This window comes from Mastigoproctus giganteus, chromosome 9 (genome assembly GCF_048544385.1).
Source record: "Mastigoproctus giganteus isolate SK-2022 chromosome 9, ASM4854438v1, whole genome shotgun sequence".
NCBI classification, from domain to species: Eukaryota; Metazoa; Arthropoda; class Arachnida; order Uropygi; family Thelyphonidae; genus Mastigoproctus; species Mastigoproctus giganteus.
The window spans coordinates 92,095,142-92,559,989 of NC_143583.1; the positions used below are offsets into that span (position 1 = coordinate 92,095,142).

At 37.8% G+C, this 464,848-nt stretch overlaps 5 protein-coding genes across 5 annotated transcripts; 2 read left to right on the forward strand and 3 right to left on the reverse strand.

Annotated features, from left to right (window-relative positions):
• Positions 1–26,934: 26,934 nt before the first annotated feature.
• On the reverse strand, positions 26,935–89,029 carry LOC150080542 (uncharacterized). Its single transcript, XM_090381068.1, has 2 exons — positions 88,839–89,029; positions 26,935–27,778 (listed from the first exon to the last, which is right to left on the reverse strand). The coding sequence occupies exon 2, from the start codon at positions 27,712–27,714 to the stop codon at positions 27,088–27,090; it is 627 nt and encodes a 208-aa protein (XP_090237194.1). The 5' UTR covers positions 27,715–27,778; positions 88,839–89,029; the 3' UTR covers positions 26,935–27,087.
• Positions 89,030–102,511: 13,482 nt separating this feature from the next.
• On the reverse strand, positions 102,512–245,936 carry LOC150080543 (sodium-dependent serotonin transporter-like). The gene is made up of 13 exons (XM_090380726.1): positions 245,666–245,936; positions 182,189–182,323; positions 168,254–168,470; positions 149,860–149,998; positions 146,137–146,271; positions 145,130–145,233; positions 144,864–144,988; positions 140,114–140,226; positions 129,054–129,185; positions 119,261–119,360; positions 114,251–114,351; positions 111,898–112,065; positions 102,512–102,586 (listed from the first exon to the last, which is right to left on the reverse strand). Exons 1-13 carry the CDS (start codon positions 245,934–245,936, stop codon positions 102,512–102,514), a joined length of 1,815 nt encoding a protein of 604 aa, XP_090236852.1.
• Positions 245,937–282,623: 36,687 nt separating this feature from the next.
• LOC150080544 (uncharacterized) lies at positions 282,624–344,817 on the forward strand. Its single transcript, XM_090380727.1, has 9 exons — positions 282,624–284,202; positions 291,053–291,190; positions 296,821–296,865; positions 298,772–298,907; positions 321,533–321,633; positions 322,444–322,493; positions 331,723–331,861; positions 336,081–336,178; positions 343,343–344,817. The coding sequence occupies exons 1-9, from the start codon at positions 282,624–282,626 to the stop codon at positions 343,532–343,534; spliced, it is 2,478 nt and encodes an 825-aa protein (XP_090236853.1). The 3' UTR covers positions 343,535–344,817.
• Positions 344,818–345,722: 905 nt separating this feature from the next.
• Positions 345,723–445,787, reverse strand: Arc42 (Activator-recruited cofactor subunit 42). Its single transcript, XM_090381873.1, has 11 exons — positions 445,447–445,787; positions 435,385–435,545; positions 415,545–415,694; positions 403,771–403,882; positions 390,091–390,206; positions 386,734–386,940; positions 376,758–376,814; positions 371,553–371,633; positions 360,315–360,410; positions 358,814–358,870; positions 345,723–346,008 (listed from the first exon to the last, which is right to left on the reverse strand). The coding sequence occupies exons 1-11, from the start codon at positions 445,496–445,498 to the stop codon at positions 345,853–345,855; spliced, it is 1,245 nt and encodes a 414-aa protein (XP_090237999.1). The 5' UTR covers positions 445,499–445,787; the 3' UTR covers positions 345,723–345,852.
• Positions 445,788–453,484: 7,697 nt separating this feature from the next.
• On the forward strand, positions 453,485–456,621 carry LOC150080546 (uncharacterized). Its single transcript, XM_090380728.1, has 2 exons — positions 453,485–454,266; positions 456,510–456,621. The coding sequence occupies exons 1-2, from the start codon at positions 453,485–453,487 to the stop codon at positions 456,619–456,621; spliced, it is 894 nt and encodes a 297-aa protein (XP_090236854.1).
• The last annotated feature ends 8,227 nt before the right edge of the window (positions 456,622–464,848 follow it).

The window sequence follows — 464,848 nt, forward strand, 5'->3', positions numbered from 1 at the left end:
ATGAGTGATAACTGAGAATTTTTTAAAACTGATCACATGTTCTTTCTGAAAGTTTAAAAAATGCCAAAAAGACTGCATTCAGGCCAAAGAGCATCACTTTAAAGATGCGTTACCATTGCAATCAGCTTTCAGAACAAAGCATAACTCACTTAAAAGTGTAATGCAATACACAATGGACATTACCAGTAGAATTTGAATGGAAATACTTGTAGTCATTATGAAGTTTTATTATTGCCAATACAGTCAGTCCTCATATAATACGTGTTTACACTACATGAATTTGATCATACACAGTTTATAAACAGGGGCACGATTCGCCTTTGTGTTTACAAGAAATGGCAGTCAGACGCAGAATCTAACCCCAACTGAACACAACACGATAGGAATGAAGAGAAGATTCTGAAAATGTATTTATGTTTTTTAGATCAGTGAAAGGGAAACACATTTCACCATAATAACGTAAAATTCCAGCTATCAGTATTATCAAATGCAAGTAGATCAAGTTTACTACTAGTTTGTAACAGATTCCACTAGCAGGAACGCAACTGGAAGTTGTTTTTATTGTTTTATGGTAGTAACCCCCAGAAATGTGCTTTAGTAAAATGTGAGCTAGTGAGGTGTTAACAAAGTTTCTCTGCCTTTACGGTGTTGTTTATTCAGTTGCTACACGTGCACAGCTTTGTTTATGTGTATCAAGCATGCCTCCTCATTTTGTAATTGTGCTTTATTCCCTAAAAATGAGTAAAATACTTAAAAGGTGTGAAAAGGTAGCGTCCTGGTGAAGACACTACAGATTCAGAGAGAAAAAGAAAAGCAATATCGATAAACAGAGGTGGACTGGGTCAAAAATTCTTACCCGGGAAAATCTGTAGTGGTTATACTAGTGTTTATGGCCAAAATCACACCGGCCTCCAACCCACCTTGGTTTCCCTGATAAGGCTTATGGCCAGTCCACCTCTGTCAATAGAGAAAAAAATATGAAATTGTGAAACACTTTGAGCAAAATGAAAGACCATGTGATATTGCACGTGCTACAGGCCTAAATGAGGCAATGCCGAGAATTACAAAGAATGCAGAGAAAATAAAAACTCATGGCAGGAACAACTCAAAGTGTAATTAAAATCCATTAGATTTAAGACAAAGAATTGGAAGAGATGGAATGGCTGTCATCTGTTTGGATAGAAAATCAAACAAAAAACAAGTTTGCTTATGATAGAAGCAAAAGCATTAGCAATATTTTATTACATAATAGTCGTAATAAAATATGTATTTTATTACGATTATTTATTGTGTTTGGTTACAAATGTGTGTTCAATCTTCGATGGTCAGCACCTAACCCTATTTTTCCCAAAGGGCCTGTTTATATTGCACGATTTTGCATTGCACAAGGGTTTCTTGGAACACAACTATTGTGTTATACGAGGACTGACTACATCTTTTTAGTCCAGTAACTTCTGATTCCATGACAGTTTTATATATTTGCATTACAAAGTGTAAATGATTATCTCAAATGATGTTAAATTCCTTGATAAAAAAAAAAAAAAAAAAATAATAATAATAATAAAAGACACCTTTAAAACTATAAGTTTTATTGGTATGAAAGGGAAAATTAATACATTGACTCACACAGTTCCAATAACAATAAAATTGGCTGGTTTTCAGATTTCCACGTTAAAATTGATCTTCTGGCCTGGATTTTGGAGAATTGTCACTTGATCATAGGATCACTTTACTGTACCACCCTGAGGAACACTAGCCATAGATACTGTCATATCTATGGCTAGTGGTCCTCAGCCTTTACTGTGTTGTTTATGTTGTCATTTCTGTTTCTTCCTACATTGGAGACATTTCTACTGCAATAATTACAGCACATCACATCACACACCTTGTAGAAATCTCCTGAACATTGCATTCAAAGCCTTAACTTGGGGAAAAAGAGACGGGGAAAAAATGGCCATAGTGATAAATTATATACTGCTCCAGGAAATTCTGCCATAACTTTTTGAAGCGACATTAATCTTACATAAATGTTTCCCAAAGTGAACAATGTGCTATAATTGAGAAACACATATACAGTGAATGTTATGAAAATATTTCTGTTCGTGTACTTCAGATCCTGGCAGAAAAACTTTGCCACAGCTTTCTGAAGGAGCAGTTACTTAAGCAACTTCATCACATTTCTCATTTGGGGGATTTTCATCCCCGAGTTTTCAAATGCATGCTTACTGATCTAAACTGTAAAGCATAGTGGTTACCAGGTTTTTATTAGAAACAACTGATGATAATCGGCACTCATTATCAACAGAGATTATTCAGTTACAATTTAGTATGAGTTTAAAATTAGGAAACATTCTGTTTCTTGTGGTTGTATGCAATTTACAATGGCTGAAAACAACAGAATTCAAGGTGTAGGAATTACAAAGTAATTTCTATGTATATAAATTAATATTTTCAGAAAGGCTGGATTTTTGAGAATTAAAAGATTTGAGGATTTATTGTATAATTAAATGTAAAACTGAAGTGCCACTTAAACTTAATCTTTTTTTTTACTTCTAGTTGAAGTTGGTTACATATTAAGTACATATTTGCATTGCTGTTAGTCAAACTGTACCTTTTATGTGTATATTTAAACAGTGACTATATAAAATATGTAAATAACTGCATTCTATAAACAATGCATAATTTGTTTCAAAATGCAGTGAAAATAGTTATTAATTTTTTAAAATGGCGTTCTCATTTCTGTTTAATGTTGCATGTGAAAAGGGAATCAAAAATCAGCCTTAGAACATTGGACAAACACTTATTTTAAAAGTTAAAAGTGGCACAGTGTTTGATCATTTTAATACTTTTAGAAAATGAATGTGCTGCTTAGGAAAGTTATATGGAACAGTAGATGCAATCATTTACTCTTCTGTATAAATATTTTATTTAATCATTTTAATACTGTGTGTGTGTTTTGGTTTATGTAAATTATAGAGAACAGTAAATGTCATCACAATGAAACTGAAGGAAATGCATTCTTGGGCTGCATAGTAATCATGTATGTGAACTGGAGGATAAATGATGCAGCACACAGTAGAAACAAATCGATCAACACTGCCAAAAAATTGAGAATTTCAAACCTTCCAGAAGATCATCCTTGTGTGCTATGCTTCAGTTTGCAGCATCTGCTGCTGTGCCAGGTTGAAGCGATTACATAAGTATGATATTTCAAACTTCCAAGGCAATCTGCAATAAACCATCAAAAACAAAACTGTGATGTTCACCTAAAGGAGACATTTGTTATAGGACAGTGCATGACCACGTGTACATTAGTATTTCATTGATGTGTTTACTCAAGTGAATAGCAATGTGACAGGAAGTTAATTCTGCTGGACAGTGATGGAGACTATCCTACATTGGTGTTAGCAGCAACCATTATTTCTAAAATATTTTTAGAAATGTATCTCTGGAATAGTCAACTTTTTTTTTCTTTTTTACTTACCCATGAATAGCTCAAGTTCTGAATATCATACATTTAGTGGCATAACTAGGGTGAGGAAGGTGGGGCAAAACCCTGGGTACCAAATTTGGGGGATGCCTTTTTATGGTTAAAAAATGCAAAAATTCCAAAAGAACAGGTTTCAAGGGGTGCTATTTTTTTTTTTTTTTATTTGCCCTGGCTGCCATCAACCCTAGTTACACCTCTACATACATTTTACTTTTGTCCCACAAGTATTTGTTATCCGCATGGCCATGTTAGCATATAAAAGCAGCCTTTTCCAGCTACCAGCTCTCAGGAGTGGAAAAATGAATTTGGTATTACTTAAAAAGGTTTCTGTAGCCTGAGGGAGGGAGGGATTTCCTCATTTTACATCTAGATGTTTATAAGTCCTAAAATGATGAATACATTGGTTTCTTTGTTTACACCTTTAAAGTTTTAAATCATGATAGGTCTTACAATTACCCTGTTATGAGATTATGTATTACTTTTCACCATCTTAGTATAATTTTTATATCTCTTAATTTAACTTAAAAGTATCTTTAAAACATATATTTTGTATACGTTTTAAATCAAAAAAATATACTTTTTGTATCAAAAAGTATATTTTGCAATTTTTATTATGAGCTCTGCCTAATTGTAATAAGAAGCAGTTATCACTTGGAAAAAAAAAAATAGTACTGGCTGCAATTTTGTCTTATTTATATCCAGCTCAATAACTATTGTCATTTGGAATAATTTTTCCTCTGGCAGTATCTACAGCTGCACAAGGATTTCATATTACTTTATAAAGAAAATACAGGAACTCTCAGACTTACAGAAATTCGACTTTATGTAAATTTTTGCTGGCTGGTGCAAACTTAAAATCGTGGAAACGTATTTTACATCCCAAAGGAATAAATAGAGGTATCATGAATATATCGTAATTTTGTTTTTTTAACATTGTTGTGTTTTTTTTTTTTTTTTTTGTAATTCGTTCCAAGTCCTTGGAAGTCAAAAAATTCACTATATTACTAAGCTATTTATCCCTATAAAAGGTCAGATTTATAATAGAAATTGCACCACCCTTTCATCATTATCATATGTTCCTGTTATAAGAATTGATTTTGAATGCCTTTGTGATATTTTTCTAAAGCATGTTTCTGGATGTCACGACCATAAAACAATATGCAATTTGTTTATTCGGCTTTTCTGTTAGTGCATCTAATTATAAACGGGTAGTAAACTTGATTTTATTGCATTTGTGCTAATACTGATAACTGCAATTGTGTGGGTTTCACCATAATAGCGTAAAATGCTATTATGGTGAAATGTGTTCCCCTTCACTGAAATCTTCAATCATACAAAAAACAAATTTTCAGAAACTTCTCTTCATTCCTATTTACATATTACAATGATGAAGGGAAAGCAACCAAGGAAAAGTGCAAGTGGTGGTAGTTCCAGGAAATGAAACAAAATTGATTTAGAAATGAAAATGATTAAGTACAAAGCAGGACAAAGTTTGTCATCTATTGCAAAGGAATTAGGTCTCACTGCTTCAACAGTGAATACTATTTTAAAGGACAGTGTGCATATAAAAGAACATGTTAAAGGATCAACGCACTTAAGATCAACAGTGATGACAAAACAGTGTTCGGGTGCTATATCAAAGATGGAACAGCTGTTAATAATATGGATGGAAAATCAGATTCAGAAGCGAGTGCCCCTGAGTCTAATGACCATTCAAGCAAAAGCAACAAGTATTTATAAAGATAAGTACGGCAAACCCCAACCCAAGTTCGTGGCAAGCAACGGGTGGTTTAATAGGTTCAAGCATCGCGCTGGTTTCCACAACATAAAATAGGCATTGAAGTCACCAGTGCCGATTCCGCAGCTGCAGAGAAATTTTGTGATGTGTTGGAAAAAGTTATTGATGAAGGCGGCTATTCAATGCAGAAAATTTAAGTTTGATGAGACTGCTCTCTAGTGGAAAAAAAAATTCCGGATTGAACATACATTGCCAAAGAGGAAAATACAATGCCCAGTTTCAAGGCATCAAAAGATAGGGCCACGCTCTTGCTTGGGGCTAATGACTGGCAGATTACAGATTAAAACCACTGCTTGTGTACCATTCTGGAAATCCTCGTGCATTTAAGGGCATCAATAAAGCCACCCTGCCTATGCATTTCCAATCGAACCAGAGAACATGGATAACAATATCTCTTTGAGGATTGGTTTAAATGCTGCTTCATTCCCGAGGTTGAAAAATATTGTAAAGGCAACGACATTCCTTTCAAGATTTTGCTTCTATTAGAGGATAATTGGTTCCAAAAAATTCCGTGTAAAATGAATCCGCTTAAAATGGGGACCATATTTTCATGATGTGTATTATGTACTTTTACATAATAAAAAACGGATAGAAGGAACTTAAAAATTAGACAATTTTTTTATTATTATAATATGTTTTATTATAACAATATAAGGTTAAGTAAAGTTTATTGCAGTTACACTATTTTTGAGTTTTTTTACAAATAAAGAATTTTTTTTTGCCGTATTTTTTCAGATAAAATTGTGTCATAGCCTTTAACTTCACGCTTAACTTTTGCTGCACAATCATGTAGAGGGTCATTCTCAAAAATATTCAAGTGCTTGGTCAATTTTCTCAAGAGCTTCCTTTAAATCTTGATCCTTTGGCGATTCCATTGTGTCATCATTTTCGGCTTTCTCTTCTGGGGGGATAGCTGGCCTAATTCTTCTAGCCAATCATTTGTAAGTGGTTTTGAGCTTGATTCAAGCAATTGTGCAATATCCTCCCCATCAACATCTTCGTAGAATCCTGCTTCTTTTGCAAGACTTACAATTTCATTTTCTAACCCTGTCACATTGCATTTTTCATATTCAAGAACAGCACCAGGGTATAACTGCTTCCATGAGCTATTCATTAATCTACACAATATTTCTTTCCAAGCTTCTCCAATCATTTTTATACTATGCAGAATATTAAAACTTTTCCAAAAATCCACCACGTAATTTTCATTGCTTGTATCAATTTCACAAATCAATCACTATAACTGCAGGGACTCGGATAATGAATACTCGGATACCGGGGATCTCCTGTATTTCAAATTTAAAAGCATACTATTTACACACAACATTTGCTCAGGCATTGTCTGCAGTAGACTATGAGAAAAATTTTACGTTAAGAGACTTTTGGAAATCTTACAATATTTACCACGCCATCTTAAACATTAATAAGGCCTGGGTGGAAATTGCCAAAAGTTGTTTAAATGGTGCATGGAAGAAAATATGCCCATGGCACGTAAAAGGCTTCGAAGGATTTGAAAAAAGATGAATCGTGTGAAGAGGTTACAGATCAGATTGTAAAGGTTGCAGAGCTACTTCAGTTGGAGGTTGATGCCAAAGATATGGAGGAATTAGAGGAAGAAAAGTAATTATCTAATGAAGAACTTATTGACTTGCAAGCAGCAATAGTGAAATACAAAGCTCAAGATGAACCAAATTAGGAGCAGAGATGCTTCGCCACCAGAGAGATGGAATGGCATTTCATGAAATTCCAATGGCGAGGTTTGAGAAGATGGATCCTGGCAGCGAACGATTCTTAAAAGTTAACAGAGGGGTGAATGATATGCTTGCTTGCTACAAAGAAATCTACAATGAAAAGAAAAAAAGCCACCATCCACTCATCCATTAATATGTTCTTTCGTAAGGTTGAGCAGCTGACCCCTTCTAAATCTCCACAGCCCTCAACCTCCACAGTGGCGTACTTCTCAGGCGAAGATGTCGATTGTGGCAAAAATGCTCCAGAGGTAAAACTTACGGATGTTATGCCTGTCTCCTCTCTTTCTTTGTAATTTTATAATTTTTTTAAATTGCATGCTTTTGTAATTTTTCCTGCACATGAGATAAAAAAATTGAATAAATAATTCTATTTGCATGTTCATCGAACATTTCTTTTTTGATTCAATCAATTCAACAAGCACAGTTGCGAGTGTTGCACAAGCACGGGGGAAATTTCAATTTACGTAAAATCCGACTTACGCTGCATTCCGCAGAATGCAACCTTATGCAAGTCAGGGAGTTCCTGTAATGTGAAAGCAAAGTGTAGTTTGAAGTTATCAGTCCAGAGAAAGTGAAAGTAATTTTTACTTAAGTTGAAAATAGCTTGATTAAATCATTAATTAGTAGTAGCAGTTGAATAACAAGGGCCTTTGAAGAATGTCTTCCTGATAGATAATTAAGAAATAATTTGCAAAAGACAAACATAGCAAGCTTATACACTATTAATGTGTAATATACATTTTACACATTAATACAGTTTGCCAGTTATTTTTAAAGTAAGTGGTACTTTAAAATTGTTTAAAGCAACACTTATACTCTTCAGTATTACACATAAGTTATTGCCCATGATTTCACCAAAAAGATTCTTTTGTTTTACTAAATTAACAGGTCGCAGATTTTATCAGCCTTTTAATAAAACCTTACGAAAGAAGTTCAAGAGACTCAAAAAACTGAAGAAACTCAAGATAATGACTCGGATCAGTCTTTGCCTTTTTAAGAGTCTAAGGTATTAAAAGTATAAATTTTAAATTAAAACCAAAAAATTGTTTGTACATAAAAAGAGGGAATCTTATTCCTCTAAGACTATCATCACATACTCACACTGGTAATGTCAGAAGGGTAGTAAGTTAAGCTTTCATGTTAGTTTTTATTTCTTGTTGGAAAAAAAGCTGAAATCTACATATAGAACTGATTTGTTCTCTTTGTATCTGACATACTATTAAGTGAAATACATCACTAAAGAGACATAAATGAGGCTTATATAATCAGATGTAAATATCTTCCTTTTATTAATTAATTGTATATAAAAATTTATTAAAAGGAGCAATGTTGTTTTTAAAGTTTTGAAATAAATTTTAAAATTGATAATAATGAATAGAAAAAATAGCACTGTAACTTATAGGTATTTTTTTCTGAAATGGCACTAAAGACGTTTGTTGTAAATTTGTTAAACAATAAACAGTTTTAAAAGAATTATGAATTGTAATATATTCTTGAAAACAAGTTAATTATTTGTAGTGGTTCTCTGAAGCATGTAATACTGAATTTGTTAATATCCTTCTATATATGTAATATATTTAGCGAAGAAATGCATATCATAAATTTAAATTAAAAGTTAATCTCAAGCAGTTTGTGCCAGTTGATTTTACACACCAAAAAACAATAAAAATATCTGTCAAGAGTGACTGTATGAATTCTAGTTTTCATTATAGGTTTTTTTTTTCCATTAATTGTTTTAGAATTTAAAAAGTGTGGCTGTAAAAAAAAAAAAAAAAAAAAAAAATTCAGATTACTTACTGGTGGTGTGCAAAATCCACTATGAAATTGCTTGTGCAATTTTTTTTTGAGGTCGTCAGCTTTATTTTTAAATTAAATCTTAAAATAATGATGAAAAAAAACAATCTCCTGTATTTCTAATTGCCCTTTCTTTCTCCAAGATATATCGAATGATGTTCAAATCAGCCATACATTTTCACAATTGTATCCCTTATATTGTTATGATAAGGAATGTCAATGTAAAATGGGCGCCTCCGTAGCCAGGTGGGAAGGAACAACAGTGCATAGCACACGCTTCTTGATTAGACCGGGGTTCAAACCCGTCACCACCCAATAGGGAGGATGCGGAAAGGTCAGGGAATGACCACTGCATATCCCGGAGCAATATGGCCTTAGTTGCTGGTGCTCCTAGGGACCAAATAACAAACAAACAATGTAAAGTGCACAATTTTGAACTGTTAGTATTAGTCATGCAGTACAAGGAAGCCCAACTTTTGCAAATCCAGCAAAAAAATACTCAACATAATGCAGCTCTGGATATACCATGGGTATGATCATGTCCCCCAAAATGAATTATGAAAGAACTAGCAATTTCATATTAGAAACTGGAAAAAGTGAATATTGTATATACTGTACATCCTACTACCATATTTCCCAGAGGGGAAATTAGCTAAAAATTGGCTGTATATTCACTTCAATATATTCAGTTGCAGCATAATTTTAGTAAATAGGTCTCATCAGAGACTACTTGCTGTAAACACCCAGTTTTTTTTTCCCCTCAGCTAGATGCAATAAAAGAGTATATCATTAGAATGCTCAGTAATAAGGCTGGAGCCAGTTTGCACAAACTGGTTGTTAAAAAATTTTACACAAATGTTATAACATGATCTAAAAACTGAATAATCTTATGTAACAGTGTAGAAAATAAAGTTGAAATGCTAAGGAATGCAAATTTATAGTAGTAAAGAGCTGTTGCTGTAATAGATTGGTCAAGAGTTATGTTATTATGCACGTGCGCTTCTTATGTCGCCAGCTGCAATACGCATTTGAGATGTTATCCTGATGTGAGACAAAAGTAAACTTATTTTATTGACAGGAATCACCAATATTCTGTAAAATATTGTTTATTGCACTGTATACTTAAACATGATTATATTACACTTTATTTTAATAACCTAAATAGCTAACATGTAATATTTCATAATACAAGAATGATAGACATTTTTTTCTTAAATATTATGATTTGCTTACTTTTTAAATTTATTTAATTAAGCAATACTTTTTTCTATTGTAATAAACATAAAAATATTTTATGTTGTTATTGTTAAGTATTATTCCGAATGGCTCAATGCATTGCTGCTTCTTATGTAGCAAGGTACAAAAAATACATACTGTTTTATATGCCTTAAATCAGAACTTTTTATATGGAACTGGTTTTTAAGATATTGGCAACTTATCACTGGGAATGCTAATTACAAACAGCTATCTCTAAAGGGCAATATGGCTGCCATTTATCGGGTGCATTACATTAGTTAGAAAGTAAATTTTTGTAAACAACAGCATTGTATATAACAGCTTTGACTATAAGTTACTTAAGATAGAAAAAACTCCTAAGGGCTAAACTAAACTATGGAGAAATCATGTGCCTTCACTTTGGCGCTATGATATGCCAGACAGTTTCGTTTTGATTTAGTTGTCTCAAAACACAGTAAATTCTAGGGCATCAGAAATAAATAAACAGCAAAATTAATAAATCAGTAGGACTGAAGTAATGGCCACCAAAAAAAAATATTATACAGTTGAAGAAAAGTAAGAGTTGAGAGTGGCAAAACAAAATGTATATTTCATGAGTGTGGAATTACAGAAGGAACAACTTGCAGTTGATGAAAGAAGAGAAAAATTACATTCATTCATAGACCCATCCCCTAGAAGATGAAGCAGGCCTCCAAAGAAAGAAACCTAGACTTTGTGAAAACAGTAATGTGGACCAACGTTTATACAAGTGGTTTCTACAGAAGTGTAGTGAAGGAGTACTGATAAATGGGGTTATATTTAAAGCACTGACACTTAAATTTTATAAGCTACTTGATGAAGATGATACATACAAGCTTCTGCAGGTTGGCTTTGGAGATGGAAGGCTTGTCATAGGATATCCCAGGTTAGTCTTGTAGGCAAATCTGCATTTGGTGATATTACAGCAGCAGATGCATTTCCTGAATTTGTTTAATGTAATTCAAGAAAGTTAATTTACAGTTGTACAACTGTGCTGAAACAGTACTGTACTATATAAACTTCTCCCCAACAAAGAGGATATGAAAACTGACAGTGTCAGTTTTCATATCCTGTGTTACTGTGCACAAAAAAGAAAGAAAAAAAATCAAGCTAAAACCATTGTGCATTGGTAAAAGTTGATGTCCCAAGTGTTTTTATGCACAAACTGAAACCTCTACCTGTGATTTATAAAAATAGCTCCAACACTTGGATGACAAGAAATATTTTTGCTTCATTTTGAAGGCAACTTTGTACCTTTGGTGAGATGCCACTTGTTTTCCAGAAAAATTTGAAGAAAAGGCTCTGTTACTGTTGTATCACTGCCCAGCTGTAAGAAGTGGCATTCCTGGGGAACCCCACTTCTTACATTAACCCAATCTGAGGGATAACCATTTATCACAACACTCTGCCTGGTTCCATCATGCTATCCATCTAAGGATTTTCACTATGATTTGAGCCTGCTCCAACTTATAAAGTAACCACTCATGTGGGACTGAGTCAAATGCTTTGCTGAAATCCAAATAAACAATGTCGAAATTATTCCCTAAATCCAGCTCACGAGTGACCTGTCAAAATGGTTAACCAGATTTGTTAAACATGATTTTCACTTTAAAAAACCATGCTGTGTATCCTACAGAATTCCATTTCCATCTAAATGATCCTGAATTCCACCCTTGATCATTGCCTCTGTGATTTTCCCTACTACTGAAGTTAGACTGGCTGGTCACTAATTTCCCGTTACACTCCTAGAACCAACCGCCTTTGTTCCAATTTACAACAATCCAATGGAATCTCTCCTGTCCAGTGGTGCTCTCATAACTAGCCTTAATGGTTCAATGTACTCACTTGCCACCTCCTCTAAGATTATAGGGTATGTGCCATCAACCACAGGAGCCTTACTCGCCTGTAGGCTCAAAAGTTCTCATTAAATCAATTGAAATTTCAACATCATTAATTACATTTTTTTCAACATCACTTCCATAATATCTCATTGACACAAAGAGGTTTTTTTTTTATGTAAATATCGATGCAAAGTAACTGTTGAGTTCATCTGCAACTTCAGCTATGTTATCTAATACTATCCCACGTCCATTACATAAGGGTCCAATCTTATTTGTCCTTCTGTTCTTTGCATTTATATATGTGAAGAATTCCTTATCCCCACCCTTTGCTTTCTTCTTTATTCCTTATCCCCACTCTTTGCTCTCTCCCAGACTCAGTAAAGATACTATAGTGAAAATTATACTTTGCTTAATAAAACATCCTTCTCATTCAGAAAATGAACATAATTCAACCATGGAAGACCAACATGGGACAGAACATCAGTGTTCCACAAATTCTTTCCAAGATAAGAAATTGCCTGACTCCAATGAGATTTTAAAAGATGAACTTGAGTCAGAAATTAATGAAATACTTTTAACTATTTTTGCTAAAAAGTTTAGAGCCTAGAAAATATGGACTGATATCATCTATGATTATCTCAGTACCAGAATAGAATCCAAAAGGGCATTTTCTGTAACTAATCAAATATGTTCCAAAATTAGATCCATGATCATACTATTGATTGCTTATGTTTCTTAAGAGCTCACTTTATTCGGACAGGTAGTGTGGATGCTTAAACATAACTAAACTTTGCAGTAAAAATGTTTTTTTTTTTTTTTTTGTTTTTAGAATAACTGTATTTTAATGATTTTTTTTCAGAATATTTATTATTGCAATAAAAGTTTATTTAAAACATGAATTCAAATAATTGCAGTACTTGTTTTTTTCCTTACTTTATTGCACCTAATTGTCATCAAAATTTATTGAGAAAAGCATTTGTTTTTGGAATACCGGGATAGTTTTTAATTCATGAAACCGGGATCCCGGTTTCATGAATTAAAAACTATCCCGGAATATGCTTCTATACAAAATCCCTGCAGATGTTGCCATATGAGAAGTGTATAAGCAGTAATAGATAAAAACAGTAGAATAAGGGCCTTCCTTAAAGTGGACACAGGCATTTCTAGTTGCCAAGATGCCATCTATACATTGCCACAGAAGGCTTATTGTGCTCTTCGGGTAGTGCACACTGACATGGGAGCATATGTTGCAAGATTGAGTCTATATCTCACTGCAAAAAAACTATTACACACAAAGTTGAAACTGCCCTTTTTTCATCTCTCATTTGGTTTTGATATGTAATGCCCTTCAAAGAACATAACAGTTTGTAATTTGAAAGGCATTACATAGCAAAACCAATTGCTATCAACCCTTACATCAATGAGTGATCCCAACATACACTTTCATAACCATAAAAAAAAAAAAAAAGACACAATAAAGAAGATTGCAAAGTGCATTGTTGGAAAAGTAAACCAAAAACATTGAAACTGAAAATATCCATTAGTGATGTTGCAGCGAATTTTAGTATTCCTCCCGTGTGATTTTGACCTTTGATGTGCATTACTGATTTTGTTATAATTGAAAAATCATGGGCATAGGAAATATCAGATAACAAATATGCCCTTATTTGTAACATGCTCTATACTCAACTGCTTCATTGTGTAATTATTATTAATTCAGTAATAATTACACAATGTTGCAGTCGGCACACAGCATGTCTGCTTCCATTTAACAATTTCTCATTTAAAATCCTTTCCTAACCATCTGATCTTGTTGGATCAAGAGTGGCGGCATAGGACAATAGGCTCACCTGTGAAATATCTGTTGCACATTGATTACCAGTTCAAGATGAGGGACTCTTCCTCCATTTATTTTCCTAAATATGCATTGAAGTTTATATCAGAAGTTTTCAAAATTCTATGTGTTGTTTTATACAGTTATTAAATGAAATGTGCTGATAGATTAGGCCCTCCATAACATGTTTCTATTTCACTTTCCACTGCTATTTTCCATTTAAGCGTAATGTAAACAAATACATTTCTCAGTAGTTGGCTGCCACCACTGCTATAGCAATTAGATAGATACTCTTTGTTACATTTAATTTTTAATGCTTTTTATCTTATATCATTTATTTATGTTTAATTGACAAACATAATGTGTGCATGCATTAATTTTAATTTTTGCTTGCATTGCAATTTTATGAACTTGAAAATAGATGATAGTTATGTTTATATTGTTTAATTTTTTTTCTTAAAAGAATTAATATTTTATTATTAAAAAATAGTGTAAATAACCATTAAACTTAAATTATTTATATAAATAACCATTAAATTTAAATTATTTATATAAATAACCATGTATGGGTTGAAGGTTGAGAAGACCTTCAAGGAATTAATCGTGGAAGCTACTAGACTTTATATACCGATTAAGAAATATCGTTCAAGGTTTAGGCCTAAATGGTTATCAAATGAACTAATGAGACTCGTGACAGAGAAGAAAAATGCATGGGATGCATATAAATTATCAGGTGACGCAGAAGCCTGTGGCAGATATAAGCTAGTCTGTAATCAGGTCACAAAGGAGGTTCGGCAGGCGAAGGCGGATTACGAGAAATCTTTGGCAAAGGATGCTAAGAAAAACAGCAAGGATTTCTTTACTTATATAAACTCTAAAAGGAAGGGGATGAATCTGATTGGTCCACTTGACATCGATGGTTCGACTGTTGATGATCCTGCTCAGATAGCAAACAAACTGAATGAGTATTTTGCATCTACATTCACACGTGAGGAATTATTACAGTTTGAAAATGGAAGAAGGTTATCAAATTGTAGCAGTGTGCTTAATGATTTTGTAATAACTGAGAGCAAAGTGGAGGAGAAATTGTTGAAGTTAAACATAAGAAAGGCACCTGGGGTGGATGGGATCTATCCAGTTATTTTAAAGGAGGCGGCAAAGCAACTAAGCAAACCCTTAGCCATAATTATGAGAGCATCCTTGGACTCAGGGGAGGTTCCCACGGACTGGAGATGTGCAAATGTGTCCCCAATTCACAAAGGTGGATCGAAGGGTGACACGAGTAATTACAGACCAGTTAGTTTAACTTCTGTTCCGGGTAAAATAATGGAGTCACTGGTTAAAGATGCATTGCAGGATCATCTAGACAAGACTGCAGCAATAATTCAAACACAGCATGGGTTTGTTAAGGGAAAGTCTTGTCTGACAAATTTGATTGGTTATTATGATGTGGTCACAAAGGAACTGGATGCGAAAAATAATTTTGATATCATATACTTGGATTTCAGGAAAGCTTTTGACACTGTTGCGCATGTAAGACTACTGTACAAATTGGAGCAGAATGGTATTAAGGGTAAGTTGCTACAATGGATAAAAGGATGGTTAAGTGGGAGAAGACAGAGGGTGGTAATCAATGGGTGCTGCTCTTCATGGACTAATGTTATTAGTGGAGTCCCACAGGGTTCGGTGTTGGGTCCACTGTTGTTTTGTGTATTTATCAATGATATTGATGAAGGTATATCAGGCTTAATGTCGAAGTTTGCAGATGATACAAAGGTTGGCAGGGTTGTTAATGACAGTAATGGCAGTGTGCTACTGCAACAGGATCTAGATAATTTGGGCAGATGGGCTAAGAAGTGGCAACTGAAGTTCAACCTTGACAAATGCAAAGTACTGCATATGGGTAGAAGTAACCCCAGAGAAACGTACCAACTGTGTGGTACTACACTTAAGGTGGTAGAAAATGAAAAAGACCTGGGAGTAATTGTGCAGTCAGATATGAAGTTTTCTGAGCAATGCAGACAGGTCATGGGGTTTTGTCAATGATATATAGGAATTTTGCTAGCAGGGAAAAGGAGGTGATTGTCCCTCTGTATAAGGCAATGGTCAGGCCACGCCTTGAGTACTGCGTACAGGTCTGGAGGCCTCATTTTAGGAAGGATGTAGATTTGCTTGAGCGTGTACAGAGAAGAGCAACACGATTGGTGAGGGGAATGAAGGGATTCTCTTACCAAGAGAGGCTTAAGTTCTGCAAATTGCAGTGGCTGGAGACTAGGCACCTGCGCAGTGATCTGATTGAGGTCTATAAGGCTTTGAATGGGTTGAGCACGCTGAATTCTGATGGGATCCTTCCACTTGTTCAGATTACGAACCTACGGTTTAAATAAGTTCAAATTAAGAAAGGACAGATGTAGAATAGATGTGCAGAAATTTGCCTTTAGCCAGCGGGTGGTTAATTGCTGGAACAAACTTCCATCTGTCGTTGTGGAAGTTGATAGGTTAAATAAATTTAAGGAGGAACTGGACAGGCATTTGGAGGGAATGGTGTGATGATTTTTTTTTTTTTTTTTTTTTGGCTGATGCTGCATAAGCTCCTACACTTGCTTTCTTGCATCATGTGCCACTATTACTACTACTAAGACAAAAGATGCTCGTTGATACTAGACGTCAGAAATGTGTGAAGAAGGTTGTTTCAGAAAACAGAAGTAGAAGGGACAAATAATTGATTGCAACATGCGTTTGGAAGAGAAAGTAGGAAAATTAAGATGCCATATCAGAAAACCAGTGCCCATGAAAGTATCTGTAGAAAAGGCATGTAGCAGAAACAGAATGTCTATAAGACAGAGTGATGAGACTTTATAAGAGATGGGTTATTAATTAACCTTACTGCCCTCTTTTCAGTGGAGTCTAGAAGCCTGAGAGGTTTTGGGAGCATTAACCTCCCAAATATTGCATGATAGGGCAAATAAGAGATTCCAACAGAGTGAGCAGTTGTTTAGAAGAAAAGTAATGCTGAGAGTGAAAAAGAAAACCTAGTATTTGTTGATGTACTTATGCAGAGATTAGAAGTCTGGGTAATCTCTAATAAATATATGTGATCTTATCTGGAGATGAGAACAGAAGCAGGGTTTTTTTTTTTTGCAAGAAATAAGACAGGACAGAATTTTAGGATTGAAGTTACTTAAATTTTCTTTTCCCCTTGGAGAATTACCAAGATCGGCAACAATGCTACTGGTAGTAGATATTCGACAAGTTCATGCCAAGGCAAGTTTTCTCAAACTGAAAGGTGAAATTGTGGAGTGCCATCATCAGCAAAACTATGAGTAAGATTTCCAGTCAGTGGAAGAGAAAAAGAATAGGAGAAAGAACTGAACTTTGGGAAACACCAGCATTAGTGAAGTTAGAAGATAGCCACCTGTCATCACCCACAGTAATTGGTCAGAGAGAAAACTGGCTATCCAATTGCAAAAAAAAAAAAAAACAGTTGGCAATCCATGAGATGGTAGTTCAGAAGACCTATATGCCAAATACAATTAAAAGCCTTAGAAATGTCAGGGGGAAACTACCGAAGTTTCTCCAAACTTCTTGAATTTGTCTAAAGATAAGCCAGTATATCAATAGTGGATTAACAATGATGGAATCCACATTGCCAATCACTGATTAGAAGAAAGGTTTCAAGGTAGTTTAGGAGTTAGCAGTTGATGGATTTCTCCATTTGTTTGAAAAGAGTAGGTCTGAGTGTAATTGAACAGGAGAGATGTCACCCTTTGTAGGAACTGGCTGGATATGAGAAAATTTACAAGCAGAAGGAAATTCAGGAGAACAGGTTTTAAAACAAATGGAAAAATGCCATCAGGACACAGGGCTTTCTTGGCATCACAATTGATCAGAATCCTTCTAACAGTCTTCTGGCAGAGACCATGAAATTCATTAAGTGGAGTGTATAGTAGTGGGTGGTTTACTAAGATTACTGATACAAAAGTTAGCCAAAAAGTAAGATATTAGTAAGTGAGCTTTATCTTTAGCTGAAGTTGGAAGTGAACTGTCAGATTATTTTGCAACCTTGAGGGTTCTATTATTTCTGCTCTTAGCGTCTTCAAAATTGAGTTGCATTGATTAATAACTGTTGCAAACTTTACTGTAGGCAGAAAATGAAGCTGGAAATTTGGAATACCAAGATTTTCATAAAGGATGAGATTTTATGGTTTGAAGGTGAAATAAAAGATTTCATCCCTACAAGAATAATTCCACTAACATGATCTGAGAAACATTAGGATCAGTATTAAAAACAATAGTTCAACCACTTGAAATAAAACACAAAGAAGAATAAAACTCATGCAGATCATCTCATGTAATGCTAAATTGACATGACAAGGCTAAGAATGACCATATGAGAGAAGCTCAAATGGAGAGAAGACCAACATCAGTTTATAATCTGAGGTGCCTAGAGGACCACCAAGATTGATCGTGTACTTCTAAAGAGTTTTTGGTGAAAAAAAGATCAAGTGTTGGGTATGTGGTTAGGATTTTTGTCTGGTATTCTGGTAAGTAAATAAACAAGCTGTATGAGGACATTAGTAATTGCAAAAATCTCAGCATCATGACCAGCTGAGTCTGTGTAACTAAATATTGAAGCCAGCTGAATTTGTGAGCGTTAAAATTGCTAAGGAAGCTTAGACTGGAGAAAGTCAAGCTTCAAAGAAGGGAAGGTAAAAAGTTGCAAATGATAAGTGGAGTTGAAAGATCAATAGAAGCAACAGATGCATTTGATAGAATGGAGTAGAGATTTTAAGCCAGAGGAGATTCCAAGTTAAGAAGTCTCTGACAAGGAATATCACAATGCATAAGCATCACCTTTGAAGCAAAAGGAATCATAGAGCAAATAATTAGGACAACTGTGGTTGGTAGTCATTGAGCAACCAATAATTAGATTCTTTCAGAAAAAGAGAGGTCTCAGCAGATTGTAGGTAGAAAAATAAAACTCATGCAGATCATCTCATTTTGCATTCCTGGAATGCTAAATGACAAGGCTAAGAATGGCCATATGAGAGAAGACCAACATTCAATTTATGATCTGAGGATCATAAGTCAACAGACATCAATGAAATTGTAACTGGGTCCACAAATTATTTGTCTGTTTTGCAATTTGACTATTTTGCGATTAATTTCATTGTCAAATTTCCATTTCATATGCTCTACATAACTTTTTTATGTCAATTGGAGTACAGGACCCACAGCAGCTGCCTTGCTCAAACCATAATTCGAACTGTGGATGTTACTGACTGTGATTTGGGTGAATCAAGTGGGACAATTACAAACATTGAAATGCATGTTGAAAACTGGTCTATTGCTAGAATCCTTGAACAACCCCTTCAAGTTATTTCTCATAAACTTACTAAATTTGAAAAATAACATACGAAATGTCAATGATAAAATTTTACATGGGGGGGGGACGGATAATGAAAACTTCAATTCTTTCCTTTAACACGTTTGCTGCCTGAATGCAAAATTGTGTTAAAAGAACTGTAATTTTCTTCCTTAATACACATCTAGAGAGTGCTATAAAATGTTTCATATGTTCTTTTCTTATGTTGAAGTTATTTTATCTAGTTTAGTATTTTCCACAAGAAAAATAAAATATTTTGAAGATTATGCTTGCTGAATTTTAATTCTTTAGTTTGTGAAAAACAAAACAAAATTGTGTAAAAAGTGTTATCCTATAAAGTTTTACCCTAAAAGGTTGTTATGGATCCACAACATCTGCTTTTGCCCTGTTCCACCTATCCTTTCTGCAATATATTTCCCATTTACCTGACAATAGAGTCACCAGTAACTACCTACTATGGAACCAGCACATTCTGCCTTGGGAATTGCCACTGTGTTGCCTGATGCACAAACGAGGGCTCTGGCATAGAGTTGGGCAGCTGAGAGCTGTTTGTTATTTTAGGAGCATTAGCAACTAAGGCCATATTGCTCCGGGATATGCGGTGGTCATTCCCTGACCTTTCCGCATCCTCCGTATTTGGTGGTGACGGGCTCAAACCCCGGTCTAATCAAGAAGCATGTGCTACGCACTGCTGCTCCTTCCCACCTGGCTACGGCGGCACCTCAGCTGAGAGCTTGATGGGCCCCATTTTAATTCCTTCGATTGCATCCACCTTATATTTCAAGCTCTCATAAATTCCCATCAGAACACCGAGTTCACAACTAATTTCTTCACGCCCTTTGCACTAAACACACAAAGACATATACTCCCTCTGTATTACGTCCCATTCCAGATAATACAGTCAGTTCTACTATAACACTCATTTTAAACAATTCGACTGATATATTAGGGAACAATGTGATTTTTGCATTGGCTCCTGCACAATTTCGTCTGCAAGCTGAACATAGTGACCTGTGCAGCAATACATACAAGTTTATGAAGCTTAAAATGTCAAATGTGTGAGATCCATATTTCCCATAGTTGTTATTGGTCAGAAAAACACTGTTGTCATTCACTGTATTCACAAGATATTGTCAGCCGATTCATGTTTTCAGGAGCTGACATTTTTCAGTTCAAACAGAAATTTCGTGAGGCATGCTAGCAGGAGCAGAGGAGTATATTTCTGGAGGTCACTACCATAAAACAGTAAAAACAATTTGCAGTTCCCTGTTTATTGGGCTTTTCTGTTAGTACAATCTGATTATAAATGGGTAGTAAACTCGATCTTATTGCATTTGTGATAATACCGATAGCTAGAATTCTGTAGGTCTTTACTGTTATTATGGTGAAGTGTTTCCCCTTCCATGAAATCTTCAATCATATTAAAAAACACAAATTTTCAGAATCTTATCTTTATTCCTATTTTTTAAGCTTCCTATTTTTAACATGCAAAATTGTTACTGCATGTGTCATTATTGATTGCTTATCTTTTTTTACTGTTTTAAAATTTTGCAATAAAAAAAAGTCAGTGAACAGAAATATCAATTAGTATGTATATATTACAGTGCTATATTTATTGTAATATTTATTTATTTATTAGAAATTTAAGATGTTTAAACCTCTGTCAGAAATTTTACTGGGTTACTAACTTCTTTTTTTTAGTGTTTTACTTACCACACTGACATTTTTTTTTTAGTGTTCTGCCCCTATCCCTAATTTTTCCCGTAAGCCGTGTTGTTTTTAATGGACGAAATGCCATAACGTGGAGATTTCTAGGAATATGTTATAGCAGAACTGACTGTATCTGTAAACAGTTCACAAAATAGATTCCAAATACTTTTGTTCCTGTTCTGGAGAAGATAAACCAGTACCAGTGAAAAGTTGATTTCTGAGGACTGCATAGTGAGGACATGAGTAAAGAACATGATGCCAATTCTCCAGCAAGCCACAAAGATCAGTGTTTGAGAGATTAAATTAAGCAAGTTTGGCATTCAGAGAACCATGAGCTGTAATGATCTATATGGTATAGAGCCAGGAGTATACCTGGGCTGTATACCATATACATAATTACAGTTGTAAACTAGTTACATCATTACATTTTTCTCAACAAATCATCATTGAGCAGATGTTAAGAAAAAGTTTGGTAGTTGCTCCTTTTGTACACATTTCTCATCTAGATTGCCACTTACCAATAACAATTGCATGCACCTGGCTTTTAAAAATAATCAATATTAAATCCATTGATTATGCATCAATTGCAGTTTTGAGGATTTATTTCCCTTATAAATTTTTTTCTTGTCCATTTTTGTCCTTAAGCATATAAAGTGCATTATGTTAATTCAAAATCTAGCCTTCCTTAGTATGCAATATGTTTCTTGTAATGAATTTCACTGTGTTTAATCACAGACATTCTTCCAGGTACGACAGCTAGGGCTTGCTAATTCCAGCATCTAAAATAAAACTGATATTTAAGGTCCTAGTTGTGAGTTAAGGCCTCCGTAGCCGAGTGGTCAGGAGCGGGAGTGCAGTAGAACATGCTCGTTGAGTAGACCGGAGTTCAAGCTCTTGACTGCTAAATACAGTTGATCTGGACCAGCGTGGCAGATTATGGTCTATTTCTCTCAACATGAATTGTTGAGGAGGCTTCCATCCTGCAGTGGGTTGATAATGGCTGCAATTTTTTTGTGAGTCAAGGTAGACAGAATTTTGGCCATTGTGATTATTTTGCAACAACCAAATCCTCTGCTTCCACCTTTGATGATGGTGGGATTGTTAGTAACCCTGGGTATACTCCCATGTACAAGGTATGAAACACTACCACCTAGTTTACTGGAGGAAATCACCCAGGTATGAACCAACAGATCAGGGCTCTAGGTGTGGCATCCATATCACACAGGCATGCCAACCCTCTGCATCGCCAGGCAATATTAGGCAGTAGATGACTGATCATCTGGTGCAGTACCACCACCTTGCTTACTGCAGATAAAGTAGTGATGTTAGAGCAAACTTCTGGCAACTTTCAGATCTTTCTTCTGTAATGCAGTGATCTTTTTGAAATTGATGAGTATCATCACAGTGAGATTAAAATGCCTTACAATTAAGGGTATAGCTTTAAAGCTGTTTTTGCAGGCCATCTGGATCAGCTAGCATACAATCTTGCTACCTGTACTCTGCCACTGGTGACTGGAGTTTGAGTTGCATGTATGTACTGTTGAGGCCACATTATATCAAGGAGTCGGTTATATTCTTGCTGTTCTTTTTTTTCCATATCCAAAAATTTCATTAATGTTCCCCTCTAATTTTACTTCACATACTGAAGTCATCTTGAATAGTTAAACTCATGGAAAATGTTTATCTGCAGAAAGACCAAACCTCCCAAAAACTTTGTCATTCATTTCAAAAATAAATGTGTTCTTGGTTCCAATCTCAGAGATGTCCTCATTTCCACCTACAGTCTGCCAAGCCTCACTTAACTTTTCTGACAGAATCTCAGTCAATCCTCAACAACAACTCATCTCAATTGTCCTAATTATTCACTCTGTGATTCCTTTCACTTCAGAGATGGTACTTGTGCCAGGTCTGATATTCCTTGTCAGTGACTTCCCAATTTGGAATTTCCTCTCTTTGATCTTCCCTGGTTTAAAATTTTTCTTACACTCTATCAAATTAATCTGTTATCTTTAACATTCTTGCAATCCTGCTAATCACTCAGAAATTTAACTTTGAAAATCACCAAGGAAAATTAATTCTTAATTTTCTCTGGTACTTTTAATGTTCACAACTCCACCTGGCTTCAATTTTCTAGTCCTGTCATTTAGCATTACAAGAATGCAAATCGGGATGACCTGAAAGACTTCCATTCATTTCCTTGGCTGGATTACTGTTTTAGGTATTCTGATCCCAATCTGCAGGTAATTCTCCAATGGGGCAAAGATAACTTAGTTAATTTCAATCCTACTAAAACTCAGTCCTGGCTTATTTCTGACAAAAAAGAGGCTGCTGCTTCTATGCTTATCTTTGATGACACTCAGATTTCCAGGCAAGATCATCTATTAGGAATTAACCTAATTTCTCTTGGCATAAACACATCACAACTGTTACTTCATCTGCATCAAAAAAAAAAAAAAAAAACTGGATTTTCCTTTTCACATTACTCTCGTCTACTACATGCCCTTTCTATAGATACTTCCATGTGTATTGTTCTTCTAAACTGGCATCTATAATTCCCTCACTCTTGTCCAAATTACTCTGAACCAGTGATAGGATAACCAAATGATTCCCAAAATTGATTTGATTATTAAAGTAGTCAATTATGAAGTAAAAGACAAAAGTTAAAAAAAATGAATGGCATCAAACTGACATTATCAGAACTAAAGCTTAAGTTCCGCACTGTCTTATACGACACAGACTGACTGGCCATTTGAGGCTTGATGTAGCCGAGTGGTCAGGGGCACAAGTGCAGTAGCACACTCTTTGAATGGACAGGGGTTCAAGCCATCACTGCTAAATATGATTAACATTTGTATTGATTGATTTATTGTAAACTCCACTGACCTGGTGGTCGTGTGGGAGTATAAGCAAAGAACATTATAATCAGTTATGGATCAGTTATTGGAACCTACAGTATATAAATATACTATCGGTTCCAATTCCTTTTGGGTTTGGAATTTTCAAAGGATTGCTAATTTAACACCTTAAAAGACAGTATTGGATTAAAAAGTATCCAAGCCTGTAGGCAGTGTCATTTTGGGTACCTCCCATGTTACAGTTTTTAAAATAAAATAAAATAATAAAAAAGCATGTTTCTAAAGTAATAAATTGTTAATTAAAAGAATATACTAAGAAATAAAGATGCATGGCAAGGACAACCTTGAGTTATATATTGCAGCACTCAAAGAAAATAATGCAGCGCGTAGCACATGCTTCTTGATTAGACTGGGGTTCGAGCCTGTGACCACCAAATATGGAGGATGCGGAAAGGTCAGGGAATGACCACCGCATATCACTGGAGCAATATGGCCTTAGTTGCTAATGCTCCTAAAAACCAAATAACAACAACTCAAAGCAAAGTTAAAGTAGTACAGTATTTTACAAGTTTAATTAAATTATTTTATCTTATGTTAGTCTTGACTTTTAGTTTTTTTTTTATTTTCCTAATTTTTTAAACTAGCTACTCTTTTGAATTTAATGAAAATAAAAAGTTGAGAAGTGACAACTGAATTTTAACATTGATAAATGCAAAGTACAGTACTGCATATGGGTAGCAGTAATGCCAGAGTAACATACCAATTGTGTGGCACTACACTCAGGGTAGTGAAAAATGAAAGACCTGGGAATAACTGCAGTCAGATATGAAGTTTTCTGAGCAGTGCAGACAGGCTGCCAGAGTAGGTCATGAAGTCTTGTCAAAGATATACAGGAATTTTGCAAGCAGGGATAAGGAGGTGATTATCCCTTTGTATAAGGCAATGGTCAGGCCACACCTTGAGTAGTGGTACAAGTCTGGAGGTCTCATATTGGGGGGGGGGGATGTAAAGTTACTGGAACAAGTACAGAGAAGGGCAATGAGATTGGTGAGGGTGCTCTTACCAAGAAAGGCTTAAATTCTGTAAATTGCAGTGTCTGGCAAGCAGGCACCTGTGAGGTGATCAAGGTTTTGAATGATTTGAGCAAGCTCAATGCTTATGAGATTCTTCCTCAGAGTATGCACTTGAGGGGCATAAATTCAACTTGAGGAAAGACAGTTGCAGAATACTGGTGGTTGATTGCTGAAACAAACTTCCATCTGTTGTGGAAGTTGATAGCTTAAATAAATTCGAGGAACTGGACAAACATTTGGAGTGAATGGATAGGTGAAATTGGAAGTGTTTGTTTTTGCCGATGCTATGTATGCTTTCTTTCTTGCATCATATGCCACTGTTAATGCTAAAAGCAAAATTTATTTTCAGTAATATCATCAGGGCAAAGCACAGATAATGATTTATTGTGGCTTTCTCACAAACTATCTGCAAAGAACTTGTGGGTTACACTTCTGAAATATCTAGTCGAGGACATATGCTGGTCCTGCATAAAGAAATGCCAAATAAAAAGAGAAAGTACTGTATGCCTTAGTTACCTATATTTATTTTGATTCTGGAGCTGGCACTGTATTGTCATCTATTTCTCTTCCCCCAAACAAAGCTGATTATCCTCATTAGACTGCTATCAACATTATGGCTTTTTTGCTAGTACAGTACTATCTAACTCATAAATCACACAAAATTATAATAAATAAGAATTTAGTTTGAGTAGCTCTATAAAATATATTTATTATCATTTGTATACATATTTTTATACATTTATGTGTACAGAAGCATAACATTCATAGAATTTATTGAATAACTGCTATTAAATTGATAGTCCATACTGATTAAACATACAGAAAGTATTTAATATATATGTAATATACTGAAAGCTTTCATTCACAATGTATACAGTTTCAGTACTTATCAAATATGCACTCATTAAACAGCAAATCTGGGAAGCATTATATACAGTTTCATCAAGTTCAAATAATTGAGCAATAATTTATATCAATAACCCAGGCTTTTATGGTTGGTGGCTTAACTGATATTCCTACAAAATGATCTGATGTGTGTTACAGCCAGAACTTTAACTATCTTCATATCTAAAATGCTCATCTCACTTCCCAGCTTTGAATTCCAAAATCTTTTCTTTTTTCTCTCTCTCTCTCACACTTTATTTTTTCCTGACTGCCCTAAGGAAGCATATATTATATTACAGATATAAAATCTGAGATAAAAATGACTACCCAAAAGTTTGAAAATGTATTAAAAAATAATACCTGATTTTACATCACTCCCTTCAGTTTTTGATGTCTGAAAGACATCATTGAATCTCTTTCCTCTTATTTTCAATTTCATCTTTAGAAACAAGAAGCTGTAAGCATTTCATTCTTGTCTAGAACCTGCCAATCACATAAGGTGATGTAAACATCATTTGGATCTTAAAAACTATCTGAAAAACAAGTGTTAGTAACGTGCATGTTTCTGAAGCTGATTTTCAAGTGCGAGGCAAAACCTGATGTTGACTTCGTTCTTTTGAGCAAACTGTTGAGCACATTGCATACCTCTTCACTAAACTTCAGTGTGACTTATACAGTGAGTAAACCTGCATAACTACTGTAAAAAGGTATACTTAGAACTACCTAACCAGTAAAATTTGTACTATTGATAGCATTGTTACATGACCATTGTCAACTTTTGGATACCATACCAACTTCCTCCATCACTCTCCTCTATTCCCTGGTACAGTCAGATGTGCTCAGAATGCCCGACAAATTATTTTTAGAACTTAAATTTTATCACTTATTTATGATTTTAAATATCAGTTGTTTCAGAACTAATATATGCAGTGCATCTCTTTATGTAAAGATTTTAAACTTTTTTTTTTATCATATAAATCAAAAACAAGTATAATCTCTGAGTACATTCAGAGCCAAACCATGAACTTTTGCCTCCTCAATGTAACCCCCATTAAGGTTTGCCCCATTTATTATTAGGCTTTTGCTTTGTTACCAGGGGAAATTTTTCCAGCCAGTCCCCCCCCCCCACCAAAGAAAATTGTTTTTCTGCACAATAGTTGGACTCTGAGTAACAAGGATAATTGCTATCCACAGCATAGATTCAAGAATTCATAATGATGCATAATAAATAAAAATCAATTTTAATAAAAAAAAATTGCCATCTAATTATCTTTCATGCCAGTTTTGTTTGAAAAAGTAAATGCTTTGCAAACCCAAATTAAGAGAATGCAAGAACCAAGCCTGATTGACTGATTATGAATGGAATTGCGGGAAAATAATTTTACAGGATTAATTCTTTTACTGAACATGTGTCCATTACGCAGTGCCCTCCACTAGTGTCATATTGCCATTGTGAATGCCATTAGTTTGTTCTTTTACCATAGTACATGAGTTGGGAGCTTCTATGGTACACACCTGGTGATATGAATAAAGTTCGGTTTCGTCACACACCGTATCCTTAGGCATGAAAGTTACACTGGTGCGATACTGTCGGTCTTTGTAATCAGACCAATGAGTTAGAGTTGAAATAACGGAATGCATTATCGTAGGAGTGCTAGCAACAAATGTTTCAAAATATCGACGAGCTATCATTCTCGGTGAAAACGTTACGCTATTCTGATACGTTACCGATTCCTCTTCGATTTGCCAAGTAACAGTGGAGACATAATGCGCAGGCACCTGCCGGGAAACGTACTCGACTCCAGTAGAGTAGTGATGGCCACTGTCGTATTTACACACTGACCTGAACATGCGGTCGATCCTCGGGCCATCCGACCTAACAGATACCTGTTCGGTGAATGTCCGTGGAATCATGGAGTATCTGCTGGCCGAAAGACCACCTTTGCGGGCGGTGATTTTGTTGTCCGCGTGCGCCTCGCCGTTACCTGCAACTCGCCGTTCCTGCAGAGGTCCGTCGACGTCAGGCTGGTCGGTGACGGGCATATCGTTGCGGAATGTAGAGGGTGGTGTACGAGAGCGAAGGCTACAGGATATGTGACGTCAGGATCTGCAAAGGAACAAAGGAATGTGGTCGTTAGGAAAGGCGGGAGTTCCGGGTCACGTGATGTCTCGATACTAAGAAAGGGCGGTGTGGATAGCATGCTAAACAGTTTCTAGGATAGGAATCACCCCTCCTCTCCTCTAAGCAGCAGTAAACGAAATATGATTTCGCGAGATCAAATTGCTCTTAATTATCCTCTACTGTTACTGAGACAAAATTCCGTAAAATGCAAAGCAATGCACGTTCTCGATTAACTCCATCCTCTGGTGGAGACCAGCATTAATATATTAATCTTTCCATTGGGCAGGTCGAGGAAGGACAAATGCAAGGGTGACAAGTCATTAAGCGTCTCGGAGTAATTCTCTCTTAATATCTAATTGCAAAATCGGGAAAACATTCGAACGCGAACGCAATTAACTAGGAAATTAGTGCAACTAATTAGCCTTTAAAAATCACACTAAAGGTTTTGGTGTATTACAATAGAGTTTGTAAGTTACAATTAGGAAATTAGCGATGATACTGCTCAATATCTATGTGAGTTTAGTGCTTCTGATGAAAGATGCGCGTGAACGCTTTTTTGCGGGGTGGGGTAATAAAGCAATATCTTCATATAGGATGCTGAACCTAATGTGAAGCGTTAGGAAACAACGCTTTCGTCGGTTCTTTTAATATGTACAGTTTTTGCGACTCTTTTCAGAGGAACAAATTGGACTAATGCTCAATTTTACTGCTGGGTAATAATAAACCCTACGGGTAGCTTTATTTCAATTGGCTGAATGGGAGTTTTCACACGTCGCCAGCAGAGAAAAAAAATGACCGGACTTCAGCTTCAGTCAGTTTGAAAGTCCTATATGTTATTAATAGTGTTATTAATAGGCCTTCCATATAAGTTGCGGGGAGTAACCCCCTGGAACGACATCATTAATTCTAGAGCGGACGGGTTTGTTTGAGAACTAATAAACATGTTTTTGTTTTGAATTATCTATTGATAATAATAAGCTTGCCATTTTTTGTTGCATTACAATATACACTGAGTGATCACTGAATTATGACCACCCCTATGAAAACTGAATGCGACCCGTTAACCACGAGAGTGCGGAGTTAGTCGACCTACATAGCATAGATAAGGTGTCAGCGGTTCAGTAGGTAGTAAAATCCCGAGCGTGATGGGTAAAAGGAAGGATTTATCGGACTTTGATAAAGGACAGATTGTGGGAGCTCGACAATCGGCTGAACTAGTGGGGTGTGCAAGAGCTGCCGTAGTTAAAGTGTACCAGGACTGGCGTCAAAATGATCAAATAACAACCCGACGGCAAAACTGCAAAGGTCAGCGAAAGGTTGATGTTGAGCGCCGGGTCCGACGACTCGTACAGGCGCAGCACTGTTGAAAAGTTGACTACCCAATACAACATGGGCCAAAGCGGAACAATATCTGGCATGACCATGCATCGCACGCATGGGCTATACCAGTGGTGCGCGACCCCCAAAGGGGTCGTTCAATTTTTAAATTGAATTAGTTTTTGTGTACATGAAAGCCAAAAAACATGTTGTTAAAATGACTTTTTTTCAATACTATAGGTGTAGAGACCTTACTACTCGAACAAAGTCTGAGATACGAATGAATCCTATTGCCATTCTATTTTTTTTTTGGGTGGTTTCACACTTGTGATGCAGGTGGCTTTCTGACTTAGGCAGGTGACTAGTGTGACTTCTCAGTATGTATCAGTACTATTCAATTGCTGAACCGTAACCCTCTAGCTCTTAATTCGTGCTTCCTACAGCAAAAATTTCTGTAATTGCCCAAGGCCAGAGTTGCGAATATGCAGTGGCAGTAAATGGCAAGTCTGTTGCACGCACGTTTTATTCTGCTTCGTAATTCGGTGCTTTCACGTCAACTTGAATGTGTTTTCATTCTTCTGCTACTTTTTATATTATCGTTGTTTTTAAGAAGAAAAAACACAAATTTTTATATATTTTACCATGGACAATTGAGTAATCAGAACAACGGTAGAGGAGTGACGACAATAATGTTGATACAGATACATCAGAAGCTGAAAGGGAAGAAATGTAGCATGTGAAAATTTGGACACTAACGTTATTTCAAGTGTAGTGCAACCACCAATTTCGACCAACCCTATGAAAAGTACAGCAACGACTTAAATACCATTCCTTCATCCAGAGACATTATCGCGAACAACATGAAATCCAATTTATTAAATCGATTGAGAGAAAGTCCAATTTTTGGAATACAGTTAGATGAATTCACAGATATTTAAAACCCTGCTCAACTTATTGAGTATGTCAGATACTGCTGCTACGAGGGAGATATTTTGGAGGATTTTCTATTTTGCAAAGCTTTGGAAGGAAGAACGGCGGCGAGAAGATATTTCATATAAATATTTTATTTCAAATATTGTCTAAGTGGAACAACTGCTTTGCGATTTGTACTGATGGTGTGGCTGCATTAACAGGATAAAATAAGGTTTAAAAGGAAATTGTTCCCTTTACTTTGCTCCAAATATAGTTTTGAATCATTGCATTATACATAGGGAAGCATTAGTAGCAAAGGAAATGCAAACTGATTTGCACGAGGTGAAAGATGCGATAAGTGTGATCAACTTTATTAAGTAGAAGCTTAAATAGCAGACTTTTCACAATGCTTTATAATGAAATGCTTCTTTTATATACGAAAGTGGGGTGGTTATCCAGTGGTAAAGTATTGCGATGTCTTTTTGACCCCAAACATCAAGTTTTATTGTTTTTATCGGATAAAAATCAGAACCTTGCTCAATTGTTTATAAATCAAAAATGGCTTAGAAAACTAAGTTCCTTTGCTGATATATTTGAAAAACTGAATGGTTTTAATTAAGTCTTCAAGCACAGGGAACAATTATATCAATACTCAGTGATAAAATAGAAACTTTCAAAGGGAAGCTTAATCTTTGGAAAACTGAATTTGAGCGTAATAATACTGAAATCTGAAATATTCCCATGCTTTTCTGATTTTGTTATAATGTTGACATTTCACAATTTAAGGATATCACTGCCACCCACCTAACAATGCTAATTAAGAATTTTTCCAAATGATGTAATGTATCTCCAGAAACAAACTTGTATTGGATTCGCGATCCCTTTGCTTTTGATAGTTCTTCATGTCCCGAAATTATTTGTTTGCTGAATTACCATTGAGCAAAAGGAAGGTCTTATTGACTGTCGTCTGACGAAGCATTACGTGCTCGTTTCAAGACCACTTCTTGGGAACATTTTTGGCATTCTCTACGAGACGAGTATCCAGAATGATCGGAAATGGCGATACAAACATTGCTACCTTTCGGGTCTACATATTTATGTGAGGTTGGTTTCTCAAAATTAACTATAAAAACAAAAAAGCGTTCCAGACTTGATCCAGAGAATGACATAAGATTAGTAATATCAAACATTGCGCCAAATATTATGGGTTCTTCTCATTACTTGTTTTGTAATCGACTAAAATATGAAATTGCAAATGCTTAAAAAACGGTACTCACCTTTGAATAAATCTGCAATGATTTTTAAAAAGAATAGCAATTAAATCATTTTGGTGGGAAGGTAAAGTAAAGACATAAAAGAGGGTGTTAAGGGTGATTTAACGGAATTTAAAATGGGCCCAAGGAAGTAGAAGTGCACATCTCCAATCCTAGGTTGTCATTAGAGAAGGAAGAAATCATTAAGAGTGAATTAAAATTTAAAAGTGGATAATATAGTATGACGGAGCCAAGTCGTTACGAAGGACTTTCGTTGGTTATAACGTCTTCAGTTGGCAATTGGGCAGGAAGTGAACGCGTGCTGTATTTTAAAGATTGCCTGTGTTTCCCATGATGCTTTTTTGGACATGTGGGAACGTCAACCGCGAGAGGTTCCAAGCCGGGGAAAGGTTGAAGGGAAGTTTCATGTTTATGATGTTGAGGTTAGAATGGTGCCGGAACCATTCAATAATAAGTGCTTCGTAGTGAAGAGTTTTGTGGCTGGATTTGAGTTTAATAATGGTGATAGCGGAATCGACTAGGGGGGTGTGGTTGTGGATATGAGCTGTATTGTAAGTTCTGTACTGGACTGGCCTGTTCTAAAACTGTTTTGGTGGTAGTATGCGCGGGTGTTGGAGGTTTTATTAGAACCGAATTTTGTGGTGGTGCTGCCAATGTAGCAGGCGTCGCAGTTGGGCTGACATTTAATAAGATATATAATATTGTTGAGGTCACTAGTGGGGTATTTATGTATGTCTTTATAGGAATTAAAAAAAGGATCCTAGTTTATTGTACGCGGAAAAGGCGAGCGAAATTTCTGTACCTTTAAATATGCGGTGGAATTGTCCTGCAAGTTCGTTATGGTAGGGGAGAATTATGCGTGTGTGTGTTTTATTATTATGTTTAGGCGGTTTTTTATTTTATTTTATTTTTAACGGTAGAGATTGTGTGCGAGATGAGTTGGGGAGGGTAGTTTCTAGATTTGAATTTCTCCGCGAGATATTGAAGTTCCTTTTGTAAATCATTTTATAAGGAACTTAATTTGATGGCATTATGGATTTGGTTGTATAAGACAACTTTTTTTTTGTGCTGAGGGGGTGGTGCGAAGCGAAATGAAGGTATTTTCCAGTATATGTATTTTTTCTGAAAATTTTGTGCTTAATTTTGTATCTGTTTTGAAGATGGTAAGATTAAGAAAATTGATCTGGTGGTTCATTCCGATTTCAAGGGTTAAGTTTGAGCCTGTCATGTATAAAATTGAACTTTAAAAAGAGACTATCTATGGAGGATCTATTACCTATTATGAGGATGTCATCGGCGTAGCGTGTATATACGTAATTATATTTCTGAAGGAAAGGGTTGCAAAATTTGATTTTCTATGGTAGCAAGATAAATTTCGGACAAGGGGGCGGAAATACCTAAACCCATTGGTAAACCGGATGTTTGTTGAAAAATCTTGTTGTTAAATCTAAAATACTTGGCTTCTAATAAAAGCGCAGTAAGTTCGAGAATACTGATGGAAAGGGTGGTTCGTTTTGTAAAGTATCATGTGCTGTTAAGAATTCGCGTAAAGCTTGTGAGGTGAATGGGATATGTACATTGGTGTATAGAGACAACGTCAAAGGACGCTAGAATGTCTCCGTCAGAAACTTTGGTATTGCTAATTTTTTGAAAAGCTTGATTAGTGTTGGTGGTTTTGAATGTTGAGAATCTGGTAAGTGGGGATATGATTTTTACTAGATAAGTCAGCAAAAGCTGATTTTTTAAAACAAACAATAGGTCTTAATGGGTGATCGGGTTTATGTAACTTAACAATACCAAACATATGAGGAAGGATGTTATTACGGATTCCTATTCGTTGTAAAGTACATATAGATTGATTTCTTTATTCTGCCTGAGTTTTCTTAAAATTATGTTCAGTTTATTTTTTTTTTTTTTTTAAGTTTGGCGGTTGTTAACGATTTTGTATGTGTCTTGATCAGCTAAGATTAAATCCATTTTTTTCTGTATAGGTATCTTTGTCTAGAATGACAATCGTATCCCTTTTGTCCGCTTTTTGTATGATTATGTTAGAAGTTTTGCTAAGTTTGTGTATATCCGATAGGTGTTTTGTTTTTTTTTGTTTTTATTTTAGAATTACGTGTGAGTTTGAAATTTAATATACTATTTGTTTGATGGATAAGTCGCCATTTATCAGGATGTTGTTCCAGTTTGGATTGAAGTTCCACTATGCAGTCGTTTATTAGATAATGTTGGTCCTTTACGGCAAAATTAAAACCATATTCTAGGCCAGAGAGCTCAGAGGAGGTGAAAGGGAGAGGAGAGGTTAACGGTAGAAATTTTTGGAGAGGTTCTTGAAGTACGAGTATGCCATTTCTTAATATGTTATGGGTGGTAGCGTGGATGCGTATGTTATTGAAGTTGGTATAGTCTGTCCAGGCGTGAGGTGACATATCTCTTTTTAGATGGAATCTTAATTGGTGTATACTATTTAACAAGTTATATTTCTTAATGAATCTTTTCCTAAGCTCTTCTCGTATGATCGCTAAGGACGTACGGCGTATAATATGCGGATATTTTGTACAATTACTCTTAGAAAAATGCGGGCAAATTTTGGAATGATGTTGTGGAGTAGACATTTTTGTAGAAAAGCAATGTGTAGTTTGTTAGAGAAATATTTAATGAGTGTTTGTGAGATTTGTGATTTCATATCAGACATGTCCAACGGCATCAGGGATGAGACTAGAATTAGAAAGTTGGAAGAACCGGTGCAGACAAGGTGTTATTATAACGTTAAAATTATCTTGTATGGTATGTATCTATAGTAACTATATTATGACAGAGCCAACTGGCTCCGTCATACTATATTATCCATTTTTAAATTTTAATTCACTCTTAATGATTTCTTCCTTCTCTAACGACAACCTAGGATTGGAGATGTGCACTTCTACTTCCTTGGGCCCATTTTAAATTCCGTTCAATTACCCTTAACACCCTCCTTAATTTCTTTACTTTACCTTCCCACCAAAATGATTTAATTACCATTCTTTTTTTAAAAATTATTGGAGATTTATTCAAAGGTGAGTACCGTTTTTCAAGCACTTGCTATTTCATATTTTAGTCTAATACTCACGGTATTATAAGATTTCTAAAATTTTTAGTAATTTGTTTTGTAATCTTAACTGAAGAATAAGAATTTGTTGTTTTTACTGTATTCAATTAAAACATTTAAACAATTATCTTAATGCGTAAATTAAAAAGGAAACAATTTTTTTATTCCTTTCACAGTACACAAACTTTTCTACTACATAATTTTTAAAATGCCATTTTTCTTCTCTAAAAAATCTTGTCATCCTCCAGCGGGTTTACATCGAAGAGGGCAGTGGCGGATTCAGGGTAGGAACACCGGGGAACGAGCCCCCCTGTCGGTTTTCGGAAAATATAGTTGGCAACACTGATGTTAAAGTGATCTCCATTCTAGTGCTCCCCTGTCATTTTTTTTTCTGGATCCGCCACTGTTGAGGGGATTTTAATTTTATATTTAATACAGAGGGTTGCGAGCGAAATAAGTTTACACGCCCATGACAGCAGACAACCCCTACGGCATCATTACTATCAGCCATTTTCAATCCACTCCAGGATGAAGGCCTCTCCAGCAACTTTCCAGTTCCTTCTGTTTTGTGCAATGGCCATCCATTTACTACCAACAAACTCATGAATTTCATCTGTCCATCTCAGATGAACAATGCACTGTTGAGTCAGTTTGGTGTGACATAAGCACTGCGAAAGCAAAAATAAGAGTAGGAGTGTGTTATAGGCCTACTGACTTCAATGAGTACAATGAACAATTGTACAGAGAAATAGAGTGGGCTAGTAAATCGGAATGTCTTATAATGGGGGATTTTAACTTCCCAGATATTGACTGGAACTTGTGGGTTGGGCACTCACACACTAGTCAGACTTTTGTGGATTTATTGGATGATTGTTTTCTGCAGCAGCATGTTCGAGAGGCAACCAGAGAAAGTAACACTCTTGATCTGGTTATCAGCAGTGATCATTCATGTATTAGGAATTTGCAGATAAAAGAACCACTAGGTGGCAGTGATCATTCATGTATTAGGAATTTGCAGATAAAAGAACCACTAGGTGGCAGTGATCACAGTGTACTGACGTGGGATTTACTTAAAGATATAATTACCATCAGGGGTAAAGGAAAGGATTTTTGCTTCCGTACAGATGAGTACAGTGGTCTCAGACAGTTTTTAAATTCTGTACAGTGGGATCAACTGATGATGTTACCAACAGCAATTTCTAAGTGGGAAGCATTCAAGGAATTAATCGTGGCATCTACTAAAAGTTTCATACCTATTAAGAAATATTGTTCAAAGTTTAGGCCTAATTGGTTATCAGATGAACTAATGAGGCTCGTGACAGAGAAGAAAAATGCATTGGATGCATATAAATTATCAGGCAACACAGAAGCCTATGGTAGATATAAGATAGCCTGTAATCAAGTCATAAAGGAGGTTAGGCAGGCAAAGGCAGATGACGAGAAATCTTTGGCAAAGGATACTAAGAAAAACAGCAAGGATTTCTTTATTTATATAAACTCTAAAAGGAAAGGGGTGAATCTGATTGGTCCACTTGATATCGATGGTTCAACTGTTGATAATCCTGCTCAGATAGCAAAAAAGGTGAAAGTATTTTGCATCTATATTCACACATGAGGAGTTATTAAGGTTTGAAAATGCCAGAAGGTTATCAAATTGTAGCAGGGTGCTTAATGATTTTGAAATAACTGAGAGAGTGGAGAGGAAATTGCTGAAGTTAAGCATAAGAAAGGCACCTGGGGTGGATGGATCTATCCAGTTATATTAAAGGAGGTGGCAAAGGAAGTAAGCAAACCCTTAGCCATCATTATGAGAGCAATCTTAGACTCAGGGGAGGTCCCCACGGACTGGAGATGTGCAAATGTATCCCCAATTCACAAAGGGGGATCGAAGGGCGACACGAGTAATTACAGACCAGTTAGTTTAACTTCTGTTCCGGGTAAAATAATGGAGTCGCTGGTTAAAGATGCATTGCAGGATCATCTAGACAAGACTGCAGCAATAAATCAGACACAACATGGGTTTGTTAAGGGAAAGTCTTGTCTGACAAATCTGATAGGATATTATGATGTGGTTACAAAGGAACTGGATGCGAAAAATAATTTTGATATCATATATTTGGATTTCAGGAAAGCTTTTGACACTGTTGCGCATGGAAGACTATTGTACAAATTGGAGCAGAATGGTATTAAGGGTAAGTTGCTACAATGGATAAAAGGATGGTTAAGTGCTAGAAGACAGAGGGTGGTAATCAATGGGTGCTGCTCTTCTTGGACTAATGTTATTAGTGGAGTCCCACACCGTTCGGTGTTAGGTCCACTGTTGTTTTGTATATTTATCAATGATATTGATGAAGGTATATCAGGCTTAATGTCGAAGTTTGCAGATGATACAAAGGTTGGCAGGGTTGTTAATGACAGTAATGGCAGTGTGCTACTGCAACAGGATCTAGATAATTTGGGCAGATGGGCTAAGAAGTGGCAACTGAAGTTTAACCTTGACAAATGCAAAGTACTACATATGGGTAGAAGTAACCCCAGAGAAACGTACCAACTGTGTGATACTACACTTAAGGTGGTAGAAAATGAAAAAGACCTGGGAGTAATTGTGCAGGCAGATATGAAGTTTTCTGAGCAATGCAGACAGGCTGCCAGGGCAGGTCATGGGGTTTTGTCAATGATATATAGGAATTTTGCTAGCAATGAAAATGAGGTGATTATCCCTCTGTATAAGGCAATGGTCAGGCCACGGCTTGAGTACTACTGCGTACAGGTCTGGAGGCCTCATTTTAGGAAGGATGTAGATTTACTTGAGCGTGTACAGAGAAGGGCAACAAGATTGGTGAGGGGAATGAAGGGATCCTCTTACCAAGAGAGGCTTAAGTTCTGCAAATTGCAGTGGCTGGAGACTAGGCACCTGCGCGGTGATCTGATTGAGGTATATAAGGACTTGAATGGGTTGAGCACGCTGAATTCTGATGGGATCCTTCCACTTGTTCAGATTACGAATCTAAGGGGGCATAAATTCAAATTAAGAAAACACAGATGTAGAATAGATGTGCGGAAATTTGCCTTTAGCCAGCGGGTGGTTAATTGCTGGAACAAACTTCCATCTGTCGTTGTGGAAGTTGATAGGTTGAATAAATTTAAGGAGGAACTGGACAGGCATTTGGAGGGAATGGTGTGATTTTTTTTTTTTTTTTTTTTGGCTGATGCTGCATAAGCTCATACATTTGCTTTCTTGCATCACATGCCACTACTACTACTATCTCCGTCATTGTCTTCCAGGTTTTCTTCTAGCTCCTCTTGGGTACCATTCTCTTAGTCCATAGGCGCCGCCGTAGCCAAGTGGGAAGGAGCAGCAGTGCGTAGCACACGCTTCTTGATTAGACCGGTGTTCAAGCCCGTGACCACCAAATACGGAGGATGCGGAAAGGTCAGGGAATGACCACCGCATATTCCCGGAGCAATATGGCCTTAGTTGCTAATGCTCCTAAAAACCAAATAACAAAAAAAAAAAAAAACTCTTAGTCCATCTGTCATGTCTTCCAGCTATGTGTCCTGCCCAAGACCATTTTAGTGCTTTAGTTTTGATAAGAATGTCCTTTACTTGAGTTTGCTGCCTCTTTCTCTTCTTATCTAACAGTCTAATTTCCAATATAATTCATTCCATTCTTCGCTGTGTGGTTCTCAGCTTCTCTTCCATTCTTTTGGAGAGTGCCCAAGTCTCACTTCCATAAGTCATGGTGAGGAGTATACGTTTTATTATTTTACGTTTCAGACAAACTGGGAATTGCTCTTCAGTATGTGACTATATTTCCTGAATGCCATTCATCCAAAATTTATTCTTCTCTTGACTTCCAGCCATTTATCATTATTACAGCTAATAACTTGTCCCAGATAAGTATATACTGCTCCTTCAATATTATATCCCTTTCTATGGCATACTTGTTCATCATTACTTTTGTTTTAGCCATATTCATCTTTAGTTCAAAATCCTTACTAACTCTGCATAACTGATTAAGATTTTCCTCTAATTCTTTGGGATCGTGGCTTATAACCACAATGTCATCTGGTAAAAGACTGGAAGAAAGTGTGCTGGTCGGATGAGTCACGTTATTTACTCTACACCGGTCCTAGCCACTGAAATCCCAGGAAAGTAGGTGGCAAGACCTGCCAGAGTATTCATTCAATCGCTGGTAATACCCGGCCGGCCTCCCCGTGGCTGGTATTGGTAACATTGGGCCCCACTAGGGGCCCCGGCGGCTAACAGGCCGGATGAACAATGGACACAACATAGTACACAGTCCACACACTTCAATTTCTGGCTTGATCGATACAAAGAACATACGCAGAGATGGGAGAAATCCCAGGAACCGTTAGACCCCCTCAACATACCAAAATACCAAATTACTCCACACCGTGGATGGTAGTGTATGGATTTGGCGTCAACAACACGAGGCCCTTGATCCATCATGCATGATATCAAAAGTGCAGGCCGGTGGAGGCAGTTGTATGGTGTGCGGCATGTTTCACTGGCAGGAACTTGTACCCCTGGTGCATGTGGAACAAAGAATAACGTATCAGTGGTCTCCGCTATCGTCAACTGCTTGCTGACTGTGTACACCCCGCGATGTTACACCTTTTCCCGAATGGCGATGGTGTCTTCCAAGATGACAATGCACGGAGCCATCGGGCACTTGTGCAGGAATGGTTTGAGGAACACAGTTCTGACTTCCAGCATTTTGTGCAGTGCAATTCTTTTACTCCCACACCCGGCAGGGGTGGGAGGTGACGGCTTGCTGTCGCCTCTCTTCCCTGCCACACCATTTCTTCACTCTGGTGGGGCATGGGCATGCCTCACTGAAAAATTGGGGGTCACCTACCCTATCGACCCTCTTCTTCCTATTTCACCCACCACCCTTCATTCTCCCCTCCCAGCACTTTTTCTTGCACAGCGTATAGCCCTACACGTCCAAATTTAAATACACCAAAAAATTTCGCCCAACCTTTTAGGCACTTCAGAAACAGGCTTTCAGCGTCAACCCCATATTAGTGCTTTAATGTAAGTGATTTAAAATCAACCGCGGTCGTTCCAATTTTATTTTAGGTCCTAGCCACTAAAATCCCAGGAAAGTAAGTGGCAGGACCAGCCAGAGTACAATTGACTCAATGGTAACACCCGGCTAGCCTCCACGTGGCGAGGTATGGACAACGTCTGGTCCCATTAGGGGCCTGACGGCCAATAAGCCGGATAAACAATGGGCACAACATATAACACTACTCATGACCCACACACTTCTAAATCTCTGGCTTTGACAGGGTACTGTCACCGATACATAGAACATTCGCGGAGATGGGAGAAATCCCAGGAGCCGCTAGACCCTCAATATACCTCATACCTCATATTGAACTTCGGGTCCCATCAGGGGCCATGCGGCTAACAGGCCGGATGAAAAAGGGCACAACGTGCTACATGCCACATTACCCATATACTTTTAAATCCCTGGCTTGTCCGATACAGTGTACATATGCGGAGATGGGAGAAATCCCAGGAGCCGTTAGAACCAAATATACCTATATATTGATTGGCCTCCGATATCAATTCCCATAGAGCACTTGTGGGACACTATGGAAAGGCATATTAGGAGTCTGGAAACACCAATAACCTCCATACCTGCATTGCTGACCGCATTACACACACTGCTTGGTTGGGCATACCTCCCGAACGCTTATCACATCTTGTTGAATCAGTGCCACGTAGGATAGCTGCTGTACTGAGGACAAAAGAACATACGAAGTATTAGGTAGGTGGTCATAATTCAGTGATGACTCAGTGTATATATAAGTAAAGCATGCGCCTATTATTTTAACTATGTCCATCCGTCAGTCCGCAAGTAATAATTAGACTGAGTTTCATGAAATTTTATATTTGGTTCTTTTAGAAAGATTTGTTGAGCCCTCCTAAACCTTCATTAAAATCGGACCAATAGAAATTCGGCATTTATTATTTTTTCCATACATATCACACAGGCTATCCAAATATATATACCAGTGGTTCCCAAACTGCCATCCCAAGGGATCCATGGATAATTTCTGTAATGGCTACTTTGAATTTGACTTATTTTTTAAACAAATTAAATATCGTTACAGACTGGAGGTCGCACCCGACATGAGAATTCAGTTGCCCACAATCACTCCCAACTTTAAAGGCCGCTGCGAGATGAAAAAACAACATTCTTCACACTAGTAACCTGTGAGGTACAATTGATTGTCTACTCAAATAGTGACAGTTTATTATTCAGTTATGTTTTGTGTGAGTCTGAAAAAGGTACTGTAAACATAAATCAGTTCCGAGATATACATTTTTAATTTTGGATACCTATCGCCCGGACACCCCATATGTGAGGATCCTTGGTTATTTTGCGAAGTCAAAAGGGGTCTACGAGCAAAAAAAAAAAAAGTTTGAAAAACACTGCGGTATATTGTAGCAGACACTGGACTTAGGTTTGTTGCCGAGAGCTGATTGGAGGAAGGAATGGGCAGTATGGCGGATACGCAATAAACGAACTTTTTGTTCGGGGTTTTCGCATAAAAGTATTTATTTAATTTATTTATTTATTTTTTGTTAAAAATAAGATTATTACTATATGCTAACGCGCCTAAAATGTAACGCATTGCGTATATTAATTACTTTTTTTTAAAAATTACTTCATTCATTATATTATTCATTTAATTTATTTTTCCTTTAATGAAAGTTATGATCGTTTCCTTAGAATTCTCCTTAAGGTAGCCAAATATAAGCCACACTGACCAACAAATTCATGCTTTGAAAGAATTACTTATGCTGCAATTTACATGCGCCCTTTCAGAACGGTAGTAATCGTTCGGAAGTTAATTAGTGGCTCTAATTAATAAGTGGTTAATTAGAGCCTGATTGACCTTTAGTGGCTAAAGGTCAATCAGGCTCCCTTCTCTCTCTCACACAGGTACATGAGAATCATATCATGTACCCGTGTGTGTAATGTATGTAAAATTATATACTATCGGTGTAGATACACTATAGTTGACCCCATAATTCTCATGTACCTGTGTACATATATGATATAATTCTCGTGTGTGTGTGTTTTTATTTTTATGTAAACCCCAAATACGAGAGGTATTAGAACCTATAGTACTTAGTACCATGCTTGGATTGGAGGCTGATAAGACGACAGAAGATATTTGTTGACATTGGACTTTAACTTCTGTAGACTATAATTTTCAAGAAATACGTATGAAGGAAGGTTGTTCCAGAAAACGGCAGTTGAATGAATAAACGAGGAAGATGAAGTTGGTTCTGTGAGTTTGAAGTTGGACAGTAAATGGATGTTGGCGGCACGTGTTCGGACTGTTTTGAAAGAGACAGCGGGAATTAAAGTAAAAAGTAAAGTGCAGCCATTAACAACCCACTGCAGGATGGAAGCCTCCTCAACAATTCATGCTGAGGGAAGTGGACCATAATCTGCCACGCTGGTCCAGTGCGGGTTGGCAGATCGACCATATTCAGCAGTCAGGGGCTTGAACCCCGGTCTACTCAAAGAGCGTGTGCTACTGCATTACCGCTCCTGACCACTCGGCTACGGAGGCTGGACTTATAGACGCCAATTCAGAAGAACAGTGCCCATGGAAGTATCTGTAGAAGAGGCATGTAGAAGAAACTACGTCTATGAGACAGCGAGTAGAGAAACTCTGCTAGAGATGGATCATTAATTAACCTAACTGCCCTCTTCTGAATGGAATCAAGAAGCCTGAGAGAGGTTTTGGGGGCACCACCCCAGATGTGGGAACAATATTCCATGGCAGGGTGGATTTGCGGTGATTTATACAGAGTGAGCACCTCTTTAGAAGAAAAGTAACGTAGGCAGGAAAAGAGAAAACCCAAGTTTTTTAGAGGCAGAGGAAGCAATATTTGTAATGTGCTTCTGCCAAGAGAGATTAGAAGTCAGGGTAATCCCCAAAACAGATATCATTTTGCCTGGAAATCGGAGTGTCACCAAAGATAAGCATAGGAGCAGAAGAATCCTTTTTGCGAGATATAAGAGAAGACTGAGTTTTAGAAGGGTTGAAATCAACTAAGTTGTCTTTGCCCCACTGGAGAATTACCTGAAGATCCACGTTTAAGGAATTGGTAGCAGATTTTCGAGAAGTCGAAGCTGATTGAGCAGGGCAAGGTTTCTCAAAATGGAAAGTGGAATGCAATGTGCTATCATCGGCAAAACTATGGATAGGATTTCCAGTCAATGGAAGAAGGTCATTGATATACAAAAGGAAAAGAGTGGGGGAAAGAACTGAAGCTTGGGCGACACCGGCATTAGTGTAGAAGTTAGAAGACATCTACCATCGCCCTCAGTGAGCGATCAGAGGGAAAACTGGATAACCAATTACTAAAAACAGTTGGGAAACCATAAGATGGAAGCTTGTTTAGAAGATCTTTATGCCAAACACGATCAAAAGCTTTTGAGATGTCAAGAACAACTACTTGTGTTTCACCGAACCTTTCCATTGAATTAGTCCATAAATGGATAACATAAGCCAGAATATCACGAGTGGATCGACACTGACGGAATCAATACTGGCGATCGTTGATCAGACGGAAGGTTTCTAGGTAGTTTAAGAGTTGGCGGTTAATTGATTTCTCCATTACTTTAGAAAGAATAGAAGTAATTGCAATGGGACGATAATTGGATGGGAAGGATTTGTCACCTTTTTTAGGAACTGGCTGGATAAGTGCAAATTTCCAAGCAGAAGGAAAAACATATTTGGAATAAGAAAGTGAAAAAAGGCGGCAAAAAATGGGAGCACAGGTTTTGAGAACAAGTGGAGAAATACCATCGTGACCTGGAGCTTTCTTAGCATCAAAATTCGTCAAAATCCTTCTGACATCCTTTTGACCGAAGACCACAGGAGGCATTGAATGGAGCGTGTTGGGAATGGTGGGAGGTGTTTTACAAAGATCATTAATACATGAGTTGGAAGAAAAATGGAATGCTAGCAGGTCAGCTTTATCCTTGGCTGAAGTGACAACAGAACCATCTGGTTTGGACAGAGATGGGAAAAAGTTGCGGCCAATAGCTTTGGCAAGAGACCAGAATGCTCGGCTACCATTAGGGCAAGAAGCAAGTTTTCTACTCTTAGCCTGTTCAAAATCTAGTTTGAACTGATTAATGACGACCGGGCTAGTCGGGTGGGCAAAGTGCCTGCCTAGCAACCCAAAGGTCGCGGGTTCGATTCCAGCCTCGGGCTTGGATCAAAGTACTGCAAAAACCTTGGGAGGTGCATTATGGCCACAGAAGCCTATGCGCCAACAACTACAAAAAAAAACAAAAAAAAAAAAAAAAAAACTGATTAATAACTGCTTTACAATTGTTGCGAGCTTTGGTGTAGGCAGAAAATGAAACTAAAGAATTAGAAACAAGCCAATTACGATATGCGACATTCTTCTCTTGAACAGTCTTAGTACATTTATTGGAAAACCAAGGTTTAGATAAAGGACGAGATTTTAAAGTGGAGTGTGGGATAAAGGATTCCATTCCTGCAAGAATAATTTCACTGACACGATCTAAGCAAACGTTGACATCAGAAGTTTTGAAACAGTAATCCGACCAAGGAAAAGAAGAAAAGAAATCTCGCAGGTCATCCCACTTTGCATTCTTGTAATGCCGAACAACATGAGGTTGGGAATAGCCATGAGATAAAGGCTCCATTGGAGAAGAGACAACCAAGTTGTGATCTGAAGTGCCTAAAAGACCTCTTCACTTCGAGGGTGTACTTAGAAGGGTTGTTTGTGAGAAAAAGATCAAGCGTGTTGGCTGTATGATTAGGATTGTCTGGTATTCTTGTAGGTAAATTAACAATCAGTGCAAGGTCATTAGTAATCGCAAAAGTCTCAGCATCTCGACCAGCTGGGTCGGTGTGACTAGAAAACGGAAGCCAGCTGGAATTGTGAATATTAAAATCACCAAGGAAAATTACCTCACTGTTAGGAAAGTTGGACTGGAGAAAGTCAGAGCTCCACGTGATTAGTGGAATTGGGAGAACGGTAGAGACAACAGATGAATTTGACACAATGAGGTAGAGAGATTTTAAGCCAGAGAAGATCAAAGAGAGGAGATTCCAAATTACCAAGTCTCTGACAGGGAATATCAGAACGGACATATGCACAAGTACCACCATTGAGGCGAAAGGAATCATACAGCGAATAATTTGGGCATCTGAGATGAGCAGTAGTTGAATCAACCGATAACTGAGATTCTGTCAGAAAAAGTACATGAGGTTTGGCAGACTGCAAGTGGAAATGGACATCGTTGAGATTGGAATTGAGACCACGTATATTTGTGAAATGAATTAGGAAGTGTTTGGGAGGTTTAGATCTTTTACAGATAAGCTTGCTCTATTAGTTTGACAATTCATGGTGTAATCAATAGTAAGAAAAAGTGGGTGGGACATGCTGTATGAAGTCTAGGGCTGGGGTACATTGCATCCGTTGCAATTTTCCCTCCTCCTGAGGGCGCAGTCCTATTCATCGCAACTGCTTTACCCAGGTTGATATTATGAAGGTGGCACGAATTAAGACACTTTAACTTTTAACGTTATTTATTTTTTTTCTTAAATTTCGCAAACAAAATGTTTACGAAATTTAAGAGTTCGCAACGTAGAGGCTACCCTATTTTGTGGTATTAACGCGGATTCTGATAATACTCAAATAAAACTATTTATTAATTTACTAGAATACTCTGGCAAATAGACAGGCCGCCGTAGCCTAGTGGTCAGGCGCGCGGGTGCATAAGTACACGTGCCTTGAGTGACCAAAATGCCCGTGACTGCTGAATACGGTGCTGTTTCTTGTATTCTGTGTATCTTGTAAACTCCTCTGACCGTTTGGTCGTCCCGGAGTATAAACAGAAAATTTATTTATTTATTAAATATTTTGCCAAAACTGTTTCAGAGAATAAGTAAAGATTAATATGGAAGTAATCACAAAAACCTTTCCCTCGGCTTCCTTCGCTGCTAGCTAAGGTATCAGTGGGATGGACTCCGGTAAAAATGCAATTTGATATATATATATATATATATATATATATATTTTTTTTTTTTTTTTTAAACATGGAATAACCATATCGTTCTTTAAAAAAATTACAATTATTGCACAAAATTTATCTGGACCTGGAAACTGCTATATAAAGTTATCCATGGGCAAAAACGGCAACTTTGTTGAAAATCTGGGATTCACTGAATTAATGAATCCCAGGATTCATTGATTGTGATGACAAAAGCTAAGAAACTGTCTTCCTCTTCAAAGTAAACGGCAAGTTTGTTTCACTGGGAACTAAATCAATTCTCGGGATTTGAAAATCAGTCGGAAATTTTTTTTTTTCCCCTCTCTCAACTTTACTGTTAAATAAAATCTGTTGCAAAAGGAATTCAAAAGCTTCTTTAGTCTGAGTTATTCAAGTTCAAAGAGTGTTCTGGACAAACGGACATAAGGAAGTTATTATATAAATTTAAAGATGCTGGCACTTTCAGTGAAATCATAATACGCGACCAGAACTGTACTCTACTTTGAAGTTCACAGATGACTTGCAAAAGCTGAGCATCCGAATTTCCTTAGTTAATAAGCAAACCATGGACAATACTTGTTTGCTCACCCATATATCCAGCGTCGCAGAAGTAAAAAGAAGAGATGGATCACTCACCCGTAACATTTGACCTTTACACTATACGTATTATGAAAGTAAGAAAAATGATGTCGAATTCTAGTTTTGAGTTAAAATATGTTTAAGATTTGAAACATTGCCCTACCAGCCAAGTAAAAAGTAGGGTGGAGATACTGCGTTCCCCTTCATTTTCACTTGTTTTTCTGACTCACTCATACATCACTTAGACCAGGCATGGGCAACCTTTCCTGGTTCGGAGGCCAAATTATCATTCTGTCTCCAAGTCAAGGGCCGGACCAAATTATTAAATAAAATAAATTAATATTATATGAATTAAAACAAGTTGCTACTTCATATTTCATTTATTTATAATATGCTTTGGTATAAAGCTCTACATAAATTTTATAATATAATGAACGACATAACAATTTAATGTGAAGATTGGCCTTTTACTTGAACTACTAGACTATCAATATTGACGTTAATATTACTTTAAGGATAATCGCATAGAATTTTCGGGTTTCGTCCGTTATTCTTGTCCGAATTTTTGATTTATTGTATTTCATTCTCGAAAAAAACTGTTCACACATATGTGCTGCCGAAAAGACAAATGATTTTTCTTGAAAAGGTGCGTAAATTTGTATATTTCTCTTCCAAATAAAATTTATAAAAATCCGTCGTTGTTAAATTGTGATTTTCTGACATCAGCATCCATCGGACGAGCAAATATAGCGAATGTGGAGTCTTTTTTGGAAGTCGGCAAACCTTGTATCAAATTGCTCTATTGGTGCCTTCAGTTCTTCTCCATAACAATTTTAAGGGATATTTTTATGAGTTGCTAGAGTAGGAAAATGATAACAATTTTTAGCTCTTATCTGACTTTCCAACAATCTTAGTTTATTACAAAAAGCATTGACATGTCCATGCAGTTCATGAACCAATTGTCCTTGTTTTTGCAATTTGAGATTCAGTTCGTTTAGGTATCCGGTGACATCTACAAGAAATGCCAAATCACACACCCACTCATCATCTTTTACTTGGTTAATTGTGTCAGTGAAAATTTGTTAAATTTTTCTGATGGATCTGTAGTTCTATTGCTCTTTCATGAACTTTCATAAATCCCTTCATAAAAACTTTCATAAATCCCTTCCGTGCACCAACCATTGCAGGGGCTCCATCAGTGCATATGCCAGATAGTGAACTCCATTTAAGCCCAAATCTCTCGAAGACTGTGTTGACTGTTTCAAATATACCTTCACCGGTAGTTGTTCCTTTTAACGGCAGAAGCGCCAATAATTCTTCTGTGATGTTGAAATCCGCATCAACTCTTCAAAGAAATATTGCTAGTTGTGCTGTATCGGAGGCATCGGTGCTGTCATCCAAAGCAATTGCAAATGCTTTCAATCTAGCAATCTTCTCTTTTAAACTTTTTTTGATATCATCAGCCATAATTTCTATCCGTCGGACAACAGTACGTCTCGACAAACGAATATTCTCGAAGTCTTTTTTCTTTTCAGGACATTATACTTGAAACATCCAGCAGACATTCTTTGATAAATTCTCCTTCACCAAATGACTTAGAATGCCTAGCGATTTTTTCGCTTACCACAAAGCTGGCTTTGACAATGCTGTGGTGCTGCGTTCTTTGCTTGTTGAACATTTGCTGCTGGGTATCCAAGATCCTCTTCAACTTCTGTATTTCATCTTTTCGTAGTTGTCCATCAATTTTTTGGTGATCCGCATGTCTCGAAGTAAAGTGTCTCTTCAAGTTGTATTCTTTGTTGACAGACGGATTCCTTGCACAGCAAATATACAGGAAATCCTTTATTCAGAATCAAATAATAATCCTCCGTCCAGTTGTCTTGAAATTGACGATTCTCTGCATCTACGTTTCTTTCTTTTTTTTTTTTGACATAACCCCTGACATTGTCCCAAATTTATAAGCGATGTTGTTGTTGTTGTTGTTGTTTAGGGTTTAATGGCGCAAGAGCAACTTCGGCTATATTGCGCCTGTTCAAGTTTTGTTATTTTCTGTTTTACTGTTACTGATTTGACATATTAGATGATTGGTTAAGTTTATTAAACTGAGGTATGAAAAGAGTTCCCTGACGTTTGATTTTTCTCCCATAATGAGTTCAAGGCTTAATGGCTCATTTGAATGCGATTCGAAAGCTGATTGGCGGGCAATTTGGTATCGTGGACATTCTATGATGATGTGCTTCACTGTTAGTGTGGTCAGACACTGAGGGCATTGTGGAGGATCGTCTTTCATTAGGAGGTAAGCGTGTGTTAAATGTGTGTGTCCGATGCGAAGCCGGGCGAGGATAACCTCTTCATGTCTGTTTGACTGAAAACTTGATTTCCAGGATTTCTGCTGTTGTTTGATTTGATATAATTTATTGTTTGTTTGAGATTTCCAGGTCTGCGTCCATATGTTTTCAGAGACTTTTCGATTGATGTTTTTGAAGTCATTGAGCGGTATTTTATGCAAGTGAAAATTTTCGTTAGACGGATGTTTTGCAGCATCATCCGCACGTTCATTGCCGAGTATTCCAGGATGTCCAGGAATCCAAGTGAATCTGACTCTGTTTTTTTTTTCCTAAGGTGTGATAAGGAGGAAAGAATTTTTCTTACATACGGATGAGATGGATGATCTTCTGTCTGTAAAGCATAAATAGCACTTAATGAGTCTGTGAAAATGATACTTTTTACGAGGGAAGTTTTGGCAATGTGATCTAAGGCGAGACTTATTGCAAACAATTCAGCACTAAAGATACTGCACTCTATTGGAAGAGACTGTGAAATTATGCTGTTTGGCAATGCAACTGCAGCACCAACGTGTGTACCCGTCTTGGATCCGTCAGTGTACAGATGAGAACAGTCAGAGAATTGCATTACATATGAGAAATGTAGCTGTTTTATATGTTGACTTGGGATATTGTTCTGTTTCCATTTTATGAGGACCATGTCACAGTCAACCGAACTGATTTCCCACGGTGGAAGGGCTGTGGGGGTATCTTGGTAGATTTTATCCATACTTAAGTTCAATTGTGAGAGTATTTCTTTTAGTCGGACGCCTGCAGGTTTGCATATATTAGGTTTGATCGTATATAAAGTTTCCCATTTCGGGTTAAATATATATTGCCATGTTGGATGTCCAGGAAGGTTCTGAACTTTTGTGGCATAGTTCATAAGAAGAATTTGTCTACGAAGACTGAGTGGGAGTTCATGGATCTCTGTATAAAGACTATACACAGGTGAGGTACGAAAGGCTCCGTTAACAATACGTAATGCACTGTGATTTCTGCAGCAGCATGTTCGAGAGGCAACCAGAGAAAGTAACACTCTTGATCTGGTTATCAGCAGTGATCATTCGTGTATTAAGAATTTGCAGATAAAGGAACCACTAGGTGGCAGTGATCACAGTGTGCTGAAGTTGGATTTACTCAAAGAGGTAACTACCGTCAGGGGTAAAGGAAAGGGTTTTTGTTTCCGTAAAGGGGAGTACAGTGGTCTCAGACAGTTTTTAAATTCTGTACAGTGGGATCAACTGACGATGTTACAAACAGTAAATTCTAAGTGGGAAGCATTCAAAGAATTAATCGTGGAAGCTACTAGACTTTATATACCGATTAAGAAATATCGTTCAAGGTTTAGGCCTAAATGGTTATCAAATGAACTAATGAGACTCGTGACAGAGAAGAAAAATGCATGGGATGCATATAAATTATCAGGTGACGCAGAAGCCTGTGGCAGATATAAGCTAGTCTGTAATCAGGTCACAAAGGAGGTTCGGCAGGCGAAGGCGGATTACGAGAAATCTTTGGCAAAAGATGCTAAGAAAAACAGCAAGGATTTCTTTACTTATATAAACTCTAAAAGGAAGGGGTTGAATATGATTGGTCCACTTGACATCGATGGTTCGACTGTTGATGATCCTGCTCAGATAGCAAACAAACTGAATGAGTATTTTGCATCTACATTCACACGTCAGGAATTATTACAATTTGAAAATGGAAGGTTATCAAATTGTAGCAGTGTGCTTAATGATTTTGTAATAACTGAGAGCAAAGTGGAGGAGAAATTGTTGAAGTTAAACATAAGAAAGGCACCTGGGGTGGATGGGATCTATCCAGTTATTTTAAAGGAGGCGGCAAAGCAACTAAGCAAACCCTTAGCCATAATTATGAGAGCATCCTTGGACTCAGGGGAGGTTCCCACGGACTGGAGATGTGCAAATGTGTCCCCAATTCACAAAGGTGGATCGAAGGGTGACACGAGTAATTACAGACCAGTTAGTTTAACTTCTGTTCCGGATAAAATAATGGAGTCGCTGGTTAAAGATGCATTGCAGGATCATCTAGACAAGACTGCAGCAATAATTCAAACACAGCATGGGTTTGTTAAGGGAAAGTCTTGTCTGACAAATTTGATTGGTTATTATGATGTGGTCACAAAGGAACTGGATGCAAAAAATAATTTTGATATCATATACTTGGATTTCAGGAAAGCTTTTGACACTGTTGCGCATGGAAGACTACTGTACAAATTGGAGCAGAATGGTATTAAGGGTAAGTTGCTACAATGGATAAAAGGATGGTTAAGTGGGAGAAGACAGAGGGTGGTAATCAATGGGTGCTGCTCTTCGTGGACTAATGTTATTAGTGGAGTCCCACAGGGTTCGGTGTTGGGTCCACTGTTGTTTTGTGTATTTATCAATGATATTGATGAAGGTATATCAGGCTTAATGTCGAAGTTTGCAGATGACACAAAGGTTGGCAGGGTTGTTAATGACAGTAATGGCAGTGTGCTACTGCAACAGGATCTAGATAATTTGGGCAGATGGGCTAAGAAGTGGCAACTGAAGTTCAACCTTGACAAATGCAAAGTACTGCATATGGGTAGAAGTAACCCCAGAGAAACGTACCAACTGTGTGGTACTACACTTAAGGTGGTAAAAAATGAAAAAGACCTGGGAGTAATTGTGCAGTCAGATATGAAGTTTTCTGAGCAGTGCAGACAGGCTGCTAGGGCGGGTCATGGGGTTTTGTCAATGATATATAGGAATTTTGCTAGCAGGGAAAAGGAGGTGATTGTCCCTCTGTATAAGGCAATGGTCAGGCCACGCCTTGAGTACTGCGTACAGGTCTGGAGGCCTCATTTTAGGAAGGATGTAGATTTGCTTGAGCGTGTACAGAGAAGAGCAACACGATTGGTGAGGGGAATGAAGGGATTCTCTTACCAAGAGAGGCTTAAGTTCTGCAAATTGCAGTGGCTGGAGACTAGGCACCTGCGCGGTGATCTGATTGAGGTCTATAAGGCCTTGAATGGGTTGAGCACGCTGAATTCTGATGGGATCCTTCCACTTGTTCAGATTACCAACCTACGGGGACATAAGTTCAAATTAAGAAAGGACAGATGTAGAATAGATGTGCGGAAATTTGCCTTTAGCCAGCGGGTGGTTAATTGCTGGAACAAACTTCCATCTGTCGTTGTGGAAGTTGATAGGTTAAATAAATATAAGAAGAAACTGGACAGGCATTTGGAGGGAATGGTGTGTTTTTTTTTTTTTTTTGGCTGATGCTGCATAAGCTCCTACACTTGCTTTCTTGCATCATGTGCCACCACCACTACTACTACTACTACTAATCTGGATCTTATCATTGCACGATAAACGTGCAAAAGTGAGTGACGATCAGCCCCCCATGTCATAGCTTATATCGCTCGTAGAATGTTTAATTTCTTTAAGCACACGGTGCGTACATATTTTATATGTTCTAGGAAATTTAATTTGGAATCCATTATTAGTCCTAGAAGTCGGATACTACATTTGATTGGGATTTGTTGGTTACTTATTCTTAGTTCTGGGTCAGGATGCATCTTTCGTTTTCTGCAGAAGTGTATTGCCACTGTCTTTTGTACTGAGATTCGGTATCCATTATAGATGGACCAGGACTATTTTGTTAATTGCACATTGGAGCTGCCTCTCGACTGTCCGCATATTCTGTGAATGACATGATATTGTGAGGCCGTCGGCATATAGATAGGTTTCTACTGTTACTGGAATAACTTCTGTTATAGGGTTTATTTTTATAGCGAAAAGGGTTGCACTAAGGACTGAGCCTTGGGGGACCCCCTGTTCTTGATTGTATATTAGAGACAGAATATGATGGTAGCGGACTTGAAACGTTCTTTTAGACATGAAATTCTGAAGGAACTTCGGTAGATGACCTCGAAGTCCTAATTTGTGCAGTTCATGAAGGATGCCATATCTCCAGGTGGTAATCAAACGCCTTTTCAATATCAAGGCATATCATTACAAGGTGTTCATTTCGGAGAAAGGCATTGCGTATGTTTGATTCGGCTTTTGTCATTATGTCTATTGTTGATCTATTTTTCCGAAAGCCGTATTGGATAGGACTAAGGAGGTTGTGGAAGTCAAGAAACCATGTTAGACGATTATTGACTATTTTTTCTAGCGTTTTGCCTAGACAGCTAGTGAGGGCAATGGGGCGATAATTATATGGGTTTGAATGGTCCTTCCCAGGTTTTGGAAAGGCCAGTACAATGGAATGTCGCCAAGAGTCTGGATATGTATCTTCAAGATATATCCTATTATAAAGCAGTAGGATCATGGATTAGGAATTTTCGGTGAGGTGTTTTATCATTTGATAGTGGATTCCATCCGGGCCTGCTGCACTTTGCTTAGATTTGGCTAGGGCTTTGTGCAATTCATTTATAGTAAAGGGTTGGTTGTATGTAATCTCATGGGCTGCATGGAAATTAATTTTGTATTTTTCGATTTGAGCTTTATATGTTTGAAATATTGGTCTGTATGATGTTGTTGCTGACAATTCCTCAAATGTTTTTCCTAGTAGATTTGCAATTTTTTCTGGTTCAGTAATGTCATGACCTTTCCAGCTTATGATCGGTTTAGGGATGGTTGAATATTTGCCTGATATCTGTCTAATTTTATTCCAGATTATTCTGCTGTCCATATTTCTATTAATTTTGCTTGCAAAAGATATCCAGGACTCTTTCTGAGATTTCCGGCGTATATATCGTGCTTTTGCCCGGGCTTTCTTATATTTTATGAGATTAATGGTGGTGGGAAACTTTCTGAATTGACTCCAAGCCTTATTTTTTTCTTTCTTTGCTTCCAAGCATTCTTCATTCCACCACACCTTGTAGTGTTTATGGAAATGGGTAGCTGTCTTTGGTATTGCAATATTTGCTGCAGAAATTATTTGATTTGTGACATAAGTAACTGCACTATTGATATCAGACTGTTTTATAGTTTTCTTATCTAAAGAAGCAGCACATTGGTATTTTTCCCAGTTTGCTTTGTAAAATTTCCATTTTGTACCTCTTACAGATTGCGGTACGTCATTTTTTAGTAGGTGGCACACAACTGGATAATGATCACTGTTGTAGGGATCATCAGAAACAGACCAGTCAAGAAAAGGAAAGAGAGCTGGGGAACAGATGGTGAGATCAATTGCGGAGGTAGTCCCTGTTGGTAAATGGGCATGGGTACCTGTATTTAAGAGTGCTAAGTTCATGCTATCTATAAGTTTTTCGATCATCTGTCCTCTTTTGTCTGTATGAAGTGATCCCCAAAGGATATGATGCCCATTTAGGTCTACCATCAAACAGAATGGAGGTGGTAATTGTTCAACTAAATCCTCAAAATCTTGTAGTGGATACATATGATTAGGTGAAAGGTAGAGTGAAATTATGGTCAATGTAATTCCTGGCACGATGCGTACCGCGACTGCTTCAAGGGATGTTTGTAGCTGAATATGCTTGAATGGAATATTAGAGTCCACAAGAATGGCGACTCCTCCATGACCTGTATTGGTTTTACGATCTTGCCTATATACATTGTAGTTCTTGATTGAAATACTTATGTGCGGAGTTAGGTTTGTTTCTTGCAAACAGATACTTGCAGGGGTATATATGGAAATGAGATCTTTGATATCGCATAGATTACTTCGAATGCCACGACAATTCCATTGTAAAAGTGTACGCATTTGGGCTTAGTACTTGATTCAGATGACTTACGATGAGCTGCTTGTTTTAATCGATCTGTTTTGATTTTTTCTTTTCTGGGGAAGCTTGGTCGGCCACCACTGTCCATGTCATCATTTGCGTAAAGTTCCAGAACTGGTTCATCTTCTTGCTCCTTTTCATCAACTTCCATAGTGTCAGTATTTTTTTTTTTTTGTGCTTTTTTAACAGGTTTGGTGGGATTTGTGCTGGTTGTTGGATCTTCAGCATCTGGCGAGATTACAATGGGTGTATTAATTGCCTGGTCAACTTTTGGTTTTGTTTGTAAAAGAAGGTTACGTGCCCAATCCGCTATTGAGATGTTAGGCGGGACTGTGATGTCAGTCTGTATTGCAATTACCTTTGTTTTCTGCACTGTAGTTGCTGCTGTTGCTGCATATGATCTCACTGCTGGAAATAGTGGTATCTGCTTTTTGGCTTCTTGATATGTTATCTTATGTTCAGTTTTATATTTTTGAACTTGCTTTTCTCTTTTCCATATATTACAGTCTCTGGAATAGGCAGAGTGGTCTCCTTTGCAGTTTGGGCAGCGAGGAGACTGTGTATTGCATTCTTTACAGGTATGTTCTTTTGAGCCACAAGTGGCACAGATAGCTTGTCCTCTGCATACTGTTTGGGAATGGCCATATTTTTGACACTTGAAGCATCTTATTGGATTGGGGATGTATGGCTTTACCTGGCAATTCAGGTACCCGGCTTTGACTGATGATGGTAGAGTTGGAGTACTGAAAGTAAGTATGATAGTGCGGGTTGGAATGAGGTTTCCATCCTTTTTAATAAGGATTCTTTTGGCATGTATGACATTCTGGTTTTGTAGCTCTTGTACGATTTCTTCTTCAGAGCTGTTTAGGAGGTCCCATTCCACAATAACCCCTTTAGATGAGTTTAAAGTGGCATGTGGAGTGACTTTGATGGGAATCCCTCCAAAAGTTTTGGTTTCAAGAAGAAGCTCAGAATGTCGATGATTTGTCGTTTCTAACAGTAGGTCGCCTGATTTCAAGCGGCGAACCATTTTCGGTGGACCAGCTATATGTTCTAGACACCTTTGTATAACAAAGGGAGAAAGTTTACTAACTGGTTGGTCTGATAGAGAATGAAAAATTAGAAAGAGTGGAGAGATGGTTTGGATCATATCTTTCTTTTGTCTTTTGGCAGTAGATGGATTTAGGATCATCTTGCTGCCGATTATGATCAGTTTGATCCATAATTCCAGGAGAGGCCTGGTTTGTCAAGTCCATTGTTGCTCCTTTTAGCCCTGAAAGGATTATTTTTCCTTTCAGGTTTCCGGCCCCACCACGGGGAGGCAGGAGCAGTGCCACCTAGTGACCAAGCAGCTGGAGGATTAGTTTGTTAGTGAGAAAATGGATAAATATCCTAAAAAAGAAAGGTGATTTTCCTTCCTGGGTTCTACTTAAAATCTGCTAAGTGAAAAACCACTTACAATGAACTGAGTATAAGAGAGCGGCTAAAAATGAAACAGAACAAAATCACTTGGAAGGATCACTTTAGAATTCGCTTAAGAAAAATCGCTTGGTCCCTATCGCTTGGCACTTGGGGCCTTATAAGCGATATTCAGAACTGTCAAACAAACTGTCTTCTACACCGCAGGCACCGAACAGAACAACATCAATGCAGGCACCGAACTGACACGTTGTAACACATTCACACATGCCGCTAGTCAAAGTGAGAAAAATCTTGGTGGGAGAAAACATGGTGTGTTTTGCGCAAGTCATATGACGTCAGCTTAATGTGAGTTAGAAGAACACACCATGTTTTCTCCCACCATGAATCAGACATACTTCGCTGAAATAGATTAGGGCCAGATCAAAAGAAGTAGAGAACCGGATACGGCCCGTAGGCCAGGGGTTGTGCCCATATGTGACTTAGACCATTGCGGAAAGTACGAATGGGGTTGTAACGAAAGGTAATAGAAATACGTTTCAAATTCTGATAAAGAATAAAAAATATATATATAGTATTATCATATTTGCGCTTCATTTGATGTCTTCGCATTCTACAGTTAGAATCATAGTGATCGTGTTTACGATCCAATCCAAACTAAGTACTGTACATTATTTGGAAATCACAGAATCACAGGGCACCCGAAGGGGGTATTTTTATTCCCATCGTAATGCCTTGTTATTTCATTTTATTTCAAGATAGATCAAAATTACCATTTTAGAATTCTTATTTATAGTACAATAAAAAAAAAAAAAAAAAAATCAGATTTATAGTGCATGATCAGGAAGAAGGAGACTTAAATGATATTCGAATATATTTTTATTTCGATCTGTATCTTAAAACAAGACTAAAATAGTCTGAATATTATATTTGAATTATTTCATTAATAAATTAATAGAAAAAAAGTATTTTTCTATTAATTTAAAATATTCTACAGATTTGATAACTGTTTCAAGGGTAGGAGGAGTGGATTTAGTGCAAACATGAAAAAAAAAAAAAAACAGTTGTGAAAAGAAAAGGTATGAAAGATACCATGTGATGTCGAACTTTTACTTGATAAACTCGTTATTTCAGCTATAGGTTTTGAGGTATACTTAGAACGCCCTTCCGGACAGTACAGTGGTTACGATCACTGTCCTTTTACACCGTGTGGAAAAAGACATGGGTTCGAATCCCGTCAAGACGGGGAGAAATTTTACAGACCTTTTCGCACTGCCCAAATTAATCGGTCTCTGGTGAAGGGTCCCCCCACCGTCACGGATACTCGGATTTTTAATACAGGAGGCAAACCGACCATAGAATAACAATATACAGACAGAATACATTCTCAAAGATCAACTTCTTCAAAAATACGATGCTATCATTCTTCGATATCTTGTGTTTTGAGAAACGGGTGATGAATATTAGGGGAAGTTAACAATGTAGAAGAAAAGCTCTGGGAATAACCTCATTCCCTTTACCCTAAATTTTTTAAGGTGTTCACCCATCCTTAAAAGGATCGTTATTTGCTCGTTATTTTTGAACCGCAAATAACACAAGACAACCTTAATTCAGCTCAGAAATGAATAGAAGGAAACTGTCTTGGAATATTTATGAAATCTGTCAAAATACCTACAGTACATACTGTCTTGGAATATTTATTTACGAAACCGTCAGTGATACTAAATCATGCTCATTAACAACGTAATCCTGGACCACCTATAAGTTCCGGAACCATTGACAAGTTTCGGTGAATGGGCGATAGCACGAGGGGCCAAAATCTTGAAGGAACATCGCCTGTCCCCTGGAATTTCGATAACATTAATTTTCACATAAGTTTTCTAAACTGTCAACAAACAGACACTGAAGTTCACAACTGCCCCTCCTACCCGGAAACATATGCCGACATGAGAGAATTCAAATAATACTGAAGAGCGCAATTTTAGTATTAGCCATATAGTCCAAGGAAGCTGTAGTCTTTTGCTGCACCAGCCAAAAATTAAAGTAAATGAACTACCTAATGTATTTCTCTCCTCTCGTAACTATCCAGCTGACCTTTGAATTTCCTCAAGGTTTCAGCCTTAAGAATAAACGGAGGTAACTCATTCCATTAATTAACAACTTGCTGGATTAAAGAAAATTTAGAATCCAGCCTACACCACTCCCCCGCATAATCTTAATTTATGACCTCCGGTTCTGCAATCATTTATAACAGTGAAAGTGTTCGCTGCTTCTCTTACAAACCGCTCTTTCTCCTTTTCCGGGTTGAAAAAGAGAGGTGAGCAGTTCCTAACTTATGTAAGGTTAAATAAAAAAATAAATTTTCTGTTTATACTCTGGGACGGCCACACGGTCAGAGGAGTTCACAAAGTAGAGAGAATACAAGAAACAGCACCGTATTCAGCAGTCACGGGCTTTAACCCGGGTCCCTCAATGCACATGTGGCCGCCGTGTCGTCAGCACCCGCGCGCTGACCACACGGCGGCTTAAATTCTGGAAGACGATTGACAACTTGAGATTTGTCTCCCTCGGGCAGCAATAGTGAGCCTTTTCCGCCATGGGTGCTAAAATTAAAACCAAAATAACAATTTCGATCGTCAGTCTAATGACAAACCTATTGCTGCATATTTCGATAAACAAATTTATCTTCGAATAAAAAGAAAAATACTTTATATATAATATAAACTATTTATGATGCCCGCGTGCCATTTGGTTCGTCATCCCAGCCCTAAAGCAATCCATACTTCCGCGATGGGGTGGAGTCTGGGAATCACTCCATCCAGAAAAAAAAAAAATGTTCACTCTGAAGTTGCTCTCTGTGGGAACAGATATTATCCATTAGAACGAACTAGGGGGATTTAACTCATTCCTAAAACATCAGGCTTTCTTTTTCTTTGTTGATTTTTGCATAAAACAGAGAAAACCCCAATTTCAATGTGTTAATAAAACACTAAAGTAACTCTAACAGAAAGGGAAATAACCCAAAGAATGTAAATAAATAAAATTACAAGTCAAAATTTAAACAGCTGCAATAAAATAAATTGGCTATAAAAAAAGTTTAAACACGGTTAAAAAAGTCAGTTAACGTACGCAGTACGTTACATTTCAGACGCGTTAGCAAATACAGTACTAATAAATCATGATGTATAACCAAAAGGGGGTGGGGGGCAAAAGGCAACGATTTTTATGCGCGAGCCGAGAAAAATTTGTTTCTGCACATCCGCAAAATTTCGCCTTCATTCCTCCAATCAGCGCATAGCAAGAAACAATGGACATTGTTTCAAGAAAATTTCATGAAAATCCATCACTGGGAGTCGAGTTATTTACATGCATGAGACATTTGAATGGCTCTACAAATCTGTCTTAAAGGTCCAAATACAAAAATTTCATGAAATCCATCCACTGGAAATTGAATTATTACATGAAAACGGTAAAATTAAATAAAAAATTAAAAAATATACAATAATAATAATTACCGGATTTCTATTGGTCCGATTTTAATGAAATTTGGAATAGCTAAACAAATTTTTTTAAAAGTACAGAAAATTTCACGAAAATTCAACTACTGAGAGTTGAGTTGTTACATGCGGACGAGCATGCATACACAGAATCCAGGACACTTAGTAGAAAATTAAATGAAATACTGTTCTTATATATGCCACATGACTTGCAAGCTTTGCTAACAAAAGGTTGTAGTTTAAAAATACAATGAAAGCTGTAAATGCGATTTCTGTTCGATATTTAATATAAAAAAATTACTGAATAAATGTGTCAGGAATACGCGATTTCATTTGTTGAAAAACAGGAAAACAAAGCTTTCATGAAGAATTTTGCGATTCCTCGTATCTAGAGAAGTTGACGTAATTTGAGCATTCGTTTTATATATCTCTAATGAGACAATAGTTAATTTGGGAAGATCCAGGTGCAGTAAAATTCAACATTACTGATTTCGAATTCAATTGAAAAATGCAAAAACCATGAAAAAATACCTGTACTTCCAAGAATGTTTGCCTTAGACTGACTAGTTAGAACATACTGGTCTACGACACTTGTTTAGCCTTGAAGAATTCCAGAAAAATACTAAGCACAGACCTACCTAAGGAACCTTGCAAATTCTGGTGAAAACATTATGTAAGACAGGTGTGGCCAATCTTTTCCTGCAGCCATGAAACAAAAACATCATCAGTTCCCTCCCCTCTCACTGATCCGCGGCTGGCGCTATCAATTTTTTTTTTTTTTTTTTAACTATGTAAAGAAATTTTTGGCAAGTGCTTTTAATGAAAAATATTAAACGTTTTACGTTTATGAGGTTGTGTTTACTTTATCATTATTATTATTTTATTTTATTTATTACTATTTTATTTATTTATTATTATTATTATTTTATTTTTCTTTCTTTTCTCTCTCTCGTTCCTTCCTTTTTCCTCTGGAGTGGGCCCCAGGAGGAATCTGGCCCACCTTGGCAACATCAGGTGGGTCAGTCTTTTGAGGCGTTACGTGCTCTACTGGAACTGGCCCACCTTCCCGTAGTGTTGGCTACCCAGAATCATCTGTCCAGGTGGCTGATGCTTCTGGGTAGCCAAGTGGCTGATGCTTCTGAGTAGCGAATGCCCAGAACATAACAGAACACACACACACACACACACAATCCTACGTCACACACATATCTGGCCCATTTGTAGTGATACTGTTCTTCACAGAGACACGAGGCGGAGTTCAACAGACGTTCTAGGTGCCGCCCATTACATATACACATGTCCACATGATGAAATTAATGTAACAGGCTAACGAATATAAATGTTCGTCCTTACACAATCCATGTCACGAGAATTCACTAACACCCTTATTTATTATTTATACCGTTTATTATTGTAGCAAGTGTTTGCTTTTACCCCTTTTACACAGCCTAAAGGCTAGAAGGGTGCGCAAAAATGCAAGAATTGCAATTATTTACACAAGTATGTATATTTACAATTATTTACACAAGTGTGTATATTTGCAATTATTGACAGTCTCATACAAAGGTCATTTCATGTTGGTCATTCCATCTTCTTTGTCCGAGTAGTTTCCTCGGGGGGGGGGGTGTTCCTGTTCTATAGTCGCTTCAGAGAGGCTCTTCTCTCTGTACTTCTTGCTTTCGGAGCATTTCACGGGGTCTATTGTCAATGAATTGAAAAGGTTGACTGCGTTGTTTGGGAAGAAATTCTTCAGACAGCACAGGTTGGACAGTATAGAATGTAACGGTGGGTAGGGGTTGTCATTACTGCGCCCAGCACGTGGAGTAGAGATAAGTCCTCGAAGACTGGGGGCGTCAATCACACCGGTAAGCATCTGAGAAAGAAGATGAATATGTCTGGATGCTATGTGAGCTCTCCAGGGAGTGATATCTAGGTTGGTATATAAAACAGCCCTGGAGATGGTGAATGCGTTGCCCGTGACCCTATTCATCCATCGCATTACCCAGTAATCGACTGCCAGGAATCTGTTTCGTCGGGGCAGAAGACTAGATTGGTGATGCGACATTTACTTGCTCCAAATTAATGCTAAAAGTGGCAAATATGAACTGCAGGTTCCCATCACTTTGAAATCTTGTATAAAAATGGAATTTAAACTGTGTTCAACTTCATTTCTAAATTTTTAGATCAGTTGTATAATTTAAGTTTATTTTATTATTTTTTTTTTTTATCGAGAAACGTGAAAAAACAAGATCCACGATTGCCAAGGATGAAACTTGTGTCACCCCTGATGTTCCACAAATCTGTGGGAAAAACAGACTTGCAAGTCACAGCGAACGTAAAATGAGCGAAGAAGGAACAGGAAAAGTTATAAAAAGATATGATTAATAATGATGTGGAATGCTGATTCGCAAGGTAAAAGAAAATATTCTTGGTTAGTGAAGTGGTTTGTGGGGAGAGAGAGAGAAGGTATAATGAACAACAATTTTACACTACAGATTCGAATTCTGCTATCAACTTTCTGAACACATACATGTACAACATTTTTTTTTGTTTTATTCACTGATTTATAATATTTAAAAAATTTAATATTTAAAGATTTAAAAAATGAATTTGTCACGGCAATGATTCATTTTTCTTCTTAATCTAGCATAAAAATGCTTTTTCTGATACTTATTGATAGCTAGCCATTAAATGAAATCTTATCGATAGCTGTGTCGTCTATCTATCACCACGTAACATAAAATACAGTATAACTTAATCATTATTTAAAGTTGGGATGTTTACAATTTTGCCAAGACAGAGGCATCGATGTATCGTTTGAAATTTATGTATATTTTATCGAAGTTTTTTTTTCCGTGATAAAAAGCCAGAGTTTCTGGGACAAAAATCTGAAAACCTTATCTGGTTTTCTGGATGAAAACCTTATGATTTACTAATTAAGAAATAATTTTGATTTTAAAATGAGAAATTTTAAGGCACTTTAAAATATTTATTTATTTATTGTTTCTTTAACGTTAAGGTCCATTTTTTTTTGTTTTGCTGAATGAAAAACTGGAGTTTTTCGAAATGGTGGAGGGAAGAACCATGCAATTTTTTCAGTCGGAAACATGACTAATTCGGTCAAATTGTGACAAAGCTCATAAAATTTGTTTTCGTCGCGAACTTTTACATGGGCTTTTTTTCATTCTGTGGCTGAGTTTGTCAGTCTCAGGCGTGAATAGCAAAAATTCCTCCCTCTGGAAATTCGGAATTTCGTCAGGCAAAACCGACCGGAAAACGTAGACAATTTAAGGATACATAATAATAATACACATGGGCAGATAAGACAGCTTTTGGGTGGGCCTAATATCGAAGGTTTTTTTTTTTTTTTTCCTCCTACCGTTTCCTTTAGTTTGTGATAATAGTAAACATCATGAATAGCGATTTAAGTTTTTAGCTGAATGAAAATATACGGCATATCAGTAGTTTCTAATCAAGAAGGATTATTTTTTAAGGGCAGTGCTTGTTACAACATTAGCTCCCCCCCCCATATCTCGATCAAGTTTAGCCCTTTTTACACATAATTTAGGTGTGTACTGTCTTCCTGGCGCCTTGAGTCTTTTCATACTAGGAACAGGGCTTTGAATGTTAAGTGATAGATTAAAGTGGGCATAAGTGCCATATATCTGTTCCGTATGTTATCTGGTATCCTTCGAGTGGTCTTCACTTAAATTTACGATAATATAAGAACACTCTCCTTTCATTTTCCTTTGCTCTCTCGTTTGTCATTAACTGAACTTTTGAACCTCTTCATTTTCTCCATCTTTGGTTCAGTCCTAACAAGGGTGTCCCTTAATAGGGGTTATTTGACACATAAATCTCCAAGACTACCAAACAGATTTGGAATTGGGCGTTATGCTTACAACTCCATAATCTAAAATAGGGAAAGAAAAAAAAAAACAGTACTGTAGTTCCCACTGAAAAACTGTTACTTGTGCCTGAATCCGACATTTCTTTTAATTTAGTGTATTAGGTGGGGTACCTGCCAGTCAACCTGTGTGCATTCAAATAAAATTCCAGTTAAAAAAAAAAAGGTTGTGATCAGAAACGTATTACCCGGATCACAGCGTCCAATACGGCTCAAGAACCGCGTCAAGCAACTTCTTGGATTATTGTAGCTCAAGAAGCTACTATTATGGGTAACAACAAAACTCACAGAATACTGTTATTACATGGTAGCACACTCACTATAAATAAGTTATGAACAATCTTTGTCATGAACAGCATCTGTGTCTTTGTCATGAACAGCATAAATCCGTATACGTAATCATTATTATACGGAATTTATGGGCTAGTGCCATTGCAGTGGCAATAGATACACTACATCCATAATGTAATATTTATACCGTATTATTTTGTTAAATATATGTATTACTTTATGGGGATGATTATCGTAAAAGACATACCTAAATAGACCTATGGCGAAAGCAGAAGTGAAGTATGTTACATATACAAAGAATAATAAAGAAAAACTTATCGCTGTATATCTACAACTTGGGTGACTTTCTTCCGGGGTCAACCACCCAAATTAAAAGGAAAAACAACGATAAGAGGTTCTCTGTAATGTTCAATATGCACTATAACAAAATCAATTTATATAACAAATAATAGAATTTAAGATTACATAAAATATAATAGAAATTAAGAAATTTCGAATTTATATAATGCATGGTACGCACTGATGATGGTCGACTCATTATCATTATTAGCCATACAGTGCAAGGAAGCACGAGGCTTTTGCTGCACCAGACAAAAAAAAATTGAGTTACCCTGAGAGAGAGAGATCAAAGGATATCAAGTTAAAAACTAAAGCAAGTGGTAAAAACAGGACTTAGTGGTCCTAGCAATTCTCTTCCAATTCTCACTAGAGGGCCACACATTATACACAAACCATTTCTTTTTTTTAGCTAAGTAAGGTCTGCATGTGGTTCTTTTGGTATCGTGCGTTCTAATGGAACGCATGATACCAAAAATTTAGGCACGATCCGTTATGAAGCACCATGTCCTGCAGCACAGTGAGCAGCTAGTAAAATCCGAATTAGTAATACAGAGAAGCACCATTAATTTCCAAGGAAGAACAGCACAAGAAGATTAATCAAAGCTATGTGGGGCTGCATCATGAACTTGCAAAGATGAGATCAGCAGTTTAAGCATTAATTTGTAGCCCAGGCGTGCAGCACAATTAGTAAAATCACGGTCCTGCCCGCACCGGATGTAAAAGACCCGAGTCAGAATCCTGTCTGCCAATGACGCGAAGAACTTTTATGGGCCGTTTTTCAAAATGTAGCTGAGTTAGTCGGTCTCGGGCGAGGGTAGCATGGTTTTTCTAACGGAAACTTGGGTTTTTCATCCAGCAATTGTGATTGCACAATTTACATACTGTATACAGCTCAATATGTAATAAGTTACCAATGCGCCTAAAGCCCTACATCAACCAACTGCTTTCCCAACTTTCACTGGGAAAGTAAAAATGAGAAGTAGGTGTGTGTTATAGGCATAATGAATCTGATGAGTATAATGAGCAATTGTGCAGAGAAATAGGGTGGGCCAGTAAATCAGAATGTCTTATAATGGGAGATTTAACTTTCCAGATATTGATTGGAACTTGCGCTTTGGTCACTCCCACACTCATCATCATCAGCCATTCTCAATCCACTGCAGGATGAAGGCCTCTCCAGCAACTTTCCAGTTCCTTCTGTTTTGAGCACTGGCCATCCATTTACTACTCAAAAACTCATGAATTTCATCTATCCATCTCCGCCTTTGTCTTCCAGGTTTTCTTCTAGCTCCTCTTGGGTACCATTCTGTTATTTTCTTAGTCCATCTGTCATCATGTCTTCGAGCTATGTGTCCTGCCCAAGACCATTTTAGTTCTTTAGTTTTCATAAGAATGTCCTTTACTTGAGTTTGCTGCCTAATCCATGTGTTTCTCTTCTTATCTAACAGTCTGATTCCCAATATAATTCGTTCCATTCTTCGCTGTGTAGTTCTTAGCTTCTCTTCCATTCTTTTGGTGAGTGCCCAAGTTTCACTTCCATAAGTCATGGTGGGGAGTATACATTGGTTCATTATTTTACGTTTCAGACAAACTGGGATATTGCTCTTCAGTATGTGACTATATTTCCTGAATGCTATCCATCCAAAATTTATTCTTCTCTTGACTTCCAGCCATTTATCATTATTACAGCTAATAACTCCCAGATAAGTGTATGACTCCACCTTTTCAATTACTGCTCCTTCAATCATTATTTCCCTTTATGTGGCATACTTTTGTTTTAGCCATGTTCATCTTTAGTCCAAAATCCTTACTAACTGTGCATAACTGATTAAGATTTTCCTCTAATTCTTTGGGATCGTGGCTTATGACCACAATGTCATCTGCAAATCGTAAATGGTTTAGGTACTCTCCGTTCACATTGACTCCTTTCTGCGACCAGTCTAATCTTCTGAAAGCTTCCTCAAGGGCAGCAGTAAACAGCTTCGGAGATATTGTGTCTCCTTGTCGAACTCCTTTCTCGATTTTAAATTTGCTACTGTCTTTGTCTAGTCTAATAAAGGATGTAGCACTCTCATATATTTTCTTCAAAATCATAATATATGGAGTATCTATGCCTTGTCTTTCCAGTGCCCGAAACATTGCCTTATGCTGTATGGAGTCAAATGCCTTTTCATAATCCACAAATGCCAGGCATAATGGTGTTTTATATTCATTTGCTTTCTCCATTAGCTGTGATATTACGTGAAGGTGATCCATAGTTGAGAATCCTGTCCTAAAGCCAGCTTGCTCCTTCGGTTGATTCTCATCAAGTATTCTTTCTAATCTGTTAGTAATGACCCTTGTGAACAACTTGTAGATATGGGATAACAAGCTAATTGGTCTATAATTTCCAATTTCTGATTTATCTCCTTTCTTATGCAGCAAAACTATGATTGCATTATTCCACTGCTTAGGCATCACACCTTTTCTAATGCACTTTGTGAAGCGCCTTGCCAGTTTTTGTGTTATGTCTCTTCCTCCCAATTTTAACAACTCTACAGTAACTTTATCTTCCCCCGGGGCTTTCCGATTCTTCATTTTCTTCAATGCATGTTCTACCTCATCAGGAAGAATATCGGGTATGTCGTATGTGTTGCTACTTTGCAATCCATGTTCCCCACAGCTGGTATCATTCCCTCGCTCCTTGTATAATTCTCTATAGTAGTCTTCTGCTATTTGAATTATGCCTTCTCTGCTGTTTATAAGTACACCATCGCTATTCTTCAGTTTCAGTATCATTTGTCTTTCTGTATTACTGCTCATGGCTGCTGATTTAAATCCTTTGTTTTCCCTTAATGCTTGTTCTACTTTTCTTGTGTTAAATCTTCTTATGTCCTCTCTGAGTCTCTTTCTAATGGCTTTGCATAACTCAGTATACTCAATTTTCTCCCTGTCCGTGTTTTTCTTGATCTTCATTTGTCGTCTTTGGTTCATCATGACAAGTGTTTCTTGACTAATTTTTTCTTCTTTGGATTTCTGTTTCCCTATACTAGGAAGACTTTTTTAAATTTATTGGATGACTGTTTTCTACAGCAGCATGTTCGAGAGGCAACCAGAGGGAGTAATAATCTTGATCTGATTATCAATAGTGATTATTCAGACATTAATAATTTGCAGATAAAGGAACCACTGGGTGACAGTGATCACAATGTACTGATATGGGAATTACTTAAAGATGTAACTACCATCAACGCTAAAGGGAAGGGCTTTTCTTTCGTAAAGGTGACTACAGGTCTCAGACAGTTTTTAAATTCTGTACAGTGGGAATAACTGATGATGTTACAAACGTTGAATTCTAAATGGGAAGCCTTCAGGGACTTAATCTTGGAGGTTACTAGGCTTTTTATTCCAACTAAGAAATACTGTTCAAGGTTCAGGCATAAATGGATGTCATGTGAATTAATGAGGCTCGTGGCAGAGAAGAAAAATGTATGGGATGCATATAAATTATCAGGTGACAGAAGCCTATGGCACATATAAGCTTGTCTGTAATCAAGTAACAAAGGAGGTTAGCCAGGCGAAAGCAGATTATGAGACATCTTTGGCAAAGGATGCAAAGAAAAACAACAAAGAATTATTTACTTATGTAAAGTCTAGAAGGAAAGGGATGAATCACATTGGACCACTTAACATAAATGGGTTGACTATTGATGATGCTCAGGTAGCTGATAAACTGAATGAGTATTTTGCATCTACATTCATAGATGAGTTATTCAATGAGGGAAATGCCAGAAGTTTATCAAACTAACAGGGAGCTAAGTAATTTTGTAATAACTGAGAGCAAAGTGGAGGAGAAAGTGTTGAAGTTAAACATAAGGAAGGCACCTGGAGTGGACGGGATCTATCCAGTTATATTAAAGGAGGCAGCAAAGGAAGTAAGCAAACCCTTAGCCATAATTATGAGAGCTTCCTTGAACTCAGGGAAGGTCCCATGGACTGGAGGTGTGCAAATGTATCACCAATTCACAAGCGGGGTTCCAAAGATGACACAAGTAACTATAGACTTGATAGTTTAACTTGTGTTCCGGGGGAGAAAATGGAATCACTTGTTAAAGAAGCATTGCAGGACCATCTAGACACTGCAGTAATAGTTAAGACAGCATGGATTTGTTAAAGGGAGATCTTGTCTGACCAATTTGATTGGATACTTCAAGGTGGTCACAAAGGAACTGGATTCCAAAAAAATTTTGATATCATATACTTGGATTTCAGGAAAGCTTTTGATACTGTTGCACATGGAAGATTGCTGTACAAATTGGAGAGGTATAGCATTAAGGGTAAGTTGCTACAACGGATAAAGGGATGCTTGAGTGGGAGACGACAGAGAGTGGTAATCAATGGACACTGCTCTTCATGGACAAATGTTATTAGTGGAGTTCCTCAGGGTTCGGTGCTCTGCCCATTGTTGTTTTGTGTATTAATCAGGAAATCAAGATTAATGTCCAAGTTTGCAGATGATACAAAGGTTGGCAGGGTTGTTAACGACAGTATGCTAAAGGCCGCCGTAGCCTAGTGGTCAGGCGCGCGGGTGCATAAGTACACGTGCCTTGAGTGACCGGGGTTCAAGCCCGTGACTGTTGAATACGGTGCTGTTTCTTGTATTCTGTGTATCTTGCAAACTCCTCTGACCGTTTGGTCGTCCAGGAGTATAAGCAGAAAATTTATTATTATTTATTACTCAAACTGGATCTAGATAAGTTGGGCAAATGGGCTGAGAAGTGGCAACTGAAATTTAACATTGACAAATGCAAAGTACTGCGTATGGGTAGCAATAACCCAAGAAAAACATACCAACTGTGTGGTACTACACTCAGAGAAGTGGAAAATGAAAAAGACCTGGGGGAACTGTGCAGTCAAATATGAAGTTCGCTGAGCAGTGCAGACGGGCACGATATACTGTATAGGAATTTTGCTAGCAGGGACAGGGAGGTGATATCCCGTAGTACAAGACTATGGTCAGGCCATACCTAGAGCACTAAGGCCTTACCATGACTACTCCTACATAATGATAACTTCTGTGCTAGCTTCCATTCATAGAGTATTATGCTCTTCCACACCGAATCTTAGTTAAGCCAAACTGAGGCAACTGAACTTTCCAGCTCTTTTATCTTTAACCAAGGTTTACAATTACACAACCACAGATATCAAAGAATAGGGCCAAGATTCGTCAGTGTCTCGTTTCCATTTATATTGATGAATGATAAATATACAGTAGCTAGCACAAGGTTAGTATTACAGTAGCTGGTTACAAGCCACACATTTCAGTTTAGTTATCCAATTAGTGTTTTTCCTCTTTTTTTTTTAAGGTATATTTGTAATTCTAACTGGAATTAAAAACTGATCATAAAAATGGATGGCACCAGCACAGCAAGTACAGTAAGCTCGGCTTGAATTTCCGCACACTAGTGTCGCCTCGTGTTTAAAAGTATTTGGGAGTTTTGTACATTAGTTTGTTGTACTGCGTCACGTAAGTACTATATATCGTACTGAAAAGGTATGGCTCTAAAGCAGTGCGTGATGTTTGTTTTTGTTCTACATGTCAGAAAATTCAATGAGGTATTTTCAAGTGACTTTCAAAAAAACATGGCGCGCCTTATAGTCCAAAAAAGAAAAAAAAAAAAGTACAGTTTTTAGAAGTATAGTAGGTAATTTTGAACGGTTTGAAATGAAGCAGGCATTTCTCTTCTACTCTGTAAACGGATTAATTAATCTAGCTGAGATGGGAATCTCTATTCCCCCATCATTCAGGGATTCTGCATAATAAAAGAGGCACAGAATATTTAAGTATTACTGTTAATCATACAGCAGCAGGGTTCTTTAAACAACAGAAAACGAATGGTAATTTTTAAAAATTTATTTTCCTATAAAGCAAAACCCATTCATTCTAATATTTCTTTTAAACATAGCTCTTTCGCTGAGCCGTGGTGAAGGATGTTTATAGTTCCCGTAGTTCTAAATGTAAACAGGATGGAAAGACTAAAGGCGCCTATGGTCAACTCACCTTAATGCGATGGAAACTCATGCGTCATGCCTTTGGCGCAAAAGGAAGAAAGTTCAAGTCTTACTCGTACATACTACTAAGGTCAAAACTTTCATTTTTACAGGAGGGCACTTAGAGAATCAGGTTGTATATATCACTTTTAAATAAAATTTAACCTTACAATAAATATCATATTTACATAACTGATTTTAAAAATGTGCTAATGACTTTTTTCTATATTTGGCTTATAGATAAGTCTTCTGTTATTACTCGTTTACCAAAGGGGGAGAAAGTTTTTTTAATCCTGCAATTTTTTGATCTGAAATTACTTCGAAATCAGTTTTACAAAGAAAGAGCGTACTCGTAAAATGCATTCAGTAAATTAACCATAACACAGTATAATCCTGCTGAATGATTAATTATATTTCAGCTGACAACCCCATTTTTGCCTATTATTCACATTAAACAAAATTACGGAACCTTATTTTTGGAGGTGGGTTCAAATAGCAGTACCTAGTCCACCACTATCCCGGCTGTATGCATCGAAATTACCAACAGATTTAATAACATCAGCAGAATACTCTTCTTCGTGTATAGACCGTTTTGAGCGGCGACACCATCAAACAGTAACATGTTGGGTAGGGGAAGGAGCGATACTTTATTTTCGTACTTCAAGCGATAGTTTTTTTGCTTCAAGCCCAATTTGAAAATATCTGTATTAAAAATAAATGAATTTTCTGTTTATAATTTGGGACAGCCACACAGGGTCAGAAAAGTTTACAAGATCAGCAATAATGGTGGGCATAACTAGAGATCATAATCGATTATAGCAAATCATTCCATTATTTTGATTATATCATTCAAATGATTCATTCGATTATGACAAATCATTCGATGCAAGATTACAGTGGTGCTACGCTGGATAATTATAGGAACCCGCTCTGGGTTGTTAGATCTGATAAACCTAATGCTGTTCGCATAGGACAAAAAATATTGTTCACAAGAAAAGACTCCAACGTTGCTGCAAACAGGATGGCAGACAGGACTCCTCCTTCTGGTACACCTTTCGAAACAAAACTCACGGTTTAAGGTTTGATTGATTGATTTTATTGGCGCAAAAACGGGCGGTTTAAAGTGCTCACGATTTACGATGAGGTGTCCACCTGAGGTATTATAATCCGAGAGTCTTACGAAATATCGAAAGTGCAAATGTTTCTAAGCAGACAGTACATCAATTTCAGAACGTACTCTTTTACTTAGTTTCAACGGACACCTAGAGGATTTCCCGGCAAGCGAACACTGAATTTTTGACGTTTAATGGACTCAGTTTCATGTTCTGACACTATAAAGGAATGTATATCTTTATTTTGTTCTTTTAAGTTTCCAGTTTATTATTATTACACTAGAAAGTAGAAAAACGCATAACATCGATCTTTCGGCTTAATAAAATTAATTAAATTGACTTGCGTTTAAAACAAAATAAAAAATAAAATTTACTCGAGCAGCCACTGTTATGGCGAACAGTGATCGGTTTACAATGGGCTAGGTTATGCTGTGGTTTTTTTTTTTTTTTTTTTGTTTTTTTTTCTTTGTCACCTAAGATTCGACGTTACTATCCAGGAATCTTTCCATTCTTAGTGATTAATAACCTAAGAATCTCTGAAGTCTTCGCCATAAAACTATTTCAGCAAGATTTCATAATCTCCAGGCTATTTGACTAGCAAAGGGTCGTTCAAATTATGGGCAAACTGCTGTGTTGAGTTAATACTTGTCAGATTTGCAAGCTGGAAAGTGTCACTGCTTTGCTCCGTTCTTTTTTGTTAAGAATGCAACAAGTAAACAGTCTCTATAGGGGAGAACATCTTAAGCATCTTATTTCTATCGCCGTTACTGTACAGTGTTCCCCAACGAATGATAGTTTCGGTTGTTACACCGTTTAGCTGACAATTCGCTACTGCTCGCCATTTCCAAACTAGTTCAAAGGTCATCCGTGACAAGCAGTACATAAAACTGCATGCGGTGTGCGACGCACAGCGTTGCTATGGGTATCTTTTACGCCATAATAGCTGCTGGGTGTCAACACTTTTCTGAAAGGAGAATGGATTATTTTTATAAACCATCTGTGGCGTTCAATTTACACTTGGCGATGTCCAAGCAGTAGAATTCTTTAATTAAATGTAAAGCCGATAATAACCAAATATGGAAAATCTTACACTTCCTACATTTCGTAGATAACACTGTATAGCAGCGTTTTCCAAATTGGGGTCCGCGGACTCCTGGGGGTACGTATACTAGTTCCAGGGGGTCCGTGAAACGGACCCCATTGGAACTGGTCAAATTATTCGTTTTATGTATGTATAGCAAACTGATGATAAATAAAGTTATTATTATATATTTATGTAAAAATAAGAGTTGGGTTGTTTTTAACATAATACTTTGAATTTTTTTGCCCAGAAAAGTGTTTTATACACTGGGTTTTCTGAAAAAATATTGCATCAGCTGTTACTTTCAGCTATATAAGCACGCTCTGCAAGAGTTGCAGCTATTCCTTGCTTGTGTCAGAACGGCGAGTTACGTGCAGTTGACGCCACGAAGAAAGAGTGCTATTGTTGCTTTATGTGAGGAAGGATGGGATGTTCTTCCCGTCATATTGCTTATAGAGTGTCTTGTAATCAGTCGACAGTGAGTAGATTTCTTTCCGAACTCAAGAATACTGGTTCTGCTGATAGGAAAAAAAAGGAACCGGACGGTTCCTTTTTTTTTTTTTTTTTTACGCCAAAACAGGACCACGTTTTGAAGCGCTTATGCCTTAAAAACCGCAAAGCTTCTTCGTCTGAGTTGAAAAGAGAATGGGAACATACAGAAGTGGTAGCAAGTGCAGTAACAGTCAGGAGACGAATCTTCAAAAATGGACTTTTAGCCTGTCGTCCTAAGAAGAAGCCCCGATTAATTTGGTGCAAGGAGCATATCAAATGGACCCCCCCCCCCCGAGTAGTGGAACTCAGTTATTTTCTCGGATGAGAAGAAATTCAACCTGCATGGCTCTGATGGGAAACAAACGATTCGCCGTAGACGTGGTGAAGAATACCATCCAAACTGTATGGTGTCTACAGTGAAATTCCCTACCAGCCAAATGATATGGGGGTACATTTCGTATCGCGGAGTCGGTCACCTGCAGTTTATAAAAGGTTTCGTAAACGCCAATGGATACCTGGCTATATTAGAAGGCAAATTTCTGCCAACCGTTAGAGACCATTCCAACCTGCCAAGTAACTGCATCTTTCAGGACGACTCTGCTCCTTGTCATCGGGCGAAAAGTGTAAGTAGGCACTTCTGTAATTACTGTAATGGAAGAACGGTCCATTACAACTCTTAGCTCGCCAGGAAACAGCCCTGAAGTGTTCTACAAGACATCATAGAGGTATATCTCCCATTTCTAAAGTAAGCTAGTCATTAGGCCGCCGTAGCCTAGTGGTCAGGCGCGCGGGTGCATAAGTACACGTGCCTTGAGTGACCGGGGTTCAAGCCCGTGACTGCTGAATACGGTGCTGTTGCTTGTATTCTGTCTATCTTGTGAACTCCTCTGACCGTCTGGTCGTCCCTGAGTATAAACAGAAAATTTATTTATTTATACCATCGCGAAAAAGGGTTAGAAATGTGAAATTCCTAGGTGAAGCACTTTCTTTGAACACCAGTGTATATTGCATATATATATATATATATATATATATATATAGGAGTCCGCAAAAGTTTTTTCATTTTTGAAGGGGTCAGTAGATCTCAGTAGTTTGGGAACTACTGCTGTACAGCATTGCTTGTCAAGCAGCACCAGGGATTCCCCCCACCCAACTCCGCGTTTGTATACTTATGCGTCGCGGTACAAACTCTGTAAAGACCAGTGACGGTGTAAGTTTTAGTGTTGGTCTGTGTACTGTACTGTAGTGTTGGATTGTGTTAGTCTGTTAGCCGCGGGACCCCCAGTGGGACACAAACGTTGCCCATCCACCGTCACGAGGAGGCGGCCGGGTATAGTGGGGAACAGATATAGTCTCTGGCGGGGACGAACCCTCGACTGCGCCTGAGCTGGCCAGGGAAGGTCTGGGGGGGGGGAACTCTCGATTTTTTTTTTTTTTTTTTTTTTTTTTAAATTGGAAAGGGAGCGTGATAGACCAAGTGTTGGAAAAAATGGGGTGAAGATAAAAGTGGATGACAGGAAGACTATTCACCTGGAAATCGGAAGTTAAAGGGATAGATGGACATCCCTGTGGATATATGGATGCCCCTCTGTCCCGTTTCGTTAATAAATGAGGACCTTTCTGCTAGGACTGCAGATTGACATCAAATCTCAATTCAGACTTCAATTGTCTCGTAATTCACAGTTAAGATGAGCCAACAAATTTTGGAAATGGATTTATTATAGCTAAGAATGGAAGAGAGCTCATTTTTCCTCCCCTCCCTCCACTTTTAAACACATTTTAAAAATTTTTAAGAGGCGTATTATAAAAAAATCCTTTCCGAAACTGGAAATTAAAATATTTTTTTATTTTCTTTCGCGGGGATGTGCACAGAAATTTTATTCGAAGACGAGTAGAGGGAGAGAAATAGATAGCTGGCAACCAAATTATGAAAATTTCAGCAACAGAGCGGTAAGAATTTCTTTTAGAATTAGAGGTAATTGTTAATGCAAAAGTAAAAAAGATTTTTCCAAATTCCGAGGGAGGATTTGCGAGTATATCCCCAATTCTTCCTCTGCGTACGTTGCTATATTTTCATATTATGTTTTTTATTAGTTTTACCAGTGCGCGTCCACAAGTGAAGAGGTTGTGAATTGTGGCACCAAAAATCTACTGCTCTTAATAAGAATTAATTCAATATGTATACAGTCACAAGCAATGTGTAAACTCTTCTGGCCTCGGCTGTAATCGAGAATAAACAGACATTTATTCTCGGCATCTTAGTCTCATGACTCTACTGTTGATGTACAACTGGAAAACTTGAACAATCCGTAGGGAAACCCTATTCCCTTTGCTCGCGATCGGCAACTACATGGCCGATTGAAGAAGCATTTAATTAAGAATTTCTCCATATTTTCTGAAGGGCAAAGATTAATTTGCAATTAGACGGGCACGCTATTTCTAACTTCATTCGAATCCAAGACCTTGGATTCGAATCTCGCTGAGGACATTAATCAAAGTATCCAGAGAAAATGGAAAAAAATCACCTCGCAAAAGTACACATTCTGGCCAGAAAATTCAGAACTAAACAGTTTTAATAATACGATATATAGGAGTACCAGGGTCGAATTTATGCTGAAACAAGGTGGACAACTGTCTACGGCTCGTTACCACTCCCCACAGATAATCTGTTCCATTAATCTTTCTAAATTACTGCAAGTGAATGGGTTACTTTACACGAATACAGTACAGGCTACAGTCATTATTACCATTTAAAAAATAATAATAAAATAACACCAATTTAGTATTTTGCGCATTATTTGAAAAATTTCTCTTGAGGTTCCCTCCGTAGGGAACATGTACAAATATTTTGTCTAGGGTCCACAAATTTATAAATAAATACGAAATATTCTAATTTTCACACCATTCATACAAATTCCAAAATGCATTTAGGCCAATTGAACTAATCAAGTGATGTAACGTCATCTATGAAAAGCTCTAGGGTGAGGCACGAGAGGTGGCTTTAAGAACGAGAGAAGTTAAGAGTCCCTTCTCAGAAGGCCCGAGGACACAGGTCTCTTTTAAGACCAGTGGCCTCGTATCATGAAAAAATATAAAACAAGGCCTCACGCTAATTGTCTATCCTGTAACCTCGCAAAAGCAAAAACCACTACTGAGAGGAGCAAAAAAGAAAGAAAAAGAAAGGTAATAGATTCTTTGCCGCCTAAAGACATCACGTGGCGGAAAGCTGTTTCTCTTAGGCATATTATCTCGGTATTAAAATCGTTTACCTCAAAGGATATATAAATACGTATTTGGTGTTAATGCAATCAATGGTATCACCCAGCCGGTTTGTACCGGTTCTACAGAACACCTATAACGAGGAACGCGGGAGTTTTGTTTTCACAAGTGTCACAATTTGCTGTTCTCAGCAACATCCTAATCTCCCAGAAACAAATTGTCATACCCAAAACAGGGAAGCAAGTTCGCACATGAACAAAAACGAATGCCCCAAGGGTTTAAAAAAAATCTTTATTAAAAATAATAAAGAACATGATTTTTCTTTAAAAAAGTAACAAACAAGACCTTTTTATTTTAATGTAAATCAAATTACTATAATCTTACTAACTGGGATTTTAGTCTTTTTTTTTTAGGTTATCAGCAACAGACCATACTGAGCCATACACATAATCTGTAAACTGCATGTTTTGTGTAGTGGATTTTCCTGTTTGGCAGATGAAAAACACGAGTTGCTACCTTCGCCAAAAATTTACTAACTCAGCCATGTTGTGACTTTTTCACAAAGTGGTCCATAAAAATTCCTCATCTTAGTGCCAAGCTTCGAACTAACGTCTTTTCCACCCAGTGTAATATCCTTACTTCATAGTTTGAAAGTGAGAATGTACCATCAATGAGACACCATTTGCTTTCCAAAAAACTTCAAGAAAACCAACTGTGCTACCAGCAAATTTAGGTTATAGGTCAATCTCGACATAAAATATTTTTAAAATATAAAATTATTTTATTTATTCTAGGCATTAACTTTATCTGTTCACAAAGTTAAACCATTGGCTATTGTAACCAAACGATTCCCAAATCCTGGTTTGTGTTCATACAGCTAAATCCTGCACAAAAAATTTCCTTCCTGTGGACATTGACCTAAACAAGGATGATTATAATAACTGGCCTAATAAAAATGATCTGCCTTCCTACATCAATTGCACTATCATAAATGAGACAGTAAGCACTCTGTGATGGATACTGCCTGTCTTGAGTATGTAGATTCCACAGAAACAGTGACTAAGAATGATAAATCAATAATATAGGTCAGGGTTTCCCAAAGTGTGGTCCATGGCCTGGTACCGGTCCTCCGCAAAACAACTTATTTGAAATATACCTGGTACCGGTCTGCAAACATCTGATTTGAAATATACCTACATAAAACAATAAAAGAATTTCCTGAAGAAATGAAAATGTAATAAAATACCAAATATCCAGCTATACTAAAAATACTCATTAAATAAATATTTATTTTCCCAAAAAAAAGACTAAAAAATGTGTCAATTGTCCTAATGGTAGTGCCATTATTTCCTGAATCTACGAGTATAATTATTGAAAATAATTTATAACTAGAGGTGGGCCGGGGAAAAAAAAAATAAAAATAAAAAAAATATCTGCAAACACCAGTCCATGCTTGAAAAAGTTTGGGAAACCCTGATATAGGTCATACCATGGTTATATCCAGCATTCCATCATATGTTACATCAAAATTAAATTTGGCATTAATAGCAGCATATAATATAAGAAAGCAAGATTATACAGCATCAGCCCCAAAAAAAAAAAATTCCCACTTCACCCATTTATTCACTCCAATACCATGTCTAGTTCATCCTTGAAATTATTTAAGCTATCAACTTCCACAAAAATAGATGGAAGTTTGTTCCAGTAATCAACCACTCACTATCAAAAGGCAAACTTCTGCACATGTATTATGCAACCGTCCTCCCTCAATTTGAATTTATGCCCAATAATGTATGTAATCTGAGCAAGTGGAAGAATACACTCAGCATTGAACTTGCTCAATCGATTCAAAGCCTTAAACAGCTCAATCAGATCACCACGCAGGTGCCTAGTCTCCAGACACTGCAAATTTGCAGGACTGAAACCATTCTTGGTAAGAGCACTCCTTTGTTCCCCTCACCAATCTTGTTTCTTTTCTCTGTACTCGTTCCAGCAGCTCTACATCTTTCCTAAAATGAGGCCTCCAGACCTGTATGCAGTACTCAAGATGTGGCCTGAACATTACCTTATACAATGGTATAATCACCTCCTTATCCCTGCTAGCAATATCATTGACAAAAGCTTCTGGCAGACTGTTTCAGAGAACTTTGCATCTGACTGCACAATTACCCCAGTTCTTTCTCATTTTCCACTACCATTACTGTTGTACCGCACAGTTGATACATTACTCTGTGGTTACTGCTACCTGCACTTTGCATTTGCAGTACTTTGCATTTGTCAATGTTAAACTACAGTTGCCATTTCTCAGTCCATCTGCCTAACTTTTCTGGATTCTGTTGCAGTAGCATATTGTCATTAACCACCCTGCCAACCTTAGTATTACCTGTAAACTAGGACATTAAGCCTGATATGCCTTCATCAATAAATATAGAAAACAGCGATGGGTACCAACTCCAAAACCTAGGGGACTCCATTAATAACAGTAGTCCATGAAGAGCAGTGTTCAGTAATAACCACCCTCAGTCTTCTTCCACTCAACATCCCATTATCAACAGCAATAACTAGCACTTAATGCCACACTGCTGTTAATTTTATAGCAGACTTATGTGCAACAATATTGAAAGTTTTTCTGTAATTCAAGTATATGATATCAAAATTATTTTTTGCATCCATTCCTCTGTGACCCATAGTATCCAATCAAATTAGTTAGACAAGATTTCCCCTAACAAACCCGCACTATGTCTGAACTATAACTGTGGTCTTAGCATTAGTTGAGGCATATGATGCAAGAAAGCAAGCTTATAGAGCATCAGCCAAAAAAAACCAAAAAAAAAAAAACTTCCCATTTCACCCATCCAGTCACTCCAATGTTTGTCTAGTTTAGCCTTAAATTTATTTAGGCTATCAACTTCCACAACAACAGATAGAAATCTGTTCCAGCAATCAACTATCCACTAGCTAAAGGCAAACTTCGGCACATCTATTCTACAACTGTCTTTTCTCCATTTGAATCTATGCTCCCTCAGGTTCTTAATCTCAGCAAGTGAAAGTGTCCCATCAGCATTGAGCCTGCTCAAACCATTCAAGACCTTGTAAACCTCACTAAGATCACCTCGCACGTGCCTACTCTCCTCTCAAGCCTCTCCTGGTAAGAGAATGCCTTTGTTCCTCTCACCAATCTTGTTGCCCTTCTCTGTACTCATTCTAGCAACTCGACATCCTTCCTAAAAAGGACTCCAGACCTGTAACGCAGTACTCAAAGTGTGGCCTGGCCATTGCCTTATACAAAGAGATAATCACCTCCTTGTCTCTGCTGGCAAAATTCCTATATATTATTGGCAAAACTCCATGACCTGCTCTGGCAGCCCATCTGCACTGCTCAGAGAACTTCATATCCAACTACACAATTACCCCCAGGTCTTTTCCATTCTCCACCTCCTGAGTGTAGTACCACACAGTTGCTATATTTCTCTTATGTTAGTACTACCCATATGCAGTACATTTGTCAATATTAAAACTTCAGTTGCCACTTCTCAGCCCATCTACCTAACTTTTCTAGATCTTGTTGCAGTAGTATACTGTCTTTACTATCATTATCAACCCTGCCAACCTTGTATAATCTGTAAACTTGGACATTAAGTCTGATATACCTCCATCGATATCATTAATAGATACACAAAACAACAATAGGCCCAGCACCGAACCCTGGGGGACTCCACTAATAACATTAGTACATGTAGAGCAGTGTATATATATATTACCACTCTCTACCGTATCCCACTCAACCATCCCTTTATCCATTGCAGTGACCATACTGCTCCAATTTAATGCCATACTGCTCCAATTTGTACAGCAGGCTTCCATGTGCAACAGTATCAAAAGCTTTCCTGAAATCCAAGTATATGATATCAAAAATTATTTTTTGCATCCAATTCCTTTGTGACCACATCGTAGTAGCCAATCAAATTGGTCCGACAAGTCTCCTCCTTAACAAATCCATGCTGTGTCTGAAATATTATTGCACTCTTGTCTAGGTGATCCTGCATCACTTCTTTAACCAGCGACTCCATTATTTTACTTGGAACAAAAGTTAAACTAACAGGTCTATAATTATTTTTGCCACCCTTTTGACCCCCTTTGTGAATTGGGGATACATTTGCACATCTCCATTCCATGGGGCCATTCCCTGAATCTAAGGATGGTCTCAATTATGGCTAAGGGTTTGCTAACTTCCCTTGCTGCCTACTTCAATATAACTGGATAGATTCCATCTGCCTTTTTTAAGTTTAACTTCAACAATTTCTCCTCCACTTTGCTCTCCATTATTACAAAATCATTTAGCTCCCTGTTAGAGTTTAGTAAATTTCTGTTCTCCCCTTCCTTAGAGAATTCCTAATGTGTGAATGTAGATGCAAAATACTCATTCAGTTTGTCAGCTATCTGAGCAGGATCATCAACAATCGAACCATCAGCATCAAGTGGACCAATCTGATTCATCACCTACTTCTAGAGTTTACGTACATTTACATCCCCTTCTTCCTTCTAGAGTTTACATAAGTAAAGAAGTCTTTGTTGTTTTTCTTTGCATCCTTTGCCAAAGATTTCTCGTAATCAGCCTTCGCTTGCTTAACCTCCTTTGTGACTTGATCACGGACTAGCTTATATCTGCCATAGGCTTCCGTGTCACCTGCTAATTTATATGCATCCCATGCATTTTTCTTCTCTGCCACGAGCCTCAATTCATCTGACATCCATTTAGGCCTAAACCTTGAACAGTATTTCTTAGTTGGTATGAAAAGCCTAGTAGCTTCCTAAAAGGCCTCCCATTTAGAATTTACTGTTTTTAACATCATCAGTTGATCCCCCTGTACAGAATTCAAAAACTGACTGCAACCACTGCAGTCACCTTTACGAAAACAAAAACCCTTCCCTTTACCCTTGATGGTAGTTACATCTTTAAGTAAATCCCACATCAGTAGACTCTGATCACTTTACCTAGTGTTCCTTTATCTGCAAATTCCTAATGCATGAGTCATCACTGATGATAATCAGATCAAGAGTATTACCCCTTCTGGTTGCCCCTCGAACATGTTGCTGCAGAAAAGAATGCTCCAATAAATCAACAAAAGTCTTGCTAGCGTGCAAGTGACGAACACACAAGTTCCAGTCAATATCTGGAAAGTTAAAATCCCCCATTACAAGACATTCTGATTTACTGGTCCACTATTTCTCTGCACAAACCAAAGCAATACATTGTTTTGTTGTACTCAACAGAGTTATTAGGCCTATAACACACTCCTACTCTCATTTTCCCTTTCCCAGTGTTTATGTCACACCAAACTGACTCAACATTGCACATCCAACTGGATGCACTTCCTTAGATTTTGTGTTTCTTAACTAACAGCATAACCCCTCCTTCCTTCCCACCCTGTCCATCCTTTCTGTACACATTGCACTCCCCAAATTCCAATTCTGCAATGCTGATATCTGTGTGATACCATGTCTCTGATATCCCAACAATATCTGCCTTTGATGCCTTGATCAGCACTTCAAATTCATCAATTCACCTTGTCAAGATTATCCTGCAATGCTTTTTTAACCAGTGACTCCATTATTTTCCCTGGAACAGAAGTTAAACTAACAGGTCTGAAATTACTCATATCACCCTTTGATCCCCCTTTTTGAATTAGGGATACATTTGCACATCACCAGTCCATGGAGACCTCCCCTGAATCCAAGGATGCTCTCATAATTATGGTTAAAGTTTGCTTACTTCCTTTGCTGTCTCCCTTAATATAAATGGATAGATCCCATCAACTGCAAGTGCCTTTCTTATGTTTAACTTCAACAATTTGTTTTCCACTCTCCTCTCACTTATTACAAAATCATTAGGCTTCCGTTACAGTTTAATAAACATCTGGCCTCCACTTCCCCAAACAATTCTCCATGTGTGAATGTAGATGCAAAATACACGTTGTTTGTCAGCAACAATCAGGATCATCAACAGTCGAACCATCAATATCAAGTAGAGCAATTTGATTCGTCCCCTTCTCTCTAGTCTTTGCTGTTTTTTCTTTGCATCCTTTACCAAAGATTTCTCATAATCTGCCTTCGCTTGTCTAACCTGCTCTGCGACTTGATTACAGACTAGCTTATATCTTTCATAGGCTTCTGTCTCACATGAAAATTTATATGCATCCATGCATTTTTCTTCTTTGCCACGAGTCTCATTAGTTCATCTGACATCCATTTAGGCCTAAATGGATATCAGAGGACTAAAGCATTGAAGGAATTAATTATGGCTTCTATGATTAATTTAAAAATAATGGAATGAATTTGTTAAATCAGCAATGTTGGGTATCATTGATGTTAGAGTCATGGGAAGGTTAGAAGACAATGACATCTCTATTTCTCAATTAGAGGGAAATGTCATTTTCTTTGAGAGAGAGAGTGTGTGTGTGTGTGTGTTTGCATGCACGCACACAGCAGAGCCCATGGTTATACTTTAATTTAAAGATAAGCAATAAAACTATGGGTAATTAGAAAATAGATATTCCATTTTAATTATGAGTTTTATGAAATATAAACCGTATTTCATAATAAAAATACATTTAAAAAAAAAAACTTATTTCAGTTAATACTTAAAAATAAACAAATATGAAAAGAAAAACTAGGAACTTCAGCCAGCAGTACTTACCTGCTGAAAACATATTTCATATTAATATTAGCAGTGGCATATAATGCACGAGAGCAACCATTAGCAAATTAAAAAAAAAAAAAACCTCCCACATCACCTGCCCATCCCCTCCAATAATTTGTCTAGTTCTTCCTTGAATTCATTCAACCCCCTGATAGCTGAAGGCAAACCTCAGTATATCCTGCAACCATCCTTCCTCAATTTGAATTTATGCACCCTTATGTGTCTAATCCAAGGACAAGGAGGAATGCCATCAGCATTGAGCTTGCTCAATCCATTCAAAACCCTAAACATTTCAATCAGATCACATTGCAGGTGCCAGGTCTCCATACTTTGCAATTTGCAGAATTGAAACCTTTCTTAGTAAGACCAACCTTTTCTTCCCTTCACTATTCTCGATGCCTTCTCTGCAACTCTTCAAGCAGATCTACACCCTTCCTAAAATGACGCCTCCAGACCTGTATGCAGTATTCAAGATGAAGCCTAACCATTGCCTTGTAGAACTGGATAATCACCTCCTTATCTGTACTTAGAAAAGTTCCTGTATATCATTGCCAAATCCGGTGAGATGTCCTGGCAGTCTGGGTAGTCTCCAGTACCCAGAGAACTTTGTCTGAGTCCAAAATTACCCCACCCCAAGATCTTTGTCATTTTATACTATCCTGAGTGTTCTTCAACACAGTTGGAAGTTAATTTGGGATTACTGTTACCCATATGCAGTTACTTTGCATTTGTCAATGCTAACTTCAATTGCCATTTTTCAAACCATCTTTCTAATTTTTCTAGATCTTGTTACAGTCAGTAAACACTCTGCCAACTTTTGTATCATCTGCAAACTTAAGACATTCAGCCTGATACAGCTTCATCAATATCATTGATAAATATAGAAAATAACAATGGGCCCAGCACTAAACTGTGGGGTACTCCACTAATAACATTAGTCCATAAAGAGCAGTGTCCATTAATAACCACTCATTCTTTTCCCACTGAACCATCCTTTTATCCATAGCAGTAACTTGCCCTTAATGCTACACCGCTACAATTAGTACAGCAGTCTTTTATATGCAACGGTATCAAAATCTTTCCTGAAATCAAAGTACAGTGAAACTTCCCTTTAACGGACAGCCATGGGGAACGAAAATGTGTCCGTTAGAGAGAAGTGTCCGCTAACAAGAAGTCTGAGGGAGGAAAAAAAAAAAATCGTTAAACGTTTAATGTAAAATTAAATTAAAATATATACAGATTTTGAACAATATTTTTGTAAATAATATAAATACAATTGTGCTATGCATATTGTGACTTTATCTTAAGAAAAATACATACAGTAATCACTTATTTTCTTCTGCACCTTCTTCCGGCTGATAATTTTGTTTTCAACGTTTGTTTGGAGTGAAGAAACCATTGAAAGTCCTTCAGTATCTTCTTCAGCAGCGAAAAACATTTTTAAACGATTGATTTTTACGAGCACTTCTATTTTCATCGGTGGTTCGTCGTTAATATGTTCTTCGAGTGAATGACCTTCCATTTCTTCATCCTCATGGGGAACTTCTTGAAAAATATTGATGATAATATCGTTGATATCTAGAGCACCATCTTCTGTAGTGAGGTTCGAGTCTATATCTTTGTAGCCAGGGTCACTTGTAGCGGAAGTATCGTACATTATCAATAGATGTTGAAGTTCTTGTTCTTCTTGGTGCTCCATATTGCTGTTCACAACTTCAATTTTTGCGTTTAAGAAGCCAGACTTTACAAAACAGTTCACGACAGTTTGTTTTCTAATTGCGTTTACTGAAGAGGAAATCCATTGAATCGCATCTAGGATGCTGATTTTCTTTGCAAGGTCACTCGCACATGTTACATTGTTCATGTTTGCAGTGAGATGTCTTAAAACACGTTTTCTGTAGTGAAGTTTAAATTTTTTTATTATCCTTTGATCCAAGGGCCGACACTCTGCAGATGTGTTTGGCGGCAGAAAAACGATTTGAATGTTGGACAATTCAATGTGCGGGTGAGATGTAGCATTATCCATGAAAGAATAATTTTTCTGTTTTGACGAATCATGTTTTGGTTAAAGTGACTTATCCATTCGCTCATGATATCTTGTGTCATCCACGCTTTTTTTATTAGACTTCCAGTCAGCATTCAAAAGATTCAACTTTATGCCCTTGAAACAACGAGGATTTTGTGGTTTTCCTATAACAAGAGGTTGTTCAAAGTCTCCCAGCATATTTGTACACAATAGTACAGTCAAGCGTTCCTTAGAAATTTTTCCGCCCTGGCACTTTTCGTTTTTTAGACTCATTGTTTTTTCAGGAAGAGCTTTAAAAAACAACCGTTTCGTCACAGTTGTAAATATCCTTAGCTTCAAAAACACAACATAAATCTTCCAATTTGACGGTCCACTCTGTTACAACCCCAGTATCAACAGATCCACTTTCACCATTTACGGTTTTCCAAGAAATTTTATGCCGAGTTTTGAACTTGTCTAGCCATCCCACAGAAGCTTTGAACTCATTTACTCCCATAGATTTCGCAACCTCCAAAGCCTTTTCCATAATAATAGGCCCATTAATGGGAATTTTTTTAGCACGTTCGCGACAAAACCACTCATACGTAACATTGTCAATTTGAAGTCCAACAGTTTACGGGAATGATTTTGAACCTGATCATTTCCGTGTTGCCAAAATTGTTTGAGCAGTTCATTTTTTTTTTTCTTTAGGATGTCGCTTACCTGCGTCTTCCCGATTTTGAATTTTGCAGCGAGATTGCGAACGCTATTTTTTTGCTGATCATACGCATTAATGAGTTTGACTTTATCTTTTAAAGTTAAATGTTTACGAGAAGACATTGTGCACTTCACACGACACTGAACAAAACTGAAAACTGAAAAGACGAAAGGCCGACCATATTCTCCCCACTCCTGCAAACACAGAATTCATCAGAAGTTTTACACGTGCCTTAAAATTCTTGAAAAAGGGTTTAGAACCGTAAACCTTGATAAAATTCAGAGAATCGGAAATAGAAAATAAACATACGACTGAGGCAATACATGGAAGAAAAGTTCCTAGAAAAGGGCCGTAAGCTCGCCTGCTGTCCGTTATGGGGAGATCAAATTAAGTGCTAATCTAAATGAAACAGTGCAGATTGCCTGTCCGCATCCGTTACAGAGAATGTCCGCTAGACAGAAGCTGCAAACACGTTAAAACCAATGGAGGTGAGTTGGGGAATTTGAAAATGTCCGTTGTAGAGAGATGTCCGTTAGGAGAAGTTTCACTGTATATGATATCAAAATTATTTTTTGCATCCAGTTCCTTTGTTACAGCATTACAGTATCCAATCAGATTGGTCAGACAAGACTGTCCGTTAACAAATCCATGCTGTGTTTGCAGTATAATTTCATTCCTTTTGAGATGATCCTGATTATTACTTTAACCAGTGGCTCCATTATTTTCCTGCAACAGAAGTTAAGCTAACAGGTCTGCAAATTGGGGTTACATTTGCAAGTCTCCAGTCTGCAGGGACCTCCCCTGAATCCAAAAATGCTTGCATCATTATGACTAAGAGTTTGCTTACTTCCTTTGCTTCCTCCATTAATATAATTGGATATATCTCATCCATCCTAGGCACTTTTTATTTATGTTTAACTTTAATAATTTCTCTTCCACTTTCCTCTCAGTTATCTCAAAATAATTTACTGTTTAATAAAATTCATCCCCTTTTCTAAAGAATTCTTCATGTGTGAATGTAGATGCAAAATACTTATTCAGACTGTCAGCAATCTGAGTAGGATCAACAACAATTAGACCATTGACATCAAGTGGACCTTTGCGATTCAACCCCTTTCTTCTACCGTTAATATATACAAAAATATCTTTTGCTGCTTTTCTTTGAATTCTCTGCCAGAGACTTCTCAGGCAGAGAATTTGAATTTGAATGCATCAGCTTACCTAATTAGCCTATCTCCTTTGCGACTTGATCGCACACTAGTTTATATCTATCATAGGCTTCTGTATTACCTAATAACTTATATGCATTCCATGCATTTTTCTTCTCCTCTGCCACAAATCTTATCAGTCCATCTGACATCCATTTAGGTCTAAGCTTTGAACAGTATTACTTAGCTGGTATGAAGAGCCTAGCTTTTACAAGTACTTCCCTGAATACTTCCCATTTAGAATTTGCAGTTGGTAACATCTTCAGTTGGTCCCAGGGCATAAAATTTAAAAACTGTCTGAGATGACTGTAGTCACCCTAATGAGAGCAAAATCCCTTCCGTTTACTCATGACTGTATTTACACCTCTAAGTAAATCCTTTATCAATACACTACAATCACTTAGTGATCACTACCACTTGCAGATTTTTAACACATGAAGAATCTCTGCTGGTCAAGAGTAGTGGTTCCTTTTATTGCCTCTCTAACATGCTTCTGTAGAAAACAGTCATCCAATAAGTCTACACAAGTCCTGCTATTATGTCAGTGACCAACCCACAAGTTCTAGTCAATATCTGGATCGTCAAAATTCCCCATTATAATATATTCTGATTTACTGTCCCACTCTATTTCTCTATATCAGTACTCAAAATCAGTACTTCAAATTCATCAAGTGTACACTAATGCTCCTGTTATACTCTCATTTTTGTTTTCCCAGTGTTTATGTCCCACCAAACTGATTCAACATTGTACTGGCTACCCATGTTGACTGGATGCACTGTCTTAGATTTAATAGGCTTCTTACCTAAAATCAGGGGCTTTCCTAGAGTATGTGGTGCCTGGGTGGAAATTGAAATTTGGCACCCCCTTTAAAATATTCTTCATATGTGTATGTAAGTGTCAGGTTTTCAGGCATCCCTTGAATGTTGGTGCCCAGGTGCAGTGCAACCCTTCCACCCTCTGGATGGTCCACTTCTGCCTAAGAGCATTACTCCCCTCCCCTGTCTGTACACATTGTACTCTCCATGTTCAAATTCTGCAACCCTTATTATTATTATTATTGCTGCTTTTATATTATTTCTCCCTGATTGAGGGTTATTATTATTATTAGCTATATGGTGCAAAGAAGCCCAAGGCTTATGCTGCACCAGCCAAAAAAAAATATCTGAATTACCCTGAGAGAGAGAGAACAAGTCAGAACTAGAAGGGAATCACCAAGAAAGAGAAGAATGATGATATCCAGCTCACGACCCTGGGTGTGCCAAGCCCATACTCACCAGATGTGAGCCCTTGGGGTTGTGTCTGAGTCAGTAGTGTAGCTACCCTTTTTAGAGCCCAGAGACAAAGAACATGTTCAGGGCCCCTACTTAATTAATGAAAATTGCAAAAACAGGAGACAGCCAAAAACGCCGGGCATGGAGGCAATTGCCTTGCCTGCCTACATGGTAGCTACACTACTGGTCTGAGTGGCGCCATGTCTCTAATACCCCTATAATGTCTGCATTTGATTACTTAATCAGTACTTCAAATTCATCAAGTGTACACTAATGCTCCTGGCATTAGTGTACATGCACATGTTCTTACTCTTAGTTACCCTTATACAGCCCATGTATTTACTCGTTCCATGATGACCCACACCAAGCCCCCAACACCCTGCTTTCCATGCTGCTGAATTTTCCAATAGAAGCAGTGCAAGGATCACCTTCACCTCGGCCTGCAGTTCTGGTTAATCTATTAGTTTGTGTTCCGAAAGATAGAGTTTTCTGACCCACCTATCACTGCCTCGATAGCATCAGCAAATATTCTTGCACCCTTTCTATTTAAGTGTATCCCATCCAGGAGTGGGCCGTCCGGAGGGTGAAAGGGTTGCACTGCATCCAGGCGCCAACATTCAAGGGGCACCTGAAACTTACATACACATATCACAAAAATTTTAAGGGGTGCGCCACATACCTAGGAACTCCCCTCATCCCATTCCTGTAAAAACTCTCTCCTGTTAACAGGAACAGGCCACACTGAGAAATATTCTACCCCGTGAACCTTGCACATTCTCTCCAGGGCCCAATTGATTGACAAGACTCTCTACAGGTATTCCCTCCAATCGTGTCTTGGCAAAATTGTAGACACTCAAATTTAATCGTAGTAACAATTATCAGTAAAGGTCTATTTTAGGCGCGTTAGCATATTTGCGTGAAACACCTTTGCCTTCCCCATATCTGTGCGCATGTAATAACAAAAGGGGGGAACAAAATAAAACACTCACAGAAATATTCAGAGCAAAGGATTAAAGCTGCACCAAACGACTCCGTCCTCCGATCGGAAAACTATGACGCCGTCGTTGTTTGCCTTCCAATGCCTCTCGGACTAACCTAGTTCCCTATACCAGAAACTTGCCTTATGTCTAATAAGCAATAAATAATTATAATTCTACCGACACGCGTGGCAGTGGTACACGGTTAAACCGGCGCAGATCCTTCTCGCATATGCCATGGCTTGTCACCCAAACGCAAGGTTACGCGCATACTTAACTATACAGACATTAACTGTCTAAAATGTGATTATATGGCCAGGTGAAGTTAACGTCACCAAAATGATTAATTTTATCACAACCAGCAAGCATTCGGAATAAAAGTAAAGGGAACTTGTTGCTTTATTACAAAGAAAAGTTGAAATTTCTTTCATATACTTACCTAATATTACTTTCAAGTTGCTGCGCTATTACGATTAATTGTGTCAACCTGAGTAAAAGTTTTTACATTGCAGAAAGCATTTCGCTTATTGAGCGAAGTTATAAAGTCCATTTGAAGAATAACTGATTTTTCACTAGATGGCGATATACGCCAGTGTAACAGGTAGTTAAAAAAGTGAACTTCGGTCTCGCCTGCAACTTTCCAAGAAAGTCTGTACAGAGTACTTGACATTTATCGTCTGCTCCACACATTTAGAACACGTGATGTGTATAAAACTCGTCTACCTTGCACGGTTTCACTTCCTCTACTTAATGCCATCTACCGGACAAAATAGACAACTTAACTGAGCGGAAAGCAAATTTAAAGCTAAAAAACAAAACAAAACAAAAAAAAAATTATAAATAAATAAATATATATATATATATTTTTTTTTTTTTTCAAATACATAATATACACTAAGTGATCATTGAATTATGACCACCTACCTAATACTTCGTAGTTCCTCCTTTCGCCTTCAGTACAGCAGCTATCTGACGTGGCATTGATTCAACAAGATGTCGGAAGCGTTCGGGAGGTATGGCCAGCCAAGCTGTGTGTAATGCGGCCAGCAATAGAGGTGATTGGTGTATCCAAACGCCTGATATGCCTTTCCCTAGTTTTCCACAAGTGCTCTATGGGATTGATATCGGTGGAGTTTGGAGGCCAATCAGAACTGTGTTCCTCAAACCATTCCTGCACAACAAGTGCCCGATGGCCCGGCGCATTGTCATCTTGGAAGACACCATCACCATTCGGGAAAAAGTGTAACATAGGCAGGGTGTACACAGTCAGCAAGCAGTTCACGATAGCGGAGACCACTGCCAGTGAAACGTACCCCACACCATACAACCGCCTCCACAGGCCTGCAGTTTTGATACCATGCATGAGGGATCAAGAGCCTTATGTTGTTGACGCCAAATCCGTACACGACCATCCACGGTGTGGAGTAAATAACGTGACTCATCCGACCAGCACACCTTCTCCCGGTCTTCTAACGTCCAATTGCATGCTCATTGCACCAGGCGAGTCTTTTACACCGATGAACCTTGGTTAGGAGAGGAGGCCGTAGGGGTTGTCTGCTGGTAAAACCCATACGTGCGAGTGTGCGACGCATGGTCACGCTAGATATTGTTCCGGGTTAGCCCATGTTGTATTGGGTAGTCAACTATTCACAGTGTTGCGCCTGTCTGCCTGTACGAGTCGTCGGACCCTACACTCACCTCTAACATCAACCTTTTGCTGACCTTTGCAGTTTTGCCGTCGGGTCATTGTTTGACCATTTTGACGCCAGTCCTGGTACACTTTAACTACGGCGGCTCTCGAGCATCCCACCAGTTCAGCCGTTTGGGAAATCGAGGCACCAGCTTGTCGAACATCCACAATCTGTCCTTTATTAAAGTCCGATAAATCCTGCCTTTTACCCATCACGCTCGGAATTTTACTGCCTACTGAACCACTGACACCTCATCTATGCTGCGTAGGTCGACTAACTCCGCACTCGTACCTCACGTGGTCAACGGGTCGCATTCAGTTTTCATAGGGGTAGTCATAATTCAATGATCACTCAGATTATATTATGTATTAAACCATAAATAATAAATGGAATGTAGAGCTTTGAATGACGGTCGTTGCTCTAATATGGATAGAATTTAAAGTAAATACAATAAAGCAATACACTATTTATATGGTATATTTACTGAGCAAGTGCATCCAGTCAAGGATCCAGGAAGGGGATGATCTTCCTCACTCAGAGCCTCAATAAATTAAAACAAAAATGTTATGTTTTTTTTATATTAAATTGTTGTATGGCAATAATGTATGTATGTATTCAACTTCAATTTGAACTTAATTTTTAGTTGCTCTCAACCATAATATATCATTGTTAATCTTTCCCCCTCCGTAGGAAGACCGTCTGGATCAACCTATGCAACCAGGCAGTGTTACGACGTTTAAGCCCTATACGTACTTCGTCGGCATCCTACCATAAGAAAAGTCCCATTGATGTTATTCATTTTGTCATGCCTCACTTTGGCTGGTGCAGCATAAGCCTCAGGCTTCCTTGTACCATATGGCTAATAATAATAATAATAATAATAATAATAATAATAATAATTCTTGAGCCGCCAGGTACGCGAATGAGGGAGGGCCTCAGTCCTGTATATTTCACAACCCAAGTAAGAGCCTATGTCGACCATATGGGAACACTTGGGCTTGTACAACACTTTTCACAATAAACCAGTTAAGATAATTGTAAAATAGAAAACAAATTACACCACTAACAATTTGAGAAATTATCTTTCACAGTGCTTATGGTCAAATTAAGTCATTCATTTTAACTTGTAACAACGAATTACTTGCTTACCTGAAATTAGATGATCCAGGTCAAAATGATTATTCTGAAACAAAAGACGGCCACTGACACAACTAGTTGAGAGTGCCCAGTGGATGTAGAAAAAATGTACAGTGTCATATGCTAATGTAATCAAAACTCAGATTTACTGAATTACGTACACCTTTATTATAACAATAGATATGATACAACAAACCAACCGTGTTGGTTACCTTTACTAGTAAAGCCAACACTTCAGAGCAACATCTGATTAAAATCTTCAAGTACATGTAAACAAAATAAGAAACGGCAGTATACTGTACCAGAAAATTTTTACACTGATCCAGAATGACGGGAACAGGTACGCTAGCGCTCTTTATTAAAATTTAAACAAGCATATGTACAGATCAATTTATATATATATGTATGTATATATACACCTATAATGCATGTACAGACAATGATCCAACCACAGGAGCAACCTGGAAGATATGCTTTTATTTTAATATTCCACTTGCAGCAGGTAACAATCACGATATGACGATATACGAAGTAATACTCTGGATTACTTTGATATTACGGTACAGCGCTCATAAATATGTTTCATTTACATATATATTTCTAAAGCCCAATATTTAAAGTGCCCATTACACAAAGCAATTACTCTTCGATTGACGCAGATTTCACAAAACAGATTTCATACGAATGATGTTAGATTTCGCAATCTCTAACAACGACACAAGGTTTTCCAACTCTAGGATATCATTGCATATTGATTTTAATTAGAATCAGATTAATCACAAACATGTTTGCTAACAAAGACAATGAAAGCGTTTTATCATTTATTAGAGAAAACTGGATAACATTACAACGTTGACAAAGTATCCATCACCACAAAATTTAAAGAGTCCAAGCGAACTTAAATCAAAATAATACAAGTCCCCTACCTCTGTCGTCAACAAACAATTCAAATTCTATAATTAGTATACTACTGAGTAACGCAGCTACATTAACTGAACAATATTATTTCCTTGGTTAAAATTCAGATGTATTCTTATTCTCTATAAAATTATTATAGAATGTGACTTAGGCTCCCCTTCCTCGGAATAATAATTATAATAATTATTATTATTATTTATTTATTTATTTTTTGCGAAAAAAGTTTAAGAAAAAAATAACAGGTAAATCTTTTTTTTCCTTACTTATAGATACTCAACCATTATCTACAAAAATGCATCTTATAATGCGGAGAACATAATTGTACTCAAATGGTTTCCACATTTTCTTAAGGAAGGATGATCTCGCATTCAAAATGGCTTACTTGAATCCCTTCCTTTTTTCAATCAATCAAATAATTGTTAAATGTACGATATAAATTCGCCAGCAATAGATACTCATACATACAAGTATATACAAGTATGAGTATCTATTGCTGGCGAATATGCAAAATATATGTTATTCCAGTTGGAACTGTTTTTATTACATTGATTCTTACATATATACTGTATATTTGTGCGTTGTTCCAATCGATTTATAATGGCATACCAGCAGAGCCTTGTTAAAATGGAAGCTTGGATGCAAGCAATCCAATCGCAAACCTTCATGGGTGACAAAATGATTACAGTATTACTAAAAAATTTTCATGAAACATTTTCATCGATGCATCCAAGGCCTTAAAATTCTTGACGGTCACGCATATAAGAAAGTAATTGAAAATATATATTCAGAATAGAGCATATTATTTAATTTTAATATTTTGTATTATTTGATAAGTCCATTAAATATATAGAATAAAGGTAAGTAATAAACTGTCTTTTATGAACAGGCGGAAGTAATAAACTGTCTTTTATGAAAACTGCGGAAGTGTTTTCTCGAATTACGGAGTTTTCCAGAAAGAAATTATCTCTAATTAGGAGAATCCATCAATGTGAGCAACGCGAATTTTAAGTATTTCGTGATGAAAAACAGGAAATACTTAAAAAAAAAAAGAGCCAAACATTGACACTTTTATGAATAATGTTTATAACTGGTATACATAAGAGGTTTGTTTAATAATTTTACAGCATTTGATCGGTGAGATATACTTTGGGACATATATTTTTTCAATAATTTGAACCCTTATATAAAGGCATGAAAATTTTAGTTCATAAATTACAATACTTTTTTTAGACCATTGAAGTTCGAGCCTGCATAAATGAAAAAAAAAAAACTGAACAGCGAGCAGTAATAAAATTTCCACACATACATAAATACTGCACTATACCATTAACCCCAGGGGCTCACATCTGGTGAGTATGGGCTTGGCATACCCAGGGTCCTGAGCTGGATATCATCATTTTTCTTTTTCTTGGTGATTCCCGATTCCCTTCTACTTTTGACACACTCTCTCTCTCTCTCTCTCTCTCTCTCTCTCTCTCTCTCTCTCTCTCTCTCTCTCTCTCTCTCTCTCTCTCTCTCTCAGGGTTACGGAATTTTTTTGTCAAAGATTGAGTGGCCGAATTTAAACGCAGCAGAACCAGCATCGAAGACGAATAGCACAGTGGATGTCCATCGACTGCAACTACTCCAGAAAACATCAATAATGATATGGTATTGGATGATCGGCGAGTAACTGTTAAAAAAATAGTAGAGGCTACAGGCTTCTTAATTGAATAGGTGCAAAACATTTTGTACAATGAATTAGGTATAACAAAGGTTTCTGCACGATGGGTTCCCTGCCTTTTGACACTTGATCAGAAAAGACTTCGATTCAAAACTTCAAAACAACTTTTTGCACTCGCTATCAGAAAGTATGCATACTTTCTGGCCAAATATATAACCGTGGATGAAACATGGCTTCATCACTACCGACCAGAGTCAAAACTGCAATAAAAACAATGGAAGCATGATCTGTACATATGCATACTGATTCACCGTTTCCAAAGAAGGCCAAGTCAATCCAATCGGCAAGCAAGGTCATTTCACCTATCTTTTGGGATTCAAAAGGTTACATTGTCTTCCAAAGGTGAAAACACAAAAAGGACAATAGTATAGCTAACTTAGTAAGTAAACTATGAGGTTCAGTCAAGTCAGAGGCCAAGAAAGCTGATTACGACAATGTACCTGTTCACATATCGGCCCTTGTCGTAGCTGCAATTCATCGGACTGTCTATGAACTGTTCCCCTCCCCCCATGCGTTCCAGATCCACTCCAACTGGTTTCCGCCTATTCTCCAAACTAAACACCAACTTGTTTGGAAGGAAATTTCGGTCCAACGATGAGGTGATAGCGGTCGCATACTCCTTTTTTCAGGACCTTCAAGCAGGCGACTACAAAACTGATCGTGAATCTAGAACATCGCTGGTTTGGTTTGGTTTTTAGTTTTTTATGGCGCAAAAACGGCAAGGTTATATTGACAGCTGAATCTAGAACATCGCTGGAAAAAATGAATTGGATTACAAGACTAAATCGAAAAACAGTGTAAAGAGCATGAAACAATAGCTCCTATACTAGGCTAGAAACTTATCAAGCAACCCTCTTATACCCGGCGAAGGCAATTCACAAAATTTTCATCCGGCCCGCAGTTGAACAAAGGTTGCCTACCCTATTCTGTTCCGTACAGATAATGTATTTTTCAATTATTGTATTTTTTGTTATTAGAAACCGATTCGAATAACATAAAAATATAGGCTATATGCGTGAATCAATGTAATAACAGTAGTCTCGATAATTCAAAGTAAACGGAATCGGACCCATATAAGCAAAAACGAATATTATTAATAGGAATCAGACCCAACTCGGATTAATAAAAAGTCAATTTACGAAATGCTAAAATACAAAAAAAAAAAAAAATAAATAAAATAAATAATAATAACAAGTACAGTTGTCGCAGTATTATGGTAGCATTTACACTCCGACATACTAAAATATAGTTATCCATCTTATTTTTTTTGTAATTGAATTTGTTAAAATTTATAAAAAAAACACATTTACTTAATCAATAAAAGACAATTTGAAAATAAAATAATGTAATTAAGTAAAAATATGTACAAAACCCACACAAAAATTTCTATTTTACTCGTATTTTAACTCTATAACAAGTTATAGAGCTAAAATATGTGTAAAAAGGGCAAAAATATAAGTAAAATGTGGAAAAAATATAAATAAAATGCGTTTTTAAACAATTTTTATTGAAAAAACTCTTAAAATTTAAGAAACTTTGTTCTAAAATAAAAGATTGTTATTAAATAAAGAACAGCACTTAATTTTTGTTTTTGGCTGCTGGTTTTTTTTTTTTTTTTTTTTTTTTTTTGCTTTATTGGATGAGCGGCGGCATTATAAATCACTAGAAAGCATAGTTTTTAACTGCATAAAATTTAATCAAAGTATTAACTTAAATGGCACCGCACCTATAACTCAAAATTTAATCAAAGTGTTATGTATTGATATTAAAGTAATAATACTAAGCATTTTTTTTTTTAAATCTAGTAACCTAGATTTAAAAAAAAATCTAACATTTTTAAATGTAAAAATGTAACATTTTTAGTAACCTAGCATATAAGGAATTATAAATCAGCAATATGGATAATTTTGATTTGACATGGCTTTTGGCTATTAAGCTACAGAATTTTAAAGTGAACACCATAGTTATTCATACATAACCCCGGGGGCTCACATCTAGTGAGTATGGGCTTGGCAAACCCAGGGTCCTGAGCTGGATATCATCATTCTTCTCTTTCTTGGTGATTCCTTTCTACTTCTCTCTCTCTCTCAGGGGGTAACTTGGGAATTTTTTTTTTTTTTTTTTTTGGCTGGTGCAGCATAAGCTTCAGGCTTCCTTGTACCATATGGCCATTAATAATAATAATAATAATAATAATAATAATAATACATTTCAGTGTTGATCATATTGAATGGATTACTTGCATAGGCGCCTATTCTTGATTAGGTTGATTAAAATTGCTGTTAAGTGTCTTTATCTTTTGACTTATTTATGTTAAATCTAATTCGAATATGCAAACCTAGAACTATGACTAAGATTGTAGAATATTTCTCCCAGTTTTTACTGTTATTACCTGGATTTCCTAAATAAGCTGGCCTAAAATCTGAATTGGCTAAAATCTTCAAACACCCATGCATAATATACAATACTGATTAGGACATAGAAAATTATTTCGAAATTTCAAAAATATAATGTATAAAATAATTGTATCATGGTAGCATTTACACACCGACGTATACTAAAATATATTTATCCATCTTTAGTCTATCATTTTATCTACTATTGACGATAGCTGAAAATTCCAAAACTTATTTATTCCAACAGAAAACTAAATTCTCATTTTTTTAAAAACCACATGGAAAAAAAAGTGCAGAAACTATATTAAGTATCATAGAAAAATGAGTACATGAATTTCTGTACCATTAAAAATCTTTTTTATAAAATATGCGATTATATTCATTTTAATTTTTTTTTAAATATTTAAACTGGTACTTCCGTTCAACATCCCTATACCACAAAACGTACTTTTTTTTTTCAATGAAGTTAAAATACATTGCAAGCGAATGTCCAGAATGTTATCCCTGTATTCTAAAAGTAATTTCCGAAAAACGATTTTTTTTAAAATTATTTTACCGCCTATTTTTATAGTGCCCGAAATAGTAAATGCTCTAATAAGTTAGGGTAACCAGACGTGTCATTTTGAATGAGGTATCCTGATATCTCCATAAAGATGAAACCAGACTCCAAATAGTATTTTATTTTATTTTTTTCCAGCAGTGCCATTTTATTTAGAAGTTACACGAAAATTTTACGTTACATTACACTCGCATTTCGAAATTGATAGGCCTACTTTCAATTGATATTTTTCAAGCAGATTCCGCAACAGGAAATAATCGTTGACAGTGTTGTGAAAACAGTTATAATAATCTCTGATATCTGTACGTTCGGTTTTATAGGTAAGACGTATTATATGAGTTACGTTTCAGGTTAAAGAAAAGAATCAAATAATCCAAAATCTGTTCCCAATAGGGACAAGTTTGTTACGCAGTGTTTGTGATTTACATGCGCCCTACGCAGTCTTACTTATGTGTTTCTGTTTTTTATACTTTGAAGTCTATTCGCCATAACCTACTGACATCGGAAGTTCTGTTGACCTCGAAAAGTATAAAATATTCATAATAATAATTTTTTCGCTTCAAAATTCTATGGTAGTAACCATAATTAATTTATTTATGTGTTTTATTTGATACAAAGAATAGGTGATGACAATATTCCATTATTAACAAACTCCCAATAAAATCATTAAATTATCACTCGAATCAGGCACCATTAGAAGTACCCCTATTATCATAATGCAGAATGTGCCGAAAGCATATCATAGATGCTTTCGGCACATTCTGATGGTGGGGTACCAAGGATGGAAATCTCTGCATTAACAAAATGATGAAAAAGAAAATCATGAAGGTAAACATTCGAAAATTTACCGAAATAAAAAAAAAAAAAGGATACTACAAAGCTATGTACCAAACAGGGTTTTATAAATATTCCAGACGATGGGAGATTTCAGAATTTTTTTTTTTTTTTTTTAAATGTATCCTTTCTGTATTAAAGTTTATACAGAAAGTATTCTGTATTAAAGCTCATGTTCCCCATTTTAATTTTTCTTGCCTTTATTGGCATTAATTTGTGATATTAGGATGGATCGGAACGTAATGTATAATAAAAATTAAAAGATAGTGTACACTTAGTTAAAAATAATACAATAAAAGCATTTAAGCAGCAGTTTTCTTTTTATATCTCATTCTTCTGAATATAGTGTCTACGACCTTTTTAAATGGTCGACAACGGCAAATATGAAATACAGAAGAATTTTACAGTATTATTTAAGTTAATTTGAAAACAATGACTTTAGTATATTAAATACAATCCGTAAAAATTAATATAAAATTGTAAATATATTAATTAAATGAGAATATAAATAATAAGAAATCTCAAGGGAACGGATAAACCCAGTTGAAAAGTGAAGGGAAACAAGTAATAAAGTTTTGGAACGTACTCGGCCTATTAATACAAAATTATAAGACGGAAATAGTCAATTAAAAGAGCGATTGCAGACATGTCAGTCAACGAATATTAAGCAAAATAAACATGTCAGAGTAAAACACATAATTATGTAGGGTAAGGCAATTTATTTTTAATAGAAATAGCAGCAACGATAATAATATGGATGGACAATACATCAATGATAAAACAGCACTTTGAATTTGTTCATATATGCGTTTTCTCTGTGCGCAGTTTGAATCATTACTAATTACTAATATACATTTAAAAGCCAAACATCACATTACGAAAATTGTTTAGAGACAATTTGTTTTTTCTAAGCAATAACAGCAAACATTTAAGAATCCATCAATTTATGCTTTTGCTACTTACAGAGGTCAACCCATTAGAGACTTGGCAATACTCTATGGTTGCAATAACATATTGTAGTTCGTTGTGCGGATGATGTAGCGTCTTTTGCACACTAAACACGGTTACTGAGTTTTACTACAAACGCCACCATGTGTACATCCAACTAGTTTAGCATTTCGAGTATCTTGTACACAGTATATAGATCGGCTACCTACATCATTGCTCATTTGCCAGATATTATTTTATTTATTTATCTGACTTTAATGCAGTTTTATAGGAAAGTTTGACAAGGTTTAACTTTAATACAAATTTCAATGCGTGAACTTCGAAGAATTGTCACTATTATCCTGACTGATATCTTCAAGAGAGATTACAATTCTAATAGTTGCTTTAGAATATAATACTGGAATCGGAGAAACAAACAATCAAATAATCGATTATAGATCCATGGTTGTGTAACCATAAAAAATATTCTTTTTGTATGTGAGTGTGAAAAAGAATAAATTAAAATAATAAGTCGCGCTGGTGACTTCAAGAAGCATCATCTCTTTACGTAAAAAAAAGTGGGGGAAGGAGGAAGAAATATTTTAGATATTCGCTTGTAAATTTATATCACATTCTTAGAAATTGTGTTTGTTCTGAATAGGATATTTACACAGGACGCAGAGAAAGGGTGACGATAAATCACAAATTGCAAAAGTACTGTACAATATATGTACATGATACCTCTCGAATTTACCGTTAATTTTTTCCTACACGCCATCTGTAGCTGCACATAAATGATTTCGTTCCAGTTGATTTCTGTAGCACGTCTACGATCCTAAGGCATTATTTTAGTAAGCTTTCAAAATAAGTAGGTTACGATAAATCATTTAAAAAAAAAATCACACTAATCATTTAATTCTGCTCTTTGATGCCTTTGCCTCATTCGCCTCCATAATTGATTTTTAAATGATCGTGAAGGGGGTAGCACATCACCTTTATTTGCCAAATCAGAGATTTGTGGGCTGTATATCAAGACATAAATAACATGTACAGAAGATAAAGAGCATATCGCGTCAACCTGGTAGTCTCGGAAGATATCCAGGATGCGATACTCGCTACAGCTATTTTATTATTATTATTTTTTTTTTCTTTGGGGAGAAATCTTTTTATTTATCTCCTTTTAAGGCACTTCATATAATTTTTAGAGGAGTCATTGTTAAACTGCATAAAAGTTTTCTTTGGTCACATAAATATAGATTTTATTTAGAGGCAAAGTTAGTAACACTACTGTGTTGCCAGAGAAAGAACACAAAAAATATTACACTGCATTTTAGTCATAACAATTATGAAATAAATTAAAAAACGCGAAATGGTTTTGCCATTTGAATCGAAGTGCACAGACAAGCAAATATAACCTTTAATAATTCATAGCATAGCAGAGAGCCCATAGGGCGTCATATCGCGCAGAAAAAATTTGCAGGCATAAAACGAGCGACTAGCTATCATTGGTGAAGGTTGTCCGCAATAGATCTAGAACAGTTATCGGAACGTGTGGATGAGTGCTGTTTTGAAAATATCACATTTCGAAAATATTTCTGAAAATAACAAAATTAATAAAATCTAAATCCATGTGTGTATCGACACGATCATCGAAAAAAGACTGAACAGGCACCTAGAGAGAGAGAGAGAGAGACTTCTGACGCTGACTCTCATTCTTCTATTATTCACACCAAGGCTGAAACGGCTCTCATCGCTAAACACTATTGAATGCCATCCAGCCTCCAATTGACCAATGCATTCCAATGTATAGGAGCGAGAAGCAAATAGTTCAATGGGACTCGAGATCGCTGCCCACTCCAGCAAAGGATTGCGAACCGTGCGAGGTTCACAAAAAACATTCCTAATCTGGAAAGAAGTGGCTGACCTGTTCACCAAAAACATTTTTCAGATATGCTGTTCCTCCCTTTTGTCGATGTTTCCGGTAGGTCTTGGAACATGTGTGCATTTTTCTTTCCATTGTGTGCACTATCAATGAACTATACACACCTTTTATCCAACTTGTTCAACAATATCGCGGAACACTCCGCCTCTTGTAGACCAACTATCCATCCTCTCTCGAAGTCTGTGAGTTGGACATATGGAACAATTTGCCTTCTCAGAATTATGCCTTAAAAATTATAATTTTTATGTACAAAAAGAGTAATTTTAACTCTAAAATTTCTTGAAATTTTAATCTTTGATTCCTATAATCACTCTTTCGTGGCATTCCGCTTTTCGTTTGTTTTATTATATTTTGAAGTTTTCCAAAATTCTGTACAGAATGACTTCAGATATGATAGCATAAAATGGTCTTATATACATATGTTCCTCAGTTAACGAAAGAGAGAGACACGTCCTGAAAAGTCTTCCGTTAAACGAGATAACGTTAATGAAACGTATATTTTCAGTGACTTTCATTATATAGTTTGAGCTGGATCCTCAAGCATCAAATTTCCGTCACCCAAGGGAAATAATAAACAATAGAGGGATAAAACATATTAAATTTATATTTAACATACAACCTATAATTTACGAAACATATTAATATATACAGTGGTGCTCAAAAAATTGCATTACTTGCAAAATTCATTGAATTTGTGAAATTTGGCAATATATCATATGTTTTGTAACAGCATTACCGTATTGCACCATTCATATCTAGCAAGCTCTCTCAGAGGATGTTACGTGCCGTACACGATTGCATCACCCTGGCGGCAGTATAAACACAGTGCATATGCTACGAGTATAGTGTTCCGCGCTATTGCAATGGCTAAGTTTTCACAATTAACAACACACAGGAAAAGTGTTGCTGCTGCGTTGAATGCAGAAGGGCATTCTACGCATGAAATATCTATAAAAGGATTCACTGCAATCAGTAAACAGTGGCACGTTTATTATGAAAATTATCAGAAACTGGAAGTCTAAACGGAAAGAAAGGAAGTGGAAATCCAGTGCAAGATAGATTTCTGGTCTGTCTGTGTGTGAGACACAGAAGATCCTCATCAACAGATCTTGAAACAGAATGGGAAGAGGATACAAGAGTAAAGGCAAGTACACTACAGTACGTAGACGCCTTTTCTCATAGGATTAGTAGCACGTCGCCCAAGGGAGAAAAAAACACTTTTGACGCAAAAAATGAAAACCCAGCGTCTAAAGTGGACAAAAGAGCTCGATAGTTGGGCTGAGGATCAGAGGAAATGTGTTATTTTCTCTGATGAATCAAAATTCAACTTGCATGGCTCAGATGGCTAGACGAAGAAGAGGAGAAGGATTTCATTCTGACTGTATCGTCTCTACCGTGAAACATTCTGCATCTCAAATGATATGGGGCTGTATTTCACATAGAGGAGTTGGTCGTCTTGAATTCGTGAAGGGTACAGTGAATGCTGAGGTGTACAAGCACATTCTTGAAACAAAATTACTTCCTACAATTATAGATCACTATGGGGATGCTGCCAATTGCATTTTTCAGGACGACTCTGCTCCATATAATAAAGCTAAAACCATAAGTACCTTCATAACGTTTTTGGTTATATAGCTGCCTGTCGTCCTAGTATGAGCAAAGTAATAAAAAAAAATAATAATAATAACTGCCTTCATAGAATTTTTGTTATTATAAGAACTATAAGTAACATGCTCTTATTTTGGAGAAAAGTACTTATTCATTGTATACTTATCCAAAAGGCATAAAAGTAAAATTTTCTGCAATTAATCGTTTCATATGTGAATTATTATTACTCATTTATGTTATTTCAGCTATTTCTAAAAGATTAGCAATCAAACTAAAAATGATGATGAATTTTTTTTTTTGAGCACCACTGTTTCACTGTGAGCGTAATAATAAAGTTGCCGGCTCCTCTGTTTTCACCATTTCACCACGATTTTCTTTCAGCTTTGACCCTTAGGAAACTTTTCCGTTCCCTCAAATTTCACGATCATTTCCTCAACTCCTTTATCATAACACTATATTGGAAAATAAAAAAAAGAAAATAAAAATAAATAAGATATTTAATAACAGCAACCTTGTTACCAGAAAAAACATTTCCTACCTAATTCACATAACAACGCCACACGTCACCGATGCGGAACGAAATAAATCGAAGGCGAAACTAAAAACTTTATGGAAATGATATACGAGCGGACCGAGCACTTTGTACACTAGCACGGATTTTTTTTTTCTTTTTTTTACGGCTATATTTCTGCAATCCAAAAATAATCCTTAATGTGGATCGAAAATGAAGACCATACTAGAAGCACATTATAATTCACACTGACATAATTTTAACATGTATTTTAATATTTAAGAGCGTATAGTGATGCAGTATATCAGTGCGTTTGCTGAAGGGTTATCAGAATGCCACAGTTCCTATAAAACAATTTTTACAAGCGACATACTGCCTTTCAATTGAAGAGACATAGTATCTTTATGTAGCAGTTTTGATGAATGCAGTAAGCCATCTTTCAGCAAACTTGCTTCCTGACGCCAGGCAAACCATTCACTGCATACGGTTGTGAGTCCTGTAAAACTCCTACGGCGACTTTTAGGAACTCATTTTGATTCTCTTTCTCATCCCTCGAAATGAAAACACTAATTGAGAAACAAGTCGAACAATTGGTTCCATCCCCAGAATAAAGACTTAGTCAGGGGGAGACGCTAGGAGATGCTGAGCTTCTCCTAAAAAAAAAAAACAACTAAGCCCAATGTCAAAATATACTGAAGTACAGTATATTGAAGAGGAAACCGGCGGCTGTATTGCTTGGACTGCAGATATACGTATCGTCGTCTTCGTCTCATAAACGTCGTCGCTTATATCGTTTAGCATATAACGAACTTAATACGAAAGTAGTCCGAACTGTTGGTGCCGTCCCCAGGGGAAATATTGCAACAACCTGTATTAGAATAACATCACCCATTAGGCGTGATGTTAGTTATTCATTACCTGAAGGAAACGAACCAGAGGACTACCAAGTAAGTGATGAGTACGAGGAACAGACAGTGAGAAATTAATTTTTTAACGAGGATTCAAACGGGGTATAGCGAAAGGTATTTGTTCACGAAGAGATGGAGAATCGATAACAGAGTTTATGATATTGTAGACAAAAAGAGACCCATGGAGTTGTCGTCTAGAGTGAAGAAGAATGATTCTGGAGCGACCACAAAGAGTTCCATAATTTCGACGATGAAAGGCAATGTGATTTCGATAGCATAAGAATTTAATGAATTTAATTTGAATTCTCTCAAGTCTGTGAGAAAGATATTCCTGTTGTGGGGACCAGATAATATTACAATAATCAAAAATGGGAAGTATAAGCTACTTGTAGAGAAGAATTATAACTTTGTCACTCTTGAAAATAGAGGAAGAACGCTTGATTAATCCAAGAAGTTTAGAAGTGTGAGATATTACGCGATCGACTTGGGAAGAGGGATGAAGGTCAGATCGAAATAGGACACCTAAATCCTTGAACGTATCAGTACTTGCAATTAAAGAGTTTCCAATATAATAATCAATAAGGATGGAGGGTCTAACTACACGATTCGAGCGAAAGCGACATAATTTACATTTTAACGGGTTTAGAAACAAGTTATTTTTATTGAGACAGAGTGAGAGGGAATCAAGACAGGACTGGAGTTCATCTCTGTCAGTTGAAGAACGAATAACTTTGTAAAGTTTAATATCATCTGCATAGAGTTGCCACTCAACATTAACAGACTGAAATAAGGTTGACAGATCATTAGTATAAACAATAAAGAAGAGCGGACCCAATGGCGAGCCTTGAGGAACACGTTGCGAAACAGTAAACGGAGTTGATGAAGTACCATCAATCATTACAGATGGTTTACGATTTATAAGCAGTGAATCAAGCAAATCTAGTAAAGGGGATCGTAGACCATAAGATGACAACTTGAACAGCAAAAGATCGATGTGGACAGAGTCAAATGCATGTGAAATATCAAGAAAAAGCGAATCAATTTGTCCAAATCAAAAGCGAATCAATTTTCTTTGTCCAAATTAGTTTGTAGGAAATGAGAAAACAGGGCAAGATTTGAAACAGTTGATTTCCTGAGAAGAAAAGCATACTGATGATTATTGACAAAAGGGTGAAAATAGGAACAAAGATATTTATAAAGTAGGAGTTCAAAAATTTTTGCAATTGTATTCAGAATAGTAATAGGTCGGTAGTTATTAGGCTTAGTTTTATCACCCTGTTTTTTATAAATCGGGATGATATAAGCCTCTTTGAACGATGAAGGGTAACAGCCATGAAGAAGACAGTAATTGAAGAGATTTGTAAGAACTGGAGCTAAAGACATCTGATTAACGATTATCTTCTGGCAGCTTCCCCTGAAATTTATAACTAGCTATGGCTCTGCCCTAGAGGCTTCTTAATAGAGAAAGTTTAATTATGGACTGAATTATGACCATCTCATTTGTAATGGACTATGCTGCATAGCTCGCAGTATAAAAAGCCGAACAGCTTTCTACGCTAGAATAGTGGCATTTTGCGTCTGGTCGTGCAGTCAAAGTGATAAAGTAGAAGTTATGGGACGTAGTAAAGATATCACGGAGTTTCAAACAGACGTGATGTGAGCTTAAACCATCTCCCGCCGACAAAACTGTAAAGGATCGCAGTAAGCGAAGGGCGCAATGCGTTGCACGGGCGCTACGGCAGGTCACCGTTCGACAGGTGACATCGCAATACTATATGGGGAATGCAAGAACAATATCCCAAATGATGATGCGTCGCACATTGAAACCCATGGGATTTCCACAGCCGACGATCCAAGGGGCACCCTCTCCTCACCGCTGATCATCGCCGATGGCGAATGCTGCGGTGTCAACAACACGTTAGTTAGATACTGCAGGACTGGAAATGAGTGCGCTGGTCAGATAAGTCCAAATATCTAGTGCAACACGCTGACGGACTCCTTCGTGTGTGGTGCAAGCAACACGAGTCCATGGTGCCCCCTATCCAGGCAGGTGGCGGTGGTTGCTTAATATGGACATTTTTTGTTGTCAAGAACTAGGACCCCTGGTGCGTATGGACCAACGTTTCGCTGGTGGATCTACCGGCAGAGCTCAAGAGACCATGTACATCCTGCCATGTTGATCTTTTTCTCGAACAGAAACGGGATCTTCCAAGACGACAATAAATGTGCTGTGTCATCGGGCCCGCACTGTGCACGAGTGGTTTGAGGAACACAGTGAAGATATCATTCGTCTTGGTTAGCCTCCAAATTCTCCTGACCTCAGTCCAATTGAACAAACACCTATGGGATGTTTTGGAACGGAAGTTGGGCGTATGGACACGCAACCGTTATCTATTCCGACACTGTGAAAAACCTTTCAGGCAGCATGGCTGCAGATCCCTACGGACGTCTTCAGACACCTAGTGGAGTCAATGCCTAGGCGAATAGCGGCTGTTATCCATGCGAACGGTGGCCCAACACGTTATTAGGTAGGTGGTCATAATTCAGTAATCACTCGATAAAAAAAAAATATATATATATATATATGCATATTATAATAAATATAAAGATGTATGAGTTACACGGAAAGCCTAAAGCCAAAAAGGAATAATAGCCGAAACATAAAATATATTTTAAAGGAACTGACCTGTAAAATAAATACAGGCTGGCCTCGATTAACGCGATTAATTTCTCCCGCGAGGGCATCGCGCAAAACGGAATCACGTTAATCGAATATAATAATCAATAGGAAAAATTATAATTGGTCCTTGACCTTCTGACCTTCATAAAGAATTTTAAAAATACCTTTTAAATAACTTTTTAATTGTATACAATGTAAAAGATAATGAAAATAATTATGTAATTAAATGTTTATTGCATAAAACAGCGGTTCCCAAACTGCGCCGTGGAATATTTTAAATTTTCGAGGGAAACACAGCGATACTCGACTGTCGGACACCGCGCGAACTACTAGCTCGAGGTAGTTCACAGTTTCAACATTTCTTATTGAATTGTTTGGACCTAACTACTAAACGGAACTGCTAGATATTTCTTTTGGTCTGGGTGCGCCTTGAAAAAATTACTGAGACACTAAGGGCGCCGTGAACCGAGAAAGTTTGGGAACCTCTGACATAAAATACACAATGAAGAAATTACTGTTGCGGAAATATTTGAACAGTGTTCACTTTCTCTTTTCATCAATCAATTTCCGATAGCAGACAACAATCTTCTCTGGGCTCTGGCGAAATAAATATCGCAGATAACCTCAAACTTTTTGTTTGAGGTTCTCTGCAATACGAAAGATGTCATCTAGTTCTTTTACAGTTATCTCCTTCGCGGCAACATTTTCATCTGGCTCATTTAAAAATTCGAATTTTTAAATGCAAGCGTGCATTGACTTTATTAGCAAGACACAAACAAGTAACACGTCTTCTTCAATCCATGATTGATTGATGGAACACACCGAGGCGGGGAGCAGGCAAATGTTTGTTTATTGCCCGTCCGACTCGCGGTAAGCTTAACGCGCGATTCAAATCTTTTTCAACTATCGCATAAAAAAAAAGATCGTGTAAAGTGAAAAGTGGTATAAGTTTTTCAAATAGCGTTAACTGAAAAACGCGTTAATCGAACTCGGGTTATGCGCCGCCTGGCTGTAAATTAATTAATTAAATTGATCTGTAAATAAAATAACGGTAGCTGGCATCAGATAATGGTGGATAAATTTAGCCATAGTACAAAAAAGGGAAATAGAACAAAAATACAATTAAATTCGATGTCAACGAAAATAAAAGTTGATACATGATCAGGTTTTTCATCAGGGGACTACACCTAACCATATATCAAATGACTGCGTTTCCATACTTGTCCAAAACTGTGTAAGGATAAAAATTTAAAAATAAAGTAAAAATAATCGAAAAAGAAAAGCAAAATAACTCCTTAATATATGTTTATCTATCCTCAATTTAAGTCTTAGCCTTCTGCTGCTTTGCGCGAAGCTAGTCTTAAAATACAACCACTTCTGCTTAATTTTTTTATTGCTTTAGATAGTAATGTTCGTTATACTTCCCGCCGCATTTCTTCATATTTCTTTCTGTCCATAATTTAGGGTAAAATGCATTATAGAGATCACTACTTATTTCTCTCTCACGTTGGTTTTATTGCTATAAATTACGTACGGTCCCTGTTTGTTAACGCTTTGGTTGCAGCTATCGGACTGACTACACGTATTTGTGTTTTCGTACTGTCATTTCCTACCTATTTGGTTTTATATTTCAGGTATAGATTTTAAGTTTTTGACTTATCGGCATTTATTTACTTTAATTCTTTTATATTAAATTTACGATAACTTTGGTATTAAATTTTACCGTAACTTTCATTTAAACACTGCGTAGGGACTACCTTGTCCATACTTTGTAGGAGTTATTTTGCTTTTCTTTTTCAATTATTTTTACTTTATTTTCAAATTTCTATTCTTACACAGTTTTGGACAAGTATGGAAACGCAGTCCTTTGATATATGGTTAGGTGTAGTCCCCTGATGAAAAACCTGATCATGTATCAACTTTTATTTTCGTTGACATCGGATTTAATTGTATTTTTGTTCTATTTCCCCTTTTTTTGAACTATGGCTAAGTTTATCCACCATTATCTGATGCCAGCTACCGTTATTTTATTTTACAGGTCAATTTAATTAATTTATTTTTTTATGTTTCGGCTATTATTCCTTTTTGGCTTTTTGTGTAACTCATACCTACAACTTTATATTTATTATAATATGGATATATATATACATCTGCATCCTTTGCTGCTGCTTTGCACGCTTTGGTGCATTTGACATATTCAATCTATTTTTATTTTCCCTTTATTTCCACTGTTTTTAACTTATTAGCAATATATACAGGATGAGACAGAATGACAATGACATATAGACAATAGCGAAACTACCATACCGCCAGGTCAGCAACAGCGGGTGTCTGAGGAGCAGAGCCCTACGGCTGATTTGGCATGGTAGTGGAAGATCACGTGGGATGCTCAGCAATCTGGCAGCGGGGACCAAGGATTTATAGTTGCGCCACTGTGTATAAACACTTTAAATAGCCGTGTTTTGTAGATAGAATGACTAATTTGATTAAAAAGTTGTTCATTTTAAAGATAAAATAGAAACTTCGGTTTGTAATAAGCGTAATGCTAGGAGCTGTCTTTCTGAAAAATTCGCTAAAAGAAGCAAAACTTCTAAATTTGCATACGCATTAAAACACTTCTTTATCGTCATCCTTTCTCAAACATCCCACTAGATATGTTTTCTACACAGGTGTATTTTAAAATTAAATATGTCAGCTTTATTTTCTTTTCCTCTTTCAAGATGATTATTGTAGTCGAAAAAGGGTAGAATTAATCTGATGATAATCGGAAGGGAAGAATTAATTTTCTTCCCAACATCCCAAATTAAATCATATTTCAACAAAATAGAACGGTCTAATAATGCACAACTGTAAACGATTTAACATGAACAATATACAATCTGTATATTTATTTTGATAGATGAATATAGGAACGGTTTAAAAAAAATGTTCTTTATGCTACATTTTCAATTAATGAACGTATTACCAATTTTCCCACTCCTAACTTATTATCTAAAAATGATTATTAAGAATTCCAAAATTGGCTGTAAGTTCAGATCAAACTGCTCTTTCATTAGGGTATTCACACAGGACTAAAACCAGGTTGGCTGTGTTTCTAAGTCTTTTTTTTAAAATAACATACAAATCGCTTTATAAACGAGGGGGAGAGATTAATGAAACATCAGAAACATAAAAGAATTATTATAAAAAAAGCCTGCTTCTGAGACAGTTTCTATCAAACCTCTAACGTTACTTAAATACTGCTGAGGCAATATTATTAAAAATTTGACCACTGATAAGGGTAAAGAAAGCTATTTTTACTGCTTTGGCTTCAAGTGCAGTTGCACCGATTTGAAGCTTCTTCCTAAACAGAATATTTATTATGGCCGAAATATCTAAACAATTTGATTGGTTATTTAGAATTTGTGCCGAAACAACTAAAGCCATAAGACGACAGTATACTGTGTCTAAATTGCGCATTTGTGTGGTCGGTTTGTATATTTTGATGGATCAAACCTTTGAAACTTCTCCCTTTTAACTAAGCCACAGTGCGAAAAAAGACCATAAAAGTTCCTCCCGTGAGACGGAATTGTTTCTTGAATGTGGTTGGCGATCAGAATTCAACGAAGCCTTAGGCATAATGAGTGAGGTGCAGCGACGCTGTCCACTGTACTTGTCGTGAGGGCGACAATTCGGTTACTAAATTTTGGAATTGTTTTCTCTTTATCTTACGTATATCTATCTGTAATTAATGATATCTGGTTAAAATAAGGCGAGTTCATTTCAAATGTAACACGGCTGCTTATAGGAAGGGTGTGTAGGGTATTAAAATATCCCCCCCCTCTCTCTCTCTCTCTCTCTCTCTCTCTCTCTCAAATACTACAATTATAAATTATGGCTAAAATGACTATTAAGCAATGCGGGACAAAACTAAAAAAAAAAAAAAAAGCTTGCCTCACAACCAATATATCTCTCCTTGTCAATACAGCCAAGTTGCCACTTACCACTCGTTTTGAGAAATCTGGGTTCGAATCCCGTTAGAGATTGGAGGAATTTTTAAAAGGCCTTTTTAATCGTGACTGTAGTTAGCCCAGGGAGTAGAGTTTTCCTGTGAGTTATGTCGAGTTTTTCAGCCCACAAAACATATAAGTTAGCTCGTGATTATACACATATGAACGGACGCACTATGACTGAAATAGTCGCTGAACCAAGAAAACTCCCAAACAATCAACAACTACAATAAATATTTATGTCCGTTACGGTAATTTCATACGTAAATGTATATTGATTTATGCGTGCACCCTCGTTTTTCGACCTGTAAACATAATATTTAATGATAAATTTACCTGTAAGCATAAAAATTTAATGATAAATTTCCCTCAGCTTAGTTCCAGTATAATTTTCATTTATAAGATTCTTTCATTTCTTTTAACAGCGAATTTCTCATATGAGTCGTTATTTAATGAAACCCTTAAGGTATAAATTTAAATGGTCTTAATCTTTTTATTCCTTTTATGGGCTTCTTATTGAGAATCGAGCAGTTGAACTGATCCGGAAAGAAGACTACAGAGTTCAAGGTCAGGAAAACGTTGAGAAACTCTGAAAAGCTTCTTCTTTGAGTGACGTTTCTTTCTAAGAATCGTTCAAATCTCATTTTGAAAACTGGTGCTAAATGCTTGGAAACGATGGTCCTAGTCATGCTTCCAAGCCAAGTTGATGTTCTCTTTGGGATGGTTCCTCAGAAGAATGTCGTTCTGTTCGTTGTTGCACCACGTGCCAGCACTACTTAGCATTATTACAGGACACACATTTGCTGTTGGTGATATTAATAGCGAAGTTCTTTGCTGTAGAGCTCCTGAGCATTCTTGCTCGTCATTACGCAAACTTATTCACATCGCATGTTCTCTCCTCGTCCTCATAACTGAGCGTTCATTGCCAGCCGTTCTCGGTCGCACTGTTCCACCTCTGTTTTGGAAGGATGCAGCCCTCGATATAGACGCTGTGAAAAAATAGTAAACATTGCTGTATCAGAAAATTCATTTGAGAATTGTAGCAGTTAAGTATTTCACAATAAAAGGCCAACAGTGAGATAATTTAAAAGAATTGAATAAACAAGAACTAAAGATGCTGACAGAGCGAAGAGCAGAAACAGCTTGAACTGTTGCACATCATCGAGTTAATGTGTTTAGTATTCCAGAATAACAGGGGGATCAATAAAAAAAAAGTAATAATATCTTTTTTATCTCAAGAATTATTATTCCAATTACGAAGTTTTCTATAATGAAGATGCATACATGTGACAAACAAAAATCGGGCTTTTCTCCACATGGTTCCTATCAACTGCAATGCGCCTTTGTCAACATCGAATCAGATGCTGTATACCAGTTTTTTAAAAGCCGTTTTTACAACATTTCATCAGTAACAAATCGTCGTCGTTATGGTTTCATGAATCTTAAAAGTGGGCACACGTAAACTCGTCCTTTAGCTGGTCAGAGTAGGAATGACTTGCATTTCATGATTTTAACTCTTGATATCATGCAACTAGAGAAAAGATTTTAATTTTTACCTACCTATTGTAAACCTTAGCAAGATACTAATCACAAGGTTATTGCATTAACTTCCGATTTACAAGCTGAGATTAAAAGCACATTTTGTGTATTTAACAATTTTTATTTATTAACTTACCTCCTGGAAAGATCCCGGAGTAACTATAATATAGTAAACCATAAATCCAGGAATACAGCAAAGTGAAGAGGCCGTTAAGAGCCAGCCGACAGAAATTGCCCATCTTGGATAAGTATAGCCTTCCCACTGAAGATCTTTGTACTGCACCATAGCGCACACAAAAATGCACTGTAAGTAAAAAATAAGTGGCGCTATTGCATTCGTTTAAATTCACCATCATTATTTTTCTAGTTGTAAAAAAATACAATTATTCCTACTTTAAATACTTATTTATAGAGAGTGTAATCTTTATTGACTCTCTTTGACTCTCTCTGTAATCAGAAGGGCATCCCTTGACTTTTGGGAGGACAGCGTACAATCCTCCCAAAAGTCAAGGGATGCCCTTCTGATTAGCGAAAATTCTGCGACACAAAATATACAAATAATTTGGCATTATAAAGGTGATCGGCGGTTAACTCGGAATTCATTTCAAACGTGTACGCCGAACAATAAACACACGGAAAGAGCCAACTTTTAGAAAGGGATGACAGTTGATGTGATGTGGGATAAAAAGTTTGTGCATGCTCAGGAGTTAAACATTCCCAAGTCAACAGTGACAACGTATTGAATAAATGGAGATCCGGGAGTTATACTGAGTCCAAGAAGCGACCAAGTAGGTATAAAATAATGAGTGACGAGCCGACACGCCTTGAGATGTCTGGTTATCTCATCCGAACTCAAAATATGAGTAGGGAAATGCGAGTGGCCATAGGAAGCCTGTAGATGTTTATATGTGTCGTATAAATACCTAAAGGAGTTATCAAAGTCCACAAGCCTTTCATAACAAAAACAAATTTATATCATCGATTAGTATGGTGCAAAGTACTCCGAACCATCAATGGAAATCAGTTCTGCGGAGCGACCAATCACGCTAAACACTCTTCCAGTTCATGGACGTGTTTGGGTATGGAAGTTGCTTGAACGATGCACGATTTGAACTACCTGAGTGGGCATGTTCATGTAGGGTCTATGTTGATGATGCAATACATTGACAATCAGTTATATGGAGTGTGATGCGCATGAGTAACGCATTCGTTCTGCAGTAACGCATATTTTATATATATATATATATATATTTTGATGATGTAGAATGTGTGGCATATCTGGGGTAGTATAATTGGTTAAGGTCGTCAGCAGTTCAGGCGAGAGCGTCTCCACTTGGAGAGAGAGCGTCGGTTACTGCTAACTTGCCACAGTGGGGAATCTATATTATAGTCGAGTATTACATATAATTTTTATTGTAAATCTCAGCGAAGGTATTTTAATACTGATACTGTTCATATTGTATTATATCAAGTGGCACATTATAATCGGACTTAAACAGTCAGTTATGTATTAAATAAGTGAAATGAAGCTCAATAATACAAGGATGAGACAAATGAGAGCGAGCCAAAACTTCTCATCCGTTATAGATTTATTTAGAATTTTGTGCATAGGCACCCAACAACAACCGACGAATTATGTACTACTGAAGCTTAATTCCCAAGTTGGCGCATCCTGTCAATTCACCTGAGACATTTTCAAAGCTCTGGTAAAGGGCACCCGCGTATACCACGGACTTATCCATGGATCAATGTACAGTATCCTTCACTGTGCCCAGTGGAATCCAAACGTCAACTCAAGAACAGAAACAGAAAGGTCAAGATTTGGCATTGACACATTCGCTTCATTAAGTCGTTGAAGACAACATTTATTTTTGTGACGAATCGCCAAATATGGCAAACACCATGTCATTACGAATCAAAACCTATGACGGAAGTAGTCGACGAGTCAAAATCTTCCGAAAAGACTCAATCAACCAATGGCTATAAAGGTCCACTTATTATGGAATTCGAGAAACACGAAAAAAATAAAATAAAAATAATAATAATAAATAAATAAATAAATAAATAAATAAAATACAATGGTTTATTGAGTGGTGTGCGTAGTGGCGGAATTCTTCGTCTACATGACAACGCCAAGCCTTATATAGCACTAATGTAATTGAAAATCTCAAAATAAGATGTGTTGGTACTACCAGTAGTAGCACAGATTTTTCGTATTTGACTTCCAAATATTTCTGGAAGTTTTTGGAAAACACTCTGAACCGTTCACTCGGATGATGAAAACTTTATCAGGTACCGCAGACACCAAGTTTTTCATAAACGTGATGGCGACACTGTAGTAAATTTAATGCCTCTGCGGATTATTTGTAAATAAATGCTATAATTTTTCTGCTGCACCTTTGGCCCACTTCTGTTTGATTTACTCAAACTATTACTATTTTTTACTATTTATTACTATTTTTTAAAATAAATGCTTTCAAATGACTCACAAATATAAAAACAGGGCTGATACAAGTCCAGCAAACTCTCCAGAATATTCCAGGTCGAAATCCAAGCATTTCTTTTACTTGTTCTGAAAATCGGTGGGCACCTGAAATAAAAAATTCTCATTTAGTGTGGCACAAAGCATTAATAAATAAAAATATAATGATAATAAACAAAACAACTGAAAACATGATCCAGAAGCGTTAAAAATTAATTTTAAAAGGAAACCGATTATATTTTTAAGAGTGATATATCATAAACAAATTACACTGAATAATACTTATTTATTATTATTATTATTTTGTTCGGATGCGAAATAATTCGCTTCCTAGCATCATTTAGCCTGATTAATACCAGTACTAATACCCGAAAGAATAAAACTCACAGCAGGATTCTCAGCCACTTAGACCACCAGTGGTCCAAAAATCATGATAATATAATGCTATTGTGAGATATTGGAGACTAAAATCCCGGAAGTATTGCATTACAATATGGCCTCGAAGTCGAGTTAAAATACTCAATATACCATCTAAATCTTATTGCAAAAAAACCAATTAAATTAAAAAAAAATTAACATGGAATTATCAACTGCAAAAAACAAAAATCATGGCTTTTTCAAGGAAAGGAACCCGTCGAAGTAAAATTTGTACTGGCAATACAATCTCGAACAAGTAAATTGCTTTGAATTCTTGGCTACAACCTGACTTACGAAAAAGAAACGCTATTAGTATCAAAATTTAACACTATAACAGAGTACTGTACTTAGAATAATAAATTAAAGTTTTTAATCCAACAAAAGTACAGAGATATACCAAAATAAAAAAAAAAAAACATACAAGACACTAGCAGTCGGATCAATACTCATGCAGAAGTGAAGCATGGACATCAAAAAACAAGATGAACGCCGAACCACTTCAGCTGAAACAAAATTTATGAGAAAAACTGAAAGATTTACGTTGTCAGACCACATAAAAATATAAGGACATACTAGGCAGACTAGAAATGACACCAATAACCAAATACATCCAACATACAGACAGAAATACAGTGGCGGACAAAAAAAACTGCATCACCTTAAAAAAAAAGTAACATTTGTAGTGAAACGCATAGGCCGCCGTAGCCTCGTGGTCAGGCGCGCGCGGGTGCCTGAGTACACGTGCCTTGAGTGACCGGGGTTCAAGCCCGTGACTACTGAATACGGTGCTGTTTCTTGTATTCATCTATAATGCGAACTCCTCTGACCGTTTGGTCGTCCCGGAGTATAAACAGTAAATTTATTTATTTATTATAAGATATTGTTTGATTACGGTCATTTTGTTTGTCGCAAAGCAAAGGTATTGCGTCAGACGACGCTTTTATTGCCGCAGACAGTAATTGCAAGGTATTGCATCAGACGTTTCTATAAATACAGCGTTGGAAGGATATACATGCTCATTAGTATCCTGTTTTGCGGAGGTGTAAGCATGGCTCCATATGTTCAGTTGACACCAAGAAAAAAAAAGAGTAGCTGTTGCTCTGTCCCAGGAAGGGCTTTCTATGCGTGCTATCGCTGATAAAATAGGCTGCCACCACTCAACAGTATCCCGGATGCCGAAATTAACGCGTGAAACCAGTGATGTGATGACAGTGATGTGAAGAGAAGACCTGGATCAGGCTATGCCTTCGTAATCGCCATGCTAGAGTTCCTCATCTAAAACTGGACTTTGAGATGGCCTCTGGTGTTGAAACAAGTGCACGAACTATCCAAAGACGACTTTTCGGAACGTGGTCTGCATGTATCGGCCCAAGAAGAAGCCTTTGTTGACCCAATAAATGAGGAAGAAGCGACTTGCTTGGGCTAAAACGCATGTTTCGTGGACAAAAGAGCAATGAGACACCGTCATCTTTTCTGACGAATCGAAATTCAACCTACATGTGGACATGTGTATATGTAAGGGCGGCACCGAGAACGTTTGTTCAACTCCGCCTCGTATCTCTGTGAAGAACAGTATCACTACAAATGGGCCAGATATGAGTGTGTGGCGTAGGTTTGTGTGTATTTGTGTGTGTTCTGTTGTTGTCGGGCCGCTTGGCTACCCAGAAGCATCAGTCACCTGAAGCATCAGGTGACTGATGCTTCTGGTGATGGACAGATGATTCTGGGTACTCGTCCACACCACGGGAAGGTGGGCCAGTCCCAGTAAAACATGTACCGTCTCGAAAGAGACTCTGACCTACCTGGTGTTGTCAGCAGATGGGCCAGGAACCTCTGGGGCCCATTTCAGAGGGAAGAGGGGAGAGAAAAAAAAAATAATAATTAAAATTTAAAAAAATAAAAAATAAAAATAACTAAATAAAAATAAAGCTAGTGGTGCTGGTAAAATTAAAGTAATATATCTATATATGAAAAATAAAAATAAATAAAATAAAATAAAAATTGATACGTATGGCGAACTAAAATAAATAAATAATAATTAAAAAATAATAATAAAAAAAATAAAAAATAAAAATAATAATAATAAAAATTAAATTTAAAATAAATTTTAAAAAGTAGAAAATAAAAAAAATTTAACTTAGCCTTCCCCATCACAAGTGTGAAATCTAGGCTGTAGAATTGTTTGTTTGGTTTTGGTTGGCATTGACATACAAGGTCTTTCGCCGGGTAAAAATACCAGATGCAAAGGCCTGCAGGGAAGAAAGATTGTCTGGAGTCTGGATTGATCCACATGGTTTGGGGAGAAGTTCGGAATGTCTCTCCGAAGTTGATCTCTGAAATCCTCGTACAAGCACAATCAAAAAGATGGTACCAGTTTTCCTTGGCTCCACAAAAGCATAGGTCGGTAGCGAGAAGCCCCACTTGGTATAGCTTTTCATTCAGGGAGCCGTGGCCGGTCACCAAGAAGGATATCTCAAGGCTGAGAGAGAACCAGGTTCTTGCAGTTGTCGTCATTGCAAACTTTACCTCGGGGAGGAATCTTTTGGTTACTGTGCCTTGTGGCGGTGTATTCCACCTGGTTGTCCAGATGTTGACCAGTTCATTATAACATCTTGTTTTTTCACGCTTATCATCTGCAGTGAGATTAAGCTAAATATCCAGAATACTGGTTGGTATTTTCTTTCTGATTCTGAAGCAGAGCCCACGGAAGATTGTAAACAAATCAAGCGGGAGAGTTCCCGCAATTACCTGAATAGCTGCCGTGGAGACAGTCCTGCATATACGGTGAGTGGCCAGGACCATTCCTCTTTGAATGGAGTTCAGTTTGTTTCTCATTTTTATATTCAACCTGCATGGCTCGGTTGGGAAGCGATACGTCAGAAGACAAAAATCGGAGGCATACCATCTTGACTTCTTAGCACTGACTGTAAAGTTCCCCGCCGGTCAAATGGTCTGGGGATGCATAACAAGCAAAGTGGTGGGGCGAATTAAGTTTATTAACTGAACGGTGAATGCAGAAACCTACACTGCTATCTAGGAACAGTGCCCGAAACCCGTTATTAGGGATCACTACACAGACCTCCAAAACTGCATTTTTCAACACGGCTTAGTACCTTGCCACACAACAAAATTGGTAAGTTTTATGCTATTTAGATTTAATGATAAGTTTCTCTTCTTCTCTCACAAGGCTTAAAACAGACTTACACCAATGTTTTCCCTCGTTTTTCTCCCTTAAGGTGCAGTCATACCTCAGAAATGCTGGCATTACAGTGTTGGACTGGCCCGGCAACAGTGCAGATTTGAACCCTATTTAAAACTGCTGGTATATAATGTCGTCTAAAATTGCTCAGAAGAAGCCAACAAGTAAGATTCAGCCGCAGGAGAGAGCATTGTAAGGGTGTATTATAACGAAATTGGGCAACCGTATATCCAGAAGCTGATTAACTCTATGCCAGATCGTTGCAAGTCTTTAATTGCAGCTCGAGGAGGAACAACAAAATATTGAGGACTTATTTTGCTGATTTACAGTACATAATACCATTACGTTAACTTGTCATTTCAGTTTATTGCACGCAAATGCAATAAAATGTATGTTTGGTTGTCATGATTGCCATTTGCATGATTTCTCATATTTCCATTAATTACACATTTTACCCTTTGGGAAGATATTTATGGCAATCAGGTGGAGTCTTTTTATTGGATTTCATTCACAGAGATATATATCCCACCTAACAAATGCATTTCTGCAACCCACAATGCAGCGCAAAACACATTATTTACAAAATTCACAAGTGATGCAGTTTTTTGTCCGCCACTGTAGCTACAACATGTGAAAAGAATGGATAAAACAAGGGATACGTCGTCGGATTATTCGATTCATCCCTAGAGAAAGAAGAATGCCAAGAAGGACAAACCAAGAGATGGCTGGAGACCGTAACAGGCTACTAGGCTTACTGCCTGATAATATGATGGTGCATATAATATAACATAATATAATATAATATTTTTTTTTCAAGTAGTTCAGTTTTGCCTACAGAGGGTGGTTTTATGCATATTCTTGTAGACTCTTTGTTGGGAGAGAGAGATGTTGCCTAGCTTTAAAATAAAATTGCTTAGCTTATAAAATTACTCTTGATAATTATAAATCTATTAATTATTAACAAGATTATAATTATCAGATGAAGAGCATATTTATCGAAACATTCAATGAAAGTATTGGTGTAGTATAATAAATTTATTAAAAAGATACGTGGCATAAGGTTTTTTCTTTAATTAGTTATGTCCAAATGAGAATGGATACTTACAAAATTATTCTAGATATGGAATATCATTACAACAGCGAAATGTTGAAGTTAGACTATTTTTGGTCTTTGGTTCTCACTGAATTCCGGATTCGGTTATTTATTTATTTTATTATTATTATTTTTTGACTTTGCTACGAAATTAGAATTACAGTAATGTTTATTTTTATTTTGTAATTTCTTTTAATCTAATGTTAAAAGCAAATATCTCGTACTTAAATCTTTATATAAACATTGCTAATATTCTAAGAATATATTTTGCTATTTTAATTTCAGATAACGTAAATAAATGTACGTACCATAAAACCAGCAAACAGCAGCTGCTTCTACAAAGACAATAAATAATAATGACATGGCTGTACCATAGGCGTCAAGGAGATTCACGACATAATTACCACCCTGAAAAGAAGTAAAACAAAATTGTATTATTTCAATACTAAATGTAATTTAGTATTGAAATTTATTAATCGAATTTAAAAATTGCTTACCTAATAGAAATTACAGTAAAGCAAAGTTCGCCATCCAAACTTTTTAAGGTGGTTAGAAACTGTTCAATGAAAACTGACTTATTATCATTTTAAATGACGTTCGTAGCTTCAAGATACGACAGCCATTCTACTTATGGAAGAACATTTACTAGTTAATCCCGTGCAGGCAGGTACTAATCTTTCATTTCGTACTAGTCCTCCAAAATGTCAAGTCATTTATACCATCTTCATACGCGATAATCCTAGAATTTGAAGTGTAGAGGTGAATTCACCTCTGCACTTCAAACTGGAGAAATTCACATCGCTATCTAGTAATCGGATTGGAAGAGTGCCCCCCCTCCAGCATTCTTTCAGACTTAAACAGATGGAAAATCTGACATGGCTATCATTCATTGTTAGTAATTGCAAATTTTTTAATGGAAGTCGGCGAATGAATTGAGAAACAAGAAGAAATTTGTTGATGTTGGCTTTGAATTTCTGCAGGTTATGATTTTCAAGAAATATATATATACAGAGGTTCTTTTAGAGAAGAGATACAGAAAGAAGAAATGACAAATAAAAGTTAGAATGTTGAGTTTGTAGGTGAATTATAAGTGGATACTAGCTCTGTAATACCAGACGTTTAGACTAGTTTATATGAAATTTAAAACCGATTTCAAAAGAACAGCGCCCATGGAAATGTCTGTAGAAAAGACAATCAGCTTGCATTCTCAGGAAAAATCCGTCAGGTCCTGGAAGACAAATTTCTTAGCTCTGGTAGTTACATATTCCAAATAAACGAACTACGTAAGCAGGCAAGTAAACAGCTTCTGCTAAAGCGAATAGGCTGAGATTTTACAAGGCTGGATTTGTCAGAGCACAGTATTTAAACAGAGTAGTATCAGTTTCCAGCCCCTCACTATTAAATATACAGTAATTGTCTTCCTAGATCATTCCGAATAATCATTCGTTAAGAAACAGGTCTAGGAATAATTATTTTTAATACTAATCCTTCAATCAGATCACAAGGCTGTCGAATGATCTGAATATAGAATTGTTTTGATAATCTCAACAATTTTAATAAAAAAAAAAAAGTTGTGACTTCTTTCTGGGAACCGTTTAGCTTTCTGGTTTTTATTATTTTTATTTGCACTAAAATTTCGTCTGTTTTTAAATATTAAGTTTAATATTATTAAGACTAGATATTTAATTTTTTTAAGTAAAAATATAAAAATTATATCTTCTTTTAGTTAAAGAAATTATATTATAAATATTATTACTGTGATTTTATTGTTATTTTTATAATCGTTTTCACTTCTTTTTTCGTCGTTTTTAATGTTTTATTATGTACTGTTAAGTTAGTAATTTACGTCAATGTTGGCTAATTTATCTTTCTTATGCATTATAATGGAAGAAATTTTTTTTGTAAATATTAAAATTAATAACCAGACTTGGAACTGTAATTTAATAAGGGAGAATTTATTAAAATTAAATTAAATTAAAATTTAAAAGTAGGAAAATGAATTTCCCTGAAAAAGGGAGTGAGGTAAGAGCTTCTCAGAAGAGAAATAATGCTGGTAGGCACGAGCAAGGGATTTTTTTTTTTTTTTTATAGATGCAGAGGAAGCAATATTTATAATAGGCTTAAGCCAAGAGAGGTCTTCGAGTCAATCAAGTTGGGCGTTGAAAAGTAAGAATAGGTGCACAGCTTTCTTTTACAGGAAATACTGCAGAATTGGGGTTTTTGGACAGAGACAGGATTGACTTTAACTAAATTCCCCTTCTCCTATTTGAAAACTATCTTCAGATTACTATTTAATGAACAACTGGAAAATATTCCAGTACCTTGGATTGTCAGCGATTGTTTTCAAGTTTGCCACAGTTTGGCAGTGGGGGTGCAATACAGTGTCTCGAAAACTGTGGATAGGATAACTGGACAACAGAAAACCCTCACTGATATATAAGGGGAAAAAATGGGTGAAAGAACAGAATTTCGAAGTATTCCAGCATTGGTTGAGAAGTGCGAAGGAACATAGTATAAAGGCAAGACCTGAATCATTTATGAAAACATATATCTAAAGCATTGGAAACTGTAGGTATAAATTTCTTAGTTGTAGAGCTTTCGCAGAAGGAGATAATCGGAGTTGGTATTGGCTCAAAAAGTAGTTCCAGCAGCGGATTTCTTCAAGGTTAGGGTCTGCATTGATATCTACATTAAAATCATGAAGGGTGAGTGGGATCCTTCGACGGATAAAATAGGTGAACCCTCTGTAGATAAGTAATAGGTCCAAAGGCATCGCAACAGCAAAAATTTGTAGGGCAGGAATGAGAATTGTAAGAAGAAAAAGTCGTTGAATGGACTGCAGCTGAGTTTTTACTGTTTTCGGCAGCTCCCTTAAACCATAAGCTAACAGTGTAGATAATGATGGGAGGAAAATCCCCTATCGTCATAGGTGACGATAGGGGATTTTCGGCAACCTTGTTGGCAAAACTCGGCAACCAAATCCTTGTTGATCCTGACCAATGGATGGACCACATTACCAGATTTCAACAGTCGAGTGTTCTGGCTCCAAAACTTGATATGCCAGATCACATGTCTTATCTGGATATCCTTCACAGCTATAATTTCACTTCACCTCAACTTATAAAAGCTATCAGCTCATTGGCTCCCACTGCTGTTGCAGGAGCTGATAATGTTCCCCAATTCATAGTTAAGTGCCTTAGCCCTTTTATTATTCAATCACTGTTGTCTATCTACAATGACATCCTGAAGACCCATTCTTTTCCGGTTGAGTGGAACAGCTACACTGTCACGCCTATACCCAAGATCCGTAACCCATCGCTAAGTAAACATTACCGCACAATCTCTAAAGCCTCAACACTTCTGAAGTTATTGGAAAAAATTCTGCTACCAGTCCTCACCAAACAAATACTCGCAGATAAGACTCTCCAGATTCACTACGCTCTCTCACAGCGATCAACAACTACAAACCTCCTCGCAACCACAATTGCCATACTATTAGCGTTCGAGAGTAATTGCGACCTTGCCATAAGTTACATAGATATTGTGGCTGTTTGATGTTGTGAATGTCTCTTCTCTCTTGTGGCTTTTAAAATCATACTATAACATCAATGGAGACATGCTGTGCCTTCTATCTGCTCTCCTTAGCAAGAGGTTGCTGCGACTTGACCCTGGAGGAAGATGCTATTGGAGGGCAGTTACCGCTGGAGTACCATAGGGGGGGGGGATATCCTCTCTGGATTGTTGTTCACAGCAATTATTGCCCCACTGCGGAATAACCAAAAAATCATCTCCTACGCAGATGACCTTAAGATTCTTATCCTTGGGATAAGAATCTTAAGGTCATCGGGCCCAGTCCCAACCTCATCACGACCACTAACCACATTAATAATAGTCTTTTGGAAATCGCATCGTTTCTACAGCACTTTGGCCTGACGATCAATCCCGGGAAGACCAAGATAATGCTGTTCTCTCTCTGAAGACCAACCCTTCTGTGATTGCTCCCACTTTTGGAAACGCCTAAATTCCTGTTCTTACTTCACATTCTGACTTAGGTGTAATTTTCGACCCTAAACTCCGTTTCAATACGCAGCGGGATAAACTCGCCTCACGGGCTTCGAGTCTTCGTTGGACAGCAAAACAAAATATGTTGCACATTAAAGATCCCAAAATAATCAGAAAATACATTCAGAACGATTATCTACCCACCATTACTGTATATATCGGAAGTCTGGGCCTCAGCCACCCAAACGACTAAAAATCCTCTCATTGCATTTGAATATTGGCTACTCAAATGGGCCAATTGGAAATCCAATCTGCCGCTACAAGCTAGAACTACAGCATTAGCAAATGCAATGGGGGTTCCCCGTCTCTCCGAGCTTATTGATTCCCGGAGGTTGGTCATCGCAGTGAAAATGGTTGCGGGACTTATCTCCGAGCCATCCATTTGGGATACATGCTGCTGGAGAATCCCGATCTCTGCCCTGCGGACCACTCCAAGTCTGGCCGCCAGGAATTCGAGACTGTTCCTGACAGATCGATTCCTCCCTTTTCAAATGTTTTCCAAGGTCTACAAACTTGATGCTGATCTCAACAAATTCGCATGTGAATCTGGGGAGTCTTTGTATCATTGTTAACCCCTGGCCGCGTGCCGTGACGGGTAGATTGCAACATTAAGTTCTATGTAACCACCTTTTCTTTTTCTTTTCTTAAGTTGCAATAAAGATTTTTTTTCTCTCTCTCTTTCTCTAAAAACAGACGTGGGCATAGTGTTAGGGTCGGGCGCCACCTGTGGTTTCCCACATCTGCGCCATATGACACTGTGAAGAAATACAGAACACTGTAAATACAAGAAAAAGTGTAGTGTGTTGAATGTGTAGTATTGTGTTGGGTTCTGTTGTGTGTGTCCTAGCATTTGGCCACAGGACCCCTGATGGGACCCCACGTTTCCCGCACACACACACCACTAGGAGGTAGCCAGATTGCCCATTATTTCTCTGGCAGGTCTCGTCAGGTTCGCCTGAGCTTCCTGAACGGAGACCAATTTAAAAAATAAATATATAATGAAATAAATAAAAATAAAAATAAATTAAATTAAAAATAAAAAATAAAAATAAAATAAAAAACAATAAAAAAGTAAAAATAATAATAAAAAAATAAAAAATAAGGTAGAGTGCGGCAGTACAGGGTGTACGGAAGAAGATGGGGGATGAAAGTAAGAGTAAGGGTGAAAGCATCCCCTAAATTGACAGTGGAGCATATGCCCCACCAGCAGAAAAGGGGGGAGTGGATAACTCCAGAAAGGTAGAAAAGCCACAGCGAGAATGCTGAGTGTGACTTATATTTTGTGGTAGAATGGTCAAGACCACTGGAGCCTACCCAACCATGTGGGTGAGTTAGCAGGCAATCCTACCCTGGATGTTCCAGGGTTAGCAAGTCGATGCTGGTAAAATGGTCAAGTAGAGATTTTTTTATTTCCGATTTGAGCAAGTCCGTCACTGGTTTGTATCCCTAGCTTGAGTTGGTTACAGAGTCCTGCGCCTAGCAAAGAGGTTCTATGCGTACTCCGTTAGTAATTTGTAGTGTTGTTCGTCAGTAATGAACATGTGCTGCTCCTGTCCTTGAGGTATGTGTTAGTGTCTGGTGTACAGTGTTCCTCAAAGATCGTCATAAATTGGGCAGTTATAAAGAAGATGGTCCCAATCTTCAATTTCTCCACATGTACAGCAGGGGTTATTGATGATTCCCAAGGTAGTCAACTTATGATTTATAGAGCCATATATAGAGCCAGTTATAATACAGGGTGTTTCAGTTAAACGTTTCAGAACTTCTAAGAGGGGTAGGGTACATCCTGACAACTCGAAATAATATAGCAATGTGGGGCGGAAATGCTTTCCTGAAGCGGTGTTGTACACAGAAGCACCATAAAGAAAAGAGACCGTAAGTGAGAAATCGTTTTAATAATACATGAAAAGAAGCAAAAGGTACATGGATTAAAGTAAGTGTTCGAAGTTTCTTCCACGGGCTACAATGCACGCCTCACATCTCCGACGCATGGACATCCGAACATTCTGGAATACTCCAGGCGAATTTCGAATTTCTTGAACAAGAAAGCCAAGTTAGTAGGATGGATGATTACACGAACGCATAGTTAGCCGATATGCATTTGGCGTACGGGGCTGCAAATTGTAGTGGGCCAGCCGCACAGCGTTTGTACGCGGAACGATATCCGACGAGGCGTATTCCCAGTCATAATTTCTTTGCAAGACTGCACCAGAGGTTAGCTGAGAGAGGTTCATTTGAAAGAGCTGACAGGGACAGGGTAAGAACAGCACGGACTCCAGCCGTCGAACAGAATGTGCTGCAGCATGTACAGGGGAATCCAAGAACGAGTACACGAAGTCTAGCAAACGCAGACGGGGTTTCCCATTGCAGCGTCTGGAGGATTCTCCGAGAACAAGACATGCATCCGTTTCACGTGCAGCGTGTCCAGACACAGAACCGGAGGATTATGCACCTCGTATTGCTTTCGCACAGTGGTACCTTGGAAAATGTGCTACAAATCCCCTTTTTCCTGCTGAAGTGTTGTTTTCCGATGAGGCATCCTTCACAAGGGAAGGAATTTTCAACACGCATAACGACCATATCTGGGCGGTCGAGAACCCGCATGCAATACGACGTCGTGCAGCACAGATTCGATTTTCGGTCAATGTATGGGCCGGTATTATGGGAGATCACCTCATCGGACCTTACCTGTTACCGTGTCGTCTAACCGGACCTATCTACTTGATCTTTCTGCAGCAAGTATTGCCACAACTTTTGAGAGATGAACAGATTTCTGCATCGACGCAACAGACAATGTGGTTCCAACACGATGGAGCCCCTGCCCATTATAGCGGAGATGTTCGTAACTACCTGGATGTCACATTTGGTCAACAGTGGATCGGACGTGGTGGTCCCGTGCGTTGGCCTGCTCGGTCACCCGACCTATCATGTCTTGATTTTTATTTCTGGGGTCATATGAAATCGTTAGTTTATGACACCCCTGTTGACAATGCTGAGGAGCTGGTTGCAAGAATCGCAGCAGCTGCCGAAGAAATTCGAAATTCGCCTGGAGTATTCCAGAATGTTCGGATGTCCATGCGTCGGAGATGTGAGGCGTGCATTGTAGCCCGTGGAAGAAACTTCGAACACTTACTTTAATCCATGTACCTTTTGCTTCTTTTCATGTATTATTAAAACGATTTCTCACTTACGGTCTCTTTTCTGTATGGTGCTTCTGTGTACAACACCGCTTCAGGAAAGCATTTCCGACCCCACATTGCTATATGATTTCGAGTTGTCAGGATGTACCCTACTCCTCTTAGAAGTTCTGAAACGTTTAACTGAAACACCCTGTATATGTACAGTAGAGGCCAGGAGAGAACCAAAGCGGCGACTTTGGATAAACAAGTTTGACATCCGGGATGAATTTCTTAGTTATTAGGCCCTTGTCTGTCTCTTCCTATTTTGTCTGCCAGATTTTTAGTAGCATGGCAGCTAGTTTCTTCTTTTCTTGCTTACAGTCAGTGCGGGTTTCGATGGTATGTCCAAAGATGGTAGCTGGCATTCCCCGACAAGCAGTAGTGCAATCCTCGACGGATAACCTCCAAGTCAAGGGGGAGGACACCTGCAAGAACCTGCAGGGCAGGAGAGCTTACTGTGCAGCAGGCCTTGGTAATGGCGAGCAAGATACTACGCTGAATTTTTTCTAGTTTGCGTTTATTGCGAACAATTATTGCTCTATGGTACCAAATCCTAGATCCACATGTAATAACAGGGAGGACTATAGCTTTATACAGGAGTTTGAGTGTTCTCCGGTTCAGACCCCCAGTCATTTTTTTATGGAACGATACCGGTTTCCTGGACAATAAGAGCGAAAACATCCACCAATCACCGTGTAAATTGATTACTATGATGAAATTTGTCGCTAACTGGGTGGAAGGGGGAACTCCCATTGTGAGTTCGATATTACCAAAACAGGACAGGAACATCAGGATTGGTACGGTTTAAAATCCTGCGATCTTGAGACAGCTTATTTTCTAGCAAAGATTAATGTTCCTGGAAGAATAAAGATTGAGAGTTATATCAAAACGAACATATACACATGGAAGATGAAGGAAGTAAAATAACTTTTTATAATCCACAAAAGAGTTCGAAATTCTCTTTGAAGTTAATAGTACTGCAGTAGAAAACATAAGTTTGTAAAAGACTGTTGTTCTTCCTCACAAGATAAGCTCGCAATATCTAAATTAGGCATGTGAATAAAACTTCATGCGACGTGTAGATAAAAGTAGGAAGAAATAAAAGTACAGGAAGTCCTGGCTGTTTGCTGTTCCATTGTTTGTTGTTTCGTTAATTCGTAACCATTCGTCTAACACGTGCACACCACGATCCGTGACAGCTCACGTCGAATCATATTATTATTAAATCAGTTTTCTTTGTGTATTTATTGGGAATTTCTCAAAAATTCTTATAAATTTCATTGGAATCTTAATATTACTCAAAATTATTCAAGAATAATTTTAAAAAGCTAAAACGTCGAGGATTGCAGAGTAACGTATCAACTGTGTGGTACCACAGTGACAGTGGTAGAGAATGAAAAGGACCTGGGGGTAATTGTGCAGGCAGATATGAAGTTTTCTGAGCAGTGCAGACGGTCTGCAAGAGTAGCTCATGGTGTCTTGTCAATGATATACAGGAATTTTTCTAGAAGGGATAAGGAGGTGATTATCCCCTCATATAAGGCAATGGTCAGGCCACACCTTGAGTACTGTATACAGATCTGGAGGCCTAATTTCAAGAAGGATGTAGAGCTGTTGGAACGCGTACAGAGATGGGCTACAAGATTAGTGAATGGAACAAAGGGTTGCTCTTACGAAGAAAGGCTTAAGTTTTGCAAATTACAGTGTCTGGTGACTAGGCACCAGCGAGGTGATCTGATAGAGGTGTATAAAGCCTTGAATGGTTTGAGCATGCTCAGTGCTGATGGGATTCTTCCTCTTGCTCTGAGAGTGCATAAATTCAAATTGAGAAAGGACAGTTGTAGGATAGATGTGCGGAAGTTTGCCTTTAGCCAGCGGGTGGTTGATTGCTGGAACAAACTTCCATCTATCGTTGTAGAAGATAGCTTAAATAGATTCGAGGCAGAACTTGACAAACATTTGGAGCGAGGGGATGGGTGAAATAAGGGGTTTTTTTTTTTTTTTTTTTTTGGCTGACGCTATATAAGCTTGCTTTCTTGCATCATGTGCCTTTGCTAATGCTAACATATTTAGATGTTTTAATATACTTCTTACTATTATTAATGCAATTAATATACACTTTGTAATGAAGATTTAATGAAGATTAATTATGACATTTACTAAAAACAGCTACTAATAACGTTGCCTTAAAAAAAAAAAAAAAGGCTAAACTCGTGACGCAGTGGGAGTCAAAAGTTGAACACTATTTGCAAGTTTTGAAGCCAGTGGGCGTCTCACGAGATTTGTCCATACCGACAACTTCGGTACGGAAAACTGGATGGGTTGAGGATATGAATCAATAATTATATAGCCCATTAGTATAAGGATAATTAAGTAATGGACGAGGCACCAGGTTTTGAAAATCATTTGCCGAAAGTGCGAATGACAAAGCTTTCAATGTTAGTTATAGATGGTTTGATCGCTTTAAATGTGATCAAAACATCTATTACTAAACTTTCTGTTACAAAGAATTTTTATAAATAAAGGGAAAAAAAGCAAATAAAACAATCAAAAATCAGTTCCTTCTTTAAGAAAAATGAGAGGCCACAGTATCTGAGTCTTTTCAGAAATCAATTTGTGACTTTTTTGTTTATTTATTGCTTACGTTACACTGATAAATTTGAGTATATACTAAAGAAAAAAAATAGTTGGCGATCGAGAAAACGAATTATGTGGAAAAGAGGGCAAGACGTACACGGAGTGAGGAGGCAATTGAGCCGACAATTGTTTTTCTATTTCGTAATATTTTTATACTTATTAAACGTGATCTTAAAGACCGTCTGTGTTTATATCTTTCGTCCAGTTAGACGAACAAACTTACATAAGTAGTAGTAGGCAAGGAACAGAGGTAGATGAAGATAATGAGGCAACCAACAAATATTTCTCTGTGTCGTCGAAGCACTGTCGGGAACTGGTCACACAGTCCGGTGATCATTGCTTCTAGTCCTCCAAACTGAAAAAAAAAAAAAAAAAAAAAAAAATATATATATATATATATATATATATATTAGTTTACTAACTGTTTAGCAATATTAATTACTTAAAGTATAACACAGGTAATTAAAATGCAATTTAAACTTTGTATACCTTATAACGTCATGTATTTTGAATTTAGCAGAATACCAAGTACTGAATGAAATCGGTGCTTGGAAGTTCTTAGTGGTTTAAGTAATTATGACTTGGTATACAACAAAATAGCGACTATTCATGTAGCAGAAAAAGCATAGTGAATTTTCGATTTGGACAATCAAGGTCATTGCAAGTTTAACAAGTATTTAACAAGCAAGTTTTAGCAAACAAGCAATTTAGCAAGTTTAACACGTATTTAACAATGGGCATTGCTCTTCGTGGGCTAATGTTATTACTAGTGTACCCCAGGGTTAGTTGTTAAGCCCATTGTTGTTTTGTATATTTATCAATGATATTGATGAAGGTATATCAAGCTTAATGTAAAAGTTTGCAGATGGTACAAAGGTTGGCAGGGTTGTTAATAATAGTAATGACAGTATGCTGATGCAACATGATCTGGAAAAGTTGAGCAGATGGGCTGAGAAGTGGCAACTGAAGTTTAGCATAACCCCAGAAAAAAACCCCATTCTCAACTCAGGGTAGTTGAGAATGAAAGAGACCTCGGGGTAATTGTGCAGTCAGATATGAAGTTTTCTGAGAAGTGCAGGCAGACTGCCAGAGAAGGTCATGGAGTCTTTTCAATGATATACAGGAATTTTGCGAGCAGGGATAAGGAGGTGATTATCCCCTTGTATAAGGCAATGATCAGGTCACACCTTGAAGTACTGCGTACAGGTCTGGAGGCCTCATTTTAGGAAGGATGTAGAGTTGCTTGAACGAGTACAGAGAAGGACAACAAGACTGGTGAGGGGAACAAAGGGTTGTTCTTACGAAGAAAGGCTTAAGTTCTGCAAATTGCAGCGTTCGGAAACTAGGCACCTGCGAGATGATCTGATTTAGGTATATAAGGCCTTGAATGGTTTGAGCAGGCTCAATCCTGATGGGATTCTTTCTCTTGCTCAGATTACAAACCCGAGGGGGCATAAACTGAAATTGAGGAAAGACATTTGTCGAACAGATTTTCGGAAATCTGCCTTTACCTAGCGGGTAGGTGATTGCTGGAACAAACTTCCATCTGTCGTTGTGGAAGTGATAACTTAAATAAATTCAAGGAGGAACTGGACAAACGTTTAGAGGGAATGGATGTGTGAAATGTTTTTTTTTTTTTTTTTTGGTAATGCTGCTATATATGGATACCAAATACGGAGGATGCGGAAAGGTCAGGTAATGACCACCGCATATCCCCAAAGCAATATGGCCTTAGTTGCTAATGCTCCTAAAAACCAAATAACAAATTATATAGGTATTCAAAGTGTATTAAAACATTGGCATAAAAGTACTCAGCGGGCCATAAGGCCAAAAGATCTGTTCTGAAATACCTTTTACATCTATTCCAATATTTCATAATAGATTAAATACAAATACAGTATATTTAATCTATTATTCTGAAGCGCCGGAAAATCTTTCTGCGTCAGGTGCGAAAATACAGGTTGTTCTTTGCTACTCTCATTTTTCTGTCATGCCGTGAATTTCTGGATATAATCCTGTCCAAATTGCTAGTTTGGACAAGATGATCCAATTCCATTGCCAGCGCGATCCACACAACTCACCAGTTCTTGTTTTTTATCGCTAACCTTCATTGGAGATAGGATTTATTAGCTACGATTACCAGCAAATTTACATGAAAAAAAAAAAAAATCAAGTTACTGCGTTAGAGCTGGTGTAGCAGGATTTAGTTGGGACAGACGATTGGTGATAATCACCAATAAAAACTTCAGAGGCATAGCTTGGTTTGATCACAGTGCACAGTTTCATTCAGTTAATGTCTAGGTAGCAGTAAACGCTGTAATAGAGTTTATATACTGAAATTAACGCTAATTGAACCGCAATAAATAGAATAAAAAGCGTAATTTCCATAATTAACTTATCATCTTTTAGGCCAATATGTAAAATCAATGAATACAATGTATGAAATCCAATGCTTTCTCGTAGCTCTTGACTAAAGCGACCAGACGTACCGGATTATGCGGGACAGTCCCGGATTTCAGTCGTTTGCTCCGCATTGCAAACTGTCCCGAATTGGACATGTAGCCTCTATAATTAATGGCAAACATAATTCAAATCATTTGCATTATGTTTACTGGGAACAAATGGTACAGTGGAAAGAGTTTTTTCGGTAGTAAATAAGTTGTGGACGCCAACAAAAAAAAAAAAAAAAAAACCGACCGTAGAAACGCTGAAAGCAATACTACAAAATAATGAAGAATTATTAAGAAAATCCACTCAGCGTAAAAATATATTTAATTATAATATTTAATTTCTCTTGTTTTTATTGTTAAAAGAAGTATGTATTTTTATTAGTAGTATTAAAAATAACCTTTTTTCACTAAACAAAAATGAAAGTCGATCAAAAACATGACCCCTCTAATAAGTATTTTTTGTTTCTTTCTAATAACTATTTTTCTCAGTTCATGTCCTTCCCACAACCTTCTGTTCGTCATGTAGCTTAACACGAGAGGTACTTTTCCTAACTTAAAATATAATACAGTATTTCAGAATTTGAATGTTTCTTAATATCCTATACATTAACCTATTTTTATTTGGTATAAATTCAAACCACCGTTTTAAATTCGAAATGAAGACAGATTCTCTACAAGAGAAAATCACAATAAGATAGCATGTGTCCGATGTTACGAATATTAGCGGGTCTCGATCACACAAGTTTTCTGTCCAACGTGAGGTGGACCTATACTGAATTTCAGCCTTTCTGTGGAAAACAAAAATGAAAAAAAAAAAAATATATATATATACAGCATATAAGCTATATTTGTTTTTTGTTTTTATTTTTATTTTTAAGAAGTGTGATATTTTATTTTATAAGTTTAGTTCAAAGAAGTATATGAATTTAATTTATATTTTGTATGTGAATTTTTTTTATAAATAAAAAAAATTTAAAAATGTGTGTATATTGTTTCTAGCCCGTTTGTAAAATTCTTCCCCCCCCCCAGATGTCCCGCATCGGAATACTAAGGATCTGGTCACTTTACTCTTGAGAGATGTAAGGTGTACCAAATTATATATCGTGTTGATATATAATTATATATCGTGTAAACTGTTCATATGCACCAGTAATAAAACAAATAAATTTTCTGTTTATACTCAGGGACGACCCTCAGGGTCAGAGGAATTTAATTATAACTGTTACAACTTTACTTTCACTATAAATACTTTTCTGCAGAATATACTTTTTTAGTCAACTTTTATTTCTTTTTATCATACAAAAAAAAAAAATTTGTATAATGCAAATTGTGACAGAATTTAAATTGACGAATTTTAGAAGCTGCATCGTTTTTTAATGTTAATTCAGTAAATCTGCAAAGATCATTTTTTGATACCATTCTAAAAGCTTATGTAGCATCAGCCAAAAAAAAAAAAATCACACCATTCCCTCCAAATGTCTGTCCAGTTCCTCCTTAAATTTATTCAACCTGTCAACTTCCACAACGACAGATGGAAGTTTGTTCCAGCAATTAACCACCCGCTGGCTAAAGGCCAATTTCCGCACATCTATTCTACATCTGTCCTTTCTTAATTTGAATTTATGCCCCCTTAGATTCGTAATCTGAACAAGTGGAAGGATCCCATCAGAATTCAGCGTGCTCAACCCATTCAAGGCCTTATACACCTCAATCAGATCACCGAGCAGGTGCCTAGTCTCCAGCCACTGCAATTTGCAGAACTTAAGCCTCTCTTGGTAAGACGATCCCTTCATTCCCCTCACCAATCTTGTTGCCCTTCTCTGTACACGCTCAAGCAAATCTACATCCTTCCTAAAATGAGGCCTTCAGACCTGTACGCAGTACTCAAGGCGTCGCCTGACCATTGCCTTATACAGAGGGACAATCACCTCCTTTTCCCTGCTAGCAAAATTCCTATATATCATTGACAAAACCCCATGACCTGCCCTGGCAGCCTGTCTGCATTGCTCAGAAAACTTCATATCTGACTGCACAATTACTCCCAGGTCTTTTTCATTTTCTACCACCTTAAGTGTAGTACCACACAGTTGGTACTTTTCTCTCGGGTTACTTCTACCCATATGCAATACTTTGCATTTGTCAAGGTTAAACTTCAGTTGCCACTTCTTAGCCCATCTGCCCAAATTATCTAGATCCTGTTGCAGTAGCACACTGCCATTACAGTCATTAACAACCCTGCCAACCTTTGTATCATCTGCAAACTTCGACACTAAGCCTGATATACCTTCATCAATATCATTGATAAATATACAATACAACAGTGGACCCAAAACCGAACCGTGTGGGACTCCACTAATAACATTTGTCCACGAAGAGCAGCACCCATCAATTACCACCCTCTGTCTTCTCCCACTCAACCATCCTTTTATCCATTGTAGCAACTTACCCTTAACACCATTCTGCTCCAATTTGTACAATAGTCTTCCATGCTCAACAGTGTCAAAAGCTTTCCTGAAATCCAAATATATGATATCAAAATAATTTTTTGCAATTAGTTCCTTTGTAACCACATCATAATATCCTATCAAATTTGTCAGACAAGACTTTCCCTTAACAAACCCATGCTGTGTCTGAATTATTGCTGCAGTTTTGTCTAGATGATCCTGCATCACTTCTTTAACCAGTGACTCCATTATTTTACCCGGAACAGAAGTTAAACTAACTGGTCTGTAATTACTCGTGTCACTCTTCGATCCCCTTTGTGAATTGGGGATACATTTGCACATCTCCAGTCCGTGGGGACCTCCCCTGAGTCCAAGGATGCTCTCATAATTATGGCTAAGGGTTTGCTTAGTTGCTTTGCTGCCTCCTTTAATATAACTGGATAGATCCCATCCACCCCAGGTGCCTTTCTTATGTTTAACTTCAACAATTTCTCCTCCACTTTGCTCTCAGTTATTAGAAAATCATTAAGCACCCTGTTACAATTTGATAACCTTCTGCCATTTTCAAACCTTAATAATTCCTCATGTGTGAATGTAGATGCAAAATATTCATTCAGTTTGTTTGCTATCTGAGCAGGATCATCAACAGTCGAACCATCGATGTCAAGTGGACCAATCAGATTCATCCCCTTCCTTTTAGAGTTTATATAAGTAAAGAAATACTTGCTGTTTTTCTTAGCATCTTTTGCCAAGGATTTCTCGTAATCTGCCTTCGCCTGCCTAACCTCCTTTGTGACCTGATTACAGACTAGCTTATATCTGCCATAGGCTTCTGAGCCTCTTGATAATTTATATGCATCTCATGCATTTTTCTTCTCTGTTACGAGTCTCATTAGTTCATTTGATAACCATTTAGGCCTAAACCTTGAACAATATTTCTTAATAGAAATATTGTTCAGAAAAAACAAAGTAATAATTAAAAAAAAAAATTCTCCAAAGCCATAGACTGCAGTATATACAGGGTGTTTCATAACATGTGGGCCGTACTTCAGGATCTAGAAGGTGAAAACAACGGAAAAAACTTATATAAACACGTACGGTTTTTAACTGATATGGAGCTATGGCTATATGAATTAGAAAAAATGGCTATGGTGTTTCCAGTGATAAAACTAATAAAAAAATAAATAAATAAAAATTAAATTTGAAAAAAAAAATAAATAAAAAAATAGGAATAAGCAAGCATGTACCTTGTATGAATAAATTTAAAAATAAATGCTCATTTTTACGCTCAGGCACGACCACTAAGAAGAGTTCAGAATTAATTATTTTGATAATGAATGCAATCCTTAAACGTACAGTATTTAACAATTAAGCAAACTTGAACCACAGTCCATTCAAACGCGTGTACGTTTGTACTACCCCAGGGATTCACATCTGGTGAGTATGGGCTTGGCACACCCAGGGTCCTGAGCTGTATATCATCATTCTTCTCTTTCTTGGTGATTCCCTTCTATTTCTCTCTCTCTCTCTCTCTCTCTCTCTCTCTCTCACTCACAGACAGGGGTAACTCGGGAAATTTTTTTTGGCTGGTGCAGCATAAGCCTCAGGCTTCCTTGCACCTATTATAATAATAATAATAATTATTATTATTATCTCTCGCTTGACCACTCGGCTATGACGCCTTTACTTATGTGTTTGCTTATTCTTATTTATTATTTTAATTATTTTTAACAATTAAAAACTTTATGGCCATTTTTTTTTTTTTTTTGACAATTCAGATAGCTGTAGCTCTGTAACCGAATAGAATTGGACAAGTTTATATATTATTTCTTGAATCGATCCTTAGAGTATGGCCCACATGTTATGAAACATCCTGTACAGAAAAAAAAAAAAAACAACAAAAAACTGGATGCAATGAATTTATAAAAAAAGTGGGACTAAAGCTGGAACTCTTAATAATAGGGGACGAGTGTTAAAAATGTGCTACTGTCCTCCCAAACGTTTGTCATTCGCCAATTCTGCCGTGAAAGGTATATGTATGATATTTGTCAGTTTCTCTTGATAACGAATCCAAGATTGATGCCATTGCCTGATATTCGATGTACGGTCATGAGGATTTTTACAATTTTTAAAATTTCAACATTTGAAATACAAATGTACTCCGTCTGACAAAGAGTTTTCTGGAAACAGCTAATAATTACATGCTAAAACGCATTTGCATAGTACACTCTTAAGAATCATACTCAGGAAGATTACGCCATTGAATCATAAATTTTAGCTATTTTGAAATAATAATTAACATTCGTAATGAATGTGAAGGGAGGAGTTCCAGTTTTGAAGCGCACCTTTATGTACGAAAGAAGCGACCACTATTTAGTTCCCGTTATTTAAAGATATCACAAGAATTATAAAAGCGCGAGCTATAAAACTTCCAGTAAAGTGCCAGATTTTAAATTTCTGTAATGAGCTCCACTTTTCTCTTTGCGATAATGGATCAACGCTTGTTAAACTACCATTTTAAAAACGAAATAAATATATCATGGTTCGTTGCAAAAGGTACCAGTAATGTAACTTCCAATTTAAGACGCGGCAGAATTTCGAATGCATGGAATTTAATCTTCGTTAAAACGTAATCCTCGTTTTATTAAAAAATGCATTTCCTTCAATACGTCTTGTTTTACTGCATTTTATGTGATAGTTTCGCTCATTTAATGAAGTCACATTCATCGTGTTTAATTTACCATTAGCGTGAAACTACACGTACAACGAAAATTATACTCCGCAAATATAAAAGTAGTGTATAATAATCTAAGAAGCCTATTCCAAAGACGAAATTCAGAAAGCAAAGATCGGATTTAGTTATTAACCAGTTCATTCCTCAGTTTTTCGTGTGTATTCAATAGGAACAATGAATCCATGAACAAAGCTAGGGTATGTTGTTAATATTTTGTCATAGTTGTGAATCTTGACACGTTTAAGGTAAATCTGACCTGCTGATGAACGTTTCAAAAACTCTCTCTCTCTCTCTCTCTCTCTCTCTCTCTCTCTCTCTCTCTCTCTCTCTCTCTCACTCGTTGTTCGGGGGATTACATTTTTTTAGTTATCTTTTTATATCTGGATAAACCGATATTCTTGACAGTTTAGCAGTGTTATGTCAGTTTGTTATGACATCCAGCCAGGATGTTATTGAAACAGTTATAGAAACAGGATGTTATAGGTAAACACAAACACGTGTACTTCTGTACCCTCGCGTTTGAGTTGACCACATATCTTGCGTATCGATTTATAAAACTGAAAAGAGAATAATGTTTTAATATTTTAATATTCATATCAAGAGAAAAATAAAATAAAATAAACAACTGAAAGCCTTAGAAGAAAAGTAGATGATATAACACCTTCAAAATCACAGCAGACAGGTCACGCTGTGCTTTATTTAGATATTGGTTCTGATGAGGATGATGTTTCTGATATAAGCTGACACCATATGAAGAAAAAGATACATCATTCAAACGGTTTGGGGTAATCAGAAGAACAAGATCCAACAGTCAACATACCTTTTCTCTCAAAACTTTCTGTAAATATTTTTTACCATCGGCCATGGCTAATATATCATTTGCAAATCGAAATACAGCAAAAACTCTCTAAAATCTGGCACATTTTACAGAAAAAAAAAAAAATAATATATATATATATAAACATTTTAAAAACAGGAAATATTAAGAAAGAAATCTAGCACTCATATCAACGATTGCAGAGTTCATGCAAAAAAAAAGTGACATTTCTTTCTTTACAAGATACTTGCAGGACAAGATAGTCCAATCTGTTTTTGAGCGCGTATTTCATTATTTTCATTATTTCTCTCTGTACACATGGTAATTAAAGGTTGCAAACAAGTTCTCTCGAGGAAGGGGCCAGTGTTAGCTTGTTCACCGCCATTAATCGGTAGATTTCTAATAACTTTTCTAATCCCCTCTACCTCAAATTATCAGTTCCCTGAACCCGAAGGTCTCCTCTATGGAATTAGTAACCTAGCACCTCTTCTATTCAAATATATTCCTTCTACCAACTAGAGCACACCAAACCAGAGAAAATTTTACCCCAGAAGCCTTGCAGATTCCCTGAAGTTTAAAATAAATATTTCACATAAAATAAATAAAATACATGATATATTTCACATATATCATGTCTTTCACATATATCATTTTGTTTTTTAGCTTTTACATGATAAGTTCTCAGATAGATAGCTATAGTCTCTTTCGTTACCCTAAGAACCTACAGATGGTTAGTAATTGCCTCAATTTTCGAGAAAACATTCTGCTCCGAAAATATTCTCAGTTACCTTGACAATTGAATCTCCCACTAAGATTACCTCACTCGGAACCAAACTGTCAGTGCCTAACGATCCGCCCCCGGAAGTCAGATCTTTCGTTAGAGCATCACCTGGCATGGTTAGGAAAGTTTTGTATAACTGGCAACACTGCGGGCATTTCACTTTCCAAGGCATCTAATCTTTTTTTTTTCTTTTTTTCTAGTTGTTTTTTTTTTTTTTTTTTTTTTTTTTGATTTGGTAGTTGTTGGCGCATCGGCTTCTGTGGCCATATTGCACCTCCCAAGGTTTTTGCAGTACTTTGATCCAAGCCCGAGGCGGGAATCGAACCCGCGACCTTTGGGTTGCCGGGCAGGTACTTTACCCACTCGGCTAGCCCGGTCGGCTTTTCTAGTTGTACTGTTGGACTAGACATCCAGTTTTTAGTACTGTTGGACTAGACATCCAGTCTAGTCCAACGGTACTACAAGTTTCGACTTAAGATCGATGCTTTCCTTATATCGAGCACACAAAAATACATCAAAATTAGTTGCAGATAACTTCGCAATACAAAGTTATCAAATACAAATTCAATACAAATATATATGTAAAAGGTGCAGCAAAAAGTACACACATTTCATATTTTAATTTTTGTGAATACATTGACAAAAACACGATTTTAACGTAATATATAAAAATAGTGGAAAATATTATAAGCTAGTCTAATCTTTTGTCTTGAAAACGGAGTCGTTAAAGTGTCACGTTAGGGCCACCAAAGAACTAACTCATCTGTCGTGTAATATGTTCATAAATTGCGTGTGTTCTCTGATCGATTTGCCTGTTTTTCTGTACGAAACAGCCGAGTTTTCAGGAAAGAATCTTGCTGTTCACACCTGAGACCGAATAACTTGGCCGTGGAGTGAAAACCCCATATGCGTTCGCGTCATTGACAGGTTTCGAAACCAGGCCTTTTTTCACCGGTGCAGAAGGATGATGTGTATAACCATTGTGCTACCCGCGCGGACCGACAGAGTGGTTAGGGTAAACAAAATCTTTATCAAACTATATACTCTGCCACACGTGACATGAAACTGGATATTGCCTTTTGCAGCTTCTTGAGGAACAGCAGTAACTTCTTCCCGGATTTTAATTTTCAAATTCTGAATCGTGGTCTGTTGTGATTGATAAACTCTGATCTTCACCATTCCCAGAAAAAAAAGACAAGTTAGGGGCAGTTAAAGTCAGAGATCAAACAATGTCTCCAAGACAAACATTTCATAGAAACTCTAGCTGTGAGGGAAATGGCTCCATCTTGTTGAAATAAAATATTCCGATTGCTGAGACATGGTAATTCAGCAGCTAGACAGGATTTCATTCACAGTGCAGTAACGTTCGCGGTAATTGTTACGACATTCTCGTTTTGGCCATCTTCAGAAAAAAAAAAAAAGGAGACCTTGCCAAATGATACAACACCCTCTGTGTGGTTACCTCAGCTAAATGAAGAGGAGCTTGATACATTTTACGTAGGTTTCCTTCTGCCCAATAAAGACAGTTCGTAAACAAATCTGCTTGGACTATGAATTACTGCATCAGTAATTCACCATCGGCTTCTGGAGATGCCACAGGACGATCATATGGAACACATGTCTTGCACTGAGCCTGTTATTCGCCATTTGGTAACCAAAGTTAATATGCAATGACGAGGAGGTATACTGTGGATTCGAAATTAATGAACCGTCATTGGGTTTCCGTTATGGAATCCGTTTTCACAAATAATTAAACAGGCCAATGTTCCATGGTAGATCTTTACGAAATGGCGGGAAAAACTCAAAATCTGGCCTTTCAGTAGTTGACATGATGTAGTTGTAACTACACACACAGTTTTAAAACTAAATGGGTCTAATTTTCTGCCACATCCTGTATAAAAATAATACTACTGAAATGTGTTCATATCACTAAATATAGTAGATGTAATCACACAAATATAAAAGTCGCAGCACCTATTGATTGGACTGAAATTTATTTTAAATTTAATAAAAATTATTTTATTTTATCAAGTCTGTATATAGGTTGTGGTAACTACCGTACTGTCCAAACCAAGGGTGATGAGCATGAGGAAAAACAGAATGGACCAGAAGACTGATCCCCTCATCGTTGCAATAGCTTCTGGATAAACAATAAACACCAGACCCGGACCTGAAGGAGAGAGAGAAAAAAAAAAAAAAAGAAAGAAAGCTACATTTCATTTTTAAACAAATATAAAATCAGAAATTTAAATTTTAATAAAATTTAAAATTAAAATAACATTTAAACAAATGTATGGTATTTTTATAATACAACACCAGATCCATAACGTACCATTTCCAGAGACTGGGGAAGAATAAAAAATTGTGTTTCCTAGTACCCATAAATAAACATTATAAATTATCAATGAATAAATAAATAATGAAATACTGCAAATTGCGTATCCTGTTCACTGATTTGGAACTATTTCAAAGTTTAAAAAAGTAACGATAAATAAATACTGATATTTTTAAATCCGTTTTTTCACCTCTTTCTTTTGATGAACTGGGGTAAAGTGTTCTGCTTTTCCCGTCTTAGTTACGGCTCTATATATCTATATACATAAACACTTAGGTATGCTGCCCAAATTTTCCAACTGCTAAGTGTTGCCAGCACCCGTTCACGCGGTTCACCTCGCATGACCACCATACCGGGTATTCTTTATTTTTATACTAACGTTTTTCGACTGAAGAAAGGCAACCTATGCCTGAAAGCTAACGATGTATGTTAATTTTAACTGCTTATTTTATCTGTATTCAATTTTAATAAACCGTTCTAAGTTTTAAGAAGTGTAAAAATAGCTGAACAGTGCGTAAGAACTTTAAGAAAATGTAGAAGAAATGCTAATGAAACATTAGAGGAGCGATCTAATAGACTAAGAGACCGAAACGAGACTTACGACTACGAAGACGGAAAACATTGAAGAAGGCCGCCGTAGCCTAGTGGTCAGGCGCGCGGGTGCATAAGTACACGTGCCTTCAGTGACCGGGGTTCAAGCGCGTGACTGCTGAATACGGTGCTGTTTCTTGTATTCTGTCTATCTTGTGAACTCGTTTGGTCGTCCCGGAGTATAAACAGAAAATTTATTTTTATTTAAAGAGAAGCAAGATTGGAAATGAGAAGACGCCGCAGGACTAATCAAATAGAAGTATGGATGCGAATAATCAACAAGCTGTAATTAAAATGGAAGAGCATGACAGAGGAAATATGTGTTGCAACTGTGAGTATTGCAATGCAAGATATTGCGAGCATAAGGTAAACACATCGAATAAATGCTGTCATGATGGAAAGATTTCACTTGACCCACTGTCTGTGACACCTACTCTATTACGAGAGCTGCTTACAGAGGATGCACGGGAAGCAAATAACTACAGAAAACATAATATATATATATATATATATATATATATATATATATATATATATATACGAGAATACAACTCAACAATGGCGTTTTCATCAATGGGCGCAGATATTAAAACACCGCCTGTAAATGGTCCAAACTGTTTTAGAATACACGGCCAGATTTACCATTTGTTCTCACCACTATATCCAAACGAGGCAAATAAGCCAGGATATGGACAACTTTATATTAAATAAAATAAATTTTCTGTTTATACTCCGGGACGACCAAACGGTCAGAGGAGTTTACAAGATACGCAGAATACAAGAAACAGCACCGTATTCAGCAGTCACGGGCTTGAACTCCGGTCACTCAAGGCACGTGTACATATACACCCGCGCGCCAGACCACTAGGCTACGGCGGCCTTTTTTTTTTTTTTTTTGATTATTTTCGATTCTGCTAAAGCAACAACAAAACAGCTTCAAAAACAATCAAACTAAGGTGCACGGCCGAAGTAAGGCAACAATTGGACGAGATGCTGCGACAAGTTAACCCATTTGCTAAGTCATATAAACAAATACATCAAAGAACCCAGGCTAATCCAACAGTGAATGTGCGCATGGCATTTATAGAAGACCCGGAATTAGATAAGAGACGATATAATGCACATACATCCAAAACGGAGGTTGCTGCAATATTTTGTTGGAGAAGACGGGTACCACCCGCAAATAGAGACATATAATTCTACTGGTGACTGCTGTAGAATTATATCACCGCTAAACAAGAATGGTGAAGACTTAAGGACCTAGATTAAACTATTTACGCCATAATCAGAAAGATGGCGTATGTTACGCCGGGTACAACTAGTTATTATTATAGAAAGTACATTTCTTAATAAGAATATCATGGGTATCATTTTTAAATCCTGATATCAAACACAATTCACCTCCCCTTCGGATCAATTCTGATACACACTTCTACTTCCAGGCCAAAATCTCTGCAATAGGAATACTGTCACAATTTCAGAGCTTTTTCCAACAAAATTCATTAAAGAGGATATTGTTCTTGACCTTCTGAAACTCTACAAATGAAAAAACTTGAAGACGACGGCAGAACCTGAAGCTGTCTATCATCTTACAGTTAAAAATGGCAAAGATTGCCACCTTAGGAGCCTCTAGAAGTATTTTCAGTGGACATTATATAAAACTGCGGTTCAATAAATCCTTAAACCGGCATTAAGTAAAAAAAGAGCCTACACACAATGGAAACAATACCACTCACAAGCTGAATTTGTCTCCTTCAAGAGCCACGCAGAATACTCGTTCAAGAAAAAAGTAACAAAGAAAATATCAATCAGATTTGTGGCATCTAAAAGAATTACACCTAGTCTCCAAGATGTATATCACGACTCCGAATTACTTCACACTTGGAGACAGCGCATCAGCAAATACAGCAGCCATCAAAGGCATTATCAATGCTTTGAAATACATTATCAAAGAATGTATCAAGTATTGCTACATTCTTCATATTGGGAAGCAATACCTAATCAAAACTTTACCTAAAGTAAGAAACCCCATTAACTCAAAGCATCTAAGACCCACTTAGAATAGTAGTCGCACTCCTAAAAATCCCTGAGAAAGCAATTCTTATCTTTCTGATTTTGCACTGTTTAGATCTTTTCGCAGATAAGTTTGTTCTATTAGTTTGACAATTCATAGTGTATTCAGAAGTAAGAAAAGGTGGCGAGGACATGTTGTATGAAGTAATGAAATTTTTGAATATGGCATACACATGGTAAGAATATACCCAGCTCCTTGACATAATTGTTTCGGACATCGCTCACAACGCTATCATTCTGTCATCAAAGAGTGCTTAACAACTTCTAATCACCTTGATACCATGATATGAATTTAATGGTCGCTCCACCATAACTCGATGTCGTCTTCCTGAATATCTCAGCAGCATTTGACAGTTGTTAATCGCCAAAGCAACTGAAACTATGAAGTGTTAGCATACATGTTCCTCGCATCATTGATGGAATTCGAATTCAGACCTTTACCACCCAGTGTGAAAAAGATGGTGATTATATGCAGTTCTATCGGCGAAGACACATTTCATAACCTAAACATCTATACATTAGATATAACTGTCTCAATATTTCAGGATTCAAGGTAATCTGTTAAAACTCCTTATGAACATTCTGAAGAACAGAATCCTTCTTATCAACCACAATCAAGTCTAACTTAAATTTGATACTTCCTGTGAAGTATCAAAAGGTGGTGTCCTCTCAGGAATGCTGTTTGCTGCCGTCCTGGAACCTTTTCTGAATGCCTATGACAACCGGACTTCGTATTGGAACGACTATTGGAATTGCATAAGCATTGAAGTTAATAGATTTACACGGTTAGAAAGGGACTGGTTTCTTTTGGAGAAAAGTTGATTTAAAATTATGAAAACTTTATCCTGAACAAAAGACCTGGACATTATGAACTTCAGCTGCTTTTGCGATTGCTACAGCATCCCGGGACGTATAGAATGAAAAGTTTGTTGCCTAACATTTTTTTTTTTTTTTTTTTCAGTGGTTGTTGAAATTCGTTATAGTATTTCCTATGGCAGCGTTTCTCAAACTGTGGGGCGTGACCCCTGAGGGATCGCAGATGGATATGGTTGAATGTGTAATGTATAAAAAATCATCTTGGTTCATAGTAAAAAATAGTGTTAAATCTTAATGTATTATAACACTCGCTTCACTAACAAATCACAAGACACAAGCTCCTTTTCCCTCTCACATGGCAAATAGGCAATACTAAAGACACCGTATATGACGTATGTTACGGTACTCTGACAAAAGAGAGCGAAATAAGGCTGCGCGTCACGAAATTATTAGCCTCAAGCCCTCTAAACATATGATTCCAAGTTGACATTTTTTGTTTATTTCCAATAAACAATTGGCTATCAAAGTTATTCCGATATTTATTTATTTGCCAATTTTAACCTCAATGTAATCATTAGTTTTACTCATGGAGGAAGGGTTGGGGGTCTTACAAATTAATTTATCATTTTAGGGGGTCGCAGTATCACAAAGTTTGAGAACCCCTGTCCTATATCTTTTTAGACCAAGAATACATCACCAAAAATTCCATAAAAGAAACATTGGCCACATTGTTTAATCCTTAACTGAGGTTAAGGATTAAACATTATAAAACACGCAAATAATAGTAAAACTGGATTGAAATACTGTACTATAATATTTCGAAATTCAGTATCACTTCAGGGTTAGCGTCATCACAACAAACTGAATGAATAATACAAAGCACTTGGCGATTTTTTTTTTTTCAAGCAGCTATCAAATTTCTCAAGTATAAATTTACTAAACTGTATTCACACTGCGTATAGAGTTCAAACGTCTCATCAATAGCAACTTACCATCAGTAGCAACTTTGCTTACGTCCTTCTTTAGCATATGAGCCATATAACCGAGAACGGAAAAAATCACAAATCCCGCCAAGAAGCTCGTTAGACAATTTACAGTACTAGTAAATATTGCATCTCTAGAAGATACAGAAAGAAATTAGATTAAATATAAACACTTCGCTACGGAGCGTAGAAAAAGAGAGTAAAAATGTCAAATTATAATAAAATAGGCAAAGGATAAACTCATAATGTGAGGAAAATACAAAATTATCAAATACCTGTAGCAATTATTGTGAAATTTGTTGTAACTGGCGAGAGCTAATAGTGTACCAAATCCAGGACCAAGTGAAAAAAATATCTGAGTAGCAGCATCAATCCATACCTGAAAGAAAGGCAACAATCTTATTTTAATGGAGAAAAGAACGTCTTTAGTATTACTATTAAGGCAATGGCTCGTATTATTACCATGAAAAATATCAGAGAAATCATCAGTCTAAACAGAGCAGTAGTCCTAAAAAAAGTAGAAGGTATGCTATATATAAAACAAAACATCCATGCTAATGACAATTAGCAAAAGGTGAGGGTATATACTATTTGTTCGAAAAAAAGCAGATTACACCACCATATACCCTCCACTGAGGCCCTGACCATAAGCTAAACTAAAATGTACTAAAATTAATTAGATAAAATTTATTTATATACGCGCATTTTCACTTTTCGCAATAAATTATTTTCATATGAGTTCCGTTCAGGATTGGCATCTTATGTTAAATTTACAAAAAAAAAAAAAAAAAAAATGAAGCTGATCGTCTGTGTTTTGTTATTAATGAAATATGTGAACGAAGCCTCAGAAACGGCGATCATTGTGAATACAACGGCTTAATATCTCATAAAGAGTAATTCTACATTTCTCACTTTCCAAATGAAACCTTAACAAGATGTAATGGACCTTTGTACCGAATTTCTCAGTTGGGAATATCACAGAAACTGGAGTACATTAGCAAGAGCAAATCAGTCTTATGACATGCATAGAACTAGCTATTTATATTGCTTTACTCAAGTACCGGTTTGCTCTTTAGTAAGTGACTGCGGATGCATATTATGAGGAGGTTATATTATAGTCTGCAACTTTATATTTCTCCCCAAAGATTTAAATCTTAATCTTAATCTTAATTACAGGTTATTAAAATTACAGGTTATCAGTATTTGAAAACAACTCTTCTAACCCCCCTCCCTCCAACTAATCTAATATAAAGATTAAGGAGTGGTAGAAAAGTCATCTTACGTCACTTTCTAGAAGTTTCTCCCATTTGGGCGAGAGGTAAAACTTTATGCCTTCAAGAGAACCCTCTAAGGTCACTCCACGACATAACAGGATGAACAACACTACGTAAGGCATCGTAGCGGTGATCCACACTGCCTGGAGAGAAAAAGCAGGCCATAAATTATTGTGCAGAAAACTACCTTTTTACAATAGTCAAGAGGAAAACAACAGGCGGTTCAAGGTCACCGAAACATGAGTGATCTTGAACCTCTCTGCTATAATAATCATGACTGTTTCATAAACATAAATAAAAAGTCATATATAATAAATACAAAAATGAATTAAAGTAAATTTCAGCAGAAAACATTTACACTTACTCTTAACATTTAATTCAGAATAAAGGTTTTGGTTTGGTTTGGTTTGGTTTGGTTTTTAATGGCGCATTGGCAGAATAAAGGTAAAACATCCATGCTAATGACAATTAGAATATCTGAGTTCACTCCCATTACACACTGAAACCAACATCTTAGAATTCCATCTTTAAAAAATAATGAATCCAATCATATAAATTACCGACCAGGAAGTGAAGAGGTGATTGATTCGATGTAAGAACTGTTAACGTTGTGTGACTAAATTATAGTACTAGCTAGCTAGCTCCCTAGACTGAAAAAAAAAGTAGAAGAAACTGCTCTATCCTCTGTTGTATCATTTCTGACAACAGAGTCAATAACAATAGCTATATTTTCTATGGGACCAGAGCTTTTGATCTTGGGTATTTCTTTGCGTTTAAGACCATTCATGCTGAGATGCAAGATTGAATGCACTAACCGATGGTGAGTGCATTCAAGAGATCCTTGTGTAAAGAAAATATCATTGGGCCTATACATAAGTTGTATTAGTATTATAAGGCTGAACGTTAGAATTTTTTTCTGTTAGAGAGAGAGAGAGAGAGAGAGAGAGAGAGAGAGAGAGAGAGAGAGAGAGAGAGAGAGAGAGAATGAATGTTTCTGAAGGAGAGAAAAGTATAACCTTTAAATATATTACTGTCAACTGGCCAGACACCTGTTTTATGAAATCAATTGCAACTGTAATAAATGCAATCCTAGAGCATGCTTCTCTGAACTAATGACTTATCTGGAACTGGTTAACACGATGTCTAAGATGGGCTCGAAACTACTTCTCGGTGGCAGTAATAAAATATGTAGACAGCGATTAAAAAAAAAAAAAGTGATGCTTTGATGTTATTCTCATCAGCTATTTTTGATATGTCAAAAAATTCATCGACTCTTTCGAGGTTGAAATTGGAAGCTCTGGAAATGGACGAAACTTTTAGCATCCTTAACCGCAGGTCTGAATGCTCCCTCATAAACTTATAATACCAGTTACTTCCAAATATTTAATTCATATCATTGAAATTTTGTCGCAGTTTATTATTTAGCCTAAGACCAAACAAGCACCTTTCTAACATGAAAACATGTTAGAAAGGTGCTTGTTAATTGTTGCTCTATCTACTTAATCGTTCATTTTTCAAATTTTTTTTTTCCCTCTCCTCGATAACATTACAGTTGTTAAGCTATTATTAACACTCAGTTACGTGGCAATTCTGGGAGAAAAGTGTTTTTTCTTTCTTTCTTTTTTTTTTTTTTTGTATATATTCCGTATTTTATATTTTTAATTATTAAATTAAGTTTTTAAAACTCAATTCATATATGATCAATCGATTTAAGCAGACATAATTGATTTAATAAGCCAGTCGCAGTTTCGCCTTACATGTTTCGCCTTACATGCACGTACATGTATGGTTTAATCTTTGAGACAAGTATACTGTATACACTATACAGTATATACAGTCAAAGAACCATAACAAATGGTTCCAGAGATCATATTATCTTTTAGCGACAGGGAAAGTACGATGCTTGGGTAATTTTTTTTTGGAAGATACAGTAAAAGTCACCTTTTTTCTTCAGTTAGCCATTACTATTAATACAGTAAACCCATCGCATTACTGGCGTTCGAAAATAACAGACAGCATCCACTGAATTAGTAAAATATTTTCGCAATAAAGCAGAGTGACAAGCGGTTCCTCACCGTCTAACAGCCTGCGGACCGTGTCAGCGACATCAGCACAGAATCATCTGAACCTCCTGCGAGGATACTTAGAGAGTTCTCCAGACTCTAAATAACATTTAGTGAGTCATTTAGTGAAATAAGTACAATACTGCAACATTTATGTCTTTAACCTCACAGTACAGCAGTTTTTCATAATATTCTGGCGACTAATGCTTATTTCTTTCGAATTTAATGGACATACGGATTTATGGGAAAGCCCACGGTCCCTTAATGTTTTACTGTACTGTATAGGGGATGCATATTTAAAATGTTTTCCATTTACTTTTCTTCTCAGAGAACTGTTAAAATTGAAAATGAAATGGGAAAATCATGGAAAATAAAGTGAGAAATAATTACAATTTAGTTATGCATGTTTCAGTAAAGTGCATACACCAAAAGGGAGTAAAAATTGTAGTAAGTAATGAAATAATGAAAAGTGAAAAAATCTTCTTTTTGTCATTGATTTATCTTTTAGATGAAAAATCGGGGAGAATGTATCATTTTTTAAACTTTTTTCAGACAAAATAGCAAGGAAATGCATTCCTCACCTCCTAAAACAGGAGATAGAACAGTGAATTTCCACGTGTTCCCCACCCTTAGCTACCCCCCCCCGCGCCTTTCACAAATTTTAATCTCAGAACATTGCTTTAAACATGAACGTGGTGCATTATGGCTTTAGCCAAATACGAATTAACCCAAACCAAAGTTTTGAAAACTTTACCCTCACAGAGAAGTCGATCGTATGCACATACAATATTCAAAAAACTTACCCATATTATTATTATTATTAGCCATATGTTGCAAGGACGCCTGAGGCTTATGTTGCATCAGCTAAAAAAATTCCCGAGTTACTCTGAGAGAAAGAGAGAGAGAGAGAGAGAGAGAGAGAGAGAGTAGAAAGGAATCATCACGAAAGATAAGAATGATGATATCCAACTCAGAACCCTGGGCGTGCCAAGCCCATACTCACCACATGTGAGCCCCTGGGGAAGAATTTTAGATCACGGCAATGCTTATCAACCGAAATTATTTGCACAAAGCATTGTCGTTGACTGCAGCTGTGGTATGTAATGACAATTAGTCATTTCAGATATTCTAAACTACCAGGCCTTGCTGTAGTTTAAAATAACTGATCCCAAAAAATGCAAATTATTTTATTTTTATATATTTTTTAATTACAGATTGTTAGATTAATGCACTGCGCATCAAACAAAAATGTCTGATAACCACAAGATAGGGGCACTCCATGAGTTTCTTGCGTAAGCCATAGCTTGCGCCAATATTTGCAGAAAAAAAAATAATAATAAATGTGGCTGCAGTTGAGATTTTTTCAGAGAATATCAGCTGTAACTACAGCAACAAACTCCAGGAAGCGAGGAATCAGGCTCAGAATGGACGCTGTTCCGGTTCATCATATGAATCAGTAATGTCACGCATATACGCATTTACTGTCTTCTGTTCTATTATTAACCAGCGTTCCGTTTGGTAAAATTTTCCTGGGAATCAGAAACAACTTTAAAGAAATTTTCACTAATTTGACAACCCCTTCCCCACTTCGTCCTCCAGATCCTTCGAAATTATAACAAAGTTCAACACGCTCATATTTTTAATTTCTCGACAGATGTCGCCACTTACTTTACCAGTGCTTTTCACTCCTTTCCATAAGGAGAAATATACCAGTATGAAAACAGCCAACAGACACAGCGCTAAGGACCACTTCACTGGACCGACGGCTTCAATACCCGGAGAGAGATGAATTTCTAAAACTTTTCGTCTAAATAACGGAAAAGAACAAGAAAGATGTCATTAAAAATTAATTACTTTAATTACTTGTCACTAAGTTAACAAACTATCATGCCATTTAAGAATTCTATGAATGGAATCATACGTAGAATACATAGAAAGTAAATTTGCAGTTTATTTTATATCTCGGTTAATATATCAATTGGCAACTATAATTATTTTAATATAAAACAACGGAAGAGATTACATTTATTTATTAATAGACTGAATTATTTTAGAAAATTTTATGCTTCTTTTTTTTTTTTTTCGGAGTTTGGAAGTCTCTATTAAACTGGACTTGCTGCTGCGTGTTAAGAGCCAAATCAACTGAGGCCATGAGGTGTCACTTAATTTCCTACAATAGCGTGAATTTTTGGGTCGGTTTATTTTATATCTGGTAGTTCCAGAACTACCAGATATAAACTGAACTACCAGAATTTTGGTAGTTCAGTTCCGAGAATTGAACTACAGGGGGCGAAATGAGTGGTCTGATGCAGTCCACTCATTTCGTCCCCTGCCATCCTCTTCATTTCAGAAGAAGCAGGCAGCCTTCCTCTGCTTCTGCTTCCCTCCATAACTAGCCTCAACAGACTCTCATGTCTCAGTGTGTGTCTAATTAGCACATCTCTTCTTTTCTTTATTGTCTTCCACAAGGTTCTTTCTTCGTTGGCTCGTACTAGTACTTCATTTTTAACTTTATCAACCCACGTGATCTTCAGTAGTCTCCTAGAGCAGCGGTTCTCAAACTTGAGTGACTTTTAAGTTCCGTTTTAGCTTGAAAATGTTTTCGCGGATCCCCACGCTTAACAATATTCTTTCCATGCTCTAATTCTTTTTCGGTTTCTAAATATCAATTTCAAACGTTATTCGCAGACTACCCGAAGCATCTCTACTGATTACAGTTTGAGAAACGCTGTCCTAGAGCACCGCATCTCAAAAGCCCCCAGTCTTCTCTTCTACACAACTCTTATAGTAAAGATGTCACATTCCTATATGATATAATCCATACATAACTCTTTATAAATGTCTTTCTTGTTTGTAAATTTATCTTGCTAGATTAAGAGTTAATTTTTCCGAAGAAACGATTGTTGAGCTCGATTTATTTGTTGACAATTTCTCCTTTGTTTTTTCCATCTGTCTTTATCTTATTTTCCAGGTACTACTAGGATTTCACTTTTTCCTATTCCCCATCATAATATTTACTTCTCTATCAGGCTTCCTGCCACACTACATCACCCTTATTTTATTCACGTTTAGTTTCAGATTGCACTTTGTTCTAATTAGAATCATCTTTATTTCTCTCAAAATTGCTGTAAATATTTTTTGCTATCGGCCATGGCTAATATATCATTTGCAAATCGAAATACAGCAAACTCTCTAAAATCTGGCACATTTTACAGAAAAAAAAAAAAAAATATATATATATATATATATGAGTAATATGGAAAGAAAGTTAATAAATTGTAACAAGCTGAAACTAATACTTATGGGCCAATGCAGTTGCTAGAGCAATTATGCATTACGACCATCATGTGTATAAAATATTTTGTATAATATTGAAGACAATAATATAGAAGGTAATTCAAGCAGACAACACCAAGCTGGATTTAAAGAAACGTAAGGGATATATATATATATATATATATATATATATATAAAACTTATCGTTGTCTACCCATAATCTAGATGACTTCAACTGGGGCCAACCACCCAAACTGAAGGCAAAAAACGACAAGGAGTTCTCTGTTTCTGTAATGATCAATATCTGCTAAGATATATAAAAATTCAGAGATTAAGTAATCTGAATGTAAACCAATTAAAGGTAGTTAATTTTTTTTAGAATCAAAAGAAATATTATAAATGTAACCATATATTGAACATATATATGCTTAGTTAGAAAAGTTACTTAAAACTATATTAAATAATGTAAATAAAACTATTATAATAAATAACAACTTACCGATTATAAATGCAATAAAAATAACAATATTCAGCAAATACAAACATTTGACTTTAACCGTTTATTCACTAGTATCAATCTCGTCAATTTAAAAGATGTTCTCCAAAAACTATATTTGGAATATAAAAATGCTTTAAAGTTTGATTTAACCTACTGAGATACTCTAATAAATTTATGTATTTTTAAGAATTACGTATATGACGGAACTTCGTTATACTTACAAGTGAATGGCACCCCTATGGGAAGTCCAGCATCCTGCATAATTGCAAACCTCTATCTATATTCTACAGAAAGAACATTCCAAGATAACCTATTTATGTTCAGATACGTAGATGATCTATGTGTGTTTAATTATCCCCATTTCGTTCAGGATTACAGCAAATTATATCCAGAAGAACTTGTATTGGAAAAAAACTAACAGTTCTGATACTATAGCAAATTACCTGGACCTTCGTATAGAAATATTCCATAATAATATAGATGTAAACGTATATAATAAAAGAGACGCATTTAATTTCAATGTAGTCGGCCTTACAAACTGGAGTTCTAATATATCGAAATCAGTGCATGCTAATATCATTTTATCCCAATGCCTGAGGATTGCTTCTATTTGCAATAAAAACACAACCTGTGCAGCAAACATAATAGCATTGTACAATAAGCTGATAAATAATAATTTCCCTATCGCTTACCTGAAATACCACTTCAAGAAGGCGATAAATATAATTAATTTCAAAAATTTATTTCCTGAACGCATTGCTTCAATATAATTACGGATTTAGAGCCATATATATTATGTACATAGGATACGCTTTGCTTTCTTGGTGTCTTACGGCTTAGAAAACTTGTACCCACAGGCCTGCAAATCATAGTGTATCATTTATTTTATTTTATGTTATTTTACCTTATCTTATTTTATAATCACACTGTATATACTTAAGTTCACGCTAAGGTAACATGTAAATTCAGCTCAGGATCCTACTATAACTATAGGAACGGGTTTGCGATCCCGGGCATACCCGAGCTACAACTTATATCTTGTATTGTCTTTAAGCTGTCCTACACTCTTTGTTCTTATTTCTCCGAAATTATTAGGGTAATCCGAGGATGTAGGAGAAACTATTTCTTATTTGTACTACTATATTTTCGCCTTTATGGAGTTCAGGTTCTATTATTTCTACTCTATTAGATTTTTATTCTTCTTACTATCTGGATGTTTCTCTTTGTGTTAACTTAACTTTAATTAATTAATTAATTATTTATTTATTTATTTATTTTTACCATATCCATCACATAGGGGTCACCACATATATATACTCACTAGAGGGATTATTATTTCATGACGACTAGTTGTTACATTATGTCCTGGATACGGTAGATATGCCTTATACTTTACATTTATTCTTATTTTAATTATTAAATTACGTTCTCTGTCGGGTCAACGATGTTCAATATATGCTTACATTTATAATATATTTCTTTTTATTCTAAAAAAAATTAACTACCTTTAATTGGTTTAGATTCAAATTACTTAATCTCTGAATTTTTATATATCTTAGCAGATATTGATCATTACAGAAACAGAGAACTCCTTGTCGTTTTTTGCCTTCAGTCTGGGTGGTTGGCCCCAGTTGGTCATCGAGATTGTGGGTAGACAACGATAAGTTTTATGTATATATATATATATATTTTTTTTTTTTTTTTTATATATATATCTATATCCCTTACGTTTCTTTAAATCCCGCTTGGTATTGTCTGCTTGAATTACCTTCTATATTATTATCTTCAATATTATACAAAATATTATATATATATATATATAAACATTTTACAAACAGGAAATATTAAGAAAGAAATCTAGCATTCGTATCAACGATCGCATTTGTCTTTAAGAATCCATGCAAAAAAAAAAAAAAAAAAGAAAGAAAGAGTGACATTTCTTTCTTTACAAGCTACTTGCAGGACAAGATAGTCTAATCAGTTTATGCGGCCACCAGCATTTAAACTGCATAGATAATGCAATGGTATTAATTCTCAGCAGAACAAACTTGCATTTGCAACGCGTTGCACTGATATTACACTACTTACAAACAACTCTAAATGTTAATCGGCATTTTTGTTAAAAAGATGGCACTGCTGTGACAGCCTATTTCAGTACTACCTGTTCCCTCAGTGGTCTCTAATGACAACGCGCAAGCAAAAAGAGTCGTAAACAATTTGTGCTATGTGAGCTGCCATGCGATATATGAAATCAATTTTCAAAGTTGTAATAAAGCTAAAAGCTGTCTGCTTAAAGTAGTGCAATATCAAGGCAACTCGTTACAAAGTCAAGTTTTTTTTGCTATGAGAATTAAGACCACTGTATTATCCATGCACTTTAAATCCTGCTGGCCCCAAATATATATGAAAAGATAAAATAATCATTTTAAATATTTACAGATGTAAATAAATTCAGATAGTTACTTTGAAATATGTTCTTTCAAACCGCTCAACTACTAGGTATATCTCTCTGAAATCCGGTACTTATCAATTCCCGAGGATACAGGATTTTAAAGATTTTACTGTACGTATATTAATTTTATGCCATCTTCTCTCTCAGAGTCTCAGGTCTTTAATTTCCTCACCCATGTATATGTTAAAAAACGTTTTAGAGTGAATGGATACTTGTTTTACGCCCTGTACTACTTTGCTTCCATAATTATCGCTGTTTAATGCTTGTATAAATTTTGTAATTTTGTATCATTCATCTATCCTGAAAACTAAGGCCTATATTTTTAGGATTAGAATATCACGTTCTAACTAACTTTGTCAAATACTTTTTATTTTTTCAATAAGTTTTTCATTTAATCTTCTAAGGGTTAATGTTGTTTCTATTGTGCCTATATATATATATATATATTTTTTTTTTTTCTAAATACAAACTGGTCCTCTAAGAGATTCATTTTTTTATTTTATGTTCAATTCTTCTTGCAATTTATTTTGTTAGAATTTGGTAGTATATGTTGTTAAACTAAGAATAATATTGTTCTGTGATCATCGCATTTATCTCTTTTATTCTTTTTTGGAATTGGAATTATTAAGCTTTTCTTAAAGTCATCCGGTATTATGCCAGTTTCATAAATATTATTTATTATCTCAAACTGTTGTAATTTGGCTACTTCACCCATGTTGTATTTTTGCTGGAATAATACCCCGAGTTTCCGGGAAATACTCGTTAACAATACAACCCTCGCTCGAGACTAACTCTGCCACGTTATGATAAAAAGCAGATAAAAGTTTTTCTCGGGACGGGATTCGATCCCAGGAGTTTTCTCCACGAGGTTATAGGACAGTGATCGTAACACTGCACAATAAAATATCATATAAGATACACTACCACATCTCCAGAGTTATCATTTAAGACACCGCCCATGAAGCACTGATAAATTGGAATGATATAAAGTAGCGAGTCGGATAAAGTAGTGAGTCACGAAGTTACTGCTTAGCTGACCTTCGCAAGATGCTCAGTAGACAGTGGTGCGCTCTCACACCATATTTAAAAAGCCTGAGTTCAACTTCAGTCGCCGGCGAAAGTTTAAAAATACATGTATAATTTTGATTTATATTAAAAATAAATAAATAAACACACATATAATATATATATATATATTTTTTTTTTTCAATAGAAAATAATCACTAGGGGGTTTGCTATTTACTATTGAAAATAATCATTGAGGTTTGCATTTGAAACATTCTTTAAGATTTACCACTTTGGGCTTTCTTTTCCTGTGTGTTCATATATTAACTTGAATTTGCCCGTGGAAGAACTCAGAAAATGCAAAACTATTCTTCACACCATTAATTTCATATTAGTAACTGACGGCATCTTGGATGATTCATTAAGCATGTCAGTATTCATATACTGTATATTGCGAAGATACTATATCCATAAATGGAAATCTGAACATGCAATAGAAGTAGTTGAATCGCATCTTTTCTGATGCCCAATTCTAAAGACCAGAGCACGTTTTGATAATAGCTTATCGCATAGTCTGGGTCGTCCAGTTTCCAAAGCATTTTCTTATCCATCATTTGGAATGGTGTTTTGCGAATAAGAAACAGAATACAATTTCAAGGACGGCGAACTTATTGATTCCTTTGTTTTATTACTTTCTGGCCGATGTGCACACTGTACATGCGTACTTCATTTTTGCATCACAAGTGGTCATTAAAATGCTATCAGTTAAAAAGGTCTTATGAAGCTATTGGTAACGCTCAAGCTAGATAATAAGACCGCATTTAGTCAGGAAGCGTAGATGGCCCATTGTTGTTTTATGACGCGTGCTAAGTGACTTGCATCACGTGAAGCATACGCGTATCTTGCGAGGCATACAGTGACGCCTCAGAGCGAGTAAGTAGGAAGATAGCAGTATTGCCTGATTGTCATGTTACAGTTGGCGTAGCACGACCCAGTGGAGAAACAGAGCAGAACATGCACAATGAAACGTCTGTGTTAGTGGCTTGTTAGTCAGGAAATGAACGAAAGAGCAATAAGGAAAGCAGAAGCAGTCTATGTTGTTTTTCCCTTCACTACAGGTGTACGTTAGAGCTGTAACTGTATTAAGGAATGCAAAGATTTGATACTGTGCAGAGATCTGTTTTTTTTTTTTTTGCATTTGCGCACCTCGAGCAGCTTGAAACGTTCCATGACGAGTAAGTACTTCTACTTTATGACCCTAAATGAAAAACAAGAGAATTAGTGTCATGAAAGAACTCATTTGCCTTGAATTATACCGGTAGCTGGACAGGTTGTTCCAGGAGAGCAACTCAGATTTATTTGCTAAGAAGCTGAAGATACTTGAAGGCGATTATCGTACAATTTATAAAGGCAGTTTTTCACTTATGAATTCACTTTCGTCAGGAAATATATCTTTAACCCTAAACGAGCGGAACAATTGAATTTCACTAAACAATCCTTCTTACTGAAAAATCAAGCAGTAAGTCTCAGTCAGTGCCGGATTACCCAATACGCACCTTGTTGATCTACGACACACTTACTGAAACTGCCACACTCGAAAAGAACGGATGGATTTACCTGAAATTTTCGTGAATAACTGCAACGTATATGGACATAAACGATCAGCATATAAAGTTGATCAGCGCAGTAGACACGTGTTGCCGCCCTGATATAGGAATCTGAAGGAAAAAATAAAATAAAAATAAAAAAACGTTGACCGAATGATCATCTAAGAGTGCAGCGCCGTTAACATGCTAAACGCGATATTATATACAGCTGATGAACTTTGAATGGTGCTGCATCGCTAGGTTATCAAGAAGGTGAATACTCAACACGGCGAACTGCTATTTGCGTGGGTTGCAATGCCCGAATGGTTGATGCTGTTTTGAAAACAACAGGGTACAGGAAGGTACTCCGACTTATCGGAGTACAAAGAATTGGAGAAACTTATCTTTCACAATCCGCCAGATTTCCAATATCGTTAATGCCATCTTTGTCTGCGCGGTTATTAGGGAGCAGGCTACCACAAATGGGACTGCATTTTTGCCCTTTGCTGCAGCGCCTGATCTGACACCATTCCATCGTGATCAGCGTCTGCAGTAGTGCAGAAAGAGAGCTTTTTCGGAACGAGAATGGTGATGAATCACATTTCTGTTTGGGAGCCAGTGACGGCTGTATGCACTTCTGGAAACATGTCAGGGACAGAAGTAATCCAATTGCATCAGGAAGAACCTACTGGACCAAAATCGAAATCAGGGTATGGGGGAGCAATCAATTACAATAGCCGTCTCCCCCTCTCGGAGCTACTGACGGTACATTGACGATAAGCCATTATGTTGAAACTATTCTAAGACCAGTGCTTCGGTACTTTCGGCACTCCATCTTCTAGCAAGACGATGCCTGTTCCTATACTGCTCTCATATTCCGACAAAGCTTATGTGATGTGGACATGCTTCCTGTTCACCAGATCTGTCGTCTATCGAACAAATTTGAGATATGATAGGAAGATCACTCACCTCCGCTTCTCGGTCCTCTACCACCGTTGCCCAATTGTTCACAGCACAAGTATAAGAAACATATCTGTGCTCACCAAGACGATATTCGCCACCTTCTCAAACTCTCTACTGTGATGTATCGCTGTTTATGGAGGCGATACTGATGAGCACCGCATTTAAGTAAGTAAATCCTGCTGAATTTATAAACAAAGTTAATCATTTCTTATCTGTTTGATATCTGTCACTCTGCTTATTTTAAGCTTATGTCAAGCGCTCCTAAGAATTGAATTATGATTATTAATGCAATAATATTTGCACGTAATTTTTACGTCTGTTTCTATGGTGCAGTTCACTTAGTTCATGCACTTCTCTCCTTTGATTACTCTTTTATTTCCGCTCGTGGAAGCTCTGGTCCCCTACTGACTGGCATACGGAACAAATATTTTTATGAGTAGACTACATATGTCACGCAGCCACACATCCCGTGAGTGAGGTGCGGCCGTGAGCAGTTATCCGCAAAAAATTTGAGCCATAGAGGCTATCCAGGGGATATACGAAACCATCATAACTGTTCGTTCGTGCTATATTAAACCGTGTTTGATATTTCAGTTTGTCAAGCGTACTTGAAATTTTAAATTGTAATGAGTGATCCTTAAAACAATAGTCGTAATTTAAATATAAGTGACGAGGGTTGCAACAGACCAGAACAATAAATTTAAAACTTTAAGGAATTCGTATTTCCAAGAGAGAAATTAATATTGTATTGATCGTAACATCCAAACACATCTGATAATTTTATTAACGCCAAATACAAAACTTTTAATATTTTTTTTAATGCAAAATTATACTCTCATCAAAATATTTCCTAAACTGCTTTTGCTTCTTCTAATTTGCCTCAGCGGATTAATAAGAGAATAATTTAACAAAACCTTGCTATCTACGTCTAACTCAGCCATGGAGTGAAAAAAGCCTATAAAAGTTCCTCGCGTCATCAACGGGATTCGAACCCGGGCCTTTTCCACGGGGTGTGAGGAGGACAGTGACGATACCACCGTGCTATCTGCGCAGATCTCACGAATAGTACTATCTATGGTGACTCCCTGAAATAATCCATCTTCATCTTGTTTAACTGTGCAGGTATGTGGGTTACTGTATGTTTGTGAAGTGTTAGTGAGTTTTCTGTAGTGTGTTGTTTGTGTCAGGCCTCTTTGCCACCAGGGAGCAGCCATCACCCGGATAACTGCTGCTCAGTGCTCGTCCACCGGCACGAGGAGCGGGGCCTGTAACCCAGTCTCTAAGTAGCACCCACTGGCTGGAGGTAGTGCTAAACCAGTGGATGCTAATCCCCATCACACAGGTTTCCCAGACCTGTATACTCAAAAAAAAAAAAAAAAAAACATACTATTATCAACTGTACATGCCACACTAAGTCGTAGAACATTTACCACTGGAAGAAATGCTATACCAGTGGGGTAAAAAAGTTTTAATCCCAGTTTGTTATACTAGAAAATGGAGATATGTCCATATTAAGTTAAATATGGAGCAATGTAAATATATATCTCCTCATATCTCCATATCAAGCCAAATATGGAGATATGTGAACATAATGTATAAAATAGGTTATTCACATATCTCCATATTTAACTTAAATTATTAAATTTTTACGTTAATTGCCGCCTAGACGGATTCATAATAATTTTCCTTTTTGGGAAAACACTAGATGCAAAGTTCTTAATTGCATTTTAATTGTCTTTCGAGCCAGGAGTTTGTTCTCCTGGCTCGCAAGACAATTTAATATCTTCACGTAAATCAGGTACAGCAATAAACAACAAAGATCAATCAACCTCATATATAGGTCAATAAAGACGAATATGCAACCAGTTTGCCACTTCACCACAGCACAGACAGGATCTGATTCTAAATTAAACTGACGCAGTTTTTATTTAAAAGATCCATGTCCTGTAAGTAAAAAAGATGTAAACATTCTAGGGAAAATCCAGGAATTCTTCTAATCTGCATCGAAGTTAACATTCGTAATGAAATTAATAGCACCAGAATCACATGAATTCCACCTGTTTTGCCAAGCAGCAACAAAACTTTACTAATTTTAAACGGGACTAGAGGATCCCAGAGATACTCATAATTGATAGAGACTGTTCCTTTTTTAAACAATACAAAATTCCTCTACATGCAATATACATATCTAAAGGGATTGCACCAGCCATCATCTGTAATGCATTATTGGACACCGTTCTTGTTACTCTTGTTATGGTCAATAATATTGATATCAATCCGAATTCCATTTTGAACAAAGCTAATAGTAGAAAACTTGCTTCTTGTCCAAATTGTAGTTGAGCATTCTGGCAAAGCCACAGGCTATAGCTACTGGCTACAGCTTCTGTCCATCAATTGTCCCACTTCGCTTACAACTGACGGTACTATTGCATCCTCAGCTAAAGACAAAGACTTACTAGCATCCTACTTTTCTTCTAGCTCTTGTATCGACGATCTTGGTAAACCGCCTCTTGTCGTCCCACTCAATGCCTCCCGTGGTCTTCCGACAGGAGGATCATATAAGAATTCTAAACAACCATTATGATAAGAAAGCTGCAGGTCCTGATGGCATTTTTTTACTTATGATCAAAATTTGTGCTCCCGAGTTTACTCCTATTCTGTGTCGATTTTTCGCACTTTCTTATTCCACAATTGTCCCATTCCTTCTACCTTTACTCTTTCCACAGTAACAATTGTTGCGAGCTTTGGTGTAGGCAGAAAATGAAACTGAAGAATTAGAAACAAGCCAATTACGATATGCAACATTCTTCTCTTGAACAGCCTTAGCACATTTATTGGAAAATCAAGGTTTAGATAAAGGACGAGATTTTAAAGTGGAGTGTGGGATAAAGGATTCCATTCCTGCAAGAATAATTTCACTGACACGATCTGAGCAAACGTTGACATCAGAAGTTTTCAAACAGTAATCCGACCAAGGACCGCCACCTCTTAAAACTATCTTGAAACCTTCTATCTAATCTCCAATATGGATTCCATCAGTCGATGGTAATATATAGGCAATTGTACCCCTTCTATTAAAACTCTTATACTACTTGATTCTTCAAGTGGTATAAGAGTTTTAATAGAAGAGGTACAATTGTTGGATAGGGCGACCTATCTCCTCATGGTGGGGGTTATGATGCCCATCCCGCTCAGAGGCCAAATAGTCGTTTCGGTTTAAAGTTTTCTTTGTGTTTGGGTTGACTTTAAGTCTTTGTGAAACCTACTGAAAAGTGGTTTCTGGCGCAATAGGGTGGCGATTAGGATGAGAGCTCACTCAAATGACAAATGACCACTTGAAGAATAGGAAGAAGATTCGTTAAGAAGATTCTTAATGACTTGCCTTTTAAGACAATATTATGTCTCGTCTACAAGCCTTTTTGAAAGTGGAGAGCTCCCTGTCTCAAGTGATCTTCTGAAGTCTATGGACTAGACTCATGGTCGAGGACGTCAGCTAATATACCAACCAGTACAATACATTGTTGTCAAACTGTAGGTTCATTCAACCGCCTCTTAAATATTCACAGTATTCGAAATTTGAAACATTTAGTATATTAGACATACTTGCAAACTTAAATACTCACTTTACAAAATACATTTCATGACACTATAGTATCTTTCTATAAAGACCTTTGTATATGCTAAGCCTACCCCCCCCCCCCCCAAGTTTATATACATTCATATGCCACCTGCTATCAAGGGTAATGCTGAGTAAATATTCGTTCTTTTAAGGAATGAATCAGCTTATTTGTGCTGATAAAAACTTCTTTTTTTTTTTTGTTTTTTTAATTGATTTTTTTTTTTTTTTTTTTGAAGCAAAACATTAGCTTCAGAATATTGCGTGCCATTTCTCTTTAACTTGCTGCTTTCCATCAATTTATAATATTCGAGGGAAATACTGGTTATTGTCGAATCGACCTCGGAATTTATTGAAATCATTTGTCGCTGATAGAAAATAAGTCATTCTGTTTCTTCCTGGATGATCTCTTCCTCTCCCGCTCACCGTCTCTCCTTTTTGCAGCTGTCGCTCATTCGCGTGTAACTGTGGAATGAATGCCCACATGAATATTAACCAGAGTTTCATAGATTATCAATTTTTGTTATGATATTTCTCCCACTCCGTTTTTGAGAGAAATCTCTTCATAAGATCCCACACTCTCTGCGGACTGATGACACATCTTATACAGGAGCACACCGCCAATCTAAGCAATGTGCCTATTTACGCTCCACTCGTTTCGATATCGACTTCGGAAACTTTTACATCACATCTCGCAGGCAATATTTCTTGGTCGTTAGGGGGCGCTATGCATGAGTTCCCTTATCACCCGGACCGCCGGGTTGGGGAGGGCAAGATAGCGCACCTATTTAGCGGGCCGGCACACTTTAATGAGTCAATCAATAGCCCTATCCGTGTGCCCGGGAAGGCATTTTCCTCGAGGGAGTGCTTTTACGCATGAGGCCAAGATAAACGCGTCATCTGTCAACCCTTTTGTGTCCGTGACCCGCCTGTCGCTCACTCGTGTCCAAAGGTCACGCCAGTTTTCCTGCAGGTGGTTATCGGCGTTTCTATAGTTTTAACGCAAAAGCTTCATTCTCCATATGCACGATGTATAACTATATACACTATATTAAATAGTTGTTGTTTTGGTTTTTTAGGAGCATTAGCAACTAAGGCCATATTGCTCCGGGATATGCGGTGGTCATTCCCTGACCTTTCCGCATCCTCCGTATTTAGTGGTGGTATTAAATAGCGAGGTTTACCAAAGTACACGTCTAATATTTGCATCATGGAGTATATACATTTTTATATTGTAAAAATGTAATAATTATGTAGCATTATAACGCAATTTCAAAATCAGGTCTACTTATAAAGATTACACGATGCAGACTCTCATTTAAAGCTTAGCCAAATTTCAATATTAATGGGACGAAGTTTCTTCAGTAGTAGTAAGTTTATTTTCGATGGCAGATACAATCGAAACATTTATTTACCGGCAAATATACTTGCAAATTTACAAATTGACTTAGTGAACCAGTATATTTTTTTTAAAAAAAGTGTCCAAATTGTATTTTTGAAGCCTGAAGTGTCTAGTGGTTTGTAAAAGTTGGTGATTTGCAAGATTTTCCAGCTACACAAGCTGAGCATTTAATTCGCGGGATGGCAGCGCCACCTTATAACCATTAAGGTTTCGGCGAACTACCGATAGCTGACAGGACAGTATGTCCAAGAATACGCAGACACTTACAAGTTCTGCCATATCTGGTAGTTGCAAAGCGGCCTTAAGTTACGTGTTGCAAATGCGAATTTTGTGAGGTGTTTCTGGATCATAATGACTGATCCACGTCTCATCATTAGTCACTATTCCACTAAGGAATTCTTTAAGATGTCAATAAAACTGTGTTAGCATTCCTTTATTCACCTAAACGCGATTTAGTTTCTGATCAGGTGTTAAATAGTGTGGAATCCATCAAGCACAGGTTCGTGATATCTTCAGGTGCTCTGTAACAATCGCGTGTGCACTATCGAATGAGATTAGTATTCTGTTACTAAGCGAACGGAGTGGATAGAATTCTCTTTTCTTGATGCAGGATCTCTTAGGCTTCTATATTTCTCTCTGGAGTGGTAGAAGTCCAAAGCTGTCCAGGCCGCGTGCCGTCCGGAACAGCTTCTTGACCTTGCTAATGCGCTCATGTCACTTGAAAATTGCGATTTTCCTCAAGCACTTCTCTTTGCAGTCTCTGTAGCACTTGTACCTCGTCGAACACAATAGCGTATAACAGAACATTTCTCAGTCTTCAAATCTTCCATTATGCAGCTCATAACATGGTTCGCACTTACTGTACGTAACTCATACTACTTTACAACTGTGTCACAGTAGCAACAATACACTCTCCTGCCATGTGCCGGCAGTTCGTCGAAATTTGAGTCAATGAATTAAATGATCAGCCTATGTAGAAAGAAGTGGTGAGATGGTTCTTAAATCTCTTGAATAAGCTTTTGCGGTCGTTTCAATTTGCGGAAAGATGGCTGGATGGGTTTCAGACCTCCTGAAAAGAAGCGAGATGGCAACCAGCCTCTATCAGCAATTGAGCGCGAGTGAATTTAGTTAATGTTTCTCAATAGTGTATATACTTTTTGCTAAACGCTTTTCCTCCTCGGTGTGGGACATTCAGTGAGGAGAGCACAGTTTTTTTTTTTTTTTTATTATTTTGCCAGTTCCTTTCACTCTTCTAGTGTTCTTTAACTGTTAAGGAGCTATCAGCTGACAGAAAGTTCCTTCTTAATTGACACGACATGGGCAGTTTTTAATGGGAGTGACATGTAATTTATTTTATCGTGCAGTTAAAAGTAACAAATTACACAATCGTAAGAACAGATGTCACAGTTAAAAAAAGTGCTGACGTCCTCCTCTCCAGTACTGTCGTTTCATGCTTTACCATCCCTAGCTGAGAGAGAGAGAGAGAGGACTGTAATTAACGAACAGAATCTTGTGCAGCAGCCAGTTGCCGGGGCTGGGAAGGAGGAATGCCATAATTAGTGGTGTCAGCGACAATTCTGTTCTCATTGCAAGACGAAGGCAGGGTGAAGAAATGTGCTCTCTTTAGTGTGAGGTGGCGTTCAGGTGGACCGCAGCCCTCGTCTGGGATTCACGGGGATCGAAAGTAATGAGTTCGGAGCTAAAGATGCAGCTTTATTCAAATAGGAGCATATCCTGTCACGCAGCCGAGAAATAATGTCATGCATGCATTTTTACATCGCCACGCGCACAAGAACACGTATTAGCGGAGTGTGACGGATGGATTATTCCACCTTCTTTAAATGTCTACAGACGGGTATTATAATTCAGGGGAAAACTGAATTTGTAAATTTTATGGGAATTCGATAACTGAACTAACTGATAGCAAAAATATTTAAAATTATCGGAATGAAGCATCAGCTGTATGAATTAAGAGGAAAAAAAATTTTTTTTCGACCTCTTTACAGGACCCCAGCCAGAAAAAATAAATAAAAAAATTCTCTCCAATCTGTAGAGTCAGTGATCTGTAAATTCATTCTTCCTTGGTTAGAATTATAACATAATTTTTGTTAGAGAAAGTGAAATCATTATATTGTGTAATAATTTATTTTATTTTATTATTATTTTTTTTTTTCCCTGTTTCTTTCGTATTTTAGCAGAGCACAATTCGGGGTTACTTTTGTTGTACAGTTAACGATGTTCGGAAGGAATCAGACTTGATTTATCACGATTTCTGTGTATGTTCTAAGTACATTAAAATTAACGGTATATATGTTTTTGTTTGGCTTTAGATTGTTATGGTAACCATTGGTGTTGCACGCTCTCTTCAGAATCCTTCTATGCGTGCCGATGGTCCGTCGTCCAAAGTAGATTTTAGGTAATGCATAACAATCAAATTTTGGAATGCATATGAGTGGGCATCAGCTTAATATTTGTACATCTCTTTTATTGTGGTAGCTACTAATCAATATTAAATGATGGGTTAAGTATTGCCAAAAGTCCTTGACTCTGCGATTCCTCGAATTTGGAGAGAGTCCCCTAACTGCCACGTTGGGCTGTTCCTTTTGTATGGTAGCCATTTCAATGTACAAGGAGGCTAAAGATCGAAGAAATGCTATATCCAAATATAATCACCTCTATTACCAATTCCTAATCTGGCTTCTTTAGAAGGGAGTTTAGAGTGGAATACTCATCCGGTGAACAGGACAATGAGCATGATTTAAATGAGGAATTCTGAAACAAAAATCCTATTTCCTTAAACATTAAGAGCTCTGTATTCGATCTGGTAAGGCCAATGAGAAAAAAAACGATTAAACGCTGATCGCGGGCAAGGGTTTCACAGATTTAATCCTATGAATCCAAGTTTTTCATCCAACAAAACAAGGAAACTAACCACAAAATACGTGCAATTTACAGACAGTGCAGAAACTGAATCCGACTGGTCATGCGGCATATTTAGAGACGAACCAGACTGAATAAATATTCAATCTGGCTCGTTTAAATATGCCACATGGTAATACAGCTGTACACTGAACATGGAATAACAGTATTACGGATCACCTTATTCGCAATACGGGATTCTTTTCCTTATTTCTATAGATAAAACAGTTGTGTAAAAATTGTCATTTCGAAGCTATGCTGCAAGCTGCTGCGATGAAAATGTAATTGGTGTAATTACATTTTCGTAAGTTTTGTCTGTGTTTAAAAAGCTGTTGAACTGTTTTCAAAAACTTGACAATCATACACCAAAAATAAGTTTCTGTCGGACTTTTTAAAGGTAAACATTTTCACTAATTTAACAAAAAATAAAAAAATAAATAAATAAAATAAATTTTTAAAAAAATACAGACCCACTGAGTTTATTTCTGTGTCGCTTTTTTTTTTTATTTTTTTTTTATCTATTACGTTCCTAAACGAAGAAGCATTTCAGCATACAGCTTTCAGTCACAGTTCCGTCTTTTGGTATTACTTCGAACTGGACAATGTCTTACTGGTCAAAAAAAAATTCAACGTCATCTAACCTTTGCTCATGTTCTTTAAGAATTACTTGCCTTCACTCTAAAATTTGCTGTTTTAATGGATTGTATAAAAAAATTAAGTCTTGTGACCTATGAATTAGATCATTCAAGTTTCTTTTATCAAATTTTGAATAACGATGTATTGCCAAATCCGATTCACGTTTAAATGTTCGTAGATGATGTAAAAACTTTAATCTGAAATTCCACGTTTAACAGCTGCTGCCCCCACCCTTTAAAATTTGTCATTTCTTATGTGCACATTTAATGTTCGCATCATTTGTTGAAACTGAGGGTTAGATACTTCGCCGATCATCAGTGGCACTTTCACGAGTCTCACTGGACTGTACCAGTGACTTACGTCCATGGTAGAATTTACTGTGTTTCATCCATAAACAGAGCTCGGAATGCTCCGGAGTGCACCGGAACGCCTTCCCATCTCGTCAAAAGTATCAGTAATCTTACGTGCATACTTGGTTATTGAAAATAAGATATTTTATTAATTAGCGTTTCTTTCGTAAAATTTTCCATTTCAACCGCTGTCCACAACGCTTACAGGCAATGTTAAGAGCCAGCACAGATCCCGTGGAAAGCAGCTTCACAGGGCCCACCCTTTCCCCCTTCCAATTGCTATAACTTATAACAGTGGTTTTACCCCCTCCCCCAACACGATGTCCAAGGCCCGGAAAAGCTTACCTGTCGCCCCTCCTCTCGATGCGCCTGCTTACAGTTGCAGTTTAAACGTTTCAGAAGTTTTTTTTTTTTTTTTAATAGCACACAAAATTTTACGTTAGTATACTACTCAATCACCGACATTTTAGCATTACCATGCGCGAAAAGTAGAATGTGATACAGCATCATTTTATGCACTTGAACATGGAGCCGCGATTGCCACTTATGTGTTAAGCATACTGAACATGGTGTAACAAGTTTATCGCTCTTCTAAAACCGGAAGATTTATTGTGATATATTTTCTGAAACTTTTTTAATGTTATTTGGTTTGTTTTTTTTTTTTTTTTAGGAGCATTAGCAACTAAGGCCATATTGCTCCGGGATATGCGGTGGTCATTCTCTCACCTTTCCGCATCCTCCGTATTTGGTGGTGACGGGCTCGAACACCCGGTCTACTCAAGAAGCGTGTGCTACGCACTGCTGCTCCTTCCCACCTGGCTACGGAGGCGCCTCTTTTTTAATGTACTTGCACCATGTACAAACCTTACTCTATAAGCATAGTAGAGTAAAACGTCATGTGTCCTGCTATTGTGCTGCCCACTCTTCTTTCTGCAAACATAATAATAACTCACAAAATATAAAAACTTATACATGTATAAAAATATATTTTTTAAATAATATTAATATTTTATTTAAAAAAAATTTCTAACTGCGGATTAATATTTTTCTAACTGCGGATTTCATTAAAATTGTGTTTTGAATTTATAAAATTTCATTCCTTCTAGATTAGGGTACAAAATTAGGATACAACAGCAAATCACTTCTTTTTTAATACTAGAGAAAGTCTTAGTTATCTGTTATATTTTTATTTAATAATGATTGCAAAGAGGAGAATCGTTGATTTATCTGTACGGATAAAACCTTGAAGCAGCAAACTTTTGACACAAATACCCAAAGCTGCATATAAGAATAACGAAATGATAAGGAGCATCTTTCATCAAAAAAGTATTAATACGCTTAAACATACAATTACTTACTCAAAATACTCTTGGGCAGGAGAGGTAGAGTCGTTGGATGCGTTCAATCCACGTTCTGCTAACGTTCTACAATTTTGTGTGTTCCATGGGTTGTCACATCTTGTCCAGGGAAGCTCGGAAGAGAAGGAGGCACACAGGTAGTAGACGGCCCAGGCGATGATGGTATTATAGTACATGCCCATGTACAAGTCTATGAAACAGATGGCGAAGCCGATACCTGAAAATATAAATATGATAAAACTCCCTCTGCCTCCCCCCCCATTCTCTTTACACTTAATTTATGGTTTGTGCTCCACAGATTAAATGGTAACTACATTTTTACTATAGATTAGAATATGAAATGTTTGCAGAAATAAATCTCTTCTTTATTAATATCAGTTCTCAGTTATCCGTTATGTCTTTCATTAATGCCGATTGCAAAGAGTGCTGTCTTCTGGAAGGTGGCTATAATGTCCAAGATGCGCATGCGCTGACTACTGTGATATCACATTTTCTGCTGTCTGCTAAGTGGACTTGTTTCTTGTATCGAATTTAAATTAGTTTCTTTTTTAAACTTGTGGTAAAGCTGTGTTGTTTCACATTAAGCAGGTGTGATTTTTCTTTATTCGGGACAGTAAATCGAAGTTAGGAGCAACTTTCGGCAGGAACCTCGTATCGATAAATACCGAAGATAAATATAATTCTTTAATAATTTCTTTTACGTGATTCTGCAGGTGTAATAATAATAACTAGGGAGCTTCGCCCCCTGCTTGCTTTGCTCGCCCATCCCCGCGCACGCTTTTCTACTTAAAATGTAGAGGTATACGGAGTAAGTCAAATCTTTTCTACGTAAAATACACAGCTGTCGAAACGCACTGGTCGATATCTAATCCGGAAATGCCCTGTGTAATTATTTACCTGTGCATTTGTAGTGCGCGGAATTCTCAAGGGTGAATAAATATCACGGTAAACTCCCAGGACGGTGTACACCCTCCAACATGGCTGCAAGCAAAACAGTAGGAAAGCATTGATTGACAAGTTATGACTCCGATATTTCAAAAAACGGACAAGAATAAAGCAGTGATTGGCAGATGCCACTGCTTTCCCCGCCCACTGTTCCCCACATTTGCCGCTGTTTTTAAATCGGGAACTCGTTTTCCCATTTTAATACAGCGGGATGGGGGGGATAAACACCCTACCTAAGCTAAGCCCCCCTCCTCGACGACACAAAACAATCAGAAAAGGGAGATGCCTTCACCTGTCAATTATCGCCGTCTTCCTCACTTTTGTGGAACTACCTCCCAGTGTATACTCTCCTGGACTTCAGGCAATACCACTATTTAATCTACTGTATTTAGTTATTTACCTGCGTTTACATAGGTCACTTAGGAAAAGGCCTTTTGCTTCAGGTTCCATTATACATGAGGAATATTTTTGAATCCGAAAGAGCAGGACTAAAATATTTAACTGAAATATTTACAAACTATACAAATATTTAAAATATTTACAAAATACGAAACCACAGTATTTACAAATATACAATATTCATTAATATACAAAAAACGTTACAATGGCACATCAAAAGTTAGACAGAGAATCACGTGCACGAGGTTGGTAAACGTTACGGAAGCAGTTGTCAATAATTAATTGCATTTGGGGGAAAACTAGTTTAAAATTTTAGGAGGAATAGTTTTCCTCCAAAAAATTTGGAGGAAAACTTTTGTTTACAATATATAAACTTGTTAAGACAATCAAATTTTTTGACAATTTATAAATCATCACATATTTCCAAACAAATTTATTATTTAACAGAAAAGATAAAGAAATTACTACTCATAATACACTCACACTGTAAACAGAGAGTACTATAATACTCAGTAGATTACAGTTGCTATGCATTACATGCATAGCAACTGTAATCTACTGAATCATTAAGTATCAAAAATTTTCTGTTTAAATATTTTAATTTGAAAATAGGATAAAAGTCTGAAATCAACACTAGCCAACAAATTATTAATTATATTCATTGTATGCCTTTCTACAAATCTATTTAGTACCCTAGAGTGAGGAAAAACAATTGCTTTTGGGTTTCTTAAATTATGTGAGGAATTCCTTTGCTCATTCAACTCTTCAAAAATAATGTTCAATAATATTAATATTAATAATAATTATAACAACGAACAGCGAATAGCGGACCAGAGAAGGATTATTGTCACGAAGAACCTGATAGCTCCTGCAATCTTGGAAAAAAAACAAGCAAGACGTGAGCGATCGACTGCTAAGAACAACGAATATGGACAACACAGAACCAGAGGAGAAAGAGCAAGAAGAAATACAACCCAGAGCAGCTGAAGTGGAAAGAGATGAGTTCATGATATCCAGACTAGAAGATGAGTGGAAGAAGGCCCTAAGAGATTCGAAGGAATGGATCCAACAAAGACCCATGTGATACCGAAGCAGAGGTTCAATAGAATTCCTGTGAAGACTCACAGACCACCTCAATCGGCAAATAATACCACATTACCTCAACAACAATGGTGCAACATTGGAGACCATCCACACAGCCTTATACTGTGATGTCATAGCAGCAACTAGGATTGATGAAAGAGAAACGAAGACCAATAGCAAAAGAACCGAAAAGAGAAGGAACCATCAGCATGGGAAAGAAGACTTCAGCAGAAGATAGAAGGATTAAGAGTCAAAATAGGCCAACTGACCCCAGTACCAACAGGGTAATAGGAGTAAGAAATTGATTGGAAAAGTAAAGAGCATCCTCAAGAGAGACAGCGTCCACAGCAAACACGAGACCAACAATCAGAGAATAGGAGAATACTTGGACACACTGAACCAAAACCTCCTCGCGCTCAGCAAGAGACTACGCTGATAAAAAGAGAGCTCGCAGAGGAAAATAAACAATTGAATCTTCGATGAGGAACGAAGAGCCTTCTACAGGAGTCTTGGAGAAGACGGGAAAGACAGAAACGGATCACCTGAGAAGGAGAAGATCGAAGAGTTCTGGGGCAACATATGGAGCAGTGAAGTAAGACATAACAGCCGAACACCCTGGATAGAACTAGAACGAAGAAAACCAAGGACGTACAAGAGATGAGAGCGTGGGGAGATTCGGGAGGGAGAAGGAAAAAAAACGATCAGGAACTCCCACAACTGGCGAACTCCAGGAATAGATAACGTCCACATATACAGGTACAAGAAGTTCACTTGTGCACATACAAGCACCAAGCAGATCAGCTCGCCCGAATGATAAGGCATTTCGATGAAGTGAGGAACTGTAATGGGCTTTTTCACTCCGTAGCTGAGTTAGTCAGTTTCAGGCGTAGATAGCAAGGTCCCCCCCCCCCAGAAACTGGGATTTTTTCGTCCAGCACGGTAGATGAATTTAAATATTCGTGTGGCGTAATATAATAGTTTTTTTGTTTTTTTTTTTTTTGAATGATAAGGCACCCAGAGGCAATCCCGAAGTTTCTAACTAAAGGAATCATATATCTGAAGCCAAAAGACTAAGATACAAGAAACCCGGCGAAATTCAGGCCAATCACCTGTCTCCCAACGATGTACAAGATCCTGACTAGCTGCATAACCAAGAAGATATCAGACCACATGGAGAGCCGGAACATAATGGCTGAACAGTAGAAAGGATGCAAGTGGATGAGCAAAGGATGCAAGGAGCAATTAACAATAGATGCCGCAGTTATAGAGCAAGCCCACAAGAAGTGCCGCAACCTGTACTCGGCCTACATCGATTACCGCAAGGCATTCGACTCCGTGCCTCATAGCTGGCTAGTAGAGACGAGGAAGATCTACAGAGTCAATCCGACAAAAACAAACTTCCTAGAAGCCACGATGGCGAAATGGAGTACAACCATTAAGGTCGAGAACACCACAACCATTCCTCCCCATCAGGAGAGGAATCTTTCAGGGAGATGCCCTGAGCGCACTGTGGTTCTGTCTAGCACTCAACCCACTATCCACCGTGCTCAACAGCAGCAAATATGGATATAACCTCAAAGAAGGAAGAAAAAAACCTGTACACCCTCACCCACCTGATGTACATGGATGACATCAAACTCTACACGGCAACCGAGAAGCAACTCCAGCAACTACTCCAGATCACCGAAGAATTCAGCAATGATATCAGGATGGAATTTGGTCTAGACAAATGCAAGATCCACAGATTGCATCAGGGGAAATTAGTCGGCCGAAACTACCAGCTGTAGACTGGTAAAGAGATCAAAGCCATGAAAAAGGGGAAACACTTAAAAATACTTGGGGATGATCCAAAAAAAACCTCCAAACTATTATAATAATAATAATAATAATAAGATTCTTTATTAACATAAATTGTATACATTAGTGATTCCTTACACAGAAAACCAGAGGAATCTTATAATAGGTTGTTTACACAAGTGAACAAACACAGAGGTACAGAGTTAAGCTGCATTGAGAATTTACATAAAATAACGAATAAAGATTTAAAAATAAATAAATAAAAAATAATAATCAAAATGTAATAGTAATTAAAACGAAAAAGGACTACAAGTTGAGCAGAACGTGAATGACATCGGCTAACTAGGACCGGCATTAAACACAATTGTGCTTTACAAACAGAAAGACAAAGATGCCATCGCGATATGCCTTGTCAAAAAACCACAGGTCGATGTCGATGTTGAACGAGTTGAGAGTGTTCAGAGTCACATTTGGGAAATGTCTCTTGAAATTCTGTAACTTCTGGAGCCTTGAGCACAAGGAAGGGTTACGGCGGAGATGTCCTGGCAAACGCCAACCAGCCATGTTCCAGATGTTGATGTGACTATGCTTAGCTGAGCACAGATGAAAGAATGTCATTGTTTTTAGCACATGGGCTCTGTGAACTATGGGCGTGTATTGCATGTTGGAGCAGAATGCAGATTTAGATGTCATGTAGATCTGGTGAGACCACAAGTTGGCCCACTTAGGGCCACCCATAATTTCTTATATATACCAATATACTGTATGTGTTATGTTTGTAAATTGCGTGTGTTCTCTGGTTGGTTTGCCTGTTTTGATGGACGAAAAAAATCCTTGCCATCTACGTCTGAGACCGACTAACCTAGCCACGGAGTAAAAAAAGCCCATTAAAGTTCCTCGCGTCATCGACGGGATTCGAACCCAGGCCTTTTCCACCCGGTGTGGGGAGAACGGTGACGATACCACTGTGCTACAGGCGCTGATGGGGATGATGCAGGCTCAGCAGTTAGATCACAAGGAAATCAAGGCCTGCCTGACCGAAAAATACCATCAGAGACTCAGGAGCCTGCTCAAAGCAAAGCTGAACGGAGGGAATACAGTTAAAGCCATAAACACTTATGCAGTCCCAGTGCTAACATACTCCTTCGGGATCATAGCTTGGACTAACACCGAGCTGGAGGATATTATGAGAAAGGCAAGCACAATGACGACCCAGAGCCGCCAACACCACCCGAAGTCAGCTGTGGAGAGACTGACAATGGCTCGGAAAGAGGGAGGAAGGGGCGTGATAGACCTCATCGACCAACAGAAAACGGCGATAGCTAACCTGAAGGATTACTTGCAATAAAACACAGCAGCATTTTATCAGGCCATAAGGAAGATAGACAAGCGGCATACTCCACAAAACCTAAGCGAAGAGTTCACTCACCACGCTCAGGAGGCACAAACGAAGCTAGAAAGATGGAAAAAGAACACACTCCAAGGCAGACACAACAATGACCTCCATCAAGATCACATAAATAAAAATGGCTTCCAATGCCTGGCTCAAGAGCGGGGCGCTCTTCTCCGGGACTGGAGGATTCATGTTCGCCCTCAAAGACCAGGCAATCAATACCAGAAACTTTAGAAAATACATGGCCAAGAAGCCCGTAGTGTCCGATGAGATATGTAGACGATGCATACGATGTAGACGAAGCAAGGAAATACCAGTTGATCAAAGAAAGTGTATCATATTACAAGTAAGAACCCCAGACAGTACTAGAAACCCCAACTCACAAGCTGTACTGGGACTGCGCCATAATAACGGACAAGAATAACAAGTCATCTACCAGGTGGTAGATGACTTGTTATTCTTGTTAACGGACTTGTTAACTTGTTAACCTGGTAGATGACTTGTTAACGGACAAGTCATCTACCAGGTGGTAGATGACTCTCATCAACAGGTGCCATACCACCACTTTGCTTATTGGAGGCTTGAAGTGGTGGAACCCATGTTTAGTCGCTAGAGCTAAGTTCCGGTCAACCCTTCCCCATCTCTTCCATCATGCAGAATGATTGATATGACTTTTGAGGTTATAATGAACATCGATCCAATATTCCTTACAATTCGAGTGTACAGCTCTAAAACGGTGTTCGCTGGCCGGCCGCTAGTTAGTACACCGGACCGAACCTATTGGTAACTTTCTAGGAGGCTTCCGGATCAGCTAGTGTATAATCTTGCTACTTCAACTCTGCCAGATAGTGACTAGAGGGAGTCCGAGTAGTGTGTATGCGGGAAGCATTGTCGGGGCCACGTTATGTCAAGGATCTGGGTATATTCTTACCATGTGCACGCCATATCCAAAAATTTCATTACTTTATACAGCATGTCCCACCTACTTTTTCTTACTATTGATTACACCATGAATTGCCAAACTAATAGAGCAAGCTTATCTGCGAAAAGATCTAAACATCCCAAACACTTCCTAATTAATTTCACAAATATACGTGGTCTCAATTCTAATCTCAACGATGTCCATTTCCACTTGCAGTCTGCCAAACCCCATGTACTTTTTCTGACTGAATCTCAGTTATCAGTTGATTCAACTGCTCATCTCAGATGCCCAAATTATTCGCTGTATGATTCCTTTCGCCTCAAAGGTGGTACTTGTGCATATGTCTTCTGATGTTCCCTGTCAGAGACTTGGCAATTTGGAATCTCCTCTCTTTGATCTTCTCTTTCTTAAAATCTCTCTACCTCATTGTGTCAAATTCATCTGTTGTCTCTACCGTTCTCCCAACTCCACTAATCACTTGGAGCTCTTTGACTTCCTCTTTTTGCAACTTGACTTTCTCCAGTCCAACTTTATTAACTGTAAGGTGATTTTCCTTGGTGATTTTATTGTTCACAATTCCAGTTGGCTTCCGTTTTCTAGTCACACCAACCCAGCTGGTCGAGATGCTGAGGCTTTTGCAATTACTAATGACCTTGCACTGATTGTTCATTCACCTACAAGAATACCGGACAATCCTAATCATACAGTCAATGCTTGATCTTTTTCTCATAAACAACCCTTCTAAGTACACGGTCCAAGTGAGAGGTACTTTAGGCACTTCAGATCACAACTTGGTTGTCTCTTCTCCAATGGAGCCTTTATCTCATGTCTATTCCCAACCACGTGTTGTTTGACATTACAAGAATGCAAAATGGGATGACCTGCGAGATTTCTTTTCTTCTTTTCCTTGGTCGGATTACTGTTTCAAAACTTCTGATGTGAACATTTGCTCAGATCGTGTCAGTGAAATTATTCTTGCAGGAATGGAATCCTTTATCCCACACTCCACTTTAAAATCTCGTCCTTTATCTAAACCTTGGTTTTCCAATAAATGTGCTAAGGCTGTTCAAGTGATGAATGCTGCATATCGTAATTGGCTTGTTTCTAATTCTTCAGTTTCATTTTCTGCCTACACCAAAGCTCGCAACAATTGTAAAGCAGTTATTAATCAGTCCAATCTAGAGTTTGAACAGGCTAAGAGTAGAAAACTTGCTTCTTGTCCTAATGGTAAGCGAGCATTCTGGTCTCTTGCCAAAACTATTGGCCGCAACTTTTGCCCATCTCTGCTCCCACCGCTGTCCAAACCAGATGGTTCTGTTGTCACTTCAGCCAAGGATAAAGCTGACCTGCTAGCATCCCATTTTAATTCCAACTCATGTATTGATGATCTGGGTAAAACACCTCCCACCATTCCCAACACGCTCCATTCAATGCCTCCTGTGGTTTTCCGTCAAAAAGGATGTCAGAAGGATTTTGACGAACCTTGATGCTAAGAAAACTCCAGGTCCCGATGGTATTTCTCCACTTGTTCTCAAAACCTGTGCTCCTGAACTTACTCCTATTCTTTGCCGTCTTTTTTCACTTTCTTGTTCCAAAGGTGTGTTTCCTTCTGCTTGGAAATTTACTCATATCCAGCCAGTTCCTAAAAAGGGTGACAAATCCCTCCCATCCAATTATCGTCCCATTGCAATTACTTCTACTCTTTCTAAAGTAATGGAGAAATCAATTAACCGCCAACTCTTAAACTACCTAGAAACCTTCCGTCTGATCAACGATCGCTAGTATGGATTCCGTTTGTGTCGATCCACTGGTGATATTCTGGCTTACGTTACCCATTTATGGACTAATTCAATGGAAATGTTCGGTGAAACACAAGTAGTTGCTCTTGACATCTCAAAGACTTTCGATCGTGTTTGGCATAAAAGCCTTCTAAACAAGCTTCCATCTTATGGTTTCCCAACTGTTTTTTGTAATTGGTTATCCAGTTTTCTCTCTGATCGCTCACTGAGGGTAGATGGCTCTCTGTCTTCTAACTTCTCCACTAATGCCGGTGTCCCCCAAGGTTCAGTTCTTTCCCCCACTCTTTTCCTCTTGTATATTAATGACCTTCTTCCATTGACTGGAAATCCTATCCATAGTTTTGCCGATGATAGCACATTTCATTCCACTTTCCATTTTGTGAAACCTTGTCCTGCTCAATCAGCTTCAACTTCTCGAAAATCTACTACTAATTCCTTAAATGCCGATCTTTAGGTAATTCTCCAGTGGGGCAAAGACAACTTAGTTGATTTCAACCCTTCGAAAACTCAATCTTGTCTTATATATCGCAAGACACTCCGATTTCTGGGCAATATGATATATCTCTTTTGGGGATTACCCTGACTTCTAATCTCTCTTGGCACAAGCACATTACAAATATTGCTTCCTCTGCATCTAAAAAACTTGGTTTTCTTTTTCGCTCTCAGCGTTACTTTTCTTCCAAACAGCTGCTCACTCTATATAAATCACAAATCCGCCCTGCCATGGAATATTGTTCCCACATCTGGGGTGGTGCCCCCAAAACCTCTCTCAGGCTTCTTGATTCCATTCAGAAGAGGGCAGTTAGGTTAATTAATGATTCATTTCTAACAAAGTCTCTCCGCTCGCTGTCTCATAGACGTATTGTTTGTGCTGCATGCCTCTCCTATAGATATTTCCATGGGCACTGTTCTTCTGAATTGGCTTCTATAATTCCCGCTGTCTATTTCAAAACAGTCCGAACACGTGCCGCCACCAGCCAACATCCATTTACTGTCCAACTTCAAATTCACAGAACCAACTTTTCATCTTCCTCGTTTATTCATTCAACTGCCGTTTTCTGGAACTACCTTCCTTCATACGTATTTCTTGAAAATTACAATCTACAGAAGTTCAAGTCCAATGTCAACAAATATCTTCTTTCGTCTTCTCAACCTCCAACCCAAGCACGGTACTAAGTACTATAGGTTCTAATACCTCTCCTGTTTGTGGTTTACATAAAAAAAAAAAAAAACAAGAAAAACCCGTATCTCTCTTCTCCCATTGGCTGAATAAATATTAATAGGAGGAAAATTATTTTACTGTATAAAAAGATTAGAAATTTTTCAAAAAATCATGCAATTTAACTGGTACAGAGTTCTTTACAAACGATGTTACACATTAATTACACAAAAGAGGATCCTCTTCAAGGGTTCTGACTGCGTGGTCCCCCGAGAAAATAAAAGACGACCCTGCACTGCTTTACATTTAAATGCATAGTGCTATTCAACAAAAATTATGAAGTTAGGCAGTGTGTACGTATGTACTGCGTTATATTTGAGGTGCGTTCGATTATCAAATAAAGAACTACAGGGAATAAAGTTCTATTCTGTGTATACTCTACTTTACTATTCTCAGGAGGTGTTTATCAAATTCTGTACATGATATTCACATGATGATGACTGTGAGATGAGATTCGTACAGCAGTACAGTACAGAATAGATGTGCGGAAATTTGCCTTTAGCCAGCGGGTGGTTAATTGCTGGAACAAACTTCCATCTGTCGTTGTGGAAGTTGATAGGTTGAATAAATTTAAGGAGGAACTGGACAGGCATTTGGAGGGAATGGTGTGATTTTTTTTTTTTTTTTTTTTGTGGCTGATGCTGCATAAGCTCATACACTTGCTTTCTTGCATCACATGCCACTACTACTACTACTACTACTACATACAGGGAAGAAGTGCGCATGGCAAATGGATTATTTATTTATTCAGTTGGAGATCATAATCTCACCCTTGGACAACTAAATGCTAGTGGGGTTTACATTAGTGACAAGTCAGTGATTACAATAATGCTTATAAGACTCAAGAGATAAATAATTAGTGTATAACAATAATAAAATAGGAGATTTATGAAGTTATTGAAATAAATAAAATAAAAATAAATGTATAACAACAAGAGTAAATTAGATAAAATTAATTCTATAAAAATGAACAGAAATTGATCAATGCGATAGTAGGAAAAGTCTGAGGTCCATTCTGAATTCCATCGTAAAAAGTGACCATTGGCAAATCCCAGGAAGAAAACAGCATTCCGAATTGGTCCAGTCAGCCGACGAGAAAGGTTAAGAAAAGGTCTCAAAGAAAATTATAAATAGATCCTGAATTCTGAAAAGAATCGTTGCTGCTGTTCCAAATTTATAGTAATATTTCTATAGGGAAGAAATGGGTGGGCTATGGAATTGGAATTGGGCCTAAATCTAGTGTTGCTCGACTGTTCCTTATCGAGTAGCTATCGAACATTAGAAGCATAACTTTCATTGATATACACATTCCCATATGTGTGTGTTAGGGGAGACAACTGATGATGCTATGAAATCGAAATTGAGCATAAAACCTTTCCAAAGAATATTCGAAACACTCTTTCATTTATCCGTATTTAATTCAAAAAAACTCTTTCTTAAACAGCCAAATATAATATTTCGTTAAAATCCGATCCGTGGAAGTTGAGTTGTTACATGCGGCGGACGGACGGATGGATATGCTGAAGACAAGTGTCACTTTAGGCATCTGTGAACGACTCTAACAAAACAAATATAACTGAAAAATGTAAATAATGGTTCTACTTTTGCCAATCGAACATGGAGCAAAGAATTTAACAATTCAGACATAAAAAGAGCCAGTTTTAAAATTTTTCTTCCTAACTGGCTGATAATCTGGGGGAAAATAAAATAAATAATCAAGCGGAACTGATTAACAAATTAGTTAACCAGCCTTCAAATAGTTCGGATAATTGACTCCCGGCTGCATTGAAGCATATTTTAAAGATTTTTACTTAGTTGTATCTTATACTTCGTGTTTATATTTTCCAAATTCTTGGTATATTCATATTACATACTTTAAATTCGAAATGCGAGCAATGTTCTTTAAATGAATGGAAACAGATGCGGAGGGACGTAATTTTATATACACTAAAAACCGAATTTTTAATAGTTCGAATTCTTGTAAAGAAACCATTATACTGTATAACTATAAACTTTCGAAAGATTACTTAATGTTTCTAAATGGCAAAACAGTATGGATAAGACCTTATATCACTTATCCACGTTGCTCTGTCATTTCGAAAGTGTCTTATGTTTATAAAAGATTTTATAGTAACAGACTATCAAACTGCTAACGGAGATATGCAACGGTTGGCTACCGTATTGTTTATACGAGCAGTTAAGTTTACACTGGTACCTTCAAAATAACTCCAATCCTTCGTCCATGAACACTATTAAAAGAACATGGAAATGAAAATGCTCAAGGAGCAACACGTATTGTATATTGCAACTTTAAGACTATCCAGAGTTTTCTGTTTTTGTTGTGAAACTCTGCATGGAACCAAAATGTGATACCTTAACCATTCTGTTATGTACCACCGCCCTGACGCCAGACATTACTAAACACTAAGGAAATAGGAAGAGGACAAAATAAAATAGAAGTAAACAAATTACATTCATTCTTCGCATCCCAAGGGTTTGATCCTCCCAATCACTGCAGTTAGACGCCTGTTAACAGCTATGGCAACAGGCAAACAGAATGCTGTTTCCATAGTGACTGCGTGGTTGTCTACTTCATGTCGTGCTGACTGTCGATTTTTATGGCACTCGTGAGTGGCGAGGAACGAGAGTGCGGAATAGACGATTATTGCTGCCACCTTCAGGTGAGGGAGAAGAAGACATATTGCTAATGTTTGAAAATCTTTATTGTTCGAATGAACAATTGCAGCCACATAAGCAACCACCCGTTACAGCCAGAATGCTAGAAGTTGAACAGAATTGTTATAGCGTGATGAGTGGAAGGAAATATCGAGGCACTCCTAACCACATACAGGAGGAAAACAAAAGTAAAATGAAAAAAAAAAAAAACTTAAAAATTATAAAAGTTATATCGGGCAAAGTGATAAAAAACTGACGTCGGTATAAAATAAAACGATATTTAGTTGCAAATTACAAAGGAAGAAAATTCACCAGGTACAGAAGATTCGCCTTCAGCCAATGAATTCATTCAAGATAGTAAGTAACAACAGTTAGAAGCTAAAGATGTTTCAGGAAAAATAAAATAGAAACTATAAATTACAATACAATCAACGTGACGTTTACCATGCAATGTAAACAGGCAGTCAGAAAGACACATGGTATCCTTTAAATTGATTTATTGAACCTTTGTAAACAAAGAAAAGGATGTCATTATTCCTTCACATATGAGACGATGGTGAGATGGCAGATGCAATACTGTACTGTATACAGCTCTGGAAACCGAATAAAAAAAAAAAAAAATTACCCTTCTAGAGAAGGTGCCAAGAAGGACAACTAAATTGGCAAAAAGTAATAATCGTTGTCCTTGCGAGGCTGGCTTAGAAGATACGGACTACAAAGTTTGGCACTCGACACTTTAAGGAATTGGGGAGGTCTGATTGAGGTGTACTTATTCCGAAAGGGATGAGTAAAATAAGGGAAGTGCTTTTCGCTCATAGAAGGGAGTATAACCGAGGCGCATAAGTATAAAATCTTGTAAAATTTAGGAAAAGTAACAGAAAGCTGGATCTCTCGAATTTTACCTTCAGACGGTGTGTTATAGACTATCGAGATAAGTTACCTCCCGATGTATCCGAGGTGGCAATGTTTTACTAAAGATGGATCTAATAATTATTTTTTGTGTGAGCAGACCTTTATTTTAAATTGCAGAGCTTCTGAAACTATGAGCAACACCAATTAGACATTGCTAATTTTAATTCTATGAGAGATGCAACTGCTCGTATTACTACTGATAAAGTATCTGCTAGAGTACGTTTCCCAACCCTGGACCGCGGACTCCTGAGGGTCCATAAAGGTAGTCCGTAAAATATTTTAAATCCAGTAAACTATATGGTTTTCTGATTATCAGCGCATAAATTTTTCAATTTCTTTTAATTTTCGTTCCAAATTTCGTTTCGAAATTTCCAAACTGTCTTCAGTTATCAAGCTTCATCTGAACGTTTACCAACAGAGACGTACGTGCACGTGGTCAGCGAGTACTTTACTTCCTGGACAGGAATGATTTATCACCCTCTCCCACGCAGTCGCAGGCATTTTCCAAAGTTTCCTTATTCGCCACAGCCACATTGTCACAAGTGAGATGAGTACAATGCGAGTTCTGGAATATACATAGAAATAAAGCATAGACCTTTCTGGTATTTAATCAGTCTGCTCATAAAGTATTTTCAGATGGCCTTCTTATCTAGAGATGAAAGTTTTAAGCTCACAAAAATACAGTTTATGCAAAATGCAGAGAGAGAGAGAGAGAGAGAGAGAGAAAGAGAACGACATCTGTAACTATCGCAAGAACAATTTCATATGAAACTAATAGCAAGCAACTCACCTTTCATCATCGGGCAAAGCTTATCCCAAATCGTGAGACAGCCGCTGTGGTAGTATTGTCCTAGGGCCAATTCCAGATAAAACAGCGGTAAACCACCGAAAATCAGCATTATGGCATAAGGGATGAGAAATGCCCCTGGAAGTGAATAATAGATCCATGAAGGGTTTGTGTAGAATCATGTAAAAGTCTAAAATCACAAATTTTAAAGTCATAAAAATGTCCTCAACAATTGTAAAGGCGCATAAAATAGCATTGCTATATTAGTAACTGTAAGTAGCACTATTATTGTAATTGGTACCTAGGGCTACGTATTGGTACCTAAATTGAAACTATCTTGACTTAATAGCATATTTGCTATACATTGTTCACTCTCACTTTATTTGTTCCTAATCATGTGAGTCTTGTCAAATTCGAACTGCATCTTTTAGTTTTCTATTTATGTTTTTTTTTTTTTTTTTTGTGTTGCTTGCGCTGGCAAATTATTTTGTTTGTATCTCAGCATCAAATCATTTGCATAGTCATTGTGAGAGTACGCTGTAAAATATCCTGCTTAATATTTTTTCTTCTAGATAAAATTGATGATGAAGTGCTGATCAAAGGCAGAAATTATCTTGACTATCCAAAATTCAGTGTCCGGATTGTGGAGGATGTTACGTAGGTGAGACTAAGCGCAGGTTACGCGATAGACTGGGGAAACATAGCAGGGCGCTAAGATTGGCTAATCATGCAGTAGTTTTCAACAGGGGTGCCGCAACAACATTCTAGGGGTGCCACGTAATTTGGGCTTAAGTTACTTAAACTTATTATTATTTTTTAATTTATATGTTTATTTCATTATAGAAAGGTGTACAGTATCTTTTTAATTTTGTGGTGATCTATAATTGATGTTTACTTAGTACCTCTATATAAAGAATAAAATTATATACTGTATATATATAATTTGTATTATGAAATGTAATTTTTATAATTATATATATACACGGATATATACAGAGAGATAATCGGATCTAACAGGCAGAAAATTGAGTAGGGGTGCCGCAAAATAAAATAAATTACTTAGGGATGCCGTTATTAAAAAAAGGTTGAAAACCACTGGAATGTCTCGGGGTCGGCCGTGGAGGAACATGCCTCGGGAACCGGGCATGGGATAACAGCCGAAGGAGCTGTAATTACAGATAAGGTAGAGGGTTTCAGGAACCGGAAGTGGCTGGAGAGTCTAAGGATTTGTTCCTTGGGTGATCATAGCCTGAAAAGGGATAAGGGTTGTAGGATCAATGTAATGTAAGGTTTGAGACCATTATCCTGGATAGGGATGAGCGTTTTAAAGTCGTACAGCCCTGAGCCACTTCTGGTGCTGATATACAGGAAACGGAGCATGCGCAGGTACCATAGTACGCCCTGGGTCTGCTGGGAAGGCTTAGTACTTTATAATGAATGTTGATGCAGCAGTACTACTTATGTTGAGAAAGGCAGCAGATGCTGCCGAAAGCTTCAGTTTTAGAGTAGTACGGGTTTAACGCTTTTAATGTATAATATTTTATATTTTTATTATTTTAATATACTGTATTAATATGATTTATTGTATTTTAAAAAATTTTAAATTATATTATATTTTACAGTCGATTTTATGTATTTTATTTATTTATTTTATTTGTAATTTAATTTTATCTATGTTTAAAGTTATAATTGGTCAGAGTTTGCGACATTAATTATGGATAGATTTCCTGACCACAGAGGCCTTTTTAGTGAATCAAAGGCATATCAGAAACATGGTATCACACAGATATAAGCAGTGCAGAATTGGAATTTGGGGAGTACAATGTATACAGAAAGGACAGACAGAGTAGGAAGGAAGGAGGGGTTATGCTGTTAGTTAAGAAACACATAAAATCTAAGGAAGTGCATCCAGTTGACATGGGTGGACAGTGCAATGTTGAGTCTGTTTGGTGTGACATAAACACGGAAAGGGAAAATGAGAGTAGGAGTATGCTATAGGCCTAATAACTGTGATGAGTACAATGAACAGTTGTGCAGAGAAATAGAATGGGCCAGTAAATCAGAATGTCTCATAATGGGGGATTTTAACTTTCCAGATATTGACTGGAACCTGTGGGTTGATCACTCGCACGCTAGCAAGACTTTTGTGGATTTATTGGAGGATTGTTTTCTACAGCAACATGTTCGAAGGGCGCCCAGAGGGAGTAATACCCTTGACCTGATTATCAGCAGTGATTATTCAGGCATTAAGAATTTGCAGGTAAGGGAACCACCAGGTGACAGTGATCACAGTGTACTGATATGGGATTTACTTAAAAATGTAACTACCATCAAGGGTAAAGGGAAGGGTTTTTGTTTTCGTAAAGGTGACTATAGAGGTCTCAGACAGAATTTGCGTTTCTGTGGATCTGTTGTGTAGTCTAGATAAGTTGTGGTTCTTCCTTTCGAATGTTGATGCAGCAGCCCACAGCGCACAATCTCCAGGTCCAGGGGAAGGGAGCCCGCCAGGACCTGGAGCGCATGGGTGCTCACTGTGCAGCAGGCTCTCTAGTTGTTGTCAATTGTATGGATCGGTGGATCGACTCCAGCTTTTTCTTGTTGACTGCTGTGTTTGCTTTCTGATACCAGGCGCCTGTGCCATAGGCCAGAATAGGGATGAAGAGAGCTTTGTATAGAAGGGAGAGGGCCTCTTCTTTAGTCCCCAGTACCTCGTGGTGATTTTGGTTATCAGGGCCGAGAGCCTCCCTCGTTTGGTTCTGAGGTAGTAGAGTTGAGATGTGAAGTTTCAGTTTCGGTCTAGTATTATTCCTATATATTTTAGTTCCTGTTTGAGTTTGATGGTGGCTCCATTTATTTTGATTAGTGGGGGTCTACCAAGGTCAAAAGGTCTACTCAATACTCCTCTGTGGAGTATTGAGTTTGTCTTTTCGGTTGAGATCATTAGAAGATTCCTCTTGGCCCAATCCTGTAGCATGTGTGTGGCATGATTGCCAATGGCCTCCAGTTGAGCCCTGCTGGTCTGCTTGAAGCATCATAATCAGATCATCAGCGTATGCTTGAGTAGTGACATTTGGAATATCCAGATTTAAAAACTCATCAAGCACCAGGTTCCACAGGAGCGGCGACAGGACGGATCCATGAGAGCAGCCCCATTAACCGGTCTGGATACAGAAGTAAAGGGAGTGCTGACCGTGATTCTTCGGTTTTCCAGGTAAGATTTCAGGCAGAGAAATAGGTTTCATGGGATTTGAGCCAGCCGGAGCCTGGCCAGAACACGGCTACCAGAAGGAATCAAAGGCTCCGGCGAAGTCAATTGAGATGAGAAGGAAATATTTCCTGTTACAGTTTCTGGCTGCATCGATGATCCTCTCGAGGGCATCAGTGGTGGAGTATCCCCACCTGAAACAGAACTGGTTTCTTGACATCAATTGAGTATTCTGGTATCGGTTTTCAATTCTGTGGTAGATGAGTCTCTCAAAGAGCTTGCTCAGCATCGACAGAGGGCAATAGGTCTGTATGAGCCTGGCATGTCCTGGGGTTTAATGGGGTTTTTCAGGATAAGTCTGACTCGGGCTGTCTTTCACGAAGTTGGAAAGAAACCATCCGTGAGGCATTGATTTGCTAGGTTTAATATAGTATCTAGTATCATTTCCACTGCCTTTTTTAGTATTTCTGGCTCTATTTGATCTTCACCGGGAGTTTTCCTGTTTTGCATTTTGGCTGCAGCTATGTTGAGTACCGTTATAGTGAAAGGGGGCTCCACTGTCTGGGTGGAGTATATATCATTCTCCTCGCAAAGAGTTTTCTCTTCCTGCGTGTGTGGAGTTATTGAAGGTAGAAAGATATGGTCCAATATGTTATTAATGGAAGAGTGCCAGGATCTGGTGTATGTCCCTTGCGGTGTTAAGGTGGCAGCAATGACTTCTCCCCTGGGGAGTTGACTGGTGGTGACTTTATACACCACTCCCCAGGGGTATGCATTTCCCTCTGTGGATACAAGGGCTTCCCAGGAGCATCTATTTCTCGTGTTAATTTGAGCCGTATATTGATTCTTCACCTCCTGGTATCGCTGTCTGAGTATGTCAACCTCTGCTTAGGGCCAAGATCTGCGCGCCCTTTGGAACCTTTTTCGGGCATTATACACTCGCTGTCTTATTGCTTGGAGTTCCGGTGACCACCAGTAGACCGCTTTGGGAACGGGCTTCTTCTTCCTGATGGCCATGTTTGCTGCTTCACAATTTCCCTTCTGCACATCTTGGCTAGAACAAGATCAGGCATGTTGTAATTCATATTATATTAGTGTACTGTACTATAGTAGCAGTACCCATTAAACTCTGCAACCAATCGCGAAATTTTCGCGATTGGTTGCAGAGTTTTTTTTTTCTAGCTGTCCTAAAAAAATGTAGTCCGAGTTTTGTGGTTTTTTTATTGCCTAATATTTTCCCGAAAATTTTTGGACAACTCATTGTCATCTCTCTATAAAATACTACTGAAAAGGTCAGATTAAAAAATTACACTAAAAACTTAATTCTCTATGTAAATAGCCGTATTCTAGCTGTATTCGTTGCGAAAATTTCGCAATTGGTAGCAGTTTTCATTGCCTGAATATTTTCCCGAAAATCTTTGGACAATTCATTGTCATCTGTATAAAATAATACTGAAAAGGGCAGAATATTAAAAAGTATACCAAAAACTCACCGTTCACTTTAAAAACTCAGTCAAACTTTCATTATTAGTATTTCGTTTCTTTCGTTTTCTTGCAAATGTTTTTTCTACTGTACAGTACCTCTTCAGTATCCAGCAAATATCAGCCCTGATGTTGACATTTCAACTCCCCTTGTGCCTCATCTCCGTGTGTTTAATGCCTGTTTAAACCTCTCACCCTGTTCTTCACTTACACTTGAAGGTATATGAAATATATCAGGCTTAATGTCGAAGTTTGCAGATGATACAAAGGTTGGCAGATGTTGTTAATGACAGTAATGGCAATGTGCTGCTGCAACAGGATCTAGAAAATTTGGGCAGATGGGCTGAGAAGTGGCAACTGAAGTTTAAACATTGACAAATGCAAAGTACTCCATATGAATAGAAATAACTCAAGAGAAACGTACCAACTGTGTGGTACTACACTTAGGGTGGTAGAAAATGAAAAAGATCTGGGAGTAATTGTGCAGTCAAATATGAAGTTTTCTGAGCAATGTAGACAGGCTGCTAGGGCAGGTCATGGGGTTTTGTCAATGATATATAGGAATTTTGCTAGTAGGGAAAAGAAGGTGATTATCCCTTTGTATAAGGCAATGTTCAGACCACGCCTTGAGTACTGCGTACTGCTCTGGGGACCTCATTTTAGGACGGATGTAGAGTTGCTTGAGCGTGTACAGAGAAGAACAACAAGAGTGGTGAGACGAACGAAGGGGTCCTTTTACCAAGAAAGGCTTAAATTCTACAAATTGCAGCAGCTGGAGACTAGGCACCTGGGAGGTGATCTGATTGAGGTGTATAAGGCCTTGAATGAGTTGAGCACGCTGAATTCTGACGGGATTCTTCTGCTTGCTCAGATTGCGAACCTGAGAGGATATAAATTCAAATTGAGGAAAGACAGCTGCAGAATAAATGTGTGGAAATTTGCCTTTAGCCTGCGGGGGGTTAATTGCTGGAACAAACTTCCATCTGTCGTGGAAGGTGATAACTTAAATAAATTGAAGGAGGAACTGGACAAACGTTTAGAGGGAATGGATGTGTGAAATTGATTTTTTTTTTTTTTTTTTGTTTGATGCTACATAAGCTCATACGCTTGCTTTCTTGCATCACATGGCTCCATTACTACTACTTCCAAATATGGAAGTGTAAAAATGTACCGTGACAATCATGTTGCAGCCCAACTTCTTGAAGTTCGCCAACATATTTTCAACTGTAGTCTGGTAGTCCGGATCTTTATTGTTCTCTAAAAAATTCGCAACCACAGATCTGAACATAATGCATACCTGAATTTCTCTTTTAAATTTCGTTCTGTTATTAGTATGCAAATTTAGAGTTTTCTCTAGCTGTTCTAAAGAAATTTAGTGCGTGTTTTGTCGTAAGCAAGTAATCCAGTGCGTGTTGAATTGTTATGTCGTAAGCAGATAGGCCAGTATGCGTCGAATCCTTTGTCATTTCTTGTATCTCAGAAAACTTATAAATTTTCTTTGATTTCACCTTTTCAGACCAATCCTTAATACAATTGCAGACACATGGAAAGGCGTGTATCTTGTTCGCCGCAAGGTACGTTCAACACGACCGATCATAGTAGCAGCGGACACATCTTCCTGACTGTGACATAATTCTAAATCCTTAAATTATTACTCACCTTAAAAAATAAAAAACAAACTCGAAGTTGATAACGATAACGATAAAATGATGACTTATGAACGTTTTAAATGTAACGAATGGCAATGCGTGTATGAGCTCGCGTGCGCAACGTGGGGACATATAGTGAGCAAGCAGTGCAATGGAATCCTAACGATTAGCACTTTCTTTTGAGGTAGGCAATTTCGCAATTGGTAGCAGAGTATTATTATTTTTTTTTATTTATTTTATTTTTTTCGGAACAAAGGACACGATTGTGCGAACGCGGAAATTGTTAATCATTTAAATAGTTAAAGTGCAAATTGTTAATCAGAAAAAAATGCTTTATCAACTTAGACAACTGTTTGTTTAATAGTTAGCATCTTCCTGTGGCTCCATCTATGAAGTTAACGTTGAACTATTCTCGTTTGTAGTACAAAACTGGCCCGTTCCGTAAAATAAAACTATTCGGAATTTTTAAATTTTAACAACTTTGTGCATACCAAGGAAGAAATAGCTTCAATTTGAGACCGCTTACAGCCCGATCGGTTAAGCCTATCGTCCATACTGACTGACGAAAGAAATCGTTTTCCGTATTACATATATATATTAGTATAAAGTATTAGTATTATATTAGTGTGATGTTATTAGTGGAGTGCTTCAGGGTTCAGTGTTGGGACCATTGTTGTTTTCTGTATTTATAAACAATATTCATGAATTCATATTAGGATTAATGTCTGATTATTTGTTGCAGATTATTTGCAAAAGGTTGGCAAGGCAGTTAATGACAGTAACCAAGGTATGTTACTGTAACAAGATATAAAAAAAAAAAATTAGGCAGATGGGCTGTGAAATGGCAATTGAAGTTTAACATTGACAAATGCAAGGTGTTGAACATGGGTAGCAGTAATCACAGATTAACGTATCAACTGTGTGGTACTCTACTTAGGGTAGTGAAAAAATAAAAAAAAAATCTGTACCAGGTACATAATGCATCCTACCTCTAGCATATTTAACGTGTTGTACATTTAAGAGTCATCGGCAGGCGTAAAAACCTTTTAATTTTATTTTCAGATATTAATACAATTCATGTATAATAATATAACAATGTTTTTATTTTATTAATAATAATTACATATCGGTTACTGAAAGTATTGGTCTGTGATGACTAAAGTAGGATATATAATTTTTACATTGAAGAGAGTTTAGTTCACGATGAAATAAATACACCACCTATAGTTGTTCCATTACGTGTAGTATTCATCGAGAGATCTGATGACATGTCCAATTTGAAGAACGTTTTCATAAATGTGCACAACTCTTTTCCAGCCTCAGAGTTTAATTTTCTTTACAATTATGTAAAGAAAAAAAATTACATTCAATCTGAAAACACCAAGTGACTTGAAACCAGATTTAACGCATTTCCCAATTTCCGAAAGTTTTTTGTATCTTAAAACATTAATATTTCTGTTTCTAAATTCCTTAGCTTTACGTCAACATTATCCCGTTTATTACGTGAGAAAATTTCCTTGATCACATGTTCCTATTTTTCACTATCCTGGAAAAACTTTCAGACAAACCCAGTAGGGGAAAATGGGGCTCTCGGTTAGGCGTGTTCATGCTGATGTGGAAAAGTATCACTCTATGATCGCTTAGGGTCCAATCCGTAATGATGGTCCAGCCGAAAAGCAGATTTCTTAGGTCATGGTAACCAGTTAAGCAAAAATGTGAAATCAGCTTCATTAAAGGTAGACAGCACAGCCGATAGTTAAAAGAAATGTTTCATATATCGTAGGCACCACGCCAAGAACCACGAATGTGCAGATTTGGCACTTTTTACCTAAATACATTTTTGACGTTGTTTCTTGGTCAACTACACCCTGCCAAAGACTTATGTGTATTTCAAGGCCAAGTGATTGAAAATGTTACATGCATTTTCACTTTTTTTTTTTTTTTTTTTTGTTAGTTGTTGGCGCATCGGCTTCTGTGGCCATAATGCACCTCCCAAAGTTTTTGCATTTTACTCTGATCCAAGTCCGGGGCGGGATTCGAACCCGCGACCTTTGGGTTGCTAGGCAGGCACTTTACCCACCTGGCTAGCCCGGTCGGCTTTTTACTTATCTGTGAAAAAAAAAAAAAAAAAACAAATTCTCACCATGCAGATTCACCAATGTGGCACTTTCGTTAGTTTGGCATGGTAAATACTGACAGAGCAATTCGCGAAAGTACCACTTTCGGGTTTTTGGCATGTACAGTAAGGTGGGGGAGGTCAGCACGTGCATGCTGTTACTTGTATGGTTTTGTTTGTCTCAGTTTGCTAATCAGTATTACTGTTTAGTTGTCCTTTGTAACATATTATTTTTGCGGTCAAAAGTAATATTGTGAATAATGAGTACAAGAACGCGAAAAATTCTTGCAACGTGTTCCTCACTTCAAATGGAATCTGTTTTAGAAGTGGAAGATTGCGATCCCTTGAATGACTTTGAAGTTTCAAAGTCATTCAAGGGATGACTTTGAACCCTCCGATGACGATTATGTACCCTCCGATGACGATAGTGACCCATCACTTATGGCTTCGAAGTGCACGTACTTTTTAAAAATTATCCCCAGTTTAACAACTGTTTATACACACATTTTTTGAGCCAGGCTATTCAGAAATGGAGTGTGGCTCAATGCACTCTAAAGTTGAGAGAAAAACCAAGTATTTACCTGTGTATGTCTCTGAGGAATGTGCCCAAATAATTAGAGGCGCAAGATTAAAACCTACACCATTCTGTGTAAATATCATGCAATTCGATGACTTTTGCGATTTTACTTTTCTCGCCAAACAACTTTAAGACGCTGTTCCTTGGAGAAAAGTCTGCTGCCTTGAATTCCAAAAATGACAGGAGGAGCACGTCACAATGTTTTACAAAAGAAACTACAAAGGTGAATTTATAACAGTAAACCTAAAAAGACCTAAAGGAAAATCTAGCAATGAGCAACCGAACCTTCCCAAAGTCTATATGTGCTTTGTATATCTCAAGCATAGCCTAAAGATTTAATGAAAATGTGCCAAGATTTGACAATACCGAAGGAGTATCACAAATTCTATTTAAAATTAAAAGCATCAGTAAAAATAAGGGATATTACCAGCACTGGATTTAAGTGAAGAATCTGAATATGAAGAAGATATTGAAAATTAATTTATACCAACTTTTATGTTATTGTAAACACGTGTTATTAATACATTTTTCATTTATTTATATGTATATGTTATTCTAACCTCGTTTTCTTAATAAATTATTCATTTCTGACCAACAAAAATGTGTTAAAAAAAATTTTTTTTTTCACCTTTTCATCAGATTCATTCTTTATGAATCTGACAAACATTCAAACTTCACAACACCAAAACCACGAAAGTGCTTTTCAAGCCCCTGTGACAATCTTAAATTATCAATATGGATTAAAAACAGCATATTTGAAAGGTACTTATAAGACATTTAGTTAAATAACTTAAAAACTTGATTTTTCTAAAGTCAAAGAAGCTTTAAATGTGTTTTTCTCAAAACTATCTTCTTGCAGATTCGTGGTTTTGGCGTGGGATCGACGATATATTCTATGCCTTGTCTTGATTCGATAAATGACGAGGGTAAGCACTTTTAAGAAAGAGCAATAAATGTTCACGGAATAAATTTTTGGCAATAACCCGAATATCAGTTGTGGATACCGCTGGCATAAAAATCGCAATATTAATTTTTTGCTGACTAGACTGCTCAATAAGATCACGTCATTTAAATACCTAATTAGGCTAAATAATGCGATCTTGCAGTTTTCAATGCTAAAATTACTATTTTAGGCGGTGGGTTACTTGAAGATTACCTGATTATACAAGTATTTCTTTTTTTGTACTAATAAACTTAAAATACACCTAACACAAAATCCGATCTCTCTCTCTCTCTCTCTCTGTAATTTTTAGCTTTAGATAGGCTGTGACATTCAAAGGTTCCACCACTCTCTTCACTACATAGATATACTGTTGGCGGTCGAAGAATGAAGAGTGTGACGAGTACATTCTAAAATGTATCTTCAGGTTTAAATGAAATATAAATTTGTTAAATATAATGCGTTGCACACACTGTACACAAGATTTATACGAAATATATAGAGGGCTCTCAATATCCGTCGACTTTCTTATTGGTCGTTTTTCATATCCGTTGCCCACTACTTGACAGCATTATACTCTAATCCAGTGGTTTTCAACCGGGATGCCGCGGTAAACTAGGCTGCCGCAACGACATTCTTGGGGTACCGTGTAATTTGGATTTAAGTTACTTAAAGTTATTATTTTTTTAAAAATTTGTATATCCATTTCATTATAAAAAGGTGTACGGTATCCATTGTACCGTATCTTTTTAATTTTGTGGTGATCTTTATTTAGTTTTTTTTTTTTTTTTTTTATGTGAACCCCAAACACGAGAGGTATTAGAACCTATAGTACTTAGTACCGTGCTTGGGTTGGAGGTTGAGAAGACGAAAGAAGATATTTGTTGACATTGGACTTGAACTTCTGTAGATTGTAATTTTCTGGAAATATGTAAGGAAGGTTGTTCCAGAAAATGGCAGTGGAATGAATAAATGAGGAAGATGAAAAGTTGGTTCTGTGGGTTTGAAGTTGGACAGTAAATGGATGTTGGATGGTGGCGGCACGTGTTCGGACTGTTCTGTTTTGAAAGAGAGAGCGGGAATTATAGAAGACAATTCAGAAGAACAGTGCCCATGGAAGTATCTGTAGAAGAGGCATGCAGCAGAAACAGTACGTCTATGAGAAAGCGAGTGGAGAGACTCTGTTAGAGATGAATCTTTAATTAACCTAATTACCCTCTTCTGAATGGAATCAAGAAGCCTGAGAGAGGTTTTGGGGGCACCACCCCAGATGTGGGAACAATATTCCATGGCAGGGCGGATTTGCGATTTATACAGAGTGAGCAGCTGTTTGGAAGAAAAGTAACACCGAGAGCGAAAGAGAAAACCAAGTTTTTTAGATGCAGAGGAAGCAATATTTGTAATGTGCTTGTGCCAAGAGAGATTAGAAGTCAGGGTAATCCCCAAAAGAGATATATCATTTTGCCTAAAAATCGGAGTGTCACCAAAGATAAGCATTGGAGCAGAAGAATCCTTTTTGCGAGATATAAGACACGACTGAGTTTTAGAAGGTTGAAATCAAATAAGTTGTCTTTGCCCCACTGGAGAATTACCTGAAGATCGGCATTTAAGGAATTAGTAGTAGATTTTCGAGAAGTTGAAGCTGATTGAGCAGGACAAGGTTTCACAAAATGGAAAGTGGAATGCAATGTGCTATCATCGGCAAAACTATGGATAGGATTTCCGGTCAATGGAAGAAGGTCATTAATATACAAGAGGAAAAGAGTGGGGGAAAGAACTGAACCTTGGGGGACACCGGCATTAGTGGAGAAGTTAGAAGACAGAGAGCCATCTACCATCACCCTCAGTGAGCGATCAGAGAGAAAACAGGATAACCAATTACTAAAAACAGTTGGCAAACCATAAGATGGAAGCTTGTTTAGAAGACCTTTATGCCAAACACGATCAAAAGCCTTTGAGATGTCAAGAGCAACTACTTGTGTTTCACCAAACCTTTCCATTGAATTAGTCCATAAATGGGTAACATAAGCCAGAATATCACCAGTGGATCGACATTGACGGAATCCATACTGGCGATCGTTGATCAGACGGAAGGTTTCCAGGTAGTTTAAGAGTTGGCGGTTAATTGATTTCTCCATTACTTTAGAAAGAGTAGAAGTAATTGCAATGGGACGATAATTGGATGGGAGGGATTTGTCACCTCTATATAAAGAATAAAATCATTTTAATTATAAAGGTATATATTAAAAGGTTGAAAACCACTGTGTTAGGTATTTCTTTTGGCCTAGAGGTGCCGTGAAAAAATTACTGGGACACTACCGAGAAAGTTTGGGAAGCTCTGCTCTAACCCGTCGTTGGTTCTTTTATCCGTCGCCACCTGTCTCACGCGTCATGTACGTAATTCCAATTGCTCGGCCACGTCATTCTACTAGAAACTACATAAATACACAAAATAATGGGAAAAATTAACAGTGGACAGAAAGTTTAAATTTGGCTATTTTTTGACGTTAAAAACGTTTTTACTGGCGTTATTACAAAAATTTTGTAACGAAAAACCGTCATGCGAAAAGCGTTACGAAAATTTATTCCAGTTTAATTTATCTTCTACTGGTCCAAATTTAATGAAAATTTGCACAGAACTTCATCTTAGCTCTATACTAGAGGATAAACTTTCTAACCTCTGAAAATGCAGTAGTTTTACCAGGATAGTGGAAAATATGAACATGTGATCAAGGAAATTTTCTCACCTTAAAAACAGGATAATGTGGACGTATAGCATATCGTTGGAAAAATAAGGAATTTAGAAACAGAAATATTAAAGTTTTTAAGATACAAAAAAAACTCTCGGAAACTGGGAAATGCGTTAAATTTGGTTTCAAGTCACCCGGTGTTTTCAGATTGAATGTAATTTTTTTTCTTTACAATTAAACTCTGAGGCTGGAAAAGAGTTGTGCACATTTATGAAAACATTCTTTAACTTGGACATGTCATCAGATCTTTCGATAAATACTACACGTAATGGAACAACTATAGATGGTGTATTTAGTCGTGAACTAAAATCTCTTCGGTGTAAAAATTATATATCCTACTTTAGTCATCACAGACCAATACTTTCAGTAACCGATATGTAATTATTATTAATAAAATAAAAACATTGTTATGTTATTATCCATGAATTTTATTAATACTGTATCTGAAAATTAAAACGTTTTTAACACCTGCCGATGACTCTTAAATGTAAAACACGTTAAATATGCAAGCGGCAGGACACATTATGTATCTGGTACAGAATTTTTTTTTTTTCCAATATAAGTTTCAATGTAATTTTTCAATAACACTGGTACGTGTCAATCACTGGAATAAAATGTGTCCCTGCATTATCGAGATTTTGACAGTACAATGAAATTTATATATACTGTATATAGGCACCTTCTGGAGGTGAAAAGATAAGATGGATATAAGTTATATAGATATATTTTTTAAACGCAGCAAAAGTCAGGCATTCATGCTTTTTTGTAATTATTAATACTAATTCATTTACGGTCCTAAATAAGTCCTGAATATTGCTGAAACGGGATTGACGTGGAATAAAATGTCTAACATTACTTTCATCGCAAAGAAAAAGAAGAGCTTTCAAGTCATAAGTCACCTAAAAATCAAATGACTTCTGGGAAGCAATCTGTATGCGATTTCAAGGTGAAACTGACATCTACGAGAATAATCCAAGAGCTTTCAAAGATTTTAGCTTCCTGTGATTTGGAAGTAAAACACGAAAGACTGGAATAGAAGGACCTTGTTCCACGAGCGGTTCCGCCGATATTTCTGTTCTGCAATAAAAATTTCCCTCGGAAAGTACGACTTCGCAGAGAAAGCATTGCGGAACGTCAGCAGGAGCTTTTAAATGAGTACCGAATTCAGAGAGATCTCTCTTGTTGCAGCGAAGATCATGGAGGCATACTTTTCCTTAAGAAGAAGGATTATGCCTCCAGGAATCCACAGACCTCTTCTTCTGGATTTTAAGTTTCTGGCATCAACGTGATTGAGTGATTGAATCATTCGCTTCTCAAGAAGTAAACTGATATACAGGAATGTTTAAAACATTAAACATACGTACGTTATCACGAAAATTATTATTAAACTATTTTCATTGTATTTATTTACCCAAAAAGTGAGTTAACGTTCAGGTTTATGATTTCTATGGAACCAATTACTGTCATAACATGTTCGTCTGTTGTATCCATTGCTGTTCGTCTCTGTCGTATCCGTTGCATTTTTAAAGAACAAATTTAACGATGGATATCGAAGACCCACGCTATTTATTTCTTTTCTCTCTCTTTTTTTTTTTTTTTTTTTTTTAATCCTAGGCAGCCACTTTATAACTCCAATGATAAGAGCATATGCAAAATAAGCTTCCCATAACTTACACTGTCATTGTCAATAATAACTGATATGCTTATGTCCAGAACCTACTTCAAGTATTTTCTTTTCTGAGGCACGCCTGAATTTTAACACTCCTGTCTTGCATCTGTGCTCTTTGTTAGCTTTTACGTGCTGAGTGCTGCCGTCTGTTACACTATTCTTTAGGTATAACTTTTCGACCACAGTGCTTGAGTATTTCTTGAGTGCATATGGAGAAACTTTGAAAGTTTAAAATCGCTAGAAAATTGATTGAGGAACGTTTTCGTATATTTTTACTTATTTTCACACTCTTTTTTTTTTTTTTTTTTTTACCTTCCGCGGCATATTGCCTTACTAGGCTTGCCCAAGAGTCGGCTTTCATTCTATAGTCACCAGATGCTTAATGTAATATAATAATGACCAATATAAATGTGATTTCATTTTAAAGCAGCGTTGTACTGTGATGGGAGCACAGCACATACAGTATTATGTATTTAATGCCGTTTATCTGCTCACCAGCGATTTATTTCTAGTCACAACAATCTATTGTTGCGTCCTGCAGCACATGCTTCCATTTCTAGCAAGGAGTACGTAAAGTACTCTCGAGCACAGATGTTACTGACATTTAATATAGTCAGGGGTAAATCTTTCCTTTGAGGATAGCCAGGTATTAGAGGCTGCGTCTAATGCCCTAGCTGTGTGACATGGAAAGAGTGCCTAAATTAACGAAGTGAGCACGAAGCATTATGGCGATTGTCGTTCTCCACGGTAGGGCTGTCTAATCTGTAAGATTGAGGTTTGCCACCACTTAGTGGATAGTTAATTCCAAAATTTTTTTCTAGATTAGCAAAACAACTTGTACGAACAATGAAAGTTGTTTATTATTGATTAGAATAGGGTTCTCAACCTGTAGGTCGCGACCCACGAGGGTCCGCGAGCAATTTAAAGGGGGTTTAATTTTTTTTTTTAATCTTGGTTTTTTTCGTTTATTTACAATAAAATAATTGTTTTTATAAAGCAAGGGTCGTCACTGTTTTTTTTTTTTTTTTTTGATACACAGATTAAAATTTAATTAAGAGTTATTTCACGCTCAACTCTAAATCAAATGAAATTATTAGTTTTATTCATGGAGGGGATTTCACAAATTTATTTATCATTTTAGGGAGTCGTGATATCGCAAAGTTTGAGAATCCCTGGAATTTATAATACACAGTTAAACTTAATTTTATTGTTAAAATATTTGACTCAGTATGTGACTATATTTCCTGAATGCTATCCATCCGAAATTTATTCTTCTCTTGGCTTCCAGCCATTTATCATTATTACAGCTAATTACTTGTCCAAAATAAGTATATGAATCCATGTTTTCAATTTCTGCTGATTCAATGATTATATCCCTTACTGTGGCATACCTGTTCTTCATTACTTTTGTTTTAACCATATTCATCTTCAGTCCAAAATCCTTACTAACTCTGCATAACTGATTAAGATTTTCCTCTAATTCTTTGGGATCATGGCTTATGATCACAATGTCAACTGCAAATTGTAAATGGTTTAGGTACCCTCCATTCACATCGACTCCTTTCTGCAACCAGTCTAATCTTCTGAAAGTTTCCTCAAGGGCAACAGTAAACAACTTCGGAGATATTGTGTCTCCTTGTCGAACTCCTTTCTCAATTTTAAATTTGCCTACTATCCTTGCTAGTCTAATAAAGGAGGTAGCGATCTCATATATTTTCTTCAAAATCCTAATGTGTGGGATGTCTATGCCTTGTCTTTCCAGTGCCCGAAACGTTGCCTTATGCTTTATGGAATCAAATGCCTTTTCATAATCTATAAATGCCAGGCATAATGGCATTATACACCGATGAATCAAAACATTATGACCAGCGAGTCGTTATGCAAATCGAAGCAACTCTGCAGGTGACCTAAGGCGCGTTATTGCTAGTTTGTTATTTCGTTTTTAGGAGCATTAGCAACTAAGGCCATATTGCTCCGGGGATATGCGGTGATCATTCCCTGACATTTCGGCATGTCTGCGCGGGTAGCACAGTGTATAGTAGTATCGTCACCGTCCTCCCCACACCGGGTGGAAAAGGCCTGGGTTCGAATCCCGTCGATGACGCGAGGAACTTTAATGGGCTTTTTTCACTCCGTGGCTGAATTAGTCGGTCTCAGGCGTAGATAGCAAGGTTTTTCTCCCCAGTAACTGGGGTTTTTTTCGTCCAGCAAATCAGGCAAATCGACCATAGAACAATTTGCAATTTACAGACACAAATACGGGTTAATGTATTGAATTACGGGCAACCCTAAAATAATAATAATAATGACCTTTCCGCATGAGTAATGTATCTTATAATCATTCTGCTACTGCTAACGGCTCTATTACTTCTGACTTGCGTATCCTTCAACTTAATGCACACAAATCTCGTCTAATCGCAGATGAAGTTCGGCAATACCTGAATGTTCACCAATTTGACATACTGGCCCTTCAAGAACCATATTATCAGCAAAAAAAAGTTTCTGGCTACCCTCTGTCCATGCGTGTCGTTCAGCCCCGATCATGTTGAGCCAAGCTCTGCGTTTGTTATCACAAACGCTAATCTGAATGTTGTCAAAATCTGAATGTTGCCTTACCACACAACATGCTATTTACATTCATGTTTCGACCTTTGGCACTTCTTATTTCCTAGTATCTTTACACTGTCCACCTACTTCTGATATCACTCTTTATCTTCAATACCTTGATAACAATATTCCTACTGTTGGTTCTACAAACATTTTTATCATGTCAGATGCCAATGCAAAGTCTCTACTCTGGTTCTCATCCTCCTCCGACGCTAAAGCAGACTTATCGAAGAATTCTTACTCTCTTATTACCTTGTTACTCTCAACTAGCCTGACATGCCTTGTACCTTCAGCTCTACATTGGAGAGAGCAATATTGACATAACTGTGACTGCATATGCCAACGCTACCACTGTTTCTGACCGGTCTGTTAACTGTGGCATTTGCTCTAGTGATCACAGAGCTATTACCTTTGTGATTAAGTCTTCCTCTCCAGACACTTCATTGCCTTTGCAGGACCTTCGTTGCTTCTCCCTTAAACGTATATTATGGCCTCGTTTTGATGATGCTCTTCAGTTCTCATTCACGGACTCTATGATGAATACTATTGCTAATTACTCTGCATTTGACTATGCAAAGTATGTCCAGGATGCTTTGTTTAAGGCCTGCTCTCATTCTGCTAAGAGGAAAGTGCTGCCTAAACATCCAACACCGTGGTGGAGTCATGACTTGTCCATCTTACGCAGTCGTGTGTTCCGTGCTCGCTGGTCCTTCCAACGACACCGTACAAGCTGGCCAACCGCAGATGTTGAGCAGCTAAAAAATGAATATCGCAACCTCAAAAGGCAATATGCCAAGGCCATAAAGGACAGTAAAAGATTTGGAGAACATTTGTTTTAACCTCAGGTAACTCTGACCCTTGGGGTCTGGTTCATCGTCTCTCTAGAAACAGGGTTCACCCTCCATAAATTTACAAGTCTGTTGATTATCACAATGATGAAACTCTGACTTGGATTAGCACTGTCAATGCCATACTTGATGCACTTCTTTCCTCAGATGATTCCTGCTATGATCTTCCTATTCACCAACAAATTAGATCTCTCAACAGTGCCTATCTTACTTCTGAATCCACTCCCTGCTTCAGCCAGGCAGAGGTTGATTTGTCAATCTCCAAAATCAATAATAATAGCTATCCTGGAATTAATACCCTCGAGGGCATTTTTATTAAGGGACTACACAAACTCTATCCATCTGTGTTTGTCACAATGTATAATAAATGCTTGAACGAGGCAACTTTTCCTGTCCTTTGGAAGACGGCATTGTTAAAATTCATTCCCAAACCTGGTACTCCTATCTCTGCTAAGGCCTATTGTCCTATTGCGTTATTGTCCAACTTGGATAAAACTCTTGAGCGACTTATTGCTGCCCGTCTAGATTGTCTATTTACTGAACGCTCCTTAAAGTCCTCCGACCAGTTTGGCTTTCGTACAGGCCGTGGAACTGAGGAGGACTTGGTTGAACTTCTCTCCAGAGTAAACAACTGCACTTTTAAATATGCTATGGCTATTGTCGTAGATTTCTCTGGAGGCTTTGACTCCCTTTTGTGGGACAGCTTCTTTGCTCGCCTCAGGGCTGCTCGATGCTCCTTATAACTCTACAGCTTAACCTGCAACTACTTTCTCCACCGTTTTGTACAAGTCATTTCTGGAACTCAGCAACTTAGTCGTTCTGTCTCTCGAGGATGCCCACAAGGTTCGGTGCTTGGTCCACTCGTCTGGGATTTGGTTCTAGATGAGTGGCTTCTCCGTTCAACTCCCAATGGTTCTAAAATAGCATATGCCGATGATCTAACCCTTCTTGTCCTTTGTAATTCTTGGTCCGCTATTAATAAACTTACCATTTCTCCTAACAAGACTAAGCTTCTTTATCTTAAGGACAACCTTAACATTTTCAGGCCTCCGATTGTTAAACTTTTTGGTCGTTCTCTCTCCATGGTTGACTCGCATAAATTTTTGGGTATTATTCTAGATCGCAAGTTAAAAAAACTTTCAGAAACATATCTTGCACCTTCATAATAAAATAGCCAAGTATACATCTATGCTTGTCCGTCTTTCGCATCAATCCTGGGGTATTAACCATCATACCATTTGTATTTTGTACAAAGTGGTGTTTGTTCCGATTTGTACCTATGGCGCTGGCGCCTGGTTTTGGTATACTAAGAAGATTGCCATCCAAACGAAACTCTCCTCTATTCAAAGATGTATGCTCTTAATGATGAGTCGTACCTGTCGCGCTGTCTCGACAGCTGCGCTCCAGGTTTTAAACGGTTGCCTACCTCTGGATCTCCAAATCGCTTATCGAGGTCTTTGCTATTACCTTAGACATGCCATTCCAATTGACTTTTTAGACTTCACTGTTAATATCCACTGCGATCCTAAAACCGAAAAAAACTCGTTGCTGGAACCAACTGGTTCAACTCTGGCAATATCGGTGGTCTTCTTCAAAAGGTATGGTCACAAGAAAATTTATTCCATCTGTGTCCTTTGCCTTACAAAAGTCTATTCTAAAATGGTTCAGCCGAGTCTCCGCACTCTTTTTCTTCTAACTGGTCATGGTTCCCTTCGTGCTAAACTTGCTATGTTTAACCTGTCTGATTCATCCCTCTGTAACTGTGGCATCCCAGAAGACTGGCAGCATGTTCTTTTCATCTGTCCATACTACTTGGATCTTCGTCAGCCTCTGTCTACTCTGTGTCAACCATTCTCCCCAGGAAATTACTCTTCTCTCTTGGACTCCAAAGAAAAATTTCATCTTCTGCAAGATTTTTCAAATAAAGCCTTTGCCAGACGTGGACAATCATCAGTAGTGCCCCAATTTCAAGAACTACTCCTATTCCAGCTCTACCATCAGTCCAGACCAGAATCTCTATCATCGCCATCTCGTGATACCACCACCACCATCATCACACCGCCCTTTTTTTTTAGCTCAAGTACCATCTTCACCACCATCTTCGACTTAGACAGTTGGTTAACAAACGTGGATGACGCCGAGTGACATCACTGTGTCTTCTTTTCTGTTTCCTGCTAACCTCAGGCTGGTCCTGAGGCGGGGTCCGCATCCTTACACCGCTTCTTGATCAAACCGGGGTTCGAGCCCATGACCACCAAATACGGAGGATGCGGAAAGGTCAGGGAATGACCACCGCATATCCCCGGAGCAATATGGTCTTAGTTGCTAATGCTCCTAAAAACCAAATAACAACAACAACAACATCTTTACACTGGTGCAGGATGATTTTTTTTATATTATTTTTTTTATTATTTTTTTTTCCATTTTATTAACTTATTTTTATCTTTATTTTTACTGATTTTTATTTTATTTATTTATTTTTTTACTTATTTTTATCTTTAATTTTTCTGATTATTTTATTATTATTATTTTTTAAAATTTATTGTGAAAATTAACTTTATTTGCTCATATTTTGAATGATTTCGACATTCAGTACGTGACACTCGAGATTTTCTGCGGTTCGCGCTCAGTTGTGGCTCGCCTCCTCGCGGCGTAGACGGGTATCAGGACGCATCACTCTGGTGCTTGTTGTTTCCTGATAGCAAAGCGGCCAGAAACAACTAAACAGCATAACAAACACATACATGGCACAAACATAGCATTACACACATTTCTGGCCTTTCTGCAGAGTTTTTATAACATTACAGTGTACCACGGCGGAGTTGAACTAGCGTTTGGGAGCCGTCTTACATAAGATACTATATATGTCTACATGTCGGGCTCGAATCTCGGTCTAAACAAGAAGCGTGTGCTACGCACTGCTGCTCCTGCCCACCTGGCTACGGAGGCGCCAGTGCCAAAGCAACAAAGGCAATGAGGCTTCAGTGTATGGAATCCTTCACTGAAGAAACTCCCAGATGTTAAGGAAGTCACTTTGTACAGTGATCAGAGTTAAAAAACACTGAATCGCTTTGTATATTGGCAACGAACAGTAACAGACACCATTTAAATTTATTGGTACGGTTGATATTGAAATGATACCATAGGATGTTCAACCTTGGTATTTAACCATCTAATGAGAAAATATTTTTCTGACACGATAGGCTGAAGGGCGAATTTCAAGATGAGTGACCAGTATAGATTAGTGAAGCATAGAGACCAGATTAGTGAAGCATATAGAAAGTGAGATAGGATATAGTGTTCGAACCATGAATGAGAGCAAGGTCGCCCTACATAAACCAAAATGCTGTTAGAACGGTAGACAGAAGCTTTGTGCAATGGAGCGAGAAGAGAAGTTTAGAATCCAGATATACTCCTAAGAATTTAATCTGATTTACAGGAGGAATTAATTTAGATTTTATTCTAATTTGTAGGAAAGAGGAGATTGTCGAAGGAGAAAACGGTAGATACTTGGTCTTCGTGAGGTTGACGTACAAACCAAAAAGTTCAATATAATCCAGGAAGGCGTCAATCATTTGTTGAACATTACACAATAAATTTAAAGAGCTGACACTGCCGGAAGGGGCTGGAAAATTCAGGTAAATATCACCAGCATAAGAGAATAAGAGTTCCGGTGACTTGAAAGTAAAGGAATGAGTATGGCCGAGAGGGCTTCTCTTTGGAGCAAAGCTTAAGCTAATGTTCGGAATACAGGCTGCGGATTTGTTAGAAAAGATAAAACTGTAATTGTAAAGTAACTGCTAAACCACTTTCAGCAGGGGTCCTGAGATATAGTAATAGTCCTGGAGCAGCCATATGAGAAGGCCAACAGCAACTCGAAGTCAGCGGTAATATCAAGGAAGAAGCAGTGCAGATTCTCCTTTTTCTGCCAAGTTGCATAAATAGTGGAAATGAGCTGAAGAAGACACGTTTCAGTTGTACATGCTGAGATGCCATAATGAATTGTGATCTAGAAGCAAAAATTTGCCTAGAAAGTGGTTTAAAGAGAATTTTGTCTAAAAGCTTTATTAAAGAGGGAGCAATACACATGCAATATCCCTACTATCTGCTCACATGCTTTTTTATTGCATGGTTCGAACACGTGATGCTGTTACCGAAGGGGCGTTCCATTTCATGAAAAGCGTACCTAATGAAATGGGCACTCAGTGTATACTGCTTATAAATTTAATAATATAAACAATCTGCGTAGGAACAAATTAAAAATCTTGACATTCGATGATTTAACGAGAGGGTTGCAAATGAATTTAGCAAAAAAAAAAAAAAAATAAATAAAAAATAAATAAATAACGTTTTGAAAATTGGCGAGAGATATGCGTGAACAGTTGTCAACCATTTTAGAGATAAATTTTGATTTTACAAATTTAATTTTTAAAACGTTTGTTCACGTGTGTAAGTGCTGCAATTGTTTTGATATTAAGAGATTTTGAATCTGATACACGTCTGTAAAATTGCGTCTGAGTATTTGAAAGGAAAGGGTCTTTCAGTTCGTCATTAGCCAGCATATATTGAGTTCAAGCTGATAAATTTCAGATATTTATCATTCAATTTACTATTTCAAATTCTACTTCTATTTCAATCGATTCTGAAATAAGCGAATATCTTTAGACTGGTCTTCAGATTCTTGAAATTGTGCACTTTTGTAATATTTGAAATTACTAAGCAAAATTACATTTGTAACTCTAACCTCTCACAAGATCCTATGAGAGTTAGAAGACGATTTCAGGACGCTTCCTAATTTTTTTTCCAGGCTACTTCCTTCTTGTAACAAGAGAAACAGAACATTTCCATTGTTGCAAGAGATGGATCACAGATCGACTGACAGATGATTAATTCGTTCATTAAAACTTGTTTCTCCTAGCGTCATGGTATCCGAGTACTTTGGTTAGTGTTTAAGTAGATATAGAAACACATAAGTTTCTGTGTTTTTTTAGCTACGTGATATAAATGTTATTATAAATTTTATTTTGTTATTCTTTTAAATTCCTTGAAACCAATTATTCGTTTAGAATCTGGGTAATATTCAAGGTAATAGTTAAGAGCCAGACCACTGTCTCATATGCAGATCAGAAATGAGTTTTTATTTGTCATCCAAATTGACAGAAAAGAAACATATCAGTGTATTGACAGATAACATTAATAGGAAGAAAACATTAGCCTATTACTGAAATTTTCGTTTCAAGATTGGTTTGGCTGGAGATAGCCGAGTGGTCAGTGCCAGGTACACTAGTACACGCATTAGATTTCGTCGTAGTTTAAATCCACATGACCACAAAATAGTGATACTATTTTGATGAAATTAGTGATAATATTTTTGTAAAATGATTAATTGAAACCCTTCTGAACAATGTGGTTGTGCCGGCGTGTAAAAGAAATAATTTTATGCTTAAAATAAAGGTGCGATTTGGTAGGCCTATCTTTTACAGAATCGACTGGCAAAAATACTACTTTCCCATCTGTGGGTCTGTAGCACAGTGGTATCGTCACCGTCCTCCCCACACCGGGTGGAAAAGGACCGGTTCGAATCCCGTCGATGACGCGAGGAACTTTAATGGGCTTTTTTCACCCCATAACTGAGTTGGTCTCAGGCGTAGAGAGCTAGGTTTTTTTCCCCTCCAGAATCGGGTTTTTTCGTCCACAAAAACAGGAAAATCGACCAGAGAACACGCAATTTACAGCCACATTACATAAATGGGTATATAGAAGAAATTCTGGGTGACTCTAATAAAATAATTTGAAATTCGAATTTCCCCTTCTGTGAATTCTTGCGGGTAACGTGGTGTTTATAAATCGTCGTCCTGCCCACACCGTGTGTAAAAGGTCTTGGTTCGAATCCCGTCAATGAGGAGAGAAACTTTTATGGTATTTTTTTTTCACACCGTGCCTCAGTTATTCGATCTCAGGCGAGGATAGCAAGGTTTTTTTTTTTTTACCTCGGAATACTAGGTTTATTCAGTCAGGAAAAAAACAGGTAAATCGACCAGAGAATACACTCAATTTACGGACATAATACACATGGGTGCATAAGTTTGATCTCTCGGATAACCCTAATATGAATTTTTTTTCCTATGTGTGAAAATGTGGGAGAGGGGAAGTAACATTTTAACGGAACTGTCTTGTGATTGACTTGAACGTCACAATTCAAAAAAATACCATTGATACTTTTAAAATGATCTAATCAATCATCTTAAAAGAGGCCGTTTTACAAGTGTAATAACAAAACTGACAGAAATACAATACATAATAAATTTCGAAACTGAAATCTAACAAATCAACTTAATCAGTTGTAAATCTGAAATATATAAATGAGTTCACAGCGTTAAATAACATGTCATAGGCTCTTTATAGCCAATCTATCTCGAAATCAAATACCACTGATAAAAAAAAAAAAAAAAAAAAAAAAACTAAATATATGAAAAAACAGTAATATCGCCCTCTTTCTCTACTTCCCTTGCACCTTCCACATGAGTCTCAGTTATTTTGCATAGAAGCAAATCTTGCCAATCAGCAGCCATCCGGAACCATTCTCAACACAAACGGTAGCAATGAATAGAATCACGCTGATGAAACCAGCTAAAAGTAGAAAGGTGCACATAGGGCACCTGACAATCCATTGTCCATGCTAGTAACTTGCTTCGGATGTGCCACTCTAATACACTAGTGTAATTCTTTAATCGTTTTACATTTTTGCTCTAATATACACTGAGTGATCACTGAATTATGACCACCCATATGAAAACTAAATGCGACCCGTTGACCATATGAGGTACGAGAGTGTGGAGTTAGTCGACCTACGTAGCATATATAAGTTGTCAGTGGTTCAGTAGGTAGTAAAATTCCGAGCGTGATGGGTAAAAGAAAAGGAAGGATTTATCGGAGTTTGATAAAGAACAGATTGTGGGTGCTCGATGAGCTGGTGCCTCGATTTCCCAAACGGCTGAACTGGTAGGGTGTTCGAGAGCCGATGTAGTTAAAGTGTACCAGGACTGGCGTCAAAATGGTCAAACAACGACCCTACGGCAAAACTGCAAAGGTCAGCGAAAGGTTGATGTTAGAGGTGAGCGCCGGGTCCAACGACTCGTACAGGCGAACAGGTGCAGCACTGTTGAAGAGTTGATTACCCAATACAACATGGGCCAATCCGGAACAATATCTAGCGTGACCATGCGTCGCACGCTCGCACGTATGGGTTATACCAGCAGACAACCCCTACGGCATCCTCTCCTAACCAAGGTTCATCGGCGTAAAAGACTCGCCTGGTGCAAAGAGCATGCAAGTTGGACGTTAGGAGACTGGAGGGTGTGCTGGTCGGATGAGTCACGTTATTTACTCCACACACGGATGGTCGTGTACGGATTTGGCGTCAACAACATGAGGCTTTTGATCCATCATGCATGGTATCAAAAGTGCAGGCCTGTGGAGGCGGTTGTATGGTGTGGGGTATGTTTCATTGGCAGGAACTTGGACCCCTGGTGCATGTGGAACAACGTATCAGTGGTCTCCGCTATCGTGAACTGCTTGCTGACTGTGTACAACCCGCTATGTTACACTTTTTCCCGAATGGCGATGGTGTCTTCCAAGATGACAATGCGCTGAGCATTCGGGCACTTGTTGTGCAGGAATGATTTGATGAACACAGTTCTGACTTCCAGCATATTGATTGGCCTCCGAACACCCCCAATATCAATGCCATAGAGCACTTGTTGGACACTATGGAAAGGTATATCAGGCGTCTGGATACACCAATCACCTCCATACCTGCATAGCTGACCGCATTACACACAGCTTGGTTGGCCATACCTCCTGAGCGCTTCCGACATCTTGTTGAATCAATGCCACGTCGGATAGCTGCTATACTGAGGACAAAAGGAGGACCTACGAAGTATTAGGTAGGTGGTCATAATTCAGTGATCACTCAGTGTATATAGTTTGTATACCCAGCGTTTGTAAGTCTAACTGAAATTATGCACACAGATCTTGTAACTCATGAAAATGCAACTGAACCCGTGCACATCGTTCTGATATGAAAATAGGAATGGGATTTTGAACTCAGAAAAACAGTCGTAGAAATGTAGCCCTCGTGGGCAGCACAATTGGTATAATCACTGTCCTCCCTCCATTGGGTGGAAAAGAACTGCGTTCGAATCCCGCGAAGTATTTTTATCGGTCTTTTTTTAGGTTGAATTATCGGTCTCAGGCAAGGGTAGCATGTTTTTTCGTCTAGCAAACAGTAAAACGACCACAGAACACACGCAATTTATATAAGTATTATACACTGCCCAACCATTAATATCCGGGCACTTGCCATTAAACAATAAAAGAGCTTTCATGTAGGCCTTCAATCTTCGCGGCACGCTCTCAACCAACTTTTTATAAATCTCAGGTGATATGTTCCTTCACTAGGCCTTCAACGCAGCCACCAGTTCGGCCTTGTTCTTCGAGCAGTCTCGACATGCACATACTCGACGATGCAATAGATCCCAAAGATGCTCGATAGGGTTCAGATCAGCACTCTGGGCTGGCCAATTCAACTTTTTCACACCCATGTTCTCAAAACCACTCTGTTATGACCCGAGCGGTATGGTATGGCGCGTTGTCTTGCTGATACAGGTATGGGCTTTCCCCGAAGTATTGCCATAATGTTGGAAGTGCATAATTATCCAGGTTTTCCTGGTATTACACAGCATTCATGGTTTTATAGATAATAACTAATGGGCGCAAGACAAGCCAAAAAAAGAAAGCACCCCTATACCATGACACTGCCGCCACCAAACTTCATTGTTGAGAGGATACAATCAGAAAGGAACTGTCCCCCTAGCATTAGCCCCACCCAGGAACGGCCATCAGACTGGTAGCGTACGAACCTCGACTCGTCTGTTCATAGGACTGCTCTACAGTCCAGGATTCGCGCTCCTTACACCATGTTAATCGGCGTCTAGCATTTGTTGAGGTGATGTGATCAATGGCTTGTGAACAGCTGCACACCTCATATCATGGAGTGTGCTTCGTATTGTACTAGTGCTGACATTAGTCCCAATACTCTCACAGAGGGTTTGTGTAACTTGAGACAATGGCAAATTACAATTTGCGCGCACAGTTCTTTGCAGAATTCTTTTGTCCCGTTCTGTTAGTTTTCGGAGTTTACCAGGCCATTTTTTGGCAGATTCAGTCCCATTCCTCTTACATTTGCATATATGTCAGCGTTAACCTAGGGATCCCCAGAGTGGCTGCGATGTTCTGTACAGAACGTTTTCTTATGTGGCATCCTACTATCATTCCACGTTGGAAGTCTATTAACTCTGTTGAACGTGTCATCTTGCATGCCCACTTTTGCAATTGTCTGTTCGAAGCCCAGTGAGTGTGCATATTTATAGCAGGTTCTGTGATGTGTTGCATGCATAGGACCTGTTTCCCTATCCATGGAGGGGATGTCCTGATATTAATGGTAGGGCATTGTACATGTCTCAATTTGGTCTAAGTTTGCTGATGCGCCCAACACACTACAATAACAACAGCGCAGAAATGTAAGGGGAATTTTAGAGATATAAAACGTGAAGTCATGAAATGAAAAAATTAACTAATGTGTGTTTTCATTTAGCAAAGTGGTCACAGAAATTTAGGGCGCCTCCGTAGCCAGGTGGGCAGGAGCAGCAGTGCGTAGCACACGCTTCTTGATTAGACCGGGGTTCGAGCCAGTAACCACCAAATACGGAGGATGCGGAAAGGTCAGGGAATGACTACCGCATATCTCCGGAGCAATATGGCCTTGGTTGCTAATGCTCCTAAAAACCAAACAACAACAGAAATTTAGAAATACGAGGGGGTGATCATTTAATTCACGGACTGCTGCAAGGTCTTATCTTAATCGTCATCATAGGGTATATTCCATTTGTTGATGGAATATACCCTATAATCTTGAGAGAGGCAGCAAGCGAGTGCATTGAACCACTGAGGCTGGTTATGCGAGCATCACAAGACTATGGGGAGATTCCCTTGGATTGGAAAAGTGCAAATGTATCTCCCATACATAAGGGTGGCTCGAAAAGTGAAGTGGGAAATTATCGACCTGTCAGTCTGACTTCAGTAGTAGGGAAAATCATGGAGGCAATGATCAAGGGTGGAATTCAGGATCATTTGGATCGAATTGAAATTCTCAAGGATACTCAGCATGGTTTTGTAAAGGGAAAATCATGTTTAACAAATCTGGTTCGCTATTTCGAAAGGGTCACTCACGAGCTGGATTTACGGAATAATTTCGACATTGTTTATTTAGATTTCAGCAAAGCTTTTGACTCAGTCCCACATGAGCGGTTGCTTTATAAGCTGGAACAGGTTGGAATCACTGGGAAAATCCTTAGATGGATAGAAGGATGGCTTCAGGGCAGGAGGCAGAGGGTTGTGATAAATGGCTATTCCTCAGATTGGGTTGATGTAAGAAGTGGGGTTCCGCAAGGATCAGTATTAGGACCACTGTTGTTTTTAATTTTCATAAACGACATTGATGAAGGGATAGAGGGCGTGATGTCTAAATTTGCAGATGATGTTAAAATTGGTAGAGTAGTTAATGATCACTGTCAAGCTGAGCTTCTTCAGAGAGACCTAGATAGACTTCAAGAATGGTCAGAAAAATGGCAGCTGTGCTTTAATCCAACAAAGTGTAAGGTATTACATCTGGGAAACAGTAATCCCAAAATAACTTATTCACTTGGTGGAGTTCAACTAAACACAGTACTGGAGGAAAGGGACTTGGGTGTTACGATACGGTCAGACATGAAATTCTCTGAGCATTGTAAACAGGTTGCAAGGAAGGCCCATGGTGTCCTATCGATGATCTATCGAAATTTTGCAAGTAGAGATAGGGACGTGATAATCCCATTATATAAGGCTTATGTTAGACCACACTTGGAATACTGTGTTCAAGTATGAAGACCGCACCTAAAGAAAGACATCGAGCTTCTTGAAAGGGTGCAAAGAGGGGTAACTCGCCTGGTGAGATCGGCAAAAGGGCGTCCTTATGAAGAAAGACTTCGAATATGTGGGTTGCAGAGTTTGGAAACTAGACACCTTAGAGGAGATTTGATTGAGGTGTTTAAGGCTCTGAGAGGCATCAGTAAAATGAATGAGGATAAAATTTTCAAGATTATAAATGATGCTAGAACTAGAGGACATAAATTCAAGTTACGGGGGGAAATGTTTAGATTAGACTGCAGGAAGTTTTATTTTAGCCAGCGAGTTATAAATTACTGGAATAAGTTGCCTTCATGGGTGGTAGAGGCCGACAGTTTGGGGAAATTCAAAGGTCATCTGGATAGTACTTTCGGGTAAGGGAAGCGCATAGGATGATAGGATTAATTTCCTTTTTATTTATTTTTATTTCATTTTATTATTTTTATTTATTTATTAATTATTATTATTTATTTATTTATTTAATTTTTGTTTTTATCATTGTTTTGTTCGGATTTTTTTTTTTTTTTTTTTGGCTGGTGCAGCATAAGCCATAGGCTTTCTTGCACCATACGGCCGTTACTAATACTAATACTATCATCTGAATCTCCTGTGAATTTCTCCTTCTCGAAATACTCCCCCTTGAACTTTACACACTTTCGCCACCGCCGTAACCACACATTAAATGCTTCTTGGAAGCCGTTTTTCGAAAGACTTCGAAGTGCTTCCATTGTGGCACCTTGAGCATCGTTAAGTCGGATGCAAAACGCTTGACTTTCAAAGCAGACATGGAAACAGGAAGAAATCACACGGGTCTACGTCCAGAGAATAAGGAGTATGTGACAGAACCTCGCAACTATGGCAGTGATCACTATCTGCACAATATTAGACGTATGGGGCTTGGCATTGTCTTGGTGGAGAAACCACTTCACACCTGAAAGTTCGGTCACACCGGAATATGGCCGTCCTACCAAGACACTTATTACCATACGCTTCATTCATCTCTTTAACTGTACTGTTTCTGATACATTTAAGCCCCGTCTGACACAATAACGAATCGCATATCACTGTTCAATCTGTATGTCCGACATGATACTTGCTTCAAAATGATCGTCAGTCACACGCGGCGAAAAAAAAAAAAAACTCTTCACGCAACACTAGTTCGACAAGTACTGGCATGCGCACACAGAGTCTGCTCAGTAGCGATCAGGGAGAGCGCCTGTAGCGGCAGTTATGGGAAGTTCGCGGATAAACAAAATCCTGCACCAGTCCGCTAATTAAATGGTCATCCCTTCGTATAACGCCTCAAACCTTTTAAATAGACGTCTGTCGTTCATCGTTCAGTTCGATTGGGCACGGATACTAAGCATATCTAAGTAACGTTAAATGGGCATGTCCTCATGAGTGGACACATAGTGGCAGAGAGAGAGAGAGAGAGAGAGAGAGAGAGAGAGAGAGAGAGGGCAAATCGCAGGCGATGGCAGCAAAAGCCCCGAATGTATGCTAACATATGATGTCCTAGTTGTGAAGATAATTCCACGTGTAAAAGAAATCCCATATTAGTCATCTTCTAATCACAACCAGAGGGTGAGCGATAATGAGCCCTAACTACTAGATAACATAAGGAGATTATAACACAGAAACTCTTTTCGAGCACGTAGCCGGCTCGGGGGGGGGAATAACTTTCACAGCACCTGTATTCCGTAGGCTGCGCAAAAGAGAACTTGAAAAGGAAAAGGCATCACTACGGAGGTTGTCTAGGCAAGCATAATGCGCAATTCATGTGTGGAGTCTCACATTTTCGAGGAAGGGATTATGTCTATTTTTAGATACAGAGAAGAAACTCCTTCAGTCCTAGGTCAGACTTTTAGGAATGCAGTAGGTTCCTAGTTCCTGCTATTTGACAATAATATCTTCCTCCCTTCCATATCAATTTGTGGGGGACTTTCTTCAAGACAGAGGATATTTCATGAAGGGAGTGACCCCATGGTCTCTAGACCTGATCCCACTGGACATATATGGATGCTCTGAGAAGACAAATTTGTAATCGTTAACCACTTAGAACCTATGAGTTGCTTACTTTCTCGGAAGAGTGCGCTTCACTACCACTAATACTCTTGAACATTCTCATTAGTAGCATTTCTGAAATAAGCGTATGCCTGAAAATGTTACCAGAAAAGGTACGAGTAGTTGTAGACTAATTGGAGTAGTAAAGGTATGATCTCCTCTGACAACATTTTCAGGCATACGCTTATTTCAGAAATACCATGCTTTACTCACAAATCACACATGGTACTGTGTCATAAATGTAGTTCCATACTAAATTTCATTAACTTGTATCAATTATATTGAAAACTACTTATTGCAATTTTGTAATTTGCACTTTAACTTTTGTCCATCAGTGTACGTTAGTGACAGCTGACACTAGACTGCTTTCGTGTGTCTGAGTACCGAGTATTGCGACATCGACAACGATGGTCTGCCGAAGCACCTTAGTATACTGGGATAATGAACGTAATCGAAATTAATTACAGAAAACCTTAATTGGTTAAATACTTCTTAAATGATGCTTGCCGTCTAATTATTTGTTAAAGTAACAGAGAGGAAAGAGCAACTGAATTATCTTTCTCTGCTCCAGCTGATCGAATTACAACAGCCGACTCATTCTGAGAGAAAGCCTTAACTATAGTGGTTTAACAACGAATAATTTCATTTCTACACTTGTGTGTTCTTAAACATATTACTAGTTGTGCTAGTAATATGTTTACTAGTTAAGTCAAGTACAGTATATCGAAAATAAACATAAATAAAATTCATAATTGTACTTAGACAAAACTGTATTTCGCAGATGGTATGATGCTGAGTTGTTCAGAATTTATGCCGACGCAGACTTCGATGTTTATGTACATAAACTTAAGTATATCACGAATAAAAAGTGCGTGTATTCTATACTATAATAATTAATGATAGACACCAGCCAGGAATTAAACTAAAAATTTACTATACAATGAAATAATATACAATGAAATATGATGCAAATAAAATAAAACACTGATTAAATTATAGTTAAAATGTAGTTAAAAACAATAAAATTAATTAAAATAAACTAGGTTAAAAGCGATAAAACAATACAATCTGGAGCTTTCGGAGAACTGCCGTCTCCTTCTTCAACAGCATACTACCAGTGCTAAAACACATCCTTAAGTAGCCGGTCCATGGCACTCATGCACGTGATCATCAGACACATGATCTACATTCTCCATGCGCGTATCGGAAATGGAAGTGGCTCGGGAGCGTGTCAAACAGAAACGGTCATCCCTTCTGAGGACAACTGCCTCAAACAGGGGGTGTAAACGGATCCCCCTGTCCCTATTAATAGTATTGTGACTGAATGAACCGATTCGCAAGCTCTCGAGCCACTTGCGTTCCCAAAATCCATGGGCGCGGTCGGTAATGACCGCGTCTTCAGGGGAGATCCGATGCTGCTTTTCCCAGAAATGCTCTGCCACAGCAGACCTCGCATAGTTAGCAGTCTTGATAGCGGTCGTGTGTTACCCCAGACGGTCCTTTAAACGTCGGCCCGTTTCCCCCACATAACACTCCTCACAATCCGGGCACTTAATCTCGTAGACCACATTGCTAGTATGGTCCTGGGCTACGGGATCTTTAACTTGGGATATCACTGTGTGCAACCTCCGACCCGGAAGTTGCACACAGCGAGTCTGGCACTCCCGCAATGCCCGTACAATACGTTCTGAAAGGCCGGATAGTAAGGAATGTATGCAGTAGCCACAGGGGCAGGCCACTCCCTACGATTGGACTCAACCCTATGAATATATTTGTCCAAGACCCTCTGGGGGTATCCACATTTCCTGAGGTCTGCCGTGACTTTGCAAATTTCTATTTCCTTTTCTTCAGGGGTACTACAGTGGGTCCCCATCCTATTCAACAATGCCCTGGCTACACTGTTCTTATGATGACAAGCCTGTGCTGAGCTATAATGAACAAATTGGCCACGGCACATAGGCTTTCTATAGATCGTTGTTTTTAATCTAGATCCATCTCTGCTCACCAAGACATCCAGAAACGGGAGGGACCCAGCTTCTTCCACCTCCGAGGTAAATTGTATAAATGTGGAAAAGCTGTTGAGCATATTGAGCACCTCATCTTCCTTTCCCTTTTTTAAAATAGTGAAGGTATCGTCCACATATCTCCTCCACTCGCGCATGGGGAAATTCAACTGATGAAACACCCTAGTTTCCAGTTCCTCCATTGCCAAATTGGCCACAATGGCACTGATGGGGGAACCCATGGCCGTGCCATGGACCTGCTTATACATAACTTTTTGAAACACCATGGTAGTGCTTGCGAGGCAAAATTCCACACCTTTACAAATATCATCAATGCTTAGTAAAGATCTAGCACTAAAGCAATCATCTCGTTCCAAGGCCGATCTTACACAATGCACCCCATGTTCAATGGGGATACATGTGAACAAGGATACCACATCAAACGAAATCATGAGTTCGTCTTCACCTATAGATTGGCTTCTTATAAAGTTCACAAATTCCTTGCTGTTTCTGATTACTAAACTGGAGCGTCCCACTATAGGAGAGATGACTCCAGCTAAAAATCCAGATAAAGCATAAGTGGGACTACCCACAAATGATACTATAGGTCTCAACGGAATGCCCACCTTGTGCGTCTTTGGGAGGCCATAAAACCGAGGTAATCGACAACCTGAGGCATGAAGAGACCAATAAACTTCTTTGGTTATTTTACCAGCCTTATGCCATCCCTGTATAATGTTGTTGACTTGTCTCTCCAAACCAGCTAACGGATTTCGATGGGTAACTTTATATATGTTGCTGTCCTGTAAAAGATCCAGAGCTTTTGCACAATAATCATCCTTATTCAGTACCACTGTGGATCTGCCTTTGTCGGCAGGTAACATTATGATATCCTCATCTTTTCTGAGTTGTCTTAATGCTCTTTCATGTTTATGACTGAGATTAGAATGTGCTGTCCTGGTCTGACTCAAAATAGCCGCAACCCTAACCCGTATCTCATCAGCTTGGGTAACAGGTAACTTGTTGATGGCTTTTTCCACTCCCATAGCTATCTCTGCAATGGGAGGTCTGGCAGGAACCAAAGCAAACTTTGGACCCAGGCTCAATACTTCCTCCTGTTCTCTAGTAAATTGTTTGCCACTAAGATTATGAATAAAGTTGCCAGTATCCCTGTTACGCACCACCACGTATATTGTATAGTAAATTTTTAGTTTAATTCCTGGCTGGTGTCTATCATTAATTATTATAGTATGGAAATTCCCAGCCCCATAGGCCTGTTTCAAGATATAGTGTATTCTATAGTCGGTTTCTCTGATTTAAAACAGATTCTAGAAAAACCAGTGCCATCCAGGGACGGATTGGCCCTGAATGGTCTGGTTTTTCTTATGAGTACTAGGATGGTATTCGTAAGGTTCACCGAGTGAAGCTCAGCGGGCCGCTTCACAGGCGCCAATGTACACCGGATATATTAATGTAACGTAAATATTTTGTTCTTCATCATATCAATCATGTAATAGATGTTCATAATGAAAATATATACAGTATGTGCATAATTTTTTTTTAATTTGCTGTTGGGCCATAAATGGCGCCAATTGTACCAGAGTCCCGTAGTTCCTATTCCTCCTCTGGTACCATCTCAGGAGATCAACTAAGGGCAGCATGCATAAAACTAACAGTCCCGGAGATACCAGAGTTTTTGACATCACGACTTACACACACCTGCAAGTTAGGATATTTTCGTATACATGTTGGACAAATTTAATGTCTAAGATTTTCGAAAATACAAAGGTTAGAATGAAAAATACGGAGGGGTAATTGAACAGCTCACATAAAGTTTTCTGAGCCGTGCAGCAGGCTGCTAGGAAAGCTCATGAGGTTTGTTAATGATATACAAGAACTCTGCTAGCGGGACAAGAAAGTGACTACCCCGTTGTATAAGGCAAGGTTGGGCTGCATCATTGAATACTGAATATAGGTCTTGAAACCTCACTTTAGGAGGTGGATCTATTGGAATGGTGCAATGGGTGCAGAGGAGTGATGAGATTAGTCAGAGATACAAAAGACTTCGGTTCTGAAAATTTCAGCCTGGAAACTAGGCACCTACCAGGAGACTTGATTGAAGTGTTCAAGGCTTTAAATGGATTGAGTAAACGTAATGATTATGGCATGTTTGTCCTTTTTAGGACAACATACACACAAGGGCAGATAAATTGGAAAAGAATGACTGCAGGATGGATGTGCGAAAATTTGCTTTCAGCCAGAGAATGATTGTTGAAACAGACTACCATCTGGTCTGTGGAAGTGGGTAGTTTGAATAAATTTAAAGAAGGATTTAGACACCCTATCAGAAGAGATGACTAAATGAAGTAGGTAGTATTTCTGTGTTTTTGTTTTGTTTTGGCCGATGCTGTATAAGCTTTCTTCCTTGCATCATTTTGTCACTACTAATACTAACAATAGCGGAGAACTAGTTTGGTAATTTCATTAAGGACGTGAAATCTGGATTATGCATAATACCTATATCTAATAATAATAATAAGATTCTTTATTAACATAAATTATATACAATAGTGATTCCTTACACAGAAAGCCAGAGGAATCTTACGATTTGTTGTTTATACAAGTGATTTCGCTTTATATATAAAAATAATAATAATAATAATAACTAAATAATAATTAATAGATCAAAGCAAAGATGATAATCAATATGTAAAAATGAAGTAGTAATTACAGGAAAAAGGACTACAAGTTGAGCAGAACATGAAATGATATCGGTTAACTAACTAAGATCGGCACTTACATAAATGTCCTTTACAAACAGCAAGATAGGACAAGATGCCATCGCGATATGCCTTGTCTATCGTCCACAGGTCGATGTTGAGCGAGTTGAGAGTATCCAGAGTCACATTGGGGAAGTGTCTCTTGAAATTCTGTAACCGCTGGAGCCTTGAGCACAGGAAGGGGGTACTACGGAGTTGTCTGCCTGGCAAACGCCAACCAACCGTGTTCCAGATGTTGATGTGATCCTGCTTAGCTGAGCACAGATGAAGGAATGATTTTATTTTTAGCACATGGGCTCTGTGGACTATGGGCGTATATTTAAGGTTGCAGCAGAGAGTAGATTTAGATGTTGTGTAGATCTGGTGCGATCACAAGTTGGCCCACTTCAGCACCCAGAATTCGAGGCCCCATAGTTTCCTGAGGCTGGTGGGTGGTAAAAAAGTAAAGTGCAGCCATTACAACCCACTGCAGGATGGAAGCCTCCTCAACAATTCATGCTGAGGGAAATGGACCATAATCTGCCACGCTGGTCCAGTGCGGGTTGGCAGATTGACTGCATTCAGCAGTCAGGGGCTTGAACCCCGGTCTACTCAAAGAGCGCGTGCTACTGCACTCCCGCTCCTGCCCACTCGGCTACGGAGGCTGCCGGCCAAACTTCCATGGCATAGGAGAGTACACTACAGAAGTACGTTGCAAGGTATTTCTTGATTATTTGCTTATTGTGCGTTTTGAACAGATCAATTTTCATTCCCCAGAACGTTCTCAGGGCTTTGGAATACTGAGCTTGGATTTGTTTTTTTAGGTGAGGTAGTAGTAGTAGTAGTAGTAGTAGTAGTAGTAGTAGTGGTAGTGGCACATGATGCAAGAAAGCAAGTGTAGCAGCTTATGCAGCATCAGCCAAAAAAAAAAAAAAAAAAATCACACCATTCCCTCCAAATGCCTGTCCAGTTCCTCCTTAAATTTATTTAACCTATCAACTTCCACAACGACAGATGGAAGTTTGTTCCAGCAATTAACCACCCGCTGGCTAAAGGCAAATTTCCGCACATCTATTCTACATCTGTCGTTTCTTAATTTGAACTTATGTCCCCGTAGGTTCGTAATCTGAACAAGTGGAAGGATCCCATCAGAATTCAGCGTGCTCAACCCATTCAAGGCCTTATAGACCTCAATCAGATCACCGCGCAGGTGCCTAGTCTCCAGCCACTGCAATTTGCAGAACTTAAGCCTCTCTTGGTAAGAGAATCCCTTCATTCCCCTCACCAATCGTGTTGCTCTTCTCTGTACACGCTCAAGCAAATCTACATCCTTCCTAAAATGAGGCCTCCAGACCTGTACGCAGCACTTAAGGCGTGGCCTGACCATTGCCTTATACAGAGGGACAATCACCTCCTTTTCCCTGCTAGCAAAATTCCTATATATCATTGACAAAACCCCATGACCTGCCCTAGCAGCCTGTCTGCATTGCTCAGAAAGCTTCATATCTGACTGCACAATTACTCCCAGGTCTTTTTCATTTTCTACCACCTTAAGTGTAGTACCACACAGTTGGTACGTTTCTCTGGGGTTACTTCTACCCATATGCAGTACTTTGCATTTGTCAAGGTTGAACTTCAGTTGCCACTTCTTAGCCCATCTGCCCAATTTATCTAGATTCTGTTGCAGTAGCACACTGCCATTACTGTCATTAACAATCCTGCCAACCTTTGTGTCATCTGCAAACTTCGACATTAAGCCTGATATACCTTCATCAATATCATTGATAAATACACAAAACAGCAGTGGACCCAACACCGAACCCTGTGGGACTCCACTAATAACATTAGTCCACGAAGAGCAGCACCCATTGATTACCACCCTCTGTCTTCTCTCACTTAACCATCCTTTTATCCATTGTAGCAACTTACCCTTAATACCATTCTGCTCCAATTTGTACAGTAGTCTTCCATGCGCAACAGTGTCAAAAGCTTTCCTGAAATCCAAGTATATGATATCAAAATTATTTTTTGCATCCAGTTCCTTTGTGACCACATCATAATAACCAATCAAATTTGTCAGACAAGACTTTCCCTTAACAAACCCATGCTGTGTTTGAATTATTGCTGCAGTCTTGTCTAGATGATCCTGCAATGCATCTTTAACCAGTGACTCCATTATTTTACCCGGAACAGAAGTTAAACTAACTGGTCTGTAATTACTCGTGTCACCCTTCGATCCACCTTTGTGAATTGGGGACACATTTGCACATCTCCAGTCCGTGGGAACCTCCCCTGAGTCCAAGGATGCTCTCATAATTATGGCTAAGGGTTTGCTTAGTTGCTTTGCCGCCTCCTTTAAAATAACTGGATAGATCCCATCCACCCCAGGTGCCTTTCTTATGTTTAACTTCAACAATTTCTCCTCCACTTTGCTCTCAGTTATTACAAAATCATCAAGGTTGGCATCAAGGATTACTCCTAGGAATTTGACGCTGTCTGTGGGAATCAGAACATTTTCTGCCAATTCCGGAAGTAGAGAAGATACAGTATCAGCAGAAGTCATCCGACTTGGCGTAAAGATGAGATAGTTTGACTTCTCTGGATTGACTGACAGGCCAAAAAATTTAGCATACTTACAGAATGTATTTAGGTAGCTATTTAAAGAGATTCAGAGGCGGTTTGTCTTTCTTGTGAATCACCAACATGACGTTTGCATGGCAAGTAGCAAACAATATCATCAGCATACGATAGGAAAGTTAGAATTTGATCCATTAGTGGAACGAACATTGCTGCAAATCTCGCTTTCTTATAATAAAGAACCCTAACGCGTTTCTCCCATCATGTGAAAAAACAATCATCTCATATGTGGCGACTTAAAAATGTTTTTCTCATCGTGAAATAGCTTATACGCACCCATGGTCTACCAGGAAGCCACAAAGATATTGTCATTAACAGAAGAAGTGTGTGTGTGTGTGTTTCCTGGCCGATGTGCATGCTGTGCGGCTGAAAAACAAGCAATAACTCACGGAGAAAAAATCCAACGCCCTCAACCTCACATCGGCTACTAAGTACAGCCTCGAATGAAGACTTCAGAAATTCCTATAGTCGTCGGCATGAATCGAACCCAGTAGTGGACGGCAATCTATCATGCTGACTGAGGACAATCCTTTATTCCAATCTCGACTGAACATCACGGAAATTTGTTGTAAACAAAACGAGTATTGTAACTCTAGCTAAACTCCTTATTAAATATCATCGTCGCATTTTTGCACAGCAAAAGGATGCTGGGATTTGCAAGCAGACCAATAACGTACAGCGAAGTCTAACAGACGATGCTTCCCGCCACAACATTCTTTTTAGACAGTCATGGAATTGACATATTAGCAATATAGTGCAGGGAAGCCACAGGTATTCGCTGCGCCACCCAAAAAAAAAAATATATATATAAAAAAATAAATAAATAATAATAACAATAAAAACAAACAAATACATAAAAAAAAGAACATACAGCATATGAAAAAAAGTAGATAAGAAAATCCTTTATTCAGATAAACCCACAAAACGTGATTACAATTCAATCAACCTAACAAGTGATATGTGTAAAGAGATCCCTAGAATTCAGCAGCCCACTGCTTTTATGCTTTCTCGTAATATAATTTCTGACTTTTATTTGTTCATACTCCATTTGATCAATTGCTTCTCTTTTTTTGCTAGTTGCCAACGTATCAATACATAAAAGTGGTTCCAAGAGCGAGGTCGGTAACTACAGACCGGTTAGTCTAACTTTAGGCCTGACGTAGCCGAGTGGTCAATGCCTGGTGCAGTAGCAAGCGCTCTTTGAGTGGACGGGGGTTCAAGCCTGTGACTGATAAATACGATTAACGTTTGTCTTAATGATTTATTGTAAACTCCACTGACCTGGTGGTCGTGCCAGAGTATAAACTAGAGCATTCAGTGGTAGGGAAAATCGTAGAAGCAATGATTAAGAGTGCAATCCAGGGGACTATTGCTATTGTTATTGGGTTTTAGGGGCATCTGCGACTAAGGCCATGTTGCTCCGTGTATATTGTCTGTAAATTGCATGTGTTCTGAGGTCGATTTTCTGCTTTGGACAAAAAATCCGAGTTTTCGGTAGGAAAAACTATGCTACCTACGCCTGAAACCGACTAACTCAACCACGTTGTGAAAAATACCCATAAAAAGTCTTCCAGTCATCAACGGGATTCGAACTCAGGTCTTTTCCATCCGGTATTGGGAGGAAGGCGTTTATTCCAGGGAAATTTAGATTTATATGGCATTCTGCATAACGCACAACATGGTTTTGTTAAGAGAAAATCATGTTTAACTAACTTAGTAGGATATTTTGACGCAGTTAATCATCAGTTGGATATAAGGAACAATTTCGACATAGTTTATTTGGATTTTAGCGAGGCATTTGACTCAATAACTCATGAAAGGTGTTAAAGGGAAGTCTTGTCTGACCAATTTGATTGGATACTATGATGTGGTCACAAAGGAACTGGATGCAAAAAATAATTTTGATATCATATACTTGGATTTCAGGAAAGCTTTTGATACTGTTGCACATATTGGAGTGGAGCGGTATGGTATTAAAGGCAAGTTACTGCAAGTTACTGCATATGAGTAGTAGTAATCGCAGAGTAACGTACCAACTGTGTGGTACTACACTTAGGGTAGTGGAGAATGAAAAAGACCTGGGGGTAATTGTGCAGTCAGATATGAAGTTTTCTGAGCAGTGCAGACGGGCTGCCAGAATGTCACAATAGGTCATGGAGTTTTGTCAATGATATATAGGAATTTTGCTAGCAGAGACAAGGAGGTGATTATCCCTTTGTATAAGGCAATGGTCAGGCCACACCTTGAGTACTGTATACAGGTCTGGAGGCTTTATTTTAGGAAGGATGTAGATTTGCTAGAATGAGAACAGAGAAGGGCAACAAGATTGGTGAGAGGAACAAAGGGGTTCGCTTACGAAAAAAGGCTTGAGTTCTGCAAGTTGCAGCATCTGGAGAGTAGGCACTTGCGAGGTGATCTGATCGAGGTGTATAAGGCCTTGAATGGTTTGAGCAGGCTCAATGCTGACGGGATACTTCCGCTTGCTCAGACTAAGAATCTCAGGGGGCACAGATTCAAACTGAGGAAAGACAGTTGTAGAATAGATGTGCCGAAGTTTGCCTTTAGTCGGCGGGTAGTTGATTGCTGGAACAGATTTCTATCTGTTTTTGTGGAAGTTGATAGCCTAAATAAATTTAAGGCTGAACTAGACAAACATTTAGAGTGACCGGATGGGTGAAATGGATAGGGTGTTTTTTTTTTTTTTTTTTTTTTTTGGCTGATGTGTATTAGCTTGCTTTCTTGCATCATATGCCTCAACTAATGCTAATGCTCATGTTAAGAATAGCCAAGACAACGACTCTATCAAAGGCAGACTTGATGTCAAGGAAGATGACGTTCAGTTGAGATTTTTGTTGAGGACCTCCTGGATTATGATTTGAGTGCTCAAAAGATTGGTGGTTGTTCGACCTTTTAATGATAACTGTGTGCAGGTGAGCAGGTCTGTGATAAAAGCAGTGGTTGGGAATTGTGGAGTATATCAGTTTTTCGAATATTTTTAGCGAGGTTCAGATTATTGTTATGTTTCGGAAATCTTTGTGAGATTTTGGGTTCTCCGTTATATTGTATGTCACTTTACTCTCTGGCATATTCTGCCATTTCTGGCAGAAGTGCCCACGTGGGTAACACAGTTGGCAGGATCGCCGTCCTCCCCAGACCAGATGGAAAAGACCCGAATTCGAGTCCCGTCGATGACGGGAGGAATTTTTATGGACTTTTTTCATAACGTGACTGATTTAGTCGGTCTCAGGCGAGGGCTGCATGGTTTTTTTTCCCGGAAACTCGGGTTTTTCGTTCATAAAACAAAAAATCGCTCTCAGCACACACGCAATTTACAGACAATACACGGAGCAATATGGCCTTAGTTGTCGATGCTCCTAAAAACCAATTACAACAACAACTGGGAGAAGTGCTTACTTTGGACTGATTTAAATAAAAGAAAATCAAATCCGGGTTTACTGAAGCGCAGTTGCTACACTGTCTTAAGGTTGAAAGGGGCTCGAATCAAGCAATTATTGTTGACCTACGACCCCAACTCGACCTTATTTTCAGGGGTTCTCAAAACATGTGCGCCAGGGCACCATACTACCTAAATATGGCAATGAACAAAATTGTGTGAAAGGCGAAAAAATGTATTATGCAAATACCATAGTTATAATCTACGAAAACTGCAAGCTTCAGCAAAGTAGTCTATGTTTCGAAATTCAACCTAAAATATTTGTCAAACTGTCAAGTGTCGGTAAATGCTATTCTTTAAATACAATTTGGCCAATTCTTGCAAAGAGTTTCTCAGTGCAATATCAAACGAACAAGGTCGATAAATTTCCTTCTGCTAAGAAACATATTTAATACGTTCAATGTTTAATTTTTTCCGTCGATTAAAAGTATTTTTCAGGCACTATATTTGTTTTATGATTTTGTTAAAAAATACAGGACTGCAATACATTCTATACAATATTCTTTTTTTATTTTTATTTTTTTATTTATTATTATTTTTTTTCTGTCATTCAGCATTGCGGTTTTTAAAATCTTGCCACATTTAAGTTCTACGAATTTACCTTTAGAATCTTAGACTAATGGTTTCGAATTAGTGGTCCATCCACGAAAATAAAGGCTAAACATAAACTTTACATTTAACTTATTTGTTATGTAAAATAATGAAAATATAAATACGAAGACTATATGTCTCAAAAAACAATTTATTCTTTGTCAGGATAATTTAAAATACATTTTGTTATTCCAAGCCAGGAAAAAAAAAAATATATATATACAGGGTGTTTCAGTTAAACGTTTCAGAACTTCTAAGAGGGGTAGGGTACATCCTGACAACTCGAAATCATATACCAATGGGCAGAATCGAAAATTCCGAGCTTTAGTGGAGGGAATCTTAATTTCGCACAAGAACGCCAAGTTAGTAGGATGGATGATTACACGAACGCAGAGTTAGCCGATATGCATTTGGCGTACGGGGCTGCAAATTGTAGTGGGCCAGCCGCACAGCGTTTGTACGCGGAACGATATCCGACGAGGCGTATTCCCAGTCATAATTTCTTTGCAAGACTGTACCAGAGGTTAGCTGAGAGAGGTTCATTTGAAAGAGCTGACAGGGACAGGGTAAGAACAGCACGGACTCCAGCCGTCGAACAGAATGTGCTGCAGCATGTACAGGGGAATCCAAGAACGAGTACACGAAGTCTAGCAAACGCAGTCGGGGTTTCCCATTGCAGCGTCTGGAGGATTCTCCGAGAACAAGACATGCATCCGTTTCACGTGCAGCGTGTCCAGACACAGCAACCGGAGGATTATGCACCTCGTATTGCTTTCGCACAGTGGTACCTTCGAAAATGTGCTACAAATCCCCTTTTTCCTGCTGAAGTGTTGTTTTCCGATGAGGCATCCTTCACAAGGGAAGGAATTTTCAACACGCATAACGACCATATCTGGGCGGTCGAGAACCCGCATGCAATACGACGTCGTGCAGCACAGATTCGATTTTCGGTCAATGTATGGGCCGGTATTATGGGAGATCACCTCATCGGACTTTACCTGTTACCGTGTCGTCTAACCGGACCTAGCTACTTGATCTTTCTGCAGCAAGTATTGCCACAACCTTTGAGAGATGAACAGATTTCTGCATCGACGCAACAGACAATGTGGTTCCAACACGGTGGAGCCCCTGCCCATTATAGCGGAGATGTTCGTAACTACCTGGATGTCACATTTGGTCAACAGTGGATCGGACGTGGTGGTCCCGTGCGTTGGCCTGCTCGGTCACCCGACCTATCATGTCTTGATTTTTATTTCTGGGGTCATATGAAATCGCTAGTTTATGACACCCCTGTTGACAATGCTGAGGAGCTGGTTGCAAGAATCGCAGTAGCTGCCGAAGAAATTCGAAATTCGCCTGGAGTATTCCAGAATGTTCGGATGTCCATGCGTCGGAGATGTGAGGCGTGCATTGTAGCCCGTGGAAGAAACTTCGAACACTTACTTTAATCCATGTACCTTTTGCTTCTTTTCATGTATTATTAAAACGATTTCTCACTTACGGTCTCTTTTCTTTTTATGGTGCTTCTGTGTACAACACCGCTTCAGGAAAGCATTTCCGACCCCACATTGCTATATGATTTCGAGTTGTCAGGATGTACCCTACCCCTCTTAGAAGTTCTGAAACGTTTAACTGAAACACCCTGTATATTCAGGGATAAAAGTCAGCTTTCTCCGGTTGAATCTGTCTCGTCTGTAAAAAACATTACCCCCTCCCCTTTCAAATTTTGTTACAACTCTGTAAGCTCTTTGATACCAGTTGATATGAAATGACGAAGAAATACAGAGAGAGAGAGAGAGAGGGGGGGGGAGGGGATAATACTGTACATGTACAGCCTCACATTGAGTAATTTACCCTTCACCGCTAATGATTATAATAAATCAATTAAACTGAGAGTTTCTGCAATCTTTCAGTATCTTAGATAAAATCCTACGTATGTCACTGAAATAATATTTGAGGTAAACTCAATTAGGTTTAACTCTTCAATAACGCATAACTACATTCTAATCGTATTATCATTCTAATCGCTACGACATAAACACAAACTTTAGGCAGCATTTTGGAAAATAAAATTCAATGTGTGCATTTCTCAAATTGCAAAAGCCCTGCAATATATTTATAAAAATGTTAAGTAAGAATCCTTACCTATATTATCAGCAAATCGAATTTTCTCTCTGTATCAAAAACTACACGGTACATTTTAGCCATTTGTATTAGCATAATTATAACAAGCAGACGATAACGGTCTTTTAATGGCAAAGAATAAAATCCGTTTGGGGCGCTTTATAATACTGGTTCATAAAAAAGTTTGTTTTTGATTATGAAACGGAATAAAATTCTACAGAAAAATTGTTACAGAAGAAAATTAATGTACACACAATACAGCATTGATATTTGATACAAAAGTAGTTTTGGAGAAAATAAGCAAATAATTTTGCCAGCAGGTTTATCTCTTAAAATTGACCTTCAGGGATGTTACGATTTACCTACATGTAGTGGGAAATTGTTATAATGCACTTTATGATATATTCCTGAAAATATATAAGACAAATGTTACAGTTCTCTTAAAGGTATATCTATACTCACATGAGAACATTTTTTGTGTATAAATTTGGTTATCATTTCATTATAAATAGTTTCATTATAGAAGAAAGTGCAAAAAATAATGGTAATACAAAACAATGAACTCGGTCTCCTCTAACACAGATGTTTAATTTCTATAGGATTACATAGTAATTGGAATAGAATAAAATAGTTTCAAAAATAGAATCATAACTTGAAAAGTTTGTAAATGTAATTTTACTACAGTCAACGAGTGCTGACCGTAGTAAAATCAAATGAGTGAAAATCTGAATTTTCATACTCGTTTGTTACTGATTGCAAAAGTAACTAACTACCTGCAGCACTGCTATGCTACGCGTTTAAACAGAAATACACAGGTGTATAAAATGGCATAATGCATTTTTCAAAATGGAGAAAGGAAGTTCACGATTCAGGCAAGTTAAGCGGAGTTTCCTACAATGTTCAAAAAAACTTCACCGAGCAGACATTCGATCTACGATTGGCATATGACTTTTAGCCACCGGATGTTTTCTGTGCCCCGGTAAGAAGCCCTGCAGGCCTACCATAAGTGAGGAAACCACTGAGGAACTGAGAAGTTTTATCCTCAGTCTACAAAAATCAACTGGGCCAGCATAGAGCTTTGTATATTGCAAAAAACATTGTAAAAAATGTTGAGTAAGCGGTGGCATCTAAAACCAAGTTTCAGATCTACAAGCCATTACAGTTTATAACACGATCAGGCATTCTGTGTGGATCCATTTTACTAACATGGCAGAAGTGAAGAGATGCTTAACGTTTTATGTTTAGACGAATACACGTTCTATGTCACAGTCAAGGTGAGCACACACACAGCGTGAGAGTGTGGGGAATGAAAATCCTAACATGATCTTGAAATGCGTCTGAGAAAGTCACAAAGTTAAGCTGTTTTGTGCTGTAATTTACAGGACGGTATATTGCCTGCTCTCCTTGACAATAGAACAATCACCGGTCCCAAATATCGAATATTGCTGTATTGAATATTGGAGAATTACTTGATCCGTCAAATTTTTTGGGATGATTTCGGAAACAAACTTGTGATTCAAAGAGTCTCGAACATCCTTAAATAAATGAAGGGGATGAGCCATCATGTTAGAAGAAAGAATTTATGGGTAGGATGCAGGTCCAGTTCTAGCCCAGATCACTCACTGGCCGAAGAAGTCCCCCCCCCCTTTGCCAACTGATGTGAACGACTTAAAGGAGAAGGATTACAGCGATTTAGGCAGTTATCAGCCATGTAACAGCGCATCTTACAAGAGCTTGATTAGGCCGCCGTATCCGAGTGGTCATGCGCGGACGGGTGCATAAGTACACGTGCCTTGAGGGACCCGGGTTCAAGCCCGGGACTGCTGAATACGGCGCTGTTTCTTGTATTCTCTCTACTTTGTGAACTCCTCTGACCGTGTGGTCATCCCGGAGTATAAACAGAAAAGTTATTTATTTATTTGCTGTTGAGATGTGTGCCACATTACTACGCAGCCGAGTGAAAAAGCGAGAAAGGCAGTAAAGAAAGTAATGCACCTTCGTTTGAGTGGACCGTGGTTCAAGCTAACGTGGCTGCTAAATACGTTCAAAGATTGCATTCATTGTTGAAATTATTAATTGTAAACTCCTCTGGCCTAGTGATCGTGCCGGAGTATAACAAGAACATTTAATTTTTTACGAACATTTAAAACTGTTACTTCCGCTGCAACTTTGTACTTGCTTTAATTTTCTCTAAGGACTGTTCTCTGTGTAATCACAAAAAAAAATTATAAGGCACTAAAGATGTGGAGCGGCTTTTGATTCACCCTGTATATGCTAATTAAAATGCAGCAGTGATGGCGAGTCATCTCAGAGGAGCTTGTTCAAAATAGCAACCCCCCACTTTAACTATTAGTTAATTATTAAAATTTTTTCTACCTTCCTAAATTAGACACATCCTTACTTCAATAGTTTTTGCAGTGATTCTTATGGTGTTCTCAGTGTAATTGCGCGCGAGAACCTGTCAGGTGCTACGTCACCGTTTTTTTTTAAATTAGTTTTCCTCTAAGAGTGGCAAGGAACCGAATAGATACTGATGCTAACGTTGGAATTTTTAAGTAGAAAGCGAAAGACACTAATAGTTTCATGTTTATATGTTATGTCCATAACATTCCTCTCTTTTTTTTTTATTTTAGTTTTATTATTATTTATTTTTTTTTTTTTGAAATAAAAGACTTAAAAAGCATAGCAAAAACGAGTTCAAGCTATGAAAAATCGGAACTGAATTCAGTTCCTAGAAAAGTAAAGAAACATATTTTTAGGATGAGTAAAAAAATGTTAAATCGCTTAAAATTTCTTTCTTGGATATGAGACTCGCCAATCCTTCTAGCCTAGGATTCGCAATTCCCTATTCCGCCACTGGTTTTTGCCATATATTTTGCCATTAGGAGTGGCCTCTTGGTATGGATGTTGTCTTGAACAGGGAACTCATCTTCATTTCAACTATATTTGAATTAATTCACTAATAACGTCTTTGACTTATGTTTCGCTGTTATGTCTAAACCAACTCTGAGCATTTATTTTATTTTTTATCATTTTGATAAAAAAATGAAATGATAATTGAGAGTTAAGTTTTGTTTATATATATTTATAGATATATTCGTAATTTCTTAAATATTATGCAAGGTCAACAAAAAGAGATACAGCAGTTTTAGGTGTCTTCTTTTTTGATGTATCTCTGTAGAATTATGTCAAGAAACAGGTAAGGCAATTCAAGAAAAAAAAATATTCAGTGTATGATCCCATTGCATTCAATACCATTTGCCCACGTCGATTGAAATTTGCAATAACTGTAACCAGTGTTTTTTTTTTTTTAAAAGAGCGATAGCCTCCACATCAGCAACTACGATTTCATCATTAAATTCTTCAGCAGTATGTGGATTATTCCTGTAGATGTTGTCTTTCAGGAATCCCCATAGAAAATAATCACAGGGATTCAGATTAGTCGAGTACAACGGCCAAGACCATCCAACCCTATACATCCAGGCTATCGATTACAGATGACCCTATTATTAATGAAAAACCGAATTCATCGGGTAATCATGACCCATCTTGTTAGTAAAATGTTTCTCCCTTGTTCACTCCTTTTTTTCTATAACTCAACTTCACATTAAACTGACGCTGCAGGGTAACATAATTGTCACTTTGATAAAACTTTTCCACACAAAAAAAACAAGCTGCTCAGTATTGCATTAAAAGTGGATTACAGAAATTTCCCGCTACTATGCATAAAATAAATTTCGGTTTATCCTTCGGGACGGCCACATAAGGCCAGAGGAGTTCACAAGAGAAGAATACAAGAACATTATCGTATTCAGCTTTCAGGTGGGTTCCATACCAGGGTCAACTCAAACGCTAAATACGCTAAATATACCCTAGTGTTGGCTGCTCGGCTACGTCAGACTCCCTTCAACGTGAGAGATAGTCCTTTTTCTTATGTATTTAATTACGCCAAACTCAATAATACTAGCCAACATGTCAAAAAATTTTGATGTATCGAGGTTTTCTGAACTATTGCGTATTTTCTTGATGACATGTATTTATACTTTCGATAGCTTTGACAAATACACAACGGATGCATACACAGAAATTTCAGTTTAAAATCTCGATAATGTTTATTAGGATTAGAATAAGGAAAGGGGAAATCAGATAAAACTTTACGACATTAGGGTTGGGAGTAGGACTGTTGTACGGAAAGTATAATAATGGGGGGGGGGTAAGTAAAAGAAATCGTGTTATGTTGTGTGAATTCAACTACAGTTTTTTTTTTTTTTTTTATTTTGCAGCATTTTCCCTGTAATTTTATGATGGGTATACACCAGTAACTCATATTCAAATAAAGATGTTTAATTACTGTAATTTCCATGGTTCGGTACTTCTACTCAGTGGAGCATGCTGTCCACTAGAGATATAACCTTCTGCAACTCGCTTGTCTTCACACAGTGTGGCATAAACTCACTTTAATGAATAAATAAAGAGGTGAAAAACTTCCCTTGTCTGTTCGGACTAGGAGGATCGTACTGTTTCTGCACTAGCGTTGCATAATTCCATATTCGTCAACAAATCTTTTCGCTGTCATTTGAAATTTGATGGTGGCGCCAGCACTTTTCAGGTTAAGAGATAACGTTAGTGAATAGACTTTTCTTTCCCGGGAAATTTAGCTCTTAAATATAAGTGTGAGAGCCACATTTCCGTATGTAAAAGATGCTATTTAAGCGGTTTTATGCATTTGAACAGAAGCGTCGTTGTAGAGTGTAAATGTAAAATGTTTACCGATTATGTTGGTTGATATTTTATATTTCATCTTATTATAATTGTCGTTATGCCGCTATATATATATAGGGTGTTTCAGTTAAAAGGCACCGGGGGTGTATCTCTCACTTTTAGATTTAGGCAATTTGTCATCTGATCTTTATTTGTCATATGAGTATAAGATCTGAAATTTTTGAATTTGAATCATGTCACATTTAGAGTAAGTGTTACCATTTAGATTTTGAGATCAACTGCTCTTTTCTTAATGGAGAAGTTATTCCACATCATTGGTTTAGTCTGTATAGGTCATAGTGGCATAGTGTGGTGTTTTGGGTAAGGCGCCACTGGTGGTTTCCCACATCTGCACCATTCTATATAGGTCATCGGTGTACTTCTGAAACGAATGCAAACTGATTTTATCTAAAATGAAACTACTGTACAAAGGTTGCAAGCGTCAGGAGACGCGGGACAACTGCAATCGTATAGCCGGCCCAGCTAAACACGCTCACTGAAAGAGAGACCATCCCATATAACTGTTGTGTTTCTTTTCTGTTTTCTTTCTTTCTTTCTTTTTTTAAATCGGTTTACCTTCATTTCAGAAGTACACTGAGGAGAGGAGGAAGTTTAAATGTGTTGGTGAAATAGGGAATGTTTTGTTTTTTTAATGGTTACGTTAAGATACTCCCAAGCAGACACTTTTTACTTTTTTTCAGGTTAAGAGATAACGTTAGTGAATAGACTTTTCTTTCCCGGGAAATTTAGCTCTTAAATATAAGTGTGAGAGCCACATTTCCGTATGTAAAAGATGCTATTTAAGCGGTTTTATGCATTTGAACAGAAGCGTCGTTGTAGAGTGTAAATGTAAAATGTTTACCGATTATGTTGGTTGATATTTTATATTTCATCTTATTATAATTGTCGTTATGCCGCTATATATATATAGGGTGTTTCAGTTAAAAGGCACCGGGGGTGTATCTCTCACTTTTAGATTTAGGCAATTTGTCATCTGATCTTTATTTGTCATATGAGTATAAGATCTGAAATTTTTGAATTTGAATCATGTCACATTTAGAGTAAGTGTTACCATTTAGATTTTGAGATCAACTGCTCTTTTCTTAATGGAGAAGTTATTCCACATCATTGGTTTAGTCTGTATAGGTCATAGTGGCATAGTGTGGTGTTTTGGGTAAGGCGCCACTGGTGGTTTCCCACATCTGCACCATTCTATATAGGTCATCGGTGTACTTCTGAAACGAATGCAAACTGATTTTATCTAAAATGAAACTACTGTACAAAGGTTGCAAGCGTCAGGAGACGCGGGACAACTGCAATCGTATAGCCGGCCCAGCTAAACACGCTCATTGAAAGAGAGACCATCCCATATAACTGTTGTGTTTCTTTTCTGTTTTCTTTCTTTCTTTCTTTTTTTAAATCGGTTTACCTTCATTTCAGAAGTACACTGAGGAGAGGAGGAAGTTTAAATGTGTTGGTGAAATAGGGAATGTTTTGTTTTTTTAATGGTTACGTTAAGATACTCCCAAGCAGACACTTTTTACTTTTTTTTTTTTTTACTCCCAAGCAGACAATAATGAAAAAATAAATTGCGGATTAAAGGATCCGCATCGTGAGTCCTGAGAGTGACTTCAGAAAATAACATCACAAATTAAAGAGATTAATTATGTGCTATTTATATGTATAGTGTTATGTAGTGTTGTTTGGCCTCTTTTCCACCAGGCAGCAGCGATCACCAGGAAGGCTACTATTTGGTGTCCATCCATGGCACTTGGAGTCCGGTCAACTACTGTCACATACGTCCCTACGCCAGAGAGATCCCACACCCGCTGTAGGCAGCGCTATATCAGTGGATGTGTGCAACTGGAATGCATAATCAAAAATTAAAAGGAATCAAAGAGCAATCCGAAAAAGTTGTCCAATAAAAATTATTCTTACAACAGTATAAACTGAGTTGAAGTAACTGCTAACAAGAACTCTGCAGTGGTAGCGCCCCCAGTTGTTACAAAGAAAAGAGGGCGACACCACACCTGACACATGCAAACTCTTTTCAATTTCTAGAAAAAGTTTATGGGATTTTTTTTTTTTTTTAATTTGCTTACAGTATAGCAATATTTCATTTTCCTGTTTAAAAAAACCGTTAAGTGGACGAACTTAAAATGTGGGCATGTGCATACTGCATATTCCTGTTTATTATAGATACTATTATTCCATTCCATTCTAAATTGTTTTCAAAATTTATCTCAAATTGGGCGCTCCTTGAAGCGCACAAAATTTGAATATTACGCGTGTTGCTAACACTCAGGGTGGCCAACCATCCCGATATGGCCGGGATTGTCCCGCTTCCCGATAATACTATCATTTGTCCCGATAAGAGTGCAAAAGTCTAAAGGCATTTTGTTCGTTACTGAGTAATGAACAAAAGAAAAGAAAATGCGTGTTGATAAAGAATGGGGGCAATTTTTCTCAAAATTTCTGGAGACAAATAATTTGTCTGAAATTGTAAGCTGCGTGTTAAGCATTCCAGATTCAAATGCTTCATCAGAAAGAGTTTTCAGCTTAACGAAAACTGCTCGGTGGAAAGAGAGAAACCGTCTTTTATTAGAAAATTTAGAAGTCGAACTTATGGTGAAAGAAAACTATAACATGTCATGTTCAGAATTTAAAAACTTTTTAAAATCTTCGGAAGGAGAAGAAATTTAAAAACTAGCGAAATCTGAAGAAAAATATATAAAGTAAAAGTAGTCTTCCTCTCTATTTTTAAAATAACTTATAAATAATATTATAGTTTATATAGGACAAATACATATTAACAACAATCATATAACGTGTAAATACTATGATTGATCGATAAAAATATGTATTTTAATTGCAATTTTATATTTTTCTAACTTTTTGAAGGAAAAAAATGCTATACTACACATTTTCAAGTTGTCCCGTTTACCAATTTTAAAAATATGGCCACCCTGTATATAAATAACTTAATCATCAAATCTCATGAAAGCGGGAGATACCTCCTAAAGGAGAGGAAATAAATAGCTTCTGTTGTGCATAATCCACCAACACTTTTTCCTTTAGTAATACATCATTTAAACATTGCTCACATTGTCAAAAATTAGTTGCTATCATTGACATGGATAAGAGACTTTCGCCGCCTACGAGCATGAGTGAACCAAGGTTTACATTTTCCGCTATCTCTATCCTTGACTCCGACCTTGCGATTCCATGTATCATATCGTCTGGATAGTTCACATGAATTCGTGTGTTACTTAGAACAGAGTTATTGTGTCAAGACGTTGCCAAAACAGGTTCCATCCGATAAGAACGACTCAAGATAATTTGTAAACTTTGTCAGTCATCACTTTCCAATATGCGAGCATGTACACGATACATGACATGCTGGCATCTGTACATGCTTTGGAATATACGTGTGTCTATTCAAAAGCATGTCAGAACTGTGCAACTTTTTTCTTGGTAAAATTTTTATCCAATATCCAAATCTTATTATCTGAAAGAAGTTTCATGCAATGACTGTTTCGGTTACAGTCAACAGTTGCTTAGCACAATGTCAGACAATTGAAGTAAGCAAGTAAGCATTACTTATCCTTGCGAATAAGTAATGGTAAAAATCCACAGTCATGTACCGTATAGTATAATGGCCTTCAAGGTAGAACTGTCGATGCATAAATTTTCAGACAATCCATAAAACAGTTAAAATTGGTCGTAAAGTCCGTTAAGATATGTAGGTGCCCGTATCTTAGTATTTAAGATATGAAACCAAGTGATACAAACGTGGCAAACTTTGTTCATGGTGCGCAACTCGAAATTTCAGGTCTCAGTGTGAATGTCTGAATCCGGTCTCTCAAAATATTTTGGATTATTTCAGTAGTATAAAGAGTTTATTTTAGGAAGTACGCAGGGCAAGGGGTTTCAGGGGATTGTTTCACTACCTTCCTCCAGAGAAGTCGAGAGCTAAGGAGGTCCTCTGTACAGAGTGCATGACAGACCCGCCTTGTCTTTTATGTGCTTGTGTGGGTGTGCGTGTCGACATGTAAATGTGAAAGTTAAAAAGCGACAAATCAATTCTAACGTATAATAAATCATTAAAGAGACATTAATAAAATAAAAACACTTTTTATTACTTTAAATTTGTAGAATTCTTATTTATTAAAAAAATTAATTACTTAAAAATCTAATATCAATGGAAGATAATGAGAACAATTTCGGAAAGTCCTGGGCCTCTTCTGGGACCTCTCTAAGACCATAGGTACACTTACTCAAAATAAAAATACAGTATACAAATACTTATTTTCTCGGTGGCTTCTTCTTTGCATAGCTAATACTGGCAGTGCTCACTAACTCAAGCGCTACAGTACTATCGTGTACAGCAGCAACGCTGCTAATTATCACGCCCTCGTGGGTAGCATAGTTGGTAGAAACGCCTTCCTCCCCACACTGGCTGGAAAAGCTTCTGGTTTGGGTCCCGTCGATGACAGGGATTTTTATGGACCTTTTTCACAAGGTGGCTGAGTTAGTCGGTCTCAGAGAGGGTAGAATGGCTTTTCCCGGAAACTAGTGTTTATCATCAAACAGAAAAATTTCCACAGAACCCACGCAATTTACGGACAGTTTATACAAAGCAACATGACTTTAGTCGCCGATGCTCTTAAAACCTTACCATAACAACGACAGCTAATTATTTTGTTTAGTTTTTTATTTTTTTATAGTAAAATTTTACCGATTGATGTAAAGCAGTAAAAGGCGCTGGTTATATCAATGCCATTGAAACAATTTGAAAATTGTACACATCTCTGCGCTTCATTTCATTTTTAGGAAGACTGTTCCTTCCAGTGTTAGAGTCTGACTTTGGTCTTTCACGGGTCGTGGTTACCTCACATCAGAGACACACCGTTATCCATGAGACCTATATTGATAATAACCTTTTAATATGAACAGCATCACCAAAGAGGAGGATCTGTTATTTCTTTATAATTCAAGCCACTGCCTCGACAGCTAATAATTGCGCATGAAACAGCTAAAAAATTGCTTTTTTTTTATCTGTTTCATAAATGTAAATCAAAACATGCTATATCGTTCCATAATGTGAAGGAATGTCAAATCAATATATTAAGCGCTTGTAATTTGCGATTATTACATGTTTTCCTTAAACAATTTCATCTACACTATTATTTATTCTACATGTTATTATTTTCTAATAGAAAACATTAGTTAACAAAAATGATACAGTAGGTCTATGCATCGAACGTTCCTTTTTTAGCGATTCTCTGAAATTTCCTTGAACATTCTGAATAAAGACCCCAGAGTGCAATGAACGCGAATATCAAGGATATGTTAGAGAGCTGAGCAAGTGAAGATCTTCAAGCAGTGAACCATGATGAATACCAAGCATCAAGAAATAACGGAAGAAAAATGAATGATGGAAGACCAAGATTGACCTAGCATCAGGTCAGATCATTGCTACTTTGAGAAGAATGCAAAGGACGCAACAGAAACTAAAGTGGATATAACAAAGATGCAGTTCTGAAGCAGAAAAAAATCGGATCCAGTATTAATCATTTTAATATACGATTGAATATTGGAGAGGAAAGGTCTGACTTCAGCCTTATTAAACTAAGTCAAGAATTACTTTAATATGCAAAGATAATACAAAAATAATATAAAATACTACATTTTAACGATCTTTAAAAATCCAGTAATGTTTGTGATCATAATAACCTCACTGAATGAATCGACGGATTAGTATCCAGCATCATATAAACTGAATGGATTAAAATGAGAATCGAACTCTGACTGTGAAAATATTGAAATGTTTTCACAATGGCGTTGATACAGCATTAGTTAAACCTCAACTTCGAGGATCAAGATTTTTATTTTTAATTAAAATAATAGGGAGCGGTCACAAAATAGACAAGGTATTTTATTTTAATCCTTGAGCAAGAACGAAAAAAAATATCGCCTAAATATAAATTTTAAACTCGACTATTCTTTTAAAAGAAATTGGTTAAGATGGACCTTAATGAAATTATTTGTTATATGTGAAGGTTGTATCTGCACAGTTAGCTGATACCAGAATTTTTAATTCTGTCTTTCATTTTGGTTAGCGGCATCACATCGATGAAACGAACGAACGAAGATGAAAGAAGAAAGAAAAATATAATACGAGTGTTTACACATTTTCAGCGCACATTTGAGAGTAAATGTAAGCTGAAAATTAACATAATTTGAAATGCAATACTTCCCAGTAAAAATGAGACTTTCCGCATGAGAGAAATAGATGTGAATATATGAACTGCTTAAACTAGAAGACAGTTTCTCTCTGGATGGATACGGAAAAGATGGCGAAATTTACTAATTACGAAAGACAGGCTATCATAATGAAGCCACTTTTCTGTTCTTGTTTAATGAGGCTCTTTATTCTTGCATTGTTAAAGTGTAAAATAATATAAAATGTGAAATAATTTGTTCACGGTGAAAGCCGGTCAGATTCTCAAACCACGCAAGCATAATTATTAGCGACATTAGAAAGAGAGAGAGAGAGAGAGAGAGAGCGAAATATATAAAAAAAGTGGAACATTACACAGTTGAAAAAAGTACAAAGTAAAATAGAAACCAGAAATAAGAGATTTTTAGCAAATTAAATGAAAGCAAAAAATTACTATGGTTACATTTCAATGATCATTGCATCCTCACCATTGTTACTGTCCTCATTTCAATTCATCTAGATGGCGTACTGACTATGACAAATATAGCCCACTATTTCATTTATCTGGAAGACTCCTCTGTTGGGCAAAAAAAAAGTTTGTTTTGTTTTCGATTTTTTTGAATTGAAGGGTTGTTTAACACAGCCTTGAGGCAATAAATCATAATTTTTCAAACTTGTTCTTAAGCATACTCTACCATGTCCATAAATTTATAAAAGAACATAATAACATTTAACGTTTTAAATACAATGTTGCACATTCTGCGCTCGCTTTTATATTTAGTGACCTTTGCCTATAATAATCTACGAATATTACAGGCTAATAAGGAATTTTGTGGTGGTAACAGCAGAAAATCGCATTGGACGTAGAGCTCACTGATTCTTAATAGAGGTTATACTGTTCAGGCAACAGACAATATTCTACAGTGAAATCCTGAAATCCAGAACAAACGATTTTGCAGTGAAACCTTAATAATAGTAATAGCAACATAATATTTCTTATTTCGAGTATCTTTAGGTAATCATATTAGTTATTTAAGTACATCGCTTTTTAATTAATCTCTGGGAAAAATGCTTATCGAATGAATAAAAACATAATCAGAGGATCGAAGAATACCTGAACAGCCTCAAGCAGAATCTCCTTGCACTCAGTAAGAGACTTCATAGATATAAGGAGAGTGTTCAAAGGAAAACAGACAACCGGATATTTAATGTAAACTAGAGAGCCTTCTACAGAAACATTGGACAAAAGAAGAGGAAGGGCAACAGGCTCCCCTGACCAAAAGATACTCCAGGATTCCTGGGGTAACCTGTAGCGCACAAAAGTTATCCATAGCGGTAGTGCCCTTTGGATAGACCTAGAACGGAGGACAAACAAGAAGTGACAAATTGTGAGATTCGGGAGGATAAAGTACAACAGTCTATCAGGAAGTCCCACAACTGGCAAATCCCAAGAATAGATAACATCGACAACTACTGATACAAGAAGTTCAGCTGCACACACACAGACACATAACGGAGCAGTTCACCCAGATATAAGACACCGTTAAACAATTCTAGAGTCTCTGATTGGAATCACCTATCTGAAGGCTAAGGATAAAAACACCACAAACCCAGAGATGTACAGACCATCACCTGTCTCCCAACGATGTATAAGATCCTGATCAGCTGCATAACTAAGAAAATATCAGAACACTTGGAGAGCCAGAACATCATGGCCGAGCAGCAGAAAGGATGTAAACAGATGATCAAAGGGTGCAAGGAGCAATTGACCATTGACGCGGCAGTTATGGAGCAGGCCTACAAGAAGCACCGCAACCTCTAAACAGCCTACATTGACTACGGCAAGGCTTTCGACTCCGTACCCCATACGTGGCTGATAGAGATACTGAAGATCTACAGAGTCAGCCGAACACTGAGACACTTCCTAGAAGCAACCATAGCGAAATGGAGGACCACCATCAAGGTTGAGAACATGACGACCAGATCGATCCCCATCCGAAGAGGAATCTTCCAGGAAGATGCTCTGAGCCCATTATGGCTCAACCCACTGGCCATCATGCTCAATAACAGTAAGTATAGATATACCCTAAAAGAAGGCAAGAAGAACCTGTACCCCCTCTCTCACCTGATATACATGGATGATATCAAACTCTTTGCTGAAACCAAGAATCAACTCCAACAGCTACTCCGGATCACCGCCATCAGATGCAACTGACTAGCCAAATGCAAGACTCATGGATTACATCTGGGAAATCCAGTAGGCTGAAACTACCAGCTGAAGACCGGTGAAGAGATTGAAGTCATGACAGAGGGAGAGACCTATAAATGTCTTAGGATTACGTAGTCTCACCAGTTAGGATACAAGGAGATCAAACCGCCTGACTAAGAAACTGGTTAAACTGAGAACCTGGTAAATTCAAAGTTGAATGGCAGGAACATGGTGACAGCCATAAACACTTACGCAGTCCCAGTACTAACGTACTCCTTCGAGATCGTAGATCTGACCAACACAGAGCTGGAGAAGATTATGAGATCTACCAGGATAATGATAACCAAGAGCTGTCAGCACCACCCGAAGGCGACCATCGAAAGAGTGACCATAGCCCGGAAAGAAGGGGAGAGGGGTTTGATTGACCTCACTGAACAAAAGAAGACGATTAAGAACCTGCAGGATTACTGCGCCATGTACCAAGCCATAAGAAAGATAGACAAACGACAACCACCACTCAACCTTAACAAGTGGACCCAACTCACACAGTCAGAACAAACGAAGACTGAAAGATCGGCAAAGAAGCTACAATGAAGGAGCTTTCCATGGCAGAAACTACAATGACCTCCATCAAGACTACATAGACAAGATAGCTTCGAACACATGGCTAACGAGTAGACAGCTCTTCCCTGAGACGGAAGGCTTTATGCTCGCCATCCAAGACCAGGTAATCAACACCAGGAACTACAGAAAATATATCGCCAAGGGCTCTGGAGTGACAGATGACACATGTCGATAATGCGACCTGGCCCCAGAAACAATCCAGCACATCACTGCAGGATGCAGGGTTATCACCTAGACGGAGTACACTCATAGACACGACCAAATTGCCAGGATAAGACATCAGAAGCTAGAGAAAAAATACCATTTGAGCAAAGAAAGTATACAGTATTACAAGTAAGAACCTCAGGCCGTACTAGAGACCTCTACTCGAAACTGTACTGGGACAACACCATAATAACGGACAAGACGATCTCTCGCAGCAGACCAGACCGTCATCGACAAGAAGGAAATCGACGTAGCAATGCCCAACACTAGCAACCTCTAGAAAACCTACGAGGTAAAGATCAGGAAATACACAGACTTAAGACAGGAAGTCAAAGAAAGGTGGCATATGGAACAAGTAATGCCCATCCCATTCGCCGTGTAAACCACCAGCATGGTGCCAAAGCCTCCATAAGAATCTAGCAGCAATAAGCTTCACAGAGAACACCTACATGAAACTCTAGAAGGCAGTAATCCTGAACATCTGTAGCATAGTCAGAGAGTTCCTCGACCAACAGTAATAATAATAATGGTAATTGAACAGGGGCTTAGAGGGGAACAGGTATCCTGTGTGTTATCAGACACTCAGCCTAAAACACTGATGGATCCAATATCTCTCTATTACAGAAGATTTAGGAGAAGTCCGGTTGGCCTGCCTCCCTAAAATCCACTCATGCACACCTTCTCGATGGTAAGCCCTGTTACGTCACTTAGGTGGCAACGAACGTGTAGAGTGGTTCTCTTCAAGACGCCTGGTCAGCGTGAAGAGGAAAAGACCAAACCCTCCAGCAATATGAAAGCACGACGAAACAAATGGCCCTCAGTCCCCAGCAGCTTTCACTCTCCCTCTTACGGCAGCGAGAGGATTAGAGTGGAAGCAGAGGGTGCTAAGAATCTCTGGGTACGACCAGGCTGCCATGCACGGAAACTGAACTTGGCCTGTTATAACGTAAGAACACTCATCGGTGAAGACAGGATATTAGAGCTGGAAAAGGAATTAGAAAATGTGAATTGGAATATCATTGGTTTGGCTGAAACAAGAAGAAGAAATGAATCACTTATAAGTTTATCAAGTGGAAATCTGCTGTACACCAATGGAAACAGTGAAAGGAGTGAAGGTGGAGTTGGGTTTCTGGTCCATAAAGATTTTAAAAACAACATTTTGGAATTCAAAAGTACATCACCAAGAGTGTCAAGACTAATACTCAAGATTTCTAAGAGATACAAGCTAAAGATTATAATGATTTATGCACCAACATCGAGCCATGATGATGAAGAGGTTGAAGAAATGTACACCGAAATTGAGAGTCTTCTAGATGAGCAGAAAACCCACTACACTATTATTATGGGGGACTTCAATGCTAAGGTTGGAAAAAGACAAAACAGCACAGAAAGGGGAACTATAGGAAATTTTGGAATTGGTGAAAGAAATGAAAGAGGTGAAAGACTTGTGGAATTTGCAGAATCTCAAGGACTGTCAGTAATGAACACTTTTTTCAAGAAACGGGTGAACAGAAAGTGGACATGGAAGAGTCCAAATGGATTAACTACTAATGAAATCGACTTCATCCTCACTAACAGAAGATATATTGTGAATGATGTTACCGTCCTGAATAAGGTAAATGTTGGAAGTGATCACAGAATGGTAAGATGTACACTTGATATAGATGTAGGAAAGGAAAGGAAAAAACTGACTCGAGTAAATAATACAAAGGTCTTTGAGATAACAGAAGAGGAGAAAAAGCAGTATGTACTGGAACTTAAGAACAAGTATGAGCTTCTGCAGACTGCTGAGGACCAAGATATCGACGAGGAATATTACAACTTTTTGAAAGTGATAAAGCCCAAGAAACCTATAGGGAAAAAGAAATTCAAAGAAGAAAAAATTAGTCAAGAAACACTTGTCATGATGAACCGAAGACGACAAATGAAAAGCAAGAAAAACACTGACAGGGAGAAAATTGAGTATACTGAGTTATGCAAAGCCATTAGAAAGAGACTCAGAGAGGACATAAGAAGATTTAACACAAGAAAAGTAGAACAAGCATTAAGGGAAAACAAAGGATTTAAATCAGCAGCCATGAGCAGTAATACAGAAAGACAAATGATACTGAAACTGAAGAATAGCGATGGTGTACTTATAAACAGCAGAGAAGGCATAATTCAAATAGCAGAAGACTACTATAGAGAATTATACAAGGAGCAGGGGAATGAAGCCAGCAGTGGGGAAGATGGATTGCAAAGTAGCAACACATACGACATACCCAATATTCTTCCTGATGAGGTAGAACATGCATTGAAGAAAATGAAGAATCAGAAAGCCCCGGGGGAAGATGAAGTTACTGTAGAGTTGTTAAAATTGGGAGGAAGAGACATAACACAAAAACTGGCAAGGCTCTTCACAAAGTGCATTAGAAAAGGTGTGACGCCTAAGCAGTGGAATAATGCAATCATAGTTTTGCTGCATAAGAAAGGAGATAAATCAGAAATTGGAAATTATAGACCAATTAGCTTGTTATCCCACATCTACAAGTTGTTCACAAGGGTCATTACTAACAGATTAGAAAGAATACTTGATGAGAATCAACCGAAAGAGCAAGCTGGCTTTAGGACAGGATTCTCAACTATGGATCACCTTCACGTAATATCACAGCTAATGGAGAAAGCAAATGAATATAAAACACCATTATGCCTGGCATTTGTGGATTATGAAAAGGCATTTGACTCCATACAGCATAAGGCAATGTTTCGGGCACTGGAAAGACAAGGCATTGATACCCCATATATTATGATTTTGAAGAAAATATACGAGAGTGCTACCTCCTTTATTAGACTAGACAAAGACAGTAGGAAATTTAAAATTGAGAAAGGAGTTCGACAAGGAGACACAATATCTCCGAAGCTGTTTACTGCTGCCCTTGAGGAAGCTTTCAGAAGATTAGACTGGTCGCAGAAAGGAGTCAATGTGAACGGAGAGTACCTAAACCATTTACGATTTGCAGACGACATTGTGGTCATAAGCCATGATCCCAAAGAATTAGAGGAAAATCTTAATCAGTTATGCACAGCTAGTAAGGATTTTGGACTAAAGATGAATATGGCTAAAACAAAAGTAATGATGAACAAGTATGCCACAGAAAGGGAAATAATGATTGAAGGAGCAGTAATTGAAAAGGTGGAGTCATATACTTATCTGGGACAAGTTATTAGCTGTAATAATGATAAATGGCTGGAAGTCAAGAGAAGAATAAATTTTGGATGGATAGCATTCAGGAAATATAGTCACATACTGAAGAGCAATATCCCAGTTTGTCTGAAACGTAAAATAATGAACCAATGTATACTCCCCACCATGACTTATGGAAGTGAAACTTGGGCACTCACCAAAAGAATGGAAGAGAAGCTGAGAACTACACAGCGAAGAATGGAACGAATCATATTGGGAATCAGACTGTTAGATAAGAAGAGAAACACATGGATTAGGCAACAAACTCAAGTAAAGGACATTCTTATCAAAACTAAAGAACTAAAATGGTCTTGGGCAGGACACATAGCTCGAAGACATGATGACAGATGGACTAAGAAAATAACAGAATGGTACCCAAGAGGAGCTAGAAGAAAACCTGGAAGACAAAGGCGGAGATGGATAGATGAAATTCATGAGTTTGTGGGTAGTAAATGGATGTCCAGTGCTCAAAACAGAAGGAACTGGAAAGTTGCTGGAGAGGCCTTCATCCTGCAGTGGATTGAAAATGGCTGATGATGATGATGATGATGAATTGAACATAACCGACGACCCCATGCACTTGGTAGCACGTGCGAAAAAAAAAAACTCATAAAGGAGAAAAGGGTTGTTATAATAATAACAATAATGCAAAATAAAGTGGAGATCAAGTTTGAACATTTCTGTAATTTTTATTAAACTATTAAACATTTGAGCAAAACAAGTATATTTAGAAATCTAGAAAGCATTTATCATATGAATAAAAATGATTTTTGATCACTTTGATTTTGAAAATCCTAAAGGCCTTCTAAAATGAGTGCTAATCAACTTATCCCGATTTACGACTTAACATAATATCTGTAAGCAATCAGATTGTAGTTATTTAAGTACCTTCCTTTTTAATTAATGTCTGAAAAAAAAAATACTTATTTGCTAAAGTTTCTTTTCTATTAACTGGTATTAATATTTCTTGTATTCACGTAAAAAACTTTGTTTTAGTTCTTCCCAATAAATTAGCGCTTAATTTTAGAAGAATGCCCCCAGTCCCTTCCTCCCCCATACAAAAAGTCATCGCAACGGAGCCTTAAGTATTTTTTCTCCCAGTTATTACTATTTATTTTCTCGTTTCAGCTATCGAAACCGCCGGAGTGTTTTCATCTAGCAGATTTTCATAATCCTTTTCTTCAATGAAAACGATGACTTCAGCGACTTTACCAGGCAATTAAATCCGTATTTTAAGAGAATTTCTGCTTTGAATGATGAAGTAAGCATAATATTAGCGACCATCATAAGGGGTTTTACTGAAATCTTGCAGATATGGCGAATATCCGGATGCTAAACAGTATATTCTGCTCATTACCCGTTCAGTTACTGAATAGGTAATGAACTGTGGAAAATATTAATTCTAACATATATCTAAGACAGATTTATAAAACATATGTATATTTTACGAATAAAACCTTTCAGAAATACCTGGTTCTTTGCGATTAATATTTTACCTTTTTTTTTGGTATAGAAACTCAACTCCTTAGAATTTTCTTTACTGTTTAAATAAAAAAAAAAATAAAAAAACTAGCTCGTTTTAAAAGTTCTTTTAATGATTAATGGATAATTCAATTGCGGTAGTTCCTCTATCCTGATAAATTAAACAACCGGAAATATAATTTTTAACTATAGGAAATGGGATTAAGAGAGAGAGCATGGAACCAGAGATTCCATGATTACAACACTCCATCTATTCCACATTCTAAGTGACCCACCTCCACCATTTCTGTAGCAGATGAAAGGGAATCTCCAGACGTTGCCAAGGTCTACAGCAAACCCGATTACTGCTAACAGGAACTCGATTTTCTTGTCCCATGTCTCTCTTCCGTCGCTAGTCAGGATCGTCAGTGTCGTCGGCTTGGGTGATCCCACGATGATGGTGTTAGAAACCGAGCTCCCTGATAAAGTACTCCGAACTTTATCCTCGTGAAGTTCAGCTGTGAGGGAGCACTTGTCCGGCAGAGAATTTGAGGACGGCAGAGACATCGTTTCTCAGATTGAGTTGCTCTGCTATCACATGTGTACGCAACACGTTACAGTCCGTATCTCTGGACAACTTATAGCGATGCCTTCAATAACTTCGCGCATGGAGCGCGTTTAGAATGCAAGGGATGAATGCGTGCGGTAGATGTCCGGCAACCGCACATAGTGTCATCCAACTGTTGCGGCATAGGGGGCAGCACTGGAATAGCGGATCGAGAGAGCGAAAAGGCAACTGTGGAAGAACTGTCAGGGTGTGTATATGTCTGTCTATATGAGTGAGCGAGTGGAAGAGATAATGTTTGATAAATGTCTCGCTTGACAGAGGATATCGGGAATTCTGTGGAAACGTGGAAACTGTCGCAGATATTAAACAAATGAGGCTTGAAGTAAAAAAAAAAAAAAATCCAGAGAAAAGAAGGTGGGGGGGGAAGTGAAAGAGATATTATTCACTATGGGACTTTCGTAGCGGAGCAAGCAGAGACGTATCTTTCTCTTTCTTTCTTTCTCAATGTATTTTTCTGTGTCAAATTCAAAGTTGTTGGACTGATTGCATAACGAATCATAATTCCATACAATTTAAAAAAGATTAAGGAAGACCAATTGCTGTCATAATATATTCTGAGTTAAATAACTGAAGAATTTTAAGAGCACCCAAGAAAATATTTTTAGGAGTTTAAACCAGTGGTTATCTTTGTAGGTTACATCCATTTGGAACTAAAACTTACTAATTATTAATTTGACTGTAAAAAAATCCTTTTCAAAACAATAATTCAAAGCGCTGTTTGTTTAATAGCACCAAAGATTGCCAACGAAGTAACATAACCTAGAAGACTGCTTAAAACGAATACACTAATTTCACAAAATTAAATTAAAAAAAAAAAAAAAAAACGTACACGCAGTAAGATACGTTAGCGTGAATTCTCGACTTGGCGCAATATGGCCTTAGTTGCCAATGCGCCATAAAATAACGACAAAAACAGCTAGCGTAAACTTCAATCGGTGATTTTAACTTTGTTATAATATATTATTTAGGTGTGGATACTCAGATTAGAGTTACACTCACAAAAGTAGTGAATCCCATCGAAGACTGGAGAAATCTTTAATTACCTATCTGAGGTTTGCTCCGTGAATTATTCCGGTTTTTCAGCACACACTACATGCAAAGCAGCTCGAACACACACACACACTTGTGCAAACATAATACCAATAGGGCATTATGGCTTTAGATGTTAATGCATTATTTAAATAATAACAACAATAAGAACAGTGGAAATCCCGTGGGAAACAGTTGGTATAATCATTGGATGGAAACGAACTGAATTCGAATCCTATTAATGACGAGTAATTTTTATGGGCCTTTTTCACAAAGTGGCTAAGTTAGTCAGCCTCAGAAGAAGAAGGTGATGGTTATTCTCCTGGAGACTCGTGTTTTTCGTCCAGCAAAACAACTAATCCACCACAGAACAGACCCAATTACAGACATATCATATACGGAGCAATATGGCCTAAGTTGCTGATGCGCCTAAAACCCTATAACAAGCAACAAACCATCCAAGAACAGTGGATGAGATATTAGTACAGTATTATGTTTGAAATATAAAAATCATAGAATAAAGCTGGAATGGATTATTTACGAATGGATTACCCTCCTTTATGAGTTAAAAAGAATATATACCCGTGTGTGTGTGTGTGCGTGTGTGTGTGTGTGTGTGTATGCGTGTGTGTGTGTGTGTGTGTTCAGTGATCACTGAATTACGACGTTAGAGCAGTGGTAATTTGCATCTGGTCGTGTTGGGCAAGTCAAAGTGTCAAAGTGATAAAGTAGCAGTTACGGGACGTAATAAAGATAACACAGAGTTTCGAAAGGGCATGATTGTGGGAACTCGTGCGTCAGGTGCTTCCATAGTGTATAGTGTGTTCATTGCCTAATCATAATGGAACCAGGGTTCACCCATCTCCGTGTATTTTTCATTGTGGGTGAAGAGAGTACTCTGTCAAGGCCGGAGATTTAAAAGTACAGAATATGGATCTTGTGGTGTGTAATGTCATGTTCCCATTGTTCTTCTGGCCTATTAACCGCTGGATTCCCTGATGGGACCCAGCATTGCCCACACTAAACCAAACAGGAAGGTTGACCAGGAATACCCAGTTGCGAGTTTTGTTCTGGCAGGTCCTGCCACCTAATTTCCTGAGATTTCAGCGGCAAGGACCTAAAAAAATAAATAAATAAAAAAAAATTTTAAATAAAATAAATAAATAAATAAGAAATGGAGAGACGCTCTATATAAAAGGGATTATAAGCTGAAAGGCAGGAGAAAATCCTAAAAGGTCGGGCATTAATTTTGATATTTTAAAATTTTGACGTGTGGGGTGATCGCTGTGCAAGTTGATAGGAAGGGGAGGGAGACTGAAGGCTGGAGGGGAGGAAAGGAAGTAAGGAGCCGATAGATTAGATGGCCCCTGCAATGGTCAATGGGGTCAGGCCCATGCTTTACCAGAAGGAAAATAGGGATGACGAGGAGGAGAGGAGGCGGGGGTCCGCCTCCCCCTCTAGGATAGTGGTTAAAAAGTAACATGCTAGGACGCATGGTTGTCGGATCGCCAGTCGGTTGAAGAGCAGGGGCGTTCCTAGGGTATGTAGCGCCCCCTTTAAAATTTTCTTCATATGTGTATGTAAGTTTTAGGTTTTCAGGCGCCCCCTGAATGTTGGCGCCCGGGTGCAGTGCACCCTCGGGACGGCCCACCCCTGAGTCCAGGTCAGTGTTTACTGTTCGGGTGAGATCCCTTCTAGCGAATCCACTTCAGGGGATCCAAGATAGTCGGTTTGTATGAGCCCATGTCAGTAAGGTAAGTCTAATTAGGTAGGATCCAGTTTGGTTGGGTCCATATTGTGGGATGAGAGGACGGGCCAACACCGTCTATGATCAGGAGTGAGGGTAGATCTGTCAGTCAGTGAGTTCCATTCCTAGGGGGTACTGGTTTAACCCAGAGTTTGGGTGTCATATCATGTAGCTAGTTCTTGAGTTCCAGTCCAATATTTTTCCCTTTCTCTTCTTTTTTTTCCTTTTGTTGTCATGCACCTTTCAGTTGTGGTGAATGGCATTTAGTATTCTTCTTCTTAAGAAGAGTTTCTGCGCGTATTCTGTTAGGACCCTATACTTTTGCTACGAATCCAGGAGATGATGCTCCATTCCTTTTGGAAGATATTGTATCCACGTTATCATTATGCTTCTTGGGTACTCATATTGAGGCAGTCATGCATGATGTGGTTCCAGGTTTCTCTGTCCCCGCATTGCAGTATGGATTTTCTGTAATTCCAAAGCCTAGTGGTTTTTCATTGAAGGGACCGTGTCCATTCAATAGGAAGGTGGTGTGCAGCCCTGGAAAAAAACAGGCTGGTTGTTTGGGGTATATGGTGCGGATGTCAGGTGTGAATTTGTGCTTCACCTCGCCCTTGGTTGTTTACATCCACCTGTTTTGTCAGACGTTCATTAGGTGATTTTGGAGTCGGGTTTTCTCAGACTTGTAATTAGTAGCCGAGTCCGTTGCGTGTTCCAAGGAGGTGACCGCCTCGCCTTTGGAGAGTAAGTAGAGGATCCGTGTTCTGGCTACCTTCAAATCCAAGGGGAGCGTTCCTGCTAGCATCTTTAGCACCGGGATGCTCAGTGCTACATGCACGCAAAATATAGTCATAGTATGCTTCTTTGCGTGCAAGTAGTTTTCTGTTTGCTACCAGGGTGGTTCTACGAAACAAAACTGCAGAGGCATAGGTAATAACGGATACGAAGACTGCCTTGTAATACAAAGCTAGAGCTCTCTTTTTGAGGCTCCAGTGTTTTCTAGTTATCCTGGAGATCATGGCTGAGTATCTTGTCTCAGATATTTGGGATGAAGCAGATATGTGAGTTTTCTATCTAAACTAATTCCTAGGTATTTTAGCCGTTCAGTGAGTTTAAAGGTGACTCCGTCTACTTTTATTTGGGTGCTTCCATATCGAAAACGGCACGTCTTGTCGGTTGCTCAGGCCTGCTGTGATTAATGTACAGAGAATGGTGTCGAACGGGTTAAACCACCTCCCACCGCCAAAACTTTAAGGGAATACGAAAGGTGGATATTCATGGTAAGCGAAAGGTTCGATGCATTGTAAAGGCTCAACGACAGGTCACTGTGCGACAGTTAACATCGTAATACAACATGGGAAATGCAAGAATAATATCCCAGATGACGATGCGTCGCACACTCAGACGTATGGGAGTTCAACTACAGACGACCCATGAGCACCCTCTGCTCACCGTTGATCATCGTCGACGGCGAATGATGTGGTGTCAACAACACGCTGGTTGGACACTGGAAGACTGGAAACGAGTGTGTTGGTCGGATTAGTCCAAATACCTTGTGCAACGCGCCGACGGACCAGTCTGCGAGGTGTCCGTCGACGGACGGAAGCCTCGCAGACTGGTGTACATAATGTTTGGTGGGGGCGCCTCCGGTGATTTCTCAAAACTGCGCCGTTTTCTCTTGTATGGTAAAACAGAACTCTGTAAAAGCCAGAAGAGTCAGTTATGTGTTGTTTTATGTAATTGTAGTGTTGGGTTGTGTTGTTCATCTGACTTTCTGCCGCGGGGTCCTTAGTTGGACCCCCACTTGCCCGCCACTACCTCTGGAGGTAAGCCAGGCAGTTCCATGTACTCTGGCTGGTCTCCGCCTGAGTCGCCTGAGCTTAAAATAAATTTTTTATTTATACTCCGGGACGACCAAACAGTCAGAGGAGTTCACAAGATAGACAGAATACAAGAAACAGCACCATATTCAGCAGTCACGGGCTTGAACCCCGGTCACTCATGGCACGTGTACTTATGCACCCGCGCGCCTGACCACTAGGCTACGGCCCTGACGGAGACAAAAAAAAAAAAGCATAAAGGTAGAGTACGAGTATGTGGGGGTTAAGAATCAAGCAGAGGGCAATAGGTAGAAATATGGAAGATGAAGAGGAAGGCATCCTCCAGGTCCATCAAGCAAAAAGGGGTAGGGATAGAAAGTATCTGCGATAGAGTGCAGATGTGATCGCCATATGGCGTGTGGAACCTGGGTTCCAGACGCGGACTGGTTCAAGGTCTTATCTTAATTGTCATCATCTGAATCTTGTCATCATCTGAATCTCCTGTGAATTTCTCCTTCTCGAAATACTCTCCCTTGAACTTAACACACTTTCGCCACCGCCGTAACCACGCATTAAATGCTGCCATTTAGAAGCCATTTTTCGAAGACTTCGAAGTGCTTCCTTTGTGGCACCGCGAGCATCGTTGAATCAGATACAAAACGCGTGACTTTCAAAGCAGACATGGAAACAGGAAGAAATCACACACGGGGCTATGTCCGCTGAAAAATGGGGATGTGACAGAACCTCGGCACCTATGACAGTGATCACTGCCTGCACAATATTAGCCGTAAGGGTCTTGGTTGTCTTGATGGAGAAGCCACTTCACACTGGAAAGTCCGGTCACACCGAAATATGGCCGTCCTACCAAGACACTCATTACCACACGCTTCATTCATCTCTTTAACTGTTTCCGATGCATTTAAGCCCGTCTGACACAATAACAAATCATATATCGCTGTTCAATCTATAGGTCCGACATTATACTTGCCTCAAAACGATCGTCAGTGACACGCTGTTAAAAAAAACTCTTCACGCAACACTAGCTCGACAAATACTGGTATGTGCACACAGTCTGCTCAGTAGTGATCAGGGAGAGCGCCTTTAGTGGCTTTTATGGAAAGTTCGCGTGGTAAAGATAAAATCTTGCACCAGTCCGCGAATTAAATGATCACCCCTCGTATTTGGATCACCTAAAAAGCTACTTTCAACTACCCATATGTATTGTACCCAACTACCCATATGATTTGCCTGCTTTGCCCGGTTTTACCAGGGTAAAACGCCTTGCTATCTACGCCTGAGACGGGCTAACTCAGCCAGGGAGTGAAAAAAGCCCATAAACATTCCTCGCTATCGACGGGATTCAAATCCGGGCTATTCCACCCGATGTGGGAAGGACGGTGACGATACTACTGTGCCACCCGCGCAGAAACTTGTGAGACCAACTAGCAGCTTTTAGGAAACCATGTGCACCCTGCCATGCATTTTTTTTTTTTTTTCCGAGCAGAAAGGGGATCTTTCAAGGCGATAATGCGCAGTGTCATCAGACAATCACTGTGCACAAGTGGTTCAAGGAACACTGTGAAGGTATCACCCATCTTGATATTTTTATTTTTATTTTTTTTTTTTTTCGTCTTTGGTGGCCCCAAGACATTTGTTTAAATCCACCTAATATCACTGACTTTATTATACATAAAACAAACCTTCAAAAAAAAAAAAAAAAAAAGAAAATAGTGTTAGGTTTGTGTAATGTGTAAGTGTGAGTTTGTGTTATACACAGGACACCCAGCCAGGGAGCAGTCATCACCTAGGATAACTTCTATCTGATGCCCGTCCCTATGAACGTGGAGCTGGGCCCGGGTCTACTATACTGTCTGTGCTGATCACACAAAATTCCCGCATCCTCTGGTAGAAGTGGTAGACCAGAGGGTGCCAGCAATCCCGATCCCAAGTTGCCCAGACCTGGGAGCCAGCATAAAAAAAAATAATAAATAAAATAATAATAATAATAATAATAAAAAAGAGAAGAAAAAAAAAAAAAAGACACCATCCTGGTCCACAATCCCACACTTAATTACTTACATAGTAAAAAGTAAATAAATAAATACATAAAAAAACAAAACAAAACAAAACAAAACACGAAGACCAGAGTGGTTAGGGGAAAAAAAAAAAACTCTCTACCCGCTACCCAAATCTCACCCTGGCAATTTATCCCGCACTAAGTTAATTTCCACAGTGCCAGCATACAAAAAAAAAAAAAAAAAAAAAAAAAACAGGACAAGAATAGGAGGGGGAAGAGAGAAAAAAAGTCTATACAGTGAATTTTAACAGTTATTAATTTACAAATATCCAGACTTGTAACTGTCTTCATTTTAGAAATACATAAATAGCAAACCGCCTCCCTGGCAGCCCAAAGGTCGCGGGTTCGAATGCCGCCTCGGGCTTGGATCAAAGTAAAATGCTTGGGAGGTGCATTATGGCCACAGAAACCAATGCGCAAACAACTAACAAAAAAACCAACCTCAAATCACTAATTACATTCTTTAATTCAGCTCTGTAATTCTCATACAACAAACAATCATATAATACATGGCACCAAGTTTCTTCACCACCACATGCTCAGTAAGAGTTTGACTTTAAACCAAAATAATATAATTTACTATTCAAAGAACCATGCCCTGTTAATAAAAAAAGATGTCTCCATACTAGAAAGAAACCACTTATTTAGTTTAAAGCATGCAAAAGAAACATTTGGAATAAAAAGTTTGGTGACCACACCAGTAATACTATCCCTCCATCTGGCTTGCCAGATTTCCATTAACTTAGCATATATTATTTTCTTTTCAACCTTAGGATCAATGTTAAGGTCACATAAAACGATTAAACATATGAAATTATTATGCTTCCTAATATGGTAACAAAAAGCTCTATATATTATAAAAAGATCTAACGGCATGTGGCATGCAAATACCTGCAGAGCATTTATTGACACAGTTCTGCAAACCCTCTGAATTGCCAACAGCATTATTCTTTGAATAGAATTTAACTTGGCTTTAAACTTAATCTTATTCACACAAGTTACCAACACTGATGATACATAAGATGATACACTACTGGCAGAAAAACTGTCGTATAATAAAGATTTAAAACTGAACTACGTAACCCCCAATCTGATCTAGAAATCCGTATTACTGCTGCACTAAAACGCTTAATTTTATCCATCAAATAATGCAAATGTGGAACAAAAGTTAACCTAGCATCTAATAAAATACCTAAATTCTTAGTTTGGGTAACAAATTTAATTTGCTTACAATTTAACAAAATTTTTGGTCGTCGATCGATATCAAGGTGGCCTTTAACTAACATCATAACTGTTTTTTCTTCTGAAACTGTTAATTTATTTACGATAGCCCATGATGTTAGACTCTGAAGAACCATTTCAGCTTTCTCTTCAACGTCCCTCCCTTCTTGAGTTACAAGGTACACAGATAAGCAGATCATCCACAAATGCTATTTTATGGTAAACTGTTTGTCTCAATTTAAGCCATTGGTTCAGAACCAAATTCTAGAATAGGAGACCCAACACAGATCCCTGTGGGCATCCTCTAGACACTAATTTCCTGTAAGTTAAATGCTGTGTCCTTACAATTATCTGCCTTGAAGTTAAATAGCTTATTACAACCTGGTATATTTTTCCTGGACAATGGAGCTGTCTTAACGAGTAAAGGATACTCTCGTATTCTTTACCCATCTTGATTCAATACCCATTTAGATTGGCCCATCTTGTTGTGGACATGTTTTGTGTCTTATGTACAGCGGCACATAAACGTTAACAAATTAACACAGTGTACCATGGCGGAGTTGAACTAACTCCGCCATGGTACACTGTGATAAATACAGAGTTCTGTAAAATGGCCAGATATTAGTATGGTGTTATGTCTGGGAAGTGCGTGTCCTGTTCTGTTGTTTTGTTGTATCTGGCCACTTAGCTACTAGGGAGCAGCTAGTACCCGTCCAATAAGACATTTGACAATAAGCTTACTGTCAAATGAAAGTGACAAGGTAAGAATCCCGCATCCACTGGAAAAAAAAAAAAAAAAAATCAATTCAAATGGATGCCAGCAAAATTACGTACCACTAGGAGCCCAAACCGGTTGTACCAGCAAAAAAGTTTTAAAAAAATAATAAATAAATAAAATCATAAAATAAAATAAAAATAAGACAAAGAAAGGAAAAATAAAATAAAAGCAATGAAAAAGTAATGAATACAAACAGATAAAACAGACAAAAAAATAAAATTTGACAAATAAAGGTAAACAATTAAATAAAAGTAATAAAAAACGTAATAAATACCTACCAAACAAATTTAATTGACAAAATAAAAAAGGCAAGAATAAAGAAAAAAAAAAAAACACTAGGAATAATGAATTCAGCAGTCGTAATGTAGCTTAGTCAGGGGGTTGCAATCGGCAGTAGTCTAGTCGTTGGAGAAATCAGAAGGTAAAACCTGGTAGCCGTTATTCTGTAATAAATTTTCATCTAGACTTGGCCAGGGCGACACATGGCAAAGCAGAAGACTCAGTCGGATTGATGCCAACACTATTTTAAATATAAATTTTAATTAATGCTAGCACAATAGAAAGAGGACAAGTAAAGTTAAAATAACAAAAAAAAATTAAATCGGTTCACAATGGTCGCCATTTTAGTCTTTACAAAATTGTAAAGACGAAAATGGCGGCGGCCATATTAAATAGATGTTTTAATTTTTGTCTTTTGAGCATAGCGCGAATACACATAGCAAAGCACAGTTCCTCAGAAATATTCCCATAATCTCTAACTATTGACTGTTGAAGCTCCAACAGAGACATGTGCTTATTACAAAATACCTTATCCTTTAAGAATCCCTACAAAAAATAATCATAGGATTTTAAATCCGCGGAGCGCAGTGGCCATTTAATGGAACATCTCCATCCAATCCATTAACCTGGGAACCTTTTCGTCCAAGAATTTGCTGGCAATTTTTGCACAATGAACTGGCACTCCATCCTGCATAAAAAGCAATGTTGAAAACTGATTTTGGATTGCATCAATGAAATGATTAGTATCTTTTAGCAGTCACAGGTAGCTTTCTCTTATCACGGTTCCCTCAAAGAACAACGGCCCGAGAACATTTCTGTCCAAATTCCAATCCAGACTCTCAAGCCAAGAGCGTTGAATTCCTTGTTAAAGAACAAATATGGGATTTGAAGAGAGAGAGAGAGAGAGAGAGAAAATAGTGTAATGGCGATAACAGTTCTATTTAGTTTAACTGTGGCTTCATCAGTACATAAAACATTGTCAACGATATCTGAGCAACGCTCATGGCCAAAAACCGTTCGGCAAATTCCCAACTTCTAACAGGATCATCCTCGTTCAAGCTTGTAGCAACATGGAATGATAAACCTTGTATGTAAGTTCCTTGTTTTAAGCTTGTTTTAGGTAATTTAAGTATATCCTCTCCTACAAGTTCCGAACTAGCATATTTTTTTCAAATAGAAGGTTTTGGTAGAGGGTGCACTGTTCTCGTTTTCTTTACAATTTGCTTTATAGTCCTTATTGGGGTAGGTTATATCCAAAAAAAAAAAAAATACTTGAACTGGCATGCAACTTCTGAAGCATTTTCATATTTTGCACGCTACTTTACAATTTCAATCCTATCCTTCATTGTAAGGATCGTGGTACTTTTCCTATGTTCCAATATTGAAATACAAAAAAAAAAAAAACAAAAACAAGATTGTGAACTATTTTAAAATAACGTTTACACATTTACATTAGCAGTTATTGAAAATAATTTCTTACTTATGGACCACCTAATAACAAATGTCAGCGGAAAACTTGTGACGTTCGAAAGGTAGGTTCGATCGTACATACATACATAGAGATATTCTCTAAATCCTGTGTGTGTGTGTGTGTTTGTGTTCTATATTCTCTATATGTGCGAGTATATGACATTCGAATACTTTATTCTAAATGGAATGCGCAGACAACAAGTAGTTTTAGTTTTGCGTAGTAATTCGAACAATTCTATGATAGACCTGACATAGCCGAGAGATCAATATGAATATGTATACAGTAGTACACTCGTTTGAGTTGGCCATGGCTCAAATCCATGTGAGCGCAACATCCATTAAAATATGATATTCTTTCGAAATCAATTGGTTGTAAACTCTTCTGATCGATGTGGCGGTGCTGGACTATAAACATACCATAAAAAGCAAAAGGTGGCATTTTTTTCCCTTGTAGGCAGTTAAAATTGATAGCTGATATTTTCATGTCTGATGTATTACACTTATAGGAGATTTATATCTTTTCGAATATTTAACGAATTTTATTGAATATTGATATTGAATTTATTTTTAACTTTCTGCATGGCATTTCACGGGATATTTTCCATTAGTAATGATGTACTGCGATTCTTTTACCCATTATATTTCATTGTATTTTCAGCGTGGGGAATCAACACAAAAGTTTCTGCATATAAGTGTTTTTGTAGAATATTAGTTTAAGCTATACGTAAGTCTTAATACGAAACAAGAATCTATTAAATAATGAATCCGGCCAAAGCCTTTTAGATAACTGCCGAATATGGCCGGTAAAGGAAAAAAAAAAAAAGCCTTTATGACATAGTTTTATTAGTTATGATTTTTCAGTTTGTATTAAATGTATAGGTAACCATAGAATTTTAGTATTTCAATACTAAAATACGGATAATGCTCAAATAATGGTGTAAGAAACGCTCCTTAAATGTTACACTGAGTACACGCCTTCATTTAGAAAGGGTTTTGTTTTTTTTTTTTTTCTTTTTCAGAGATGATTATCTACAGGAATCTTCCAAATATGACTTCTGCACCGGTTGTTGTTTGGCTTCTGATAGCTCTCTCTCTCTCTCTCTCTCTCTCTCTCTCTCTCTCTCTCTCTCTCTCTCTCTCTCCATGCCTTCTGATAACTTCTATCAAGACATTCTATGCTGTAGGCACCATTAATGCACGAAATCCAGTTTGGTATGAGCTGTAATAACTTTATATCTTCAGAATAATCATGAAAAGCTAGAATTTTGCGAGCAAGAATTTTAGTCTCCACCTTGTCTGCCCAAATACCCTTGCGGCCTCATAACTTTACGAAAAAGCTACCACACGCTTTGAGTGCTACACTCTGTCAAACAGCAAATGAAACCAATCAAGACAGCACGGTGCACGAAAGTGAAGTGTCACTGGCTGTCACTGGCTTCTTTTCTAACAAGACTATTATGGCCCGAGTTGGTCAGAGAAGTTCCCTATAACATGTTACCACACTGGCTATTTCAACGGGAGAAAAAGTTGTGACGCAGATGAAATGAGAGCAGGCAGGTAGAAAAGAATTTTAAGTGATAAGTTTTCATGTAGACCAGCTGAATTTAAACACAAAGACTTCATGCTGGTGTTTTGCATGTAAACGTATACATGTCAAATTTATTCCAAGATCATTAAGTGTTGCGTGGTATTACACAGATATAATATTTTAAGAGTTTTTGAGACTAATGTTTTGACTCAAATATAGTAATATATAATAGTTTCAAAATTGAATATTATTTTTAAACTAATAGTTTAAATCCAAGAGATTCGATTACCCAACAACCTGCCTGAAAGAGATGAAAAGTAATTTTATGTAAGGGAACTGATACAAATGACATAATTGAAAAAAATATATATAGATAAAAAAATATTAAAGCTCATGGTATATGTCGGTTTAGACATTAAGTAAATAATACGTATGCTACCTAGTCTTATTATCTTAGTATATGGCTAATGATAATGACAACTGAATGATCATTTGGTAATCGTTTCAATTGATTGCTCCCATCACTAGCACTAATCTCTATCCACACTGGAGGGGCCACGGCTGTCAGACTTTTATTGCACGGATCCTCAAAGTGTTGTCAACTTTCAGAGGTTAGCAGTATTAAACCTGTATGAAGATAATAGCAAATAGCAATAATTAAAGCAGATGAACTAATATAAAATTTATGAATCCGTCCCTCTGTCCGGAACGCTCTTTGAACTTGAATAAGAAAGACTAAAAAAGCTTTTGATCTGATTCCTTTGCAATAGGTTTTATTTAGCAGTAAATTTAAGGGGAAAAAAAGTTTAAAAAATATATATATCCGACCGATTTTCAAATCCCAAGAATTGATTTAGCTCCCAGTGAAAGTAACCTGCTTTTTACTTTGAAGAGAAGACAATTTCTTAACTTTTGTCATCACACTCAACAAATCTCAGGGGCAGACTTTCAATAAAATTGTCGTTTCTGCTCGTGGACAACTTTACGTCGCCGTTTCCAGGTTCACATAATTTTTGTGTAATAACTGTAATTTTTTGAAATTGCGATATAGTCATACATGTAAAAAATTATCAAATTGCATATTTACCTGCGTCCATCCTACTGACACCTTAGTTAACAGCAAAGGGAGTCGAGGGAGAGATTGCTTCGATATTAATCTTTACTTCTCAGGTTTTGGAAAAATATTCGCCAAAGTATGATGTATCCACAAGCTGTACTGAGACTAGTCCAATAATAACCGAGAAGACGATCCCTCATAGCAGACCGGACATAACCTTCTTGGAGAAGGAGGAAGTGGCGACCTACCTGACCAACACAGCAGTACCCAACACCAGCAACCTCCAGATTTCCAGTATTCGCCATATGGCGCAAGGAAGCCACCGGCTACACTGACCAAAAAAAATAAAAAATAAATAAAAACAACAAGTAGATAAGACAGTGTAAATGTGCTTCCTTCCGCACATAGGTAACTATCCAGTTGACTTTTGAATTTATTCAAACTGTCAGCCTCAATTACTTGCATAGGCAGCTTGTTCCAATAATCAACAGGTTAGGTTAAAACAGGTCTGGCTAAGAGAAAAAAAAAACCCTATATAAAAGTTTAGACTACATTCTAGTCTAAACTCTTTAGACCCTTTTTTTAGAATATGTCCCGAAGTCTTTTATACGAATCAATATGTCATGGCAACACTCCCTGTAAGAATGGTAAGACTGGTTAACTTTTTTCTTTTCTTGCACATGTCATGTTGGAAATGCACTGCGTGCCATCTAGGGGCGGATTAAGAATCTACTGAAATCAGCAACCTTTTCCCCACCCAACTCTAGATCGTCTCTACCAAAGGAATTATATGTTGCGAGCTTGTTTATAAAAAAAATCAAAACAATTTCACGTTTATAAAATAAATTTTATGTAGCTTACCAAACAAATGTTCGTCCTCACAGAATCAATGTCATGAAAAGCTAATTCAGTGCAACTACTTACCTTCATAAAATTAACGCTAAAAGGCAGTAAATATGCTAGCGAATAAGGTTCCTGTCACGCAGAAAACAAAGTCCCAATTTTTAGAAAGTGAAATTTAAATTGTCAGTGCTTTCCGAAGCTATTTTGACGTCGATACATCGACGCATGTTTCATTAATAATTCAACATCCACCCAGAATTTTGTAATTATTCGACATCTCACGCCATATAGGTAAGTTGCAAATATAAAAAGATAAGGAACTAAAATGTTCTTTAAGCTGATAATATATGCAACTTCCTTTGTTTCTGCCAAAAGCATGTAAACGAGAGAAAGAGAGAGAGAGAGAGAGAGAGAGAGAGAGAGAGAGAGAGGATGTACTTGACTAGACACAAACTTAACCAAGACTCTTCGAAATTCATTGGAAAATAGGAAATGATGGAAGAAAGCAAGCTTATATAGCATCAGCCAAAAAAAAAAAAAAAATAGTTCACCCATCCGTACCCTCCAAGAATTTGTCTAGTTCTCCCTTGAATTTATTCAACCCGTTCATTCCCATAACAACGATGGAAGTCTATTCCAACACTCAACCACCCGCTGGCTGCAGGCAAACTTCCAAAATGTGGCGACATCCATTAGAACATGACACGACACCCACTTTGGAAAGTTCTGCTTTTGTGTTTACCTTCAAATCTTGTTTTTCAAATCGGTTGAGTAATTTATTAGGTTGGTTTTTTTTTTGTTTTTTTTTTTTCATATCTATTGCTGGACAAGCTCTAGATAGCACGCATGCCGCGGGTTGGCCATACCTAATCTCGAGATGAGCATAATCGATTAGAAAATAGCATTCGATTTCAATTATGATAAATTATTCAGTTACACTACTATCATTCGAATGATTAATCGTTACTAAAAACTTAATATTATTTAAATGAATTGTCGTTACTAACTGGTAAAAATTAATTCACATCATTCGAATGATGTCAATTCTTCTTCTTCTTCTTCTTCTTCTTTGGTCCTTAGCTGGCAGCTGGGGGAGGCGGTTGGCCACGCAACCAGTATGCTGCTGTAGGTGCCGCAGGGTTTCGGACTTGCTCTGTGATGTTCTTCCATACCTTACGATCAATGGCGTCAGTCCTGGCCTGGTTAAGGTCGAGACGTCGGCTCTTCAAGTCATTTTCCACTTGCTTGGCCCACGTTTTCCTAGGCGCGGTCCGTTGGATGCTCCATTGGGTGGGTCGTTGTCTCCAAAGGAGTCTGGATGGTATTCTGTTCGTGCCCATTCTACATACGTGGCCAAACCATCTAAGCCTTCGCTTCTGGATTTGGTCGGCAATGGTTGGTTGCTGTTGGCATCTGGCGCGGATGGTATCATTAGTGATGCGGTCGCGAAGAGAGATGCCCAACATCTGCCGCAGGCATCGCATTTGGAATACCTCAAGTTTGTTCAAATCTAACTTGAGACAAATCCATGTTTCCGATCCGTAAAGAAGAATGGGCAGGATCAAAGTCCGGAAGAGTCGGATTTTAGTCTTTGTGGAAATGTTGGTCCTCTTCCACAGACACCATTTGAGCGAGGCGAACGCAGTGGCCGCCTGTCCAATTCTGCTGTGGATTTCCATGGTAGATGCAACTTTCTTCTCCTGGACCAGCGACCCAAGGTATTTAAAGCCCTGCACTTGCTCGATCTGGACGCCTTCGAGATAGATGGTGGCTTACGACCCATCTGTTGTCAGGGCCTTTGTCTTACCAGCATTGATCTTCAAACCGTATGGCCGGGCAATGCGGGCAATGTCGTAGAGGATGTCCGTGGCTTCAGCGTCGTTACTGGCAAGGATAGCATTATCATCAGCAAACATCAGGTCAGTCACATAGTGATCCTTGTCATATTGTATGCCCTGTCTGTTTCTGAATGCTTGCCTCATAATGGCGTCGACCACGATGTTGAAAAGCAACGGGGAGGCTACATCCCCTTGGCGGACTCCAGTTTGGATGGTAAATTCCTCAGATAAATCGTTCTGGATGCGCACCTGGCTGGTTAAACCGTTGTATGCAGTTTGGAGGAGTGTGATGACTTTTCGAGGTACATGTTCAACCTCTAGTAGTTTCCATAAGGCAGGCCGGTGGACACAGTCGAAAGCAGACTTAAAGTCAACGAAAACAATGACGGTTCGCTGTCCACACCGGATCCTCTCCTCCATCAGCTGACGAATGGCAAAGATTTGATCACAGCATCCTCGCCCGGGTCTAAATCCTGCCGACTGGTTTGCTCGCGATGTTTTTGCAGTCTTGACTGGATGATCTTCATAAAGACCTTTCCGATGATGGAAAGGAGGCTGATGCCACGGTAGTTCTTGCAGTCCCGGTTATCACCTTTCTTGTGGATCGGTACGATAATGGCTTTCCTCCATGTTAGCGGAATTTGTTCAGTGCACCAGATGGTTTTGAGGAGCGAGTGTAGTCGGCGAAGCAGTACATCTCCCCCGGCTTTGATCGCTTCTGTGGTGACTTGGTCCACTCCTGGTGCCCTGCCATTCTTCAGGGATTGTATGACTGCTTTCACTTCTTCTACTGTAGGCTCAACATCGACCATGGAGGCCTCAGGGGGGTCGATCGAGAGTGCTGTTGCTGGCGGTCCCTGAGGTGGGTCGTGATTATACAAAGCTTTGAAGAATTCACTCCACCGTTGCAGGCGTTCGGATGGTGATCGCACGAAGGTCCTATCAGCATTCTTGATGTTGTCACTAGTCAATTTGGTCTTTCCACTCAGACATCTGAGGGTGCGGTAGAGAGTGCGGTACTCGTTCTTGGATGCCGCCACTTCAAGATCGTCTGCCACTTGGTTCCAGTATGCTTCTCTTTCTGCTGTCATTCTTTGTCGGACTTCTCGGTTTAGCTGCCGGTACCGTTCAAAGTCGACCAACTTTGCCTGTTTCCGTTTGTCCACGAGGTCGAGGCACTCGTCTGATATCCATGGTTGCGTTCGACGTCCAGCAGGTGGACATAGGGGCTTGGCACATTCCAGGATGGCATCAGAGATCTGCTTTTCTTCTTCATTTATATCCTCGGGCACGGCCAGCATCTCGAAGCGGTTGGATAGGGCGATCTGATATGCCTGTTTGTTGGCAGCATTCATTAGCTGCCTCCAGTCCAGCTTGGCTGACCGAGATGATCTTTTTGCATGCCGTAATTTGAGCTGCACCTTAGCCCGGATGAGGTAGTGATCAGATCCGCAATCAGGTCCCCTCATGGCACGAACGTCCATGAGTGACGAGCGAAATTTGGCATTGATCAAAATGTAGTCCAGGATTGCTGAGTCCTTGCCAGATGGATTTCGCCATGTAAGTTGATGTTTTTGAGGGTGCTGGAAATGGCTGTTTCCAATGATCAGGTTGTTAGATGCGGCAAAGGACAACAAACGTAGTCCGTTGTCATTGATCTTCCCATGGCCAAACTTGCCCATTGTTGTTTCCCAACCAGATCTGTCCACGCCAATGTGGGCATTAAAGTCCCCTGCGAGGATGATCACTTCTGTCTGCGGAATTGAATCCAGCGTATGTTGGAGCTGGTTGTAGAAGTCATTCTTGGTCGGGTCCAGGCTAGTCTCAGTTGGCGCATAGGCGGAGATAATATGGATCTTGATGGTGCCCTTGACAGTAAGGACTGCCAAGGTCAATTATTAGCAGTTATTAATGATCAAACGATTCATGTGGGTTTTTAGAAAGATTTGTTAGCCCATCTGAAATTTCGTTAAAATTGAACTAGTAGAAATTCGACAACTTTTTTTTTTTGTTTGTTTTCTGTCTGTAAAATTTTGTGTTATCCCTATTACACAAATGGAAGTATGTTTCAGCTGTTTGACCGTTACCTGGAAAGGAAATGCCAGATAGAAACCAAATTTTAAGCGTATGTCCTGTTAATCTCTGGAAAGGTTCCAGGATCAATTTTGACTCAATTTCCCAGTCTCCTCACTACAGAAGCCTTTATTAGTTTAGGATGTTGGAGGACTCGAGAAGAAAAAGTCGGATCGTCACCAAATTTTCAGCTTATGTTTCGTTGGTCTCCAAGAAGCTTTTAAGGCCAATTACGATTGCATGCCCCCTTCTCGGGTTGTTGTTGTTGAGTTTAACGACACATAGGCTGCTAGGGCCATATTGTCTTTCTATTGGTGAATGTGAAATATTAGCTTCATTGTAATAACTATATTTTATGATTTATTCCTATACGATTTAGGAAAGTAAATAGTTCTTTTTTAATATTAGGATCATCTCCCAGAATCTGCAATAAATTTGTTGATGACCGTGTATTAGCAATTGATTTAAAGGTGTTTAAGCAGATATTTTGAAAGTGGGGAGAGTCCACTAACAAATGGCGAATGGTCAGTTGTACATGACAAGATGTGCACTGGGGAGCGTTGTCATTCATTAATAGATACAGGTGAATGAGGTGCGGATGCCCAATCCTTAGCCTTCCTAAAATTGTTTCGTCTCGTCTGCTGTCCCGGAAGCTGGAGAGCCACAGCTTTGGTTCTGGTTTTATTTGGTATAGTTTGTTTCCTGGATAATCTCTCCAGATTAGTAATTAGCTATTGTAATATGCTTTACGGATAATATGTTTGTAATCAGTATATGGAGTTTGAAAAGTCTGCGAAAGAGTATTATTTTTTTTATTATTATTGTCATTTGTTTATTAACCTTAGGTTCACCCCCTGAACAGCCAGTGGGCTAGTAGGGTGTACAAATATATATTTTTTAAATGCAGCGTACGTGCAATTTTATACAAATTTTTAATATTTAAAACAATGACATTGTTTAGAAAATTATATTTACTTAATAGCAGTAACTTTAAAATAAAATTTATATTAAATTAATATTGTAATTACAAATACAGGTTGTCCTACATAGCATTTTTTCTGTCATTACAATTTGCTTTGTTTTTACAATATATTTTTGCATTAAATTATTAAATTCTCATATAAGCAAAGCTTACATTTTATAATAGTTCTGGTGATTTGGCCAGATTTCATCCCTAATTTGGCTTCTGTATCTTCTATTTTTGCCAAACTTATTTGGATCTATGGAGAAAGTATTGAAGTGTTGAATCACGTTACACGGGAACATTCCTTTTAAGGAGTCCAGGATAGTGAACTTCATCCTAAGTGGACGTTGCCCGCTCTGGTGGTTTGTATTGCTTACTTTGGGAAGTGAGATAACATCCTTTATCGATGGGGCATCAATCTGTTGTGCTAGCAGCTTAGAGAATGTGGAGAGATTTTTTTTAGGAACAGTGAGCTTCGAGGGGGTCATGCCTAGATTGACTAGAAGAATAGATTTGGAGAAGGTGAACGGGTTCCCTGCCAGACGATTGAGCCACCGCAGAATCCAGTATTCCATCACCAAGAATCTGTTATGCAGAGTCTGGTTGTTTGGCTGCAAGATCTGCTCTCTCATTTCCTGTTATTCCAGAATGTCCTGGAATCCAGCAGAATGTCACAGTTTGGTTTGACTCATTACAAGCAAGTAATTTAGAATGGATTTATTTTATTACAGGGTGACATGTGTTCGTATTACTACTTATAGCAGTGCTGAGTGGTGAGTCAGTGTATATCAAGGCAGATGAAATTAGAAATTGAGTAATATTTCTTTTTTTTTTTTTTTTTTTTTTGTTATGAAAACACCAAACACGAGAGGTGTTATAACCTATAGTACTTGGTATCGTGCTTGGGTTGGATGTTGAGAAGACGAGAGAAGATATTTGTAGACATTAGACTTGAACGTGTGTAGAAAATAAATAATTTTCAGGAAATACATATGAAGGAAGGTTGTTCCAGAAAACGGCAGTTGAATGAATAAACGAGGAAGTTGCAAAGTTGGTTCTGTGAGTTTGAAGTTGGACAGTATATGGATATTGGCGACACGTGTTCAGACTGTTTTGAAAGAGAGAGCGGGAATTATAGAAGCCAATTCAGAAGAACAGTAGCCATGGAAGTATCTGTAGAAAAGGGATGCAGCAGAAACAGTATGTCTATGAGGCAGCGAGTGGAGAGACTCAGTTGGAGATGAGTCATTAATTAACCTAACTGCCTCTTCTGAATAGAATCTAGAAGCCTGACAGAGGTTTTGGGGGCATATAGTGTGCATAGTGTTGGGAAAGGCACCTCCGGTGGTTTCCCACATCTGCGCCATATGTACTCTGTGATGAAATGCAGAACTACTGCACAGCCAGAAAAAAAGTGTAATGTCTGGTTAATGTAGTATTGTGCTTTGTTCTGTTGTCTGGCTGCTTGGCCGCGGGGCCCCTACTGGGACCCTATGTTGCCCGCCACAACCACTGGGAGGTGAGCCAGGCTGCCCATTATACTCTGGCTGACTCTGTCAAGGTTGCCTGAGCTTCCTGACAGAGGCCATAAAAAAAAAAAAAAGTACAGGCTATAAAAAAAAATAAATAATTAAAAAAGGATAAAAGGTTTTTTTTTTTTTTTTTTCTGAAGAGAGCATATGGGGGAGTAAGAGAAGAAGAAGAGGTCAGAATGTAGGGAACAGTAGTTGGAGTGGACCAAAAGGGAAGGCAGTCCACTGTAAGATAGAGGGTGGAGAAGGAAGTTGAAAATCACAGGAGCAGGTGCTCCTGTGTGAATCCTGCACCCAGGGTGCTTGCATTATCCTACTCCAGTCGGGAATCGCAGGGGTGGCACGTTATTCTGTTCTGCCCTAAGTTCCACAAGTCTTGCTTCTAGAATTGAAAACAGCCCGGGCGTAGCGCGTTAAGGCTGGGTATGTGGCCTCTTCTTGAAGTAAAGTTGATTCCTGATTGCGGGGCTTTCCAATCTCTGTGACGAATTGAAGTCTGGCGTTGTCGTAAGTGGGACACTCGTACATAAGGTGTTCCCAGGACTCCTCTTCACCACAGTGGCAATATGGGTTATTTTCTATTCCCATTGCTGTTAATTTTTGCTGGAACGGTCCATGGCCTGTAAGCAGGAAGGTGACTTGCAATCCAGGCGAGTACCAGGGAGGAGACTTTGGGGAAGTCCGACTTATTGAGGGAATAAACCTTTTGGTGATTGTTCCTTTCGGCGTTGTGTCCCGTGTTTCTTGGCAGAGGTTTCAGGTGGTTTGAAATTTTTCTTCTTTCCTTCATAGGGTCATTTGCATGATTCAACTGCCGATTTAACAATTGCGTTGGGATTCCCTTCTTCAGGCTCTGGATGATACTCCATTTGACAACTTCCAGATAGAGAGGTAAGTATCCTGCAATGACTTGTAATGTAGGGGTGCTGACAGTACAGCACGCCCTGGTAACCGATAGTAACATAAATCTTTGAATGGAATCAAGCTTGCGCTTGTTCCTTTCCAGGATTGCCTTTTCACACCAGATGGAGGCTCTATAGCATACAAACGGGACATATACTGCCTTACATATTAATGATAGAGCTTTATTCTTTAGGCCCCAATCCGCTCTACTAATCCGCCTTATCATTGCAGTATATTTTCGGATTTTAACTGACAGGTATTTTAAGTGGAGTGGAAGGATAAGTTGGCGTCTAGATACAGGCCCAGATACTTGATCTCTGTGTAGAGACGGATCGGGGTGTTGTTAATTTTCTTCACTGGTGGCCGTCGGATTTAGAGCTTTCCTTTAAGAAAGATTGACTTTGTTTTTTCACTGGAGATTGTTAATTTGTGCATGGCAGCCCGGTCTTGAAGTTTTCCCAGTGCAAAGCTGGCTTGTACTACCAATGTGGCTCTTGTATCAGAATGAACAACCAGTAGGAGATCATCAGCAAAGGCCAGGGGCTTGACCTCGCCGAGATCCATCCCCAGGAACTCGTCCAGGACAATAGACCAAAGAAATGGTCCAAGAACAGAGCCCTGAGGACAGCCGTGCAGTATATTCCTAGTGACTGTTTGGTGTTTGTTGGTTACCTACACTGTTCTATTGCTGAGGTAGGACTTTATACTGTTATATAGAATGCTGGACGTCTTGGCCTGCCGAAGTCTTTGAAGTATGCTGGGCCACCGTAGTCGATCGAAGGCGCCTGCAAAGTCCACCATTATGGCTAGAGAGTATTTAGATTCTGTCTGTGTCGGATTGCTAGAGAGATTAATCTGTGGATAGCATCTTTTGTACTGCAGTCAGTTTTAAATCCAAATTGATGCGGAGATGATAAGGTTTGCCTTGTGTAGTAGTCGGTGAGACGGGAGAGCAAAAGACGTTCTTGGAGTTTGGCCAAAACAGAAAGCAGGGCTATTGGTCTGTAAGAAGTCGGTACTTGAGGTGCTTTTTTCGGGTGTTTTAGGATTAACTTGGGTGTTGAAATTTTCTAGAAGTCAGGAAATGTTCCTTCAGCAAAGCATCTATTAAATAAACTTAAGAGAGTTATAGGATAGTGTTCTGCGACCTTTTTACTACGTCGACTTCCAGCAAGTCCAAGCCTGGGGTTTTACCCTCCTTCGTTTTGGCCAGAGACAAATTCATTTCCAGGTAGATGTGAAGAGCAGTTCACTAGTATCTGATATGTATTCTCTGTTTCTGTCAATGATTTCTTGTTGCTCCAGTGTCGATGCCAAGTCATTAGTTGGGTAGATATTGTCCAGTATGTTGTTAAGAGAATCAGACCAAGAGTATGTCGAGGTTCCATCTGGCCTTAGTGTGGTTTCCAAAACTTCACCTCTGGGTAGCTTGTTTGTAATGATCCGAAATACAATGCCCCATGGATTGCCATTTCCCACTGTGGAAACTAGAGTTTGCAATGACTCCTTCTTACATCTGCGTATTACTTTGGAGTATGCTTTTCTTATCACACGGTAAGCCTCCCGTGCCCCAGCTACTTCTCTGGGGGGAAGGTGTACTCGGGCTCGTTTAAATGTCTTCCTGGCTAGGTGGACTCTTATTCTCAGATCTCGCAAATTTGCATTCCACCTGGGGACCGAGTACCTGTATTGTCTTCTAGGTGGGATGGAAGCATCACAGGCACTTCTGATGGCAGTTGTTACCTTGGTAACGCTTTCTTCAGGTGTGAGTGTAATAAGTAGTGGAATGTCTTCTGGGAGAAACTTGACCAATTCCGCTTGGAATTGGCCCCAATCTGCTTTTTTGGTGTTGTATCTCACTACGTCTCCAGGAATTGGTGGTGGTGGTGGTTGTGGTGCACGTTCTATAGAACGAACGAGAGAGAAGGTGATCGCTCTGTGGTCTGACGTTATCCATGACTCTTGAACAGCCCAATTGATCAGTTTACTTTCAATGTCAGGTGTTGCTATAGTGACATCAATTGTGCTCTCCCAGAGGGAGCTGCTGAAGGTGGAGAGGTGACCTGGACGATTCAGGATCCGCAAACCAGACGAAATTATGTAATCTTCAAGTCTTGTACCATTTCTAGTTGGTGTTCTGTCCTAGAGTTAGGCTGTATAGGTAGTACAGTAGGCCGCGAAGTATGATTTCTAAGTCCATCCTAATGAACACACATACAAATTACCAGAGAACAATGGCAACCCTGGAAGCCCTACGTGCAGATGGTGGCAATCAAATGCCACAGCGCGCCCGATCATATGCTCAAGCGCTGAGGAATATACCCACAGAAACACTGAGAACGGGCAAGGCCACAGAAGCTAAAAAGAAAACACTTCTGCCAACGCCCAATATAGTCATTTTAAGACCAACAGGGGAAGAAACCAGTACAAGTGAGTAAATCCAAGAAATCCAAAACCTCAGAGAAGAATTCGGAGCAACCAGAATAAAAGCCATAAGAAAGACCAGAAATCCAGGGATAGTAATAGAGACGGAGAGTAAGGAAGAAGCAGAAGGAATTTTATAACAAACCCCAAGATACCTACAATGGGCCTCACAGCGGAGGCCCCGAAGAGAAAAAGGCCCTCGGTGGTTATCTTCAACATGGAACAGGATAGTACCCCTGAACTTCTCAAGGAAGAGATCTATAGAAAGAATCTAAAAAGTGCACTCCCAGACCGGGATGGGAAAGTGCTGGTTTTCCAAAAATACAAAACCAGAGTAAAGAACAGTGGCAACTGTAATTGGGTCATAGAGCTTGCCCCTGAGGCTTGGCGAATCCTGCGAACACAGAGTACCATCTATGTGGAGTGGAGCAGTCATAGGTATAGGGAGCATGTGCAGTAATAAAGTACTATAGGTGCTGCAAGTATGGCCATACCTCCTATACCTGCAACCAGAAAGAAGCTATGTGCAGCCACTGCTCAGAGAAAGGGCATGAATTTAAAAACTTCCAAACAAGGAAAAAGATCCCATATGCGTCAATTGCAAATCCCTGAGGTTGGACCACACACACACTCCATACGGGATGCAAAATTCCCAACGTACCAAAAAGTAAAGAGTGTATTCCAACAACGAATTGATTATGGGGACACACTATAAGAAATATAACTACAGAGTTCTAAAGATACACTAGATCAATGGGCAGCGCGCCAGGGCAGTGGTTGACCAGGTGCGCCACAAAGCCGATGAAGAAAATGCCAACATCATCCTTATCCAGGAGCCCTATACACTCACAAAGCAGGTCAGGAGATTCCCAATGAGTTATAAAATTATCCAGAGTGATGAGGATACCCCATGGGCAGCAGTGGTAGTGAGGAATCCGAAAATAGCGGCAACAAAAGTATCACAGCTCTGTATGCCCTGAGCTGCCTGTGCCCATATAATCAGCTCAATTGGGAGCTTCTACTCAATTTCATTGTACTGCAGACCTGGTGTGGAAATCGACTTTGCTATCACATATCTCCAATTCGTCCAGACAACCCTAGCAGGACAAAGAATAATTGTAGGAGCAGATGTAAACTGCCGCTCCCCTGTTTGGCACAGTGCCACACTGGACCGCCGCGGAACCAGAAATGGACAAAGGCTGGACGAATTCCTGACAAATTCAATCCTCACAGTCAAAAACCAACCCTTTAACCTGCCAACATTTTGCAATACCTTGTGGGAAGCCATGATTGATTTCACCCTGACCACAAGGAATATTGAAGCCCACGTGACCGATTGGACAATGCAAAATGCCTGGACCACATCGGATCACCGTACAATAACCTACCATATCAGAAGATCAATGACAAAAATAACTACAAACAGACAATTGGCAAACAGATTCGCAGTCCAAAAGGCAGACTGGGAACTCTTCAGAGTACAACTGACCAGCAAGGCGCAAAAAACGCTGGAGGAACTGGCCAGACAGTCGGTGGACTGTGAGATGAAAAACTCAGATACATTCCAAGAGAAAATCACCAGTATCATAACTGAAGCAGCAGAGACAGCGATGAAGAAGAAAACCCCTCAGTCGGATACATGCCCTGGTGGACTCCAGAATTGCAAAGATGGAGAAAACAGGTCCAGACAAAGCAGAAGGAATTCCAAAGAGCACGGAGAACATGGCCATCAACAGAGGTAGCAGTACTACGGCAACAATACAAAGATGTGCAAAACACCTATACAGAAAAAATTAAAAAGAGCAAGCGAGCCTCTTGGGAAAACCTGGTCTCCAAGACAGGAAACGAGAACCCCTGGGGCGTGGTGTATAAAATCACCACAAACAAGCTCCCCAGGGGAGAAGTATCCACTGTAACGAGGATGACCAATGGAAGCCTGACTAAAACGTGGGAGGAATCGATCACCAATATCCTTAGTGCTCTCATCCATGAACCACCAGATATCATTAATGAACAACAAAAGGTAATGTGCCAGGCAAATCAAACGTATAAAACCAAGAAATAGAACCGCCCTTCGCAGTCGATGAATTACAGGGCGCGGCCTTGCAAATCCGCAACAGGAAATGTCCCGGCGGATCTCATAGAACCAGAGATGGTCAAAAAAGCCGTGGAATATATATCAAACCTGATACTTAATCTCCTCAACCGATACTAGAAACTGGGAAATTCTTGACAAGTTGGAAGACTGCACACCTAAAACTTATCTTAAAAAACCCAACAAAACCTCCGGACCAATCGGCCTCATATCGCTCCATAGCCCTACTCTCTACCTTAAGCAAACTCTATGAAAGGCTGCTCCACAAAAGGGTCATGAACCATTACAAAACCGCCAACCTGGGATCACCCAGGCAATATGGATTCAAACCGGGCTTCTCGACCATTGAAGCAGTCCAAACCTCATAACCAAGGAAACCCAAAGTAACAAGAAGTACTTTCTGGTAATAGCAGTGGATTTTGCTGGAGCCTTCGACACCGTCTGGTGGCTGAGCGTCCTTGGCAGGCTCCGGAAAGCAGCACTCCCAGAAAACTTGTATAACAGTGTCCTGGGCATATCTGTCGGATAGGAAAATTGAGGACGTCACAACTTTCTGAAAAGTTGTTAAAAGCGTCCGAAGGGGCTGCCCACAGGGATCTGTCCTGGGGCCACTAATGTGGAACATGGTCTTTGATGACTTCTTGGCTCTGGACCTGGGAAATGTGGCCAGTCAAGCCTTTGCTGATGATTTGATTTTAATGGTGGAAGCGGACTCCAGAGCGGGACTTGAAACACAGGCCAACCAAACACTATAAAACCCTACAGAATTGGGCGAAAACACATATATTAATGATTTCACCAACCAAGACAAACTCAGTATTACTAAAAGGCTCTCTAAATATCAGACGACCACCGCAAATAAAGATAGCGGGATCCACCATTAAACTAGCAAAGCAAATAAAGTATCTAGGTATTATCCTGGATGGAAACCTCATCTCACCTACCTGAGAGAGAAACTAAGGAACTATGCAGCACTTGTAGCAAGAGTATCTCGCAGGGACAGGGGACTCAACAGGAAGACCCTGCCCCTGTATTATAAAACAATATTCATCCAAGCAATCACCTACGGATCGCCAATCTGGTTCAGGAAGCCCGAAACCGCGGGTCAACAAAAGACTGCTGGACACTATCCAAAGAAACATACTTCTAACTATAACTAGGGTCTGCAAAACGGTAAGCACCCACGCTCTGCAGTCCTGGCAGGAGCTCTTCCGCTAGAATTCGAGGTGACTAGATGTCGATTCATGTATTTACTGTCCAAGGATATGCTTGCCTCCATCTATGACTTTACTTTGGACCCAGCCAACAGCCGGACTACAGAGAAACAACGAATAATGGCTCACATGTTGAAGATTTGGCAGCACAGATGGGAGATGTTGCCAAAGGGTCAAGTTACAAGAAGCTTCATACCGATTGTCTCAAAAATGTACCCAAAAGCCCCTCGTGGTTCTATCCTGGGCTAAATACAACCTTCCTCCTGACGGGCCACGGCCCATTTAAAGCAAAACTGAACCCACTCGGAATAATGGAAGAGTCCACATGCACCTGTAGAGAACCTGAAAGCTGGCAGCATATTATGCACGACTGTGAATGCTATGAGGAACACAGAAGTAGACTTATATCTGAGATTCAATACTTGCCGAAAAATCAAGAGTTCCATCTACTCGATTCAGAAGATGAATACAAAGCCCTCAGCCGATTTGCACTTGACGTCTTCAATAGACGACAAACAGAAATAGCCATCCACAAAATAGATGACCACAAATAATAAATAAAGGCAAACTGATAAAACATCAACACAGAGGAAAGGACCGCAAACTATTAAGTACTAACGGCGTAATATGCAGCAGAATAAATGGAGCACCAATACTATCACTGAAACAGCATCGACCTAGGAACCAATGGGAATGGCACCAGCCAGGATGTCGTCGCTCCCAGGATGAACCGACACACCTAGCAAAAGACTAAGTTCCACCAACGAATCATCATCGGACTGCACTTGCAGGCGGGCACTGCAAATTGCCGCTATGGCGAACTGGCGGGGCTCCCTTTCCCAGCCCACTTTCTCCCCCCATCCTTTGTGGGGTGAGGAGACGGTCTTTCTGATCAGAGATCTGATCTAATTCTGATCTTTCTGATCAGAGATCAGAAAGATCAGAATTAGATCAGAGCTAGTCACTTTGCAGTTTTAGAGAAGAGGCAAACTTGCGGATGGAGTTCAACAGTGATTGGAAGTTGTCAAAGAAGTCAACGAAAGAGTAATTTGCTGATTCTGTTCAGTGGACTGAACTTCATAAAGTCCGTGGTCGCAGAGTCAAAGCGAAACGGTGTAAGGTTCCTGACTTGTCTACAAGGAGCATTGAAGTTCATCTTGCTAAGGATATCAGATGCTTAATAAGTTCCAGTGATTACTTTGGCTAGAAGGGTGATGTCAGCAGTAACTCTTCTAGTGCACAGAGGCCTCAGATGAAAGTAATCACACAGCGATTCATAATACACTGAGTGATAGAATAGAGGAGTACGGTGCGTAAGGTAACCGACAAATTTTTTTTTGGACTGCTTCAATTTTGTTAGTTAAAGTCTTTGTGTGAGGATTCCAGATGGGTGAACTGAATTGAAGGATTGGCAGAACAATAGTTTTATAAAAGATAACCGCATATCTGTAGTTTTTGAACTTGTATGTGTTCCGTTTGATCAATCCCAGTGTTTTGAATGCTTTGCTAGTGATTTTAAGGACATGAGCATCGAATTTAGCATTGCTGGAGAAGAGTGTCCCCAAGTCGTTAACTTGGTCACACCCTTCGATGATCACAGAGTTAATACTGCACTCCGTATTTATTAGTTGTGGAGATTTGCCGGATGAGAAACAGATTACTTTACACTTCGAGGGGTTAGCAGACAAGCCATTCAGAGAGAGCCACAGAGAGAATTTATTGAGAGCACAGTGAAGCTGTTGAGAATCGGTAATCTCCTTCACTGCTGAGTAGATCTTAAGATCATCTGCATAGAGAGCAACTTGAACATTGGAGGTGTAGATGAAAGAAGGAAGATCATTTAGGAAAACAATGAAGAGAAGAGGACCTAAGGAGGTAGTCTTGTGGTACTCCACTTAGCGGTATAAAACAGTCTGAGTTCACTTGATTGATGATAACGCTCAAGGAACGGTGAGTAATATAGCTGCGTAGCCATGAGAGCAAAGGGTCACGGATACCATATAGCTTAAGTTTTTCCAGAAGTTGTTTGTGCGGGATTTTATCAAATGCCTTAGATATATCCCTGTAGCCTGCATCAACTTGAAGGTGGTTATCAAGAGCTTCAGAGGTGTATTTCCAGAAAGGAAGCAAATTTGTGACTACTGACTTGCCACTGCAGAAACCATGTTGATTCTGATCAATGAAAGGCCTGAAGAATAGGCGCCTCCGTAGCCAGGTGGGCAGGAGCAGCAGTGCGTAGCACACGCTTCTTGATTGGACCGGGGTTCGCGCCCGTGCCCACCAAATACGGAGGTTGCGGAAAGGTCAGGGAATGACCACCGCATATCTCCGGAGCAATATGGCCTAGTTGCTAATGCTCCTAAAAACCAAATAACAAACAAACAGCCTGCAGAATTCGAAGAGATGCATGTGTACTGCTGTATCGAAGAGTTTAGCCTCACAAACCCCCCACAGGTTCACTATGCCATTCCAGGAACATCCACAGTCACAATTTAACATCCATAACCAACACCATTCTCAGTGCACTAGAAGCTAAAGCAGAGCTTGCTGTAATCTACATCGACCTGGAAGCTGCCTTCGACTCCATCAGTATCCCCTCACTTGTTCACCTCCTAGAAAACTACTTTTATATAAAAGGTGACATGTGGTTCACCACAGCCCTGCTCTCTGACAGAACCGTTCTTCTTAAAGCGGATCAACACACAATTTGGAGAAACATCACTGCGGGAGTTCTCCAAGGCGGAGTCCTCTCCGGAGCATTATTCACTGCAGTTATTCTTCCGTTTGTGCAACAGAGAGAAGACATATTCTGCTATGTCGATGATATTAAGATATATAGTCAGATTAATCTGGCGAACATCTCTCAAACATCAATAAACAGATTAGTGAAAAGTTACACGACTTAGGATCATATCTCCATCAATTGGGTCTCCTCATTAACCCTGCCAAATCAGCCCAAATTGTCTTTTCTCTGAAGCGCCAAACCACTGAAATCCAAGCTTCTCTAGACGGCATCCCCTTCCCAGTGGTCAAGATGAATAGAGACTTGGGAGTCGTTTTCGACTATAACCTGAGCTTCAACCCCCACATTGACAAGCTCATAGCAAAATTCTGTCAAATGCGCTCGACCACAAAACAACAACTGCTCCACGTTAGGGATCTGGATGTGACTCGTCGGTACATATACACTTCAGTATACTCCGTCGTATTATATGCCTCGGAAATTTGGAGGTCTGCGTCCCCTACCAACATCAAGCGCGTGTACTCTGCCGAAAACTGGTTCCTTCGTTGGATCACGCAAAAACATCGTCGTCCTTCCCAGCAAAGGACAACTGCGATGGCCATGTCACTTAATTTTGCCCGACTTCCAGATTTTGTACTTGAAAAACGCCTTGTTCTCACTGTCAAGATGACAACCGGTATGGTCTCAGAGCCAAGCATCTGGGAACTGTGTGGCTGGAGGATCCCTCTACCAGGACTGAGGTCAGCTCCCACGCTCACAGCTCACTATAACAGACTAGTGCTCAGTAACCGCTTTCTCCCCAGGGAATGCTCCCCACAATCCTTTCAATTGACGGCGACCTCTGTAGGTTTGCGAAGGATGAGAGGTACCGAGGACAGATCCTAAAGAGCCTGACCTTGGCCAGGCAAAGTGCACATTAATAAGAGCAGCATAATAATGCTCAAGATACTGTAAATAATGTTCAAAGCACGATGTCTTTATGAATGTGTTGTAAATAAAGTCAAGAATATCTTTATGAATATAAATATTAATATAAATGTAAATATGAATATCTTTATTAATTCATTGTAAATACTATCAAAAGCACAATATCCTGTAAATAATCTGACACCGATTCTATTTCATTGTTGGCTCTAGGGGATGAGCCCGAACTTCGATGTGGGCCCCGTCTCCCCAAGACCACCAGCCAATGTAAAACGCCTGGCATTACTGCTGTGAAGGGTCTATTGTATACAGGGTGATTCACTACCAGTGCGACAAACTTGCAGGAGGTGAAGGGGGCACAAAGACGAATCGGAATCACATAGCATTGCAGGGTCTGAAATGCCTTCGTCATGCGGTAGAGGACGTTGAACGGGAGGTTGCGTGAACAGCGATCCCGCTGGAAGTCAGCATTTGCGAACCGGTTCCCGAGGCAGTAGGATGGACGAGTATTCAAACGTTGAACTGGCCGACATGCACCTCGCGTATGGAGCTGCGGACTGTAACGGGCACGCTGCCCTGCGCTTGTACCAGGAACGTTTCCCGCACAGACGTGCTCCTCATCATACGATTTTCGCACGTGTCCACAGAAGGTTACGTGAGACTGGTTGTTTCACGAAAGGTACCATGAATCGAGAGCGAACGACGAGGACGCCAGACAATGAGGAGAATGTCCTACGTCTTGCAGAAGGCAATCCGAGTACGAGTACTCGAGCGATAGGCCAACGATTGGGTATTTCCCAATCCACTGTATGGAGGATACTGTCAACAAACCAAATGAGTTCATACCATTTACAACGCGTCCAATCATTGGAGCCTGCGGATTATCCACTCCGGAGGACTTTTGCTACTTGGTTTCTTCAACAGAAACGGTTCGCAAATGCTGACTTCCAGCGGGATCGCTGTTCACGCGACCTCCCGTTCAACGTCCTCTACCGAATGACGAAGGCATTTCGGACCCTGCAATGCTATGTGATTCCGATTCGTCTTTGTGCCCCCTACACCTCCTGCAAGTTTGTCGCACTGGTAGTGAATCACCCTGTATACCACATTTGTATACAATAAAGATTATATATATATATATATATATTTCTTTGATCTTTTGTCTTAGGTTCGTGTACTTCCTGATTTTTTCCTCGTGTTTCTGGAGGTTGCCAGTGTCGGGTATCGGATAGGTAGCCTTTTCCTTCCTGTACGCAAGGGTTCTGTCCGGTCTGTTGTGCGGGATTGTCTGTTGTTATGACCCAAACCTATTAGAGCTTGTGCGTTGGGGTCCTAGTGCTGCCTGGGGTTCGTACTTGTAGTACAGTACACTTTCATTGATCAACTAGTGTTTCCTTGCTAGCTTCTGATGTATTATCCTGCTACTTGGTCGTGTCTATGAGTGTACTCAGTCTGGGCGCTCAGCTTACATCTCGCGGTGATGTATTGGATCGTTTCTGAGACAAGGTGGCATCGTTAACATGTGTCAAATGGACACTGCATACTCCTTGGAGATATATTTTCTATACATTCTGGTGTTGATTTCCTTGTCTTGGACAGTGGGCATAAATCCTTTAGTCTCAGGGAAGTGCTCGTGAGCCATGCATTGGAAGAAATGTTATCTATGTGATCTTGATGGAGGTCACTGTAGTGTCTGCCAATGAGGGTCTTGTTTGCCCATCTTTCTATCTTCGTTTGTGCCTTCTGGATGGAAGGGAATTCCTTGCTTATGTTGATTGGGGGTATACCTCTTGTCTATCTTCCTTATGGTCTGGTGGGGTGCTGCTGTCTGTTTCTGGGAGTACTATGAGGCGCGAAAGACTAATCGAACCATCTAGTCTCTGGTTCCCTCCGAGTTTCCCTCAAGATATCTGGCGCTCGAGGGAATCAGTCTCATCCGATAAAGCAAAAGATTAGAGGTCTTTGTGCCGAAACCACCCCAACCTATTCTCAAACTTTAAATGGGTGAGAAGTCCGGCTTGCTTTACTCAAAGCCTGGACGAAAGGATGCGAGTGCCCAGTGTGCCACTTTTTGTAAGCAGAACTGGCATTGTGGGAAGAACCATTTTTATTATTAGCGCTCCTATATTATTTCTCCCAGATTGGAGGTTCCACCTCGTGTCGGCTATTGCTGCCAAGTACACAAGGTGGCTGTTGTTATGACTGGCATTACTGTTGGTCGAGGAACTCTCTGGCTGTCTTACAGGTGTTCAGTATCACAAATTTCTGGAGTACCTCGAAGGATGTCTCTGGGAGACCTATTGCTGCTAGGCTGTTTTGCAGGATATTTGGCACCATACCGGTGGTTGGCACGATGACCGGGATGGTCGTTACTTGTTGCATATACCACATCTCTTTGATTTCCTGTTTTAGGTTCATATACTTTATAGTTTCTGGTTGATTTCCTGGTCTTGGATGGCGAGTATCAATCCTTCAATATCTGGGAAGAGCGTCCCGCTCGTGAGCCATGCATTAGAAGAAATTTTATCTATGTGATCTTGATGGAGAGCATTGTAGTGTCTGCCATTGAGTGCCTTCTCTGCCGATCTTTCTAGTTTAGTTTGTGCCTCCTGCTGGTTGGGAGGGGACTCCTCGCTTAGGTTCAGTGGGGTATACTGCTTGTCTGTCTTCCTTATGGCCTGCTGGAGTGCTGCTTCTGTGTTTCTGAAAATAATCCTTCAGGTTAACTATCGCTGTCTTCCGTTGCTCAATGAGGTCTATCAGTCCCCTTCCTCCTTTCCGGGCAATTGTCAGTCCCTCCACCGCAGATTTTGGGTGGTGGTGTTGGCGATTGTTGGTCATCATTGCCCTTGTATTCCTCATGATATCCTCCAGCTCGGTGTTAGTCCAATCTATGACCCCGGCGAAGTATATTAGCACTGGGACTGCATAGGCGTTTATGGCTTTAACTGTGTTCCTTTCGTTCAGCTTTGCTTTCAGCAGGTTTCTGATTCTCTGATGGTATTTTTCGGCAAGGCAGGCCTTAATTTCCTTGTGCTGTAACTGCTGAGCCTGCATCATCCCAAAGTATTTGTAGGTCTCTCCCTCTGCCATGGCTTCGATCTCTTTACCACTCTGCAGCTGGTAGTTTTGTTTGGCTAATTTTCCCTGGTGCAATCCGTAGGTCTCTGCAGCTGGTAGTTTTGTTTGGCTAATTTTCCATGGTGCAATCCGTAGGTCTCGCATCTCTCCTGATGGGGAATTGCATTTGTCTAGACCAAATTCAATCCTAATATCATTGCTAAATTCTTCAGTGATCTGGAATAGTTGCTGGAGGAGCTTCTCGGTTCCCTTGTAGAGCTTGATGTCATCTGTATACCCTCACCCACCTCATCAGGTGGGTGAGGATGTACAGGTTCTTTCTTCCTTCTTTGAGGTTATATCCGTATTTGGTACTGTTGAGCATTGTGGATAGCGGGTTAAGTGCTAGACAGAACCACAATGGGCTCAGGGTGAAGATTCCTCTCCTGATGGGGAATTGCCTGGTTTTGATGTTTTCGACCTTAATGGTGGTACTCCATTTCGCCATCGTTTCTCCTATGAAGTTCGTCACTATCTGATTGACTTTGTAGATATTCAGTACCACTATTAGCCAGTTATAAGATATAGAATCGAAGGCATTGCGGTAATCGATGTAGTCTGTGTATATGTTGTGGCGCGTCTTGTAGGCTTGCTCCATAACTGCGGCAGCTACGGTTAATTGCTCCTTGTAGCCTTTGCTCAGCCGCTTGCATCCTTTCTGCTGTTCGACAATTATGTTCTGGCTCTGGAAGTGGTCAGATATCTTCTTGTTATGCAGCTGGTCAGGATCTTGTACATTGTTGGGAGGCACGTGATTGGCCTATATTTCGCCGGGTTTCTTGTATGAATTAGAAACTTCGGGATTGTTCTGGGGGTGCCTTATCATTCGGTTGATCTGCTCTGCCAGTTGCTTGTGTGTACACAATGCACGTAGCTTCTTGTACTTTTAAAGTTGTGGACTTTATCTATTCCTGGAGTTCGCCAGTTATGAGAGTTCTTGATCGTCTGTTTTACTTCTTCTTCCCGAATCTCTCACCCTCTCATTTCTTGTACATCCTTGGTTTTCTTGCGTTCTAGTTCTATCCGGAGGGGGGCTCAGTTGTTATGTCTTACTTCCCTGCTCCATATTTTTCTCAAGAACTCCTTTATCGTCTTCTGCTGGTCCGTTCCCTTCATTCCAGTCTTCTCCGAGACTCCTGTAGAAGCCTCTTTGGTCCTCGTCGAAGATTCGGTTGTTTATTTTCCTCTGGGAGCTGTCTCTGTAGTCTTGCCGAAGGCAAGGAGGTTCTGCTTCAATGTGTCCAAGTATTCTCATATTCTCTGATTTTTCGTCGTATGTTTGCTGTGGACGCTGTCTCTCTTGAGGATTCTCTTCACTTTTCCAATTAATTTCTTACTCCTATTGCCCCGTTGGTACTGGGTCAATTAACCTATCTTGACTCTTAATTCTTCTATCTTCTGCTGAAGTCCTCTTTCCCAAACTGGCGGCTTCTTCTGTTTTCGGTTCTTCTGCTGCTGGTCTCTTGTTTCTCTTCCATTAATCCTCGTAGCTGCTACAGGAGCACAATACACGGCTGTGTGGATGGCCTCCTGTGTTGCACCATTGCTGTCGAGGTAATGCGGTATTATGTGACGATTGGAATGGTCATGGTCAGTATGAAGACAGTAAACTGCTAATCAAATCACATATTCGACAAATGAAAGCAAAGTTTAATGCAAAATGTGACTATCCACAAGGTTCTATTCGGCCTCTGCTTCAGTATTATCATCTGAGTCTTTGTGGAGTTCATTCCTTCGAATTCTGTTAGTGCCTTCTTCCACTCATCCTCTATTCTGGATATCATAACCTCGTCGCTCTCCACTTCAGCTGCTGTGGATTGTATTTCTTCTTGCTCTTCCTCCTCTGGTTCTGTGGTGGTATGTTCTTCCTCCTGTGGTTTCGTATTCTTTATCCTTTGTAGTTGATCGCTGACGTCCTGCTTGATTTTTTCCAAAATTGAAGGAGCTATTAGGTTCTTTGTGACGATGGTCCTTCTTTGGGCCGCTATTTTCTGTTCGGTGAAATGAACTTCCGGGAATCGTTCCAACCACTTGGTATGTAGTCTTGCACTGTAAGTTGTGATATCGGTCTCCAGCTTCGTTCTCCAACTGTATTGCATGATGTACGTATTCATTTCGATGCTTTACTTCATGCGTTGCCGTTTTCTCCCTTCCTGGGTAGTCACTAGTGCAGCTGCGCAGTAAGCACTTCCAGTTGGTGGATGCTCTTGCCATTCTCTTGTAGTAGCCATACAGGGGACTGCGCCACTTGTTCCACTGTCTTCCTCGGAGACCATCTATGATTTTTCGAGCCGAACCCTCTGCCTTAGGCCTGAACGCGAGTGACTTTATCCTGCGCCACACTCGATGCAGTATATTAATATTTCTCTGTGACATCATCCATCTATGGAGGTGGACCTGTTTAGCTTCGGCTCAAGTTCAGTGATAGTTCTCGAGAGTGACGCCAGATGGGGCCACAATCCACCCCAGCAGCCTCTCCGACCTTTGGGGTCCATTGGAGCAACTTTCGCTTTCGCTTCCGCCAAGGCGGTACTTGAACCTGGGTTTATCCTGAGCTTTTGCGGCACCAGTGAAAAAAAAAAATTTGAGTTACCCTAGAGAGAGAGAGAGAGAGAGAGAGAGAAAAGTCGATCGATTCAATAGTGTGCTTATCCTTCACAACAATATTGTGAAGGATAAGCACACTATGAGACTCAGATGAAACGATGCCTTTCACGCTACTATCGTAGTTTTTCTTTAAGGGTTGTCTATGGTGTATCTACACCATTATTATATAGATATAGAATGCTAAACTCTTAAAATATTGTGCCTAGCTGCATTTAATTTATTTAAATATTAATGTAATAATGAACATCACGTAAACCACTTTCCAAGTAATTAGAGTTTTAATTTGTTTCAGGTAAATGATCTTGTTTATCGATAGAGGGCGAGGAGTGTTATTTTGAATATGGCGCTTGGTGCAATATCGGCATGTTTGAATTGGAAAATATTAACGTTCCAAATTAATCGAATGGGATGTTTTGTTAATAGTCTACAGTTGAGACGAATTCGAGGAATCAAAAAAGATTATGCAGTATTAGGAGAAAAGGAAGATTCTCAGCTTTGTCACGATAAATGCTCTCGCGTTAATGGTGTTTCTGATACAAGTACAGAAGACTTTTTCGGAATAGATAGTGATGAAGGAGTTAAATATATCAATGAAACGGCTACAGGATCCCCCATTCATAAGTTTGAATTTTTAACGCGCAGAAGGGATGCACGGTTTAGCGATGAAACATTTGTGCATACCTCTTATGGAAAAATTCGGTACGATGTGGATAACTCACCTAAATATCACGGTCAGTATGAAGACAGTAAACTGCTAATCGATCCACATATTCGACAAATGAAAGCAAAGTTAAATGCATATGACTATTCTGAAAAAACCACCCGAACTATATCGAAAAAAACACCCGAAGAACATGTGCCTAAGCACGCTATTACACACTCTGAAAAATATAAGAAAGATAGGTTCATATCCAAGACCTTTAATGATCAATCAGATAGTGATGATTACAATAACAAAGAATTTTTAACCAGTGTCTTGCCTGAGAAATATGATACACCTGAGTGCCTCAATGTACCACAGAGAATGAAAATGCCAGAAATAAGTGACATTCACAGCGATGGGGTGCACAGTTTTATTAACCAGGACTGTGAAATAGGTAATTTTAAAGGCACAAATCATCTTAAAATTCAAGATTGTCAGAAGACAGTAAAAGAAACTGGAGCAATTCCAGATGATACTTCAAGGACATTAAATAATAGTTTTATTGATCAACAGTATTTTGAATTAGATTCAGAAAGTAATCTGAAAATGGATAATTGCATTGGAGTGTGTGATGCTAGAAATGATGGTTATGTTCCGGATGTGTCAGAAAAACTTAGTAGTTTACATATGTCTGTAGAAGAAAGGGGTAATTTTATTGATCAGCAGTATTTTGGCTCCGATGCCAATGAATCTACGTTAGTACATTCTGTAAAACACAAAGAATTTAAATTCTCAGAAGAAACTAGCCAATTTTCTGATGCCAGTGATCTTGATTTTGAAATGAAACAGGAGATAAACAGAAGCAAAAGGAAAAATGCTTACGATATTAATCATAATCAGTTTAGTTCACAGACTTACAATACCTCTGTAATAAGCAGTAGTAATTTCACTGATATTGTAGAAGTACCTTCGAGAAATATTAAAAGCCCACATGATATAGAAGTGAAAAAGTTCAAATATGATTGGAAACAAAATGCACACATGGATCTTATAGATCCATCCAAGCCAAAATATAAGAATAATGACATCTCTATGCATGACAATTATGATGTTCAAGATTGCAGAATAAAGAAGGTTGATAAACCCCAGAAAAACATTGATGATAAACAGCAGAGCAACTCGTTTCTTTCTGAAAATGTCAACACAGCATATGATTTTGTTAAGAAAATGAGAACTGATTTTAGATATAATGTATCACAAGAGGAAGCAAAACAAGGTAATATGTAATTGCCATATTTTTCTGACAAAATGGAAAATTTTAAAATACACTTAATAATTATATAAATAAGTTCACTTATTAGTCAGTATTAAAAAATTAAAAAGAATTAAAGTAAGTATTTAATCAGGATTTGTATAATAAGTCTTTGAGGTTTGTTGTGGATATTTTGCTAGTTGTGATAGTTGTGATTTGGAAGGCTAAAATGTTGACTGAGTTATTTGGGTCTTACTTGTGAGAAGGGTGCAATTTCACATTTTTCATTTCCACTGCCATGCTGCTAATGACGGTAACTTGGGTATATCTTCCCCCCCACATACAAAGCAAGCAGAGTTCTAGTTTCCTTCAATTGGCAAAAAAAATTTTTCATGTGCAACTTGCCAAGCGAAAATCCAACTTTAAAGTGTACACAGAATATTAATAGAAAGTTGGAAGTAAAATAAATATAATGTAATTAATTTCATTGCTAGTACAGCTTACAGCACATCCAGTAAAACATTTTTTTTTTTTTTGTTAGTGCGTTGGCTTCTGTGGCCATAATGCACCTCCCAAAGTTTTTGCAGTTTACTTTGATCCAAGCCCGAGGCAGGATTCAAACCTGTGACCTTTGAGTTACCAGGCAGACACTTTACCCACCTGGATAGCCCGGTCGGCATAAAACATTTCATAAAGGAAATGTATCGTCACTGTGCAATTGAAATACAAAATATTTACATTATTATCCAAATTCATATAACTCTTTCTTTTTTTTTTTTTTTTTTTATGAGAACCCCAAACACGAAAGGTATCAAAACCTATAGTACTTAGTACCGTGCATGGGTTGAAGGAGAAGTATGGGGAGAGGGGAGGGGAATGCCGGAAACTTTGCTCTAGAGACTAAACATGGGTTTCACCACTTCTATCACTGTATCAGTTAGAAATAGATGTTTTTCAAATTAAAACTCATTAAAACTTACATGCAGTCAACATTCCTTGTACAGATTAACAACTTGGCTGTTTTGTTGTTGAAAATGACATTGCCAGCAAATTGGACTATAGTGAAACTGTAGCCAATTTTGCTGGCAAGTATAAGTTTGTAAGTATTTTGCAAGTATAAGTATTATAGCCTAATTCATTATTGTACTGTAGGTGGGGGGGGGAGATAACCTCATGTGAGAAACATGCACTAAATGTATGTTTAATTGTCAGTGTGATATAAAATAATTATGTATATCTGTATCTGTTTTACATTGTTTTACTTCACTGAACCACATTACCAGATGTACTTAGAGAGAGTAGTGGCAAATGATTCAAAAATGCAAGCATTAGCCAAAAAAAAAGAAAAATGCTGACATCACCTGTACATCCCTTCAAGAAATTTTTTAGTTCTTCCTCAAAATTATTCAAACTCCACTTCCACAACATTAAATGGAAGTTTGTTCCAACAATTGACCACCTTAAATATTCTTTTAGCAGCATGGTGTGCATGTATATCAAGAAATGGAATGGAAAACAGAAAAAGAGTACATTACCATTCTCCATGTCCCGAAATTTAGTAAAAAGATCAAAAACAGCCAAAAATGTAATAAAAACTCATTCCACTAAACACCCAGCATATAATTAATAATGCAGAGATTGCCAAAAATAGTATATTGTGCAAACTGGTAGAAGATTATTCAAAAGAATTAAAGAACATAAATATGTCATAGCCCACAGATTAATAACAAAATAAGATCTTGTATTCCACACCTGGTACATGGATCAATGGGACTTCAAGAACACTCCTGTTGTAACCATTGACAGCTACAGGAAATCTTTCATTATTGGCATAACCAACAGTATTAACCAAAACAGAGGCATGCAGATAGACCTTATCCACATGCATCTTTTCAAAAGTATGGTATTAGAACAGATAAAAAGCAAAAATAAAGACAAACCATAATAATTATACCTCAATAAAAGAACTCCATCTCCCTTCTAACATAATCTTGAACCAGGGAAGTGTCCTCTGGGTAGGCAGTGCCTAGCCAGACTAAAATTTAAATATTAATTATTAAATATAAAAAGTAAATGATTTCCAATTCATTATAAAAATATTAATTTAATGCATGAAATTCAATGTATTATTTAGTAAATGGGTATATTTTGAGGTTAGACAGGCACAATTTCCCCGTGCCTTTGAATCTCAATATATATCATGGTTTAACAACGCATTATGTTGTTAAACCATGTGCTGTGTTAAGCAGCTCCAGATGTGTACTTTCACTTCTGGGAGTTACAAGTCGACTGTGAAGATAAAATTTTAAATTCCCATGTATTAGTTGGCAGTTGATGTAGTTCCTCCACTGTCACTTAATTCTAAGGTCAATCATTCTTTGGTTTAGTAACTTATTCTGCTGGTAATGTCACTGTTATTATTACTGTAGCCTTATGCTTTTTGTGTAAAGTTTGAGTGTGGTATATGCATATATAAACTAATTAATTGTGCTGTATATGCTTTGATAATGTATTTGACAGTTACGTTTAATTAGCTTTGATGTTCTTATGTCTAATTACATTGAGATTGTTGTAATAAAGTTAAAATTGTTATTGAGATTTGAGTAATATACTCTATATTTAACTTCTTGCTCTACCTTGTGTTTGACCTGAAGATGTATTTAAATATATTTTAACCATTCTACTGGCCATCTGGCTAGTTAAGTTGTTTACATAAGATGATCTTTTTTTTTTATTTTATGAGTGTTAACCTGTTAGAAATTGTATATAGAACTAAAAATATTATTGATTGTTCTGTAGATAATTTTGTGTAGTTACATAGTGATGTTAAACAGCAGCTGATATGGGAAACCCTGGGGTCCACCAATCAACAAGTGAATAAATGAAAAAAAATAAAAATTTATTATTATATATAATTATATATATATCATATTATATATATTTAGCTTTACTCGATCCAGTGAAAGTGTCTGCAATTCTGCCCAGACACTATAGGAGGGAGTATATGATGAGAGCCCTGTCGATCAATTCGGCCCTGGAAAGATTGTGCAGGGCTCAAGGGGTAGAATTTTTTTCAGCCTGGTCTGTACTTGTTAACAGGAGAGACTGCTTCTACAGGGATGGGATACACTTAAATAGAAAGGGTGCAAGAATGTTTGCTGATGCTATCGAGGCAGTGTTAGGTGGGTCGAAAACTGCTAGATTGGGGGGGATACAAGGATTAATAGATTAACAGTAGCCACTGGCAGAGGAGAAAGTGATTCTTGCACTGCTTCTATTGGAATGAGCAGCAGCCTGGAAAATAAGATGCAGGATATTTCAGAGCCTGCTGGGAATCATGGGGGTACAAGTGAACACATGGGTTTTGTTAGGGTGGCTAAGAGGAAGAGCAGGTGTATGTATACTTGCGTGTACACCAATGCTAGAAGTTTAGTAAATAAATTTGATGAATTTGATGTATTGCTCAAAACATCAAAGGCAGATATTGTTGGGATTTCAGAGACGTGGTGTCACACAGATATAATGAAATGCAGAACTGGAATTTGGGGAGTACAATGTCTACAGAAAGGATAGACAGGATAGGAAGGGAGGAGGGGTTATGCTATTAGTTAAGAAACACATAAAATCCAAGGAAGTGAAGCCAGTCGACATCGCTAGACAGTGCAGTGTCGAGTCAGTTTGGTGTGACATAAGCATTGGGGGATCAAAATTGAGAGTAGGAGTGTGCTATAGGCCTAATGACTCTGATGAGTATAATAAGAAACTGTACAGAGAAATAGAGTGGGCCAGGAAATCAGAGAGTCTTATAATGGGGGATTTTAATTTCCCAGATATTGACTGGAATTTGGGGCTGGTCACTCACACACTAGCAAGGCTTTTGTGGATTTATTGGATGATTGTTTTCTACATCAGCATGTTCGGGAGGCAACTAGAGTGCAGCAGTGGCTGGCTCCAAAGATTTAAAGACAGGAATAACTTGGTTTCATGAAATGTTTGCAATGGGTCTGGATTAGTTGACAAATAAAAGCCTACAGACTGGTTGTGTTCTGTATGGTCCATTCTTGAAAAATATCAGGCAAAGGATATTTTTTAATCTTGACGAGACGGGTTTATTTTATAATTTGCTGCCAAACAAAACATTTACTGTTCAAGGAGAGTCTTGGTATGGTGGAAAATTAAGTAAACAAAGACTCTGTTCTGTTATCAGAAGTGGACAGAAGAATGGCTTCAGATAAAAGGAACATTTTGGTGATTCTAGATTGTTGTACAGCACATTCTGTCAAGACACTTAAGTTGACAAATGTACGGCTGTTGTTTTTAACTTCCCATTACCACCAGTTTTATGCAACCACTGGATCTGGATCAAGGAATTATTTATAACCACAATAGAGCATATACAGCCTGCCTAATATACTTGATATACTTGATATCCTGCCTAATATACTTGATATCCTCAGCATAGAAGGAAGGTCACAATTTGCAGCTAAATTGGAATGTCTTGGGAGCTATCCATAACCTTGCTATTGCTTGGGACAGTATTGCATCAAGTGTAATTTCAATCTTCTCTGGTTTAAAACCTCTACCACATTCTGCCAAATTCATATGATGCCTCTATCGTTCTCCCAGCTCCACTATCACTTGGAACTCTTAATCAACTGCTTCAGAAAGCGTGGCTTTGGAGAAAATATCATTGAAAAACATGGGCCAGCAGATGAATGTGATAACAGTTGAGGAATTGGGGAATTTGAAGGAGCATATGGATTTTGTTGGCAAATTTGAAGAGTTTGTGAAGGTATATGATGTAGTTTCTAATACAGAAATGCAACACCAGAAGAGCTGCCAAGCAAAACGATGATTTTTGTTACCAGCGACAGTGAAAGTGAAGAAACACATACATTTCCATCTAAAAAAGATGTCCAAAATGCATTGAGCATAATAGAGAATGTTATCCTGCAGTAACAATAAAGAAACAACTATTACATTTGATAATATCTGTGCTGTAGTTAAAAATGTATATAGGACAAAAACTGTGTATATATTGGATTCTTTCTTTAAATGAGATTAATTTATCTAAAGTTATTAAGATTAATTCTTTTTATTGTGATACTAAAATATTGTATATATCAAAATATATACTGTACAATATTTTCATTTCTGTTAATTGCTTTTCTCTTAGTTTATCTTACAAATAAAATGAAATCTTTAAAAAGTGTGTTGTTAGACAAGTCTTGTTTTTTTATTATTTTATTTTATTAAATAAAATTTATTTATTTATTTATTTATTATTATTTTTTTGATATTATTTATTATTATTCTTAGTTATATAGTGTGCCAAAAAAAAAAAAAAAAGATAAACTTTTGACACTTTTTGGAGACCTCCTTACTACAGACCTCATTATTACAATAAGTGAAAATTTAGATCCCTTGAACTTTGTATTAATGAGATAGCAGCAATTAACATTATCATAATAAATAGCAGCACTTGTACATTTTATATCTAATATTGTTGAAGTGAAAAGACATTGTGCATTAACTGTGAAAGCAACTGAGGCTATGAGGCATCACTGTGTTATGTCTGTAATAGTGCATCCTTCTGTCAGTTTGCTGGATGAAAAAACTCGTTTCCAGAGAAAACCCATGCAGCCCTTGTCCAAGACTGACTAACTCAGTCACTTTGTGAAACAAAATTGTTATAAGTTCCTCCTGTCAAGTTGAAATTTGAACCCAGTCCTTTTCAGTACTCAGAAGCTGTGCCAATACATATATATATATTTTTTTTTATCTCTCAATTCCTTATCATCATGACAATGTGGAGATGAAATTTTCTCTGAACATACACATTAATTATACCTGGATTAGGAATTTTTGTGTTCCTACAGTTAACTGATTGATAATTTTACTTGAGCCAAAAATAAAATTTCAGATATTTTTCTGTACCGTTTTATGAAATAATATTAGCAGTGCTAATATTAGGATGTCCATCCTATAAAAGCCAAAACAGTAAAAATTACATCACTGTGGCTTTTATATATGGGTTCTGGAAATTTCCAGATTTTTCTGTTCAGAGAGTATTTTGTCCTGATATTTTCATATTCAGAATTTTTGTCCAGATGTTCATCCCTGAAAATCTGGTCCTGCTCTTATTGGGTAGAGGCCAAAGAATTTATAAAAATTTAATCAGGTTTTTCCTTCTGTTTTAAAAACATATCTTCATAATTGCTGTGTAGTGAAACCCTAAATTTTACTATCCAGTAGTGTATTTTGGTTTGCTTCATTTTGTAAGAAGTGTTATAGAATTAACCAAAATTATTTAGATCAGTAAGGTTTAATTACTAGTGTAAGAGATGTTAAACATTTGCAATAGTTTCATTTCAATGAATGTCAGATGGAGTTTTAGCACCTTACCCAGTACAAAAATTAGTAGTGACAAATGATACAAGACAAACTTATGCAGCTTCAGCAAAAAAAAAAAAAAAAAAAAAAATTCCACACATCACTTGTTCAACCCCTCTAATAAATTTTTAGTTCTCCCTTAAATTTATTCAAACTACCCACTTCTACAACACCAAATGGAAGTTTGTTTCAACGATCCACCAATATTAAACTATCAGCATTAAACAGTGGTTTATTATTATCTAGTTTTCCCTGTATTTGTGATACCTATGAGTGTCTCATGGTATGGTAAGCACGTGCCTAGATGTAGCCTTAATTATAAATTTCAAATATTATAAACTGCTTTTTTAAAATTTTTTTTTTTTTAGTTCCCAAAGCATGAGAATTTAATATGGAACAAATTCAATATCCACATCTTCATATCAATATCAAATTTTTTTATTTGTTATTTTACTTATTTTTTTTATTATTATTATTTCAGGTGATAAAATCTTGAAATTTTCTAATTCTCTGGATTCATCATCTGAGAAAGAACCAATTAATGAAATTCCAGATATAACAAAAATGACTCAAGGAAGCTTGGTTGCACTGTTGAAACATAATATTGTTTATAATGAGAGTGAGTATTGAAAAAAAAAAAAAAATGCTGTGCTTTACAAACTTATAGTCCTAGATCATTTGAATTGTGTTCTTAAATAGAGGCTAAAATAATGCTATTTGTAAAGTTTTCTTTATGTATAAATACAAAAAAAAAAAAAAAAAAAAAGTCGATGTTATCTCTAAAGTAGTGATAGCAGTAAAATTGGGATGCATTCAACCGTTAATAATCTCCATAAAAAGGAAAGTGAGAATAATCTCAAGAGATTACAGGACTTGAAATTTTGTTATATGTAGATTTTTTTCAATCTTGTTAATTTAGCACTGCAGAGGCTTTGGATACACTAAGCTTCATAAGACATCAGCTATTTGCTTGATTCCTTTTTATTACCTATTTTGTAGAGATGGTATTCATTTGAACAAAGGTGGTGCATAGATTTTTGCTAGTATCATTGAGGATACCTTAAGGGTTCAGGGAAACTGCTAGTTAGGGGGGAATGAGGATAATATAGATTTGCATTATCTGATGATATGGGTTAAAGTAATGTTTACACACCTCAAGAATTGTTTGTTGCTGCAACAGCCAACTTTGGCAACATGTTCTGAGGGAAGCAACATTTCATATGAGTGGGAAGATAAAGCTAGGGAAACAAGCTTAAATAACCTTGAGGGGTGTGTCAGGGTAGTAAACTATAGAAGAATACTTAGTCTCAACTATGTCTGCAGTAATGTCAGGAGTGTTGTTAATAAAATGGCTGAATTTGTAAATGAAAATGTAAAGTACTACATATGGGAAACAGCAACCCCAGAACAACGTATCAACTCTGTGGTACTACACTGACAGTGGTAGAGAATGAAAGGGACCTGGAGGTGGTTGTGCAGGCAGATATGAAGCTTTCTGAGCAGTGCAGACGGGCTACAAGAGTAGCTCATGGTGTATTGTCAATGATATATAGGAACTTTTCTAGCAGGGATAAGGAGGTGATTATTCCCTTGTATAAGGCAATGGTCAGGCCACACCTAGAGTACTGTATACAGGTCTGGAGGCCTCATTTCAAGAAGGATGTAAAGATGCTGGAACGAGTACAGAGAAGGGCAACAAGATTAGTGAATGGAACAAAGGGGTGCTCTTACGAAGAAAGGCTTAAGTTTTGCAAATTACAGTGTCTGGAGACTAGGCACCACCGAGGTGATCTGATAGAGGTGTATAAAGCCTTGAATGGTTTGAGCATGCTCAATGCTGATGGGATTCTTCCTCTTGCTCAGAATAATCACCTGAGAGGGCATAAATTCAAATTGAGGAAAGACGGATGTAGGATAGACGTGAGGAAATTTGTCTTTAGCCAGAGGGTGGTTGGTTGGTGGAACAGACTTCCATCCCTTGTCGTGGAAGTTGATAGCCTAAATAAGTTTAAGGCTCAGCTGGACAGGTATTTCGAACGAACAGAGGGGTGAAGTGGAAGTGGTTATTTTTTATTTATTTATTTTTATTTTTTTATTTTTTGGCTGATGCTGCATAAGCTTACTTTCTTGCATCAAATGCTTCTACTAATGCTAATGCTAATTTGAACTCTTGGTTAGATCAACTAATGCTAACATAATAGGGCTAACAGAAACGTGATTCTACTTGGAAATGGGAATGAAGAATTCCACTATGGTATGTATAAGATATTTAGGAAAGATAGGGAAGATAGATGAGATGGTAGAGTCATGCTTCTTATCAAAAACAACCTAATTGTGAAAGCAGTTTTTTTTTGGGTCTGAAGTTATGCCTGCCAGCATTGAATCTGTGTTGTGTGAGTTAGTTAGAGACAAAGGTATAATGAGAGTGGGAGTAATCTACAGACAAAGATTGTAAAGAGTATGAAGAGAGTCTCTATAATCAAAACTATATGCAACTAGGCATAATATCATAAGAGCCTGAAATTATCTATTTAATATCAGTGTAAATACACATAAATAGCTCTTAAAGAGAAATCTACGAAAGTAGTGTAAAAGGCATCATTTCATGTGTACCTCATAATGTAATCATCCTTCGAGCATCCAATGAGTTACCATGTATTGCACTACCTCGAATAAGCAATGCTTCACTAATAGAGGAGTCTATTGTTACTTATTCTTAGTGAGTACCACAATCCAGACGACACCATTTTATGTCTTGTGTTGGCCTTTCATCGGTGGGTGGGCAGGTACCCTGGTATTGCCAGATGACAACCCAGTTGTGAAGTTAATCCCACAATATGAGAGATGGCAAAAGATGTATGTGATCAAAACTAAATGCAACTAAGCATAATATCATAAGAGCTTGAAATTGTCTATGTAATATTGGTGTAAATACACCATAGATAGCTCTTAAAGAGAAACTTACGTGTTGGCCTTTCATCGGTGGGTGGGCAGGTACCCTGGTATTGCCAGATGACAACCCAGTTGTGAAGTTAATCCCACAATATGAGAGATGGCAAAAGATGTATGTGATCAAAACTAAATGCAACTAAGCATAATATCATAAGAGCTTGAAATTGTCTATTTAATATTGGTGTAAATACACCATAGATAGCTCTTAAAGAGAAACTTACGAAAGTAGTGTAAAAGGCATAATTTCATCTATCTCATATTGTGATCGTCCTTCACAATACATGCAATACATGGTAACTCATTGTGAAGGACGATCACAATATGAGATACAGATGAAATGATGCCTTTTACACTAAGGGTAACCCTCGTATAACACGGTAGTTAGGTTCCTATAAAATGTCGTGTTGTGCGAAACCACATGATATGGAACTAAGAAAAGGTACAAAAGGGGGGGGGTTATGTTCCAAAAGCTAACAAAAATACACTATTTCGTTAACAAAACTAACAAAAATACACCATTCTAGATTTTGTGTATCTTCTTCTCTTTTGCTTGATAAATTTTTGTGAATTTCATCATATGGAACTAAGCATTTTTTGAAGCTCCCTTTTGATTCTAAATAAGATTCTAATTGCTTGGCTAACTTTATGCCTTCCCGTATGCTTTTTAGTGTAAAAATTTGGGAGTTTAGAATTTTTATCTGCGCTATCATCCTCTGAATTGATTTGGTTTTACCTCCAATGCCATTCCCACCAAATCCGCTTCGTCAGCCTCTTTTTCTACCAGTAATTCTTGAATGTCTTCAGTAATCATATCTTTTTAAAATTTTTTTAGGAGCATAGGTGACTAAGGCCATGTTTCTCTGTGTATATTGTCTATAAATTGCATGTGTCCTGAGATTAATTTTCTGTTTTGCTGGACGAAAAACCCGATATTACAGGAGGAAAAACCATGCTACCCTCACCTGAGCCCGACTAACTTGGCCACATTATGAAAAAGATCCATAAAAATTCCTCCCATCATTTACTGGATTCAAACTCAGGTCTTTTACACCCGGTATGGGGGAGGAGGGCAATTCTATCAACTGTACTACCCACGAGGGCTTCGTTAGTCATATCATCAAAACCTTCCCCTCCTACTGGCGTAGCATGCTCTACTATTGCACCGGTTCTCTTTTCTGTTGGTTCGACCATATTTCTTGAATGAACTGGCTCTGGCCATACATTTTTCCACACGTATTTAACGTTGACACTTTTACTTCTTTCAGCAATAAAGCTATGATTCTGATACAGTCCACAGTTGAGAAATGTTTCCATGCCTCCATTACTTCAATAGATTTGGAATAAATTATTTCCAAAATCCATTGTAAAGATTTTCTGATGTAATGAGATTTAAAGGTGGATATAATGCCTGCCTTGATCTAATGGCTGAATGAAAGAAGTTGTATAACCTAGTACAACTGTGGTGGTAGGAACAGAACTTCAATGTTTGGATGACTTAAACCTTTTGGATGGCCTGGTGTGCTATCCAATACTAATAAAACTTTGAAATCTAGCTTTTTCCACAAGTTCAATAGCACAGAATGTAACATGGCGATTTCCCAACAAAATAAAATACAGGGATTTCTCAATATTTTTTTTTAACTAGTGAGTCATCAGCGGAGATTCAAAAAGAGTGGAAATGTTGAAAAATTACATCCAACAGGGTTTCCCCTACACAAAAGCTCAAAAATACTGTTATGTGAGATTTACTGAAAATTTCTTACCATGTTAGAGCGAAACTGTGTTATATAAGTACCATGTTGTGCAAGGATTGCCGCAATTTATCAATCGTGTTAGAGCGAAACCATGTTATAGAAGTACCGTGTTATACGGGGGATAGCTCTTAAAGAGAAGACTCTTCTCTTTAAAAGCTATCTATGATGTATTTACACCGATATTAAATAGTCTCTACAGATGGATTGGGCAAGCAAGCATGAATGTCTTATTATGGGTGACTTCACTCTGCCTGATATGACTGGAATACATGGGAAGGAAATTCATCATGGAGAAAATTTTTTTAAAATAAACTAGATGATTATTATTTGTACTATCATGCTAGAGAAAATACTAGGAGTGAGATTATTCTGGACTCATTATTACTTATAAATCAGATGACATCATGTCATCTGATTCACAATTTAGAATCATACTATGTTGAAGTGTCAGGAACAAGATATCCATATGAAGAGTATTAAATAGACTTTGACAAAAATAAGTATATAAGATTATATACAAGTTTTTTTTTTTTATCTGCAGGAATTAAAGATCTGTACTGTTATGAAGGAACAAATATTGATTATTTAAAGTTTAAAATTCTATACCCAATAATACATTGGATGTTAATGAGCATCATGATTATGAATATATTAACAGTAGATCAATAGATGTTCTATTTCAATGGGGATTAAAAAATTTACTTTATTTACTTTTCCTTCAACACTGTTCACGCTCCTTCATTTAATAAAGCTTCGATGTTTATTTACTGATAAGGGAGTTCTGTAAGTGATAAGAGAATGTATGTTTCTTCAGCTAAGTGTATGTGTGCATGCACATTGGTTAATTGTTATATGAATTGAGTAGTGTAGTATGAAAGTAGTATATAAGTAGGGAATGATTGATATAAACAGAATTTAATATAGGTTTTTTATAAAGAGAGATTTTTTTTCCTGTATAAAATTTCATGTATATGAATAGTGTTTTTTATGAAATGGCTCAAATAATCATAAAATTTTTGAATTTTATGGTTATTTGAGCTGAAATTGGTATTATTTTATTAAGAATGTAAATATTTTTAAATTTTTTGTTTCCAGTAGTTTTTTTTTTTTTTTTTAGGAAAATGAATGTTTTTAAAAGAAAAAAAAGGGTGTTTTTACAGAGATCTGTTTTTTTTTAATAATACAATTAAGATTCCTGCTGATATTCAGGCCATTGGCAATTGTTCATAAAGTAGTATGGTCTTTCAACTTCTTTTCAGTGGTTCATCATCACTTCAATCATTCCATTATATATCTATTGAACCAGTACTTGAACTTGTACATGAAAATAAACGAAACTTGTACATGAAAATGAAATTATCTTTTGTATTTGAAGTTTCTGCGATGATAAGTAAAACTTAATTAATTATTTGGCTGTTTATTAAATAAGTTTATAGTATGCTACATTTGAATAATATGAAATATTGTTGTGTATAGCCAAATATGCTCTTCAGCTATTGTTGTTCTTTCAGAGATTTTAATTTTAAATATTATTTTCTTTTAGATGACATCTTGGCTATAAATAAACCTTATGGTATGCCATATGATGGTAAGTAACTTCAATTATAAAAACTTTTTAATTATTATGAAAGTTTTTATTTTTCAAACTCAGTTATCTTTTAGCCATGTAAAGTAGAAATAAAATAACAGTATACAGTGAAATGTTATAACAAACATGTAGGGAAATGAAAATATTTTCTAATATAGTTGGGGAAGGATGGTATGTGGTTGTTTTCTATTAAGACTATTACTATATTTAATACCACTCATATACCACATGAAATTAATAATATAGCTATTAAGCCATTCACTTAAACTACTATACATTAAGGTGACGTTTCAGGCATCTTACTGATACCCATCATGAGACCATGCTGTTGGGGGAACAGAAAATAGAAAGTGTTAGAAATTTGAATATATTAGAATATTACAATTACTGATATTACAATTTACAATTGCAAAGATACGATTCTAAAGTATTAAATTAGACTGATCTTAGGCAAATACAAAGAGATTAATTCTTAAATTCTTATTTGGTAGCAGACTCCTTGTCAGTGCTCCCAGCATGCAGGAGAGAATGCTGCCAGCAGTAAATTTTGCTGCTGGCAGCACCTCTTGCCTGTATGTACATCACAAAGTGTATAAGTTATTTGGGGTTGCTGTTCCCCAAGTGTAAGATTCTGCATTAAACATAGCTGCCACTTTTAAAGCCATTCTTGAATCTTCTTCAAGTCATCCTGAAAGGGTGCTGCTTGGTATACTAATTAAAAACTCTCCCAATCTTTACATCATCTGCAAATACCAATGGTGCTGCTTGGTATACTAATTAAAAACTCTCCCAATCTTTACATCATCTGCAAATACCAATGGTGCTGCCTGGTATACTAATTAAAAACTCTCCCAATCTTTACATCATCTGCATCATGCCCATTATACCTTTGTCGACATAGTTTATGAAAATCAGAAACTACAGTAGTCCAAGAACTGATTCTTGTGTGGGGGGTCTCCACTTCTGATGTTACATGAATCTCAAGTATATCCATTAATCACAACCCTCTTCTGCCTTGTGCTATCCTGCATTCCATTTCAGAATCTTTCCAGTAATCCCAACATGTTACAGTTTATACAGTAACCTCTCATGAAGGACTGAGTCAAATGCCTTGCTAAATGCCAAATAAACTATATTGAAATTGTTTTCTTTCTACATCTAGCTCATGAGTAACTCTCAAAATAGCTTACCAGGTTAGTTAAACATGATGGTTTTTGAATAGCATGATGGAATGGCATAAATGGAAATTCCTGTCTAATCATCTTACATGGTTACCTGTATTTCAGCAGTTGTTGTTGTTATTGTTATTTTGGTTTTTAGGAGCATTAGCAACTAAGGCCATATTGCTCTGGGGATATGCGGTAGTTATTCCTTGACCTTTCCGCATCCTCCGTATTTGGTGGTCACGGGTTTGAACCCTGGTCTAATCAAGAAGCGTGTGCTACGCACTGCTGCTCCTGCCCACCTGGCTATGGAGGCGCAATTTCAGCAGTGATAGAATTTTTTTATATTATTTACTTTAGAGTTAACTGATCTTTTGGTATCTAAATTTAATAATATTTTAATACCTTTAACATAATATTGGACCATGTTTAAAAACTCCCAAGCAGATTATCCTTACTTAAAATATGGTTTCCAATACTCTGTGTTTCCCTTTTGATCTGGAGAAAGGTCATTCTGACTTTCTACCAATCTACACTAATGTTTTGGAGTCTGAATGTTTAGTAAAGTAAGTTTTGGCAAAATAAATTTATCTTTTTTTAAGGTAGAAGTGTTTTAAGTCTGTTTGAAGTTAATAGTGGATAATGAAGTATAAATTTATCTTGGTAACGTTTTATATTTTTTTGTTCGATTTCAGTTTACTGAGGCTTTTTTCTCCCTTTTTTATTTATTTATTTTATTTCAGGATCAGAGCCATATTCCCTTGCTTCACTTTGTCCACTTCTTGCAGAAGAAATCAGTAAACAGGAATCGCCATGTAGTAAACTTTATCCAGTACAAGGAACAGAAAAAAATTCTACCGGAATTGTAGTACTTGCCAAGTAAGTATTAGTTTCCAGTATCATGTTTTTTCAATTTCAGAAAAACTTAAAATCACAGGGAGCTAGGACTGAATTATATGGCAGGTGTTCTGTGAGTGCCCAGTAGAACATTTTTTGCTGCTTGGAAAATATGAGGCTTTGCACTGTCCTGCAGAAGAAACCACATTTCTCCTTCAGTGTGGGTCTTAACCAAATGCACTTATAATGTATTAGCACAATAAGAACCATTTATAGTTCAATTTTCCGAGACAAAGCATTATAAAACTTCCCTTTAGTATCAAGAAAACAGAATAAATTTTTGGCAGTGAAAATTGAGGATAAAAAATCTGGGTTTTGTACTGCCTGTGTTATGATTCATTATCTAATATCAACTTGCTTTTATTTTTGCTCATCTTTTCAGGTCACAATCATAATATTGTGATGCCATTCAAAAGAAGCACTCATATTTGCTTGTTAGTTTTTGCATTGATGTCTTCCTTTAAGAGTTCTATTCTTGTGACATTTGCATCTATCACATCTTGACAGAAGCATTGAGTCATCTTCTTATTTTGTGGTTCTTCACTGTAACTTCAACACTTTTAAAATGTTTCTACTACTTAAATACTGCTGATGTTTTAAAGCATTGGTTTCATAGTCTTCTTGAATCATCTCTTGTCTCCTGACCAACTTTCCCTACTTTAACACAAAGCTCTCCCATGATTCGTTCTCAAACAATAACAAACTTCTACTTCAGCTACCATAGCATTTAAATGATAAAGTAATCATTTCTAAGGAATGGTTACTTTATTCCACTTCATAATTGCCAAATTGATAGTTATTGTAGAAGAGTTTCCAGTATTTTTCAGTCTGCTCTTGCACTTAAATACATTTAGATACACTTACCATTTTGATACATATTATACAGCTTGAAACATGGGCCATAATTTGATGTTAAAATTGAATAAAAATTGGACTTTAAAAGTGATTTTATCTAAAGTTAAAAAAATCATAATAGTAATAACAGTGATTGTAGCATGGGAAGACATGTCACAACTGCAATCATACAACTGTTGTGTTTTTTTTCCCCCTTCAAATAAAAGCAACTTATGTTCATTTCAGAAGTACACCAAGGATGTTTTTAGACAAAACTGTTGATGGGGGAAAAACTTTCCCATTCAGAAAAAAAGCAGTTGCTTAGGCAAAATTTAAATTTAGAAATTGTAAATAAATGGTAACGTGTAGTGCAATTTTAACATCAAATTCAAGAATTTTAGACCAAATACAACAAATGGCCTACACCTATAAATGAGAATGATAGACCCTTGTGCCTTTTAATTAAAACATATTGTATGATAAAATGACTGTCTCAATACTATCCATAAACAACAAATAATAAATATAAGATAATAATTACTAAATTAGTTAAATTAACACTAAAGAAAGGGGAAGATCTACACTTGCGTAATTCAAACTGTTCTACTTCCTCAGTATGTAGAGAATATGAACCAGAGCTGTGATGCCCAATACGTTCTACGTTGATATCAATATTTGATTAAAACAAATGATTAGAGTAACAAATAATTTAAAAAATATAGTATGTAGAACACTTCCATATGATACTCTCCAGAAATTAAAATGAAAAACTTACATTAGAGTAACAAATAGTTTAAAAGAATTTAATGAAAAAAATTGCAAAACAATTTTCCTTCCTGAAGCTAACAAAGCTTTTCAACCGTATGTTGTGATCACAGGAATGAAAATTACCGAATAGGGGTGAGTATGCAACTTAAATAGGGATTATTTGTCTTCGCGCATGTGTGTAAAAGCCCACGAATTGGAGATGAGATATGGCCGATATGGAGACGAGATATGGATGAGATGAGGCAAGGCAACTGCCTGGAGGCAGTTGCCTTGCCTACCTACATGTTAGCTACGGCACTGCTCTCCCCCCCCCCTTATTCCCTCATCTTCAAAAAATCTTATTTCCTTTTTATCAAAAATAAAAAATATTTCATTTTTGACTTTTTATGGCACTATATCCGTATTAACGAAAAAGAGGGATTGACATTTAAGCTTGAGGAAATGAGGAAACCAAATCTAAGTTGTGGGGGGTGTTATTTATTTATTTATTAATTTTTATTTCCTTGTACTTTAGTATTGCTGTCAGTGGCCATTGTTATGATTTTTGTACAGCAGCTCCCACAAGCTACCTAACTGCACTAAAAAAATGAGAATTTCCAGGAGCTGAGGGATACTTCCCTCCCCCACATACACACGAGTATATATATTATATATTGTATTAATATAAACTTATATATCGTATATATATTATATGTGAGCTGTCAGTTTCTCAAGAGCAATGACACAAATATAAAACAAAAGTCATTTATCATACAAATCTACTTACACAATACATCTGGTGTTCATTTACATTTAATCTATTAATTTTTCTAATTTAATCTTAATCACCAATATCAATTCTCTTCACAACAGCAATCCATAAGTCGCTAACTTAATGCTAACAATTCCATGTAATGTCTCTTAATTTAGCAATATCAATTTTCTTTACAACTTCAACCAATAAACCAACTCAATACTAAACATTTCCTTATTTCTCGTGTTTCTTCAACTTCAACCTTACTCTAAAATAATCTCCCACTTTATCTAAGTACCATTTCCAAAACAACACAGTTCAGAGGACTTGCCTTCCTTCTCTTTCACAGTTGGATTCCTTTGTGTGGATTCCTTCCACGGAGTGTGGTGATGTCTCTCTCTCTCTCTCTCTCTCTCTCTCTCTCTCTCTCTCTCTCTCTCTCTCTCTCTCTCTCTCTCTCTCTCTCTTCTTAGTTGAACTCTTCATCTCTGCTGTATAGCTCTTCCAGTACTATCTTATTTAGAGATTTCGAGAACAGTTCCCTGTTAATACTGAAGAAAATTATCACAGACGTAGTAGAAGCCAGGGCACTATCTGACTGACTTGTTATTCAACTTCCGGATTAACTTCTAGCACAGGAACATGCCCGGCGGAACCCTTCACTATATAGCTGGACACAGAGTAGTAAGTAACATACCTCTCTGTGGCTGGACACTCCCAGAACTGGACGCAAACTGAACCTAGAACTATTACTGGAAGTCTGCAACCCCTCCGAACAACAACAACCACAAACCCCTCTTTTGGTGCAAGCACCTTATTTATTTCCTTCTCATTTATTTATTTATTGAATTGATTGCAAGTTACAATCGTCCCTTGTACTACTTTTTTATATGCAAGCTTATGTGCAAACCCCAGAGGGGTTTACACGCATTTACGTATCTCCCTCTATCTAATTTAAACCTGACCCAATCACGGTGTTATTCTTTAAACTCACTCTTCTTCCTTTGGTGGGAAAAACAGAACATTTTTCCCACACAGCGAAACGCTTTCATCTTTTACCTCTAGATCATCTGTTCACAATATCTTTGAACTGCTCCATACCTACACCCTTTCCCAAAATGCACTGTGTCACATCCTCAAGTAGTGGTGTAATAGAGGGATTAAACTATTGTTCAGAAGCTTTTAATTTTAACCCTTCCACACCTGCATACCATTGTTCACCATATTCCTTAATTGCCCTACCACTAATGGAAATATTTCCATAATGATGTTTTCGTTATTCCTTAAGTGCTTTACTTCCACACACACACTATGCTTACTAAGAGAAATATAATTGTAAGATTATATGTTTTACAGTTTCATGAAGTTTTAAGGTTTCCGTTGCATTTGTACTGTGTATAACAATCCCTCATTTGCAAATTCAGCAGTATTAATGATTTATTGTTGTCAGTTTTATAACCTTTATGTGACTAAATCAATGGATAACTATTTTTTAAATTAGTACCAAAAAACTGGTATTTTTGTATCAATACCAGGATTTGAATACTGGAAAAAAATGACAGGGATCCCGAAATCTCAGTATTGTAAGCCCTACTGTATATGTAGATAAATATAGCACAATATTTAAAGTGCAGAGTATCCATAAAGTTCCTCTGGAGTTTGATGGATTCTGTAGACAAATACAACTACTGTAAAGACAGTTTGCTGTAACTTTTAGTAAATTTCTCAATGTGGATACCCTTGATGTCACAGAGTATATCTAGATGGAAACTGATTTCCCGACATGATCACTGCAGCATATTGACATCTATCGTCACAATGGTATTCATGATATCGGTCTTTAAGTTATCTATTCCAGTGACTGTAGTGTGATACACCTGGAAGTGAATCGTCACGAGCTAAGTTCTTTGTTCTTTTCCTTTTAGGCAGTTGCAGTACCTACACCACAGAATGGTATGCCACTGGATACACTATACTTAACATATCCCCACACTTAACCACCCCGACTATGAATAAGTCAGCATTGGTTAAGTGTGGAGAGCAGGGTGGCAATGGGATTGGCCATCTCTACCAATCTATATTTCCAGAAATTTATTACTAGCAAACAGCTAGACCCTAGTGGGAGTTCTCCCATCTTATTACAGTCGAGTTCTTGTTGTGTTTATGGTTGCAATTACTGAACCTGAGATACTGCAAAAAGTTGGATTTCAGTTTCTCAACAATAAGTTTTAGGGAAGCTGAACTGGCAGAGATGGACAAATCCTTTGGCCATTTTGCTCTCCAGATATACTCCCCTGCACTATATCATGTGGGGATATGTTAAGGACAGATGTATTACACTACAATCACTGAAACTGATGACATGAAAACCCATATCACAAATGCCGGTATGATGGACTTTGCTATGCTGCAATGAACATAGCTGGAAATCAACTTCCAGCTAGATACACTCTATGCTACCAATGGTGCTTACATCAAGGAATATCAAGTTAAGCAATGTAAATTTGGGACTTACTACAAATTACAGCAAACTGCTTGTATTCATTTGCCACCTGTTGACTTGAAAAGCTGGAGATTGGGTAACTGAAAGCAGCAGGAAAACAAGAAATTTTTTGATAAAAATAGGCAAAAAGAGCTTTTTTTTTTTTTTTTTTTTTTAATGTAAGAGGCATTTCTAAGTCTGCATTGCATTATAAATTAAATTTCACCAACAACATACACATTTTATATATATATACTGTGGATTCCGGTTATCTGGGCCACTGGTTAATTGGGGCAGCCATTTATTTGGGGCAAATCTTAAAAAACAAAAACCAATCGAGAAAATAGCCAGGGTTTACTTTGCTTAATTGGGACAAAATGCCGTTTAATTGGGGCAGGAGACCACAGCATTGGAAATTATCCTACGATTGTCTCCAACGGTACCACGTGGTTCGGTTGAAATTGTGGAGGTTACAACCATAAAACAATAAAAACAATTAGCAGTCACCTGTTTATTGGGCTTTTCTGTTAGTGAAATCTATCATAAATGGACAGTAAACTCGATCTTACTGAATTTGCGATAATACTGACAGCTGAATTCTGTGGGTTATTATGGTGAAATGAGTTTACACTTCCATGAAATCTTCAATTATATAAAAAAATTAATTTTCAGATCTTCTCTTCATTCCTATTTTTAAAGCTTTGTAACTCGTTACTCCATTCTCACTTGCGCGTATCGTGTTACTTGCAATTTGTGTGTGCCGTGTTCTTTGTTATTGATTACTTATCTTTTTATTGTTTTAAATTTTAACCCCCACCCACAAATGTCAGTGAACAGAAATGTCAACTAGTTCGTATGTACATATTAGAGTGCGTATTAATTATTCTGATTTTCATGTATCATTTAATTTTCTAATTGGTAAGGTAATAAAGGGTAAATTTGTGCTTAATATATCTTTACTTTTATAGCCTGTGGATAATATTCCTCATATTTTCTCTAATTAGAATCGCTGCTTAATAGAATTAAAATTCAATTCACAAACATGATCATAATGACCAGCGCTTACTACACATCGTATAGTTAACAGTACTTTACTTAGGTTACTCTATCATAACGTGATTTGATTGTACAGTGAACTAATTGTAAAGGGTGGGGTACATTGTATTTTTAACTATTTACATGAAACTTCGGATAATTGGGGCAGCCGCTTAATCAGGCCAAAATGCACTAGTCCCGATGTGTCCCAAATAACCGGAATGGACTGTATATATATATATATATATATATATATATATACTACCTTTAAATATTGACAAAAGTTTAATTATAATAAAATAAATAAATAAATAATTAAGCATTCATTAGAGGCAGCGACTTGCAATTCCTCCATATGAAGCCGAAATATATTTTAAATTAAATAAAATAAAACATAAGCCAGTAGTATGGCAAAAACTGTAGAGCGAAAATTAGCATAAAAATAACCAAATAAACAAACGAACGGAAAAGAAGAATAAAAGTTAGACATAAATAATAGCCCGAAACCCCTATATAATTTCGAACTTTAAATCCAATTAACATGACGTATATAAAATTTAGAATAATGCCAATTACATATTAATTTAGCGGTACCCCCCCCCCCGAGAGGTACCAGTTCCAAAAGACGTGAAATATCACCAAAAAAAGGGGGTTGAAGGAACTACTAAAAGATAACAAAATCAGAATAAATAAAATAAAATAAAATAGACTGACCATTATGCCCCATATGGGCTTCATATGGAGGAATTGCATGTCGCTGCCTCTAATGAATGCTTAATTATCTATTTATTTAATTTATTATAATTTAACTTTTGTCAATATTTAATATAATTCAATGGTAGTATGGGTTGATATGCTAATTTAGCAGCGCCTGTGCCGCCATCTATTTTCCTTTCTTCTATATAAGCTGATTCAGCTTACAGTATGTCAGTGGTGTGGCTCTGCTTTAGAGTGCTGTCTGTTCTATAATTTATTTTTCGCTGCATAAGGACCACTGCCGTGTAAATCCTCTGCATTGGAGGATCGATCGGAGGAGGAAGGGTGATTTGGTACTTCGATCTTTTCACCATTGCGATGATTTGTATAGCGATTGAAATGCAGCGATTCCATGACCATTATTGGCCTCGTGGTCCTCTGTCGATATGGGCATAATGGTCAGTCTATTTTATTTTATTTATTCTGATTTTTTTATCTTTTAGTAGTTCCTTCAACCCCCTTTTTTTGGTGATATTTCACGTCTTTTGGAACTGGTACCTCTCGGGGGGTACTGCTAAATTAATATGTAATTAGCATTATTCTAAATTTTATATATGTCATGTTAATTGGATTTAAAGTTCGAAATTATATAGGGGTTTCGGGCTATTATTTATGTCTAACTTTTATTCTTCTTTTCCGTTTGTTCGTTTATTTGGTTATTTTTATGTTAATTTTTGCTCTACAGTTTTTGCCATACTACTGGCTTATGTTTTATTTTATTTAATTTAAAATATATATATATATATATATACACACACACACACACACATATATATATATATACAGACTGATGTAATGCATCAATACAGACCAATGTAATGCATAATCTGTCACTTAGATGGCATTAATTGGTGCTGATCTATATTAAAATTTAGAAATAATATTTACAAATAAATTCTTTGCCTAATACAGATATATATATATATATATACACACACACACAGGGTGTCTCAAAAATACATGGCATAACTTCAGGAATGAGTTCCTCATATGTAGACAATAAAAATATTTTATATCAACATAGTTCCAGAAATGCTTGTTTCCCCGAGTTATTAACCGGAATGTCTTATCTCCAGCAGATGATTTCCTTCATCACAAGGTACTGACAGAATCTGATGGTTTTCCATTCCGACCATGTACTCAAATCAGGAGCAAGCAGATATGCACTTCACATACGGTTTGGTGGACGGCAATGCTTTGGAGGCTCGTTTGTACCACGAAAGGTTCCCAGAACAAAGATGTCCAGACAGGAAAATGTTTGAAAGTATCCATCGCTGCCTTTGTGAACGTGGGACCTTTACACCTTGTGCTGCCGACAGAGGACGACCAAGATCTACGACTCCTGAAGTAGAGGGGCGGACCAACTGCCTCTCATCCATGCTCACCTGATTTAAATCCACTAGATTTCTTCTTCTGGGGCCATTTAAAGTCATTGGTGTATTCGACTCCGGTAGCTGATGTGGAAACTCTCCACAATCGAATTGTGGCAGGTAGTGAGACAATATGAAGCATGCCAGGAATTTGGCATCGCTTCGCGAGTGCATGAGATTTCGATATGAGGCCTGTATTCAGGCAGAAGGTAGACATTTTGAACAATTACTATAAGGTGATGTGAACAGTTAAATGTCCTAGACAGACCTTCAAAACTTGGAAACCAAGCATTTCTGGAACTATGTTGATATAAAATATTTTTATTGTCTACATGTGAGGAACTCATTCCTGAAGTTATGCCGTGTATTTTTGAGACACCCTGTGTGTGTGTATATATATATCATCATCATCAGCCATTTTCATTCCACTGCAGGATGAAGGCCTCTCCAGCAACTTTCCAGTTCCTTCTGTTTTGTGCAATGGCCATCCGTTTACTACCCACAAACTCATGAATTTCATCTGTCCATCTCTGTTGTTGTCTTCTAGCTCCTCTTCAATACCGTTCTGTTATTTTCTTAGTCCATCTGTCATCATGTCTTCGAGCTATGTGTCCTGCCGAAGACCATTTTAGTTCTTTAGTTTTGATAAGAATGTCCTTTACTTGAGTTTGCTGCCTAATCCATGTGTTTCTCTTCTTATCTAACAGTCTGATTCCCAATATGATTCGTTCCATTCTTCGCTGTGTAGTTCTCAGCTTCTCTTCCATTCTTTTGGTGAGTGCCCAAGTTTCACTTCCATAAGTCATGGTGGGGAGTATACATTGATTCATTATTTTACGTTTCAGACAAACTGGGATATTGCTCTTCAGTAAGCAACTATATTTCTGGAATGCTATCCATCCAAAATTTATTCTTCTCTTGAGTTCCAGCCATTTATCATTATTACAGCTAATAACTTGTCCCAGATAAATATATGACTCCACCTTTTCAATTACTGCTCCTTCAATCATTATTTCCCTTTCTGTGGCATACTTGTTCATCATTGCTTTTGTTTTAGCCATATTCATCTTTAGTCCAAAATCCTTACTAACTGTGCATAACTGATTAAGATTTTCCTCTAATTCTCTGGGATCATGGCTTATGACCACAATGTCATTTGCAAATCGTAAATGGTTTAGGTATTCTCCGTTCACATTGACTCCTTTCTGCGACCAATCTAATCTTCTGCAAGCTTCCTCAAGGGCAGCAGTATACAGCTTTGTAGATATTGTGTCTCCTTGTCGAACTCCTTTCTCGATTTTAAATTTCCTACTGTTTCTGTCTAGTCTAATAATGGAGGTAGCACTCATATATTTTCTTCAAAATCATAATATGTGGGGTATCTATGCCTTTCTTTCCAGCGCCCGAAACATTGCCTTATGCTGTATGGAGTCAAATGCCTTTTCATAATCCACAAATGCCAGGCATAATGGTGTTTTATATTAATTTGTTTTCTCCATTAGCTGTGATATTACATGAAGGTGATCCATAGTTGAGAATCCTGTCCTAAAGCCAGCTTGCTCTTTCGGTTGATTCTCATCAAGTATTCTTTCTAATCTGTTAGTAATGACCCTTGTGAACAATTGTAGATATGGGATAACAAGCTAATTGGTCTATAATTTCCAATTTCTGATTTATCTCCTTTCTTATGCAGCAAAACAATGATTGCATTATTCCGCTGCTTAGACATCACACCTTTTCTAATGCACTTTGTGAAGAGCCTTACCAGTTTTTGTGTTATGTCTCTTCCTCCCAATTTTAACAACTCTACAGTAACTTCATCTTCCCCCGGGGCTTTCTGATTCTTCATTTTCTTCAATGCATGTTCTACCTCATCGGGAAGAATATCGGGTATGTTGTATGTGTTGCTACTTTGCAATCCATCTTCTCCACTGCTGGCATCATTCCCTCTCTCCTTGTATAATTCTCCATAGTAGTCTTCTGCTATTTGAATTATGCCTTCTCTGCTGTTTATAAGTACATCATCGCTATTCTTCAGTTTCAGTATCATTTGTCTTTCTGTATTACTGCTCATGGCTGCTGATTTAAATCCTTTGTTTTCCCTTAATGCTAGTTCTACTTTTCTTGTGTTAAATCTTCTTATGTCCTCTCTGAGTCGCTAATGGCTTTGCATAACTCAATATACTCAAATTTCTCCTTGTCAATGTTTATCTTGCTCTTCATTTGTTGCCTTCGGTTCTTCATAAAGAGTTTCTTGACTAATTTTTTCTTCTTTGGATTTCTTTTTCCCTATAGGTTTCTTGGGCTTTATCACTTTCAGAAAGTTTTAATATTCCTCGTTGATATCTTGGTCCTGAGCAGTCTGCAGAAGCTCAAACTTGTTCTTAAGCTCCAGTACATACTGCTTTTTCTCCTCTTCTGTTATCTCAATGACCTTTGTATTATTTACTCGAGTCAGTTTTTTCCTTTCCTTTCCTACATCTATATCAAGTGTACATCTTACCATTCTGTGATCACTTCCAACATTTACCTTATTCAGGATGGTAACATCATTCACAATATATCTTCTGTTAGTGAGGATGAAGTCGATTTCATTAGTTGTTAATCCATTTGGACTCTTCCAATATAATTAATTATATTTAACATAATTAATAACATAACATAATTAATTATAATTAATTAATAAATTAATAGAATCATGACTCAGACCAGAGCAGCAAAGCAAAAGGCTCAAGCTAATGGAAGCGCTGTGGCTCAGAGCAGAACTGAGGGGGGCAGTTGTCCTCTGACTCACAGCCTTATAAAATGCACTGTTTGCTTGATGTTTGCAGAGCAATCGGGTACGGGACATGATACTGCCAAGGGGGATGTCTTTGTGTGTGCGCTATGCAAGGAGTGTATCGATATCAGGCAACAACTCGGCGTTCTTGTGGGCCTATATGAGAGCTTGAAGGACAGGGTGGATGCCCTCGAAGAAACTAAATTGAGGGGCCCATCAAGCTCTCAGCTGCCCACATCAACGCCAGAGCTTGCACTTGGGCATCGCGTGACACAGAGACAACCCCCAAGGCAGAATGCGCTGGTCCCGAAGGAACTAGTAGTTGTTGGTGACTCTATTGTCAGGGAAACGGGGAACATGCTTTGTAAAAAAGATAGGTGGAACAGGACCAGGGTATGTCTGCCAGGGGCAAAGGTTGATGACGTTGTAGAGCGAATATCATCTTTTAAGGGCACAAAAGGTGATATAGTTGTACACGTTGGCACTAATAATATTAAGAGTAGGAGACCGGCAGAATTACTTAACAAGTACAGGTCACTGTTGAACAAAAGCCGAGAATTAGGGTTGAATTTGAAAGTGTCTGCAATTCTGCCCAGACACGATAGGAGGGAGTATATGATGAGAGCCTTGTCGATCAATTCGGCCCTGGAAAGATTGTGCAAGGCTCAAGGGGTAGAATTTTTTTCAGCCTGGACTGTACTTGTTAACAGGAGAGATTGCTTCTACAGGGATGGGATACACTTAAATAGAAAGGGTGCAAGAATATTTGCTGATGCTATCGAGGCAGTGTTAGGTGGGTCGGAAAACTGCTAGCTTGGGGGGAGACAAAGACCAATAGATTGACAGTAGCCACTGGCAGAGGTGAAAGAGATTCTTGCACTGCTTCTATTAGAATGAGCAGAAGCCTGAAAAACAAGATGCATGGTATTTCAGAGACTGCTGGGAGCCATTGCGGTACAAATAAACACATGGGTTGTGTTAGGGTAGCTAAGAATAGAAACAGGTGCAGGTATACTTGCGTGTACACCAATGCTAGGAGTTTAGTAAATAAATTTGATGAATTTGAGGTATTGCTCAAAACATCAAAGGCAGATATTGTTGGGATATCAGAGACGTGGTGTCACACAGATATAAGGGATGCAGAACTGCAATTTGGGGAGTACAACGTCTACAGAAAGGATAGACAGGATAGGAAGGGGGGAGGGGTTATGCTATTAGTTAAGAAACACATAAAAACCAAGGAAGTGAAGCCAGTCGACATCGCTGGACAGTGCAGTGTCGAGTCAGTTTGGTGTGACATAAGCATGGGTAAATCAAAATTGAGAGTAGGAGTGTGCTATAGGCCTAATGACTCTGATGAGTATAATAAGGAACTGTACAGGGAAATAGAGTGGGCCAGTAAATCAGAGAGTCTTATAATGGGAGATTTTAATTTCCCAGATATTGACTGGAATTTGGGGGCTGGTTACTCACACACTAGCAGGGCTTTTGTGGATTTATTGGATGATTGTTTTCTACATCAGCATGTTCAGGAGGCAACTAGAGGGAGTAATACTCTTGATTTGATTATCAGCAGTGATTCTTCATGCATTAAGAATCTGCAGATAAATGAACCACTAGGTGGCAGTGATCACAGTGTGCTGAAGTGGGATTTACTCAAAGAGGTAACTACCATTAGGGGTAAAGGGAAGGGTTATTGCTTCCGTAAAGGCGACTACGATGGACTGAGACAGTATTTAAATTCTATACAGTGGGACCAACTGATGATGTTACCAACAGCAAATTCAAAATGGGAAGCATTCAAAGAACATATCTTGGAAGCTACTAGGCTTTACATACCAACTAAGAAATATTGTTCAAGGTTTAGGCCAAAATGGATGTCAGATGAACTAATGAGGCATATGGCAGAGAAGAAAAATGCATGGAATACTTACAAATGAACACATGACACAGAAGCCTATGATAGATACAAGTTGATATGCAACCAAGTTACAAAGGAGGTTAGGCAGGCGAAGGCAGATTACGAGAAATCCTTGGGAAGGGATGCAAAGAAAAACAGCAAAGAGTTCTTTACTTATGTAAACTCTAGAAGGAAGGGGATGAATCAGATTGGTCCACTTGATATTGATGGGTCAACTGTTGATGACCCTGCTCAGGTAGCTAACAAACTAAATGAATATTTTGCATCGACATTCACACATGAGGAGTTATTCAGCAAGGGGAATGCCAGAGGTGTATTCAACTCTAGCAGTAAGCTACAGAATCTTGAAATAACTGGGAGTAAAGTGGAGGAGAAACTGTTGAAGATAAACACAAGAAAGGCACCCGGGGTGGATGGGATCTATCCAGTTATATTAAAGGAGGCAGCAAAGGAAGTAAGCAAACCCTTAGCCATAATTATGAGAGCTTCCTTGGACTCAGGGGAGGTACCCATAGACTGGAAATGTGCAAATGTGACCCCAATTCACAAAGGAGGATCAAAGGCTGACACAAGTAACTATAGACCTGTGAGCTTAACTTCTGTTCCAGGAAAATTAATGGAGGCACTGGTTAAAGAAGCACTGCAGGATCATTTAGACAAGACTTCAGTTATAGCTCAGACACAGCATGGTTTTGTTAAGGGGAAGTCTTGCCTGACCAACTTGATTGGATACTATGATGCAGTCACAAAAGAACTGGATGCAGGGAATAACTTTGATATTATATACTTGGATCTTAGAAAGGCTTTTGATACTGTTGCACATGGAAGACTGCTACACAAATTCGAGCAGTGTGACATTGGAGGCAAATTGCTGTTATGGATAAAGGGGTGGTTGAGGGGGAGAAGACAGAGAGTGGTAATCAATGGACACTGCTCATCGTGGACTAATGTTATTAGTGGAGTCCCTCAGGGCTCAGTGTTGGGTCCATTATTGTTTTCTGTATTTATAAATGATATTGATGATGGTATATCAAGCTTAATGTCCAAGTTTGCAGATGATACAAAGGTTGGCAGGGTTGTCAAGGACACTACTGACACTACACTGCTGCAACAGGATCTGGAAAGGTTGAGCAGATGGGCTGAGAGGTGGCAAATGAAGTTTAACATTGACAAATGTAAAGTACTACACATGGGAAACAGCAACCCCAGGGCAACGTATCAACTCTGTGGTACTACACTGACAGTGGTAGAGAATGAAAGGGACTTGGGGGTGATTGTGCAGGCAGATATGAAGTTCTCTGAGCAGTGCAGACGGGCTGCAAGAGTAGCTCATGGAGTATTGTCAATGATATACAGGAATTTTTCCAGCAGGGATAAGGAGGTGATTATTCCATTGTACAAGGCAATGGTCAGGCCACACCTAGAGTACTGTATACAGGTCTGGAGGCCTCATTTCAAGAAGGATGTAGAGCTGCTGGAACGAGTACAGAGAAGGGTAACAAGATTAGTGAATGGAACAAAGGGGTGCTCTTACGAGGAAAGGCTTAAGTTTTGCAAATTACAGTGTCTGGAGACTAGGCACCAGCGAGGTGATCTGATAGAGGTGTATAAAGCCTTGAATGGTTTAAGCATGCTCAATGCTGATGGGATTCTTCCTCTAGCTCAGAAAAATCACCTGAGAGGGCATAAATTCAAATTGAGGAAAGACAGATGTAGGATAGACGTGCGGAAATTTGCCTTTAGCCAGCGGGTGGTTGGTTGGTGGAACAGACTGCCATCCCTTGTGGTGGAGGTTGATAGCCTAAATAAGTTTAAGGCTCAGCTGGACAGGTATTTTGAACGAACAGAGGGGTGAAGTGGAAGTGGGTTTTTTTTTTTTTTTTTTTTTGGCTGATGCTGCATAAGCTTGCTTTCTTGCATCAAATGCCTCTACTAATGCTAATGCTAATGTCCACTTTCTGTTCACCCTTTTCTTAAAAAAGTGTTCATTACTGACAGTCCTTGAGATTCTGCAAATTCCACAAGTCTTTCGCCTCTTTCATTTCTTTCACCAATTCCAAAATTTCCTATAGTTTCGCTTTCTGCACTGTTTTGTCTTTTTCCAACCTTAGCATTGAAGTCCCCCCATAATAATAGTGTAGTGGGTTTTCTGCTCATCTAGAAGACTTAATTTCAGTGTACATTTCTTCAACCTCTTCATCATCATGGCTCGATGTTGGTGCATAAATCATTATAACCTTTAGCTTGTACCTCTTAGAAATCTTGAGTATTAGTCTTGACACCCTTGGTGATGTACTTTTGAATTCCAAAATGTTGTTTTTAAAATCTTTATGGACCAGAAACCCAACTCCACCTTCACTCCTTTCACTGTTTCCATTGGTGTACAAGGTGCCGCCGTAGCCAGGTGGGAAGGAGCAGCAGTGCGTAGCACATGCTTCTTGATTTGAGCGGGGTTCGAGCCCGTCACCACCAAATACAGAAGATGCGGAAAGGTCAGGGAATGACCACCGCATATTCCCCGAGCAATATGGCCTTAGTTGCTAATGCTCCTAGAAACCAAATAATAACAACAACAATTGGTGTACAGCAGATTTCCACTTGATAAACTTATAAGTGATTCATTTCTTCTTCTTGTTTCAGCCAAACCGATGATATTCCAATTCACCTTTTCTAATTCCTTTTCCAGCTCTAATATCCTGTCTTCACCGAGTGATCTTATGTTATAACAGGCAAGTTCAGTTTCCGTGCATGGCAGCCTCGTCGTACCCAGAGATTCTTAGCACCCTCTGCTTCCACTCTGATCCTCTCACTGCTGTAAGAGGGGGGGGGGAGTGAAAGCTGCTGGGGACTGAGGGCCATTTACTTTGTCGTGCTGTCATATGCTGGAGGGTTTGGACTTTTCGTCTTCATGCTGACCAGGCGTCTTGAAGAGAACCACCCTACACGTTCGTTGCCACCTAAGTAACAGGGCTTACCATCGAGAAGGTGTGCATGAGTGGATTTTAGGGAGGCAGGCCAACCGGACTTCTCCTAAATCTTCTGTAATAGAGAGATATTGGATCCATCAGTGTTTTAGGCTGAGTGTCTGATAACACACAGGATACTTGTTCCCCTCTAAGCCCATGTATATACATATATATTTATTTATTTTTTTGTCCTCAACTTTTTCCCATTATATATATATATGAGGTCAGCGTTTTTACTGTTTTGACATGAAATTTTTATGGCCAGATGCCCTTCCTGACACCTACTCTCACCCTTTATCTGGGTTGGGGATAAATGGTGGTCATTCCCTGGCCTTCTGCATCCTCTGTATTTGGTGGTCACGGGCTCGAACCCTGCTCTGATCAAGAAGTGTATGCTACGCACTGCTGCTCCTGCCCACCTGGCTATGGAGGCGGCACACATTTTATATATATATATATAGAAACAAAAAAAACCATAGGAATATTACCTGTAGAGTATGCTTTTAAACATTAGCTTATCTAACATTATTCTCTCTATGAATTTCTGTTTGGATTGCCTGTTGGACATCAACTCATTATGATTGCTTCAAGAAAAATAACTGTAGCAGACTGCAAACCTTCAGGAATAATGAATCAGAGTTTTCTTTATAATAATGGCACTGCTGTTCAGATGTGGCTGTTGAGAGCATTTTCCAATCACCACCAGAAAAAGATCTGCACTGTTCCCCCCCCCCCCCAACTGGCTGAATATTCTCTCGCAGTGCTATGAGGAATGGTTAAAATGCATAATTTGTTGTTTCAAGCTTTCGTGTGTACTTTTTAGTTCCTTGTTTGTAATTTGTTGTTTCAAGCTTTCGTGTGTACTTTTTAGTTCCCCAAGCAAGGATTACTCCACATCAATTCCATTTCTTTACCTTCAACGATATTAAGAATTGTTGGAAACTTTTTTTTTTTTTTTTTTTTGCAAAATTGATTCATTTCAATATGATTAAAAAAAAACTTGTTCTCTGAATAGTATTACTGGATAATGGTGTATTTGGAAAACTAGTTCAAAAAAACAAATGGTTAAGTTAAATAATACTTAACTTAATGCTTCCAAATAACCCAGTTTAGAAAATTTCTAACTATTAATTCTGTTTCAAGCCAGCAGACCTTTGAATGCCGCAAGGAAACACACTTTTGATTTAGGAATTCATGATAAAAAGTTATAATTTTTTTTTTTTTTTTTTTTACTTTATCTTATATGAAAAGAGTTTCATAACTGAATCTGCTATTACAAAACTCATATTGTAATATGTGGAACACTGACATAGCTATAATTCACAATGCCGGTTCAGTTTATTTTACATTGTACTAATGATAAAATAATATTAAAAATATATGTATGTAATAACTATGATAAGGTGCCTCCATAGCCAGGTGGGCAGGAGCAGTAGTGCTTAGCACACGCTTCTTGATTAGATCGGGGTTCGAGCCCGTAACCACCAAATACAGAGGATGCGGAAGGTCAGGGAATGACCACCGCATATCCCCAGCCCGGATAAAGGGTGAGGGTTGCTGTCGGGAAGGGCATCCGGCCGTAAAAATTGCATGCCAAAACGCTGACCCCATATATATAATGGGAAAAGGCAAGGACAAAAAAAAATAATAAATAAATAAAAAAATAACTATGATAAGATAAAATAAATAGACAATGAAGGGAACTACACTGTGCTGCCACTTTATTAGGTACACCTACCTAGTAGCGTGTTGAGCCTCCTTTAGCCTTCAAAACAGCCTAAATTTGTCTAGGCATGGATTGAACAAGATGCTGAAAATGTTGTGCAGGAATGGAGTACCAAGCAGACATGAGTGTGTTGTGCAGTTCCTTGAGATTCGACGGAGGTGTAGGTCTGCAGCGAACATCAGTAGGATTGAGATCCCTGGACTGAGCGGGCCACTGCAGCAAAGAAAAGTCATTGTCATGTTCCTGGAACCATTCCATAGTAATTCGGGCTTTGTGCACTGGCGCATTATCCTGCTGGAAGTAAACAGAAGATAAACTGAAGATAAACTGTCAACATGAACGAATGCACTTGGTCAGCAACGATGTTTAAGTACGATGTGGATTCAGACGTGAATCTGTGGGTATCAATGGATCCAATGTGTGCCAAGAAAACATTCCCCCACCACCTTGCACAGTAGTCATCAGATATGATGGGCACATGGATTCATGTTGTTTTTGCCAAATTCTGAGCCTTCCATTAACATGATGCACCAGGAACTTCGACTTGCCAGACGAAGCAACTGTTTTCCAATCCTCGATAGTCCAGTGCTGGTGTTGCTGTGCCCACAGGAGGCGTGCTCTCTTATTCTTCATTGATAACAAAAGTACACGATGTGGCTGTCGGCTGTTGTAGCCCGTTTGCGACAAAGTGTGACTAGTGGTCCATTGCGATATTTTGTTCTGTACATCAAGGTTGTATTCTGACGTGATGTGCGATGTTGTGGCTTGTCTGTTTGCTTGCACAATTCTAGCCATCCTCCTCTGACCTCTCTCATTAACAAGCAATTTTCTTCCACAGGAGTGCCATTGAGAGGATGTTTTCTGTTTGTTGCACCATTCTCGATATACCCTTGAAACTGTGGTGCATGAAAAGTTCAGAACTGCCGTTTCAGAGATGATTTGTCCAGCATCTTGCTCCTACTACCGTGCCACATTCAAAGTCTGTTAGATCACTCCTTTTCGCCATTCTTGCTACGGTTTGTAAACTTAACTGATACTAGAAAGGTTGTTCTACTGCATTTATATCCACAACTGTGGTCATGTGACTTGCAAAGTTGTGGGACTAACCATTTGTGTGCACAGCAGGGGTGTACCTAATAAAGTGGCAGCACAGTGTAGATTGGAGTAAAAAAGAAAGAAATCAAATCAGTATTATGAATCAGACACTGCTTAGGCAAACGAACGCCATGACCATAATGTATAAATAGTAATATGTTGAAAGTGTAAAAGAGAAGGTTGTTACGATCGAATCTGTGGTATACATGGGAATATTTCTCATGTATACTGTAGGTTTGATCGTAACAGCCTTTTTTACCCTTTTTAACTATATAATATCGGTGTAAATACACCATAGTTAACCCATATATTTGAGCTACGATTGTAGCGTAGAAGGCATCGTTTTAAATGTATCTCATAATGTGGTTGCCTTCACAACAAGATAGCTACTATTGAATTACTTCAAATAAATAACGCTTCTCTAGTAGAGAAGACTACTGTTATTTATTTTCAGCAGTACCACCACCTAGACGATCGTTTCGAAGCTTTTTGGCTTCGTCATCAGTGGGCGGGCAGGTACCCAGGTAATACAACAAGCCATCTCAGTTGCGAAGTTTCTGAGATGGCTTGTTGTATTACCTGGGTACCTGCCCGCCCACTGATGACGAAGCCAAAAAGCTTCGAAACGATCGTCTGGGTGGTGGTACTGCTGAAAATAAATAACAGTAGTCTTCTCTACTAGAGAAGCGTTATTTATTTGAAGTAATTCAATAGTAGCTATCTTGTTGTGAAGGCAACCACATTATGAGATACATTTAAAACGATGCCTTCTACGCTACAATCGTAGCTCAAATATATGGGTTAACTATGGTGTATTTACACCGATATTATATAGTTAATTATCAAAACCCATAAGGATTATGCCTAGTGCATTTAATTTTCCAAACCCTTTTTAACATATTTCTCCATATATGTACTGTATATGTGTATGCACACACACAAAAAGAAACAAAATAACTTAAGTTTAGTTAAATCTACAAATATATAATATTAAAATCTAAAAAGTTATAAATTAAAAATCATTTTGTGACATGGGTAGCTTTTGAAAATATATTAGGGGGTTTAAAGATTTGTATTCACCCAGAAGTAGTTGTGATAGAAAGATGAATTTTTTTTTTTTTTGTTCGATACCTTGAAATCTATAGCAACTACAGTGATTTTGGTTTTGATCTGATATATATATTTTTTTTTTCTTTCTTTCTTTCTTTCTTTCTTTTCAGCACTGAATGAAGTGAAGTTTCACAATGGATAAAGCGGAATACAAATCAATGATTCAGCTCCTCTTTCTGCAAGGGAAAACACCCAATACAGTCCATGAAGAAATAAATGGTCGTTGTTTATGGAGAAGACTGCCTAGGTTTCATTGTCGTTGCAGTAAACAATTCAAATGTGGAAGAACCTCAGCGCATAATGAAGAAATACCAGGACACCCAGAAACTGCTGTAACAGAACAGAGTGTTGCAATAATTGAAGTTTTAATCCTGGAAGATTGCCATATTAGCATCAAAGAAGTAGCTGCAGAGCTACAAACTAGTTTAGGATCTGCATAGAATATCATCTGTCAACAGTTGTGTATGAGTAAAATGTCTGCTAGATGGGTGCCGAGACTTCTGACTCCCTTACCAGAAGAGAAAAGAAGGGTACAATGTGCACATGAAATATCAATGTGCCAGGAAAAATTGAAATATTGCTGCATCCTGCATATTCCTTTGACCTTGAACCCATGGATTTTAAAAAAAAAAAAAAAAAAAAAAAAATTTCTTTCTCTTTACTGCCCCGAAGTCCTTTTTTTGGGGAAAACGCTTTGCTGCTGATGATAGGTGATTTTTGCTGCCAAGTTGTAGTTGAAGGGCAGTCAGAAGACTTCAACAAAACTGGCCTGCAAGAATGTATCGAGAGGTGGCAAAAATATGCCATTTTGTTTGATGACTGTGTTGAAAAAGTGTAATATATGGTGTTTATTTCAGTTTTCTTTCACAACTACTTCTGGGCAAATATAAATCTCTTTTGAACCTTCCCCCACTTCATATATTATTTATCAACTACCTTTCTTATAGTAGCTGGCTCTTACAGAAATAGAACACAGAGATACAGCCATGTGATTGTATAGTAATATCTGGAAGTGAGGGCAGCTCATTTTCAGTTGTTTACATAAACTGATATTTGATCTCCCCCCCCCCCCCCCAATTTGTTCCTGCCTACCACTGTCAGGAATAACACCATCCACATCTAACCCTGTCTTTGAATTACTCAGTGGCCCTCATTGTAAATTTATCCACTCAGTGCTGTTGCAGCTTACATTACATTCTATCCTGGACTGACAGACAATAGCCATGGTGTTGAAATAGTATAATATTTAATGTAGACATTTGCTTGGAAAAATTCCAGCTTGTTTTCCCTTCATTCAAATCCCCCAAACCGAAAATGTTCAGAAGTGGGGGGGGGGGGGTGCTTTGCAAAGTTCAGTGTTTCAAATGTAATGAAAACATTCTAAATGCTGAGTGAGGTGAAAAATGCCTCAAGAATCATCTAGAGAACCACATGGTGCCATATGTAATGTTGAGTTTAGTTCAGCAATAACTGAATATGTGTGACAGAAGAAGAACCAAGTAGACATTCCCTCCATCAACTCTGTTGCCATTATTGATTTTGAGAAACAGCAAGAGTGCTGTCACTGGCTAGAAGTGACAAGCACTCTTGCTGCAAGCCATAACACAGAGTTTATGCTCTCTTATATAGATTTTATTTTAGTGAATCGTGGATCTAAAAAAAAAATGCATTTTCTATTAATTAGAAAATAAGTCATAAACTTTGGTGTTCATACAAAATTTTATAGTAAATTGGTTTTGGAAACTTCTGTTCATTACTCTCACCATCACTTTTGCCATGTGCAATATATCACACATTGTTCTGAAATCATTAAATTTTATTGCATTCTTTTTGTTCTATATTGGAATCGTTAATAGTAATCATAAAATCATTTGGTCATTTTTCCTTCTCATATATTTGTATACCATTTTCTGTTGGTATTCCCATTTATTCTAGTTGCTTTTCTCTTCATTTGTTAAAGAATGCAATAAATTTTATTGCATTCTTTTTGTTCTCTATTGGAATCGTAATAGTAATCATAAAATCATTTGGTCATTTTTCCTTCTCATATATTTGTATACCATTTTCTGTTGGTATTCCCATTTATTCTAGTTGCTTTTCTCAACATCTGTTTCAAGTATCATTGGACCCAGTTTATCTGCATTCCCCTATATTTTTCCTCAGTCTCAATCTTATCCTTTCTTTTCCTCTCCCATATAAATCATATGTTTAATCCATATGTTTAGTATAACATAATTATCTTTTAATAATACTCTTTCTCCTCAATTGCATCCTGTCTTGGACCATTATTAAATTTATTATTTAAAAACCGAAGTTTATAAATAATGACTTTAAGAATGTTTATATAAAGCCAGTTTATAATTAAGTTAAATATAAGCCAATTGTCATGTATCTGGGAATAAAATTTACCACAAAACAAGTTACTTGTTTCATTGTAAATAGTGTTTCTTTTTCATAAAAATATAAAAAAATTCTTTTTGGTAAAATAAAATATAGATAACTTGTATGTTTCCACTTAATAATGATTTAATTTTTCCCTTCAAAAATATAATACATCATTTAAAATAAAATGCCAGTGTTTCCAACTTTATATGATCAATTTAGTGAACAAAAACTTTAATGTGATGTATCTCATAATTTAAAAGCCAAATAAATAAAAAATTTTATGAAAAATTTTAATTGTTGTGGTCACAAAACAAAGAGTATATTCTCTAAATTTATTTGAATTTTGACATTCCTGCTTTATATCATTATTGTGAAGTCATAATATTTTGTCTTATTATACTCTTTTGCAGAGAACCAAATTTTCTTTCCATTAATTCATCCTTGGTACTAATTTGCACCATCTAGATTGGCATTAGAAATAACTTAATGTTTCTGCTCTCAGATCATTCAAAGCGGTCTCTCCTGACTGTTAAAGAGAAACCTACCAGAGAGCTGATTGAATATATCAAAACTGCTATAAGAGCAATTTTTTTTGGAACTTATAATTTCTACATGTCATATTTAGTATGTTTTATATTCCATTCTAGAACACCTTTTCAAAAGGAATTTTTACAGTCTCTTTTTGCACAAAGAAGAGTTAAAAAAGTATACTGGGTAATAACCAAAGGAGTCCCTAATCCAGCTTCAGGTAAAAGTTATTTTTTTTTATAACACAGTCCACTGTATTATCACAAAATTTATCTTGTATATAATTTGTAGAAAAAGTTACCATTGTTATCTTGAAAAAGATTTATAGACTGAAAAGATTTATAGACTGATTTTAATTTCAAGGAATTTGCCAACTAGTCAAGGCCTCTGTGGAACAGCATTATAGTCCATGAAAACAAATTTAGAACCTGTGGCCCATCTGAAAAGATTAACATAAGGCTAAATGATATTATTGTTATGCCTTAGAGCAGTACAGTGATCTCTCTCTCTCTCTCTCTCTCTCTCTCTCTCTCTCTCTCTCTCTCTCTCTCTCTCTCTCTCTCTCTCTCTCTCTCTCTCTCTCTCTCTCTCTCTCTCTCAGATATGTGGAATTGCAGCCATTCATTAACTCCAGTCAATGAAAGAAGGTCATTAACATACAAGAGGAAAAGTGGGGGGGGGCTGAACTCTAGAGAATGCCTGCATTAGGACACCTGCCGTGAACAGTTAGAGAGAAAACTGGATACCCAATTACAAAAAAAAACAGTTGGCAAACCATAAAATGGAAGTTTATTTAGGAAACTGTTATGCCAAACACAATCGATCAAAAGCCTTTGAAATGTCAAGAGCAACTGCTTGAATTTCACCAATGTTTTCCATTGAAATGTAATGCCATGTAATGATTGTGCATTATTAATGAGGTTCTTAATCTTAAAAATAAAAAGATTAAAATTATTGCACCAGTTTTGTAATTTCATATTATACCCATTAAAAAATTTTTAATTACTTTCTTAATTTTCCCTTCTTTCAGGAATTATTGAAATTCCAGTAGCTGTGGGACGTATAGATGGAAAAATTAGGGCAAGTGATAGTTTATAAAATCCTGTTATCAAATTAAATTTTGTTTTGTCTTGCTTTATTAATAATTGTTTATTTATTAAGTTGGCATTTTTTGAAACTATTGAAATACCAAATATTTTCTGAAAATATTTAGAAAACTTTATTTTTTAATTGAAGGAAATTTTTGTATAAAGCTGGTTATGATAAACACTAGATAAATGAAATACAAGTCTCTTAAAATTTTCCTTTTGAAATAAGGACAGCCAGTAACAGTATTTAACATGTTAACAAGACAGTTTTTTTGTCTCACTTTTTTTAAGCATTATGTTGAATGACAACATTAATGTCACATTTCACTTTACTGTTTGAGCTGTGTGATTCTGTATAGCATCATCTCAGATTTTGGTTTCAATTTCTATAGGTCATTTGGTATATTTGGCATGGTATACTTCATCATAGTATGATTGATCTAAATCATCTGTAAACTAGCACACGCTTCTTGATTAGACCGGGGTTCGAGCCCGTCACCACCAAATACGGCGAATGCGGAAAGGTCAGGGAATGACCATCGCATATCCCGGAGCAATATGGCCTTAGTTGCTAATGCTCCTAAAAACCAAATAACAAAACAACAACAAACCATCTATAAACTAATTGTGATATGGGGAAAAAAAAAAAAAAATTGGTGGTCCCTAGGAATCAGTTTTTCATTAACTTATGGTAATTAATGTGCTAAGAAAAATAGAATATGGCACTTTTATAAATCTGTAATGTATGATATATTTTAATATAATGTAAATTCAGCCTTTGCAAAATATAATAATATTAAAAGTTAATTATTGATATGCCACATGCTTGCCTAAGTTTGAGGACTTTTCAGCAGTGGATGTTGAAAATGGTTTATCACATCCATTGTGATATGACTGGGTCATATTATATGACCAGCATGAGACATTTCATCTTATCTATTAAAAAATAGTAGCAATTCTGCCATTGCTAGATGTGCGTTCATCATGCTGGGAAAGAAACATTGATGTGAAGCTGCTGAAACTGGTCTCAACACCTTCAGTCTCTGTAATATGGTTCACAGTCTCTGGAGATATTTTGAGTTGACTGATATCCAAGAGTTGCTGAATTGATTAATGGACAGAATTCAGTTTAGTGGTAATGCAAATTGTATTTTAACAAATCAGCTTATTCTCTAATATGAAAGGATCAACATAAGCCAACATGATTTTTATCTCCACTAATGTATCAGCTATTTGCAGTCAATTTTTATTCATAGGTTTTGAAAATAATCTTAAAATTTTAAATTTTATACAGGTTTTTGAGTTTATCCCTAATACTTTTTGTGTTTACACCTACTACATATCTTAATCCATTGATCTGTTGTATTACCTGTAAATAATAGATAGCAGTAATGTTGGGGAGGATTAACATGTTCAACTTTGTCTGTCTGCCTCCCACCTTTCTCTCAGTACTGGAAAGACAGTTATAGTGTGAATACATGCACAGTTTATCTGCATACCTATTGCATATAGTTTTTTTTTTTTTTTTCTGTGTTTTGCTTAGCATTGTATTGTTAAAATGTTTAAGCAGAAGTAAAGGAAGTGTTTGAATCAGCCTGATAATTTCTGCTACATTTGTCAGACAAAAATCTTCCAACCAAAGCTCAAAGGAAGAAAATCTACAGTATTACTAAATGTTCATATCCTTTGTACTTTGGTTGCAAGATTGGTGATCAGGACAAAACTTGGGCTACACATATGTGCTATGTTGCTTGTACCACTAATCTGAGGTTGTAGATAACTGGGAATATTAAAAGTCTGCCTTTTGCTATTCCTGTGATATGGCAAGAACTGTATGACTACATTGACAATTGATATTTTTGAATGACAAAAATATCTGGGATGTCTGGCAAAAGCAAGCACAGCAACAAATGTCCTAACATATCATCTGCAATAAGGCCTGTTCCCCATAATGAAGACCTGCCAATACCATATCCCCAAAATCATGTGATAAAGGAAGCAGTGATAAATATAGCAAGGATTCTTATGTTGCAGACTTTGTTGAACTATCCACTTCAACAGATTTGGACTACCAACTAGAAAATTATAATGTGCCACACTTATTAAGCAAGAATAGTTAAATGACTTAGTTCATGATTTAAGCTTATATAAAGAGCAAGCAGAACACCTTGGTGCTAGGTTACAGTAATGGAAGTTACTTAATGCAGAAACTAAAATTGTATTATTGAAGTGATTTCAAAATAGTTTTTTATGGAAGATGGTATATGTTTCTGCAGTATAAAAGTGGTCTTCCAAATGAACTTGGAATTGAACACAATTGTAATGAATGACGTATATTTATCGATGCCTCAAAATTAAATTTAAAAGCAGTTTTTCTGTACAATGGAAATTCATTTCCATCGGTTTCTTTTACTTCAGCTATCGGCTTGAAAGAAACATATGAAAGTATGTCCAAGGTCCTGAGTGCAATAAAATGCCTTGACTTTGCTTGGAGTAGTTGTGGTGATCTTATGGTAATTGGATTACTCATTGATGTACAGGGAGTTTTCACAAAATACTGTTTTTTTTTCTATGTTTGTAGGACAGTTGCGCAACATAAAACATTATGCAGCACTGGGAAAAGAACCAAGAAAGGTTCTTCTATCTTTGCTTGCATGTAAACGTTCTTAAGGTGGCTTATGCTGATGATCTGGCTATCCTCGTCTATGGTGATTCTAGACGAATGCTTGAACATAGGGCAAATGATATCTTGTTGGACCTGGACACTTGGTGCAAAATGCATAAATTGACAATCTCTACTAATAAAACAAAACAAATGCCTTTAAAAGGTTCATTTGACCAATAAACATCAATTGACCACCTAATGTTAGTATTAATGGTCGTGCAATCAAAATGGTAAACAATATAGATACCTAGGCATATTAATTGATGATTAGTTGAAATTTCCTGCTCATGCTAAATATCTAGTAAATAAAATTAAAGCTCTTACTGGGAAAATTATGAGAATCTCTAAAATCGCCTGGGGTATAAAACCAGTGACCCTCAAATTGTATTATACATGTATATTTCTTCCAATTATGTGTTATGCTGCGAGGCACCTTGTAAATAATTCTCTAATTGCCAGATTTCTCTGTCAAGTGCAGAGATTCTTCCTGCTGGCAACTAGTCGTTGCTGCCACACTGTCTCAACTATGACAGTGCACATTCTCACAGGAAAATTACCCATACAGCATTAACTAATTTACCATTACTTGCAATACTTCAAAAGAAAAAATTTACCTGCTAGAATTGATAATTTTGCTCTAAATCTTGATGTTTCAACCAAAGAGGACAACATTAGAATTAGAAATTAATTAATAGCAAACTGGCAAAATAAATGAAGGAACACTGATGTGGGCAGATTAACTGCTTGCTTCTTTCCTGTTGTATCTGAGTTTTCTAAAGATAAAACTGCATGGCTGTGCTCTGGACTGAATGTTACACTTTTGCCATCAGGACATGGTTTGAAAGCCAGACTACTTCACCGTCTTGTAGCTGTGGCACTATAGAAACAATGGAACACTTGGTTTTCAAATGTAATAATTATGTAGATCTTAGACAAGAATTACAATGTTTCACAAAGGTATATAGTGTAGATGATCTTCTACTTCTGATTGAAAACAAAGAAAATTTTAATGCTTTTTCTCGCTTTGCAGATAGACTATTTCCTAGAAGAAAGAGAATCTTGGCTAATAATACCTAGTGCTTAGTGAAAGGGATGTACTGTATTTACTTAATATTAGGTGACGTATTAACTGCCTTAAACTCTGGTCTTCAATTAAAATGTGGTCGGAGTTTATACTTGTAGTGTCTTTTTATGACACAATGCCTGACTATACTCTGGAAAATAGTTATTTTCCTAGGTTTGTAAGATGAACATAGATTCTAAAGAAAACTAGTATTTTTAATTATAATAAATTTCAGTTTTTGCAATTGGCTTGTTCTAAGTTTTGGTAGTGCATAGCTTATAACTATTCTGAGGCTGCAACATTTGTAACCTTGGTTAATAATGCAATTAGAATACATAAGTTTGGCAGTGATGCTATTTTTAAGTCATAATTGTGATTTTACTTTGTTTGATTTGTGACAAACATGAGTTTGAGGAACTGGTATATTTAACGCTTAGAAAGTGATTGGCTGTGGAACTAATTTGTTTACTAGCACCTACATTCTGAGTCTGGTTATGTCAAATAACAATTGATTTGACCGAAAAGTATTTTGGCTAGTTTTCTTAATTATAAAATTAACTTTATATTTTACTATGTTTATGGTAACTGTAGCCGAGTGGGCAGGAGCGGGAGTGCAGTAGCACATGCTCTTTGAGTAGACCGGGGTTCAAGCCCCTGACTGCTGAATACGATCGATCTGCCAACCCGCACTGGCCCAGCGTGGCAGATTATGGTCCATTTCCCTCAGCATGAATTGTTGAGGAGGCTTCCATCCTACAGTGGGTTGATAATGGCTGCACCTTACTCTTACTTACTATGGTAACCGTGTATAGTCATTGTTTTCAAATGCTGCTGGTTTTATGATATTTAGTTTCCTGTTGGGAAATGCCTGCTTTTGGCTCATTAAGATGTTTTGCAAAATGGTTTACTGATAAAATGAACATAATGTTAACATCCGGCCATTTGATGTTTTTAATAGAATTTCGGGTGTAAATAATTGTATAAACATGAATATGTTTTGTATATTGGTTTTGGACAAGTCCTGGTTTAGTGTTCACACATACTGTATATACTGTATAGATATTTATTGGTTTCACTTTACTCTATTTAATCCTTCCTTTTTTCTGGTGATTTCTCTTTATTCCCCTTTCCTTTTTACCTACTGACTTCTTTTCTCCTTCTCTCTTCCTTTCTCTTTTGTAAAACCTGAGAGAAGTTATATACCAGTGTTGCGCAGGTCTTTTTTACTCCGTTATAGTATAAACTTGCTAGTGTTCCAACAATTCTCAGTTATGGTGTGATGTGTCAGTTAGGAATAAATGTTCTTTGCAAGAGTTACACTAATATTTACATCCGGAGAAACCTGGCTTTCATGTAATCGTCTAGCAGTTAGTTAGGACAAATCCCGTGTTCTAAAAACTTACTGAGATGGACGTTGAGCAAATCTGCAACATCAAGATTGCATTGTGATTTTCACCTTTGATTCCTTTCTATTTGACTAGAATCAAAAGCGCCGCATTAACAAAGTTCTTTATCAGTAATCCATTCAAGGAATCATGTGTCATCAGAGAGTAATCATGAGGCAAAGGTTGTTAAACAAAACATGGTTTATTTCACAAGACAAATAAGATGTACACCCAGTAAACAAGTATAGTTTTTAGAATAGGGCATGTAACATTTGGTTTACTCCTCGTTACGTTAATATATAGTTAGCTTCTTAATGTAAATTTACTAGCTGAATAGTAGTGGTAGTGTTGTTCTTCGTGTAGTTTCGTGCTTGCTGTCTGTTGTAGGAAACTCCAAGTACATCCCGTCGAGGCAAAAACATCTCAGTGGTTCATGTAAGACACTAATGACGTTTGTAGCATAACAATTATAAAGAGATCATAATGTTAAACTTATAATGTGATGTGTGTTCCTTAAGTTCAAAATATCGCTTATTCTCTATACTTAACAAGATAAGTTATTATGAGGAGAGAAGTCTATGTAAGGGTAAATAGGATCGTCTTTTACACTATCTAGTTCAGTTGTTTAATGGGACATGGAAAGTTGACTTACCAGACTCAATCTGCATATCTTCAGGAGTTGATACTCTGGGAAGATCGTCAATCTCGGTCATTTCTGCTACTCTTTTATCCGTGGTTGGATCTGCTTTCTCTCGAACAGGATTCTGTATTTTCTCAGGAGCTCAGACACCTTCTCTCTTTTTCTCTCGTTCACACTTTCTCTCCTACTTTCAGACTTCGCTTCAACAAAACCAAACTCAGAACTCCGAACTGCCAACTCTAAACTCGTCACGACCTGAACTCCCCTTTGCTTTTCCCTAGGTTCGTATATATATCTCCCCCTCACCTTTTGCTTTCCCCTGCGTATTTGTTCTGGTTAATTTCAACAGTTCAACAACAATTTTAGGACTGTCGATTTTGGAGCTCTGCTCACATAAAATATTGGATGGACGTTGAGGAGGTGGTGCGGAGGAGACTTTATTTTGGTAGGGTTTGTGCCTTCAGACTGGACAAAGACCTGATGGCCACAAGTTTGTTCACTTCCTCACACCAGACTTTCAAAAAACACAAACCTCCAGTGGACGTCTTATTCTGTTTATCCCAAAAGTGTCATTTGGAAGATGTAGCCTCGCATCTCCACACGAGAATCACGTTCCTTTGCTGTTTTGTCAACAAATGCGCCCGGACGTCTGTCCACTCCGCTCGGACAAATGACCTCCGGCTGTTAGATAACAGGCGACCGGCGGAGGGCTGATGCTCCACGGGGTGACTTTCACTGCACGTGCGGGAACCAGAAATATTTCCGCCTTCTCCCCGCGAGCAGGTGTTGCTCCAAATATACAGCATAGTCACAAAAGTATGGGGCGCTTGTTCTCCTCATGAACGTCCCGTCATAAGTGAAAATGGTTGCATTTTCATACCAGTCACAGCATGATTTGTTATAGGGTGATCTTTTCTGACCAGTCAGATTGGATACTGTGACACAGTAACTGGATGCAAAAAATAATTTTGACATGATATACTTAATTTCAGAAAAGCTTTTTATGCTGTTCCACTTATTTGCTGTATGGATATAGAGATGGTTGAGCAGAAGAATTGAGTGGTTACCAATGGGCACTGCTCTTCTTGGACTAATGTCATTAATGGAGTCTCCCAGGGTTCAGTGCAGTTCCCATTGTTTACAATATTTATTAATGATTTCAGACTTTGTCTAAGTTTGCAGATGATGCAAAGGTTGGCAGGATGGTTAATGACAGTAATCAGGGTATGCTACTGCAACAAGATCTAGAGAAATTAGGCAAATGTGCTGAGAAGTAGCAATTGAAGTTAAATATTGACAAATGCAAGGTACTGCATATAGGTAGCAGTAATGAACTGTGTGATACAACACTGAGGGCAGGGGAGAATGAAAAAGATCTGAGGGTAGAAGATTGTGCAGTCCAACATGAAATTTTCTGAGCAGCTACTAGGACAACTCATAGGTTTCGTAAATGATATACAGGAATTTTGTCAGTATGGATAAGGAGATCATCTCATTGTATAAAACAGTGGTTAGGCTGCATCTTTAGTGCTGCATACAGGTCTGAAAGCCTCACTTTAGGAAGGATATTAATGTGTTGGAATGGGTGCAGAGAAGGTCAGCTGTGAGGAACAAAAGGCGTTTTTACCAAGAAAGACAACTTCAGTTCTTCAAATTGCAGTATCTGGAAAGTGGGCACCTGCAAGAATAATTAATTAAAGGTAAATGCTGATGGCATCCCTCCTCTGGCTCAGATAACACACAAGGAAGCATAAATTTAAATTGAGAAAAGATGACTGTAGGCTAGATGCATGGAAATCTGCTTTCATCCAGTGGATCATTGGAAAAAACTTCCATCTGGTGCTGAGGAAGTGGGTAATTTGATTAAATTTGAGGAATTAGACAAATTATTAGTGGGGCAGACAGGTAATGTGAAATTCCCCTCCCCCCCCGGCTGTTGCCGTATAAACTTGCTTTCTTGCATCATTTGTCATTACTAATTTAATATTGTGAGACACAATAAATGAATGGCTTATGATAGTTTTAGTAATAAATAATGATGATTTTGTTTAAAACACATTCTAGGCAACTAGTGGTTAAGGCCAGTTTTTTCCATCTTGTATATTAAACTGTGGCTTTACTTATAGTTGCCAAATTCTGCTAGTCACTAAATATTTAAGACAACATAGTCCATACTATTACAAATTTATTTTATAGGTCACATAGCTTTTGCTATGTTTAATATTGACAGTAAATATGTAAGATTCACAAATTTGTTATCGTTTATATATTTTTATTTTTTGTATCTGTTATTGCTTGCCATATATATTACCATATCCTGTGTGTGCTTCATTTATTAAATTATTATGGTACAATGTGAGGATTAGCTTCCCAAGAAACCTTCAAAGTTTCCTTGTTTATGCCAGTGTGGCACTAGTTTTAGTAAAATGGCAGCTATACATGGGAATGCTCAGTGTATTATGGTATGTAGAACAAATCATATACGACTGTAATGTTCATGAATATTCAACAGAGTCTCCTGACTACAAAGCTATTTGTTGATATAATTTATTTAGAGAAGAGAAGCTGGTAGTGTTCAGAACAGAATCTCCAGGTAGACCACATGTGGCAGAGGAAATGGTTGAACAAATCAAAGACAGACGGGCTTATGGAGCCCCAGAGAATCAATTGTGCATTGTATTCTGGCACTCTGAGTATCAAAATCTACTGTTTAAAGTGTTACGTAAGCAACTGAAATTTCACACTTATAAAATTTCACTGAAACGTGAAATTAAACCAGCTGATTGTCCTAGATAAGTGGAATGATTTGTGGTGCTATTTCTTGAATAAAATTGATGTCTTGAATCTGTTTTTGGTTTCTGATGAAGTTAAATTTAATGTGACTGATGCCTTAAATCTGCATAACTGCCACATTTGGGGGTTCTGAAAAATTGTTTTGTCTATTACAGTACACAATAGTTAGTCCAAAAGTTAATGTTTGTTGTAGCCTGGTTCGTGATTGTGTTATTGGACCTTTCTTTTTCATCAAAAAAAAAAAAAAAACTCTTTGCTCAGATTGATGAACTTGGAATGCTGGTTTCCTTCATCACTGTCCATCATTTTAGCAAACATGTCCAAATTGACTAGAATGACATATTTCCCAATTATTTGATTTGAAGAGGTGGACTGATCTGGACTTTTTTAAATAAAAATTTGTGATTTACAACACCTAAAGAAATGAATCACTGAAGCTGTTGCAACTGTTATAATAGGTGTGCTGGGCCAAATATGAATGAAGTTGAACGTTGCACGGATATTTTCTGAGCAACAAATGATGCCCATATTGAAATTTACTGAACAAAAAAGAAAACTTGGAGACTTTTTTTGGTATTTTATGATGAGTCACCATTGTAGCTTAATTATTTAATAAACTACAGCACTTTAAAATGCAGGCATTCTTTATAATGATCCTGTATGTAACTTCTCTAGATGGCTTTGAGACCATTACCCACAGAAGACATGCCAAATTTATATTATCCCACAAAAAAGGCTGAAAGAGCAATTACAGAATATCATGTGATATCAAGTAAAGATAGTGCTGCTTTAGTGGAAGTCAAGCCAGAAACCAGTAAGTTTTTTTTTTTCTGTATACTCAATATATACATATATGCTTGTGCATGCTTACATAGGTACACAGCTGTGCTGATATTGAATTAACAGCATTGTGTTAGATGATTAGTGAAATCATAAATATCAAAACGTGTATTTATAGTTGTTAATGACAGTTCTCATTAACTTTCTCACCAATATTTTACTGTTTTATAGCGTAATGATGTCATCATGCAGGATCCTTTATTGTATAAGTAACAAAGCCATTAAGTATCATGGAAAACTTTGGATTCAAGACATTTAATTGCAAATAATTCAGGACAGTTCCCTAATAAGTGATGTACTTGGTGTTCAACAAACTCTGCAATAACAAATGCTTCCTTGAACACATTACTTGATGTTAATCACTTTCCATTAAGCTATATGACATAATTGTTGAGTAGGACATTGAGGTTGTTCGTGAAATGTTAAACCAGTTGAATTGTTCTCTTAAATTTTGTTGTGTACAAAGATTACAATAAATATATTAAACTCCCAGTACACTCTATAATTGGTGATATTTGTGGATTCGTGTTGAATCCTGGCATCATGCCTAATCAGGAAAGATGAAACCAGAAAAAACTCTGCAGGATAGAAAACTTTTCTATCCTGTTGTAATATTTTTTGCACAATATTCATTTGTGAACAATTCACACGGTTTTTTAGTAGAATTCACTATTTTAAATTTTGATTATTAAATCAAATTATTGACCTCCAAAGCATAATTTTCAGTAAGAAAACCTTAATTTGTAAGAAATTCCAGTTTTATAAAGAAGTTATTGTTTGTATTGAGTAAAATATGAAAAATTTTGTTTATTTCTCAGCTTTGATATTTAGTAATTGTCTTTTTTTGTCCTGACATTTTAAAATTAAATTTAATTTAATAAAGGGTGATATGGTAAACTTTTATGTGGTGAGTAACATGTTATAATTACTGTAGTAGCAACATTGCTTCATTATCTGTCAGAATATTGTGTAATCTTTTCAGATCATTTGAATTTCAAAATTTGAGCAAGGACTATGTCCCAGCATTTCCAGATAGCAGTTCAGATGGTTTATCATGGACTGATTTGCATGTTGTGTGGACAGCCTGATATTTGAAAAAGGGCTTTTCAAATTCATTTCCTTATTCTTTGGTTTTATTACTGCAACTAATGAAATAAAATGAACCAACTAATTCAAAACTAAAAATTTTATAGAAGTAATAACTTTTCGCTAACTACATTGTAATGAAACAATAAAATTCAACATGATGCACTGGCATGAAATACTGACTGCTACAGCTTTTATTCACCCAAGCGGCCTTCAATAGTATCTTTAAATGAACTAATATAGCCTGATAATACTTAAATACCATTCCTCTATTCTGCCTTGTGCTGTATTTATCCACTATACAACTCCCCCCCCCCCCATTTATCAGCTCTACTTCCAACATCCTGCCACATATACTAGTGTTGACTTATATATATTTTCATATAGGGTATATGGAATTCCCCTGCACTTTATTCATAGTATATTCCAGCGTTTCCCAAACTTTTTTAGTCACGGAAAAATTTTCATCTCGCAACGTATTCACGGAACGCTTATGAAACAAGTTTAGTGGGAGCCAAAGAACTGTTTGCTAATATTTTATTACATATGATGCACTGTGTATCAGGAGCATCTTTATTTCTAACTCATGTAAAGCTGAAATTCAAATAACTGTCATTATACTTTCGTTTTGGTCTTTTATTAGTTGGTTCCTGTTTTTTCACTTTGGATTTTTGGGGAACAAAAGGCTGTGATTGTTCATCCTCACTTTGAAGCGTGACAATATGGAGAGTTGATTCAGCCTTTTGATAACGATTTTGACAGTCCTTTAAAACTACGAAATTCCGTGTCGCCACCACTGGTTGTGTTCTATTTGTTTTCCCTGCTCATGGACTATCACACAGCATCGCAATTTCTATTGAAGTAAAGCCTGCTGCAAAACTACCAAGTCGATCTTGTCCCATTCCTGCTGGTAGACTTTCCACAAACCTTCAACAGTTCTTGGGTGGCAGTTTCCGAGAGCTGTTTTCAAGTCTGAATGTGCAAAAACCCATGGGTGCGGTGTCAGGCGATTTAACAGGTATATCTTCAAATGGGATCAAACGAATACCTGTCACTGCTTCCATTCTCCACAAAAAAAAAGCACGGGTGGAACGTGACTGTGGCTGGACACCTTATCCTGGTGCACCCAGACCTTTTCAGCGTCAGAACCTGTGGGTATTTCAATGTGGGTATTTCACATTCAAACAACAGCTGTAGAACTGCAGTCTGGTGATACACTGAGTTGACTTTCATGTTTTTAGCGACTCTACACAACTCAAATTTGCCGTTATAACAAAAACCGGCTACAACCATAAAACCTCGGCTTAAACTTTCCTTGCACTGATGCGCCCATGTTGGAAAGGTCTTGTCCCCCTGTGGATGGTAATAAATTGCCCTAATTTTGTTGCAATAGGAGAGGTACACCCACGCTTCATCCAATGTTGCTATGATTTTCCACCTTTCAGCTGCCAGATATTTTTCGTACAGTTTTCGAGCATTGACCCGCCACTCTGCAATGTGCCTTCCTCCTAGGTGGTGTAAGAGGGCCTTGTGCTGCTTCTCCAGTTGCAAATTTTCGTTGATTATGTGACAAACGATTGACTGGGATGTTCCCATACGTGACACTATAGCTCTTTGGGTTTTCACCAACAACGAGTGACTGCACTTTTCGTGCTACCTCCCTCGTTCGGCTTGGAGCAGGTTGCAGTTTCTTCGGTGTTTTCCACCCACTTGCAGAAGCTTCGCAGAATTTTCCTTTTGCCATTCAAAACCTTATGGGTACCAAACTTCAGTACATTAAAATTTTTCGACTTGCACCTATCATTAATTTTCGCATAACTGTACCCTTCTTCAGAAAGTGCGGTTATGTAACCTTCCAACCATGGGTCCAATTTCCGAGGCATGTCGACATTAAAACAACTTCAACTGATACACCTGTTCATAAGGTTTGGGACTGCACCTCCGGGAAAAAAAATTACATTGCTGCCATACGTCACAAGCAGGATTAATGTCAAAATCATTATCAAAAGGCTGAATCAACCCTCCGTATTGTGTTCGTTTTCATTGACCACAGTTGCACTACTAGAAGTACTTTGCTTCTCGTTTTAAAGTTCCTTTTTTCAACCACAAATCTATGGTCACATATTTTAATAATAATATTTCAAAATACTAATAATTATCAAAAAAAATTTATACAAGGAAGTGAGTTTAGCTATATCGGTTTGCTTCCTCCTCTCCAACTCGTGTACTCCAGCCTAAATTGCATACAAATGGCATACTAGATCACCACATTGCTATTTTTAGGTGTCATTACCGCTACGCATACTTCTCTATGTAAAGCCTACCAAAATAAAGTGTTCCATGGTCTATTTGATTATTAGTCTATGCCAGTATATTAATAACTGAAAAAAAAATTATATTAAATATTATAATGACATAAAAGTGGTGTACGCTACAAATATGCAAAATTTATTTATTTTATTTTTTTAATTATCAATTACGATTTTTTGCGGAACACTTGTCCATATCTCACGGAACACAGTTTGAGAAATGCTGGTATATTCCATGTTCCTAAATAGCATTCCTTCTATTTACAAAATTAGCATTCTATCTGACCACTGCGAGGGAATGATAATCAGGAAAACAGAATACACTATAAATATAGTGATGGCTTCCATACACACTGTATGGAGAAAGTGTAATACAGCAACATTGTTTTTGGTAGGGTGTTAAAAGGAGAGTTGATAGACAGAGGAGGAGAGAAGGAATTTGTGTGGACAATTTATATGGTGGCACAAGGTAGAATAACATGACACCAGTAATGGTTGGTGTCATTTTATATTAGTTTTAGTAATTCAACCAGAGAATTCAAGGAAATGAGGATGTGGGAAAGAAATCATCATACATGGGGAGATGACTTCTGCCTTAAATGGGCTAATTATAGCTCGCAATTGGTCTTAAAGAATTTCCGGTCTCCAATGGGATTCAAAGTTGTTGTCTCTGCAGCAGTCATCATGAGAGAGAGGTTCCTTGTAGCGACTTGACTTTAATTTTCTTTGATAAGCATTCTGAATAATATAGTTCTTTTTTACATGTATATAATTGTACATACATACTTATTTTTACAGATGTTAAACATCAGGTCAGAGTTCACCTTGGCTTTGGTCTTCAGTGTCCAGTTCTAGGAGATCATAAGTATTCTCATCTAACTAAATTGGCTCCTCAGGTTTGTATTAGCAGTGATAATCAAACTTCAGTATTTTCATTAAGTAGTATGACGCAATAGCTTAAAGTGATAATTCATTTTGCCTTGCACCAGCCATAGTGTAGTGGATATAATAGGCCATCAGTAAATGAGACAGCATACTTCAGGTTTTTTTTTTTATGAAAAGCCCAAGCACCAGAGGTTTTAGAACCTGTAGTGCTTAGTACCGTGTACAGGTTTAAGGTTGAGAAGATACTTGTTGACATTAGACTTGAATTTCTATAGATTGTAATTTTCAGGAAATACGTATGAAGGATTGTCCCAGAAAATGGAAATTGAATGAATAAATGAGGAAGAAGTGAAGTTGGACAGTAAAAAGAATGTTGACTTGGTTGCAGCACGTGTTCAGACTGGTTGGGAAAAGAGAACGGAAATCATAGAAGCCAATTCAGAGGAACAGTGCTCACAAAGTATCTATAGAAAAGGCATGCAGCAGAAACAGAACATCTATGAGACAAAAAGTGGAGAAACTTTGTTAGAGATGGGTCATTAATTAACGTAACTGCTCTCCTTTGAATGGAATCTAAAAGCCTGAGAGAGATATTTTGCGGGCAATGCCCCAGATGTGGGAAAAATATTCCATTGTAGGATGGATTTGTGATTTGTACAGAGTGAGCAGCTGTTTAGAAGAAAAGTAACACTGCGAGCGAAAGAAAAAAAACATTTTTTAGATGCAGAGAAAGAAACAGTTCTGATGTCCTTATGCCAAGAAAGAGAGATTACAAGTCAAAATAGTCCCTAATAAAGATATGTTATCTCATCTATATATCTGAGTCATAGAATAAACCTTTTTTGCGAGATATAAGCCAGGACTGAGTTTTAGAAGGATTAAAATCAACTAAGTTATCTCTGCCCCACTGGAGTTTACCTGGAGATCAGCATTTAAGGAATTGGTAGTGGATATTCAAGAAGTTGAAGCTGTGTGTGCAGGGAAAGGTTCCACAAACTGCAAGGTGGAATGCAATGTGCTATCAGCAAAACTGTGGATAGGATTTTCACTCAGTGAAAGAAGGTCATTAATATAAAAGAGGAAAAGAGTGGGAGAAAGACCTAACCTTGAAGAATACCCACATTAGTGGAGAAGTTAGAAGACAGAGGGCCATCTACCATCCTGCAGTAAGCGGTCAGAGAAAACTGCATACCCCAATTACAAAAAAAAAACAGTTGGCAAACTGTAAGATGGAAGCTTATTTAGGAGACCTTTATGTCAAACATGACAAAGTCCTTTGAAATATCAAGAGCAACTGCTGAGTTTCACAAAACTTTTCCACTGAATTTGTAATAGATGGATAACATACAATGCTAATGGAATCCATACTGACAATCATTGTTCAGATGGAAGGTTTCAAGATAGTTTAGGAGTTGGCAGTTAATAGATTTCTCCATTGCTTTAGAAAGAATAAAGTGCAATGGAACAATAATTGGATGGAAGGGATTTGTCACCCTTTTTAGGAACTAGCTGGTTGTAAGCAAATTTCCAAGCAGAATGGAAAACACTAGTGGAATAAGAAAGTGTAAAAAGGCAACATAGAACAGGAATAAGCTCAGGAACACAGGTTTTGAGAACACGTGGAGAAATACCATCAGGACCTGGCACTTTCTTCACATCGAGACTGTTCAAAAATTCTCTTGATATCCTTTTAACAGAAGACCACAGGAGGCATTGAATGGAGTGTACTGGGAATAGTAGGAGGTAGTTGAAAAAGATCAATATACAAGTTAGAAGAAAAGTAAGATGCTAACAGGTCAGCTTTATATTTAGCTGAGGTGGCAATAGAACTATCTGGTTTTGTTGAAATAGAGATGGGCTAAAGTTGCAGCTAGTAGCTTTGGCAAGAGACCAGAATGCTCAACTACCATTTGGACAAGAAGCAAGTTTTCTACTCTTAGCCTATTCAAATTCTAGTTTGGACTGATTATTAACTACTTTGCAATTGTTTAAAACTTTTATGTAGACAGAAAATAAATCTGGAGATTTGGATGCAATATGCATCACTGTTCTCTTGGACAGCCTTAGCAAATTTATTGGAAAACCAGGGTTTAGATAAAGGATGAGATTTTAAGGTGGAGTGTGGAATATAGGATTTCATCCCTACAAGAATAGTTTCACTGACAATCTGAGCAAATGTTGACATCAGATGATTTAAAACAGTAATCCGACCAAGGAAAGAATTCTTGCAGTTCATTCCATTTTGCATTCTTGTAATGCCAAACATAAGGATGAGAATGGCCACGAGAAAATGGCTCCATTGAAGTGGAGATCATCACCAAGCTATGAACTGAGGTGCCTAGAGGACTGCTCACCTCGGCTGCATACTTAAAAGAGTTGTTTGTGAGAAAAGGATCAAGCATGTTGGCTAGGATTGTTTGGTATTCTGTTAGGTAAATGAACAATGTGTGAGGTCATTAGTAATTGCTAAAGCCCCAGCATCTCGACCAGCTAGGTCTGAATGACTGGAAAACAGAAGTCAGCTTGAGTTGTGAACATAAAATCACCAAGGAAAATTACCTCACTGTTAGGAAAGTTGGACTGGAGAAAGTCAAGCTTCAAAGAGTTCCAAGTGAGTAGTGGAGTTGGGAGAACAATAGAGGCAACAGATGAATTTGACAGAATGGGATAGAGATTTTAGGACAGAAGGTCAAAAAGGGGAGATTCCATACTCAGTCTCTGACAGGGAATGTCAAGCGGACATATGCACAAGCACCACCTTTGAAGTGAAAGGAATTGTAAAGTGAATAATTAAAACTGAGATGAGCAGTGGATGAATCAGCTGATAATTTGGATTCTGTTAGAAAAATATGTGGGGGTTGGCAGACTAAGTGGACATCATTGAGATTGGAACTGAGACCACTATATTTGCAAAATGAACAAGGCAGTGTTTGGGAGGTTTAGATCTTTTCACAGATAAGTTTGTTCTATTAGTTTGACTATTCACAATGTATCCGGTAGTAAGAAAAGGTAGGGAAGACATGTATTAGGTAATGAAATTTTTGGATGTTACACACAGCAAGAATAGACCCATCTCCTTGACATAATGAGGCCTCAACAATGCCTCAGTAGTTTGGCATACCCAAGATATGTGACAGCCCTCAGGGACCTCTAGTCAACTAACATTCAGTAAAACATATTGTTTAATTTTGTCATCTTTCTCTTCTTGGTATTGGGCACCATTCAGAGTGGCATGGCATACACCTTTCCCCCCCCCTCTATGCTGCCATTTGATGAATTGCATGTGTACAGTTCGAGGGTTTAGACAACATTTATTACAAAATAAATGTCAGACAACATTTATTACAAAATTGCATTTTTGTTTTGAGACACCTTTAGTTTTACTTTATACAAATAACAATGCATATCATATAAAACTATATCTATCTAGTAGTTTACAAGTTAGTTTGGACTATAAGCACATTTCCAGTAAACCAAGAAAATGTCAAAAGACTTTTTCTTGGTTAATTACAAAAACATTCACTACAAAATCGGCGCCTCAGTAGCCAGGTGGGCAGGAGCAGCAGTGCGTAGCACACGCTTCTTGATTAGACCGGGGTTCGAGCCCATCACCACCAAATACGGAGGATGCGGAAAGGTCAGGGAATGACCACCGCATATCCCCGGAGCAATATGGCCTTAGTTGCTAATGCTCCTAAAAACCAAATAACAAACAAACAATCACTACAAAATGATTTTGTGGTTAACGTTATCTGACACTTAACCCTCGAGTTTAGGACACCACTAGGGTGGATAGTAACTTTATTTATTCTATGATTCTATTTATAGTATAGAATGGCATTTGCGTGAAATCAGCAATTTCTCTTGCTTGCTAAATAAAATACTTGGTAGTATTGTTTATAATATACAAGTGGTGGATAGGATAATGGCCAAACTTACCAAAAGCCAACCAGTATAGTGCTTGGCTAATATGTATAGCCAGGACTGCACTGTTATGGCACAGAACCGTCCATAGGATATGACACCATTTACCTGCAAAGAATGTTTCAAGTTCATGCAGGTTGGTTGGTGCCATGGATAAGTATTTTCCTTTGTGATGTTCAAATTACTGCATAACAGTATAGACCTGTGAGGTGTAGCATTGTCATCTTGGATAGGCAGAAATGCTGCAGCATGGAGTGCAGATAGTAGCTCATGCTCATGGAATGGCTACCTACCTGCAATGAGGGGGGGGGGATACAGGCCATGACTGTCAAAGGCAGACACCACAGAAAGTACAGTTCCTTTGGCTGTCACCACAAATTAACATTTAGTGCAAAAAAGGGGGGGGGGTGCAGGCTGTTTCACCAGACCTTTTTGCTACTGCTCAGCAATCCATGGTCTATGTTCCTGGCACCAGAGACATTGACAAGTGTTTGAGGACTGCAGCTGCCATAGTATACACTTTGTGCAACTCCTAACCATTTTCATTCAAGATTGATTGCACATGATCCACATTTAATTCTGCAAACTTTTTGGTCTAGTGTTGTTCTGGACATCCCTATTATTGGCTGTATCAGGGATCCCTATTATTGAATGTATCCTATCAACTGCTAGTACATTTCAATGATGTTGTCTTTCACTCGTGCGGCACCTTTGAGGTGTTACTTTCATGGGCAGAGGACTGCTGAGAAGTAATTTGCATGTAGCACCAGCTGACATCCCTCTTATTTCATATACAGGGTGTTTCAGTTAAACGTTTCAGAACTTCTAAGAGGGGTAGGGTACATCCTGACAACTCGAAATCATATACCAATGTGGGGTCGGAAATGCTTTCCTGAAGCGGTGTACACAGAAGCACCATAAAGAGAAAAGAGACCGTAAGTGAGAAATCGTTTTAATAATACATGAAAAGAAGCAAAAGGTACATGGATTAAAGTAAGTGTTCGAAGTTTCTTCCACGGGCTACAATGCATGCCTCACATCTCCGACGCATGGACATCCGAACATTCTGGAATACTCCAGGCAGCATGTCCAGACACAGCAACCGGAGGATTATGCACCTCGTATTGCTTTCGCACAGTGGTACCTTGGAAAATGTGCTACAAATCCCCTTTTTCCTGCTGAAGTGTTGTTTTCCGATGAGGCATCCTTCACAAGGGAAGGAATTTTCAACACGCATAACGACCATATCTGGGTGGTCGAGAACCCGCATGCAATACGACGTCGTGCAGCACAGATTCGATTTTCGGTCAATGTATGGGCCGGTATTATGGGAGATCACCTCATCGGACCTTACCTGTTACCGTGTCGTCTAACCGGACCTATCTACTTGATCTTTCCACAACTTTTGAGAGATGAACAGATTTCTGCATCGACGCAACACACAATGTGGTTCCAACACGATGGAGCCCCTGCCCATTATAGCGGAGATGTTCGTAACTACCTGGATGTCACATTTAGTCAACAGTGGATCGGACATGGTGGTCCCGTGCGTTGACCTGCTCGGTCACACGACCTATCATGTCTTGATTTTTATTTCTGGGGTCATATGAAATCGCTAGTTTATGACACCCCTGTTGACAATGCTGAGGAGCTGGTTGCAAGAATCGCAGTAGCTGCCGAAGAAATTTGAAATTCGCCTGGAGTATTCCAGAATGTTCGGATGTGAGGCGTGCATTGTAGCCCGTGGAAGAAACTTCGAACACTTAATTTAATCCATGTACCTTTTGCTTCTTTTCATGTATTATTAAAACGATTTCTCACTTACGGTCTCTTTTCTTTTTATGGTGCTTCTGTGTACAACACCACTTCAGGAAAGCATTTCCGACCCCACATTGCTATATGATTTCGAGTTCTCAGGATGTACCCTACCCCTCTTAGAAGTTCTGAAACGTTTAACTGAAACACCCTGTATATACCATAGTATCAAGTGTTTCCATTATTCTGTCTGCCATCTGTACTACTTTTCTAAAAGATAGCAGTTATCCTTTTTGTTTTCAAAATAATTTGTTTGCTGTACTTCAATAATACTTTTCTTCCATGAATTTCACACTACAAATCCCAGGACATGTTTTTTAAGACCTGTACCAAAGAAGATATGCTAAGTGAATGGCATATACCATCTTAATTTTAGTCTGAACTTAGTCTCCAAATGCACGCGGGATAGATATCATAGATTTTAGTAATCAAAAGATTTTAAAAAATGCTGCATTTTAAGCAGTTTAGACAGCAGAAGCAAAGACGATTATCAGTATTACTTGAAATAGTGATATTGATGGGTGCAATAATAAAGAACTTTTGGTCTTTTTTCCCCTGCTCTTATTTTATACTGCAGTGTTGATTAGTTGTCAGACATTGTCTTGAAAAATTGGTTGTATATCATATATGAATAAATTATTTTTTTTTATGTGAAGGGCATAGCATTGAGCAAACTGTGTTTTTTTTTTTTTTTTTTTCTCCCCTATTTAATAAGGCTCTAGATAATGATAGTAGAGCTTTGTCATCAACCAATGACAAAGCTCTAGCCGTCAATCTCATATGTGGAGACACTGCTACACCTTACCTTGGTATTGCACTACTCTAAATAAAATACACTGCTCAAGTGGAGAAATATATTGTTTTATTTACAGTGTGTGCTTCTGACACCACCACTACCACCTAAAAGTAAACTGCAGCCATTATCAATCCACTGCAGGATGGATGCCTCCTCAATTCATGTTGAGGGAAATGGACATATCTGCCACGCTGGTCCAGTGCAGGTTGGCAGATCGACCGTATTTAGCAGTCAGAGGCTTGAACCCTGGCTACTCAAAGGGCGTGTGCTACTGCACTCGCGTTCTTGACCACTCGGCTACCCACCACCTAAACCCAGGTTTTAATTTTTTTTTGAGATCTCATGGGGGCTGCTGCACTGCTCTAGTGCATTCTATTTAAAGTAATATAATAACAAGGCAACTTGTGGTGGAGTGTCTCCACAGTATAAGATTGATGCACTAAGTAGCATACTTGGTTTGCTCAATGCTGCATACATAATGAGGCTATGTCCTTCATGTACAATGACTTATATATGGCTCTAGCCTCTAGCAGTAAACTCATTTGCCTGCATTGTATAGCTAAAAAAAATTTTATTTTTATTGAACTTTAAAGATTTGACATATTTCTCTCTCTTTTTTTTTTCCTCCTCCCCCTTGAAGAAACTCCCAGGTGACATGCTGGATAAACTTAGAGTGAAGCAAAGTAAAGTTCGCAATATAGCAATGCATCTCCATTGCCGTTCCATCATTTTTCCAGAAGCAGTAAATGGAGCAAACATTTTCATTCGTGCTGACTTGCCTTTTTTCTTTATCAAGAGTATGAAGAGGTTGAAGATCAAACCAAATACCTGAAACCTTATCTGTGGCTGTTCTTTGAATTAAATGAAAATAGCAGGAAGTTTAATGTATTGATGCTTCTACTAGTTTACAAAAGCAAAATTTTTAAGAGCTATTTTAAGTTCAAGGATTAGTTTGCGAGAACACCCATTTCATAAGATGTTATGTAAATAAAAGCCATGTCAGTTGAACCTCCCAAATGTTAACCTTGGAGGTCATGTATTATTAAAAAAATAATAAAAAATTCCCCAGCCCAGAATACTGTATATACACAGTGCAGCAATTGGAAAATTACTGATGCTAGAAAAAAAAAATAATGATCTTTTATGAGTAAACTAATCTTGGGTTATTAAAACTAACTTCCTCCCATATCCATGCACTGCATGCAATGATCACGAAGCAACTGGTGGAAGGCCATGACTGGTATACTGCTCAGTATTCTTGTCACAGCTCTTTGGTGTTGACATCATCAAAATAAGCCTTTAAGTGGTGACTTGAACTTTGGAAACAAAAAGAAGCTGCACAGGGCTAAGTCTGGTGAATACAGTGGATGTGACAGTACACAGCCTTTTTTGCTAGCCAGAAACTGCCATCTTCTCCATACTATGGCCACACATGATGGATTCTCTGCAAAAAAAAAAAAAATTCAGATCGTAGGCAGTAGCAACACTTTTATACCATTGGGTACAAACTCTTTGTACACAATTCCCTTGCTATCATAGAAAGTGATGAGCATGGTTTCTAATTTTTGACATTTCTTGATGAACTTCTTTTGGATTTTGGGAGAGTTTGCCAACTTACACTTTGTTGCAGGGTGAACTGAAAACACATTTCATTACCCATAATGATTGAATTCAGGAAGTTGGGTTTGCTTTCAGATGCCTCAGTGAGTTCTCTGCATTGTTCAACTTGCACCTGTCATTGACCATCTGTTAACAAATGTGGAACAAACTACACACAGACTTGTAGTTTTATTTTCAAATCCTGGGTTATTATTTGTCAAGTGCTTCCTTATTAATGCGCAGATGGAAATCATTCAGAATGCTGCACATTGATCACAATTTCCCACACTTTTTCAATCAACTCTGGTGTTCGAACTGTTTTTGCTGCGTCTAGATGTTCGTCGTCTTCCAGTGATTCTGATTTGTGTGTGTGTCACTCGAACACACATCCATGAGACAGATAATTCTCTTAGGGTAATGCAAGTCTCTGTATTCTTGCTTTGTCATTTGCAACTTTTCTGTGGATATTTTGCCCGGTCAAACACAAAACGTGGTTTGATCTTTGTTCCACTGTCTCACCCCCCCCCCACCCACAACACAGGAGAGACATGCAGTTCAGCTTACACTGCATTCTGAAATAGCAGAAATTTCTGCTGACCTTGATTGCAGTGTTCAATCACTGTAGTCAAGAACAATCACTCTTTCATTTCATGTTTACTTCTAGTAGATGGCAGCACTAGCACTTGTCTCATAACAATCTCATTTCCCAATTGCTGCACTGTTTGCTGTTCTGAGGTCCCACTGTTAAGGCATTTTTTTTTTCAATCAATCTTTTTCACAATACTTGTTTTTTGAATCGCTACAATCTAGGCTACCTGCTTTTCTTTTAGACAGAATATTTAAGAGCAAATGTCTAAATATATAGGCACTGCCTAAACAACCCTAAAAAAAAAAAAAAAAACCTCTTGTAGGATATTATTTTGTTACAGGATAAGCACATAAAGTAACACCCCAATCCTCAAATATAATTAAGGGTTCTGTGTTGATGTGTTCAGTGACTGCATTACATCAGCCTAATGCTTTATATGCAGACTATGGTATCCAGTACTTCAGTACTCCATTGCCAATTACCAACACATCAGTTTTCCACAACTAATAGACAACAGACAATCCCTTGGCTAAATAGTTGTGATAAAAATTTTCATTAGTCAGAGGTGAAATCTCCATGCTGATGGAGAACCCGATAAGTGAATTTGCTGGATTAATCAATTTTCCTGAGATCTACTGAATAAGGAGGTCCAACTGTATAGATATGAAGTTGTACTGTATATAGAGTTGTTTATAATGGTAAAAAGTTGTTCATAAATTATTAAAAATCTGATATTTTCTTTTAATCATCCTTTGTATGAAAATTAATTTAAAACTTGTTGTGTTCATATGTGTGTCATTTAAATAGGTTCTAGTTTATGAGCACTGAACTATACCAAAATAAAATAAGTTTATTATTGTACATAAGTTTATCATCATGCATTATTTTCAAAAGTAAAAAATTGCTATAAAACCAGTGACATATGCTGACAGTTGGTTTCATATACCAGTTAGAGTTTCAGATCAGTTCAAACCGTACTCCTTAATTAGGCAATTGGCAATGACTAGTTTCTGAATCTCACTTGTACCTTCGTAGATCTCTGTGATACGAGAATCACGATAATGTCTCTCAGCAGGCATATCCGTTACGTAGCCCATTCCACCCAAGATTTGAATAGCCTGAAAGTAAGTCTTATTTAAAATTTCTAAATCAATATTAACAAGTAATGTAGTAAATATATTTCTAATTAAACATATCAAATCGAATTCTTGAAAGAGTGGAATAGGGGAGGGTAAATCATATGTCCAGATCAGATTTTACTTTGATTTGGTAGAGCACCACTCCTTCAGAATCACTTGAATAGACTTCAAAATGGTCTGAAAGGTGGCAAAATGCAAGGTCTTATCCACTTGAGGAATAGCAACCCCAAAATAAATTATTACACAGTGGGGTTGAATTAAAAACAGGAAGAAAGGGATCGGGGAGTTACATGAAGTTTTTTGAGCAGTGTAAACAGGCAGCCATGGTGTCCTATCGATGATTTATCAAACATTATCCTGTCAAGATCACTATCCTCTAGATATCCCGCCATATAAGGCAATTGTAAGACCACATTTGGAATACTGTGTTCAAATATGGAGACTTCATCTGAAAAAAACTGAACTTCTTCAAAGGGTCCAAAGCTGGGCAATTCACATGGTGAGATTGGCAAAACGGTAACCATTCATGGAAAGACTCTGATTATGTGAGCTGCAGAGCTTGGCAACCAGGCACCAAAGAAGTGACCTAATTGGGGTTTACAAGGCTCTGAGAGGGGTTAATAAAATAAATGAAGATGGAATAGGCCATAAATTCAAATTCCATGAATTCAAATTACAAGGGAGGAGGAAAGACTAGATGTTAGGAAATTTTCCTTTTAACCAACAAGTTGTTGATTGCTTTCTCAAGTAGCTGATGCTGACAGTTTGAATAAATTCAAAGGTCAAGTGGATGGTTACCTATGTGAAGGGGAAAGGCACATAATTTGTATTTTATCTTTTTTATTTATTTATTTTTTTTCTAACAAACCAAAAGCCTGTTGCTTTCTTGCATGTGGTTAATACTATTAACTATTAATGCAGTGCTATTAAAGATTATCTTTTAATTAAGGAAGATTCCTACCTTCTGATTGGCACACTTACATATATATGTATGAGGTGTAATCAAAGAGTTCAGGGAATAATGCTTGCTGGCTATTCAGATGGATTCTCCAGGATTCTCTGTTATCCTGCAGAAGCATTTTCCAGGATAACAGAATAAAAATTATCTTAACAATTCCTTCATTTGGAATTATTAAGAGATCCTGTATTACATTATAAATAATTTCCTGAGTTGGTGCAAATCTGTTACCTTTTTGAGGTGGGGAGGGACACAGCTAAATATGACAATGATGAAATTCTTGCAGAACACAGTGCCACACATGCAGAGGCACTGTCATCATGCAAGTGCCAATTCCCTGCAGTCCAGTTTTTCAGCCATATTCTCAGAACAGTATTGTGTAATTGCTATAGAACTGTTTTGTAGTATTCCTTGTTCACTCCTTGATGACAAATTTATACTGAGCATAGTTAGATACAATAAGCATTTTTTCATGTGATCAGATCTTGCCTGGTAATCCAGCCCAAATTCACTATTCCCTTCCAAACAGATCAACGATCACCAATCTGCTAGCCACCACGAATACTATCTTGTCAGCATTCGAGAAAAGGCACGAACTAGCTGTTACTTACTTAGACATTGGGGCTGCATTTGATGCCGTCCAAGTAAACCAACTACTCACTCTCCTGGAATGCCACTTCCAGATCACAGGGAACATATTATGTTTTCTCTCCTCTCTTCTGCATAACAGAGTTATAAAGCTTCATACAGGAGATCGCACCCTTACTAGATCCGTCACCACAGGAGTCCCACAAGGAGGGGTCCTTTCCGGCCTTCTGTTCTCATCTATTATCTTCCCACTGGTTGCACATTCTCGATGTCTGCTGAGCTATGCAGATGATATCAAGATACTCACTCCCATCATCCCTGGTCAAGATCTTGATCTGGTAAAAACGGAAATTAACAACACTCTAACTGCAGTCACATCTTACCTCTGCCAGTTTGGGCTCAAGATCAATCCTGCTAAGTCCGAATTCATGGTGTATTCATTGACGCAAACTCCTTCTCTCCAGCCTTCGGTCGGCAACACCCTCATCCCAATTGTGTCCAGCCATCATGATCTGGGCATTGTATTCGACTCCAAACTTCAATTCAACGCTCACATAGACATGCTCCTCACACGTGCTTCAAGACTCTGGTGGATAGCAAAACAGTATCTCCTTCATATCAGAGATAAAAAGACAACCGTGAGGTACATAAGAACAATTATCTTTCCATCTTTACTCTATGCTGCTGAAATTTGGGCGTCAGCAGCACCATCAATAAAGAAACCACTCTTTGCCACAGAATTCTGGCTCCTAAAGTGGGCCAACAGGAAGCACAACCTTCCAGCTCTGATTCGAACCACGCAGCTTGCCAACTCTCTCGGGATTCCACGGCTTCCCACTTTAGTCGACGACCAACGTCTCCTAGCAACAGTCAAGATGATAACAGGCATAATCGCAACACCTTCATTCTGGGATACCTGTGGCTGGAGGATTCCCCCTGCTGCCCTTAGAGCCAATCCCGAGCTCTACTCGCATTCAGCACGACTCCATCTCTCGGACAGGTTCCTCCCTCAGCAGATGTTCAAGCAAACCCAGCACTTGACACCGACCTGAACAAATTCGCTGTTGACCAGACTTACCGGAAAAAAATTATGACTGGTAGGACTAATCAGCAATGACATTGTGTACCTTGCATCTGTTCCTGTCTGATTGAGCCGGTGCTCTTATCTCGATGTTAAGCCAGCTCAATCAGACTTAACTCTCGTAAGGAGTTCTCTCCTTTGTATCAAAATATGCTTTCATTTGTAAAATTACCTGTTTTTGTAAATTAATTGTTCGATTTTCCCTGAAGTTTTGGAAGGCCGTAAAAATGTAAACCTCTGGCTTTTTGGCCATGAAGGGCATTAAAGATTATCTCTCTCTCTCTATCAAGATTTGTCCTTTTTTTTTCTTTTTTTTTTTTTTTTGGATGCTGATGGAGAGTATCTCCTGGCTGAAATGCTTCATATTCCAATCTGGTGTTAAAAGTAGTTGACACATCCCATATGAAATACCACTTTTACTAGCAACATCCCAAGAACAGAGCTAATAGCACAGATTAGCCCCCTTCCCAGGGGAGAAGAACATCTGTTCATCATAGAAGAGGAAAATTATAAAGCCTTTACATCTTTCTCACACAAAGTATTTGAAATGCACAGGACAATCCAAAGAATGGCAATGCAGCCCCCCAGCAATTAAACAATAACCAATAGTTAAAATTGCCCAAGTTTCCCACCACGCCCAGACTGTCAAGATAGCAGTATTCTTAAAAACTGTCAGGATAGCAGAATTCTGTGCCCTGACAGAAACCTGACATGACAAAACTCCCCAGGACTACCCTGCCATGTGTAGAAACCTGGGGCCCCACAACAAATAAGTAACTATGTAGGGGAGGGAGATGTACAGGTAGCCAGGGAAGCAGATTAGCTGAAAAATATCAGTAAGCTGGTAGCAAGGGAATGCAATATAGAATGAAAGAAGAATGAATGAATGAGAATGACAGGTTGGGCACTGAGTGAACTAGGAATTATGGTAAAAGGGGAATAAATGGCAGTTTTGGTGAAAGAAAGAGTTGACCTAGCATGAGGGAAAGAGAGAGTGAAAGAGCAAATGTAATTGGTCGAAAGAATACAAAGTTAAAAATAACTTACACTACTTTATATATATACTAACAAACATTTACTAACCACATAAACACTATCACTGCATTCTCCCCTGGCCTGTAAAAAAAAACTTGCAGCTAGGCCTGCACCACAACTGAAGAATAACATAAGTTGAGGAGCCCAGAGAGTGCAGTGCAGTGCAGAAAGCAAGAGTTGAATAAATGAAAGTGTAAGTGTGTGAGAAAAAGAACACAAACCATAAATGCTACAGTTAAGTACACACTAACCCTAGTTTTAATTAGTTTTAATTTAAATTTGCATTACACTTCATTGCATCCCCCCTGGTGTGTGAGAAAAAGCTGAATGAGTGAGAGTGAAAAAAAAAAAAAAAAAAAAAAAAACTTGGGGGGGGGGATATATAAAATAAGAATAAAGTAATAAAAGAAAAAAATGCAGATTATGAATGAAGTAAATGCGTCTCTCCCTTCACCTGGTTGGTTCCCACCGCCAGCGGGAACCCACCAGGGCATCCAACCCCCAGAGCAGGATGGGCAGCTTTACCTTCTTACCGGATTCGACACTACATGGACATGACAACCATCACCGACAAAGACATACTGTGGCTTTGCTGCCGACGTGCCACTGGCGATCTGAATTGGGTACTCTGACCCGGTTCCCTTTAAAATCCCATCCCAAGGCCGGGGAGGGAGGAGACAGACCTGTCTCCTCCCCTCCCTGTCTCCCCCCATACTTTGCTTGGTGGAGCTCATCTCCACTGACCTCTTTGGGGATGCCTACTCTATCGTCCCTATTCTTCTATTCCCCCAGTCTTCAGTCTCCCTCCTCTCTCACTAAACCGAGTACACAACCCTTAACAATGCCACCAAATTCTAATCAATGTCTAAATTCTACTGGTTTCGTGTAAATCTCTAAGACAACTAACACTTATCTTTTATCTGGCATATAGCCTCACATGTCTAAATTTAATAACATCAAAATTTTGTCTGACTTATTAGGCCTTTTAACACATCTCTCTAGCATTCAACCCCAACCAGCAATTTCCTAACAGCAATCCCATTAAGCATTAATGTCAAACACGTAAATTTTTTTTTTTTTTTTTTAGGTCCTAGCCACTGAAATCCCAGGAAACCAGGACCTGCCAGAGCAACTTGTTGTGATACCGGACACACCCGGCTAGCCTCCACGTGGTGAGGTATGGGCAACGTCGGGCCCCCACTAGGGGCCTGGCAGCCAATAAGCCAGACAAACAATGGGCATCACACTGCACAGACATGGCCCACACACTTTCAAGTCTCTGGCTTGACGGTATACTGTCCTCCATACAGCAAAAACACGCGGAGATGGGAGAAATCCCAAGTGCCATCTGACACGAACATACCTTATACCTTAACTGTAGATGAACAGTTAGTGGAGTTCAGGGGGTAGATGATTATTCCATCAATACATACCAAGTAAGCCAGCAAAATATGGAGTGAAGATATTTACATTATGTGATGTGAGGATGTGCTACACACCGAGGAGTCTCCGTAGCCAGGTGGGAAGGAGCAGCAGTGCATAGCACATGCTTCTTGATTAGACCGGGGTTCGAGCCCGTCACCACCAAATACGGAGGATGCGGAAAGGTCAAGGGAATGACCACCGCATATTCCAGGAGCAATATGGCCTTAGTTGCTAATACTCCTAAAAACCAAATAACAATAACAAGCTACACACTGAACACGGCAGTTTATGTGGGTAAACAACCTCCTGGACCATATGCCTTTTCAAATATGCTGAAGCAGCTTATTCTCCTAATTTAAGGAACCAATCATAATTTGACCATAGATAATTGGTTCTGTAGTACATCTCTGGCTTCAAAATTATGAGAAAGGAATGTTACTCTGGTTGGCACACTTCGAAAAAATAAAGTACCAGCTGTACTGGTCGCTGTAATGGGATGTGAGTCAAGTAGCAGTTTTTTAGTGTTTCAAGACCTGGCCACAATTGTGCCATATGCACCAAAAAAAAAAAAAAAACACGTTCTCTTAATATCAACCCTGCACTACAACAATATGATAGAGCCAGATATTATTGCATTTTACAATATGACAAGGGTTGGGATAGATGTTTTGGGAGAAATGTGCAAAACATATTCCACTTCTCAGAGAAGCAAAAGGTTGCCAATGGTACTTTTCTTTACTGAGATCAACGCATTAAACATTTTCTGTAGCAATAATCCAGAAGTGAAACTCCCTCGAAAAGAATTTCCCACAGAGATTGGAAAAAGTTTAGTGAAGCCACAGCTGTGTAAAAGAGCGGCCATGGTAATGACTCTTTCCAAATCTCATGTTAAAGCTGCAAAACTAGGTTGTGTTCCTCCTGAAGAAATTCCTGGACCTTCCGAACAGTGTTCGCCTAAGCGAGTAAGATGTTCTCGGTGCCCTTGGAAGATAAACCAAAAAACAACACAATTCTGACTTGTAAGAAGCACAAGTTAATCTGATCTTCATCTGTTCTAACATCTCGTATGAACTGCTATGTGGTTACCATTACATTTTCGAAAGGATAATCCTGTAGTGATTAGTGTTCTTGCTTACGGCCCTCATACCTGGAGACATACTCACACTTCCAGTTTGTGTTGCTGAAGTCTTCATAAGTCAATTTCATCAACAGATGAAATAATTAAAGTAACAAAAATGAAGGCAGATCTATAATTCCAGATTCTGTGGACTGTTGCAGGTCTGTTAGATGCATAGGAACTAACCATATAATTGGCAGAAAGTGCAGGGAACTAGCAAAGTGAACAGAGTTCTTGAAATGAACAAGTGCACACAGTAATACATGATTGCCTCTGAAACTGTGCTATCAGATAGAAAGGGAAAGAAGAGCTTTTTTTGCCCTTTACAAAGATAGTGGTGTGAAAATTCCAATAAACAACTGAAGTCCAACCTCAGAAATGGTAAAAAAGAAAGGGAAAAAAATAAATAAAAATAATGTGGTTCAGAATCATCGATTCCCAAGAGGTGTGTTCTCAAGGATGGAGAAATCCAGTATTGCCTAATTATAAAAGTGTTATGTGAAAAATGTACAGGCAGCCATCCATCACCTCATTGTTCATTATACAAGTCATTCTACAAAAACTATATAATGTAAAATGTCTTTTCCTTGAACAATATTACAATGCATTTGATCAAATTCATTCATCAGTGTACAATAAAAAAAGTACTAGTGAGCATAAAATGTTTCTTGCTTGTAATTAGAATGCATTTTCAATCATAATATCAATTCTTGCAAATTCAGTTGTAAAACATTATGAACAGAAATGTTATGCTTTATTTTATGAGTTAAGAACATTTAACATTGTATTATAAAATAAAAGTAATTATTTGAATTTCCTTTTGTTTTTACTGTGTTAAAAACATGATATTAGCCAAAATTTACAGATTTTAGTAGAAAATATCAATAAATTACAGCCATTAGAATTTCATACACAAGAGACAAAATTACTACTATCATTGACAGAAAAAGAAAAGAACACAATCAGACCTTGAAGGCCTTGTCTTTTAAGTTCAAACTCAGTAAGGTGATGACCATTCTTGCAGGCGAACAAATAACTTTCACATGCAGTATTGTAATTCAGTTGCACAGGAACAGAATACGCTGCACAAACCTTATTCGTGATAAGGTTGTTTTTGTTTATAAATTACTTCAATATCACATACATTATATAATATATTGTTTATTATTACAGCCATTAGAATTTCATAAACAAGAGAATTGGTATTTGTTCAGGGGCTGTAGATAACAGTGGTGATAGAAGAAAGCCAGAAATTATGCTCCATTGTGAAAGAATGTGGAATAGACCCATAGTTTATGAAAGGAACCAGTTAACTGAAGTAAAGTTAGTAATGGGATATATACAAGAAAGGGCATCAATGCGAGGGAATGTATGCAACCAGTAGTTAGCATAGGAAACAGAAAGTTAATTTTTCCGGCTTGTATATAAATAAAATAAAATAAATTTTTCCCTTAAAATTTTGTGATTACATCAAATGCATATCAAGGAAATATTGAGATATTTTGTAACAATACAAATTTGAAAAACCAGTCCATTATATTTAATGTTATTTGTATTGTTACAAAATTTTGAAATATTTTGTAACAATATAAAATTCAGAAAACCATCTGTTATTCGTAGCGACTGCTTTTTTCCCCCTTTCTTTTGCACACAAGGTAAAACAACTGCAAGGTTTTTTTGGCTCCAGGTTTGGAAATTTATAATACACTTATGAATAGAAATTTCATTAGAAGATAAAATATACATTGAGAAAACGTTCTGTACCGGTACTGTTTCCTAAAAACAATTACAATAATGTAAACTTTTTTTAATCAAATGTGATTGTACTGTTATCAGTTTTATACCAGTTTTTCCCATCTCCAGCAGTGTGGCTTCCAATAGCTGAACTTCCATGAATTTTTGTTTGAAAACACAATACACATTGTAGAAATGAAGTAAGATCTTTTTGTTTTTCAAAAACAATTCATTGTTGCGATTCTTTTGGCCATGTTTTCTTTTTTTCATTCATTGCAATTCTGTCATACAAATGCAGAGTACTGCACAGTGTCCACCTTTACAGGATGGCACCACAGCTGCGTAATGTGTAAACATCAATTGCTACAAAATGCCAGCAGAAGAGACAGAAAGTCAACAAATCGGATAGTGTCATATATATAAAGGCTCAAGGTAGTAGGAGTGCCATGGCTTGGGGGGGGGGGGTTGTTCTCTGAATCACAATCCTATGAAATGTACTGCTTGTTTGCTGTATGCAGTGCTATCAGGAATGAAACATGACATTGCCAGAGGGGAATGTCTTTGTGTGTGCTCAATGTAAAGAGTGTGAGGACGTTAGGTGCTAACTCAGAGTTGTTATGGGCCTTTATGAGAGAGGGCTTGAAGAACAGGGTCGATGCCCTCGAAGGATTTAAATTGGAGAGCCCATCAAGGTCTCAGCTGCCCACATCAACGCCAGAGCTTGCACTTGATCATCAGACAACACAGCAGCAATCCACAAGGCAGAATGCACTGGTTCCAAAGGAGCTAATTGTTGTTGGTGACTATTGTCAGGGAAACAGGAAATGTATTTTGTAAAAAAGGATAGGTGGAATAGGACCAGGGCGCATCTAACAGGAACAAAAGTTGATGATGCTGTAGAGCAGATACCTTTTAAGGGCACAAAAGGTGATATTGTTGTACATGTTGGCACTAATGACATTAAGAGCAAGAGATCTGAGGACTTACTTAACAAGTACAGGTCAACGTAAAAAAAGTTGCAGTTAGGGTTACATTTGAGAAAATCTGCAATTCTGTCCTGACAAATCAGGAGCGAGTATATGATGAGAGCCTTGTCAATCAATTCAGTCCTGGACAGATTGTGCAAAGTTTGTGGGGTAGAAATTTTCTCAGAGTGGTCTGCGCTTGTTAACAGGAGAGATGATATCAAGGCAGTGGTTAGATAGGTCAAAAAACTGCTAGCTTGGGGAGGGGGGGGGATAAACAGACTAATAGATTAATGATAGCTGCAGGAAAAGGGGAAAGTAATTCTTCCACTGCTTCTATTGGAATGAGCAGCAGCCTGGAAAGCAAGTTGCTGGGCATTTCAGGAACTCCTGGGAGTCATGAAACAAATAAATACATGGGCTGTATTAGGGTAACTAAGAGTAAGAACAGATGCAAGTATACTTGCATGTACACCAATGCTAGGAGTATAGTAAATAAATTTGATGAATTTTAAGTACTGGTCAAGACTAATAAATTTTAAATGCTGGTCATCAAAAGCGGATATCAGAGATGTGAAGCTACTAGGCTTTTCATACCAACTAAGAAATACTGTTCTAAATGGTTGTCAGATGAATTAATGTGCATCCTAGTGGCAGAGAAGAAAAATGCATGGAATGCATATAAATTATCAGAAGACACAGAAGCCTATGATAGATATAAGCTACTCAGTATTTGAGTCACAAAGGCGGTTAGGCAAGCGAAGGCAGATAATGAGAAATCTTTAGCAAAGAAAAACAGCAAAGACTTCTTGATTTATATAAATTCTAAAAGGAAGGGGATAAACCAGATTGGTCAACTTAATATTGATGGTTCGACTGTTGAAGATCCTGCTCAGGTAGCAGACAAACTGAATGCATATTTTGCATCTACAGGGTGATTCACTACCAGTGCGACACACTTGCAGGAGGTGTAGGGGGCACAATGATGAATCGGAATCACATAGCATTGCAGGGTCCGAAATGCCTTCGTCATGCGGTAGAGGACGTTGAACGGGAGGTCGTGTGAACAGCGATCCCGCTAGAAGTCAGCATTTGCGAACCGGTTCCCGAGGCAGTAGGATGGACGAGTATTCAAATGTTGAACTGGCCGACATGCACCTCGCGTATGGAGCTGCGAACTGTAACAGGCGCGCCGCTCTGTGCTTGTACCAGGAACGTTTTCCGCACAGGCGTGCTCCTCATCATACGATTTTTGCACGTGTGCACAGAAGGTTACATGAGACTGGTTGTTTCACGAGAGATACCATGAATCGAGAGACAACGAGGACGCCAAACAATGAGGAGAATGTCCTACGTCTTGCAGAAGGCAATCCGACTATGAGTACTCGAGCCAACGATTGGGTATTTCCCAATCCACTGTATGGAGGATACTGTCAACAAACCAAATGAGTTCATACTATCTGCAACGCGACCAATCATTGGAGCCCGTGGATTATCCACTCTGGAGGACTTTTGCTACTTGGTTTCTTCAACAAAAACGGTTCCCAAATGCTGACTTCCAGCGGGATCGCTGTTCACGCGACCTCCCGTTCAACGTCCTCTACCACATGAAGGCATTTCAGACCCTGCAATGCTATGATTCCGATTCATCTTTGTGCCCCCTACACCTCCTGCAAGTTTGTCGCACTGGTAGTGAATCACCCTGTATATTCACACATGAGGAATTCTATAGGGAAATACAGACCAGAAGTTTGTCAAATTCGAATAGGGATCTAAATGATTTTGTAATAACTGAGAGGAAAGTGGAAGAGAAATTATTGAAGTTAAACATAAGAAAGGTGCCTGGGGTGGATGGGATCTATCCCCAGTTATATTAAGTGACACAGCAAAGGAAGTAAGCAAACCCTTAGCCATAATTATGAGAGCATCCTTGTACTCAGAGGAGGTCCCTATGGACTGGAGTTGGGCAAATGAATCAAAAGGTGACAAGTAATCACAGGCCTGTTAGTTTAACTTCTGTTTCAGGGAAAATAATGGAGTCACTGGTGAAAGAAGCATTGCAGGATCATCGAGACAAGATTGCAGTTATAGTTCAAGCACAGCATGGGTTTATTAAGAAATCTTGTCTGACCAATCTGACTGGATACTACAATGTGGTCATAAAGGAACGGAATGCAAAAAAATAATTCCGATATCATATACTTGGATTTCAGGAATGACTGTTGCACATAAAAGTCTGCTGTAAAAATTTGAGCAGTATGACATTAAGGGCAAGTTGCTACAATGGATAAAAGTGGTCAAGTGAGATAAGACAGAGTGGTAATCAATGGACACTGCTCTTCGTGGACTAATGTTTTTATTGGAGTCACCCAGGGTTTGTTGTTGGGCCCATTGCTATTTTCCATATTTATCAATGATATTGATGAAGTTATATCAGACAGTGTCCAATTTGCAGATGATACAATGGTTAGCAGGGTTGTTGTTAATGACAGTACACTACTGCAATAGGATCTAGAAAAGTTGGGCAGATGAGCTGAGAAGTGACAACTGAAGTTGATCATCAATAAATGCAAAGTACTGAATATGTGTAGCAGTTTCCCCCAGAGTAACATACCAAGTGTGTGGTACTACACTCAGAGTACTGGAGAATGAAAAAGACCTGGGGATAATTGTGCAGTCAGATATGGAGTTTTCTGAGCAGTGTAGACAGTCTGCAAGAGCAACTCATGGGGTATTGTCAATGATATGCAGGAATTTTGCAAGTAGGTTTAAGGAGGTGATTATCCCCTCGTATAAGGCAATGATCAGGCCACACCTTGAGTACTGCATAGAGGTCAGAAGGTCATTTTAGGATGTAGAGTTGCTGGAATGAGTACAGAGAAGGAAAAAAGAGTACCCCTTTGTTCCCCTCAAGATTGGTGAGGGGAACAAAGGGGTACTCTTACAAAAAAACTTAAGTTCTGCAAATTGCAGCATCTGGAGACAGGCACCTGTGAGGTGATCTAATTGAGGTGTATAAGGCTTTGAATAGTTTGAGCAAGCTCAATGCTGATGTGATTCTTCCTCTTGCTCAGATTCAACACACACATTTGAGGGGGCATACACACTTGAGAGTGCATAAATTGAAATTGAGGAAAGACAGCTGCAGAACAGATGTATGGAAATTTGTCTTTAAGCAGCAAGTGGTTGATTGCTGGAAACAATTTTCATTTGTCATAGTGGAAGTTGATAGCTTAAAAATAAATTTCAGGAATAGCTGGACAAACTTCTGGAGCCAATGAATATGCAAAATAGGAAGGGTTTTTTTCCCTTTCTTTTTTTTTTGGCTGATGCTGTATAAGCCTCTACTAATGCTATTAGCGTTGATGTGTGCTTGTTTTCCTTGGGAATAATTTGAAAAGGCTTAAGAATATGCATTCTTTAACATCTGTTTTCCTGTTTGTGAGATAATTAATAGAAATTTCTGAAATCTGAAGCGGAGAAATCAAAGAAAACAGTTCTGGCAGCAGCTATTCCAAGTTTCTACTCTGTGGGTAGAGTAGAAATTATAAAATTAATTAATTGTAATTTGTACGGGTTAAAATAACCCCTGCCATCTATTACAGGGTTAAAAAGCCCCACAGCACAAAAAGATCAGATCTTATTCCAATTTCATTTGTTTATATCATTACAATTTATTGTGTTGTTCTAATCATGCTTTCTGCATCTTGAAGTATGCATATTAAATTTGAAATTAAAAGGTTTATACACAGAGAATTAGTCACAACAGCAGTCTCACATATTTCTAGTAATTACTGTGAATTTACTGGGATCAAAAGAAAAGCAGTATTTTTTTTTTCAATATTTGTCTTAATAACATAAAAGAAATTATTATACCATACCTGATGAGAAGCATATGTTGCTGCTTCAGAAGCTGCCAATTTGGACATCGCTGCTTCCTATTTAAACAAACAAGCAAAACTGTAATTAGGAAAATTAAGCATAACCAAACAGATAAATTATACAGGATGATCAATTTAAATGAAAACCCATGAAAATAACAATTTCAGGTAAATGAGCACCAGAAATTTAATTGAGAGGTGGCAGCTGAAGTTTAACATTATAACAAATGTAAAGTACTGCATATGGGAAGCAAGCAGTAACCCCAGAGTAACGTATCAACTCTGTGGAACCACACTGACAGTGGTAGAGAGTGAAAAGGACCTGGGGGGTAATTGTGCAGGCAGATATGAAGTTTTCTGAGCAGTGCAGATGGTCTGCAAGAGCAGCTCATGGTGTCTTGTCAATGATATACAGGAATTTTTCTAGCAGGGATAAGGAGGTGATTATCCCCTTGTATAAGGCAATGGTCAGGCCACACCTTGAGTACTGTATACAGGTTTGGAGACTTCATTTTAAGAAGGATGTAGAGCTATTGAAACGAGTACAGAGAAGGGTAACAAGATTAGTGAACGGAACAAAGGGTTGCTCTTACAAAGAACGGTTTAAGTTTTGCAAATTACAGTGTCTGGAGACTAGGCACCTGCGAGGTGATCTGATTGAGGTGTATAAAGACTTGAATGGTTTGAGCATGCTCAATGCTGATGGGATTCTTCCCCTTGAATAATCACATAAATTCAAATTGAGGAAAGACAATTGTCGGATAGATGTGCGGAAGTTTGCCTTTAGCCAGCAGGTGGTTGATTGCTGGAACAGACTGCCATCTGTCATAGAAGTTGATAAATTAAATAGATTCATGGCAAACATTTGGAGCGAGTGGATGGGTGAAATGAGAAGGATGTGTGTGTGTGTGTGTGTGTGTGTGTGTGTGTGTGTGTGTGTGTGTGTGTGTGTGTGTGTGTGTGTGTGTGTGTTTGGCTGATGCTATATAAGCTTGCTTTCTTGCATCATGTGCCTTTGCTAATGCCTCTGAAGGGAAGCAACTACTCTTTAACAAGTAAGAAATTTCAGTAACATATTTTTGAATGGAATCAGACTTTTCTGTTAAATTTAGGCTTATTTTCACAAATGTTGCCATATTAGTTTTGCAACTGGAACTACATTCACGGTCAGGAAGTTTGCAGTTGTTTACTATTCAAGTAAAACTAATTTTAAGTGGAAAAATGTTTGTATTTTGTTTACTTATTTTCATATCTACCCTTTACCTAAAAACAAAATAAAGCAAGATCTAATGGTGCTCTCCCAGAATCAAACCATTTCCCTGATCATAAAACAGGTCATGGTTACAAATTCTATTCAAATACAGATAATTGCCACATTTATAAGCATAACAAAACTGAAGATAAGATGTATGACCAGAAAATCATTTAAAATTATTAAGAAATAAATTCATATTCTTATATTGTATATATATAAGAATGCATAAAAAAAAAATTCACTTACTTTAGTATAAGGCTTCTCTGCATCTTTTAAAAGAGCTGCACGCCAAGTGAGTAATCTAGCACTCTGTAAACGGACTTCCATATCTGAAAGTTTCATCTGAAATGTTTATTAAAAAAAAAAAAAAAACCACTATAAGGAAATGGGGAAAATGATTAATATACAATATAATATTTGGATGAAAGTAGACTATTTTAATCTTAAATACAATTACTAAATAAAAATAACCAATTCCAATCTTAGATATCTATTTACAAGCAGGACTGCTATAAGCACAACAGGCTCCTATAAAGATGTTTTTTTTTTTTTTTTTAGAGTGAAATTATATGCACCCAGCACAGAATAAATTAAGTCAAATACAACTACAATAACAATAAAGCTGTAAAAATTTGCTGATTTGCAGCTGCTCCCCACCCTCTTTCAAATACAAGTTGAACATAATTTAAGTTCACCTATACTTGATGGATCTATAGCTGGAACAGTTCAGAGAACAAACACGTGGAATATGTACCACACAGGTGATGTGGAAGAAAAAATTCACCAGGGAAAAGGGGAAAAAAAGTTTTCATATAACCAGAAGGGCAAAATGTGGCACAACATTTTACCCTGCTAGTGGCATTTCACAAGTCACTGAAGGCAGCAGATAACATACATGCTATGTAATGCTGGCTTTCAAATCTGTCAACAATGTTCACATGATAAACAGATAAAGTCATGGTGTGGTCAAATCTGGTGCACATAGGACCAATGCTATGGCTCATACTTATCAGAGGAATGAATCCTCAGAACCTACACTGCCCTACCATTAATAGACACCTGCATATCTACAAATAACCTTTATTTAACAAAAACTATGGTATGTGCTGAAACAATTAGCTTTTATGACAGCCTCTAGTGTCTGTGGAACACTCTCCACCAGTTGGTGGTGTCCAACTCTCTCTGATACTTTCTGCCATGCAGACTTCAAAGCAGTGACCAGTTCAGCTGTTTTTTGGATGGTCTCTGCTCATACGTACCCAATGAGCCAATTCATCTCAGAGGTATTCTGTAGGACAGAGGTCAGGGCTTGGGGCTGGCCAATCCAACTTTCATGCACGTGTCCTCGAACCAATCGATCACAATGCAAGCAGCATGACAAGCAACAGGAGCATTATCCTGCCGATAAAGGTAAGGTTCTCTACTGACATGTTGCTACAGCATAGGTATTGCATTAGTATCTAGGATGTCTAGATAGACCTCAATATTCAAAACTGTCTTTGCCAAACTTCACTGGCAGGATGGTACAGGCCAGCAGGTAGCTTTTACTAGGCATCCACCATTCCCAGTCATGACCATCAACACTGGTGGTCCACTACAGTTACTCATCACACCAAAGCACAGCTCTCCATTAGTCTACAGTGATGTTATTGTTAGTTTTCAGTGATGTTATTGCACTGTATAAGGCAATGTCAGGCCATGCCTTGAGTACTGCGTACAGGTCTGGAGGCCTCATTTTAGGAAGGATGTAGATTTACTTGAGTGTGTACGGAGAAGGGCAACAAGATTGGTGAGGGGAATGAAGGGATCCTCTTATCAAGAGAGGCTTAAGTTCTGCAAATTGCAGTGGCTGGAGACTAGGCACCTGCGCGGTGATCTGATTGAGGTGTATAAGGCCTTGAATGGGTTCAGCACGCTGAATTCTGATGGGATTCTTCCACTTGTTCAGATTACAAACCTAAGGCGGCATAAATTCAAATTACGAAAGGACAGATGTAGAATAGATGTGCGGAAATTTGCCTTTAGCCAGTGGGTGGTTAATTACTGGAACAAACTTCCATCTGTCGTTGTGGAAGTTGATAGGTTGAATAAATTTAAGGAGGAACTGGACAGGCATTTGGAGGGAATGGTGTGATTTTTTTTTTTTTTTTTTTGGCTGATGCTGCATAAGCTCATACATTTGCTTTCTTGCATCACATGCCACTACTACTACTACTCAGAGAATCAGAGTAGATCATAGTTTGCTTACTGGACAGATTAATAACATGATCAAGAGCTATTTTAATTGCCCACAGTTCAGCAGAATAGACACCGCATTCCTTTGGAAGGGACACAGAACTAGAAAAGATAGAAGAAACTGCCGCTGCACCCACTGTTGTACTTGTTTTTGAGCCGTCAGTATATATTTGAAAACAAGAATTTTTAGCTACATGTGCAGCATGGAGTTTCCTGATGGTGAGATCTGCTGCTTGCTTTTTCCCCCTTTGCTGGAATGAGAAATTACAGACTGGTGTATAATCAAATAAGTATGGACAGGATGAAAGGGAAGGCTCCATATTTTTGCTGCATAGTTGAGGAGCAACATTTTCCTCTGAAGATGGAGTGGAGGTTCGTGTGCCTCTATATATAGACTCTGTGCAGGGGATGTTCTGAATGCTCCTAAAACAGTTCTTAGGGCACTGTGATGGATAGTGTCAAGCTGACACTATCCACATTAGTGCACTTTTCCTGGCAGAGTCATAGATTGGAGCGAGATCGGATTAATGCCCAGTGTATATCGGTGAGAACCCTACGTCGATGACGATACTCTGAGAATATTTAATTTTTTCAAGCAAATGGTTCTGAAGTATGTGATGTGTTGTAAGAAGTTTAATTTATTGTCCAGGATTAGGCCAAGAAATCTGATACTATTGGAAAGAGGTATGGTGAAATTAAGTTGTAATTCAAGCTCAGGGTGGATCTTATGTTTTTTACAGAAATGAATACAGTTGGATTTTTGTGCTGATAAGTGGTAGCCATTGCGAGACATCCACAGCTCAATTTTTTTAATTGAGGTTTGAAGCTGTCTCTCAACAGAATTCATAGAATTCTTGGCACAAAATCATGAGGTCATCTGCATAGTGATAAATTTTTTTTTTTTTGCTTGGAATATCATAGATGATATTGTTTATTCTTATTAAAAATATCATAGGACTCAAAATAGATCCCTGAGGGACCCCCCTCCTCCTGTATATGAATTCTAGAAAGAGCATTTAGATGACTAACCTGAAAGGTTTTGCCCTAGAGAAAGCTCTGAATAAACAAGGGAAGCCTGCCTCGTAGTCCAAAGGTGTGAAGATCCCGTAGAATACCAAAATGCCATGTTGTATCAAAGGCCTTTTCTAAATCGAAACTTATCATAACTAGGTGGTCATTTATGACAAAAGCGTTTCTGATTTTTGATTCTGTTTTGGTCATCATATCTAACTGCAGATCTATTTTGCTGAAAGCCATACTGATTTTTATGTAAGATGTTATGTGACTCGAGAAACCAGGTGAGGCAGTTGAGAACCATTTTCTCCATTGTTTCCCCCAAACAACTAGATAAGGAAACTGGGCGATAATTTCCTAGATTGGAGAGATCTTTTCCTGGTTTAGGGATGGCTAATATAAGTGAATGTCTCCAAAAGCAAAGATAAACATGTTCCTGAAAAATTCCATTAAAAAATATTAAAAAAGTTTGTAAAGCAGTATCATTCAAATGTTTTAGCATGATATAAAATATACCATCACGGCCAGCTGTACTATCAGGTACTCTGTTAAGAGCTTCCGTTAACTCGGATATTGAAAATGGCTGATTATATGGAAGAGACAGACCGGTGTCGAAATTTAACTTATACCTTTCTGCTACCCCTTTAATTTGTTGGAATGGAGCATCATATGAATTTGCTGCTGAATTTTTTGCAAAAGCTTCAGCTAAAGCATTTGCTATGTCTTTGGGGGAAGACAGTTTCTGTCCATTACAGTTCAGTATAGGAGAGGATAATGGATATTTGCCATTCAGATGTTAGATTTTCCTCCAGATTAATCTAGTATCAGTGTTTTTGGTGATAGCGGAAGCAAACTGTATCCAGGAATCTTTTTTGGCTTTCCTTCTTATTGGCTTGAGATCTTTTCCTGGTTTAGGGATTTTCCTGGTTTATGGCTTGAGCATGCTCAATGCCGATGGGATTCTTCCTCTTGCTCAGAATAATCACCTGAGAGGGCATAAATTCAAATTGAGGAAGGACGGATGTCGGATAGATGTGCGGAAATTTGCCTTTAGCCAGCGGGCAGTTGGTTTGTGGAACAGACTTCCATCACTTGTTGTTGAAGTTGATAGCCTAAACAAATTTAAGGCTCAGCTGGACAGGTATTTTGAACGAACGGAGGGGTGAAATGGGAGTAGTGGTTGTGTGTTTTTTTTTTTTTGGCTGATGCCGAATAAGCTTGCTTTCTTGCATCATATGCCTCTACTAATGCTAATGCTATTTGTCACGCTTTAGCATTAAGTTTTTTGTAATTTATAAGGTTAATAGTGGTGGGATGCTTTGCTCTATTACATTCATCATTCGACCAGTAGTTTTTACGCCTGCATGGATAAGTTGATGACTGAGGAATAGCTTTGTGAGCTATTCCCCTTTTTAGTGATATGGTCATTAGCTTCATCTATTGACTGGTTCAGAATGAAGTTTTTATTTAAAACTGTACTTAAGGAAAATTTTATCCAGTTTGCTTTGTAAATTTCTATCTTCTGCGAGTTTCTGACAGGGGAGGTAGTTTGGAATTTACAAGTAATTGGAAGATGATCACTATTGTGGGGATTATCCAATACTGCCCAATGTATACTTGGATACAGAGTGGGGAAGCAGATAGACAGATCTATGGCAGAAGTATTTCCAGTGGGAAAATGCACATGAGTATGTGCACCAGTGTTCAGCAGAGTTAGATTGTGTGTGTGTCCAGTAATGTTTCTATTAGCTACCCTCTTTTATCCATATGTAGACTTCCCCATAATGGATGGTGTCCATTAAAGTCACTCATCAAACAAATAGGAGGTGGTATCTAGGCAAGGAACTCAAAGTCTCTAAGTACATATGTTTAGTTCAGTGGAAGACAAACAGAAACAAGAGATAAAGCTATTCCAAGTTCTATTGTTACAGCAACAACTTCTAAATTAGTTTTTAAGGGGATTTGTCTAGACGGATTAGTAACAGATACCAAAACCGCTACACCTCCATGGGCTGCAGTTGCTGCATTCCTGTCACACCTGTACAAAGTATATTTCTTTATTGAGGGGTCACTTGCAGAGTTAAAAATGTTTCCTGTAAACAAATGCCTGCTGGATTGAAATCTCAGATTATATCGTAAAGTTCATCTGTATTAGTAAGTAGTCCTCGACAATTCCATTGTAAAATGCACTGCATTATTTAATTTAGTTGTATAATGATCTGGTTGCTTTTTAGAGGCAGTAGGCTTATAGCAATCTATTTTAATTTCATCTTTTTTTAGGAAAGGTAGGCCATCCAGTGTCCATATCTTCTTCAATATAAATATCTAATGAAGGTTCTTCTTGAGTTTTGTCATCTATATCCATTTCTGCAGTATTAATTTGGCTCTTAGTAGAAGGGATGGAAATTGGGGTATTACAAGTCTAGTCTCTGTTGTTTTGCTTCAAAGATGGCTGAGGAACTGAAGGCTGAGCCCTAGCCCATTCAGCAAGCGATATGTTAGGTGGAACTGAGTCATTGGTTTCTATAGCAATGATATTTCTTTGTAATATTTGCATATGTGCGTGCAAGAGTATCTTTCAATATTTGTCGTCTCACTTCCTGATAGGTCACTTTGTGTTCAACTTTAAATTTCTGTATTTTTTTTCCAAGTTTCCATAACTCGCAATTTTTAGAATATGCAGGATGATCTTCCTTGCAATTAGGGCAAACCGGAGATGTTGCAGTACAGTCTGTGTGAGTGTGATCCTGGGATCCACATTTTGGGCATATTGTGTTTCCTCGACATGTTGTCTGAGAGTGTCCGAATTTCTGACACTCATAACACCATATTGGATTTGGTATATAGGGGCAGATATGACAATTTAGATAACCAGCTTTAACAGTATTTCGTAAGTTTGGTGTATTGACCGTGAGTATTACATTACGGGTTGGAATAAGATTGCCAACCCTACGAGTCAAAATTCTCTTAGCTTGTATGACCTTTTGATCTTTCAGTTCTTGCACAAGCTCCTCTTCTGTTACATTCAACAGATCTCACCCAGAGATAACACCTTTGGAACTATTTAGGGTGGTGTGGGGAGAGATTTTAACAGGAAACCCCCAAATGTTGTAAGCTTTAACAATAGTTCTGAATGTTTGGACTGTGTTGTCTCAATGAGTAAATCCCGACCGTAATCTTTTGACCATTTTAGGTAATCCAGCAGCATTTCCTAGAAATCTCTGTATGATAAATAGAGAGAGTTTGCTCACTGGTTGACTACTTGAATGGATAATGAGGAAAGTTGGATACTCTGATTGGTGATTATCTTTTTTTAAGTGCTTATTTTGTGCATTTCCTTAATCCGAGTTATACCAATCTGTGGTATTTGAGCTGGGAGGCTCTAATGCTGGATAATTTTCTTTATCCATGTCAGCTCCTTTTTGCCCTGGGTGGATTAGCTTTTCCACCCAGGTTACCGGCCCCACCATGGGGAAGCAGGAGCAGTGCCACTTATGGCCAAGCATAGGACTTAGTACGGTTAATAAACTAATAAAGAGTAAAGTAAAAGGAAACTTTTCTGGCTCTAAACTTTAAAAAGTAGAGCTAATTAACAAAAAGGACTTATAAAACAAGGAAAAACTCAGTTGCTCTAGGAAAATCACACTAGGAAGTCGCAGATCACTTGGCCACAGAAACACTTGGCACCCAGGGCCTGTATGTATCTTATTTAACAAATAATTGTAACTCAAAGCAAATAAATATGAGTTCAACTATCAAGTGATTATTACTTATTTGATTCAAGAGTTCATTTTATATTGTATGCAACTAGTTAAAAAAAGAGGATTTCTTTTTTCAATTAAAACAACAAAAGGTAAGTGCCACTCATTACACTATAAAGGTGGTCACATTCCAAATACATAACACATTTCTACAGATGGGAAATACTATTGATTTATTAACAGCCATTAAGCAGGGGGAGAGAGAGAAAAAATAAAAATTTCACATTATGTCAGTTGCTTACCATAAATCTAAATAAATCTTTCTTCATTAGTGATGTGAATGGAAAATATTCTTAAGAATTACCCATCATTAATCTAAGTGGATACCCAATATTGGTGCTAATCATCATTTAAATACCTGAATAGAAGACAATCTTGAAAACTGAAATAAATTATTATAAAGAAATCATTCCATATAAATTCATCCAGGGCTTCCAGCAATCATAGGATTTCCTAAAATTTAGCATGAAAGTTGCTTATAATGTGAAATGAAATTAAGCAAAATTGGAGTTTCTTATCGAGTTAGGAACAAATCAATGACTGCTCACAGCGAACCTCTAATCCTAAACCACATATCGAATGTGACAAAAATTAATAATAAACATTTATCATTGAGTGATAACTATTTTTTGTAACTTTCAAACCTTGCATAGAAGTATTTAACCCTTTCACAAGCAAGTTTCCCAAATGTGCGTGGACTTCTGTAATGAATTTTGATACGGTGAGCTCAGCAGGGGGGGGGGGGGTTCTGAAATTGATGTTTTGTAAAAAATGAAAATTTTATACATAAAATATTTTAAAAATATTAATTTTTTCTTATTTTAACTTGATTGCCCATCATTAAAGTAAAATTACTGTTAAAAATGAATCCAAAATTTGGAAAATTATTTTTTTTTAAGCAATGTATCCTCTACACCTAGCTATGTGTCATTAAATTTGATTTCACCAACTTCTGAATCTGATTGAACAATAATGGACAACAGATGTGATGTCCTCTGATTTTTATAGTTACCATCCATTAAAAAAATTAAGACAGTTCATAGATAAATGGACACATTATTGTGTGTGTGTGTGTGTGTGTGTGTGTGTGTGTGTGTGTGTGTGTGTGTGTGTGTGTGTGTGTGTGTGTGTGTGTGTGTGTGTGTGTGTGTGTGTGTTATTTGGTTTTTAGGAGCATTAACAACTAAGGCCATATTGCTCTGGGGATATGCAATCAACAACTCACTGACTAAAAGAAAACTTCCTACAATCTTGTCTAAACTTTTTTCCCTGCAATTTGAATTAATGGCCCCTAGTTCAGGAATTCTTTATAAGAGTGAAAATTCTGCCTTCATTTATTTTACTAACCTCTCTCAGAGCCTTAATCTCAATCAGATCCCCTCTAAGGTGCTTGGTTGCCAAGCTCTGTAGCCCACATAATTGAAGTTCTTTTGTTGTACGGTTGCTTTTTGCTGATCTCACCATGTAAGTTGCCTGCCTTCGGAGCCTTTCAAGAAGCTTGATGTCTTTTTTCAGATGAGGTGTCCATCCTTAGACAGAGTATTCCAAATGCAGTCTTACAACTGCCTTGTACAGTGGAATTATGACCTCTATCTCTACAGGATATTGTTTAATAAACCATCAATAGGACACCATGGGCTTACCTGGCCGCCTATTTACACTGCTCAGAAAACATATCTGCCCATATCATAACTGCCAGATTTCTTTCTTCCTCTATTGCTTTTTAATTTTACCCAACCAAGTGGGTAAGTTATTTTGGAGTTACTATTTCACAAGTGTAAGATTTTTCTGTATTAAAACATAGCTGCCACTTTTCAGACCATCCTAAAAGTTTGTTCAAATCATTCTGAAGGCATACTGCTTGGCACTGATCATTAACAACTCTACCAATCTTTACGCTTTCTGCAAATTTTGATATCATGCCCTCGATCCCTTTATTGATGTCGTTTATGAAAATCTGAAACAGTGGTTCAAGAACCGATCATTCTGATGTTACACCAACCTAAAGAATACCTATTATTCATAACCCCTGCCTTCTGCCCTACAGCCACCTTGAGATCCATCTTAGAATCTTCCAGTAATGGCAACGTGTTTCAGCTTATACAGTAAGCTCTCATGAGAAAATTGTTCCCTACATCCATCTCATGAGTAGCGATGTCAAAATAGCTTACCAAGTTAGTTAAATCCGATATACTCAACAAAACCATGTTGTGTGTCCTTCAAAATGGTATTTCTATCTAAATGTCCCTGGGTTGCACTCTCAATTATTGCCTCTAAGATTTTTCCCCTACCACCGAAGACAGACTACCCAGTCTATAGTTACTGACTCTTGGAACCAACTTTATGTATTGGCAATATATTGGCACTTCTCCAATCCAAAGGGAATGTCTCTAGTCCAAAGATGCCCTCATAATTAACCTCAATGGTTCAATACTCTCTGGCCACCTCTCTCAAAACTACTGTATATATGCCATCAGCCCCAGGAGCCTTACTTGCCTTTTGGCTCAAAAGGTTTTTGAATAAACAGTCAACTGTAATTTCAGATGATTCAGTATCACTTGCACAGCCTCGCCTCAGCGTAAAGGGTCTTTTTTCAGTAAAGATCAATGCAAAGTATCTATTCAATTTAACAGCACCATCAGCTGGGTTACCTAAGACTTTCCACACATCCAGTGCACAACTGTCTGATCCAATTCATTTTCTTCTTCTTTGTCTTGGTATTCATATACATGTGAAATTCATTATACCCATTCTTTGCTCTCTTAGCCAGTGCTTTCTCTTATTCAGCCTTGGCATCCCTAACCTTATCTCCATTTCAGCATATTCCATTCTTGAAATTTTGCTTAAAATTCAGCAAAGGAGGTAAGATATAATCAGATAGATCCCATCCATTCTATGGGCCTTTTTTAAGTTTAGCTTCAAAAATTCTCTTCCACTTTCCAACTTGTAGCTCTCGTAGGCATCAGTACTTTTCACCACTCTGTAACTTTCCCTTGCTATCTTTTTCTGCTTTATTTGACTGGCCAGCTTAGTATTCATCAATCTCGGCTCTTCCTCAAACTGTATTTTCTAAATGGTATTTATGCATTCATGGCTTACGTAATTATTGCTTTGAAGGTATTCCTTGATTCCAATGTATTCACCTTCCTCTGCAATCCACCCTATTAAAAGATGCCATAGTCTCCCTTTTTGAAATTAAAACCTATGCCTTTACCTTTAACTACTGCAATTTCTTTCTTCATTTTCTAACTAACAACTGTGTGATCACCACCTACCAATGGTTCCTATATTTTTAAGCCCTGTGATGACATCTCATTTGTGAGTGATGATGTTTAGAATATTCTTACTCCTACTATTTTGTCTAACATGCTGGTACAAATAATAATCTAGTTTTTTTTTTTTAAATTGTTTCTCCTTGTGAGTTTCTCTCCCATTTATTGTAAATAAATTATGGACAGACTAAAGTCCCCATGATAAGACATTCATGCTTGTTGCTCATTCCATCTGCTTGTAGGGACTTGTCATACTCTTCTGATCTGTAGATTACACCCACTCTCTTGCTTCCAAATAGCTCACATCACACAGATTCTATACTGGCAGAAATAACTTCTGACTCTGCAAAAGCTCTTTTCACCCTAATCCTGCTTTTGATTAAGAAGCATGACCCCACCTTCTATCTTCCCTAAATACATTATACATACCAAAATGGAACTTGTTCTCCCTAATTTCAGGGTAGAACCACATCTCTGTTAGCTCTATTATATCAGTATTAGTTTTCCTAACAAGAAGTTCAAATTCAAGCATTTTATTGACAACACTCCTGATATTACTGTAGTTAAGACTAACTACTCTTCTGTCTAGTACCCTGACACACTCCTTGAAATTAGAATATCTATTAGTCTTGTTTCCCTAGCTTTATCTTTCTACTTGTTTGAAATGTTACTACCCTCAGAAGATCTTGCCAACATCAGCTCTTGTTGCAACAAACAGGAATTCTTAAGATCAAAACATTACTTTGACCCATATCATCAAATAAACAAGGATCTATATTACCCTCCTTCTCCTAACTAGCAGTGTCCCTGAACCCTTAACATATTAGTATTAGCAAATTATGCAATAAAGCAAGCTTATAAAACATCAACAACAAAAAAAAAAAAAAAAAAAAAAAATACACACTTGCTTCCTATCCAAATAGTAGCATGCCCTTCTAGTCATTGGCCAAAGCTATTGGCCACAACTTCTATCTGTATTGTAATCTGTTAGTTTTATTGCATCTACCTGTAAAGATAAAGCTGGCTTATTAGTACTATTTTCCTCCAACTTTTGCATCAATAAACTTGGCCCATCTCCTGCCACACAAACACATTATATAAATGTGCTAAAAATGATATATTGTTTATTAAGGAGAAACTTATATGGTACTATTTTAATTTAATAATACACTCACTTAGAATTAAATCAAATTTTTCATTACTTGAATAGCTTGCATCTTAAGGATTGGAGATCCAAAAGCTTCTCTTCTGGCAGCATATTCTATTGCACAATCAATGGCAGCCTAAAATTAATAACTTTTATGAAAAAAAATCCAATAATATGTGTATTATATTACATTTATATCATTGCACCAAAGAATGAAAATATGACGTGATATAAAAAATGTAAATATGGAGCAAAAAAAAAAAATATGTAGTAAAAGAGAATTCAAGCTAGTTATGTTTAATTGTTACTTTTACTATCAGTTTAATTTTATTATTTTTTTTTGGTTGACAATACTATACTATACTCTTATTTTTTTTTTCTTTTTTAAATAAGATTTCAAAATAAAGCTACTGCTACATCATTCATTGAAATTCAGATTCCATTTAAATTTCTCTAATTTGTGTTACACACACACCCACCCGCACCAGTTGTTGCAAAATAAGGAAAATATTTTTGTTTACTTTTTCTCATTCATAAATTGTAATGAACCATCAGATCTGTATTACCTTTAAAAGAAAAGAAATATCAGTATCAAAAGAATTTCTTTTCATCAAAATGATGAAAGGAAGCAAAGCTTATACAGTATCAGTTGAAATGAGAGTTTGGGGGGAGACTACCCTCTTCATTTGTCCATTTCTTCTTATAATTTGCCAAATTTATTCAAACTACACTTTCACAATACTAGGTATACATTTACTCTAGCTGAAAGAAAGTTTCTACACATTTATTTTGCAACCATCTTATCTAGGCATATTCACAAATGTGTAAAGTACCTACTGTCTTCACTTTATCCATCTGCATGTAACTGAATTCCTAGTGAACAGAATTCAGTGAAATTTTATATTTGGATTTTTAGCATTAGCAGTGGCAAATGATGCAAGAAAGCCAACTTACAGCATCGGCAAAAAAAAAAAGACACTTCCCATTTCACCTATTCCTTCCCTCCAATAGTTTGCCTAACTCTTCCTTGAATTTATTTATACAAATCTTTAGAAAGATTTGTCAAGACATCAGATTTGAGGTTTTTATAACCCCTTCTTTAGTGTGTATAGAAGTTTAACCCCCAAGGAAGAATCTTAACTGGTAATCAAACATGCTTGAAATGTAATGCAAAGATGCATTCCCTAACTTATTTAATTTACATTTATGTGTGTGTGGCATCTGAACAATCTAGATTAATTTCCTTAAGTTTACTTAATCCTTTTAAAGCCTTATACACTAAGTCGCTGTGCAGATGCTGATCTCTGAGTAGTACAGACAGGGTGCATTGACAGCTCATGCATTTTGTCAATGCTATACAGGAATTTTGCCAGCAAGGATATGGAGATGATTATCCCATTGTATAAGGCAATGGTTAGGCTACATCTCGAGTACTGCATACAGGTCTAGAGGCCTCATTTTAGGAAGGAGGTGAATGTGCTGGAACAGGTGTAGAGAAAGGTAATGAGATTAGTGAAGGGAACAAAAGGGTACTCTTACTAAGAAAGAGTTCAGTTCTGCAAATTGCAGCATCTGGAAACTAACTAAGCACCTGCAAAAATGTCTTGAGATGTCTAGACGGACTGACTAAGCTAATTGCTGATGGCATTTTCTTCTTTTTTCTCAGACTACACACAAGGGAGATCATAAATTCTAACTGAGGAAGGATGGTTGCAGGTAGTTGTGCTAAAATTTGTCTTCAGCCAATGGGGTGGTTGATTGTTGGAACAAGCTCCCATCTGGTGTCATAGAGGTAGGTAGTTTGAATAAATTGAAGGAAGAACTAGACAAACTCTTGAAGGGGATGGGCAGGTGATATGGGATGTGCTGTTTTTTTTTCGTTTTTTTTTTTGCTGGCACTGTAAAAGTAAAAAAAAGTAAATTGCAGCCATTATCAACCCACTGCAGGATGGAAGCCTCCTCATATAAGTTTGCTTTCTTACACCATTTGCCAATATTAATATTAAGTGGTATTTGGATATGCCTAAAAAATTTCATACATACTGTGTCCTTTCTGATTGTCCTGTAGTACTCACTCCTGCTCTACTTTTAACTATAAAAAAACAATAATGTCTGGTTTCTTCTAAAATATTAGGTATTCCTGGATTTATTTATCATTTTTTTTTAACCAGTAAAAAACAAAGTTTTACCTATGTTGCCATACTTTTTTATGCTAAATGATTATATCATTGTATATTATATTTCACTGTACAGCCAAAAAGTATACAGTAAAATGAACTACCCACCATTTACAAGTCTGGAATTGGTATAAAAGCACCTTCATTCACACTTGAAATAAGCATATCAACAAAATACAGTAGATTAGTTAAGGCAATAAGCTTAGATTTTTAACTCTGAAAAGATTAGCTGCTGTATTAGCAATCAATCTGTTCATGCCACTGCATGAAAACTGTATCACCCTAGACATAAATGGCTGATGTAATCACAAATGGAAACATCATGGTGCTACTATAACCAGGTAGACTAGTAACACCATGACAAGAAGATGCTCAGAAGAGTGGTACATTCATCTATCTATCCTCATCAAATATTGTCATCCAGAAGTTCAGGGAGGCCACAGCAAATGATATTAGTGCAGGGAGAAGTAGTGCACAAACTAAGCATTACAGCAAGCAGTGCATAGCACTGACTTGCCTGATGTACCACCCATCATAGGCGATATCATAAGACCTAAATACAATCTTGCATACAGGAATAATGACATCCAAAGGTCCTGTAATTACAAACAGGATGTCATATACCTTCCTAGCCACCATTTTACAGTACACTGAAAATTTCATGTCTTACTAAATAGTAATGCCAGGTCCTTAAAACACTTTTAGCTCCTCTTTACCCTATTTAGTCTGAAAAAGACCATATTTAGTCTGAAAAGTTTCAACTTTCTGAAGCAACATGACCTGGCTTGAAATAACCATGCTGCCCACCTTAAAATCATCAGCAAACTTCAACAGTTTCCCTTGGATTTTCTTGTCAATTATCATAGATGAAAATTAGAAATATAAGAGGATCTAACACCAATTCCTGAGTGACTCCTACGTTGGCCCACTCTGAAAACTGACAATTTATGAAACAATACTGTCTGCTATCTTTTAGCCAGCCCATAACCCAGCATAGGATCATACCAGTAATCCCAATTTGTTCTAGTTTATATAGCAGCCTTTTTTGCAAAACTGTATCAAAAGCTTTACTAAAATCTGGTTATACAATGTCAAAATTATTTCTTGTATCCAACTGGTGACTTCAGCACAATTCCCCCCCCCCCTCATGAACTTGTGCTGGAATTTGCAGAAGATACTGCTTGGAGTGAAGAACCATGGTACACTCATTTTCAATCTGATGGCTATGTTTGGGTCTGGCAGATTCCCAAAACATGTTGTTTACCAGAATGTGTTATCCCAAATGTGAAAGTCTGGAGGCACTGTCACTGCAGGAAATGCCCCAGAGGCAACTGTTTTGGTCAATTTCACTCTCTACACTGTGGCAGAAATATAGAGATGTTCCCTTTTCTGTTTCAGCATGACAATGCACAATATCATATTGCACATTCTGCCCAGGCCTGACCAGAACACTGATTTTAACCCCACTGAATATCTTTGCTACAGAGTAAAAGTGCTTTGAGCAATGCTAACAAATCCACATTAAATACCTATAGTGAATAATGTGCTGAGAGAGGAATTGACTGAAACGTTTCCTTCCTGTTATCAAATATTGATTTCAAATAAAGTCTACGTATGAGGCCACAGTATGTAATTAAGGCTAAAAGTGAGCCTATACACTATTAAATATTATATCAACAAAAAGTTGTGAAACATGCAGGACTATGTTACTTTTAGCAACAGTGTAAATTCATTAGCAGAACAGAACTTTGTTTTCATGTACACATCAGCCTATTACAGAGTAGTCTTCAGACAAGTGTTAACAACTCATATAACAAGTTTAGTTACACAATTTTCAAAACAACAAAGACAGTGACATTCATTATTTTCAGCAGAGTCATCTCTCGCTCTTAAGGACACTGTATGGTAATGGAAACTGTCCATATAATTTCAATCAAGAACCTTAACTACTAGCTATTTACTAAGAAATAAAAATAACAACTGGAATTTACAAACTCCTGGCAAAAGCAATCCTAAACAGGCCAAGCAAGCTGCTAACTCTATTAGACATGTTATCCTAACTCATGCATGGGTTGTCATTTTGAAATCCAGGACACCAAAGTTGGTGTTCATCTTTTATAATCGAAAAAAGGAGGGCAACTTTTTTGGAATATAATATGGGTCCTCAATAGTACCCATTTTTCAGAATGAAATATAGGGTGCTACTTATTTATTTTTTTTTTATTAGCAAAATCTTGCACTGCAAAACTATTTCAATCTGAAGTTCTCTCAGTGTGTCATCTACTCTAGGGTAATATTGCACATATCATCCATATGACAACATATACAGTCACAATTGAACAACACATCCACAATAATGCATTAAGAGTGAGAACTGTTTTACAATGAAGCTACCGAAAAAAAAAAAAAAAAATAATAAAAAATAATAATAATAACAAAGCTCAACAAGCAATGCTCATTACAGGTGGGTAATGACTATTTTATAGCAAGTAACTTTATTTTATCAAAAAATATAATATCTATATATAATAAATAATAATTTTCTGCTTATACCCTGGATGACCACACAGTCAGAGGAGTTCACAAATAGAGAAAATACAAGAAACAGCACTATATTTAGCAGTCACGGGCTTGAAGCCCGTTCACTCAAGGCATGTGTACTAATTCACCCTCGTGCCCGACCACTCGGCTATGGCGGCCAATTATATGTAGTCTAACAAAATGTTCTCAGGCTCTTAAGTCATTTTTTCAGAGAAAGGTCATAACCTAAGATATAAAGTGAAATATATAAATCTAATAAATATATATATATATATATATATATATATATATATATAAAAAAATGTTCATCACTATACTATAAAGCACTAAGCTCAGCTGATTGTACTGATGTCAGAAAGGTTGGGATTCAGTTTAAGCCTATTCACAGTTAGTGCTTTTGAAACAAAACTACTTTAAGCAGTTCCTTTTTTCTCCATTCTATTAAACTATATTACAATTATTTTGTTACTTAATGTCATTGTGCATGTAGGGCATTTTTTTTTTTTTTACACTAAACATATATTTATTCTGAGTTTATTTACCTGAGCAATTCCTAATGCTTGGGAAGCAATTCCAATTCTACCACCATCAAGAGTTGACTAGGAGAGAAAAAATATATATATTTTGAGTGGTGGGCAGAAAGCAGGAATTAACAATTAAGATTGCATTAAATTAAATAACTAATTCTAATTACATATTAAAAAAAAAAAAAAACTGCACTCTGAAAATTTTTACTTCATCTATTTTCAATAAACTATCATTTTTTCTCAAAAAGCTGATAAAATGCAGTGTTTTTTAATCTTAATTAAATTTAGTTATCCTCATGCATATCTTTATCCTAAGAAATTCAGAAAAGCATTCAACTCCAGATTTTTAAAGTAAAAATTAGTTTAATGAACTTGCAAATACTGAAAAATCCTACATCCAGAACATTTGATACACACCTGTGATTTAAAAACTTTGTGCCCAATTAGCATTAGCATTAGCATTATGCTAATGCTAATTGGGCACAAAGTTTTTTTTGCATTAGTAGAGGCATTTGATGCAAGAAAGCAAGCTTATGCAGCATCAGCCAAAAAAAAAAAAAAAAAAAAAACCACTTCCACTTCACCCCTCTGTTCGTTCAAAATACCTGTCCAGCTGAGCCTTAAACTTATTTAGGCTATCAACCTCCACCACAAGGGATGGAAGTCTGTTCCACCAACCAACCACCCGCTGGCTAAAGGCAAATTTCCGCACGTCTATCCTACATCTGTCTTTCCTCAATTTGAATTTATGCCCTCTCAGGTGATTATTCTGAGCTAGAGGAAGAATCCCATCAGCATTGAGCATGCTTAAACCATTCAAGGCTTTATACACCTCTATCAGATCACCTCGCTGGTGCCTAGTCTCCAGACACTGTAATTTGCAAAACTTAAGCCTTTCTTCGTAAGAGCACCCCTTTGTTCCATTCACTAATCTTGTTGCCCTTCTCTGTACTCGTTCCAGCAGCTCTACATCCTTCTTGAAATGAGGCCTCCAGACCTGTATACAGTACTCTAGGTGTGGCCTGACCATCGCCTTATACAATGGAATAATCACCTCCTTATCCCTGCTAGAAAAATTCCTGTATATCATTGACAATACTCCATGAGCTACTCTTGCAGCCCGTCTGCACTGCTCAGAGAACTTCATATCTGCCTGCACAACCACCCCCAAGTCCCTTTCATTCTCTACCACTGTCAGTGTAGTACCACAGAGTTGATACGTTGCTCTGGGGTTGCTGTTTCCCATGTGTAGTACTTTACATTTGTCAATGTTAAACTTCATTTGCCACCTCTCAGCCCATCTGCTCAACCTTTCCAGATCCTGTTGCAGCAGCATAGTGTCAGTAGTGTCCTTGACAACCCTGCCAACCTTTGTATCGTCTGCAAACTTGGACATTAATCCCGATATACCATCATCAATATCATTTATAAATACAGAAAACAATAATGGACCCAACACTGAGCCCTGAGGGACTCCACTAATAACATCAGTCCACGATGAGCAGTGTCCATTGATTACCACTCTCTGTCTTCTCCCCCTCAACCACCCCTTTATCCATAGCAGCAATTTGCCTCCAATGTCACACTGCTCCAATTTGTGTAGCAGTCTTCCATGTGCAACAGTATCAAAAGCCTTTCTAAGATCCAAGTATATAATATCAAAGTTATTCCCTGCATCCAGTTCTTTTGTGACTGCATCATAGTATCCAATCAAGTTGGTCAGGCAAGACTTCCCCTTAACAAAACCATGCTGTGTCTGAGCTATAACTGAAGTCTTGTCTAAATGATCCTGCAGTGCTTCTTTAACCAGTGCCTCCATTAATTTTCCTGGAACAGAAGTTAAGCTCACAGGTCTATAATTACTTGTGTCAGCCTTTGATCCTCCTTTGTGAATTGGGGTCACATTTGCACATCTCCAGTCCATGGGTACCTCCCCTGAGTCCAAGGAAGCTCTCATAATTATGGCTAAGGGTTTGCTTACTTCCTTTGCTGCCTCCTTTAGTATAACTGGATAGATCCCATCCACCCCGGGTGCCTTTCTTGTGTTTATCTTCAACAGTTTCTCCTCCACTTTACTCCCAGTTATTTCAAGATTCTGTAGCTTACTGCTAGAGTTGAATACACCTCTGGCATTCCCCTGGCTGAATAACTCCTCATGTGTGAATGTCGATGCAAAATATTCATTTAGTTTGTTAGCTACCTGAGCAGGATCATCAACACTTGACCCATCAATATCAAGTGGACCAATCTGATTCATCCCTTTCCTTCTAGAGTTTACATAAGTAAAGAACTCTTTGCTGTTTTTCTTTGCATCCCTTGCCAAGGATTTCTCGTAATCTGCCTTCGCCTGCCTAACCTCCTTTGTAACTTGGTTGCATATCAACTTGTATCTATCATAGGCTTCTGTGTCATGTGTTAATTTGTATGTATCCCGTGCATTTTTCTTCTCTTCCATATGCCTCATTAGTTCATCTGACATCCATTTTGGCCTAAACCTTGAACAATATTTCTTAGTTGGTATGTAAAGCCTAGTAGCTTCCAGGATAAGTTCTTTGAATGCTTCCCATTTTGAATTTGCTGTTGGTAACATCATCAGTTGGTCCCACTGTATAGAATTTAAATACTGTCTCAGTCCATCGTAGTCGCCTTTACGGAAGCAATAACCCTTCCCTTTACCCCTAATGGTAGTTACCTCTTTGAGTAAATCCCACTTCAGCACACTGTGATCACTGCCACCTAGTGGTTCATTTATCTGCAGATTCTTAATGCATGAAGAATCACTGCTGATAATCAAATCAAGAGTATTACTCCCTCTAGTTGCCTCCCGAACATGCTGATGTAGAAAACAATCATCCAATAATTCCACCCTTCGCATGAAGTATTTTCTTAGATGCCTCTTCAGGAAAATTAAAGTAATATTTATTTTAGCATTACCTTTAGTAGAGGCAAATGGTGCAAGAAAGAAAACTTATATAGCATCAGCCAAAAAAAAAAACAACTTTCCCATTTCACCCATCCATTCACTTCAAATGTTTGTCTAGTTCTGCCTTGAACTTATTTAAGTTGTTGGCCTCCACTACAACAGCTGGAAGTTTCTTCCAACTATTAAACACCAACTGGTTAAAGGCAAATTTCCACACATCTATTCTATAACTGCCTTTCCTCAATTTGAATTTATGTCCCCTCAAGTGAGTAATCTGAGCAAGAGGAAGAATCCACAATCATTGACCTTGCTCAAACCATTCAAGGCCTCATACACCTCAATTAGATCACCTCGCAGGTGCCTAGTCTCCAGAAGCTGCAATTTGCAGAACTTAAGCCTTTCTTGATAACAGCAACCCTTTGTTCCACTACCAATCTCGCTGCCCTTCTCTGTACTCGTTCCAGCAGCTCACATTCTTTCCTAAAATGAGGCCTCCAGACCTGTATACAGTACTCAAGGTGTGGCCTGACTACCGCCTTATACAAGGGGCAAATCACCTTCTTATCCCTACTAGCAAAATTCCTGTATATCCTGTATGACAAAACATTATGAGCTACTCTTCCAGCCTGCCTGCACTGCTCAGAAAACTTCATATCTGACTGCACAATTACACCTAGATCCTTTTCATTCTCCACTATCCTAAGTGTAGTACCATGCAGCTGATATAGTAGTAGTAGCAGTAGTGGCATGTGATGCAAGAAAGCAAGTGTATGAGCTTATGCAGCATCAGCCAAAAAAAAAAAAAAAAAAAATCACGCCATTGCCTCCAAATGCCTGTCCAGTTCCTTCTTAAATTTATTCAAATTATCAACTTCCACAACGACAGATGGAAGTTTGTTCCAGCAATTAAACACCAGCTGTCTAAAGGTAAATTTCCGCATATCTATTCTACATCTGTCTTTTCTTAATTTGAATTTATGCCCCCTTAGGTTCGTAATCTGAACAAGTGGAAGGATCCCATCAGAATTCAGTGTGCTCAACCCATTCAAGGCCTTATACACCTCAATCAGATCACCGCGCAGGTGTCTTAGTCTCCAGCCACTGCAATTTGCAGAACTTAAGCCTCTCTTGGTAAGAGGATCCCTTCATTCCCCTCACCAATCTTGTTGCCCTTCTCTGTACACGCTCAAGTAAATCTACATCCTTCCTAAAATGAGGCCTCCAGACCTGTACGCAGTACTCAAGGCGTGGCCTGACCGTTGCCTTATACAGAGGGATAATCACCTCCTTTTCCCTGCTAGCAAAATTCCTATATATCATTGGCAAAAACCCATGACCTGCCCTGGCAGCCTGTCTGCATTGCTCAGAAAACTTCATATCTGACTGCACAATTACTCCCAGGTCTTTTACATTTTCTACCACCTTAAGTGTAGTACCACACAGTTGGTACATTTCTCTGGAGTTACTTCTACCCATATGCAGTACTTTGCATTTGTCAAGGTTAAACTTCAGTTGCCACTTCTTAGCCCATCTGCCCAAATTATCTAGATCCTGTTGCAGTAGCACACTGCCATTACTGTCATTAACAACCCTGCCAACCTTTGTATCATCTGCAAACTTCGACATTAAGCCTGATATACCTTCATCAATATCATTGATAAATATACAAAACAACAGTGGACCTAACACCGAACCCTGTGGGACTCCACTAATAACATTAGTCCCCGAAAAGCAGCACCCATTGATTACCACCATCTGTCTTCTCCCACTTAACCATCCTTTTACCATTGTAGCAACTTACCCTTAATACCATTCTGCTCCAATTTGTACAATAGTCTTCCATGCACAACAGTGTCAAAAGCTTTTCTGAAATCCAAATATATGATATCAAAATTATTTTTTGCATCCAGTTCCTTTGTAACCACATCATAATATCCTATCAAATTTGTCAGACAAGACTTTCCCTAAACAAACCCATGCTGTGTCTGAATTATTGCTGCAGTCTTGTCTAGATGATCCTGCAATGCATCTTTAACCAGTGACTCCATTATTTTACCCGGAACAGAAGTTAAACTAACTGGTCTGTAATTACTCGTGTCACCCTTCAATCCCCCTTTGTGAATTAGGGATACATTTGCACATCTCCAGTCCGTGGGAACTTCCCCTGAGTTCAAGGAAGCTCTCATAATTATGGCTAAGGGTTTGCTTAGTTGCTTTGCCGCCTCCTTTAATCTAACTGGATAGGTCCCATCACCCCAGGTGCTTTTCTTATGTTTAACTTCAACAATTTCTCCTCCACTTTGCTTTCAGTTATTCCAAAATCATTAAGTATCCTGCTACAATTTGATAACCTTCTGCCATTTTTAAACCTTAATAATTCCTCACGTGTGAACGTAGATACAAAATACTCATTCAGTTTGTTTACTATCTGAGCAGGATCATCAACAGTCGAACCATCGATGTCAAATGGACCAATCAGATTCATCCCCTTCCTTTTAGAGTTTATATAAGTAAAGAAATCCTTGCTGTTTTTCTTAGCATCTTTTGCCAAGGATTTCTCGTAATCTGCCTTCGCCTGCCTAACCTCCTTTGTCACCTGATTACAGACTAGCTTATATCTGCCATAGGCTTCTGAGTCGCTTGATAATTTATATGCATCCCATGCATTTTTCTTCTCTATTACTAGCAGTAATGCTAGTACACTAGCATTACTGCTAACCATAAGCAGTACTTTACATTTGTCAATGTTAAACTTCAGTTGCCACCTCTCAGCCCATCTGCACAACTTTTTCAGATCCTGATGAAGTACTATACTATCATTACTGTCATTAACAACCCTGCAAACCTTCATATCATCTGAAAACTTAGACATTAACCCTGATATACCTTCATCAATATCATTAATAAATATAGAGAAAACAACAATGGGTCCAACACTGTGCCCTGGAGGACTCCACTAATAACATCAGTCCACAAAGAGCAGTGTCCATTAATTATTACTCTGTCTTCTCCCACTCAACCATCCTTTTATCCATTGTAGCAACTTGTCCTTAATGCCATACTGCCACAGTATCAAAAGCTTTCCTAAAATCTGAGTATAGGATATCAAAATTATTTTTTTTTTTGCATCCAGTTCCTTTGTGACCACATCATAGTATCCAATCAAATTAGTGAGACAAGACTTCTCCTTAACAAACCCATGCTGTGTCTGAACTATAAATGCAGTCTTGTTAGTTTAACAGAAGTTAAACTAACAGGTCTGTAATTACTCATGTTGCTCTTTGATCCTCTTTGTGAACTGGGGACACATTTTCACATCTCCAGTCCATGGGGACCTCCCCTGAGTCCAATGATGTTTCAAAATTATGGCTAAGGATTTATTAACTTCCTTTGCTGATTATTTTAATATAACTGTATAGATCCCATCCATCCCAGGAGCCTTTCTTATGTTCAATTTCAATAATTTCTCCTCCACTTTGCTCTCAGTTATTAAAAATCATTTAGCTCCCTGGCAGAGTTTGATAAACTTCTGGCATTCACCACCCTGAATAACTCATGTGTGAATGTAGATGCAAAATACTCATTCAGTTTGTCAGCTACCTGAGCAGAATCACCAACAATCAAACCATCGATGTCAAGTGGACCAATCTGATTCATCCCCTTCCTTCTAGAGTTTACATAAATAAATATAAGTCTTTACTGTTTTTCTTTGCATCGTTTGCTAAAGATTTCTTGCAATCTGCCTTTGTGACTTGATTACAGACTATCTTATATCTACCATAGGCATCTGTGTTGCCTGATCATTTATATACGTCCCATGCATTTTCTTCCCTGCCACAAGTCTCACTAGATCGTCTGACATCTATTTAGGAATAAACCTTGAACAGTACTTCATAATTGGTAAGAAAGCCTAGTAGGTTCCAAGATTAATTCCTCGAATGATTCCCATTTAGAATTTGCTGTTGGTAACGTCATAAGTTTGTTCCACTGTATAGACTTTAATAACTGTCTCAGACCATTGTAGTCACCTTTACGAAAGCAAAACCCTTCCCTTTACCCGTGACAGTAGTTACATCTTTGAGTAAATTCCACATCAGCACACTGTAATCACTGCCACCGAGTGGTTCCTTTATCTGCAGATTCTTAATGCATGAAGCATCACTACTGATAATCAGATCAAGAGTATTACTCCCTCTGGTTGCCTCTCAAACATATTGCTGTAGAAAACAATCATCCAATAAATCCACAAAAGTCTTGCTAGTGTGTGAGTTACAGTCTATATCTGGGAAGTTAAAATCCCCCATTGTAAGACAATCTGATTTACTGGCCCACTGTTTCTCTGTACAGTTGTTCATTGTACTGATCAGAGTCATTAGGCCTATAATACACTCCTACTCTCAACTTGATTTGTGGATTTATTGGATGATTGTTTTCTACAGCAATATGATCTTAACTAACAGCATCATCCCTCCTCGCCTTCTATCCTGTCAATCCTTTCTGTACACATTGTACTCCCCAAATTCCAATTCTGCATTCCTTATCTCTGTGTGACACCATGTCTCTGATATCCCAACATCAGCTTATGATGTCTTCACCAGCACCTCAAATTCATTTACTATACTCCTAGCATTAGTGTACATGCAAGTATACATGTACCTGTTCTTACTCTTAGTTACCCTAACCCATCCCATGTATTTACTTGTTCCATGATGACTTGAAATCCCCAGTACCTCGCTTTCCAGGCTGCTGCTCGTTCCAATAGAAGCAATGCAAGAATCGCTTTCACCTCTGCCTGTGGCTACCGTTAATCTATTAGTCTGTGAATCCTCCCAAGCTAGCAGTTTTCCAACTCACCTAATACTGCTTCGACAGCATCAGCAAATTTCTTGTACCCTTTCTATTTAAGTGTATCCCTGTAGAAACAATCGCTCCTGTTAACAAGCCTAGACCACACTGAAAAAAAAATTCTACCCCATGAGCCTTGCACAATTTCTCCAGGGCTGAATTGACTGACAAGGCTCTCATCATATACTCCCTCCTATCGTGTCTGGGCAGAATTGCGGACACTTTCAAATTTAATCGTAACTCGTGACTTTTTTTTTAACATTGACCTGTAATTGTAATTATGTAATTAATTAATTATTTTGTAATTATTTTGAGAAATATTCAATCAATAATCAAGAAAGTGTATATATAAATAACAGATTAATATATGTTTTTATAATCACCAAAGAATCATTAGACAAGGAAATATGAGTTTGTATTTAAAACAAATATACATGAATGAATAAAACTATAATACTCATTATAAACAAGCAGTTCTGATGTAATCCCTGAGCTTTATGACTATGCTATTTTAAAAATGCTGAGAGTTGTAGTAGCACCCCTTATTGGGGTGATAAACAAATCTCCTCCCCTACCTGCAATTTCTAAAATTCTAGGATGCAGTGGGCACTTCCATTAGGAACCATTGAACTAGACTTAGTTACAGACATTTCTAAACCCACTTTGGGATTCTGTTATAAAATAAAACTTCAAAACACTAAATACAACTGCCTTCAAATAGAGCCATGTACAGACAGCCACAAGTTTGTGGCAAGAGGATAACAGAAAAGAATAACTGACTATATCATTACAGAAATGGATACAAAATTGTAAATGTCCATTCTGTATTGAGCAAATTAATATTAACTAATGGTAATTTGTGTTAAGAATAAGAGGTACTGGATAATAAATAATAATAGGTTTCTTTTTAGATTGAAAAGTATTCAAACAAAAAAAAAAAAAAAAAATGTAAAGCCCCAGATTTGCTAATAATCATAGTACAGAAATGTTCTTGCTCAAAATGCCATTCCTGAAGCTAATACTAGTTTAATGAAGGATGCCAAAAATTTAGAGAACTTTATTTAGTGGAAGCCACAAAAGAGGTATATAGAAGATAAGGTCTTTAAGGTAAAGAGTAAGTGCCTTGATCAATTAGTAAATGGAAGAGCCCATGGCTGAAAGTCGAAGAATAAATAGGATCATGCTGGCTACATGACATTATAAAGAGGAAATGATTGGAACAAATTTTTTTCCAAGAAAATGATTGGAACAAATGTTTTTACAAGGAAATGATTGGAACAAATGTTTTTACAAGGAAATGATTGGAACAAATGTTTTTACAAGGAAATTATTGGAACAAATCAGTATTAATTGTGAAAATATAAAACATATAACTAGAGAATGATAGCATTGTACTTTTAAGGAAACAGTATCATTCTATACAAAGCGTTGAACAAATTAAGTTTGCTACTTAGTGTGTCGATCTCATTGTGGACGGAACTCTGCTGTGAGCTGCCTTGGTGTTGAACTACTCTAAATGAAATACACTGCTCTAGTGAAGAAGTATATTGCTGTTTTATTTCAAGTGCATGGCTACTTGAAATAAAGACCCAAGTTTTAATCCTTTTAGATTTCAGTGGTGTCCAGATAGTCACCTGATGCACTAAGTAGCAAACTTACGCTTGATACTACATACCAAATGAGGTTGTCCTTCAAATATAATGATGCTATGTAGCTCACATAATACAGAGCTTTTTCCCTAAACCCACTGACTTCATCATTTTATTTACTGCACCTTCTTGCACCATCTCTCATAATGTGATTATTTCCTGTCACTGGATTGTTCAGGCCTTCACTATGCCTGCCTGCCTGTCCACTGATGAGATCCCTTTTTTTGGGATATCATCAGTGGGCAGGTAGGCACATGGTTTGGATAGTGGAATACATTTTAACAGCAATAAACTTCTCCTTTAGAGCAGTGAATTTTAGAGCAATAACAAGACAACTTGTGGCATAGTACCTTCCACAATATTATAAAAAATATGAAAATTGGAAATAAACCTGAATGTGGAAATTACAGACTAAATTCACTTTTTGGTATCAGATAAAAATCTATGAAAGTATATTAAAGAGGGAAAAATATAATGAATCATTTAAAATATTTTTAACATAACTTTCTTTTAGCTATTTATTCTCATTATTCATTATCTTTTCAGAAAGAGCCAAAATTCAAATAAAAATTACCATTGCGATTTTAAACCCTTCTCCTTGTTGACCAAGAAGGTTATCCTTAGGTATACGGCATTCTTCAAAAATCAAATTGCAAGTAGAAGAAGCTCGAATACCTAATTTATCTTCCTTTTTACCCAAAATCAAGCCTGCAGTAGGTTTGGGAACAATAAAGGCACTAATTCCTTTGTGCTTTTTGGACTTGTCAGTGGTAGCGAACACCTGCAAAAGTTATTTATTCCACAATGTAAAAAAAAATTTTTTTAGGGGGGTATGGGAGAGAGAATGAAAACCAACTGAAAATTTATTAACAATCAATTTTACTTATATTGTGTTTTTTTTTTTTTTTTTTTTTTTTAACATGGACAATATTTAATTCAAAACTGAATGTATAAACATAAGTAATACAGTAATGTTCATCTTTATTATGAGGGAAAAAAAAACAATAATCACTAACTATATCACAAAAATATTACATTATGAAAAACCTCCTAAAATTTTAGCTGTAACAAAGGAATGCTGAATGTAATCCTTGGCTAATAAAACATGCTGTGCAGCTTTTGTTTTTTTTTTAATTACCTGCTCTTTAAAAAATGCTACCATTTCAGCAGCTATGCATTCACACTTAAAATAAGCTTTGTTAAAGCATGAAAGAGGAAAGAGTTAGCATTACTTGAAATCTTTAACACATCAGTATTAAAAATGTCTTAAGATATTGATTTTTTTTTTTTTTTTTTTAAACCACCAGAATTTATTTAAAGTTGTTCCACTTTGTCAATAGATGTTAATCTGATTAAAAAATAAATAAAATATGCAAATGTCAATAATTAAGAACTGCTAAGAAATTGTTTATAAACAATTAGGGGAACAGAAAAAAGGGAGACTTTAATATATTAGTATAGTAGGACAGAATGAAGCAAAAGCTTATATAGTATCTATCAAAAATTACATTAGCTTCATATTTTATCTACTTCTCCAAAATGTGTAATCTAACCTCTCTTTAATCTACATAAACTAATGATAGGTGTATTTTTCCAAAAGTTGACAAAATCTTTCCTTATACCCAGTCTACAGTTAATCTTTACTTGTTTTAAATCTATGACCAACATTAAGGTTGCTCCATCTTTTTGAAGTCAAGCATGTACAATTCATTTCTTAAGAAAGAAAAGATCTTTCCTATTTTAGGTGAGATATTTTAAGAAAGTCAAAAACAAGTGAGCTACATTAAAAACTAACTTGCTTTCATTAAAAAAAAAAAAAAAAAAAAAAAAAAAAGCTCTTACCTTCCTCAGCCTCCTTTCTTCCCCATCATCTTTTTTGGGCCTGATGAAGGAGATTCAACAGGGAATATCATTTTAATGTTGTGTTATTCTCCAACTACGTGCGGTACTACACTCAGGGTAGTGGAGAATGAAAAAGACCTGGAGTAATTGTGCAGTCAGATGTGAATTTTTCTGAGCAGTGCAGGCAGGCTGCAAGAGTAGCTCATGAGGTCTTGTCAATGATATATAGGAATTTTGCTACCAGGGATAAGGAGGTGATTATCCCCTTGTATAAGGCCACACATTGAATACTGCATACAAGTCTGAAGGTCTCATTTTAGGAAATGATGTTGAGCTACTAGAACAAGTACAGAGATTAGTGAGTGGAACAAAGAGTTGCTGTTATCAAGCTAGGCTTAAGTTCTGCAAATTGCAGCATCTGGAGACTAGGCACCTGCAAGGTAATCTGATTGAGGTGTATAAGGCTTTGAATGGTTTAAGCAAGCTCAATGCTGATGGGCTTCTTCCTCTTACTCAAATTCTGCACCTGAGAGGGCATAAATTCAAACTGAGGAAAGTAACTAAAAAAAATCACATGGATTGAGAATGGGTTGAGATTGAGGATCCCATAACTAAAAAAATCACATGGATTGAGAATGGGTTGAGATTGAGGATCCCATAACTAAAAAAATCACATGGATTGAGAATGGGTGAGTGAAGTGGTCAAGCATTTGAGAAAAGACAGGAAATTATGCAGTCTTAGGGAAGTAGCACAAAACAAATGTCACTAGGCAAGCAATATAGTATCCCATCTTGTAAAAATAGTTTTTTTCCCAATGCAGCCTCTATCTTGAAAATAAGACATTGGCTGAAGGGTTTGTGGTATCATGTACTCATCATGGTGCACATTACTGAACCATATGACCAAACTTTCTTGAAGAAAAGCCCTCTAATAAGCATAGCAGTGAAATCATAACCCAATACATGGGAGAATCCAGCAAACTTTCCACTGATGATATGAATGTGATATTCTCCATAGTCGAACATTACTTTTCCAGTATGAAGATACCCAGTCGAAAGAATGTTTCAAAGCAAAGTACCTGTAATGTCGTACTCCTCTCCCTCTCACCAGGAACGGAACACTTCCATCAAGATTACCTGGAGATCAGTTGGTGCACCATGTATAGTTTCCATGTGCATCACCATAGCATGTGCTGGAGGACCTTGCAGATAGCCAACTATGAAAGTTTAGACTGTGTAACAATCTCATGACAATTCCACTTTCCTCTATCCCAGCACAAAAAACTGTTTCCTTAAACTTTAGTATCATGCTGCATAATTTTTTGTGACAGAGGTTCCATGTCATGTTTCTTTTCATTGGCAATATTCATGAAGAACAACCAAAGAAGTTGCTATTGTTCTGACAATAGAGTTTAACCAACGAGGTATTATACTTCAATACAAACTAATTGTAAATTTCAGTTCTGCGATTAGTCATTTATCACCTATAGGTCTCTGTGATGAAATAATTAAAAAGTTGTGAGAGATTATTTTGTGATCAAAGATCATAAACTTGTCCCTCGCCCCACCTTCAAAGAATCACTCACCATTTTGCTTAAATGATTCACATATAGCTGTTTGTAATTTAAATTCCTAATCAGGCAGGTGGGTAGTTAGTAATGATCAAGCACCGATGAAATACTAAATTAAATTTGTAATCACCATGTTAACTGATTGGACACTCTCATGATGTCCTAACCTGATAAGGAGGGGAACAAATCACATGTTATCACAAACAAAAGTAAGCTATGATGGAAACATAATGCCTTATGTGAGACAAAAGTTAGACAGTAATTGCTACAGGGTGCCACTGTTCAGGAATAAAAAAAAACAGTAATGCGAGTTAGGGAACACATTCAACTAATCAAAAGTCATATCTTCAGACTGGATTTTAATTTTCTTAGAAAATGTAGGTAAATGCGTAGCTTGAATGAATGTAAATATGCAAAAGAAAGATGCGCGTGAGTTAAGAAGACATTTAATAAATAAAAAATTATTTTAAATATGGTCAAATTATCAAAAGTCTAAAAATAAAAAAAACCAAACGCACCACTGCAGCCTCTGCCTCATATCCATTAGTAATCCATGCTTTAGTTCCATTTAACACCCAACTGTCACCATCTAATCTAGCAGTGGTACTAGCAGCTCCAGCATCACTTCCATTGCCTAATAATACCAGTAACAGTATACAACAAATTAACTAGTTTTGCACTAAACACTAAGAAACACAAAAACAATAGGTTCCATTATTACTCAATATGGTTCATTCTTTCTAACTGTAAAACACATTAACTTTATTTATTATTTCTAAATGCAAAAATAGCAAAAAAAAAAGAGACAAAGGCCAAGGAAAAAAATAACGGTATGTGTAAGTTTCAAAAAGAATTCCAATAAAGGCTTACAAATTGACTGGGGGAAAAATAAAAAATAATAAAAAAAAAAAAAAAACATTGCAGTTAATTTGTAAGCTCCTATCCATCACATATAGTATATCTTGATAATATGAAAAGTACTGTACAACATATCTTATACAAGAGCTTTTTCCCAAAATGAATATTCAATATTTATTAATATATTAGCTCTGCCTATTAAATGCAAATTAGCTCTGCCTATATTATCTGCATATATTAAATGCAAAGTACTGCATATGGGTAGCAATAACCCAAGAGAAATGTACCAACTGTGTGGTACTACACTCAGGAAAGTGGAAAAGACCTGGGGGTTTGTTTGTTATTTGTTTGTTATTTGGTTTTTAGGAGCATTAGCAACTAAGGCCATATTGCTCCGGGATATGCGGTGGTCATTCCCTGACCTTTCCGCATCCTCCGTATTTGGTGGTGATGGGCTCGAACCCCGGTCTAATCAAGAAGCGTGTGCTACGCACTGCTGCTCCTTCCCACCTGGCTACGGAGGCGCCGACCTGGGGGTAATTATGCAGTCAAATATGAAGTTTGCTGAGCAGTGCAGACAGGCTGCCAGGGCAAGTCATGGAGTCTTGTCAATGATATATAGGAATTTTGCTAGCAGGGACAGGGAGGTGATTATCCAGTTATACAAGGCAATGGTCAGGCCACACCTAGAGTATAGGTCTGGAGGCCTCATTTTAGGAAGGACGTAGATTTGCTATAACAAGTACAAAGAAGGGCACAAGATTGGTGAGGGGGAACAAAGGGGTGCTCTTACCGAGAAAGGCTTAAGTTCTGCAAATTGCAGTGCCTGGAGAGTAGGCACCTGCAAGGTAATCTGATTGAGGTGTATAAGGCCTTGAATGGATTGAGCAAGCTGAATGCTGATGGGATTCTTCCTCTTGCTCAGACTAAGAACCTGAGGGGGCACAGTTTCAAATTGAGGAAAGATAGTTGTAGAATAAATGTGCAGAAATTTGCCTTTAGCCAGTGGGTAGTTGATTGGTGGAACAGGCTCCCATCTTTTGTTGTGGAAGCTAATAGCCTAAGTAAATTTAATGCTGAGCTAGACAGGCATTTGAAACGAATGGACAGGTGAAATGGGAGGGGTTTTTTTTGTTTTTTTTGGCTGATGCTGCATAAGCTTGCTTTCTTGCATTATATGCCTCTACTAATGCTAATGCTGTACTTTTTTTTTTACTTTTTTTAAGCAACTTTACTTTTTTTTAAGCAAAGCAAGAGAAGATTTAATTGATAAACAGTAAACTTAAATTTTATATATATCACTTAATTTCATTCCTGCTTTTAAACCTTCTCATGATATTATCAGAGAGAACATGCTTTATTACTGAAGAGTATAAATATGTAGACAGGTAAAAATATTTAGTGTACTAGCTCAATTTCTCTGGTAAATCTTTAATAAACAAAAAGTAATATAAATATAATGAAATCGAAATCACAAGTTTAAAATATTTAACATATTTCATTCTTTCATCTAATTCAGATAGCAGGTTTAAAAATATGTACATTATAAATAAGGCTGTCACATCAGGCACAAAATATTTAGAATTTAATACAATGTATTAAAGAACATTTTGTAACATTTCAGATAATATATGGAATTTGGACTAATGCTACAAAAATAAACATTTCAGCAACAATAAAATTAATATATTGTGGAAGAAAATGTTTGCTTTTATGAATTTGTGGTCCAGCTGCTTGAAACTCATACTGAAAAAATCTGTTAAAATTTTTTAGTATGAGTTTGAAGCAGCTGAACCACAACAGTTCACCAAGTTTCTAATAATTAAAAGTTTTGATAGGCAAGATCTAAACAAGTTTCTTCATTCTCCAATGAGGACGTACCCACCTTTGAAATCAAGTTTCAAAGTGCAAAAATTGATGAGGACAGAGATAACAAACACAGTGTAACCATAATTTCCCTCATTATCATTTCTTAAAAAGTTACAATGTGGAACTTCATGTTCTCTGAATTTGAGATACTATATTGAAAGCGAGACAGAGGTGACTCACACTTAATGTTGATAAACTAAAGACCATGTGCTGCACACAATGTGCATCTGCTCAACAATTCCAAAATTTATGTCAACTTGTAAAGGAATATGCTAGAGAAACAATGACAAATACAGTGAAATTCAAATAACATATTCAAAAACTTAAATTTGCACATAGGGCAAATTGTTAATTACATTAGGAATAAACCATATTCAGTTTAAACCTGAAACAGAATGAAAATCAACCACACTAGGTTCAAAAAAAGTGAAATTTCTTTCAACTTGCTTAGACTTCAAAGATATACAGCGAAACTTCCCTTTAACGGACAGCCATGGGGAACGAAAATTTGTCCGTTAGAGAGAAGTGTCCGCGGGAGTCTGAGGGAGAAAAAAAAAGAAAGAAAGAAAGAAAAATCGTTAAACATTTAATGTAAAATTAAATTAAAATATATACAGATTTTGAACAATATTTTTGTAAATAATATACAATTACATACATCACTTATTTTCTTCTGCACCTTCTTCCAGCTGATAATTTTGTTTTCAACATTTGTTTGGAGTGAAGAAACCATCGAAAGTCCATCAGCATCTTCTTCAGCGGCAAAAAACATTTTTAAATGATTGATTTGTATGAACGCTTCTTCTATTTTCATCGGTGGTTCGTCGTTAATATGTTCTTCGACAGAATGACCTCCTTCCATTTCTTCATCCTCATGAGGAACTTCTTGAAAAATATTGATGATAATGTCATTGATATCTATAGCACCATCTTCTGTAGTGAGGTTCAAGTCTATATCTTTGTAGCCAGGGTCACTTGTAGCTGAAGTATCGTACATTATCAACAGATGTTGAAGTTCTTGTTCTTCTTGGTGCTCCACATTGCTGTTCACAACTTCAATTTTTGCATTTGAGAAGTCAGACTTTACAAAACAGTTCACGACAGTTTGTTTTCTAATTGCGTTTACTGAAGAGGAAATCCACTGAATTGCATCTAGGATGCTGATTTTCTTTGAAAGGTCACTCGCACATGTTACATTGTTCATGTTTGCAATGAGATGTCTTAAAACATGTTTTCTGTAGTGAAGTTTAAAATTTTTTATTATCGCTTGATCCAAGGGCTGACACTCTGCAGATGTGTTTGGTGGCAGAAAAATGATTTGAATGTTGGACAATTCAATGTGCGGGTGAGATGCAGCATTATCCATGAAAATAATAATTTTTCTGTTTTGACAAATCATGTTTTGGTTAAAGTGACTTATCCATTCGCTCATGATATCTCGTGTCATCCACGCTTTTTTATTAGACTTCCAGTCAACATTCAAAAGATTCAACTTTATGCCCTTGAAACGAGGATTTTGTGGTTTTCCTATAGCAAGAGGTTGTTCAAAGTCTCCCAGCATATTTGTACACAATAGTACAGTCAAGCGTTCCTTAGAAATTTTTCTGCCCTGGCACTTTTCGTTTTTTAGACTCATTGTTTTTTCAGGAAGAGCTTTAAAAAACAATCCTGTTTCATCACAGTTGTAAATATCCTTAGCTTCAAAATCACAACATAAATCTTCCAATTTGATGGTCCACTCCAATTAACAACTTTACAACCCCAGTATCAACAGATCCACCTTCACCACTTACGATTTTCCAAGAAATTTTATGCCGAGTTTTGAACTCGTCTAGCCATCCCACAGAAGCTTTGAACTCATTTACTCCCATAGATTTCGCAACCTCCAAAACCTTTTCCCTAATAATAGGCCCATTAATGGGAATTTTTTTAGCACGTTTGCGACAAAACCACTCATACGTAACATTTTCAATTTGAAGTCCAACAGTTTTCGGGAATGATTTTTGAACCTGATCATTTTCCGTGTTGCCAAAATTGTTTAAGCAGTTAATTTTTTTTCTTTAGGATGTCGCTTACCTGCGTCTTCCTGATTTTGAATTTTGCAGCAAGATTGCGAACACTATTTTTTTGCCGATCATACGCATTAATGAGTTCGACTTTATCTTTTAAAGTTAAATGTTTACGAGAAGACATTGTGCACTTCACACGACGCTGAACAAAACTGAAAACTGAAACTGAAAAGACGAAAGGCCGACCATATTTCCCCCCCCTGCACACACCGAATTCATCAGAAGTTTTACATGTGCCTAAAATTCTTGAAAAAGGGTTTAGAACCGCGACGTAAACCTTGATAAAATTCAGAGAATTGGAAATAGAAAATAAACGCATGATTGGGGCAATACATGGAAGAAAAGTTCCTAGAAAAAGGGCCGTAAGCTCGCCTGCTGTCCGTTATGGGGAGATCAAATTAAGTGCTAATCTAAATGAAACAGTGCAGATTGCCTGTCCGCGTCCGTTACAGAGAATGTCTACAAGACAGAAGCTGAAAACACATTAAAACCAATAGAGGTGAGTTGGGGAATTTGAAAATGTCTGTTGTAGAGAGATGTCCGTTAACGAGAGGTGTCCGTTAGGAGAAGTTTCACTGTATTAACACAAGTAGTACAATACACACTCCACATTTTAATGACGAAAACTTGAGTCAACCATTACAATGTAACTTTTAAACCACTGACTGTGATGAAGTATTTGATGGAGAGAATATTATGGCATAACAAAGCAACAAAGCAGTTCTTCATAAGTTTGGGTGATATTACTTCATGAATTACACATCCATGTTCAATTCTGAGAATTATATTATTATAATTACTAATATAATTATATTAAATGTAATGTTACATTTAATATTGCAGAAACAACTATTAAAAAAAGGAAAGTACAACTTACAGTAAATTACAATATACTTTCATAGAATTAATAAATATCAGAGTAGAAAGTCTCAATAAGTTCTACGGTACTAAGTACTATAGGTTATAATACCTCTCGTGTTTGGGGTTCTCATAAAAAAAAAAAAAAAAAAAAACGTTACACAACAATTAACAAATGAATGAGAGAAATTACCTCACTAATGACTTGTAGAATGCTTTGATGCTAACACTCTCCATTATTCAAATGGATGTAAAAAATAACTTAAATGAATTCTCCACTTTAAATTCTATCATACATTTCACGTTTTACTATCTTGTGATCAAGACCAATGTCGAAAAGCCTTGTCCACTTCATGATAGTAACAATTTTTTTTATCATTTTTACATTTATTTTTATTAATGCACCTGTCTTCTTTCATTCATGGATATTGGTTGGTGGTTTGATGTATTTTGGGGTTGGGTTTGAAGCTCTTAGACCTTTTATTCTGAGTGCGTTGGGTCATCGATTTTTCTTCGGGTGGAAAATTCATTTAAGTTAAATTTTACATTCATTTGAATAACAGTGTTAGCATCAAATCATTCTAAAAGTCATTACTGAGGTAATTCCTCTCATTCATTTGTTAACTTTCATAGAATGGAGGTTCATTATTTGCACCTCTGCACATGAATGTGTTGAATTTTAAGGAATATGATATCTGCAGCATATAGAGAAAATTGTCAAGAATAACTGTTCAATAATTACTTTACCAAATACAAAATTATTCTTACATTCAAGAAAAAAATCACCATGGAAAAAACATTTTCATCCAGTGTATTTGCAAAGCTTCAGCAAGATGAAGAACTGGAAATTAGCATTTTGAAGTTAATCATATAATGCCAGTGAAATAGCAAGAGACTTCCAATATTGTATCACTGTTTATCTTCCAAGTTGAGTGATACAGAAACAAGCAAGCATACTTTAAGACAGTCATGCTTACTGTGGAGGGTGATTAAAGTAGGAAAGCCAGAAAGATTTCGGATTTAATTACAGCTAACAGTTCTTCATAATTAACTGTTAATAAATGTATGTAAACTTAAACTCGCCTTCAGTTAACACTGAAAGAGTGTTAAAGAATCTACAATACATTTGTTAAATATCAGTTTTATTTTCTTTTGTACATTTAATACAAGGAATAAAGATCTGCATTATACGCAAGAATAGTGCTTTTTTCCTCCTCATCTATATATTAATCTCAAGAACTTGCACAAGGCCACGTAGTTCTGCTTTTCATGTCCAAGGAAGTGTAACATCATCATAAATCCAACAAACAAGTGCCACTTCAACAAATAAGTTATGTCCTAACAGAACTAAGATGAGACTTGCCATCCAATGTCAATTAAATCAGTTCAGCATAATTAGAGTCATAATCAGCAAAGCACGCCGTTCTCTAAAGTGAAGGCCACTACACTAACATTCTACACTATACCTGTGAGCCAGCACCTCCATAAATGTATGCAGTTCAAGCACTACATGCATTTATGGAGGTACTCCCATCCCATTGGCCTAAAGAAATCCAAATGACCAGCCAACGTTGTGACTACCATAACCATCCTGCAACCAAGAAGAATCCTGGCTTGTGTACATTTCTTAGGTATTGTCACTAGCTGCCACTGGCAGACCCACCAGGAGGTCTAACTCTCCACTGCAGCTCTCCTATTTTCTCTTAAACGAGCCAGCCAATAGCAGACAGTCATCATCATTATCCACTACTATGATGCACTTAATTCCACAAAGAACTGAACACTCACACCAAAGCACAGCTAACAGGACCCTGTCATATATGCCAACCTTTCCACACAAGGAGATGAAAGATAAGTAATAGTAACTATTACTTATCTTTCATCAAGATGAGATAAGTAATAATAACTATTACTTAGAAAAAAGATGCAAATATTAAAACCTTACTTGTTTGGAAATTCTTAAGTACAGTTGGGATATGGCAATAGTGAGACAACTTGAGCACAACTGCAGCAAGAGCAGAGTAGGCCCCTGACATAGCTGAGTGGTTAAAAGAAAAAGTGCAGTAGCACACACTCTTTGAACAGACCACTGTCAAGCCTGCAACTAATACAACTAATGATTGTATTACAGATTTATTGCAAACTCCTCTGACACAACCTGGTGATCTTACCAAAGCATAAACATGAATTTAAAAAGAAAAAAACAGATGATCAATGTTAGAAATGAAGGAATAACCTTTAGCCCTATGAATCACATTACTTAGAGTGAATGGGTGTTGTTTTGATCCTATTCAACAGAGTTCCAAAATTTTTAATAAATAAATTAAGGAAAAACTTTTCTTGAAAGGTATGTATTACGAATGGCAAAATTAACAATATGATGAAACTTTTTCTTTTTTGTTTGTTTAGTTTTTTAATGAACAGAAAAGAAATATCAGGTTAAATATCTACACCTGTTCCATAGATATTACCATGAGTATGTTTCTTCCAAACTTGCATCTCTAATTCTCTCACTCATTTCCTTGTGATTCATTGGTTCATTTCCAAACTCATTGAAATATGGCAGTGAGTGAATGCAGCTATATATTCAGCTGTATACTTGAAAAAAAAAAAAAAATAATAATAATCTTTTGTTGTGGAAGCTAATAGCCTAAAAAAATTTAAGGCTGAGCTGGACAAGCATTTGGAACGAATGGAGGGATGAAATGGGAGGGATTTTTTTTTTTTTTTTTTGGCTGATGCTGCATAAGCTTGCTTTCTTGCATTATATGTCTCTACTAATGCTAATGCTAATTTTAATGATGGTTTGGACAAATTAATTTTATAAACTTGCCAAGTATTATACAAATTATATTCTTCTATTTATTCTTCTTTTCATTCTCTTTAATTCTGTTCTCGGGAATAACCTTTCTCTATAAGTATCTATTGAAAATTACAATGAAAAAAATAAAGAAATAAAAAGCAACGTTAACACGCTTTCTCTGGCTTCCAACACAGCCATAATACTAGACTACACTATACCTGTGATTTTAAGCTTTCATTTAGGTTTTAAGCTTTCATTTTTGGTATAACCTAAAAAAAATAAAAAAAAGTGATAAATTCAGAAATTTAATCAATTAATTAAACAGAAAACTAATCTCAATAAATTTAATCAGAGAAGTTAAGTGTAAAACTAAGAAACTATTAATCATTTGCAGTCCATATGAGTTTTTTCCCCCAACCTTCCACCCCTATTTTAGCCCTTTTGAATATAATATAAGCCACTGTTCTCCTGAACAACTCACAATATCTTTTTTCAAGAAAAGTTTAATTTTTCAGTTAAAACTTATTTAAAAAAAAAAAAAAAAAAAGCAGTTAGTGCCTTGAAAGCAGGCATACTTTCAAGCATCATATGCCTCTACTAATGGTAATGCTACATACTGAGTGGCACTCTATTAGGTATGCTGACCCAATAGTGAGTAGCATCTCACTATAGCCCTCAGCTATGCAGATCACCACATTCCACACTTGCTTCAGATTGGAGGGTAGCATATTCCTGTGTTCAATAGCTTGCTCCAGCTCATTCCACAAGATGTTCAATCGGATTGTAATGAAGTGAAACAGGCTAATGAGGTATGGTAAAGTCACCATACCTTAACTGGCAAATCAGTGCACACTTTATTAGGAACACCTTCCCAATATTAAAGCAGGTTCCGCTCAGAACAGCTTGAATTCATCCTGGCATAGATTCAACAAGGTGTCAAAAACATGTTGACTTTACTTTCCACAGTTGCTGAAAATTGGTTGATTATTCCATATCATCCCTCAGGTGCTCAATTCAAGTGAAATCTGGTGAATGGAGAAGATACTACAGCAGGCTGAATTCATTCACACTGCTGGAACCAATTTTATACAATTTTGGCCTTTTGACATGACATATTATCCTGTTGGAAGAACCCTTGTGAGCTGTGGCATTCAAATGTTGCTCCACCGGTATCCAGGGGCCCAATGTGCACTACAAAAACACTTCCCTTACCATAAACTGTCACCAGTTTGCATTGTTGACACCTGGCAGGATTAGTCCAAGGATTCATGTTGTTTGTCATATTCCAGTCTTCCCATTAACATAAAACAGCAGGTACAGGGATTCGTCAGACTCAGGCAATGTTTTTCCAATCCACTACCCAATGCTGGTGTACCTGAGCCTACTGTAACCATACCTTCTTGTTTTCTTGCTGGCAGGAGCAACACCCAGTTTGATCACTGGTTGCAATATCACATCAGTGCTTGGTGATAAGGTAAGAGTTGTGTTTTGAAGTTCTTCATTAGTTACCACTGTTGTACTGGATTTTTATTTGACTAGCTTCACTGTAGCCTTTCTATTATCCTGCACAAGTCTTATCAGCCCCTCCATTGGCATAAGTTGCTTAAATCTTTAATATTGCCCATTCTCGCATTAAATACAGTTCGATACTATGGTGCCTTGAAGACTGTTATGACAAAACAGCAATGGTCACAAATAAGCTCAAAATATCTTGGTAGCCCAGAAGTACAACTTTGATGAATACTTTGAATAAATTATTATCTTAAAAGCTTCATGAAACAAAGCACACATTAAATTTAATAAAGCTAAACATAAAATTTAAAAGGATAGAAGTAAAGGCATATAGGTAACCCTTGTATAACACGGTAGTTTGGTTCCTACAAAATTCTCGTGTAATACGAAACCATGTTATACGGGACTAAGAACCAGTACAAAGAGGGAGGTTACATTTCAAAAGCTAACAAAAATATGCCATTTTTTTTAATAACTATTGGAAACTTAATTTTTATAGTAGTAATAACTTAATATTTTAACTTTATTTTTATAATAGTAGTAACTTAAACAATAATAACTGAACAAACATCTTACCTTACAAACTGTGATACTTATATGTGAGATAATGTATGTTCATTTAATTTTCTTTCTCTTCATCGCTGCTAAGCACAATCTCTTTTACAGCATCTAGATTTCGTGTACCTTCTGTTCTCTTTAAAAGTAGTGAACTGCACTCTTCGAAGTCACAATTATTTTTTATGGTCTCAAACAAGCACAAGTTCAATAGCACAGAACCTAACCCAGGGATTTCCCAACAAAATACAGTGGACCCCCACTTTAAACGATAGGAGAAAATCGGAGGAATATTTTCAGTTAGCAAAATAAAAATAAATTTATGCTTACATACATAGCTTAATTAATACGTACTTTGTATGTACAAACTAATTGATATTTCTGTTCACTGACTTTTTTTTTGTTGTAAAATTTAAAACAGTAAAAATGATAAGCAATTAATAACAAAGAACATTGCATGCACAAGTTGCAACAAACACAATACGGAGTAATGAGTTTCTAAAAATTTATTTATGTCATTTCATTGGAAAAGGAAACACATTTCATCATAATAATGTGAAAACCCACAGAATTCCAACTATCGGTACTATAGCAAATGCAAGAAGATCAAGTTTACTACCCGTTTATAATTGATTACACTAACAGAAAAAAAGACCAATAAATCGGAAACTACAAACTGTTTTTATTGTTTTATGGTAGCGACCTCCAGAAAAATATCACGAAGGCGATAACAACTAGTGAGTCAACAGCAGGCATTCATAAAAAGTAATGCAAACATTGAAAATTACATCTAAAATAATAGCAGAGATTTCCCCTGCACAAAAGCTCAAAAATACTTATAATGGGGGATTTTAACTTCCCAGATAAAGACTGGAACTTATGGGTTGGTCACTCACACACTAGTAAGACTTTTGTGGATTTATTAGATGACTGTTTTCTGCAGCAGTATGTTCAAGAGGCAACCAGAGAGGGTAAATTCTGTACAGTGGGACCAACTGATGATGTTACCAACAGCAAATTCTAAGTGGGAAGCATTCAAGGAATTAATAGTAAAAAAAAAAAAAAAAGTAAAGTGCAGCCATTATCAACCCACTGCAGGATGGAAGCCTCCTCAACAATTCATGCTGAGGGAATTAATAGTGGAAGCTACTAAATGTTTCATACCTATTAAGAAATATTGTTCAAGGTTTAGGCCTAAATGGTTGTCAAATAAACAAATAGGACTCGTGGCAGAGAAGAAAAATGCATGGGATGCATATAAATTATCAGGCGACATAGAAGTCTATGATATATATATAAGCTAGTCTGTAATCAAGTCACAAAGGAGGTTAAGGAGGAATTATTAAGGTTTGAAAATGCCACAAGGTTATCAAATTGTAACAGGGTGCTTAATGATTTTGTAATAACTGAGAACAAAGTGGAGGAGAAATTGTTGAAGTTAAACATAAGAAAAGCACCTGGGATGGATGGGACCTATCCAGTTAGATTAAAGGAGACGGCAAAGCAACTAAGCAAACCCTTAGCCATAATTATGAGAGCGTCCTTGAACTCTGGGGAGGTCCCCATGGACTGGAGATGTGCAAATGTGTCCCCAATTCACAAAGGGGGATCGAAGGGTGACATGAGTAATTACAGACCAGTTAGTTTAACTTCTGTTCCAGGTAAAATAATGGAGTCACTGGTTACAGATGCATTGCAGGATCATCTAGACAAGACTACAGCAATAATTCAAACACAGCATGGGTTTGTTAAGGGAAGGTCTTGTCTGATCAATTTGATTGGATACTATGATGTGGTCACAAAAGAACTGAATGTCAAAAATAATTTTGATATCATATACTTGGATTTCAGGAAAGCTTTTGATACTGTTGCACATGGAAGACTGCTGTACAAATTGGAGCAGAATGATATTAAGGGTAAGTTGCTACAATGGATAAAAGGATGGTTGAGTGGGAGAAGACAGAGGGTGGTAATCAAAGGGTGCTGCTCTTTGTAGACTAATATTATTAGTGGAGTCCCACAGGGCTCGGTGTTGGGTCTACTGTTGTTTTGTATATTTATCAATGATATTTATGAAGGTATATCAGGCTTAGTATTGAAGTTTGCAGATGATACAAAGGTTGGCAGGGTTGTTAATGACAGCAATGGCAGTGTGTTAATGCAACAGGATCTAAAAAATTTGGGCAGATGGGCTGAGAAGTGGCAACTGAAGTTTAACATTGAAAAATGCAAAGTACTGCATATGGGTAGAAGTAACCCCAGAGAAACGTACCAACTGTGTGGTAGTACACTCAAGGAGGTAGAAAATGAAAAAGACCTGGCAGTAATTGTGCAGTCAGATATGAAGTTTTCTGAGCAATGCAGATAGGCTGCCAGGGCAGGTCATGGGGTGTTGTCAATGACATACAGGAATTTTGTTAGCAGGGAAAAGGAGGTGATTTTCCCTCTGTATAAGGCAATGGTCAGGCCACACCTTGAGTACTGAGTGCAGGTCTGGAGGCCTCATTTTAGGAAGGATGTAGATTTGCTTGAGCGAGTACAGAGAAGGGCAACAAGATTGGTGAAGGGATCCTCTTACCAGGAGAGGCTTAAGTTCTGCAAATTGCAGCAGCTGGAGACTAGGCACCTGCAAGGTGATCTGATTGAGGTGTGTAAGGCCTTGAATGGGTTGAGCACGCTGAATTCTGATGGGATTCTTTCACTTGTTCGGATTACGTACCTAAGGGGGCATAAATTGAAATTGAGGAAGGACAGATGTAGAATAGATGTGCGGAAATTTTCCTTTAGCCAGCGGGTGGTTAATTGCTGGAACAAACTTTCATCTGTCGTTGTGGAAGTTGATAGGTTAAATAAATTTAAGGAGGAACTGGACAAATATTTGGAGGGGATTGTTTTGTAATTTTTTTTTTTTTTTTTTTTTTTTGGCTGATGCTGCATAAGCTCATATACTTGCTTTCTTGCATCACAATACCGTGATGCGAGATTTCCAGCAATTCTCAAACCGTGTTTGAGCAAAACCTTGTTGTATAAGTACCATATTGTGTGAGGATTGCTGCAATTTATCAATCGTGTTAGAGCGAATATATGGGGGTTGCCGGTATATAAAATGCAGTAGTGCTTTGATAATTCAAAGATGAAGGGGCATCAGAATCATTTCAAATTATACAAACTTCAAATTAAATAATTCTTTTTTATAGAATAGGAGATGGGCAACGGGCAGAAGAATAATTCAAAATAACCAATAGTTCAAATAATCCAGTCTCCACTCTATATGAGAATTATCAAATAATCTCAAATTTAAAGCTTTTATGAAAGCATCTTGCCATTGGTAGCTGTGTACTCAGATGTGCATAATACTTCTTAAATGGGGACAAGCACAGAGGAAACATCATGAAATTAAGTACAGTATTAAGTAACAGTAAGATACTACCAAGTATCTTAACTCCTGAAATTAAAACTAATCAGAGTGGTCATTTCAAACATATGAATGCCTCAGTAGATGGGACTATGAAACCAGAATAGGATCTAAAACAGTCCCAGAGACCACCAGAACATACAATTAAAATTTGGTGTCCATCTCGCCATCATTCAAGTGATGCCTGGATATCTGAAATACTTCAATTTTACTCTCAAAATACAGTATATTAATTTTAGTATATAGATAATTTACCTACCTGGTTCACTTAAAGCAAAACATCCAACTCTTTCTCCATTAATAAAAGGTTGAATGTATTTTACTTTTTGTTCTTTAGTTCCATATTTTAGCAGAGGCCACAGATATAATGACTACAGAAATGACAAAAGAAACTATAAAAATTACATACTAGCACAATGAATTTTTTCAGTTTAAGTTTCTAACCAATCAAACTATAGTTAAAAATTAATAACTGACAAACATATTAGTTTGTCAGTAAGTTTTTAACTGCCAATTCAGACTAAGTTATTAAGAAAAACTTAACTTATTAATAACCAAGTTAAGTTTTTTCTTGTGTTACTAAATGCATAGAATTCATTATCTGCAAATACAGGACTTGTGAAATGTCATGTCCAAGCTCTATTATAAATAAAAGAGACTGAATGAGAATGGAGTCAAGTATACTTATTTTCAGCTCTGAATAAGCTAGTGAGCTGATAAATTTTAGTTTTTCTTTGTTTGTTTTTATTTCCAAATCCAACCATCACACATAGTTGGATTTAATGGTACAAACTGTAATTTAATAATACAGGCATACCTCGGTTAACGTTACCTCTGATAACGAAGCCTCGATATAACGAAGTCCGCAATTTCAAGCCCCATTTAACATAAAAAAATATTCCAATTTAAGGCCAACGCCCGACAATCATCCGATTGGTGACTGACGGCGACTCGTTACGTATTCCCGAGTGCTCCCGAGCTGCGGGCATGTCTGTTATAACAGTTTTGCGTGTCAATCGCGTAATTTAGTTGTTGTTTACATGATTGACGTTGTTTCAGTGTGGTGCATTGCAATAATCGACATAGGTTCTTTATAGCATTACATAACGTAGATTTTGTAAATTTTAATAGAAATATTTTTGTTTTAGTTAATTAAAATGTCAGAATCAAAGAAAAGAAAAGCAATTTCTTTGGAAACTAAACTAAATATCGTACGACGTGTTAAAAGCGGCGAAAGAAAATCCGATGTGGCACATTCTTTAGGATTAGCGCAATCAACTTTAACAACCATACTAAGTCAATCAGAAAAAATAAAACAGTCTGCTCAGAATTGTACAGATGTTACAGCGGCAAAATTAACTCGCTTAAGGAATCCAATTTTAGAAAAAATGGAGACAATGTTAAGTTTGTGTATAGATGATATGTCACAACGTCATATGCCTTTAAGTCAAATGGTGATTCAAGAAAAGCATTATTTTTGTTTAATCACCTGAAATCTAAACAAACTGAAGAAATTACGGAAACCTTTGGGGCTTCTCGTGGTTGGTTCGAGAAATTTAAAAAACGGGCCAGGATTCATAGTGTAAAATTAACAGGAGAAGCTGCAAGTGCAGATGTTGAAGCTGCAAATAAGTTTCCAGAAAAACTAAAGGAAATAATTGAACGTGAAAATTTTCCACCAAATTTGGTGTTCAATGTTGACGAAAGCGGTTTGTTCTGGAAACGGCTACCAACAAAAAGCTTCATTTCTATTGAAGAAAAATCAGCTGCTGGATTTAAAGAAGCCAAAGACCGTTTAACGTTACTCTTTGGATCAAATGCCTCTGGTGATTATAAATTAAAATTGCTATTAGTTTACCATTCAGAAAATCCGATGGCGTTAAAAGGTAACATAAAAATGTATTTACCTGTAATATGGAAAGCAAATAGAAAAGCGTGGGTTACCAAGGAGTTATTTACTGATTGGTTTGTTAACCACTTTTGTCCTGGAGTAAAACGGTATTGTCAAAAAAACAACTTTGAAGAAAAAGCTCTTTTGTTGTTGCTCCGGGACATCCTACTGATCTTAACACGTTGGACACATGCATTCCTGTCAAAGTTGTGTTTCTTCCAGCAAACACAACTTCCCTGATTCAACCATTGGATCAGGGAGTAATAGCATCATTTAAAGCTTATTATCTGCGTCGAACTTTAAGCAATTTAACTGAACTAGAGGATAAAGTGGAAATGACAGTTAAAACTTTTTGGAAAAACTACACCATTAAAAACGCAATTGAAAATATTGATAGTTCTTGGAAAGAAGTCACTAAGAAATGCTTAAATGGAGTTTGGCGCAAAATATGGCCAGAAGTTGTACTAGAAGAAGAAAATAACATCCAAGAAATTAGAAATGAAGTTATCCAGATGGCTCAATCAATAGGTTTCGAAAATGTCGATGAAGAGGATGTTAGAAATTTATTGAATGCAGAAGATGATGGTTTTTCAGTGGAAGATTTAGAAAACCTTGTTAGCAACGAAGACAAAGATAATGAAGGCGAAGTTAAAGAAGTTCCTGCCGAAAAAGTGTTAACAACCAAAGATTTAAAAAGGTGCTTAAATGACATTGAAAACGTTTTAAATTTTTTTAGTGAAAATGATCCCGATTTAGGAAGAAGTGTTATAGTTAAGCGATCAGTGTTAAATGCAATAACTCCGTATAGGCAATTGTTAAATGAAAGAGAAAAAAAGCATAAGCAATCAACTTTAACCTCATATTTTAAAATGTGATTTCACTTTGTATGTAAGTTGACTGTTTATTTAATAAAACTTTTCTTTGTTCGAAAAAAAGCTTTTCATTTTCTTTACGTAGGAACGTATCCCTATTCTGGCCATAGTATTTTTACCTCTGAAAACGAAGTTTCGCTTAACGAAGTAATTTCGTGGAACGCATCCTATTCGTTAATCGAGGTATGCCTGTACTTTAAACTAGAGTAGTAAGTTATAATAAGCAGTAGCAGACATTTCTACTCAGTATCACCATTCTAAACAAAATTGTAAAATAGGAATTTTCAGAAGTACTTCATATTATAAAGTATTTCATTGAGTATAATATTTAATTATAAATTTAACCATATTATGGTGAAAACACCGACTAAACTGGGAATTGCTAAAAGGCAGTTCTTCTGAACTGTCAATCTTGTTTATTATAGAAGTGTAATATATACTCAAAGCTATTTCTAGAAGAACACAATAGCACCATAAGTGATATGAGAGAGAGAGAGAGAGAGAGAGAGAGAGAGAGAGAGAGAGAGAGAGAGAGAGAGAGAGAGAGAGAAAGAGAGAGAGAGAGAAAGAACTAGGGTATATCTTTTTTCAAATTTCTTTCACCTGTTTAACCACTACTTCACTTCCCCTTCCAACTATCCCTTAAACTTCTCTTAGTTCAGGCACCTTTGTACTTTTCATTTCCATTTTCACAGACACTATCTATTTTACAAACCACACATTATACAAAGGGTACTAGGAAAGTTTTGCAATACAGCTTTGTTTATTTAATTTTTTCAAAGTAATTTCCTCTACATTCAATACACCTCTCCATCCTCCAAAACCAATCTTTAAACCAGTTCTGCTAAGTTTCACTAGGGAGTAAATCAACACTCGTTGTCCCAAGCCCGTAGAAGGTCCTCATCACTGGAAAACCGCCTCCCTTTTAGCTTCATTTTCACATGCGGGAACAGTGCAAAGTCGCAGGGAGCAAGGTCTGAACTGTAGGGAGGGTGCTCGAGAAGTTTCAGTCCTGTCGTGGTCAAATATTCAGTGCAGGCTTTGGCGTGGTGAGCTGGAGCATTTTCGTGATGGAGGTACCAGGTGTCCATTCTTGACTTTGGCCGCAGGTTCTTCATAGATCCAATGACTTTAGGCAGGCATTGTTCAGTATACCACTTAGCTGTGACTGTCTTCTGCGTGTCCAAAATGACACGTTCCACAATTCCACTCGATTTGAAAAATACAGCTATCATTTTCTTCTTTACAGATCGGGATTTTCTGACAATTACGGGTGTGTCGTCATCATCAAAGACCCAAACTTTGTTTTGAGCCTTGGTCGGCAGATCGTAATAGTATAAGCCAAGTCTCGTCACCTGTCACGATGTTGTTCACATACCGAGATTGTCCCTTATCAAACTTTTTTAACATCTCCCGGCACCAAGTCACACGTCGTGTCATCTGCTCTTCAGTCAGTTGATGCGGCACCCAGAGAGAACAAAGTTTCTTCACGTGCAAATGATCTTGCAGAATCGAACGAATTGCTGGTGCATTTAAGCCCAAAGTATCCTCTATCCGTTGGTAGGTCACTCGCCTGTTTTCGTCAAGCATTTTCCTCACAGCAGTAACGTTTTCCTCCGTAACTGACATTCGTGGCCTTCCCGGCCTCTCAGAATCCTCCAGAGTGAAATTTCCCCTTTGGAATTCTCTATACCACCTGAATATCGTTGTACGATGTGGACAATCATCATCTAGTGCAAGAGTCATTTCTTCTAAGCACTGGTCTATGGTTAAACCACGCACGAAATTATACCGCAAAACTGTCCTTATCTCATTTCGTGACCACGATGCCATCGCAAGCACTTTACACTCTCACTACTAATGAATAACTGAGCCCATCGACTTGGCACGGCGGCTACTATGCACGTATGAACATGTCTCAACATGCAGCAACAAGCAGCTTCCTGTGATTCATTGTTGCGTCATATTGCAAAACTTTCCTAGTACCCTTTGTATATATATACACAAATATACACATACACACAACGTGAATACACATACCAGTGTCAATCGTGGGGGTTGATGTCGCTTGAGTTGATAGGTCAGGCCTAAATTTAAACAGTATTATAATACTGTTTAAATTTAGGTGTGTGTGGGGGCTTTGCTAGCATGAAGATAGAGGGGAGCTGAAGGGTGGGGGGGAGAAATACAGAAGTATGGGGCCAATAGGGAAGACAGCCCCAAGTTTCAGTGGGGCATGCCCACCAAAGTAGAAATGAGGGTGGGGGACAAGAGAATCATCCCCCCGGGGAAGTAGGGTTTAAAAGTGATGGGGGCTAGGGTGCCCTCTTCAGGCTGCCATAAGGCTTTGGCAGCTAGGCTGTGGTTTGTTCTCTCTATTCCTGTCCATTTAATTCAGGTTGGGACACTCATAGAGCAAGCCCCATCCTTTTTTTTTTTTCTTATTTTCTTTTCTTTATCCTTTTTTTCTTCTTTTCCATTTATTCTCTTTTTTTCCACAGTTTTCTTTTACAGGAGTTGTCTCTGTCATGCGATTTGTTTATAATACTGTACTATCAGTCTCGATGTATGGCAATTAACACCTTTTTTCTTGTGAAAAGCATACTGGGAAAGCACTCAGTACCTCTTCCATGTTAGTGAAGTGATATTCAAGTCCTTTGGGGAGGTAATGGATTTTACCTGAGGGTGCATCTGAGATCTTTGTATTGTGGGCAGTCGTAAAGCAGGTGGTTCCAGTTTTCAACCTCCCCGCATGTGCAATTTGGGTCATCGGTGAGGCCAAAGCTGAACGGTTTCTGGTTGAAGGGTCCATGTCCTTTGAGTAACAAGGTCATGGTGCAAACCCGGGAAGAACCAGCTCGGTTGCTTTGAGTATATTTTGTTCAGTTCTGGAAAGAATTTACGAGTGATCTCGCTTTTTGTCATCTCTGTCCATCTTCGCTGCCACTCCTGAAGGCGGTCACCCTGTAGTCATGCTCTTTCCATTTTTTGACTGCTTGCTGGGTTGATTATGAAGTCCTGATGATTTGCAACCACTTGCTTTGAGTGCAGGGGTAGAACAGTCCTGCTTTCACAGCTTCTAAATCCAGGGTGAGGATGTCAGCAAGCACCTGCAGTGCTTGCTGACACTGCAAGCACTGCAGTGTCAGCAAGTGTGTAGCAAGCTCATGTGGTTGTCAATAGGATGGTCCTATGTGTCATGTCCAGGATTTTCTTGTTGGTTACTAGTGATGTTTTGGTGTACCATACTGCAGCTGCGCAAGTTATTGCTGGGATGAAGGTTGACTTATAATATAGCATTAAAGTTTGTTTTTTCAATCCCCAGTCCTTCCTCATAATCCTAGCCACTAGGGCTGATCTTATTTTCATTCTTATGTATTTTAGGTGGAGTATGAAGGATAGGTTATTATCTAAGATAATTCCTAAGTACTTCATTTGGTTGGCAAGTTTGATGGTCAGGCTATTTATTTTTATTTGGAGTGGATGCCATACCTAAAGAGTTCCTTTTAGCAGGATGGACATGGTTTTTGTCAGTGCAATTTTTAATTGATTTTTTGTGGCCCAGTATTGTAATTTCTGCATTGCTTGATTACTGATGTTTTCCAGTTGGACTCTGGAATCTGCCTCAATAGTAACAATGAGATCATCCGCAAAGCCATGGACCAGCCCCAGGTCCTGGCACAGGAATTCGTCCAAGACGATGTTCCAAAGGAGAGGCCCAAGACAGACCCCCTGCAGACAGCCCCTATGTACATTTCTTGATAATTTGTATCTATTTCCACTGTTCTGCCTGAAAGGTAGTCTTCCATTGCTTTGTATAAGCTGATGGGTACTGCAGCTTCTCTCAGTCTGCCCAGGACACTCGGCCACCAAAGTGAGTCGAACTCCCAGGCGAAATCGACTGAAATGACTAATAGATATTTTTTCCTGCACTCTTGTGCTTTCCTAAGCAGATCTCCAAGAGCATCCACCATAGAGGATCCTGGCTTAGAGCCAAACTGATTTTTAGCTGCCAGGTCTGCCCTTTCGTAGTGGTTCTGTATCCACACGTGGAGCAGCCTCTCATATAATTTACTGACCACTGAGAGCAGTGTGATGGGTCTGTACGATGCTGAACATTCTGGGTTCTTAGTAGGGTTTTTGAGAATTAGCTTGGTGTTTGCAGTTTTCCACACCGCAGGAAAATTTCCCTGTTTCCAAACATCTGTTGTAGATGGTGAGCAGGATTTGCGGGGCAATTTCTACTGTTTTTTTCAGTATCTCCGGTTCGATCACATCAAGTCCCGGGCATTTGTGGTTTCTGATCCCGGTAGCGGCCGTGCCAAGTTCCTCATGGGTGAAGGGGGGTTTAAGCACAGGGGTGATAAATTTTTCATTTTCTTCGCAGATTTTATGTTGTTCTTGCATAGTTAGGGTCATGGGTTCCTTGAAAATTGTGTCCAGTATATTACCCATCGATTGCTCCCAAGTGGTTGTATGGAGTCCTTGCAGGGTCCTGGTGGTAATGATCACCTCCCCCTTGGGCAGTTTGTTTGTAGTCACCTTATAAACTACACCCTAGGAATCGGTGCTTCCTGTCGTGGATACCAGACGCTCCCAGGAACACTTCTTGATTTTCTGTATCGTGTCCGTACAGCGATTTCTAGCTTCTCAGTAACACTGTCTTAAAGCCGCCACTTCATGTACGGGCCATGTCCTAGGGCTCTCTGGAAATCTTTCCGAGCTTTTTGCATCTGGCATCGCAGCACAGCTATTACTGGGGGTCCACCAGGGAACAGCACCAAGTTTTGGGTTTTTTCTTTTGATTGTTTGATCGCTAATGGTTTGTATTAGGTCTGTGGTTCCCCTCAGCAGGTCATCTGGGTCTTTCTGCAAGTTTAAACTGGCTGGGTTTCTTTCTATGGCCGTGATGAGCACGTTTTTGAATGACATCCAGTCTGCTTTGGCAACTGCATATCTGTTTTTCTGTTGGTTTGTTAGTGTTACTGTTGTCAGTTGTCTGATTATTTTAAAGATGATTGCACGGTGGTCTGAGGTAGTCCATGCCTCCTCCACCCTCCAGTTGTTACAAATCCCACCAAGTTCCTAGTGGCTAGGGATACATCAATCATGGTCTCTCAGAGAATGTTGCAAAAGGTTGGCAAGTGAGGAGATTGATTTAGTACTGTCAGCTGTGATCCTGCTAAGTAATCCTCGAGTTGACTATTCTGGGTTCCTTGCCTGTGAGGGGTAGTACTGTCGTGTCAGGGAGCGACAGTTCACGTCAGCACCTATGATGATTTTTTGGTTTGGTAGGGTGTCCTGCAGGCATCGAAGGTAGCAGACTGCAAAATCTATCTGTTGTCCTGGTCTACAATGTAGAGGTTTCCCAAGGCTGTATTTAGCTGGGCACAGGTGGCCCACTCCGTGCAGAACTGCATGATTTTAGTCACTGTGATATTGCTATTCCTTACAACCAGTTTCCCATGCGAGTATGGCTCCTGTAATATGACGACATCTGCGTTTTCCTCTTCAGCTTTAACCCGAATCTGGTCTAGCCCTCTGCGCATTTATTTGAATTATTTTTAGTATATTTGTGTTGTAAGCTTTAATTTTCGTCCCCATAGTTGATCTTACTTTGGTACAAATTCTTGACTCGTTGGTAGGTGAGACTCATGGGATCTCTCAGTGAATGCTTGTGCTCTAGCTTTAAGTTTTTACAGTTTATGCAGGTAGGTTCCATACCTTTGTGGGGGCAGGCATTATATTTATGGCCCTTTTATGAGCAGTGGCCGCATGTTGGGGTGGTTTGTGCACACATATGCGTGGTGTGGCCGAACTTGCAGCAGCAGTAGCACTTTGGAACAGCCACATGTTTGCGACATCGGAAGCATCCCCATTCTATAAATACCCTTGTCTGGTTCTTCAGGGCTTGCCAGGCTTCCAAGGTGAGTTCTACTACCCAGATTTTGTTTATTCCATCTCTCGCTTTAATGGAGTATTTGGGCATTGCTATCCCTTGTGGATTTTTGTCAGGGATTTTACCCTGTAGGTTCCTATGGTAGAGTTTGTATGCTAACTGGTTCGGTGTGATGTCTTTATCTATGTCATATATTATTATGGCTGGCCCTTTCCTTTTGGGTTGTTTGTTTGTTTGTTATTTGGTTTTTAGGAGCATTAGCAACTAAGGCCATATTGCTCCGGGAATATGCGGTGGTCATTCCCTGACCTTTCCGCATCCTCCGTATTTGGTGGTGACGGGCTCGAACCCCGGTCTAATCAAGAAGCGTGTGTTACGCACTGCTGCTCCTTCCCACCTGGCTGCGGAGGCGCCTCCTTTTGGGTGGTTCAGCTGTTAGTCCCAAAGTGGTTATTTTGGGGTTTTATATTATCTCTTGCATCTCTTGCTTTGTCTCAGTTTCTATTACTAGTCCTACACTCCTCATCTTGCGTATTCCTCTGATTTGGGTTTGTTTGAGGTCTTCTTTCGTGGTGCTTATTAGTTTCGCCCTAATTTCTTCTCTTGTGCTTATTTCCTCAGAATTTTTAGGTCTTAGTATTACCATGATATTTAGGTAGACGTCAGAGTGCCCAGCACATGGATGACTGGACACAGAGTATTCCAGCAGAACATCGCCCAAAGCATGACACCGCGCCACCACCGGCTTGTTTTTGTCCCACAGTGCATCCAGGAACCAGCACTTCCCCCAGTTAATGATGCACGCATACCTGGCTGTCCACATGGTGCAACAGGAAACGTGATTTATCAGACCAGACAACCTTATTTCAATCACTCAAGGTCCAGTTTCGATACTCGTGTGCCCATTTTAGGTGCTGTCGCTGGTGAACCGTGATTAGCATGGGCACTCTGAGTGGCCTGCAGCTACACAGACCCGTTTTCAGCACGGTTCAATATACTGTGACACATTACTCCCATCACCAGCATTCCAATTACTAGCAAGTTGCACCACAGTCAGTCGCCCTTCTGTTGCCACGTACCATCCAGGAGAGCCTTTGCTCACCTTGAGCATCGATGAGCCATGGTCATCCAACACCTCGCAGGTGGTCCGTGGGTTCCCCCTCCTTGGACCACTTTCAATAGGTACTAACCACAGCTGACCATGAGCATCCCATCAGCCGTGCCATTTTGGATATGCTCTGACCCAGTTGTCTGGCCTTTGTCAAACTAGCTTAAGTCCGCTGTCTTTGCCATCCAAAGAACAAGAGTAACACTGATTAATGGAGCTCAGTATAAGGTGTTTTTTATACAGTGTCCCAACACGTGGCGTAGTTTACCTGCAGTTGCGTCGATTTGCATAACGACTCTCTGCTCATAATGTTTTGGCACATCGATGTATACCCAGTAATTTTGAGGGAGGTCACTAGGGAGTATACTGAACCATTGAGATTAATTATGAGGGCATCGTTGGACTCAGGAAAGATTTCTTTGGATTGGAGAAGTGCCAACATGGCCAATACATGACGGCAGTTCTAAGAGTGAAGTCAGTAACTACAAACTAGTCTGACTTCAGTGGTAGGGGAAAATCTTAGAGGCAATGATTAAAAGTGCAATCCAGAGACAAAAAGATATAGCATTCTGAAGGAGACACAACACAGTTTTGTTAAAAGAAAATCATGTTTAAATAACATAGGTTATTTTGACACAGTTGCTCATGAGCTGGACATAGGGAACAATTCTAACATAGTTTATTTGGATTTTAGTAAAGCATTTGACTCTGTCCCTCATGAGAGGTTACTGTATAAGCTGGATCATGTTGGAATTACTGGAAAGATTCTAAGATGGATTTCTGGGTGGCTGAAGGCAGAAGGGTGTGATTAATAGATATTCTTCAAATTGGTGTAACATGAGTAGTGGGGCACCACAAGGACTGATTCTTGGATCACTGTTGCTTCTGATTTTCATAAACGAAATCAATAAAGTGATCAAGAGCATGATATCAAAATTTGCACAGAGCGTAAAGATTGGTAGAGTCGTTAATGATCAGTGCCAAGCAGCATGCCTTCAGGATGACTTGAACAGACTTAGTGGCAGCTGTGTTTTTTAATGTAGCACAATACAGAATTTTAGACTTGAGGAAATAGCAACCCCAAAATAAATTATACACTTGTTGGGGTTGAATTAAAAACAGTAGAAAAAGAAAGGGGATTTGGGAGTTATGACACGGGCAGATATGAAGTTTTCTGAGCAGTGTAAACAGGCTGCAATGGAGACTGTATCTAAAAAAAAAGACATTGAGGCTCTTGAAAGAGTCCAAAGCCTGACAACTCGCATAGTGAGATCGGCAAAGGGTCACCATACAAGGAAAGACTCCGATTATGTGGGCTACAGAGTTTGGCAACCAGTCACCTCTGATGTGCCTGGGTAAGCATGAGTCTGGCATAATATGAGAATGGCAGAACAATTATAAAATATTATAAATAAAATGCAATGAATCTGATTAAGGTGAATGCATAATTTTTCATCCTTTTTAATTGTTATATTTATTAATCAAGTTCCTTTTACTATATCAAAAAGTAAATTGGATCTGCCTATTTTACAAGAGTTAACTGATGCATTTCATTTCTATATATAAAAATTAACTATCAGCTTTACAGTAAACAGACTCATTCAGTTTATCATCATCTTTGTAGTAAAGACTCATTGCTTATTAGCTTCACTATAACCTTTTCAGTGTAAGCATTAAAATGAGTGGAATGCAAATTGTGCAGGAGCTAATTGCATAATACTACATATTGTGTAGTGTTATACAAGGTAAAATAAAGTTAAATGATTTAAATAACAACAAAATGACCTATATGGTTCATGTGGGAGAAGCAGATTGCAATTGCATAAGACACCAGCCAGTGTACCTGCCTCAGAGTAAAGAACCCCAGGATAAGATGTATTAAAGTCTGGTGGGGGGCTGCAATAAAAAAAAAAAAAAAAAAAAAATACACAAAGCAACTTCTGGCATCACAAATAAAACTGCTCAGTTTCCAAGACCACATGTAATTTGATTAGAAGTAACTGCCAAGATGTACCAGTATTCGAGTTGCATCAGAAAACAAGTTACTTCAGGGAACTACAACAAAGTTTCCCATGATCATATGTAGCCTACAGTAGTTGAGGCAATAACACTTGATGCACAGGACTAAGTAATTTCTTTTGTATGTAAAATTTTCAAAAAAAAAAAAAAAAAAAAAAAAAGCCAGATATGAGAATTCTGGATTTGAGGTTTTACTGGGAATATACATAAAATTCCTGACTAAAATATTCACTTGACCACTTACATTATTAACACTCATGACAACACCAGTAGATGCACAGCCTCTAGAAATCTCTTCCATTGCTATAGAATATGCAAAATTATCAAGTCCAGTTCCACCTTCTTCTTCAGGTAGTGCAATAGCCATCAGACCAAGTTTTCCCATTTGTTGAATCTATGGTTATAATATTAATAATATTAGAATTAAAAAAAAGAAATCAGGGCTGAAGTCAAAGTAAAAAAAAAGTTACGTAATGTAAGCAGTGCATTACACTTTAAGCACATTAGATTTTTATTTCTTATATTAATTTTCTGATTAATCAAAATGAAAATTGAATAACTAATTATCTTATTACCAATTAACTAATAATATATAAAATATTTGTTTTCACTTCACTGTACATACCTAACAATGTAATATTCACTGAACATTTTGTAAAATTAACACTAGGGACTCACATCTGGTGGGTATAGGCTTGGCAAACCCAGGGTCCTGAGCTGGATATCATCATTCTTCTCTTCCTTGGTGATTCCCTTTTATCTCTCTCTCTCTCTCTCTCTCTCTCTCTCTCTCTCTCTCATAATAATACTTATTTCTTCCTCGAATTTAGTAACAATTGAAATAACATTTATTTCACATTTCTGCTGTGATAAATATAATAAGAAAATGATAGTAACTCATAATTTATATGTTTAGCAAACCAATAATAATAATAAAAAAAAAAAAAAAAAAAAGTACTGCTCAAAGTTTCACATACACAAACCAAGAAAATTTCTTTTCTATGCATCTGCCACATCATTCACTAATCCCATTAAGCACATAACCACAGATGATATCCAGTGCTTCAGGTACAATATATAATATAGCTTATGTGAAATGTATGAGGGGGAAAAAAAAGAAACTGATGAATTTCTGTTAGCCAAATTTTAATGACATTTGGGATGGCTCAAAAAACTTTTTCGAAAAGAACTAAATAAAAAATTTCATGAAAATCCATCCAGTGGGAACAGAGTTATTACATGGTGAATAGATGGTAAAGAGAAAAGGTACTTTATCTATATATGCTAATACACCAAAAAAGATCAAAGAAAAATTGTAGAGATTCATTATTTATTCCTTATACACAAAATGAGCAAGAAAATCAAAAAACAACAAGCAATTTACACTTTCTTGTGCCCAAAACCTGATGAGCCATTGATTATGCAAATATTTACCACATTATAGAAGTATTTTCAAACTATATTCATGTAAAGGCAGTGATATCAGAGCATCAAAAAGAATTTGAAAGTGTCTGCAATTCTGCCCAGATGCTATAGGAGGTAGCATATGAGAGACTTTTCAATCAATTCAGCCCTGGAGAGATTGTGCAGGGCTTATGGGGTAGAATTTTTTTCAGTGTTGTCTCTGCTTACTAACAGGAGAGACTGCTTCTACAGGGCTGGGATGCATTTGAATAGAAAGGGTGCAAGAATATTTGCTGATGCTATCAAGGCAGTGTTAGGTGGGTCGGAAAACTGCTAGCTTGGGGGGGGATTCACAGACTAAAATATTAACAGTTGCCACAGGCAGAGGCGAAAGTGATTCTTGCACTGCTTCTACTGTAATGAGCAGCAGCCTAGAGAGCAAGTTGCTGGGGATTTCAAGAGCTGTTGGGAGTCAGCATTGAACAAGTAAATACATGGGCTGTGTTACGGTAACTAAGAGTAAGAACAGGTGCATGTATACTTGCATGTACACCAATGCTAGAAGTATAGTAAATAAATTTGATGCATTTGAAGTGCTGCTCAAGACATCAAAGGTAGATATCATTGGGATATCAGAGACACTGTCACACATAAGCATTGCAGAATTGGAATTTGGGGGAATACAATGTGTGCAGAAAGGATAGACAGGATAGGAAGGGAGGAGGGTTTATGCTGTTAGTTAAGAAACAAAATCTAAGGAAGTGCATCCAGTTGACAAGGGTGGGCAGTGCAATGTTGAGTATGTTTGGTGTGACATAAACACTGGGAAAAAGGAAAATGAGGAGTGTGTTATAGGCCTAACGACTGTGATGAGTACAATGAACAGTTGAGCGGCAAAACAGTGGCCCAGTAAATCAGAACGTCTTGTAATGGAGGATTTTAACTTTCCAGATATTAACTGGAACTTGCGGATTGATCACTTGCATGCTAGCAAGACTTTTTGTGGATTTATTGGAGGATTGTTTTCTACAGCAATATGTTCAAGGTACAATCAGAGGGAGTAATACTCTTGATCTGATTATCAGCAGTGATTATTCATGCATTAAGAATTTGTAGATAAAGGAACCAGTAGGTGATAATGATCACAGTGTACTGATGTGGGATTTACTCAGTGGTGAGCTATAGTGGGCTCGCGAGACCCCACTGTTATTTTTTTTTTGAAAATTTGCAAGCCCATTGTTGAGACAATCATTTATTTTACGAATTAAATCCTGAATGCAATTATTGAGTATCCAGAGCCGAAACTACAGTGAGGCGAGTGGGGGCCCGTTCCAAGCATTTTCATGGTGCAATTGATCGGTTATGTATTTTAAAATTGCTTCATCTTTGATATAATTACAGTCGGACCTCTGTTTAACAAACTTCTTTATAGCGAATTTTTTGGATTCCCCTTGGTAATTACATTTAAAATACTTTCCAATGAATGAAGAAAATTTCCATATAACGAACGGATTAGGAGAGACAACTTTGTATGCATTGTTCTCACCTCTGGCCTTTAGGCAATTTAGGTAATTAGAAAGTGTGAATTAAGGGTGAGAGGGATTACCGTTTCACAATGTTAGTGGTGTCAGCAAAACCTATGCAGTCACATACCAAGAAGTCATGGTAGTCAGTATGCTTTCCATAGCCAGTCAGAGGATTAAGAAGATTCAACACAGATTATAGCCTCTGGTCAACCTGTGTTGTGGTTCCCCTTTACTCCGACAAATGGGCATATGTTTTTTGGAGAAGTGAGTGATCCGTGCCTCCCAGTAAATTTTTCCTATCTACGTTTACATGGTCAGTAGCTGAATATCCGTGTGATTCTGACATTTTGCACTGTATTCAAAGAACTAGTGAGAGTAGCAATGTAGAGGGGAGGGGGATTGAGGCAACTAAGATATATAAACTTTATGAAGAAGAAATGTTGGCAGATTTTGAAACTTTGCCAAGCCTTTCACTGTGTAGAAAATGTTCTAAAATATAATGGCATACAGGCAATAATTAAAAAAAAAAAAAAAAACTGTATTACCAATCTCCAAAAAACTAGCATGAATTAAGGATGAGTGCTAAAGAACTTTATGTGGAAACTATAAAGATCAGCCATGTATTTGGGCCACAATGAGCAGCTTGTAGCTTGTGGACGGCAATTGTGGGTTGGAAGAATTATCCCGCTTTGTGCAAACATTTTGAATCAGAAGTAAAATATTCCGGATTATTAAATCAACTTTTAAATTTGGAATTTCTTAACCATTTAGCACTAATGATTGACATCCTGCAGGAGCTCTCTTATCTTTCAGAAGCTTTACAGAATCACAATGGTAAAACCATATAAATTAATTATTCAAACTATCAATGCTATTGCTAATTTGAAAATTCCTGAAGGAAATTATGAAGCTAAAATTGAGAGCATGTTGAAATGGAATTTGAATTTGAAGGAATCAAAATCAAAAGTAAAAAAATTACCTCGTGACAAATTATTAAATGCATTGCTTTATCCTTAAAGGATAAGTTATTAATGCAACAGGGCAATTTTAAATTAAATAAAGAAAATAACAATACCATTGAAAGAAATTTTAAACATATGTTACCCGAAATCCTGGAATGTGAAAGAACTTTCATCTCGATGGCAAGGCGGTGAAAACTGAATAAGAAATTAAGTTTTCTGATAAAATATGAAATAAAAATTAATGATTTTAGAGATTTTGTCAAAGACAGTTTATCTTTAAATCTAGTGAAATTACCTTTTCAATTAAGAAAGCCAGAAAACATCTTTGAAACCACTGCGATTATCAATGCTGAAGCTGAGTTCAGCTTTCAACATAATGAATAATATTGTGACAATTAAACACGTTGCAGATTATGAAGGCCATACATCTAAATGGAAAACCATTGCTTCAATTTGATTTGGATCGTTACGTCAAATCATCGCTCAGCTATTGAGCAAAGCAGAAGATTGACAACAAATATTAATAAAGAAGTAAATTCTATACAGCAATTTTTAGAATAAATTTTTCTTGAATATTTGTGAAATAATTTTTTTTTCATGTAATCTGTGATTTTTTGTTTACTTTTTTTAGAAATTTTTTTTTTAATGTAATATTTGTTTTTATATTGTGGAATGTTTTGTGATAGTTTTTATGTTATTTGTGACATGGGAAATATTTCATGTTATTTTTTATTTACAATATTAAAACTTTATCATGAAAAAAAAAATGTATCCATTATATTTCCCAAGTTTAAAAAAAAAAAAAAAGACAAATAAAAAAGTTGCGCGTGTGCCAAGCACGTGCGGTAGATGGTTTATATGAAACATCCTTCGCGTTTCTTTTAGGTATTTTGATTTGTATATATCGATTACGAAATAAAAGAGCTTTTTTATTGTAAATATTTTATTGATCATTCACAGATTTTCATAATTTCTGAAAGACAAGCTACAATAGATTTATGATAACTAAAATAAGAGATGTATACTTGCGAATGCAACGTATCTAAATATCTCTGTAAAACAGCACTGATTGATAAAGCTGAAGAGATATACACAGCTGTTAGGGGAACCTAACAATGGAATGTGATGAAAATACAAGACAAAACAAGAAACTGTTGACAAATATTTGTATTGTTGCAATCATACTTACTGCAGTAGTAACTTCGGGAAGCATGATTGTGATGTCATACTATACAAAAATTCTAAAAAGTTAGAACTCCAGACACTGTCATATCCAGTTATCATCATAAGGCGAGGCATGACAACCAGGTTTTTAAGGGTTTTTTTTTTTTTTTTTTTAGACAGACCTAGGAATGTTTTATATATTCACTTATACGCATGGTTATGGGGATAATAAGCCACATTGTCCACCCCCCCCCCGAAATCCACTCCTGACTCGAGATATCATTCCGGTCACAAAAAATGCGTCACGTGCTTTAATCGCACTACTGGTAATGCGAGCGTGGAAAGTGCCTCTAGTGGAAGCCACGGATGATGTCACTTCCGTGACCGATCAAATTAACTCAGTAAAAAGTCAGAAAAACTGCGAGCCCATTGTTAAAATATTCACAGCTCACCACTGGATTTACTTAAAGATGTAAGTTATCATGTAACTACCATCAAGAGTAAAGGGAAGGGTTGTTGTTTCCGTAAAGGTGAATACAGGGGTCTCAGATAGTTTTTAAATTCTATACAGTGGGATTGACTAATGTTACCAATGGTGAATTCTATATGGGAAGCCTTCAGGGACTTAATCTTGGTGGTTACTAGACTTTTCATACCAACTAAGAAATACAGTTCAAGGTTCAGGCCTAAATGAATGTTACATGAATTAATGAGGCTCGTAGCAGAGAAGAAAAATGCATGGGATGCATATAAATTATCAGGCGACACAGAAGCCTATGGCAGATATAAGCTAATCTGCAATCAAGTCACAAAGAAGGTTAGGCAAGCGAAGGCAGATCGTGAGAAATCTTTGGCAAAGGTTGCAAAGAAAAATAGCAAAGAGTTCTTTACTTATGTAAACTCTAGAAGGAAGGGGATGAATCAGATTGGTGCTCTTTTAACATAGATGGTTTGACTATTGATGATCCTGCTCAAGTAGCTGATAAACTGAATGAGTATTTTGCATCTACATTCACATATGAGGAGTTATTCAAGGAGGGGAATACCAGAAGTTTATCAAACTCTAACAGAGAGCTAAGTGATTTTGTAATAACTGAGAGCATTGTGGAGGAAAAATTGTTGAAGTTAAACATAAAAAAGGCACCCGGGGCAGATGGAATTTATCCAGTTATATTGATTTGGTTTGGTTTGAATTTTATTGGCGCATTAGCAACTAAGGCTATAATACGCCAAGACGTTATATTGAAGGAGGCAGCAAGGGAAGTAAGCAAACCATTAGCCATAATTATGAGAGCATCCTTAGATTCAGGGGAGGTCCCCATGGACTGGAGATGTGCAAATGTATCTCCAATTCACAGAGGGGGATGCAAAGGGTGACACAAATAATTATAGAACTGTTAATTTAACTTCTATTCCAGGGAAAATAATGGAGTCTCTGGTTAAAGAGGTGATACAGGATCACCTTGACAAGGTGATCCTGTATCACCGTTCAGGCACAGAATGGGTTTGCTAAGGGGAAGTCTTGTCTGACCAATTTGATTGGATACTATGATGTGGTCACAAAGGAACTGGATGCAAAAAATAATTTTGATATCATATACAGTCAGTCTTCGTATAGCATGATAGTTGTGTTCCTAGAAACCCTCATGCAAGGCAAAATCGTGCAATATAAAGAACAGGCCCTATGGGAAAAATAGAGTTAGGTGCCGACCACCCAAGATTGAACACACATTTGTAACCAAAACATTACCAAACACAATAAATAATCGTAATAAAATACGTAAGTATTTTATTACGTAATAAAATATTGCTAATGCCTTTGCTTCTATCGTAAGCAAACTTGTTTTTGTTTGATTTTCTATCCAAACAGATGACAGCCGTACCATTTCTTCCAATTCTTTGTGTCTTAATCTAATGGATTTTAATTACACTTTGAGTTGTTCCTGCTATGAAAGTTGTTTTTATTTTCTCTGCATTCTTTGTAATTCTCAGCATTGCCTCATTTAGGTCTGTAGCACGTTCAATATCACATGGTCTTCCATTTCGCTCAAAGCGTTTCACAAATTCATATTTTTGCTCTATCGGCAGAGGCGGACTGACCATAAGCCTTACCGGGGAAACCCCGGTGGGCCGGAGGCCGGTGTGATTTTGGCCATAAACCATAGTATGAGGCCACTATAAATTTTCCCGGGTAAGAATTTTTGAGCCAGTCCGCCTCTGTTTATCGATATTGCTTTTCTTTTTCTCTCTGAATCTGCAGTGTCTTCAACAGGACGCTTCCTTTTCACACCTTTTAATTAAGTATTTTACTCATTTTTAGGGAATAAAGCACAGTTACAAAACGAGGAGGCACGCTTGATACACATAAACAAGCTGCGCGCGTGTAGCAACTGACTAAACAACACCGTAAAGGCAGAGATACACTATTAACACCTCACATTTTACTAAAGCACATTTCTAGGGGTTACTACCATAAAACAATAAAAACAATTTCCAGTTGCATTTCTGCTAGTGGAATCTGTTATAAACTGGTAGTAAACTCGATCTAATTGCATTTGCGATTATACTGATAGCTGGAATTGTGTTGATTTTTACGTTATTATGGTGAAATGTGTTTCCCCTTCACTGATATAAAACATAAATACATTTTCAGAATCTTCTCTTCATTCCTATCGTGCTGCGTTCGGTTGGGGTGATTCTGCGTTCGACTGCCATTTCTTGTAAACACAAAGGCGAATCATGCATAAGCGAATTCGGTTCGTGTTATATAAGATATTGTTCCCCTATTTATAAATCGTGTATGATCGAATTCGTGTAGTGTAAACACGTGTTATACGAGGACTGACTGTACTTGCATTTCAGGAAAATGCTTTTAATATTGTTGCACATGAAAGACTGCTTTACAAATTGGAGTGGTATGGCATTAAGGGCAAGTTGCTGCAATGGATAAAGGGATGGTTGAGTGGGAACAGCAGAGAGAGGTAATAAACAGACACTGCTCTACGTGGACTAATGTTATTAGTGGACTCAATCCCCCAGGATTTGGTGCTGGGCCCATTATTGTGTATTTATCAATGATATTGATGAAAATATATCAGTCTTAATGTCCAAGTTTTCAAATGATGCAAAGGTTGGCAGGGTTGTTAATGACAGTATGCTACTGCAACAGGATTCGAGGCCCCTCTCAGATTAAGAACCTGAGGGGGCAAAGATTCGAATTGAAGAAAGACAGTTGTAGAATAGATGTGCAGAAGTTTGCCTTTAGCCAGAGGGTAGTTGATTGCTGAAACAGACTTCCATCAGTTGTTGTGGAAGTTGATAGGTTAAATAAATTTAAGGCTGAACTAGACAAACATTGAGTGACTGGATGGGTAAAATAGGAAGGGATTTTTATTTTTTTTTTTTGGCTGATGCAGTATAAGCTTGCTTTCTTGCATCATATGCCTCTACAAATGCTAACATTCTGTAATGTCCCCACAAGAGGTCTCCAATGAATTTTGCAAATAGACTTGTATTTTCACCCACATAAAACAGAGGCTATGCAACAGCTGAAAGATCATGCCTGATATGATCAGACAGTCAACAATGAAGTGCAATGGTGCACACATTTCAGCTGTGTGTTTCAAGCTCCCCATGATCACTAATACAATTAGTAATAATATTCTTGCCAAATAAGTAGCTATAAATTCCTCTGACTTAATGGTCATGCTGGAATATAAACAGAGCATTTTAATAACAAATTGTCTATCTGAATTTTTGTAAACAATTTATAGAAATCTGAATGAAAATCCAGGCATGTTAAATGCCTTGTGCACGATGAGGTGCATTTCCACCTAAGTGGTTATATAAACCCACAACTTTGATATTGAACTGAAGTTCTTTGAATCTGTGAATGAGAGACCAACAAAGTGGTTAAGTTACTGTTTGTCATGCTGTGTTCAGATTTTTATTATTTGCTCCATTTTTTCAAGAAGAACAACCAAACTGTTAGAGTCAATTTCAACTAATATATAAATATGTTACAAAATTGTTTAGGTGAGGAATTTCACAAGCTGTACAAAAACAATCTGTTGTTCGAGCAACATACTACCACAATGTATACAGCAAGATATGCAAATATCTTGACTAAGTGGTACATGAATGAACTAATTAGTCATCCATTACAGATTCACATTTTAATATGTGGAGCCCCCATAAGTGTTATAATTCTAAAATTCATATGTATATACTTTAACAAAGTATATATTCAATGCATAAAGCTTTTTGTCATATTGTTCTTTAATAAAGAACAATATGACAATATATTTTGCAATATATTGTCATATTGGTCAAAATATATTGCCCATTTTGCAATATGGGCAATATATTTTGACCTTTAAATTTTTGCCCACAACAATAGTGTTTTGCAAATATAGCAAAGGTAATCTGTTAAAGGATGTATCAGATTTATATAAGATATCGAATTTGCAGTGAGGTATGTGAATCTCTTTCAAAGGGGACAAAGTGCAAGAGAGCATGCTTATAAGGACAGAGTAAAGTTTTATGGTTTCTGGATACTAGAAATCTACAAGTTAACTTGATTAAAATATATGAAGCTCAGAGGTTTCAGACAACTGAATGCTAAGGATTTTCCTAAAGGAAAAGAAGGATATGGTTTTAATTTAGTAAAAATAACTGTAGACTGGATGTCAGTTTTTTTTTGTCATCAGGAGTGAATAATGATTAGAACAAACTATTACCTGAACTCATTTATAAAGGTTGTGTATATTCAAAGAGTGATTAGTCAGATACATGATGGAATTAGAGGGAAGGTTATATTTATTTTGATTGATGCTACAAAAGCTATGATACTTCCCTGCCTAATTTACCAATTTTAAATGTTAGAAAATAATGCTGGCTACAAAAAAAAAAAAAAAAACACTTACCACTATAGCAAAAGTTGCAGATTATGAGTCATTCATTTTTAAATCCTTTAACCAAACATAATACACTACACACATTCTATTTATTTAGAAATGTTTGTCACTCAGATATTCTTATAGTCCATTTTGCTTTCCCTCCTAAAAAAGCAGCAGGAATCTCCAATCAGGTGCACTATCTCAGCAACCTTGCTACCACTTTCTCTTGCAAAAAAGTCCTGTTGAAAGAATTCTTCTTGCTCATTATTTACATCCTCTAAATTTTGAGGGAAAAACCCAAGATGGAAATTTCAAAGACATTTGGCAGCCCATATTATTAAGTAATGGCAAATGAAAGAAAGCAAGCTTGTACAGCATCAGCCAAAAACATTACCCAACTCATTTATCCATTGCCACTAATAATGTCTAATTCTTCCTTAAATTTATTCAAACTACCCACTACAACACTAGTTAGTAGTTTGTTCCAACAATCAGTTACTCTCTCTAGCTGACAACAATTTTCAGCCATCTATCCTGCAGCCACACTTTTCAGAACTTTTAAGTTCATGTCCTTCTGTGCAAATTCTCCAAGAAAGAAAATACCATCATTAAATCTACTCATTCCATTTTAAAGCAATAAACACTTCAGTCGGGTCTCCTTACAAGTGTCTAGTTTCGTTTCCAAGCACTGCAATTTGCAGAACCAAAGTCTTTTGTGGTAAGAGTACCCACTTTGTTTTCCCAAATAACCTGGTTTCTCTTCTTTGCACCTGTACCAAAGAAATCCATATCTTTCTTAAAACGAGGCTTTCATACCTGTGCAAGATGTGGCCTTATATAATGAGATAATTGCATCCTTGTTCCTACTGGAAAAGTTATATCACTGACAGAACCCCATGAGCTATTCTAAAAGCCAGTGTGCACTACTCAGAGAACTTTATATTGGACTATACAATTACCACTAGATCTCTTTCATTCTCCACATGCTACTCTGGGATTACTGCCCATATGCAGTGCCTAACATTTACCAATGTTAAACCTCAATTGCCCCTTCACAGTTCACCTGCTTAAATTTTTTAGGTCTTGCTGCAGCAGTGTGCTTTGATTCCTATCATTAATCTCTCTGCCAACCTTTTGTGTCATATGCAAAATTAGACAGTAAGCTTGATATGTCTTCATCAATATCATTAATAAATATTGCAAATAGTAAAGGGCCAGTGCTGAACCCTGAGGAACCTCACTAATAACATTAGTCCAAGAAGAGAAGTTTGTTACAGAGTCATAGTAACAAGTCAGACAAGGTTCCATCCCCATTAACCCATGCTGTTATTTTGGTATAATTCCATTTCTGTACAATTACCATTAGATCTCTTGGCTAACTCCAATATTTTCCCTTGAACAGAAAGTCAAGCTTACTGGTCTGTATTGCTCACATTGTCCTTTGATCCCCTTCAAATAGGAGACATTTACACATATCGGATATATGTGTAAATATATGCGTAGGCACCTCCATAGCCAGGTGGGCAGGAGCAGCAGTGCGCAGCACATGCTTCTTGATTACACCAGGGTTCGAGCCCGTGACCACCAAATACAGAGGATGTGGAAAGGTCACCGCATATCCCCAGAGCAATATGGCCTTAGTTGCTAATGCTCCTAAAAACCAAATAACAACAACATATATGTGTATAGGAGCCTCCCCTGAATCCAAGGATGCTCTCACAAATATTTTTTAACTTCAACCATTTCTCTTCCACTTTCTTCTCATTTATAATTTTGTATACTTCTGGTGTTCCCATCCCTAAATGCTTTACATGTGAATGCTGTTCTACAACAAAACTGCTTTTAAAATTAAAGTCATCATTAATTTACACCATTCTTAAGTATGTGTCCAATGCCCAGTTCATTCAGAAAACCATTAATATCTTTACAAAAACATGTCTTCCATAACAAAATATTTTGGAAACACTCTTCGATATAATATGGTAATTTTATTTCCTGCTTCAAGTAACTTATAAAATCTAAAACCAAGGAGTTCTGCTTACTCTTTACATAAGAGTAAATCACTAACCAAGTCGCTCAACTCTTCTTTGCTTAATTAAGTGTGGCACATTATAACTTTCTGGTTGGTAGTCCAAATCTGTTCAAGTGGACAATCCAGCTAAGTCTGAAACACAAATCCTCATTATACTCATCATATGCTTTGAAGCTGTGCTTGCTTTTTCTGTACATTGACAATATTTTGGTTACACAGGAATAGCAATTGCAATGTGGTTGCATGGTTCTTACCACACCACAGAACAGTAAATGGCATACGTTTAATTTTCCCAGTTAGCCACATCCTCAGATTTATGGTGCAGATAAATACAGCACATAAGTGAGCCCAAGTTTCATGCAACCAAAGTACAAAAAATGAAACATTTAGTAAACTACAGGTTTTCTTCCTCTGAGTTTTTGTTGTTAAACTATCCACACAGAGAAATTCAGGATGATTCAGAGATTTCCTTTTCTTCTGCTTAACATTTTAACAACAGAATACTAAACAAACAATATGCAATAGATATGCAGATAAACTGTCCAGTACTCACACCACAAATGTCTTTCCATTACTGAGAGAGAGAGGTGGGAGTTGAAAATGTTAACCGTCCCCAACATTAAATGGTATTTATGCACAGGCAAACGTTATTTGCAAGCAGTACAACAGTAGTGACAATGTCCACTTCCCTAAGTTGCAATAAGATTTATTCATTATGGTTAAACACAAAAACCTATATATAGAAATTATGATGCAATGTGAAATTACTTTTGAAATCTACATAAACACAGAGTACAAACAGTTGATATATTATTGGAGGCAAAACTCATGTTAACCAGTGTAATAACTGCTTCCACACTTTGGAAGAAAATTTCAATTTTGTTTTTATTATTTTTTTTTAACACCAATAGAAAGAGGTTAATTTTTTAATGCAGGTTTTTTCATTCTTGTAATTTGTGTAATATTTTAGGATAAAGTGTTTTATGTTGTGGCAAAACTGTTTGTAAAATTTCAAATTTACAAATATTTTATGTGTATAACTGTAAATTATGTATAGAGTGCACTAAAACTAGAAATGAAACTTAAGTCAAAGGCATAATAAATCATAAAATAAGTAATACAGATAGAATGTCCAAAATATGGCTATCCAAAAACCAGAATGACACGAAATTAGAACATTAAGATTGTCTTTGTCTATGTGTGCTTACACACATTTTTTTTTTTTTTTTTTTTTTTTTTTTGTGAAACCAAGCCATTTCAATTGGATTCAAAACTTTTTTTTTTTTTTTTTAATGTGAACACCAAACACAAGAGGTATTAGAACCTATAGTACTTAGTACCATGCTTGGGTTGGAGGTTGAGAAGACGAAAGAAGATATTTGTTGATAATGGACTTGAACTTCTGTAGATTGTAATTTTCAGGAAATACGTATGAAAGAAGGTTGTTCCAGAAAAAGGCAGTTGAATGAATAAATGAGGAAGATGAAAAGTTGGTTCTGTGGGTTTGAAGTTGGACAGTAAATGGATGTTGGCTGATGGTGGCACGTGTTCGGACTGTTTTGAAAGAGAGAGCGGGAATTATAGAAGCCAATTCAGAAGAACAGTGCCCATGGAAGTATCTGTAGAAGAGGCATGCAGCAGAAACAGTGCGTCTATGAGAAAGCGAGTGGAGAAACTCTGTTAGAGATGAATCATTAAATAACCTAACTGCCCTCTTATGAATGGAATCAAGAAGCCTGAGAGAGGTTTTGGGGCACCACCCCAGATGTGGGAATAATATTCCATGGCAGGGCGGATTTGCGATTTATACAGAGTGAGCAGCTGTTTGGAAGAAAAGTAAAGACGAGAGCGAAAGAGAAAACCAAGTTTTTTAGATGCAAAGGAAGCAATATTTGTAATGTGTTTGTGCCAAGAGAGATTAGAAGTCAGGGTAATCCCCAAAAGAGATATATCATATCGGAGAAATCGGAGTGTCACTAAAGATAAGCATAGGAGCAGAAGAATCCTTTTTGCGAGATATAAGACAAGACTGACTTTTAGAAGGGTTGAAATCAACTAAGTTGTCTTTGCCCCACTGGAGAATTACCTGAAAATCGGCATTTAAGGAATTGGCAGCAGATTTTCGAAAACTTGAAGCTGATTGAGCAGGACAAGGTTTCTCAAAATGGAAAGTTGAATGCAATATGCTATCATCAGCAAAACTATGGATAGGATTTCCAGTCAATGGAAGAAGGTCATTGATATACAAGAGGAAAATAGTGGGGGAAAGAACTGAACCTTGAGGGACACCGGCATTAGTGGAGAAGTTAGAAGACAGAGAGCCATATACCATCACCCTCAGTGAGCGATCAGAGAGTAAACTGGATAACCAATTACTAAAAACAGTTGGCAAACCATAAGATGGAAGCTTGTTTAGAAGACCTTTATGCCAAACACGATCAAAAGCCTTTGAGATGTCAAGAGCAACTACTTGTGTTTCACCGAACCTTTCCATTGAATTAGTCCATAAATAGGTAACATAAGCCAGAATATCACCAGTGGATCAACACAGATGGAATCCATACTGGCGATCGTTGATCAGACGGAAGGTTTCTAGGTAGTTTAAGAGTTGGCAGTTAATTGATTTCTCCATTACTTTAGAAAGAGTAGAAGTAATTGCAATGGGACGATAATTGGATGGGAGGGATTTGTCACCCTTTTTTAGGAACTGGCTGGATATGAGCAAATTTCCAAGCAGAAGGAAAAACACCTTTGGAATAAGAAGGCAAAAAAAGGCGGCAAAGAATAGGAGTAAGTTCAGGAGCACAGGTTTTGAGAACAAGTGGAGAAATATCATTAGGACCTGGAGCTTTCTTAGCATCAAGATTCATCAAAATCCTTCTGATATCCTTTTGACGGAAGACCACAGGAGGCATTGAATGGAGTGTGTTAGGAATGGTGGGAGGTGTTTTACCAAGATCATTAATACATGAGCTGGAAGAAAAATGGGATGCTAGCAGGTCAGCTTTATCCTTGGCTGAAGTGACAACAGAACCATCTGGTTTGGACAGAGGTGGGAGCAGAGATGGGCAAAAGTTGCGGCCAATAGCTTTGGCAAGAGACCAGAATGCTCGGCTTTATCTGAACAAATTGGTTCTCCAAATTCAGTTATATTAAAATTAAACAATATTCAACATAATGATTTTGAAAACTCCATATCAAGGCATTTATATTTCATAAAACCAACAATCTCAAAAGCCATATGTAAACTTGCTACAGCCTTATGATAGAGAAATTTTGCTGGGCAGCAAACTAAGTCAAGTGGACTGGATATCATTATTCTTCTATTTCTTGATGATTCCCTTCTCTCTCTCTCTCTCTCAGGGTAACTTAGAAATTTTTTTTGCCTGGTGCAGCAAAAGCCTCAGGCTTCCTTGAACCATATGGCTAATAATGATAATAATTAAGTCTTACTTATTTATTTTTAACAAGTCAGAGTTGATTTTTGGCATTGTTTGTTTTGAAAATCTCTCTCTCTCTCTCTCTCTCTCTCTCTCTCTCTCTCTCTCTCTCTCTCACACAAAATATCCCTTGCATTATTTTGTTTGTTTCTTTCCTTTTTTTTACATGGGGTTAAAAAAAAAAAAGATTTTTTATTCATCCAGAAGTAGTTGTGAAAGAAAATTGAAACAAACACCATATATTACACCAAACTTAAGACTTAAGTCAAACGCATAATAAATCATAAAATAAGTAATACAGGTAGACTGTTCAAAATGTGGCTAACCAGAATGACATGAAATCCAGACACACATACACTCTCACTCTCTCCATATATATATATATATATATATATATATATATATTTTTTTTTTTTTTTTTTTTTTTGTGAAACTGGGCCATTTCAATTTGATACAAAACTTTATCTGAATAGTGCTGACAAATTGGTTCTCCAAATTCAGTTATATTAAAGACACATTTTTGTCACCTCTCAATACACTTCCATAGGCCAGTTTTGCAGAATTCTTCTAATTCTCCTTTAAACCACAACTAGGTGGCAGAAATGACCTCATCATCATCAGCAGCCAAGTGTTTTCCATGAAGAAAGGACTTCACAGTAGGAAAGAGGAAGAAATCAGAAGATGCAAGGTTGGGGGAATAAGCAGGATGCAGCAATATTCCAGTTTTTTCTGGCACCTCAACAAAATTCATGTGCACATTATGCCCGTTCCTTCTTCTGGTAAGCATACAAATTTTTCAATGTGCTTTCAGGTTCATCCACATTGAAATTGTTTGTACTAATGTGCAACACCACTCACCTGGACAGTCTTCTCCATAAACAGCAACCATTTTTTGTGGATTGTTTTTGGGTGTTTCCCCCTTGCAGAAAGAGGAACCAAATCACTGATCTGTATTCCACTTTATTCATTGTAACATTTCACTTCATTCAACACTACAAAGAAAAATAATGAATTATCAGATCAAAACCAAAATTTTTATGGTTGCTTACAAATTTTATAATTTCTGTTGCTTGCAAATTTTGAAAATTTCCTTCATTTGAAACTAATGTTTCAAACAAAAGAAAAAAATTTCACCTTTCTATTACAACTACTTTTGGGTGAATACAAATTTTTTTTTTTTTTTATTCAAAAAATGGAATATTACTGGAAAAATTTTGTAGGTGATCACTCTGGTAACTTTATAATGCCAAGTTTCCTGTTCCCAAATTTTGATCAATGGCCTAAGGGATAAAATAATTAATAAAAATAAAATAATGTAGGAAATAAAAGTTAATCACAAAAGGAAAAACTACCAAAAAAATAGATGACTGCACTGCTGATGTATTTTTCCTTTATCCATACTTGAATTTTTACATTTCATATTTGGTTAGTTAGAATTATTGCATAAAAACCAGAAAAATCCAAAAACTCGCAATCTCCATGTCATGAGACTGCCAGATTTCAGACATTACACCTATTAAAGAAGTAAATAAAAACCTCTTTTATGTTGTTGTTGTTGTTATTTTGTTTTTAGGAGCATTAGCAACTAAGGCCATATTGCTCCGGAGATATGCAGTGGTCATTCCCTGACCTTTCCGCATCCGTATTTGGTGGTCACGGGTTCAAACCCTGATCTAATAAAGAAGCGTATGCTATACGCACTGCTGCACCTACCCACTTGGCTGCGGAGGCACCAAACCTCTTTTACTTCACTCAAATCTTTTAGTTAAAATCCATTCATTACAAACAATATTCATCTAATCTTTCACTATTCCTTTGTTACTTTTGTTCATAATATAAGAAGTTCTTTGAGCAATTCAGATAGGCTGCCAAGACAGCTCATGGGGGTCAAATGATATACAAGAACTGTGCTAGTAGGGATAAGGAGGTGGTTATACCATTGTACAAGGCAATGGTTAGACTGCTTCTTGAGTATTCCATAAAATAAATAGTCTGGAGGTCTAATTTTAGGAAGGATGAGGATCTGCTGAAACATGTGCAGAGAAGGGCAACAAGATTGGTGAAGGGAACAAAGGGGTAATTTTAACAAGAAAGGATTCATTTCTGCAAATTGATGTGTCTGGAGACTAGGTACCTGCAAGGTAATCTGACTGAGATGTTTAAGCTTTCAATGGATTGTGCAAGCTCAATGCTGATGACATTCTTCCTCTTTTTCAGCCTACACACATGAGGGAACATAAATTCAAATTGAGAAAGGAAGAAGTATACACATTATTGGAGGGGATGGAAGGTGATGTGGGAATTTTTTTTTGAAAGAAAGCAAGGTGATGTGGGAATTTTTGGTTGTTTTTTTTAAGAAAGAAAGCTTTATAAGCTTGCTTTCTTCCATCATATGTCACTATTACTACTACTACAAATAATAAAGTTTCATATTCTCACACTGTTACCTATAAGATCGCATCCCTTATGAATTCAAATCCAACTCAATGGCTATGCTGTAAAGTTTTAAAATTGACTTGTCTTTTAGCATCTCATGTTGGTATTAGTATTACATTCCACGTTCTGAAGTTGATTACAGTAGGGTGGCCATTCATTTTTAAATGGAGGGAGAGGGATGTGGTGCAATTCCCTGGGCACTAAAATTCATAATACCATAAGAAATTTCAATTCTGCAATTTGTATTTAATAGTACTTGGAAAAAAGTGCAGAATTTCCTATCTACTCATAGTATTAAAATAGACTTTATGTATATAAAATTGGCTGATCAAATATTATTATGGAACAGTTGAAATAAATCATCTAAATCTGTTTAAAAAATGAAATGTTTTCTGTGCTAAAGTAATTAAACACTTATTAAAACTAATTCAACATTATGTAAAATAGTTTCTTGTAGCATACACACATGAGGGAACATAAATATTGGAAAAATTGTGCTTGCCTGCTATATAAAAAACAAAAAAAAAATGTTTCTGTTTGTACTTGTGGCACGACCATTAGATCAGAGGAGTTTACAAATATTTTGACAATACAATCATTAAATGTAATTCAACGATAATGGGTGGGTAAATTTGGCTAAAGGTTGAAAACAAGGATAGCAAAAATGCGAATTCTGATGTCAGCTGAAGTAAATAATTATACGTGGTCAAGTATTTCATCAGGGACTACTACACCTAAGAGGAACAGCATTTTTATACTTGTCCATAACTGTGGAAGAGAGGTGAAAAAAAGGCCAAAAAGCAAAAGGTAAAAAATAAAATAAAATAAAATTTTATTCATAAAATATAAATAAATAAACTAATTTAAATATAAATAAATAAAATAAATGATTAAACAAATAAAATTTTATTTTATTTTATTTGTTTAATCATTTCAATCACAGGCTGAATTGGCCTTGCAATTCAGCCCGTGATTTTCTTAATTCATCATAACTTTTAGGATATTAACATTCTTTTGCCTTTTACAAACTTACAATACTTCTTTTTTCTACTATCCTTACCCTTCTAGTCCCTGGCACTTTGTGTAAACTTCATCAGACTTATCTATTCCCACATACTTATATATACAGGGTATTTCAAAAGTGATGGTCAATAATTTAAAGGTGAATTGTACAGACTACAATATGCAAAAAAAAAAAGCCTAGTAAACATGGGTCCTTAAGTGAATCGTTTTCGAGATATTGCACATTTCTAGTTGGAATCCACCACTGACAAGGTGAATTGTACAGAGTTGGGATCCACCACTGATTTTTTTGTTTAGGTTAGTTTATGCTCATTCTCTCCATTTCCCCTCTCTCAATACTCTGTTATGTTTGCTATTTGGTTTTTAGGAGCATTAGCAACTAAGGCCATATTGCTCCAGGATATGCGGTGGTTATTCCCTGACCTTTCTGCATCCTCTGAATTTGGTGGTAACGGGCTCAAACCCCGGTCTAATCAAGAAGCGTGTGCTATACACTGCTGCTCCTTCCCACCTGGCTACGGAGGCATCTCAATGCTCTGAAACGTAGCAAGCATACTAGTACTTGTCAAAGGATAGTCAACATGGAAAGAGGTTACAGCAACAAAGAGTATGTGGACATGTATGGTAAAGCCAACGGCAGTGCACTCCAGGCTGCACATTTGTACCAAGAAGCATTTCCCCGCTGAAGGCAGCCCAACAGGCACACATTCATCAGGGTACATCAACACCTTAGAGAACATGGACGTTTCGCACATGTACTACGAGCAGGTAGGCCCAGAAGCATAACACCTGATGTTAAGGAAAGGGTGTTAGAAAGAACATCCTGTAACATGTAACATCTGTAAAATCCTGTAGTGTTGAAACCAAAAATTAAAAATGTATTATCTTATGTTTAATAAAAACCACCCTTAGCAAAGGATTCATAGCTTTTTTTTTTTTTTTGCTAAACTAGTGCTCCCATAGCCAGTGGCAGATCTTAACAGAAAATGTGCATTATCTCGAAAACGGTTCGTTTGCGGCCCAATGTTCACTGGGACTTTTTTGCTTATTTTAGTTTGTACTTTTCACCTTTAAATTATTTACCATCATTTTTGAAACACCCTGTATATAAATATTTATTTTTTTTTATTTTATTTTCAATAATTACAGTGGGAGGAAAAGGATAAGGACATCAACATCTACAATAACAAAGTTTGTACCTGCTCTCTGGGATAAATATGCTCAAGATCTAATTTAGCTGCTATAGGCTTCAGCTCCTTTTCAGCAAATTCTCTACATGTTTTCTGAAGCATTGCATGAGTATCTGGCATGGATATTAAAGATGAAAGGCATCGCCCCTGAATCTGTTTGCGTATTGTCCCTAAATTCATAAAATTCAAAAACATTCTTTCACATGTCAACCAACTAAAAAATATAAAAGCAAATTAAAAAAAAATTTTAATATAAAACCAAAATACTGAGTACAATAATAATATAGAAGAAATTTAGGAAGGACAAAATCTTAAACCACAATAGCTATAAATGATTTTATACCATCAAACGTATGACATGAATGGTAATATTCTTTAAATACAGCCACTACACTAAACACCTTCCACATGCTCTTTTTTTTTTTTTTCTGTCTTATTTTTGGAATAAGTTCTTAATAACAGAAGTTCCTTTAAAATTTCAGTAGTCAAAGATTTCATAACAAATTGAGGACTGGAGGACTATACTCCTCCAATAAAATTAGTTTTTGCACTTGCAGATTGCTTTTTTTTTTTTCTTTGTAATTTCAAAACAGATGATAAGTACACGAGTCATCTGATGCTCAAATACTGATAGAAAAAGGTTTGAATTTCACTGTTGAATAAGAAGACTGCTATACACTTTGAAGAAGCATTTCTCCTTAAAAAAAATAATTACTTTGTTCTTTTAGTAGCGCGGTGTGAAGTTAAATTGAAACAGAAAACAGTGAAAAATCCAAACACTTCAACCTCCCTCCCTCAACACAGGTCGATAGATAGATACACAGAAGTGTGTGGTGTGTGTGTGTTTTTTTTTTTTTTTTGTTAGTTGTTGGCGCAGCGGCTTCTGTGGCCATATTGCACCTCCCAAGGTTTTTGCATTTTCTACTCTGATCGAAACCCAAGGCAGGATTTGAACCTGCGACCTTTGGGTTGCCAGGCAGGCACTTTACCCACCCAGCTAGCCCGGTCAGGGTGTGTGTGATATCAAAAAATAATTTTGATGTCACATACAGGGGTGTTAAGATTAAAGTATCCCTATGTAGAGGTCTCTGAAGAGAGTTCTAAGGCTCGTATTGAAGAGAAATTTGGAGAACAGGAACAATAGCTAATAATAATAAAGAATACGCTCGCCATTTATTGGAAAAAAATTTTTTAGTTACAACATTTTTCGCTATATGGCGCTGCGGCAATACAAATCACTTGAACAGTGCTACAATTGTTCACTATGTCCTCCAATTTGGTCAACAACAGTTTCCATTCTAAGAACAGCATTTTCTACAGCAGAAGTTAACGTCAACTGGAATAGCCAACACATGACATCTAATGCTGTCCTTCAGATCTGCCAGAGTTTGACATCCTTCGATACACCTGGTTCTTCAAAAAAACCCACAACCAGATGTCGCATGGGGTGAGGTCAAGTGATCGGGGTGGCCAAGATGTCTAGAAACAATGGCTGATGACCCATTCGACTGTAAAGTATTGCCTTAGCAATCTTTGGACACAACGGTGGATGTGGGGTGGCACACCATCTTGCATGAATGTGGTATCCCGAAGGCACCCACATTGTTGCAGCTCTGGTATTGCGAAATTTGCCGACATTTCATAATATCACGGTCCAGTGACGGAACAGGTGCTGGATCCAGTCGGTGTTACCTGTTCAAAAAAAATATGGCCCAATCATGAATGTGGCAGTAAGTCCACACCACACTGTCACTTTTGGAGAATGCAACAGGACATCTTGGATAACTTGAGTTTTCTGTTGCCCAAATGTGACAGTTGTGCATATTCACTTGTCCATTTAAGCAGAAGTGAGCTCCATCACTCCAAAGGATGTTCTGTGACCAAGTGATATCCACTGTCATTCATGCCAGAAACTGAAGTTCGTATGCAAAACAAATATCTGCATCACCATGCTTTAGCTGAAAAAAAAAAAAAAAAAAAAAACGTGCACTTACCAAGAAAGACTTCAGTTCTTTAAATTGCAGCATCTAGAGACTAACCACATGCAAAGTGATTTGATTGAGTGAATTTGAATGAACTGAGAAAGCTCAAGCTAATGGGACTCTTCCTCTTGCTCAGGTTATGCACATAAGGGTGCATAAATTCTAGAACTTACATTAGATAGAGGACCAGTTGTATGCTTATAATAATAGATCATTTAAATCGACATTGTAAGTCGAGAAAGTACGGTTGCAGAGCAGTTGTGCGGAAGAGTTTGCCTTTAGCCAGCGAGTGGTTGATTGAAAGAATAAAACTTCCATCTGTTGTTGGAATTTGATAGCTTAAATAAATAAATTCAAGGAAGAACTTGACAAATTATTGGAGGGAATGGATAGGTGAAATGAGAAGTGTAGGGATTTTTTTGGCTAATTCTGTATAAAGCTTGCTTTCTTGCATCATTTTCCACTACTAATGCTAAATTCATCTGAAGGGTTAATCAACTATTAAAACTGGTTACTCGTCATTAACCCTTGTTGTCATGTGGAGGACAATAGTCCTCAAGCACGTTAAAACTGCTGTCTATCATAGGTAATAGCACCAGCATGGCTGGAGCCTTCTAATATCTTCCCCCATTATCCTAACTCAAACTTCCTGTATGATTTGATAATCTGTAGTCTAAGTAATTTGGACACAAATTTACCCATTGGATGAATCTTCCATGTGACCACCCTCATTTCAGTTTCCAAATGCATCATTCTTGTTCATTGGATAACTGTACAGTTATATTATTCAGATCTCACTATTATTTTGGTATCAGTTTGGATTCTAGAGTGCAACATTCCTGTTTGACATGTAGTCACAGTTATTTTACTTATTATTATTAGCCATAGGGTGCAAGGAAGCCTGAGGCTTATGCTGCACCAGCCAAAAAAAAAAATTTCTGAATTACCCTGAGAGAGAGAAAGTAGAAGGGAATCACCAAGAAAGGGAAGAATGATGATATCCAGCTCAGGACCCTGGGTGTGCCAAGTCCGTACTCACCATATACGAGCCCCTGGGGTTAAATGACCTACAATAACCTACAACAAATGACCAACAACAATTGTTTTCGGAGCAATGCAGACAGTCTGCAAGAGTAGCCCATGGTGTCTTGTCAATGATATAAAGAAATTTTTCTAGCAGTGATAAGGAAGTGATTATCCCGTTGTATAAAGTAAAGGTCAGGCCACACCTTGAGTACTGTATACAGGTCTGAAGGCCTCATTTTAAGAAGGATGTAGAGCTGTTGGAACGAGTACAGAGAAGGGCAACAAGATTAGTGAATGGAACAATGGGTTGCTCTTAAGAAGAAAGGCTTAAGTTTTGCAAATTAGTGTCTGGAGACTAGGCGCCTGCAAGGTGATCTGATTGAGGTGTATAAAGCCTTGAATGGTTTGAGCATGCTCAGTGCTGATGGGATTCTTCCTCTTGCTCAGAATAATTGCCTGAGAGGGCATAAATTGAAATTGAGGAAAGACAGTTGTAGGGATAAATGTGTGGAAGTTTGCCTTTAGCCAGCGGGTGGTTGGTTGCTGGAACAAACTTCCATCTGTCGTTGTAGAAGTGGATAGCTTAAACAGATTCAAGACAAACATTTGGAGTGGGTGGATGAGTGAAATGAGAAGGGGTGTGTGTGTGTGTGTGTTTTTTTTTTTTTTTTTTTTGGCTAATGCTGTATAAGCTTGCTTTCTTGCATCATGTGTCCTAACTAATTGTAATAATTCTTTTACATGCAACATATTGCTGTCTCACTGTAAAAGAATCAGTAAGGTGATATTAGTGCTGAGAGAAAAACAACTGCTAAGAGTTTACTACTGAACATATAGATTATAACTCTAAATAGTGGCACTGGGGATGGAGAGACAAGCAAGTCAGCTATCCTGGTGTCATTAACACTGACCTTGGCTACTGCTACGAAAAGACAGGCTCAGCAAGGCTGACGGTCCTAGGACTCAGCTGGCTTTTGCTATTCCTAGAACTAAATAGTGTGATGGGTGAACATGATACTGAAGCTGACAGCGAGTTCAATGTAGTGACCATGGTTCTGCTATAACCAGACAATGCTGGAAAAAGTTTACTGCTAGTGATGTACATGGAAATTGTTTGAACAATCACAACTGAATCAAAATCGTTATATCCTCAATGATGAGTCAAATTCATCTGAAAGATCCTGCATCATCTAATGTTTAAATGCTTTAGTATTATTATTAATAGTGGCAAATGACATAAGAAAGCAAGCTTATACAGCATAAACCAAAAAAGAAAAATTAGTTTACAGTGTAGAACTTGGACAAATTAGTGTCTTCCTTAGTGTCCTGTTAGACTTAAGTACTTTCAATGCAGTTATTTTGGAGAACAGTGAAAAATCTCAGCACTTTCACTTGCACATAGTCAAATCTGTGTTTAATTTCTAGAAGGAATTTTCAACGTTTTGCATTACCACTCCTTGTATGACTTCTTCTCTGACTGAATTGCTGACCTTATTACAGAATGTGAAGTGAAATGTAATACTGTGCCTTTACTAATCATTCGCTTTATGTTCCAATCCACCTAATGTTATGGGTTCTGAGCACAGCTCCCAGGAATACAGTACCTCTGAAATATTAGCATTAGCATTAGTAGAGGCATTTGATGCAAGAAAGCAAGCTTATGTAGCATCAGCCAAAAAAAAAAAAAAAAAAAACCCCCACTTCCACTTCACCCCTCTGTTCGTTCAAAATACCTGTCCAGCTGAGCCTTAAACTTATTTAGGCTATCAACCTCCACCACAAGGGATGACAGTCTGTTCCACCAACCAACCACCCGCTGGCTAAAGGCAAATTTCCGCACGTCTATCCTACATCTGTCTTTCCTCAATTTGAATTTATGCCCTCTCAGGTGATTTTTCTAAGCAAGAGGAAGAATCCCATCAGCATTGAGCATGCTTAAACCATTCAAGGCTTTATACACCTCTATCAGATCACCTCGCTGGTGCCTAGTCTCCAGACACTGTAATTTGCAAAACTTAAGCCTTTCTTCGTAAGAGCACCCCTTTGTTCCATTCACTAATCTTGTTGCCCTTCTCTGTACTCGTTCCAGCAGCTCTACATCCTTCTTGAAATGAGGCCTCCAGACCTGTATACAGTACTCTAGGTGTGGCCTGACCATCGCCTTATACAATGGAATAATCACCTCCTTATCCCTGCTGGAAAAATTCCTGTATATCATTGACAATACTCCATGAGCTACTCTTGCAGCCCGTCTGCACTGCTCAGAGAACTTCATATCTGCCTGCACAATCACCCCCAAGTCCCTTTCATTCTCTACCACTGTCAGTGTAGTACCACAGAGTTGATACGTTGCTCTGGGGTTGCTGTTTCCCATGTGTAGTACTTTACATTTGTCAATGTTAAACTTCATTTGCCACCTCTCAGCCCATCTGCTCAACCTTTCCAGATCCTGTTGCAGCAGCATAGTGTCAGTAGTGTCCTTGACAACCCTGCCAACCTTTGTATCATCTGCAAACTTGAACATTAAGCTTGATATACCATCATCAATATCATTTATAAATACAGAAAACAACAATGGACCCAACACTGAGCCCTGAGGGACTCCACTAATAACATTAGTCCACGATGAGCAGTGTCCATTGATTACCACTCTCTGTCTTCTCCCCCTCAACCACCCCTTTATCCATAGCAGCAATTTGCCTCCAATGTCACACTGCTCCAATTTGTGTAGCAGTCTTCCATGTGCAACAGTATCAAAAGCCTTTCTAAGATCCAAGTATATAATATCAAAGTTATTCCCTGCATCCAGTTCTTTTGTGACTGCATCATAGTATCCAATCAAGTTGGTCAGGCAAGACTTCCCCTTAACAAAACCATGCTGTGTCTGAGCTATAACTGAAGTCTTGTCTAAATGATCCTGCAGTGCTTCTTTAACCAGTGCCTCCATTAATTTTCCTGGAACAGAAGTTAAGCTCACAGGTCTATAATTACTTGTGTCAGCCTTTGATCCTCCTTTGTGAATTGGGGTCACATTTGCACATTTCCAGTCTATGGGTACCTCCCCAGAGTCCAAGGAAGCTCTCATAATTATGACTAAGGGTTTGCTTACTTCCTTTGCTGCCTCCTTTAATATAACTGGATAGATCCCATCCACCCCGGGTGCCTTTCTTGTGTTTATCTTCAACAGTTTCTCCTCCACTTTACTCCCAGTTATTTCAAGATTCTGTAGCTTACTGCTAGAGTTGAATACACCTCTGGCATTCCCTTTGCTGAATAACTCCTCATGTGTGAATGTCGATGCAAAATATTCATTTAGTTTGTTAGCTACCTGGGCAGGATCATCAACACTTGACCCATCAATATCAAGTGGACCAATCTGATTCATCCCCTTCCTTCTAGAGTTTACATAAGTAAAGAACTCTTTGCTGTTTTTCTTTGCATCCCTTGCCAAGGATTTCTCGTAATCTGCCTTCGCCTGCCTAACCTCCTTTGTAACTTGGTTGCATATCAACTTGTATCTATCATAGGCTTCTGTGTCATGTGTTAATTTGTAAGTATCCCATGCATTTTTCTTCTCTGCCATATGCCTCATTAGTTCATCTGACATCCATTTTGGCCTAAACCTTGAACAATATTTCTTAGTTGGTATGTAAAGCCTAGTAGCTTCCAAGATAAGTTCTTTGAATGCTTCCCATTTTGAATTTGCTGTTGGTAACATCATCAGTTGGTCCCACTGTATAGAATTTAAATACTGTCTCAGTCCATCGTAGTCGCCTTTACGGAAGCAATAACCCTTACCTTTACCCCTAATGGTAGTTACCTCTTTGAGTAAATCCCACTTCAGCACACTGTGATCACTGCCACCTAGTGGTTCATTTATCTGCAGATTCTTAATGCATGAAGAATCACTGCTGATAATCAAATCAAGAGTATTACTCCCTCTAGTTGCCTCCCGAACATGCTGATGTAGAAAACAATCATCCAATAAATCCACAAAAGCTCTGCTAGTGCGTGAGTAACCAGCCCCCAAATTCCAGTCAATATCTGGGAAATTAAAATCTCCCATTATAAGACTCTCTGATTTACTGGCCCACTCTATTTCCCTGTACAGTTCCTTATTATACTCATCAGAGTCATTAGGCCTATAGCACACTCCTACTCTGAATTTTGATTTCCCAATGCTTATGTCACACCAAACTGACTCAACACTGCACTGTCCAGCGATGTCGACTGGCTTCACTTCCTTGGTTTTTATGTGTTTCTTAACTAATAGCATAACCCCTCCCCCCTTCCTATCCTGTCTATCCTTTCTGTAGACGTTGTACTCCCCAAATTGCAGTTCTGCATTCCTTATATCTGTGTGACACCACGTCTCTGATATCCCAACAATATCTGCCTTTGATGTTTTGAGCAATACCTCAAATTCATCAAATTTATTTACTAAACTCCTAGCATTGGTGTACACGCAAGTATACCTGCACCTGTTTCTATTCTTAGCTACCCTAACACAACCCATGTGTTTACTTGTACCGCGATGGCTCCCAGCAGTCTCTGAAATATCCTGCGGCTTGTTTTTCAGGCTTCTGCTCATTCTAATAGAAGCAGTGCAAGAATCTCTTTCACCTCTGCCAGTGGCTACTGTCAATCTATTGGTCTTTGTCTCCCCCCAAGCTAGCAGTTTTCCGACCCACCTAACACTGCCTCGACAGCATCAGCAAATATTCTTGCACCCTTTCTATTTAAGTGTATCCCATCCCTGTAGAAGCAATCTCTCCTGTTAACAAGTACAGTCCAGGCTGAAAAAAATTCTACCCCTTGAGCCTTGCACAATCTTTCCAGGGCCGAATTGATCGACAAGGCTCTCATCATATACTCCCTCCTATCGTGTCTGGGCAGAATTGCAGACACTTTCAAATTCAACCCTAATTCTCGGCTTTTGTTCAACAGTGACCTGTACTTGTTAAGTAATTCTGCCGGTCTCCTACTCTTATTGGTAATGATCCAAATGAAGAACTGTAAATCCTGGAGGAATTTAAGACTTCCAATAAAGCATTAAACTATTTTATTTATGGAAAATTTTTGCACTAGCAAAATAACTGTTCTTTAAAAATGATTCTTGGTCTGGCATTTAGAATAATAACAAAAGAATCAAAATAGCTTGGTTTTGACAGGGAGAAAATTATATCCTTGATCATGAGGCAGAGACTTTTTGTAGAATTACTTGAATCAAATTGTTCTTGAAAGTAAGGAATAATACTTTCATTGACCTTCCAGAGTACAAGAAAAAAAAAAATGAAAAACATTCATATACAAATACAGCCAAGAGATATTCCCATAACAAGCAGAGGCAGAGCATCATCTGCTTACAGTTTAAGCAAGTGGATACTAATGAAGTCACTGAGACATTTCTCAATCAAGCATAAGAGAGAATAGGTTCTGCTCTGTACTCAATAGTAAATGATTACTAAAAATAAGCTTCTTTCATTCTTAACTTTAAATGGACGTGTAATGTTTCATAAATTGATCGTTTGCCTTTTTAGAGGTATTCCAAGTAGCAGTTTTGATAAAACTTTAGAACAGGGTGCCCCTGGGCATGGCCAATGAATGATCGAAGTGAATGACGCGATTGCTGCTCCCCTCCACCCGTCACATGAACAGTCACAGTAAAAAGCTTTGTGACAAACATCAGGTCACGTGACACATACGTGATGTGATACACACATCAATCACACTCTTACAACCATCATTTTGCAAAAATAACTTTTTTCCAGTCCCTCACTCCATTAGGGTTGAACAGAGAACAAATACACAAGGAAGCAAAGAAATCACAGCAGCAGCACGAAGAAACAAAAGCAACCAAAGAAAAACTCATGTCACCAGCACGAGGACATCCACACCGAACCAGGGCAAACAAAAACTAAGGAACTTCCCGCTAAACTCACAAGCATATTCAAAAATAATCAAAAAAGCAAAAAACAATGCATTCCCAATAATCAGCCAATCACAGAACTCCAGAAAAGAAGAGAGAGCAGCCACAACATATGACCTTTTGCTCATCAAGTGAAATTTCTCTACAATGTACTTTCGACTCATTACCAAAAACAAGGTAATAAGAGTGGAATGGAGGAACAAACTGATAAATTAAAATGAAAGTCTATTAAAAAACTCACATCCTTTTGCTTGAATCTGTCCAGAATTAGGGCTTAAATTAACATAACCTTTTTTCACTAAAATAAAAGTCTACACTTCTTTTGCTTGAATCCATCCCAAATCAGTGGCATAAATTTAAATTAAACAAAATTTAAAGTAGATTTAAAACGTGACCCTCCCTGTAAGTGTTTTTTTTTCCCCTTCTAATTGAAACTTTTTCTTGAGGTCCCATCCTTCACGTGACCTTCTGTCCGTCACGTGACAGGGGAGGCACAATCACGTCCTTCACTTGTTCGTCAGCCACGCACAATGGCTAGCAATCACGTCCTTCACTTCGTCTATTCCTGGTGCACGCCCACAGGGAACCCTATACGAAATTTTGGCGGTTTTCGTTGCATCTTAGTTCATTTGAAGAAACTTTTCATTTTATCGGTCACGTCACGATTCATACTATCATGGTCACGTAGGGTTGACGACCCCTCGTTTTTGACTCCACGTGACGTGTTTGAACGCCGTCGCCACCAATAAAAATGAAACAAGAGCTTTACAATGAACGAAATTATAAAGACTATCACAATGCCTATCACAAAAAATACGGCCAGTTTATGAAATAATACAACTCCGTGTACAAACGCTAAACAATCGAAAGGGCTGTTTTTTCTGAAAACTGTTAGTAACAGTGCAGGTCTTCACAGATATAAATTTTTGAATTTAAACGACTGCTTAATTGCATATTAATTTATAATTTCAATGATATAATTTATTACTTATTCAGTTTCATTATCTCATCGGAATGGAAGGTTATTGCAAAGCACTTTTGTGAAGGGGTTGGTGCTTGGAATGTTTTTTTTTTTTTTTTGTTTAAGATTTTCTTCACCAAATTCATGCTAAATAAAAAACAAATGCCACTTACCTTGCATTCTCCAAAATGAGCACAGAAACATCTTTAACCCAGGAGAAGTCATTTCACGTATTAAACGATGCTGTCTGTTTTATATTTCTAAGAACCAGTTATAAAATATCGTATGTGACTCTCTGAACTGCAATAATTACCATGAATTCCGCACAGCTAAGTTGTCGCCTGCAACTTAGCTTACTATAAGCAACAATTGCAATCTTATGCTAATATCCACTAATAACATCCGAAACTTGATACTGGGAGAGCAGTACACGTTACCGTAATAACAAACAAAACAACCGCATACACTCCTTCAATACGATATTTTCTCTGAAATAAAAATCACATCTGAAAAGCACAACGACCATGCCCCTCTCGGCAGTTTTATCTGTCTGTCTGCCAGGGGCAAAGGTTGACGATGTCGTACAGCAGTGTTGCGCAAGCTTTTACACCGTTATACAAAGGGTACTAGGAAAGTTTTGCAATACAGCTTTGTTTATTTAATTTTTTCAAAGTAATTTCCTCTACATTCAATACACCTCTCCATCCTCCGAAACCAATCTTTAAACCAGTTCTGCCAAGTTTCACTAGGGAGTAAAGCACACTCGTTGTCCCAAGCCCGTAGAAGGTCCTCATCACTGGAAAACCGCCTCCCTTTTAGCTTCATTTTCACATGCGGGAACAGTGCAAAGTCGCAGGGAGCAAGGTCTGGACTGTAGGGAGAGTGCTCGAGAAGTTTCAGTCCTGTCGTGATCAAATATTCGGTGCAGGCTTTGGCGCGGTGAGCTGGAGCATTATCGTGATGGAGGTACCAGGTGTCCATTCTTGACTTTGGCCGCAGGTTCTTCATAGATCCAATGACTTTAGGCAGGCATTGTTCAGCATACCACTTATCTGTGACTGTCTTCTGCGTGTCCAAAACGACACGTTCCACAATTCCACTCGATTTGAAAAATATAGCTATCATTTTCTTCTTTACAGATCGGGATTTTCTGACAATTACGGGTGTGTCGTCATCATCAAAGACCCAAACTTGTTCTGAGCCTTGGTCGGCAGATCGTAATAGTACAGCCAAGTCTCGTCACCTGTCACGATGTTGTTCACATACCGAGATTGTCCCTTATCAAAGTTTTTTTAACATCTCCCGGCACCAAGTCACACGTCGTGTAATCTGCTCTTCAGTCAGTTGATGCGGCACCCAGAGAGAACAAAGTTTCTTCACGTGCAAATGATCTTGCAGAATCGAACGAATTGCTGGTGCATTTAGGCCCAAAGTATCCTCTATATGTTGGTAGGTCACTCGCCTGTTTTCGTCAAGCATTTTCCTCACAGCAGTAACGTTTTCCTCCGTAACTGACGTTCGTGGCCTTCCCGGCCTCTCAGAATCCTCCAGAGTGAAATTTCCCCTTTGGAATTCTCTATACCACCTGAATATCGTTGTACGATGTGGACAATCATCATCTAGTGCAAGAGTCATTTCTTCTAAGCACTGGTCTGTGGTTAAACCACGCACGAAATTATACCGCAAAACTGTCCTTATCTCATTTCGTGACCACGATGCCATCGCAAGCACTTTACACTCTCACTACTAATGAATAACTGAGCCCATCGACTTGGCGCGGCGGCTACTATGCACGTATGAACATGTCTCAACATGCAGCAACAAGCAGCTTCCTGTGATTCATTGTTGCGTCATATTGCAAAACTTTCCAAGTACCCTTTGTAGTGTGTGCTTGCTACTGTTCCAAAGCTTCTCGGTTATGGGGTGATATGTTAGTTTGTCAAGGTTAGCTTGGAACTAAGTAGTCTTTGGCAAGAATGTACACTAATATTTGCATCCAGAGAAAACTGGCTTTCATATGATTGTCTAGCAGTTTGAATTAGGACAAAGATCCTGTGTTCTGAAAACTTACTCAGATGGACGTTAAGCAAACCTGCAACATCAAAGATCGCGTTATGATTTTCACCTTGGATTCCTTTCTATTTGATTGGAACCAAAAGCGCCGCCTTAACTATGGTTCTTTATCAGTAATCCATTCAAAGAATCATGTGTCATCAGAGAGTAATCATGAGTCAAATATTAATAAACAAAACATGGTTTATTACAGCTAAAGAAGTATACATACAATTAGGCAAAAGACATTAGTTGAGTGTATAGTTCAGTAGCATCAGGCTTTACAATTTTACATTTTTGGGGAAACAGTGTCTTAGTGTCGTTATAACATTTGGTCAGTAAGGTTTGATGTTCTTCGTATGGTTACATGGAATCCACTCTTGGTCTTCCTACATGGAACATACAAAGATTGTAAAACACCAGTGAAACCGTACGTTTCACTATGACAATTATAGCGTCAGATAGCCCTATCAATTAGACTTAATATATTAAACATAATAGCACCACACTTTATGTGTAAAAATGCCTATGAGGAGAGAGGTTTGTATGATAAAATGTAAGGATAGGGTAAATTTGCCTTTGGGTTGTATAGTTCGGTTTAGAATTAGACAATGAGGATTGACTTACCCGAATTAATCTTCATAGTCTCTGGGGTCATCGTTCCAGGGTGGTGGTTCATAACCGATTTCTTTTCTCTTCTCTCACTTCTCCTCCTTCTTCTTCCCTTAAAAAATGAAACTACGTGGTCTCTCTACCGGTGATTGTCTCCTCCTATTCTTTTCGCCTTCCCTTTCACTTTTTGCTTCAAGACCCGCAACCTAGGTAACAGCAGCACAACCAAAATGCAACAACCCCCTTACTCCCTTATCTCCCGATGATCCCGTTGATCCCGATGATCAACGGATCAAACAACAACTTTGGGACTGTCGATTTCAGAGATCTGCTCCCCTAAAACCTTCGATTTATGGAGGTAGTAATGTCGAAACTTTATTTTGATAGGGTTGTGCCTTCAGACTGGACAAAGGGCAGACGGACACAAAGTTCGTCTACTTCCGCACAAGGGATTTTCAAAATAACAAACATCTAATGTATGTCTTATTCCGCTTACTCCATAAGTGTCATTCGGAAGATGCAGCTTCACATTCTTTCCCGAAAGGTACGTTCTTTTGCTGTCTTTGTTAACAATGCCACCCGACGCCTGTCCATTTCGCTCGGACAAATGACCTCCGGCCACAACTGCAGCAGGCGTCCGTCAGAGGGCTAACGCACCATGGGTGTGGCTCCCACTGCACGTGTGAAACCCAAAATACTCCGCCTTTTCCCCGTGAAGACATTGTATGACAGATACAGCATAGTGACAAAAGTATGGGGTGCTTGTTCTTTCCATGAACGTACCGTCATAAGTGAAAATGGTTGGATTTTCATAGTAGATATTGTCTTTTAGGGGCACGAAAGGTGATATTGTTGTACACGTCGGAACTAATTAGCATTAGTAGGGCACATGTCACAAGAAAGCAAGCTTATAAATCCAGTGACTCACATCTGGTGAGTAGGGCTTGGCACACCCAGGGCCCTGCGTTGGATATCATCATTCTTCTTTTTCTTGGTGATTTCCTGCTACCTCTCTCTCTCTCTCTCTCTCTCTCTCTCTCTCTCTCTCTCTCTCGGGGTAATTCAGAAAAAAAATTTTTTTTTGCTAGTGCAGCATAAGCTTCAGGCTTCCTTACACCATTTGGCTAATAATAATAATAATAATATAGCATCAGCCAAAAAAAAAACACCCTTCCCATTTCACCCATCCATTCACTACAACCATTTGTCTCGTTCTACATTTAACTTATTTAAGTTGACTAAAGGCGAATTTCAGCACATATATTCTATAATTGTCTTTCCTCAATTTGAATTTAGGCCCCCTCTCGTGAGTAATCTGAGCAAGAGAAGAATTCCATTAGAATTGACCTTTCTCGATCCATTCAAGGCTTTATACGCCTAAATCAGATCACCACGCAGTTGCCTTCAGAAGCTCCAATTTGCAGAAATTAAGCCTTTCTTGCTAAGACCAAACTTGTTCCACTCACCAATCTCGTTGCCCTTCCCTGTACTGGTTCCAGCAGCTCCACATCCTTCTTAAAATGAGGCCTCCAGACTTGTATACAGTACTCAAGGTGTGGCCTGACCATTGCCTTATAGAAGGAGACAATAACCCCCTTATTCATGTTAGAAAAATGCCTGTATATCATTGACAAGACACCATGAGCTACTCTTGCAGCCTTTTTGCACTGCTCAGAAAACATCATAAAGATTGAACAGTTACCTCTAGGTTCTATTAATTCTCCGCTACGCTGACTGTAGTACAACTCAGTTGATATATTACGCTGGAATTACTGCTACCCATATACAGTACTATACATTTAACAACGTTAAATTTCAGTTGCCACCTCTCAGCCCATCTGCTCAACTTTTCTAGATGCTGTTGCAGTAGTGTACTGTCATTACTGTTATTAACAACCAATCCAACCTTCGTATCGTCTGCAAAATTGAACATTAAGCATGATATACCTTCACCAAAATCATTAATAAATACAGAAAACAACAGTGGGCCCAACACCGAAAGCTGGTGGACTCCACTAATAACATTACTGCACGAAGGGCAGTGTCCATCGGTTACTACTCTCTGTCTTCTCACAATCAGCCATCCCTTTATCCATACCAGCAATTTACTCTTAATGCCATACTTCTCCAATTTATATAGTAGTCTTTCATGTGCAAGAGCATCAATAGTTTTCCTAACATCAAAGTATATGATATCAAAATTATTTCTTGCATCCAGTTCCTTTATGACCACATCAAGTTTCCAATTAAATAGGTCAGACAAGACTTACTCTTAACAACAGCAAGCAGTTCTGCACTATAAGTGATCTTGTCTAGAGGATCTTGCAATGCTTCTTTAACGAACGACTCCATTATTTTCCCCGGAACAGAAATTAGACTAAAAGGTCTGTAATTATCCGTGTTACTCTTTGTCCCACTTTGTGAATTGGGGATACATTTGCACAGCTCAAGTCCATGGCGACCGCCCATCCCCGAGTCCAAGAGAACTCTCATAATTATGGCTGAGGGTTTGCTTACTTCCTTTCCTGCCTTTATTAATATATCCCATCCATTCCACGTGCCTTTCTTATGTTTAGCTTCAACAATTTCTCCTCCACTTTGCTCGCAGTTGTTGCAAAATCACTTAGCTCCCTGTTACAATTTGATAAACTTCTGGCATTCCCCTCCCTGAAAAACTCCCCATGTGTGAATGTAGATGAAAAATACTCATACCTGAGTATGATCATCAACAGTCAAACGATCGATATTAAGTGTACAAATCTGATTAATCCCCTTCCGTCTAGAGATTAAATAAGCAAAGAAGTCTCTACTGGGTTTTTTTGTATCATTTGTCAAAGATTTCTGGTAATTTGCCTTCGCCTGCATAACCCACTTTGTGACTTGATTACTGATCAGCTTTTATCTACCATAGGCTTCTGTGTCACCTGATAATTTATATGCATCCCATGCCTTTTTCTTCACTGGCACGAGTCTCATTTCTTCATCTGACATGCATTTTGGCCTTGAATAATATTTCTTAGTTGGCATGAAAAGCCTAGTAGCTTCCAAGATTAATTCTTTGAATGCTTCCCATTTTGAATTTGCTGTTGGTAACATCATCAGTTGTTCCCACTCTATAGGATTTAAATACTGTCTCAGACTACTGTAGTCACCTTTACAAAAGCAAAAACCTTCCCTTTACCCCTGATGGTAGCCCCCTGATGGTAGCTACATCTTTAAGTAAATCCCACTTCAGAAACTGTGATCACTGCCACCTATTGGTTCCTTTACCTGCAGATTCTTAATGCATGAAGAATCACTACTGATAATCAGATCAAGAGTATTACTCCCTCTGGTTGCCTCTCGAACACATGCTGCTGTAGAAAACAATCCTCCAATAAATCCAAAATAGTCTTGCTAGTGTGCTAGTGACCAACCCACAAGTTCCAGTCAATAACTGGGGAATTAAAATCTCCCATTATAAGACATTCTGATTTATTGGCCAACTGTATTTTTCTGCACAATTGCTCATTATACCCATCAGATTCATTAGGCCTGTAACACACACCTACTCTCATTTTTCCTTTCCCAGTGCTTATGTAACACAACGGACTCAATGTTGCACTGTCCAGCCATGTCAACTGGCTGTACTTCCTTGGATTTTATGTGTTTTTTAACTAATAGCATAACCTCTCCTCCTTCTTATCCTGTTTATCCTTTCTGTGCACATTGTACTCCCCAGATTCCAATTCTCCACTTCTTAGAGATGTGTGACACCACGTCTCTGATATCCCGACAATATTCGCTTTTGATGTCTTGACCAACACTTCAAATTCATCAAATGTATTTACTACACTCCCAGCATTGCGGTACATGCAAGTATACATGAACCTGTTCTTATTCTTAATTACCCTAACACAGCCCATGTATTTACTTGTTCTGTGATTACTCCCAGCACCTTGTGTTCCAGGCTGCTGTTGATTCCAATCGAGCAGCGCAAGAATCACTCTCACCTCTGGCAAGGCACTGAGTTAGTATCAGGCGTAGATAGAAAGATTTTTTCCTCAGAAACTGGAGTTTTTCGTTCAGCAAAACAGGCCAATCGACCAGAGAACACACGCAATTTACAGACACAAACATATGGTAGGTGGAATCAATTACGGCTGACCGTAATAAATATTTATTTTTTTCAACCCTGCCAGCGGTTACTCTTAATGTATTAATCTGTATTCCCCCCTCCAATTTTGCCGTTTTCCGTCCCACCTAACACTGCCTCCATAGCATCAAGAAATATTCAATTTTTTTTTTTTTTAAGAATCTTCCATAACCCCAGGAGCTCATATCTGGTGAGTATGGGCTTGGCACACACAGAGTCCTGAGTTGAATATCATCATTTTTCTCTTTCTTGATGATTCCCTTCTCTCTTTCTCTCCGGGTAACTCAGAATTTTTTTTTTTTTGCTGGTGCAGCAAAAGCCTCAGGCTTCTTTACACCATATGGCTAATTGTAATAATTGTAATTATAAATCCCTGCAGAAGCAGTCTCTCCTCTTAACAAGCACAGCCCACGCTGTGAAAAATTCTGCCCCATGTGCCTTGCACATTCTCTCCATGGCTAAATTGATTGACAAGGCTCTCATCATATACACCGCCCTGTTGTGTCTGAGCAGAATTGTAGACACTTTCATATTCAATCCTAACTTGTTTCTGGGTTGTTCTTTTTTATTTTAAGTTTTACATTTAATGAAGACCTACTACCTGGATAACTGAGAAGACTGTACTACTAACTTGATCTACCAATTTTAAACACACCACCAACCGTTTATGACTGATTGAATAAAATAAAATAAAATAAAATGATAGAAAAGACTGTAAAATAATATTTACAAAAAACTTTTAATAATTTACAAAAAACTAAACTATAACAAAAGTAAAATAAGTAAATAAGTTAAAATGCATTAAAATATAAATATAAAAGCGATAAAAAGACGATAAAAAACACACTAGAGCTTTCGGAGGTGTCTTCCTCCTTCCTCAGTAATAGTGAGACTTAAATGACACATCCTTAAATACCAGGTTCACGGCACACGTGGATGACCAGGCGCATACTCAGCATCCCTTTCACTTGTACCAGAACCGGAAGTGGTCTGGACCCGTGGAAAATTAAAACGTTTGTCTCTTGTCAAAACCACCGCCTCAAAAAGGGGGTGAAGCCTAACTCCCCTGTCTCTATTTATACTATTGTTACCATTTACATATTTACTTATTTTACTTTTGTTATAGTTTAGTTTTTTGTAAATTATTAAAAGTTTTTTGTAAATATTATTTTACAGTCTTTTCTATCATTTTATTTTATTTTATTTTATTCAATCAGTCATAAACGGTTGGTGGTGTGTTTAAAATTGGTAGTATGGATTATCCCAACCTCAGAGGCCTTATTGCAGATATAGTTAATGTTTATGGCCATACAGTTTTGCGGCACATCCGAAGGTTCCAGAGATATAGCGTGGCTGAGTCCAAACAGCAACAGCACTTAAGGTTTGCCTACCGTTGCAGGGATCATAATCTTATGCCACATGGATTTAGGATCAAGGCACCATTTAAAGATGCCCGTTTGTCCAGGATTATCACATGGTATCAAAAGAAGGTTTTGAATACATGGATTCAGAAACTTCATGATGACTTGAGACATAATAGGAGATTGATTGATGTAGCATTAGGTGATATTAGTAGTAGATTGTCCCCCCTACACCTGATAGGTGTGAAGAGGTTAGTTCTGGAGAGGACGAATAGGATTACCTATTCTTATAAACAGAGACATATTAGGAAGTTTCACACGTTATTAGAGGAGCAGTCCACTGTATTTAGGGGTAGCGACCATTCCAACTTTATTCAAAATTTAAGTGGCAAATCGTTAACCCAAGAACAAGAGAGACTTTTGGCTCTTGGACCTAAGTTTGCATTGCTACCCTCTAAACCTCCAATTACCGAAACATCTATGGGTATTGAGAGGGCAATTAGTAAGTTACCTGAACATATTGCTAATCAAATTCGTGTTAAAGCTGTCGCCATCCTGGGCCAAGCAAAAACGATTGCTCCAAATCTTACCCCGAAACAGAAGAAAGCACTAGAAGAACTTAAACGGGACGAAGATATTATAATCCTACCAGCAGATAAAGGCAGATCAACTGTGGTATTAAACAAAGAAGATTACCGAAAGAAAGCGTTAGACTTATTAGGTGATAATGGTACTTATAAGATTGTTCAGAGAAACCCCTTGGCTAGCTTAGAACAGCGTGTAAATAAGATGCTACTTTCCTGGCTAAGAATGGAAAAGATTCCAAAGGACAAGTATTGGTCCATGCACGCAACAGGGTGTCGACTGCCCAGATTTTATGGGTTACCCAAGACACACAAGGAGAATGTTCCATTACGGCCCATAGTTTCCTTCATTGGTAGCCCTACGTATGCTTTATCAAAATATCTGGCGCAGCTGATTTCCCCGGTTGTGGGGCGGTCCGCGTTGGTCGTTGGAAACAGTGCGGAATTTGTGAACTTTGTAAGGAGTCAAGAAATAGGGGAGGACGAGATGATGATGTCATTTGATGTTATAGCATTATTTACTTGTATCCCCATAGCACATGGGGTAGAATGTGTAAGGTTGGCTTTACAAAAGGATAATACTTTGAGTGCCAGATCCCACCTAAACATAGAAGATATATGTGGTGCTGTTGAATTATGTCTTTCTAGTACAACCTTGGTTTTCCAAGGAGTGATGTATAAACAGGTTCACGGTACAGCCATGGGTTCTCCAATCAGCGCCATTGTTGCAAATCTGGCTATGGAGGAATTTGAGAATAGGGTTTTCGCAAGATTGGAGTTCCCTATGCGGAAGTGGAAACGATATGTTGATGACACGTTTACTATTGTAAAGAAGGGGAGAGAGGAAGATGTGGTCTCGTTTCTCAATGGTTTCTCCCCCTTCATAAAATTTACCTCGGAGGTAGAAATAGATGGTACCCTCCCATTTCTGGACATAATGGTATATAGGGAAGGCCCCAGACTTAGAACTAAGGTTTATAGGAAACCAATGTGTAGGGGCCAGTACACACATTATAGGACGGCACAGACTGTCCAACATAAAAATAGTGTGGCCAGAGCACTTTTGGGTAGGGTGAGAACGCATTGCAGTACCCCTGAGGAGGGGGAGAAGGAAATTAGGCAAATCACGACGGATCTTATGAGGTGCGGTTACCCCCAGAGGGTCATTGATGAATACAACAGAGAGGAAGAGCCCAATCGGGTAGTTCCGCCTGTACCGCTTACCACAGTGTATGTTCCCTACTATCCGGGCCTGTCAGATCGCATTGCGAGAATGCTTCGCGACTTTCAGACACGCTGTGTGCAGCTTCCGGGCCGGAGGTTGCACACAGTAGTGTCACAGGTCAAAGACCCCATTACTAGGGATTCTAGTAGTGGGGTCGTGTATGAGATCACATGCCCGGATTGTGGGGAATGTTACGTGGGGGAGACAGGACGGCGTCTCAAGGACCGTCTGGGAGAACATTCACGAGCGATACAGACCGCAGAGCTCAATAAATCCGCCATTGCCGAGCACTATTGGGAAAAACAACACCAGATCTCCCCCGACAACGCTGTCATCCTTGACCGGGCACATAGATTCTGGGACCGAAAGTGGCTGGAAAGTCTGTGGATTGGGTCCTCTGGTAACAATAGTATAAATAGAGACAGGGGAGTTAGGCTTCACCCCCTTTTTGAGGCGGTGGTTTTGACAAGAGACAAACGTTTTAATTTTCCACGGGTCCAGACCACTTCCGGTTCTGGTACAAGTGAAAGGGATGCTGAGTATGCGCCTGGTCATCCACGTGTGCCGTGAACCTGGTATTTAAGGATGTGTCATTTAAGTCTCACTATTACTGAGGAAGGAGGAAGACACCTCCGAAAGCTCTAGTGTGTTTTTTATCGTCTTTTTATCGCTTTTATATTTATATTTTAATGCATTTTAACTTATTTACTTATTTTACTTTTGTTATAGTTTAGTTTTTTGTAAATTATTAAAAGTTTTTTGTAAATATTATTTTACAGTCTTTTCTATCATTTTATTTTATTTTATTTTATTCAATCAGTCATAAACGGTTGGTGGTGTGTTTAAAATTGGTAGTATGGATTATCCCAACCTCAGAGGCCTTATTGCAGATACTAACTTGATCTGCTTTTGCGTGATTCATGGGTTCTCTTGGTATTGAGAGAACTGTACTTGCCCAATCGGAAATTGAGATGTTGAGTGAGCCGGAATGGTTTGTCTGTGTCGCAACTGTCTGCTTCCTTTTTCACTGCGCCCTTTGTGTCTCGGTAATTTTTTCACGGCGCCACTAGGCCAAAAGAAATACCTAACAGTTCCGTTTATTAAGTAGTTAGGTCCAAACAACTTAATAAGTATTTGTGTCCTAACAACTTAGTGGCCGTTTGGAAAAATGATACACATAAATTGAAAGAAAAAATAATAATGTTATTTCATTCTTAAATAACCACAATCACTTACTAACTTATTTTCCCTCGAAATTTTAAAATAGCCCACGGTGCACAGTAATAGACATTCTGTTTATGCTCTGTGAATCCACATCTGGTACTAAACGGCATGCTTTTTTGGAAGTGACCGTATTTTCGACATTTGTAGCATCTTAGTGAGTTGGGAAAAAAGTACGTCTCTGCAATTTAAGTAGTCAGCTTTAACTAAGCTTAGTAAAGTTGGATTGTTAAAGGTAAGGATAATGTTTCGTGTGGATACTAGAATGCCAAATTTTTTTTAGCTTGCGTTACCAACTGATCATATAATTATTATTGTTATTGCTCATATTATTTCTCCCTGACTGGGGGGGTTCCACTCCGTGACGGGTACTGCTACCAAATACACAGGGTGGTTTTAATGTCTGGTGTTACTGTCGGTCGAGGAAATCTCTGTATATCCTACAGGTGTTCAGGATTGCGACTTTCTGGAGTTCCTTGTAGATGTTCTCTGGGAGACCTGTTGCTGCTAGGCTGCTATGTAGAGTTTTTGGTATCATACCGGTGGTTGACACGATGATTGGAATGGTTGATACTTCTTGCATATGCCACATTTCCTTGATCTCATGTCTCAGGGGTTCGTGTACTTCCTAATTTTTTCCTCATGGGTTTTCTGAACATTGCTACTGTTCGGCACCACTATATCATTCAGGAAGGTAGTCTTTTCCATCTTGTCCACAATGGTTATGTCTGCTCTGTTGTTCGGGATGGTCTTATCCATTATTATGGTGCTGTCCCAGTACAGCTCGTGGATTCGGGTCTCTAGTACTGCCTGTGGTTCGTACTTGTAATATGGTACACTTTCTTTGGTCAACTGGTATTTCCTCGCTAGCTTCTGATGTATTATCCTGCTGCTTGGTCGTGTCTATGAGTGTACTCAGTCTGAATGATCACCTTGCACCCCGCGGTGATGTGTTGGATCGTTCTGAGGCCAGGTGGCATCATCGACATATGTCATATGACATTCCAGGTTCCTTTGCGATGTATTTGCTATAGTTTCTGGTGTTGATTACCTGGTCTTGGATGGCCAGCATGAATCCTTCAGTCTCGGGGGGTGAGCGTCCCGCTTGTGAGCCATGCATTAGAAGCAATGGTATCGATGTAATAGTAGTAGTAGTAGTAGTAGTAGTCGCATGTGATGCAAGAAAGCAAATGTATGAGCTTATGCAGCATTAGCCAAAAAAAAAAAAAAATCACACCATTCCCTCCAAATGCCTGTCCAGTTCCTCCTTAAATTTATTCAACCTATCAACTTCAACGACAGATGGAAGTTTGTTCCAGCAATTAACCACCCGCTGGCTAAAATCAAATTTCCGCATAACTATTCTACATCTGTCCTTTCGTAATTTGAATTTATGCCCCCTTAGGTTCGTAATCTGAACAAGTGGAAGGATCCCATCAGAATTCAGCGTGCTCAACCCATTCAAGGCCTTATATACCTCAATCAGATCACCGCGCAGGTGCCTAGTCTCCAGCCACTGCAATTTGCAGAACTTAAGCCCCTCTTGGTAAGAGGATCCCTTCATTCCCCTCACCAATCTTGTTGCCCTTCTCTGTACACGTTCAAGTAAATCTACATCCTTCCTAAAATGAGGCCTCCACACCTGTACACAGTACTCAAGGCGTAGCCTGACCATTGCCTTATACAGAGGGATAATCACCTCCTTTTTCCTGCTAGCAAAATTCCTATATATCATTGACAAAACCCCATGACCTGCCCTGGCAGCCTGTCTGCGTTGCTCAGAAAACTTCATATCTGACTGCACAATTACTCCCAGGTCTTTTTCATTTTCTACCACCTTAAGTGTAGTACCACACAGTTGGTACGTTTCTCTGGGGTTACTTCTACCCATATGCAGTACTTTGCATTCGTCAAGGTTAAACTTCAATTGCCACTTCTTAGCCCATCTGCCCAAATTATCTAGATCCTGTTGCAGTAGCACACTGCCATTACTGTCATTAACAACCCTGCCAACCTTTGTATCATCTGCAAACTTCGACATTAAGCCTGATATACCTTCATGAATACCATTGATAAATATACAAAACAACAGTGGACCTAACACCGAACCCTGTGGGACTCCACTAATAACATTAGTCCACGAAGAGCAGCACCCATTGAATTACCACCCTCTGTCTTCTCCCACTTAACCATCCTTTTATCCATTGTAGCAACTTACTCTTAATACCATTCTGCTACAATTTGTACAATAGTCTTCCATGCGCAAGAGTGTCAAAAGCTTTTCTGAAATCCAAATATATGATATCAAAATTATTTTTTGCATCCAGTTCCTTTTGCAACCACATCATAATATAATATCAAATTTGTCAGACAAGACTTTCCCTTAACAAACCCATGCTGTGTCTGAATTATTTCTGCAGTATTGTCTAGATGATCCTGCAATGCATCTTTAACCAGTGACTCCATTATTTTACCCGGAACAAAACTGACTGGTCTGTAATTACCCGTATCACCCTTCGATCCCCCTTTGTGAATTGGGGATACATTTGCACATCTCCAGTCCGTGGGAACCTCCCATGAGTCCAAGGATGCTCTCATAATTATGGCTAAGGGTGTGCTTAGTTGCTTTGCCGCCTCCTTTAATATAACTGGATAGATCCCATCCACCCCAGGTGCTTTTCTTACGTTTAACTTCAACAATTTCTCTTCCACTTTGCTCTCAGTTATTACAGAATCATTAAGTATCCTGCTACAATTTTATAACCTTCTGCCATTTTCAAACCTTAATAATTCCTCACGTGTGAATGTAGATGCAAAATACTCATTCAGTTTGTTTGCTATCTGAGCAGGATCATCAATAGTCGAACCATCGATGTCAAGTGGACCAATCAGATTCATCCCCTTCCTTTTAGAGTTTATATAAGTAAAGAAATCCTTGCTGTTTTTCTTAGCATCTTTTGCCAAGGAATTCTCGTAATCTGCCTTCGCCTGCCGAACCTCCTCTGTGACCTGATTACAGATTAACTTATATCTGCCATAGGCTTCTGAGTCGCTTGATAATTTATATGCATCCCAAGCATTTTTCTTCTCTGTTACGAGTCTCATTAGTTCATTTGACAACCATTTAGGCCTAATCCTTGATGTGATCTTGATGGAAGTCATTGTAGTGTCTGCCATGGAGTGTCTTCTTTGCCCATCTTTCTAACAGCGTTTCTTGTACTCTCTGGGCGGGAGGAGTTTCCTCCCATAGGTTGAGTGGGGTATACTACTTAGCTAGCTTCCTTATGGCCTGGTGGAGTGGTGCTGTGTTGTTCTCGAAGTAATCTTTCAGGTTAACTATTGCTGTTTTCTGTTGTTCTATCAGGTCCCTTCTTCCCTCTTTCCGAGGTATTCTTATTCTCTCCTCTGCTGACTTCCGGTGGTGTTGGCCCCTCTTGGTCATCATTGTCCTTGTCTTTCCCATGATATCTTCTAGCTCGGTGTTAGTCCAGTCTATGACCCCGGATGTGTATGTTAGTACTGTAGCTGCATAGGTGTTTATGGCTTTAACTGTTTTCCCTCAGTTCAATTTTGCTTTCAACAAGCTTCTGAGTCTCTCATGATATTTTTCGGTCAGGCACTTCTTGATTTCCTTATGTTCTAAATGCTCAGCCTGCATCATCCCTAGTTATTTGTAGGTCTCTCTTTCTGTCATAGCTTCGATCTGTTTACCAGTCAGCAGCTGGTAGTTTTGGCGAACTAATTTTCCCTGGTACAGTGTGTGGGTCTTGCATTTTTCTAGACCAAATTCCATCCTGATGTCCTTGCTGAATTCTTCGGTGATCCGGAGTAGTTGCTGGAGTTGCTTTTCGGTTGCCGCGTAGAGGTTGATGTCATCCATGTACATCAGGTAGGTGAGGGTGTACAGGTTCTTTCTTCCTTCTTTGAGGTTATATCCATACTTGCTGCCATTGAGCATGATGGGCAGCGGGTTGAGTGCTAGACAGAACCACAGTGGGCTCAGAACATCTCCCTGAAAGATTCCTCTTCTAATGGGGACTGCCTGGTTGTGATGTTCCCGACCTTAATGGTGGTACTCCATTTCACCATTGTTGCTCCTAGGAAGTTTGTAACTATCGGATTGACCTTTTAGATATTCAGAGTCTCTATTAGCCAGCTATGAGGTACGGAGTCGAAGGCCTTGCGGTAACCGATGTAGGCCGTGTATAGATTGCAGTGCTTCTTGAAGGGTTTCTCCATAACTGCGGCATCTATGGTTAAATGCTTGTTGCATCCTTTGCTCCTCCGCTTGCATGCTTTCTGCTGTTCGGCCATTATGTTCTGACTCTCTAAGTGGTCTGATATCTTCTTAGGTATGCAGCTGGTCAGGATCTTGTACATCGTTGGGAGGCATGTGATTGGCCTGTATTTCGCCGGGTTTCTTGTATCTTCATCTTTAGGCTTCAGATATGTGACTCCTTCAGTGAGAAACTTCGGGATTGTCTCTGGGTTGCTTGTCATTCGAATGAACTGCTCAGCTAGGGGCTTGTGTGTGCAGGTGAGCGTACAAGTCTGACTCTCGTGCCTTGTACCAGTTGTTGTGGATGCTATCAATTCCCTGGTCTTCTTGTACCAATCGTTGTGGATGTTATCAATTCCTGGGGTTCGCCAGTTGTGGGTGTTCCTGATCGATTGTTTTACTTCTTCTTTTCGAATCTCCCACTCTCTCATATGTTTTATGTCCTTCGTTTTCTTCCGTTCTACTTCTATCTAGGGTGCTCTGCTGTTATCTCTTATTTCACTGATCCAGATATTTCCCCAGAACTCTTCGATCGTCTTCTTCTCGGATGGTCCGTTTCCTACTTTCTCATGTTCATCCAGTTTCCTGTAGAAGGAAACTTTGGTCCTCATTGAAGATTCGGTTGTTTATTTTCCTCTGGGAGCTCTCTTTGTATTAGTGCAGTCTCTTGCTGAGTGCGAGGAGGTTCCGCTTAAGTGTGTCCATGTATTCTTCTATTCTCTGATTTCTGGTCTCATGTTTGCTGTGGACGCTGTCTCTCTTGAGGATGCTCTTCACCTTTCCAATCAATTTCTTACTTCTATTACCTTGTTGGTACTGGGTCAACTTGACTCTTAATTCTTCTATCTTCTGCTGAAGTCTTTTTTCCCAAGATGATGGTTCCTTCTGTTTTCGGATCTTCTGCTGCTGGTCTCTTGTTTCTTTTCATTAATCCTAGTGGCTGCTACGGCAGCACAGTATACGGCTGTGTAGATAGCCTCCAGCGTTGCACCATTATTGTCAAAGTAATGTGACATTATTTGCCGATTGAGGTGGTCTTACTGTCCACAGGATTTTATTTGGCCTCTGCTTTGGTATCACATGGGTTCTTGAAGGGTCCTTCCCTCGATTTCTGTTAGGGCCTTCTTCCACTCGCCTTCTCTTCTGGATAGCATGACTTTGTCTCTTTCCACCTGCTCTAGATTGTAGTTCTTCTTGCTGTTCCTCCTCTGGTTCCATATTGACCATATTCTTTGTGCTTTGTAGCAGATCGCTGACCCTGCTTGATTAACTCCAAGATGGCAGGAGCTATTAGGTTCTTCGTGACGATGGTCCTTCTTTGGTCTGCTAATCGCTGATCTCAATATCCGGATATCTTCCAACCGCTTGGTATGTAGTCGCGATCTGTACGTTTTCATATTGGTCTCTAGCCTGGTTATTTCATAGTAACATCCATGAAGTGGAGCATTCATTTCAATGCTCCACTTCATGCTTTGGCCTTTCCTTCCTTCCTCTGTGGTCACTAGCGCAGTTGCACAGGAAACACTTCCAGTTGGTGGCATTGCTCTTCTCTTGTTTTAGCCTAACTGGGGACAGGGCCACTTGCTCCACTGTCTTGCTCTGGAGACCCTCTCCAACTTTTCAAACCGACGCCTCTGCCTAAGGCCTGAACGTGAGTGACGTTATCCTGTGCCACTCTCGATGTAGTATGAATAATATTTATCTGCGACATCATTCATCTATGGAAGTGAACTTCGGCTTATGTCCAGTGGTTTATTTATTTAGTTAGTGCTCGCGAGTGACACTAGATGGCGCCATTATCTGCTCAGCCGTCACTCCTACTTCGGGGACTGAAAGTCCAATGGGGTAACTTTCGCGATGTTTTTTTTTCTTATTATTATTATACCGTTCTCCCAGCGTAATAAAGCCGCGTTCGCTTCCACCAATGCGGGATCCGAACCCGGGTCCATCAGGCTGGTAGTCCAGTGTCTTAACCACTGGGCCATCTTATTATTATTTAATGATATTATTATATCGGTCTCCCAGCGTAATAAAGCTGCGTTCGCTTCCATCAATGCGGGATCCGAACCCGGGTCCATCAGGCTGGTAGTCCAGAATTATTGAGAATTACCAGAATATATTAAGACACTGGACTTCCAGAATTATTATTATTTTTCTTCTTTTTTTTTTCTCACTGATTGGGGTTCCACCTTGTGATGGGTATTGCTACCAAGTACACAGGGTGGTTGTTGTTACGTCTGGTCTTACTGTTGGTCGAAGAACACTGACTATCCTACAGGTGTTCAGGATTGCGACTTTCTGGAGTTCCTTGTAGGTTTTCGCCGGGAGACCTATCGTTGCTAGGCTGTTATGTAGGGTTTTTGGCACCATACCTGTGGTTGACACGATCACCGGGATGGTCGTTACTTGTTGCATATGCCACATTTCTTTGATCTCCTGTCTTAGGTTCATGTACTTTCTGATTTTTTCTCCATGGGTTTTTTGCAGGTTGCCAGTGTTGGGTACCGCTATATCAATCAGAAAGGTAGCTTTTCTTTCTTGTCCACAAGGGTTATGTCCGGTCTGTTGTGGGGGATTGTTCTATCCGTTAATATGGCGTAGTCTCAGCACAGCTATTTAAGTTGCATGCTCACCTCTATTCTGTAATTTTTATTCCTGTGATCATGACATGCGGTCGAAAAGCATTGTCAGCTTTAGAAGGAAAATCGTTTTGCAATTTTTTTCATTAAACAAATTTTTTACTTAATTTTTAATTGCATTAAATTGATTTTTAATTGTGCTCATTTGATTTTTAATTATTGTTAATTATTTCTCACTGTAATGTAAGATTTTCGCTTTTTTAATTGTTTTAGTTTTAATTTCTGGAGAGTATCATACGGGAGCTGGATATCATCATTCTTCTCTTCCTTTCTTGGTGATTCCCTTCTACTTTTGACTCTCTCTCTCTCTCTCTCTCTCTCTCTCTCTCTCTCTCTCTCTCTCTCTCTCAGGGTTACTCGGGAAATTTTTATTTTTTCCTGGTGCAGCATAAGCCTCAGGCTTCCTTGCATCATATGGATAATAATAATAATAATAATAAAAGTGTTCTACGTATCATATTGATGTAAACTTCTCTTATTCTTTAACAAAACTTTATATCAACGTAGAACGTATTGAGCATCTGGTTCATACTAACAATAGTGTAACGTATTATTTTAACTACTGTAGTTGTATAAAGCGTACTAGGTTTAAAGTGTAATGATAAAGATGTAATTGTAGCCACTCTCATACGTTTTGTAACTAAATCATTTTAATTAACTTGTACTGTTATTATAAGCAGTCGTAGTACGAGACTATACGAACGATGAAAAACCAGAACGTAATTGAAATCAGACAGTAAAAGTGGTTTAGAAAAGTTCGTTTACATCTTTAGTGAAAAAAAAAAAGTGTTGACTAATATAATAAGCTAAACGTGATTATTTTTTGTAATGAGTAAAACTGTTTTGATGTTTTTTTCAAATATGTATGTTAAAGCAAAGTTTGTTTTATAATCAGTATGTAATGAATGATTAATTTATTAATAATGTGTGTGGGTGTATGTTAAGCACCAAAGCAACTATGGCTGTGACGTGTCAGTATATTTTGTCTGTAAATTGCATGTATTCTGTGGTTGATTTTCCTGATTGCTGAAACGAAAAACTAAAGTTTCCAGGGGAAAAATAAAAACATGCAACCCTCGCCTCAGACCGACTAACTGAGCCACGTTGTGAAAAAACTCAAACCTTTTCCCAGGCTTTCCTATGGTATTTGGCGCCCGGGTGCCAATTGAAATTTGGCGCGCCCCTTTAAAATTTTCTTCATATGTATATGCAAGTTTCAGGTGTCCCTTGAACTTTGGCGCCAGGGTGCAGTGCACCCATTTCACCCTTGGGACGACCCGTCCCTGCCTTTACCACTTGTGTGCGCGATAAGATGTTGTTGTTGTTATTTAGGAGCATTAGCAACTAAGGCCATATTGCTCCGGGATATGCGGTGGTCATTCCTTGACCTTTCCGCATTCTCTATTTGGTGGTGACGGGCTCGAGCCCCGGTCTAATCAAGAAGCGTGTGTTACGCACTCCTTCTCA

What these genes read in the sequence shown, in the direction of transcription:
- LOC150080542 (XM_090381068.1), bottom strand. Translation starts at nt 27,714, where the DNA reads ATGCCCGTCACCGACCAGCCTGACGTCGACGGACCTCTGCAGGAACGG.
- Arc42 (XM_090381873.1), bottom strand. Translation starts at nt 445,498, where the DNA reads ATGACTTCTCCTGGGTTAAAGATGTTTCTGTGCTCATTTTGGAGAATG. An exon ending in TTAAGATGCAAGCTATTCAA is followed by an intron (nt 360,411 to 371,552) that starts GTAATGAAAAAT and finishes TAAACATTTCAG; the next exon opens with ATGAAACTTTCAGATATGGA. An exon ending in CAACATATGCTTCTCATCAG is followed by an intron (nt 346,009 to 358,813) that starts GTATGGTATAAT and finishes ACTTACTTTCAG; the next exon opens with GCTATTCAAATCTTGGGTGG.
- LOC150080543 (XM_090380726.1), bottom strand. Translation starts at nt 245,936, where the DNA reads ATGTCTCTGCCGTCCTCAAATTCTCTGCCGGACAAGTGCTCCCTCACA. An exon ending in CTGCTACAGAAATGGTGGAG is followed by an intron (nt 182,324 to 245,665) that starts GTGGGTCACTTA and finishes ATTCACTTCCAG; the next exon opens with GGGCATTTCTCATCCCTTAT. An exon ending in CCTTGCCTACTACTACTTAT is followed by an intron (nt 119,361 to 129,053) that starts GTAAGTTTGTTC and finishes ACTTCTTTTCAG; the next exon opens with GGTGGTAATTATGTCGTGAA.
- LOC150080546 (XM_090380728.1), top strand. Translation starts at nt 453,485, where the DNA reads ATGCCACATGGATTTAGGATCAAGGCACCATTTAAAGATGCCCGTTTG. An exon ending in GAAAAGATTCCAAAGGACAA is followed by an intron (nt 454,267 to 456,509) that starts GTATTGGTCCAT and finishes ATTTTAAAATAG; the next exon opens with CCCACGGTGCACAGTAATAG.
- LOC150080544 (XM_090380727.1), top strand. Translation starts at nt 282,624, where the DNA reads ATGGCGCTTGGTGCAATATCGGCATGTTTGAATTGGAAAATATTAACG. An exon ending in AGTCCCTAATCCAGCTTCAG is followed by an intron (nt 321,634 to 322,443) that starts GTAAAAGTTATT and finishes CCCTTCTTTCAG; the next exon opens with GAATTATTGAAATTCCAGTA. An exon ending in TAACTAAATTGGCTCCTCAG is followed by an intron (nt 336,179 to 343,342) that starts GTTTGTATTAGC and finishes TCCCCCTTGAAG; the next exon opens with AAACTCCCAGGTGACATGCT.